This window comes from Zophobas morio, unplaced genomic scaffold, assembly GCF_036711695.1.
Source record: "Zophobas morio isolate AGI-343-1 ecotype UQ-CSIRO unplaced genomic scaffold, CSIRO_AGI_Zmor_V1 ptg000021l, whole genome shotgun sequence".
In the NCBI taxonomy this organism is placed as follows: Eukaryota; Metazoa; Arthropoda; class Insecta; order Coleoptera; family Tenebrionidae; genus Zophobas; species Zophobas morio.
In genome coordinates, this window is record NW_026972126.1 from 18866948 (window position 1) to 19422417 (window position 555470).

Sequence of the window (555470 nt, forward strand, 5' to 3'; positions counted from 1 at the left end):
GACCCTAATAAATCGCGAATAAAGATTAAGAATCTATCTATCCCCACTAAGACTTTGATGATGACGTTGTCTAAAAATGTGCTAAGTAAGCTGTTTACAATATTAACTTCAAAGGCGATGGAAGTTCTATCGGAATAACAACGGGCAATTTTTTATATGATTGATTCACAATCCTTTTATTCAAAATCTCTATTAAAATAATGCAATAAAAATAAATAATTAAATAAAAAAATACTAGTCCACGGGCCACCAAACAAGGTAAGTTCCTTGCTAACAAATTAAAAATCACATTGACCAGAGAACGCTCTCCAAAAATTACTCCAGAAAGAAATGCTTCCATTAATTACAATATACCTCGCAGCCAGTTATTAATAAACGACATTGACACCAACCTTAATTTTCATTTAACTAATTTAATTTAATTCTTCGCCGGTACTGAGGCCACACTTAGTAATGCAAATTTCACTACCTCAAGAAAAAAGTTGCTAAAAAACCTCTGCCCATTCTCGTCCCACCAGCTTCCCCGCCGCTGGCTCAACACAGTCGAAAGTTAACACAGGAGCTAGGAAGGCGGAGCGCTGTTGACAGGCGCACAGAACAAACTCCTGAAGACAACAAATTCAAACAAACTTCAGTCATGTGCTGAAAGTCGGTGATCGTGGGTGCGTTCAGCAGTGCTTCGGAACACGCGTATAAATAAACCTGGACGTGCACGTGTCAACCCCGAGTGATTAGTGAACTTAGTGCATATTACCAGAACCGGACTCACCTCATCAATCCGCCGGAAATGTGGGGACTTCAGGTAGTTTTTCTATTTTTAGCCCGCAATTAGCGCTCGGAATTTTCTTATCTCCCCCACCGCAACCACTCTCCCCCATCAAATTACCAAACATAATTTCCATCGCAGTGTTACGTCTCAAAACAACCCTTGCCTTTGTAACATTATTAATATCCCCATTGTGATTGAACTGTGTTTATTTACATAACAAAATTTGCGATAACATAATGGTACAGGCCTCGAGCTGGGTCCGAGTCCAGAGTTTCCAGAAAGGAGTCCATAGATTATCCTTGATGCGATTATATCACTTCCTGTTTGTAGCTGTTGCTGGGTTATTAACGTTTGGTCGCACCGCAGTGCGATTTGCCCGATTCCTGAAAAATTAACCCTCGTGAAACCCGAAACGTGGGCGAGGATTTCAAATAATCGTACTAACTGTTTACTTGATAAATTAATCTGTTGATAAAAAATATTTTCTTTGACCTTGTCTGGACAGTAAATAACGTACCTAATTATCGTCTGCGTGTGTGTCAAGAAAGCCCGGGTTATTTTGTTCTTTTAATTATGGCCCTCTGTACGAATTAAATAATTAAATTAGACTGCTGCTGAGCTCCGGTGGAAACTACGCCTGATTTATTACATTCAAGCGGTGGTATTTTCATTATTCCGAACTATTGCATAGTTGCTTTGCATGCAGAAATCTCTAGAATAAATAAACGTTCCTTGAAAGAGAAAATAAACCGTTGTTACCGGCGTCGAGTAAAAGTTTGATGTTTAAATCGACGCTTTCGTGCTGTTTTTGTGGTGTAGATGAGCACGTTGTGGCAAAAAACGCACCGATTCCTAATCCCGTGGAAAAAAATTGTTTGTTTTTTAGTGGTCTTGTTTGCTTGGAATGTGCGATAATCCCGGGTAATTAAAACTGGATCTGATGATATAGCGCTAGAATAAAATTCACTGATTAATTACGTCTAATTGTAATTAATGGTCGGGTTATAAATAGATGCTTTATCTTCTTTCACATGCCGGTTTTACTGAGGTTTCGAACTGCTCTAGTTTCGTATTTTAAATGTTTTCGTATAAACTCCGTAAAAAATATTTAATTCAAAAAATAAATAATTATGATCCTTACGCTATTTTTTTTATCTTGGGAACACATTTTTCACTAAGATAAATTTCTGACATGCCGAGTGGTATCCTAAAAGTGTTTCTGTGTTTGAACTGTCACTTTATTGTTATCGTCTGAAGGTTTGACAAGCAGGTATTTTTACCGGAAAGGACGAGATCTTTTTGTTTTATCTAGTAGTCTATTAATTTTGTAAAAGATGGTCGGGTCGGACTATCAGAACCCTTGGGTTTTTATAGCGATGATGCGATTTACCGGTGGGGTTTTATACAGGGTGTTTCGTCATCCAAGGCTGACTTATTGACAAAGAGCTAAACACTTTCGTTCTAAACATTTTGAATTGAATTGTAACGGACTTATTTCGTAGGATTTCAGAACACTGGATTGGAGAATTGCGTAAAATATTCACGAATGTGGGAAATAGTAGAAGTGTTGTTTGCACTTATGCATTCATAGTGTAACAATTGAGGGTTGTGTAATAAATTTATAATTTACGAAGTTTGAACACTGGAGGAAAATGGATCAAATAAATCGTCATTATGTTATAACTGTTTAGTTGAGGGTTTTATTGAAAAAGTAGTTTTTGTGGCCATTCGGAGTCCGAAACTATGTTGAATATTCACGATTTCAAAACTGGAACTATAGTCACCATATTTAAAAATATATTAGATATCACAAGCCTGTGTTGTTCAGAGTCATTTAAATATAAAAATTAGCGTATTTATATTTATAAAAATTAGTTTATTCAAATTTCTGTATAAAAAAGGGGTTTCTAAATTTTGTGAAATGACATGAATTTTTAAAATTGTGACTTCAAGATACGAAGAGCCATTAAAAAAATAAAAAATTGGTCTAAAGAGTTTAGACAGTACTTCCCTCGCTGTCGGAAACTTGACGACTGCATGCCTATTGTGTTTTTTTTCTCATTACATTTTTGTAGTGGGAATTTAAAAAAAAATTGCGATGACGTCATCAACATTTTTGCAAGGACACGTATATCAGTTGGGATAGATGTAGTGTAATACTAAGAATAAAATTATTATATTCTCAAATTTTCGGGAAAATGAATTGGGTCGTTTGAATATTGATTTGTAATAATCAATAAAATAACGAAACAATTTACTCACGTATACCTACGTATCAGAGGCAACTGAAAATCGTGTATGTATAAACATTGTTAATTTAAGATGACAGGCGTAACAGCATACGTGAGAGCCAAACACAGAAACTGTAAACAAAACGACCGTCGGTTTTATTGCTTCGACTTCCGCTTATTATATAAAACATTGGGTTTTATTTTAATTCTTGACGGTGAAATTCACAATTGGTTGATTATAAACATGTCTATTTCACATTCGCGGAATCAAGTGAACGCATAAAACAAATGCAGGTCTGTAATGCTAAAGTCGATGTAAATAAGCGTGCTACCCTTATGTTTCAACCGAGTTTTTCCTTTAACAAATTTTGTGTCTACCAAATTGGGTTGGTTGGGGTGTAATACTAATAATAAGTGTTGCCTTTAATTTAATCAATAAAATAAATTGACTTCATTAATTTTTTTGAACCACCTCTTAAGAAAATCTAAAAAATATGAATGGAATGATAAATCACAAGTACAAACTCATCATATTTTTTGCATTTTAGATAGGATTTATTCAGCAAAATTTAAGGGTGACGTCATCAATTTTTTTAGGAGGGATGAACAAATACATTTTGAACAAAAGTTTACCATGCTTATAATAACTTTAAAATATTCCCAAGATTTCAAAGCATTCGGTTTTGTAATTCCTGATTAAATCGATAAAATAAATTCACGCTTTCATTAATTTTTTTGAGTCACCCTGCATATGCAAATCCAAAAATATGAATGGAATGATAAATCACAAGTACAGACTCATCATATTTTGTACATTTTAGATACGATTTATTCGGAAAACTTTTGAGCTGACGTCATCAGTTTTTTGTAGAAGATAACCAAATATATTTTGACTAAAAATTTATTATGCTCTTTATAACCTTAAAACATCTGCAAGATTTCAAAGCATTCGGTTTTGTAGTTCCTGATTAAATCAATAAAATAAATTTACCCATTCATTAATTTTTTTGAGTCACTCTGTATATGCAAATCCAAAAAATATGAATGGAGTGATAAATGACAAGTACAGGCTCATCATATTTTGTACATTTTAGATATGATTTATTCGGCAAACTTTCGAGCTGACGTCATCAAGTTTTTGGAGGGGATAAGCAAATATATTTTGACTAAACATTTATTATGCTCTTTATGACCTTAAAACATCTGCAAGATTTCAGAGCATTCGGTTTTGTAGTTCCTGATTAAATCAATAAAATATATTTACGCATTCATTATTTTTTTTGAGTCACCCTGTATATGCAAATCCAAAAAATATTAATGGAGTGATAGTTCACAAGTACAGACTCATCATATTTTGTACATTTTAGATATGATTTATTCCACAAACTTTTGAGCTGACGTCATCAAGTTTTTGGAGGGGATAAGCAAATATTTTTTGACTAAAGATTTATGATGCTCTTTATAGCCTTAAAACATCTGCAACATTTCAAAGCATTCTGGTTAGCAGATTAAAAATTAAATTTCAAAATGTTGTTTTATAATTTTGATTTTTTTTCCAAAAATCTGGACGTTTGGGGTGAAAAGTCGATTCAGAGCTGTAAACTACATGTGTAGGACTATGTTATTTTATACAATTGAAAACCCATTTACTATGTACAATTTTGAAGTGACGTCATCGCTTTAGTGGTGGGGATGATTCGACAAATTTTGGTTAGCGTTTTACCATCTACATGATATTCTTAATATAAGTACAAAATTTCACAACAATCGGTCGAGTACTTTCGGAGATTATCTGTCTAATAAAAATCCGTGACAACAGACGGACAGACGGACAGACGGACGGACAGACGGACAGACGGACAGACGGACAGACGGACAGACAGACGGAAATGGGAGACCTATTTCTTCGTCTTCTAGGGGTCATGAAAGATCGAGAAAACGTAAAAGTAGAGAGTCGGCCGACGGACTCGATTACAATACTTCCTTTGCTTACGCTCGGGAAGTAAAAATGTACTCTATAAATAACGTTTTGCCTATTTCAAAGATCCCATACAGAAAATTGAGTCAAAATTTCATATAAAAAAAGCGTTTCCAAATTTTTCGATGTATGTATAAGATTTTTCAGTTGCATAATTTCAAATTTTGAGGCTTCAAAAAATTGTTAAAATTTTGAGCTAGAAACAGGAGGAGTCATCAAAAAGTTAAACTTTGATACATAAAATTTAAACAAAATTTTAAATAAATATGACATGGATTTTTAAATGATAATTACATAAAATTTTCAAAATTTTAAGTTGAAAATACGAAGAGTCATCAAAAAAGTCAAAAAAATGGAAGTAACAAAAGAAGAATTTCAACTATTTTTCATATTAAAAAAAGAGTTTTAAAATTTTTCGAAATTATACGGAATTTTCAATGTTACTTTCACATTTGGCTCTTTCAGAAATGTTACAAAATTTTGAGTTAAAAATACAACGGTCTTCAAAAGAAACAATTTTTCCAAATGAGATGGATTTTTAAATGACAGTTTCACAAAATTTTCAAAATTTTAAGTGGAAAATATGTACGAGGAGTCATCAAAAATGTAAAAAAATTAATAAAATTAATGTTTGTCGCATTTCTAAACTAAAATGGATGTAGTAAAAGCTAAAAAATTGGAAGTAACAAAAAAAATATTACAATCTATTTCCCAAAATTTGACACATAAAATTTGGTTAAAATTTCATATTAAAAAAAAGTTTCAAAATTTTCCGAAATTATATAGAATCTTCAATGTTAGTTTCACATTTGGGGCTTTCAGAAACTCAATAAAATTTTGAGTTAGAAATACAAGAGTCATCAAAAGAGAAAATTTTTCCAAATGAGATGGACTTTTAATTGATTTTTTCAAAATTTTAAGTTGAAGATACGAGAAGTCATAAAAAATCTAAAAAAAGTAATGGATGTAATAAAAGTAATGAAAGTTAAAGAAAACAAGTTAAAAAAATGAAAGTAACAAAAGAAATACTACAACCTATTTCCAAAAATATGACACAACTTTGTTAATGTTTCATATAAAAAGAGTTTCCAAATTTTTCGAAGTGACATGGATTTTTAAATGATAGTTTCATTAACTTTTGTAAATTTTAAGTTGAAAGTACGAGGAGTCATCAAAAATAAAAACAATGGATGTAAGTAATGTTTTAATCTATTTCTAAATCTGAAACATGAAATTTAGTCAGAATTTCATTTTAAAATTAGAGTTTCCAAAATTTTCAAAATGACGTGGATTTTTCAATGATGGTTTCATAAAATTTTCAAAATTTTAAGTTGAAAATACGAGGAGTCATCAAAAAAGTTAAAAAGTGGAAGTAACAAAAAAAAATCTATTTCTAAAATCTGACACAAAATTTAATTGAAGTTTCATATTAAAAGTTTCTAAATTTTTCGAAATTATATGGAATTTTCACCGTTAGTTTCACATTTGGGGCTTTCAGAAATTTTACAAAATTTTGAGTTAGAAAACCAAGAGTCATCAAAAGAGAAAATTCTTGCAAATGAGATGGATTCTTAAATGATAGTTTCATCAAATTTTCAACATTTTAAGTTGAAAATACGAGAAGTCATCAAAAAATTGTTGGACAAACAAAGATTACTATTATTATCATTATTATTATTAAAAATGTAAAAAGAGTAAAAATTTCGTCGCATTTCTAAATTAAAATGGATGTAATAAAAGTAGCGAAAGTTAAAAAATTAAAGAAAACACGTTAAAAAATGAAAGTAACGAAAGAAATACTACAACCAATTTCCAAAAATCTGACACGTAAAACTTCGTTAAAGTTTGATATAAAAAGAGTTTCCAAATTTTTCGAAGTGATATGGATTTTTAAATGAAATTTCATAAAATTTTCAAAATTTTAAGTTGAAAGTAGGAGGAGTCATCAAAAATAAAAACAATGTATGCAATAAAAGTAACGTTTAACCTATTTCTAGAGTCTGAAACATGAAATTAGTCAGAATTTCATATTAAAATTAGAGTTTCCAAAATTTTCAAAATAACGTGGGTTTTTCAATGATGGTTTCATATACATTTCAAAATTTTGCGTTGAAAATACGAGGAGTCATCAAAAAAGTTAAAAAAAATGAAAGTAGCAAAAGAAATATTTTAAGCAAACATTTCAAAATTTTGAGTTGAAAATACGAAGTCATTAGAAAAAATATAAAAATGCACTTGTGAAATAAAAGTACTGTTTCAACTCATTTCAAAACTCTGATATAAAATTTAATCAAAAATTCAAATTAAAAAACATGTTTCTAAATTTTTCGAATTGATGTGGATTTTTCAATGACAGTTTTATAAAATTTTGAAAGTTTGAGCTGAAAATGCAAAGCGGAATAAAAAATATTTGTAATAAATACATCAAATTTACTCAATATTTCACATAAAAAAAGGGTTTCAGGTTTTTCGAAATACGATCAATTTTTCAGCGATAGTTTTATATTTGGGTTATTCAGAAAATTTTTAAAATTTTGGGTTGAAAATACGAGGAGTTTTCACAAAAGTGACAAAAAATTAGCTAGTAAAAGTAATATTTCAACCTATTTCTAAAATCTAACACATAAGATTTAGTCAAAATTTCATGTTAAAAAAAGAATTTCCAGATTTTTTTTAATAATATTTAACAATTGCAATGTCTGTTTTATATTTGGGGGTTTCAGAAAATTTTTAAAATTTTTGCTTGGAAATACCAGGAATTACCAAAAAATAAAAAAAATTGACATTGTAAAAGTAATATTTCAGCCAATTTAGTACGAAATTTGGCCAGAATTTTATATTAAAAAAGGAATTTCCAAATTTTTCAACATAATTTTTACCTTTGGAGCTTCGGAAAATTTTCAAAATTTGTATCTGAAAATATTAGTCGTCAAAAATTTTTTAAAAATGTCTGTAATAAAAACCCTATTTGTCAAACTATTTCTAAAATCTGATAAATAGGATTAGTCACTACTTCATTTGAAAAAGACTTTGCACATTTTTCGAAATTGTACGGAATTTTCAGAAAAATTTCAAAATTTTTGAGTTGAACATACGAGGAGTCATCAAAAAAGATAAAAAAATATTCTTAAGTAAGAAAAGTAATATTTCAACTAATTTCAACACTATGATGCATAAAATTAATCAAAATTTCAAATTAAAAAAAAGTTTCTAAGTTTTCAAATTTCGAGTCGAAAATACAAGGAAGCATAAAAAATGGATGTAATAAAAGCAATTTTTAATCTCGATATTTCTAAAATCTGATAAGTGCATCAAATTTAATCAAGATAAAAGATAAAAAAAGAGTTTTCAAGTTTTTAGAGATAAAATGGAATATTTTAAATTATTCAAAAAAATTTCAAAAATTTTGCGTTAAAAATATGAGTTGTCAAAAAAGTTAAAAAAAAAAATGAAAGCAAGAAAGACCTAATTCTAAAGTGTGAATCATAAAGTCCGTTCGACATTTCGTGTTAAAAAGGCGTTGCCAAATTTTTCGAAATAAGAGGAATTTTTCAATGTTATATTTTTATACTTGAAATTTCAGCCAATTTTCAGAATTTTTAGTTGATATAATACGGGGGGTCAAAAAAAACTTGAAAAATATAAGTAATAAGGGTGCTATTTGTCAACCTATTTCTAAAATCGGTTAATTAGAGTTTGTCAAAACTTCATTTGAAAAAGAGTTTCCATATTTTTCGAATTTATATGGAATTTTAACATTTGATCCTTCAAAAAAATTTCAAAATTTTGGGTTGAAAATACAAGAGGCCGTCAAAAAAGTGTTTCAACCCATTCCTAAACTGATACATAAAATTTAATCAAGATATCAAAGAAACGAACTGACATGGATTTTTCATAAAATTTTCAAAATTTTGAGTTGAAGTTCTAGGATGTGATTACATAAAATGTAATTGAAATTTCATATTAAAAAAGAGTTTCCAAATTTTTCGAAATAACAGGGATTTTTCAATGATATGTTTTCTTATTTGGAGCTTCAGACAATCTTCAAAATTTTTAGTTGAAAATACGAGGGGTCGCCAAAAACCTCGAAAAAGATAAGTAATAAAAGTTGATTTTTCCAATTTATATGGAATTTTAAACGGCAGTTTTACATTTGAGCATTCAGAAAAATTTCAAAATTTTGAGTTCAAAATACAAGGAGCCGTCAAAAAGTTACAAAAATGTTGGTAATTAAAAGTAATATTCCAACCCATTTGTGGACTCTGATACATAAAATTTAATAAAAATTTCAAGTAAAAAAAAGGAAAGTTTCCAAATGACGTGGATTTTTCATACAAATTTCAAAATTTTGAGTTGAAAATATGAGGAGGCATATGGCTTTTTTAATGATGGTTTTATATTTGGAGCATTCAGAAATTTTTCAAAATTCTGCGTTGAAAATACGAGGAGTCGTTGACAGAGTTAAAAAAATTGTAAAAAAAAGTAACATTGAAACCTATTTCTAAAATCTGACACATAAAATTTAGTTAAAATTTCAAATGAAAAAAGGAGTTTAAATTTTTCGAAAAAACATGGATAAAAATACTAGAAGTCACCAAAAAAGTTAAAAAAATGTAAGTAATAGAAGTTAAGATTTTGAACTGATTTATAGAATCTAATACACAAAATATGGGCAAAATTTATTATTAAGTTTCCAAATTTTTGGAAATGACATGAATTTTCAATGATAGGTAGTTTCATAGTATTTGGGGCCTTCAGAAAATTTTCAAAAAAGTTAAAAAAATACAAGCAAAGAGCAATGTTTCAATTTATTATAAAGTAGTCAAAATTTCATATTAAGAAAAACATTTCCAAATTTTTCCTAATAGTTTTATATCTGGAGCTTTCAGAAAATTTTCACTTATTATTGTTATAAATATGAGAATTATTAATAATGAAATTTTGAAATTTTATAAATAAGTGTAAGGAATTATTATTACAAAATATGCACAGGGCTGGCGTTTTTTTTTAAATTATTTCGAAAAATTCTTTTAAATCTAAAAATATCAACTAGAAACTGAAAAAGTCAAGATTTCAGCAGGTGTAATTTTATGGTGTTCATTTTATTTAATAAAAATTAAATAATAAAACACCAAGAAAAAAATATAACGTATAAAATCAGGAGATTATTTTTACAGTTTTCCAGAAAATAATAAATTATATTCCGCTTTATGATGTAATGACAGAATTTTTGTGTACATATTTAGTCACGGAAACGTCGAGCATTCGGAATTGGTTAAAAAACTAATTAAAAAAATAAATGAATAAAACAAAATCTACATTCATTAATTTACCTTTGTATAATATTTACCTAGAAAAACGTGACTGTTTGAATTTTTTTAGCTGATTTTTTGTATGTAAAACATGCATTCGTTTTTTTTTTTGAACTTGTAACTGATCTTCATATTATTAGACCGTACTTAGTGTGTTGACTGACCCTCGTATGTGAATTTTCCGCATTCTAGATTACGCTCATTATCGCGTACAATTCCTACAAAGTAGCTTGATACGACAAAAGCAAATAAATCTAAACATAAAGCGCAACCTTTCCTTTCTATAGTACACATTAACTCGTTCCAATGATTTTCTTGATTGACGTAACATTGATTTGTACACAGTGTATCATGTTAAGTGACCTCAAATATTTATTAACGTAGACACGTATTTGCAGTACGAAGTCCTCAGTTCGTCGAGTGTTCATTTTATTTTCTCGTTCAACGGAAGCTATTATGTTCGCTATCTTGCTTCTGCAAACGCTATACATTTTAGGTTCTTTAGAAGACAACCTAGTCGGTCACGATGTGATAATTCCACGAGTTATCTTGCAAGGTTACGTTTCATTACTAAAATATATTTGTTTGCGTAGTTTAATTTATTGTAGCATTATCAGAAACACTTCTCATATTTCGTATTGTTGAAATATGTATTATCCAGAAAGGAAACATTTTCCTGGAACGGTTTATGTACACATTTTTTTATGAAATTAAAACAGCGAATTGCTAACATTCACACATACATTGTATTTTTTTAGAATGATAATAACAAGTGTTATCTGTGCTATTCGTGTTAGCGTAATCAGTGTCGCAGAAAATTTCGACTTAAATAGCCGATCAAGCGCAACGTGAACGTAGTTAGTGCCAAATAAATAATGCCACTTGTCAGTGAAGCTAACTTTCAGCTCATTGTCATTATGAAACCTCGTAAAAAATACCCACATAAATCGAAAGCGTAATAAAAACCCCGAATCGATGCGTGAATCGGGCTTACCTTTATTAACTATTTAAAGCTCATCGCCTCAAACGGTCTTGATTAAAGCATCGCCTTTTTGCCCAACAATCCAAAACTCCTCTATTACATTTGTTCATCCTGAAGGAAAATTCGTAACTGGTCTTTGTATTTATTCGTAGTAAATTTGCATTTTATACACGAATGGATTTCCCTAAAGAAACAATTTCAGCCGCTAATGAAAATATAATTTCGCCCCCATATTTCATGCAGTCACCAGAAATTAAGCGTGAAATTTTGAGGATGTGCGGAGAACACAAAAGCAAGCGCTGGGGTAATACGTCCATGGTGTTTATTTAGTAAACATGTGTATTTAAAACGGGGATAATCACGGTTATTATGGGAAAAAATTTCCTGGTTTATGCTCTGCTTGGCGGGTTTGGAGACTGATCCGGACGAAAATTACGATAATGCGTCGAGTGACTTTTAAATCACTAAACGAGGATTATTGTCTATTAGTGATGATTTAGGGGCGCTTTATTGGGGCAATAGTTGGCTTCGGGGTATTTCGGTGCAGTAAAAGCCGGATTTTTATTACGGTATAATACGGGAACTAAATTGGAAGTGAACGATAGAGGCGTCCGATTATTGTTTATGTGACTTTTTCAGGCCGGAGCAGAAATTACGTAAAAATTTCGATAAAAAAAGTTTTTTTTAAGAATGGGAAAATATTTCAGCTCCCTTGAGTTTCGTTTTTAAAATAATTTGAAAGAATATCAGGATCTTTAGACCCCAGAGTTCATTCAAATTCTTTCAAAAGCAAAGTACAGGGGATTCTGAGGATTCTTTTACACTTTGAAAGATATCAGAAGCCTCCAAGGTTCTTTCACATTCTCTAAAAAAAAGACACTAGGGGATCCTAACACTTAAATTCAAATTCTTTTAAAAACAGAAATGAAGGAATTCCTATGATTCTTTTACGTTTTTACAAAAATGACACCAAACTCTTTCAAGGACAAAATACAAGGGGTTCCAAAAATTTCCACATTCTTTAAAAAAAAGACTAGGTGATTCTAAGACTCTTTCAAATTTATTCAAAAACAAGACACATTTTCGGAAAAAAGACACCAGAAGCCCCCAAGAGTCTTTCAAACTCTTTAAAGAACAAAATGCAAGGGACTTTGAAGATTCCTTGACATTTCAAAAAAAAGGCAAAAGGAGCTTGAAGATTCGGGTTTCGAGGATTCTTTTACATTAAAAAAATAATAGTGATGAAACCAGAGGCCCCTATAATTCTTTCACATGCTTAAAAAAAAACTGAAAGGGATTCTAATATTGTTCCAAATTCTTCCAAAAATAAAACACATTTTCAAAAAAAGGACACGGAGGTCTCCAAGATTTTTTCAAGAATCAAACTTTCGTAAGAATAAAATACACGGGATCCTGAAGATTTCTTGACATTCCTAAAAAAACACACAAGGAACCCCAAAGATTCATTTATATTTTTTACAAAAAGACGAGTGGCTTCTAACACTCCTTTTTTAGCATGTTGAAAATTTTGTCATATATTTTCTTGTTGATTTCGACTACTAGAAGTTACTTTCGGCCTCATTCATTTCTTCAATAACTTTTTTAGATTTTCAAAAAAAAAATGGAATTGAAATTGAATCAGCGCGTCCAGAGCTATTTCTCAGAATTTTTTAGGCAACTCTTTCAGAAGTTAAATTTTTCATTTTGAAATGTTCCTAAGTTTTCGACCACTTTCGAAATTTAATTAACGACGATTTTTCATAGACATCTACCTCTAGAAGTTACTTTCGGCCTCATTTTTTCGATAACTTCGGCCATTTTTCCAGAGTAGCCATTTGAAATGTGTCAATTTTTGTATTTTCAAAAAAAAAAAAAATTCAAATCAGATATTTCTACCCTTTTTCGACCATTTTGGAAATTCACTGAAAGGCATTTTCTTGGAGATTTCTACCTCATTTTTTCGATAACTCCTACCATCTTTTCAGAATCGCCAATTGAAATGTGCCAATTTTTTTAATTTTCAAAAAAAAAAAAAAATTTCAAACCGAATATTTCCAAAATCTTGCTCTTGAACCATAAACACGGTATATTTCTTCACTCAAAACGTCGAGATCTAAATCCCAGAATTTGTTGGGCAATTTTTTCGAATCCTATATTTTTCGATAAAAATTTCGACCTTTTTTCGACAATTTTGAAAATTGAGTCAAAGACATTTTCTTGTAGATTTCAACCTGTAGAAATTACTTTCGGCCTCATTTCTTCGATGAACCCCACCGTTTTCATTTTTCCAGAATCGTTAACTGAAATGTGCCAACTTTTTGGATTTTCGAAAAAAATTTGAATTTCAAAACGAATATTTCTAAAATCTTACTCTACAACCATAAAGATCCTATATTTTTCGAATCAGCACGTCGAGATCTATATCTCAAATTTTTTTTGGAATTTTTAGGCAACTCTTTCAGAAGTTCAATTTTTCAGTTCGAAATTTTCGAGCACTTTCGAAATTTAGTGAAAGAGATTATCTTGTGGATTTCGACCTCTGGAAGCTACAGTTTCGGTTACATTTCTTCGATGAAAACTTCTACAATTTTTCCAAAATCGCCAATTGAAATATGCCAATTTTCTCGATTTAAAAAAAATAAATTTCAAACCGGATATTTCTAAAATCTTACTCCGGGATCATAAATCTGCAATATTTATTCAATCAGCCCGTCAAGATCTAGATCGCAGAATTTTTGGGCAACTTTTTCAAAAACTCAATTTTCCAATGACAATTTCGACCCTTTTTCGACCATTTTGAAAATTTAGTAAAATACATTTTCTTGTAGATTTCGACTTCTAGAAGTTACTTTCGGCCTTATTTCTTCGATAAATTCTGCCATTTTTTCAGAGTAGCCATTTGAAATGTGCCAATTTTTGTATTTTCAAAAAAAAAAAAAATTCAAATCAGATACTTCTACCATTTTTCGACCATTTTGGAAATTCACTGAAAGGCATTTTGTTGGAGATTTCTACCTCATTTTTTCGATAACTCCTACCATCTTTTCAGAATCGCCAATTGAAATGTGCCAATTTTTTGAATTTTCAAAAAAAAAATTCAAACCGGATATTTCAAAAATATTGCTCTGGGACCATAAACATGCTTAATTTTTTTGAATGAGCACGTCTACATCTACGTATATCCCAGAATTTTTTGGGAATTTTTTGGGCAATTTTTCCGAAAGCTAATTTTTCAATGAAAATTTCGACCCTTTTTCGAAGATTTTAGAAATTTAGCGAAAGACATTTTTTTGCAGATTTCAATGTGTAGAACTTACTTTCGGCCGCATTTATTCGATAACTCCCACCATTTTTTCAGAATCGCCAATTAGAATGTGCCAAACATTTGTATTTTCAAAAAAAAAAAATTTCAAACCGGATTTCTAAAATCTGGCTGTCGGACCATAAACATAAACACCCTATACCTTTTTAATCAGCACGTGGAGATCTATATTCCAGAATTTTTTGAGAATTTTGTGGCTAATTTTTCAGAAGTTCAATTTTTCATTTTGAAATTTTTGGAAGTTTTTCGACAACTTTTGAAATTTAGTAAAGACATTTTTTGTGGATTTCGGCCTCTAGAATTTATTTTCGGCCGCATTCATTTCTTCAATATTTGGATTTTCAAAAAAAAAGATCAAACCGGATATTTCTAAAATCTTGTTTTGAGATCATAAACAAGCTATATTTTTTCAATCCACACGTCGAGGTCTATATTCTAGAATTTTTTGAGAATTTTTAGGCAACTTTTTCAGAAGTTAAATTTTTCATTTTGAAATTTTCGGAAGTTTTTCGACCAATTTCGAAATTTAGTAAAGACATTTTTTTGTGAATTTCGGCCTCTAGAAGTTATTTTCAACCTCATTCATTTCTTCAATAACTTCTACCAATTTTTCCAGAATCGCCAAGTGAAATGTGTCAATTTTTTTGATTTTCAAAAAAAAGTCAAACCAGATATTTCTAAAATTTTGCTGTGGAACCCTAAACACACTATATTTTTTTAATCAGCACGTCGAGATCTATATCTCAGAATTTTTCAGGAATTCTTACACAACTTTTTCAAAAGTTCAATTTTTTCAATGAAAATTTGGACCTTTTTTCGACCATTTTGGAAATTTAGTTAAAGACATTTTTTTGCAGATTTCAAACTGTAGAAGTTACTTTCGACCTTTTTTGTTCAGAACTCCTTCCATTTTTTCAGAATCACCAATGAAATGTGCCAAATTTTTGGATTTTCAAAAAAAATTAATTTCAAACCGGATATTTCTGAAATCTTAGTCTGGGATCATAAACACGCTATATTTTTTTAATCAACACGCCGAGATCTATATCCCAGGATATTTTAGGAATTTTTTGGCAAATTTTTCATTCTGAAATTTACAAAAGTTTTTCAACCATATTCGAAATTATTTAGTAAAATCATTTTCTTGTGGATATAGACCTCTAGAAGTTACTTTCGGCTTCATTAATTTCTTCAATAACTCCTACCATTTTTCCAGAATCGCCAATTGGAATGTGCCAAATTTTTGGATTTAAAAAAAAATTAATTTCAAACCGGATATTTCTAAAAACTTGCTCTGGGACTATAAACGCGCTATATTTTTTTAATCATCACGTCGAGATATATTCCACAATTGTTTGGAGATTTTTTGGTCAACTTTTCAAAAGCTCAATTTTGCAATGAAAATTTCGACCTTTTTTCGACTATTTTGGAAATTTAGTGAAAGACATTTTCTTGTAGATTTCGACCTCTAGAAGTTACTTTCGGCCTCATCTTTTCGATAACTTCGGCCATTTTTCCAGAGTAGCCATTTGAAATGTGCCAATTTTTTGTATTTTCAAAAAAAAAAAGTCAATTCAGATATTTGTACCCTTTTTGGACCATATTGGAAATTCACTGAAAGACATTTTCTTGGAGATTTCTACTCCATTTTTTCGATAACTCCTACCATCTTTTCAGAATCGCCAATTGAAATGTGGCAATTTTTTGAATTTTCAAAAAAAAATTTCAAACCGGATATTTCAAAAATCTTGCTCTGGGACCATAAACAGGCTTCATTTTTTTTAATGAGCACGTCTACATCTACGTATTTCCCAGAATTTTTTGAGAATTTTTTGGGCAATTTTTCCGAAAGCTAATTTTTCAATGAAAATTTCGACCCTTTTTCGAAGATTTTAGAAATTTAGCGAAATACATTTTCTTGCAGATTTCAATGTGTAGAACTTACTTTCTACCGCATTTATTCGATAACTCCCACCATTTTTTCAGAATCGCCAATTAGATGTGCCAAATTTTTGGATTTTCAAAAAAAATTAATTTCAAACCGGATATTTCTGAAATCTTACTCTGGGATCATAAACACGCTATATTTTTTTAATCAACACGCCGAGATCTATATCCCAGAATTTTTTAGGATTTTTTTGGCAACTTTTTCATTTGAAATTTAGTAGACATTTTCTTGTCGATTTCGACCTCTAGAAGTTACTTTCGGCTTCATTAATTTCTTCAATAACTCCTACCATTTTTCCAGAATCGCCAATTGGAATGTGGCAAATTTTTGAATTTTCAAAAAAAAAAAATTAATTTCTAACCCGGATATTTCTAAAATCTTGCTCTGGGACCATGAACACGCTATATTTTTTTAATCAGCATGTCGAGATCCATATCCCAGAATTTTTAAGGAATTCTTACACAACTTTTTCAGAAGTTCAATTTTTCCAATGAAAATTTCGGCCCTTTTTCGACCATTTTAGAAATTTAGTGAAAGACATTTTCTTACAGATTTCAACCTATAGAAGTTACTTTCAGTCTCATTTCTTTGTTAACTCCCACCATTTTTCCAGAATCACCAACTGAAATGTGCCTATTTTTGGATTTTCAAAAAAAAGTTTGAATTTCAACCTAAAATCTTGCTCTGGGACCATAAGCACGTTATATTTTTTGAATCGGCACGTCGACATTTATATTCCAGAATTTTTTGAGAATTCTTTGGCCAGCTTTTTCAAAATTTCGATTTCTCAATTTTTCAAAAATTTTCGACCCTTTTTCGACTAATTTGGAAATTTAGTTTAAAAACATTTTCTTGTACATTTCGGCCTTTAGAAGTTAACTGAGGCCTCAGTTCTTTCTAAATCCCTACCTTTTTTTCAGAAAATGTGTTTGGTTACATTTTAAAACTTGGCAAAAATTGCTCCAAATTTTCATTGAAAAATTTTGCTTTTGAAAAAGGTGCTAAAAAAATCCAAAAAACTCTAGGAAATAGATCTCGTCATGCTGGTTCCAAAAACATGGCGGGTTCATACTCCCAATGCAAGATTTAAAAATATTGGATTTGAAAATATATTTTTTTTAAATCCAAAAAATTGCAATATTTCAGTAGGCGATTCTAGAAAAATAATACGAGCTATTGAAGAAATGAGTGCGAAACTAACTTCTGGAATCTGAAATGTATAAGAAAATGTCTTTGGTTAAACAGTTATTAAAAAAAATCGTAAAAAATTTTGAATAATATATTTCGTCGTGCAGATTCCAAAAAACATGGTGCAAGATTTGGGAATATTCGGTTTGATTTTTTTTTTTTAATTTCAAAAATTTGCAATATTTCAGTGGGCTATACTGGAAAAATGTTAACACCTATCGAAGAAATCAGGCGAAAACTAACATGTGGAGGTCGAAATCCATGAAAAAATATCTTTAGTTGTAAAGCCAAAAATTGCAGAAAACTGATAAAAATTTTCACAGAGGAGGTATTGAAGCATTTTGCTTTTTAAAAAGCTGACAACAGTTTTCCAAAAAATTTTTGGAAACAGGTTTAGACGTACTGCTTCCAAAAACATCGTGTTCATGTTCCTCGTATCAGGTCTAAAATATTCGCTTTCATTTTTTTTAATTATGAACAACTGGATAGATAAACCAAATTCAAAAAAGTGGTCCTATTATACGGTGGCGACTAAATCCTCCCCCAACTCCAACTAAACAACTCGGAAAAACCACAAACTAGGAGCAATAAACTCCCGTTGACGCCTCCTAGGTGCATTAGCCCTCAACCCCCTTCGATCTCAAAGATTAGAAAAATCGCCTTAATGTAACTCACGTATGTTTGCCTATTCGAAAGTCGGCTCCTGGATATAAATCAAATCGGCGGAACTCCATCAACGTCACGACATTTACTTATGAACAAAATTCAGAATATATGGTCGCACACATCAGCCCCTTTGAGTTATGGCTTCATTACTGTTTATAATTAACATGTTAGACATGTTTCACTGGATGTGTAGTAAATCAGGTCGCGCAGTCGGTTACAAGACAGGAGCAAATTAATTGCCGTTATAGTGTCGTGGTCGGCGTAACCGTGCGGAATGGACGGATTGAAATCCTTTCCGGAAGATTTGCAGTTCCGTGAAGGAGCTGAGTACCGAGATTATTCAGGTTTAGTCGGTGTGATAGACTTAACCATGAAACTGTGTTTGGGTGCGAGTGCTAACATACAGGTGTCCCGAAACCAATGCGATGTAAAGTAACAACTGATTTTTGTAAAATTAGAACGTGCCGCCTTGTCGGAAAGTGCACTATACTACACTATGTTGATGACTTATTTAGTCTTGAATAACTTGTAGTAAAGGTTCGGTGTTTACATAAAACTACCGTTTCGTTGGAAATATGGAGGACTTATCTGTTTCTGTTTGCGTCAGTGCAACCACTGATATGCAAAACCTCCCACTGGAAATTGTGAACACACCGAACCTGTGTAGATAATAATAGTAATTACAGTTGTTTAAACCTCGTTTCATTACTCGTACGATTTAAATAAATTTAGTTATTATCTATTACATATTATTGTAGATAACAATGTAAATTGTCACACTTTTTGTGACAATTTTGACGCAATTAACTATTTGACGCAATTAACTAATTTACCTGTAAAATACATTTGTGTCTCATTATCGTTACTTATACACAAACATTTTCAGGCAAAAATACAGGCAAAGTGTAAAAATAGAGGTAACGACATAAATGTTTTGAAGCTGAGTTTGTTATTTTTCCGATAGTCGTTGGCGTTTGTTTTTATATTCGTCTGTCGTTTACCAATTTACCATTAGAAACGAAATTAAAAACAGTTTTTCTTAACGAATTGATAAGATATTTTTATCACTTGTGGAGTAACCTTGACGGTAATTTTCGTTGTTTTATAAACCATTAAAACACCAAGAGAAGTATCAAAACAATTCACTTGGGATTGTATGCAAATAAGTATATACATATTTTAGCAATAATAAATGTACCTGTTATTATCAGTACATTTTATCGTGAGATTCATGATGTGCATAAAACGGAAATATCAAAAGTCATACTTTTACTACAAATATTTTTTCTTAAGTAACGATAACATGTGATTTTAAAATTTTTGCTCTAGTTGACCATGATGCGTACAACTGAAACGGCTGACGTACGCATCATGGCCAACTACCGTTTAAAATTCGAAAAATGGGTGGCGACTTTTTTGAAAAGTAGGAGCCAAATGAAAAATGCGTGAGAATTAAAAAAAGTATCACTGGAGTTCGTCCGAATGAACAGAAAAACATGTAGCAAGTTTGCGTGTCTTGTTAAAATGATGTTTGTAAAATTAGGATGTGATTTTTAATTTTTTTTTTTTTAAGAATTTGAAAAAATCTTGGAGGCTCTAACATCTTTTTTTAAGAATGTCAAAATACAGTCTGTGTTTTATTCTTGAAAGAGTATACAAAGAGTGTTAAGGATCACCCAGCGACTTTTTTTTTAAATCTGAAAGAATTTTAGGAGGCCCCCGGTGTTTTTTTAAGGAAGGTATATGAATCTTCGAATCCCCATTTATTTTGTTCTTGAAAAGAATCTTGGGGGGTTAATGTATTTTCAGGATTTTATTTTATTCTTGAAACAGTTTAAAAGAATTCTTGGGGCCCCTGATTTTTTTTAAGAGTGTAAAAGAATCTTGGAAACCCCATTTATTTTGTTCTTGCAAGAGTTTGAAATAATCTTGGGGGCCTCTAGTGTACGTGTTTGTTTTTGAAAGAATTTGAAAGAATGTCAGAATCCGGTCGTATTTTTTTTTAAATATGAAAGAATCCTGTGGCGTTCTTGTGTTTTTTTAAGAATGTTAAAGAATCTTCAGGATCCCCTCGTGCTATTTTTTTTATTTGTTGTTTTGTTTTTTATAGAATTGGAAGAGTGTTTTCATCCTTTACAGTTTTTTTTAAGAATGTGAAAGAATCTTGGCGGGAACTAGTGTATTTTTTTTTTGCAAAAGAATCTTCAAGACCTCTTGTGTTTCATTCTTGACACAGTTTAAAAGAATTTTGATTCCCTTAGTGTTTTTCGAAGGATGCGAAAGCTTCTTAAAATCCCCATTTATTTTGAAAGAGTTTGAAAGAATTTTCGGGGCTTCTAGTGTATTTTTAAGAATGTTGCAATTCCTCCTTTTTTGCTTAGGAAAGAGTTTCAAAGCGTCTTAAAGGTTTCTGGTGTGTTTTAAAATTTAAAAGAATCTTCGAAATCTCATTTGCTTATTTTGTTTGAAAGAATTTTCGGGGTTACTGGTGTCTTTTTAAAAAATAAAAGAATGTTTGGAACCCCTTGTATTTTGTTCTTAAAGAGTTTGAAAAAATCTTAGGGGCCTCGAGTGTAACATTTTTTTAAGAACGTAATAGAATATTGTGTTTCATTCTTGAAAAAGTTTGAAATAATGTTTTTTTTTTAAAGAATTTTAATTAATTCTCGAAACCCCCATTAAGTTTGTTCTTCGTCTATTAGCTTTCAATTTTGTTCTTGAAAGTGTTTAAAAAAATCTTGTGACCCTCCAGTGTCATTTTTTGGTAAAATGTCTTTTGTTTTTCAAAGAATTCGAAATATTGTAAAAAAATCTTCGGAACCACTTCTATTTTGTTCTTGAAAGAGTTTCAGAGTATCTTAAAAGTGTCTTCTAAAAATATAAAAGAATTTTCGAAATCCCGCTTGTTTTGTTCATAAAAGAGTTTTTTAAGAACAATTTCTTGCAGGTTGAAATCTGCAAGAAAATGGCTTTCACTAAATTTCCAAAATAATCGAAAAAAGGTCGAAATTTTCATTGAAAAATTGAGCTTTTGAATAGTTGCCCAAAAAATTCTAGGATATAGAACTTGACGTCTTGATTCAAAAAATAAAGCACGTTTGTGATTCAAATGCAAGATTTTAGAAATCTCCGGTTGAAATTAATTTTTTTTTTTGAAAATCCAAAAAATGGCACATTTCATTTGGAAATTCTTGAAAAGTGGTAGGAGTTTTTGAAGAAATGAATGAGGCCGAAAGTAAGTTCTAGAGGCCGAAATCCACAAAAATATCTTTACTAAATTTCGAAAGTGTTCGAAAAACTTCCGAAAATTTCAAAATGAAAAATTGAACTTCTGAAAAAGTTGCCTAAAAATTCTCAGAAAATTCTAGAATATAGATCTCGGCGTGCTGATTAGAAAAATATGGGGTGTTTATGGTCCCAGAGCAAGATTTTAGAAATCTCCGGTCTTATATTAATTTTTTTTGAAAATCCAAATAATTGCCACATTTCTTTGGTGATTCTGGAAAAATGGAAGGAGTTATGAACAAAAAAGGTCGAAAGTAACTTCTACAGTTTGAAATCTGCAAAAAAATGTCTTTAACTAAATTTCCAAAATGGTCGAAAAAAGGTCAAAATTTTCATTGAAAAAATTGAACTTTTGAAAAAGTTGTGTAAGAATTCCTGAAAAATTCTAAGATATAGATCTCGACGTGCTGATTAAAAAAATATAGTGTGTTTAGGGTCCCACAGCAAGATTTTAGAAATATCTGCTTTGACTTTTTTTTTTGAAAATCAAAAGAATTGACACATTTCATTTGGCGATTCTGGAAAATTGGTGGGAGCTATTGAAGAAATGAATGAGGCCGAAAATAAATTCTAGAGGCCGAAATCCACAAAAAATGTCTTTACTAAATTTCAAAAGTTGTCGAAAAACTTCCAAAAATTTCAAAATGAAAAATTGAACTTCTGAAAAATTAGCCACAAAATTCTCAAAAAATTCTGGAATATAGATCTCCACGTGCTGATTAAAAAAGTATAGGATGTTTATGTTTATGGTCCGACAGCCAGATTTTAGAAATATCCGGTTTGAAATTATTTTTTTTTTGAAAATACAAATGTTTGGCACATTCCAATTGGCGATTCTGAAAAATGGTGGGAGTTATCGAATAAATGCGGCCGAAAGTAAGTTATACACATTGAAATCTGCAAGAAAATGTCTTTCACTAAATTTCTAAAATCTTCGAAAAAGGGTTGAAATTTTCATTGAAAAATTAGCTTTCGAAAAAATTGTCAAAAAAATTTTGGGGTATAGATATTGACGTGCCTATTCAAAAAAATGTAACCTGTTTATGGTCCCAGAGCAAGATTTTTGAAATATCCGATTTGAATTTTTTTTTTAATGTAAAAAATTGACACATTTCACATGGCTACTCTGGAAAAATGGCAGAAGTTATCGAAGAAATGAGGCCGAAAGTAACTTCTAGACGTCGAAATCTACAAGAAAATGTATTTTACTAAATTTTCAAAATGGTCGAAAAAGGGTCGAAATTTTCATTGGAAAATTGAGTTTTTGAAAAAGTTGCCCAAAAATTCTGCGATCTAGATCTTGACCGGCTGATTGAATAAATATTGCAGATTTATGATCCCGGAGTAAGATTTTAGAAACATCCGGTTTGAAATTCTTTTTTTTTTTTAATCGAGAAAATTGGCATATTTCAATTGGCGATTTTGGAAAAATTGTAGAAGTTATCATCGAAGAACTGAGACCGAAACTGTAGCTTCCAGAGGTCGAAATCCACAAGATAATCTCTTTCACTAAATTTCGAAAGTGCTCGAAAAACTTCCGAAAATTTCAAACTGAAAAATTGAACTTCTGAAAAAGTTGCCTAAAAATTCCAAAAAAAATTTGAGATATAGATCTCGAGGTGCTGATTCGAAAAATATAGGATCTTTATGGTTATAGAGCAAGATTTTAGAAATATTCGTTTTGAAATTCAATTTTTTTTCGAAAATCCAAAAAGTTGGCACATTTCAGTTGACGATTCTGGAAAAATGAAAACGGTGGGGTTTATTGAAGAAATGAGGCCTAAAGTAATTTCTACAAGTTGAAATCTACAAGAAAATGTCTTTAACTAAATTTTCAAAATTATCGAAAAAAGGTCGAAATTTTTATCGAAAAATATAGGATTCGAAAAAATTCCCCAACAAATTCTGGGATTTAGATCTCGAATCTCGACGTGTTGATTGAACAAATATATAGTCTTTATGATTCAAGAGTAAGAGCTTGGAAATGTTCGGTGTGAAATTAAAATTTTTTTGAGATTTAAAAAAATTGACACATTGCAATTGGCGATTTTGGAAAATTTGTAGGAATTATTAAAGAAATGAAGCCGAAAGTAACTTCTAGAGATAGATATTCATAAAAAAAATGCCTTTAACTAAATTTCGAAAGTGGTCGAAAACTTACGAAAATTTCAAAATGAAAAATTTAACTTTTGCAAAAGTTGCCTTAAAATTTCCAAAAAATTTTGAGATGTAGATCTAGACGCACTGATTCGAAAAATGAAGCATATTTGTGGTCCCGGCGCAAGATTTTAGAAATATTCGGTTTGAATTCCATTTTTTTTATTCCAGAGGAGTTATCGAAGAAATGGGGTCGAAAGTAACTTCTAGTAGTCGAAATCTACAAGAAAATATCTGACAAAATTTCCACCATGTTCAAAAAAGGGTCATTAAAAAATTGAGCTTTTGAAAAAGTTGCCTAAAAATTTTGGGATATAGATCTCGACCTGCTGTTTCAAAAAAAAAAAAAAAATAGCATGTTTATAGTCCTGGAGCAAACCGAATGTTTTTAAATCTTGCATTGATAGCATTGGAAATTATCACGACGGAATCTATTTGCCAGAATTTTTTGGAATTTTTTTGGCAACTTTTTCAAAATCAAAACTTCCGAAAATTTCGGCCGATTTTCGAAATTTATTAACTAAAACATTGTCTTATAGATTTCGAACTCCATTTGATAGCTCCGGCTCCAGAATTGCCCAAAATTGAAATATTGCAGTTTTTTGGATTAAAACAAAAAAATCGAATAGACATAGATTGTTAGTTTTTTGAAGTTTAGATTTCTCGATATTTTCGATTGTGTGGGATTTTTCAGTTTTTCGATTTCTCGATTTTCGACTTCCAAGCTTGAGATTTTTCTATTTTTCAGTTTTTGATTTTTAAATTGTTTAATTTTTATATTTGTTTATTCATCGGGATTTTCATGTTTCGCTTTCTAATTGTTCAATTTCTCGATTTTTAATTTTTCATTTATCAATTTTTTTAATTTAATAATTTTTCAATTTTTAACTACTCGATTTCTAGATTTTTCGATTTTACGACTTCTCTACTTTCGATGTTTCAGTTTTTGAATATTTTTAATGTTTCAATTTTTCTATTTTTAGATTTTTCAGTTTTTTATGTCTACATTTCTCGATATTTCGATGTTTCGACTTCTCGTTTAAAATTTTTCGGTTTCTCAATTTTTGGATTCTCAAAATTTTCGATTTTTCAATTTTTCTATTTCTCGATTTATCGAGATTTTGATGTTTTGATTTTTTGATTGTTCGATTTCTCAATTTTCCGATTTTTCGACTTTTGCATTTCTCGATTTCGCTATATTTTGATGTTTCGATTTCTCGATGTTTTAGTTTTTGAATGTTTCGATTTTTCTATTTCTCGATTTTTCGGCTTTTCGATTTTCCAATGTTTGATGATTCGATTTCGACTGTTTACTTTTTTAAATTTTATATTTTTGGATTTGTTGACCTTTCGATTTTTCAGTTTTTCTTTTTTTCGATATTTCTATTTTTCATATTTTCGAATACTCAAATTTTTAATCTTCCAATTTTTTGATTTTGTAAAATTTTTGACTTTTTTCGAGCACCGTCGAAAATGTATATATATTTTTGAGGAATCGTCAAAATTAAATAAATTTTATAAGTTTCGAAAAAGCCTGATATGTACTTCAGGATCGAGGGAACTTCTTTCGAAATAACCTTCGACCAATATTTTGTCGAATTTTTATGTCAGACAACACGGAAATTTTGGATAATTCGAGATTTTGAAAAGTGTTCTATAAATAAAATTGGATTTATAAAATTAAACATATTTACTGTATTAACTTGTTACACGAAAAAATGTACAATCAAAGAAAATAATATTTTCCACCTCAAATGTAGCATTTTAGTGGATTGTATTTTATTGAAATCATTAAAGTATAGCGAAAATGTCAGAAGACCAAATTTATATCCCAGTTTTTTTTTTGTATTTTTTTTCTCAAATTTCTACACCCCAGTGAAAACTCAGTTAATTTTCGACATTTATAAGTGAAATTTTGCCTCTTTTTCTTCTATAACTCCTTTCCTTTTTGTTCTAGAATGCGCTTTGAAATATTTTGGATTTAAAAAAATATTTTCGAAACGGAAATTTTTAAATCTTGCTCCGAGAGCATTGGAAGTCAGCACGATGAAATGTATTTGTCAGAGTTTTTTGACGACATTTTTAAAAGCTAAGTTTTCAACGCCTCCTAACACGAAATCTATCTCCCAAATTTTTTTCGACATTTTTGACAACTTTTTCAAAATCAAAATTTCGGAATTTAACCAAAAACATTTTCTCGTAGATTTCTGCTTCCAGAAGTTAGTTTTGGTCTCATTTTTCCAGAATCGCCCACTAAAATTTTGCATTTATTTGGTCAAAAAAAATATTTTTTGCAATTTTTTCAGTTTAAAAACTCGGACAGGGACAATCATGTTTAGTTAGAATTCATGAATATTATAGCCAGAAAAGCTCGGTTTTCACTTTCGCCATAGTCATCTTATTACAAAAAAATACGAAAAGCTTCTAAATTGAAATATACCTACATTTCAGGAGAGAAACAAAATGTTACGCCACTGACTTGAGCAAATCTAAATCTTTCCGTAAGCAAAGCCTTCGAGTTTTTTTTTGCAGTTTTATTTAGTTTTTTCAAGTTTTAATTTTGCTAGATTACTTACTTTCTTGGTGTGGTACAAAAAATCAAATTAACTTTTTATTATTTCTACAGTGTTTAGATGATTGTTTGATCCTGAGTTTCTGGATTATAAGATTAAATCACCCCAGGCTAACAGCGCATTTTTTGTAAACTTCTTATTGATAAAAAACTTTGCAACTTCTCAGTCCGAAAAGAAAATCCACAAATGCAACAAGAAGAAACTCCTTGCTCAAACTCGTGCGTGTGTATGTGAAAATTGCTCAAGATTTACGATTTCACGCGCCACTACTTGCATATCTAGCCGTTGCACTCTAGCCAGTGGCGTAACTAATTACTAGGAGTATTTAAATTTCAACCCATAATTGGACGCGCGTTTGCCATCATTAAAACCGCGATGCAACGCCCGGAAAAAGTGCATTTTTAGCCTCGTCCGTCCGGCCTGGAAACCGATGTTCCGCCACTGGTTGCCGTGCTTTAAATGATTACGGTTCGTTGCAACGTCAAGGTCTGCTAATTATAAAATAATATCAAATTATTAATGCACCACGGCGTCTCATGATCTTCGAAATTATACGGAGTGCACAAAGGGGTTGAACCTTGTACAAAGTGAAAATAAATTACGGCGAGTTCGCCCGAAAGGAACAATTTTTCAGTCGATAAAGGATTTAGTTTATCATTATGCTATTTTTATCTCTGTCTTAATTACTGTTTGGATGAGATGTCAGAGGGAGATAAACCGGGGTGGCTTAAACGAAAATCGATAAAAAATTCAGATTGTGTCGACGGAGTTCGCACTGGGCGGAATTAAGTAATTCAGCTGTTGATTCGTTTGTGCATTAGTGAAAGTATCACGGCTGCTTGCTATTCCATAAACAAAAGAAATTAATAATTGTGGAATTATTATCAATAGATAATTAGTTCGGTGTGGAGCAATTTGGTTACGTATTGTAGGGAATGTTTACTTTCATGAATGGTCGGTAAATCCACTCTATTTGTTCGTGAGCCTTTTTCGACTATTTATTCTGTTTCCTACTAAGGTAATGATGTGTGTCCACGCAACATACATCAACATGTCATCCAAATCTACGAACATTAAAGTAATTTGTAGGGAAGGAGTGTCAAAGATTAGGATTGACCCTCCCTCGGTTTTAAATTTACATCTCTTGGAACTTTCAGCATTTAAATTTTAAAGGGAACGGATAGTAAATTGCGAAATGATTTATTTCGTTTTTAATTTTGTGTTGTTAATTGCGACAAGCCGCGAAACACCCGCAGGAAGCAAAGTTTAAAATCAAATTTATGAAGTTTCACAGAACCGCAAGGACACCGCGTTTTATTATATGTAATTAAAATAGTGGTTTATGCAACGAGGGCAAAAAGTTAGCCGTTTTGCACGTGTGAGACCTCTCCACCTAGAACTATGTAGTTATGTTGCCAAACTAGAAATTTTCGCAACTAATTTGACTGTTTTTTACTTCCTGGGCGGAAGCTAAGGCTACTTCATGGTTTCTCGAGGTTTTGTGACTCCTAGAGTACAAAAAATACAGTTGTCTGTCTGTCGTTTTTTCAATTTTCCGATATTGCAATTTTTCGATGTTTTAATTTTTCCATTTCTCAATTAAGCGATTTCCCGATTTTTTGACTTTTCGATTTTTTAAAATTTTCGATTTCTCGATGTTCTGATTTTTCAATGTTTCAGAGTTGGAATTTTTCAATTTCTCAATTTTTCGATTTTTTGCTCTTTCGATTCTTCAGTTTTTCGATATTTAAATTTTTTGTTTCTCGATTACTTGATTGTTTGATGTTCCCATTTTTCGATTTCCCGACTTTTTGTTTGATATCTCGACTTCTAAATTTCTCAATTTTTCAATTCTTCAAATTTTCAATTTTCCAATTTTTCGATTACTATTCTACTTTTCGATGTTCGATATCTCGACTTCTCGATTTCTTGATTTTTCAGATTTTTGATTTTTTAAATTTTCGATTTGTCGACTTGGTTGCTCAATATTTCAGTGTTTCAGTTTTGGAGTTTTTCAATTTTTCAATTTTTCGATTATCAATTTTTAGTTACGCAATTTTCCGATATTTCAATTTTTCGATGTTTTAATTTTTCAATTTCTCAATTTTCGATTTTTCGACTTTTCGATTTTACCATTTCGCGATTTCTCGATTTTTCAGTTTTTCTATTTTTCGATTTTTTTAAATCTTCGATTTCTCGATATTTTGATTTTTCAGTGTTTCAGAGTTGGAATTTTTCAATTTATCAATTTTTCGATTTTTTGCTCTTTCGATTCTTCAGTTTTTCGATATTTAAATTTTTCGTTTTCTTGATTACTCGATTAATCGATTTTTTGATGTTCTCATTTTTCAATTTCCCGACTTTTTATGTTTGGTATATCGACTTCTAGATTTCTCAATTTTTCAGTTTTTCAATTCATCAAATTTTCGATTTTCCAATTTTTTGATTACTATTCTACTTTTCGATGTTCGATATCTCGACTTCTCGATTTCTTGATTTTTCAGTTTTTGAATTCTTAAATTTTTCGATATTTCAGATTTTTGATTTTTAAATTTTCGATTTGTCGACTTGGATTTTTCAATTTTTCAATGTTTCAGATTTAGAGTTTTTCAATTTTTCAATTTGTCGATTATCAATTTTATAATTTTTGGATATTTCAGTTTTTTGATTTTTGAATTTTTTAAATTTTGAATTTGTTGATTTCGATTTCTTGATTTCTCAATTTTTCAATGTCTCAGTTTTAGATTAAAAAAATTTTTGAGTTTCCAATTTATCAACTTATCAATTTTTCGATATTTCAGTTTTACGATTTTTGAATATTTTGGTTTTTTAACTGTTTCGATTTTTAGATTTTTCAGTCTATCGATCTTCAATTTTTCGATATTTAAATTTTTCGATTTTTTAAATCTCAGATGTTTCATTTTTTCGATTTTTCAGTTCATTGATTTTTCTATTTGTCAGTTTTACCAATTTTAAATTTTAATTTTTTCAAATTTCGAGATATCGAGATATTGAACTTTTCTGTGTTCAATGTTTCGACTTCTCGATTTTTCAGTTTTTCAATTCTTCAATTTTTCGATTTCTGAGGTTTTTGATTTTTCAAGTTTTTATTTTTTTAAATTTTCGATTTGTCGACTTGGATTTCTCAATATTTCAATGTTTCAGTTTTGGAGTTTTTCAATTTTTAGATTATCAATTTTAGTTACGCAATTTTCCGATATTTCAATTTTTCGATGTTTTAATTTTTCTATTTCTCAATTAAGCAATTTCCGGATTTTTTGACTTCGATTTTTCGACTTCTCGATTGTACCATTTCGCGATTTCTCGACTTCTCGATTTTTCCGTTTTTCTATTTTTCGATTTTTTAAAATTTTCGATTTCTCGATATTTTGATTTTTCAGTGTTTCAGAGTTGAAATTTTTCAATTTTTCGATTTTTTGCTCTTTCGATTCTTCAGTTTTTCGATATTTAAATTTTTCGTTTTCTGGATTACTCGATTAATCGATTTTTTGATGTTCTCATTTTTCGATGTCCCGACTTTTTATGTTTGGTATTTCGACTTCTAGATTTCTCAATTTTTCAGTTTTTCAATTCTTCAAATTTTCGATTTTCCAATTTTTGGATTACTATTCTACTTTTCGATGTTCGATATCTCGACTTCTCGATTTCTTGATTTTTCAGATTTTTGATTTTTTAAATTTTCGATTTGTTGACTTGGATTTTTCAATTTTTCAATGTTTCAGTTTTGGAGTTTTTCAATTTTTCAATTTTTCGATTATCAATTTTTAGTTACTCAGTTTTGGGTATTTCAGTTTTTTGATTTTTGAATTTTTTAAATTTTCGATTTGTCGATTTCGATTTCTTGATTTCTCAATTTTTCAATGTCTCAGTTTTAGATTAAAAAAAAAATTGATTTTCCGATTTATCAATTTATCAATTTTTCGATATTTTAGTTTTACGATTTTTGGATATTTTGGTTTTTTAACTGTTGCGATTCTTAGATTTTTCAGTCTATCAATCTTCAATTTTTCGATATTTAAATTTTTCGTTTTTTTAAATCTCAGATGTTTCATTTTCGCGATTTTTCACTTCATTGATTTTTCTATTTGTCAATTTTACCAATTTTAAATTTTCGATTTTGCAATATTTCGGTTTTTTAATTTTTAATTGCTTCGATTTCTTGATTTTTCAGTCTATCGATCTTAAATTTTTCCATATTTAAATTTTTCGATTTTTTAAATTTCATGTTTCGTTTTCTCGATTTTTCAGTTGATCGATTTTTCTATTGTCACTTTTACCTATTTTTTGTTGTTTCGATTTTTCGAATAATAGATCGATTTTTTGGCTTTTCGATTTTTTGATTTTCCCATTTCTCGATTACTCAATATTTTTATGTTCGATACTTCGACTTCTAGATTTCTCCATTGTTTCAGTTTTTCAGTTCTTCAATTTAACGATTTTCCAATTTTTCGATTTCTCAATTTTTTTTTCTCGATTTTTCAATTTTTCAATTTTCCGATTTTTTTTATTATCGATTTGTCGGTGTCGATTTCTCAATTTTTCAATGTTTCAGTTTTGGAATTTTTCAATTTTTAGATTTTTCGATTTATCAATTTTTCGATATTTCAGTTTTGGGGTCTTTCAAAATTTAGATTTTTAGATTTTCCGATTTTTAATGCTTTGATCTCTAGATTTTAATTAATTATGATTTTAATCGTTCGATTCTTTAATTTTTCGATATTTTAATGTTTCGATTTTTTAAATTTTAGATTTTTAGATTTCTTGATTTTTCAGCTTTTCGATTTTTCTGTTTGAGAAGTTTTCCAATTTTAAATGTTAGATTTTCAATATTTCGATCGCCCAATTTCTCGATTTTTCGACTTCTTCATTTTCTCTTTTCTAAATTTTCGATTTCTCGATTTGTTTTATTTTTCGATTTTTCAATTTTCCGATATCTCACTTTTCCATTCTTGAATGTTCCGATTTTCATTTTTTCAATTTTTGACGTTCCTAAGTTTTCGATTCGATTTTTCGATTTTTTTGATTTTCTCACTTTTTGATTTTTCGACTTTTCGATGTTCGATTTCTCGACTTCTCGATCTCTCGGTTTTTCATTGTTCAATGTTTTAAGTTTTTGAATTTTAAAATTTTTCGATTTTTCGGTAATTTATCAGTTTATCGATTTTTCGGACTTTCAGTTTTGACATTTTTCAGTGTTTCGATTTTTTAAAATTTTACATTTTTCGATTTTGAAATTTCTCAATCTCGGTTCAGTTTTTTTATTTTTAAAATTTATTTTTTGATTTCTCAAGTTTTTGGTTTTTAGATTATTCAGATTTCCAATTTTTCTATTTTTAAATTTTTCAGATTTTCCAATTATCGAGATTTCCATGTTTCAATTTTTCGATTTCTCGCTATTTCTACAATTTGGCTTTTCGAATTTTTGATTCTCCAATTTTTCGATGTTTCGATTTCCCAGTTTTTTGAGAACTGAATATGGGGATTTTTAATTTCTCGATTTTTTTGATTTTTCGGTATTTCAATTCTTCGAAGTTTCGATTTCCCGTTCCTTAAATATTTTCATATTTCAATTTTCAGAATTTTCGATTATCTGGACATCTCGGTTTTTCGATTTTTAAAATTTTTTAATTTTTCGATTTCTCGGTTTATCAAGTTTAGAATTTTTCAACATTTCAATTTTACAAATTTTTCAATTTTTTGATATTTAAATTTTTCAATTTTTGGCGTTCTTAAGTTTTCGATTCGATTTGATGATGTTTTGATTTTTTGATTTTCCCATTTTTTCGATTTCTCCAATTTTAGATGTCCGTGTTCTTATTTTCTCGATTTCTGGATTTTTCATTTTCATTTTTCAATGTTCCAGTTTTGGGATTTTTCAATGTTTCAATTTGACCAATTTTGAAATTTTAGATTTTTAAATTTTTTCACGTTTCTCGATCTCCCGACTTCTCGGTTTTAGGTTGTTCAATTTTTTCGCTTTTATAAACTCATGATTTCTCAATTTTTCAATTTTTCCATTTATCGAGATTTCGATTGTTCAATTTCTTGATTTTTCCATTTCTCGATCATTTCATCTTTTGATTTCGATGATTTAATTCTCCAATTTCACGGTTTTTCGACTTTTAGGCTTTTTTCGGAATTTTTCAATTTCTCTTTTTTCTTTATTTTTCAGTTTTTTTATTTCTCAAATGTTTCATTTTTCGGTTTTTCAATTCTTGAATGTTTGGATTTCTCTTTCTCCAATTTTTTTAATAATTCAATTTTCAAATTTTTCATTTCTCGACATCTCGGATTTTCGATTTTTAAACTTTTAAAATTTTTCAATTTCTCGATTTATCAAGTTTTCGGCTTCCGAATTTTGCTTCCTAATTTTTCAACATTAAATTTTGTACATATTTAAATTTTTCAATTTTTAATTTTTTTAATTCTTCGATTTTTCATTTTTTCATTTGTCGAGATTTCGATGTTTCGGTTTTTCGAGTTTTCTGTTTTTCGAATGTTTGATTTTTCGATATTTCGATTTTTGATTTCCCAGTTTTTCGAGAATTTAGGTTGGGGATTTTTCAATTGCTCGATTTTTTTATTTTCAATTTTTTGATTTCTTAAATTTTTTATTTTTCGGCTTTTCAATTCTTCCATGATTCGATTTCCCGTTTATTATTTTTTTTTTATTTAAATTTTTCGAATTTTCGATGTCTCGACATCATGGTTTTACGATTTATCAATTTTTCGATATTTAAGTTTTAAGGTTTTCAAAATTTTGATTTTTAAATGTTAGATTTTTCGATAATTCAGTTTCGAAATTTCTCGACTTTTTCATGCTTCGATTTCTTGATGTTTCAATTTTTGGATATTTCATTTTCGATTTCTCGATTTTTTTTACATTTCGATTTCTCAATTTTCCAATATTTCAGTTTTTCGATTCTTAAATTTTTCGATTTCTCAATTTTTCGAATTTTCGCTTTTCCATTTTTCGATGTTTTGATCGAGAATTCAATTTGGGGATTATTCAATTTCTCGACTTTTTTGATGTTTCAGTTTTTTGATTTCTCAAATTTTTCATTTTTCGGCTTTTCAATTTTTCGTCGTTTCGATTTCTCGTTTTTTAATTTTTTTAATACTTCAATTTTTAGAATTTTTGATTTCTCGATATCTGCGTTTTTCGATTTTTGAAATTTCTAAAATTTTTGTTTTCCCAATTTATCAAGTTTTCGATTTCCTAATTTTTCTACATTTCAGTCTTGGGAATTTTTCGAATTTCAAAATTGTCGGTTTTAAAAATTTTTCATTTCTCGTTTTTTTTCAGATTTCCTTTTTTCATATAAAACATATAAATATAAAAATATATTTCATATTATCGCATTATACCTAGCCATATGGTTATTTCTTTATTAGATGTAAGTACACTCATAATTTTTTCTTCATTAGTTGACATATTGTTACTTTTGTCTGGTTTGATCAGTAATTTTTCCAGCACAATTAATTGGACACTCAGTAAATGACTTCCAATTAAAAACTAATCCCAAATAATACGCTTTGTGCTACAATTTCGAACGTATTGATAAAATGATAAGCAGTCGAAACGGAAGTGTGGGTAAAGAGATAACTGACGTTTTGGGTGATAAGTTTTTTGGATTTAAATAGTTAAAATTGGTTAGAACCATTTCTGGCTCGAATGTGCCCAGTACAAAATTGGTAGAGACATGTATAGACTGTATCACATCATGTTGCATTTAATATCCGTTAATAAATTATCAGTGATTTAATTGATCTGTTGGGAATTTTATACAATACCAAACTTAACGAGAAAGATTAAACTGTAATAATGTTAAAGTGACCAAGAAAATTGCCACTATTGTTGTAGCTTTTATTACAGCTTTCATGGACAATTTTTAAACAAACTAATTTATTTATGATCTCTTTCTTGTTAACGTTCATTAAAGTCATTTTCCATAACTAATGGACCTTAAATTTTTAAGTAAACTGATACTAAATGGATTAAAATGCATTCAAGCCAAAAGTATTTTATAATAATCGATTATTTATGTGATTACTTTTTCATAAAGTGGTCGCTTTGCTATTTACTGTTTCCGTTTACTTCCCTTTTATATTGTCTTTCCCGAAATATTGATTCATTTCGGGTCAATATGTGTCTGTGGGTAATCTTGTTTTTAATTCGTTTTTTTTTCGGTGATGTCGAAAGCTAACACGCTATAATCAGCATTGATTAGCATTAATCTAGGATTATCTGGCTGTGTAAATAATTGTTGTAAATATGTTTTTTTTTGCTAAACCCGTCTGACACGCTGATAATGATTGATAATGTAGTTTGTTTACAAGGAACTGAATATTCATTAAATTTCAACATAATATCTCTTGGAAATGCATTTTCTTGGTTAAAATGTCATAGTTGAAATCCTTCGACATTGTTTATTGATCTATTAAGATAGGGTCAGCAGGCACAAAGGCAAGTGCATGTTTTTCTAAATTGATGTTAATTGTCAACAATGAAGTTTGTTTTAAGTTGAAATTCAACAGCACATTTTTTTTTATTATTTGTTTATAGTGAAAGGTAGGCGTTGTATTAAGAGTCAGTGTCTGGTCGTCTGCTCACTTATTTTTAAAAATATCCTCATACTAAACGCGATTTTTACTACGGCTTGTTTGAATCCTTGGTTGTTAAATTAATAAATAAAGAAATGGTTAAACCCTACAAAGTGAAAGCCAGTGGCCTAAATAACAACCAACAAAAATCAACTGGAAAAAATGTATTCTCATCCTTAACTTCGGCAAAAAAAAAATATCGCAATTGTCTTATATTCTTGGAAAATTACCGGTCTCCTTGAAAATGTCATAATGAAGATTTGGCTTGATTTACTGATGTAGATAATTTGAAGTGCAGTAGTGATAAGATGATAAGAAATCAGTTCACAATACATAGTGCAACAGTGAGTGGTTGAGGAAAAACAATGCACAATATCGTCAACGATTATTGAGAATTATGAGGACCTGAGGATAAAACCCTGCGGGAAACCACTTGGATGATTAAAATCCTGATAGTCTACGTAGATAGGTCATTTCAGTCCAGATAAAGTTAAATTAACAAAATCCAGCTGAAAAGTAGGTGGTAACTTTACCAGTTTTTGGCTTAAAAAAATTTATAGAAGGTTATTTCGCGAGAACTTCCCTCGTCTCTGAAGTGCAAACCAACAAATCATGCTTTTTTGAAGAATTGTACAAATTGTTTGTGATTTTTGTTTTATTCTAAAACAGTGGCGTAGACCTTTTTAATTGAATTTTTCACTTTTTTAATTTTGAAGTTTAAAATTTTCAATTTTTATATTTTGCAATTTTTCGGTTCGATTTTTTTATTTGCTTTATAATTTGTATATATTATTTATCTTTTTTGTTTGGATTTTATATTTATTTTGGATGTTCCAGTTTTTAGATTTTGCAATTTTTGGTCTACAATTTCGCGTTTTAATATTTCGGTTTGCAATTTTTCGTTTCGGTATTTTATTTGCTTTATTTCTTAAATTTTTCGGTTTTTTAATGTCTCATTTTTTGATTTTTGCTTTTTCATTGTGAAATGTTCAAATTTTTGGATTTGTCTGTTTTTCAGTTTGCAATTTTTCGGTTTTCAATTCTTCGATTTTTCAACTTTGGATTTTTTAATTTTCGCTTCTTCAGTTTCAGATTTTCAGTTTGTAGTTTTTCAATTTTTCGTTTCTTTAATTTTTAATTTAGGTTTTTTATTGTCTTTACTTTAAAAAAATTTTGATTTTTCTTTTTCCATAGTAAAATTTTTTAATTTTTGGATTTGTCAATTTTTCGATTTACAATTTTTCAGTTTTTCGGTTTTTCAACATTTGGATTGTTTAATTTTTCGTTTCTTCAGTTTCAGATTTTCAATTTCTTGATTTTTGGTTTCAATTTTTGATTTACAACTTTTCGAGTTTTCAGTTTTGAATTTTTCAGTTGTTCGATTTTCCAACTTTTGGGCGTTTCAATTTTTCGATTTGCAATTTTTGTTTGGTTTTTTATTTACTTTATTTTTAAAATTTTTCGATTTTTTTTAATGTCCAGATTTTGATTTTTTTTTTCATTGCGAAATTTTACAATTTTTGGGTGTCAATTTTTCGATTTACAATTTTTCAGTTTTTCGGTTTTCAACATTTAGATTTTTTAATTTTTCGTTTTTTTAGCTTGAGACCTTCAGTTTCTTAATTTTTGGTTTTTTCAATTTTTGAATTGCAACGAGTTTTCAGTTTTGAATTTTTCAGTTTTTCGATTTTCTAACTTTCGGATGTTTCAATTTTGAATTTTTCAATGGTTAATTTGTCAGTTTTTAATTTTTTCAATTTTTTGATTTTTCGATTGATTTTTAATGTTTCAAATTGTCAATCCATAACTTTTTTTTTCAGTTTTTTGTTTTCGTTTTTTTTAAATATCTCGGTTTTTTTTAATGTCCTGATTTTATTTTTCTTTTTCATTGTGAAATTTTTCAATTTTTGGATTTGTCAATTTTTCGATTTATAATTTTTCGGTTTTCAATTTTGCGGTTCTTTAGCTTTATCATTTTTTGAATTTGTCGTTTTCTCATTTGCAGATTTTCAGTTTTCCGATTTTTCAATTTTTTGTTTCTTCAATTTTCGATTTGCAATTTTTCAGCTTTCAATTCTTCGATTTTTCAACTTTTAAATTTTCCAATTTTTCGTTTTTTCATTTCAGATTTTCAATTTTCCGATTTATTCAATTTTTCGTTTGTTCAATTTTTGATTTGCAACTTTTCGAGTTTTCAGTTTTCGAATCTTTCAATTTTTGAATTTTCCAACTTTCGGATGTTTGAGTTTTTAATTTTTCAATGTTTCGGCCTACAATTTTTCGTTTCGGTTGTTTATTGTCTTTCTTTTAAAAGTTTTTGATTTTTCTTTTTTCATTGTGAAATTTTTCAATTTTTGGATTTGTCACTTTTTCGATTTACAATTTTTCAGTTTTCACTTTTTCGGTTTTTCAGCATTTGGATTTTTTAATTTTTCTTTTTTTCAGTGTTAGATTTTCAGTTTTTTGATTTTTCGTTTCTTCCATTTTTGATTTGCAACTTGTGGATGTATTTTTAGATTTTGCAACTTTTCGATTTTCCACTTAATTTTTCATGTTTCAATTTTTCGGTTTGCAGTGTTTCGTTTCGATTTTATATTTTCTTTATTTTTAAAATTTTTCGGGTTTTCGATGTGATTTTTTGATTCTTCTTTTTTCATTGTGACATTTTTCAATTTTTGGATTTGTTAGTTTTTCGAGTTTTCAACTTTTAAATTTTGTAATTTTTCGTCGTTTCAGTTTCAGATTTTCAGTTTTTCGATTTTTCAATTTTTGATTTGCAACTTTTTGAGTTTGCAGTTTTTAATGTTTCGATTTTTCGATTTTTCAATTTCATAATTTTTCATTCTTCAATTTTTCAGTCTGCAATTTTTCGTATTGGTTTATATTTTCCTTATTATTAAAGTTTTTCGGTTATTTAATGTCCTAATTTTACGTTTTTTTTCATTGTGATATTTTTTAATTTTCGGATTTGTCAATTTTTGGATTTGCAATTTTTTTGGTTTTCAATTTTTCGATTTTTCAACTTTTCGATTTGTCGTTTCTTCAATTTTTGATTTCCAAGTTTTAGAGTTTTCAATTTTGAATATTTCAGTTTTTCGATTTTCCAAGTTTTGGATGTTTAAATTTTTAGATTTTGCAATTTTTCGATTTTTCACTTAATTTTTCATGTTTCAATTTTTCGGTTTTTTATTTTCTCTATGGTTAAAATTTTTCGGTTTTTTATATTCTTTTTTCATTGTGAAATTTTTCAATTTTTAGATTTATCAGTTTTCGACTTGCAATTTTTCGGTTTTCAATTTTTCGATTTTTCAACTTTTAGATTTTTAAATTTTTCGTTTCTTCAATTTTTCGATTTACAGTTTTTAGGTTTTTCGATGTTCCTAATTTATAACTTTTTGTTTTTTCAATTTTTCGTTCCTTTATTTTTTTAATTTGCAATTTTTTCATCTTCTTGCTTCTACAATTTTATCGTATGCAACTCTCGAGTTTTCAGATTTAAATTTTTCCGTTTTCAGTTTCCAACTGTTGGATTTTTCAATTTTTAGATTTACAATTTCACGAGTTTTAAATTTTTAATTTCTCAATTTTTCACTTAATTTTTCATGTTTAAATTTTTCGGTTTGCAGTTTTTCGTTTCGTTTTGTTATTTTCATTGTTTTTAAAATTTTGTTTTTTTTAGTGTCCTGATTTTATGATGTTTTTCCTTTTCATTGCGAAATTATTCAACTTTTTAGATTTGTCCCTTTTTGAATTTGCAATTTTTCGGTTTCAATTTTTCGATTTTCCAACTTTTAGATTTTTTAATTTTTCATTTTTTCAGCTTCAGATTTTCAGGTTCCCGATTTTTCAATTTTTCTTTTCTTCGATTTTTGATTTGCAACGTTTCGAGTTTTCAGTTTTTCGATTTTCCAACTTCTGGATGTTTCAATTTTTAGATTTTGCAATTTTTTGGTGTACAATTTCAATTAATTTTTCATGTTTCAATTTTGGTTTTTATTTTCTTAATTTTTTTAAATTTTTCGGTTTTTTAATGTCCTGATTTTTGATTTTTCTTTTTTTCATTGTGAAATTTTTCAATTTTTGTTTTAACCAATTTTTCGATTTTCAATTTTTCCATTTGTTAAATTTTAGATTTTTTAATTTTTCGTTTTTTCAGTTTCACATTTGCAGATTCTCGATTTTTCAATTTTTCGTTTCTTCAGTTTTTGATTTGCAACTTTTCTCGAGTTTTCAGTTTTGATTTTTAAGGTTTTCGCATTTCCAGCTTTTAGATTTTGCAATTTTTCGATTTACAGTTTCACGAGTTTTCAATTTTTGCCTTTTAACTTTTCGATTTTTCAATTAATTTTTCATTTGTTCAATTTTTCTTTTCGGTTTTTTATTTTCTCTATTTTTAAAATAAAATAAAATTTAATGTCCCCATTTTATGACTTTTCTTTTTTCAGTATGAAATCTTTTGGCTTTGTCAATTTTTCGGTTTTCAATTTTTTTTGGTTTTCAATTTTTCGGTTTTCCAACTTTTAGATTTTTTTAATTTTCGTTTTTTCAGTTTCAGATTTTCAGTTTCTCGATTTTTCAATTTTTCGTTTCTTCAATTTTTGGTTTTGCAACTTTTGAAGTTTTCAGTTTTTTGATTTTCCAACTTTTGGATGTTTCAATTTTCAGATTTTGCTATTTTTTAATTTACAGTTTCACGAGTTCTCTATTTTTATTTTTTTAATGTTTCGATTTTTCAGTTTATTTTACATGTTTCAATTTTTCAATTTACAGTTTTTGTTTTCTTTATTTTTAAAATTTTTCAGTTTTTTTAATTCCTTCATTTTGATGTTTCTTTTTTCATTGCGAAATTTTTAAACTTTTGGTTTTGTCAGTTTTTCGATTTGCAATTTTTTAATTTCCAATTTTTCGATTTTCCAACTTTTGGACTATGTTTTGCAATTTTTCGATTTGTGATTTTTCTTTTCGGGTTTTTTCCCTATTTTGGAATTTTTTAGATTTTATGATATTTCTTTTTTCATTGTGAAATTTTTCGATTTTTGGATTTGCAATTTTTCGGTTTTCAATTTTTCCATTTTTGAGCTTCTAGATTTTTAAAAATTTTTCGTTTGTTCAGTTTCTCGATTTTTCATCTTAAAGATGTAATAATAATTATAATTTATACAATCTCTAATTTTTTCAATTTTCTGGTTTTCCTTTTTTCAATTATTGGATTTCAAAACTTTAAATTTTTTTCATTCAAAAATGAAAATACGAAAATGCATAAAATGAAAACTTTTCCTTCTCTCCAATTTTTTATTAATTAATTTTTAAGTTTCTCGATTTTTAGTTTTTCAATGTTTCAATTTTTCTTTTCTACAGTTCCTCGGTTAACAATTTTTTCAGTCGCCACTCCTTCGATTTTGCAATTTTTCGTTTTTTTTGCTTCAGTTTTTCCGAACTTTTAACGTGAAAAAATTGCAAACATTGTTAAATTGAAAAATCAAAAATCAACAACGAAAAAGTATCAAATGAAAAGTTTGAAAATTGTAAAAATTGGAAATCAAGAACTTGAAAAATTGACGAAACAAAAAATTCAAAAATCGAAACATTAAAATTGAGTGCAAGGTCGAAAAAACGAAATATACATTGTAAAATCGATATATTGAAAACTAAAGAAACCGGAAAATCGTATCGCTGGAAATCAAAAATTACAAAATTGAAAAATTTATCTATGAAAACTGAGAAAATGAAAATTAAAAAATCGGCGAAATCAAAAACTTGAAAAATTGTGGAAACGAAACATTGAAAAATCGAAAAATTAAAAATTGCGAAAGCGAAAAATTGAAGAACGAAAAATTGAAAAACTTGGAAGTCGAGAAATTGAAAAAATGAAAGGTAAAAAAACGAAAAAATATGAAACCGAAACAATGAAAAAATGTAAAAATTGAAAACTTCGAAAATTCTAAAAATTGGAAATCAAGAACTCGAAAAATCGAAGAAAAAAACTTCAAAAATTAAAAAACTAAAAAATTGAAAAAGTGCCAAATCGAACAGCGAAATATGTATTGTAAAATCTAAATATTGAAAACTAAAGAAATCGGAAAATTTAAAAATTGGAAAAGCGAGGACTTGAAAAATCTGATAGAAATTAAGAACTTGGAAAATTGAGAAAATCGAAAAATTGAAGAAACAAAAAACTGAAAAATTTGTAAGTCGAGAAATTAAAAATTGTGATTTCAAAAAATTGTAAAATCGAAAAGAAAAACAAATCGTAAAAAGATAAAGTAAGATTTCCACCTGCATAATTTTGATTCAGATAAAGATCTAGCCTTAGAAAGACTGATAACAATAAGTGAAACGAACTTGTGAAAATGAAAACAGATTTCCCTACGACCTCATAAATGTAGACTTCAGCTTCACACTGCCAATTAGGTATAATTCTAGAAATCTGAAGGTAACCCAGATCCAAACAATGCCACCCAGCCCCATTTCCACGTGTACTACGCAGATTTTCAGCCTCTAATCATGGCACTGTTTACTCTAAAAACCCACAATTAAACACCTAACCTAAACACTCGCTTACAAATTGTATCGTTTAAATCTGGCAGATGACATAACTCTTTAAACTTTATTGGCACCCGAACAAAACATTGGAGCCATGCGTCACTCAGGTATTTAGCAATTTGTTTCGGCATCTCAACTCCAATTACATGGAACGTATGCGTAAATTTAGCTGGCACCGACCCGTCGTCGTTGTCGCGATGACAGCAAAAATACCACCACGACGTTTCTTCGCCCATCTTCAGCCACCTTACTCTGACTTGTGTGTTTTCAGGTGCTCGCCAAAGTAGAAATCTAGAAAAGCTATCTCCGTATAATATAGTAAGTCCTCGTTTGTGTGCCTGTGTAACAGCGTCCTCTGCCCGTCTAACCCACTTTGCATGCGTGTGAAGCTTGGAAATTGGAAATTATAGAGCCTTGAGATGTTGGGGATGACGCGTCGACAATAGTGAGGACGGTTCGTCGCGGTTCATTTACTTATTTACCTTGTTCCAGTTTCGCCAGGACTAACAAAACTTTAATTATGGCGTAACATGACATCCAGAAACGAGATTATGGCAATTGCGGCGCGGAAATGTGGCCCATCCACACAATTATTATGTCGTAAGGGAGTTCCGAGATATAACCGGATTATGCCCGGAGGAAGTTCATCGCGATAATGTGCTTCTTGCGCGAGAAAAACCGACGCGATTAGATAGACCGGAAGCGACATTCGAAGGTAAATTTGATAGTGCATTTCCGCTGCGTTCTAATCCGGCGAAGAAAATGAGAGCCCGGAACTGTGAATGTCGGCTAAGGCTCTAGTTATGTACATTCGCTCATTAAGGCTGGTTCCGTCCTGTCTTAAATACACGGGGAGCATAATCGCTGTTTCAGGAGTCGAATTTTATAAAATAAGATATTCCTGTACTTGTGATGTATGAATCCGTTTTGAGTTTTCACCCTAGACATTTACATTTTTGGAAAAAAAAAATCAAAATTGTGTGACAACATTTGACTTTGAAGCTGCAAAACCGAATGCTCTGAAATCTGCAAACGTTTAAGGTTATCGTAATCGTAGGTCAATCAAAATTTATTCGTTTATACCCTTCCAAAACTTGATGACGTCATCCCAAAATTTTGTCTAATAAAATCTGTCTGAAATATGTAAAATATTTTAACTCTGTATTTGTGGTTTATCGATGCACTCATAGTTTTTAGAATTACTTATACAATGTGACTCAAAAAAATTAATGAATGCTGATAATTTTTCGAAAAATCTGGATTTATTTTCCTTTTTTCTTTTTCTTCGATTTTACATTTTTTTTGCCACACTTTTTGTTTTTAATTTTTTTTAATTTTTCAATTTTTCCATTTTTCTTTGTTTGAGTTTCATAATTTTTCGTTTTTTCAACTTTTATTTTTTCAGTTTTTCAATTCGAAATTTTTCAGTTTTTCGTTGCTTCAATTTTTCAACTTGCAATTGTTCAATTTTGCAATTTTTCGTTTTTCGATTTTTCAGTTTCTCAATTTTTAATTTTTCGATTTTACAATTTCTTGATCCTCAATTTTTCAAGTTTTTGATTTTTATTTTTCTTTTTCCCGGTTTTTTGTTTTCATTTTTTCGATTTTGTATCACAATTTTTCGTTTATTGAACTTTTCAATTTTTGGATTTCTCAATTTTCCGTTTTTCTTTCGATGTTTATAGTTCTCAACTTTAAATTTTTCGATTTCTCGACGTCCAACTTTTTCAAATTTTCGTTTCCTCAATTTTTCCATTTGCAATTGTTCAATTTTGCAATTTTTCGATACTTATTACAATTTTTCATCTTTCGATGTTTCAGTTTCTTAACTTTTAATTTTTCGATTATTGAATTTTTCAAGTTCTTGAATTTTATTTTTCATTTTTACATTTTTTTTTATTGTCATCTTCTCTATTTTATATTACAGTTTTTAATTTTTCATTTCCTTTATTTTTTCAATGTTTCTTTTGATTTTATAATTTTTCGTTTATTCAATTTTTCAAAATTTCAATCTTTTTCAATTTTTAGATTTCTCATTCATACCATTTTTAAATTTCTAAATTTTCCGATATTTTTTCGATGTTTAAGTTTCTCAACTATTAATTTTGCAGTTTTTCAATTTCTCGACTACCAATTTTTTTAATTTTTCGTTTCTTTGATTTTTCGACTTGCAGTTGTTCAATTTTGTAATTTTTCGATATTAAAATTTTTGGTTTTTCGATTTTTCAGTTTCTCAATTTTTAATTTTTTCGATTTTACAATTTTTCAAGTTTTTGATTTTTATTTTTCATTTTCCCGGTTTTTTGTTTTCATTTTTTCAATTTTATATCGCAATTTTTCGTTTATTTAACTTTCCAAATTTTCAGTCTTTGGTCTTTCAATTTCTCGATTTTTCAATTTTTCAATTTTGCAATTTTTGGATTTCTCAATTTTGCGATTTTTTCGATGTTTAAGTTTTTCAACTTTTAATTTTGCAGTTTTTCAATTTCTCGACTACCAAATTTTTTAATGTTTCGTTTCTTTGATTTTTCGACTTGCAGTTATTCAATTTTGCAATTTTTCGATATTAAAATTTTTCGTTTTCGATTTTTCAGTTTCTCAATTTTCAATTTTTCGATTTTAAAATTTTTCGTTTCCTCAATTTTTCCAGTTTTAGATTTTTATTTTTCATTTTCCCGGTTTTTTGTTTTCACTTTTTCAATTTTATATCGCAATTTTTCGTTTATTTAACTTTTCAAATTTTCAGTCTTTGGTCTTTCAATTTCTCGATTTTTCAATTTTTCAATTTTGCAATTTTTGGATTTCTCAATTTTGCGATTTTTTCGATGTTTAAGTTTCTCAACTTTTAATTTTGCAGTTTTTCAATTTCTCGACTACCAAATTTTTTAATTTTTCGTTTCTTTGATTTTTCGACTTGCAGTTGTACAATTTTGCAATTTTTCGATATTAAAATTTTTCGTTTTTCGATTTTTCAGTTTCTCAATTTTTAATTTTTCGATTTTACAATTTCTCGATCCTCAATTTTTCAAGTTTTTGATTTTTATTTTTCTTTTTCCCGGTTTTTTGTTTTCATTTTTTCGATTTTGTGTCACAATTTTTCGTTTATTGAATTTTTCAAATTTTCAGTTTTTGGTCTATCAATTTTTCGATTTTTCAATTTTGCAATTTTTGGATTTCTCAATTTTTCGTTTTTCTTTCGATGTTTATGTTTCTCAACTTTTAATTTTTCAATTTCTCGACGTCCAAATTTTTCAAATTTTCGTTTCCTCAATTTTTCCATTTGCAATTGTTCAATTTTGCAATTTTTCGATACTTATTACAATTTTTCATTTTTCGATGTTTCAGTTTCTCAGATTTTAATTTTACGATTATTATTGAATTTTTCGGTTCCTCACTTTTTCAAGTTCTTGATTTTATTATTTTTCATTTTTACATTTTTTTTTTATTGTCATCTTCTCTATTTTATATCACAGTTTTTAATTTTTCATTTCCTTTATTTTTTCAATATTTCTTTAGATTTTATAATTTTTCGTTTGTTCAATTTTTCAAATTTTCAATCTTTTTCAATTTTTAGATTTCTCATTCATACCATTTTTAAATTTCCAAATTTTCCGATTTTTTTTCGATGTTTAAGTTTCTCAACTTTTAATTTTGCAGTTTTTCAATTTCTCGACTACTAATTTTTTTAATTTTTCGTTTCTTTGATTTTTCGACTTGCAGTTGTTCAATTTTGTAATTTTTCGATATTAAAATTTTTGGTTTTTCGATTTTTCCGTTTCTCAATTTTTAATTTTTCGATTTTACAATTTTTCGATCCTCAATTTTTCAAGTTTTTGATTTTTATTTCTCATTTTCCCGGTTTTTTGTTTTCATTTTTTCAATTTTTTATCGCAATTTTTCGTTTATTTAACTTTTCAAATTTTCAGTCTTTGGTCTTTCAATTTCTCGATTTTTCAATTTTTCAATTTTGCAATTTTTGGATTTCCCAATTTTGCGATTTTTTCGATGTTTAAGTTTCTCAACTTTTAATTTTTCAATTTCTCGATTTCCAAATTTTTCAAATTTTCATTTCTTGCAATTTTTCGATTATTGAATTTTTCGGTTACTCATTTTTTCAAGTTCTTGATTTTTATTTTTCATTTTCACAGTCTTTAATTTTTCTTTTCCTATATTTTTTCAATGTTTCTTTGGATTTTATAATTTTTCCTTTATTCATTTTTTCAAATTTTTAGTCTTTGATTTTTCAATTTTACAATTTTTTAATTTCACAATTTTCCGAATTTTTTTTGAATGTTTAAGTTTCTCAACTTTTAATTTTTCAATTTTTTGATACTTATTTCAGTTTTTCATTTTTCGATTTTTCAGTTTCTCAATTTTTAATTTTTCGATTATTCAATTTTACGGTTCTTCATTTTTTCAAGTTGTTGATTTTTTTTCATTTTCACAAATTTTTTATTGTAATTTTCTCTATTTCTCTATTTTATATCACAGTTTTTAATTTTTCGTTTCCTCAAATTTTTCAATGTTTCATTCGATTTTATAATTTATCGTTTATTCAATTTTTTAATTGTCAATCTTTTTCCAATTTTGTTGTTTTTATATTTCTCAATTATCCTATTTTCAAGTTTCTCAATTTTTAATCTTTCCATTTTTCCATTTTGGGTTTCTTTAATTCTCCAAGTTCTTGATTTCCAATTTTTGGATTTTTCAAAGTATTCATTTTATACTTTTTCGTTTTTTATTTTTACGTTTTTTGCAGTTTTTCCACTTTTTTTTATTCGAAAAGTTAAAAAATCGGAAAACTTAAAAATTGGAAATTGTAGAAATGATAAATTCAAAACTCAAGAAATTACATATCGAAAAATTGAAAATTCTCAAAATTGAAAGATCCCAATGGAAAATCGAAAAACTGAAGAATTTAAAAATGCAAATTTGAAGAAACAAAAAAAATGAAAAATTGGGACATTGAAAAATTGTAAAAATAAAGAAAATAAAAAGTCGAAAGGAAAATTACAAATCGAAAATTTGAAGAGATGAAAAATCGAGAAATTGAAAAATTAAAATTTCAAAAATTAAAAATCGATTGAACGAAAAAATTTTAAAAGCCCAACATTGAGAAATGGAAAAATTCTAAAATCGAAAAATTGTAAAAGTGAGGAATTTTAAAAATTATAATTATTATTACATATTTAAAATGGACACTGGAAATTGCAAATATGTTAGAAAATCGAAAAATTGAAGAAATGAAAAACCGAAAAATTGAAGAAATGAAATATTGATAAATTGAAACATCCGACAGTTGGAAAATCGAAAAACTGAAAAATTTAAAAATGAAAACTCGAAGAAACAAAAAAATGGAAAATTGAAAAAATTGAAGTTGACAAAACAAAAAATTATAAAATTGATACATTGAAAAATTGAAAAATTGTAAAAATAAAGGGAATAAAAAACCAAAACGGAAAATTGCAAATCGAAAATTTGAGATGAAAAATCGAATAAATGAAAAAAATTTAAAAACCAAAAATTGAAAAATGGAAAAATTTTAAATTAAAGAATTTATTTTCATGTCGATGAAACAACCGATTCATGTGGACGTTATGTCGCACATTTGTTGATTGGAACTTTGACCAGCGAAAAATGTGGCACTTCATATTTGATTAGCATAAAAGCTATGGAAAAGACAAATAATAATACCATTACATGGTTTATTCATGAACGTTTAACGAACTTTTTTCTTCCGGAACCAGTTCCAGTTGAAAGAATCATATTAATGTCATCAGATGGTGCTACATAAATGTGCAAAACTTCATACAACTTAAAAATATTAGAAATTTATGTCCAATGGTAAAGGCTTTAGTCAATAATGTTAACAAAATGTTTGTTAAATCACCTTAGAGAGTACAATTTTATCGTAATTGTCCAATTTACCATTACCTCCATAACCTGTTGTAATTAGGTGGGGAAGATGGCTAAGGGTAGTTATATTTTATACCAATAACTACAATGCAATTAAGAATTTTGTTAATGAGCTGTCAGATGAAGCTACCTCTTTAAAAAAAATATTTTTGCCAAAACAGAACTGCCATCGAAATTCGAAATAAAGCATACAGCTTAATTCCAAGATGCCAAAATAAAGCAAAACGTCTTTTATGATTTTCTATAATTGGTTGTTGCGTCTGTGGGAAATAAACTTTTTTATTTATTAGTAAACACCATTAAATCAAAACTATTTAAATGCAAATAAACAAAAAGTGAATTTGATTTCTAAACTGATAGAAAAAGAAGAATCAGATCAATGCTATTAGATAATTGTATGCCAGTATTAAATTACAACCTTAATCTAACTAAAAAAAAGCATGATAAATCACATTCATCAATTAAATAGCAACAGAACCACAGCGTGTAATTAACTACTTGGTGAGTAAATGACGATTCTCGTCTTAATCGTTAGAAAAAATCCAAAACCGGCAGCTGTTTTACAATTACAACAGCAATCTCCCATAAATTCCGCCTTTTATAGTTGAATTCAGCAACATCCAACGCCATGAGGTTAATACCCACAATTAAAAACCCCATAATTTACCGTCCGCAGTAAAAGCACTCTTTCCACACCGAGCCTCGTTGCGATCCGCTCACAATTTCCCGATCAAATTTAGAATCAGCAAGGTTATCAAGTACAGCAAACACCATTAATCTGTAAAAATCCGGCATAACTTTACCTTCTCGCGCGAGATTAATCCCGAAAATAATTACCGCCACTTTGTCCGGAACGGATAAACGCGATTACCTGGCGATATTTACAACACAATAACACCGAATTAGTGCACTAAATTCGGCGATTAATAAGTCCGGGGCCACCATACGCACCCGCTGGCCTCACAAGGGTAAGCACAATTCCTGCAGACCGCCATAAAAAGTATATATACAATCGAATTAAGTCAGCAGGAAAATCGATGTGCGGAAATCGAGTTCAGCAGGAATCCCGTGAAACCCGACCATCTGGCGAAATATAAAAATTCCTGCTGCGCGAATTTAAATAGGCGATTTTGGTGCGGGGTCTTATCGGTTTGCGCCTAGGAAAAGGACAACTCGGAGCGATAATGGATAAATTTAAACCTGTTGCGCGGGTCAGCGCGGGTTCGCTATTTTTGGGGCTGGATTGACACAGGTCCAAAACTTTTGCCTGGAAAAAATAGAGGTGGAAACCTTGGTGATTGCTTTTTTGAGAAAGTTCCTCAAATTTCAAAATTCTTGTGAGCATTGAATGTTTATTTGATTGGTTTCTTTTGCAATTTTTCCTTGCTTTAATTTTTCGTTTGAATTTTTTTTTTGTTTTTGCAATTTTACGACATGCAACTCTTCGAGTGTTTGTTTTTAAATTTTTCAGTTTTTCAATTTTCCAACTTTTGGATGTTTCATTTTTTGGATTTTTCAATATTTCGATTCTTCGACTTTTCGATTTTTGCCTCGTGGATTTTTCGATGTGTCGATTTTTTAATTTTTAAAATTTTAGAGAATATTTCAATTTTTCAAGCTTTCGAATTTTTTAAATGTTTCGATTTTTTAATTTTTCAAATTTGACTTTTATGAACTCTCAATTTTTCGATGTTTCAATTAATCGATGTTTTGATTTTCGCATTTGTCGACTTTTTCGAGTTTTCAGTTTTTCAGTTCGATTTTTCAGCTTTTTCTATTTTTTAAGGTTTCGATTTTTCCACTTCACTTTTTCGATTTTTCATTTCTTCAATTTTGCAATTTTTAGACTTTAGATTTTTCAATTTTTTGGGGTTTTGATTTTTCAACTTCACTTTTTTGACTTTTTGATTTCTCAATTTTTCGAATTTTTAAATTTCTCAGTTTTTGGATATTTCAGTTTTGAGATTTTTCAGTTTTTCCATTCTTCAGTTTTTTTTACAATTACTCAATTTTTCAATTTTACAATTTTTCGATTTCTCAATTTTCCGATGGTTCAATTTTTCTCCTCTTAAATTGTAGGACTACGATTTTTCGATTTATCAATTTTTGACTTTCCTAAATTCTCAATTTTTCGATTTTTCAATTATTCGTTATTTCGATTTTCCCATTTCTTGACTTTCGACTGGTTCGATTTTTTTAAGGTTTTGATTTTTCGACTTTACTTTTTTTACTTTTTTGATTTTTCGATTTCTCAATTTTTCAATTTTTTAGATTCTCAGGTTTCGGGTATTTCAGTTTTAGGATTTTTCAGGTTTTGCATTCTTCAGTTTTTCGATATTTCAGTTTTGGGATTTTTCAATATTTCGATCCTTAGACTTTTCGATTTTTGACTTCTGGATTTTTCGATGTGTCGATTTTTCAGTTTTTCGATTTTTAAATTTTAGATTTTTCGATTTCCCGGTTTTTCATTAGAATTCTTCGATATTTCAATTTTTCTATTTTTCGAACTTTTTCAAATGTCTCGAATGCTTAATATTTCGATTTTTCGACTTCCCGGTTTCAGATTTTCTGTTTTTCAATTTTTCGTTTTTTTAATTTTTCTTTTATAAATTTTTCGATTTTTCAATGTTGTGATTTCCCGATTTATCGAGATTTGTATGTTGCGATATTTTGATTGTTCAGTTTCTCGATTTATTCAATTTTTTAATTATTCTGTTTTTAGTTTTCTATTTTTCAATTTTTTAACTTTTAACCTTTCGTTTTTTCTATTTTGGCGTATTTTGATTTCTCAATTTTTTGATCTTTCGATTTCTCAGTATTTCAATTTTTCAATTTTTCGAATTTTTAAATTCTCAGTTTTTGGATATTTCAGTTTTGAGATTTTTCAGTTTTTCCATTCTTCAGTTTTTCTTCATTTTTCAATTTTCCGAAATTCCAGTTTTGGAATTTTTCAGATTAATTTTTATTCAATTTTTCGATTTTACAATTTCTCAATTTTTCAATTTCACAATTTTCAATTTTTCGATTTCTCAATTTTCCTATGTTTCAATTTTTCTCCTTCAATTTTACGATTTTTCGATTTATCAATTTTTGACTTTCCTAAATTCTCAATGTTTCGATTTTTCAGTTATTGTTGTTTTGATTCTTCCATTTCTTGACTTTCGACTGGTTCGATTTTTCAATTATTCGTTTTTTTAAGGTTTCGATTTATCGACTTTACTTTTTTGATTTTTCGATTTCTCAATTTTTAAATATTTTAGATTCTCTGGTTTCGGATATTTCAGTTTTTGGATTTTTCAGTTTTTGAAGTCTTCAGTTTTTCTTTCATTTTTCAGTTTTTCGATATTTCAGTTTTGGGATTTTCCAATATTTCGATTCTTAGTCTTTTCGATTTTTGACTTCTGGAATCAAAAAATCGAAAAATCGAGAAATCGAAAAATTCAAAATTTAAAAAATCGAAAATCTGAAGAACTGAAAAATCGAAAAATCTAATAACTGAAAAGCCGAACAGTCGAAAAATCGAAAAAGCGAGAAATCAAAAAATCGAAACATCCAAAAATTGAAAAACTGAAACATCGAGTAATAGAGAAATTGAAAAGTCGATTTTTCGTTTTTCGGTTTTTGAATTTTAGATTTTCAAATTTTTTGAAGCCGAAAATCGAAAAATCGAAAAAAGCGAGAAATCAAAAAATCGAAACATCCAAAAATCGAAAAACTGAAACGTCGAAAAGTCGAAAAACATCGAAAAACAGAAATACCCCAAAATCGAAAAACCCAAAAGTTGAAAATTGAAAAATTGAAAATTTAAAATTAAAAAAATATAAAAAAATAAAAATTTCAATAGAGAAAGCGAAAAATTTAAAAATTATGAAACTGAAAAATCAAAAATTTTAGAAATCGAAAAATTGAAGACTTGAAAAATTGAAAAATCGAAAAATTGAAAAATTGAGAAATCGAAAAATCGAAAAGTCGAAATATCGAGTAACTGGAATATCGAAAAAAATTGAAGAATCTAAAAACTGACAAATCGTAAAACTAAAACATCAAAAAATTCAGAATTCTAGAGAGTGGAAAATCAAAAAATCGAAAAATCGAGAAATTGAAAAATTCAAAATTTAAAAAATCGAAAACTGAAGAATTGAAAAATCGAAAAATCTAATAACTGAAAAGCGGAAAAGTCGAAAAATCGAAAAAGCGAGAAATCAAAAAATCGAGACATTGAGTATTGGAAAAATTGAAAAGTCGGTTTTCCGTTTTTCGGTTTTTAAATTATAGATTTAAAAATTTTTTGAAGCTGAAAATCGAAAAATCGAAAAAAGCGAGTAATCAAAAAATCGAAACATCCAAAAATTGAAAAACTGAAACGTCGATAAGTCGAGAAATATCGAAAAACAGAAATACCCCAAAATCGAAAAATCCAAAAGTTGAAAATTGAAAACTAAAAAAAAATATTAAAAAAAAATGAAAATTTCAATAGAGGAAGCGACAAATTTAAAAATTGGAAAACTGAAAAATCAAAAATTTTAGAAATTGAAAAATTGAAAAATCAAGAAATTGGAACATCAAAAAAATCGAAAAAGCCGAGAATCCAGAAACCGACAAAGTGAAAAATTGAGAAATCGAAAAGTCGAAATATCGATAAACTGGAATATCGAGAAAAATTGAAAAATCGTAAAACTAAAACATCAAAAAATTCAGATTTCTAAAAAGTGAAAAATCAAAAAATCGAAACATCGAGAAATCGAAAAATTCAAAATTTAAAAAATCGAAAATTGGGAGATCGATAAACTGAAGAACTAAAAATCGAAAAATCTAATGACTGAAAAGCCGAAAAGTCGAAAAAGCGAGAAATTAAAAAATCGAAACATCCAAAAATCGAAAAACTGAAACGTCGAAAAGTCGAAAAATATCGAAAAACAGAAATACCCCAAAATCGAAAAATTCAAAAGTTGCAAATTGAAAAATTGAAAATTTAAAACTAAAAAAAAAATATAAAAAAATAAAAATTTCATTAGAGAAAGTTAAAAATTTAAAAATTGGAAAACTGAAAAATCAAAAATTATAGAAATCGAAAAATTGAATACTTGAAGAATTGAAAAATCAAGAAATTGGAATATCAAAAAAATCGAAAAAGCAGAGAATCCAGAAATCGAAAAAGCGAAAAATTGAGAAATCGGAAAATCGAAAAGTTGAAATATCGAAAAACTGGAATATCGAGAAAAACTGAAGATTTTAAAAACTAAAAAATCGTAAAACTAAAACATCAAAAAATTCAGAATTCTAAACAGTGGAAAATCAAAAAATCAAAAAATCGAGAAATCGAAAAATTCAAAATTTAAAAAATCGAAAATCGGGAGATCGAACAATGTAATAACTGAAAAGCCGGAAAATCGAAAAATCAAAAAAGCAAGAAATCAAAAAATCGAAACATCCAAAAATTGAAAAACTGAAACATCGAGTAATAGAGAAATTGAAAAGTCGATTTTTCGTTTTCCGGTTTTGAAATTTTAGATTTTCAAATTTATCATTTTTTCGGTTTTACAATTTTTTTATGTTTCGATTTCTTGACATCTCTGTTTTTTCGATGTTTCAAATTTTTCGAATTTTAGGTTTAGGTTTTCGATTTTTCAAATTCTTGATGATTTTAATTTTTTATTTTTTTCTCAGTGTTAATATCATACAATGTATCGAAAATAAACACAAAGATTTGTCACTAAAAACATTTAAAAATTCGTACAAAGTAGAAGACAAAATTTTCAAAACATAAAAATAACTACATTTTCCCGAAAAAAATCCAGAGTGAAACATGTAACATGTGATATGATATTTGTAAAAAAGAAACATCTAAATATGCACCAAAAATCTTCACACATTCATTATATATTATCGCTTCTGAACGCTTAGAGTCGACATTTGCCTGAACGCGCTCTGGTCTGTAGATCAAACAAGTTCTCAGGCGACGTAATATTATTCGATCCTGTAATCAGATGCTGGGTTTTATTCGGATCTTCTTTTAGCTGAATTTAATCGTATTTCTGTCCTAGTAAAGCGCCAAATCAATGTTTTTTTGTTACTATACTAATTGACTGCAAAAAGCTGTCAGTCAGAATAGGTTAGCACCAGAAGGTCAAAGCAGATCTCCTTTCAAGTGGTGAAAGAAGTCTTGCCTGAATGCCTCACATTTTCCTGGTCTTATAAAAATAAATAATCATCAACTTCAAAAAAAAAGTCCAAATTCCGCAGTTATTTCCTCTGCATCTTCCACACTAGATCGCGCTAATTGAAAATCGGAAAAACCTGCAGCTGCATATTCAGGGGATCTTCGCCGTGTGAAAGCGCCCTAATCCACGACATTATTCTCGAAATTTATTACATTTTGCTAAGACCGCGTTCCGCGCCACGTATTACTGACCCACAAACGCCAATCTGCAATTTGAATATAAATTCTGACCCTGTCGTATAATCCTCTATGCAAAGATTTAGCGAATAGATGACGGAGTAATGGTAATTATTCCGGAAGCGAATTATGCGGACGGCCGTGTGTGACGAGTGAGTTAAGTAGATCTCATGTCATGTCACATGAACTGTCAGGGTCACGTGGATGAATTGACTTTGATGGAAGCAAGTATTGTTATGTGCAAATCTATTGTGTCGTCTTTATTGGACTAGAATGGGTGGATGGCGAAGACGAAGGGCATGAATTTTACACACAATGGGAATTGAATTTGGCATAACTAATAGTTTAATTTGTTGGCAGTTAATTGGTTGTTGCTGGTGTAGTGCAGACACGTGAGGCGGAAAGCAGAGACGGATTAACGGTTTTTCGAGTGCGGAGTGAATGGGGAATGAGGCGGGGAGTGTTGACAATGGCTGGATTGTTCTGACGCGTATTCGCGTATTTTGTTGTAGATTTCATTACGTGTCGTACTTTATTAATCACCCATACTCCGCCAGTGGCTGTGATTCGAACGCATTGTGTTAGGCAAGGCACAATATTCTGAGAATGTCTAATATATATCAATAGCTAGATCGGGCAAATACGGAAATTTTCGCTATCTGTGTAATGAATGTCTTATTTTAGAGGGAACCTCCATAATTGATGTTTTAAAAGAATCTGTTGTAAAGTGTCTAAATCATATCGAAAATAAAATTGAACATAATAATCAAATTCTAAATCAAGTTAAGGAAACTCTACCTTCTGAAAGTTCAACAAAAAATGATTCTTATTCAATTAATTGATTTTTCAGGTTTTTTGGTTTTTCAATTTTTCTATTTTTTCAGGTTTCGATTTTTCAACGTCACTTTTTTGATTTGTCGAATTCTCAATTTTTTAATTTCTCAGTTTTGGACATTTCAGTTTTGGGATCTTTCAGTTTTTCGATTCGTCAGTTTTTCTTTCGTTTTTCAATTTTTCGATATTTTAGTTTTGGGATTTTTCAATATTTCTGTTCTTCGACTTTCCATTTTTGACTTCTAGATTTTTCGATGTGTCGGCTTTTTACTTTTTCGATTTTTAAATTTTAGATTTCTCAATTTTTTGGTATTTTAATTTTTCAATATTTAAAATTTTAGATTTTTCGATTTCTCGATTTTTCATTTCAGCTCTTCCATATTTCAATTTTTCAAATGTTTAGATTTCTTAATCTTTCGATTTTTCGACTTCCCGGTTTTAGATTTTCTGTTTTTCAATTGTCATTTTTTCAATTTTACGATTTTTAAATATTTCGATTTTTCAATTTTTCACTTTTATTAACTCTTTATTTGTCGATTTTTCATTTGACTGATTATTCAGGTTTTTTGGTTTTTCAATTTTTCTATTTTTTCGGGTTTCGATTTTTCAACTTCACTTTTTTAATTTTTCGATTTTTCGAATTCTCAATTTTTTAATTTTTCAGTTTTTGAACATTTCAGTTTTGGTATTTTTCAGTTTACTTGTTATTCAATTTTTCGATTTTACGATTTTGCACGTTTTTGATTTTTCAAATTTTCAGTTTTTTTAAGGCTTCGATATTTCGACTTCACTTTTTTGATTTTTCGATTTCTCAATTTTTCGATTCTTTAGATTCTCAGTTTTTCGATATTTCAGTTTTGGGATTTTTCAGTTTTTCGATTCGTCAGTTTTTGTTTCATTTTTCAATTTTTCGATATTTCAGTTTTGGGATTTTTCAATATTTCTGTTCTTCGACTTTTCTATTTTTGACTTCTGGATTTTTCGATGTGTCGGCTTTTTACTTTTTCGATTTTTAACGTTTAGATTTCTCAATTTTTAGGTGTTTTAATTTTTCAATATTTAAAATTTTAGATTTTTCGATTTCTCGATTTTTCATTTCAGCTCTTCCATATTTCAATTTTTCAAATGTTTAGATTTCTTAATCATTCGATTTTTCAACTTCCCGGTTTTAGATTTTCTGTTTTTCAATTGTCATTTTTTCAATTTTTCGATTTTTAAATTTTAGATTTTACAATTTCTTAATTTTTCAGTTTTTCTCTTTAATTTTACGATTTTTAAATATTTCGATTTTTCAATTTTTGACTTTTATAAACTCTTTATTTGTCGATTTTTCATTTGACTGATTTTTCAGGTTTTTCGATTTCTCAATTTTTCAATTTTTTAATTTCTCAGTTTTTGAATATTTCAGTTTTGGGATTTTTCAGTTGACTTATTATTCAATTTTTCGATTTTACGATTTTGCAGGTTTTTGATTTGTCAATTTTTCGATTTTTTTAAGGTTTCTATATTTCGAGTTCACTTTTTGATTTTTCGATTTCTCAATTTTTCGGTTCTTTAGTTTCTCAGTTTTTGGATGTCAGTTTTGGGATTTTTCAGTTTTTCGATTCTTCAGTTTTTCTTCCATTTTTCAATTTTTTGATTTTTCAGTTTTGGGATTTTTCAATATTTCTGTTCTTCCACTTTTCCATTTCTGATTTCTGGATTTTTCGATGTGCCGACTTTTTACTTTTTCGATTTTTAAATTTTAGATTTCTCAATTTTTTTGTTTTTTAATTTTTCAATATTTAAAATTTTAGATTTTTCGATTTCTCGATTTTTCATTTCAGCTCTTCCATATTTCAAAACTGAAAAATAGAAAAATCGAGAAGTCGAAAAATCAAGAAATCGTGAAGTTGAAAAATCGAGAAATCGAAAGCCTGAAGAATTGAAACATTGAAAAATTGGATCGTAAAACTGAAAAATTGGAAAATTGGAAAATACAGAAATCTGAAACTTAAAAAACACAAAAATAAAATACTAAAAACCTGAAAAATCGAAAAACCCAGAAATCCAAACATCAAAAAAACGAACAATTGAAAGAAAGCATCGAAAAATTGAAACATCGAAATTTTTTTTAAGTCCCAAAACTGAAACATCGAAAAATTGATAAATGGAATAATTGAAAATTCGAAAAATCGTAAAGTTGAAAAACTGTCAAGTCGAAAAATCGAAAAACAGAAAACTTAAAAAATTGAAAAGTCAAAAAATTGGAAAATTGAAAAACTGAAATCCAAAGATCTAAAAGTAGGAACATCGAGAAACTGATTAATGGAGAAATCGAAAAATCGAACATTTAGAAATATCAAAAATTGAAAAATTGGAAAATCGCTGTTTTTCAATTTTTCGATTTGTTAATTTTTCATTCTCGATTTATCGAGATTTGATTGTTCATGTTTTCAATTTGTCAGTTTTTCAATCTTTTATTTTGGCCTTTCTCAGTTTTCCAGTTTTCCATTTTTTCGTTCTTTGATTTTTCCGCTTTTCCAATTTTTCAACTTTTAACTTTTTGTTTGTCGATTTCTCTATTTTTCGATTTTTCGACTTCATCACTTTTCGATTTCTCGATCTTTTGGTCTTTCAATCTCTCAATTTTTCAATTTTTCGAATTTTTAAGTTTTTTGATTTCTCGATTTATCGAGATTTGGATTTTTCGATATATTGATTGCCAATTTCTCGATTTACAATTTGTTCAATTTTTAACTTTTCGATTTTTCGATTTTGGCCTATTTCTCAATCGTTCGACCTTTCGACTGCACGATTTCGTAATCTTTTGATTTTTCGGTTTTTCGATGTTTCGATTTTTCAGATATCCGATTTTTTAAATTTGAGAGTTACGATTTCTTGATTTTTTGTTATTCGGTTTTTTAAATTTTAGATTTTTGAATTTTACATTTTTTCGATTTTCTGACGTTTCATTTTTCCATTTTCAGTTGTTCGATATTTCGATTTTTCAAGTTTTCGAATTTTTCAATGTTTCGATTTTTTTTTAATCTTTTGATTTTTCGACTTCCCGGTTTTAGATTTTGTCATTTTGTCAAATTTTCGATTTTTTAATTTTTCAAACTTGACTTTTATAAATTCTCAATTTTTCGATTTTCCTCTTTTCAATTCTTTAATTTCTTGATTTTTCAGGTTTTTGATTTTTCAATTTTTCAATTTTTTAAGGTTTCTATTTTTCGACTTTACCTTTTTGATTTTTTGATTTTTCAGTTTTTAGGTATTTCAGTTTTAGGATTTTTCAATATTTCAATTCTTCGGCCTTTCTATTTTTGACTTCTGGATTTTTCGACGTGTCTACCTTTTGCCTTTTTCTATTTTTCAATTTTTGGATTTTTAAATTTTAGAGTTTTCAATCTTTCGATATTTTAATTTTTCAATATTTCTTAATCTTTCGATTTTTCGACTTCCTGGTTTTAGAATCCAGAATTTTAAGAAGCGAAAAATGAAGAATTCCAAAACTGAACCATTGAAAAATTTGAAAATCTAAAAATCGAGAAGTCAAAAAATTGTCAAGTCGAAAAATCGAAAATTTAAAAAAATAAAAAATCAAAAATCTGAGAAACCCAAAAATTGTAGATTTGCAAAAACTGAAAAATGGAAAATCGAGAAGCCGAAAAATCAAGAAATCGGGAAGTTGAAAAATCGAGAAATCAAAAAATCGAATATTTAGAAAAGCCAAAATATAAAAATCTAAGAATTGAAAAATCGAAAATTCGTAAAACCAAAAATTAAAAAAACCGAAAAATTGAAAGCCTGAAAATTGAAACATCGAAATTTTTAAGTCCAAAACTGAAACATCGAAAAATTGAAAAATCGAAAAGCTGAAAAGTCGAAAAATTGGAAAATTGAAAAACTGAAAAATCGAAAGATCTAATAGTAGAAAAATCGAAAGATCTAAAAGTAGGAAAATCGAGAAACTGATTGATGGAGAAATCGAAAAATCGAACATTTAGAAATGTCAAAAATTGAGAAATTGGAAAATCGTGAAACTTAAATACCGCTGTTTTTCAATTTTTCGAAATGTTAATTTGTCATTCCCGATTTATCGAGATTTGATTGTTCAGGTTTTCGATTTATCAGTTTTTTAATCTTTAAGTTGTTTGATTTCTTAATTTCTTCTCAATTTATAAATTGTTCAATTTTTAACTTTTCGATCTTTCGATTTTGGCTTATTTCTCAATTGTTCGACTTCTCGACTCCACACGATTTCTTAATTTTTTGAATTTTATATTTTTTCGATTTTCTGTGTTTCATTTTTCGATTTTCAGTTCTTCGATATTTCGATTTTTCAATGCTTCGGTTTTACGATTTTTTAAGGTTTCGATTTTTCGAATTTTCGATTATTTTAATTTTTCATTTTTTTCACTGTTAATAATCATACAGTACATTTTTTCCCGAAAAAAATCCATTGGGTTATTACGATTTCAACAATATTCTTAGTTTAAGAAGACGTTTTGCTGGCATAAAACACAAATAAAGAATTAAAAATGTATAAATATGTACCAAAAATATTCACTTATACAAGCGGAAATAACCGCTTTTTCGGACATTTCTGCACGTAAATCTTTATGGTAGGTAACTGTGTAAATTGTGTAATTGTGATGGAAGGATGGGTGCGCTCACCACAAGAACAAATTACTCAATAATTTTTGACCAAATTCTTCAAAAAAGATACTTTTAACCACTTCCTAAGGCGACTTATCAGTTGTACTGTGTAATAAAACCGGCGACAGACAGCCGACGACAAACAGACGGAAACGTTGCAACCGTCGACAAACCCGAAATTAGAACTTCTCCGATCTCTGTGGAAGTAAACATTCAGACAGGAAAAAGCACAAATATTTAAATCCTCTTTCCTATTTATACCCGAAGAAATCGTTACATTGTTTCAACTTTAAACGTATCCACGCATCGTAAAAACGGAATCAATTTTAAAATATTACTTCCTAGTTCCTTTCTATTGAAATAAATTTCCAAGGAACCCATTCATTATTGATTCCTTTGTCCATCGAATTTTTCCGTCGCCGTAGTCTGAGGGACCCATTGACTGAACCATACACTGTTATTATCGCTCGTTATTATTATGCATCGCATACTACGAATACACGCCGCGAATAATTTAAAATCGAGACAGTTCGATTAAATATTTGAATAGGCGCATTGTTACTCGGAAGCCGGCTAAAATGCCCCCGAACGTCTGCACAAAAGCGTCGATCATCCTTCAAAGGATTTAACCTCAATTAAGCAAGAGCAAAAGTTTCTCTAAATTTGCACAAACCAAGCTGCGTAATCGACTTCTCATCAAGCCGATTCGTTTTTAGCCAGACCGCACCGGTACCGTGAAAAAGGGAATTGTTGATTTTTAATTTTAATTTATTTCGTGCTGCAATAACCGTAATCAAGTTTAATTTTTGTAATGGGTTAATTATTAACGGCTTAGTCCGTTCACCCGCAGCTTATCACGGGACCCTAATTAGGGCGGTAATACCGCTTTGTGTTGTGATGATTACAAAAGGGTCTAATAATGTGAAAACGCTCTTTTTTAATGTGTAATTAGTGTAATGCGGACGCGAGGAACTTTTGTCTTTCGGTTTTTAATAATGGTGATTGCGGCGCCATTTTTCATATAGAGTGACGTCAGATTCTTTGACAAGTTGAAATTGTTACTAAGGAGCGATTTTAGGCTAAAATAAAACAAAATAGGGCCGAAAAATGGCAAAATAGGCGATTTAAGCAAGTTTTAAAAAACGCAGAGTACGAAAAAAGTAATCTCCCGCTCTCGTCTGTCTGTCTGTCTGTCTGTCTGTCTGTCTGTCCGTCTATCTGTCTGTCTGGTGTCTGTATCAATTTTTATTAGACACGTAATCTTCAAAACTACTGGACCGATGTATGTATATGTATTAGGAATATCATGTATAAGTAGATGGTAAAACGCTGGTCACAATTTGACTAATCGTCCCCACCAACAATTTGATGATAATGCTTGAGAATTCTACTTTGAAATGACTTCAATGTTATACAACAATAAATATTTTTAACATTTTTTTAAAGGGATTTAGGGGGTTTATTCAAATTTCCGAATTTTCAATTTCTCGATTTATTGAAAAATCTAAAATTTGAAAAATAGTGAAATCTAAAAATAGAAAAACCGAAAATTTGAGAGATCAGAAGTGAAAAATTCAAAGATGGAATAGTTGAAAAACTAAGAAATTCAAACATTGAAAAATTGAGTACGAGAAAGACAAAAATCGAAAAGTCGAAAAATTGACAAATCGACAGAAATTGAAAACCCGCAAAAGTTTAAAATTTGAAAAATCGAGAAATTGAATAATCGCAAATTTCAACTTTTTTCAATTTTTAGGTTTTGGTATTTATCAATTTGTGAATTTTTCGATTTTTCAATATTTGGATTTTGAAAGTTTGGAAAATATAAAATCTGGAAAATCGAAAAATCGAAAAATGATACATCGAAAAATTCAAAAATATAGTGAAATCGAGAAACCGAAAGTTTAAAAAATGAGAAATTGGAATGTCGAATAAATTGGAAAACCGCAAAACTAAAAAATCCAAAAATCGATAAATCGAAAAAACTAATAATCTAAAAATCAAAAACTGAAAAGTTGAAAGATCAGATAATCGAAAAATTAAGAAATCGATAGATCTAAACTAGTCAATAGGTAATTGAGAACGACAAAAATCGGAAGTCGGAAAATCCAGAAATTGAAAAATAAATAGTAAATTTCAATTTCTTGATTTTTCAATTTTTTAGTTTTGCGATTTTACAATTTCTGGAGACTTTTCGATTTTTCAGCCTTTTAAATCCCTTAATCCTTTTAAAATAAAACTGAAAAGTCGAAAATTATACATCGAAAAACCGAAAAAAATTGAAAAATCGGAAAATCTAAAAACTGAATAATCGAAAAATTCAAAATTCGTAAATTTGAATAGTCCAAACCTTGGGAAACAGAAAACTTGAAAAGGTAAATAAAAAAATTGAAAAATAGAGAAATAGAAAAATGGAAAAATCGTCGAATAGAACAATAAAAAGATTTAAAATTCGAGATATTGCAAAATCTAAAAATTGAAAAATCAAAAATTTGTATAATCGAAAAATTGTGAAATGAAAAAATTAAAAAACTAATAGGTAATTGACCAATAGAAAAAGTGAAAATTCGAAAAATTGAAAATTTGGAAAAGAGAGAAATCGAAAATTCCAGGACGAGAAAGTAAAAAATCGGAAATGAAAAAATCGGAAATCTAGAAACTGAAAAACCGCAAATTAAAAATCGAAAAATCTAGAAATTGAAAAATCGCAATTTCAATTTCTTGATTTTTCAATTTTTTAGTTTTGCCATTTTACTATTCTGAATTTTTTTATTTTTGATTTTTCAATTTTTCAATTTCTTGATTTTTCGTCTTAAAAAATAAACTGAAAAATCGAAAATAGCAGAAATTTTGATATCGAAGAAAATCGAAAATTCGAGAAACTGTAAAACTGAAAAGTTTAATAATTGAAAAATAGAGCAATAGAAAAATGGAAAAATCGTCGAATAGAACAATAAAAATATTGAAAATTCGAGATACTATAAAATCTAAAAGTTGAAAAATCAAAAATTTGTATAATCGAAAAATTGGGAAATTGAAAAATTAAAAAACTGAGACAACGAATAGGTAATTGAACAATCCAAAAAGTGAAAAATCGAAAAATTGAAAATTTGAAAAAGAGAGAAATCGAAAATTAGAGGACGAGAAAGACAAAAATCCGAAGTCAAAAAATCGGAAAATCCAGAAATGGAAAAACTGCTAGTTAAAAATTGAAAAATCGCAAAATTCGATTTCTTGATTTTTCAATTGGTTAGTTTTGCAATTTTTCTATTTTTCCACTTTCAATTTTTCAGTCTCTCGATTTTTTGACTTAAAAAATAAACTAAAAAATCAAAAATTCGAGAAACTAAACTATCGAAAAATTAAAAAATCAAAGACTTGTATAATCGAAAATTGGAAAATGGAAAAATTAAAAAACTGAGACAACGAATAGGTAATTAATTCAACAATCGAAAAAGTGAAAGCTCGAAAAATTGGAAATTTGAAAAAGAGAGAAATCGAAAATTCGAGGACGAGAAAGACAAAAATCCGAAGTCAAAAAATCGGAAAATACCGAAATTGAAAAACCGCAAGTTATAAATTGAAAAATCGCAAAATTCAATTTCTTGATTTTTCAGTTTTTTAGTTTTGCGATTTTACAATGTCTGGATTTTTCTATTTTTTGACTTTTCAATTTTTCAATCTGTCGATTTTTCGATTTAAAAAATACACTGAAAAATCGAAAATAGCAGAAATCCTGATGTCGAAGAAAATCGAAAATTCGAGAAACTAAAGTATCGAAAAATTGAATATTCGAGAAACTGAAAAATTGAAAAGTGAGATAACTGAAAAGTAGAGAAATAGAAAAAAGGAAAAATAGACATTGTGAAATACAAAAATCGAAAAATCTAATGAAAATAGTTGAAAAATAGAGAAATGGGAAATTGGAAAAATCGTCGAATAGAACAATAAAAAAATAAAAATTCCAGACATATTGCAAAATATAAAAACAACGAGACAACGAATAGATAATTGAACAATAGAAAAAGTGAAAAATCGAAAAATTGAAATTTTGGAAAAGAGAGAAATCGAAAATTCGAGGACGAGGAAGACAAAAATCGGAAGTCAAAAAATCCGAAAATCCAGAAATTGAAAAATCGCAAAATTCAGTTTCTTGATTTTTCGATTTTTTATTTTTGCAGTTTCACAATTTCTGGACTTTTCTATTTTTCGACTTTTCAATTTTCAATCTCTCGATTTTTCGACTTAAAAAGTAAACTGAAAAATTGAAAAGTTGAATAACTGAAAAATAGAGAAAAAGAAAAAAGGAAAAATCGAGATTGTGAAATACAAAAATCGGATAATAGAAAAATAAAAAAATTTGAAAATTCGGGATATTGCAAAATCTAAAAATTGAAAAATCAAAAATTTGTATAATCGAAAACTTGGGAAATGGAAAAATTAAAAACTGAGACAACGAAAAGGTAATAATTGAACAATCGGAAAAGTGAAAAATCGAAAAATTGAAATTTTGGAAAAGAGAGAAATCGAAAATTCGAGGACGAGGAAGACAAAAATCGGAAGTCAAAAAATCCGAAAATCCAGAAATTGAAAAATCGCAAAATTCAGTTTCTTGATTTTTCGATTTTTTATTTTTGCAGTTTCACAATTTCTGGACTTTTCTATTTTTCGACTTTTCAATTTTCAATCTCTCGATTTTTCGACTTAAAAAGTAAACTGAAAAATTGAAAAGTTGAATAACTGAAAAATAGAGAAAAAGAAAAAAGGAAAAATCGAGATTGTGAAATACAAAAATCGGATAATAGAAAAATAAAAAAATTTGAAAATTCGGGATATTGCAAAATCTAAAAATTGAAAAATCAAAAATTTGTATAATCGAAAACTTGGGAAATGGAAAAATTAAAAACTGAGACAACGAAAAGGTAATAATTGAACAATCGGAAAAGTGAAAAATCGAAAAATTGAAAATTTGGAAAACATAGAAATCGAAAATTCGACGACGAGGAAGACAAAAATCGAAAGTTAAAAAATCGGAAAATCCAGAAATTGAAGAACCGCAAGTTAAAGATTGAAAAATCGCAAAATTCAATTATTTGATTTTTCAATTTTTTAGTTTTGCGATTTTACAATTTTAGGATTTTTCTGTTTTTCTACTTTTCAATTTTTCAATTTCTCAATTTTTCGACTTAAAAAATAAACTGAAAAATCAAAAATAGCACAAATCCTGATATCGAAGAAAATCGAAAATTCAAGAAACTAAACTATCAAAAAATTGAAAAGTTAAATAACCGAAAAATAGAGAAATAGAAAAAAGGAAAAATCGAAGCCGTGAAATACAAAAGTCAAAAAATCTAATAAAAATAATGGAAAAATAGAGACATAGGAAAATGGAAAAATCGTCGCATTGAACAATAAAAAAACTGAAAATTCGCGATATTGCAAAATCTAAAAATTGAAAAATCAAAAATTTGTATAATCGAAAAATTGAGAAATGGAAAAATTAAAAAACTCACACAACCAATAGGTAATTGAACAATCGAAAAGGTGAAAAATCGAAAAATTGAAAATTTGAAAAAGAGAGAAATCGAAAATTCGAGGACGAGGAAGACAAAAATTGGAAGTCAAAAAATTGGAAAATCTAGAAATTGAAAAATCCCAAAACTCAGTTTCTTGATTTTCCAATTTTTTATTTTTGCAATTTTACAATTTCTGGATTTTTCTATTTTTCGACTTTTCAATGTTTCAATCTCTCGATTTTTCCACTTTAAAAATAAACTGAAAAATCGAAAATTCGAGAAACTAAGTTATCGAAAAATTGATATTCAAGAAACTGAAAAATTGAAAAGTTAAATAACTGGAAAATAGGGAAACAGAAAAAAAGAAAAATCGAGGTTGTGAAATACAAAAATCGAAAAATCTGATACCAATAATGAAAAATAGAGAAATAGGAAAATCAAAAAATCGACAAATAGAACAATAAAAAAACTGAAATTTCGAGAAATTGCAAAATCTAAAAATTGAAAAATCAAAAATTTGTATAATCGAAAAATTGGGAAATGGAAAAATTAAAAAACTGAAACAACGAATAGGTGATCGAAAAAGTGAAAAATCGAAAAATTGAAAATTTGAAAAAGGGAGAAATCGAAAATTCGAGGACGAGAAAGACAGAAATCGGAAGTCAAAAAATCGGAAAATTCAGAAATTGAAAATCCGCAAGTTAAAAATTGAAAAATCGCAAAATTCAATTTCTGGATTTTTCTATTTTTCGACTTTTCAATTTTTCAATCTCTCGATTTTTCGACTTAAAAAAAAAACTGAAAAACCGAAAATAGCAGAAATCCTGACTTCGAAGAAAATCGAAAATTCGAGAAATTAAACTTTCGAAAAATTGAATATTCGAGAAACTAAAAAATAGAAAAGTTAAATACATAATTGAATAATAGAGAAATAGAAGAATGGAAAAATCAAGGTTCTGAAAAACAAAAATCGAAAAATCTAAAAGTCGAAAAATTGCAAAACTGAAAAATTGAAAAATTTAAAATCAAGGAATTAAAAAAATCAAAAACCTGACCTGATCTAACCTGACATGACCTGACCCGACCCACTACGACGTATCAGGCCTCAGATCATCGTTCTGAGTGTGAGGGAAGTACTGTATAAATTCTTTAGACCAATTTTTGTACCTATAATAAAAGGATCTCTGAACATCACACGATGCTAAAGGAGAATATTTAAAATTAGAAACTTCAGTGGGTTTCATTTTTAAAGAACACTTTCTATCCACTATATCTTATTTATTTCCAAATATTAACTTTAATGTTTTTTGTAAGCTAATTCGTGTATCATCATTTAGCTCTGATGATGGTACCGGTAGATATCGAAACATCTTACCCGCCACTTTGTAATGAAACCTTAACCCATATGGCGTCGACCTAATTTTCCCATCTTTTTGGTTTAATAAGTAATTGTTTTCAATGTTGTTACGTCACGTTCGTAACTAAGCCTGATGGCCTTCAATGAAAACGGTGTTATCTTTAATTTTTACATATTTTTGCAATCATGTTTATTTATGATTCTATTGTATATTGTGATATAACAGCGATAAAACCAAAACAGTTCTAAAAGTAGGTTTTTAGTGTTAGGAAAACCACATTATGGGAGAGCCTATTAAAAGTAGAACCGAATTGTTTGATGCAATTCTAGTAACTCTATACAGTTTTTCTATCAAAATGTATACGGGTTGCGTTATAAATGTGTTGAATTTTACAACGTCTCAGCAAATAATTTTGATTTTATCTTTCTCACAGAATCTTGGCTAGTGATATTCATTGTAGTGAATTCTTTCCCACAAGCTACACTGTTTTTCGCAAAGACCGTTCTATGGAATATACAGGTTTGTCTAGATTTTTCATCAATAACCAACATTTTTCCTTCTATTGATATTGTCGGTGCAAGAGTGTAGTATTATTGTTTTATATATTCCACATCACACTTCATTTCAAAAATTCGTTTTCTTTTTTGACTCATTTAGTTTCTTTGACATTTTTTCGAAAAACAATCACTTTTTAGTGATAGGTGATTTCAATACTCATAATTATGCTAGCAGCATAATAATTAGAGCACAAGCTCTTGTACCCCTATAACTAATTTCGGTTGATTCGTACAATCGGTTCTCAAGAAATTTACCCATTTCCATGTATTCTAGGGACCCTGTATATTATTTTAAAATATCTTGCTTAGTATTCCATTCTACAATTTCCTAGTCAGACGTGAAATATGCTGAGAATACTGACAGACCAGCAGCCGACAGCTCGCTACAAAAAAACCCTCGCTTCAGACATTTTTCTTGTCATCTAGAAAAAAATCTCACAAAAACCACCCAGTCCCCCCGTTAGAAATCTTCCTCTAATTTCAGCCCACTCGCAAAACCAATATTTTGAAACCCGGCAGTGTTTTTCCCGTTTTGCTGAAATCTGAGCTCGCCGCGTATCTTTACGACACCGTTGAAAAAAAACCAACAACCACCAAGTCATAATTTTTCATATTTCAGCTCAAATAACCGCCCGCGGCTCTCTGCACAGTTTCACATCTACAAATAGATCGCGAGGAAATAAATACGAGACGTTCCGTATCTATTTTTGTTCGTCGTCCCCTATTTTGGTGTTTTAACATTTTTCCTGAACGCATAACGCTTCGGGAAACAGATAAGGAATACGCAGACGACAATAAAAACTTGGGGAATTTTATGAAGGGAAAAGGAAAAAACGCCATTGTTTCAGACAGATGCAGTGACCGTTTTATGCCGCACGTTATGCATTCGGAATTTCAGAATGCTCAAAGAAAATAGTTGACGTTTATGTAAATTGGGTTACGTGACGCGTTTCAGCGGACTGTAAAGAATACGTATCGGGCTTTCATCTAGGCGCGAGTGCGATAATTAGTTTAAAAGGGGCTGATTTATTCGATGGACACTTTTGACGATTCCTATCACCGCGAATTATTGACGCCGGATTTTTTAAATGGGTGTGAATGGAGCGGTGGCAGGTATAAAGTGACTGAAAAAGACGCATTAATTAGGCGAACTGCGTGTACTTAAAGACACACAAAATGTTTGGTTAAGGGCTGGAAACACGAAACAACGACCGAGATTTCAACACAAAACGATCGACGTGTGATAATAATAATAACATTTATTGATTTCAACAATAAGAAATAAGTAGATCCCAATTACAGATCCCAACTAAACTAAAAATCTTAAATATACCGGATTAACTCTTCAATAGGTGATCTCAGAAAATTTAGGACAATAGAACAACAGTAGTCATTAATCGTTGCGCATTATTATTAACAAAACAAGCTGTTATTTTCATTAATAAATAAACAAAAAAAAAACATTTAATAAGACATTTATAAATTATAAACTCGTAATGTTTCCAAATTTTGATCATTTTTTGTAAAAGTTAGTTATCAGTAGTTCCTAAGATAAAACTGATTTTGGCAAATGACATACTCTCTAAGAACAGAGAGGGTGGGTGGGCGGGGCTAGCACAGGCTAAGATAAAACTGATTTTGGGATATGGTTTACCTTCTAAAAAACAAAGGTCAAAAACTGCTACAAATGATGAAAATGCCCTAAATATCCTCCTAGACGCAACAGAAAATCCCGAAACGTTAGTGAAACAATTAGCGCTGAATCACAATATTAGTAGTTTTTGGGAATACGAATCCCGCAAAGAGGAGGCAGAAAAGCCTAATACCTCTAGCTGCGTGTGATAAATTCATCCAGTATAGTAAAAATAGTATGTTTCTGTTTCTCTCTTCGTCCGACACAGGTTCGCACCTATACGTTCCCACCTCTAAAATGCTAAGAAGTGAGCGCAGTCTTTACCCGTGTACAGTATATCAGACGAAGTCACATACAGAAACATATCAGATGGCGCAAATGGTACAGTTTTACAACATCTTGCTAAAAAAAAAATCAATTGTACCGATGCCATGTTGAAATTAAATTGAAACGTCGTAATCAGCTTCCGATTTCAACAATGAAAATGTTGAACAAAAGAACATGTAGTCAACTGCTGCCCATTTCCACTCCACAGAATTATTAATATATTACAATTAACCCCGCCTACCCACCCCTCCTCCATTTCAGTGATTCATTTTATCTAGTTTAAATGAAAGATCGATCTTATACTGAGCAAAAATAAAATCGTTATAATGAGAACAGCGCGGGTGGGCGGGGATAGTACTTGCTAAGATACGACTGATTTTGGCAGATGATATACCCTCTAGGATAATAAAGGGCGGGTGGGCGGGGCGAGCACATGCTAAGATAAAACTGATGTTGGCAGATGACATTGTCTCTGAGAAAATAAAGGGAGGATGGGTGGGGCTAGTACTTGCTAAGATAAGGCGGAACGATATTAAGAGTAGTAATTGAAATGAAGAGAGCTGTATGTTTTTTTTAAATAGTATGCTCTAAAATTAATTTCAACTATACACAGTGTACCTACATATTAGGGAATTGAGGGAAAAACATACTTCCCTCTCACTCTAGAATGTATGGAAACGGTTAAACAAATCAACTGAAACTAGGTATAGGGGTACAAAAAGTCAAAATATGTTTTTTTCCTTTTCGAGATTCAAGACCAATTAGACTTTTTTATCGGCACTACAACATAATTAATGCATTTTTGAATTGAGTTTTTTTTCTGAATTCATTGATGTATGATTGTGCATACTTGCTTTCTGTTTGAAAAACCAAAATATATTATTTTAAATAAGAATAAATAATAATCGATTCAAAAATGCATTAACTACATGTTCTGAGACGCCTTATGTTTTATTGAATTTGAAAAAAATCCTTTTTAGTCCCTGGTATTTTTTTAAAGTTTGAAGAAATCTTAGAAGCCTACTCCTACTTGTATTAATTACCTGCTTTTTTCTTTCTTTTTTTCAGCAACTTAGGTTCTATTAATTCCCATTCCCACTCCGCAGAATTATCAATATAATATAATTAACTCGCCCACCCACACCTCCTCCATTTCAGCGAATCATTTTATCTGGTCTGAATGAAAGGTGAATCTTGAACTGAACAGAAATAAAATAGTTAGAATGAGAAAAGCGCGGGTGCGTGGGACCAGTAATTGCTCAGATAAGACTGATTTTGGCAGACGACATACCTTCTAAGAAAATAAGGGGTGGGTGGGCGGGGATAGTACATGCTAAGATACGACTGATTTTGGCATATGATATACCCTCTAGGATAATAAAGGGCGGGTGGGCGGGGCTAGTACATGCTAAGATAAGACTGATTTTGGCAGATGGCATAGCCTCTGAGAAAATAAAGGGAGGGTGGGTGGGCCTAGAACTGGCTAAGATAAGATTCAACTATACACAGTGTAATATTAAATTAGGGAGTTTAGCGAAAAAAATGCTTCCCCTCCCACTTATCTACAGGATCGCTAGAATGTATGGAAACGGTTAAATATCTTGAGAACCAAGTTACAAATCAACAAAAAACAAAATTATTCGCCAAAAAAACTTTTTTTTGCTTCCTTTGTTTTCGTGATGCAAGGCCAACCAATTTTTTTTAATTGGCATTAACATGTAGTTAATGCATTTTTGAATCGATTAATTATTACTATTTAAAATAATATATTTTGGTTTTTCAAACAGAAAGAAAGTATGCACAATCATACATCAATGAATTCAGAAAACAAAAATTCAATTCAAAAATGCATTAATTATGTTGTAGTGCCCTTAAAAAAATCAGTTGGCCTTGAATCTCGAAAAGGAAAAAAAAATATTTTGACGAATAATTAGAGCACAACTTTTTGTACCCCTATACCTAGTTTCAGTTGATTTGTTTAACCGTTTCCATACATTCTAGAGTGAGAGGGAAGTATTTTTTTCTCTCAATTCCCTAATATGCACACTGTGCATGGTTGAAATTAATTTTAGAGCATACTATTTAAAAAAACATACAGCTCTCTTCATTTCAATTACTACTATTAATATTGTTCCGTCTTATCTTTGCAAATACCAGCCCCAACTTTATTTTCTCAGAGGCTGTCATCTGCCAATATCAGTTTTATCTTAGCGTGTACATCATTGCCAAAATCAGTTTTATTGTAGCAAGTATTTACCCCACACACACGCCCTTTATTTTCTTATAGGGTGTCATTTGCCAAAATCAGTCTTTTCTTAGCAAGTACTAGCCCCACCCACCAGCCCTTTATTTTCTTAGAGGGTATGTCATCTGCCAAAATCAGTCTTATCTTAGCATGTACTAGCCCCGCCCACCCGCCCTTTATTATCCTGGAGGGCATATCATCTGCCAAAATCAGTCTTATCTTAGCATGTACTATCCCCACCCACCCGCCCTCTATTTTCTTAGAGGGTATGTCATCTGCCAAAATCAGTCTTATCTTAGCATGTTCTAACCCCGCCCACCCGCCCTTTATTATCCTGGAGGGTGTATCATCTTCCAAAATCAGTCTTATCTTATCAAGTACTAGCCCCACCCACCCGCCCTTTATTTTCTTAGAGGGTATGTCATCTGCCAAAATTAGTCTTATCTTACCATGTACTAGCCCCGCCCACCCACCCTTTATTATCCTGGAGGGTATATCATCTGCCAAAATCAGTCTTATCTTAACATGTACTATCCCCGCCCACCCGCCCCCTATTTTCTTAGAGGGTATGTCATCTGCCAAAATCAGTCTTATCTTAACAAGTACTAGCCCCACGCACCTGCGCTTTTCTCATTCTAACGATTTTATTTCTGTTCAGTTCAAGATCCGCCTTTCATTCAGACCAGATAAAATGAATCACTGAAATGGAGGAGGTGTGGGTGGGCGGAGTTAATTATATTATGTTGATAATTCTGTCGAGTGGGAATGGGAACTAATAGAACCTAGGTTGTTGAAAAAAGAAAGAAAAAAGCAGGCAATTAATACTAGTAGTGCTTGGATTAATTATTAAATATGTATTAATTTAGAAAATTGCAAGAATCTTTAGAAGTGGGCTTCCAAGATTTCTTGAAACTTTAAAAAAATACCAGGGATTAAAAAGGATTTTTTCAAATTTAATAAAACACCTTTCATTCAGACCAGATAAAATGTATCACTGAAATGGAGGAGGGGTGGGTGGGCGGAGTTAATTATATTATATTGTGGAGTGGGAATGGGAACTAAGAGAACCTAGGTTGTTTAAAAAAAGAAAGAAAAAAGCAGGTAATTAATACAAGTAGTGCTTGTAATTAATACAAGTAGTGCTTGTATTAATTTAGAAAATTGGAAGAATCTTTAGAAGTGGGCTTCCAAGATTTCTTCAAACTTTAAAAAACCAGGCACTAACAAGGATTTTTTCAAATTTAATAAAACGTAAGGGGTCTCAGAATGAATAAAATAAACCAATGAAATTCAAAAGCGGGGTTGGGTGGGGTTAGTTTTATATTTTTGTTTAAATGAGCTATCGGAACTAAAACCGGGTGGGTGGGCGGGGCCACTTTGAAAAAGTATTCGTTTAAAATTTTTTATTTGTTCGAAACCCAGTGCCCCATTGGGTAATAACGGGTTCAGGTGGCAGTGGAGTATATTACAACTTTCCTTTATATATTTTTACCGTCAAATGTGACTTTACAAATGTTTTTTAACATTAGTTACCAAGGAATTTACGGTTGGAATTTCTTGCCTAATTTCCTCAGCAATTCTATTTAATCCTTGCGTCAAACATGTAACGTGAATCAAATTAGGATATAAAAGTTTAAGTTGTTGACCGGCCTTAACCTTGTATCCCGCTGCATCGAATAACATAACTCTTCCCTGTCGTAACAAGATCAGGAAGAAAGAAATTTGTGAAAGATTCATTAATTTTGTTTTTTTATCAATGAATCAGTTTGTCCAACATTTCATGCCTCACTTGAACTTGAAAAAAACTGATTTTTCAAAATAAAAACTTGGAAATACTTCAACTATAGTGCATTTACCGAACAGATGGAGTGATCACGTGCGCGTCACCTGCCTACGAAGCGAACACCAAAATTGTCCTGTAGATACGTTTTCAGTGTTTGATTGTTAACATCTGGGCCATAACTCTTCGGAAATGTTTGAAATATAGGCAAATCCAATTTATGAATGGAAACGTTCAATCCAATAAAAAGATTACGTAAATCTGTTGAAAATTTCCCGGTGGGGCTTTTGCTCCCGTTTGAAATTATTTGCAGAACTTAATGGAATATGCTACGATTTTGTAATTGTTTGCAACAAAGCACACAAATTATAAGTTAGCCTTAACCTACTTACTTATAAAAATAGTGGCATTATGCAGCTCAACTATAAAAAATTACCTACACATTACTAAAGAATCCTTCCTTCCTTCCACCGCATTTATTCACGCTTTCCATATAAATTTCCTTAAAAATATTCCATCCATTAAAAAGTCGTTGCCATCGAATTCCGCCCGATTAAATGAGGGGCGAAATGACATCTGTATTGACCTTGTTGGCCGCCGGTGCATGCCGTGTTTTTCGATGCCATAAAGGCCGTCGTTCCAGTCGGGCGAGTCGATTGGTTAAGTACGGAGGTGTCCCGCGAGGGCCTTTCTGATCTTATCCGCGAAATTTTACGAGTGTTTTTCTTTTTTTAACATTAAAACCGACGATAGAAGTTTCTGTGTTATTTCCCCTCATCGCCAGCCGCTGTCGCCATAATGCAACATTAAAATTTATCACTAGGAAAATCTATCGAGGCGTGCGATAATCTCGCAACTTCTCCCACAAAATTTGTCATTTGCTAATTCGTCGGGGAGGTTTTATGGCGGCCGAGGCAGCGGCGGCGTGAGCGACGCCGCCGCCAGCGAAAACACAAAAACCGTTTTCTGCTGTGGAGTTTCTTTATCTGGAGAAGGTGAAAATTGAAAGGGGCGTTTTTGTGGCTATTATTTGAACTTTTTGAGTTGTGTCTGGAATTTTAGCCAAAGCTGGAGTCGGCATGGAATGACCCACTTGATGTCTGTGACGTCAAGTGCATAAATCAACAGGTGGCGGATATTTAATATGTATGAACACAGTGTATGTGTGTACGAAGTGTTGTGCTGATTTGAGTTCCATATTCATAAGAACGTGCAGACAAGTGATTGAAATCTTGACGTAATACTTGGCATTACATAGTTGTTTTTTTTTTGACATTCCCGTACGCCTCTGGTTGTCACACTCAAGCCACTGCTTTTCCCAGTGAAAGTCCTCGTCCCCTGATTAAGAATTGTCTCGTTGAAATTTTTTGCCCCGCTCCCAAAAATCCGGCCGCTAATGGAACTCCACTTTAAGCAAACATTATAATTGTCTTGAAACAGCATCAAACTAATTTGAAACTCGTCTGAATTCTGAAATCTCGGATCTTCTTTGAAGGGATATTAAATTCTCCGCAGCGACAGACAGAGAAAACGATGCCTCATCAATTTTCGCGAATCGATCACGAAATTGCGAAATCCACAGAATCAAAGTGGCGTTTTTAAGATAAACAAATTTACATTTTATTCAATTCGTGAATGTTCACCGGAAAAAGATCGCCGTTCCACACACAAAAGTCAACAAATTGAAAGATTGGGAACGATTTATGTAAATACCAGGTGAATGCTTTTCATAAATTCGACAAATCCTTCTTTTATGCGCGTTCTGCCGCAATTCAGCGCACCTGTCTAAATGTCTCTGTTATGATCCCGTTGCCTCTTTTGCGGTTGATGCACCGCTGAGGTATTCTTTATTCGACGGGTGTTATTACGTTCAAAACGCTTTTGTGGTCGAAATAACAATGCGGCGGTTCTAATAGCCAAGATGAAAAAGTTGCCGGCTTGTTGTGTAACAACAGTGGTGATTCGAAGGAGCCAAGACTGTGGGAGACTCCAATATACGTTATTGTTATTAAGGTGCTAACCTATTCTGACTGACATGATTCGAGAAACTTACGAACAATATGACACGTTTCTAAAAAAAAGAATTGAAATTTCTCAAGGTTTAGCATTGCTTCAATTTCTATTGTTGAACTTTTTGACCCAAATAGTTACTTTTTCAAAGTTTTCAGGCTTCTCAACATCTTCAATTATTTTGGATTTTCAGGATCGTCAGGAATTTCAGGATCTTCGTAAACTTAAGAAATTTTAACCCCCCACTATGATTTCCAGGAGACTTAATAGATTTGAAGTTATCGAAATCTCAGGAATTGGATTAAAATATCTCTAAATTTTTAGATTATCGTGATTCCTAGAACCTCTAGTGTCTTTGGCATTTCTAAAATTAACGTATATTCCAAGGATCTCCAAACATTTCAGAATCAGGAGGATCTAAGATATCTTTGGAATTCTCGAAAAGCTGCAAGATTGTCTGGACTTTCAGAGTTATCAAAGATCGTTAGGAGTTTCGTATCTCCAAGATGTTTAGGATCTTTGAAACAATTAAGATTTTCAGAATCGTTAGAGGCTTCAAGATCTTCAGTACCTTCAATATTTTTAGAATTTTCAAATTCTTCACCATCGTCAGAATGTTCGAGATTTTCAAGCTTTAAGATCGTCAGCAGCTTTAAGAATTTGTAGTCATAACTGTTGCACGACTACTAAAGATTATTGCAATTTTCTAAATTAATACATACTTATTTAATTTTTTTTTCTTTCTTTTTCCTACAGAATTCTTAATGTAATATAATTAACCACGCTCACCCACCCCTCCTCCATTTCAGTGATTCATTTTATCTGGTCTGAATGAAAGGTGGATCTTGAACTGAACAGAAATAACATCGTTAGAATGAGAAAAGCGCGGGTGCGTGGGGCTAATATTTGCTAAGGTAAGACTGATTTTGGCAAATGATTTACTATCTAAGAAAGTAGAGGGCGGGTGGGCGGGGCTAGTGCATGCTAAGATAAGACTGATTTCTGCAGATGATATGGTCTCTAAGCAAATAAAGGGCGGGTGGGCGGGGCTAGTACTTGCTAAGAAAAGAACGATTTTGGCAGATGACATATCTTTCAAGAAAATAAAGGGTGGGTGGGCGGGGCTAGTATTTGCTAAGATAAGACCTAACAATATTAAGAGTAGTAATTGGAATGAAGACAGTTTGTTTTTTTAAACAGCATACTCTGGAATTAATTTCAACTATACTCAGTGTAATATCAGCTTAGGGAATTGAAAAAAAAATGCTTCCCCCGTCACTGATCTACAGGGTCGCTAGAATGTATGGAAACGGTTAAATATCTTGAGAACCAATTGTACCAATAAATTGAAATTATGTATAGAGGTACAAAAAGTTGTGCTCTAATTATTTGTCAAAAAGATTTTTTTGCCTTATTTGTTTTCGAAATGCAACTTGATTTATCAAGTGGTCGATTCTACGGGTACAAATATTTAAAGTGGACCCGGCCACCCACCCGGTTTTCTTTCTGGTCACATTTTATTGGACGAAAAGTGACTTTATTTTCACGATAAACAGTGGAATTTAGACGAACATGTAAACCTAACCCCACCCACCTCCGATTTTGAATTTAATTGGCTTATTTCATTAGATGACTAGATGATTTTTTTGTCTAGTGGTCGAATCTACACTTAACAAAAAATCCGAAGTGGCCTCGCCCACCCACCCGGTTTTCTTTCTGGTCACTCATTTTATTGGTCAAAAAGTGGATTTTTTATCGATAAACAGTGGAATCTAGACAAACAAGCAAAACTTGTTGTAATTCAATATATTAATTAAGGCAAAAATTATTACGACTATATCCCATACATTCTCTGTTTAGCTTACTGTTAAGTATTTGTTTATAAAGGGCGATAAATGTAAGGCGCCCGAGAAACGCTGAGTACTTCAGTTTATATTTTATATATGCGTATTTGTGATCTTAAAAGTTAGTTCGTAATAAGCTTTTAAAACGAACGGATCGCATTTTTAATACACGCACTTTAAGGACAATTGTGTTTTAATTAACCCATTTCCTAGAGGTTATGGGCCCAGTCTACGCGTAAAGTGTGTGTATATCGTGTTACGTGCCGGCGCGACAAACGAAATAAACTGAAAATGGATAACACACGTGTAAAGCGAAATAAACAACCGTTTAAGGGTGAAAAGTATAGTGTGTGGAAATTTAGAATTCGGGCATTGTTGGCTGAGTTGGAAGTGCTACATGTCATAGACAGTGCCGTACCACCAGTGATTACAAATTGAGTGGAAGAAACAAGATTTAACAGCGAAAAATGTCATCGTAAAATATCTCCACGACTCGTTTCTTGGTTTTGCGAAATAGAATGAACAAGCACGAGAGATACTATCCAAACTAGACAATATCTACACAAGAAGAAGTTTGGCAACTCAGTTGGCGTTAAGAAAACAACTATTAAGCCTGAAACTCCAAGGCGATAACACCTTATTCCAACACTGCACCCGCTTCGATGTCAGCATTGCAGATTTAGTTGCAGTCGGAGCCGTGTTAGAAGAGATAGACAAAGTGGCCCATCTACTCTTGACGTTACCGTCCTCTTACAACGGAGTAATAACTGCATTAGAAACCCTGGGAGCGAACAATTAAAGCCTATCCTTAAGAACGAGCAGTTCTTATTCATCGCAGAGACCCAGTGGGAGTCAAGATAACTTCAAAAGCGTACGAAATACGAAGAAATTTTTCAAAAGAAGGGCACAAAAATTTCGACAAACATCCTCTTCGAAATCTTACTATAAGTTATCACATATGAAATGTGAACACTGTGGCCGACGCAATCATCAAAAGGGTGACTGTTATTATTATAAACAGGTGTTGACAAAGCAAGAACAAAATCCAGGTGATAAACAACCACCACAATCAAAGCTTGCGAACACCGACCACTTTGCCTTCATGATGACTGGCTGTGATGAAAATCTACAAAACGACACCCCTACCAGCGTCGTTTTCATTCTCGATTCGGGAGCCACGGACCATATGGTCAACAGAAATGACGTTTTTCTACTCCCACATAGTAATCCATGAATTACGAACTGTCTAGCCTCATAGTAAAACCATAGTTACACCCACTGGCATGTAATGAATGAACAGGCACGTAATATATATATATTACGTGCCTGTTTGGGTAGTTTCCATAGCAACTATAAATATTTGCTTTCCCAAAAAAAATTCTTCTGAAAGTGATTCTTCATTATAGATCGTAGAAAAAGTATATGACACAACTCTGGTGGTAAGCTAATTACGAACTCATATTACATCACTCGCTCGCTACGCTCGCTCGTGTGTAAACTTCGTTCGTAATTAGCTTCTTACCACCCTCGATATGTAATATACTATTTTACCTCCTGGTCTGTTTTGTCACCGCCACTACAGGTTGCTGTTGCGAAAACCGGCGAGAATTCATGACGGCGACAAAGCGTGGTCTAATCCAGGTTACCACCACGTTAGGTTTTACTGGAACCTTGCAAGACGTGTTATTTACACCCCAGGTTACAACCAACTTACTATCCATTCGTCGAATTCAAGAGAGTGGTATGAAAGTGGTATTCGATCAGGGTGTTCGAGTACAGGATAAGACGGGTAAAACAATATTAAAAGGTAAGACATATAATGGTTTATTTGGTGTGAAGTTTAGAATTAGTAAAAACATGACCGAGAGTGGAAGTACATTAATGGTCAGAAATAGCGACAATTTTCGTTTATGGCATGAACGTTTAGGCCATATTAGCAACGGCAAATTTCAACAATTAAAACGTTGTCAAATGGCTGGTAATATGTCTGATTTAAATAAAATCATGCCCACTAATGACCTTTGTGAAGCTTGTCTATATGGAAAACAAGCAAGACTTCCATTTAACAAAAATAAAAATAAAAGTCATGTGAAAAGGCCCCTATATATTGTCCATTCGGATATATGTGGCCCAATTACACCATCAACAATAAGTTGTCAAAATTATTTTGCTTCCTTTATTGATGATTACACTCACTATACAGTTACATATTTATTAACGTACAAATCAGAATTATGTAAAGTTTTTAAAGACTTTGTAGCTAAAAGTGAGACACATTTCTCTCTCAAATTAGAAAACCTCTACTGTGACAATGGAGGTGAATATTTATCTAATGAAGTAAAGGAATTTTGTTTAGAAAAAGGAATAGCATTCCATTTAACGGTTCCTCATACACCACAACAAAATGGCGTCGCAGAACGTATGAATCGTACAATAACCGAAAAAGCACGATCAATGTTAAGTTCTGCAGATCTTGATAAGTCATTTTGGGGTGAAGCAGTTCAAACTGCTACATATCTTATCAACAGAACCCCGACAAAAGCGCTCAACACAAATAAAACGCCATATGAAATGTGGCACGATCGAAAGCCACAATTAAATCATTTAAAGGTGTTTGGTTCAACAGCATATATTCATTTAAAAACAAGAAAACATAAATTTGATAATAAATCGATAAAAGGAATTCTTGTAGGCTATGAACCAAATGGGTATAAAATATGGGATGTTCATGGTAAAAAATTTATAATTGCTCGCGATGTGGTCGCGGACGAAATAAATTTTAAAGTCTCAAGACCAAGAGAACTAGAAGGAGATCTTGAAAGTTTTAAATCTCCTAATCACAATGAGCTTCCTATTAATAAAAGTGAGTCACCAAAAGTCATAAAATCAACTGAGGAACCAACAAGAGATTTCATTACGCAGAAGTGAACGGTTAAAAATTCGTCCACCACTATCATATGATGAAAGTCATCATAATGAACTCCTAAATTACGCTGCATCAGCTCAAGCTGAAGTAGGGTCGTTACCCTTAACATATGACGACATTAAAACAAGGCCAGATAAGAAGCAGTGGGAGCTTGCTATTAAAGACGAATTGGGTTCACTTCGAGCAAATAATACCTGGACAATCGTACCTAAACCTCTAAATAAAAACATAGTTAGCTGTAAAAGGATTTTTACTATTAAAACAGATGTTCAGGGAAATCCACAAAGGTACAAAGCGCGACTGGTAGCACGGGGTTTCGGTCAAACTTATCCAGCTGATTATACAGAGACTTTTGCACCAGTCGCAAGGATTTCCACTTTCAGGCTACTGTTAGCAATTGCCAATCAGTTTAATTTGTTAGTCCATCACATGGACGTAAAAACGGCTTTCTTAAACGGAACATTAAATGAAGAAATTTATATGCAAGTTCCGGACGGTGTTAAAACTGCATATAATCAGGTGTGCAAATTAAATAAAGCGTTATATGGTCTAAAACAGGCGTCAAGACGGTGGTTTGAACATTTTGACTCCATAATTAAAGCAAAAGGTTTTCAAAATTCAGCAGTCGATCATTGTCTTTACTACTTAAATAAAGGACACATTAGTAAAAATATTTATATTGTATTATATGTGGATGATTTAATAATTGCCACACAGGATAAACACACAATGTTCTCCTGTAAAAAATATCTCATGACATGTTTTGAAAAATGAGAGATCTAAATGAGGTTCGATTCTTTTTAGGAATTGAAATTAAAAGGGAAAACACTAGAATTTCTTTAAACCAAAAGTCCTACTTGAACAGTGTGTTACAAAAATTTAATATGAGTGACTGCAAGTCTACTAAAACGCCCTTGCCGGAAAAAATCGATCATGTAGGCTTAAATTCAGAAGAAGGTTATAACGCACCTTGTAAAAATCTGATTGGATGTTTAATGTACGCAATGGTTTGCACACGTCCTGATTTGTCATATGTAGTAAACATCTTAAGTCGATATCAAACAAAAAATAATCAACCTTTATGGCAATATTTAAAGAGGGTATTACGATATGTCAAAGGAACTCTTGATTTAGAATTAATATATACAAAAGGTGACATTAATAATATTTTAATTGGCTATGTGGATTCAGATTGGGGAAGCAATGACATTGACCGGAAAAGTACAAGTGGCTATCTGTACAAATTATTCACTACTTGTACTATAACCTGGAATACTAGAAAACAACAAACAGTTGCAGTTTCATCAACTGAAGCTGAATACATAGCATTATTTGAAAGTGTAAAAGAAGCTATGTGGCTTAAGTCTTTGTTAACTAGTGTCGGTATAAGGGCTCTAAATCTAGTTGTCATTTTTGAAGACAACATCGGGTGCATAAACATTGCAAATAACCCCACAAATCACAAAAGGTCAAAACATATAAATATTAAATATCATTTTACGAGAGAGCAACTTGAAAAAGGCAACATAACCATTAAATATGTCTCCACAGGTGAACAACAAGCTGACATCTTCACCAAAGCGGTACCTGTTGCAAAATTTAAAGCAATGAGAAATAACATTGGCTTACAATAGGGACGCTTTTGTAGTTAAGAATAATTATCTTCAGCTATATACTTGGTAACAAAATCAAGATACCTGTATTTACTTCGTCGTTTCAATTTTTGAGTGGGAGTGTTGTAATTCAATATATTAATTAAGGCAAAAATTATTACGACTATATCCCATACATTCTCTGTTTAGCTTACTGTTAAGTATTTGTTTATAAAGGGCGATAAATGTAAGGCGCCCGAGAAACGCTGAGTACTTCAGTTTATATTTTATATATGCGTATTTGTGATCTTAAAAGTTAGTTCGTAATAAGCTTTTAAAACGAACGGATCGCATTTTTAATACACGCACTTTAAGGACAATTGTGTTTTTAATTAACCCATTTCCTAGAAAACTAACCCCACCCATCTCCCATTTTGAATTTAATTGGCTTATTTGATTAGATGACGACTGTTCTTTTTTGTCTAGTGGTCGATTCTACACTTAGAAAAATTCAAAGTGGCTTCGCCCACCCACCCGTTTTTCTTTCTGGTCACTCTTTTTATTGGACAAAAAGTGGATTTTTTTTTATCGATGAACAGTGGAATTTAGACGAACAGGCAAAACTAACCCTACCCACCTTCGATTTTGATTTAAATTGGCGTATTTGATTAGATGATGACTGTTTTTCTTTCTAGTAGTCAAATCTAGACTTAAAAAAATTCAAAGTGGCCCCGCCGACCCACCCGGTTTTCTTTCTGATCACTCATTTTATTGGACAAAAAATGGATTTTCTATCGATAAACAGTGGAATGAAGACAAACAGGCAAAACTAACCCCCCCCCCCCCCCCACCTCCGATTTTGAATTTAATTGGCTTGTTTGATTAGATAATGACAGTTTTTTTTCTAGTGGCCGAATTTACATTTAAAAAATTTCAAAGTGTTCCCGCCCACCCACCCGGTTTTCTTTCTGGTCACTCATTTTATTGGTCAAAAAGTCGATTTTTTATCGATAATAAACAGTGGAATCTAGACAAATAGGCAAAATTAAACCCACCCACCTACCTCCGATTTTGAATTTAATTGGCTTATTTGATTAGATGATGACTTGTCTTTTTTGTCTAGTGGTCGATTCTACAATTACAAAAATTCAAAGCGCCCCCGCCCACCCACCCGGTTTTCTTTCTGATCACTCATTTTATTGGACAAAAAGTGGATTTTATGTCCATAAGCAGTGGAATCTAGCCAAAATGTATAACTAACCCCACCCACTTTAGTTTTTGAATTTCATTGGATTATTTTATTTACTCTGGGATCAAGATTGAATTTTACTGTCAGGTGGTGGAATCCTCATTAAAAAAATTGAAAGTGTCCCCGCCCACCCACCCGGTTTTCTTTCTGGTCACTCTTTTTATTGGACAAAAAGTGGATTTTTTTATCGATGAACAGTGGAATTTAGACGAACAGGCAAAACTAACCCTACCCACCTTCGATTTTGGTTTTAATTGGCTTATTTGGTTAGATGATGACTGTTTTTTTTCTAGTAGTCAAATCTAGACTTAAAAAAATTCAAAGTGGCCCCGCCCACCCACCCGGTTTTCTTTCTGATCACTCATTTTATTGGACAAAAAGTAGATTTTTTATCGATAAACAGTGGAATATAGACAAATAGGCAAAATTCACCCCACCCACCTTCAATTTTGAATTTAATTGGCTTATTTGATTCGATGATGACTGTTCTTTTTTGTCTAGTGGTCGATTCTACAATTACAAAAATTCAAAGCGTCCCCGCCCACTCACCCGGTTTCCCTTCTGATCACTCATTTTATTGGACAAAAAGTGGATTTTATATCCATAAACAGTGGAATCTGGACAAACATGTATAACTAACCCCACCTATCTTAGTTTTTAATTTCATTGGATGATTTTATTTACTCTGAGATCCAGATTGAATTTTACTGTCAGGTGGTCGAATCTACTCTTAAAAAAATTGAAAGTGTCCCCGCCCACCCACCCGGTTTTCTTTCTGGTCACTCATTTTATTGGACAAAAAGTGGATTTTTTTTTCGATAAACAGTGGAATCTAGACAAATAGGCAAAATTAACCCCACCCACTTCCGATTTTGAATTTAATTGGCTTAGTTGATTAGATGATGACTGTTTTTTTGTCTAGTGGCCGAATTTACACTTAAAAAAATTCAAAGTGTCCCCGCCCACCCACCCGGTTTTCTTTCTGGTCACTCATTTTATTGGTCAAAAAGTGGATTTTTTATCGATAAACAGTGGAATCTAGACAAACAAGCAAAACTAACCCCACCCACCTCCCATTTTGAATTTAATTGGCTTATTTGATTAGATGACGACTGTTCTTTTTTGTCTAGTGGTCGATTCTACATTTAGAAAAATTCAAAGTGGCTTCGCCCACCCACCCGTTTTTCTTTCTGGTCACTCTTTTTATTGGACAAAAAGTGGATTTTTTTTATAGATGAACAGTGGAATTTAGACAAACAGGCAAAACTAACCCTACCCACCTTCGATTTTGATTTTAATTGGCGTATTTGATTAGATGATGACTGTTTTTCTTTCTAGTAGTCAAATCTAGACTTAAAAAAATTCAAAGTGGGCCCGCCCACCCACCCGGTTTTCTTTCTGATCACTCATTTTATTGGACAAAAAGTAGATTTTTTATCGATAAACAGTGGAATATAGACAAATAGGCAAAATTCACCCCACCCACCTTCAATTTTGAATTTAATTGGCTTATTTGATTCGATGATGACTGTTCTTTTTTGTCTAGTGGTCGATTCTACAATTACAAAAATTCAAAGCGTCCCCGCCCACTCACCCGGTTTCCCTTCTGATCACTCATTTTATTGGACAAAAAGTGGATTTTATATCCATAAACAGTGGAATCTGGACAAACATGTATAACTAACCCCACCTATCTTAGTTTTTAATTTCATTGGATGATTTTATTTACTCTGAGATCAAGATTGAATTTTACTGTCAGGTGGTCGAATCTATACTTAAAAAAAATTCAAAGTGTCCCCGCCCACCCACCCGGTTTTCTTTCTGGTCACTCATTTTATTGGACAAAAAGTGGATTTTTTATCGATAAACAGTGGAATCTAGACGAACAGGTAAAACTAACCACCCCCACCTCCGATTTTGAATTTAATTGGCTTATGTGATTAGATGATGACTGTTTTCTTTGTCTAGTGGTCGATTCTGCAATTACAAAGATTCAAAGTGGCCCCGCCCACCAACCCGGTTTTCTTTCTGATTACTCATTTTATCAGACAAAAAGTGGATTTTATATCCATAAGCAGTGGAATCTAGACAAACATGTAAAACTAACCCACCTTGGTTTTTGAATTTCATTGGATTATTTTATTTACTCTGAGATCGAGATTGAATTTTACTGTCAGGTGATCGAATCTACACTTAAAAAAATTGAAAGTGTCCCCGCCCACCCACCCGTTTTTTTTTCTGGTCACTCATTTTATTGGACAAAAAGTAGATTTTTTGTCGATGAACAGTGGGATCTAAACGAACAGGCAAAACTAACCTCACCCACCTCCGATTTTGAATTTAATTGGGTTATTTGATTAGATGATGACTTTTTTTTTGTCTAGTGGTCCAATCTACACTTACAAAAATTCAAAGTGTCCCCACCCACCCACCCGGTTTTCGTTCTGATCGCTCATTTTATTGGACAAAAAGTGGATTTTAGGTATATTGATAAATTGTGGCTTTAGACACAAGTGTGAAACTAACCCCACCCACTCCCACTTTTGAATTTTATTGGTTTATTTTATTCATTCTCAGATTAAGAATTTTATTTTGTTGAATCAACTCTTAAAAAATTCAAAATGGGACGCCTTATGTTTTTATTAAATTAAAAAAAATCTTTGTTAGTCCCTGGCACTTTTTTTTAAGTTTCAAGAAATCTTGGAAACCTACTACTAAAAATTCTTGCAATTTTCTAAATTAATACATATTTAAAAATTAACCCCGCCCACCCACCCTTCCTCCATTTCACTGATTAATTTTATGTGGTTTGAATGAGGACAGCGCGGGTGCATGGGGCCAGTACTTGCTAAGGTAAGACTGATTTTGGCAAATGATATAAGCTCCAAGAAAATAAAGGGCGGGTGGGTGGGGCTAGTACTTGCTAAGATAAGACTGATTTTGGCAAATAATATATTCTTTAAATGAGTTTGAAAAATTAAACCTATTGGATAAAAATAATAACAAGCATCTAATTATTGCAATAACTGAAATGATTGCGGTCAATGACCTGAATTAAATAGCTTTCTACACAGTTTTATAACCAACCAGTAGCTCACTCACCCACCCTCTCTTCATTCTAGTTACTACTCTTAGTATTGTTCGGTCTTATCTTAGCAAGTATTTATCCGGCCCACCCTCCCTTTATTTTCTTGGAGGTTCTATGATTTGCCAATATCAGACTTATCTTAGCCAGAACTAACCCCACCCACCCACCCGTTATTTTTTTAGCGTCATTTTCCAAAATCAATCTTACTTTAGTAATAATAAATTTGGCAAATTTTAGTTTAAAAATTGATCTCATTAGACACAAATTTTGTAATTATTCAGTAAAAAATGAGATACTTATGTAATATAATTAGCCCCTCCCACCCACCCCTTCTCCATTTCAGTGATTTATTCTATCTGGTTTGAATGAAACGTGGATTTTATACTGAACAGAAATAAAATCGTTGGAATGAGAACAGCGCGGGTGGGCGGGGGTAGTACAAGCTAAAATAAAACTGATTTTGACAAATGACACCCTCTAAGTAAATAAAGGTTGTGGAGGTAATGGTAAATTGGGCAATGCATTTCCACAAAATTGTACTCTAAAAGGTGATTTAACAATTTTTTTTTACATTATTGACTGGATCATTTACTATTGGGAATAAATTTCCGGGGGAGGAAAGTTCGTTAAACCCTCATGAATAAACCTTGTAATGGTATTTATTATTTGTCTTTTCCAAAGCTTTTGTGCTAATTAAATATGAAGTGCTACATTTTTCACTGGTCAAAGTTCCAATCAATAAATTTGCGACATAACGTCCACATGAATCGGTTGTTTCATCGACGTGAAAATAAATTAGATTATCGCCTATATTTTGACGAATAGGCTGTTTTGGTTTTTCTAACACTTCTAACATAATTTTAAGTCGGATGCGGATTATTCAATATACCAATGTCTTGGTAGTTGCTGGGTAAAGGTACAATTTGAAAATTTTACAAAAATACGCCTGAATATGCACTTAATCGGTAAAAATGCAGTAAGATTGAAACCATCTTCTTTCTGAATATGTTGACCCGGAAATGAAATTTGTACCACAATCTTTGGCAATTTACGAAATTTTAACCAGTCGACATATGAACCATCCCGCCGCCATTAAAATATCGCAAAATAGCCAAAAATAATTTTTTATCGCCACCGCGACATAAAACCCCCTGCCAGCAGTGCAGCTCCGTACATAAAACGCTAATAAAACTCAACAAATACACATCGTAGACAAGCTACAAAGGAACAGCGCAGATGGTCAACGTCCAGGAGTGCATTAAACGCCACTTACAGGAATTTAAGTGCAATTGAAGCACCAAAAGGACGTCCTCGAAATGAAAGTGCACGCGATAAAACGAAACGAACTGGAGCAGCCCGCAAATAAACAAAAAGCGTCGAAAAGCGAAAAAACTTACAGACGAATTCAACAAGCCGTAGTCGGGCAAAAGAAGAAAAAACGCACGCACTGAAGCAGGCAGAACAAGAGTTCTGATTTTAAAAAGCGCCGCAAAAAGCTCGTTTCGTTTAATTTAATTCCCGATTATCCACAATGCAACTTTCACGAGCCCGCTGTAAACGAACGCAGTTTTCTAAAGTCGGTTCGGAGTTTGTGATAATGATAACAGTGTGCAATTTGGTGCAATTAGCGCGATCGAGCCATATGGGCGGCGGTTCGGTCGTACGATTAACGGGAACGAAGGAGAGGTCAGGCGAATGTTAATTAAAAGAGCAATGAGGAAAAATTAGATACGAGGGCTGTTCGGGAAAGTTTGAGGTGGGTGCTGGTGCAGTGAGTATGAACAGCTGCCGCTGTCCCGACGTGCAAGATTTTTTATTTTGTCTTAATTCTCAAGCGTAAAGAGCGGACCTGTATTGTAATTTGTACAAAACTTTGTTAAAATGTGTACATAGTATGCTAAAATATGCAGACTTTCTTGGTATATGAATTTCTTTTAGAATTCATGATAACTTTCCTACCTTGTACTTTTTACAATTTTATTGCATTTTTATCGATCTGAAATTTTATATATGAAATAAATAAAAAGTTATATAATATATAATTTTGATCGCAGGTAAAACGTAAAAAGTGGTGAAAGCGCCAGACTTTCCTGGTCGCCCCCCGTAACAGCAACCGTTGAAAATCGCGTTAGTTCGACTGCAGCGTGCACTTGAGAATTTCTCCAACAATTAATATTTTCAAGTCACGCAAAATTAGAAAATCGTTCGATTTGCAGAAATAATCGCACTTTTTATCGCACGAAACACGGTGAAAATCAGATTACGGCAGGTAAACCCGGCAAAACGACACAGCGCCTGACAGTAATGGAGAAAATAATTAATTAATGACGTCATTAAAAATTCACCGCTCTAAATGGTGGATGCGCCAGGCAAGATTTGTTATCCTTCGCCGGTCGAATTATTGATAGTGCACACATCAATTACGTGTGTCACGTGCTTTTATTTTTGGCGGGAGAAGCGCGAGTTACGGGCCTGGATTAAAACCGACCATAAATTCGCCCATTAGCGCTAAAAAATTGCTCTTTATTGATCAAATCAACTAGAGCACCGTTTAAGCGCGTTTACTTTATTGTAATTGTTATTTATAGAGTTGCGAAACGGTCTTTAATCCCGTTATTTGATGTGTGCGATTTTGCACAAATGCGTTGCGGTTGAGGGATTAATTATTTAAAAACCGCAAAGGGCAAGCTGTTGCGGGGGCGGTCGGCAGCTGGGGTTCGCTATTGTAAAAAATTCTAAAGGCTGCGTAATTTTGTTTTTATTTTCTGCGTTCATTTGTGAAATGGAAATAACTCTATTTAATTAATAAACATTTCGCTGGAATTATGTTTTATCGGGGATCGGCCGTCACTTGCCTCGGTTTTATTAATTAATAATAATGATAAAAAAATATTTGTTTTTTTTTGTTAATAAAAGCGAACACGAAATTGTTGTTAATGGGTCACAATAAGCTAATAAAGTGTGTTTGACCTGAAAGAGAATTAGTCTGTAATTGGTGATGACGGAGATGATTTTATAACAATGACCAGCGATCCTAAATATTTCGAAATCTACTATACTAACTTTATTTTTTTATACTGGAGGACGTGGGTTTGATGTTAGACAATTTTTCATGCGAAATTAATTCATGTTGTTGGTCAAACACAAGCAACAGGTGGAGTCTTTTTGAGTTTTAAACGAGAGTTCGTTTAAAACTTAAAGTGCTTCATTTATTCAAATGATAAATTTCAAAAACTTGTTTTTGACTATTTGCGAAAATTATCTAAAAAGATTTTTTGTAGATCTCGGACCTCCAGAAATATTTTCAATTTTGTTTCTTCGAAAATTTGTAATATGTATGGCAAGATTTTAGGATGTTTAAAAAGTGACTCCCAAAGCGAACTTTTCGAAAATCTTGTTCGGCATCTATACTTTGTATTTCACCTCGTCGACCTCTACATTCCAAATGTTTTTCGGATTTTTAGGGAACTTTTCCCCCTTTCAAAATAGTTGACTATTTTTCGATCACCTGTGAAATTTACCTAAAAGGATGTTTTTGTAGATTCCGACTTTCAAAAATTATTTTCGGCTTCATTTTCACGGAAATTCAGTACTCCTCCCCTTTTATCAAATTTTGCACCATTTTTTGATCACGTGTAAAATTACGTAAAAGGATTTTTTGTAGATTCCGACCTGCAGAAGTTATTTTCCGATTTATTTCTCCAAAAATTCTTCCCATTTTTCCGAAATCACCAATAGAGTAAGTTTTAGGACTTAAAAAAAATTGAACCCTATCTTCAATATTTCCAAAATCTTGGCCGAGGACCACAAACACGGTTTATTTTTCGAATTATTTCGTCGACCTCTAGACCCATGAATTTTTTGTAAATTTTTGGGGAACTTTTCCAAAAACTCGATATTTTCCAATATGAATATTTGAAATTTTTTACTTTTCCGGATGACTATTGAAAATTACCAGAAAAATTTCTTTCGTTTACTTCGACCTTCAGAAGTTTTTTATGGTTTGATTTCTGCCAAAATTCCTAATATTTTTCCAGAATCTCCAGATTCAAATGTAATACATAAATTTTGAGGTTTTTCAAAAATTTTATTTCCAATCTGAATATTTGGAAAACCAGTCACCGTATCGACTTCGGATTATTGTCTCTGATAGACGCATCATTTCTATATAAACCCCATTTTTTTTCATAATTTTTGGCCACCAGTTTTTCCGGTGTTGTGCTAAATAAGTCTTTAACAAAAATGCTACGATTTCTCAGGGATTTCAACACTTCATGATTTTTGATTCAGAGTGTTGAAGTTTATCTTTCCGAATTCTTTGTTCACTTTTGACTTCGCCAAAAAAATTTTCAATATCAGTACTAGAAATTTTTGAGATTTTTATTATTTGTTCCAAAATTATTTTAGCAGACTGCAGGGCTCTTTCGATTTTTGATGGTTCTGGAATTTTAAATATCAAAGATTGATGACCTGACTGGCCCTAACCTGACTTAACTCAACCTGATTCGACCTGACCTGACCTGACCTGTTAATAAATTGTCAACTTTTAATGGTTAGTTCTATTTCATCACAAATCGTGAATTATTATTTTTTTATTTAAATACCACAAGGTGTTAAGTGGGGTTTATAAACTTGCTGTTGAAGTTGAAGTTTCCCGGATGGAGGATTGTAATTGATTTCTACAAAAAATTACCATTTTAGACATGTTTTAAGTTTCTTGTTGTCGAAATAAGTGTACACATATTAAGAAGAACAGGCAAAATATGTATAAGCCCCGCCCACCCGCCCGATCTCAATTGTAATGTTTTTTTTTATTCGTTGTGAGCCAAGAAGGCGGGGCTTAACTGCAAAATCCTTATTTCTCTACGAGAAATTAAAAACATGTTTTTGAGTTTCGTATTGTTCAAAGAATACAATGTGTATTAAGAAAAAATAAAGCCAAAGATTAGGCACCACCCATAGCCGCCCCGATCTCAATTCTTAATTATGCTGAATTTTTCATTCGTTGTCAGATCGAGGGGCGGGGCTTAATTGCAAGATTTGTCTACAAGAATTTACCATGTTAAACATGTTTTAAGTTTCTTGTTCTTAAAAAATGGCTATCTATATTAAAAAAAAGACGAATTATATGCCCCGCCCACCCACCCTGTCTCAATTGTAATGATTTTTTTAATCGTCGACTGTCAAGGGAGCGGAATATAATTGGAAAACCCTTATTATTTCTCTACAAGAAATTACCATGTAACACATGTTTTTGAGTATCGTGTTATTCAAAAAATAGTATGTATATTAAGAAAAAATTAAAGCCAAAAATTAAGCTCCACCTACGTCTGCCCTTATTTAAATAGTAATGAAGTTTTCATTCGTTGACAGACCTAGAGGCGTAGCCTAATTGCAAAATCCATATTTCCCTCAAACATTTACCATTTTAAAGACGTTTTAAGTTTCTAAGATTAAAAAAAATCATCACAATAGAGATGGGGTGGGTGGGCGGGGTTTATATTATGCCTTTTTTTTCTTAATGTACATAGTATTTTTTGAACAACACAATACTGAAAGACATGTTCTTAAATTCTTTGTAAAAAAATAAGGATTTAGCAGTTAAGCTCCGCCCCATTGGTTCACGGCGAATAAAAAAATTATCACAATTGAGACAGGGTGGGTGGGCGGGCCTACATTTTGCTTTTTCGTTTTAACATGTCTAGACTTCTTTTCACAACATGAAACTGAAAACATCTTTAAAATGGAAAATTTTTATAAGAAATATGGATTTTGCAATTGGCTTCCGCTCCATAATTGCAAAATCCAAATTTCCTTGCAAAAATGTACCATTTTAACAATGTTTTTAATTGCTTGTTGTGAAAAGATGGCCATGTGTATTAAGAAAAAAAGGCAAAATATAAGCCCCGCCCACCCACCCTATCTCAATTCTGATGATTTTTTTTAATCGTCGTAAGCCGAGGGACAAAGTTTAATTGTAGAACCCTTATTTTGCTACCAGAAATAACCAGGTGAAATATGTTCTTAAGTATTATACGAAGAAAACTAAATGTATTAATTAAAAAAAAAAAAAAAAGAAGAAGCCTCACCCATCCGACTCAATTTCAATCGTGATGAATTTTCCATTCGTTGTCAGACCGAGGGGCGGAGCTTAATTGAAAAATCGATATTACTCTATACAAATTTACTATTTTAAACATGTTTTAAGTTTCTTGTTGCTAAAAGATGACTCCACATATTAAGAAAAAAATGCCCGCCCTATCTCAATTGTGATAATTTTTTTATTCGTCGTGAGCCGAATGGGCGGTGCTTAATTCGAAAATTCATATTTCTTTATGTATATTAAGAAAAAAATAAAGTCAAAGTTCAGGCACCACCCACACCCACCCCGATCTCAATTCTCAATTGTGATGAATTTTGCGTTCGTTGTTAGATCGAGGGGCGGGGCTTAATTGTAAGATTTGTCTACAAGAATTTACCATTTTAAACATGTTTTAAGTTTCTTGTTCATAGTATGTATATTAAGAAAAAAATGGCGAATTATATGCCCCGCCCACCCACCCTATCTCAATTGTGATGATTTTTTTTAATCGTCGATAGCCAAAGGGGCGGAATTTAATTGCAAAATCCTTATTATTTCTCTACAAGAAATTACCATGTAACACATGTTTCTGAGTATCGTGTTATTCAAAGAATACTATGTGTATTAAGAAAAAATGAAAGCCAAAGATTAAGCTCCACCCATCCCTGCTTTGCTCTAAATAGTAATGAAATTTTCATTCGTTGGCTGACCTACGGGCGGAGCCTAATTTCAAAATCCATATTTCCGTACACAAATTTACTATTTTCAACGTGTTTCAAGTTTCTAAGATTAAAAAAATAATCGCATTGAGATGGGGTGGGTGGGCGGGGTTTATATTTTTCCTTTTTTTTTTTAAATTACATAGTATTCTTTGAACAACACAATACTCCAAGACATGTTTTTAAGTTCTTTGTAAAGAAATAAGTATTTTGCAGTTAAGCTCCGCCCCCTTGGTTCACGGCGAATAAAAAAAATCATCACAATTGAGATAGGGCGGCTGGGCGGGCCTACATTTTGCTTTCTTGTTTTAATATGTGTAGACTTGTTTTCACAACATGAAACTTAAAACATGTTTAAAATGGAAAATTTGATGATTTTTTTTTATTCGTCGTAAGCCGAGGGGCGGAGTTTAATTGTAGAATCCTTATTTTACAACGAGAAATAACCATATGAAACATGTTCTTAACTAATCGTGTTATACAAAGAAAACTAAATGTATTAATTAATGAAGAAAACCAAAAGAGAAGCAATTAGCGTTTTTGATAAATTGACAACAGATGTACTAAATATCTTAAAATGTATTTTGGGTTGTGTCTTCGACTTGGTTCATTATTATTCGTAAATCACCGTGTATTATAATATTTACAAGGGTGTGTAATATTAGACAATTTTTTCACATGTAATTAATTAAATGTAGGCAAAAACTTGCTCAGGTTAGAACTTTGATTGGTACGTACAGTCGTGAATGAGTGTCTAAAAATATTTACAACATGGTTATCTCAAGGAGATTTTTTTATTATTTATTTATGCAAGTTCACCTGAGATAAGATTCAGTCCCGAAATCCCTTAATCCGGCCCCAAGGCCAATCACCAATTAATCATAAAAAAATTATTAAAAGCCAATAACATAATTGTTCCCTATCGCTGTTTTGATTGATTTATTCACAAATAAAGGGATAAAGAGCTTAAGGCGTCACTTTTCCTCCAGTAAATTGATTTGTTGGGACCAAACTACAATCGACAGGAAGAGGAATGTCACCCGTAAATGTCCATTGATTTTGTATTGAATGTACACATCTGAACGTTTTATTTAGTCAGACCGAGGGAATTTCATCACGCAGACGCATCCATTCAGTTTCAATCACAGTCATAGTGTCACTTCTTTCTTTCTGTTTAATGGAATGGAAATACAATCGGGCAAAGAATTGAATGGGACGGCCATTGTCAGGGGTAGAGCTTATTTGCACATCTTTTTATTAAAAATTCACCGAGCGACAAAGCAAATAATAACAGAAAGGTGTGAATATTTCAGGGGCTCTTCCAGTTTTGACGCCCGATTTATTGCGCAGTCCTGCTGGAGTTTTGTTCGAATTTGGCTGTAACGAGGACACGCTGGAGTTTATTAAAATTTATTAATATCGTTATTCAAGACAAGTCATGAATAAACCTTGTTATGGTATTATTATTTGCGACGTAACGTCCACATGAATCGGAAGTAATAAAAATAAATTTGGATATGTCCTACGCACTCCTCCAACTCCATCTGCTCGGTAAACGATGTATAGTTTACAAGATTGCATCAATTCTACTCTTTTAATTTATTTACAACCCCCCAAAATAAAACCAGCACAATGGTAAATTTTATCCCCGATGTGTCCATCCGGGCCGGGACTTTATAAAGCGTCTCATTCAATTTGTGGTGGTTTTATAGCCGCCATAGAGGGCCGTAACGGCCCGATACGTGTAGCCGTATGAAATAAAATATAGATTTTTATTAGCGTATTGTGCGGAAGCTCCGTAAAATAATTCGATTAAACGAAACGCTATCTTCCGGTTCGGAATCGTCGATAAATCTATTAACACAGCGAGCTTTTGACAAAACGACATAATATAATAAGAATAAGAATAAGAAGAATAAGAATAAGTTTATTGCACAACTAGAGCAGCGTACAAAAAGTTAGAATGCAGGCTAACCCTGATACTAAAACGATTCTAACTCATACCTACACAACACACATTAAACATACAATATACAATTAGAATACGTAAATAAGTAAAATAAATAAAACAACCTTACAAACATAGTCAAACTTAAAATCGACGAACATTAACATTTATGTCGTGACTATTTAAAATATCAGACTTAATTCTCTTTTTGATACAAGAACTGGATGCATTTAAATATATCAAAAAATTATTGTTAATATGTGATGCTAAGTAGGAGAAAGACGACTGAAACTTTGCAGTTCTGTGAACAGGAATCTCGAGTCGTTGATCAACATGTCTTAAGTCTCTTATATTTATTTCATTTCTTTTAATCATTTTAACAAAAAGATATTCAGGAACATGAGTTTCTAGAATCTTTTTAATGAAATTTACGTAATGTAAGAAACGCTGTTCATTTAGCTTAAGTTCTTTTAAAAGTTTTATATATGGTGAAATATGTTGAAATCTCGGTACGTTAATAATAAATCGCACACAACTATTTTGAATTTTTTGTAGTTTGATTTTGTCATACTCCGACAGACACGGACCATAGACTTGAGTACAATAATTTAAGTTAGACAATACTATTGATTTAACTAAAATGAGTTTAGTGTCCTGATCTAAAGATTGTCTGAGAGGAGCAAGCTGCTTTAGTTTAAAATAACTTGAACGGCATAATGCAGAAACATGTTGTGAAAAATTCAGACATGAATCAAGGATTACACCTAAATTTTTAACAACACTTTCACAGGGAATTTGTTGTTCGTTAATGACTAAATTAAGATGAATGTTTGCCGTTAAAGTAGAGGAACCGAATATTATGTTTTTACATTTTTTAGTGTTTAAATAAAAAGAATTGCAAGCAGTCCAATGAAAAATTTCTGCCAAATCTTCATTAATCTTAATCGGAGCTGTTGTATCTTGAGGATGAAAGCTTAAATACATTTGAATATCATCAGCGTACAAGTGCATGGTACAGTATTTAGGCACAAACTGAATATCGGATATAAATACTGAAAACAAGAGAGGACCTAAAATCGATCCCTGTGGAACTCCTCTTTTAATGTCACGAGTGGCAGAAGTGTCTTGACCTGTGACAGAGTTTATGCGACAAACCTGTTTTCTATTGTGCAAATAATTATTAAACCATTTTAAGGTAGAATTAGTTACACCGTAATAAGATAATTTTTCCAACAAGCAATTAATATCGATGGAATCAAAAGCTTTAGACAGATCTAATAAAGTTAATGCAGTAACGTTTCCCCTATCCATATTACGCAAAATATCATCAACAATAGACACTAGGGCTGTAGCTGTACTGTAGCCTTGACGAAAACCAGACTGAGTCATTGGTAGGATATTTATATTTGAAAAGTACTCTTTAAGTTGTTTATACATGAGCGATTCCGAAATTAATAACATAATTGGTTGTATACTTATCGGTCGTAAGTCATTTAATTCATTAACCTTAGATTGCTTGGGAATGGGTGTCACACATGATGTTTTCCATAGACTTGGTACAATACCGTTTTCAAAGCAGATGTTAATTATATGTGTCAAAGGTGCGCATACGAAAGGTAGCGAGAGTTGTAACATCTTAGCTGATATACCATCATGACCTGTCAAAGAGGGTTTTAACTTGAGAACTACATCCCTTACAGTTTCCTGATCTACAGGCGAATATTCAAATTTGTGGTTTTCAGAAACATTTGCACGATGAAGATATTCACGAAAAGAAAATGAAGCAGAAGTTTTTGGCACAGAGTCAACAAAAAAATTATTTATAACATTAACATCCGAAAATTCAGGTGGAATAGAATTTTTAAGCTGTTTGGTATTAATAACATCCCAGTTTCTCAAATTTGCCCAAAAGAGCTTAGGATTTTTCGTGCAATTCTTCCTAAAATTGAACACTAAAAAATGTCGTTTCTCTTGCTTAAGAACAAAATTATAGTAGTTCCTAATCTGACAATAGTATTTTCTAGCTACAATTGATCGAGACTGACAAAAACGACTCCACGCTCTTTGTTTTAATTTTTTTAAGCGTCTTAAATTAGGTGTAAACCAGGGTCGATACCTTTTATGAGATTTTTTATTAAAAACTGTTAAAGGAGCATGAATATCAAATAAGTTTAAAAGGCAGCAATTAAAATAGTTGACTTTATCATCGATATTTTTGATCACATAAATGCAGTTCCAGTCAATGTTTTTAGCATCATCATAGAATGTTGCTAAATCGAAATGTTTGTAAGTTCTAATAATTTTAACATGTGACTGAGAATTATCTGAAAAACAAATTAGACAATTAACACGGTGATGATCTGAAGGAAGAAAATCAGAAACCCAAGAGCTAATAACATTCATGTTACTGTTAGTTATAATTAGGTCAAGTAAGGATTCACAACCGTCAGTGACTCTAGTGGGTTCGTTAATTAATTGAATACAATCTAACTCATATAAAAGATCCTTAACATAACTACTTGCAGAGTCAACAGTAAGCATATCTATATTGAAATCTCCCAACAGAATAAAATTAGAAAAATTATTTAACAACAAAAAAGTGATTACATCATAAAGTATTATCATATTGGCGTACGAATAACTGGGGGGTCTATAGAACTCACCTACCACTAGACATTGACTACCTACTTTAATTTTAACCAGGATAAAATTAATATCTCCATATTTACTAGTATTATTATCAAATTCTAAAATTTCGTAGTGATAATTAGATTTAACGTATAAAGCGACACCACCACCAAGAGAATTACGGTCACTCCTAGCTATATTGTACCCGGAAACAACAAAGTGAGCATCCGGAATATTAGCTCTGCACCAGGTTTCACTTACACCGATAACGAAGTAATCATTTTCACATACAAAGTCCTTAAATTCATGCATCTTATTACACAATGATCTTGCATTAATGTGACAAACTGACATTTCCCTAGACCTAGAAGGACAATCTTGTGCTACGAAATTTGCGGGGGAAGCAACCGTTTGCGAAAAAACTTATTAATGGTTACACCGTTGGGCCAAAACTCCGAGTTCATAACTGTTTCGGTCAGAGAGGCAGGAATTGTAATTTTAAAAGAAGAGTAGACTTCTGGCATTTTTGAATTAAGCTTTTCACATGTAATGTCACTTGAGATGCTTGACATGAAAGTAATTAAGCTGTTTACATCAGTATCTGGATGAAGTCGGCTAACATGAAAAACAGCTGTAGTTTTCTTGATTTTGGGGACACCAGTTAAAGATGTACTAAACGACTTTCCAACAATAGGTTTGGACTTGACAGCAGTAGCATAAGAACTTTTACGACCAACAGTAGTATCGGAGCTTTCACGACCAACAGCAGTATCAGAGCTTTCATGATTCTTACTTTTACCATGGGATGAGACATTCTCCCTATTTTTCTGGGACACCAAAGTAATATTGACCGGGTCAACTTTAAGATTTTCTTTGCGACTAGCACCTGCGATTGATAACGAGGCATTCACCTTACGACCAACCGTATCAGACTCTTCTTTTTCACTAGTTCCAAGGAACGTTTTTACCTGCGGCTTAATTTTATTTTTATCTAAAATAAAATCTGTTTTATCTTGATCAAATTCAAAAAAATTCTTCGTTTTCTTGGCATAATCATCTGAAAGACACATTTTGGAAGGCTCTACAGATTTGTTGCCATTATTACATTTGCAACAAATATTGGTGCCATTGGTTAACAATTTGATTAAATCTTTGTTGGTTGATTTGACGGCCTCTAGCTCCGATTTTACTCGAATTAATTCCATAAATAGCTCACCATTTTCACGACGAACAATGCCTTCTATGAGTTCACGACCAACAGCAGTATCAGAGCTTTCATGATTCTTACTTTTACCATGGGATGAGACATTCTCCCTATTTTTCTGGGACACCAAAGTAATATTGACCGGGTCAACTTTAAGATTTTCTTTGCGACTAGCACCTGCGATTGATAACGAGGCATTCACCTTACGACCAACCGTATCAGACTCTTCTTTTTCACTAGTTCCAAGGAACGTTTTTACCTGCGGCTTAATTTTATTTTTATCTAAAATAAAATCTGTTTTATCTTGATCAAATTCAAAAAAATTCTTCGTTTTCTTGGCATAATCATCTGAAAGACACATTTTGGAAGGCTCTACAGATTTGTTGCCATTATTACATTTGCAACAAATATTGGTGCCATTGGTTAACAATTTGATTAAATCTTTGTTGGTTGATTTGACGGCCTCTAGCTCCGATTTTACTCGAATTAATTCCATAAATAGCTCACCATTTTCACGACGAACAATGCCTTCTATGAGTTCCGAGAATTGTCGACTCTTCAAAAAAGTAATTATTTCAGGGTCACTGTTGTTACTAGCATTTTCGCTGGGCTCACAACAGTTTACTTCTTCAGCACTTATATTCTTCAATTTTAGGCGTTCGACACATTTAGGATGAAAGACCCTATCACAAACAACACATTTGGGGCCTTTTACAGCCTTTATTTTACAATGTAAACAAGGCAGCGAGTTGGACATGTTCACACACCTACACACTCGCCAGAAGTCTGGTTTGAAGTATATATATATATAATGCCGGTAAAAAAGCGGAAAGCCGGCCGAATCAGGTTCGATGGGTATTAAGTTAAGAATTCGGGGAATCCGTGCTTGAGCCTAACTGAAAATGAAAGTAAATCGGATGTGGTGATTTATGGAGCTGAAAGAGGAGCGATCATTAGCCATCGATAGCTCATTTTCAGACACAGTGTTTGCACTCGGAGAAAAAGCGACGTTTTATTCGATTTCTAAAGAAAATTGTATTTGGGGCGAAGGGCGGGATCAAAGGATCGGAGAGGGTTGGGAGTGGACATTGGATTAGAGTCGCGGTTTTCGTTTTGGTTTCAAAGACGTACCCCACTAACACATTTTTAAATAAAACTACCCAACATGATGAACGCGTTCTTGTTTAGCTCATACATTACAAATCAAAGAACACTTCTTGGAACTTTGGATAAAATATTATTACAATATTCCTAGACTTTATATTTTACACACGTATTTCAGTTTTCTTTAAAACAATTTATGATTGTAATATGTTCCAAGTTGTCCACTGTAAAATTTTTTCGCCGATCATTTAAAATGTGTTTAAAATTGGAGAATGTGCGTTCAACATCCATACTCGTTGTTGGCGCAAATTTGAATTTTGCAACTAATGCTGAATCTAACTCCAAATTTTCCACCTTCTGGCCTTGTAAAACACGAGCAACGTCGGAAAGAACACCGAAACCTGCATTTTTATTTAACACTTCGTCAAGTTTTTGAGATACTCTAGTACCAATATCACCCCTTACTGCGTTTGCTTGTTGTTTAAATTCTTTCACTAAGTTTATGGCATCTACCAACAACATGTTCGGTTTTTCTAACTTTTCTATTACCTCACATACGAATTGATAATTGCTTCTCAGAAAAGCTAGATCTTGTCGCAAATCTTTGTTTCCCAAAATATTTATGCAATCTTTAATCGATTGAGAAGAATCTTCGCTAAACTCCGTAACTACTTCATCAAATTCTTTGATATATTTGTCATAATAAAATGTGGCTTGTAACCATGTTCCCCACCTCGTTATAATCGGCTCTGGGGGCAATGGTATGTTTGGAAATTTTTCCTTAAAATGTTGCACTCTTAGTGGGGCTTTAACAAAAATCTTTTTACCATTTGTCACTAATTTATTAACAGTCGGAAACTGCAAACGTATTCCTTCAGCCACTCTGTTTAAACCGTGGGCATTGCAAGTAGAGTGAATTAAATTGGGGTACAATATTTTTAGATTATTCCCTGTTTTCAACATATAACGAGCTGCATCCGAGATCATCAATAAAATGTTATTCGCCGGTACGGCATTTGGCAAAAATAGTGACGTAAGACTGTCATTTCCAAATCTGGTAATCGTATTGCCATTTGTTTTATCTAACACTTTCAAACTTACTACATACCCTCGACTAGGGAAATTTTCATTTAAGATTCCAAGAATTAAATTTGCCACGTATCTTCCACAACTATCGGTTGTTTCATCGACAGCGAACCATAAATAATTATCTCCAATGCGATGTTTAATTTCGTTGTAAACTTGCTGAAACACTGGGCCTACATAATTTTTTCGGAGAGTACTTTCAACCGGAATATGTCGATTGCAGTGTTTTTCAAGGAATTCTTGAAGAGGGCCTTTCTCCAATTTTTTTAAAGGTATATTGGACTGGATCATCATTTTACATAAATCGAAATTAAACTGAAACTGCTCATCTTTTGTGGAAGTAGATGCAACAGATTCATGTATGGTCTGCTGTTTAATTTTAAAAACTTCAAACATTTTCTTCCTTTCTACATGAAGAGTCGTTCTGACATGTTGCGTCACGTTATATTTTTTATCACTTTGAATATAAAACAACGTACATATACAGGATTAACAAAGGAAAATAGATAAAAAAAAATTAGTGGGCTTACGGTTTTCACACAAGCTCTGCAGAATATTTTGTTGTTTTCTAATTTTAATTCTGGAAAATCCCTTATTCACTCATCCGGCGTCGATTTTACTTTCGGCATTCTTTTAAAATATTAGTAATATTACCAAAAAGAACTCAACAAGGGAGAACCACGTATAACACTGTACTACGACAGATGCGATAGACTGATGGTTGTGAAATAAACGGTTCATTTACTTGAAATTTTCCATTAGAAAAATTTTAAGGTAGGTAGTTGGGTACAATAATCCTTTTTTCTAGAAAATCTTCAACGGTCTTGCCGCAAAATGCCGAAAAAGAACATCTGGTTAAAGGCTTTAATTCATTATGAACGGAAGTAAGGATTTAAAGTCATCAAATCCATGGACTATTTTTCCAATCCTATAATAAAATTTTATTACCCAAACGACCGGAACCTATTCACAGAAAGGGTCTTGAGTAAGTGTACTTCAATGGTCAAGTCCAGGTAAAATGCATACGATACGCTACGCCTAACTAACAAGTATTTGTCATCCCGACAAGGCTGGCATTTGAACAAAATATACATTAAAACTCATATTCGTCGAAAAAAGCATTAAATAAACACATACGTTTTAATATGCATAAAATTGAAAAAGAAGCAAATAAGCATTAAAAAAATGCGTCAAATGACTCCAAATTGTATCATAGTTACAGATATAAAAAAGTTTTGAGGTGCTTACATTTTTCACAAAAAGCATTAAACCTAGAAATCCGCTCTCTACTCATAAATATTCGAGCCCTTCGCTTCTGCGATAAGAGACATTTTTGAAATTTAAATCTGAAGCGATAGTTATCGGGCATAATTAATCCATTACGCACCTGTCAAAGACACGGGATGATTTATCTTCGCCGCGCCATTTCCCCAAAACAACGCTAAGTGTGGCAATAATTGTCGACTTGGTTGTAATTGATCATCGGGTCAAATCTGGTTTTCACTTGTGTCCATTGTTTCGTTTTATCGTGTTTTAAAAGGATTCTTTCATTTGCATTTTTATTTGAAGATGCGTCTGATTATTTAAATGATTTTTGGGGGATTATGCTAATTTCGAGTAGTTAGTGCAGCTGGTGGATTATACAGTCAGATGGTGGATTCTGATAACTGGAGAAACGTGGTCTATTGTAATTTTATCGGACGCGTGTTTGAAAAAGAAAAGTGAAGCCACTGACACACATTTATTTTCTAACGCGTGGATTAAAATTAGCACACCTAAGTTTACGTACTTGATATTACGAAAATCTTGATATTAGTGTGTTTGTGAATTTCACCTTGGTTTCCTCAATTTTGGCGAAGAAGCATTTTGCGCAATATCTTCATTTCAGGTTTCATAATTAAATTACAGTTTTTTAAATACTTTGTGGCGGTACAATAACACGTTGGTAAGCGGAGAAAGATAGGCGGCTTCGTGGTCTAGTGGTCAGGATACCTGCCCGGCAAGCGGGGGGCGTGTGGTTTGATTCCCACCGAGGCAGCAACAACTTGAACTACATATATCAATAAGAAATTACAAAATTGGTCGAAAGTTATTTGGACAGAACTTCCCTCGCTTCTGAAGTACAGTCCAACAAATGATAAAATTAGATTTTAAGGAATTTTACTCTTTCCTGATTACCTGTATGGAGTAAAAACAATATAGAAGGTACTAGTCACAGTGTAATAGAAAAAAATCAGGTTTCGCCTCCTAAAAGAAAAAGACATTTGGCGCCCCCGAGAAGGTTTTACATTTTTAAAAATGACAGTTGAGACCCCCGAGAAGGTTTCCAACTCTTAGAAGAGACATTTGGCGCCCCCGAGAAGGTTTTATATTTTTAAAAATGACAGTTGGGATCCCCGAGAAGGTTTTACATTTTTAAAAAAGACAGCTGGGACCTTCGAGAAAGTTTCACATTGTAAACAAATTTTGGGCGCCCCTTAAGAAGTTTATACATTTTCCAAAAAGACAATTGGGACCCTCCAGAAGGTTTCACATTAAGATTTTTGGGGCCCCCGAGAAGGTTTTACATAAAAAAAATACATTTGGGGCCCCCGAGAAGGTTTCACATTGTTAAAAATAGACAGTTGGGACCTCTGAGAAGGTTTCACATTCTAAAAGAAAACCACTTGGCGCCCCTGAGAAGGTTTTACATTTTAAAAATAGACAGTTGGGACTCCCGAGAAGGTTTCACATTCTAAAAAAAGCCCCTAAGAAGGTTTTACAATTTTAAAACAATACATTTGGGGGCCCCCAGAAGGTTTTACATTTTTAAAACAATAAGACAGTTGGGACCCCTGAGAAGGTTTTCCATTTTTAAAAAAGACAGTTGGGACCCCCAGGAAGGTTTCACATCCTAAAAAAAAAACATTTGACACTCCCGAGAAGGTTTTACATTAACAAAAAAGTTGCGACCTCCCGAGATGATTTCACATTCTAAAAAAAAAAAACAGTTAGCGCCCCCGAGAAGGTTTTACATTTTTAAAATAACACATTTGGGGCCCCTGGGAAGGTTTTACATTTTTAAGAAAGACAATTGGGACCCCCGAGAAGGTTTCACATTAAAAAAAAGACTTTTGGGGCTCCCGAGAAGGTTTTACATAAAAAAATACATTTAGGGCCCCCGAGAAGGTTTCACATTGTTAAAAATAGACAGTTGGGACCCCCGAGAAGGTTTCACATTCTAAAAGAAAACCACTTGGCGCCCCCGAGAAGGTTTTGCATTTTTAAAATAATACATATGGGGCCCCTGGGAAGGTTTTACATTTTTAAAAAAGACAATTGGGACCCCCGAGAAGGTTTCACATTAAAAAAAAGACTTTTGGGGCTCCCGAGAAAGTTTCACATTGTTAAAAATAGACAGTTGGGACCCCCGAAAAGGTTTCACATTCTAAAAGAAAACCACTTGGCGCCCCCGAGAAGGTTTTTACATTTTTAAAACAATACATTTGGTGCCCCCGGGAAGATTTTACATTAAAAAAAAAAAAAACATTTGACGCTCCGAGAAGATTTTACATAAAAAAAAACAGTTGGGTCACCCGAGAGGGTTTTACATAAGAAAAAAACAGTTGGGACGCCCGAGGAGGTTCTACATTTTTAAAAAATTCAAACATTTAAAATTGAAAACTGGAAAAATTAAAAAACCGAGAAGCTGAAAAATTGAAAAATTGCAACATTTTAACATTAAAACATCAAACAATTAAAAAATTTTAAATTGAGGGAAAAAAAAATTGAAATAGAAAAATTAAATAAAAGAAAAATTGAAAAATTTAAAAGTGAAAAATGCGAAACCGAAAATTGGAAAACTGAAAAAGTCAAAAATTGTAAAAAAAAGAAATCGAGAAATTGAGTAATTAAAAATTTAGATTAAGAAATCTGAAAATCGAAAAATTGATAAATTTAGAATCGAAAACTAGGAAAATTCAAAAATCAAAACTGCAAAATTGAAAAATCGAAAAATTGTAAATTGAAACACTAAGTAATCTCACAATTAAAGAAAAATTGAAAAATTCAAAAATCGAAAAATTGAACAATTAAAAATCGAGAATTTGGCAACGAAAATTATGAAAATTAAAAATGAAGAAATTAAAGAAATGGAAAAACTGAAAAATACCACACTGAACAAAATCGAAACGTTTCAACATTAAAACATCAAAAAATTAAAAAAATTTAAATTGAGAATACGAACAATTTGAAATGGAAAAAATAAAAAAAAGAAACACTGAAAAATCTAACAATTGAAAGAAAAATCGAAAAATTCAAAAACTAAAAATCTAAAAATCGAAAATTAAAATCGAGAATTTGAAAAATCGAAAAATAGGAAAATTGTAAATGGAAAAAATAAAGGAACCAAAAAACGAAAAACCAAAAGTCGAAAAAGGCGAAATGAAAAATTCCAAAACTAAAAACTGAAACATTGAATCGAAACATTGCAAAATCCCACAATTTAAAAAAAAAAACGAAGCATTCAGATCTGCAAAAATTTTAAAATCGGAAAATTCTAACATTAGAACATCGAAAAATTCAAAAACAATAAGTTGAAATCCACTTGAAAAATGTGAACAACGGAAAATTGCAAAACCAAAAAAACCAAAAATTGTAAAATCGAAATATTGAAAGATTTTACACTTGAAATAAATCGAAAAATTCCGAAATCTATAAAAACTGAATGATTAAAAATCGAGAAATCGAAAATTTGAGTAATCTAAAACTTTAAAAATTGGGAAATTAAAAAATCGTAAAATTCTAACATTTAAAATTGAAAACGGGAAAAACTAAAAAACTGAGAAGCAATAAAATTGAAAAATCGCAACATTTTAACATTAAAAAAACATCAAACAATTAAAAAAATTTAAACTGAGAATAAAAAAAAAATTGAAATGGAAAAATTAAATTAAAATTGAAAAATCCAAAAGTGAAAAATGCGAAACTGAAAATTGAAAAACTGAAAAAATCAAAAATTGTAAAAAAAAGAAATCGAGAAATTGAGTAATTAAAAATTTAGATTAAGAAATCTGAAAATCGAAAAATTGATAAATTTAGAATTGAAAACTAGGACAATTCGAAAATCAAAACTACAAAATTGAAAAATCGAAAAATTGTAAATTGAAACACTAAGAAATCTCACAATTGAAAAAAAATTGAAAAATTCAAAAATCGAAAAATTGAACAATTAAAAATCGAGAATTTGGCAACGAAAATTATGAAAATTAATTAAAGAAATGGAAAAACTGGAAAATACCACACTGAACAAAATTGAAACGTTTCAACATTAAAACATCAAAAAATTAAAAAAATTTAAATTGAGAATACGAACAATTTGAAATAGAAAAAAAAGAAACACTGAAAAATCTAGCAATTGAAAGAAAAATCGAAAAATTCAAAAACTAAAAATCGAAAAATTGAAAATTAAAATTGAGAATTTGAAAAATCGAAAAGTAGGAAAATTGTAAATTGAAAAAATAAAGGAACGAAAAAACGAAAAACCAAAAGTCAAAAAAGGGGAAATGAAACATTGCAAAACCAAAAACTGAAACATTGAATCGAAACATTGCAAAATCCCACAATTAAAAAAAAAACGAAAAATTCAGGTCTGGAAAAATTTAAAAATCGGAAAATTCTAACATTAGAATATCGAAAAATTCAAAAATTTTAAATTGAAAACCAGTTGAAAAATGTGAACAACGGAAAATTGCAAAACTGAAAAAACCAAAAATTGTAAAATCGAAATACTGAAAGATTTTACGCTTGAAAAAAATCGAAAAATTCCGAAATCTATAAAAACTGAATGATTAAAAGTCGAGAAATTGAAAATGTGAGTAATCTAAAAATTAAAAAAATGGGAAATTTAAAAATCGGAAAATTCTAACTTTAAAACATCGAAACATTCAAACATTTAAAATTGAAATTTGGAAAAATTAGAAAACCGAGAAGCTGAAAAATTGAAAATACGCAAAACATCAACCAATTAAAAAATTTTACATTGAGAATAAAAAAAAATTGAAATGGAAAAATTAAATAAAAATTGAAAAATCTAAAAGTGAAAAATGTGAAACGGCAAATTGGAAAACTGAAAAAGTCAAAAATTGTAAAAAAAAAGAAATCGCCAAATTGAGTTATTAAAAGTGGAGAAATTGGAAGATTAAGAAATCTAAAAATCGAAAAATTGATAAATTTAGGACCCCCGAGAAGGTTTCACATTCTTAAAAAAAGTATATTTGAGGCCCCCGAGGTTTTATATTTTTAAAAAGGCAGTTGGGACTCTGAGGAGGTTTTACATTTTTAAAAAAGACATTTGGGACCCCCGAGAAGCTTTCACATTTAAAAAACATACATTTGGGGACGTCGAGACGGTTTTACCTTTTTAGGAAAGACAGTTGTGACCCCCGAGAAGGGTTCACATTCTTAAAAAGCTACATTTGGGTCCCTCGAGAAGGCTTTACATTTTTTAAAAAGATAGATGGGATCCCCGCGAGGGTTTCACATAAAAAAATATTTGCCGCCCCCGAGAAAGTTTCACGTCCTTAAAAAAGACAGTTGGGACACCCGAGAGGGTTTCACATTTAAAAAAAGACATTTGGGGCCCTTGAGAAGGTTTTAAATTTTTAGTTGTTCTTTACACAATTTTGTGATGACGTTTTTGAGCCACCTGTTTAAGCAAATCTAAAACATATTAATGTAGTGTTAAATCACAAGTAAAAACTCATCATATTTTGCAAATTTTAGGTAGAATGTATTCGGCAAAATTTTGAGAAGACGTCATCATTTTTTTGTGGGGAATAAACAGATAGATTTTGATTAACAATTTACCATGCTTACAATATTTTCAGTTTTGCAATTCTTGATTTATTCAATAAAATAAATTGACTTTTTTGAGTGACCCTGTATAAGCAAATCTAAAAAATGAGGTTCTTAATTTGATCAATAAAAAATTGGTCGAAGGCTATAAGTATAATCCGACAAAACGAAAAAACCAGAGGTATAAATAACACCCCTTGTCCTTCAGCAGTAGGTAATAGCAATCTGAAGCTCAAGTGTTTGGTTATGTTTATACATCGAAAGAATGTCACGTAGAAATTAGTTTCATTTGAATGGGTTTGTCTTCTCAAAACATTATCTCGAATACACCCACTGGGCCACGGAGACGTACAAACCGCATCGGGAATAAAACATTATTATACCTTGCAAACGTTGTTAGGAAAATTTGAACGTGTAGCGGAAAAACGGAAAGCGGATTCATACACCACAAGTATATGAGTATATTTTTGTGTAACATTCAAATCATTTTAAAATACGATTCATTAAACTGACGTTATCAAATTGTTGGTGGGGATGATCACTTAAATTTTGGTTAGCATTTAAGCATCTACATGATATTTCAACAATAGCTACAAAATTTGACAATAATCGGACCAGCAGTTTCGGAAATTACGTGTCTAATAAAAATGGATACAGACAGATAGACAGACAGACCGACGGAAACGGAGACTATTTTTTTTGTACCGTAGGTGTCATGAAACGTCGAGAAAACATAAAAGTGGCCAGTCGCAAAAAGAGATCTCAATTACAGAAACCAAATAAACTAAAAATAAACATACTATTTCGAATACACCAATAGTAGAGCAAAATTAAGCAAAACTGAAGATAGTAACAATCATTAATAGATTTATGTTAAAATTTGTGACATGGTAAATCTTTTCAAGGATGACTCGATTACAAATTATGTTGCTCGCCGGATACAATTTCCAATAATCGATCGCTTTACGCCCTAGCACTCCCAGCGGTGATTAACACTCTCGAATTTTATTTTGATTTTTGTTCGTAACTTCATTTCCCTAAAACAAGCGTTAATTAACCCCGTCTCTCGTACCACTCCTTCGACTGTCACAAAACTGCATCCATCTAATATTTAGCGACAATGTTTCCAATATTCCGTGTCCGTCCAGGGCAGCGCCTTAATTATGCATTAACTTAACTATCCGCCAAATTAATTCGCCCATTCCGGCAAATTCCCGCACTAAAAACATATAGAAATCAATCTCGACCGTCGTGTTTATAATTACAGCCATCACAAAGGCAATAAACATTTAACGTGTGCGTGTAAAATCGGCTCAATTCCACTTTTGCAATTCGGAGTTCTTTTGCATTTTTAATGAACTGCGACGAGCTATTTACCATGGAAAACGCGGGATACCCATTGTAATCACAACCAAAAACGACCATTAATTACGCAATAAACTCGCGCAGCCACAGCGAATAACTAAACAATCATCGCTGATTACGGGCCTGCTAATTGCATTATGCACAAGCGGAAAATCGAATTTGCGGGAATAAAATGCGATACGCAAAAATGATAACGGTGCGAATGTGCGCAATGATCAGATTATGACGAACATCTAATTCGGCGTGAGCCCACAGACCGAAATAATCTCCGCAAATACCTAAATTGAGAAGTTGTATTATTTAAATTGTGTAATTATACAAAGGATTCGCCGCAACTAACGATGTACTCGTCAAGCTGCTTGCTGCTTTTGTTTTTAATAAGTAATGAACGGGAGCGAAAAAGGAATACATTTAGCGGAAAAGTGCGAAGCCGATGAAAATTAACGGTGCAGAATAGCATTTATGAAATTAATTTTAATATTTAAGGCAAACTCGTTTGTTGGTGTTAATGGCTTAATCCGTTTTGCTTATCGTGGGTTAGTATTCTATCGACGGCAATAAGTCAGGCTTATGCAGTTTTTCGGTAGTTATTATTATTTATTTTTACAGTTACGGGCATTGAAAGCAAGTAATGCAACTGAGGATTCAATAATTTCGTATTAAGCTCTTCTGAAGACCGATAACTAAAAGGCGGATTTATATGCACAAATATTTTAATTTTGTCAGCATAGATAATTTGTCATTGTGACAGATTCACAGATCATTGCGACATTATTTAAAAAGAAAATGCCTAAAATAGTTTTACTGCAACAAAAAATTGCAATAAAAAGATGTTTTTTGCAGTTTCGATAAGACAGGCCCGATCTTCCTTTCGAAGAAATAACTATGAGGGTCTCGAACATAATTTCTGTAATGTAAAAATACGCTGTAAAATATTTTTTAATTTTTTTTCTCATAGGTGGGAACATCAAATGTGGCGAAAATTTTATCAACAGGGGACCAAAATTTAAAAACATCACTATCTGGCAAGCGAAAACCAACGGATTTATTTACAAATTATATGTTTCGGAAAGACCTGCAACAACAAATTTGGCAACTTAATGAAAAAACGAATATTTCACTGTAGATAATCTTTTGGTATATTCTAGGGAACAGTTGGAATTTAAAGGAGGGCGAACCACATTATACAAAATTCTTAAGCCAATGGGTTATAAACACAGGGAAGTAAATGGTCGCAAAATTCTATGTGAACGAAAACATGTCGTTGCCGCCAAAATTACTTTTTTGAGAACATATTTACAGTTTCTAAATTCTTGCAAAAATTTGACTTTCGTGTATTTGGATGAAACATGGTCTATCAAAATGGTTCGTCCATTCGTCGCTGGGTGCACGATACTGATCTAAAAAGCAATCCCACCAAAATTAAAAGTGAAGGATCAAGGTTTACTATTCTCCACGCGGGTTGTTCAACGGGGTTCTTGGATGGTTGTAACAATTTTTTAAATTCAAAAAATAACGATAGAGACTATCATGAAACGATGGACGGGACAAATTTTCAAAATTGGGTGGTTAATCAGCTCATTCCTGCTTTGGGAAAGTTGAACCAAAAATGTGTGGTGGTTTTAGACACCGTATCGTATCATTCGGTTCAGTTGGATAAACCACTCAATTTTTCTAGTAAAAAATGTGAAATGCAGGAATGACTCTTTAAACATAGTGTTGAATTTGACAAAAAATTTTCTAAGAAACAGTTATGGGATTTAATTAAACCCTTCAGAAACAATGGAAAAAAGATATTTGGTAGAAGAGACATTAAGAGAAAGGGGCCATGAAGTTCTTAGATTACCTCCGTACCATTGTCAATATAATCCAATTGAAATGGCGTGGGGATTTTGTAAGAACTATTACAACAAGCATATAAATTCTCAACCTTCATTAAAAAATAGGGTGGAGAATTTATGGCTTGAGGCGCTTTCTAAATGTACTCCAAGCATGTGGCAAAATTTTTGTAAACACTGTGAAAAACTTATTTTGGCAGATTGGGAAAAAAATATGGGAAATCTTTCGTAGGAATCTATACCTCCTTTCATTATTTCGCTAGGTGAATCGGATTCAGAATCTAAATTTGAAAATGACGGTGATGATACAGATTTTCATAGCGAAATAATGGAAATGGAGTGAATTGTAGCTTGTCGGGGGGTGACATTTTTACGCATCTTTCGTACTAAATTTACCAAAGTAGTATGTGAAAAACTACCTGACGTACAACAAAATAAGGATAATTTTAGTTAGATCATCCACGTTGTTACTTTGCACCAAATTTTAAGCATTTTCAGTTTTTTTTGTAACTCTTCATAGATCTGGAGAAGGCGTATACTACCGTTCTTATTAATAAGCGTTTGGAAGTACTTAGTAAGTGCAAATAAAAAGCAATTACGTAAGCATTAGTAATAGCTATATAGATAAGTCATTCAATTTAAGGCCGGAAAAATGTTTCAGAAGAGCTAAACCCATCAAACCACTAGGGCAAGGTTGTTGTCTTTTACCAACCCTTTTAGTAATCTTAGAAAAGTGAAAAAAGAAGTTGGAAGATATGGAAATAGGTTGTTCACTAAGGTCGAAATTTCCATTTCTAAGAAGAGCGGGCGAGCAGAACGAACTGATGATTGAGAATTAAAGATGAGATACTAAATGTGGCATGCGAGAATAGTCGTATGTAGAACCCCTATTCATATAAAAACAATGTTTAAGTGAAATTTTAGTGTTGTTCCTTACATATGAAATAAACACTTTCAAAAAGCCGAATAACTGTTTCAAATAGCGTAAAGTTTTATGCTTTCTAAGAAATGGATACCGTTAACTTGGTCATTGCTACTGAAAACTGAAAGTATCTGGCATATTTTTTAACCTTTAATTTAATAAAACATAACCTAATGAAAAATATGTTCCATTTGTATTTTTTTACAAAATGGTGATTAATGACGATGATTGGGTTAATTAAAGTATATATCCATATATTGTCAATTGTTGCTTATTATAAAGTATACTTTTTTAATTTTTTATGATATAGAAATATCTAATTATTATAATAATATTGTATAAAAATATAGCGCGGCGTTACATGCCTCAGTTCAGACCGGTGTCGGTGTCGGTGTCGGTGTCGAACTCGAAAAGAAAGGAGTTAACTCTCCAAAAGAGTTACATGTGAGATATGTATTTTGTGTTGCATTGAAATTTGGTCAGGGTCCCGTTATTATAATACTCACCCTGTATAATAAAGCATTTATTGGTCGCATCAAAAATGCAGGATATGCAAATAACATATAGGTAATTCGTTCTCTGTTGATGACATCGGTTTAAAAATTTATTTATTTTACAATCAATCACTAAAATAACCTAGAACAATTAAGATATCTATAACTTGATGTGTTTTATCGGTTATCTCAGAAACGACTAACCAATTTTATTGAAGTTCTGGGAATACAATGACACTTAGATAACTGTGATTTATGCGTTACATATATAAACATATAATCTCCGTAAAAAATTGGTCAAAACGTCTCAAAAAACACATCCTATAAATTTTGATTGAAAAATTCTTCCTATACCATTACCATACCCCCACATCCTCTCAAAAGTTAATGAAATCGATAGAAAAACATATATCAAGTAAAAATTTATTTAGTTATTCGAAGTTAGAAGCAATAACACTCTTATTAAGACTGACGAGACACGAATTATGGCAACAGGTTAACCAAAAATTTCTGTATGTTTCTTTGTCTCTCTGTTCATCGGTTCATCTTTCCCTCTGTCTTTCTTCCCATGATGACTTCGAGCCCCATAATAGCGTTTCCGTCCATCTGTCTGCCGTCCTGATTTTCGAAAGTACTGGGCCGATTGTTGTCAAATTTTGTATTTATAGTCCTACACATGTAGTTTATGACTCCGTGTTGAGTTTTTACCCAAAACGTCCAGATTTTTGGAAAAAAATCAAAATTATAAAACAACATTTTGCAATTTAATTTTGAATTTTCCAAACTAAAATACTTTGAAATCTTGCAGATGTTTTAAATTTATGTTAAGCGTTATAAAGTTTTAATCAAAATATATTTGCTTATCTCCTCTAAAAAATTGATGACGTCACCACAAAATAATGCTGAATATATCCTATCTTATATGTGCAAAAATCTGATAAGTCTATACTTGTATTTTTTTGAATATATAATTATTATTTTTTAAATTTGGCTTATACAGGGTGTCTCAAAAAATTAATGACTGAGTTGTTAAAAATAAATATCCAGTCAGATTTAGGAATTTAACTCGTCACTATTGAAATGTGCAATTTAACACCCTTTTAAATTTAAGTTTTTACAAGTTGAATAGGGGCAAAATCAGTCTTATCTTAGCAAGTGATACCCCGCCCACCCGCCCCCTATTTTCTCAGAGTGTATAGCATCTGTCAAAATCAGTCTTATCTTAGCAAGTGATACCCCGCCCACCTTCGCCCTATTTTCTTAGAGTTTATGGCATTTGCCAGAGTCAGTCTTATCCTAGAAAGTACTAGCCCCGCCTACCCGCCCTCAATTTTCTCAGAGGGTATGGCGTCTGCCAAAATCACACTTATCTTAGCAAGTGATACCCCGCCCACCCTCCCCTTATTTTCTTAGAGTTTACGGCATTTGCCAAAGTCAGTCTTATCTCAGAAAGTACTAGCCCCGCCCACCCGCCCTCTATTTTCTCAGAGGGTATGGCGTCTGTCAAAATTAGTCTTGTCTGAGTAAGTGCTAGCCCCGCCCACCCGCCCCTATTTTCTCAGAGGATATGTCATTTGCCAAAATAAGACTTATCTTAGCAAGTACTGGCAAGTACTACCCTCTGAGAAAATAAAGGCCGGGTGGGCGGGGCTAGTACTTGCTAACATAAGTCTTATTTTGGAAAATTATTTTAAATTAATTTAGGGTCGTAAAAACTTTTGCGAATGAATAGTTATCAAGGTTTCTTAGTTTTTATTATAATAATTCTTGAGACCTCCCTGTGAATTATTTTGGAAAAACCACCTCCAAATTTCGAGCGCAGCGAGCACGTTCAGGATGTTTCAGTCCCACAGACATTAGTGATCACAATTTTTAAACTCATTAAATAACATTTCTTAACAAGTAATTTGATAATTTCTGAAAGTAGTTTTTTATTCTGATTTAGAAAATGTCAAAAAAATCTGGGACTTCCATTAAAAAAAAGAAGTAGTCTGTCAAACCGAGAGCGATAAAAAAGGAAAAATGTTGTAGTCAAGTGGCCAAGCTTAGCTATATATCCAAAGCAAATTTCAAAAAAAAAAATTTTTCGCCGTTCCGGGACTTATACTAACCCTGTATAATAAATACATGTGTTCTGATTTATATTAGATAGATAATGTCCGAACTACTGGACCGATTGTTGCCAGATCTTATATGTATGTTAGGAGTATCGTGTAAATGAAAAAAAATTACCTCCTAAATGCGAGCGCAGCGAGCACGTTCAGGATTTTTCATTCTCACAGACATGAGTGATCACAATTTTTAAATTCACATTAAATAAGAACAACATTTTCTTAATAATTTAGCTTCTTGGGGACACCAATGAATGATTTCTAAATTACACTTGAACGTGCTCGCTGCGCTCGCATTTTAAACTTCTTTGTATCAGTTTTATTCTGACAGAAGAGTGTAGGACGACATTCAGCGAATATGTTTGGGTCCGGTTATAAGAATAAATTTTGAAAGAAACACCCTTAGAATCCGAGCGCAGCGAGCACGTTCAGATTGCTAGAGTCTCTCCAAATTTAGCAGATAATTACAAACATTTTTAGGATTTAGAAATTTAAAAATAGAAAATTACCAAATTATGAAATTGAAAACTATAAACTTGAAAAATTGAAAATCGAAATTTTCAAAAATTGGAAAATCGAATCAATGAAACTGAAGAATCAAAAATTAAATATTGAAAAAACGAAAAATTATAAAATTGAAAATCCAATACATTGTAAATTTGAAAAATTGAGAATTATAAGCACTTGTAAAATTGCGACATTACAAAATTTAAAAATGGAAAAATCGCGAAATTTCGAATTTGAAAACACAAAAACTTGAAAAATTGACAATCCAAATTTTGAAAAATCAAAAATTGAATAACTGAAAAAACGAAAAAAAGTTGTAAAACGAAGAATTATAAAGTTAAAAATTGATTCCTTAAACACCTGGTAACGGAAAAATCGAAAAAATGTAAAAATATAAAAGAAATATAAGGCAAAATATTGCAAAATTAGAAAAAAAAAAATCGAAAAGTTGAAAATCGAGATTTTGAAAAATCAAACATTAAATAATTGAAAAAACGAAAAAAAAAGATTAAAAACGAAGGCTTATAAAATTGAACTGAGAAATCGAAAAAGGTAAAAATATAAACACAAAGTGAAACAATTTCAAAATTGGAAAATTAAAAAATTGGGCAATTGTCGAATCGAAAAATTATTAAACTCAAAATTTCGAAAATTGAAAAATCAGATACATGTTTGTAAAATAGTGAAATTACAAAATTTAGAAATCGAAAAATCTCGAAATTTTGAAAAATTAAAAATCAAAAATTGGAAAATCGAATGAATGAAATTGAAAAATCAAAAATTAAGTACATAATTGAAAAAACGAAAAAAAGTTTAAAAACGAAACATTGTAACGTTGAAAACTGATTCCTTAAAAAACGGGTAATTGAAAAATCAAAAAAATGTAAAAATATAAAAGAAAGAATAAGTCAATAAATTGCAAAATTAGAAAATTGGAAAATTGTACAATTGTGAAATAGAAAAACTATTAAACCGTAAATTTGAAAAATTGAAAAATGGTAAACTTGAAAAATTTAAAATCGAGATTTTGAAAAATCAATAAATTAAATAATTGAAAAAACAAAAAAAAAGATTAAAAACGAAGGCTTATAAAATTGAACATTGATTCGTTTAAAACCGGGTAACTGAGAAATCGGAAAAAGATAAAAATATAAACAGAAAGTGAAAAAATTTCAAAATTGGAAAATTAAAAAATTGGACAACTGTGAAATCGAAAAATTATTCAACTCAAAATTTCGAAAATTGAAAAATCAGATACATGTTTGTAAAATAGTGAAATTACAAAATTTAAAAATCGAAAAATCGCGAAATTTTAAAAAATTAAAAATCAAAAATTGGAAAATCGAATGAATGAAATTGAAAAATCAAAAATTAAGTAATTGAAAAAACGAAAAAAATTTAAAAACGAAACATTGTAACGTTTAAAACTGATTCCTTAAAAAACGGGGAATTGAAAAATCGAAAAAATGTAAAAATATAAAAAGAATAAGTCAAAAAATTGCAAAATTAGAAAATTGAAAAATTGGACAATTGTCGAATCGAAAAATTACCCCGATCCGTATAGTTCCTTCAAGATTACAATGGACTCACTCTATTTTAAGGACCTACTTGAACCGAACTTCTGGCCTAAGGGTGTAGCAGTTAGAAAATTTTTTAACGAATACACCAGAAGACTATCGAGTACTCAAAAGCTTCCAAAAAACTCAGAAGAGGATTCAAGAAACTAAAGTGGGGCCAGGATGGAAATCTTGAATCCTTCTTAGTTTATTATCAAAATGTCAGGGGTATTCGTACAAAATTAAATAGTCTTTATGACAGCATCCTTAGCGAAGATTATCCAGTGATAGTGCTTGCAGAAACCTGGCTTATAGAGGGTATTACGAATAAGGAATTCATTGACGATCGTTATACGATCTATAGAAGAGATAGATGCACTAAATCTACAAAGAAAACCAGAGGCGGGGGAGTTTTGGTGGCTGTACTGAAGATATTCGGTTCCTTTCAGCTGGACGTAAACACCAATTGCCGCGAGGAAATTTGGATCAAAGTTAGTATTAATAATGTGAATTTTGTGATAGGTGCAGTCTACATTCCTCCTGACTCTTCACCCGAAATTTACACTGAACACTGCTCAACTATCGAATTAGTATCTAGTGAATATTCAGACTCGGTTATCTGCGTGGTAGGAGACTTTAATCTCCCAAATATCTCATGGTATCTGGACCCAGAAATCGGGATTTCTCCTATCTGCGGTAACAATGCTCTAGATCAACATGTCTGTGACAGTTACAATTTTTGTGGCTTAAATCAGTTTAATACAAACCCTAATTCAACGGGTTCTATTCTAGATCTTGTTTTTTGTAATGAAATGGATTTGTCGGTTGCAAGCTGTCATCCTCTTATAAATTGTGATATTTACCATCCTGCCTTAAGTATTGAATTTATGCATATTGACTTCTCACAGAAATCAAATGACAAATCTTGTAACTATTATCGTCATTTTAGTGCGGCCTCTTACGAAGATATTAACAACTTTCTTAATAATATTAATTGGTTATTTCTGTGTGATATAAGCTGTGTAGATGTCTGCGTTAGTGCATTTTACGACATAATATCTACTGCGATTGACTTGTACGTCCCGATGCATGTTGAGCGTTCCAATAAGTATCCCAAATGGTTTAATTCCAGAACTAGACTTCTGATAAATGAAAAGAAAAAAGCTCATAAATTGTACAAACTCACCAAGCAGGATGAGGATTATAACGTTTTTAGTTCCTTAAGACGTGAATGTAAGGAAGCCATTTCCGAGTGTAAAAAAACTTACCTAAATAATGTCGAATCGAACATACATAATGATGTAAGGGCATTTTGGTCCTATGTTAACTCAAAAAAAACAAATGATGTTATACCTAAAATTATGTGTCTTGAAAATGTCAAAGCTGAAAGGTTACCTGACATATGTAACTTGTTTGCGGATTTTTTTGAAAGTATATATGCTAAACCAAATTCTGTTAACCAAATGGCGACGGCTTCCACTTGTAACGACTTAATAGATATTTTAAAGGTAGAAATCAGTGTTGATGATATTACAAAAGCTCTCGACAATATTGACATGAACTGGAGTCCGGGGGCTGACGGTTTACCGCCAGCTTTTGTGAAAATGTGCTCATCCTCACTGGTCCTACCTTTGAAAATAATCTTTAACAAATCGTTAAGCGCAGGAATATTCCCATCTGCTTGGAAAATGTCAGACGTAGTGCCCATACATAAAAATGGGAATAAGAACCTGATAAACAACTATAGAGGTATTAGCTTACTGCCTGCTCTACCTAAAATATTTGATAAAATTGTAACAGCAAAGGTACTCCCGTTCATCAAAAATGTAATTATTGAAGAGCAACATGGTTTTATAGTAGGTAAATCTACAAACACCAATTTGACTGAGTTCTCCCATTATTTGTTTAATAATATCGAAAGTGGACATATCGTTGACTGTATCCATACGGATATTAAAAAAGCTTTTGATTGTGTAAATATTGATAAACTTATTGCTAAACTTAATTCTTTAGGATTTGGCAGTCCTTTCTTAGACTGGATAAACTCATATCTTACGAGTCGACTTCAAAGGGTCAAAATCGCAGATTGCCGATCGCGGCCGATTAAAGTCACATCAGGTGTTCCACAGGGGTCCCATATGGGACCATTACTATTTCTCTTATTTATAAATGACGTTAGCTCTGCTTTTTCGGGATGCAGATTTTTACTCTTCACTGACGATTTAAAACTTTTTTATAGAATTCACGACCCCGAAGATTCTGTATTACTACAGAGCAATTTGACTAACTTTGTAAATTGGTGTAATTCCAACGACTTACAACTTAATGTATCTAAATGCAAGGTAATCAGATTTTCTATGAAACGTGTAAAAACCGTCCCTTCATATTACATTAACTCTGATGAGCTTAGTGTTGTAGAGTCAATTAATGACTTAGGGGTTACCTTTGCTGCAAACCTTGATTTCAAGATACATATAAATAATATTATAAATAAAGGAAATAAAACATTAGGTTTTGTCCTGAGACAGTGCAGTGATTTTAACAATCTCAGGACATTTGTCACACTATATTGCTCACTTGTAAGATCTATATTGGAATATTGCACTGTGATATGGTGTCCGTATCGTGAAACAAATGCCCTGAGATTGGAAAAAATCCAAAAACGTTTTATTAGATTTCTATGTTTTAAATTAAATATCCATTATAAAGCCAGTAACTATACAGATCTTCTTCTATATCTAGGTTTACCTTCTTTACATACACGACGAAATTATTTTGATATCTGTTTTCTATTTAAAATACTAAATAATCTTTGCAATTGTCCGAATATTTTGTCCATGATTCATCTGCATGTGCCATCCCGTGATGTTCGTGATCCTATTCTTTTTAGCGTTCCGCACCATCGTACTGACTATGGTAAAAATACTGTGTTACCTCGACTTTGTAACCTAGCCAATAAGCACCGACACGACATTGAATTTTTTAATGTGTCTTGTAAACGTTTTAAATGTAATGTAAAAACTGTCCTCAACATGTAAATACAATTTTGTAATATTGGTTTAGCCGTAAATAAAGTATTATTATTATTATTATTAAACCGTAAATTTGAAAAATTGAAAAATCGTTAACATAAAAAATTTAAAATCGAGATTTTGAAAAATCAATAAATTAAATAATTGAAAAAACAAAAAAAAAAGATTAAAAACGAAGGCTTATAAAATTGAACATTGATTCGTTTAAAATCGGGTAACTGAGAAATCGAAAAAAGGTAAAAATATAAACAGAAAGTGAAAAAATTTCAAAATTGGAAAATTAAAAAATTGGACAACTGTGAAATCGAAAAATTATTAAACTCAAAATTTCGAAAATTGAAAAATCAGATACATAATTCCAAAATAGTGAAATTACAAATTTTAAAAATCGAAAAATCGCGAAATTTTGAAAAATTAAAAATCAAAAATTGGAAAATCGAATGAATGAAATTGAAAAATAAAAAATTAAGTAGTTGAAAAAACGAAAAAAAGTTTAAAAACGAAACATTGTAACGTTGAAAACTGATTCCTTAAAAACCGGGTAATTGAAAAATCGAAAAAATGTAAAAATATAAAAGAAAAGTCAAAAAATTGCAAAATTAGAAAATTGAAAAATTGGACAATTGTAAAATCGAAAAATTATGAACACCATTGTAAAATAGAGAAATTACAAAATTTAAAGATCGAAAAATTGCAAAATTACGAAATTGAAAACTGAAAAATTTGAAAAATTGAAATTCAAATTTTGAAAAACTAAAAATCGAATATGGAAAATCGAAACAATGAAATATAAAAATTAAAAATTAAGTAAAAAAATAAGTCATTGAAAAAACGAAAAAATTTTAATAACAAAGAATTATAAAATTCAGGATTCAACACCGGATAAATGAGAAATCGAAAAAATGTAAAATTATAAAAAAGAAGAGTCAAAAAATCGCAAAATTAGAAAACTGTAGATTTGAAAAATTGAAAAAATGCGAAATTACGAAATTGAAAACTCAAAAATTTGAAAAATTGAAATTTAAAATTTTGAAAAATTAAAAATCGAAAACTTGGAAAATCGAAACAATGTAATTAAAAAAACGAAAAATTATAAAATTGAAAATTGAGACATTCAAAAATTGTAACAATGTAAAATTGAAAAATAAAAATGGTGTAAAATCGAAAATTAGGTAAACGAAAAATTGCAAAATAAACTGAAAAAGTAAAATTGAAATTTTGAACAATTAAAAATCAAAAAATTGAAAAATTGTAAAATTACAAAATTGAGAAAAATCGAGAAATTGGTAATTTGCAAAGTTACAAAACTAAAAAATAGTGTTAATTTTAACATTGAAAAATTCGAAAAAACGGACAATTGTAAATTACAGAATTTAATTTATACATTAAATAACAAAATTTTTTTTTTAATAATTTAGCTTCTCTGGGACACTAAGGTATAATTTTTTTAATTGCGCCTGAACGCGCTCGCTGCGCTCGCTTTTTAAACTTGTTTTTTTTTCAGCTTTTTTACCAAATTGTAAAATTGAATACTATAAACTTGAAACATTGAAAATCGAAATTTTCAAAAATTAACAAATCAAAAATTGGAAAATCGAATCAATGAAACTGAAGACACAAAAATTGAATATTGAAAAAACGAAAAATTATATAATTGAAAATCCAATAAACTGTGAATTTGAAAAATTGAGAATTATAAACACTTGTAAAATAGCGAAATTACAAAATTTAAAAATCTAAATTTTGAAAAATCAAAAATTAAGTAACTGAAAAAACGAAAAAAAAGTTTTAAAACGAAGAATTATAAAGTTAAAAATTGATTCCTTAAAAACCTGGTAATTGAAAAATCGAAAAAATTAAAAAATATAAAGGAAAGGTAAGGCAAAACATTGCAAAATTAGAAAATTGAAAAATCGTAAACTTGAAAAATTGAAAATCGAAATTTTGAAAAATCAAAAATTAAATAATTGAAAAAACGAAAAAAAAAGATTAAAAACGAAGGCTTATAAAATTGAACTGAGAAATCGAAAAAGGTAAAAATATAAACAGAAAGTGAAAAAATTTCAAAATTGGAAAATTAAAAAATTGGCCAACTGTGAAATCGAAAAATTCTTAAACTCAAAATTTCGAAAATTGAAAAATCAGATACATAATTGCAAAATAGTGAAATTACAAAATTTAAAAATCGAAAAATCTCGAAATTTTGAAAAATTAAAAATCAACAAAACAAACATTGTATCGTTGAAAACTGATTCCTTAAAAACCGGGTAATTGCAAAATCGAAAAAATGTAAAAAGATAAAAGAAAGAATAAGTCAAAAAATTGCAAAATTAGAAAATTGAAAAATTGGACAATTGTAAAATCGATAAATCATGAACATTTTTAGAATTCACCAGTTTTAGACTTGGTTTTGATTTGGCTTCTCAGGGACACTGACGACTAAATTTTAATAAAACCAGACGTGCTCCGTGCGCTTCCATTATTAGTATTCTTTTGTAAAATAATGCTGTCTGATAAAAACGTGTCAAGCTCAAAATTCCTGGGTCACTAGATTACGAATAAACCTAGCAAATACGTGTGTCTTGTTTTTTATTAGACAGATAATTCCGGAACTACCGGCCCGATTGTTGTCAAATTTTATATGTATGTTAGGAATATCGTATAGATGGCAAAACTGTAACCACGCTTGTCTGATGATCCCCAACGACAATGTGATGACGTCACCTCAGAATTTTCCGTGGTAAATGTGTTTTAAATTTTATAAAATGACATGCTCCTACACTTGAAACTGCTTTTTTGTATAGCGCCAAAATTTACAAACAAATATCGAAGTCGGTTTGAGAGTACAAACGAAAAGTGATTTAAAAAATTGTGTTTATAATTTTCGAATTAACATGGGTTAAATTTGATTCGTATTGTTTGTCTGCCTTTATTATTTAATCTGATAATAATCTTTTTGTTATGTCTTCCGCCCTCGTTTTAGGCGTCTGAACCAAAATTCCGGCTTCTGCATATACATGATAGTTTTATTGTAGTGATACAATTCAAAGAAATTTTTGTTTGAAGAACTGCCTTTTTCCACCCACAGCGCTTTGCTTCGTCACTCCATTCTTAAAATGTTGATTAAAGTTTTTGCCAACATTCCAAAATTATTGACAATGCAGTTTTCACAAAAACAATTTGTGACTATGTCCATGATTTGAAAATAAATTACTTTCTCTGTAAAATATGTAGTACCGTAAGAACTAGTATAAGTAGAACTAAATGGCACGGATAAAGTCATCCATCACGAGATAACTGCCACGCTTGGGTACTCCGCTCGATCAGTACTATCTTAATCAGAATAATTGTTTGCAGTAAATAGGATTAAACTTGTGTAATCCATCTTTTCCTTATCGTCACCAATTATCCCACAATTATCGCTACATTGTTCCGCTAATTTTTTTGGTACCATGGCTTGGCATTGACCTGGCGAGTACCATCGTCCTCAACATTTTCCGCTCGATTAATAATAGAAAAGACACTTAAAGAACGCTTCAGTATCACAATCGTTGTTCCAGGACGACCTCCGGTAGTACCCGCCCTCGAATAATCTGGAGACACGGCCTACCCTCGGGCTGCCATGTGCAAGAGGCGCTGCGGCCCATCAATCTCCGAAAACATTCCATCACAACGGCACCACCACCCACCCGAAGACCGTCGCGAACTCGCTGATCCTCGCCCGCAAGTACCAGCTCCGCCAGCTCTCCCACGACGAAAGGACCACCCCCGAGGGCTACATCCACGAGCACTACAGCCCCAAGAGCGCTCGCAAGCTCCCCAAGTCGCGGTCAGTTGATGAGGAGGCCCCCAGACGCTGCCCGGATGGTACCGACCTCGAGAGCCTGAGCCCGCGCTCGCCAGTACCGCCAGTACCTCGGGCGCCGCCGCGGACGAAGCTCAAGTTCTCGCCGCCGCCGGAGAGCGCCGCCGATCGCGCGGATAAAGGCAGCGAAGGCGCGACTCGCGTTAGTACTGACAGTACCGAGACCGTGGAGTGCGTGCGGGCGCGCGGAAACATGTTTCGCGGCGGGATGAAGCTGAAGGAACGGTTTATTCTGGGGGCGAGTGTGGCGGCGGTGCTGTTCACGTTCCTGTTGGTGGTGGACATTCAGATGGATCTGGGCATGTCGGGACACCACCGGCTGGTGCCGTCGCACGGGAGGGTGAAGTACGTCCAGGAGGACGCGGCGGGGTCGGCGTACAATAGCTTCAGGAAGAGGTTCCTGCAGAAGACGCACAGGTGAGGCTGGGGTTTGTTTTGGGGCGACACGGGAATTTGGAGCGGGATTATCGAGGTTGTGGTCTGTTATCGGAAAGTACCGCGTGTTTGCGCGATAAGTGATGATTGAGTAGAAGGCAAACAATCGATTTCGTCGGCTCGGATTAGGTGGTTCATGCTGTTTTTGTTTGGTTTATGGTTTGAGATGTGTGTATACACCAAGGGATTGAAGTACCTGGATTTTTTAATGAGACACCCTATATATTTTACATATTTAGGATTGGTCTCTTCTTTAAAGATTTACAACCACAATTTACTTTAGAAATTTCGATGCGGCGTTGCCACGTTATTCCAAGTTTCTATAAATTTTTGACATTGGAAGGATTCACAAAAAAATCACAATACGCTTATTGCAACATTGAAAAATGTGATAAGTAAAATCGAAACATTATTAAATTGTAAAGGTGAAAAATTGCAAAAGTGTAAAATTGAAAATCTAATACCTTTAAAATCAAAAAATGAGAATTTACAAAATTTAAAAATAGAAATATTTAAAAATTTTGAAACTAAAAAACTTAAAAAATTTAAAATCGAAATTTTGAAGAATAAAAAATCAAATAATTTAGAAAATTCAAACAATTCAATTCAAAAAATTTTTAAACGAAAAATTATAAAATTGAAAATTGATTCCTTAAAAACCGGAAAAAATAACACCGAAAAGTCAAAAAATTGCAAAATTAGAAAATTGAAAAATTGGACAATTGTAAAATCGAAAAATTACTAAACTTTACAGTTTACATTCCCAATTTACATTTGCAAAATTGAAAAATCATAAACACTATTGTAAAATAGAAAAATTACAAAATTAAAAAATGGAAAATTTTCCAAATTATGAAATTGAATACTAAAAATTTGAAAAATTGAAAATCGAAATTTTCAAAAATTAACAATCAAAAATTGGAAAATCGAATCAATGAAATTGAATAATCACAAATTGAATAATTGAAAAAACGAAAAATTATAAAATTGAAAATTGAGAACCTGATTAATTTTTAAAAATCCAATCGAATTATTAAACTGTAAATTTAAAAAATTGAAAAATTATACACAGTTGTAAAATAGAAAAATTACAATATTTAAAAATGGAAAAATGGCGAAATTTCAAAATTGAAAGCTCAAAAACTTGAAAAATTGTACATCGAAATTTTGAAAGATAAAAAATCATAATTTGGAAAATCCAAACAATGAACCTGAAAAATAAAAAAATTGAGTAATTGAAAAAAGGGAAAAAATTTAAAAACGAAGCATTATAAAATTCAAAATTGATTCCTTAAAGACCAGGTAATGGTCAAAAATGTAACACAGAAAAGTCAAAAGGTTGCAAAATTGTAAAATAGTGAAATTACAAAATTTAAAAATGGAAAAATTTCCAAGTTTTAAACTCAAAAACTTGAAAAATTGAAAATCGAAATTTTTAAAAATTAAAAATTAAATAATTGAAAAAACGAAAAAAAAAACTTTAAAAACGAAGAACTAAAGTTGAAAATTGATTTCTTAAAAACCAGGTAATTGAAAAATCGAAAAAATGTAAAAATATAAAAGAAAAAAGACAAAATATTGCAAAATTATAAAATTGAAAAATTGGACAATTGTAAAATCGAAAAATTGTTAAACTGTAAATTTGAAAAATTGATAAATCATAAACTTGAAAAATTGATAAATCATAAACTTGAAAAATTGATAATCGAAATTTTGAAAAATTAAAAATCAAAAATTGTAAAATCGAATCAATGAAATTGAAAAATCAAAAATTACGTACATTATTAAAACGAAGAATTATAAAATTGAAAATTGATTCCTTAAAAACTAGGTAATTGAAAAATCAAAAATGTAAAACGATAAAAGAAAAAAGTAAAAAAATTGCAAAATTGAAAATGAGAAATAAAAAATCATACAATTTGGATAATCCAAAGAATGAACCAAAAAAAAAAAAAATTGAATAATTGAAAAAACGAAAAATTATAAAATTCAAAATTGATTCCGTAAAATGAGAACTTGAAAAAAGGTAAAATATAACGTAGAAAAGTCAAAAAGTTGCAAAATTAGAAAACTGAAAAATTGGACAATTATAAAATCGAAAAATTATTAAACTTTAAATTTTCCAATTTTGAAAAATCAGGTAATGATTGTAAAATATAGAAATTACAAAATTTAATAATTGAAAAATTGCGAAATTATGAAATTGCAAACTCAAAAGCTTGAAAAATTGAAAATCGAAATTTTGAAAAATTAAAATCAGAAATTGGAAAATCGAATGAATGAAATTGAAAAATCAAAAATTAAGTAATTGAAAACTCAAAAGCTTGAAAAATTGAAAATCGAAATTTTGAAAAATTAAAATCAGAAATTGGAAAATCGAATGAATGAAATTGAAAAATCAAAAATTAAGTAATTGAAAAATCGAAAAAAAGTTTAAAAACGAAACATCGTGAAGTTGAAAACTGACTCCTTAAAAACCGGGTAATTGAAAAATCGAAAAAATGTAGAAATATGAAAGAAAGAAGAAGGTCAAAAAATTGCAAAATAAGAAAATTGAAAAATTGGACAATCGTAAAATCGAAAAATCATAAACACTATTGTAAAAACTTGAAAAATTGAAAATCGAAATTTTGAAATTTAAAAAATCAAAAATTGGAAAATCGAATCAATGAAATTGAAAAATCAAAAATTAAGCAATTGAAAAAATAAAAAAAAAGTTTAAAAACGAAGAATTATAAAATAGAAAATTGATTCCTTAAAAACCAACCAATTGAAAAAAAATGTAAAAATATAAAAGAAAAAAGGAAAAAAAATTGCAAAATTAGAAAATCGAAAAATTGAACAATTGTAAAATAGAAAAATTATTATACTGTAAATTTGAAAAATTGAAAAGTCAATGAAACTTGAAAAATTGAAAATCGAAATTTTTAAAAATAAAAAATCAAACAATTTGGAAAATCCAAAGAATGACCAGAAAAATAAAAAAATGAGTAATTGAAAAAACGACAAAAATTTAAAAACGAAGAATTATAAAATTCAAAATTGATTCCTTAAAAACCAGGTAAATGAGAACCCGAAAAAAGATAAAATATAACCTAGAAAAGTCAAAAAGTTGCAAAATTAGAAAACTGAAAAATGGGAGAATTATAAAATCTAAGAATTATTAAACTTTAAATTTTCCAAAATTGAAAAATCAGGTAATGCTTGTAAAATATAGAAATTACAAAATATAACAATTGAAAAATTGCGAAATTATGAAATGGAAAACTCAAAAGCTTGAAAACTTGAAAATCGAAATTTTTAAAAATAAAAAATCAGAAATTGGAAAATCGGTTGAATGAAATTGAAAAATCAAAAATTAAGTAATTGGAAAACCGAAAAAAAGTTTAAAAACGAAACATTATAAAGTTGAAAACCAATACCTTAAAAATGGGTAATTGAAAAATCGAAAAAATGTAAAAATATAAAAGAAAGAAGTCAAAAAATTGCAAAGTTACAAACTTGAAAAATTGGACAATTGTAAAATCGAAAAATCATGAACACTATTGTAAAATAGAGAAATTACAAAATTTAAAAATCGAAAAATTGCGAAATTACGAAATTGAAAACTGACAAATTTGAAAAAATGAAATTCAAAATTTTGAAAACCAAAAAATCAAAAATGGAAAATCGAAACAATGAAATATAAAAAACAAAAATTAAGTAATAAAAAAAACGAAAAAATTTTAATAACAAAGAAATATAAAATTCAGGATTGATAACCGGGTAAATGAGAAATCGAAGAAAATTATAAAATGAAGAGTCAAAAAATCTCAAAATTAGAAAACTGTAAATCTGAAAAATCGAAAAAATGCGAAATTACGAAATTGAAAACTCAAAAATTTGAAAAATTGAAATTCAAAATTTTGAAAAATTAAAAATCAAAAACTTGGAAAATCGAAACAATGTAACTGAAAAAACGAAAAATTATAAAATTGAAAATTGAGACATTCAAAAATTGTAACAATGTAAAATTGAAAAATAAAAAAGGTGTAAAATCGAAAATCAGATAAACGAAAATTGCAAAATAAACTGAAAAAGAAAAATCGAGAAATTGGTAACTGTGATTATTGAATAGTCAAAAATTGAGAAACTGATTCATTAAAAAATGGATAACTGAGAAATCGAAAATGTGAAAATATGAAACTGAAAATTTGCGAAGTTACAAAACTAAAAAATGGTGTTAATTTTAACATTGAAAAATTCGAAAAAACAAACAATTGTAAATTACAGAATTTAATTGACGAAATTGCGAAATTATGAAATTAAAAAATCAAAAACTTGTAAAGTCAAAATTTTGAAAAATTAAAAATCAAAAAATTCGAAAATCGAAACAGTGAAATTGAAAAATCAAAAATTGAATAATTGAAAAAACAACAGACTTTAAAAACGAAAAATTATAAAATAGAAAATTGAGAAACTGATTAATTAATTAAAATCACAATTGAAACATCCAAAAATTGTAAAAATGTAAAATTGCAAAATAAAGAAGTATCAAATCGAAAAATTGGATACAAAACTAAAAAATCGTGTAATTTTAACATTGAAAAATTTCAAAATAGAAAAATTACAAAATTTAAAAATCGAAATTATGAAATTAAATAATCAAAAATTGAATCATTGAAAAAACAAAGAATTCTAAAAACGAATAATTATAAAATTGAAAATTGAGAAACTGATTAAATAGAAAACGATTAATCGAGACATCCGAAAATTATTAAATTGTAAAACTGAAAAATCAAGAGTGTAAAATCGAGAAATACAAAAATTGAAAAATCGGATACCTACCTTTAATAATGAAAAATTATAAAATAAACTGAAAAAGTGAAATTGAACTTTTGAACAACTAAAAATCAAGGAAATTGTAAATTCGAAAATTTATAAAACTGTAAACGAGAAAAATTGCAAAAGTATTAAATTGAAAGTCAAACAATTGAAAAATCCAGGGGTTCCAAAACCAAAAAGTGCATTATTAAAAACAAAAAATTGTAAAATAATTAAACTGAAAAATCAAAAACTGGAAAAATTAAAATTGAAATTCTGAACAATGAAAAACCAAAAATTACAAAATTATGAAATTGAAAAATCGAAAAATTTTGAAATCTAGAAAATTCAAATATCGAAGTAATCGAAAAATCTAAAAACCTTGAAACTGGAAAATTTGATAATTGAAAAAAAAAGTTGTTTGGGCAGAACTTCTCTCGTCCCTGGATTTAAGTTAAAATAAAGTTATATGTATATATGTAACCTTAAAGTAAAGGGAAAATTTTGAAATAAACAGATATATTTGAAAATTAATTTAAATTAAATTTAAATCATACTTAAAAATCACCTTATCAGGATCTTAGTTTGCCTTTTTGGGTGTTTTGTTTACAAAACTAATTATTAATTTACGTTTAATGTCACACTTATTGTGCCCTTGTTTGGAGTAACATAATAGCCTTAGCCATTATGACGCACTGGCGTCACTGAAATAGCACGTGGTAATCATAAACAATCCTTGCAAATGTATAATAACAGTCCAGAACGTCAAGATTTTTCTGGTTGATATTAAAACCCCCACCACCTCAGATTTCTTAAATGACGCTACCCATTAATGACCTTGTGTGGAAGCTTTCGCCATGAGTAACCTACACCGATGACGATTCTTAACAAAGAGAAGTTTCCTGAGGATTTTATCACATACATTAATTTTTCCATAATGAACATAACATACATAAAATTAAACAAATAAAATTAGCGAAATGATACACTATTTAAACTAATTTATTTTAATGTGGCTCGGTGAAGCGTGGGCACATATACAATGATGTTTTTCATCGAAATAATTACTGTGTTTTTTTCATTTCACCACGTGCCTGTATTCGTTGCACTGATACCCCTTATCGGCAATAAGGTGGGCGATAAGGACTGTGTATAATAGGTAAAACGATGTATTTAATTCAATATTAATTCGTGAATCATTTATTTATTGTAGCGCAAAATAACATTCGATAACCGTGTAATTGTTCCTGTAATTGTAAATCTGTTCGGTTTGTTTAAAACCACACAGGCTGATGAAAACGCAATAAATTCCACACACACTTACAAATAATTTCCTGAGTAATAGCTTTCCGTTGCTCTGTTCATAAAAGTTTGTATAAGTTATAGACCTCGTTTCAGCTGCAAGGGTTCATTAACAATTGATTTATGTTGGTAGAACTGGGGTTTTTAATGGGTGGAGTGTGCTTTGGGATACTTGCAACGGCAAGAGATGAGGGATGTTTTGTTGAAAATTAGCAAGGACTTTTCTAGGGGCGGTTTCAGAAATTAACTAATTAAGTCAAAATGTGCGGTAGGCTTGATCGTTTTCTAGTTGCTGTGTATTTCTAGTGCTGGATTGTTTTGTTGGGAATTTGCTACCCGTATCAATCACCCGATTGACAAGGGTGGCTTTACGTCTGCTTATCAATATTTAAGAGGGACAAAGAAGATTGATTAATTTTATCAATCATCGATTTTGTTGAAATCTCAGTTTTTTAATTGTTGTAACTGTGGTTTTTGTAAGGAGGATTAAAAGGTATTAGGTTTGGGATTTATTCATAGACATTATTAAAAGATAAAGCAAAGTGTTTCAAAATGATTTATATTTGAAAAGTAATCCCAGCAAAATTACAACTAAATGTGCAAGATTTACAATTTACATATTTCTACTATATAACAATTTTTCGACTTGATCGAGAAATACTATAGAGATGTGGCAAAATTTTAGTAAACATTGTCCATAACTTATTTAGGCTCATTGGAAAAACACGTAGGAAAATTTTTGTTTGAAAACACGCTTCCATTATTTATTTCATTGGAGGAATCAGAATTATAAAATGAAGATAATGATGGCTCAGATTTGTACAACGAAATAACAAATAAGGAAACTTAAATGATTAGTAAGTGAAAATAACGAAAATTTTTAATATGTATCAAATTGCCAGAGGATAGTCGTTTTCTCAAAAAAAATACCATCCGGAAAAAATTTTGGTTTGAAGAACATCCATGAAGAATATATCAAAAAATTGTGTCATTAGTTGCCCATTCCTGCAACTTTAATCAACAAATGTCGCCAAATTTTGCTTTAGTTAAAATTTAAGTTGTGTTTTAGCATCAGTTTTCCAGTAGTATGTTTTCATTAATGATTAATTATTATTATTACATTCATCTTGTATTAGAAAAATAATTTCTAAGTTTTGTATATATCACAGGACTCGGGGATTTTCTCAAACTACATCTTTCAAAACTGAAACATCCCGAGATCTTATCAAATTATTTCAAAAACAGGACAAGGAATCCTCAAGATTCTTTCAAACTACTTCAAAAACAAAACAAAATAGGTCCCAGAAAATCTTTCAAACTACTCCAAAAATAAAACGCAAGGGATCCCGAGAATCTTTCAAATTATTTCAAAAACAAAACAAAAAGGAGCCGCGAGACTCTTTCAAACTATTTCAAACACAAAACATAAGAGGACCCGAGATTCTTTCAAACCACTTCAAAAACAAAAGGAAAGGACTCCCCGAGATTCTTTCAAACTACTTCAAAAACAAAACCAAAGGCGCCCTGAGATTGTTTCAAGCTACTTCAAAAACCAAACAAAGGAGCCCCGAGATACTTTCAAACTACTTCAAAAACAAAATATAAGAAGCCCCGAGATTCTCTCATACCTCTTGAAAAACAAAAACAAAAAGGAGCCCCGAAACTCTTTCATACTTCTTCAAAAACCAGACACAAATTCCCTGAGAATCTTTTAAATTACTCCAAAAAACAATACACAAGGCATCCCCGAGACTCTTTCCGACTACTCCAAAAAAAAAAAAACACACACACAAGGGATCCCCGAGATCCTTCAAACTACTTCAACAATCAAACAAAAAGGAATCCCTATATTTTTTCAAACTACTTCAAAAACAAAACACAAAGAAACCCCGAGATTCTTTGAAACTCCTTCAAAATAAAACACAAGGGGTCTCCGAGACTCTTTCAGACTGCGTCAGGAACCAAATATAAGAGGCCCCGATATTCTTTCAGACTACTTCAAAAATAAAACAAAAAGAAGCGCCGAGATTCTTTCAAATTACTTCAAAAACAAAACCAAACTAACCCCAAGATTCTTTCAAACTACTTCAAAAACAAAACAAAAAGAGCGCCGAGATTCTTTGAGACCACTTCAAAAACAAAACAAAAAGGCGTCTCGAGATTCTTTCTAAATACTTCAAAAGTAGAACAAAAAGAGCTCCGAGATTTTCTCAAACCACTTCAAAAACAAAAGAAACGGACTCCCCGAAATTCTTTCAAACTACTTCAAAAACAAAATCAAAGGCGCCCTGAGATTGTTTCAAGCTACTTCAAAAACAAAATATAAGAAGGTCCGAGATTCGTTCAGACCACTTCAAAAGTAAAACAAAAGAGGCCCTGAGATTCTACTTTAAAAATAAAACTAAAGGGGCCGGGAGATTCTTTCAAATCACTTCAAAAACTAGACACAATGGGCCCCCAAGATTCTTTCAAACTACTTCAAAAATAAAAGGAAAGGACTTCCCGAGATTCTTTCAAACTACTTCAAAAACAAAATCAAAGAAGCCCCAAGATTGTCTCAAGCTACTGCAAAATAAAACACAAGGGGTCCCCGTCATTCTTTCAAACTACTTCAAAAACAAAACAAAAAGGACCCCCGAAACTCTTTCATACTACTTCAAAAACCAGACAAAAGGACGCCCCGAGATTCTTTCTACTACTTCAAAAACCAGACACAAACAGTACCCGAGACTCTTTCAAACTACTCCAAAAAAAAAAAACACACAAGGGATCCCCGAGATCCTTCAAAAACAAAACATAAAGGATCTCCGAGATTCTTTCAAACTACTTCAAAAATAAAACAAAAGTAACCCCGAGATTCTTTCAAACTACTTTAAAAACAAAACTAAAGGGGCCGGGAGATCCTTTGAAATCACTTCAAAAACTAGACACAATGGGCCCCCAAGATTCTTTCAAACTATTTCAAAAATAAAAGGAAAGGACTCCCCGAGATTCTTTCAAACTACTTCAAAAAAAAAAAAACGAAAAGAGCCACGAGATTGTTTCAAGCTACTGCAAAATAAAACACAGGGGGTCCCCGGCATTCTTTCAAACTACTTCAAAAACAAAACAAAAGGCGCCCCGAGATTCTTTCAGACTACTTCAAAAAGAAAATATAAGAAGGTCCGAGATTCGTTCAGACTACTTCAAAACTAAAACAAAAGAGGCCCTGAGATTCTCTGATACTTCTTCAAAAACAAAACAAAAAGGAGCTACGAAACTCTTCCATACTACTTCAAAAACCAGATAAAAGGACGCCTCGAGATTCTTTCAAACTACTTCAAAAACCAGACACAAACAGTACCCGAGACTCTTTCAAAGTACTCCAAAAAAAAAATACACAAGGGAGATCCTTCAAAGTACTTGAAAAATCAAACACAAAGGATTCCCGAAATTGTTTCAAACCAATTCAACAACAAAAGCAGTCCCCGAGATTCTTTCGAACTACTTCAAAAACCACAGACACAAGGGGTCGACGAGATTCTTTCAAATTTTTTTGCAAATAGGACAAGGGATTCCCGGGGTCGTTCAAATTACTTCAAAAACAAAACAAAAGTAACCCCGAGATTCTTTCAAACTACTTTAAAAACAAAACAAAAGGGGCCCGGAGATTCTTTCATATCACTTCAAAAACTAGAGAATCTTTCAAATTACTCCGAAAGCAGGACAAGGGATTCCAGAGATTCTTAAAACTATTTCAAAAAGCAGGCACAAGAGGTCTCCCACATATTTCAAAGTAAGGGATCTCGGAGATTCTATCATATTACTTCAAAAACAAAACAAGGGATGCCAAAATGGTTTCAAACCACTTAAAAATAAAACGAATTGGTTTTCTCAGAATGTTTCAAACTACTTCAAAAACAAAATATAAGAAGCCTTGAGATTCTCTCATACCTATTGAAAAACAAAACAAAAAGAGCCCCGAAACTCTTTCATACTACATTACATACAAACCACACACAAAGGGTCCCCGAGAATCTTTTAAACTACTCTAAAAAACAAAACACAAGGCATCCCCGAGGATCTTTCAGACTACTCCAAAAAAAACACACACAAGGGATCCCTGAGATCCCGAAATTCTTTCAAACCAATTCAAAAACAAAAGCAGTCCCCGAGATTCTTTCGAACTACTTCAAAAACCACAGACACAAGGGGTCCCCAAGATTCTTTCAATTTTTTTCGAAAACAGGACAACGGATTCCCGGGATATTTCAAATTACTTCAAAAACAAAACAAAAGGGGTTTTCCAGATCCTTCAAACTACTTCAAAAAGCAAATAGAAAGGGACGCGGAAATTCTTTCAAATCACTTCAAAAACCAGATACAGTGGGTCCCCGAGATTATTTCATATTACTCCTAAAGCAGGGCAAGGGATTCCCGAGATCTTTCAAACTATTTCAAAAAGCAAGCACAAGAGGTCCCTGAGATTCTTTCAAATTACTTAAAAAATAAATCAAAAGGGATACCCTCTAGGAAAAGAGACGGCGGGTGGGCGGGTATAGTACCTGGTACAATGAGATCGATTTTCGTAAATGACACCCTCTAAGACAAGGGAGGTCGGGTGAGTTGAGCAGGTACTAGCCCCGCCCACCCACCCTCTCTTTTCTTAGAAGGTATGTCATGTGCCAAAATCAGTCTTATTTTACAGGTAGTGGCCCCGCCCACCCACCCTCTCTTAAGTCTAAAATTTTGGCAAATGTGCAAAATCAGCCTTACCTTGCCAGATACTAGCCCAACCCACCCACCCTCTCTTAAGACTAAGATTTTGGCAAATGACATATTCTCTAAGAAAATAGAGGGCGATCAGGTGAGGCTAGTATCTGCTAAGATAAGAGTGATTTTGGCAAATGAGATACCTTCTAAGAAAAGTGAGGGCGGGTGGGCGGGACTAGTACCTGCTAAGATAAAACTGATTTTGGCAAATCAGGGACCCTCTAAGAAAAGAGAGGGCGGGTGGGTGGTGCTAGTATCTGCTAAAATAAGATCGATTTTGGCAAATGACACCCTCTAAGTAAAGGGAGGGCGGTTAAGTGGAACAGGTACTAACCACATCCAACCAACCTCTCTTTTCTTAGAGTGTATACCATTTGCCAAAATCCGTCTTATTTTAACAGGTACTAGCCCCGCCCACCTACCCCGTTCAAACTACCTAAAATTCAAAATAAAGAGAATTTCCGAGATTCTTTCAAACTTGTACTTCAAAAACCAGACACAAAAGACCCAGATATTCTTTCAAATTACTTCGAAAATATGAAAAGTTACCCAAAATTCTTTCAAACTACTTCAAAAATAAAACAAAAGACGTATTCGAGATTATTTCAAGCTACTTCAAAAAGCAGATTTAGGGGGTTCCCGAGATCTTTACAAACTACTTCAAAAGCAAGCACAAGGGGTCCCGAGATTTTTTCAAATTACTTCAAAAAAAAGGAGCCACGAGATTCTTTCAGACTACTTCAAAAAGAAAACAGAAGTAGCTCCGGCATTCTTTCAAACTATGTCAAAAAGCAGACACAAGAGCTCTCCGGCATTTTTCAAAATACTTAGAAATAAAATATAAGGGATCTCGGAGATTCTATCAAATTACTTCAAAAACAAAACAAAGGATCCTAATATTCTTTCAAACCACTTCATAAACAAAACACAGGGGAACTTGGAGATTCTATCAAATCACTTCAAGAACGAGACAATGGATTACCAAGATTCTTTCAAACTACTTAGAAAACACAACAAAAGGAGAGTCCGAGATTTTTTCGAACAATATACGAGACAAGGGACCCCGAGATTCTTTCAAATTATTTCGAAAACAGGGCAATGTAATCGCGGGGTTTTTCAAATTATTAAAAAAACAACAATGGGGGTCCCGAGATTTTTTTAAACCACTTCAAAAATCAGACAATGGATCCCCAAGATTTTTTCAAATTGCTCCGAAAGATGTTTCAAACTACTTCAAGAAGAAAACAAAAGGAGCTCTAAGTTTCCCGAGAATCTTCAAACTACTTAAAAAGCAAGGCAAGAGATATTTGAGATTCTTTCAAACGACTTCGAAAGATCTCCGAGATTCTTACAAATTATTAAAAAAACACACAAGGAGTCCCCAAGTTTCTTCGAAACTTCTTCAAAAAGCGGACACAAGCGGTCCTCGAGATCTTTCAAAATACTTCCAAAACAAGACACAAGTGGTCTCCGAGATTCTTTCAAATTCTCTGAGATATTGGAGGCATATCCTCCAACGCCTTTTAAGTCCAGAGAAGGTTGTCCAGAAGATCACACTGCTGAGAGGCAATGCTGCAGAGGCAATGAAGAGGCAATTGGACTTCTTAGTGCTTCGGTTATAGAAGTTCCGGCACCATGAGACAGCTTGAGAGTACTGAGGTCCAGAGATCTCTGGGGATTATAGCACATAAATATGTAACTAGGTTACATATTTATGTGACTGTGACAGTATTAAAACCATTCATGTTTGCGGACAATGTAGAAATATCTCGTAGAATATCAGTTATGAGAAGGTATAAATCATTCTCATCATTGGTCTGGAATTAATTGCTATTCGCTGAATAGAGATAAGGCACCATTATTTCGTGTGGTCGCATTGTGAATGTGGTCATGAATACACAATAAAAGCTGTTGCTTTAACTAGATGCTGATACGTTAAAGATTTAGGAATTCTCTCCGATTCAGAAGACAAGTACTTTCGGTAAAGTTATCAGGTTCTGAATGAATTAAATTAATTAAAGTTTAGTACTAATATTATGTATATATGGTAGATATATATATAGTGAACCAGAACCCGCACTATATAATTACTGTAGTCCGTTTTACACAGACGGATTTTTCCTATTAAAGAAAGATTTAATGACTCTCCGTGATTTAAATTTAAATAGTTTTAATGATATTTATTACTGGCAGATGAAAACTTTGCCTTCTGTCAAATTAATTGGATGATATATTAAAGTTTTTGCGAATTTTAAAAATTTTTCAATTGCGTCCTCTTGTCTATTTTACTGCTGTACCTTCAGTTTTCAAATAATATACTTCTGTACTGGTGGTTTATTAATCCGCCTCGAGATCCGACTTTTTTTTACTAAGACATTTTCTTACTTCTTTTTTTTTAGTGTCTTTTTATACCAAATTTGCTCAAGCTTATCCTAACAGTTTTCTTGGAATTATGGTGGATGATATATTAAGGCGGAGCTTGGATGGGTGGGTGGGGCATCCACATAATTTCCTGTTTTAGGAATAATTTCGCAATATTTTTAAGTGAGTCCGTCTAATTAGGTAATTTCGTGCTTTTCTATGATATAAATATGTAAGGTTCCACTGAATTTTGCTATTGGCAGATGCTAATTCCGCATTTACTTTAGTACCAATGAATAATATCTTAAGGCGGAGTATAGGTGGGTGGGCGGGGCATCTCTTTAATCTTCCTTTATGTGGAAATTTCTATTCATAGTGAATCGTTGTATAGTGTGGGTTCTAGTCGACTTTTTAGCAGGAAATTTTGAATTATGATAGATTATATATTAAGACGGAGTTAGGGAGGGTGGGTGGGGCATTTCTTTAATCGTTCTCTATGTGGAAAATTCTACTCATAGTCAATAGTTGTATAGTGCGAATTCTAGCCCATTTTTAGCGGGAAATTTTGAATTATGGTAGATTATATAATAAGACGGAGTAAGGGTGGGTGGGCGGGGCACCGCTTTAATTTTTCTCGATGTGGAAAATTCTATTCATAGTCAGTAGTTGTATACTGCGAATTCTAGCCCAATTTTTGGCGAGAAATTTTGAATTATGGTAAATGATATATTAAGACGGAGTTTGGGTGGGTGGGCGGAGCATCTCTTTAATCTTTCTCTATGTGGAAAATTCTACTCATAGTCAATAGTTGTATAGTGCGAATTCTAGCCCATTTTTAGCGGGAAATTTTGAATTATGGTAGATTATATAATAAGACTGAGTAAGGGTGGGTGGGCGGGGCCCCGCTTTAATTTTTCTCGATGTGGAAAATTCTATTGATAATCAATAGTTGTATAGTGTGAATTCTAGCCCATTTTTAGCGGGAAATTTTGAATTATGGTAGATTATATATTAAGACGGAGTAAGGGTGGGTGGGCGGGGCACCGCTTTAATTTTTCTCGATGTGGAAAATTCTATTCATAGTCAATAGTTGTATAGTACAAAATCTCTCACTTTTTAGCCGGAAATTTTTAATTATGGTACATTATATATTAAGACGGAGTTTGGGTGGGTGGGCGGGGCATCTCTTTAGTTTTTCCCTATGTGGAAAATTCTATTCGTAGCCAATAGTTGTATGGAGCGCATTCTAGCCCATTTTTAGCGGGGAATTTTGAATTATGGTAGATTATATATTAAGACGGAGTTTGGGTGGGCGGGTGGGGCATCTCTTTAGTTTTTCTCTAAGTGGAAAATTTTATTCATAGCCAATAGTTGTATAGAGCGAATTCTAGCCCATTTTTAGCGGGAAATTTTGAATTATGGTAAATTATATATTAAGACGGAGTTTGGGTGGGTGGCCGGGGGGCATCTCTTTAATCTTTTTCTATGTGGAAAATTCTATTCATAATTAATTGTTTTATAGTGCGAATTCCAGCCCATTTTTAGCGGAAAATTTTGAATTATGGTAGATTATATAATAAGACGGAGTAAGGGTGGGTGGGCGGGGCACCGCTTTAATTTTTCTCTATGTGGAAAATTCTATTTATAGTCAATAGTTGTATAGTGCGAATTCTAGCCCATTTTTAGCGGGAAATTTTGAATTATGGTAGATTATATATTAAGACGGAGTTTGGGTGGGTGGGCGGGGCATCTCTTTAGCCTTTCTCTATGTGAAAAATTCTATTCATAGTCAATAGTTGTATAGTGCGAATTCTAACCCATTTTTAGCGGGAAATGTTGAATTATGGTAGATTATATATTAAGACATAGTTTGGGTGGGTGGGCGGGGCATCTCTTTAATCTTTCTCTATGTGGAAAATTCTATTGATAATCAATAGTTGTATAGTGTGAATTCTAGCCCATTTTTAGCGGGAAATTTTGAATTATGGTAGATTATATATTAAGACGGAGTTTGGGAGGGTGGGGGTGGCGCCGCTTTAATTTTTCTCGATGTGGAAAATTCTATTCATAATCAATAGTTGTATAGTGCGAATTCTAGCCCATTTTTAGCGGGAAATTTTGAATTATGGTAGATTATATATTAAGACGGAGTTTGGGTGGGTGGGTGGGGCACCGCTTTGATCTTTCGCTATCTGGAAAATTCTATTCGTAATCAATAGTTGTATAGTGCGAATTCTAGCCCATTTTTAGCGGGAAATTTTGAATTATGGTAGATTATATATTAAGACGGAGTTTGGGTGGGTGGGCGGGGCACCGCTTTGATCTTTCTCTATGTGGAAAATTCTATTCATAATCAATAGTTGTATAGTGCGAATTCTAGCCTATTTTTAGCGGGAAATTTTGAATTATGGTAGATTATATATTAAGACGAAGTTTGGGTGGGTGGGCGGGGCATCTCTATAGTCTTCCTCTATGTGGAAAATTCTATTCATAGTCAATATTTGTATAGTACGAAATCTATCCCACTTTTTAGCCGGAAATTTTGAATTATCTCATCTCTTTAATCTTTCTCTATGTGGAAAATTCTACTCAGAGTCAATAGTTGTTTAGTGCGAATTCTAGCCCATTTTTAGCGGGAAATTTTCAATTATGGTAGATTATATAATAAGACGGAGTAAGGGTGGGTGGGCGGGGCACCGCTTTAATTTTTCTCTATGTAGAAAATTCTATTCATAGTCAATAGTTGTATAGTACGAAATCTACCCCACTTTTTAGCCGAAAATTTTGAATTATGGTAGATTATATATTAAGACGCAGTTTTTTTGAATTATGGTAGATTATATATTAAGACGCAGTTTTTTTTATTTCCAATCTTTCTCTATTTGGAAAATTCTATTCATGGTCAATGGTTGTATAGTGCGAATTCTAGCCCACTTTTTAGCGGGAAATTTTGAATTATGGTTGATTATATATTAAGACGGAGTAAGGGTGGGTGGGCGGGACATCTCTTTAATCTTTCTCTATGTAGAAAATTCTAGTTATAGTCAGTAGTTGTATAGTGCGAATTCGAGCCCACTTTTTGGCGGGAAATTTTGAATTATGGTAGACTGAGTCTGGGTTGGTGGGCGGGGCATCTCTTTAATCTTCCTCTATGTGGACAATTCTGTTCATAATCAATAGTTGTATAGTGCGAATTCTAGCCCATTTTTAGCGGGAAATTTTGAATTATGGTAGATTATATATTAAGACGGAGTTTTGGTGGGTGGCCGGGGCATCTCTTTAGTCTTTCTCTATGTGGACAATTCTATTCATAATCAATAGTTGTATAGTGGGAATGTTAGCCCACTTTTTAGCGGGAAATTTTGAATTATGATAGATTATATATTAAGACGGAGTTTGGGTGGGCGGGCGGGGCATCTCTTTAATCTTCCTCTATGTGGACAATTCTATTCATAATCAATAGTTGTATAGTGCGAATTGTAGCCCATTTTTAGCGGGAAATTTTGAATTATGGTAGATTATATATTAAGACGGACTAGGATCTTATAGGATAAGACTGATTTTGGCAAATCACATACACCCTAAGGAAAGCGAAGGCGGGTGGGTGGGGCTAGTAGCTGCTAAGATAAGACTGATTTCTGCAAATGAAATCCCTCTAAGAAAATAGCGGGTGGGTGGGAGGGGTAGTACTTGCTAAAATAATATCGATTTTGGCAAATGACATACACTCTAAGAAAATAGACGGTGGGCAGCTGGGGTTAGTACCTGCTAAGATAAGAGTGATTTTAGGAAATTAAATTATTATAAGAAAAGACATTAGAGGCTTCAGAAAGCAGTTTCTTTCCAAACAGGAATACCTAGAACCTCAAGATTGTTTTAAATTAAAAAAAAAGGGGGGTCCTAAAAGTAACTCAAAAACAAGTCAGGTCAGAATTTTCCAAAAACAGACCACCGAAGTCCCTTAAATAATTATCTAGAACAATTTTGGGGGACTTCGGTGTTCTAGAGGGATCTCATTTGCCAAAATCAGTCTTATCCTAGATAGTACTAACCCCATCCACCCACCCTCTCTTTTCTTAGAGTATGTCATCTGCCAAAATCAGTCTTATCCTATAAGATACTAGCCCCACCTACCCACCCTCTTTTTTCTTAGAGTATGTCATCTGCCAAAATCAGTCTTATCCTAACAGGTACTATGCCCCACCCACCCACGCTCTCTTAGTCTTTCTCTATGTGGGAAATTCTATTCATAATCAATAGTTGTATAGTGCGAATTCTAGCCCATTTTTAGCGGGAAATTTCTAATTATGATAGATTATATATTAAGACGGAGTTTGGGTGGGTGGGCGGGGCATCTCTTTAGTCTTTCTCTATGTGGAAAATTCTATTCATAGTCAATAGTTGTATAGTGCGAATTCTAGCCCATTTTTAGCGGTAAATTTTGAATTATGGTAGATTGTATATTAAGACGGAGTTTGGGTGGGTGGGCGGGGCATCTTTTTAACCTGTCTTCATGTGGAACACTATTCACACAAACTCATCAACAATCCATGGCTTTGATAATATTGTTTTATTGCTCTCTCTGTATTTTTCAAGTTCATTTATTTAATCTTCACATTCAAATTTTGTAAAAAGTACATAATTATACAACCGAATATTATGCACACTTGATTTTAAAATTAGGATATGCTTTGAGGTTATCAACACCATCTAAATTGGGTTATTTATTCCACTATAAATGTGGTGACGTGACTTCGTATATTAAAAAAAAAATTGACAAAATATAAGTATATCTAGGGACACTAGATAATACGTTTCTGACACAATCATAACCTTAAATAGGTTACATAAAGAATGTCAGATTTTCTCTAGAAGCTTTAACTTACTAAGGTGGTTGTTACACAGTTTATACTTTTTTGGGGTAATGTGGACATTACTGTCTCTTTTTTTTTTCTAAAAACAAACAAAAAACAATCAAAATAAGACGTATAAAAATAAAATATACGTTACAACCTTTGTAAATATTTATCCGCCGCAAATTGCTAATTGCAGGTGGTGATGACGAATGAGAATTAGTTGAATCATTTTATGACTGTTTTCTTCACTTGTTAAACGTTGTTGCGTGCATTGATAAGCGGCTCTTTTTATAAAAAAAATTCCATAAGTGGTATCTGATTTTTTTATCACATTATTTAAAAAAAAGTTCTGGCCATCGTTTTCCCGCCGTTATTCAGTACTCAGTGTTGATTTTTATTGTTGGTGCTTTTGAATTTCTTCCTTACAAAAAAGAGTCACTAATAACTAAAAATTCTAACTAATTGAATTTTGAACAACAGAACAACTCAGGTTTTTTAACTATTTAAAGATATAGCCTTAAAAAAGACTTTGTCGAAAATTGTAAAAACAACATTAATCAGTCAGTGTTGAAGCAACGAAGCCATAAACTTGTGTTATTTTCGTATATTATGCATCTTAGTGCCAAGATCCAGTGACGGAAACCACACTATGAAAATAAAATAGACGTAAAACGCGAAATGAAACATTGTAAGCCACATTTAACAAAATTTTGAATTATGAAACATCAATGTTATATAGGTCAGGAATCATCACCTACAACAGCTGCTCGTCTTCCAATTGCCAAGAAAAAAATCGTCTATTTTTATCGAAACCGCTTCATAAATCCACCTAGACGACAGTAAATTGTGCGAAAAATCCAGCAACTGACAAAAATAAATTAAAACCGCCCACAAACGAAACTTCTGAAAGCAAATTTCATCGAGTTTCCCGACTTTGTTACACTACTCTTCTCTGTGCCCGATCCAATTAGATCGGCGCATAATTTCTATAGAAAAATGAGATCAAGTTCAAAGTTTCACATGAAACAATACGCGTTATTCAATTTCTCTGTGGCCACCAGACCGTCCAACAACTCCATGAAAAAAAAAGATGGCACGAGCGCTTCGAAATGCACTCTCAACACTAAATTATGCTATTCAAAGCACATCAAATGTCGCAACGAACAATCGGTTGCGTTACCGACTTAATGATCGTTGCATTGTTGTAATCTCGACTTAATTGGCCGAATTTTTGTATAATTTCCACTTAGTTGCATTTCGAGGGGTTATCGGAGATTGTCACTAGAAAGGTCGTCCGCACAATCGCATGAATAGGCATGAATTATTGGTATTTCGATGACGAAGACAAATCAGGTTATGTAGTTGTCCGATTACGAAATTCTTTGGGACGCCAGATGGGTTTGTCTAGATCCATCAATGCGCATGAATTATTTTCCGGACGGGGTAATGAATGATTCTTGTTTGGATTTAATTAAGAGGATTAATTGAGATCGGGTTTAAAATTCCGAAGTTTTGAGGCTGGATTTGTGGGAGTGTGGTTAGTGTTTTCTGTTTTAGAAGCAGCGAAGTTCATTGTCGTTGTAATTGCCGGAGTATTTTTAAGTTGGCACTAAATTGGAGGACGAGATTTAAATGTTGCGGTAAAGTTCGAAGCTAATTTAGTTTTAATTGCCGTATTTTTTGGGAAATTTAAAAATGGATTGTTGGGTTTAGCATGCAAGCGGTACCCACAACGCGGTTTAATTTATCGGGACATCAAGGTGGTCGCTTTGATGATGGTTTGTTCATTATGTAGATTTCAATGCAGTAAAGAATTTGGGAAATTTTGGAAAACGTTCACATTAATGGAGTAAAATTCGCAGAAATTAAACAAGTTAGAGCTTTTTTATAAATTTATTGGCCGTTTTTCCACAGTGAAGAAATCTTGTAGAATATTTATTACTATAATAAAACATTTTATGGCATATACTCGTAAAATAACCAAGGCATGACCAGTAAACATTTCAAAACTGTTTTGTTCTTTTTTACCCATATGTTTTATTTTCACTTTATGACAATTTCTATTGTAGAAAATTTTTTGTTAGCATTACACACATTTATTACCCTCAACCAGTCATACCCACTTGCAGATTACGCCTTGAAAAAAACTTACCTGCACCAAATTCTTTGTTAAATTTGTGTTTATTGCCAAGAAGTGTAAATAATAGTACAATTCCACGTTAACTGCAGCATAAAATATACATGCAAAAATGTGATAAAACATATGTATGTATACAAATATTTGTTCTAATCTGCATTCAAAATTTTGAGGTTATGATAGGTTTTTATTGAAGCTCGTAAAGCTGCAGATGCCGAAGAATTTCAAAATTGTGAAAATATTGAAGGTACTGAAGATCTTGAAGCCCCTAACGATTCTGACGTTGCTGTTCGCCCTTAACGTTGAAAGGGCGGGTGCGCGGGGTTTATATTTTGCTGTTTTTTTGTTAATATACATGGCCATGTTTTCACAACAAGAACTTAAAACAGTTTAAACATATTGTAAGTTTCATGTTGTGAAAAGAAGTCTACACATATTAAAACAAAAAGAAAAAAGTAAGCCCGCCCACCCACCCTATCTCCATTGTGATGAATTTTTTATTCGCCATGAACCAAGGGGGTGAAGCTTAACTGCAAAATACTTATTTCTTAGCAAGAAATTAAAAACATGTTTTTGAGTATCGTGTTGTTCAAAGAATACTATGTACATTAAGAAAAAAGATAAATTATATACCCCGCCCACCCACCCCATCTCAATTGTGATGATTTTTTTATTCCCAGAAACTTCAAACACATTTAAAATGGTAAATTTTTGTAAGGAAATATGGATTTTGCAATTAAGCTTCTCCCCTAGGTCTGCCAACGAATGAAAACTGCATTACTATTTAGATCAGGGCAGAAATGGGTGGAGCCTAATCTTTGATTTTAATTTTTTCTTAATATACATAGTATGCTTGGAACAACGCGATGCTCAAAAACATGTTTTTAATTTGTCGTGGAGAAATAAGGATTTAAGAATTAAGTTCCACCTTTCCGCTTACGGCGAATAACAAGAAAATCACCCGAATTGAGATAGGGCGGGTGGGCGGGGCTTATATTTTGCTTTTTTTCCTTAATATACAGTCATCTTTTCACCACAAGAAACTTAAACATTGTTAAAATGGTACAATGATTGGAAGAAAATATGGATTACAAATTTTCCATTTTAAATATATTTTAAGTTTCATATTATGAAAAGAAATCTACACATGTTAAAACAAAATGGCAAAATGTAAGCCCGCCCACCCGCCCTATCTCAATTCTGACGAATTTTTTTATTCGTCGTGAACCAAGGGGGCGGAGCTTAACTGCAAAATACTTATTTCTTTACAAGAAATTAAAAGCATGTTTTTGAGCATCGTGTTGTTCAAAGGATACTACGTACATAAAGAAAAAAGATAAAATATAAACCCCGCCCACCCACCCCATCTCAATTGTGATGATTTTTTTTATTCCTAGAAACTTCAAACATATTTAAAATGACAAATTTTTGTAAGGAAATATAGATTTTGCAATTAAGCTCCTCCCCTAGGTCTGCCAATGAATGAAAACTGAATTACTATTTAAATCAGGGCAGGTATGAGTAGGGCTTAATCTTTGAGTCTATTTTTTCCTTAATATACATAGTATGCTTTGAACAAGATGATACTCAAAAATATCTTTTTAATTTGTCATAGAGAAATAAGGATTTAATAATTAAGCTCCGCCCTGCGGCTTACGGCGAATAAAAAAAATCATCCGAATTGAGACAGGGTGCGTGGGCGGGGCTTATATTTTTCCTTTTTTTTTTTTTCTTAATATACAGTCATCTTTTCACCACAAGAAACTTAAAACATTGTTAAAATGGTAGATTATTGGAAGAAAATATGGATTTTGCAATTATGGGGTGAAGCCTAGTTGCCAAATCGACATTTCCTTATACATTTTTGATTTTAAATATACAGGGTGTCCCAGAATTCGCGCCATTCCCGTGAATGACATGTTCCCTGTCCCGAACTGTGCCGTAATTCGCAAAAAGAATTGTCCAGGCTTTAACCGTGTGAGAACTGGAAGGCGATTAAGTTGACCAATAGAGAGGCTGCTTGTATATCCGAACGTTTCTATGTTCAAAGTTACCTATGCCAAGAACAAAAAATCGGGTAATACTAAAGTTGAATGAATTTTTTTCGAATCCCCCTCCGTCAACAAAAGGAAACAGAAGTGTGGTTATAAATTTAATCATTTTGACAATTGTTTGTCATAAACTGTCACGAAGTGCATCACTGACCTGAACAGACGCTTCTGCCCCCAAAGATGACTGATTAATGTACACAGAGACGTCAAGGTTTACTTTAAGGCAAGTAGCATGGCACAGAAGTTATTTCTGCTGCCATTCTAGTTAAATTGTGTTTAACTGGGCTGTACATGTCATAAGAGAAGCTGTTTCATTTCATCGTAGGCAAATAATACATTTATTACTATTCTACATAGAGTAGCTACCGAAGAGCAGGTATTAGAAGTCATTTTCTTAGAGCCCCGTGAATAATCGTCGGCACCCAGACCAACATGTGTTTCACCGATTGTTACATCGAGCAAGAGAAGATCTTTTCAACCTAGTCGGAAAGGCCGTGCTGGGGCTCCACGGAATGTACGTGTAGGTGCTGAAGAGCAAGTGTTAGGAAACATGGAAGCGGATCCTAGGAGAAGTGTCCTCTACGTAGCGCAAATTAGTGGATGTTCAAGATCGACCACTCATCGTATCCTTCAAGAGAGAAGACTGCATCCTTACCATTACACGAGAGTGCAGCATCTGCGACCAACCGACTACCCGCGACGAGTACATTTTGCTCAATGGTTACTGCGACAAAATGAACTAAATCCTGATTTTACACGGCGCATTCTTTTCACCGACGAATGTTCATTTTCCCGAGAAGGAATGTTTAATGCACACAATTGGCATTTCTGGGCACACGAAAATCCACATCTCACTAGGGTGAGAGCATATCAGGAGCGATTTACTATTAATCTATGGGCTGGAATCATTGGTACTACTGTGGTAAAAATTTTAATGCATCTGATAAAATTATCAGATTACCTGATCGCCTTAATGGGTATGCATATGCTAATTTTCTACGACTAGAGCTTCCGGCATTGTTGGAAGACGTTCCTTTGAATGTACGGCGGAATATGTGGTTTCAGCACGACGGCGCTCCTCCACATAATTCGATACTTGTACGACGAACATTGAAAAGAGTATCGTCATAGGTGGATTGGGCGTGGCAGTACTAATATCTGGCCTCCTAGATCTCTAGACCTTTCTGCTTTGGACTTTTTTTTGGAATCAAATTAAAAATTACGTATATAGAGAACCCCTAGATATGTTAGAAGAACTGGAAGAGAGACTGCACGAAGCCTACGCTACAGTTACTCCTGAGATGTTACATAATACACACCACAACATAATTCAACGAGCTAGAACTTGCATTGAAGTTAATGGTGGTCATTTTGAGCACATTGTTTAATAACGTTACAGTACAACGATTCCAGCCCATAGATTAATAGTATTGCTCTTGATATGCTCTCACGTTAGCGAAATGTGGATTTTCGTTTGCCCAGAAGTGAATTGTGCGCATTAAATATTCCTTTTCGGGAAAATGAACATTCGTCGGCGAAAAGAATGTGCCGTGAAAAATCAGGATTTAGTTCATTTTGTCGCAGTAACCATATAGCAACATGCACTCGTCGCGCAGTCGGCTCGTCGCAGATGCTGCACTTTCGTCAATAGTAAGGATGCAGATTTTTCTCTGTAAGGATACGATGCATGATCGATCTTGAGCATCCAATCATTTGTGCCACTTGTTCTTCACCGTCTATGCGTATAATCCGTGGAGCCCCAGCACGGCTTTCCGCATAGGCTGAAAAGATCCATCTTCTTTTGCTGGATGCAACAAACGACGAAACACATGCTGGTCAAGGAGCCGATGATTGGGGAAAAGACCTGTATATTCGCGCACAGCAGTGGCTGCATAGCGTGTACATTCTCCATAAATTGTTTGTATTGTTCTTAAAAAAAATTGCAACTATTGTTATAATTTTTATTCGTATCTTTTCAATCTCTAGAAAGTATGTACTCACAACTTTAAAGAAACTGTCTTAAATCATCATGTGCAACATCAATATTATTCTTGAATAAGTCTCAGTTTTCAGTATCTCCCCCACATGATTGACACCACAGCAGATACCTATGATCTTAATACACCAGAGAAGTGGAGTCTCGTCTATTTTTTCGTTGCTTAGATTAGGTATCAGCAACAAAGCTGTTCAGTAAAAATTGATACTGTTTATTGAAAATCATAATCACTGATTAATCAAAAGCGATATTTATGTTTAAATACACTTAATAACGTTCTTTGAATGGACATGTGGTACTCTTTTTTAGAAATAACGATAAACTTAATATCAGGCATATGATGCATTCTGAAAATGTACTAATTTTCGTTAAAAAGAACAACACATTATTCACGGGGCTCTAAGAAAATCACTTCTAATACCTGCTCTTCGGTAGCTACTCTATGTAGAATAGTAATAAATGTATTATTTGCCTACGATGAAATGAAACAGCTTCTCTTATGACATGTACAGCCCAGTTAAACACAATTTAACTAGAATGGCAGCAGAAATAACTTCTGTGCCATGCTACTTGCCTTAAAGTAAACCTTGACGTCTCTGTGTACATTAATCAGTCATCTTTGGGGGCAGAAGCGTCTGTTCAGGTCAGTGATGAACTTCGTGACAGTTTATGACAAACAATTGTCAAAATGATTAAATTTATAACCACACTTCTGTTTCCTTTTGTTGACGGAGGGGGATTCGAAAAAAATTCATTCAACTTTAGTATTACCCGATTTTTTGTTCTTGGCATAGGTAACTTTGAACATAGAAACGTTCGGATATAAAAGCAGCCTCTCTATTGGTCAACTTAATCGCCTTCCAGTTCTCACACGGTTAAAGCCTGGACAATTCTTTTTGCGAATTACGGCACAGTTCGGGACAGGGAACATGTCATTCACGGGAATGGCGCGAATTCTGGGACACCCTGTATTTTAAGTTTCATGTTATGAAAAGAAATCTACACACATTAAAATAAAAAGACAAAATGGAAGCCCGCCCACCCGCCCTATCTCAATTGTGATGATTTTTTTATTAGCTGTGAAGCAAGGGGGCGGAGCTTAGCTGCAAAATACTTATTTCTTTACAAGAAATTAAAAACATGTTTTTGAGTATCGTGTTATTCGAAGAATACTACGTACATTAAGAAAAAAGACAAAATATAAACCCCGCCCACCCACCCCATCTCAATTGTGATGATTTTTTTTTATTCCTAGAAAATTCAAACACATCTTAAATGGTAAATTTCTGTAAGGAAATATGGATTTTGCAATTAAGCTCCCCCCCTAAGTCTGCCAACGAATGAAAACTGCATTACTATTTAGATCAGGGCAGGAATGGGTGGAGCTTAATCTTTGATTTTAACTTTTTCTTAATATATATAGTATGCTTGGAACAACGCGATGCTCAAAAACATGTTTTTAATTTGTCGTGGAGAAATAAGGATTTAAGAATTAAGCTCCACCCCTCGACTTACGACGAATAACAAAAGATCACCCGAATTGAGATTGGGCGGGTGGGCGGGGCTTATGTTTTGCTTTTTTTTTCTCAATATACAGTCATCTTTTCACCACAAGTGACTTAAAACATTGTTAAAGCGGTACATTATTGGAAGAAAATAGGGATTTTGCAATTATGGGGTGGAAGCTAATTTCCAAATCGATATTTCCTTATACAAATTTACCATTTTAAACATGTTTTCAGTTTCATGTTGTGAAAAGAAGTCTATACATATTAAAACAAAAAGAAAAAATGAAAGCCCGCCCACCCGCCCTATCTCAATTGTGATGATTTTTTATTATTCGCCCTGAAACAAAGGGAATAATTTTGAATAACACCATACTCAAAAACATGTCCTACGTGGTAATTTCTTGTAGAGAAATAATAAGGATTTTGCAATTAAATTCCGCTCCTTTGACTATCGACGATTAAATAAAAAATCATAACAATTGAGATAGGGTGGGTGGGCGGGGCTTATATTTTGCCTTTTTTCTTAATATACGTAGTCGTCTTTTCAGAACAAGGAACTTAAAACATGTTTAAAATGGTAAATTCTTGTAGACAAATATGGATCTTGCAATTAAGCCCCGCCCCTCGATCTGACAACGAATGAAAAATTCATCACAATTAAGAATTGAGATTGAGTCGGGTATGGGTGGGGCGTAATCTTAGGTTTTATTTATTTTTTTCTTAATATACCTAGTATTCTTTGAATAACACGATACTCAAAACCATGTTTTTAATTTCCCGTAGAGAAATAAAAACTTTGCAGTTAAGCTCCGTCCCCTCGGCTTACTACGAATAAAAAAAAATCATCGGAATTGAGATTGGGTGGGTGGGCGGGGTTTATATTTTGCCTATTTGTCTCAAAATCCATAGCCATCTTTTCATAAAGAGAAACTTAAAACATAGTTAAAATGGTTTTTCCAATTAAATATGGATTTTGCAATTACAGGGCGGAGTCTAATTGCAAATTGCTATTTCCTTGTACAAATTTTCCATTTTAAACATATTTTAAGTTTCATGTTTTGAAAAGAAGTCTACATAATTTGAGGACCCGGTGGGTGAGGTGGCTTGGCATCTGCCCACTACACCTTGGGTCGTGGGTTCGATTCCCGCTCTGTCTCTGGGTGTTTTTGTATGTCCCCTTTTCCTGTAATTGGGCCTCTCGGCCTGTTGGAAAAGTAATTATTAAAATAAAAAAATAAATTAAATCAAAACGGCAAAATGTAAGCTCGCCCACCCACCCTATCTCAATTGTGATGATTTTTTTTATTCGCCGTGAACCAAGGGGATGGAGCTTACCTGTAAAACACTTATTTCTTTACGAGAAATTAACAACATGTTTTTGAATTACGTGTTGTTCAAAGAATACTATGTATATTAAGAAAAAAAAAATACAAAAATAATTTTGCATTTAAATTCCGTTCCTTTGGCTCTCAACGATAAAAAAGAAATCATAACAGTTGAGATAAGGTGGGTGGGCGGGGCTGATATTTCGCCCTTTCTTTTAATACACGTAGCCGTCTTTTCAGAACAAGAAACTTAAAACATGTTTATAATGGTAAATTCTTGTAGACCAATATGGATCTTGCAATTAATCCCCGCCCATCGATCTGACAACGAATGAAAAATTCATCACAATTAAGAATTGAGATCTAGTCGGGTATGGGTGGGACGTAGTCTTTGGGTTTATTTTTTTCTTAATATACATAGTACTCTTTCAATAACACGATACTGAAAAACATGTTTTTAATTTCTCGTAGAGAAATAAGTATTTTGCAGTTAAGCTCCGCCCCCTCGGCTTACGACGAATGAAAAAAAAATCATCGGAATTGAGATTGGGTGGGTGGGTGGGGCATATATTTTGCCTTTTTTTCTAAATATACATAGCCATCTTTTCATAAAGAGAAACTTAAAACACAGTTAAAATGGTTTTTGCAATTAAATATGGATTTTGGAATTATGGGGCGGAGTCTAATTGCAAAATTGCTATTTCCTTGTACAAATTTTCCATTTTAAACATATTTTGAGTTCCATGTCGTGGGCCTAAAAATAATGACAATAATAATAATTAAGGCTCGGATTGTATCCATAAAATTCGCAATTTTGCATATTTTTCAAGAATTGTTTGTAAATTTTTGGGGAACTTCTCCAATAACTCGATTTTTTTCAATATGAATAGATGCAATTTTTGACCTTTCCCAATTAATATTGAAAATAAACAGAAACATTTTTTTGTTGACTTTGATCTTCATGGTTCGTAATATTTTTCCAGAATCTCCAAATTTAAGTATCATAAATTTTGGGGTATTTTTTTTTTTATAATTTTTGGCCACCCAGTTTTTCCGGTGTTGTGCTAAATACGTCTTTAACAAAAATGCTACGAAAGCCCCGGGAATTTCAAAGTTTGCTTGTATTCTTTGTCCAGGACCTTTAACGCCCTGTGTGTTTTAATTTAGCACGTCGAAGTCTAACCCTAAGAATTTTTTGTAAATTTTTGGGACACTTCTTCAAAAACTCGATTTTTTTTCAATACGAATAGTTGAAATTTTTGACCTTTCCCGATTACTATTGAAAATTGTCAGAAAAATTTCTTTTGCTGACTTGGACCTTCAGAAGTTTCTTATGGTTTGATTTTTGCCAAGATTCGTAGTGTTTTTCCAGAATCTTCAAATTGCAATATATAACAAATTTTGAGGTATTTCAAAAATTTTATTTCCAATTTGATTCTTTCGAAAACTAGTCATCGTATCGACTTCGGATTATTATCTCTGACAAAATACTTATTTCTTTGCAAGACATTAAAAACATGTTTTTAAGACAAAATATACGATACTCAAAAGCATGTGTTTTTATTTCTTGTAGAGAAATAAATATTTTGCAATTAAACTCCTCCCCTTGTCTCACAACCAATAATAAAAATCATCAGAATTGAGATAGGGCGGGTAGGCGGGGCTTCTATATATTTTTTATATGAGACTTATTGTTGTATATTTGTTATTATTTGTGTACCTATAATTGGACTTTAGTCTGCTGGATAATAATAATAATAAACAAAAAACAATAAGCAATAAAATATTTCTTCATGACTCTGAATGTTAAATCCACTTGTAACCACCCACCGATGACACAACAAACAATCAAAAATAGTTCAGTCTATCAGTTAGATTTATCTGGGTGTATTTTATTGTTTAACTATAAATATTAAATAAACTCCAGCCAATGGGAATATTTGGAATCCACAACTATTCCCCACGGAGACGGGCAATTTATTACAAAGCGTTAATGCAATTAGTATAATTTGATTTTTCATTCATGTGTCCACACGAATATTTCATTGATCACTTGTAACGATAAATAAACTACAGTTTTTCAGTTCGAACGAATGCAAAAACTGACATTTCCAATTACCCCGAAACGGACACATGAAAATTATAACTTAAACGAATTAAATTTTGCCATATCGTGCACGTCACGGAAGCTGTTTACTTCGCTATCACCTCACACTTTTTCCCTGAAAACACACAGGAAGTGGTCATTAATTTCGAACTTGTTCGCGTCCATTCCAAACCGTTTTAAAGACAAGTGACACATTTTTGGCAAAACCGTCTTCTATTTTGGATGGGGGCAGCTAAATTCGGTTTCGGGTCTAAGTCGTGGTAAGAATAGAGTTACTAACAAACTTACGGTCATTAGAAACTTTCTTTAATACGTTTATAAGACGCTAAGCTGTTTACTGAAAGTGGCTCCGGTAACACCGCTTAAAGTTATTGTTTCTTGTCCCATGTTAAAAGCGATCATTTTAAGTCCGACTTACAAGTGAAGTTTTTCTTCGCTCGCGAGTTCAATAACGAACCTGCGTGTGAGGCAATTGTAAGTGGATAATTGCGAAAAACACGTCTATAAACGTTGCGACGACGTGTGTGGGAATTAGCTGTATCGACGTCGGAATGAGATGCAAATGACTCTACTTAAAACGGGTAACAATAGATAGCAAAGAAAATAGTCCACTGCCGGCACGATAATGGCCACATTACCTCACTCTAAGTAATGGTCGATTTCTGCTGGATGTTATATTGTGACGTCTTGAACTTATAAATACATCGAGCAAATTTGCGCCACCCTTAAACCAACACAGAAGTCGCAGTTATTCAAACATTCCCAGTTCATTGGCATCTTTGTTTAACGCAAATACACAATCGTCGCATGTTGATTCCGTTCGTATGTGGAATGAAAAATTTTTCAGACGAGCTTGAAACTAAGGGAGCTCTAGTTAAATTAAGTTTGTAATATAACGCACAAGGTGCAGTCAGGCCGGGTTTCTTTTCATAGCAGGTTCTGGAGGGTACGAAACAACAAAGTGTATGCTGTGGAGTGGAATTTTATTAATTTGTCAGTGTAGGATGGTGGCTTTGGCAAAAAATGAATTTGTTTTCGGAGTGTATTTGAACGGCAAGTAGATAATGAAACGTGGATTTAACTTTATGTCGGAGGATGTAAATTACATTGATTGCGCTGTTATGAAGTGTTGTGAAGTGCGTTTCATGCTGGGTTTCGTATGTTTTGTGTTTGACGATGGAGCGGGGTTTTTTGTTGCGGTGTATGAACTGGACACTTAATTTAATTGTTGTTTGCTTTCGTCAATTTTCTTTCTGTGTGTGGTTCGTTAGTTCACGGATGAATTAGTTTCAGTATAAGAAAAAATATGTTAAAAATATTAACGAAAATGTTTCCATTTCCCGATTTTCTAATTCAATTTTTCGATTTGTCAACTTGCCATTTTTTTTTGGTTTTTCGGTATTTTAATTTTTTGATTTTTTTGGTGTTTCGAATTCTCCATTTTTCGGATTTCGATTTTCCAGTTTTTCAATTTTTCGAAATTTGGATGTTTCCTCTTATCGGTTGTTTCATTTTCCGATTTTTCTATTTATCGATTTTTTTAATTTTTCAAATTTCAATTTTACGATCTTGGGCCGTTTCGGTTTTTCGTCTTCTCGACTTTCGATTTCACGATGTTTTTTCAATTCTTCCATTTTTCGACTTTTTGTTTTTCAGACTTTTCAAATTTTTAATTTTTCGATTTTGGGTTATTTCCATTTTTCGATTTTTTGACTTCTTGACTTTGCGATTTCTCGATATTTTCATGTTTCGTTTCCTCGGTGTTTTTCAATTTTTGGATTTTCACATTTGAAATTTTTCGATTTTTCATTTTTTTCAGATTTTTCAGTTTTTCGATTTTTTAGATTTTGCGCTTTTATTATTTCTATTGCCCGATTTGCTAATTTTCTAATTCAATTTTTCGATTTGTCAACTTGCCAGTTTTTCGAATTTTAAAATTTTTCAAGATTTGAATTTTTCGAATTTTAATTGCTCGATTTTTTTGGATTTCGGTTTTTCAATTATTTTTCGATTTCTCGATTTATCGAAATTTGGATATTTTGTATTTTCGATTGTTTATTTTCCAGATTTATCGATTTGGACCGCTTCAATTTTTTGTCTTCTCGACTTTTGATTTTTCGTTTTTTTTTTTCAATTTTTGTATGTTTCAATTTTTCCGTTTTTCAACATTTCAGTTTTGGGTTTATCAATTTTTCATTTTTTAAATTTAAAATTTTTCGATTTCTAGTTTTTTTATTTTTCAGTTTTTCGATTTTTTAAATTTCACTTTTTTAATGATGGAACTTTCGATTTCTTGGCATGTAGGTATTCGATTTTTAAAATTTTCAACATACATATCTATTTTGGGGATTGTTCAATTTTTCGATGTTTTAATTTCTGGATATTTTAAATTGTTTGATGTTTCGATTGTTCGATCTTTCCCTGTTATTCGAGTTTTCGGATTTTGATTTACCGGTTTTTCTGCTTCTCGATTTTTCGATTTCTCAATCTTTTTATGCAGCTGGTGTAACTTTTTTGGACTTTGTTTTTTTTCTGTTCGTGGCAATTTTGTTATTTTTATTTCCCTTTTTTTTACTTTTTTTTGTGCATTTTGGACCTTTTTGCGTTTTTGTGGCTTTTCATCCATTTTTATGCTTTGTAATTTATAATTTCCGAACGAATTCTATAGAAAAACATGTCCCTACACTTGTGGTTTATGAATTCGTCTTGATTTTTTACCCTAGACATACAGATTTTTCGAGAAAAACATCAATACTGTAGAATGTCATTCTTAACTTCTGTTTTGAAGACTTTTGAAGTTCTTCAATTTTTATTTTTTCGATTTTTTCATTTCTTGACTTTTCGATTTCTCGATCTTTTCATATTTCGTTTCCTCGGTGTTTTTTCAATTTCTCGTTTTTTACATTTGAAAATTTTCGATTTCTCATTTTTTTCTGATTTTTACAGTTTTTCAATTTTATGAATTTTGCATTTTTATTGTTTCCATTTTTCGATTTGTCAACTTGCCAGTTTTTCGAAATTTAAAATTTTTCAACATTTCAATTTTGGATATGTTTCAATTTTTCGGTATTTTAATTTTTTGATGTTTCGATTGCTCGATTGTTCGGATTTCGTTTTTTCGATAGTCGATTTTTTTTACAATTGTTGGATGTTTCAGTTTTTCCATTTTTCGACTTTTAGTTTTGGGCTTTTCAATTTTTCGTTTTTTAAATTTAAAATGTTTCAATTTCTAGTTTTTTAGTTTTTCAGTTTTTCGATTTTTTAATTTTTCGATGTTTTAATTTCTGGATAATTTGACTTCTTGACTTTTCGATTTCTCGATGTTTTTTTTTGTTTTTATTCCAATAATATTAACTTTTTATCAAAAAAAAAATCCGTATGGTGTTCAAGTTGACTTTTCAATATTTTTGAAAATTTGTGCGTCACTTTCCTTGTACATAATAATACATCTTCTACAGTCGCCTGCGGTATCCTTGGAAACTCGTGTTTGTACTAACTGGACCCGAATGACCTTCGGCAAATATCGTACGACTATAAAGGGTCATGAAGAAATGAGACACAAAGAAAAATAATTTCAAAAATCCTTCGGTCCAAGTTTAAAAGACAAATTTTAATTTTTCATTTCGATATTTTACCATATTTTAAATCACTACTTTGCCTTGGGTACATGAAATCAAGTGTTTATCCTTCATTTCTTTATTTTATAATATCACAAAAAACCTTAAAATATGTTCAAACCGATCAATCTGAATACATATTTTGTTTTTGTAAGTGAAACTGATAAAAAAATATATTTTTTTTATGATTTGATTCAACTTAGTAATGTGTCGTCGAATTGGTGTGCCTTTTTTGTTCACTCTGTATAATTTTCCCTTTAATTTCATTTCTAAAAAAAAAAACGAAGGAAACTTGAAGATAACTTTCAATTTTTTTCAAAATTACGATGCCATGGGCCCTCAGATGCTTTCAATTTTTTTGAAAAAAGGTTCCCTAAATTTTTTTTAACTTTATCAAAAATAAAATACCAGGGGCCCCAATGATTCATTCTTTCATTCAAATTCTTTCAAAAGCAAAACATGACAGAAGTCTTGAGAATCTTATAAAACATCAGACTTTAGAAAAAATATTCTGCGAATTTTGGTTTTGTGTAAGAAGATGCTATTTTGTAGTCTTTTTTGTCTTTTTTTTTAATTGCTATTCCATGGCATTTTTTCTGGACCTTTTCCATTGTCTTTTCTTCCTTTTTTAGCCATCTTTGTCCTTGGCACGTTTTGTCCTTTTTTTATTGCGTTTATTTTTATTTCTTCTTTTTGGCTACGTTTTGTATTTTTTTGGCGCATTTTTGTGGTCTTTTAGAGGGTTTTTATATTCACTTTGCTATATTGTAGCCTTTTTTAGCTTTTTGGTCGTCTTTCGAGTGCTTTTGGTCTTTTTTTAATTGCCTTTCCTTTGCAATTTTTCTGGACTTTTTCCATTCGCTTTTTTCTTTTTTTGGCCATTTTTGTCGATGTCACACTTATTGTTCCTTTTTTTATTGCGCCTATTTCTTTTGCCTTTTATTTCTTCTTTTTTGCCTGCTTGTTTATCATTTTTTGTCCCATTTTTGTTGTTTGTCACTTTTTTAGTCATTTTTACCATTTTTTTGTTGTGGTTTTTGGCCCATTTATATCGCTATTTTTGTCTCCTCTTTTTCGCTTATTTTTTTAACTGCCTTTTTTTCGTTTATCTTCTTCCTCTCTAGCACCTTTTTTGTGGCCTTTTAGTCGTGGTTTTTGTCACATTTGTGTGGTTTACGCCGGATTTTTTGTACTTTTTTTACGCTTTTTCTAGGAATTCTTGTTGCCGTTTCTTTTTTGTTTGGTCACCTTTGTTTTTGTCATGTCTTTTGTCCTCTTTTTAAGCAACTTATTTCCTCCTCTCTCCTCACTTATATCCTCGCTGCATTTTTATAACCTGTTTTTGTAAGTCTAGTTCGCCATTTGACGTAGTAAAATTGAGTCTCCATCTAATCAAAAAAACCAATGAAATCCAAAAGCGGAGGTGGGTGGGGTTAGTTTTACCTTTTTGTCCAATAAATTGAATGATCAGAAGGAAAATCGGGTGGGTGGGCGGGACCACTTTGGATTTTTGGAAGTAGATTAGGCCACTCGACACAATAACATTCGATTAACATCTAACCAGGTAAGGCAATGAAATTCAGAAGCAGAGGTGTGTGGAGTTAGTTTCAGCCCTCTATTTTCTTAGCTGAGTTGTCATTTGCCAAAATCACTCTTACATTAGCACGTACTAGCCCCGCCCACCCACTCTCTCTTTTCTTAGAGGGGTTATGCCATTTGCCAAAATCAGTTTTATCTTAGCAGGTACTAGCCCCGCCCACCCACCCTCTCTTTTCTTAGAGCTTGGGTCGGCGTGGCCACTTTGAATTTTTGAAGCCTAATTCGCCACTTGATGTAGTAAAATTCAGTCTTCATCTAATAAAAAAAACAATGAAATTCAAAAGCGGTGGTGGGAGGGATTAGTTTTACGTTTTTGTCCAGATTTCGTTCTTTGTCACTTTAAAATATTAAAATTCCCCTTTTACCCAATAGAATGAGTGATCAGAAGGAAAACCGGGTGGGTGGGAGGGGCCACTTTGAATTTTTTGAAATAGATTGGGCCACTCGACAAAATAAAATTCGATTTCCATCTAACCAGATAAGGCAATGAAATTCAAAAATGGAGGTGGGTGGAGTTAGTTTTAGCTTTTTGTCTAGATTACTAGATTCGACTGTTATTCAATATAAAATGCAATTATCGTCCATAAAATGAGTGACCGAAAAGAAAACCGGGTGGGTGGGCGGGGCCGCTTTGAAGTCTAGTAAGTCTAGTTCGCCATTTGACATAATAAAATTCAGTCTTCCTATAATAAAAAAAAAACAATGAAATCCAAAGCAGAGGTGGGCGGGGTTAGTTTTATGTTTTTATCTAGATTCTAGTGTTTATAATATAAACCCCCCTTTTTGTCCAATAAAACGAATGATCAGAAGAAAAACCGGGTGGGTGGGCGGGGCCACTTTGAATTTTTTTAAGCGTAGATTGGACCACTTGACAAAATTAAATTAGGTTCTCATCTAATCAAAAAACCATTGAAATTCAAAAGCGGACGTGGTTGGGATTAGTTTTAGCCCTCTATTTTCTTGGCGGATATGTGATTTACCAAAATCTGTTTTACCTTAGCACGTACTAGCACCGCCCACCCACCCTCTCTTTTCTTAGAGAGGTTATGTTATTTGCCAAAATCAGTTTTATCTTAGCAGGTACTAGCCCCGCCCACCCACCTTCTCTTTTCTTAGAGGTTGGGTGGGCCGGGCCCCTTGAATATTTCAAGCCTAAGTTGCGACTTGACGTAGTAAAATTCAGTTTTCATCTAATCGAAAAAAACCAATGAAATTCAAAAGCGGAGATGGGTGGGGTTAGTTTTGTTTTTTGTCCAATAAAATGAATGATCAGAGGGACAACCAGTGGGTGGGCGGGGCCACTTTGTATTTTTTAAGCTTAATTCTCCACTCCCAACGATTCTTTCAAAAGCAAAACGTAACAGGAGTCTTGAGATTCTTTCTTCAATTTTTTTCAAAAATAAAACGTCAGACTTTGGAAAAAATATTTTGCGAATTTTGGTTTTGTGTAAGTAGATGCAATTTTTCGTCTTTTTTGTCTTTTTTTTAATTGTTTTTCCTTCGCATTTTTTTCTGGATCTTTTCAACTGTCTTTTCTTCCTTGTTTAGCCATCTTTGTCCTTGTCACGTTTTTGTCCTTTTTTTATTGCGCTTATTTTTATTTCTTCTTTTAGGCTGCTTTTTGTTTTTTTTGGCGCATTTTTGTGGTCTTTTAGAGGGTTTTTATATCCCCTTTGCTATATTGTAGCCTTTTGAAGTATTTGTGTAAATGAAAGTGTAGGTAAGCGAAGAAAAATATTGCTTCTCCGGTGAGAATCGAACCGCACGTTTACCGCTTGCCGGGTGGGTGCCCTTACCACTAGACTACGGAGGAGCTTATCTTTCCTCGCTTACTACTACGTATTATTGTGCCGCTACAAAAGTGATAAAAATATATTCTTTTTAATGATTTGATTCAACTTAGTAATGTGTCGTCGAGTTGGTGTGCCTTTTTTGTTCACTATGTATAATTTTCCCTTAATTTCATTTAGTTAAATTTTTCGGCCTTGCAATTACGGTGGTTTCTTCCACATTCTTAAAAATAAAAAAAACAAAGGAAACTTGAAGATAATTTTCAATCTTTTTTTAAATTAAGACACCATGGTCCCTCAGATGCTTTCACATTCTTTGAAAATAGGGCCCCAACGATTCTTTCATTCAAATTCTTTCAAAAGCAAAACGTAACAGGAGTCTTGAGATTCTTTCTTCAATTTTTTTCAAAAATAAAACATCATACTTTAGAAAAAATATTCTGCGAATTTTGGTTTTGTGTAAGAAGATGCAATTTTGTCGTCTATTTTGTCCTTTTTTTATTGCGCTTATTTTTATTTCTTCTTTTTGGCTGCTTTTTGTTTTTTTGTCGCATTTGTGGTCTTTTAGAGGGTTTTTATAGTCCCTTTGCTAAATTGTAGCCTGTTTTAGCTTTTTGGTCGTCTTTCGAATGCTTTTGGTCTTTTTTTAATTGCCTTTCCTTTGTAATTTTTCTGGACTTTTTCCATTCGCTTTTTTCTTTTTTTGGCCATTTTTGTCGATGTCACACTTGTTGTTTCTTTTTTTATTGCGCCTATTTCTTTTGCCTTTTTATTTCTTCTTTTTTGCCTGCTTGTTTATCATTTTTTGTCCTATTTTTGTTGTTTGTCACTTTTTTTAGTCCATTTTTACCATTTTTTTGTTGTGGTTTTTGGCCCATTTATATCGCTATTTTTGTCTCCTCTTTTTCGATTAACATCTAACCAGGTAAGGCAATGAAATTCAGAAGCGGAGGTGGGTGGAGTTAGTTTCCCCCTCTATTTTCTTACCTGATTTGTCATTTGCCAAAATCACTCTTACATTAGCACGTACTAGCCCCGCCCACCCACTCTCTCTTTTCTTAGAGGGGTTATGCCATTTGCCAAAATCAGTTTTATCTTAGCAGGTACTAGCCCCGCCCACCCACCCTATCTTTTCTTAGAGCTTGGGTGGGCGTGGCCTCTTTGAATTTTTGAAGCCTAATTCGCCACTTGATGTAGTAAAATCTAATAAAAAAAACAATGAAATTCAAAAGCGGTGGTGGGTGGGATTAGTTTTACGTTTTTGTTCAGATTTCGTTCTTTGTCACTTTAAAATATTAAAATTCCCCTTTTACCCAATAGAATGAGTGATCAGAAGGAAAACCGGGTGGGTGGGAGGGGCCACTTTGAATTTTTTGAAATAGATTGGGCCACTCGACAAAATAAAATTCGATTTCCATCTAACCAGATAAGGCAATGAAATTCAAAAATGGAGGTGGGTGGAGTTAGTTTTAGCTTTTTGTCTAGATTACTAGATTCCACTGTTATTCAATATAAAATGCAATTTTCGTCCATAAAATGAGTGACCGAAAAGAAAACCGGGTGGGTGGGCGGGGCCGCTTTGAAGTCTAGTAAGTCTAGTTTGCCATTGGACATAGTAAAATTCAGTCTTCCTATAATAAAAAAAAGCTTATTTTTTTAACTGCCTTTTTTTCGTTTATCTTCTTCCTCTTTAGCACCTTTTTTGTGGCCTTTTAGTCGTGGTTTTTGTCACATTTGTGTGGTTTATGCCGGATTTTTTGTACTTTTTTTACGCTTTTTCTAGGAATTCTTGTTGCCGTTTCTTTTTTGTTTGGTCACCTTTGTTTTTGTCATGTCTTTTGTCCTCTCAACTTATTTCCTCCTCTCTCCTCACTTATATCCTCGCTGCATTTTTATAACCTGTTTTTGTAAGTCTAGTTCGCCATTTGACGTAGTAAAATTGAGTCTCTATCTAATCAAAAAAAACCAATGAAATCCAAAAGCGGAGGTGGGTGGGGTTAGTTTTGTTTTTTGTCCAATAAAATGAATGATCAGAAGGAAAACCGGGTGGGTGGGCGGGGCCACTTGACGTACTAAAATTCAGTCTTCATCTAATCAAAAAAAAAAACAATGAAAATCAAAAATGGTTCTGGCTGCGATTAGCTTTACGTTTTTTGTCTAGATTTCGTTGTCTGTTACTATAAAATTCCCCTTTTGTCCAATAGTGGGCGGGGCCACTTTGAATTTTTTAAGCGTAGGTTCGACCACTTGACACAATTAAATTCAGTTTTCATCTAATCAAAAAACCAGTGAAATTCAAAAGCGGACGTGGGTGGAGCTAATTTTAGCCCTATATTTTCTTAGTGGGTATGTGATTTGCCAAAGTCACTCTTACCTTAGCAAGTACTAACCCCGCCCACCCACCCTCTATTTTCTTAGAGGGATCTCAATTGCCAAAATCAATCTTATCTTAGACTTCTTTTCTTCAACTTTATTCCGATAGAAGTGTACAGGAAACGGGCTTAAAAAAAATATTAGGGTTCTGTAATAAGAAAAAATTTCTAAACTTTGAAAAAGACATATCCTTATAAAACGAGCGCAGCGAGCACTTTCAGGATGATGCAGTCCCAGGGACAATTTTTAAATTCACATTTTTAAATAATAACGAAATTTTTCTTGGTAATTGAGCTTAAGGATACCGATGAAATTTTTTTAAAAAGGCTGAACGTGCTCGCTGAGCTCGCATTCTAAATATTCTTTTTTAGGATAATACAGTCTTATCAGAACGTTTATGAATGAATTGTTAATGAGGCTACTTATGTTTGCTTTTTTATAATAATCTTATAGACCTCCCTGTCAGGCTTAAATATTCAAAAAAAATCAACAGTTAAAATTATCACCAAAAAATCCGAACCTGTTTGGTCCGTCATGACCTGACAAGCATCAAGTTAGCACTCTGAGTATCAGGGAAGTACTGTATAAAATTTTTAGACCAATTTTTATATAATTTATTTGTAGTCAGAACATTATTTTTGTATTGGCTGTGGCATTAAAGACCAGAAAATAAATACGTTACAAAACACACAAAAATCCCGTTCTGAGTATACCGCTCGAAATCTGTATGCATAACCTTTTCCACTCCTCGCCCAACTACTTTATATTTTATTTATTATGCATTGCGTATCAATCAATCCAGAATGTGAAGAATCAACTCGAAAACCTAATCACGGTTTTAGAACACCGTGTCAGACTTAGTATGAGCCCCATTTCTTCGCCTGATTGTTTTTAACAGCAGGCCAGTGTATTCATTCTCTTAATAACACTTCATTCCGACTTTATTGCAGCCAACTTTGTCTCAGAATACGCAAAAGAAACACGTACGGTGTTAATTGAAACTTCAAAACTCATTGTAGCAGCTTTATCGTCCCAATTATTCTTAGCTAGTTCGGCATAATGAGCTACCAAAAAGTGATAGTACTAAGCGCGTCATTATTCTTTCGGTGTTAATCCTGTTCTGTATTTTACCGATTTTCACGCCACATTCCAAATTTATTCGCGCACCTTCGACAATGCAACAAATCAACAAAGCCAGACGCCATACCTATTCAAAACAAAAATATTTGCTCTACGATTCGTTCTACGGTGATTCAATATTGGTTTTCGACAAATCGGTAAATCTCTGTCGGAAATGGTAACAAAGCATATCAATTTCAATGACCGATAAGGTTATGGGTGTAAAAAACGAGCTGCTGCATGGTGCAAGGTGAATAAATGAATGAGGGGAAAATGAGGCTGCGGATGGATTTATTTAATAACAGGGTTTAATTGGTGGCAGATGGGCCAATTAAACACTTTCATGCCTAAGCCTACGGTGGCGGCGACTCGTTCATTTCCCGACACAGTAAACGACGTCTTAATAACGAAAATAAAACAACTTTTATTGCTAGTTCGAACACAACAATAGAAAATAAACCACTTGAAGTCGTTAAGTCTAGCAGAAGCACAAAACAGTTCGAAAAAATTTGTGATGGAGTCATCTTTGGAATTGAATCTGTATGTTACTTCCAGATTTATTTTCAAGACGACAGGGCAACAGTCCACGTTAAATAATAAATTATTGACGTAACGACCAATTGCAAGCCACGATGTATCTGAATTACCTGAAAACGATAAACTTCGTTACGTGAGCTGCAATTGCAAGCTAAAAAAGTGCAGTTTTCTTGCGAACAATAATTATAAAACTTTCATCGACTAATAAAAATTGAAATTAGATCGGACTTGAATTGGAATTTTCTCTTTTAAGAATTGAGATTTATGTATCAGGTTATGCACACAACTTGGAGGTGCTTTGATTGATTAATATAAAAATAAATCAAATTTGTTGTTCAAAATATATGGTACTTAAACATTAATTTCGAATTTTATTGTTTGCGGGAATAGTATTAGTTCTGAGACGAGTTTCTTCAACACTAGTAATTGTTTCCAAGCAATAAACCTTGATGAAGAAAACCTCCGTGAATCGGTCATATAAATTTTAATTTCGTTTCAATAGAATATCAATTTCAACTTATACAATAAGATATTAAACATTATTGAACAGCAATTGCAATCGTTTTCGCATCAACAATTTTTTTAATATGTTTTAGTTGTCACTTCATTCTTAACTTTCATCAAAGCTCGAGACCGAAATGTTGTCGCAAAAAAAGCGTATTAAACTCCGAGGAAGTTTTACCATTATCGAAAAAATTGCTCCAGTAATCAAATTTAATTTAGACTGGGATTTGTAGTCAATTTAAAAAAATTTCTTATGAAGGCTTAGGGTGAATTAAGTCTTGATAGATTGCACTTGGGAAATACTCGTAAGTGTATAAATGTTAATAAAAAAAATTTAATATTCAAGATCTTTAGAATTTTCGAAATATTCAGACATTTCTAAAGCCTCAAAATCGAGAGAATTCGCATCTTTAAGTATGTACCTGTAGCATATTTAGAATCTGGAAGGTTTTTAATACCTAGAACTTTTGAGATACTTAGTAGTTCTGAAATTATAGGAATCTCAGGAATCCAAAAAGTCTCTGTACTCTAAAATTTTCTGTATACTTATTTCGCATATTGAAAATTTCATAAGCCTTGAAGCCTTTGTACTTTGGAATTCCTAGAATTTCTGCAATAAGTACGATAATTTTCATAGGAAATTGGAATAAAAATAGGCATTTCTAAAATTTCTTTGAATCTCAAGACATGTTTTAAGTTTCTTGTTGCCGAAATAAGTCTACACATATTAAGAAAAAAAAGCCAAAATGAAGCCCCGCTCGCCCGCCCTATCTCAATTTTGATGATTTTTTTTATTTGTCGTGAGGCAATACAATCAATTAAAAACATGTTTTTGAGTATCGTGTTGTTCAAAGAATACTATGTACATTAAGAAAAATAAAGCCAAATGTTAAGCCCCACCCAAACCCACCCCGATCTCAATTCTCAATTGTGATGAATTTTTCATTCGTTGTCAGATCGAGGGGCGGGGCTTAATTGCAAGATCCATATTTGTCTGGAAAAATTAACCATTTTAAACATGTTTTCAGTTTTTTGTCCTGAAAAGACGACTACGGATATTAAGAAAAGAGGCAAAATATAAGGCCCACCCACCCGCCCAATCTCAATAGTGATGATTCTTTTTTTAATCGTCTAGAGACAAAGGAGCTGATTTAATTGCCAAATCCTTATTATTTCTCTACAAGAAAATAAAGTAAAGAAATACCTAAGTGTTTTGCAGTTAAGCTCCGCCCCCTTGATTCACGGCGAATAAAAAAAAATCATCACAATTGGGATAGGGCGGGTAGGCGGGCTTACATTTTGCCTTTTTGTTTTAATATGTGTAGATTTCTTTTCATAACATGAAACTTAAAATATATTTAAAATGGAAAATCTGTAGAAGGAAATATCGATTTGGCAATTATGCTCCACCCCATAATTGCAAAATCTATATTTTCTTCCAATAATGTACCATTTTGGCAATGTTTTCTTGTGGTGAAAAGATGACTGTATATTAAGAAAATAAAAGGAAAAATATAAGCCCCGCCCACCCACCCTGTCTCAATTCGGATGATTTTTTTTATTCGCCGTAAGCCGCAGGGCGGAGCTTAATTGTTAAATTCTTGGTTCTCTATGACAAATTAAAAAGATATTTTTGAGTACCATGTTGTTCAAAGCATACTACGTATGTTAAGGAAAAATTAGAATCAAAGATTAAGCCCCACCCACACCTGCCCTAATCTAAATAGTAATTCAGTTTTCATTCATTGGCAGACCTAGAGGAGCAGCCTAATTGCAAAATCCATATTTCCTTATAAAAATTTACCATTTTAAACGTGTTTTATGTTTCTAAGATTAAGAATGAAAAAAAATCATCAGAATTGAGATGGGGTGGGTGGGCGGGGTTTATATTTTATCTTTTTGCTTAATGTACGTAGTATCCTTTAAACAACACGATACTCAAAAACATGCTTTTAATTTCTTGTAAAGAAATGAGTGTTTTACAGGTAAGCTCCATCCCCTTGGTTCACGGCGAATAAAAAAATCATCACAATTGAGATAGGGCGGGTGGGCGGGCTTACATTTTGCCGTTTTGATTTAATTTATGTAGACTTCTTTTCAAAACATGAAACTTAAAATATGTTTGAAATGGAAAATTTGTACAAGGAAATAGCAATTTTGCAATTAGACTCCGCCCCATAATTGCAAAATCCATATTTAATTGCAAAAACCATTTTAACTATGTTTTAAGTTTCTCTTTATGAAAAGATGGTTATGGATTTTGAGACAAATAGGCAAAATATAAACCCCGCCCACCCACCCAATCTCAATTCCGATGATTTTTTTTATTCATCGTAAGCCGAGGGGACGGAGCTTAACTGCAAAGTTTTTATTTCTCTACGGGAAATTAAAAACATGTTTTTGAGTATCGTGTTATTCAAAGAATACTAGGTATATTGAGAAAAAAAAAAAACCTAAGATAACGCCCCACCCATACCCGACCCGATCTCAGTTCTTAATTGTGATTAATTTTTTATTCGTTGTCAGATCGAGGGGCGGGGATTAATTGCAAGATCCATATTTGTTTACAAGAATTTACCATTTTAAACATGTTTGAAGTTTCTTGTTCTGAAAAAACAACGAAGTATATTAGAAAAAAGGTAAAATATAAGCCCCGCCCACCCACCCTATCTCGATTGTTTTGATTTTTTTTTAATCCTCGAAAGCCAGAGAAATGGAATTCAAATGAAAAATTCTTTTTGTATTTAGATAGAACTCGTTTTATTTTTTTTTATTTTACATTAACATTTGCCCATTTTCGTTTTTTACTGAGAGAAAATTACACCAGTTTCGTAGTCTACAAAAAATTCCGTACCAATTTTCGTTCGAACACAACCAGATTTAATATATTTTGAAATCTTTTAAACATATTTTCCCATTTTTTTTTGGGTTCTGTAAAAGTTACTCATCAGTACTTGCTCAGATAAAACTGATTTTGGCAATGACATATCCTCTAAGAAAAGAGAGGGAGGGTGGGTGGGCGGGGCAAGTACCTGCTAAAATAAAACTGATCTTGGGAAATGAGATACACTCTAAGAAAAGAGAGGGTGGGTGGGCGGGGTTAGTACATGCTAAGATAAGACTGATATTGGCAAATGACGTACCCTCTAAGAAAATGAAGCGTGGAAGATATATCATTTGACAAAATCAGTCTTGCCTTGGCAAGTATATTAAGAACAAATCAAAGGCCAAAGATTAAGCCTCACCCATACTTGGTCTGATCAAAATAATAATGAAGTTTTCATTCGTTGGTAGACCAAGGGGCGGAGCCTAATGGCAAAATCCATATTTTCTTACAAAAATTTACCATTTTAAACGTTTTTATGTTTCTAAGATTAAGAATTAAAAAAATCATCACAATTGAGGTGGGGTTGGTGGGCGGGGTTTATATTTTGCCTTTTTTTTTTTTAATATACATAGTATTCTTTGAACAAAACGAAACTCAAAAACATATTTTAATTTCTTGCAAAGAAATAAATGTTTTGCAGTTAAGCTCCATCCCCTTGGGTCACGGTGAATAAAAAAAATCATCACAATTGAGATAGGGCGGGTGGGCGGGCTTACATTTTGCCGTTTTGATTTACTTTATGTAGACTTCTTATCAAAACATAAAACTTAAAATATGTTTAAAATGGAAAATTTGTACAAGGAAATAGCAATTTTGCAATTAGACTCCGCCCCATAATTGCAAAAGCCATATTTAATTGCAAAAACCATTTTAACTATGTTTTAAGTTTCTCTTTATGAAAAGATGGTTATGGATTTTGAGACAAATAGGCAAAATATAAACCCCGCCCACCCACCCAATCTCAATTCCGATGATGTTTTTTTATTCGTCGTAAGCCGAGGGGACGGAGCTTAACTGCAAAGTTTTTATTTCTCTACGGGAAATTAAAAACATGTTTTCGAGTATCGTGTTATTCAAAGAATACTAGGTATATTAAGAAAAAAAAAATAAAACCTAAGGTTACACCCCACCCATACCCGACCTGATCTCAATTCTTAATTGTGATGAATTTCTCATTCGTTGTCAGATCGAGGGGCGGGGCTTAATTGCAAGATCGATATTTGTCTACAAGAATTTACCATTATAAACATGTCTTAAGTTCCTTGTTCTGAAAAGACGACTACGACTACTAAGAAAAAAGGCAAAATATAAGCCCCGCCCACTCACCCTATCTCAATTGTTATGATTTTTTATTTAATCGTCGAGAGTCAAAGGAGCGGAATTTAATTGCAAAATCCTTTTTATTTCTCTACAAGAAATTACCATGTAGGACATATTTTTGAGTATGGTGTTATTCAAAATTATTCCCTTTTAGTTCAGGGCGAATAATAAAAAATCATCACAATTGAGATAGGGCGGGTGGGCGGGCTTTCACTTTTTCTTTTTGTTTTAATATGTATAGACTTCTTTTCATAACATGAAACTGAAAACATGTTTAAAATGGTAAATTTGTATAAGGAAATATCGATTTGGAAATTAGCTTCCACCCCATAATTGCAAAATCCATATTTTCTTCCAATAATGTACCGCTTTAACAATGTTTTAAGTTTCTTGTGGTGAAAAGATGACTGTATATTAAGAAAAAAAAAGCAAAATATAAGCCCCGCCCACCCGCCCTATCTCAATTCGGGTGATTTTTTTGTTATTCGCCGTAAGTGGAAAGGTGGAGCTTAATTCTTAAATCCTTATTTCTCCACGACAAATGAAAAACATGTTTTTGAGCATCGCGTTGTTCCAAGCATACTATGTACATTTAGAAAAAATTAAAATCAAAGATTAAGCTCCACCCATACCTGCCCTGATCTAAATAGTAGTGCAGTTTTCATTCGTTGGCAGACCTAGAGGATGAGCTTAATTGCAATATCCATATTTCCTTAAAAAAAGTTATCATTTTAAATGTGTTTGAAGTTTCTGGGAATAAAAAAATCATCACAATTGAGATGGGGTGGGTGGGCGGGGTATATAATTTATCGTTTTTCTTAATGTACATTCTGGTTGTGAAAACACGTGGAAATGCCGATTCACCCATCTGGAACGTCCATTTAACAGTCGCTTTATTTTCCTTCCTTATTGGAAGTGATGCTTATTAAAAATAGCCTCTCGTGCCATAAATATCTAAACATATTTACGCTACGGAATTTACGAGTCGTCTTTACCACACAGGAAACGCAAATGCACAGAAAAGTGTGTCAGCACGTTTAGCAATTCATAGCACAATTTTTTCGTTGCAAATGTTACGAGCCGCAAGAAATCGGCCGTGCATTCTGCAAGATCTCTAGATTTTCATCGCCCATGATGGGTTTGGTACGAGCCGAGCGTAACATTACCGCATGGTACTTGCGAAACCAACCTTGGAACACATCCGAGCCTTACTCCAGTTGAAAGTTGCATTGTTGACACAAGAAATGGTAAACACACACGCCGATAATAGCAACAGAGACATGCAGGTGGCGTTTCGATTATTTATTAGAAGTGAAATTGTGTGAATGCGCTATAAATGCTATTATAAAAGAGGAAAGCTGGTTTGGTTTAATAATAATCCTGGAAACGGCTTTGTTCCATTCGGAAAAGTTCCCACCGCACATGAATGGAACGAAAGTGTACCAATAGCTAAGAAACGTGTAATCTGTTATGATAATGAGTTGTGATAGGAAACAGCTTGCGAACGTTTAATCGCTCGTTACGTTGTTACATAATCGACTTATCGACCCGTACAACCCCTGGTGGCGAAGTAACCGGTAATAATTTTTATTAGTGATAGCGTTTTTGTTTAATTCCGCTGACACAATTATGAAAATAACGCGTGAAAGGGAATTAATGAAATGTCACGCCAATTTCCAATTTTATTCAATTGATAAGTGGCACGAGGGAACAAATTGGGGGCTTATCTTTTTCGGTTTATTTTGGTGAATGTTTGTTTTTTTAAGGCGGAGGTGTATTACTGGTTGCCTGACCCACAATAGTTTGTAGGCTAGATTTTACACTATTCAAGTTGCCAAAATAACACCTCGTCAGTATAAGGAGCCTTTGAAAAACTTTGGTTGGCTAGCTCTGCTGGATGGATGCATTGTAATATTAATAATAAAAGTATTGTACTATTGTTATTCTTGAATAGTGGTTTATAATCAATAAAATAACAAAACAATTTAATCACACACAGAGGTGCGACTGAAGACTGTACTGGAAATCATTTAAGGTACTCTTAATTTAAGAAAATAGCGATAACACTTATCAACCTGTAGACGTGAGAGTGAAACAGAAACTAAAGTAAAAGATGTTTTCTACGAATTGCAATAACCGGATCACAATGCCGACGGTCTAGACTTTTTTATTGCTCTGTCTTCCGCTTATTGTAATTCACGTTTTGTTTAATTTTAACTTGTCTATATCTAGGGGAGGCTCAGCATATAATAAATAGAGAGCGGATTTATAAGCACAAAAAAATTAAGGATAAGCGCTTAAATAAGCACAACATTTTCAATAAAAAAGTTTTATTTTAAGGGGACTTGCTAGACGAGGTATAACATTTTTTTGGTTTTTTGTATGAAAAAATGATATTAATGTAGATGTATCATACATCAAACTACAGCTTTTTTCATATTCTAGAGCGCAGAGACCAGTTCAATCAACTAAAAAATATGGCTGAGAAATATCGTAAAAAAAAGCACCATTGTATGTTTTCTTTTCAAGTTTTTTGAGTCATAACCATCATAGAATCGCTTGAAAATTCGCACATGGATAAAAGATCACTTTTTACAGGGCGCAGAGTCATTAAATGTTTGTTAGTGGTACAATTTGTTTAAACAATAATGTGTTTATTAAAATCAAAATATACCACAAATTAATGCAAAATACGTCGAATAATTTTAACAGGAATATCAGAGGAAAATTAATGATCTATTGGTTAGCAGAGTTTTTAACAAAAACAATTATTGAAAAAAATGGGTATCAATTCGACAGAATTTGAGCAGTTAGTTTAGTACTTTGCCGATGGGAGCGCCACTAAAATTTACGAAAGCGACTTTCCAGGTAAAACCCTTATCGCCTGCTCTACCATAAGCTGATTGTTACAGTTCTCGGCTGATTTTTCTAAATTATGGCAAGGAACTCAGTTTTATAACAAGCCGCCAGGACCGGCCGCAGTAATCTATTTGTTAAGGAAATTAACTTTTACGCAATGAGGTACTATCATAAAACCGAATTAAAACTGGGGAACTATATTATTTTTACTCCACTCAGGATCCTGAATTCAATACACATGATTACTAAAAATTCATTGTAATATTATTGTTAATATATATTTTGCTTTGTTAGTTAATAAAACTAATAAACATATTTATAATAATAATAAAAAATATATAAAATACAGCTTTTGTTTAACACGTATAAGTAGCTAAGTGTATCTACTACTTATCCAAAAAGGAGGTGTTTTAAAAAAGCCCTACGCCCAGTAACTTCTCCCTTCATTGTTTACTCGAAAAAAGTGCTCGTATATGTTTTCATTTGCCGAGAAATCATTTTCAAAATATATTTATAATAAAAATATGCAAGTCTTGGTGATGAAAAATGTACTCCTAATAAATTATTAAGTACATAAAAAAATAGAAACAAATTTTATTTATTTAAAAAAAAATCTCTCGCAAAGGCAGGTTCCTCTTTCTTCTTGAATCAATTATTTCGGGCAATAATACGCCAAAGTAAAATCTCCCAAGTTTATCTGCCATCTTTTTACATATATTTCTTCGTCTTTATAATTTTTTTCTATATTTATTCCTTTGGGTGTCCATACAACAAAACAAACTTGTGAAATACTCGTAACAAGCATTTGTCCCTGGACTTGAAAGTAGTAATCATGATTTTTTTTAGTTTCAATTCTCTGTCTGTCAATGTACAAAATTTGATTATTTTTTTTCTAACCGCTTCTTCGGGAGACAAATCTTGCGATTTTGAAGGGCATTTAATTTCGAGTAATGCACTCCTATCCTCTAGAACCCTGTCTGGAGTAGCAGCCAAGTAAGGAAATTGTTTTGAAATAAACAAGCCACACCGTTCAGTGTTTATATTTCTATTTTTTTCAAAACACTTGACAGCTTTTCCCTCACTTTGCTGTCCATAGTATGTATGACTATTACCTCTAAATGTACTGTATAACAGAGACTCCACTATTGCTGTAGTCGGTCTAAGTTTGTAAATACGTCCAAAATTTGAAGCCGTAACCCTAATTTCTCTTTTTTTTGCCCAAATGTGCCTGTTGCCTAGTGTCTATTTCAATTTGGTCTAAATTCAAAGATAATTTTCTCAAAAAAACCTCTTTGCCTGTCACAAATGTTTCTACATCCATGACAGGATTTTCTAAAAAATATTTAAACCATAATCGCAATCGGGACCAGCATCGTAAATTTTTTTACGAATACTTTGTCTAAGACGAGCTTGTTTTATAGACGAACAATATTTTTTTGTTATTAAACCAGGACCGTTTTAATCACAATATATTTACTTATCCCCTCTAAGAAATTGATGACGTCACCTCAAAATTTTGCTGAATAAATCCTATCTAAATTTTATAAAATATGATGAGTCTCTTCTTGTGATTTTTCATTCCATTCATGTTTTTTGGATTTGCATATACAGGATGACCCCAAAATTAATGAATGCGTAAATTTATTTTATTGATTTAATGAGGAACTACAGAACCCAATGCTTTGAAATCTTGCAAATGTTTTAAGGTTATAAAGAGTATAATAAATTTTTAGTCAAAATATATTTGCTTATCCCCTCCAAAAAATTGATGACGTCAGCTCAAAAGTTTGCCGTATAATCCTATTTAGAATTTACAAAATATGATGAGTCTCTTCTTGTAATTTATCATTCCATTCATATTTTTTGGATTCGGATATATAGGGTGACTCAAAAAATTTAATGAATGCGCAAATTTATTTTATTGATTTAATCAGGAACTACAAAACCGAATGCTTTGAAATCTAATGTGAAAAAAAATACATAATAGACATGCAATCGTCACGTTTCCGATACCGAGGGAAGTACTGTCTAGACTCATTAGACCAATTTTTTTTATTTTCCCATTTTTCCATTTCCCAATTTTTCAATGTTTCAGTTTGGGATTTTTTCACTGCTTCGATTCTTTAATTTTCCTTCCATTTTTAGGTTTTTCAATATTTCAGCTTTGGAATTTTGCAATATTTCGTTTCTTCAATTTTTCAAATTTTTGATATTGTGTTTTCTCGGTTTTTAAATTTTTCGAAATTTTAATTTTTCAGTTTTTAAAGTTTTAGGTTTTTAGATTTCTCACCATCTCGACTTTTCGATTTTTCAGTTCCATGATTTTTCAGTTTGTCGAATTTTTAAATTTTAGATTTTTTGTTCTCGATCATTCAATTTTCTGAGTTTTCAGGCTTAGATTTTTTTTGTTGTTCAATTCTTGGATTTTTAAAATGCTTGTTTTTTAAATTTTCCTATTTATCACTGGGCTTTCAATGTTTTGATTTTTTGATTGTTCAATTTCTCGATTTTTTTAATTTTTAGTTTTTGATACGATTTTTTTTTTCAAAAATTTTCAGTTTTTCAATTTATTAACTTTACGATATTTCAGTTTTACAATTCTTAATTTTTTTTATTTTTCAGTTTTCAATTTTTGACGTTTCTAAATTTTTCGATTTTTCAATTTTTCGATTAACTGATTTTTTGATTTTCCCATTTCTCTATTTCTTGATTTTTCAATTCTTTCTTCAATTGTGGTTTTTCAATTTTTCGATTTCTGGATTTTTCAATGTTTCAGTTTTGGATTTTTTCACTTTTCCGATTCTTCAATTTTCTTTCCATTTTTCAGTTTTTCAAGATTTCAGTTTTGAATTTTTTCACTTTTTCGATTTTTCAATTTTCCTTTCATTTTTCAGTTTTTCAGTATTTCAGTTCTGAGATTTTGCAATGTTTCGGTTCTTCAATTTTTCCATTTTTTGATGTTTCGATTTCTCGGTTTTTCAATTTTTCGATAGGTATTTTAATTTTACAATTTTTAAGTTCTAGATTTTCCGTAAATTTTTTTGTTTTCCTTGATGTTTTGATTTCCCGATTTTTCAAGTTCTCGGTTTAGATTTTTTGGTTTTCCAATTCTTCGATTTTTAAATTGTTTAATTTTTAGATTGTTCAATTTCTCGATTTCTATTATTTTTCAATTTTTCGGTTTACCGATTTTTTTCATTTAAAATGTTTCAATTTTTCAATTATTAAGTTTTCAATTTTTGAATTTTGGTGTAATTTGAAAACGGCATTAATAATACATTTAGGCGAATAAACTAATAGATGGGCTTGATAAGCCTTGTTTGCTCTACAGTGTCTAAATTGTATTTGAAAAATATAATAATTATCTGGAATGTTAAAATTAATATGTCAAAAGAATACCCTCGACTAGGGAAATTTTCATTTAAGATTCCAACAATTAAATTTGCCACGTATCTTCCACAACTATCGGTTGTTTCATCGACAGCGAACCATAAATAATTATCTCCAATGCGATGTTTAATTTCGTTGTAAACTTGCTGAAACACTGGGCCTACATAATTTTTTCGGAGAGTACTTTCAACCGGAATATGTCGATTGCAGTGTTTTTCAAGGAATTCTTGAAGAGGGCCTTTCTCCAATTTTTTTAAAGGTATATTGGACTGGATCATCATTTTACATAAATCGAAATTAAACTGAAACCGCTCATCTTTTTTGGAAGTAGATGCAACAGATTCATCTATAGTCTGCTGTTTAATTTTAGAAACTTCAAACATTTTCTTCCTTTCTACATGAAGAGTCGTTCTGACATGTTGCGTCACGTTATATTTTTTATCACTTTGAATCTAAAACAACGTACATATACAGGATTAACAAAGGAAAATAGATAAAAAAAAATTAGTGGACTTACGGTTTTCACACAAGCTCTGTAGAATATTTTGTTGTTTTCTAATTTTAATTCTGGAAAATCCCTTATCCACTCATCCGGCGTCGATTTTACTTTCGACATTCTTTAAAATATTAGTAATATTACCAAAAAGAACTCAACATGTAACAAGGGAGAACCACGTATAACATTGTACCACGACAGATGCGATAGACTGATGGTTGAGAAATAAACGGTTCATTCACTTAAAAGTTTCCATTAGAAAATTTTTAAGGTAGGTAGTTGGGTACAATAATCCTTTTTTTTAGAAAATCTTCAACGGTCTTGCCGCAAAATGCCGAAAAAGAACATCTGGTTAAAAGCTTTAATTCATTATCCACGGAAGTAAGGATTTAAAGTCATAAAATCTATGGAGTATTTTTTCCAATCCTATAATAAAATTTTATTACCCAAACGACCGGAACCTATTCACAGAAAGGGTCTTGAGTAAGTGTACTTCAATGGTCAAGTCCAGGTAAAATGCATACGATACGATACGCCTAACAAGTATTTGTCATCCCGACAAGGCCGGCATTTGAACAAAATATGCATTAAAACATGACGAATATGAATTCGTCGAAAAAAGCATTAAATAAGCATATAAGTTTTAATATGCATAAAATTGAAAAAAAAGCAAATAAAAAAAATGTGTCAAATGACTCCAAATTGTATCATAGTTACAGATATAAAAAAGTTTTGAAGTGCTTACATTTTTCACAAAAAGCATTAAACCTAGAAATCCGCTCTCCAATAATAAAATATATTCAGTCTCCGAAAATAATTAACCTGTTATAAATAAATGTCAAAAATAATTCCAAGGCCTGGTCCAAATATATTTTTTATTGTACACCCATTAATTTATATTTCCCGTCATTAATAATGAATTAGTTGTTTTAATTCATGTCATTTTTTTATTGTCATAAATATTATTTATATCTTGAATCATAATTTAAAAGTGATGATAATGAATTGCATTAAAACGCATTTATTTATAAATCACAAATAAACCATTAATTTGATGCATTACAATAAAATTGTACGAGTGAATTTAATTAATTTTTCCGCACTTCAGAGAATAAAATGTTTGTATGCATGAACCAAATTAGGATAAATCTCTGAAAAATCGTTTAACCGTAACAAGCGTCTCGAACCCAGCAAATTCATTACCCCGCACCAGCCTTCCAAAAAACTTTCTGTTGAATTTGCGCCGAAGTCACAACAGCTTCTGTTGATTTTTAAACCGTTCGGAAACTTCCCAACTCCTCCAACTCATTTAATTTCGATTTTATTCACCGCTTTAATTAAAAACTCTTGTCTTTGCAGCGCCAGCAGCACGAACGCCTCCAAAGAGAGCCTCCCCATCGAGCCGGCCCCCAACACCTTGAAAGACCTCTCGGAAAAGCCGGCCTCCCCCGGCAAAGAGGCGAAAGAAAAGCACGACGATTTCGGCGATTTGATGGATTACATTATGTTGGACAGCGCCGAAAGGGAGAAGCACCGCGTTGAAATAGATAGAGTGCACCCCGTTATCCAGAAGAGCCCCGGATGGGAATCGCTGAAAGTGGTGGGCAATCCCACAATCGGCGAATTGAGGAAGATTGCCGTCAGGTTGGTAACTTATCGAGTGCCGGTGATGTTTTGATGACGTACAAAGGTTGAACGCTCGCCGGATTACGAATGTGGAGTACGTGTTTTACGTTTTGGAAACCATTAACGTTATGAAAATTTTATTTTCGGACGGATTTATAGCACGGCGTGATTCATTAAAACGTGAATAAGTGAAATGTTCGTTTCGCGTGGCGAGGGCGAGGTGTTGGGGCAACATCTTAACTTGGGGGCTATAAAACCTTGACATTGGACTGGATGCGGAATTAACGGCTATTCTTAAGGTCGGCTTGCACGGAACGGGAACGGCTGCCCGCTTTCTATAGCGAGTCATTTATTTTCGGCGGTAAATTCGCGCGACGTTAACGAGAAATGTGCGGCCGAGATTTACATCGAAGACATTTCGTTGGAATTACTCTTAAAAGCTTCTTAGCATCATGTACAATTTTTATTTACTGCTGTAGAAAACGTGTCGTTCCAATTTTTGCGGCTCTACTACACCTTAAGGAAATTTCTATCTCAAAAAATATTTATTTTTTATTTCCAATTTATTTCTTTTTGATTATCCGTTCTTCAGGCATATAAACTTAGTTTGCTATTATATTTTCCCACATTACACTTTTTTCAAATAATCTATTAAATTTCATCCATCATTCAACATCAATTTAGACTATTTAAAACCTTTTTAGCTTCCTTGGTTGCTGCAGCTGAACTGTCATCAAATTTTGACATGATTTCTTTTATCTGCATAAAAATGCACTTAACATTAAACTATGCAATAAATGTAAAATGGAGTTAGCCGTTCCTGATTTAATCAATAAAATAAATTGAAATATTCATTAATTTTTTTGAACCACTTGTAGTCATATTTATTTATGCCGCTCGTTTTTACTTTACCTCATTTTCTGGAAAATCTGTTAGGAGGAGACAATTCATTCAAATTAAACAAATTTCTACGTGGCATTCTTTCGATGTATAAACATAAACAATCGAAATTAAGCATGTACACTGATAATAATGCACTCTTTTCCGTTGGTTATTTGTTTTGAATATATTTCATGTTGTCACCACTGCTTTTTAATATATAAAGGTTATCAGAAAACAACAATTTCTTATTATTTTTCAAAAAGCGGAATTTGTTGGACTTCACTTCAAGGGCTAGGAAAGCTCTGTCAGAGTAACCTTGGACCATTTTTTTCTTTTCACAACAAGAAACTTAGAACATGTTCAAAATGGTAAATTTTTCTAGGGAAATACGGATTTTGCAATTACTCTCCGCCCCTCGGTCTGACAACCAATGAAAAATTCACCACAATTGAGATAGGCGCGGTTGGGTGGGGCTTAATTTTTTTTATGATGTACGTAGTTGTTTTTTTTAACAATATGAGACATAAAAAGATGCTTGCAGAGAAACGAGGATTTTGCAAATAAGCCCCGCCCCCCCGGGTTACGAGGAATAAAAAATCCGTCACAACGGAATTAGAGCAGGTGGGTGGGGCTTATATTTAAAGAAAGATAGACTATATACAGATGAATATTAAAAGGAATTTAAAACGTGTTCAAAATGGTATATTTTTCTAGGAAAGTATGGATTTTGCAATTTTTCTAACTTTAGCATTTTGAACATGTTTTAAGTTTCTTGTTGTGAAAAGAAGTAAACGTAAGTCAATAAAAGAAAAATTTAAAATATAGGCCCCACCCACCCACCCTGTCTCAATTGTGATGATTTTTTTTATTCTTTGTTAGCCGAGGGGCGGAGCTTAACTGCAAAATTTTCGTTTCGCTATAAGCAATTATCTTGTGATTCTTTTTTTGACAACAAAAATCTTCAAACATGGCAGGTTAATGTTTGTGGGAAATATGGATTTTGCAATTATGCTCCGCCCCTTGGTCTTGCATCCAATGAAAAATTCATCACAATTGAGACAGGGGTGGGTGGGTGGGGCTTAGTGTTTGTTTTTATTAATATATATAGTTTTTATTTAACAACACTGTACTCAAAAACATCTTTCGCAGGGTAATTGCTAGTAGAGCAATGAGAATTTTGCTATTAAGCTCCGCCCCCGGCTCACGACGCATAAAAAAAATCATTACAATTGAGATAGGGGGGTGGTGGGGTTTATATTTTACCTTTTTTTCTTAAATTTTGTTTTCTTTTTTTCACAACAACAAACTTAAAACTTGTTCAAAATGGTTAAATTACAAAAATTGCAAAATCCGTATTCTTCTACAAAAAATTAAAAATCTAAAGATACTTTAGATCCCCACGATTGCTTGAAGATCTTTGGAATACATGTTAATTTTAGAAATACCAGAGACACTAGAGATTCTAGGAATCATAAGAATCTAGGAATTTTAGAGTTTCTAAGGAAAGTTTTTTAAAATGTTCCGTGATAGCAGAGATCCTGAACACTTTAAATCTTGTAGATTTCAGTGACTCAGAATTCCTGAGATTTCAATAATTTCAAATCCACTAAATCTCCTAGAAGTCATAGACTATATATCCTAATGCTTCGGAGGGGTTTAAAAATTCTGAAGTTTACGAAATTCCTGAAATACCTGACGATCCTGAAAATCCAAAAAATTTTGAAGAAATTGAGAAGCCTAATTCGGAAGATAGGGAAGATATTGAAGTTTCTTAATAATCCTGAGTATCCTGGAGAGTGTAAAAGATCTTAAACTTCTCAATATTTACAAATATGTAATGTAGAACTTTCAATAATACGTTCTTAAATGAATCCTTTAGCACCAAAAATTTTGAGAATCAAATAAAACTTAAAAATGCTTATTTTTTATTCATATTTCCAATGATAATAATTAAAGCAAAGTAAAATGTAGATGCATTTTTTGTTTCTTAGAGAATATATTATTTGCCAAAATCGGTCTTACGTTAGCAAGTATTAGCCCCGCCCAGCCTCCCATTTTTGTAGAGGGTATGTCATCTACCAAAATCAGTCTTACTTTAGCATGTACTAGCCCCGCCCACCCACCCTCTATTTTTTTTAGAGGATATATCTTTTGCCAAAATCAGTCTTATCTTAGCTAGTACTGGCCCCGCCCACCCGCCCTCTATTCCCTTAGGGGTATATTATTTGCCAAAATCAGTCTTATCTTAGCAAGCACAATAATCTAGGATTTTTTGAGATTCGAAGGACGGTTTTGCAAAATTTCCCATATTCTAGAGATCCTGAATATTTTAATTGTTCTAGATATCACAGATTTTTAGGATTCTTGAGATTTTTTACAATTTCAAATATATTAAGTCTTCTAGAATCATAGATTATATGTATAATCTAATGCTTCAGAAGGGTTTAAAAATTCTTAAGTTTACGAAGATCCTGAAATACCTGACGATTCTGAAAATCCAAAAAATTTTGACGATATTGAGAAGCCTGAAAACTTGGAAAATCGTGTAGATAATGATGGTTACTGAAGATCCTGAGGCTTGTAACGATTTTCAAGATAGTGAAAAAATTGAAGTTTCTTGATATTTCTGAATATCCTGAAGAGCATAAAGATCTTAAAGCTCTCAATAATTACAAACGTATATTGTAGAACTTTTTAATAATACATTGTTAAATAAATCCTTGAGTCCCTAAAAATTTTTAAGATCCTTAAGATCAAAGAAATCTTAAAAATGCCTATTTTTTATTCATATTTCCAATGATAACTAAAGTAAAGTAAAATGAAGATGCAATTTTTTTTTCTTAGAGAATATATTATTTGCCAAAAGCTCTGTCGGAGTAACCTTGGACCAATTATTTCTTTTCACAACAAGAAATTTAGAACATGTTCAAAATGGTAAATTTTTCTAAGGAAATACGGATTTTGCAATTACTCTCCGCCCCTCGGTCTGACAACCAATGAAAAATTCACCACAATTGAGATAGGGGCGGTTGGGTAAGGCTTAATTTTTTTTTATGATGTACGTAGTTGTTTTTTTTTAACAATATGATACATAAAAACATGCTTGCAGAGAAACGAGGATTTTGCAAATAAGCTCCGCCCCCGGGTTACGAACAATAAAAAAACCGTCACAACGGAATTAGAGCAGGTGGGTGGGGCTTATATTTAAAGAAAGATATACTATATACAGAAGAATATTAAAAGGAATTTAAAACGTGTTCAAAATGGTAAATTTTTCTAGGAAAGTATGGATTTTGCAATTTTTCTAACTTTACCATTCTGAACATGTTTTAAGTTTCTTGTTGTGAAAAGAAGTAAACGTAAGTCAATAAAAGAAAAATCTAAAATATAAGCCCCACCCGCCCACCCTGTCTCAATTGTGATGATTTTTTTTATTCCTTGTTAGCCGAGGGGCGGAGCTTATCTGCAAAATTTTCGTTTCGCTACAAGCAATTATCTTGTGATTCTTTTTTGACAACAAAAATCTTCAAACATGGTAGGTTAATTTTTGTGGGAAATGTGGATTTTGCAATTGTGCTCCGCCCCTTGGTCTTGCATCCAATGAAAAATTCATCACAATTGATACAACGGTGGGTGGGTGGGGCTTAATGTTTGTTTTTATTAATATATATAGTTTTTATTTAACAACACTGTACTCAAAAACATCTTTCGCATGGTAATTGCTAGTAGAGCAATGAGAATTTTGCTAGTAAGCTCCGCCCCCGGCTCACGACGCATAAAAAAAATCATTACAATTGAGATAGGGCGGGTGGGTGGGGTTTATATTTTACCTTTTTTTCTTAATTTTGTTTTCTTTTTTTCACAACAAGAAACTTAAAACATGTTCAAAATGGTTAAGTTACAAAAATAGCAAAATCCGTATTTTTCTACAAAAAATTACTATATTGAACATGCTTTAAGTTTGTTGTGGTGAAATAAAGAAAATGTAAGTTAATAAAAGAAAAAAGTAAAGTATAAGCCCGACCCACCCACCCTATCTCAATTGTGATGATTTTTTTTATTGATCGTTAGCCGAGGGGCGGAGCTTAACTGCAAAATTTTCGTTTCTCTACAACCAATTATCTTGTGATTCTTTTTTCACAACAAAAATCTTCAAATGGTAGGTTAATTTTTGTGGGAAATATGGATTTTGCAATTATGCTCCGCCCCTTGGTCTTGCATCCAATGAAAAATTCATCACAATTGAGACAGGGGTGGGTGGGTGGGGCTTAATGTTTGTTTTTATTAATATATATAGTTTTTATTTAACAATACTGTACTCAAAAACATCTTTCGCAGGGTAATTGCTAGTAGAGCAATGAGAATTTTGCTATTAAGCTCCGCCCCCGGCTCACGACGCATAAAAAAATCATTACAATTGAGATAGGGGGGGTGGGTGGGGTTTACATTGTACCTTTTTTTTTATATTGAACATGCTTTAAGTTTCTTGTGGTGAAATAAAGAAAATGTAAGTTAATAAAAGAAAAAAGTAAAGTATAAGCCCCACCCACCCACCCTGTCTCAATTGTGATGATTTTTTTTATTGATCGTTAGCCGAGGGGCGGAGCTTAATTGCAAAATTTTCGTTTCTCTACAACCAATTATCTTGTGATTCTTTTTTTGGCAACAAAAACCTTCAAACATGGTAGGTTAATTTTTGTGGGAAACATGGATTTTGCAATTATGCTCCGCCCCTTGGTCTTGCATCCAATGAAAAATTCATCACAATTGAGACAGGGGTGGGTGAGTGGGGCTTTATGTTTGTTTTCATTTATATATATAGTTTTTATTTAACAACACTGTACTCAAAAATATCTTTCGCAGGGTAATTGCTAGTAGAGCGATGAGAATTGTGCTATTAAGCTCCGCCCCCGGCTCACGACGCATAAAAAAAATCATTAGAATTGAGATAGGGCGGGTGGGTGGGGTTTATATTTTACCTTTTTTTTTTAAATTTTGTCTTCTTTTTTTCACAACAAGAAACTTAAAACATGTTTAAAATGGTTAAGTTACAAAAATTGCAAAATCCGTATTTTTCTACAAAAATTACTATATTGAACATGCTTTAAGTTTCTTGTGGTGAAATAAAGAAAATGTAAGTTAATAAAAGAAAAAAGTAAAGTATAAGCCCCACCCACCCACCCTTTCTCAATTGTGATGATTTTTTTTATTGATCGTTAACCGAGGGGCGGAGCTTAACTGCAAAATTTTCGTTTCGCTACAAGCAATTATCTTGTGATTCTTTTTTTGACAACAAAAATCTTCAAACATGGTAGCTTAATTTTTGTGGGAAATATGAATTTTGCAATTATGCTCCGCCCCTTGGTCTTCCATTCAATGAAAAATTCATCACAATTGAGACAGGGGTGGGTGGGTGGGGCTTAATGTTTATTTTTATTAATATATGTAGTTTTTATTTAACAACAGTGTACTCAAAAACATCTTTCGCAGGGTAATTGCTAGTAGAGCAATGAGAATTTTGCTATTAAGCTCCGCCCCCGGCTCACGACGCATAAAAAAAATCATTACAATTGAGATAGGCCGGGTGGGTGGGGTTTATATTTTACCTTTTTTTCTTAAATTTTGTTTTCTTTTTTTCACAACAAGAAACTTAAAACATGTTCAAAATGGTTAAGTTACAAAAATTGCAAAATTCGTATTTTTCTAAAAAATTACTATATTGAACATGCTTTAAGTTTCTTGCGGTGAAATAAAGAAAATGTAAGTTAATAAAAGAAAAAAGCATAAGATAAATCATAAGTAAAAACTCATCATATTTTGCACATTACGGGTAGATTTAGGAATTTAACTCGTTTCTATGGAAATTTGTAATTTAACACCTTTAAATTTCACAAGTTTTTAAAAGATAATTCTGAAAGTTGAGACAATCTTGAAGTTTTTAGAGAATTCTAAAGATACTTAAGATCCCCACGATTGCTTGAAGATCTTTGGAATACATGTTAATTTTAGAAATGCCAGAGACACTAGAGAATCATAATAATCTAGGAATTTTAGAGTTTCTAAGGAAAGTTTTTTTAAAATGTTCCTTGATAGCAGAGATCCTGAACACTTTAAATCTTGTACATTTCAGTGACTTAGAATTCCTGAGATTTCAATAATTTCAAATCCACTAAATCTCCTAGAAGTCATAGACTATATATCCTAATGCTTCAGAGGGGTTTAAAAATTCTGAAGTTTACGAAATTCCTGAAATCCCTGACGATCCTGAAAATCCAAAAAATTTTGAAGAAATTGAGAAGCCTAATTCGGAAGATAGGGTAGATATTGAAGTTTCTTAATAATCCTGAGTATCCTGGAGAGTGTAAAAGATCTTAAAGTTCTCAATATTTACAAATATGTAATGTAGAACTTTCAATAATACGTTCTTAAATGAATCCTTTGGCCCCAAAAATTTTGAGAATCAAATAAATCTTAAAAATGCTTATTTTTTATTCATGTTTCCAATGATAATTAAAGTAAAGTAAAATGTAGATGCAATTTTTTTTTCTTAGAGAATATATTATTTGCCAAAATCGGTCTTACGTTAGCAAGTATTAGCCCTGCCCACCCACCCATTTTTTTAGAGGGTATGTCATCTGCCAAAATCAGTCTTACCTTAGCATGTACTAGCCCCGCCCACCCACCCTCTATTTTCTTAGAGGATATATCTTTTGCCAAAATCAGTCTTATCTTAGCTAGTACTAGCCCCGCCCAGCCGCCCTCTATTTTCCTAGGGGGTATATTATTTGCCAAAATCAGTCTTATCTTAGCAAGCACAATAATCTAGGATTTTTTGAGATTCGAAGGAAGGTTTTGCAAAATTTCCCATATTCTAGAGATCCTGAATATTTTAATTGTTCTAGATATCAGAGATTTTTAGGATTCTTGAGATATTTTACAATTTCAAATATATTAAATCTTCTAGAATCATAGATTATATGTATAACCTAATGCTTCAGAGAGGTTAAAAAATTCTGAAGTTACGAAGATCCTGAAATACCTGACGATTCTGAACATCCAAAAAATTTTGAAGATATTGAGAAGCCTGAAAACTTGGAAAATCGTGTAGATAATGATGGTTACTGAAGATCCTGAGGCTTCTAACGATTCTCAAGATAGTGAAGAAATTGAAGTTTCTTGATATTTCTGAATATCCTGAAGAGCATAAATATCTTGAAGCTCTCAATAATTACAAACGTATATTGTAGAACTTTTTAATAATACATTGTGAAATAAATCCTTGAGTCCCTAAAAATTTTTAAGATCCTTAAGATCAAAGAAATCTTAAAAATGCCTATTTTTTATTCATATTTCCAATGATAATTAAAGTAAAGTAAAATGTAGATGCAATTTTTTTTTCTTAGAGAATATATTATTTGCCAAAAGCTCTGTCGGAGTAACCTTGGACCAATTATTTCTTTTCACAACAAGAAATTTAGAACATGTTCAAAATGGTAAATTTTTCTAGGGAAATACGGATTTTGCAACTACTCTTCGCCAATTGAGATAGGGGCGGTTGGGTGGGGCTTAATTTTTTTTTATGATGTACGTAGTTGTTTTTTTTTAACAATATGATACATAAAAACATGCTTGCAGAGAAACGAGGATTTTGCAAATAAGCTCCACCCCCGCGGGTTACGAGGAATAAAAAAACCGTCACAACGGAACTAGAGCAGGTGGGTGGGGCTTATATTTAAAGAAAGATAGACTATATACAGAAGAATATTAAAAGGAATTTAAAACGCGTTCAAAATGGTAAGTTTTTCTAGGAAAGTATGGATTTTGCAATTTTTCTAACTTTACCATTTTGAACATGTTTTAAGTTTCTTGTTGTGAAAAGAAGTAAACGCAAGTCAATAAAAGAAAAATCTAAAATATAAGCCCCACCCGCCCACCCTGTCTCAATTGTGATGATTTTTTTTATTCCTTGTTAGCCGAGGGGCGGAGCTTAACTGCAAAATTTTCGTTTCTCTACAACCAATTATCTTGTGATTCTTTATTTGACAACAAAAATCTTCAAACATGGTAGGTTAATTTTTGTGGAAAATATGGATTTTGCAATTATGCTCCGCCCTTTGGTCTTGCATTCAATGAAAAATTCATCACAATTGAGACAGGGGTGGGTGGGTGGGGCTTATTGTTCGTTTTTATTAATATATATAGTTTTTATTTAACAACACTGTACTCAAAAACATCTTTTGCGGGGTAATTGCTAGTAGAGCAATGAGAATTTTGCTATTAAGCTCCGCCCCCGGCTCACGACGCATAAAAAAAATCATTAGAATTGAGATAGGGCGGGTGGGTGGGGCTTACATTTTACCTTTTTTTCTTAAATTTTGTTTTCTTTTTTTCACAACAAGAAATTTAAAACATGTTCAAAATGGTTAAGTTACAAAAATTGCAAAATCCGTATTCTTCTACAAAAAATTACTATATTGAACATGCTTTAAGTTTCTTGTGGTGAAATAAAGAAAATGTAAGTTAATAAAAGAAAAAAATAAAGTATAAGCCCCACCCACCCACCCTATCTCAATTGTGATGATTTTTTTTATTGATCGTTAGCCGAGGGGCGGAGCTTAACTGCAAAATTTTCGTTTCGCTACAACCAATTATCTTGTGATTCTTTTTTTGACAACAAAAATCCTCAAACATGGAAGTTTAATTTTTGTGGGAAATATGGATTTTGCAATTATGCTCCACATGTTGGTCTTGCCTCCAATGAAAAATTCAACACGATTGAAACAGGGGTGGGTGGGTGGGGCTTAATTTGATATATAATTTTACTAATGATTTATCACTGATAAATCATAAGTAAAAACTCATCATATTTTGCACATTACGGGTAGATTTAGGAATTTAACTCGTTACTATGGAAATTTGCAATTTAACACCTTAAAATTTCACACGTTTTTAAAAGATTAATAGGGGCAAAATCAATTTTATCTTAAGAAATACTAAAAATAATGTAGTCGATGAACAAGCGAAAACTGCGTATATGTAAGTAGAAATATATGAAAAAAAAATCGGATTTATTAATAAAGCTATCACAATGTAATGTTTTATAATATTGAAAAAGCTGCTTTTGGTCAGCGAATGTGTAGTGAATGGAGTAAAGACAGGGCAATTCGCTTAACTGCAAGTAATTTTGGAAAAGTGCGCAAAATGAGAGGCGGAACTAACACTGCATATACCGTTAGAATTATTGTTTTTAGATAAAACTTTAATGAAAAAATTGCCAAAGTCTATACAATTTGATATTGACAACGACGAAAAGGCCAAAGAAAAATTTGAAGCTCTAACAAATTTGGAGGTTGTCTCATGTGGTTTCCAGATGGGTTAATAAATTCTGATTCTATATAAAGCAAAAATCGAGTAAGCTGTTAAAAGTGTTTGACGTATCAAAAATTGTCAAAGTTTTAAAATCCTACGTTTAAAATGTCTGTAATTAATTTTAGGTCTGGTCTAGTGTCTTCCTGCTGAATGAACTTGAAACAATTTTTTGAGCTTTTAGTGTTTTACTTTTTACGAATCTGAAAAAGTTTGAGTGCCGCAGTTTTTGGGTACCCATGGTGCATTACTTTGGGAGCCAATGGGAGAATTTTTTTTTGTAAATTATTTAAAAGAATTTTGGGGGACTTTGGTGTTCTATTTTTTGAAAATTCTGACCTGACCTATTTTTGAGTTAATTTTGGAACCCAGTTTTTTTTTTTGAAAATTCAAAACAATCTAGAGGTTCTAGCTATTCCTGTTTGGAAAGAATTTGAAAGTGCTTTGGAGCCTCTTGTGTTTTCTCTTATAATTATTTCATTAAATTTCTTAGAGAATACGTCATTTGCTTAACTCAGTCTTATCTTAGCCAGTACTAGCCCCGCCCACCCTCCCTCTATTTGCTTGGGGCTATATTATATGCCAAAATCAGTCTTATCGTCACAAGTACTAGCCCCGCCCACCCGCCCTTTAATTTCTTGGAAGCTATGTCATTTGCCAAAATCAGTCTTATCACAGAATGCATTAGCCCCCCCACCCGCCCTCCTTTTCTTAGAGGGTATATTATTTGTCAAAATTAGTCGTATTTTAGCAGGTATAAGAACCATCTTTCCATCAAACCATTTAAAATGAATCACAGAAACGGAGGAGGGGTGGGTGGGCGGGGTTAATTATATTATTTTAATAATTCTGTACAGTGGGAATGGGAACTAACAGAACCTAGATTGATAAAAAGAGAAAGAAAAAATCAGGTAATTAATACATATACCTACTCCTTGTATTAAATTTGTATTAATTTAGAAAATTGTAAGAATCTTTATTTACTATTTTCATTAAATTCTTTACGTTTAATTAATTTTAATTGTGCCAGATATTGTTCTTATTAATATTATGAATTTTATTATTTCCTTCGTTTTTCATTTACTGTCCGAAGGTGGCGGCGTAGCTGCTGAAACGCGTCGGTTCCCACATTTACTAAATATTTATTGCATATCGACTGTACAATGACTGTTTATTTCGGAGTTCCGTTTTGGCAAATTAGTTTTGCCTCCAGCGTCGTCTCCTTGGAAAAATCGCATTCGGCCTCTTTTGCGACGAATCTCTTTAGAAGCAATTCATTTATCGGAGACCTCGTCATCGATATCCTCTTTTGTTCGTTAGCTTTTGTAAATGCTTTATTTGATTTTGGCGTAGATAAAACCGACGTTCTAATAATGGCTTATTTGTGTTTATTGAACGGAAATTAAAACTGTGTTTTTGGAGTGCTTGTTTGCTTTATGTAATACAGTAATGAAAAATTTCGGGATTATGAGTATATTATTTAGTTATTCCGTTGTTTGGTTCAACTCATGTGGTATTCGTGATTTAATGAGATTGACGTTGTGTGTACATGTTATTACGGCCAAAATCGGCATTTAAAGCGGCGAATAACGTTCCAGGTTAATTTCAAATTTCAAGCAGAACGGGGTTATAAATTAATGTTAAAGTGGTAATTGTGTTTTCGTTTTTTCGTTCGCCAAAAATTCATCATTCGACCTTCAGCTTTAAGCCTCTTAACTTTTCATAGTCGCAAAATTTTATTAGCCCAACCCACTCCGAATATTCCCGGCGTCCCGCGCCGCCCCTGCGGACCGCAGGCCGAGTTAGACGACCCTGTTTGGTTTTATTACCGCCCGTCTCAGTCTGTCTCCTGTTTTCCCCTTGATGGGATTTCGGAGGGGGCGTCTCGATACGATTTTGCGGCATATTTAAGTGGTTTTTGGTGTTTCGAGGCGCGCACACGGAAAACAGCCAAGTCGAGGCACCCCTCTCGATAACATGTAAAATTTCGAAAGGGGAATAATGGCGTTAATGTGGCGCGGAAACACTCGACTCGGAATTATTTTGACGGGGCGAAGGCGAGGGTAGATCTTTACGGCTAACAGCTGATACGAGACTCTTCGCCGTCGATAATGTTTACAAGGGTAACGGAGACGACTCGACGGCACCCCTCTAATTCGAGGCACGTTTTGACGTTGGAGCGATTAAAACGTCGCGGAATAGACAGCTGCACTAATCGCCTTCAAATAAAATAACGCGCGGAGGAAGCGCCGGGGAATAGGTAATTCCGGATTCGTACGGTTATGAATCGACGTTGCGTCGGATAAATTTAAGGGGGCGTCTGCGAGACGGATTTAGCACTTTGGGAAAGTATGTTCGAAAGGTGCGAGAGGCTGGTGATGAGTAGAGCTTGCTAAAATATGCAAGAAATATATGCAAAATATGCAAGAAAAATAATTTCGAAATCAGAAATAAAACTGTATAAAATGTCACTAATTTGTAATCCGAGGTAATTTAAGTGATTGTTGATAGGTTAAAAACGTTAAAAATAATATCTACAAGATAACAAAAAGTGAATTCGGAGTTCAGATTTTTCTACTACATTTTGCACTTTTTTTAATCTTTTTCTTTAATTTGTGTTTATTCAAAACAGGAAACAAGAAATTTGGGGGAAATACTGTAGTAACAATAGAAAAATGGATGTTTTCTCCCTAATCGATGACATAAATATCTCGTTTTTTACTAAATAATTATAAAATTTTTGTCTAGTGAACCAAAAATTGCACGAGTCTAGTTGAGTTTAAAAAATTAAAAGCTGTTGGATAAAAATAATAACAAGCATTAATTGTTGCCATAGCTGAAATTATTGTCTTACCCATCCTCTATCTCTTCATTCTAGTTACTATTGTTCAGCCTTATCTTAGCAAGAAAAAGCCCCACCCACCCACCCACCCTTTATTTTTCATTGAGAGTATGTCATTTGCCAAAATCAGTCTTATCTTAGTAGGTACTAGCCCCACCCACCCGCCCCCTATTTTCTTAGGGGGTATATTATTTGCCAAAGTCAGTCTTATCTGAGCAAGTACGAGTCCCGCCCACCCGCCCTCTATTTTCTTAGGGAGTATATTATATGCCAAAATCAGTCTTATCTTAGCAAGCACAATAATTTAGGAATTTTTGCGATTCGAAGGAAGGTTTTGCAAAATTTCCCATATTCTAGAGATCCTGAATGTTTTAATTGTTCTATATGTCAGAGATTTTTAGGATTCTCGAGATTTTTTACAATTTCAAATATATTAAGTCTTCTAGAAGTCATAGATTCCTGAAATACCTGACGATCCTGAAAATCCAAGAAATTTTGAAGAAATTGAGAAGCCTTATTCGGAAGATAGGGAAGATATTGAAGTTTCTTAATAATTCTGAGTATCCTGGAGAGTGTAAAAGATCTTAAAGTTCTCAATATTTACAAAGATGTAATGTAGAACTTTCAATAATACGTTCTTAAATAAATCCTTTAGCCCCAAAAATTTTGAGAATCAAATAAATCTTAAAAATGCTTATTTTTTATTCATATTTCCAGTGATAATTAAAGTAAAGTAAAATGTAGATGCAATTTTTTTTTCTTAGAGAATATATTATTTGCCAAAATCGGCCTTACATTAGTAAGTATTAGCCCCGCCCACCCACCCATTTTTTTAGAGGCTATGTCATCTGCCAAAATCAGTCTTACCTTAGCATATACTAGCCCCGCCAGCTCACCCTCTGTTTTCTTAGAGGATATATCTTTTGCCAAAATCAGTCTTATCTTAGCTAGTACTAGCCCTTCCCACCCGCCCTGCGTTTTCTTAGGGGATATATTATTTGCCAAAATCAGTCTTATCTTAGCAAGCACAATAATCTAGGAATTTTTGAGATTCGAAGGAAGGTTTTGAAACATTTCCCAAATTCTAGAGATCCTGAATATTTTAATTGTTCTAGATATCAGAGATTTTTAGGGTTCTTGAGATTTTTTACAATTTCAAATATATTAAATCTTCTAGAATCATAGATTATATGTATAATCTAATGCTTCAGAGGGGTTTAAAAATTCTGAAGTTTACGGAGATCCTGAAATACCTGACGATTCTGAAAATATGTACAAAACATTTTGAAGATATTGAGAAGCCTGAAAACTTGGAAAATAGTGTAGCAAATGACGGTTAAAACAGATCCTGAAGCTTGTAACGATTCTGAAGATACTGAGGATATTGAAGCTTCTTGATATTTCTGAATATCCTGACGAGTATAAAGATCTTAAAGCTCTCAATTAATACCAACGTGAATTGTAGAACTTTCAATAATACATTGTTAAATAAATCCTTGAGTCCCTAAAATTTTTTAAGATCCTTGAGATCAAAGAAATCTTAAAAATGCCTATTTGTGATTCATATTTCCAATGAAAATTATCGTATTGTAGGTTATGATAGATTTTTTGTTGATCCCCCTAAAGGTGCTGATGATCTTAAATCTTGAAGATTTCGAACATTCTGGCGATACCGAAGAATTTGAGTATTCTAAAAATATTGAAGGTACAGAAGATCTTGAAGCCCCTAACCATACTGTAAATCTTAATAGTTTCAAAGATCCTAAACATTAAAGCTCCTAACGATTTTTGATAATTCTGAAAGTTGAGACAATCTTGAAGTTTTTAGAGAATTCTGAAGATACTTTAGATCCCCACGATTGCTTGAAGATCTTTGGAATACATGTTAATTTTAGAAATGCCAGAGACACTAGAGATTCTAGGAATCATAATAATCTAGGAATTTTAGAGTTTCTAAGGAAAGTTTTTTTTTAAATGTTCCGAGATAGCAAAGATCCTGAACACTTTAAATATTGTAGATTTCAGTGACTTAGAATTCCTGAGATTTCAATAATTTCAAATCTACTAAATCTCATAGAAGTCATAGACTATATGTCCTAATGCTTCAGAGGGGTTTAAAAATTCTGAAGTTTACGAAGTTCCTGAAATACCTGACGATCCTGAAAATCCAAATAATTTTGAAGAAATTGAGAACTCTAATTCGGAAGATAGGGAAGATATTGAAGTTTCTTAATAATCCTGAGTATCCTGGAGAGTGTAAAAGATCTTAAAGTTCTCAATATTTACAAAAATGTAAGTAGAACTTTCAATAATAAGTTCTTAAATAAATCCTTTAGCCCCAAAAAGTTTGAGAATCAAATAAATCTTAAAAATGCTTATTTTTTAATCATATTTCCAATGATAATTAAAGTAAAGTAAAATGTAGATGCATTTTATTTTTCTTAGAGAATATATTATTTGCCAAAATCGGTCTTACGTTAGCAAGTATTAGCCCCGCCCACCCGCTCTCTCTTTTCTTAGGGGGTATATTATTTGCCAAAATCAGTCTTACCTTAGCTAGTACTAGCCCCGCCCACCCGCCCTCTATTTTTTTAGGGGTTATATTATTTGCCAAAATCAGTCTTATCTTAGCTAGTACTAGCCCCTCCCACCCGCCCTGCGTTTTCTTAGGGGGTATATTATTTGCCAAAATCAGTCTTATCTTAGCAAGCAAATAATCTAGGAATTTTTGAGATTCGAAAGAAGGTTTTGCAAAATTTCCCATATTCTAGAGATCCTGAATATTTTAATTGTTCTAGGTATCAGAGATTTTTAGGATTCTTGATATTTTTTACAATTTCAAATCTATTAAGTCTTCTAGAATCATAGATTATATGTATAATTTAATGCTTCAGAGGGGTTTCAAAATTCTGAAGTCTACGAAAATCCTGAAATACCTGACGATTCTGAAAGTTCAAAAAATTTTGAAGATATTGAGAAGCCTAAAAACTTGGTAAATCGTGTAGATAATGACGGTTACTGAAGATCCTGAAGCTTGTAACGATTCTGAAGATAGTGAAGAAATTGAAGTTTCTTGATATTTCTGAATATCCTGAAGAGTATAAAGATCTTAAAGCTCCAAATAATTACAAACGTGTATTGTAGAACTTTCAATAATACATTGTTAAATAAATCCTTGAGTCCCTAAAATTTTTTAAGATCCTTGAGATCAAAGAAATCTTAAAAATGCCTATTTTTGATTCATATTTCCAATGAAAATTATCGAATTGTAGGTTATGATAGATTTTTCGTTGATGCCCCTAAAGGTGATGATGATCTTAAATCTTGAAGATCTCGAACATTCTGGCGATACCGAAGAATTTGAGTATTCTAAAAATATTGAAGGTACAGAAGATCTTGAAGCCCCTAACCATACTGTAAATCTTAATAGTTTCAAAGATCCTAAACATTAAAGCTCCTAACGATTTTTGATAATTCTGAAAGTTGAGACAATCTTGAAGTTTTTAGAGAATTCTGAAGATACTTTAGATCCCCACGATTGCTTGAAGATCTTTGGAATACATGTTAATTTTAGAAATGCCAGAGACACTAGAGATTCTAGGAATCATAATAATCTAGGAATTTTAGAGTTTCTAAGGAAAGTTTTTTTAAAATGTTCCGAGATAGCAAAGATCCTGAACGCTTTAAATCTTGTAGATTTCAGTGACTTAGAATTCCTGAGATTTCAATAATTTAAAATCTACTAAATTCCTAGAAGTCATAGACTTTATATCCTAATGCTTCAGAGGGGTTTAAAAATTCTGAAGTTTACGAAGTTCCTGAAATACCTGACAATCCTGAAAATCCAAAAAATTTTGAAGAAATTGAGAAGCCTAATTCGGAAGATAGGGAAGATATTGAAGTTTCTCAATAATCCTGAGTATCCTGGAGAATGTAGAAGATCTTAAAGTTCTCAATATTTACAAAGATGTAATGTAGAACTTTCAATAATACGTTCTTAAACAAATCCTTTACCCCCAAAAATTTTGAGAATCAAATAAATTTTAAAAATGCTTATTTTTTATTCATATTTCAAATGATAATATATCTTTTGCCAAAATCAGTCTTATCTTAGCAAGTACTAGCCCCACCCATTCGCGCTGCTCTCATTCTAACGACTTTATTTTTGTTCAGTATAAAATCCACGTTTCATTCCGACCAGATATAATCTATCACTGAAATCGAGGAGAGGTGGGTGGGCGGGGTTAATTATATTATAATATATTAATAATTCACCAGCATAAAATATAAATGCAAAAATGTGACATAAAATAGGTAAACAAATTTATTTGTTCTGCTCTGTATTCAAAATTTTGAAGTTATGATAACTTTTTATTGAAGCTCTTAAAGCTGCTGATAATGTCGGATCTTGAACATCAAGAAGGTTCTGACGATGCCGAAGAATTTGAACTTTCTAAAAATATTGAAGGTACAGAATGTTGCGATATTTCAGAAATCCTGAATATTTTAAATCATAATTTCAAAAAAATATGAAGTTTCCTAGAAGGCACAGTCTGAATATTATGAAAATTCTATTGCGGATTCATGTAGTATTAACAATAAGCAATGCTGTCTTTTATGCATATTGTAGTATCTAAATCCATTTAATTTTTTGTGGTTGTCTGTGAGCACATCTCAGATTTTGGAGAAATTGAACACTATACACCAATATTGAAATTTTTTATTAAATATTCATACATCTACGAATATTTCTCGAGAGTAATCTAGGAGTCCGAAACTGCGTATTTAAGTTATCGTTTTAGCCCGAAACATACATTCTGGTATGTTCTGTTCGCGAAGCCTCCTGTCGCGACCGCTTATGGCGCCGCCCCCGCCGTATCAATTTAATTCGGCAGGTGGCCGCCCTCCGCCGTCCCTTTATGCGAACCGGAACCGCATTTGGATACCGAAATCTGCCGGCAGGGAGCACTTGTCGCCGCCCCGGGTGACGCTTAAAACGCTGAGTGCTTTACAAGGCTGTTACAACTTAGTCGGCTGTTGGCGGCGGGGGGCTCCCTACTGCCCCACATTCCGCTACACCCGATTACGGCGCACATAAAATCCACCGCCATCCGGTCAATGCAATGATCGCCGGCCGAATTAGCGACTCGTGGAAATGGAAAAATCCGAGGGTTGATGATGATCGGTGTGGTGCGAATATTGCGAATTCGTAACGCAGCGGTTTCGAAAATGTGCTGTGTAATGCGTTTGTGGACGGTGTGAAGTGACTAAATGGTGGTTGACACGAACGCCATGATTAGAGGGATTTGCATGTCGGGAGGGTCGGTTTTAGGTTATAAGTTTAAAACGGGGGAGGTTGTTGATTTTTGTGTTTTTGTTGTCTGGCTAATTTGTTTTATTTTGATAGTGTGTCAAATTTTCGTTTGGATTTATTTATTAAAGGGCGATTACGTTTCACGTGTTGAATATGTAAAATATTCACAAGTTCGTTGTGTTTTAAATTATCGAAATTTGTCGTGTTTGGAAATAAATTTGTTTATGTAAATTGAAAATAAATATTTTTGGATGAAATGCGGCGACCCTAAAACTGAAAATAGGACAGGTATAAAGAGGGGTCGTGGAATTTATTAGTTTTGGAATATTTGGTGAAAATCGGGGTCGAGCTGGACACATTTGTTTCCGGTTTTGTGTGGAATCTTATTTTCTTTGTTGGAGCGGAAAGAAATTTCGTTTCTGAGGTTTTTTCGAATTTGTTACAGTGTTTATGAATACATTGTTTCTGTGCATAAACTGCTTAATTAATGTTAATAACAATACAGTTGAAATTATGAGTAGTTATGAAGAGCAATTGAGCAATTAAGCTTGCGAATTAAATGTCTCCAGTTACCTATTAATACCGTACGGGATACAGTGTGGTAACAGTAAATTACGTCAATATTCACACTAACAGTAGACGTAGGTATTCAGAATGTATTATATAATTGGATTCTTTGGGAACAGAATATACTAGTAATGATAATAATATTAATACTTATTGTCACCAAGACGACTTTCAACTAATAAATTAGGATAAACTAGAACAAAGTCACCACTGAAAGAAAATTTATTTAGTGCCGAGCTCTAAGAAATATACAATACAGGCCCACCCACCCTTTGTTCATTCTAGTTATTACTCTTAATATTATTCAGTCTCATCTTAGCAAGTACTAGCCCCGCCCACCCGCCCTTTATTTTCTTAGGGGGTATATTATATGCCAAAATCAGTCTTATCTTAACAAGTACTAGTCCCGCCCACCCACCCTCTACTTTCTCAGAGGGTATATAATTTGCCAAAATCAGTCTTTTCTTAGCTAGTACTAGCTCCGCCCACCCTCTCATTCTAACGATTTTATTTCTGTTCAGTATAAGATCCACCTTCCATTCAGACTAGATAAAATCAGCCACCACTGAAAGAAAATTTATTTATTGGCCAGTTCTAAGATCCATAAAATTTTGAGCCTACGTTAAGCCAAGGTGGCTACTACTTTTTAAATATGACAAATTTTTCTCTGTAGTACCTACTAATGTCTTTAAAAATGTAGCTTGTTGTGTTGATTTACAAACATAAACCTTAAGATGGAACACCGTGTATATATAAACTGAAATTGTAGCCCTATTATACGTCTGTTTACGTATTTGTCAAAAAAAATGATGTTTTGGATTTTTTTTGATGATTCTCATTTTTCTAGGTTAAAAAATGTTGATTCGAAAAAACTCTTACAATTGTTTTTTGAAAAATTTTAGTGTGTTAGAAATATATATGTAGGTTTAAAAAACATCTTTAAATGGAATACTTTGCATATTTGAAAACCGTTGTAAATTGTAGCCATGAATGAGTTCTTCAGACGACGTCAAAAAATGTTGTCAATTGTTCACGATAAATCCCTGTTTTTTCACCACCAAAATGTTGGGACACCCTATATATAACGTGAATTTTCTTTTATTTTTTAGAAGTTTTTATGCAGAGTATGTTAATAATCAACAACAACGGTTTTTAATGTCGTCGTTTTAGCTGTCCAAATAGATGATGTTTTGGCTACTTTTTGAAATTTTTTTTGAAAATGTTTCCCGATTTTCCAGGTTATTTGATGTTTTTAAATATGATTGTTTTTCTCATTAAAATGACGATATCTTGAAAACTGTTGATACAGAAAAACCTTTTATATTTTTTCCTGAAAAATTTGACGGCATTGAAATAAGTATATACATTTTCAAAAAAAAAAGATCTTTGAACGGAATGCCATCTACTTTTTCCATGGTTCATGATAAATCCCCTGTTTTTTCACCACTAGAAATTTGGGACATCCTATATATAACGTCAATGCTTTTAGAATTTGTTGTACAGATTGTCACTAACTAAAAAGTATTGAAAAATTAAAAAAAAATGTTTCTTCACTTTTTCTCAGCTATTTCAAGGATTATAGTGAAAATAAGTTCGAATTATTATTAGTTTACGAAAAACCTTTCGTAATATTGTCATATCTGTCAAATAAATTATGTTTTAGCTCTTTTTTGAGTTTTTTTAAATTACCATTTTTCTAAGTTATTTGTTTTACTAAATAGATATGATTATTTTTTATTTAAAATAATATCTTGAAAACTGTTGATACAAAAAAACCCTCCAAGGTCCCTTATAACTTTTTATGAAAAATTTGAATCTCTAGAAATAAACGTGTTCCATAAAAAAAAAATCTTTAAACGGAATTCTTCGTATATACTTCGCCACCAGAACGACAAGGTATATAAAGTAAATTTCCTCTTCATTTTTTAGATTTTTGTTATACAGGGTGTGTCAATTAACAATCATTTTTCTGTTTTTTTTTTCAGTTAACAGTCTTTGGAAAATGAAAAAAAAAACATTTTTTGCTTCGTTTTTTCTCAACTATTTCAAGGGTCATAACAAAAATGAGTTCAATGTCAAATAAAGATGTTTTCGCTGTTTTAGGATTTTTTTTTTTAATGTCTCCTAGTTTTTTAATATGATTATTTTTCTCCTTAAAATGATACTATCTTGAAAACTGTAACGTGAATTTTTTTTTTATTTTTTAGAATTTTATTCAGGGTGCGTCAATAATCAACAATTGTTTCTCTGTTTTTATCAGTAACGGAGCTCATGTTCAAAATTTTTGGAAAATTAAAAAAAAACATTTTTCTTCAGATACGTAATTTAGGAAAAAAATTCTTTAATGTTGTCGCTTTACTTGTCGAAGAAAGATGTTTTCGCTTGTTTTCCTTTTTTTTTTGAAAATGTTTCCTATTTTTTAAATATTTTTTTTTTGAAAACTATTGATCTCAAAAAAAAAACCATTAGCAGGTCTCTTATAAGTGTTCCATAAAAAATCTTTAAACGGAGTGCATGCAGTTTAAAATAATTGTAAATTGTAGTTTTAAATGAGTTCTATCAGACCACGTCAAAAAGTTTTTCAGTAGTCCACGAAAAATCCTGTTTTTTCACTACCAGAAGGTTTGGACACTCTGTATATAAAAAAAAAAACAGTTTCTCTTCTGCCTGAAGACGGTACTGTGTACCGAAACACGTGTAGCAGTAACTACAAATATATTATTTAAACTCAGTTTTTTCATTATTATTAAAATCTGTATATAACGTAAATGTTCTCTTTTTTAGGATTTGTTATACAGGGTGTGTCAATAATAAACAACAGTTTTTCCGATTTTTATTGAAATTTTCTGACAATTTTTTGGAAAATTTTCGACTCTTTGAAGGGTTATAGCAAAAGTAAGTTCAGATTAGTAATTGGTGAAACATTTTCTGTAATATAAAAATGATGTTTTAGTTCTTTTTTGTTTTTTTATGATTTTTGTTTTTCTATGTTATTTGATTTTTTGTAAACATGCTTATTTTTTCTAATTAAAATGATAGCATCTTGAAAACCCTTGATAAAAAAAAACTTATGTTTTTTTAATGAAAAATCTGAATTTAGAGAAATGTATAGGTGTTCCATTAAAAAATATTTAAACGGAATACCTGTATATTTGAAATTAGTGTAAATTGTAGTCTAAATGAGTTCTATTATACAGTCCACGATAAATCCTTGTTTTTTCTACACAACTACTTTGGGACTCCGTGTATATATTGTGAATTTTTTGTACAGGATGTGTCAATAATCAACAACGGTTTTTCCTGTTTTTATTGGAATAGAACTCATCTTAACCAATTTTTGGAACATTAAAAAAGAAGTTTTTTCTACTTTTTTTCGGCTAATTCAAGGCTTATAACAAAAAGGAGTTCAGATTAGTAATGTACAAAACATTTTTCTGTAATATTGCTTTATCTAAAAAATTATGTTTTCCCTTTTTTTTATTGTTTTGATAATGATAATAATATGATTAATATGTTTCTAGTTTATTTAACTTCTTGATTATTTCATTAAAATGTTAATACTTTGAAAAAGTCTTAGGTCTCTTATAATTTGTTCCTGAAAAATGTCAATCTGTACAAATATGTAGATGTTCCAGTAAAAAAAATTTAAACGGAATACCCTGAGATTTAAAAATAATTGTAAATTGTAATTTTAAGTAAGTCCTATCAGAGCGTCGAAGGATAAATCCGTGATCTATCTGCACGATACCGTTGGCACACGCTGTATATAAGGTGAATCACAAATGGTTTTTCAGATTTTCTTTGGAACAGAGCTCAGAAAAAAATGAGTCCGATTTCTTATTTACGATAAATTTCCCTAATACTGTTGCTTTATCTGGCGAATAAAGGACGTTTTAACTCTTTTTTGTGGATTTTTTTTGAAAATGTTTGCCAATTGTCTGTGTTATTTGAAGTTTTTTTTTAGTCGAATCGTTTTTCTCATTAAAAATGCAAAGTATTGATCGAAAAACCAATTTATTTGTTTATTTCCTCCAAAAACGTAATTCAATCATTTCAAAAGTCCGGTAAGTAATTCCCACTTGAGAATAACGTATTTGTTGCAGGTTGAAAAAAACATTTATTACAATATATTAGTTATTTCAGAAACTACAATAATAACAATGTTCGAAATGTTGTCGGCTTGTTGTACTTCAGAAATTTTGGAAGTTTAGCTTAAACAAACTTCGACCAATTTCCATGTTATCGTTTTTACCTTGACCCGGCGCATCCACCATTTATGACTATCACGAAAAAATTTAACAAGCAAGTTTAAATTTGTGGGACGTCGACACCGGTAGGTCAAGCCGACATTTCGCTTCTTCCGTATCAAATTTCAGCAGTGTTACCAAAGCCCTAACAAATCCTCTAACAAGAGTAACAAGCGCCGTCGAAATGAGTTTAAAATTCTTCGTTACTTACCTAACTCTGTCGAGTTTGCGGCTTTAATAAGAAAGAAAACGCAGTATCACCCTAAAATCAGCAGCCCTCGTATGGGGTATAACCTGACACCAATCTTTATTATGTAAATGTATTTTGTTAGTACTTCGCGGGGAAACTTTGGAAAAAGTACGCCTTAATGCGCCATAACCGGATTACGATTTCGCCAACACCGCGTCATAGATCAAAGCCACTCTCCCCTAATAAATGAAACATTTAATTTAGTCGTAATATTTTGCAGCCCGCTTATATGGAAATTTTTAAGTAACGCATCGCCTCGTTAATGAATATTTTAGCTCCGCTAATGCAGCCAGGTTCTTCACCCCTTTTAACACCTGCTATTAATTTTCGTAGTAAAAGCGGCGGCCTTAATAAAAATTTAAAAACTCTTGTCGCTTCAAAACAGACGATTATTTAGTATTGCGCTGTCAATCCCTTACACAGAAGCTTCTCGTAAAATTTCATGATAAAATCTTAAGCCACTCTCCCCTTTTTATGAGTCCGCATAAAATCCTTTTTTCTACCCTAAGGCCTCAAGTTTTTATTGCTCCGATTTTACCTATCTGCTAACTCGAATCCATAAATAGCCCAGAGAATATACACGCTCGGTTCTAACACGTTGTTGGTTATGTATTAAACTGTTATTTATAGTGGATGAAAATTGAAATTCTTAAGGGGGGAGGTATAAAGTTGCGTTTAGCAGACACCGTTCGTATATTCTAATACCGATAATGTTATGAAACCGATATTAATGGTGTATGCGGAAAATAATAAAAGAGAGACTCTTCAGGAAAGAAATGCCATAAAATTGCACACTTTATGCCGAACCAAGCTTGATAATATTTCCGAGGATACCACGGACGTTGTCTACGACCACATTGCGACTAAAATATTACACCGTTCTTCTGCCGAATACAACTTTCGAGTGCGTTGTGGCCAACGACGTGTTAAAGTTATTTAAATGTTATCGCTCGTGTTTTATATTCTATTATTTCATTTTTGAACAAGACGAGCGACATAATTTCTAGTAGAGTCGTAACCCCTCATACATTTTTTTCCTTTTTTCTATGCTAAAATGTAAATGTAATTAATATAGATGTATTATTCTTGTTCTAAGCCTGAAGGCGAAATTCTTCTATATCTATATAAAAAAGACTTTTTTGCCTTATTTTGTGTGTCTGAATTTAATTGAGATGAAAATTGAACTTTGTATTGTCGGTGATTAGATCTACGCTTAAAAAAATGTCAAAGCTTATCTATCACCTTTTTTTTATCACTTATTTTATTGGTCATTGGCTTTTGAATTTCATTGGCTTATTTTATTTACTGTGAGATGAAAATTGAATTTTAGTTTATCAAATTGTCCAATTTTACGCTTAAAAAAAATCGAAGTGGCCCCGCCCACCCACCCTGTTTTCTTTGTGATCATTCATTTTATTGTTGGAGAAGTGGATTTTATATTGAAAAACAGAGAAATCTAGACAAAAAAGGTAAAACTAACCCCACCCACCTCCGTTTTTTAATTTCATTGGCTTATGTATTTACTGAGATGAAAATTTTATTTTATTTTGTCAAGTGATCGAATCTACGAATAAGAAAAAACTTCAACGTGATACCGCTCACTCAGCTTGTTTTTATCACTCATTTTATTGGACGAAAAGTGGATTTTCTAATGAAAAATAGTGGAATCTAGACAATAAAAGTAAAACTACCCCACCCACCTCCGTTTTTGAATTTCATTGGTTTATTTTATTTACTGTGATGTGAAAATTGAACTTTAGTTTATCAAACTGTCCAATTCTACGCTTAAAAAAATTCAAAGTGGCCCCGCCCCGTCCGTCTGTCCGTCTGTCCGTCTGTTGTCCCGGATTTTTATTAGACAGATAATCTCCGAAAGTACTCGACCGATTGTTGTGAAATTTTGTACTTATATTAAGAATATCATATAGATGGTAAAACGCTAACCAAAATTTGTCTAATCATCCCCACCACTAATGCGATGACGTCACTTCAAAATTGTACATAGTAAATGGGTTTTCAATTGTATAAAATAACATAGTCCTACACATGTAGTTTACAACTCTGAATCGACTTTTCACCCGAAACGTCCAGATTTTTGGAAAAAAAATCAAAATTATAAAACAACATTTTGAAATTTAATTTTTAATCTGCTAACCAGAATGCTTTGAAATGTTGCAGATGTTTTAAGGCTATAAAGAGCATCATAAATCTTTAGTCAAAAAATATTTGCTTATCCCCTCCAAAAACTTGATGACGTCAGCTCAAAAGTTTGTGGAATAAATCATATCTAAAATGTACAAAATATGATGAGTCTGTACTTGTGATCTATCACTCCATTCATATTTTTTGGATTTGCATATACAGGGTGACTCAAAAAAATTAATGAATGCGTAAATATATTTTATTGATTTAATCAGGAGCTACAAAACCGAATGCTCTGAAATCTTGCAGATGTTTTAAGGTTATAAAGAGCATAATAAATGTTTAGTCAAAATATATTTGCTTATCCCCTCCAAAAAATTGATGACGTCAGCTCGAAAGTTTGCCGAATAAATCCTATCCAAACTGTAAAAATATGATGAGTCTGTACTTGTAATTTATCACTCCATTCATATTTTTTGGATTTGCATATACAGAGTGACTCAAAAAAATTAATGAATGCGTAAATATATTTTATTGATTTAATCAGGAACTACAAAACGGAATGCTCTGACATCTTGCAGATGTTTTAAGGTTATAAAGAGCATAATAAATGTTTAGTCAAAATATATTTGCTTATCCCCTCCAAAAACTTGATGACGTCAGCTCGAAAATTTGCCGAATAAATCATATCTAAAATGTACAAAATATGATCAGTCTGTACTTGTGATCTATCACTCCATTCATATTTTTTGGATTTGCATATACAGGGTGATTTAAGAAAATAAATGAAAGCGTAAATTTATTTTACTGATTTACTCAGGAACTACAAAACCGAATGCTTCGAAATCTTGAAGATATTTTAAAATTATCATAAGCATGGTAAATTTTTGATCAAAACGTATTTGGTCGTCGCCCCTAAAAATTTATGATGTCACCACAAAATTTTGCTGAAAAAATCCTATCTAAAATGTACAAAATATGGTGAGTCTCTTCTTGTGATTTATCATTCCATTCAAATTTTTTCGATTTGCATATACAGGGTGACTCAAAAAAATTAATGAATGCGTAAATGTATTTTATTGATTTAATCAGGAACTACAAAACCGAATGCTTTGAAATCTTGCAGATGTTTTAAGGTTATAAAGAGCATAATAAATTTTTAGTCAAAATATATTTGGTTATCTTCTACAAAAAACTGATGACGTCAGCTCAAAAGTTTGCCGAATAAATCGTATCTAAAATGTACAAAATATGATGAGTCTGTACTTGTGATTTATCATTCCATTCATATTTTTGGATTTGCATATGCAGGGTGACTCAAAAAAATTAATGAAGGCGTGAATTTATTTTATCGATTTAATCAGGAATTAGAAAACCGAATGCTTTGAAATCTTGGGAATATTTTAAAGTTATTATAAGCATGGTAAACTTTTGTTCAAAATGTATTTGTTCATCCCTCCTAAAAAAATTGATGACGTCACCCTCAAATTTTGCTGAATAAATCCTATCTAAAATGCAAAAAATATGATGAGTTTGTACTTGTGATTTATCATTCCATTCATATTTTTTAGATTTTCTTAAGAGGTGGTTCAAAAAAATTAATGAAGTCAATTTATTTTATTGATTAAATTAAAGGCAACACTTATTATTAGAATTACACCCCAACCAACCCAATTTGGTAGACACTAAATTTGTTAAAGGAAAAACTCGGTTGAAACATAAGGGTAGCACGCTTATTTATATCGACTTTAACATTACAGACCTGCATTTGTTTTATGCGCTCACTTGGTTCCGCGAATGTGAAATAGACATGTTTATAATCAACCAATTGTGAATTTCACCGTCAAGAATTAAAATAAAACCCAATGTTTTATATAATAAGCGGAAGTCGAAGCAATAAAACCGATGGTCGTTTTGTTTACAGTTTCTCTGTTTGACTCTCACGTATGCTGTTACGCCTGTCATCTTAAATTAAGAATGTTTATACATACACGATTTTCAGTTGCCTCTGATACGTATACGTGAATAAATTGTTTCGTTACTTTATTGATTATTACAAATCAATATTCAACACGACCCAATTCATTTTCCCGAAAATTTGAGAATATAATAATTTTATTCTTAGTATTACACTACATCTATCCCAACTGATATACGTGTCCTTGCAAAAATGTTGTTGACGTCATCGTAATTTGTTTTTTAAATTCCCACTACAAAAATGTAATGAGAAAAAAAACACAATAGGCATGCAGTCGTCAAGTTTCCGACAGCGAGGGAAGTACTGTCTAAACTCTTTAGACCAATTTTTTATTGAAGCTCCTAAAGCTGTTGATCTTAAATCTTGAAGATTTCAAACATTCTGACGATGCCGAAGAATTTGAAGATTCTGAAAATATGAAGGTACTAAAGATCTTGAAATCCGTAAGGATTCTGAGAATTCTAATAGTTTTAAAGATTCTAACATCTTGAGGACATGAAAAATATTGCATCTCCTAACGATCTTTGATAATTCTGAAAATTCAGACAATCTTGAAGTTTTTCGAGAATTCCAAACATACTCGTATTTTAGATCCTCCTGATTCCAGAAATAGAATGTTAATTTTAGAAATGGCAAAGAGATTATAGATCCTAGGAATCACAATACTCTACGAATTTTAGAGATTCTAGGGAACGTTTTTCAAAAAAATTATAACATTTGATTTTAGATTTTCGCTTTCTCATAACAGCTGTAAAGTAAAAACCAGAGGCATAAATAACACCCGTGTCCTTCAGCAATAGGTTACAGCAATCTGAAGCTCAAGTGTTTATTTATATTTATCCATCGAAAGAATGTCACGTAGAAATTAGTTTGATCTGAATGAGTTTGTTTTCTCAAAACGAGACTAAAATTATTAATGAAACCACAATCGAACTATTTTATCATTATGCGTGCGTATTCTTTACATTTTCGCGAAAATGGGGCGATTCGTTCGTAATTAGTAAAACTGATTTTGGCAAATGATATACTTTTTAAGAAAAGAGAGGGTGGGCGGGCGGGGCTAGTAGTTGCCAAGACAAGGCTGATTTTGGCAGATGCCATACCTTCTAAGAAAAGAGAGGGTGGGCGGGGCTAGTAGCTGCCAAAATAAGACTAATTTTGGCAAATGCTATACGTTCAAAGAAAAGCGAGGGTGGGTGGGCGGGGCTAGTGGCTGCCAAGACAAGACTGATTTTGGCTAATGACATATGTTCTAAGAAAAGAGAGGGTAAGTGGGCGGGGCTAGTACCTGCTAGGATAAGACTAATTTTGGCAAATGAGATCCCTATAAGAAAATAAAAAGCGGGTGGGTGGGGTTAGTGCCTGCTAATCTAAGATCGATGTTGGCAAATAACATACCCTCTAAGAAAATAGTGAACTAGTGGGGCTAGTACCTGCTAAAAACACTTTTATCTTAGCAGCTACTTGTCCCGCCCACCCACCCTCTATTTTCTTAGAGGAATCTCATTTGCCAAAATTAGTCTTACCTTGGCAGCTAGAGATTCTGAATATTTTAAATGTTCTAAATTTCAGAGATTTTTTAGGATTCCTGAGATTGTCGTAATTTCAGATGTCTTAAGTCTCCTAGAAGTCATAGACTATAGGTATATTCTAATGCTTCAAAGGGTTTAAAAATTCTGAAGTTTACGAAGACCCTGAAATATCTGATGATCCTGAAAATCCAAAAATTTTTTAAGATATTAACCAACCTAAAAATTTTGAAAATCGTGTAGATAATTAAGGTTACTGAAGATCCTGAAGCTTTTTGTTATTCCTGAATATCTTGAAGAGTATAAAGATCTTTAAGCTTTCAATAATTACCTTGGTATGATGTAGAAATTTCAAAAATAGGTTTTTAAATAAATCCTTGAGTCCCCAAAATTTTTTAAGATCCTTGATGTTCACAAAAATTTTAGAAATGCCTATTTTAATTCCTAGGTCCTTGCAAATCGTATTGTAGAAATTTAGTAACTAAAGGCTTCAGGGTTTACGAAATTTTCAAGATACGAAATATACATAAAATTTTAGGTGCTACGTACTATTATAGGTTATAGAGACTTTTTGGGTTTCTGAGATTCTTATAATTTCAGAACTGCTAAATATTCCAGAAGTCCTAGATTCTAAATATTCTACCGATACGTACTTAAAGATGAGAACTCTATGGATTTTGAGGCTTTAGAAGTGCCTGAATATTTTGGAAATTCTAAAGATTTTGAAAATATTAAAAATAGTGATTCCTATTATGTGGATTATTATTTTAGAAACTGGTAGATTTGGAGTCTATAATTGTTAATATTTTTAATGTATATTTTGCGTTGTTAGTATATAAACTACATAGACTTCGTTGCGTCCAATGACTTCAGTTTTCCAAGTGAGGAGGCTTTGTAATTTAAAAATTAAATCGTAAAGTGTTGCTGCACACTTTTGACTTTTTTTTTCAAAAACCTGGAAGTCAAGAGTTAAAACTTAACTTTCTTTAGCAAATAGTTCATTAATGAGTGTTCTAATAAGTTGCTCAGATACAAAGAAGGGAAATCAAAGAATTTCTGCCAATAAAAAGCATAAAAAGACATATGTTACACAAATATATGTTTAATATACATATTCAATGGAATTTTGGAAAACCACCCTTTAAATAACTCTAAAAAAATTGTCATTTATAAACTCCGTTGCCAAGTTGCCATTGGTAGTAACATTGATGTTTAACTTTTGCCGTATTTAAAGGGGTTGTAGAAGAAAACTGGAAGATTTAAGTCGATTACTACAAAAATTTACCATTTTAGATATGTTTTAAGTTTCTTGGTGTCGAAATAAGTCTACACATATTAACAAAAAAAGGTAAAATGTAGCCCCGCCCACCCGCCCTATCTCAATTCTGATGATTTTTGAGTATCGTGTTATTCAAATAATACTATGTGTATTAAGAAAAAATGAAAGCAAAAGATTAAACCTCACTCATACCTGCCTTGATCTAAATAGTTATGAAGTTTTCATTCGTTGGCAGATCTAGGGGCGGAGCCTAATTGCATAATCCATATTTCTTAGAAAAACTTAAACTTACCATTTTGAACGTGTTTTGAGCTTCTAGAAAACAATGAGATGGGGTGGGTGGGCGGGGTTTATATTTTGCCTTTTTTTCTTAATACACTTGGTTTTCTTTGAACAACACGATACTCAAAAACATGTTTTTAATTTCTGTAAAGAAATAAGTATTTTGCAGTTAAGGTCCACCCCCATTGGTTCACGGCGAATAAAAAAAATCATCACAATTGAGATAGGGCGGGTGGGCGCGCTTACATCTTGTCTTTTTGTTTTAACATGTGTAGACTTCTTTTCACAACATGAAACTTAAAACATGTTTAAAATATAAGGAAATATCGATTTTGTAATTGGGTTTCGCCCCATAATTGCATAATCCATATGTCCTTGCAAAAATGTGCCTTTTGAACTTTGTTCTAAGTTTCTTGTTTCTTGGAAGAGGTGGCTGTGTATCCCAAGAAGAAAAAAGTAAAATATAAGCCCCGCCCACCCGCCCTATCTCAATTCTGATGACTTTTTTATTCGTCGTGAGCCAAGGGGGCGGAGCTTAACTGCAAAATCCTTATTTCTACTAGGAGAAATGAAAAATATGGATTTGAGTATCGTGTTGTTCAAAGAATACTATGTATAGTAAAAGAAAAAAAAGCCAAATATTAGGCACTATCCATACCCGCCCCGATCTCAATTCTGAATTGTGATGAATTTTTCATTCGTTGTCAGATCGAGGGGCGGAGCTTAATTACAAAATTCATATTTGTCTACAAGAATTTACCATTTTAAATATGATTTAAGTTTTTTGTTGTGAAAATACGACTACGAATGTTAAGAAAAATGGCAAAATATAACCTTAACTGTGATATTTTTTAATCGTCGGGAGCTAAAGCAGCGGAATTTAATTGCAAAGTCCTTATTATTTCTCTACGAGGAATTATCATATAAGACAAATTTCTGAGTATCCCTCTATTCAAAGAATACAATGTATATTAAGAAATTATTAAAGCCAAAGATTAGACTCCACCCATACACATTTCATTTGTTGGCAGACCTAGGGGCGGAGCCTAATTGCGAAATCCATATTTCGTCACAAAACTTTACCATTTTAAACGCGTTTTAAGTTTCTAAGAATAAAAAAAATCATCACAATGGGGATGGGCTGGGTGGGCGGGGTGCCTTTTTTTCTTAGGATACATAGTATTCTTTGAACAACACGATACTCAAAATCATGTTTTTAATTTGTTGTAAAGAAATGAGTATTTTGCAGTTAAGCTCCGCCCCATTGGTTCACGGCGAATATAATGGATCATCACAATTGGGATAGGGCGGGTGGGCGGGCTTACATTTTGCCTTTTTGTTTTAAAATGTGTAGACTTCCCATAATTGCAAAATCCATATTTCCTTGCAAAAATGTACCGTTAACTATGTTTTCAGTTTCCTGTGTATAGTAAGAAAAAAAAAGGCAAAATCTAAAATATAAGCCAATGAAACCATTCTCATTGAAGAGAGTTGAACTTTTTAAGGGCGACCGTTTAATTAGCTTCCACATAAACCATCCATATCCACTTCGATCACCTGATTTGACACCTTTAAATTATTTCTTTTCCCCGACTTCGAAAATAGAACTTTTAACCCACATCAACCGTTTTTGCCGAAAATTCAAGAGTCATAATTTAAAAACACAAGAGACGGCTCCTTGCCATTCAGTTTTGCTCAACGATGTAATAAACAAGCGTTACGTGGACGTTAGCTTCGCTAATTTTCCAGTGCTGTTCGTTATTGGGAAATTTTAAAACGTGCTAAACTAATTCCAGCGTTAATAGCTTTGTGGTGTTAATGAAGACACTGCAGCGTGTACCTGCGAAGGGTTGACATATAGCCACATAGGAATGCCTCTGCAGTATTTTACGAGCCACCCTAGTTACAAATGTCACGAAGAGTTCCCGCGAGGAGGAAATATCTCTCTGCCATCCCTCGTTTACTTTAAATTAACATCTACATCCCTCCACACTTATCGGAACTCAACAATTCCATTTTTTATTCAGACTTGCTAATTGTTCGGAAGTCTTGGATGCAGCCGAAGACGACTATTAAAAATTAAGCTCAAGTCGGGGTGGATCTCCCGAAATTCGTGTTTCACGAATTGTGTGGAAACAACAAGACTCTATCAATGATTGTTTTCGTTTGGATGGTTTAATCTAGGCCAGCGAATTCGCTGTCACACACAAAATAAATAACGCGTTAAAGAAGAATGACGCTAACAGACTGGCAGCGATTACGAAATCTGGCTTTATCGACATCGACCTAAAAAGCAGAATAAAAACGTTTATTCGTCGTCAACTCATCATAAAAATGGTTTGGTGAGAGATTAAAGGAGATTTCCAAATGTTAGCTGTAATAATTCTTTCTTTCAGAAGGGAATTCTTTTATGCTGTGACAATTAAATAAAGTTTCCAGATGTTTGGCACGCTTCTTTCAAGGAGCATTTTTTAATTTGAAAAAGAGAAGTGTCTACTTGACTCGAGTTTTTAACTTTTATTTGCTTTATAGGGAATGGCCTTTTATGAAGTTACTTGGGGTTTGAGTGTGCCGGCTTTGAACATTGCGGAAAGGAAAATTGTGGGTTATTAGTAAAGAGCCGATTTTAGGCTAAAACTAATTAGTACTTTTTTAAATTTTCGGCATGAAATTTTTTCCTTTGTCGAAATTTCAGTGGGTTTCATTTTTAAATCTTTTTCTACATTTCCACCTTGTAATACTTTGCTGACAAGTTTAAGCTCTCGGTATCCGGTATTTTTTTTACTATATCCACAGACTGACTTAAGGCCAACCCAATGGTCTCTAATCTAGTTATAATAGTTTTTAAGATGGTAAAATTGGTTTTTATATAAGCTAAATTATGTTTGAGATACTTTTGTTGTAATCCATGAACCCCATCTTGCCAAAACAGGCAAGATACACAAAATAAGCAGATACACATTTCTATATAATATTTCCATGAAACACCCGGTATATTCTTTGTTCAAGGCTTAAGTGTTCGCAATCATTCACTATATAAACAGATCCAAAAATCCCCTGTAATAAAGTCGATTTCCACTTAACCTCGAATCGAAAACTCCTCCAGACCAATTCTGCGTTGAATTTTCGCAAAAAGCAGCAAACCCAAAAGGCAATCTTTGTCTGCGTCATAAAGACGTTGTCGTTCCGAAATGCGCGTTTTTGCGACATTTGCGATATTGGCGCGAATCCTCCAAGAAAACCCCACATGCTAATATTTCATAAGAAGGGTTCGGAAGCGCGCCGTCCCAATCCGAAATTTATTATAGATACAGCGAGTAAATGGTCAACATAAACCTTTTAAGATGAGAAAATCTGCACGATCCGATGCCGTCCTGCTCTTATCCGATATCGGGGGAGCGAGAGGGACGATGCACTCCGGGAATATTCAAATATACGGGAGGGCAGTAAAGTCGGCGGTGAAGGAAAGAGACGGACTGAGATGGTCATGCATACGAATTGCCTGTAATGCGGGAATATATTTCCGATATTACCGCACTGTCTTACCTACTGATAACACGGCCACCGAATGGGCATATTTCATACGGGGAAAAAGCGATCGGGAGAGGCTTCGGCGGACCGTACGAGGCACGTTTCACGCCAACGTCCGGCTAAACGGGGGGGTTTGATTACAATATGGATGGGTGGAGGACGAGGGCAATATACGTAAATAAGGAGGTGCATCGGGGTGATACGGATAAATAGGTACACGATTTTGACAACTGCGGGTAGGCAACCAACCTTACACTGGCAATTACGGAGATCATTCAATAACTCAACTTGAATTATTTTATCCAGCGTGATGATTACTGTAGGGCAAACTAAACGGAATAAATGCACAAATTGATCCATGCACGAATTCCTGGCCATAGTCCGACTACACCCAAGCCGTATCCAAAAAGTCCGAGATGAAGACCTTCGAGCAGCTCGTCTTCCTTTCCGTTTTCATTACTAAAATCTCATTAAAATGCTATGTTCAACTGCGATTAAATGAATAAGACTTGCTTGTTCTTTAATGGTTAATTTAATCAGTAAATAATCTTTCATGAAAATGTTGTAAGATATTTTAAATAACAAAGAAATGGACAGGAATCAATTTATAAAGTCCAAAGTTTTTTGGCAATTTTGGGTAAATTTCACACTTTTTTTTTCAAATCACCAAAGCTTGGAATTCAGTTGATTTTACGTCCGTTAAGCAGGGATGGAATTGTTGCCGCCTGGAAGCATGTTTGTTACAAGAAATTTTTGAGAGAGAAATGTAAAACATTCACTCATCTACATTTTAAAATATGTTTCTTTATTACGATGTGTTTTGGGATTCAGAAACTTTTCTGTTACTGTTTTATTTGTTTAATGTGTTAACATAAACAAAAGTTTTATTACAAAATACATATATACAAATAACAGTTTTAGAGATAATATTCTTATACTAAAAAATTGGTCGAAAGCTGTTTCGATGGAACTTCCCTCGCACCTAAAGTACAGTGAAATATATCCACCATTTTTGAGTTGCGTTTTCACTTAACAGAATTTTGTGATGGCATCATCAACATTTTTGCAAATAAATTGAGACATTCATTAATTTTTTGAGCCACCTGTATAAGCAAATCTAAAAAAATGAATGCAATGATAAATCACAAATAAAATCATATTTTGCACATTGGGGGTAGATTTAGGAATTTAACTAGTTACTATCGAAATTTATACTTTAACACCTTTAAATTTCACAAGTTTTTACAAGATTAATAGGGGCAAAATTGGTATTATTTTAACAAGTACTGTAGTATCATTTGCCGAAATAAGTCTTACTTATGTTATCAAGTTCTAGTACCGCCCGCCAGCCATTTATTTTCTCAGAGGGTAGTTCTCGCTAGTATTTGCTAAGATAAGTCTTATTTTGACAAATGACATATCCTATGAGAAAATACGGGTGGGTGGGCGGGGCTAGTACTTGATAAGATAAACCTGATTTTGGAAAATGCCATAAACTCTGAAAAAATAGGGGGCGGGCGGGCGGGCGGGGCTAGCACTCGCTAAGATAAGACTGATTTTGGCCCAATTAAATTTGTAAAAACTTGTTAAATTTAAAAGGTGTTAAATTACGTATTTAGTAGTAACGAGTTAAATTTCTAAATCTTATTGGATATTTATGTTTTACACCCACTATAAGCAAATTTAAAAATTATTATTAATTACAAATGTATTAAAAATAAATCACAAGAATAGACTCATCATATTTTGCACATTTAAGACGTCATCAATTTTCTAGGGAGATTAGCAAATACATTTTAATAAAAAATTTACCATGCTTATGTTAACTCTAAAACATTTCCAAGATTTCAAAGAATTCGGTTTTGTAGCTCCTGATTCAATCAATAAAATAAATTGAGACATTCATTAACTTAAGTACTAGACCCTCCAACCCGCTCCCTATTTTCTCAGAGGATATGTCATTTGCCGAAATGAGCCTTATCTTAGAAAGTACTAGCCCCGCCCACCCACCCTTTACTTTCTTAGAGGCTATGTCATTTGTCAAAATTACTCTTATCTGGCCAAGAACAAGCCCCGCCCACCCGCCTCCTGTTTTCTCAGGGGATAAGTCATTTCCCAAAATAAGACTTATGTAGTAGGTACTAGCCCCGCCCAACCGCTTTTTATTTTTTCAGAGGGTAGTACTTGCTAGTACTTGCTAAGATAAGTCTTATTTTGGCAAATCACATTTTCTCTGAGAAAATAGGGGCGGGTGGGCGGGGTTAGCATTTGCTCAGATAAGACTCGTTTTTGGCAAACGCCATACCTTCTGAGAAAATAGAGGGCGGGTGGGCGGGGCTAGTACTTGTTAAGATAAGATTAATTTTGGCAAATGCCACAAACTCTGACAAAATAAGGGGGGCTGGGGGGGCGGGGCTAGCACTCGCTAAGATAAGACTGATTTTACTCCAATTAAATTTGTAAAAACTTGTTAAATTTAAAAGGCGTTAAATTGGGTATTTAGCAGTAACGAGTTAAATTCCTAAATCTTATTGGATATTTATTTTTTACAGCCTGTATAAGCAAATTTAAAAATTATTATTAATTATAAATGTATTAAAAATAAATCACATTTAAGACGTCATCAATTTTTTAGGGGGATGAGCAAATAGATCTTAATAAAAATTTACCATGCTTATCTTAACTCTAAAACTCCAAGATTTCAAAGAATTCGGTTTTGCAGCTCCTGATTCAATCAATAAAATAAATCGAGACATTCATTAATTTAAGTACTAGACCCTCCCACCCGCCCCTATTTTCCTAGAGGATATGTCATTTGCCGAAATAAGTCTTATCTTAGAAAATACTAGCCCCGCCCACCCACCTTTTACTTTCTTAGAGGGTATGTCATTTGCCAAAATCACTCTTATCTTGTCAAGAACTAGCCCCGCCCACCCGCCCCTGTTTTCTCAGAGGATAAGTCATTTGCCGAAATAAGTATTATCTTAGAAAGTACTAGCTCCGCCCACCCACCCTTTACTTTCTTAGAGGATATGTCATTGCCAAAATCACTCATATCTTGCTAAGAACTAGGCCCGCCCACCCGCCCCCTGTTTTCTCAGAGGATAAGTCATTTGCCGAAATAAGTATTATCTTAGAAAGAACTAGCCCCGCCCACCCACCCTTTACTTTCTTAGAGGGTATGTTATTTGCCAAAATCACTCTTATCTTGCCAAGAGCTAGCCCCGCCCACCCGCCCCCTGTTTTCTAAGAGGATAAGTCATTTACCAAAAAAGACTTATGTAGTAGGTACTAGCCCTGCTCAACCGCTTTTTATTTTCTCAAAGGGTAGTACTTGCTAGTACTTGCTAAAATAAGTCTAATTTTGGCAAATGACCTATCTTCTGAGAAAATAGGGCCGATTGGGCGGGGTTAGTACTTGCTAAGATAACACTAATTTTGGCAGATTCCCATAGACTCTGAGAAAATAGGGGGTGGGTGGGCGGTACTAGTAGTAGCTAAAGTAAGACTGATTTTGGCAGATGCCCATAAACTCTAAGAAAATAGGGGGCGGGTGGGCGGGGATAGTTCTTGCTAAGATAAGACTAATTTTGGCAAATGCCGTAAACTCTGAGAAAATAGGGAACGGGTGGGCGGGGCTAGCACTTGCTTAGTTAAGAATGATTTTGCCCCCATTAAACTTGTAAAAACTTGTTAAATTTAAAAGGTGTTAATTTGCGTATTTCCATACTAACGAGTTAAATTCCTAAGTCTGATTGGATATTTATTTTTTAACAACTCAATCATTAATTTAAAAATTATTAATTATATATTAAAACATAGACTCATCATATTTTGCTCATTTAAGACGTCATCAATTTTTTAGAGGGATGAGCAAATACATTTTAATCAAAAATTTACCATGCTTATGTTAACTCTAAAACATCTCCAAGATTTCAAAGGATTCGGTTTTGCGGTTCCTGATACAATCAATAAAATAAATTGAGACATTCATTAATTTTTTTGAGTCAGCTGTATAAACAAATCTAAAAAAATGAATGCAATGATAAATCACAAATAAAATCTCATTGTATTATGCACATTTCGGATAGATTTAGGAATTTAACTCGTTATTGTGGAAATTTACAATTTAAAACCTTTAAATTTCACAAGTTTTTACAAGATTAATAGGGACAAAATCAGTTTTATTTTAACAAGTGCTAGCCTCGCCCACCCACCGTTTACTTTCTTAGAGGGTACATCATTTGCCAAAATCACTCTTATCTTACCAAGTACTAGCCCCGCCCACCCACCCCCTGTTTTCTCAGAGGATAAGTCATTTACCAAAATAAGACTTATGTTACCAGGTACTGGCCCTACTCAGCCGCTTTTTATTTTCTCAGAGGGTAGTATAAGATAAGTCCTATTTTCGCAAATGACATCCTCTGAGAAAATAGGGGCGGGTGGGCGGGACTAGTACTTACTAAAATAAGACTAATTTTGGCAAATACCCATAAACTCTGAGAAAATAGAGGGTGGGCGGGCGGGGCTAGTACTAGCTAAGATAAGACTGATTTTGGCAGATGCTTATAAACTCTGAGAAAATAGAGGGTGGGTGGGCGGGGCTAGTGTTAGCTAAGATAAGACTGATTTTGGAAAATACTCATAAATTCTCAGAATAGAGGGGGTGGGTGGGCGGGGCTAGTGCTTGCTAAGATGAGACTGATTTTGGCCAATACCATAAACTCTGGGAAAATAAGGGACGGGTGGGCGGGGGTGGCACTTGCTAAGATAAGACTGATTTTGCACATATTAAACTTGTAAAAAATTGTTAAATTTAAAAGGTGTTAAATTGGACATTTCCATAGTAACGAGTTAAATTCCTAAATCTGTTGGGATATTTATTTTTTAATAACTCAGTCATTAATTTTTCTGAGACACCCTGTATAAGCAAATTTAAAAAATATTAATTATATATTAAAAATTAATCACAGGTATAGACTCATCATATTTTGCACATTTAAGATAGGGTATATTCAGCAATATTTTGTGGTGACGCCATCAATTTTTTAGGGGGGATGAGCAAATAGATTTTGACCAAAAATTTCCCATGTTTATGATAACTCTAAAACATCTCCAAGATTTCAAAGGATTCGGTTTTGCAGTTCCTGATTAAATCAATAAAATAAATTCACCCATTCATTATTTTTTTTGTCGCTCTGTTTAAGCAAATTTGAGAAATATGAATGCAGTGTTAAATCACACACTGGTCAATTTTGAGATGGCTTCATCAATTTTTTGGAGGGGATAAGCATTTTCATTAAAAACTTATTATGTCTGCCATAAATTTAAAACATCTGCAAGAATTGAAAACATTCAGTTTGGAAATTCAAAACATTCAGTTTGGCAGATTCAAAATTAAATTGCGAAACTTAACACGGAGTCATAAACTACATGTGTAGGACTCTGTTATTTTATGCAATTTAAAACCCATTTTCTATGTACAATTTTGAAGTGACGTCATCACATTATTGACGGCATGGTGGCGATGATTAGTTAAATTGTAGTTAGGGTTTTAGCATCTATATGATATTCCTAATATAAAATACAAAATTTTGACAACAATCGGCTCAGTACTTTCGGAGATTATCTGTTTAATAAAAATCAGGACAGCAGACAGACGGACAGACAGACAGACAGACGGAAACGGGAGATCTATTTCTTCGTACTCTAGGGGCCATGAAAGATTCGTTACAATAATATGTATAAACAGAACAAATAAAAAATAGTAGTAATCGAGTATTTAATTACTATTTTGGTAACAATTTATTTTTAGATACTTTTCGAAATATTCTAGCAAAAATTTTGCCTGTGATCCTAAAGTATGTATTTGTAAATAGAAAAACTGCGTTTTTGTACGAAAAACTTACTGGTTTGGAGGAGGTGCGACAAAACACAGTTCCTTCTCGAAGAATAAGTTCAAGAAAAATTTAATCCATTAATTGTGAAACTTCATCTTTTTAGATAAATGCCGATAGAAAAACAATAATTTTTTTTTCAACTAGCGCAAAAATTCATAAAAATGTAAAATGTGCACCCGTTATTTGTGCATTTTTTCCTTTTAAATTGACCTAAAATAATCGTCCTATTGGATAAAATAATTCAATTTGAGTTGTTCAGCGATTACTGAGTGAGGCAGCGCGAGTACATCTCTAGCTTGACGGGCTCCCAGGACATGTCCCAATGCTGCCGATAAAGATGTTGAGGAAGACGAGGTCTTCATGTCGGGCTGGCCGATAGCCCTCCGTTACCTCCACAAATGCATAACTCAATAATAGCTTTAAAAGGATCTGGGGAGATATTATAAAATAAAAACCAATTCTCCATGTTAATTCCCTATGTCCAGATTTGGATGCTCCACCCTGTATATATAAATTTTAATTTTTCTGCTATTTTATTTATCTTGTATGAACTTTTATGCATTACAATCTCCACAAATCGTCCCTTTTCGCACTTGTTGCAACCACCACTTTACCACAATTTCGTTAATCGACGCAACTGTAACCATTACTGTCTTATCCACTTGTTGTACACACAAACACAAAAACACAACCCACCTGACAGTTCATTTATAACCCGCACGAGTACGCTGTGTACTCACAAAACAGGCGCTTCCATCTAGGTAATGTGTGTAAGGAAAACATAAATTCGGGCGAAGCGAGTTTTTAAAACGTTTTCCCGAAGGGGCGAATAAATCATTTTTATAAATCTATAGAGACCTATTTTAACATGAATGACAATGCAAGTTCGAATCGACAAAGGATCTTATTTTAGCTTTAACAACTTCCCATATATTCGTTTTCGCGATAATAAAACTTGTCATGCACAGATGACGCGAATTTTTCTTTCGCCATTAAGTGCGTTTGCATACGTGCTCCGTAATATGAATGAACGCGTGTTTATTGAATGAGGCTTGTTTGTAGTACGGCACTAAATTATTATTAATGGGTTCGAGGGAGGGCAAATGGCGTGTTTAGTGGGAAATTACATGCTTGTTTAGTTACATCTTTTTCACCTGCGAGCTTGTTGGTTGGCGCTTTAAAAGAGTGTTAAGGGTGTTGTTAATTTGCGATTTTAGCACTTTCGGAAAGTCCATTGTAAAGGTCCGAGAGCGCACCCAGCTATAATATCCTGGTTTGGGAAAGCTCTGTTCTGAGTCTTTTTTGTAAAATGACGTTTCAGAACTAATAGTGAAGACGTGGCATCCCTGGTGCGGCGAGCAGGATTATCAATTCTTAATAATCTCATTGAATTTAAATAACCGCCTCCATAATTCAGACGTCTGGGATATGAGGGTTGAGGGTTTAATTTCCGCTCGCCGAAACGCACTCACATCTGTTTTATTTGGGTCAGTCCTCCGATCTGGTTATTTAATCGAAATTGTTGAATTAAATTTATAGCCGCAACGTAAAACGAAGACAGGATGATTGCTCATTTTAATGATATTTTATGCCGCGAAGACGTTAAATATTTTACTTTAATACTGAGTAATAGCTGGAATGTCTCCATTTAAAAAAATATGAGGTGATAACGAAGCATTAAATTTCTTTTCGTGGGACGATAAAATTTCACGACTTTGTCCCCTTCCACACTTGCATAAATTGACGGAATTACTTCCACTTTATCACATAATAAACGCCACAGAATGGAGACGTGGAAAGTATAATTACGACCGGCGAGAATTTTAAACAAATTAAATGGGTTTGTTTAAGCGGTGCCTCAGGTGTGTCTCGTGGAACGAAAGGGGCGGAAATGAGTCGCGAAAAATTTCGCGCCCGATTGGGGCTGGCGAATTTTTACACGACAAAGGAGAGATTAAATGCGGTTATTTAAAGTGGTCATTGTTTGGGAAGGGAATTGAATTGGGGATGCTTTATCATAAACACGGAAAAAGGCGCGTTTTTCACACCAGAAGTATTGTGTTTTACGTTTCCGGACTATTTCCGGTTAAATATTTCGCTGGGGCGGAGGTTTTCACAAGCGGCGAAGGAAATACAGGTTAAATACACGCACTTGGTATTTAGAGCTTCGTCCTTTGGACACAACCAATTTCTTTGCTTAGTTTAATAAAAACTGTGACCACTACTCTGATGTACTGGTGCTATGTTTTCTGTAATTCTTAGTATTAATTACTTGGTCCTGAATAGCGAACAAACACCTTTTTGTTTTAGCATATAAACTTGTTTTTTGACCCAAATCAATGGCATTTTCTTCAACCATACAAAGCAAGTGACTTAACCTATTTTCTGTTTTGGTGTTAATTCTTACTTGAAACCATAATTACAGCTGTTCAAGATGTCGGAAAGAAGACTTATTGCCAAACAAAACTGTAGTGGACTGAGGTAATTGCCTTGCAATATTTCTCTTCTTATCATTAATGGATCTGATTCAATTCTTTGATAATTTAAGGTTATTTGAAGGGTGGTTTTCCAAAATTTCGTTTATCCTAGACATCCAGATGTTTTCTGTTTAATTTTTGATTTTTTTTTAATATATAGAGTTTTGTTTCAACAACAGGGTAGTTAAATATGTTGTCGTTTTCTTGTTGGGAAAAGAAGACTTTGCATATTAAGAAAAAATTGCCAAAATATAAGCCCCGCCCACCCACCCCTTCTCATTTGTGATGAATGCTTTATTCATCGTGAGCTGAAGGGCGGGGTGTAGTTGCAAAATCCTCATTTCTCTACAAGAAATTACCATATGAAATGTTTTTAAAGGGGTAGAATTTTGTAGAGAAATATTTATGTTACAATTAAACTCCGCCCTTGAAAAGGTCATCACAATTGGGACCGGGGCGGGTGGGTGGGGCTTCCTTTTTATTATTATTTTTTTAATTCATAGACTGTATTTATTTTAACAACAGGATAGTTAAACATGTTGTCAGTTTCTTGTTGGGAAAAGAAGACTTCATATATCACGAAGGTATAGTGGTTTTCCAAAATTTCGTTGAATTTTTAAGAAAGGCACATATTTTAGGATCAACTCAGCCAGTCTGTCTGTCTGTCCGTCTGTATCCATTTTTATTAGACACTTAATCTCCGAAACTGCTGGACCGATTCTTGTCAAACTTTGCAAGTAGAAATATCATGTAGATGGTTAAATGCTGACCAAAATTTGGCTAGTCATCCCCACCAACAATTTCATGACGTCATGTCAATGAATGGTTTTCTAAAATGATTTGAATGTTACACAAAAATAAGACACCAATGGTTCCTTGAGATTCTTTCTACTACTTTTGGTAGAACGACAGAAGTTTTCGAAGAAATGAGGCCGAAAGCTACGAGAAAATGTCTAGCTAATTTTTGAAAATGGTTGGAAAATGGTCGAAAATGTCAAAATTGTCAAAATCAGTCATATCTTATAAAATGCTAGCCCCGCCCACCCGCCCCTATTTTCTTGGAAGATATGTCATTTGCCAAAGACAGTCTTATTTTATCAACGACTAGCCCCGCCCACCCACCCTCTGTTTTCTTGAAGGGTTTGTGATTTGCCAAAAGCAGTTTTGTCTTAGCAAGTACCAACCCCGCTCACCCCCAGTCTTCTCATTCTAAGTACTAATTTTACTTCTGCTCATTATATGGTCATTCATTTCATTGAGACCGGATAAAATTAATCACTGAAATGAAGGCAGGGCGGGTGGGAGGGGCTAATAATGTACTTTTATGGAGTGGGAGTGGAAAGTAATAGAATCTAGGACGTAAAAAAAGCGTTAATCGTAAATTTTTTGTTATACTATTTGCTCTGCGACTGTAAAAATTGCTATATTTAATGATGATTTTGACAGAACGACAGAAATTTTCGGAGAAATGAGGCCGAAAATAATTTCTGGATGTCGAAATCTACGAGAAAATGTCTAGCTAATTTTCGAAAATGGTTGAAAATGTCAAAACTGTCAAAATCAGTCACATCGTCTAAAATGCTAGCCCCTCCCACCCACCCTTATTTTCTTGGAATATATGTCATTTGCCAAAGACAGTCTTATCGTATCAAGGACTAGCCCCGCCCACCCGCCCTCTGTTTTATTGAAGGGTTTGTGATTTGCCAAAAGTAGTTTTAAGTTTAAAAGTAGTTAGCAAGTACTAACCCCCCTCACTCCCAGTCTTCCCATTCTAAGTACAAATTTAATTTCTGCTCAGTATATGATCATTCATTTCATTCAAACCGGATAAAATTAATCATGCAAATGAAGGCAGGGCGGTTGGGCGGGACTAATAACTTACTTCTATGGAGTGGTAGTGGAAAGTAATAGAATCTAGGTCGTAAAAAAAGTAAAAAAAGCATTAGTCGTAAATTTTTTGTTATACTATTTGCTACTGCGACTGTAAAAATTGTTATACTTCAATTGATAATTTTCGTAGAACGACAGAAATTTTCGAAGAAATGAGGCCGAAAATGATTTCTGGATGTCGAAATCTACTAGAAAATCTCTAGCTAATTTTCGAAAATGGTTGAAAAATGGTCGAAAATGTCAAAATCACTCATACCTTATAAAATGCTAGCCCCGCCCACCCGCCCTTATTTTCTAGGAAGATATGTCATTTGGCCTAGACTGTCTTATCTTATCAAGGACTAGCCCCACCCACCCGCCCTCTGTTTTCTTGAAGGGTTTGTGATTTGCCAAAAGCAGTTTTATCTTAGCAAATACTAACCCCACTCACCCTCAGTCTTCCCATTCTAAGTACCAATTTTATTTCTGCTCACTATATGATCACTCATTTCATTCAGACCGAAGAAAATTAATCACTGAAATGGAGGCAGGGCGGGTGGGCGGGGCTAATAATGTACTTCTGTGGAGTGGGAGTGGAAAGTAATAGAATCTAGGACGTAAAAAAAGTAAAAAAAAAGCGTTAATCGAAAATTTTTTGTTATATGTTACTGCGACTGTAAAAATTGCTATACTTCAATTGATTATTTTGATAGAACGACATAAATTTTTGAAGAAATGAGGCCGAAATTGATTTCTGGATGTCGAAATCTACTAGAAAATGTCTAGCTAATTTTCGAAAATGGTTGAAAAGTGGTCGAAAATGTCAAAATCAACCGGCGCTATTTATGCCTCGGGTTTTTACACTACAGCGATTATCATAAAATGAAAATCGTAAAATCAATCGGATTGTACTTATAGCCTTCGATCAATTTTTTGATTGATCAAATTAAGTACCTCATTTATTAGATTTGCTTATACAGGGTCACTCAAAAAAATTATGGATGAGTCAATTTATTTTATTTATCAAGTCAAGAAATGCAAATCTACTATTATTTTTAGTATTAAACTGCACCAACTCAAGTTGATACACGTGTCCTTGAAAAAATGTTGATGACGTCATCAGAAAACTGTAGTTTAGGAGCGAGGGAAGTTCTGTCGACCAATTTTTTTAAGTCTGTGGGTGGCCCAAATGTCTTTTTACTTCCCGAGCGTAAGCAAAGGAAGTATTGTAATCGAGTCCGTCGGCCGACTCTCTACTTTTACGTTTTCTCGATCTTTCATGACCCCTAGAAGACGAAGAAATAGGTCTCCCATTTCCGTCTGTCTGTCCGTCTGTCCGTCCGTCTGTCCGTCTGTCCGTCCGTCTGTCCGTCCGTCTGTCCGTCTGTCCGTCTGTCCGTCTGTTGTCCCGGATTTTTATTAGACAGATAATCTCCGAAAGTACTCGACCGATTGTTGTGAAATTTTGTACTTATATTAAGAATATCATGTAGATGGTAAAACGCTAACCAAAATTTGTCGAATCATCCCCACCACTAAAGCGATGACGTCACTTCAAAATTGTACATAGTAAATGGGTTTTCAATTGTATAAAATAACATAGTCCTACACATGTAGTTTACAACTCTGAATCGACTTTTCACCCGAAACGTCCAGATTTTTGGAAAAAAAATCAAAATTATAAAACAACATTTTGAAATTTAATTTTTAATCTGCTAACCAGAATGCTTTGAAATGTTGCAGATGTTTTAAGGCTATAAAGAGCATCATAAATCTTTAGTCAAAAAATATTTGCTTATCCCCTCCAAAAACTTGATGACGTCAGCTCAAAAGTTTGTGGAATAAATCATATCTAAAATGTACAAAATATGATGAGTCTGTACTTGTGATCTAACACTCCATTCATATTTTTTGGATTTGCATATACAGGGTGACTCAAAAAAATTAATGAATGCGTAAATATATTTTATTGATTTAATCAGGAACTACAGAACCGAATGCTTTGAAATCTTGCAGATGTTTTAAGGTTATAAAGAGCATAATAAATTTTTAGTCAAAATATATTTGGTTATCTTCTACAAAAAACTGATGACGTCAGCTCAAAAGTTTTCCGAATAAATCGTATCTAAAATGTACAAAATATGATGAGTCTGTACTTGTGATTTATCATTCCATTCATATTTTTGGATTTGCATATGCAGGGTGACTCAAAAAAATTAATGAAGGCGTGAATTTATTTTATCGATTTAATCAGGAATTACAAAACCGAATGCTTTGAAATCTTGGGAATATTTTAAAGTTATTATAAGCATGGTAAACTTTTGTTCAAAATGTATTTGTTCATCCCTCCTAAAAAAATTGATGACGTCACCCTTAAATTTTGCTGAATAAATCCTATCTAAAATGCAAAAAATATGATGAGTTTGTACTTGTGATTTATCATTCCATTCATATTTTTTAGATTTTCTTAAGAGGTGGTTCAAAAGAATTAATGAAGTCAATTTATTTTATTGATTAAATTAAAGGCAACACTTATTATTAGTATTACACCCCAACCAACCCAATTTGGTAGACACAAAATTTGTTAAAGGAAAAACTCGGTTGAAACATAAGGGTAGCACGCTTATTTACATCGACTTTAACATTACAGACCTGCATTTGTTTTATGCGTTCACTTGATTCCGCGAATGTGAAATAGACATGTTTATAATCAACCAATTGTGAATTTCACCGTCAAGAATTAAAATAAAACCCAATGTTTTATATAATAAGCGGAAGTCGAAGCAATAAAACCGACGGTCGTTTTGTTTACAGTTTCTGTGTTTGGTTCTCACGTATGCTGTTACGCCTGTCATCTTAAATTAACAATGTTTATACATACACGATTTTCAGTTGCCTCTGATACGTAGGTATACGTGAGTAAATTGTTTCGTTATTTTATTGATTATTACAAATCAATATTCAAACGACCCAATTCATTTTCCCGAAAATTTGAGAATATAATAATTTTATTCTTAGTATTACACTACATCTATCCCAACTGATATACGTGTCCTTGCAAAAATGTTGATGACGTCATCGCAATTTTTTTTTAAATTCCCACTACAAAAATGTAATGAGAAAAAAAACACAATAGGCATGCAGTCGTCAAGTTTCCGACAGCGAGGGAAGTACTGTCTAAACTCTTTAGACCAATTTTTTTTAAGAATGTGAAACCTTCTCAGAGGTCCCAATTGTCCTTTTTTAAAGAAGGTGAAACCTTGGGGCCTCCAAGGTGTCTTTTTTAAAGAATATTAAACCTTCTCAGGAGCGCCAATGTATTTCTCTTAGAATGTGAAATCTTCTTAGGGGCCCAACTGTCTTTTTTAAAAATGTAAAACCTTCTCAGGCCCCCCAAATGGCTCTTTTTATTGTGAAACCTTCTCAGAGGTCCCAACTGTTCTTTTCTAAAGAAGGCGAAACCTTCTCGGGGTCCCCAAAGTGTCTTTTTTAAGAATATTAAACCTTCTCGGGAGCCCCAAATGTATTTTTCTTAGAATGTGAAACCTTCTCAGGGGTCCCAACGGTCATTTTTTAAGAATGCGAAACCTCGGAGTCCCCAAAGTGTTTTTTTAAAGAATATTAAATCATCTCGGGGCGCCCAACTGTCTTTTTTAAGCTGAAGCCTTCTTATTGTTTTTACTCCATAGAGGTTATTACGAAAAAATAAAATTCCACATAATCAAATTTTATAATTTTTCAGACCAGTATTTGTTGGACTGTACTTCAGAAGCTCTGTCGAAATAACTTCCGACCAATTTTTTTTAGTGTGTCATGTTTATTTTTTCGGCAGTCGAGTTGTTTACCCAGGATTTTTCCGAATATTTCTTATTATCGTTTTAACCCCTAAAAATTCAATTACAGTAAAGTAGTCTCCGAGCATTGTTCACTCGTGTTTTATTTTAAGCCATGTTAGAGCATTCGCCCGTAAATCACATCTCAGTATCAACTTTCATTGTTTTTTATCCGTTCAGATACTTCCCCGTTCCATTCTTAGCTTTGTTCTAACTTTAAGAACCCCATTTCACCCCTAAATAACCCTCCTTCACCAATAATAACCGTAAGCACTTCTTCAGCGCTCCCTCTCCACAAAAGCGATTTGTCTTCTTCCCGCTGATTTCCTTGCGACACTGTCCCACTGAATTATGTGTAGCCCGCTGAGCTGGCCTCCACCAGGTCAACCATCTTTTACTCAAACGTCTTAACATAAAATATGGGGGCCGAAGGTGTTGGTTCCGGTCGGGGTTTAACCGAGTTTTGACCATCCGGCGACAATCTCTGAAATCGATAGCCGTAATAAACATTCAGGATTGGTTCTTATGCATAAATGATGCTCTGAATTTTTTACAGGCCGCCGAATCGCGTGACCCTTTTCACGTTAATTCTGTTACGAGGGACTTTCAAACAGTGTTATTGTCGATGTTGCTGGCGTTGGATTATTCAATAGCCGGTCGATGTCTTGGAACGGCGCAATTAACGGTTTTAATTGCGAGGAAATTTGCCATATTTGCTGCGGATGTTGCCGGGATCGATGCAGATGAAAGTTTGATGGAAATGTGACAGAGGGCGGTCACGTGTTGGTTGTGGCGAGGCATAATCGAACGAAGGGGAATATTTCATGAGGTTGGGGAGAGTTGTTGGTTGTTGGTTAAACACAAATTAAACTAAAGGCTAGTTAAAGATTTAATTCGAGGTTAGGTGGATGTGGCACGGCTTTGGACGTTTGTAACAACGGTTTACTGGGTTGGGGTCGGAAATTTCGAAGGGACATATATTATGTAGCCAACGAAGAATTTTTAAAATATTTAAAAAAAAGTGGATGTCGTAGACAAAGATAAAAAGCTCGGAATTACATATAATATAGAGAGAAATTTGGCATTATATGCAAAAAATTGCTAAAATATGCAAGAAATATACGAAAAATTATGCTATACATCGATAGAAGTTATTGGGGTATATTAAAGGGACGATATAATTTGAGGGTCTATATTTACCTTATCTGAAAACAATCCATTTAAAACTTTTGAGTGCCGCAGTGTTTTTTTTTTTTTAATTAGGGAGACTTTTGGATACCCATGGTGTATTATTTTGGGAGTCCATGAAGATTTCTTTTTGTAAATTATTTAAAACAATTTTGGTGGACTTTAGTGTACTATTTTTCGAAAATTTTGACTCTCTTTTCTTAGAGGGTGTCTAATTTGCCAAAATCAGTTTTATCTAAACAGGTACTAGCCCCGCCCACCCGCCCTCTCCTTTTTTAGAAGGTATGTCATTTGCCAAAATAAGTTTTATCTTAGTAGCTACTAGCTAGGACAAGACTGATTTTGGCAAATCACATACCTTCCAAGAAAAAAGAGGGTGGGTGGGCGGGGCTAGTAGTTGCTAAGATAAGACTGATTTTGGCTAATGAGATACCTTAAAAAAAAAGAGAGGATGGGTGGGCGGGGCTAGTTCCTGCTAGTATTTTGGCAAATGAGATCTCTCTAAGAAAATAGAGCGCAGGTGGGCGGGGTTTTTTATTATTTTTTTGGGACTCCCGAAACCCTCGTACATAACGTACTGAAGAATTAATCCGCCATTTTCCAGACACCAGGTATACCACTTGGGTCATTTTGGAAAAACCGTAGGAATTGTCGACGAGATGATTCTCGGGATAACTTCAATGGATCGACGTTGACCAAAGAGAATTTTTTGATATTTTTTGGACGACTTTCAGGAAAAATAGAAAATTTCAAATGCGCAACCATTGAAAAAACAATCAATTTTACTCAAATTAGGTGAAAAAACGGCTAAAAAGATTTTTTTGATGTTTAAATCAGCAAGATTTATTGCTATTCGTCTCTAAAACAGATTAGGTATTAGAACTACAAGTGCTTACAGTTTGCCTTAATATGTGTAGTGTTTTTTTCACAACAAGAAACTTAAAACATGTTTAAAATGGTAAATTTGTGTAGGGAAATATCGATTTTGCAATTACGCTCCGCCCCTCGGTCTGACAACGAATGGAAAATTCATCACCGTTGAGATCGAAATAAATGGGTGGGGCTTCTCCTTTGGTTTTCTTTTTACGTATAACACGATTACTTAAGAACACATTTCACCAGGAAATTTCTCGTAGAAAAATAATGATTTTACAATTAAATTCAGAATTGAGATAGGGCGGGTGGGTGGGGCTTATATTTTGCCTTTTTTTTCATATTATGCATAGCCATCTTTTCACAACAAGAAACTAAAACAAGATTAAAATAGTATGGGGCGGAGCCTAATTGCAAATTTCCTTATAGAAATTTTCCATTTTAATTATGTTTTAAGTTTTATGTTGTGAAAAGAAGTCTACACATATTAAAACAAAAAAGGAAATTTAAGCCCGTCCACCCGCCCTGTCTCAATTGTGATGATTTTTTTTATTCGCCGTGAACCAAGAGGGCGGAGCTTAACTGCAAAATACTTATTTCTTTACAAGAAATTTATAACATGTTTTGTTGTTGTCGTGTTGTTCAAAGAATACTATGTACATTAGCAAAAAAAGGCAAAATATAAATATAACATTTCAATTGTGATATTTTTTTTGTTCTTAAAAAATTAAAACACGTTTAAAATCGTATTTTATTAAAGGAAATGTGCTTTTTTGTTTAATATACACAGCCATCTTTTCACAACAAGAAACTTAAACATGGTTAAAATGGTAAATTTGTATATATTTTCTGACAGGGTATGTGATTTGCCTAAATTAGTTTTATCTTAGCATGTACTAGGCCCGCCCACCCGCCCTCTGTCTTGTTAGAGGGTATGTGATTTGCCAAAAGCAGTCTTGTGAGGCAAGTACTAACAAAAAAATTAAAAATTGAAAAATTACAAATCGAAAAATTGAAACATCCAAAAAGTGAGAAATTAAAAATGAAAACTCTAAAAATTGCAAATTGAAAAATTGACTAGACGAGAAACTGAGGAAATTAAAATTGAAAAAACAAAAAATCGAACACTGAAAAATCGAATAAGTGAAAAAACCGAAAACTATAAAAATAGAAAAATTGAAAAAAACCAAAAGTTGGAAAATTGAAAATTTTATGCTTTGAAACTCCAAAAAATGCAAATCGAAAAACTGAAGAAAAAAAAATGAAAAAATGAACAATTGAAAAATTCAAGCTTATCGTGACAAGTAGTAGCCCCGCCCACCGGTCTGACAACGAATGAAAAATTCATCACGACTGAGATCGAGACGGATGGGTGGGGCTTCTCTTTTGGATTTCTTTTTAATTAATACACTTAGTTTTCTTTGTACGTATAACACGATTACTTAAGAACATATTTCGCATGGTAATTTCTCCTAGAAAAATAAGGATTTTGAATTAAGCTCCGCCCCTCGGCTTACGACGAATGAAAAAATTCATCAGAATTGAGATGGAGCGGGTGGGGGGGCTTATATTTTGCCTTTTTTTTCTTAATATACATAACCATCTTTTCATAAACAGAAACTTAAAACATGGTTAAAATGGTTTTTGCAAGGAAATATGGTATTTGCAGTTATGGGGCGGAGCCTAATTGCAAAATCGATATTTCCTTACACAAATTTTCCATTTTAAACATGTTTTAAGTTTCATGTTGTGAAAAGAAGTCTACACATTTTAAAACAAAAGCGGAAAATCTAAGGCTTTAATTTTTTTCTTAATATACAGTATGTCCCCGGATTGAGTTCACAAGAGGAAAAAAACCTGTATTTTCTATTTTACAAAATGACATGAAAAATTCATCACAATTGAGAATTGAGATTGGGGCTGGTATGGGTGGGGCCTAATCTTTGGCTTTATTTTTCTTAATATAAGTACACAATATGCTTTGAACAACACGATACTCAAAAACATGTTTTTAATTTCTCGTGGAGAAATAAGGATTTTGCAATTAAGCTCCGCTTCCTTGGCTCCCAACAAATAAAAAAAATCATCACAATTGAAATAGGGCGGGTGGCGGGGCTATATTTTGCCTGTTTTTCTTAGTATGTGCAGACTTATTTCGACAACAAGAAACTTAAGACATGTCTAAAATGGTAAATTTTTATAATAATCTACTTAAATCCTCCACTTTTCTTCTACAACCCCTTTAAATACTACAAAAGTTGAACATTAAACTTGGGAACAGAATTTATAAATGACGTCAACAGTAACGTTATAAATCCCAGTGCTAACGTCTCCAAAAAAAGAACAAGAATGAAAGGGAGAAATTAAAAGAAAGAAGAGGAAAAGGGGACGAGAACAAGATAGAATGAGAGGACAACAACATAAGGAAAGACAAACTAAACCATATAACTTACAAATCGAGGAAAATATTTCAAATTGTTGAAGAATTTATTTGAAAAAAGTCAAAGAAACCGAAAGATTAAATAAAAATCGCTGAAAGGAACTCCAGCTTCAGGCAAGTAAAAGTTAAAACGTGAATAAAGAAGATTTTTGGCAAACATTTTAATAGAACATTAAAGAGAAAGAACAAGAATGAGTAAAATGTAGAAAAACAACTACTCAAAAAGCTGTTAAAAGTTGAATAACGTGCACAAAGGGAGAAAATGATGGGACAAAGGAGTGTTTAAAAAATACCTTATGTAAACAGAAGAAAATAAAATCAAACTTAGAAATATAATATGAATAGAACAAGAATGAAGGGGAGAAATTAAAAGAAAGAAGGTGAAAAGGGGACGAGAACAAGATATAATGAAAGGAGAACAGATTGAAAAAGATAAACTGAAGCATATAACTTCAAATATGTTGTATGTTTCTTGTAGGGAAAAAAAAGTACTTATATTAAGAAAAACAAAAAATATGCCCCGCCCACCCACCTCATCTCAATTGTGATAATTTTTTATTATTCGCCGTGAACCAAGGGGACGGAACTTGGCTACGAAATGCTTAGTTCTTTACAAGAAATTAAAAAAGTATGTTTGAGTATTGTGTTGTACAAAGAATACTATGTACATTCACAAAAGAGGAAAAATATAATCCCCGCCCACCCACCCCATCTCAATTGTGATGAATTTTTTATTTTGCAATTAGGCTCGGCCCCTATGTCTGCTAACGAATTAGAACTTCATTAGTATTTAAATCAGACAAGGTATGGATGGGGCTTAATCTTTGGCTTTAATTTTTTCTTAATATACAGTATTATCAGGTTGTGTCCTTAAAATTAAAAAAACTAAAAGTAACGAAATATGAAAAAAATAAATTTACGAGTACAGACCAGGAATATTGAAGTTTTAATTGCAGATTTATTCGTTTTGAATTAAGCAAAAAATGTTATTCCTATTTCATTTTTTTGTAAAATAGAAAATTTAGTTTTTTTTTGTCTTGTGAACTCAATCCGGAGATATACTGTATACAGTATTCTTTGATTAACATACTCAAAAAATGTCCCACATGGTAATTTCTTGTAGACAAATAATAAGAATTTTGCATTTAAATTCCGCTCCTTTGGCTCTCGGCAATTAAAAAAAATCATCACAATTAAGTTTTCTTATATTTTACATTTTTTCGTAATATACGTAGTCGTCTTTTCAGAACAAGTAACTTAAAACATGTTTAAAATGGTAAATTCTTGTAAATATGTATGGATCTTGCAATTAAGCCCCGCCCCTCGGTCTGACAACGAATGAAAAATTCATCACAATTGAGAATTGAAATCGGGGCTGGAATGGGTGGGGCCCAATCTTTGGTTTTATTTTTCTTAATATAAGTACACAATATGCTTTGAAGAACACGATACTCACTCGTGGAGAAATAAGGATTTTGCAATTAAGCTCCGCCTCCTTGGCTCACAACGAATAAAAAAAAATCATCACAATTGAAATAGGGCGGGTGGGCGGGTCTATATTTTGCCTGTTTTTCTTAGTATGTGCAGACTTATTTCGACAACAAGAAACTTAAGACATGTCAAAAATGGTAAATTTTTATAATAATCTACTTAAATCCTCCACTTTTCTTCTACAACCCCTTTAAATACTACAAAAGTTGAACATCAAACTTGGGAACAGAATTTATAAATGACACGTCAACAGTAAATTTATAAATCCCAGTGCTAACGTCTTCAAAAAAAGAACAAGAACGAAAGGGAGAGATTAAAAGAAAGACGATGAAAAGTGGACGAGAACAAGATAGAATGAGAGGACAACAAATTAAGAAAAGACAAACTAAACCATATAACTTTTTCAGAATGGGTGAAGAATGTATTTGAAAAAAAGTCAAAGAAAACGAAAGATTAAATAAAAATCGCTGAAAGGAACTTCCAGCTTGAAGCAAAGTAAAAGTTAAAACGTGAATAAAGAAGATTTTTGGCAAACATTTTAATCGAAAATTAAAGAGAAAGAACAAGAATGAGTATAATGTAGAAAAACAACGATTCAAAAAGCTGTTGATAGTACAATAATGTGCACAAAGGGAGAAAATTATGAGACAGAGGAATGTTTCAAAAAACCTTATGTAAACAGAAGAAAATAAAATCAAACTTAGAGATATAATATGAATAGAACAAGAATAAAAGGGAGAAATTAAAGGACGCTGTTAAATTAGAAAAAACAATTCTTGAGGCTTTCTAATCGGAAAAAGTTCTAATTTTCGACCGACGCTGCACGTGCTGTAAATTTGTTTTGTTATTTGTAAATTCACCGATCAGGTTAGGATTTTAATCGTCAACTGGTGCTAACACAATTTAACAGACACTTGCTAGGAGACTTCATGAAATTCACTTAAAAAAAAAACCCGTCCGCATTACTTGAAAAGGTCGCTACTTATTTACCGTCATACTGCCAATAACCAACAGTATTATAATTAAGATTTTCACCAATTACCACGAAAAATGCAGCAAAAATTTTAAAATATTCATAAAAATGCACTAAAGTTTGTTTCATTTTGACATTGTCAAAGAATCACTTAGTTGTTTTGTATCTGTTTTATTGTCATTCGTTGGGTTCCGGAGATATGCATTATTTATTAAGTGCATTGTTATGTTGGAAGTCTCGTGTTATAAATAGGTGACTTTGATGGCAACTCTTGCAACTATTTGAGGTGGGTTTACACGAATTATATTCAGTGTGGGTTCGATTTATCGACCAAAAGCAACAATGTAATTGTTTCTAGTTCTCGTAGTTGTTGCTTGGGAATTGTTTGAGTGACACATTTGGTGGAAAGATATCGGAGAACATATTGCATAACATATAAAATATCGCGTTAATTAGTAGCATTACAGGTAATGAACCTAATTGCCACTTGTGTGTAAATTCGGCTTAGTTAGCGTCCACATTAACGATAACGTTATCTCATTGCATTTTCGTGCACACATATTTCTCCTAAGTGTACGGTAAACGTTTTAATCTCGTTATCACATCCATAAAGAAAATTAATCTTTCTATTTTTGTTATTTTGCAACCATTTCGTGATTTTTCTTCTTTTACTGTTTGCACCAGGAAGCCGCAAACTCTTTAAAATTCTTCCCTGTTGCAAACCTGCAGTTTAAACAAATTCCCCGCAAATTGTTTTCGCCCGATGTACTCGAAATCCTCCCTCCAACCCTATTCCAAATTCATACCGGCGCCTGCGAAATTCGCGAGATCGTACGTTCGCACTCGACATTCCTCCATCACGTATGCTCTTTGTGCCCGCCCTGATTGCATTATTTTAAAAACTCCTCGGCACACGGAACGCCGTTTTTTCTGAATAATTGAACCCTTTAATTATGGCTTCTCCTTTCCGAGGCTGAAAGGAATTCGCAAATCCATTACCGGAAGCGTCCGAAAAATTACCGGATCAAAATCAAACAATTAAAACTTAAATGAGAAACTTTGGTCTCGCACTAAATAAATTAAGGCGCCGACTTAAAAATAATGGAATAATAAATTAAATTTGAATATGGCGGGCGACACAATGCGAAGCGTCGCGACGCCGCTGCCGTAATGACTCCGGGCCCTTTTCAACCTAACTGTGTTAATTGATATTTGATTATACTCTTAATCCGACTTTAGCCGCAGTTGATTAACTTCGCCGCCTCTAATTTCGACGACAATAACATTAAAATAATTGTTTCCGAGGTGTCAGATGCCAGAGGCCGGGACCTTTTCTTACGGGAGAGCGGGATTTCGGGAGCCGTAAGCGCGACTTCGTCAGACCGAGATGAGGTGGATTATTTCTAGCTTCTTAATTCCGTTTACTATGAAACTGTGTCAAACGAACCAGATTTTTTTTAATTTGAATACAATGCTTTCAGAAATTGCTGCCAAATGCAGCATCTCCAATTTTTTTTCATTATTGTGTGCAATCTTATCTCCCAGTTAATTTTCAAATTTTATCGGAAAGCCGTTATTCAAGAAATTATTTTTAAGTGTGGTTTTGTATAAACTAAACTATCTGTAGAAGAAATAACGTTAAGATGTAGAAGTACGACCACAATTGCACGGTTGTCAGTTGTCATTTTGTCATACAATAAATCAATGATGCACAAATTAATCTTCAGTTACACCGTATCGATTGGTGATATCAGGAGCGAGTAATGTGGTGAAATTTACAAAGCAAAAACATAATTATTTGATTGAAAAATGTCATTGTATGTCTGCCCACAGGCCACCATATCAAATAAGAATTAAAGTAGTTTAAATAGCATATATAATAGATTTATTCGTAATCCAGCTCAGCCCCGTAGCTAGAAAACTTATTCAGGGGGGGGGGGGCAAGTTTGTCGACAGAGGGGGCTTCATGTAAATATTTATATTTTAATAATACACTCAGATAACTACTTTATTTTTTCTGAGTTTTTATATTTGAAAGAATATTAAAATAATTGGAAACGTCGATTTTTTACTCTAAATTTTCGTAAAAACCTGTCGAAGTCCAAAAAATTAGTACGGTACTTGGTTAAAATGCTGGTTAAAACAGAGAATGTAGATTCACAAACAGCTGTACTGGATCCAAAAATTTGTGTAGTGGCCATATAGGTAACATCCAATTTGTTTGAGTTTATTTTTTTGCATGTTTAGTACATATTTTAAAAATCCGACTTTGAAACCAAATATTTCGAAAATTTTGGTACGGAATCATGAACTCGTCATGTTTTTTTTAAACTCGTCGAGATCTGTATTTCAGAATTTTTTGTCAACTTTAACAAAAGCTCAATTTTTGGAAACCCATATAAAATTTTTGACTTTTCCTAAGCATTTTCGAAAATTACCAAATTTGTTTCCTTTGTTCATCTCGATTTCCAAAAATCGTTTTGGATTCAATTTTTTTGAAAATTCTTACATTTTTTCCAGAATCGACGGAAGAAATATGGCAATTTTTGAGAACCTGTATAAATTTTTTTACTTTTTTCAAGCACGTTCGAGATTACCAAAAGGGATTCCTTTATTGATTTCGATCTCCAGATGTTGTTTTTGGTTGTTTTTTCGAAAATTCGTACAATTTTTCCATAATCGCCAAAAGAAATATGGTAATTTTTGAGAAATTTTGAAAATTCCAGCTCTAAACCGAGTATTTCGAAAATTTTGATCCGGAACCTTGAACCTGTCATGTTTTTTTAAGCTCGTCGAAATCTATATTTCAGAATTTTTTGTCAACTTTTACGAAAGTTTAATTTTTGAAAACCCATATAAAATTTTTGACTTTTCCCAAGCATTTTCAAAAATTATCAAAAGAGATTCCTTTGTTCATCTCAATTTCCAAAAATTGTTTTGGATTCAATTTTTTTGAAAATTCTTACAATTTTTCCAGAATCGACGGAAGAAATATGGCAATTTTTGAGAACCTGTATCAAATTTTTGACTTTTTTAAATTACGTTCGAGATTACCAAAAGGGATTCCTTTATTGATTTCGATCTCCAGATGTTGTTTTTGGTTGTTTTTTCAAAAATGCGTGCAATTTTTCCACAATCGCCAAAAGAAATATGGTAATTTTTGAGAAATTTTGAAAATTCGAGCTCGAAACCGAGCATTTCGAAAATTTTGATACGGAAGCATGAACCTGTCATGTTTTTTTAAGTTCGTCCAAATCTATATTTCAGAATTTTTTGTCAACTTTTACGAAAGTTCAATTTTTGAAAACCCATATAAAATTTTTGACTTTTCCCAAGCATTTTCAAAAATTATCAAAAGAGATTCCTTTGTTCATCTCGATTTCCAAAAATTGTTTTGGATTAAATTTTTTTGAAAATTCTTACAATTTTTCCAGAATCGACGGAAGAAATATGGCAATTTTTGAGAACCTGTATCAAATTTTTGACTTTTTTAAATCACGTTCGAGATTACCAAAAGGGATTCCTTTATTGATTTCGATCTCCAGATGTTGTTTTTGGTTGTTTTTTCAAAAATGCGTGCAATTTTTCCACAATCGCCAAAAGAAATATGGTAATTTTTGAGAAATTTTGAAAATTCGAGCTCGAAACCGAGTATTTCGAAAATTTTGATACGGAACCATGAACCTGTCATATTTTTTTAAGTTCGTCCAAATCTATATTTCAGAATTTTTTGTCAACTTTTACGAAAGTTCAATTTTTGAAAACCCATATAAAATTTTTGACTTTTCCCAGGCACTTTCAAAAATTACCGAAAGGGATTCCTTTATTGATTTCGATCTCCAGATGTTGTTTTTGGTTTTATTTGGTTGAAAAGTCGGAAAATGTTTCAGCAATCGCCAAACGAAATGTAATTTTTGAACTTTGAAACCGAATGTTTCGAAAATCTTGATCTGGGACCATCTAGACCTTGTGTTTTTTGATTGAGCTCGTCGAGATCAACATTTCAGATTTTTTTGTGGATTTTTAGTCAACTTCAACAAAAGCTAAATTTTTGAAAATCCATAAAATGTTTTTGACTTTTCCCAAGCGTTTTCGAAAATTAGCAAAAGGGATCTCTTTATCGATTTCGATCTCCAGATGTTGTTTTTGGTTTTATTTTCTCGAAATTTGTACAATTTTTCCAGAGCCGCCAAAAGAAATGTAATTTTTGAGAAATTTTGAAATGTCGACTTTGAAACCGAATTTTTTGAAAATCTTGGTCTGGGACCATCAAGACCTTATGTTTTTGGATTAAGCTCATCGAGATCTACATCTCGGAATTTTTTGTTGATTTTTTGTTAATTTCAACAAAAGCTCAATTTTTGAAAATCCATATACATTTTTTGACTTTTCCCAAGCATCTTCGAAAATTAGCAAAAGGGATCTCTTTATTGATTGCGATCTCCAGATGTTATTTTTGGTTATATTTTTTTGATATTTCGTCGAATTTTTCCACAATCGCATAAAGAAATAGCTTTTTTTAAAGTAACTTTTGAGATTTTTTAGAAATTTTAGCTAGAAACCCAATATTTCGTAAATTTTGTTCCGGGAGCATGAACATGTTTTTCGATTAAGCTCATCGAGATCTATATTTCAGAATTTTTTGTCAACTCTAACAAAAGCTCAATTTTTGAAAACTAAATAAATTTTGACTTTTCTTGAGCATTTCCACAAATTACCAAAAGTCATTCATTTATTTATTTCAATCTTCAGATGTTGTTTTTGGTTTTATTTGATCGAAAATTTGTAAAATTTTTCTAGAATCGTCAAAAGAAATAGGAGTATAATTTTTGAGAAATTTTAAAAAGTCGACTTGGAAACCGAATATTTCGGAAAATCTTCGTCTGGGACCAGCAAGACTTTTTTTTTGACTAAACTCGTCGAGATCTACATCTCAGAATTTTTTGTAGATTTTTAGCCAATTTCAACAAAAGTTCAATTTTTGAAAATTATAAAAAAAATTTTACTTTTCCCACGCATTTTCGAAAACTAGCAGAAGGAATCTTTTTATTGATTTCGATCTCCAAATGTTTTTTTTTTTTGGTTTTATTTTTTCGAAAATTCGTACAATTTTTCCAGAGCCGCCAAAAGAAATGTAATTTTTGAGAAATTTTGAAATGTCGACTTTGAAACCGAATTTTTGAAAAATCTTGGTCTGGGACCATCAAGACCTTATGTTTTTTGATTAAGCTCATCGAGATCTACATCTCAGAATTTTTTGTCGATTTTTTGTCCATTTCAATAAAAGCTCAATTTTTAGAAAATCCATATAATATTTTTGACTTTTCTCAAGTACATAGTAGGCTATGGAATAAAATGTGACATGTTCATTTTTTTATACGGTCAACATCAACGGTAGGGTGATATTGCCAAATAATATACCCTGTAAGAAAATAAAGGGGGGGCGGGTGGGGCCAGTTAATATGCTTCGGCAATCGGCGTTATATTGAAATTTTATTACTAATTTGAAATTTATAATGTATAAGTCTTCCAGGGGGGGCAACCACAACTGCTAGGGGGGGCGCAGCCCCCTCTTGCCCCCCCGTAGCTACGGGGCTGATCCAGCTATGAAAAGCGTTGCTATCGAAATTGTCACTCCTTAAAAATAATAATTTTGAACAAACGTAGCAAAATTTCTAGGTTGTTTTACATAGAACAGAAGTGACAGATTTTAGCGGATACACAGTCACAATATTCTAGAGTTTACTCATCCCGGAGTCGGAATGAATTTTTTATTTTTTCGATTTTTCCACGGTTCATCGAATCGAACTCATTTCCTTTTGTGAGATTAATGTACTGTTCGTGTTTGTTTTGATTTAATCAATTTATTTGCCATGGGAAGTTACCAGAAGTGACGTTTAAATGTTAATTTGTTTGGAAACTGACTATTAAAGGGTTTTGTTGCCGCATGCATTGTGTGGATGACTTGCTTTATTTACGCCGTTATGGTCACAGCATTCAATGCCCTGATTGAAAATTGTGGCCGACCATTGTTTTAATTACTAACAAATTAATCGTCCTTTGAAGACGACGATGAATCGAATTATTATTATTATCATCGAGTGACCACTCCATCTGTTCGGTAAACGACTGTACACACCCAATTTAATGAAGCTTCACCCTGAAACAAACTCTGAAAAGTCGCTTTAATTAACCTCTCCGTTTTCAGAAGTCGCCTCCGTAATGCGATTGAGGTATCAAATTAGGCGCTAACAATGACACGACTCTGCAGAAACCTGTAATAACATCGTCGGTGGCTTTATCGGGAGCGCACAAGGCTGTATTTGCATACAAACTGGCGACATCAAGACATCAACCACCTTGTAATCCCGGACTAGCGCAAATATCGATATTAAGTGATTGATTGCAGGTTTGCGTTCGCTTCGTGCCAAAACCTTATAAAATTATTTATGACTTAGGAAAAAGTGGATTTGTTTTTCGCAGATTTGGAGGATTTGGGGGAAGGTGTATTATGTTGTGTGGAAACGTGTTTGTTGAGGGGGACGGAATTTATGGCTTGTGGGGGCTGGAAAAACGGGATTGCAAATATTTGAATATCACACATTTAATAAAAACAAATCAAACTCTGCAAAGTGGATGCAAATACACAAGTTATACAGTCGTGTGGCGGCAAATTTAAAATTATGGCAGTCAACAAGAGGACAACAAAAATACGCATAGCGCAAGCGGAGTTTGGGGCTACCGGTCGTGGCTGTTCTCCCCCGCGACGGTGATTCTATCTGTCGCAAGCCTACCGCAAAACTACTCTATTACGGACAAGTCGTACGTGCAGCCCGGTACGGTCGCAAACTCGCAGTTGGGTACCGGCTAAGTACTGAAACCAGCTCGACTAGGAACCGCGCACTCCGCTTCTGTCACGTATTTCGGTGTTATTTACCTGATTTCCATTTTCTATGACTCTGATGTTAACGACAACTAAACAAGTGATAAAGTTTCAAAAAGAGCAATGAACAACATTTAAATTCGCCATACAATCTTGCTAAATTTTAAACAACAAATAATTTTTGTTTGAGGTTAAAATTGTTCATCAGATAATTTATATGATGGAAACATTCATCAACAAAATATGTACATAAAAAAACTAGCAAAGATTATGTATGAGGTGAAGAATTGCAAAGCTAACATAATTTACATGAGATTAATATTTGCCAAATTTTATCAACGATTCAAAACAAAGAATTTATATTATGTTAAACCATGTCTTGATCCAAGTGATTGGTTACTCAAAATAATTAACTTTAAGAGTTAATCGTGAACTGGTTACCCCAACAAAACACATAATAAATAAACACAAAAAAAAATCCAGCCATCGCTGCGAGGAAAAAGCGTTTCGGTAATGTCAATTTTAGCGTTGCGAGGAAATGCCTCGGTGATGTAATGATGATAACGACGATAACTGCCTAAGGGAATAAATTATTTTAACCCTCCGCCAGTTCACGAAATTATGAATTTTGTTAAAGTAACTGCCGTTCATTAACTATTAGCAATCTTGTGTGAAGAATCAAGAAGGGTGTTTTCCTGACTAAGTGAATTTCATGAAATCTCCTAGTAAGTGTTAAATTGTGTTAGCACCAGTTGACGATTAAAATCTTAACCTGATCAATGAATTTGCTAAAAATAAAACAAATTTACAGCACGTGCAGCGTCGGTCGAAAATTAGCACTTTTTTCGATAAGAAAGCCGCAATAATTTTTTTTCTAATTTAACACATGGTTGCCTATGTTTAACGATTTTTTGTTTGAATTTTTTTTTTTAAATTCAAATTATTCAAATGTGATTTTCCACCGCTGTTAATTAATTTCAGCGCGAAAATTTGATTCAAATTCGGTCACCACAACACTACATCAATTTTTTTGAAATTTCTTGGCAATAGAAGGGTTCTGAAAAAATCGCAATAGTGTTATTTTTAAAATTTGCGTTACAATATTTTGTGGAAGCGCTTTGTTATGGTATGAACTGAATCAAATTTTAATATACAGTGTTTACAAAAATTTTTAGCTTTTCAAACATCGATATCTCATCTCTTCTTTTTCTTTCCGTCTTACCCAATTTTTCTTTGCCTTCCAGCTGGTTTTCCTGTGTTTCCATTTTTTTCTTCTAGATCCTCGATATTTTTGTTCATTTAAGCTGTTTATTTTTTCCATTGTCCTTCTTTTTGTTCCATTTGCTCTTGTAGGTTTTTAATTGCCTCTTTATTCTCGTCGAATACTTTGTTCATCTCTATTGAATTTCATCTATTTTTATTCTTATTTGAATTTCAACAATTATTTTATTGCAACATCTGGTATAATATCATTTGCCATACCCAGCAGAGAGAGGTATTAAGCTTCTCCGCCTCCTTGTTATGGGTTTCCATAATCCCATAAACGTTCGTGTCTGTTTAATTGATGAAAGATGTTCCCAGTTATTTAATTGTTTATTATGCTCTTTTTCAACTTTCATTTTCTTCTTCATTACTTGTAAGGATAAGACTAAACAATATTAACTGGAATGAAATGGGTGAGAGTGGGCGCGGCTATTGCTTGCCTATAAAAGACTCTCTAGGAAAAAGTTAAATTTATCCCCGCCCACCCACCCGTTCTCTTATTTATTTTTCTTCTGAAATAAGAAATACATTTTATAACAAATAATACAACAAAAAAATCCCGATTAGCGCTTTTTTACGGTCTAATTTCGATCAGTACTCACTCCCACTCTACAAAAGTGTGAAATCGTAAAATTGAAAAATAAAAAAAATTAAATCATTGAAAATTCGAAAAGTTGAAAATTCAAAATTCTATGAATCTAGATATTTAAAAATATAAAAATTAGGAAATTGAAAAATCGAAAATCGAACCATCAAAAATTTTAAAAGAGAAACAAAAAAAAACAGGTAACAGAAATAAAAGAAAAATCGGATAACTGAAAAAACGAAAACTTGAAAAATCGAACATTCAAAACATGGAAAAATTGAAAAATCGGGAAATTGAAACATTGACAAATCGATAAATCTAAGAATTGAAAGAAAAATCGGAACATTCTAAAACAGAAACTGAAAAAATAACTAAGCCCGCCCACCCACCCGCCTCCATGTCGGTGATTAATTTTATTGAAAGGTTGATCTTATACAGAAAAAAAATTAGTCGCTAAAATGAGAAGGGGGTGGGTGGGCGGGGCTAGTACTTCTTACCACAAGACTGATTTTGGCAAGTGGGATACCCGTGAAAAAATAGAGGGTGGGTGGGTGGGGCTAGTACTTGTAACGATAAGACTAAACAATGTTACGAGTAGTAACTGGAATGAAATGGGTGAGGGTGGGCGGGGCTATTGCTTGCCTATAAAAGACTCTCTAGGAAAAAGTTAAATTTATCCCCGCCCACCTACCCGTTCTCTTATTTATTTTTCTTCTGAAATAAGAAATACATTTTATAACAAATAATACAACAAAAAAATCACGATTAGCGCTTTTTACGGCCTAATTTCGATCAGTACTCACTCCCACTCTACAGAAGTGTGAAATTGCAAAATTGAAAAATAAAAAAAAATAAATCATTGAAAAATCGAAAAGTTGAAAATCAAAAATCTATGAATCTAGATATTTAAAAATATAAAAATTAGGAAATTGAAAAATCGAAAATCGAACCATCAAACATTTTAAAAGAGAAACAAAAAAAAACAGGTAACAGAAAAAAAAAGAAAAATCGGATAACTGAAAAAACGAAAACTTGAAAAATCGAACATTCAAAATATGGAAAAATTGAAAAATAAAAAAACTAAATCATTGAAAAATCGAAAAGTTGAAAAATCAAAAATCTATGAATATAGATATTTAAAAATATAAAAATTAGGAAATTGAAAAATCGAAAATCGAACCATCAAAAATTTTAAAAGAGAAACAAAAAAAAAACAGTTAACAGAAAAAAAGAAAAATCGGATAACTGAAAAAAAGACAACTTGAAAAATCGGGAAATTGAAACATTGACAAATCGATAAATCTAAGAATTGAAAGAAAAATCGGAAGATTCTAAAACAGAAACTGAAAAAATAACTAAGCCCGCCCACCCACCCGCCTCCATTTCGGTTATTAATTTTATTGAAAGGTTGATCTTATACAGAAATAAAATTAGTCGCTAAAATGAGAAGGGGGTGGGGGGGGGGGGCTAGTACTTGTTACCACAAGACTGATTTTGGCAAGTGGCATTCCTGTGAAAAAATAGAGGGTGGGTGGGTGGGGCTAGTACTTGTAACGATAAGACTAAACAATATTAAGAGTAGTAACTGGAATGAAATGGGTGAGAGTGGGCGGGGCTATTGCTTGCCTATAAAAGACTCTCTAGGAAAAAGTTAAATTAATTCCCGCCCACCCACCCGTTCTCTTATTTATTTTTCGTTTGAAATAAGAAATACATTTTATAACAAATAATACAACAAAAAAATCACGATTAGCGCTTTTTACGGCCTAATTTCGATCAGTACTCACTCCCACTCTACAGAAGTGTGAAATTGCAAAATTGAAAAATAAAAAAAATTAAATCATTGAAAAATAAAAGTTGAAAATCAAAAATCTATGAATCTGGATATTTAAAAACATGAAAATTAGGAAATTGACAAATCGAAAATCGAACCATCAAAAATTTTAAAAGAGAACCAAAAAAAAAACAGGTAACAGAAAAAAAAGAAAAATCGGAAAATTGATACATTGACAAATCGATAAATCTAAGAATTGAAAGAAAAATTGGAACATTCGAAAACAGAAACTGAAAAAATAACTAAGCCCGCCCACCGACCCGCCTCCATTTCGGTGGTTAATTTTGATTGAAAGGTTGATTTTATACAGAAATAAAATTAGTCGCTAAAATGAGAAGGGGGTGGGTGGGCGGGGCTAGTACTTGTTACCACAAGACTGATTGTGGCAAGTGGCATACCTGTGAGAAAATAGAGGGTGGGTGGGTGGGGCTAGTACTTGTAACGATAAGACTAAACAATATTAAGAGTAGTAACTGGAATGAAATGGGTGAGAGTGGGCGGGGCTATTGCTTGCCTATAAAAGACTCTCTAGGAAAAAGTTAAATTTATCCCCGCCCACCCGCCCGTTCTCTTATTTATTTTTCTTCTGAAATAAGAAATACATTTTATAACAAATAATACAACAAGAAAATCACGATTAGCGCTTTTTACGGCCTAATTTCGATCAGTACTCACTCCCAATCTACAAAAGTGTGAAATTGCAAAATTGAAAAATAAAAAAAACTAAATCATTGAAAAATCGAAAAGTTGAAAATCAAAAATCTATGAATCTGGATATTTAAAAACATGAAAATTAGGAAATTGACAAATCGAAAATCGAACCATCAAAAATTTTAAAAGAGAACCAAAAAAAAAAACAGGTAACAGAAAAAAAAGAAAAATCGGAAAATTGATACATTGACAAATCGATAAATCTAAGAATTGAAAGAAAAATTGGAACATTCGAAAACAGAAACTGAAAAAATAACTAAGCCCGCCCACCGACCCGCCTCCATTTCGGTGGTTAATTTTGATTGAAAGGTTGATTTTATACAGAAATAAAATTAGTCGCTAAAATGAGAAGGGGGTGGGTGGGCGGGGCTAGTACTTGTTACCACAAGACTGATTGTGGCAAGTGGCATACCTGTGAGAAAATAGAGGGTGGGTGGGTGGGGCTAGTACTTGTAACGATAAGACTAAACAATATTAAGAGTAGTAACTGGAATGAAATGGGTGAGAGTGGGCGGGGCTATTGCTTGCCTATAAAAGACTCTCTAGGAAAAAGTTAAATTTATCCCCGCCCACCCGCCCGTTCTCTTATTTATTTTTCTTCTGAAATAAGAAATACATTTTATAACAAATAATACAACAAGAAAATCACGATTAGCGCTTTTTACGGCCTAATTTCGATCAGTACTCACTCCCAATCTACAAAAGTGTGAAATTGCAAAATTGAAAAATAAAAAAAACTAAATCATTGAAAAATCGAAAAGTTGAAAATCAAAAATCTATGAATCTGGATATTTAAAAACATGAAAATTAGGAAATTGACAAATCGAAAATCGAACCATCAAAAATTTTAAAAGAGAACCAAAAAAAAAAACAGGTAACAGAAAAAAAAGAAAAATCGGAAAATTGATACATTGACAAATCGATAAATCTAAGAATTGAAAGAAAAATTGGAACATTCGAAAACAGAAACTGAAAAAATAACTAAGCCCGCCCACCGACCCGCCTCCATTTCGGTGGTTAATTTTGATTGAAAGGTTGATTTTATACAGAAATAAAATTAGTCGCTAAAATGAGAAGGGGGTGGGTGGGCGGGGCTAGTACTTGTTACCACAAGACTGATTGTGGCAAGTGGCATACCTGTGAGAAAATAGAGGGTGGGTGGGTGGGGCTAGTACTTGTAACGATAAGACTAAACAATATTAAGAGTAGTAACTGGAATGAAATGGGTGAGAGTGGGCGGGGCTATTGCTTGCCTATAAAAGACTCTCTAGGAAAAAGTTAAATTTATCCCCGCCCACCCGCCCGTTCTCTTATTTATTTTTCTTCTGAAATAAGAAATACATTTTATAACAAATAATACAACAAAAAAATCACGATTAGCGCTTTTTACGGCCTAATTTCGATCAGTACTCACTCCCACTCTACAGAAGTGTGAAATTGCAAAATTGAAAAATAAAAAAAACTAAATCATTGAAAAATCGAAAAGTTGAAAATCAAAAATCTATGAATCTGGATATTTAAAAACATGAAAATTAGGAAATTGACAAATCGAAAATCGAACCATCAAAAATTTTAAAAGAGAAACAAAAAAAAACAGGTAACAGAAAAAAAAGAAAAATCGGAAAATTGATACATTGACAAATCGATAAATCTAAGAATTGAAAGAAAAATTGGAACATTCGAAAACAGAAACTGAAAAAATAACTAAGCCCGCCCACCGACCCGCCTCCATTTCGGTGGTTAATTTTGATTGAAAGGTTGATCTTATGCAGAAATAAAATTAGTCGCTTAAATGAGAAGGGGGTGGGTGGGCGGGGCTAGTACTTGTTACCCCAAGACTGATTTTGGCAAGTGGCATACCTGTGAAAAAATAGAGGTTGGGCGGGTGGTGCTAGTACTTGTAACGATAATACTAAACAATATTAAGAGTAGTAACTGGAATGAAATGGGTGAGAGTGGGCGGGGCTATTGCTTGCCTATAAAAGACTCTCTAGGAAAAAGTTAAATTTATCCCCGCCCACCCACCCGTTCTCTTATTTATTTTTCTTCTGAAATAAGAAATACATTTTATAACAAATAATACAACAAAAAATCACGATTAGCGCTTTTTACGGCCTAATTTCGATCAGTACTCACTTCCACTCTACAGAAGTGTGAAATTGCAAAATTGAAAAATAAAAAAATGAAATCATTGAAAAATCGAAAAGTTGAAAAATCAAAAATCTATAAATCTAGATATTTAAAAATAAAAAAATTAGGAAATTGAAAAATCGAAAATCGAACCATCAAAAATTTTAAAAGAGAAACAAAAAAACAGGAAACAAAAAAAAAATCGGATAACTGAAAAAACGAAAACTTGAAAAATCGGGAAATTGAAACATTGACAAATCGATAAATCTAAGAAGTGAAAGAAAAATCGGAACATTCTAAAACAGAAACTGAAAAAATAACTAAGCCCGCCCACCCACCCGCCTCCATTTCGGTGATTAATTTTATTGAAAGGTTGATCTTATACAGAAATAAAATTAATCGCCAAAGTGAGAAGGGGTGGGTGGGCGGGGCTAGTACTTGTTACCACAAGACTGATTGTGGCAAGTGGCATACCTGTGAAAAAATAGAAGGTGGGTGGGTGGGGTTAGTACTTGTAACGATAAGACTAAAAAATATTAAGAGTAGTAACTGAATTGTGAAGATAGTGAAGATATTGAAGCTTCTTGATGATCTTGAATATCTTGAAGAGTATTAAGGTCTTAAAGTAATTACAAATATATAATGGAGAACTTTCAGAAATACGCTCTTAAATAAATCTGTGAGTCCCTAATTTTTTTAAGATTCTTTAGATTCAAAGAAATCTCAGAAATACCAATTTTTTATTTCTATTTCTTATGAAAGTCATCGTATTATAGAAATTCTGTGGTTTCCAAAGTAACTAAAAGCTTCAGGGTTTCAGAAATTTTCAAGATGCGATTTTACAGAGAGTTTTTGGATTTCTGAGATTCCTATAATTTTTTAGGTATTAAAAACCCTAGAGTCAAGTTTGTTAATAACTGTGTGGTTTAATCACCTTTCCAAGATGACTCGATTCCAAATTATGTTTTACTCGATAGAACAATCCTTTACTATTCGAAATCAACCCCGTTTCCATTTGTCGATCAACCTCGTCGCGCGAAATAAATATAGCACACAATCCGGCATTCATTTCCACGGACTAAAAAATTCATCAAGCCGCTCCATCAAAGCACCATCAATCGAAAATTAACGAAGTAGTAAGAACTCGGAATTCATTTAATAATAATTATAATTATTCTAATTACCCGGAGTTTCCAGCAGTCCGCCAAATTACCACTTGTTACCCTGCACCACGTCCCCATTATTCCATTTATCATATTTACGTGGACACTTTGACGAGCTAGAGCCAGCATTTAATTAAATTACCTCTTTGTCAACAAAACGAACGCATCAATAAATAATTCGGGCCTTTACGTGTTCATTACAGAACTCATCAATATTTGCAAATGTTTATTAACGTCGTTGCCCCCAAAGTCCTATAAATATGTGCGGCGGATTTTAATTGCAGAGATCGAATCCGCATGAATTTTTAAGCGTGTTTTCTCAATCAATAGGAAAATTCGGGCGGTTAGTCATTATGGTAATCGCCGTCATCGTTTTTTCCAGAAAGTGTCGTTACGAGGAAATTAAGCGCTTTTCTTTACTAATTTAGGCCGGTATCGATTCGCCGGGTTTTGTTTATCGATCTGCGGTTTTTAAAAATTTACCAGTAATTCGTTTCGAATACAAAACGCTGTTTGCACCTCATACATAAATTGATGGTTGTTTTGATTCGAACAGTGTCAATTTGATTGTCTAATAATGTCGGAACGTCGGTCAACAATAATTTATTTACTGGTTAATTGCTAGATACGGCGGGATTGTTCGTGTTGATTTTGTGGCGGGTTGTTTATTTATTTGGCGTTTTTAGCGGCTGGAATATAACGAGAAAATTTATTATAGATGGGTTTAAATAGACGTAAGATGATTACTTTGTAAAAGGAGGGCATCATTTTTAAACGGAAATGTCGCTGGGAGCGAAGTTGATTTTCGATTTTTATAGGGGGAGTTTTTTGGATAATCTAAATCGAGGAACAAACAATATGACGATACAAATTACATTTCCGGTTGACCGAGCTCAATAAACTAATTCCGCTTCAAAAGTGTAATGGATTCGCCGGAATTTCGGAGGTTTTGCGTTTTTTTGTGTGTGTCTGCCTGGATTTGCCGAAATCAGTATTACAGACATCGCAAAATAATCTCTTAACCCTGAAAAGTACAAGCGTTTTTGCTACGTTGTTTATTTAAAGACTTCAATCTTTTCTTATTTCGGTTTATTCATTTTGTTTTTTGTTCAGCTGGCAATAAATTAAGAATTGAATTTTTTTTTTCTGTATTAAATAACGTTTATAATAAGTACTCCCACAGTCAATGCCTACAAGCTATTTAAATCAGTGTTTAATTTTTTTTTATTAATTTAATTTACAAAATTGATTGCCTTTTAAATACAATTAATTTTTTGATTAAACAGTGTCATGGTATTGGATTCGGCAGTTTTAATTTTCATCTCGGTTTATTCCGTCGAGTTTTGTATTTAAAGCCGGTTTGAGCAATACTTGTTACTGTGGTGTTGTTGTCTCGGCTGCAGTACGTTGACTAAAGTGTGTTTTTTGTTTTAAATGGCATTTCGCCTTCCAAATGGACTGAGTGACTAAAACATTATACTTATGTGTTTAATAAAATTACAAAGTTTGCTTACTTTTAAAACGACGAAAACGTGTTGCTTCATAGTTGGCTTTTATTAAGCTAAGTATACTTGTTTTTTTTTTTCATTTTAGAATGTTATACTCGATTGCCTAAGAAAATCTGGTGGTGTTTTTACCACTTTTTATTATATTATTCTTTATAAAATTCAAACTAATAGTGAAACCTAGCTAATATACAAGTCGTCTAGTAACATTTCAAATTATATTAAAAAATTGTGTTGGCAACAACAACGCGTTCTTTGTTCGTGTAAATCAGTTTGACATTTACGGTAGATAACTGTCAATAAAGTGCCAAATAGCTGCAATGCCAACGTCATTACTTTAAAAATAAATCGCATGACTTGGTTATTGTTTTGGATTTAAAAGATACCCCTCGTTTTACTGGACCATGGAAATTTTGGAGTTACGAAAATCTGACAATTTTGGAATAATACTGGGGCAAGACATACTTTTCTTACAAAATAATTAAAAATTTTTCCTTAATCTCAAAATAACGGTTTCAATATTTTGGATTTTTTTCTACGTTTAAAAGATAAAAGACCGTAAAAATGGATTTTTTGAAAAATAATAAAATTTGTTTTTGCAGAATTTTTATTTATTTTATGAAAATTCCAACGGGCCTATTATGCTTTTGTTGCTTTTATTATGGCATGAAATGTCATATAATTGGACTTTTTTCGAAAATTTGGATACCTACTTAGATTTCATAAACGCCAAGTACAAAAGTGTGTTGTTTTATACAATTGAAATGACGTTTTCCAAGCAAAATTGACGTGAGGTGACGTCATCAAATTGTTGCTGGGGATGGTTAGACAAATTTTGGTCAGCTTTATATCATCTACACGATATTCCTAACAACCATACAAAATTTGATAACTATCAATTCGGTAGTTTCAAAGATTTTCTGTTTAATAAAAATCTACACACATGTTCAATAGACCAAAAAATAGTCTAAAATTATTTCGATAGAACTTCTCTCGATTTTGAAGTACAATCCAACAAAAAATACAGCTTCTCTGAAAAATTATAAAATTTGATTTTGCCGAATTTTACTTTTTCGTGATAACGAGAAGATTTAATATTTTTAAAAAAAGACATTTGGCACCCCCGAGAAGATTTTACGACAATCGGGACCTCCGAGAAGGTTTTACATTAAAAAAAAGACAGTTGGGGCCCCCGAGAAGGTTTCATATGGTTAAATAAATACATTTGGGGCCCCCGAGAAGGGTTTATATTTTTAAAAAGGTAGTTGGGACACCCGAGAAGATTTCGCTTTATTAGAAAAAGACATTTGGTGCCTCTGAGAAGGTTTTACATAAAAAAAAAACAGTTGGGACCCCCGAGAAGGATTTACATTTTTAGAAAAGACAGTTGGGATCGCCGAGAAGGTTTCACATTAAAAAAAAAAACAGTTGGGGTCCCCGAGAAGGTTTTACATTTTTAAAACCGACAATTGGGACCCTCGAGAAGGTTTCACATTCATAACTAAATGCATCTGGGGTCCTCGAGAAGATTTTACATTCTAAAAAAAAACATTTGGCGCTCCCGAGAAGGCTTTACATTTTTAAAAACGACAATTGGGACCCACGAAAAGGTTTCAGACTCATAAATAAATGCATCTGGGGTCTTCGAGAAGGTTTTACATTTTTAAAAACGAGAATTGGGACCGTCGAGAAGGATTCACATTCATAAATAAACGCATTTGGGGTCCCGAGAAGGTTTTACATTAAAAAAAAAACAGTTGGGACCCACGTGAAGGTTTTACATTTTTAAAAAAGACAGTTGGGACCCCCGAGAAGGTTTTACATTTTTAAAAAAGACAGTTGGGACACCCGAGAAGGTTTTACATTGTTAATAAAAGACATTAGGCGTCCCCGAGAAGGTTTTACATTTTTAAAAACGACAATTGGGACCCCCGAGAAGGTTTTACATTTTTAGAAAAGACAATTGGGATCGCCGAGAAGGTTTCACATAAAAAAAAACAGTTGGGACCCCCGAGAAGGTTTTACATTTTTAAAACCGACAATTGGGACCCACGAGAAGGTTTCACACTCATAAATAAATGCATTTGGGTCCCCGAGAAGGTTTTACATTTAAAAAAAAGACAGGTGTGACCCCCGAGAAGGTTTCACATTGTTAAAAAAAAAAACATTTGGCGCTCCCGAAAACGTTTTACATTTTTAAAACCGACAGTTGGGGCCCACGAGAAGGTTTCACATCCATAAATAAATGCATCTGGGGTCCTCGAGAAGATTTTACATTCTAAAAAAAACATTTGGCGCTCCCGAGAAGGCTTTACATTTTTAAAAACGACAATTGGGACCCACGAGAAGGTTTCATACTCATAAATAAATACATCTGGGGTCCTCGAGAAGGTTTTACATTTTTAAAAACGAGAATTGGGACCGTTGAGAAGGATTCACATTCATAGATAAACGCATTTGGGGTCCCGAGAAGGTTTTACATTAAAAAAAAAAACAGTTGGGACCCCCGTGAAGGTTTTACATTTTAAAAAAGACAGTTGGAACCCCCGAGAAGGTTTTACATTGTTAATAAAAGACATTAGGCGCCCCCGAGAAGGATTTACATTTTTAAAAACGACAATTGGGACCCCCGAGAAGGTTTTACATCTTTAGAAAAGACAATTGGGATCGCCGAGAAGGTTTCACATAAAAAAAAACAGTTGGGACCCCCGAGAAGGTTTTACATTTTTAAAACCGAAAATTGGGACCCACGAGAAGGTTTCACATTCATAAATAAAAATAAATGCATTTGGGTCCCCGAGAAGGTTTTACATTTTTAAAAAAGACAGGTGGGACCCCCGAGAAGGTTTCACATTGCTAAAAAAAACATTTGGCGCTCCCGAGAACGTTTTACATTTTTAAAACCGACAATTGAGACCCACGAGAAGGTTTCATACTCATAAATAAATGCATCTGGGGTCCTCGAGAAGGTTTTACATTAAAAAAAAAACAGTTGGGGCCTCCGAGAAGGTTTTACATTTTTAAAACCGACAATTGGGACCCTCGAGAAGGTTTCACATTCATAAATAAATGCATCTAGGGTCCTCGAGAAGATTTTACATTCTAATTTCGAGAATTGGGACCGTCGAGAAGGTTTCACATTCATAATTAAACGCATTTGGGGTCCCCGAGAAGGTTTTATATTAAAAAAAAGGACAGTTGGGATCCCCGAGAAGATTTACATTGTTAATAAAAGATATTTGGCGCTTCCGAGAAGGTTTTACATTCTTAAGTAAATACATTTGGGGCCCCCGAGAAGGTTTTACATTTTTCAAACCGACAATTGGGACCCTCAAGAAGGTTTCACATTCATAAATAATTGCATTTGGGGTCCCCGAGAAGGTTTTACATTCTAAAAAAAAAAAAAACATTTGGCGCTCCCGTAGAGGTTTTACATTTTTAAAAACGACAATTGAGACCCCCGAGAATGTTTTACATTTTTATTAGACAGTTGGGACCCACGAGAAGATTTCATACTCATAAATAAATGCATCTGGGGTCCTCGAGAAGGTTTTACATTAAAAAAAAAAAACAGTTGGGGCCTCCGAGAAGGTTTTACATTTTTAAAACCGACAATTGGAACCCGCGAGAAGGTTTCACATTAATAAATAAATGCATCTGGGGTCCTCGAGAAAATTTTACATTCTAATTTCGAGAATTGGGACCGTCGAGAAGGTTTCACATTCATAATTAAACGCATTTGGGGTCCCCGAGAAGGTTTTATATTAAAAAAAAGGACAGTTGGGACCCCCGAGAAGATTTACATTGTTAATAAAAGATATTTGGCGCTTCTGTATTCTTAGAGAGATCTCATTTGCCAAATTCGCTCTTATGTTTTAGCAGGTACTAGCCCCGCCCACCCGCCTTTTATTTTCTTAGAGGGTTGGTCATCTGCCAAAATCAGTTTTATCTTAGCCCCGCCCACCCGCCCTCTCTTTTTTTAGAGTGTATGTCATTTGCGAAATCAGTCTTATCTTGGCAAATACTAGCTCCGCCCACCCACCCTTTTTTTTCTTAGAGGGCGTATCATTTCCAAAATCAGTTTTATTTTAGCAAGTACTGATAACAACATTACGAGCTTACTTATATGTATGCACAAGGTGGTAGGAATTTTGAATATCTTCTCAGTATAATAGAGTTTTTCCCTTTCGGGTTCACTACCGCGTCCAGATGGGCGCCAGGGAATGACTCAAATCCATTTTCGAAGTTTAGACCATCGATGTCATTCTTCGATAGCCTGAACTTTTTTTTCCCATCCTTTATATTGTCAGGAACTACTCGTCAATGTCCTATGTACCCTCTCACCCATTTCTCCTATCCTCCTACTTTATTGTCTCGTTTTTCTTATCTTTTTTATCAGTTCTTCGGTGTACTGACTGATTCTGTCGCTATTTTCTTTAGATTGGATCATCGTTTCGATGATTTCCTCTGCTTTCATTTTTCTCTCCGCTTCTTTTTCGACTGTCTCCCTTTCCTTCTTATCTTCTCCAGGTTCTCATTCACCTCTCTTCCTAGTTCTTCTTCGCCCTTATCCTTAACTCGTATACAATATTTTACAAAACTGGACTAATGTGAAGTATTCTCCGATTACTCAGGAAAATCCCAATACCTGACCTGGGCTGACCTCTTCTTAGATAATAACTGATTTAACCCTTTTAGCGAATGCACTACCTCGGAACCTAAATTCAGGTCAACTCAGGCCAGAACATGATTTCATCGGATTCAGCAATGTTCTTCCACCATGGCTTCTTATCCTGGCCAAGTAAGAGCCGAAGCTGGCAGTCAATAGATCATCTCTTCGTACTTTGTATACACCCAGGGTACAATGTCTGGAATCAGTTTCCTTGTCCAGCTGGCTCTCTTCTCCTTTCTTCATATGTCTTGCTACCAAGTCATCATTCTTGCTCTTACCTCACTTCTCTCTTGGAAGGTGTTTACAATTTCGACCATCGTCGTCTTCAGGTCAGTGAATCATTCGGAGGGGAAAAACTTCGTAGGCCCCTGGAAAGTTATCCCAGGTACTGTTAGATTCCCGCCAGAAAATAATCGGGGGTGGATCTACCAACTAAAAATCCCTCTGCGTTTTTCTTTCTCCCTGGGACCGCTTCCGCATTACTTCAAGAGACTCAACCTTTTTTGTAGAGGAAATCCTGGTAGTGTCCGACTTTTACCGACTAGACCCCTTTTCCGAGCAGATGTTGCACTTTTCCTTCTGGCTCTTCTTTTTTGCTTCTGATCGCAGCTACCGTCCTTGGTATCGCTTCCCAGTCTTATTTGGTTCCTCAGTATTTGGGATGTTCTCTGGATCTGCTTCGCAGTCTAGCTGCTCTGTCATCCTATGTTTCATTCGTTTCATCTTTAAAGGGACCTGACTTGACCTTACCTGACCTGACTTGAGCTAGCCTAAGCTAATCTTACTTGACCTGACTTGACCTGATTTAACCATGACTTGACTTGCTCTCTGATTTATCCTAATCTAGCCTGACCTGACCTGCCCTAACTGTCGTCAGTCTTCTAAAGTCCTCTTTTTAACTACAACTTGTTCTTTAGCTTTTTAACACTCTTCAATGTCTAGAACATGTATGCATGCAACATTCGATGACTAACATAATCATGTCGATATTCATCATTTATAGTCCGAGAACCGACAGAAACACAACAGTGCGACACATCGCCAAATTTCACGTAAATCGAAGTTGATTTTTCAACCAACTCCAACGTTTTGAGACCTTCGTTTCACCGTTTTTTTTCTTTTTCAGAGAAAACTCGACTGTTTTGGAGAAGTTCCATCTACAAATATCCCAACACGAGCTCTACCCCGCCGATAGCGAGCTTGTCGACTTGCTGATTCACGAGATGGCCACAGAACCCATCGTGCATGTCTGTAAGTTGCATTACATTGTTTTACTGTTTTATCGATTCATCGTCGGAGGCTGTTTTAAATTGCAACAGTGCAACACAAGTTGAAAGCCGGTTAAATATTGACTTGGAAAGTCATGCTAATGTGCACTGTGTAGTATGTGACGTATTTTGAAGCGGAATTCAGGATTATGTTGTTGAAAGCTCAGTTACACAAAGGGAGACTGACACAGGGCAGATAAGTGGCGTAGTGTTGCACGGTCGTTAAATAGGGGGGCGACGATGCGCAGTGTACACATAAAAAAATGGGTATTGACAAACTGAGGTAAAATTGTAATAACGTAAAACTAGTTGTAGCTGTATATTTTCGTAAAGATTTTCGCCAGTTTCGAGTCTCCATATGCAGAGCAATGCCTGATTCATTAATGTTTGTTATGTTGCAAAACATACAGCTACCTTGTGACAACAATATGGCTGTGTTTGCTTTCGTGTGTTTAGTTTTGTTATATCAAAACACTGCAGAAGCCACATTCTACGAAATGTCCCCCTGTAGCAAAGTAGTTCGGTAATGGCGCTCCATAAAAAATTACAACAACACAAAAGAATGAAGAACACAGTACAAAGACGTCGTGCTTTATTTTAACAATACACTCTGGGACAAATAACGGTTCTTAAAGCACAATGCAGTTGCATAAACATTGTTGCGCTTTCGTTTGATTATCGGGAAAATCGAATCCGAACAGAAAATGAAACACAGAAATCTTGATTTACTCACTTGAAAGTGTTAAATTAGAAGCAGTCAGTCACTCTGACGGTGCTGCTTTTTGCATCGATGTCAATTAGTAGGGCTATTTATACGATATTGATCTTCCTCAAAAATCGGAAATTTCCACGAAGGCGTCCCTAATATAAGGTTTATTAGAGAATAATGCGCTTATTTACTAAACTAATATTTCGCCAATTATATGAGTAAACTCGGTCTAGAGTTAAACCAATATTGACGGCTATCATATTGGACATTAGCCCATCACAATGCAGCCACTGTTTGGCTTGGTTTCAACGTTAGCACGAGTATCGAACCAGAAGTCTATTGTAGTTGTATAGTGGTGGAGATGAGCATAAAAGTGGGCAGTGTCTAACCACTAGACGTTTATAACCGTTTATAATGAAAGAGCTTGTTTTTACTTCAAGATTTATTTGAATGATTTTTTTAATTGTTAAATTGCTCACTTGTCACACACTCATCATTTTTTTTTTATTTGCCGATACCAAGGATTGACATTAAAAATTAATTTGCTTTGTTTTTAGGAACTTTAAGAAAACGGTATTTAAATATTATTTAATTATATCGTGAAAATTTATAGCTTTGATCAACCAACTTCAATCGTTTTGAAAATTTCCCCAAAATTTAAACTTTGTCGAGTAAACGAATCACGGAACCTGATAAATTAAAACTGAAGTCGTACTTATCCTGTTTTCGGTCCTTTTCGGAAAAATATCCATTTTCTTTCGTGTTCACAGCAATAACAACACATTTTCCCTAATATTTGTTAATAATAAATTAGAAATTCGCGAAATTGCTCTACTTTTACGCCAAAAAGACGCGACGATCTTATCGCCATCAAACAGAAATTAAAACTGAACACAAAGGACCGAAATACGTGAACTTTGGACAGGTAGCTCACGTGACAGTGACGTCATCGCACGTCACGATGAGATTGCAAAAATTATTTATCGTATTTTGGCCGGGAAATTAAGACGTTTTCAGGATTAACTTAACAATATTTAAACAAATTGCTTTGTTTTTAATACCATCGTGTTTTTAGTAAAACGGTTTTCGATTTGATTATCATATATTAATAGTTACTTACCATATTTGAGCATTATAAACAATATTAATTATGCCTAAATTGTATTTAATTATATCGTGAAAATGTACAGCTTTGACCGATTAACTTTAACCGTTTCGAAATTTTTTCCAAAATTTAAACATTGTCGAGTTAACGAATCATGGAACCCGATAAATTAAAACTGCAGTCGTACTTCTCTGTTTTCAGTCCTTTTTGGAAAAATATCCATTTTTTTTTCGTGTTCACAGCACCAACATAATACATTTTCACTAATATTTATTATTAATAAATTAGAAATCCCTGAAACGAGCCTTACTTCTAAGTCAAACCGGAGCTCCAATGTTGCTGCCATCAGACCGAAATTTAAACTGAACACAAGAGGCCGAAAAATGTGACCTTTGCTCAGGTAGCTCACGTGACAGTGACGTCATCGTACGTCACGATGAGATTGCAAAAATTATTTTTCATATTTTGGCCGGGAAATTGCACATTTTCGGTGTTACTTTAGTAATATTTAAACAAATTGCTTTGTTTTTAGAAACTTTGTCTTTTTAAGAAAACGGTGTTCGATTTAATTATCATATATTAATACATATCGTATTTAAACATTATAAATAATGTTAATTATATTTAAATATTATTTAATGATATCGTGAAAATGTATAGCTTTGATCGATAACTTCAATCGTTTTGAAAATTTCCCTAAAATTTAAACTTTGTCGAGGAAACGAATCACGGAACCTGATAAATTAAAACTGAAGTCGTACTTACCCCTTTTCGGAAAAACATCCATTTTCTTTCGTGTTCACAGCACCAACAGAACACATTTTCACTAATATTTGTTAATAATAAATTAGAAATTCGCGAAATTGCTCTACTTTTACGTCAAAAGGACGCGACGATCTTGTCGCCATCAAACAAATTAAAACTGAACACAAAGGACCGGAAAAGGTGACCTTTGGACACGTAGCTCACGTGACAGTGACGTCATCGCACGTCACGATGAGATTGCAAAAATTATTTTTCATATTTTGGCCGGGAAATTAAGACATTTTTAGGATTAACTTAACAATGTTTAAACAAATTGCTTTGTTTTTAATACCATCGTGTTTTTAGTAAAACCGTTTTCGGTTTGATTATCATATATTAATAGTTACCATATTTGAGAGTTATAAATAATATTAATTATGTTTAAATTTTATTTAATTACATCGTGAAAATGTATAGCTTTGACCGATCAACTTCAACCGTTTCGAAATTTTTTCCAAAATTTAAACATTGTCGAGTAAACGAATCATGGAACTTGATAAATTAAAACTGAAGTCGTACTTTTCTTCTACTCATTCTTGATTCTGGATCTGATGTACACTACCTTAATTTATCAGTGCAGAATGTCTGGAATGGAATGCTTTAGAACTACTCTACACGTTGACAGTAGATTCTGTTCTAGAACTCCAGTTTTCCTCCCGGCTCGTTCTCAGTTATAATTGTTCTACAATAGGATTATATTCGCGATTCTTCTCGATTCTAGCATATTCTTCTTATACTCACTGTGTCACTAGATTCACTTCATATATCTTCTTCTATACTGTTTTCAGGTGGTATGTCAACTAAATTCGTTGACATTCTGCTTTCTGCCCTTTATTTAATCGTGGAATATTGCTGAAATAATCTTTTTTTTCCAGAAGAATATTTCTGATCTTCTTATTTTTGTTTTTTTTAATTTTTACTTCCCGAGCGTAAGCAAAGGAAGTATTGTAATCGAGTCCGTCGGCCGACTCTCTACTTTTACGTTTTCTCGATCTTTCATGACCCCTAGAAGACGAAGAAATAGGTCTCCCATTTCCGTCTGTCTGTCCGTCTGTCCGTCGGTCCGTCTGTCCGTCCGTCTGTCCGTCCGTCTGTCCGTCTGCCGTCCCGGATTTTTATTAGACAGATAATCTCCGAAAGTACTCGACCGATTGTTGTGAAATTTTGTACTTATATTAAGAATATCATGTAGATGGTAAAACGCTAACCAAAATTTGTCTAATCATCCCCACCACTAATGGGATGACGTCACTTCAAAATTGTACATAGTAAATGGGTTTTCAATTGTATAAAATAACATAGTCCTACACATGTAGTTTACAACTCTGAATCGACTTTTCACCCGAAACGTCCAGATTTTTGGAAAAAAAATCAAAATTATAAAACAACATTTTGAAATTTAATTTTTAATCTGCTAACCAGAATGCTTTGAAATGTTGCAGATGTTTTAAGGCTATAAAGAGCATCATAAATCTTTAGTCAAAAAATATTTGCTTATCCCCTCCAAAAACTTGATGACGTCAGCTCAAAAGTTTGTGGAATAAATCATATCTAAAATGTACAAAATATGATGAGTCTGTACTTGTGATCTATCACTCCATTCATATTTTTTGGATTTGCATATACAGGGTGACTCAAAAAAATTAATGAATGCGAAAATATATTTTATTGATTTAATCAGGAACTACAAAACCGAATGCTCTGAAATCTTGCAGATGTTTTAAGGTCATAAAGAGCATAATAAATGTTTAGTCAAAATATATTTGCTTATCCCCTCCAAAAACTTGATGACGTCAGCTCGAAAGTTTGCCGAATAAATCATATCTAAAATGTACAAAATATGATGAGCTTGTACTTGTCATTTATCACTCCATTCATATTTTTTGTAAATTTATTTTATTGATTTAATCAGGAACTACAAAACCGAATGCTTTGAAATCTTGCAGATGTTTTAAGGTTATAAAGAGCATAATAAATTTTTAGTCAAAATATATTTGGTTATCTTCTACAAAAAACTGATGACGTCAGCTCAAAAGTTTGCCGAATAAATCGTATCTAAAATGTACAAAATATGATGAGTCTGTACTTGTGATTTATCATTCCATTCATATTTTTGGATTTGCATATGCAGGGTGACTCAAAAAAATTAATGAAGGCGTGAATTTATTCTATCGATTTAATCAGGAATTACAAAACCGAATGCTTTGAAATCTTGGGAATATTTTAAAGTTATTATAAGCATGGTAAACTTTTGTTCAAAATGTATTTGTTCATCCCTCCTAAAAAAATTGATGACGTCACCCTTAAATTTTGCTGAATAAATTCTATCTAAAATGCAAAAAATATGATGAGTTTGTACTTGTGATTTATCATTCCATTCATATTTTTTAGATTTTCTTAAGAGGTGGTTCAAAAAAATTAATGAAGTCAATTTATTTTATTGATTAAATTAAAGGCAACACTTATTATTAGTATTACACCCCAACCAACCCAATTTGGTAGACACAAAATTTGTTAAAGGAAAAACTCGGTTGAAACATAAGGGTAGCACGCTTATTTACATCGACTTTAACATTACAGACCTGCATTTGTTTTATGCGCTCACTTGGTTCCGCGAATGTGAAATAGACATGTTTATAATCAACCAATTGTGAATTTCACCGTCAAGAATTAAAATAAAACCCAATGTTTTATATAATAAGCGGAAGTCGAAACAATAAAACCGATGGTCGTTTTGTTTACAGTTTCTCTGTTTGACTCTCACGTATGCTGTTACGCCTGTCATCTTAAATTAAGAATGTTTATACATACACGATTTTCAGTTGCCTCTGATACGTATACGTGAGTAAATTGTTTCGTTATTTTATTGATTATTACAAATCAATATTCAAAACGACCCAATTCATTTTCCCGAAAATTTGAGAATATAATAATTTTATTCTTAGTATTACACTACATCTATCCCAACTGATATACGTGTCCTTGCAAAAATGTTGATGACGTCATCGCATTTTTTTTTAAATTCCCACTACAAAAATGTAATGAGAAAAAAAACACAATAGGCATGCAGTCGTCAAGTTTCCGACACCGAGGGAAGTACTGTCTAAACTCTTTAGACCAATTTTTCGATGTTTTGATATTTCAATTGTAAAAATTTTCGATTTATCACTATTTCAATACATATTTCAGTTTTGGGATTTTCTTCAATTTCTGGATTTTTCAATTTTTTTTTTCCCTCTACCAATTTTTGAATTCAACTTCGCCGCCGCCGAATTCCCCAAAACCGTCCACCCCCAACAAAGCCAAACCGCCGCCATTCCGCCGGAACTCAATCTTGGCAGTTCGCGAATGCTAAGTTAAAAGTGAGCACACCTGACGTACGGGGGCGGCAGGTGATGAATGGTCGGGCGAGTTTTCAATTATGGGCCTTACGGGACCGGTAATCAAGTGTATTGTGGACGGACGCAGCGAATCGAATTAGCATGAACGATCACCGAGCGGCGGCGGCGGCGGCGGTGGAAGCCGCGGCGTTCAAATATTTACAGAAGCGGGGAGGGGCTCCGCAAGGGTTTAATGTGTTGATGACTTGTAATTTGAGGGTTAAAGACGTAATCACCGACGAGGAAATTTTTATTGGGGGAGGACGCAATTATTGCGACGATTCGGGGGCGGCACAGGTGGCGGCGAATTCGTCAGGGGATAATCACCGACGCTTGTGTGTCTCTCTGTGTGTAGAGGAGTCAATTTACGAAAAGTGACAGATTAGTGTCTCATTTATACATTTCGTGGTAGTATCTTATTCGAACGTTTCCTTTTTCGTTCCGGTGGTGCTCCACGTCACAATAAAACATTCCAACTCAATTTTAAACTTCCGATCTACCTCGTGTTAATTGCATTCAAGAACTCATCTCAATTCTAATCACCATAATTGCGCGAATGAAACCAGCGCGAGTCTGTTAAAAAGAAACGAGCACTTCATTTTTATAACGGCTGCCTTCTATTATAATTTGCGTTTTTATTGTAGGGTAAGAGAAACCCGGTACAAATCACATAGGGAAAAGGGGCTATTATGTGGATGTAATTTAAACCGGAGTTGCAGTTTACTGTTTGAGTAAACACGAGATTACTTAAATAAACAACATAATAAACACGGTGTAGAGCTTGTTAAAAACACCCATTTTCCATGTCGGGGATGTCGGTGTGCCGAAAGTACGTGTATGTGTGGGGTAGAATGAATCAACATCAAATCATCCGAGGAATAACGATTACATTGTTATTTCTATATTACCTATACTGAAGGCAGCTACTGTCTCTACCAAGATTTTTCTCAAGAATTGTTTTAATGGGACTGTCGTAATGTCCGATTGTCTGTTGTTTCCTCGTATCTTTTACTTGTTTTTCTGGGTGTCCATACATCTCGTTCAAGTGGGCTTTGGACGGTAATGAAATTTTGCCGCTTCATTAACATTGTGTCATTTCTACGCTGTTAACTAAGGTTTTTTTAATTCTACCCTTACTCCGTTTGTATTTTCCACGCATTTTGTATAGGAATCGTTCAATGTATTTTTTTATTATAAGTTTAAGGACTCGCCATCACCATCTGAAAACGGTACGATTCCTTGGATTTTTTAGTAGCAACAAATAATTTTTGGGACCCGATAGGTTAGTTATTGTTCGGATTAGAGAGATCGATAAAGCGGACAATGACATTTTTCTAGACGTTGCATTAAACAAACAAAAAATCAGGAAACTCCTGAGGTCAATTCTAAAGCAGGATTCGTTTTCAGGAGTTTCAAATTAGTGAGTACAGCAAGTTTTAGGAATCCCTTTTATCGAACGGGGAAGTTGTATAAGTAAACTCTGGTATGTTAGGAGAGATATTTCAAGGAAAATATTTTTCGAGTTAAAGGGTTCAAGATTTTAAAATGGTTCAAGTATCCGACTTTCGGTTTATAGTAATGCACTTCATGGAGTTCTTAGTAGCTGCACATGATTTTATTGCCCAAATGAGTTAGCCGTTTGGGTTTGAGGGACTAATAAATCGGACGCCGTCATTTTTCTGAGAGTAGCATTGAATAAAAAAAAATATATAAAAATTCAGGAAACACGATAGGCCAATTCTAAGGTGGCATTCGTATTCAGGCGGTTTAAACTAGTAAGTGCAGCGAATTTCAGGTATCTTCTTTATCGAATAAGAAACTTATGCAAACAACTTCTGGTATGTTAGGGGAGATATATCAGGAAAAATACTTCTCGAGTTAACGGGTACACCATTCCAAAACGGTTCAAGTCTTCGACTTCCGGTTTACACCATTCGCTTCCTTGGAGTTTTTGGTAGCTGTGAATAGTTTTGTTGGCCTGAGAAGTTGGCCGTTTAGGTTTGAGAAACCGATGAAATGGACGATGTCATTTTTCTAGATTTTGCATTAAACAAAAAAATTAAAAAATCGGGAAGCTCCACAGGTCCGTTCTAAAGTGAAATTCGGTTTCAGGAGCTTCAAATTAGTAAGGACAGCAAGTTTCAGGAATCTCCTTTATCGAATAGGGAAGTTGTATTATAAAAATTCTGGTATGTTAGGAGATATATTTCAGGGAAAATATTTTTCAATTTAACGGGTTCACCATTCCTAAGTAATTCAAATTTTCGATTTCCGGTTTATATCATTCGATTCTTGGGAGTTTTTAGTTGCTGCAAATGATCTTTTAGGCTAGAAAATTTAGCTGTTTGGGTTTGAGACACTGATAAAGCGGACGATGTCATTTTTCTAGAAATTGTATTAAACAAAAAAAATTAAAAAAAAAAATCAGGAAGCTTCCGAGGTCAATTCTAAAGCAATATTCGTTTTCAAAATGTTCAAATTACTGAGTGCAGCAAGTTTCAGGAATCTCCTTTTTCCAATAAGGAAGTTGTACAAAGAAATTCTGGTATGTTAGGGGAGATATATTTTAGGAAAAATACATTTCCATTTGAGGGGTTCACTATTTTAAAATGGTTCAAGTATCCGACTTTCGGTTTATAGTAATGGACTTCATAGAGTTCTTAGTAGCTGCAGATGATTGTATTGCCCAAATGAGTTAACCGTTCGGGTTTGAGGGCCAATAAATCGGACGACATCATTTTTCTGGAGGTAGCATTGAACAAAAATATATATATGTATATAAAAATTTAGGAAACTCGATAGGCAAATTCTAAGGTGGCATTCGTATTTAGGAGGTTTAAATTAGTAAGTGTAGCAAATTTCAGGTATCTTCTTTCGCGAATAAGAAAATTATGCAAACAATTTCTGGTATGTTAGGGGAGATATATCATGAAAAATACTTCTCGAATTAACGGGTTCACCATTCCAAAAGGGTTCACGTCTTGGACTTCCGATTCACGTCATTCGATTCCTTGGTGTTTTTAGTAGCCGCAAAATAATTTTGTTGGCCTGAGAAGTTGGCCCTTTGGGCTTGAGAAACCGATAAAGTGAACGATGTCGTTTTTCTAGATGTTGCATTAAACAAAAAAATTAAAAAATCGGGAAGCTCTATAGGTCCGTTCTAAAGTGAAATTCGGTTTCAGGAGCTTCAAATTAGTAAGTACAGCAAGTTTCAGGAATCTCCTTTATCGAATCGGGAAGTTGTATATGTAAACTCTGGTATATTAGGAGAGATATTTCAGGGAAAATTATTTCGAGTTAACGGGTTCACTATTCCAAAGCAATTCAAATTTTCGATTTCCGGCTTATATCATTCGATTCTTGGAAGTTTTTAGTTGTTGCAAATGATTTTTTAGGCCAGAAAATGTAGCTGTTTGGGTTTGAGATACCGATAAAGCGGACAATGTCATTTTTCTAGAAATTGTATTAAACATAAAAATTAAAAAAAAATCAGGAAGCTTCCGAGGTCAATTCTGAAGCAATATTCGTTTTCAAAAGTTTCAAATTACTGAGTGCACCAAGTTTGAGGAATCTCCTTTATCAAATAAGGAAGTTATAGAAAGAAATTCTAGTATGTTAGGGGAGATATTTTTTAGGAAAAATATATTTCGATTTAACGGGTTCACTATTTTAAAATGGTTCAAGTCTCCGACTTTCGGTTTATAGTAATGCACTTCATGGAGTTCTTAGTAGCTGCACATGATTTTATTGCCCAATTAAGCTAGCCATTCGGGTTTGAGGGATCAATAAATCGGACGACGTCATTTTTCTGGAGGTAGCATTGAAAAAAAAAATTTTTTTTTAAATTTAGGAAACACGATAGGCCAATTCTAAGGTGGCACTCGAATTCAGGAGGTTTAAATTAGTAAGTGCAGCAAATTTCAGGTATCTTCTTTATCGAATAAGAAAATTATGCAAACAAATTCTGGTATGTTAGGGGAGATATATCAGGAAAAATATTTCTCGAGTTAATGGGTTCACCATTCTAAAATGGTTCACGTCTTGAACTTCCGATTTACATTATTCGATTCCTTGGAGTCTTTAGTAGCTGTGAATAATTTTGTTGGCCTGAGAATTTGGCCGTTTGGGCTTGAGAAACCGATGAAGTGGACGATGTCATTTTTCTAGATTTTGCATTAAACAAAAAAATTAAAAAATCGGGAAGCTCCATAGGTCCGTTCTAAAGTGAAATTCGGTTTCAGGAGCTTCAAATTAGTAAGTAAAGTAAGTTTCAGGAATCTCCTTTATCCAATAAGGAAGTTATACAACGAAATTCTAGTATGTTAGGGGAGATATATTTTAGGAAAAATATATTTCGATTTGAGGGGTTCACTATTTTAAAATGGTTCAAGTATCCGACTTTTGGTTTATAGTAATGCACTTCATGGAGTTCTTAGTAGCTGCACATGATTTTATTGCCCAAATGAGTTAGCCGTTCGGGTTTGAGGGACCAATAAATCGGACGACGTCATTTTTCTGGGGGTAGCATTGAACAAAAAAAAATATATAAAAATTCAGGAAACACGATAGGCCAATTCTAAGGTGGCATTCGTATTCAGGAGGTTTAAACTAGTAAGTGCAGCGAATTTCAGGTATCTTCTTTATCGAATAAGAAAATTATGCAAACAACTTCTGGTATGTTAGGGGAGATATATCAGGAAAAATACTTCTCGAGTTAACGGGTTCACCATTCCAAAACGGTTCAAGTCTTCGACTTCCGGTTTACACCATTCGCTTTCTTGGAGTTTTTGGTAGCTGTGAATAGTTTTGTTGGCCTGAGAAGTTGGTCGTTTGGGTTTGAGAAAGCGATGAACTGGACGATGCCATTTTTCTAGATTTTGCATTAAACAAAAAAATTAAAAATTCGGGAAGTTCCACAGGTCCGTTCTAAAGTGGAATTCGGTTTCACGAGCTTCAAATTAGTAAGTACAGCAAGTTTCAGGAATCTCCTTTATGGAATAGGGAAGTTGTATAAGTAAACTCTGGTATGTTATAAGAGATATTTCAGGGAAAATATTTTTCAAGTTAACGGGTTCACCATTCCTAAGCAATTCAAATTTTCGATTTCCGGCTTATATCATTCGATTCTTGGGAGTTTTTAGTTGCTGCAAATGATTTTTTAGGCCAGAAAATTTAGCTGTTTGGGTTTCAGACAGTGATAAAACGGACGATACCACTTTTCTAAGGATTGTATTAAACAAAAAAAAAAAAATAAAAAAAAATCAGGAAGCTTCCGAGGTCAATTCTAAAGCAGTATTCGTTTTCAAAAGGTTCAAATTACTGAATTATCCATTAAGGAAGTTACACAAAGAAATTCTGGTATGTTAGGGGAGATATATTTTAGGAAAAAATAAATTTCGATTTGAGGGGTTCACTATTTTAAAATGGTTCAAGTATCCGACTTTCGGTTTATAGTAATGCATTTCATGGAGTTCTTAGTGGCTGCACATGATTTTATTGCCCAAATGAGTTAGCCGTTCGGGTTTGAGGGACCAATAAATCGGACGACGTCATTTTTCTGGAGGTAGCATTGAACAAAAAAAATATATAAAAGTTCAGGAAACACGATAGGCCAATTCTAAGGTGGCGTTCGTATTCAGGAGGTTTAAATTAGTAAGTGCAGCAAATTTGAGGTATCTTCTTTCTCGAATAAGAAAATTATGCAAACAAATTCTGGTATGTTAGGGGAGATATATCAGGAAAAATACTTCTCGAGTTAACGGGTTCACCATTCCAAAATGCTTCGTGTCTTGGACTTCCGATTCGCATCATTCGATTTCTTGGAGTTTTTAGCAGCTGTGAATAATTTTGTTGGTCTCAGACGTTAGCCGTTTGGGTTTGAGAAACCGATGAACTGGACAATGTGATTTTTCTAGATTTTGCATTAAACAAAAAAATTAAAAAATCGGGAAGCTCCATAGTTCCGTTCTAAAGTGGCATTCGGTTTCAGGAGGTTCAAATTAGAAAGCACAGCAAATTTCAGGAACCTCTCTTGTAGATTAAGAGAGTTATACAAGTTCTGATATGTTAGGGGAGTTATTTCAGGAAAATACTTACCTGAGTTAACGGGTTCGTTTTTCCAAAAGGGTTCAAGGCTTCGACTTCCGGTTTATACCATTCGATTCCTTGGAGTTTTTGTTTGCTGCAAATGAATTTTTAGGCCGGAAAAGTTAGCCATTTGGGTTTGAGAGACTCACAAAGCGGACGCTGTCATTTTTCTAGAAGTTGTATTAAACAAACAAAAAAATAATAATAAAAATAATGAAGCTCCCGAGCTCAATTCTAAACCAGTATTCGTGTTCAAGAGGTTCAAATTACTAAGTACAGCAAGTTTCAGGAATCGCCTTTATCGAATAAGGAAGTTATACAAAGAACTTCTAGTATGTTAGGGGAGATATATTTCAGGAAAAATATTTTTCAAGTTAAGGGGTTCACCATTCCAAAACGGTTCAAGTCTTCAAGTTCTGGCTTATACTGTTCGATTCCTTGGAGTTTGTGTTTGCTGCAGATGATTTTTTAGGCAAGAAAAGTTAGCCATTTGGGTTTGACAGACCGATAAAGTGGACGATGTCATTTTTCTAGAAATTGTATTAAACAAAAAAAAAAATTAAAAAAAATCAGAAAGCTCCCGAGGTCAATTCTAAAGCAGTATTCGTTTTCAAGAGGTTCAAATTACTAAGTACGGCAAGTTTCAGGAATCGCCTTATTACAATTAGGAAATTATACTAAGAACTTCTGGTATGTTTGGGGAGATATATTTCAGGAAAAATATTTTTCGAATTAAGGGGTTGACCATTCCAAAACGGTTCAAGTCTTCGATTTCCGGTTTGTACCATTCGAATCTTTGGAGTTTTTGTTTGCGCCAATAATTTTTTGGGCTAGAAAAGTTAGCCATTTGGGTTGGAGAGACCGATAAAGAAGACGATGTCATTTTTCTAGAAGTTGTATTAAACAAAAAAAAAATTAGAAAAAATTCAGGAAGCTCCCGAGGTCAATTCTAAAACAGTATTTGTTTTCAAGAGGTTCAAATTACTAAGTACGGCAAGTTTCAGGAATCGCCTTATTAAAATTAGGAAATTATACTAAGAAATTCTGATATGTTTGAGGAGATATATTTCAGGAAAAATATTTTTCGAGTTAAGGGGTTGACCATTCCAAAACGGTTCAAGTCTTCGAGTTCCGGTTTGTACCATTTGATTCTTTGAAGTTTTTGTTTGCGCCAAATAATTTTTTGGGCCAGAAAAGTTAGCCATTTGGGTTGGAGAGACCGATAAAGTGGACGATGTCATTTTTCTAGAAGTTGTATTAAACAAAAAAAAATTAGAAAAAATTCAGGAAGCTCCCGAGGTCAATTCTAAAGCAGTATTTGTTTTCAAGAGGTTCAAATTACTAAGTACGGCAAGTTTCAGGAATCGCCTTGTTACAATTAGGAAGTTATACTAAGAAATTCTGGTATGTTTGAGGAGATATATTTCAGGAAAAATATTTTTCGAGTTAACGGGTTCACCATTCCAAAACGGTTCAAGTCTTCGAGTTCCGGTTTGTACCATTCGATTCTTTGGAGTTTTTGTTGGCGCCAAATAATTTTTTGGGCCAGAAAAGTTAGCCATTTGGGTTGGAGAGACCGATAAAGTGGACGATGTCATTTTTCTAGAAGTTGTATTAAACAAAAAAAAATTAGAAAAAATTCAGGAAGCTCCCGAGGTCAATTCTAAAGCAGTATTTGTTTTCAAGAGGTTCAAATTACTAAGTACGGCAAGTTTCAGGAATCGCCTTGTTACAATTAGGAAGTTATACTAAGAAATTCTGGTATGTTTGAGGAGATATATTTCAGGAAAAATATTTTTCGAGTTAACGGGTTCACCATTCCAAAACGGTTCAAGTCTTCGAGTTCCGGTTTGTACCATTCGATTCTTTGGAGTTTTTGTTGGCGCCAAATAATTTTTTGGGCCAGAAAAGTTAGCCATTTGGGTTGGAGAGACCGATAAAGTGGACGATGTCATTTTTCTAGAAGTTGTATTAAACAAAAAAAAATTAGAAAAAATTCAGGAAGCTCCCGAGGTCAATTCTAAAGCAGTATTTGTTTTCAAGAGGTCCAAATTACTATGTACGGCAAGTTTCAGGAATCGCCTTATTACAATTAGTAAATTATATTAAGAACTTCTGCTATGTTTGGGGAGATATATTTCAGGAAAAATATTTTTCGAGTTAAGGGGTTCACCATTCCAAAACGGTTCAAGTCTTCGAGTTCCGGCTTGTACCATTCGATTCTTTGGAGTTTTTGTTGGCGCCAAATAATTTTTTGGGCCAGAAAAGTTAGCCATTTGGGTTGGAGAGACCGATAAAGTGTACGATGTCATTTTTCTAGAAGTTGTATTAAACAAAAAAAAATTAGAAAAAAATCGGGAAGCTCCCGAGGTCAATTCTAAAGCGGTATTCGTTTTCAAGAGGTTCAAATTACTAAGTACGGCAAGTTTCAGGAATCGCCTTATTACAATTAGGAAATTATACTAAGAACTTCTGGTATGTTTGGGGAGATATATTTCAGGAAAAATATTTTTCGAGTTAAGGGGTTGACCATTCCAAAACTGTTCAAGTCTTCGAGTTCCGGTTTGTACCATTCGAATCTTTGGAGTTTTTGTTTGCGCCAATAATTTTTTGGGCTAGAAAAGTTAGCCATTTGGGTTGGAGAGGCCGATAAAGCGGACCATGTCATTTTTCTAGAGGTAGCATTATACAAAGGAATAAAAAAACCAGGAAACTTCATAGGTCAATTCTAAAGGGGGATTCGTTTTCAGGAGATTCAAATTAGCACGTACAGTAAATTTCAGGAAGCTCCTTTATCGAATATGGAAGTTTGAAAAACAGCCAATGTTAGAGGAAATTATAATAATTGCAAAAAATTTTTCTCAAAAATATTAAACCCAGCTCTATCGAATGGGTATTAATATTCGAAGATTATGAATTTCTTATCTTTGCCGTAACTCTTCAAACAACCAAGGAAAAGTAGTAAATATTAAAAAATAATAAAGAATAAAAAAATGAACTATTGTTTAACCATGTTATTGTTAATCCTTTGCAGATTATAAATAGGAATTGTGCGTTAAGTTACAGTTGAATTGGCTTCCTATTTAACAAAATTGCTCCTTCGTATTTATATTGATCAAGTTGACCACAACGCTCACATGTGGACGTAATTTAAGCCGGAATTACACTTTACCGTTCGAGTAAACACGAGACTTCGTAAATAACTAATAAAAACGACACCGAACTTAAAAACCCAATTCCAGCTTTGAAAATGTTTCGCGACGTACGTACAACGTAAAGTGAATTCAAATCATCGCAACCAGAACTGAATAAAGTCGGTATTTCTATAATTCTGTTGACTATTATTATTCGCCAACATTCCTACATTTCCGTGCCAACGATAATAAATATTGAATAAAATATTCCGAGAGACATGTTTCTTAGTTCCCGGAAATATCGCGTAATGTAAATGAGCAGTCGGAGGTGTACTTACTTTTATCAGCATTCACATTATTTATGTGTTTTAAAAAGACCTCAAAGCTAAAATAAAGCCATGATGGATGTTTTCTCGGTGTCGAGTGCATAGAATTCCATAAATCTTGCTTTTGAAGCTTTAAAGTGGCCTGATCTGATAAGCGAAATGGGATGTACAATCTCCGCTGGCCTAAATTAAAATATTGTTAGAGATAAATAAAAATTGGTAGAAGAGCCCTCAGAAAAGTATGTCAGATTCGTCTTCTTTCTTGTCGGAGTAAATAATAAATTAAATTCGAAAAAAAGGTTCGTAAAGAATTTTATTCATTCACACTAAGATTCGTTTTATTGCTTATTTTCCAAGTTATTACTAGAGAGCGGATTTCTAGGTTTAATGCTTTTTGTGAAAAATGTAAGCACTTCAAAACTTTTTTATATCTGTAACTATGATACAATTTGGAGTCATTTGACACATCTTTTTTATGCTTATTACAGCTTTTTTCGACGAAAATGAGTTTTAATGCATATTTTGTTCAAATGCCCGCCTTGTCGGGATGAGAAATACTTGTTAGTTAGCCGTATCGTATCGTATGCATTTTACCTGGACTTGACCATTGACGTACACTTACTCAAGACCCTTTCTGTGAATAGGTTCCGGTCGTTTGGGTAATAAAATTTTGTTATAGGATTGGAAAAATACTCCATAGATTTTATGACTTTAAATCCTTACTTCCGTTGATAATGAATTAAAGCTTTTAACCAGATGTTCTTTTTCGGCATTTTGCGGCAAGACCGTTGAAGATTTTCTAGAAAAAAGGATTATTGTACCCAACTACCTACCTTAAAATTTTTCTAATGGAAACTTTTAAGTAAATGAACCGTTTATTTCACAACCATCAGTCTATCGCATCTGTCGTAGTACAGTGTTATACGTGGTTCTCCCTTGTTACATGTTGAGTTCTTTTTGGTAATATTACTAATATTTTAAAAGAATGCCGAAAGTAAAATCGACGCCGGATGAGTGGATAAGGGATTTTCCAGAATTAAAATTAGAAAACAACAAAATATTCTGCAGAGCTTGTGTGAAAACCGTAAGCCCACTAATTTTTTTTTAATCTATTTTCCTTTGTTAATCCTATATATGTACGTTGTTTTAGATTCAAAGTGATAAAAAATATAACGTGACGCAACATGTCAGAACGACTCTTCATGTAGAAAGGAAGAAAATGTTTGAAGTTTCTAAAATTAAACAGCAGACCATATACATGAATCTGTTGCATCTACTTCCATAAAAGATGAGCAGTTTCAGTTTAATTTCGATTTATGTAAAATGATGATCCAGTCCAATATACCTTTAAAAAAATTGGAGAAAGGCCCTCTTCAAGAATTCCTTGAAAAACACTGCAATCGACATATTCCGGTTGAAAGTACTCTCCGAAAAAATTATGTAGGCCCAGTGTTTCAGCAAGTTTACAACGAAATTAAACATCGCATTGGAGATAATTATTTATGGTTCGCTGTCGATGAAACAACCGATAGTTGTGGAAGATACGTGGCAAATTTAATTGTTGGAATCTTAAATGAAAATTTCCCTAGTCGAGGGTATGTAGTAAGTTTGAAAATGTTAGGTAAAACAAATGGCAATACGATTACCAGATTTGTAAATGACAGTCTTACGTCACTATTTTTGCCAAATGCCGTACCGGCGAATAAAATTTTATTGATGATCTCGGATGCAGCTCGTTATATGTAGGGAATAATCTAAAAATATTGTACCCCAATTTAATTCACTCTACTTGCTTTCCTCACGGTTTAAACAGAGTGGTTGAAGGATACGTTTGCAGTCTCCTACTGCTAATAAATTAGTGGCAAATGGTAAAAAGATTTTTGTTAAAGCCCCACTAAGAGTGCAACATTTTAAAGAAAAATTTCCAAACATACCGTTGCCCCCAGAGCCGATTATAACGACGTGGGGAACATGGTTACAGACCACATTTTATTATGACAAATATATCAAAGAATTTGAGGAAGTAGTTACGGAGTTTAGCGAAAATTCTTCTCAATCGATTAAAGATTGCATAAATATTTTGGAAAACAAAGATTTACGACAAGATCTAGCTTTTCTAAGAAGCAATTATCAATTCGTATGTGAGGTAATAGAAAAGTTAGAAAAACCCAACATGTTGTTGATAGATGCCATAAACTTAGTGAAAGAATTTAAACAACAAGCAAACACAGTAAGGGGTGATATTGGTACTAGAGTATCTCAAAAACTTGACGAAGTGTTAAATAAAAATGCAGGTTTCGGTGTTCTTTCCGACGTTGCTCGTGTTTTACAAGGCCAGAAGGTGGAACATTTGGAGTTAGATTCAACATTAGTTGCAAAATTCAAATTTGCGCCAACAACGAGTGTGGATATTGAACGCACATTCTCCAATTTTAAACACATTTTAAATGATCGGCGAAAAAATTTTCAGTGGACAACTTGGAACATATTACAATCATAAATTGTTTTAAAGAAAACTGAAATACGTGTGTAAAATATAAAGTCTAGGATTATTGTAATAATATTTTATCCAAAGTTCTAAGAAGTGTTCTTTGATTTGTAATATGATTATGTTTTTAATGGTTTTTTGCTTAAAATAAAACTTTTTATTGAAAATGTTGTGCTTATTTAAGCGCTCATTCTTAATTTGTTTGTGCTTATAAATCCGCTCTCTAGTTATTACCGTCGATAAAATTTTAAACACTAATAAAAAGTGATTCATTTATTGGAAAGAGGTCCTACTTTTTCGTATTCTAGAGCCGGGATTGATGTTTTAGGGTCGAGCGACGTTCCACCATTTTTTGTTATTATTGTGCGAGTCGTGACGCGCCCCCGCCCCCGCCCCTTTCAGCGCGCTTTTTTCTTAATACCCGAGTCACCTCCGCCGTATTCGTCAACGTTTCGCTAATTTTATACAACGTCAAGGGAATCTAACACCAACATCAGTCACAAATCTTATTTCACGCATATGAATTCCGAGATAGAATTGCGGATATATGGGGTAACGTTCTACACAAATGAAAATTGCGGGATGTGATGTTATTACATCGTTTAGCTTGGAGGATTCAACAGGAGGAGGGAAGATGCGGCTGCCTTATTATTTAAGATCAATTTAATTTTAATCTCGATCTCGACCGAGTTCGCGATGTCAAATTTAATTAGTTTTTATTAGGGCGGATGGGGTTGTTGGCACGGCGTACATCAAAATGTTTCATAACCTTTACACGAAATTTTAACACTTCAATTCGGCTACGAGCAGATTTATTATCCGGTTAACTTTTCGCTTGAATTATGCAAAGGGGTTGAAAGATGAGAGGGATACGTTTTGTAGGGGCGCTATTGAGACGAGACGACGCGAACGAGATGTAAGCGCTTTTTCTATGAGGATGCTCGCAAAGAGTGAATGCGGTGTTATGCGATGGGATGCTCAGAGAAAGGGCTTTATGACATATTTGTGGCGGAGATGTGTTAACTTATAAATCGTTAATATATGAGGCGGTTTGCCAACGCTGGAATTTTTAGCTTCAAGCTGGAATCGTAAATTGCATTTTTATTCATACAAAAATGCATTAACAACTATTAATAGTTCTAAGAATAATTTAAGCGAGCCGCAAACAATCACCTGGCGATAATAAACCCGTCGCCGCCACTGGTCGCAATTATAAATTTCCCCATTTGTTGGCAAAATCTCCAATCTCACGCCCCTTTATAACCCCACAAAGCGTTCCGCGCACATAATACATCCAGGTGCTTCGAAGAAACTATTCCAACAACAGCCCTTAATCAAAAACCCCGACATCTACAACAAATAAGTACCAACCCCAGTAAACAAAACTCAAATACCTTCGAGCAAGTGTTTGCTTTATTATCGCTTCGTTCTAATTTCAGTAACACCGTGCGACTTCCCCACTTGTTAACACCCTTAGAACTCGATCGAATTTCGCAGGTGTCGCTTTCCTGCAAAAATCACGCCAGATAATAATTACGAAGAGAGGCGGGGGTTTTAATGGGGCGGCGGGGGCGGAGTAGATCAAAGGGCGGATGGGGGGGATTTTGGGAATGATCTGAGCTGGGGGTTTTTGAGGTTGTGCAAGTTTGGGGAATGTTGTAGGTGGTAGGCGTAAATGACTGATATGAAGAGTTGAACCATTTTATAACGATATTTTAAAAAAATTGGTCGAAGATTAGAGAACTTCCCTCGCCCATAAAGTACAGCTTGTCAAATCCAGCTATTTCGGAAAATTGCTTAATTATTAATAGTATTAATAATAATACGTCAAGTTACAAAGGACTTTGAGGCAACTTTTCAAAAATCTGAACCTTTCAATGAATTTTTTGACAATTTCGAGATTTTGAGATGTTAAAAAAATCATTTTCAAACAGAATTTTTTGAAAATCTTGGTCGGGAACCATTAACAATTCATGTTTTTCGAATTAGTGCGTCGAGATTTATATTACCGAATTTTTTGAGCATTTTTGACAACTCTTAAAACTCTCAATTTTGCAAAACCTTCCGTATGAATCTTTTGATCTTGTTTCCAGCTTTCGAGATTTTTAAAACATTATTTTCAAGCCGAATTTTTCAAAAATCTTGGTCGGAAGATTAAAGATTTATGTTTTCCAAATTAGTTTCTCCAAATCTATTTTTCACAATTTTTTGAGGATTTTTAGACAAATTTTCACAATTTTTTTTAGATTTCGCAATATTTAAAACATTTCATTTTCGAAAATCTTATTCGGGGACCGTTAACAATTTGTTTTTCGAATGAGGTGGTCGAAATATATTTCCCAGAAGTTTTAGAGGACTTTTGGGCCACTTTTCAAAAATATGAACCTTTCAATGAATTTTTTGACAAATTCGAGATTTCGAGATATTAAAAAAATCATTTTCAAACAGAATTTTTTGAAAATCTTGGTCGGGAACCATTAACAATTCATGTTTTTCGAATTAGTGCGTCGAGATTTATATTACCGAATTTTTTGAGCATTTTTGACAACTCTTAAAACTCTCAATTTTGCAAAACCCTCCGTATGAATCTTTTAATCTTCTTTCCAGCTTTCGAGATTTTTAAAACATTATTTTCAAGCCGAATTTTTCAAAAATCTTGGTCGGAAGATCAAAAATTTATATTTTCCAAATTAATTTCTCCAAATCTAAATGTCACAATTTTTTGAGGATTTTTAGACAAATTTTCACAATTTTTTCACAGTTTTTCAAGATTTCGCAATATTTAAAAACTTTCATTTTTGAAAATCTTGTTCGGGGACCGTTAACAATTTGTTTTTCGAATGAGCTGATCGAACTATATTTCCCAGAAGTTTTAGAGGACTTTTGGGTAACTTTTCCAACATATGAACCTTTCAATGAATTTTTTGACAAATTCGATATTTCGAGATATTAAAAAAAAACAGTTTCAAACCGATTTTTCGAAAATCTTGGTCAGGAACAATTCGTGTTTTCCGAACAGTGCGTCAAGATTTATATCCCCGAAATTTTTGAGGATTTTTGACAACGTTCTCAATCTTGCAGAACTCTGGGTATAAATCTTTTGAGATTTTTTAAAAATTCCATTTTCAAGCCTAATTTTTAAAAAATCTTGGTCGGGAAATTAAAAATTTATGTTTTTCAAATTAATTTCTCCAAATCTATATTCCACAATTTTTTGAAGATTTTTGGAAAACTTTTCACAATTTTTTCACCGTTTTTGGAGGTTTCGTGTCACTTCTGAACCAAATTTTTCGAAAATCTTATTCAGGGAACGTTAACAATTTGTTTTTCGATTCATCTGTTGGAAATGTATTTCCCAGAGTTTTTAGAGGACTTTTAAGCAAGTTTTAAAAAATATTAATTTTTCAATGATTTTTTTAACGTTTTTTTAAATATTAAAAAAAAATAATTTTCAAGTTGAAGTTTTCCAAAATCTTGGTCAGGGGCATTAAGAATTTATGTTTTTCAAATTAATTTGTCCAAATCTATATTCCACAATTTTTTGAAGATTTTTGGAAAACTTTTCACAATTTTTTCACCGTTCTTCGAGGATTCGTCTCACTTTCGAACCGAATTTTTCGAAAATCTTATTCAGGAAACGTTAACAATTTGTTTTTCGATTCATCTGGTGCAAATGTATTTCCCAGAGTTTTTAGAGGAGTTTTAAGCAAGTTTTAAAAAATATTAATTTTTCAATAATTTTTTTACCGTGTTTTTTTAAATATTCAAAGATAATCATTTTCAAGTCGAAGTTTTCCAAAATCTTGGTCAGGGATCATTAACAATTTATGTTTTCAATTCAGTTCGTCAAGATCTATATCCCCGAAATCTTTGAGGATTTTTGGCAACGCTCTCAATCTTGCAAAACTCTTCGTATGAGATTTTTTTAAAATTCCATTTTCAAGTCTAATTTTTCAAAAATCTCGGTTGGGAAATTAAAAATTTATGTTTTTCAAATTAATTTGTCCAAATCTATATTCCACAATTTTTTGAAGATTTTTGGAAAAATTTTTACACTTTTTTCACCCCTTTTCGAGGTTTCGTGTCACTTTCGAACCGAATTTTTCGAAAATCTTATTAAGGGAACGTTAACAATTTGTTTTTCGATTCATCTGGTGCAAATGTATTTCCCAGAGTTTTTAGAGCACTTTTAAGCAAGTTTTAAAAAATATTAATTTTTCAATAATTTTTTACCGTTTTTTTAAATATTAAAAAAAAATCATTTTCAAGTCGATGTTTTCCAAAATCTTGGTCAGGGATCATTAACAATTTATATTTTCAACTCAGTTCGTCAAGATCTATATCCCTGAATTTAAATTTTGTGAGGATTTTTGTCAAAACTTCAATTTTCAAAACCCCCGGTACTAATTTTTTAATTTTTTGAGATTTAGAGGCGTTAAAAAAATACTTTCAAACCGAGTTTTTGAAAATTACGTTTTCGAATCAGCTTGTCGAGATAGTCATATACAGCCAAATTTTTCTAAAATCTCGGTCGGGAAACATTAAAATTTGTGTTTCAAATTGGTTTGCCCAAATTTATATTCCACAATAAAACATTTCATTTTCGAATCGATTTTTTTGGAAAATCTTGTTCGGGGACCGTTTTGTTGTTGTTTTTCGATACATCTGTGGAAATGTATTTCGCAGAATTATTTTAGGACTTTTAGGCAACTTTTCAAAATATCAAATTTTCAATAAGTTTTTGACAGTTTTTTTGAGATTTCGAGATATTAAAAAAAGTTACTTCAAACCGACCTTTTCAAAAATCCTGGTGAGGGACCGTAACAGTTTATATTTTCGAATCTTTTGACTTGTTTTGGGATAGAGAGATATTAAAAAAATATATTTTCAAACCGAATTTTTTGAGGATTTTTAGAATATCATTTTTTCAATAGCTTCCGCATGAATTGTTTGGCTTTTTTCGAGTTTTCAAGATATTTAAAAAAAATCATTTTCAAGCCGATTTTTTTGAAAATTTATGCTTTCGAATCAGCTCGTCGAGATCTATGTACACCAGAACTTTTTGAGGATTTATGGCAACTTTCAGAAACCTCAATTTTTCAAAACCCTCGTAAAATTTTTGACCTTTCGAGATTTCGAGATATTTAAAAAAAATCATTTTCGAACAGATTTTTTCGAAAATCTTTTCGAGGACCGTTAACCATTTATGTTTTTCGAATCAATGTTGTTTAATATTGTTGATTTTTTTCAAAAAATCTGGACGTTTTGGGTAAAAACTCAATACGGAATCGTAAACTACTTGTGTAGGACTATGTTATTTTATACAATTTAAAACCCATTTACAATGTACAATTTTGAAGTGACGTCATCACATTATTGGTGGGGATGATTAGACAAATTTTGGTTGGCGTTTTACCATCTACATGATATTCCTGATATATGTAAATACAAAATTTGACAACAATCGGCCTAGTAATTTCGGAGATTATCTGTCTAATAAAAATCCGAGACGCAGACAGACGGAAACGGGAGACCTATTTCTTCGTACTGTAGGTGTCATGAAAGGTCAAGGAAATGTAAAAGTAGAGATTACAATACTTCCTTCATTACGCTCGGGAAGTAAAAATGGGAATATAATTTCAAAATCTAAAGTCAATTTTGCCCTCAGTCTTGCCATAGCCCTTGAAATAACTAAGAAAATTTTTTAAAAATTCCTAAAAATAGTTGTTTCAACAAAATAAGGATTATCTTAAAGGGAATTTTCTGCCAAATAAGAATCTCAAGTTATGTTTGCAATACCTCTTAAAATTAACGAGAAAAGGGGAAAATAATTTTCAAAAATTTTCCAAAAAAATGCTCAAATAGTCTTATCGAACCAAAAAGGTCCTCATTAAATGCTCTTTAGAAAGTATACTACGAATCTAAAATGGGTTTTGTGAAAATTTTTGAAATAATCGAGAAAAAGGGAAAACAATTTCCAAAAATTTGACACAGAAACTAAACTAACTTTATTCGTAGCTCTAAAAAAACGGAAAAATACTTAGTTCCGAAATATTTTCGAAAACAATCGTTAAATCTGTTGTTCTATCAAAACGAGGACTATTCTAAATTGAATTCTCTGCCAATTACGAATCTCAAGTTATGTTTGCAATTCGTCTTAAAATAAACGAGAAAACGGGAAAATAATTTCCAAAAATTTTACAAAAAAATCCTTAAATTGAGTCCTGTCGAATCAGAAAGGTTCTCTTTAGATGCTTTTTAGAGATTATGCCACGAATTTGAAATTGATTTTGCCAAAATTTTTGGAATCATCGAAAAAAACCGATAAACAATTTCCAAAAATTTGAGAAAAAAGACTAAACTAGTTTTATTTGACAGGAAAAAGGTTCTCTGTTGAAGAAAGTTCGTAGTGGAATAAAAATCTGAAGTCATTTTGCCATGACCTTTGAAATAACCGAGAAAATCGTTGAAAAAACCTTTTACAAACATTTTCCAAAAGAATATTAAAACGAGCTTTTGTCGTATCAAAAAGTTAACCATCATGAATATTGTTACGAAAGAAACCCAAATGCCGCCCTGGTACGACACTCATGGGTTTCTAGTATGTGCGGCGATGATGGGTAACTCACCAATTACGAATCTCAAGTTATGTTTGCAATTCGTCTTAAAATAAACGAGAAAACGGGAAAATAATTTCCAAAAATTGGTCTAAAGAGTTTAGACAGTACTTCCCTCGCTGTCGGAAACGTGACGACTGCATGCCTATTATGTTTTTTTTTCGCAGTAGATTTTAAAGAATTCGGTTATGTAGTTTCTGAGTAAATCAATAAAATAAATTTACGCATTCATTAATTTTTTTGAGTCACCCTGTATATGCAAATCCAAAAAAAAATCAATGGAGTGATAAATCACAAGTACAGACTCATCATATTTTGTACAGTTTAGATAGGATTTATTCGGCAAACTTTCGAGCTGACGTCATCAATTTTTTGGAGGGGATAAGCAAATGTATTTTGACTAAACATTTATTATGCTCTTTATAACCTTAAAACATCTGCAAGATTTCAAAGCATTCGGTTTTGCAGTTCATGATTAAATCAAAAAAATAAATTTACGCATTCATTAATTTTTTTGAGTCACCCTATATATGCAATTCTAAAAAATATGAATGGAGTGATAGATCACAAGTACAGACTGATCATATTTTGTACATTTTAGATATGATTTATTCCACAAACTTTTGAGCTGACGTCATCAAGTTTTTCGAGGGGATAAGCAAATATTTTTTGACTAAAGATTTATGATGCTCTTTATAGCCTTAAAACATCTGCAACATTTCAAAGCATTCTGGTTAGCAGATTAAAAATTAAATTTCAAAATGTTGTTTTATAATTTTGATTTTTTTTCCAAAAATCTGGACGTTTCGGGTGAAAAGTCGATTCGGAGTTGTAAACTACATGTGTAGGACTATGTTATTTTATACAATTGAAAACCCATTTGCTATGTACAATTTTGAAGTGACGTCATCGCATTAGTGGTGGGGATGATTAGACAAATTTTGGTTAGCGTTTTACCATCTACATGATATTCTTAATATAAGTACAAAATTTCACAACAATCGGTCGAGTACTTTCGGAGATTATCTGTCTAATAAAAATCCGGGACAACAGACGGACAGACGGACAGACGGACAGACGGACAGACGGACAGACGGACGGACAGACGGACAGACGGACAGACAGACGGAAATGGGAGACCTATTTCTTCGTCTTCTAGGGGTCATGAAAGATCGAGAAAACGTAAAAGTAGAGAGTCGGCCGACGGACTCGATTACAATACTTCCTTTGCTTACGCTCGGGAAGTAAAAATTTTACAAAAAAATCCTTAAATTGAGTCCTGTCGAATCAGAAAGGTTCTCTTTAGATGCTTTTTAGAGATTATGCCACGAATTTGAAATTGATTTTGCCAAAATTTTTGGAATCATCGAAAAAAACCGATAAACAATTTCCAAAAATTTGAAAAAAAAGACTAAACTAGTTTTATTTGACAGGAAAAAGGTTCTCTGTTGAAGAAAGTTCGTAGTGGAATAAAAATCTGAAGTCATTTTGCCATGACCTTTGAAATAACCGAGAAAATCGTTGAAAAAACCTTTTACAAACATTTTCCAAAAGAATATTAAAACGAGCTTTTGTCGTATCAAAAAGTTAATCATCATGAATATTGTTACGAAAGAAACCCAAATGCCGCCCTGGTACGACACCCATGGGTTTCTAGTATGTGCGGCGATGATGGGTAACTCATCATCGGTGACGGCGGCCGAGCGGCGTTCGCAAAAAGACAAGCCTGGAGCAGTTTACCGGAAGTTTCAATTACGGCATCCAGAAAAATCTCGAAGCGGCGTTCGCGATCCATCCAGAGAAACGCATGAGTAAACAATTACGAAATATTTAAATTACGCATTTAACGTCGTTTTTATTGCTCTAAAAGAACGGAAATAGTTCCCAAATATTTTTGAAAATGATCGTTTGTCCCATTAAAACGAAAACATTTTTTGAATAATTGAGAAAAACGGGAAAACAGTTTCCAAAAATTTGACAAAAAAAAAAACTGAACTAGCTTTATTTGAAAGGAAAAAGTTACTCTGTTGAAGAAAATTCCTGGTCAATTTCAATTCAATCAATCTGAGGTCAATTTTGCCATAGTTTTTGAAAAATTTGTAATAAGCTTTTTGCAAAAATTTTCCAAAAAAGTACTAGGATGGGTCTTCATCGTACCATGAAGTTGACATCTCTCAGATCATGAATATAATTAGAGTGGTTTTTACTTAAATAATCGAGAAAAACAGGAAAAAAATTTCTACATCGATTTTTCGGAATTTACGAATTAACGACTTTTCCAAAGCTCTTCAAACAAATACGAAAGAGAGAAAGTAGTTTCAATAAAAAAAAAAGAAAACTAAAATATTGGAATTATTAAAATCATAGAAAAAAAGAGTGAACTAAAATTACATTAAAAACTTTAAAGATAAAAAAGAAAGAAAGAACATTTAAGGTGCAGTTAAAACAGGAAAAAATGACCGAAAAACGTTTAAAGAAATTGTATACAAAGTGAAGAATGGGAGAAAAAGTGAAAAGAAACGACTGATAGATTTACAAATAGGTGTTTTCACACGAATTTTACTAAAAAAAAAAATTGGGAAATAGTTCCCAAATATTAAAAAAAAAAAATCGTTAACACAGCTGTTGTCCCAATAAAACGAAAACATTCTTTGAATAATTGAAAAAAACGGGAAAACAGTTTCCAAAAATTTGACAAAAAATAACTGAACTAGCTTTATTTGAAAGGAAAAAGTTACTTTGTTGAGAAAATTCCTGGTAGATTAAAAATCTGAGGTCAATTTTGCCATAGTTTTGGGACAATTTCTAATAAACCTTTTGGAAAATTTTCCAAAAAAGTACTAAAACGGGCCTTTATCGTATCAAGAATTGACATCTCTCAGATAATGAATAATAATTAGAGTGGTTTTTACTCAAATAATCGAGAAAAACTGGAAAAAAATGTCTACATCGATTTTTTGGAATTTACGAATTAACGACTTTTCCATAGCTCTTCAAACAAATACGAAAGAGAGAAAGTAGTTTCAATAAAAAAAAGAAAACTAAAATATTGGAATTATTAAAATCATAGAAAAAAAGAGTGAACAAAAATTACATTAAAAACTTTAAAGATAAAAAAGAAAGAAAGAACATTTAAAGGTGCAGTTAAAACAGGAAAAAATGACCGAAAAACGTTTAAAGAAATTGTATACAAAGTGAAGAATGGGAGAAAAAGTGAAAAGAAACGACTGATAGATTTACAAATAGGCGTTCTCACACGAATTTTACTAAAAAAAAAAATGGGAAATAGTTCTCAAATATTAAAAAAAAATCGTTAACACAGCTGTTGTCCCATTAAAACGAAAACATTCTTTGAATAACTGAAAAAAACGGCAAAACAGTTTCCAAAAATTTGACAAAAAATAACTGAACTAGCTTTATTTGAAAGGAAAAAGTTACTTTGTTGAGAAAATTCCTGGTAGATTAAAAATCTGAGGTCAATTTTGCCATAGTTTTGGAACAATTTCTAATAAACCTTTTGGAAAATTTTCCAAAAAAGTACTAAAACGGGCCTTTATCGTATCAAGAATTGACATCTCTCAGATAATAAATAATAATTAGAGTCGTTTTTACTTAAATAATGGAGAAAAACAGGAACAAATGTCTACATCGATTTTTCGGAATTTACGAATTAACAGGCGAGGATACCCCGTTCTTTACTTAAAAATATAAAACCTTTTTGGAGGCCCCAAATTTAATTTCTTTTTCTGTCTTCTTTCAAAATGTAAAACCTACTCGGGGCCACCAAATGTCTTTTTTAAGAATATGAAACCTTCTCGGGGTCCCAACTATCTTTTTTTAAAAATATTAAATCTTCTCGGGGCTCCCAACTGTCTTTTTTTAACAAGGTGAAACTTTCTTTTTTTCTATTACACTGTGACTAGCACCTTCCATATTGTTTTTACTCCATATAAGTTACCACGAAAAAGTTAAATTTCCGCAAAATCAAATTTTACAAATTTTCAGAGGCAGTATTTGTTTTGACTGTACTTTAGAAGCGAGGGAAGTCTGTCGAATTTTGCATTTTAAACACGTTTTAAGTTTCATGTTGTGAAAATAAGTCTACACAATCATATTGAAACAAAACGCAAAGTATAAGCCCACCCACCCACCCTATCTCAAGGGGGCGGAGCCTAACTGCAAAATACTTATTTCTTTACAAGAAATTAAAACATTGTTTGAGTATCGTTGTTCAAAGAATACTACGTATATTAAGAAAATAAGGGTAAATATTAACCCCGCCCACCCACCGCATCTCCATTGTGATGATTTTTTTTATTCTTAAAAACTTAAACCACGTTTAAAATGGTAAATTTCTTTAAGAAAATATGGATCAGAATTGAGACGGGGTGGGTGGGTGGGGCTTATATTTTGCCTTTTTTTTTGACATACATAGCCATCTTTTTACAACAAGAAACTGAGAACATGTTTAAAATGGTATATTTTTGTAAGGAAATATGAATTATGGGGCGGAGCCTAATTGCAAAATCGATATTTCGTTGTACAAATTTTCCATTTTAAACATGTTTTAAGTTTCATGTCGTGAAAAAAAGTCTACACATATTGAAATGAAAAGGCAGAATGTAAGCCCGCCCACCCGCCCTATCTCAATTGTGATGATCCTTTTTTATTCGCCGTGAACCAAGGGGGCGGAGCTTAACTGAAAAATACTGATTTTTTTACAAGAAATTGAAAACGTATTTTTGAGTATCGTTGTTCAAAGAATACTATGTTTTATTAAGAAAATAATGAGAAATATTAACCCCCGCCCACCCTCAATGTGATGATTTCTTTATTCTTAGAAACTTAAACCACGTTTAAAATGGTAAATTTCTTTAAGAAAATCTGGATTTTGCAATTAGGCTCCGCCCCACGGCTTACGACGAATAAAAAAAATCATCAGAATTGAGACAGGGTGGGTGGGTGGGGCTTATATTTAAATTTTTTTTTTGACATACATAGCCATCTTTTTACAACAAGAAACTTAGAACATGTTTAAAATGGTATATTTTTGTAAGGAAATATGAATTATGGGGCGGAGCCTAATTGCAAAATGGATATTTCGTTGTACAAATTTTCCATTTTAAACATGTTTTAAGTTTCATGTCGTGAAAAAAAGTCTACACATATTGAAATGAAAAGGCAGAATGTAAGCCCGCCCACCCGCCCTATCTCAATTGTGATGATCCTTTTTTATTCGCCGTGAACCAAGGGGGCGGAGCTTAACTGAAAAATACTGATTTTTTTACAAGAAATTGAAAACGTATTTTTGAGTATCGTTGTTCAAAGAATACTATGTTTATTAAGAAAATAATGAGAAATATTAACCCCCGCCCACCCTCAATGTGATGATTTCTTTATTCTTAGAAACTTAAACCACGTTTAAAATGGTAAATTTCTTTAAGAAAATCTGGATTTTGCAATTAGGCTCCGCCCCACGGCTTACGACGAATAAAAAAAATCATCAGAATTGAGACAGGGTGGGTGGGTGGGGCTTATATTTTACCTTTTTTTTTGACATACATAGCCATCTTTTTACAACAAGAAACTTAAAACATGATTAAAATGGTATATTTTTGTAAGGAAATATGAATTATGGGGCGGAGCCTAATTGCAAAATCGATATTTCGTTGTACACATTTTCCATTTTAAACATGTTTTAAGTTTCATGTCGTTCAAAAAAAATTTACACATATTGAAATGAAAAGGCAAAATGTAAGCCCGCCCACCCGCCCTTTCTCAATTGTGATGATCCTTTTTTATTCGCCGAGAACCAAGGGGGCGGAGCTTAACTGAAAAATACTGATTTTTTTACAAGAAATTGAAAACATATTTTTGAGTATCGTTGTTCAAAGAATACTATGTTTTTTAAGAAAATAATGAAAAATATTAACCCCTGCCCACCCTCAATGTGATGATTTCTTTATTCTTAGAAACTTAAAGCACGTTTAAAATGGTAAATTTCGTTAAGAAAATCTGGCTTTTGCAATTAGGCTCCGCCCCTCGGCTTACGACGAATAAAAAAATCATCAGAATTGAGACTGGGTGTGTGGGTGGGGCTTATATTTTACTTTTTTTTTTTGACATACATAGCCATCTTTTTACAACAAGAAACTTAAAACATGGTTAAAATAGTATATTTTTGTAAGGAAATATGAATTATGGGACGGAGCCTAATTGCAAAATCGATATTTCGTTGTACAAATTTTCCATTTTACATTTTAAACATGATTTAAGTTTCATGTCGTGAAAAAAGTCTAGACATATTAAAATGAAAAGGCAAAATGTAAGCCCGCCCACCCGCCCTTTCTCAATTGTGATGATCCTTTTTTATTCGCTGTGAACCAAGGGGGCGGAGCTTAACTGAAAAATGCTGATTTTTTGACAAGAAATTAAAAACATATTTTTGAGTATCGTTGTTCAAAGAATACTATGTTTATTAAGAAAATAACGGAAAATATCAACCCCCGCCCACCCACCCCACCTCAATTGTGATGATTTTTTATTCTTAGAAACTTAAAACACGTTTAAAATGGTAAATTGTTGTAAGGAAATATGGATTTTGCAATCAAGCTCTCCCCTCGGCTTACGACGAATAAAAAAAAATCATCAGAATTGAGATAGGGTGGGTGGGTGGGGCTTATATTTTGCCTTTTTTTTATATACATAGCCATCTTTTCATGACAAGAAACTTAGGACATGATTAAAAAAATGAAGATAGCCAGATCTATCTAAACTTCTGAAAAAAATCAGATATTTTTAAGAATGATTTAAAAATTAGAAATATCATAAATAAATAATAGACAGAAAAGTAGATAAAATAAAGGAAAGTTGTCCAAATAAAAAAAAGTAACTTGACACCGAAAGGTACTAGACAAACTTATTTAATAAATATTTACAATGACGTCATTAACTTTCTAAAAGGAATGAATCCATAAATTTTCGTCTTCGGCACTCATAAAAGCAATTTCAAGAAAGTTCACTATGTAGATTTGAAGAGACGTGGGTGTAAATGAACGCGGAAACTAGAGAAAGGATTCAAGGCTCCGCTATAAAACGCAGCACTTAATAACAGTTCAAGATTGAATAAACTAAAAGCAAAAAGTATAATTATGGGAAAAGAGTTATTGAAAACGGTCGTTCATTTATAGCGTACTTAGCACAATTATGTAGATTGCAACTAGTCGGGTTCAAAGGAATTTTCCAACGCTGCATTGTTTAGACGAATTCACACAAAAGAATAACAACTGTAATTACACAGTAGTAGTAAATCGACAGCAGAATTACCATCAATTAAAATAATCATCGTTAAATGTAGCCAGCAACAAGCGTTCTATGACTGACTGTAATAACTAATTGTAGCGTTGGTGAATCTTTCCGCTCAAATTCTAGTAAAGCGCAGTTTAACCGGGGTCCACTGGGCGCCACAAACACATTACTATTATTACTATTTCGCTTTACCAATATCAGATTGAAAACATGTCGACCAAATTCGAGCACGGCGACTCCCGGATTCGAACTCAGCTTCCGTAAAATCGCTCTATACGAAAACAGCAAACTAATTTTTCACCATCGTCGCGATCTTTACTCCGAAAGTTCAGCAATATCAAAGTGAAACACGAGAATACGCTATTTATTCGCAAACAAACGCTATACAAACGTCAAAGTAGTAAACCGCTTTATTTATATCGCAGCGACGCAAGTTTGATTTTGTACAACTTCGCCACAAATAAAATAATAAACAATCGACGTAGCGGCAATAGCGCGAAAAGTACAAGAAAGCTCCCAATAACGGTAATTCCGCTAATTAATTTCGTCTTAGGTAAATTCCGACAACACAATCAACAAAAAGCTTCCGCAACAGCGATTGCTTTGTAATTTGCGCCGACGTTTCGCCCTCATTGCGTATTCCTGACATGGAGATGTGTTGTTATTCTCTCCCGTCTCGATAATGGCCCGAAATGAAATCATTAACAAACCGGTCGACGTACAATCGATGCTTTGAATTGGTGGAGTGCGATTAGAGGGATGAAAAGCTCGGAGCCCGCAAATGATCTATAATGCAATTAACTCTGTCGACTGATAATTAGCGCAGGTGTTAAAACTTTGGCCGCAGAACGCCCGCACAAATTTGGGTAATTTGGTCAAGGCGGCTGGCGGGGGCGCTAAATTGAAAAAGCGGCCGGGGGCGGGGTTCCCTCGTCGTTTGAATGCGGCCGGGAACATGTGTGCTTATACACATCTGGCGCTTTTTTATCAACGGGAAGACATTTCATCGGAAGAATGTCACGTAGACATTTGTTTGATTTGAATGAGTTTATCGCCCCAAAACAGATGACTAAAATTATTTATAAGCCTCCATTGAACAAAATATTCTGAATGTTATTATTATAATTCTTATCTTATCATTATTTTATTGATATAAAGTCGAATGTATTCTCACATTTTCCAGAAAATGGGGTGACTCGTTTTTAATTTGATCAATAATAAATTGACTGATTCATTAATTTTTTTGAGTCACCCTGTATATGCAAATCCAAAAAATATGAAGTATTGTTTCATCATAGTTTGCACATTTAAGATAGGATTTACTCAGCAAAATTTTGAGGTTACGTCATCAATTTTTTAGGGGGGGGGATGAGCAAATATATTTTGACTAAAAATTTACCATGGCTATGATAACTGTAAAACATCTCCAAGATTTCAAAGCAATCGGTTTTGTAGTTCCTGATTAAATAAATAAAATATATTCACGCATTCATTTTTTTTTTGAGTCACGCTGTATATGCAAATCCAAAAAATATTAATGGAATGATAAATTACAAGTACAGACTCATCATGTTTTCTACATTTTAGACAGGATTTAAAACCTAATTAATATGTACAATTTTGAAGTGACGTCATCACATTAGTGGTGGGGAAGACTAGACAAATTTTGGTTAGCGTTTTACGATCTACATGATATACCTAATATAGGTACAAAATTTGACAACAATCGGCCCGGTACTTTCGGAGATTATCTGTCCAATAAAAATCCGGGACGGCAGACAAACGGACAGACAGACGGACAGACAGACCGACAGACGGAGAGACAGACGGCCTTAGTGATCGAGACACTGAAAAATAGAAAAGTTGAATTATTGAAAACTCAAAAATTTATAAAAATAGAACAATTGAAAAAAAAACAGAAATTGAAAAGTTCCCAAAACTGATAATGTTGAAAAAATTGAGCAATCGAAAACACAAATCAAAAATCGAAAAATCTAAAAATCCGAAAGTCGAACAATTTTTTAAATCGAAAAACCAAGACGGGAAGAAATCGAAACTTAAAAAACTCGTAAAACCGCAAAATTGAATAATTTAAAAACTGAACTATAAAAGAACTTGAAAACTCCAGAAATCGCAAAATGCAGAATTTTAAAAATTGAAAAATTAAAATCTTGAAAAAATGAAATACATTTTAAAAATGGAAAAACCAAGATGACAAAAATCGAAACAAAAGAATCGTGAAACTGCAAAATTGAAAAATCGAAAAATCCAAAAATTTTAAATCAAACAAAAAAAATTGTATTTTCAGATACTTAAAATTTTGAAATCGAAAAACTGAAAAATTGAAAAATCGAAAAATCAAATAATCGAGAAATAGAGGAGTTGAAAAGTCGAAAAAAGTTAAAAAATTTGAAAAACTGAAAAGTTGAAATATAGAAGAACCGAAAGCTCGAGAAAACGAATAATCCAGAATTTTAAAAACTGAAAAATTAAAGTATCGAAAAGATGAAAAATTGAGAAATCAAAATATAAAACAGTCGAAAAATTGAAAAATCTAAAGTTTATTAAAACGAAAAATTGAAAATTCAAAAAGTGCAAAATCGTGGAATCAAAAAGCACAAGTGAAAAAATTGAAAAGTCAAAGAAACGAAGTCCTGAAATATCTCAAAATTGAAATATTGAAAAATTAAAAAATATAAGAAAAATTGAACAATCGAATAATTGAAAAATCCCAAAATTGGAAGAAATATCCAAAAATTGAGGAATTAAAAAATTGAAAAAATTGAAAATTCGAAGAAACGAAGTCCTGAAATATCCCAAAATTGAAATATTGAAAAATTAAAAAATATAAGAAAAATTGACAATCGAATAATTGAGAAATCCCAAAACTGGAAGAAATATCCAAAAATTGAGAAATTAAAAAATTGGAAAATCGAAATGTTTAAAAAAGAAAAATTGGAAAATCTAAAATTTAAAACTCCGGAAAATTGAAAAATTGAAATTACAAGAAATGAAAAGTCGAGAAAATAAAAAGTCTAGATTTTTAAAAACTGAAAAATTAAAATACCGAAAAGTTGAAAAATTGAGAAATCCAAATATTAAACAGTCGAACTAAAGTTTAAAAAACGAAAAATTGAAAATTCAAAATATGCAAAATCGTATAATCCCAAACAGCACAAGTGAAAAAATTGAAAAGTCGAAGAAACGAAGTCCTGAAATATCTCAGAATTGAAATTTTGAAAAATTGAACAATCGAATAATTGAAAAATCCCAAAACTGGAAGAAATATCCAAAAACTAGGAAATTAAAAAATTGAAAAATCGAAATATTTAAAAAAGAAAAATTGGAAAATCTAAAATTTAAAACTCCGGAAAATTGAAAAATTGAAATTACAAGAAATGAAAAGTCGAGAAAATAAAAAGTCTAGATTTTTAAAAATTGAAAAATTGAAGTATCGAAAAGTTGAAAAATTGAGAAATCAAAATATAAAACAGTCGAAAAATTGAAAAATCTGAAGTTTAAAAAACGAAAAATTGAAAATTCAAAATGTGCAAAACCGTGGAATCAAAAAAGCACAAGTGAAAAAATTGAAAAGTCGAAGAAACAAAGTCCTGAAATATCTCAATATTGAAATTTTGAAAAATTAAAAAATATAAGAAAAATCGAAAAATCGAATAATTGAAAAATCCCAAAACTTTAAGAAATATCCAAAAATTGAGGAATTAAAAAATTGAAAAATCGAAATATTTAAAAAAGAAAAAAAATTGGAAAATCTAAGATTTAACAATGCGGAAAATTGAAAAATTGAAATTACAAGAACTGAAAAGTCGAGAAAATAAAAATCTAGATTTTTAAAAATTGAAAAATTTAAGTATCGAAAAGTTGAAAAATTGAGACATCGAAATATTAAACAGTCGAAAAATTGAAAAATCTCAAGTTTAAAAAACGAAAAATTGAAAATTCAAAGTGAACAAAACCGTAGAATCAAAAAAACACAAGTGAAAAAATTGAAAACTCGAAGAAACGAAGTCCTGAAATATCTCAAAATTGAAATATTGAAAAATTAAAAAATATAAGGAAAATTGAACAATCGAATAATTGAAAAATCCCAAAACTGGAAGAAATATCCAAAAATTGAGAAATTATAAAATTGAAAAATCGCAATATTTATAAAGGAAAAATTGGAAAATCTAAGATTTAAAAATCCGGAAATCTGAAAAATTGAAATTACAAAATCTGAAAAGTCGAGAAAATAAAAATCTAGATTTCTAAAAATTGAAAAATTGAAGTATCGAAAAGTTGAAAAATTGAGAAATCAAAATATAAAACAGTCGAAAAATTGAAAAATCTGAAGTTTAAAAAACGAAAAATTGAAAATTCAAAATGTGCAAAATCGTGGAATCAAAAAAGCACAAGTGAAAAAATTGAAAAGTCGAAGAAACGAAGTCCTGAAATATCTCAAAATTGAAATATTGAAAAAGTAAAAAACACAAGAAAAATGGAACAAACGAATAATTGAAAAATCCCAAAACTGGAAGAAATATAAAAAAATTGAGAAATTAAAAAATTTAAATATAGAAGAACTGAAAAGTCGAGAAAATAAAAAATATAGATTTTTAAAAATTGAAAAACTAAAGTATCGAAAAGTTGAAAAATTGAGAAATCGAAATATTAAACAGTCGAAAAATTTAAAAATCTAAAGTTTAAAAAACGAAAAATTGAAAATTCAAAATGTGCAAAATCGTAGAATCAAAAAAGCACAAGTGAAAAAATTGAAAAGTCGAAGATACGAAGTCCTGGAATATCTCAAAATTGAAATATTGAAAAATTTAAAAATATAAGAAAAATTGAACAATCGAATTTTGAGAAATCGAAATATTAAACAGTCAAAAAATTGAAAAAGCTAAAGTTTAAAAAACGAAAAATTGAAAATTCAAAATGTGCAAAATCGTAGAATCAAAAAAGCACACGTGAAAAAAACTCGAGGAAACGAAGTGCTAAAATATCTCAAAATTAAAACATTGAAAAATTAAAAAATATAAGAAAAATCGAACAATCGAATAATTGAAAAATCCCAAAACTGGAAGAAATATCCAAAAATTGAGGAATTAAAAAATTTTAAAATCCGGAAAATTGAAAAATGATAAGTCGAAAAAATAAAAAATCTAGATTTTTTAAAATTGAAAAATTAAAGTATCGAAGAGTTGAAAAATTGAGAAATCGAAATATTAAACAGTCGAGAAACTGAAAAATTTTAATTTAAAAAACGAAAAACTGAAAATCCAAATACCGAAAAATTGAAACATAGAAGAAAAATTGAAGAATCAGAAAATTCAAAAATCCCACAATTGAAAGAAATGCAAAAATTGAGAAATTAAAAAAGTCAAAAATTTAGAAATTCAAAAAAGGAAAAAAGTAATTTCGAAAAATCGAAAACTTAGAAATAGGAAAATTGAAGAACTGAAAATTTTGAAACGTTAAAATTGTGAAAAATTGAAAAATCCAAATATTTAAAAATCGAAAAATTGAAAATTCAAAATGTGCAAAATCGTGGAATCAAAAAAGCACAAGTGAAAAAATTGAAAAGTTGAAGAAACGAAGTCCTGAAATATCTCAAAATTGAAATATTGAAAAATTAAAAAAATTGAGAAAAATTGAACAATCGAATAATTGAAAAATTCCAAAACTGGAAGAAATATCCAAAAATTAAGAAATTAAAAAATTGAAATATGGAGGAACTGAAAAGTCGAGAAAATAAAAGATCTAATTTTTGAAAATTGAAAAATTAAAGTATCGAAAAGTTGAAAACTTGAGAAGTCGAAATATTAAACAGTCGAAAAACTGAAAAATTTAATTTAACAAACGAAAAACTGAAAACTAAATAGTAAAAAATCCAGAAGTCGAAGAACCGAAATACTGAAAATCCTAAAGGAAAATACCGAAAGATTGAAAAACAGAAGAAAAATTGAAGAATCGGAAAATTCAAAAATCCCACAATTAAAAAAAACTCAAAAATTGAGAAATTTAAAAACTGAAAAATTTAGAAATCGACAAACAAAAAAGCAGTTTCGAAAAATCGAAAACTTAGAAATCGGAAAATTGAAGAACTGAAAATTTAGAAACGTTAAACATCGGCAAACTGAGAAATCGAAAAATAAAAAAAATCGGGAAATTGAAAATCTGAAGAATGAAAAAACGCTCTGGAAGTAAAAATCCGGCGACCCAAATTAAGTTCTAAATTCGTCATCCCACGTAATTGCCACCTACTCACAAAATCAATTTCTTCCACCTCTTAAAAACCCACCAAGAATGCATTTACCCGAACACCTCCAATCCTCCGGTAATCCCCGAAATGGGGGTGTAACAATTCCGGCAACATGTCGAATAACACCCGCCCGACCCCGATTCGGCAACCCTCCCTCTCGCCAGCCCGTAGGCGTTTCGCCAGCTTTAATTTTTAATTCCGCCGACATCAACCCCCAAACAAAAAACATAACTCATGTGCATGTTCGCCGACGACAGTGTTTCATGTTAAAAAAAGTGTTTGATTTCGCACCTAACGTGTCCGCTATTCGTCATCAATCAAACAACAAAACGCGAAAACCGTCAGTTTCAATGAAAAATGAGCTTAACGACCGAGATTATTTGTACAACTAATCGAGAAATATTGGAATCGAAATAACTTGACGGCTGCTACAATTAATGGCTCGCGGCGACCCTTCGAACGAAGATTTTTAATGACCTGGATGGGCGTTCTCAAAGGCGACATAAATGTGGCGGACTGAAAGGGTTGGTACGTTTATTTATATACAGGGTGATTTTTGATGAATGAATTTAATTGAAAGCTTTAAATTCGTTTTCTAAGTTATTGATTCTTTTTGAATAATTTGGATTTGGAAAATTTAAACATCTCAAGTCATCAATTGAGAGATATTCATTACCAAGACAGAACGCAAGAAGCGGATTCCAGAACTTGGAAAATTTATACAAGAGAAGTTTCGGAATTAAGAAAAATATTTCCTGAGAAAGGCCGCTCACCCACCCTTTCTGTATTCCAGTGATAACTTGATATTGTTAAATCATTTACAAAATCAGCCTTATCTTAAGAAATACTATAAATGACGTAATCTCCAAATTTTCCAATTGATATTATTATTTAAATTTTATATCCTCTGTTTATGGTTTATGAATCCGTGTTGAGCTTTTACCTTAGGCATTAAGATTTTAAAAAAAAAATAGACATTTTACAATTTATGGTTATTGGAAACATGTTAAATCGTTAGTAAAAATTTATCCGTTCATGACCTCAAGGAATTGATGATGTCATCGCACAAGTTTGTCGAATAAATGTTATTTAAATGTTAAAAAGTAGCATACCCCTGAACTTGTGGTTTATGAATACGCCTTGAATGTTTATCCGCGACATTGGAATTTTTCGGCTCTTTGATTCTCGATTTTTCAACTCTCGATTTCTCAGTTTTTCAATATTCCAATTTTGGGCTTAATTTTTTCATTCTTCCAATTTTCGATTTCTCGTTTTTTTTATTTTTCGATTTCTCAATTTGCCGATGTTTAAGTTTTACGAATTTTACTCTTTTTCAATTTTAACGTTTCTAAATTTTCAGTTCTTCAATTTTCCGATTTCTAAGTTTTCGATTTTTCGAAATTGCTTTTTTGCTTTTTCGATTTCTGAATTTTCCGATTCTCCAATTTTTCTTCTGTTTTTCAATTTTTCAGTATTTAGGTTCTTCGACTTCTGGATTTTTTACTATTTCGCTTTTCAGTTTTTCGTTTTTTAAATTTAAATTGTTCAGTTTCTCCACTGTTTAATTTTTCGACTTCTCAATTCTTCAACTTTTCGATACTTTAATTTTTCAATTTTCAAAAATCTAGATTTTTTTTTTCTCGACTTTTCAGTTCTTGTAATTTCAATTTTCCGGATTTTTAAGTTTTAGATTTTCCAATTTTTCTTTTTTAAATATTTCGATTTTTCAATTTTTTGATTTCTCAATTTTTGGATATTTCTTCCAGTTTTGGGATTTTTCAATTATTCGATTGTTCAATTTTTCTTATATTTTTAAAATTTTCAATATTTCAACTTTGAGATATTTCAGGACTTCGTTTCTGCGAATTTTTATTTTCGCGACTTTTCAGTTTTTGTAATTTCAATTTTTCAATTTTCCGGATTTTTAAATTTTAGATTTTTCAAATTTTCTTCTTTAAATACAAATTTCGATTTTTCATTTTTTAATTTCTCAATTTTTGGATATTTCTTCCAGTTTTAGGATTTTTCAATTATTCGATTGTTCAATTTTTTTTAGATGTTTTAATTTTTCAATATTTCAATTTTGAGATATTCCAGGACTTGGTTTCTTTGATTTTTCCATTTTCTCGCTTGTGCTTTTTTGATTTCACGATTTTGCACTTTTCGAATTTTCAATTTTTCGTTTTTTAAAGTTTAGATTTTTCAATTTTTCGACTGTTATCTTTTAATTTCTCAATATTTGGATTTCTTTCAATTGTGGGATTTTTGAATTTTCCGATTCTTCAGTGTTTCTTCTCTTTTTCAGTTTTCCGGTATTTTCCTTTGAGATTTTTCAGTATATCGGTTCCTCGACTTCTGCATTTTTTACTATTAAGTTTTCAGTTTTTCGTTTGTTAAATTTAAATTTTTCAGTTTCTCGACTGTTTAATATTTCGATTTCTTAATTTCTTAATTTTTGGGTATTTCTTCCAGTTTTGGGATTTTTCAATTATTCGATTGTTCAGTTTTTCTTATATTTTTTAATATTTCCATATTTCAATTTTGAGATATTTCAGGACTTCGTTTCTTCGACTTTTCAATTTTTTCGCTTGTGCTTTTTTGATTCCACGATTATGCACATTTTGAATTTTCAATTTTTCGATTTTTAAATAATTAAATTTTTCAATTTGTCACAATTTTAAAGTTCCTAAATTTTCAATTCTTCAATTTTCCGATTTCTTAGTTTTCGATTTTTCGAAATTGCTTTTTGCTTTTTCGATTTCTAAGTTTTTGACTTTTTTAATTTCTCAATTTTTGCATTTCTTTCAATTGTGGAATTTTTGAATTTTCCGATTCTTCAGTTTTTTTCTGTGTTTGAATTTTTCGGTATTTTCCTTTGGGATTTTTCAGTGTTTCGGTTCTTCGACACTTGGATTTTTTACTATTTAGTTTTCAGTTTTTCGTTTGTTAAATTTAAATTTTTCAGTTTTTCGACTGTTTAATATTTCGATTTCTGAATTTTTCAAGTTCTCCATACTTTAATTTTTCAATTTTTAAAAATCTAGATTTTTTATTTTCTCCACTTTTCAGTTCTTCTATATTTCAATTTTTTAATTTGTCAATTTTTGGATATTTCTTCCAGTTTTGGGATTTTTCAATTATTCGATTGTTCAATTTTTCCTATATTTTTAAATTTTTCAATATATCAATTTTGAGATATTTCAGGACTTCGTTTCTTCGACTTTTCAATTTTTTCACTTGTGCTTTTTTGATTCCACGATTTTGCAGATTTTGCATTTTCAATTTTTCGATTTTTAAATATTTAGATTTTTCAATTTTTCACAATTTTAAAGTTTCTAAATTTTCAGTTCTTCAATTTTCCGATTTCTAAGTTTTCGATTTTTCGAAATTGCTTTTTTGCTTTTTCGGTTTCTAAATTATTGACTTTTTTAATTCTCAATTTTTGCATTTCTTTCAATTGTGAGATTTTTGAATTTTCCGATTCTTCAGGTTTTTTTGTGTTTCAATTTTTCGGTATTTTCCTTTGGGATTTTCCAGTATTTCGGTTCTTCGACTTCTGGATTTTTTACTATTTAGTTTTCAGTTTTTCGTTTGTTAAATTTAGATTTTTCAGTTTTTCGACTGTTTAATATTTCGATTTCTCAATTTGTCAACTTTTCGATACTTTAATTTTTCAATTTTTAAAAATCTAGATTTTTTATTTTCTTGACTTTTCAGTTTTTCTATATTTTAATTTTTTAATTTCTCAATTTTTGGATATTTCTTCCAGTTTTGCGATTTTTCAATTATTCGATAGTTCAATTTTTCCTATATTTTTTAATTTTTCAATATCTCAATTTTGAGATATTTCAGGACTTCGTTTCTTCGACTTTTCAATTTTTTCACTTGTGCTTTTTTGATTCCACGATTTTGCAGATTTTGCATTTTCAATTTTTCGATTTTTAAATATTTAGATTTTTCAATTTTTCACAATTTTAAAGTTTCTAAATTTTCAGTTCTTCAATTTTCCGATTTCTAAATTTTCGATTTTTCGAATTTGCTTTTTTGCTTGTTGGATTTCTAAATTTTTTACTTTTTTAATTTCTCAATTTTTGCATTTCTTTCAATTGTGAGATTTTTTAATTTTCCGATTCTTCAGTTTTTTTTGTGCGTTTCAATTTTTCGGTATTTTCCTTTGGGATTTTCCAGTATTTCGGTTCTTCGACTTCTGGATTTTTTACTATTTAGTTTTCAGTTTTTCGTTTGTTAAATTTAGATTTTTCAGTTTTTCGACTGTTTAATATTTCGATTTCTCAATTTTTCAATTTTTCCATACTTTAATTTTTCAATTTATAAAAATCTAGATTTTTTATTTTCTCGACTTTTCAGTTCTTCTATATTTCAATTTTTTAATTTCTCAATTTTTGGATATTTCTTCCAGTTTTGGGATTTTTCAATTATTCGATTGTTCAATTTTTCTTATATGTTTTAATTTTTCAAATATTTCAATTTTGAGATATTTCAGGACTTCGTTTCTTCGACTTTCCAATTTTTTCACTTGTGCTTTTTTGATTCCACGATTTTGCACATTTTGAATTTTCAATTTTTCGATTTTTAAATATTTAGACATTTCAATTTTTCATAATTTTAACGTTTCTAAATTTTCAGTTCTTCAATTTTCCGATTTCTATGTTTTCGATTTTCCGAAATTGCTTTTTTGATTCCTAAATTTTTGGCTTTTTTAATTTCTCAATTTTTGCATTTCTTTCAATTGTGGGATTTTTGAATTTTCCGATTCTTCAGTTTTTCTTCTGTGTTTCAATTTTTCGGTATTTTCCTTTGGGATTTTTCAGTATTTCGGTTCTTCGACTTCTGGATTTTTCACTATTTAGTTTTCAGTTTTTCGTTTGTTAAATTTAAATTTTTCAGTTTTTCGACTGTTTAATATTTCGATTTCTCAATTTTTCAACTATTCCATACTTTGGTTTTTCAATTTTTAAAAATCTAGATTTTTTATTTTCTCGACTTTTGAGTTCTTCTATATTTCAATTTTTTAATTTTTTAATTTTTGGATATTTCTTCCAGTTTTGCGATTTTTCAGTTATTCGATTGTTCAATTTCTCTTATGTTTTAATTTTTCAATATTTCAATTTTGAGATATTTCAGGACTTCGTTTCTTCGACTTTTCAATTTTTTCACTTGTATTTTTTTGATTCCACGATTTTGCACATTTTGAATTTTCAATTTTTCGATTTTTAAATATTTAGATTTTTCAGTTTTTCACAATTTTAACGTTTCTAAATTTTCAGTTCTTCAATTTTCCGATTTCTAAGTTTTCGATTTTTCGAAATTGCCTTTTTGCTTTTTCGATTTCTAAATTTTTGACTTTTTTAATTTCTCAATTTTTGCATTTCTTTGAATTGTGGGATTTTTGAATTTTCCGATTCTTCAATTTTTCTTATATGTTTTAATTTGTCAATATTTCAATTTTGAGATATTTCAGGACTTCGTTTCTTCGACTTTTCAATTTTTTCACTTGTATTTTTTTGATTCCACGATTTTGCACATTTTGAATATTCAATTTTTCGATTTTTAAATATTTAGATTTTTCAATTTTTCACAATTTTAACGTTTCTAAATTTTCAGTTCTTCAATTTTCCGATTTCTAAGTATTCGATTTTTCGAAATTGCTTTTTTACTTTTTCGATTTCTAAATTTTTGACTTTTCTAATTTCTCAATTTTTGCATTTCTTTGAATTGTGGGATTTTTGAATTTTCCGATTCTTCAATTTTTCTTCTGTGTTTCAATTTTTCGATATTTTCCTTTGGGATTTTTCAGTATTTCGGTTCTTCGACTTCTGGATTTTTTTACAATTTAGTTTTAGTTTTTCGTTTGTTAAATTTAAATTTTTCAGTTTTTCGACTGTTTAATATTTCGTTTTCTCAATTTTTCAACTTTTCCATGCTTTAATTTTTCAATTTTTAAAAATCTAGATTTTTTATTTTCTCGAATTTTGAGTTCTTCTATATTTAAATTTTTTAATTTCTCAATTTTTGGATATTTCTTCCAGGTTTGGGATTTTTCAATTATTCGATTGTTCAATTTTTCTTATATGTTTTAATTTTTCAATATTTCAATTTTGAGATATTTCAGGACTTCGTTTCTTCGGCTTTTTCATTTTTTTACTTGTGCTTTTTCGATTCCACGATTTTGCACATTTTGAATTTTCGATTTTTCGATTTTTAAATATATGGATTTCTCAATTTTTCACAATTTTAACGTTTCTAAATTTTCAGTTCTTCAATTTTACGGTTTCTATGTTTTCGATTTTTCGAAATTGCCTTTTTGCTTTTTCGATTTCTAAATTTTTGACTTTTTTAATTTCTCAATTTTTGCATTTCTTTCAATTGTGGGATTTTTAAATTTTTCGATTCTTCAATTTTTCTTCTGTTTCAATTTTTCGGTATTTTCCTTTGGGATTTTTCAGTATTTCGGTTCTTCGACTTCTGGATATTTTACTATTTAGTTTTCAGTTTTTCGTTTGTTAAATTTAAATTTTTCAGTTTCTCGACTGTTTAATATTTCGATTTCTCAATTTTTCAACTTTTCCATACTTTAATTTTTCAATTTTTAAAAATCTAGATTTTTTATTTTCTCGACTTTTCAGTTCTTCCAAATTTCAATTTTTTAATTTCTCAATTTTTGATATTTCTTCCAGTTTTGGGATTTTTCAATTATTCAAATGTTCAAACTTTCTCATATTTTTTAATTTTTCAATATTTCAATTTTGAGATATTTCAGGACTTCGTTTCTTGGACTGTTTCATTTTTTCACTTGTGCTTTTTTGATTCCATCATTTTGCACATTTCGAATTTTCAATTTTTCGATTTTTAAATATTTAGACAATTCAATTTTTCACAATTTTAACGTTTCTAAATTTTCATTTCTTCAATTTTCCGATTTCTAAGTTTTCGATTTTTCGAAATTTCTTTTTTGCTTTTTCGATTTCTAATTTTTTGACTTTTTGAACTTCTCAATTTTTGCATTTCTTTCAATTGTGGTATTTTTGAATTTTCCGATTCTTCAATTTTTCTTCTATGTTTCAATTTTTCGGTATTTTCCTTTGGGATTTTTCAGTATTTCGGTTCTTCGACTTCTGGATTTTTTACTATTTAGTTTTCAGTTTTTCGTTTGTTAAATTAAATTTTTCAGTTTTTCGACTGTTTAACATTTCGACTTCTCAAGTTTTCAACTTTTCGATACTTTAATTTTTCAATTTTCAAAAATTAGATCTTTTATTTTCTCGACTTTTCAGTTCCTCCATATTTCAATTTTTTAATTTCTTAATTTTTGGATATTTCTTCCAGTTTTGGAATTTTTCAATTATTCGATTGTTCAATTTTTCTCAATTTTTTTAATTTTTCAATATTTCAATTTTGAGATATTTCAGGACTTCGTTTCTTCAACTTTTCAATTTTTTCACTTGTGCTTTTTTGATTCCACGATTTTGCACATTTTGAATTTTCAATTTTTCGATTTTTAAATATTTGGATTTTTCAATTTTTCACAATTTTAACGTTTCAAAATTTTCAGTTCTTCAATTTTCCTATTTCTAAGTTTTCGATTTTTCGAAATTGCTTTTTTGCTTTTTCGATTTCTAAATTATTGACTTTTTTAATTTCTCAATTTTTGCATTTCTTTGAATTGTGGGATTTTTAAATTTTTCGATTCTTCAATTTTTCTTCTGTTTCAATTTTTCGGTATTTTCCTTTGGGATTTTTCAGTATTTCGGTTCTTCGACTTCTGGATATTTTACTATTTAGTTTTCAGTTTTTCGTTTGTTAAATTTAAATTTTTCAGTTTCTCGACTGTTTAATATTTCGATTTCTCAATTTTTTAACTTTTCCATACTTTAATTTTTCAATTTTTAAAAATCTAGATTTTTTATTTTCTCGACTTTTCAGTTCTTCCAAATTTCAATTTTTTAATTTCTCAATTTTTGATATTTCTTCCAGTTTTGGGATTTTTCAATTATTCAAATGTTCAAACTTTCTCATATTTTTTAATTTTTCAATATTTCAATTTTGAGATATTTCAGGACTTCGTTTCTTGGACTGTTTCATTTTTTCACTTGTGCTTTTTTGATTCCACGATTTTGCACATTTCGAATTTTCAATTTTTCGATTTTTAAATATTTAGACAATTCAATTTTTCACAATTTTAACGTTTCTAAATTTTCATTTCTTCAATTTTCCGATTTCTAAGTTTTCGATTTTTCGAAATTTCTTTTTTGCTTTTTCGATTTCTAATTTTTTGACTTTTTGAACTTCTCAATTTTTGCATTTCTTTCAATTGTGGTATTTTTGAATTTTCCGATTCTTCAATTTTTCTTCTATGTTTCAATTTTTCGGTATTTTCCTTTGGGATTTTTCAGTATTTCGGTTCTTCGACTTCTGGATTTTTTACTATTTAGTTTTCAGTTTTTCGTTTGTTAAATTAAATTTTTCAGTTTTTCGACTGTTTAATATTTCGACTTCTCAAGTTTTCAACTTTTCGATACTTTAATTTTTCAATTTTCAAAAATTAGATCTTTTATTTTCTCGACTTTTCAGTTCCTCCATATTTCAATTTTTTAATTTCTTAATTTTTGGATATTTCTTCCAGTTTTGGAATTTTTCAATTATTCGATTGTTCAATTTTTCTCAATTTTTTTAATTTTTCAATATTTCAATTTTGAGATATTTCAGGACTTCGTTTCTTCAACTTTTCAATTTTTTCACTTGTGCTTTTTTGATTCCACGATTTTGCACATTTTGAATTTTCAATTTTTCGATTTTTAAATATTTGGATTTTTCAATTTTTCACAATTTTAACGTTTCAAAATTTTCAGTTCTTCAATTTTCCTATTTCTAAGTTTTCGATTTTTCGAAATTACTTTTTTCCTTTTTTGAATTTCTAAATTTTTGACTTTTTTAATTTCTCAATTTTTGCATTTCTTTCAATTGTGGGATTTTTGAATTTTCTGATTCTTCAATTTTTCTTCTATGTTTCAATTTTTCGGTATTTTCCTTTGGGATTTTTCAGCATTTCGGTTCTTCGACTTCTGGATTTTTTACTATTTAGTTTTCAGTTTTTCGTTTGTTAAATTTAAATTTTTCAGTTTTTCGACTGTTTAATATTTCGATTTCTCAATTTTTCAACTTTTCCATATTTTAATTGTTCAATTTTTAAATATCTAGATTTTTTATTTTCTCGACTTTTCAGTTTTGGGATTTTTCAATTATTCGATTGTTCAATCTTTCTCATATTTTTTAATTTTTCAATATTTCAATTTTGAGATATTTCAGGACTTCGTTTCTTCGACTTTTCAATTGTTTCAGTTGTGCTTTTTTGATTCCACGATTTTACACATTTTGAATTTTCAATTATTCGATTTTTAAATAATTAAATTTTTCAATTTGTCACAATTTTAACGTTTCTAAATTTTCAGTTCTTCAATTTTCCGATTTCTAAGTTTTCGATTTTTCGAAATTGCTTTTTTGCTTTTTTGATTTCAAAATTTTTGACTTTTTGAATTTCTCAATTTTTGCATTTCTTTCAATTGTGGTATTTTTTAATTTTCCAATTCTTCAGTTTTTCTTCTGTGTTTCAATTTTTTGGTATTTTTCAACTTTTCAATACTTTAATTGTTCAATTTTTAAAAATCTACATTTTTTATTTTCTCGACTTTTAGGTTCTTCTGTATTTCAATTTTTCCATTTTCCGGATTTTTAAGTTTTAGATTTTCCAGTTTTTCTTTTTTAAATATTTCGATTTTTCAATTTTTTAATTTCTCAATTTTTGGATATTTCTTCCAGTTTTGGGATTTTTCAATTATTCGATTGTTCAATTTTTCTTATATTTTTTAATTTTTCAAAATTTCAATTTTGAGATATTTCAGGACTTCCTTTCTTCGACTTTTCAATTTTTTCACTTGTGCTTTTTTGATTCTACGATTTTCCATATTTTGAATTTTCAATTTTTCGTTTTTTAAAGTTTGGATTTTTCAATTTTTCGACTGTTTAATATTTCGATTTCTCTATTTGTCAACTTTTCGATACTTTAATGTTTCAATTTTCAAAAATCTTGATATTTTAATTTCTCGACGTTTCAGTTCTTGTTATTTCAATTTTTCAACTTTCCGGATTTTTAAATCTTAAATTTTCCAATTTTTCTTTTTTAAATATTTCGATTTTTCAATTTTTTAATTCCTCAATTTTTGGATATTTCTTACAGTTTTGGGATTTTTCAATTATTCGATTGTTCAATCTTTCTCATATTTTTTTATTTTTCAATATTTCAATTTTGAGATATTTCAGAACTTCGTTTCTTCGACTTTTCAATTTTTTCACTTGTATTTTTTTGATTCCACGATTTTGCACATTTTGAATATTCAATTTTTCGATTTTTAAATATTTAGATTTTTCAATTTTTCACAATTTTAACGTTTCTAAATTTTCAGTTCTTCAATTTTCCGATTTCTAAGTATTCGATTTTTCGAAATTGCTTTTTTACTTTTTCGATTTCTAAATTTTTGACTTTTTTAATTTCTCAATTTTTGCATTTCTTTGAATTGTGGGATTTTTGAATTTTCCGATTCTTCAATTTTTCTTCTGTGTTTCAATTTTTCGATATTTTCCTTTGGGATTTTTCAGTATTTCGGTTCTTCGACTTCTGGATTTTTTTACAATTTAGTTCTCAGTTTTTCGTTTGTTAAATTTAAATTTTTCAGTTTTTCGACTGTTTAATATTTCGTTTTCTCAATTTTTCAACTTTTCCATGCTTTAATTTTTCAATTTTTAAAAATCTAGATTTTTTATATTCTCGACTTTTCAGTTCTTCTATATTTAAATTTTTTAATTTCTCAATTTTTGGATATTTCTTCCAGTTTTGGGATTTTTCAATTATTCGATTGTTCAATTTTTCTTATGTTTTAATTTTTCAATATTTCAATTTTGAGATATTTCAGGACTTCGTTTCTTCGACTTTTCAATTTTTTCACTTGTATTTTTTTGATTCCACGATTTTGCAAATTTTGAATATTCAAGTTTTCGATTTTTAAATATTTAGATTTTTCAATTTTTCACAATTTTAACGTTTCTAAATTTTCAGTTCTTCAATTTCCCGATTTCTATGTTTTCGATTTTTCGAAATTGCTTTTTTGCTTTTTCGATTTCTAAATTATTGACTTTTTTAATTTCTCAATTTTTGCATTTCTTTCAATTGTGGGATTTTTGAATTTTCCAATTCTTCAATTTTTCTTCTGTGTTTCAATTTTTTGGTATTTTCCTTTGGGATTTTTCAGTATTTCCGTTCTTCGATTTCTGGATTTTTTACTATTTAGTTTTCAGTTTTTCGTTTGTTAAATTTAAATTTTTCAGTTTTTCGACTGTTTAATTTTTCGATTTCTCAATTTTTCAACTTTTCCATACTTTAATTTTTCAATTTTTAAAAATCTAGATTTTTTATTTTCTCGACTTTTCAGTTCTTCTATATTTCAATTTTTTAATTTCTTAATTTTTGGATATTTCTTCCAGTTTTGGGATTTTTCAATTATTCGATTGTTCAATTTTTCTTATATGTTTTAATTTTTCAATATTTCAATTTTGAGATATTTCAGGACTTCGTTTCTTCGACTTTTCAATTTTTTCACTTGTATTTTTTTGATTCCACGATTTTGCAAATTTTGAATATTCAATTTTTCGATTTTTAAACATTTAGACAATTCAATTTTTCACAATTTTAACGTTTCTAAATTTTCAGTTCTTCAATTTTCCGATTTCTGTTTTCGATTTTTCGAAATTGCTTTTTTGCTTTTTCGATTTCTAATTTTTTGACTTTTTGAATTTCTCAATTTTTGCATTTCTTTCAATTGTGGTATTTTTGAATTTTCCGATTCTTCAGTTTTCCTTCTGTGTTTCAATTTTTCGGTATTTTCCTTTGGGATTTTTCAGTATTTCGGTTCTTCGACTTCCGGATTTTTTACTATTTAGTTTTCAGTTTTTCGTTTGTTAAATTTAAATTTTTAGTTTTTCGACTGTTTAATTTTTCGATTTCTCAAATTTTCAACTTTTCCATACTTTAATTTTTCAATTTATAAAAATCTAGATTTTTTATTTTCTCGACTTCTCAGTTCTTCTATATTTCAATTTTTTAGTTCTCAATGTTTGGATATTTCTTCCAGTTTTGGGATTTTTCAATTATTCGATTGTTCAATTTTTCTTATGTTTTAATTTTTCAATATTTCAATTTTGAAATATTTCAGGACTTCGTTTCTTGGACTTTTCAATTTTTTCACTTGTGCTTTTTTGATTCCACGATTTTGCACATTTTGAATTTTCAATTTTTCGCTTTTTAAACTTTAGATTTTCCAATTTTTCGACTGTGTTATATTTTGATTTGTCAAATTTTCAATTTTCCGAATTTTTTATAACTTTTTTTCAACTTTTTAACTACTCTATTTCTCGATCGTTTGATTTTTCGGTTTTTCAATTTTTCAGTTTTTCGATTTCAAAATTTTAAGTATCTGAAAATACAATTTTTTTTGGTGTTCCGATTTCCCGATTTTTCAATTTTTCGATACTTTAATTTTTCAATGTTTGAAATTTAAAATTTTTGGATTTTTCGATTTTGCAATTTCACGATTCTTTTGTTTCGATTTTTTGCCATCTTGGTTTTTCCATTTTTAAAATATATTTCAATTTTTCAATATTTTAATTGTTTAATTTTTAAAATTCTGGATCTTGCGATTTCTCCAGTTGTCAGTTCTTTTATATTTCAATTTTTTTAATTTTTGACATTTCGATGTTTTGATTTTGGCCAATTCCGGTTTCTCAATTTTTCAATTTTTAGATTTCCTAACTTTCCGACTCCTCAATTTCCCGATCCTCTTATTTTTCAATTTTTCGATGCCTTAGTTTTTGACTTTTTCGATTTCTTGGTTTTTAGATTTTTTTAACTTTTCGACTTTTCGATTTTTCGATTCTCCATTTTTTCGATGTTTCGATTTTTCAGTTTATTTTAATTTTTTCATGTTTTCAATTCTAGATTTTTCGATTTCTCGATTTACCGGTGTTTCAGTTCTTCAATATTTCTATTTTTCAATTCTTCAATTTTTAGATTATTCAATTTTGCGGTTTTACGATTCTTTCTTTCGATTGTTCACAATTAAAGAAGTAATTCTTAAAGTCGACATTGGCCTGAGCGCGCTCTAGTCTGTAGATCAAACAAGTTCTCAGGCGACGAATTGTATCAGAATTTGTTTACCCATCTGGCGAAGCTCCTAAAAATTTCTTTCCATTATCTAGAAACAAACCACATGAGACAACTTCCAAATTTGTTAGAAAAAGAGGAAAATTTTAAATAAACGAGTGTCTAACGTGGTAAATAAAGTTAAACCGTAAAAATCCACATAAAAATCGTGTTTAAAGAGCGAACGTACTTACACACACAGTAGTACACACGTTGCATATTTCTTAACATAGAAATTTCGAGCTTTAAACGCGAGTGCTTCCTAATAAAGCGCTTGTATTATACGGAAAGGTCCGTTTCGAACTTTTAATGCCTGCACCTAAACACCTTCGTTATCTCGAGCTTTCATGCAAACACAAAGCTATCAGCGAAATGACACACGTGTTCCGAACAGCTGCACCATGAAAAGACTTCCGAAGAAGATAAACTTGATGCATTAGTGGCTCATCTAAATAAAGCATCAGAAAATTAGGCGCATTTTTCCTCCCAACAACATCCCGCTCGAGTTCTCTTAATCAAACTCACTCCGTTGTAATTGAAAATGTAATTGCACCAGCGATTTTCCGTTTAAAATATTTTTAAAAGTTCGGCCGCATGCGGGAAGGATATTTCCGGGCTCTTCTACCTAAACGCGTTTTTGTTCCGCTAGTTTCACAAAAAGTTAATGAAACAATAATTATTTGAATACGGCCAAGCCCGGCGCATCCACCATTTTTACCAAATGAACTTTTCGGTTTAATGGACGCTTTTTTCTTGTTGCAGCGCAAAAAACGGGAGGCACTCAGCTGAAATTGGTGATAGACTATCCCAACAGTCTGCAGGCGCTTTTCAAACCCATGAGGTGAGTAGATTTTAGAGGATGACGTACTTTACGTAATTGTTTGTTATTCGTGGATAGATTACGTAGTTTAAAAATTGAAAATTTATTTATAAAATTATATTTTGGTCTAGATTTTTTTTCAGGCAGAGTAGCGAAATAAATAAAAACCACTGTAATTAGGTTTTCTTTAAAGAACTTGAAATTGTGTACGATTCGGTGTTGAGAGTATTTAACGAGCGAAGTATAAAAGACGGATAAAAACTACGAAATAAATTTACTCCAGTTTCGTCTCCTATAAGTGGGAAACAATTAGGTAACAAATTATTTCAGCGAAAGAAACGAAACTATATTATGCCACCGCCACAGCCTTAACGCAGTCCTCGTTTACGCTTTCCTTAAAAAAAAAATTAATAGGTTTTGTTCTGAGATTTTTTTCTGAGAGCGCTTTGACCTATATTACCCTGCTTCCAAAAATAGAAGCCCTGCTTTCCCTTTTTAAGTAGCGAAACAAGTGGCATTAGACTACTTCTAAAAATAAAAGTTCTAATTGCCCCTGAGGTTTATTACTTTTATTTCTATAAATTCTCTTTTTGCTTCTAAAACCAAGACATAATCAGTTAGAGGGCAAAGCGAAGTATGTTTTCAGTCAAAACTCTGTTCTACTAAAAAGTAAATTATTTCTAATAAATTAAAACTGTAGTAGATTTGTTAACAAGCAAAGCGAACTGTATTACTTTTAATTCAACAAATCACCTATACATTCTTCTAAATATTCGTCTTTTGCTTCTAAAAACGTGTTATATAATTAATTTGCATAATAATTCAACGATTAAAAAAGTTAGTTACTTCTAAAACCCAAATAGAATTAATCTTTGAGATTTTTTCAGAGGGCGAAACGAACTGCATTGCTTTTATGTTTCTTTCTGAGATTATTTCAGACAGCACTCTGACCTACTTCTAAAAATACAACTACTATTTTCTTCGAAAACGTAGAATCCCTAGTCATATTTGCGATTTGTCAGTGAGTTTTATTGCTTATATTTCTACAAATTCTTTCTGACCTGTCTTACTATACTTCTAAAAAATATAACTTCTGGTCACCCATGAGGTCTATCAGCGAACGAAGTGAGATTTATTGTTTTTATTTCTACAAATGACCTATAAATTCTTCTATTCCTTCTAAAAACGGGACTGAATCTATCTTCTAGATTATTATTTCAGTGAAGGAAAATAGGTTATGTTTCGTTTAAAACCTTAATAGAATTTATATTCTTTTGTCGATAGCATTTTGACCGATCTTATTCGACTTCTAAAAATTGAACCACTGTATTTCTTGATGTTCTTTAAGGATCGAAACGAGTTACATTAAACTACTTCTAAAAAATTAATCCTCTGGTTACGTGATGTTTGTCAGCGAGCGAAGTGAGCTTTATTGCTTCTATTTCTACTAATGACGTATAAATTCTTCTTATGCTTTTAACAACTAGACAGAATCTACTTTCCAGATTATTTCAATTCAGAAAAATAAGTTCTGTTTCTTCTAAAACCTCGTTATGTTTCTTCCAAAATCTACTGATATTCTTCTAAAACCTAAATAGAATTATTCTTCAAGGTTCTTTCAGAGGGCACAACGTAATAAATTGCATTTAAGGTACATTTTTTTTCTGATACTGTTTTTGACAGCATTTTGACTTATCTTACTCAACTTCTAAAAATGAACCACTATTTTTCTTGACAATTCTTTAAGGATCGAAACGACTTACATTGACCTTCTTCTAAAAAATAGAACCTCTATTCACCCATGAGGATTTTCGGCCAGCGAAGCGAACTTTATTGCTTCTATTTCTACTAATGACGTATAAATTCTTCTTATGCTTTTAACAACTAGACAGAATCTACTTTCCAGATTATTTCAATCCAGAAAAATAAGTTCTGTTTCTTCTAAAACCTCCTTTTGTTTCTTCCAAAATCTACTGATATTTCTTCTAAAACCTAAATAGAATTATTCATCAAGGTTCTTTCAGAGGGCACAACGTAATAAATTGCATTTACATTTTTTTTCTGATACTATTTTTGACACCATTTTGACTTATCTTGCTCTACTTCTAAAAATAGAACCACTATTTTTCTTGACAATTATTTAAGGATCGAAACGACTTACATTGACCTTCTAAAAAATAGAACCTCTATTCACCCATGAGGAGTTTCGGCCAGCGAAGCGAACTTTATTGCTTCTATTTCTACTAATGACGTATAAATTCTTCTTATGCTTTTAACAACTAGACAGAATCTAGTTTCCAGATTATTTCAATCCAGAAAAATAAGTTCTGTTTCTTCTAAAACTTCGTTATGTTTCTTTCAAAATCTACTGATATTTCTTCTAAAACCTAAATAGAATTATTCTTCAAGGTTCTTTCAGAGGGCACAATGTAATACATTGCATTTACATTTTTTTTTCTGATACTATTTTTGACAGCATTTTGACTTATCTTACTGTACTTCTAAAAATAGAACCACTATTTTTCTTGACAATTCTTTAAGGATCGAAACGACTTACATTGACCTTCTTCTAAAAAATAGAACCTCTATTCACCCATGAGGATTTTCGCCAAGCGAAGCGAACTTTATTGCTTCTATTTCTACTAATGACGTATAAATTCTTCTTATGCTTTTAAAAACTAGACAGAATCTACTTTCCAGATTGTTTCAATCCAGAAAAATAAGTTCTGTTTCTTCTAAAACCTCGTTTTGTTTCTTCCAAAATCTGCTGATATTTCTTCTAAAACCTAAATAGAATTATTCTTCAAGGTTCTTTCAGAGGGCACAATGTAATACATTGCATTTACATTTTTTTTTCTGATACTATTTTTGACAGCATTTTGACTTATCTTACTGTACTTCTAAAAATAGAACCACTATTTTTCTTGACAATTCTTTAAGGATCGAAACGACTTACATTGACCTTCTTCTAAAAAATAGAACCTCTATTCACCCATGAGGATTTTCGGCCAGCGAAGCGAACTTTATTGCTTGTATTTCTACAAATGACGTATAAATTCTTCTTTTGCTTCTAAAAACGAGAGAGAATCTACTTTCCTGATTGTTTCAATACAGAAAAATAAGTTACGTTTCTTCTAAAACCTCCGAAACCTAGCTAAATAGAATTATTCTTCAAGGTTCTTTCAGAAGGCCAGTCTTATTCGACTTCTAAAAATTGAACCGCTGTATTCCTTGACAATTTTTAAGGATCGAAACGAGTTACATTAAACTACTTCTAAAAAATAGGATCTCTAGTCACCCACGAGATCTGTTAGCGAGCGAAGTGAGCTTTATTGCTTCTATTTCTACAAATGACGTATAAATTATTCTTTTGCTTCTAAAAACGAGACAGAATCTACTTTTCTGATTATTTCAATACAGAAAAATTAGTTATGTTTCTTCTAAAACCTCGTTATGTTTCTTCCAAAATCTAAATAGAATTATTTTTCAGTGTTTTTTTTTCAGATGGCACAACGAAATAAATTCAAAATATATAGTTTTTCTGATATTTTTTTGCCAGCGTTCTGACCTGTCTTACTCTACTTCTAAAAATAGAACCTTTAGTCACCCATGAGGTTTATCAGTGAGCGAAGTGAGTTTTTTATTGTTTCTATTTCTACAATTGACCTATAAATTCTTCTATTGCTTCTAGAAACGAGACTGAATCTACCTTCCAGATTCTTTCAGTAAAGAAAAATAAGTTATGTTTCTTCTAAAACATAAATAGAATTAATCTTCAAGGTTCTTTCAGAGGACTCAACGAAATGTATTGCATTTATATTTTTTTCTCATATCATTTTCGGTAGCATTCTGACCTGTCTTACGCTACTTCTAAAAATAGAACCACTGTTTTCCTTGACAATTCTTTAAAGATCGAAACGGGTTGCATAAAACTACTTCTAAAAAATTGAACCTGTCGTCACACATGAGGTTTATCAGCGAGCGAAGCGAGTTTTATTGCTTCTATTTCTACAGATGAACCATAACTTCTTCCGCAGATTCTTCTTTTGCTTCTAAAAACGAGGCACAATCAGACGTTGAGATTATTTCTTTAAACAAAAAGAATTTATGTTACTTCTATAACCTATATAGAATTCACTCTCGAGATTCTTTCATAGGGCAAAACGAAATATATTTCATTTATATTTTTTTCTGAGATTATTGTCGACACCAATCGGACCCGTCTTACTCTACTTCTAAAAATAGAACCACCGTTTCTCTTTACAATTCTTTAAGGATTGAAACGAGCTAATTTAAACTACTTCTAAAAAATAGAACCTCTAGTCATCCATCAAGTTCATTAGCGAGCAAAGTGAGCTTTATTGCTTCTATTTCTATAAATTACCTATAAATTCTTCTTTCGCTTCTAAAAACGAGACACAATCTACCTTCCAGATTATTTCAGTGAAGAAAAATAACTTATGTTACTTCTAAAATCTAAATAGAATTAATCTTCAAGGTTCTTTCAGAGGACTCAACGAAATGTTTTTTTCTCATATCATTTTCGGTAGCATTCTGATCTGTCTTACCCTACTTCTAAAAATAGAACCACTGTTTTCTTTTTCGAGTTTTTAAGGATCGGAACGAGTTACATTAAACTACTTCTAAAAAATGGAACCTCCAGTGACCCATGAAGTTTTTCAACGAGCGAGACGAGCTTTATTGCGTCTATTTCTACAAATGAACTATAAATTCTTCCGCAGATTCTTCTTTTGAGATTATTTCATTGAAGAAAAAGAATTTATGTTTCTTCTAAAACCTAAATGGAATTAAATCTCTTGATCCTTTCAGAGGGCAAAACGAATTATATTGGACATTTTTTTTTTAGATTATTTTGGACAGCATTCTGACCTGTGTTACTCGACTTCTAAAAATAGAACCACTGTTTTCCTTTTCGATTTTTTAAAGATCGTAACGAGTTACATTAAACTACTTCTAAAAAATGGAACCTCTAGTGACACATGAAGTTTTTCAGCGAGCGAGACGAGCTTTATTGCTTCTATTTCCACAAACGAACTACAAATTCTTCCGCAGATTCTTCTTTTGAGATTATTTTATTGAGGAAAAAGAAGTTATGTTTCTTCTAAAACCTAAATAGAATTAAATCTCTAGATCCTTTCAGAGGGCAAAACGAATTATCTTGGATATTTTTTTCGGAGATTATTTTGGACATCATTCTGACCTGTGTTACTCTACTTTTAAAAATAGAACCACTGTTTTCCTTTCCGATTCTATAAGGATCAGAACGAGTTACATTAAACTACTTCTAAAAATGGAACCTCTAGTGACCCATGAAGGTTTTCAGCGAGCGAGACGAGCTTTATTGCTTCTATTTCTACAAATGAACTATAAATTCTTCCAGAGATTTTTCTTTCAATTTTAATTCTGGAAATATAAAAAATATCTTGCATTTAGATTTTTTTTCTGAGATTATATTCGACAGCATTCTGACCCGTCTTATTCTACTTCTAAAAATAGAACCATACATTAAACTACTTCTAAAAAATAGAACCTCTAAGACCCATGAGATTTGTGAATGCGTGAACCGTAAATTCTTCCATAGATTCTTCTTTTGCTTCTAAAAATGAGTCACAATCAGCCTTTGAGATTATTTTAAAGAAGAAGAAGAAGTTATGTTATGCTGCTTCTAAAATCTACACAGAATTAATGCTCGAGATTCTCTAAAAGTTGGAAGCAAACTATATTACTTTTTTTTGTGAAATCGTTTCAAACAGCTCTCTGACCTGCATACCCCGACTTCTAAAAATAAAATCACCATTTTAAACTACTTCTATAAAACAGAAGAAGTTTAAAAACGACAAAATCTGCCTTCCTGATTAGTTCAGTGATTAAAAAGAAGTTATGTTACTTCTAAAACTTAACCAGAATTAACCCTCGAGATTTTTTCAAAGGGCGTTTTGACCTGTATTACCCTTCTAAAAATAGAACCATTATTTTTATTTACAATTCTGTAAGGAGCGAAACGAGTTCTAAAAAATTGGACCTCTTGTCGATACTGAGATTTTTTTTCCGTACAAATGTCTACAAATTCTTCCAAAGATTTTTCTTTTAATTTTAATTCTGGAAATCTGTGGCAAGACGACTCGAACAACATTACGATTTTCCCGAAAACATATCAAATATATTTTGTAGTCCAGAAACGAGTTCCGTTAATTTTTTTCTTGAAATTAAACCACTCTTCCTCCCAGAGTTTCTTTGATCTCATATTTTTTCTCACTGATTATTATAAACAGCATTGCGTTACTTCTATGTACGAACAGGTGGCTCCCCGGACTCTTTGATCCGGTGAAGCGAACTGTATTATGCGTTTGCTAAAAATAAAACCATGTTGGATTGTGAGATTCTTTGAAACAGAACAATGAGTTGTATTGTTGCTTCTCGAAATAAACCCTTATTTCCTTTAAATTTATTTAGCGGATGAAATGAGCTGTATTATTTTTTTAAATCAAACCGCGATTATTTATTTGCGAGCGAAGCGAGCTCGTTTATGCTTCTTTCGGCTATAAATATATAACGGGAATGAAATCGACCCCAACTGTAAAATTTTTAGCTAGTTTAAAGCTGCCATCCAATTTGATTTTCTCACTACACCTATGAAATAGTAATTTTAATTTGCATCGAAAATCTCGCCCGGAATATCTCTTTGGTGGCAGCACTAAATATAATTAAAAATATTTTTCCTCATCAGTGACCTCACAAATAGAATACAAACAATAACCCGAAAATAAAACCGCCGAATTTAGCCGGTTATAACACCACAAATATTCCCACAAAAAGCTATTCATTTATTGTTATCGAGAGGCCGGGGCTTTTAAAAATCCCTCGCCTCGAATCCGCGGAACCGCCCCCCAGGGCAAACACTCCCCGAAAAATATAATGCGTATATTAATTAAACAACCCTCGCAAGACCGTTATTTTCAATTCGGCTTATTAACCTCTCTCTGTTTGATTAAGAGCATTTTTGCCCGGACTCTCCGGAGTCGTGCTTAATTGGACAGGACATCGGTTGTTTTGATTCCGTTAGAGGCGATTTGCGGTCACTCCGGGGATAAACTGTCGATACCCCCGGATTAACGCATTGTCGACGTTCTCAGTAAACAAGGGTTGTTTGTCTCCGGAATTTCTTCCGTCTATATTTACATGAGCGATAAAAGTTTTTATCTATTTGTGAAAGAGTAATTACGGTGCTGTGTGTCGAGGGTGGCATTGTGGAAGTTTTTCACGCTGAGGGTAACGTGTTTAATCTGTGTCACATCGGGATGACGCGGGCTTTCTTAACGACAAAAGAATTCGGCTGCTTTAATCGTTACGGTGTAATAACTGCTTCAAAGGACTTTATACACTTTGGGTATTCGCCACATTTTCTTATTACGTTTAATTTATCGCCGGGGAGATTACTTGTTAGGAAAATGATTATTTTGAAAAGGTTTTGTGTGCCTGGGGGTGGGATTTCTGGCAAATTAGCTTGCTGCTCAAAGGGGGTGTGTTAGGAGCACCTGCGTCGATTTCGTCACGTTGACGGGGGAACGACGATTTCTTGCACAGAAATTCAATTACGGATTAACAAAAGGAAAACAACATGTTAGTTAACTAAAAACGGGACTCGGGCACCAGTTTTTACGAAAGAATGGGAAATTCCAGAGGCAATCGGAAGCATTCTTATCAGTAAAAAAAAACAATTTTGGCCTATTTTCTTTCAGTTCGAAGTCGACTTGGTGCCAGTTCATTGCTTTTATATATTAAAAAAAAAACAAGTATACAATTTTTTTGCGATTTTTGTTTTCTGATAACCTATTTAAAGTCAAAACCAGTCGATTCTTCATTTTTTTTTGTTTCTGCAGTTTTTAGATTTGCAATTTTCCGAGTTTTCCAATTTTTTTAATTTTTCAATTTTTTGATTTAAAATTTCTGGAGTTTTCAATTTTTTGATTTTTTGATTTTTTTTTCTTCGCATATGCGATTTGTAAATTTTCATTAGGATTTTTCATTGCTCTAATTATATAATTTTTGTTTTTTCGATTTCAGTTGTTTCAATTTTTCGGTTTTTCGATGTTCTAATTTTATAATTTCACTCTGAAATTTTTTTCTTGATTTTTTAATTTTTTGGTTTGCAGTTTTTAGGTTTTCAATTTTTCGATTTTCAACTTTTAGATTTTTTAATTTTTTGTTTTTCCACTTTTAGATTTTTCAGTTTCTCTATTTCTCAGTTTTTCATTCATAGTTTTTATTTTAAATATTATAATAATACATACTACTAATTTTTCAAATTTTTCAAATTTTTAATTTTACGGTTTTATTTTATTGGATTTTAAAATTTTTTCTTTTATTCGACTTTTCAATTTTTCGATTCTTCAATTTTTCATATCTCGATGTTTCGATATTATAATTTTTTGTTTCTCAACTTTTTCAATATTTTGATTCTTCAATTTTTCAAGTTTTCAATGTTGATATTTTATAAATTTTTTTCAGTTTTTCATTTTTTTTTGTTTCTTCAATTTTTCTATATGTAACTCTTTTGGTTTTCATTTTTAAATTTTTCGGTTAGATTTTCCGAGTTTCGGGTGGCTCAATTTTTAGATTTTGCAATTTTTCGAAGTGCAATTTCGAATTTTTTATTTTTCCTTTTTCGAGTTTTCAATGTTTCATTCTTCAGTTTTTCGATTTGGAGTTTTTCGTTTGGGTTTTTTATTTTGTTAATTCAGTTTTTCGGTTTTTCGATGTCCTTATGTTATAATTTTTCTTTTTTCAGTGTGAAAATTTTCACTTTTTGGATTTTTCAATTTCTCGATTTGAAATTTTTCGGTTTTCAAGTTTTCGATTTTTTAATTTTTTGTTTTTTCAATTTTAGATCTTCCAGTTTCTCGATTTCTCAATTTTTCGTTTGTTTAATTTTTAATTTGTAATCTTTCTATTTTAATTATTTTAGAATTATTTTTACATTTTTCAATTATTGGATTTTATAACTCTTTCATTAATTCGTCCTTCAATTTTTCGACATTTCAATGTTTCTACTTTTCAATTCTTTGTCTACTCAATTGCATATTTCTTCAGTTATTCGATTTTTCCATTTTTTTATGAATATTTGTTTTTTTTTAGTTTCAATTTTTTCACTTTTTCGTTTCTTTAAATTTTCGATTTTATAATTTTGTGTTTTTTCAATGTCACTTTTGTCAATTTTTCATTTTTTTTGCTTCAATTTTACGATAACTCTTCGAGTTTTCACTTTGAAATGCTTCAATTTTTCGATATTCCACCTTTTTTGTTTTGTATTTTTCGATTTTTCGATTAGTACTTTTTTACTTTTTTATTTACTTTACTTTTTCAATTGTTGGGTTTTTCGATGTCCTGTTCCTTTTTTTAAGTGTGAAATTTTTCAATTTTCGAATTTTTCAATTTTTCATTTCTTCAATTTTCGATTTGCAATTTTTCAATTTTTTATTTTGTTTTATTCTCTCTATATATATCCCACGAATTTTTTGTGGATTTTTAGACAAATTTTTGAAAAGCGAAATTTTTAGAGTTTCGCTTCTTCAAATTTCGACTAATTTTCGACAATTTTCTAAACAACTGAAAACATTTTCATGTAAATTTCGAGGCTTGGAAGTCATTTTCGGTCTATTTCCTTCGATAATTTCAATCGTTTTTCCAGGATCGCCCATTGGAAATTCGCAATTTTTGGAATTTTTAAAAAATTTGAATTTAAAACCCATTATTTCGAAAATATTACTCCCTCACCATAAACATGTTACATTTTTGAAATCAGTACGTGAAGATCTATATTTTAAATTTTTTGTGGATTTTTAGACAACTTTTTCAAAAATGAAATTTTTCTAATACCATTGTTCACTTTTTTATTTTCTTTATTTTTTCAATTAATTAATTTTTTGATTTGCAGTTTTTAGGTTTTTATTTTTTGTTTTTCCACTTTTAGATTTTTCAGTTTCTCTATTTCTCAGGTTTTCATTCATAGTTTTTATTTTAAATATTATAATAATACTACTAATTTGTAAAATTTTCTATTTTTTTTGTTTTACGGTTTTAGAATTTTTGTATTTTTTAATTATTGGATTTTAAAATTTTTTCTTTTATTCGACTTTTCAATTTTTCCTTTCTACAAATCGTTTACAATTTTCCATATATCGATGTTTCGACATTATAATTTTTTGTTTTCTCAACTTTTACAATTTTTTGATTCTTCAATTTTTCGTTTCTTTCTTCTTTCGTTCCTCAGTTTTACGATAGGTAACTCTTTGAGTTTTCATTTTTAAATTGTTCAGTTTTTCGATTTTCCGACTATCGGGTGGCTCAATTTTTAGATTTTGCAATTTTCGAAGTGCAATTTTCTCGAGTTTCCAATTTTTTATTTTTTCTTTTTCGAGTTTTCAATGTTTCATTCTTCAGTTTTTCGATTTGGAGTTTTTCGTTTGGGTTTTTTATTTTGTTAATTCAATTTTTCGGTTTTTCGATGTCCTTATGTTATAATTTTTCTTTTTTCAGTGTGAAATTTTTCTATTTTTGGATTTTTTAATTTTTTGTTTTTTTTAATTTTAGATCTTTCAGTTTCTCGATTTCTCAATTTTTCGTTTGTTCAATTCTTAATTTGTAATCTTCCTAGTTTTAATTTTAAATATAGCTATATTTTAATTATAATTTAAAAAAAATTCTATTTTTTAATTATTTTAGAATTATTTTTACATTTTTCAATTATTGGATTTTATAACTCTTTCATTAATTCGTCCTTCGATATTTCAATGTTTTTCCTTTTCAATTCTTTGTCGACTCAATTGCAATTTCTTCAGTTTTTCGATTCTTCGATTTTTTATGATTTTTTGTTGTTTTAGTTTAATTTTTTTCACGTTTTCGTATCTTTAAATTTTCGATTTTATAATTTTGTGTTTTTTCAATATCAATTTTTTCAATTTTTCATTTTTTTTGCTTCAATTTTTCGATATTCCAGCTTTTTTATTTTTTATATTTTTCGCTTTTTCGATTAGTAATTTTTTACTTTTTTATTTTCTTTACTTTTTCAATTGTTGGGGTTTTTCGATGTCCTGTTCCTTTTTTTAAGTGTGAAAATTTTCAATTTTCGAATTTTTTAATTTTTCGATTTGCAATTTTCGGTTTTGGTTTTTCAACAGTTAGATTTTTTAATTTTTCGTTTTTTCACTTTTCGATTTGCAATTTTTCAATTTTTTATTTTCTTTAATTCCCTCTCTATTTTTGGAATCATCATCGAGATATATACCCCACGAATTTTTTGTGGATTTTTAGACAAAAATTTTTCGAGTTTCGCTTCTTCAAATTTCGACTAATTTTCGACAATTTTCTAAACAACTAAAAACATTTTCATGTAAATTCCGAGCTTTGTAAGTCATTTTCGGTCTATTTCCTTCGATAATTTCAATCGTTTTTCCCATTGGAATTTCGCAATTTTTGAATTTAAAACCCATTATTTCGAAAATATTACTCCCTCACCATAAACATGTTACATTTTTGAAATCAGTACGTGAAGATCTATATTTTAAATTTTTTGTGGATTTTCAGACAACTTTTTCAAAAATGAAATTTTTCTAATACATTCTTCAAATTTCGATCCATTTTTGACCATTTTCGAAATTTAACTAAATACACTTTCTTGTAGATTTCGAGCCCCAGAATTGAATATTTCGTAAATGTACTTGCCAAGATAAGACTAAGTTTGCCAAATGACTACTGGGTGGGCGGTGCCATTTTGCTAAATGACATACCTTTTAAAAAAATAAAGGGTGGGTGGGCGGGGCTGATATTTCCTAAGATCAGACTAATTTTGACAAACGACAAACCCTCTAAGAAAATAAAGCGCGGAAGACCGATTTTATCAAATGACATACCTATAAGAAAATAAAGGGTGGGTGGGCGGGGCTAGTACTTGCTAAGATAAGACTGATTGCGGAAAATTATATACCCTCTAAGAAAATCTCAACGTGTTAATTCGAAAAGTATCAAAAGTAATGAAGTACATATGTAACTTTTGGAATTTGTCAAAAATTTGGAGTTAAAACCCATTATTTCCAAAATGTTACTCCGTGGCCATAAACATGTTATATTTTTGGAATCAGCACGTCGATATCAATATCCTAGAATTTTTTGTGGATTTTTAGACAATTTTTCCAAAAACAATTTTCTTATAAATTCCCAGCTTTAGAAGTCACTTCGGGCCTCGTTTCTTTGATAAGTCCAACCATTTTTCCAGAATCGCTATTTTTTGAAATTTAAAAAAATATATTTTAAAACCGAATATTTCGACAATGTTACTCCTTGATCCCAAAAACTCGATATTTTTGGAATCAGCACGTCAAGAATTTTTTGAAAATATTTCCTTTTTCAAATTTCGACAGATTTTCGACAATTTAAATATCGCAATTTTGGAATTATAAAAAAATGTGACTTCAAAAACCGAAAATTTCGAAAATATTGCTCCGCGGCCATTAACACGCTACATTTTTGAAATCAACACGTCGAGATCCACACCTCCAAATTTTTTGTCGGTTTTTGGCCAACTTTTTCAAAAGTGAAATTTGTCCAAATTCCTCAAATTTGAAAACAAGTTGAAGCCGGTTAGTTTAATTCTTAAGCATCTATCACGATTCACCCTTCACTCCGCGTAAATCCGGTCGTAAACGCTAACTATGTATCAGTTTTACAGCACGAACTTGAAAATAATCATGTCCGTTCGCGTTTTCGGGCCAAATCTTCGTCCGTAACCCCCTTTTGATGGAATCCCCTTTTATATGCGATGATCATCATGCAACTTTGATACCGGAATCCGTCCCAGTCTCGTCTAAGACCTCCGGAATGGAACCAGGGGAATGTTTTACGTGTATTTTACGAGCGCCGACATGGCGTTTATTTTTTGAACAGACACGGCCGGCATTTTACGATTGGGCGTGCGGTTGGCACCACTGCATTGTTACCTGACAAATTGGTGCGGATTTTACAACCGCCGACACTCCACAGGGTCCCAGGGCCTTCCCGCCCTTAATCCGACCGCGATTTTAATTAATCCCTTTGCTTGCGTCCGGTAATTACCGGAATTCTCAAGATTTAATTCGACTGTCAACGGATTTTGAAACTTTTTATTTTTTCTCCGTAAATAGTTAGTTATTTATGAGCGATCGTTTGTTTTTTCGGCTACGCCTCCTCGGACCTACCAATTACAATAAAAGTTAAATCCCTGATTTATGGAAGCGGTGAACTTATTTCATTTCTATATTGTATCGGGACTGACGTTTGATAAAGTGGTTTCCTTCAAAACCTAATCTAAAATTTATTAGTCCAATATGGGTTATTGGTTTATCACATGTTACATGGTAATTTTTTTGCCGTCCTTTCATTATTGCTTATGTTTACAACTCACTAAAGCCAAATTGGTTATTATCATACGAATAATCCGGTTGTTCATTATTCCGGGTGCACGCAATGAGCTTATTACTGAAAGCTTTTCAATTTCGTTTCGATGGGAATCCGGACACAAAGCGAGATTTTATTCATCCACAGTTGTTGACCTTGAACTGACGAACCAGACGCGAGTTTGCCATAAAAGTTAGACGCTCCACTAAAATTGTATGATTAACAAATCGCCCACTTTCATTACAGCGCACTGAAATAACTAATTCACGTGATTATTGGCAAAATCTGTGAGCTAAAAATACACAATTCGTCTTTCATTTCCATAAATATTTCCACACAAACAACAATACTCAGCAAATCTCTCACAAAGTAAGAAATCTCACAGAATTCTCAGTAAACAAACACAAAATGTGTGGGAGGATATCCGATTTCATAAGCTCTGCGATAAAATTAAATTAGTGTGTTCGGGCAAAATCGGACAAAAAGGTTTCGAGTACACTTACTCTTCAGACGAACCTGCTCGAAAGCAAAAACAGTAAAACTGTTTTTAATTAAATTTCCGCGATTCTGAACAACTACTCGCACACGGGTGCATACGCAAGGTATTATCATTGTTCGTTTTGGGGAACACGCTAATTATAATCTTTTAAGGTAAAAAAAAAACAAAAATGGTTTCATTGTGATGACTACATGCCGTAAAACCACGAACAAAGGGAAATTAATATAGTAGGTAGCTTTCACTGGTTATGAAATAAGTTGCTTTGCAGCCGAGACTAAAAGCAACTTCGTAATAAAATTTTTAATAGAAATTAAACGCTTTCAGAGAAGGTGGCATAAGGTTGTAAAAGTTAATTAGACATGGGAGACATGGTGGTATCAAAGATGCCAAGTTTTTTATTATTACTTACTTTCTGAGGCTAAGCTATTTTTGTGTTTTTTGACGTTGCATGACGTCTAGAGTACGAAAAAATAGGTCCTACTGGACCGACTGCTGTAAATCTACCAGAAATTGTATTTAGTTCAATTTAGAAAATGGTCAAAAATTGGAAGAATTTCATTTTGGAACAGTTGTCTAAAAATCCACAAAAAATTCTAGGATATTGATCTCGACGTGCTGATTCCAAGAATATAACATGTTTATGGTCACGGACTAACATTTTCTAAATAATGGGTTTTAAGATAAATTTTTTTAAAAATTCCAAAATTTGCAGTAATTTTTGGCGATTCTGGAAAAACGATTGGAATGATCGAAAAAACGATGCCAGAAGTGACTTATGGGGCTCGAAATCTAGAAGAAAGTGTATTTAGTTGAATTTCGGAAATGGTCAGAAATGGCTGAAAATTTGAAGAGTATTGGAAAAATTTCATTTTCGGAAAAGTTGTCTAAAAATCCACAAAAAATTCTAGGGTATAGATCTCGACGTGCTGATTCCAAAAATATATCACGTTTATGGTAACGAAGTGATATTTTCGAAATAATGGGTTTTAAAATCAAATTTTTTAAAAATTAAAAAAATTGCTAAATTTCAATGGGCGATTCTGGAAAAACGATTAAAATTATCGAAGAAGATAGACCGGGAATTACTTCTAAAGCTCGAAATTTAGAAGAAAATGTTTTTAGTTGTTTCGAAAATTGTGGAAAACGAGTCGAAATTTGAAGAAGTAGATCTTGAAAAATTTCGCTTTTCAAAATATTCTCCAAAAATCCACAAAAAAATTCTGGGATGTACATCTCGACTTGATCATTCCAAAAATATAGCGTGTTTATGGCCACGGATTTACATTTTCGAAAAATTCTGTTTTAAAATATTTTTTCAATTTGCCAAAATTTGCAGTATTTTTTTGACATTCTGGAAAAACGATTGGAATGATAGAAAAAACGGTGCCAGAAGTGACTTATTGGGCTCGAAATTTACAAGAAACTTTATTTAGTTGAATTTTGAAAATGGTCAGAAATGGGTTATTGGAAAAATTTCATTTTCGGAAAAGTTGTCTGAAAATCCACAAACAATTCTAGGGTATAGATCTCGACGTGCTGATTCCAGAAATATATCATGTTTATGGTAACGAAGTAATATTTTCGAAAAAACTGGTTTTAAAGTCAAATTTTTTTAAAATTCAAAAATTGCGAAATTTCAATGGGCGATTCTGAAAAAACGATTAAAATTATCGAAGAAGATAGACCGGAAATGACTTCTAAAGCTCGAAATTTAGAAGAAAATGTTTTTAGTTGTTTCGAAAATTGTCGAAAATGGGTCAAAATTTGAAGAAGTGAATCTGGAAAAAATTTTTATTTTAGCAAGTACTATCCCCGCCCACCCACCCTTTATTTTCTTATAGGTACGTTATTTGATAAAATCGGTCTTCCGCGCTTTATATTCTTAGAGGGTTTGTCGTTTGGCAAAATTAGTCTTATCTTAGTAAATATCAGCCCCGCCCACCCACCCTTTATTTTCTTAAAGGGTATGTCATTTAGCAAAATCAGTCTTATTTTGGCAAATATAAGCCCCGCGCACCCACTTTTTAATTTATTAGAGAGTAGTCATTTGGCAAAATTAGTCTTATCTTAGCAAGTACATTTTCGAAATATTCTATTCTTGGGCTCGAAATCTACAGGAAAATCTATTTAGTTAAATTTCGAAAATGGTCAAAAATGGATCGAAATTTGAAGAAAAGGTATTAGAAAAATTTAATTTTTGAAAAAGTTGTCTAAAAATCCAACAAAAAATTCTAGAATATAGATCTTCACGTACTAATTTCAAAAATATAACATGTTTATGGTGAGAGGGTAATATTTTCGAAATAATGGGTTTTAAATTCAAATTTTTTAAAATTCCAAAAATTGCGAAATTCCAATGGGCGATTCTGGAAAAAAGATTGAGATTATCGAAGGAAATAGACCGAAAATGACTTCCAAGCCTCGAAATTTGCATGAAAATGTTTTTAGTTGTTTATAAAATTGTCGAAAATTAGTCGAAATTTGAAGAAGCGAAACTCGAAAAATTTCGCTTTTCAAAAAATTGTCTAAAAATCCACAAAAAATTCGTAGGATATATATCTCGATGATGATTCCAAAAATATAACATATTTTTGGTCACGGAGTAACATTTTCGAAATAATGTGTTTTAGAATCAAAGTTTTGAAAAATTGCAAAATTTGCAGTATTTCATTAGTTTGTATATTTTTCGAATTAGAACGTTGCGATTTTCATCGAGGGTATGTCATTTGGTAAAATCAATCTTATCTCGGCAAGTACTAGCCCCACCCACCCGCCCTTTATTGTCTTAGAGAGTAGGTCATTTGCCAAAAAGTAGTCTTATTTTAGCAAGTACTAATGGGCGATTCTGGAAAAACTGTTGACTTATCGAAAAAACGAGGTCAGAAGTGACTTCTTGAGCTCTAGATGTACTTACAAGAAGATGTATTTAGTTGACTTTCGAAAATTGTCGAAAATGTGTTGAAATTTGGAGAAGGGAAATTGGAAAAATTTCACTTGTCAAAAAATTCTAGGATATTGATCTCGACGTGCGGATTCCAAAAATGTATGTCACCAAGTAACATTTTCGAAATAATGGGTTTCAGACTAATTTTTTTTTTAAATTCCAAAAATTGCGAAATTTCGATGGGGATTCTGGAAAAACAGTTGGAATTATCGAACAAAATGGACCGGAAATAACTTCTAAAGCTCGAAATTTAGAAGAAAGTTATTTTAGTTGTTTTCAGAATTTTCGAAATTTTTGAAATTTGAAGAAGGAAAACTTGAAAAATTTTAGCTTTAAAAAAATTGTCTAAAAATCCACAAAAAAATCAGCGATGTACATCTCGACTTGATGACTGCAAAAATATAGCATGTTTATGGTCACGTAGTTGCATTTTCGAAATATTCTCTTCTAAAATCAAATTTTTGAAAAATTTCAAAAGTTGCAGTATTTCATTGGCGATTCTGGAAAAACGGGTGGAATTATCGATCAAACGAGACTGAAAGCGACTTCTGAGCTTCGAAATATACCAGAAATTGTATTTAGTTCAATTTAGAAACTGGTCAAAAATTGGAAGAATTTCATTTAGGAACAGTTGTCTAAAAATCCACAAAAAATTCTAGGATATCGATCTCCACTTGATGATTCCAAAAATATATATGTAACATTTCCGAAATATTTTGTTTTAAAATAAAATTTTTGAAAAATTCCAAAATTTGCAATATTTCATTGGGCGATTCTAGAAGAACGGCTGGAATTATCGAAGAAACGAGGCCGGAAGTGACTTCTGTGGCTCGAAATCTACAAAAAGTGTATTTAGTTAAATTTCGAAAATGGTCAAAAATTCGTCAAAATTTGAAGAAGGAAAAATTTCGTTTTTGGATAAGTTGTCAAAACATTCATAAAAAATCTGAGATATAGATCTCGACGCGCTGATTCCAAAAATATAACATGTTTATGGGCAAAGAAAGTAACATTTTCGAAATGATGGGTTCAAAATCAAATTTTTGAAAAATTCCAAAAGTTGCAGTATTTTATTGGGCGATTCTAGAAAAACGGTTGTAATTATCCATGAAACGAGGCCAGAAGTGACTTCTGCGGCTCGAAATGTACAGGAAAGTGTTTAGTTAAATTTCGAAAATCGTCAAAAATTCGTCAAAATTTGAAGAAGGAAAAATTTCGTGTTTGTATAAGTTTTCAAAAAATTGTCAAAAAATCCATAAAAAATTCTGGGAAATATATCGAGACGTGATGATTCCAAAAATATATCGTGTTTATGGTCACGCAGTCAAATTTTCGGAATATTCTGTTTTCAAATAGAATTTTTGAAATGTTCTAAAAGTTGCAGTTTTTCATTGGGCGATTCTGGGAAAACGATTGAAATTATCGAAGAAGATGGACCGGAAATAGCTTCTAAACCTCCAAATTTACAAGAAAATGTTTTTAGTTGTTTCGAAAATTGTCGAAATTTGAAGAATTGAATCTGGAAAAATTTGACTTTTCAAAAAATTGTGCAAAAATCCACAAAAAAATTCCGTGAAATTTGAAGAGGGGTGGGTATTGGAAAAACTTCATTTTCGGAAAAGTTGTCTAAAAATCCACAAAAAATTCTAGGGTATAGATTTCGACGTGCTGGTTCCAGAAATATATCATCTTTTTAAAAAATTCCAAAAATTGCGAAATTTCAATGGGCGATTCTGGAAAAACGATTAAAATTATCGAAGAAAATAAACCGGAAATGACTTCTATAGCTCGAAATTTACAAGAAAATGTTTTTAGTTGTTTCGAAAATTGTCGAAAATGGGTCAAAATTTGAAGAAGTGAATCTGGAAAAATTTCACTTTTCAAAATAATGTCCAAAAATCCATAAAAAAATTCCGTGATGTATATCTCGACTTGATTATTCCAAAAATATAGCGTATTTATGTTCACGGATATACATTTCCAAAAAACTCTGTTTTAAAATAAATGTTTTTAAAAATTCCAAAATTTGCAGTAATTTTTGGCGATTATGGAAAAACGATTGGAATTATCGAAAAAACGATACCAGAAGTGACTAATGGGGCTCTAAATCTATTAGAAAGTGTATTTAGTTGAATTTCGAAAATGGTCAGAAATGGGTGGAAATTTGAAGAGGGGTGGGTATTGGAAAAACTTCATTTTCGGAAAAGTTGTCTAAAAATCCACAAAAAATTCTAGGGTATAGATTTCGACGTGCTGGTTCCAGAAATATATCATCTTTTTAAAAAATTCCAAAAATTGCGAAATTTCAATGGGCGATTCTGGAAAAACGATTAAAATTATCGAAGAAAATAAACCGGAAATGACTTCTATAGCTCGAAATTTACAAGAAAATGTTTTTAGTTGTTTCGAAAATTGTCGAAAATGGGTCAAAATTTGAAGAAGTGAATCTGGAAAAATTTCACTTTTCAAAATAATGTCCAAAAATCCATAAAAAAATTCTGGGATGTACATTTCGACTTGATTATTCCAAAAATATAGCGTGTTTATGGCCACGGATTTACATTTTCGAAAAATTCTGTTTTAAAATATTTTTTTAAATTGCCAAAATTTGCAGTATTTTTTGACGATTCTGGAAAAACGATTGGAATGATAGAAAAAACGATGCCAGAAGTGACTTATGGGGCTCGAAATTTACAAGAAACTTTATTTAGTTGAATTTTGAAAATGGTCAGAAATGGGTGGAAATTTGAAGAGTATTGGAAAAATTTCATTTTCGGAAGAGTTGTCTTAAAATCCATAAAAAATTGTAAGGCATAGATCTCGATGTGCTGATTCCAGAAATATATCATGTTTATGGTAACGAAGTAATATTTTCGAAAAAACGGGTTTTAAAGTCAAATTTTTTAAAAATTCAAAAATTGCGAAATTTCAATGGGCGATTCTGGAAAAACGATTAAAATTATCGAAGAAGATAGACCGGAAATCACTTCTATAGCTCGAAATTTACAAGAAAATGTTTTTAGTTGTTTCGAAAATTGTCGAAAATGAGTCGAAATTTGAAGCATTGAATTTGGAAAAATTTCACTTTTCAAAATAATGTTAGAAAAATCCACAAAAAAGGTCTGGGATGTACATTTCGACTTGATTATTCCAAAAATATAGCGTGTTTATGGCCACGGATTTACAATTTCGAAAAAGTCAGTTTTAAAATAAATTTTTTTAAAAATTCCAAAATTTGCATTATTTTTTTGGCGATTCTGGAAAAACGATGGGAATTTTCGAAAAAACGATACCAGAAGTGAGTCATGGGGCTCGAAATCTACAAGAAAGTATATCTAGTCGAATTTCGAAAATGGTCAAAATTGGGTCAAAATTTGAAGAAGGAGTGGGTCTTTAAAAAAAATTTCAGTGTTGGAAAAGTAGTCTAAAAATCCACAAAAAATTGTAGGATATTGATCTCGACGTGCTGATTAAAAAAATATAACATGTTTATGGCCACGGGGTAACATTTTAGAAATAAAAGGTTTTAACTTCAAATTTTTGAAAAATTCCGAACATTTTTGTTGTTGCGAAAATTGTCGAAATTTGAAGAAGGGAAACGAAAAAATTTCACTTTTCAAAAAATTATCTAAAAAATCCGCAAAAAATCTTAGGGATATTATATCTCGACTTGATGATTCGAAAAATATAGCGTGTTTATGGTCGCGAAATTACGTTTTCGAAATATTCTGTTTTTAAACAAATTTTTGAAAAATTCTAAAAGTTGCAACATAGTCCTTTAAATTTGTTTTTGTCAAATTACGAATATTGTAATGTTGAAAAAACGCATGATAAATTATTTCACGAAGTTTGACGCCATCTCAGCTTGGAAATAGGAATTACTCTTGAACATAAAACTTCTAGCACGTAGTATCTAAACAGTTCGGAATTTAAATAATGTAATTTCCGTAAAGCAAGTTTTCCAATGCTGTGCAGCGATCTATCAAAAGTTGATTGGTGTTTTTTGCAAACTTATAATGATGTTGATATTGCATGTCCACTATTTTAAGCAAAACTGGATAGTATTTTTAAATATTCGGGTCGTCTAACTGTTCCTAGTTATGAAAAATTTAATATATATACATTTATTTATTACATATCCTTCTGCTTGGAAAACTCAATAGTTTTTGAAAAAGCTGACAGAAGAAAAATTGAAAATGATCGAACAGTTATAATCAAAGTCATATAAGGAGTGCTTCAGGGATTTTTTTGGTCTGCTTTTTTTCATTCTTTCTATAACCGACATCACGGATAACAACCCCACAACTCCTCGAATGTGTAGAAAACCTGCCTTTACTAATTTTTCTCGATTCTTCTTTAATATGTCTAACCATCCGCTATAAGTCAAGAACTCCGTCGCACACTTTATATCCCACCCCCGCCCCGTTTAACTAACGTGCGAAAAAAACCCCTCCCAAGGATCAGAAACTAAGTTCGCACGAAATACGAGTACAACCCGGCTTAAGCTTAAGCAAAATAATCCCTCGTAATGACAATCCTGTTGAAAGCAAGGCCACCGCCCTGCCAACACTTAACCCGCTCCCACACCCTTCTCCCCTCCCGAAAATTTTTAAACAAAATAATTCAATTACGCCCGTTTAATTCCCCCCGTTCGGAATGAAAACAATAAAGTCAAAAATTGCCGGAACACGTGTTGACGTTCCGGCAAAATTAATCCTTTATTAGGACGCAAATGCGATAATTTAAATTCGTCTCTCGGCGAATTAAAAGCATCTGTGCGAAATTTTTTAACGCAACTCCGTTTGAATAATTTTAATAATTCTATTAACAATTTCGATGATGGCGTGAGTCGCGGAGTTCCGGAAGCGGTTATGGCTGGTACCGACGAGGAAAGCGGCGTAATAATGCAAATGCGGTGCAGTTGCAGGTCGAGTTGCCGCGCCGGGTAATGGGTCACGCCGCCCCCGGTGTGGGTTTTCTTAAAGGCCGTGAGCTCATTAATTTAAAAAAATAAGTAATTGCCGCGGAAAGTGGTGAGTAAGGGGAATTTACTCGCATAAGCGCTGATTATAATCTCGCTCGAACTGTGGGTTTTGAATATGAATACCGAGATGGATTACTAGGTTTGATGAAATTGAAAATTGAAGCAAACAAGGTGAATAATATGTATATACCTAATAATAATAATCAATAATATCTGACGAATCTACGTTTACTAAAATCTAGAACATTTACAACATTCTGGATCTCTGATATATCGGAACATTTTACAAAACCTTTCTTAGAATCTCTAAAATTCCTAGAATCTCTAGTGGCTTTGGCATTTCTATAATTAACATGTATGTCAAGGATCTTCAAGCATTTTAGAATCAGGAGGATCTAAAGTATCTTTGGTCAGGAGCTTCAATATTTTTCGTACCTTCAACATGTTTAAGATCTTTGAAACTATTAAGATCTTCAGTACTTTCCAAATTTTTAGAATTTTCAAATTTTTCGGCATCGTCAAACTGTTCGAAATCTTCAAGACTTAAGATCACAGCAGCTTTAGAAGCTTCAATAAAAATTATCATAACCTCAAAATTTTGAATACAGACTAGAACCAATAATTTTGTTTATATGTTTTGTCACATTTTTGCTCTTATATTTTATGATACACTTTTTTTTATAGGTCACTTCAACTTTCTGGTGCAACCAGGTGTTTTTTAAAACATCACTCTAAGAATGGTCAATCTCATAAAGCAATCGTTTCGAATTCAAATCTTTCAAACCAGGAAATTTTAGTTTATGATTCCGTGTTGTTTTACCCAAAACGTCCAAATTTTTGGAAAAAATCAAACTTATAAAACGACATTTTGCAATTTAATTTTGAATTTGCCAAACTGAATGCTTTGAAATCTTGCAGATGTTTTAAATTTATGGTAAGCATAATACATTTTAAATCAAAATATATTTGCTTATCCCCTCCAAAAAATTAATGACGTCATCTCAAAATGTTGCCGGTAAATCCTATCCAAAGTGTGCAAAATATCATCAGTGTGTGATTTATCACTGCATTCATTTTCTTCAACAGGGTGACTCAAAAAAATTAAGGAATGCGTAAATTTATTTTATTAATTTCTCATTTTACTCAAATTTGTCATATCCCGGAGAATTTAAGATTATGAAGATTTTAGGAATTTCAAGACTAAACGATCCTAACGACCTTAAAGAACCCAAAATCGTAATGATATTGATCCCGAAAAATATGTATACTCAAAAAATGTCTCAAAATTGTTTTTTGGAAATTCTAAAACTCTGAAAGTCTTAAAGAAACTAGAAATTCTGAAGTTTCGAATTATATATCAGATTTTAAAAAGATCTTGAAGATAAACGTCGTAAGGAATATAAAGACTCTAGTGATATTAAAAGTTTCGAAAATTCTAAATCTGCAAAGACACTAAGATCCTAAATATCCTAAATATTCTTAAGATCCAAAAGAAGCTAAGATATTCGAAATACACGAAAAGATCCTAAACATCCGAAAATCATCTCTTAACGGCTCTAATAAATTCCTAAAAATCCTAATAGAAATATATTGAACTTCTGAAAAACGTGAAACACTCCAGCATCTTAGAATTTCTAGATCTAGCGATTCTAGAGATTCTATATATTTTAGGGATTATGAAGCTTCTAGATAGTTTGGAGATATCATAGACTTTAAAAATTTCAAACACTCCAAATACTCCAAAAGATTCTGATTATTCTGAAGACGCTAAAAATACAACAAATCCCAAAAATGGAGAGATCGTAAAAATTTCGAACATCACAGCAGAACCAAAAGTTCGAAAGAACCCGAGAAATCAACAAATATCAGATTTCAAATATTCCAAAATTTATCTCAACTTTCGGAGGTACGCTGGTGAAATTCCTAATACTTCAACAGCGCCAGCATCCTTGAATTTGTAGAATCCGGAAGATCCTAAAGGTCACAGAGATCCAAAGGATTCTGAAGATTCCGAAGATTTCGAAGATTCTGAAGATTCTGAAGAGTCTTAAGATACTGAAGATACTGAAGATACCAAAGATTTTCAAAATTCTAAGGATTCTGAAGATTCTAAAGATTTTAGAGATTTTAGAGACTTCAGATTCTAGAGATTCTAAAGATTCTAGAGATTCTAAATATTCTAGAGATTCTAAATATTCTAAAGGTTCTAGAGATGTTATAGATTGTACAATTTCTAGAGATTCTAGAGTTCCTAAACATATTAGAGATTCTGGAGGTCCTAGAGATTCTGGAAATAGAATAGAATAGAAATTGTACCGATTATACAGATTCTAGAGATTCTAGAAATCTTAGAGATCCTAGAGATCCTTGAGATTCTGGAAATCCTTGAGCCCCTTGAGGCCCTAAAGATTCTATAGACCCTAAAGATCCTAGAGTTCCCAAAGATATTCAAAGGGTGCTAGAGATCTTAAAAATCCTAGGCATTATAAAGATCGTAGAGATCCTAAAGATCCTAGAGATTCTTAAAATGCTAAAGAATCCTAAGATTCTAAAGATTCGGAAAATTGCAAGGATTCGAAAGATTCAAAAGACTCCAAATATTCCCCACCCACCCGCCCTCTATTTTCTTAGATGGTATATCATCTGCCAAAATCAGACGTACCTTAGCAAATACTAACCCCGCCCACCCGCCTTCTATTTTCTCATAGGGTATGGCGTTTGCCAAAATGAGCCTTATCTGAGCAAATGCTAGCCCCGCCCACCCGCCCCTATTTTCTCTGAGGATATGTCACTTGCCAAAATAAGACGTATCTTAGCAAGTAATACCCTCTAAGAAAATATAGGGCGGATGGGCGGAGCTAGTACTTGCTAACATAAGTCTTATTTTGGCAAATGACATATCCTCTGAGAAAGTAGGGGGCGGGTGAGTGGGAATATTACTTGCTAAGATACGACATATTCTCTGGGAAAATAGGGGGCGGGTGGGCGGTCCTAGTATTTGTCAAGATAAAACTGATTTTGCTCCCATCATTCTTGTAAAAACTTGTGAAATTTAAAGGTGCTAAATTGCAAATTTCTATAGTAAAGAGTTAAATTCGTAAAATCTACCCGAAATATGCAAAATATGATGAGTTTTTACTTACAACTGCATATCTCTGGATATACATATTAATAAAATTACTGCATATTTGCATACATTTGATGCATATTATATGATCATATATCTGAAAATTTTGCTGCATATTTTCCGCCCTCTACAACCAGAAATACAATCGTTAGAATGAGAACAGCCCGAGTGGGCAGGGTTAGTACTTTGGCTAAGATAAGACTGATGTTGGCAAATGGTATACCCTTCAAGGAAATAGAGGGGGGGGTGGGCGGGGCTAGTATTTGCTAAGTTAAAACTGGTTTTGACGGATGATATACCGTCTAAGAAATAGAGGGCGGGTGGGTGGGGCTAGTACTTGCTAAGGTAAGACTGATTTTGGTACTACAGATCCAGCGATTCTATATATTTTACTAATTATGAAGCTTCTAGATAGTTTAGAGATATCATAGACTTAAAAAATTTCAGAATTTGTAGAATCCGGAAGATCCTAGAGGTCACAGAGATTCTAAAGATTCTGAAGATTCTGAAGATTGTGAAGACACTGAAGATACTGAAGATACCGAAGATTTCGAAAATTATAAGTATTCTGAAGATTCTAGAGATTTTAGAGACTCTTCAGATTCTAGAGATTCTAAAGATTCTAGAGATTCTAAACATTCTAAAGGTTCTAGAGATGTGATAGATTGTACAAATTATAGAGATTCTAGAGGTCCTATAGATCGTAGAGATTCTAGAGGTCCTAGAGATTCTAGAAATACTAGAAATTGTACCGATTCTGGAGATCCTAGACGCGTTAGAGATTCTAGAGACCCTAAAGATTCTAGAGTTCCTAAAAATATTAGAGATTCTAAAGGTCCTAGAGATCTTAAAGATCCTAGACAATATAAAGATCGTAGAGATCCTAAAGATCCTAAAGATTCTTAAAATGCTAAAGAATCCTAAAATTGTAAAGATTCGGAAGATTGCAAGGATTCCAAAGATTCCAAAGATTCCAAATATTCCCCGCCCACCCGCCCTCTATTTTCTCAGAGGATATGGCGTTTGCCAAAATGAGCCTTATCTGAGCAAATGCTAGCCCCGCCCACCCATCCCTATTTTATCAGAGGATATGTCACTTGCCAAAATAAGACTTATCGTAGCAAGTACTACCCTCTAAGAAAATATAGGGCGGGTGGGCGGGGCTAGTACTTGCTAAGAGAAGACTGTTTTTGGCAGATGATATACCGTCTAAGAAATAGAGGGCGGGTAGGCGGGGCTAGTACTTGCTAAGATAAGACTGATTTTGGCAGATGATATACCGTCTAAGAAATAGAGGGCGGGTGGGTGAGGCTAGTACTTGCTAAGACAAGACTGATTTTGGCAAATGACATACATTTGCGGCCCCCCAAAAATGCACGATAATTTTCTCTATTGTAAATCTATCTTCAAATCATGGGCGCTCGAATAACAAAATTTGTCAAATTTGACATTTTGTTTATTCAAAAATGCTGCTCCACTGATAATAGCCAGACTTACATTAATTTAAAAATTCCAAAAATTCCATGACAACGAAAAATCGTGCACTTTTGGGAGGCCGCAATTGTACTCTCTAAGAAGATAAAGGGCCGGTGGGTGGGGCTAGTACTTGCTAAGATGACACTGATTTTGGGAAATGATTTACCTCGACGACCAGAAATAAAATCGTTAGAATGAGAACAGCGCGGGTGGGCAGGGTTAGTACTTGTTAAGATAAGACTGAGTTTGGCAGATGATATACTGTCTAAGAAATAGAGGGTGGGTGGGTGGGGCTAGTATTATTGCTAAGATAAGACTGAGTTTGGCTGATGATATACCGTCAAAGCAATAGAGGGCGGGTGGGTGTTACCAGTACTTGCTAAGATAAGACTAATTTTGGCAGATGATATACCGTTTAAGAAATAGAGGGCGGGTGGGTGGGGCTGCTACTATTGCTAAGATAAGACTGAGTTTGGCTGATGATATACCGTCAAAGCAATAGAGGGCGGGTGGGTGTTACTAGTACTTGCTAAGATAAGACTAATTTTGGCAGATGATATACCGCCTAAGAAATAGAGAGCGGGTGGGTGGGGCTACTACTATTGCTAAGATAAGACTGAGTTTGGCAGATGATATACCGTCTAAGAAATAGAGGGCGGGTGGGTGTTACTAGTACTTGCTAAGATGTCGCTGATTTTGGCAAATGATTTACCGTCTAAGAAAATAGAAGGCGGGCCTAATACCAGATGTCGCAATTGGTACAGTTTTACAACAACTTGCCAAAAATAATTCTGTTGTATGGACGCCATGTTTGAAATTCAAATAGATAAAAATAGATGAAATTTAGTACTAATGAATCTAGTATTTAACGAGAATAAAGAGGCAATTAAAAGCCTACGAGAGGAAATGGAACAAAAAGGACCATGGAAGAAAGAAAAAGCTTAAATGAAAAAAATGGAAACACAGGAAAACTAGTTGGAAGCCACAGAACGCAAGGAAAGAAGATAAAATATCGTGATCTAGAAGGAAAGAGCTGATAACAAATAATAATAATATGGAAGTACAGGCGGAGTAATACAAGTTAGAGTAGGGTTACTTTTAAAATCTGTCTTACAACATTCGGTGAAAAGAATGAAGAGAAAAATGTTTTAATTAGTAGAGTTGTCAAATATCGATATTTCAGTTTCCTCAAATAGAGCATCTTTTCAAGTTTGGTCAGTATTTTCTATATTTAAAGTTGATAGTTACTGCGAACATGGTAGATGAAAGAGTATTACCAAAAAATTGGATAAGACAGAAAAAAAGAAGAAATGAAATATCGATATTTGAAATATATACATATGAAGTTTTAGTTTTTTATAAACACTCTGTATATTAAAATTTGATTTAGTTCATACCCATAACAAAGCGCGTTCCTTCTACAAAATATTGTAAGACAATATTTAATATATTTATATAATCGTGGAAGGATTATAGAAAGGAAAATAGTGGTTAAGGAGGAAATATGGAACGTATGTACAGTTCATAGCAAAGAAATGAAAAATCTCAAGAGGCAAATAGATAAATGAATGAAGAAAATGACAAAAATTGTATAATGATAATGAGACGAAAGAAAATTCAAAAGGAAGAATTCTCTTGAAAATAATAGAAAACAGGAAGTGGCAAATACTAGATGGAAATAAAGAGGGAGTGAAGACGGAGAATAGACGTGGGTTAAAAAAATGGAAAATCGGTGATAGATTATACAGGGTGATTTCAGAAATTTCACCCATTCAGAAATCTGTGCAATAAAAAAAATGGGGCACAGCTCACAATAAGATTATTGCACTATGTAAAGTTCACATCCCTCGAAAAAATTATTTGAAATTAAATATAAGTTAAAATCTAGAAAGTGCAAGAAAAATACTTGAAATGGACATTGGGACTGGAAAAGTATACGCCGGGGTATAGGGTAAATGTGTACAAGAGTGCGCATATGTATAAGAGTACGCACTGATGATTTCTGCTTATTAGTGCCATCTGGGTAAGATGAAGTTATACCATTCAGAATTTAATGTTAAACCTGAGATAAAGGTGTAAAAGTGACCTGAATATAGTTTATAGTTTGGTCGTACTGACGATTTTATGTTCACACGTTGTGTGGATGTAATTTTTACCGCTCATAGTTTTAGTTTTTTGTAAGGTACGTACCAGTTCTTTTATTTTACAGTAATAATTTTCATTAGTTGTAACTTTTAAGGTGTCGTTATACACTAACAGTTTTACACTTTCTGTCCATCAAAAGCTTTTAACTTTGAAAACATTAGGTTATGTACAAATGTACAAGAGTGCGCAGCGAGGTATTGTATAAGAGTGCGCATTGCTTGCAATACGTAGTCTAATAGTCTTGGAGATACATATCATACGATAATGAATTATTTAACTCTACTACTTTGTACTGCGTCTGAAGTTGTGTGGTGGTGGTTATGGTGATTTTTTTTTATTTTACTTCCTGAGCGTGTTGTAATCGAGTCCGTCGACCGACTCTCTATTTTTACGTTTTCTCGTCTTTTCAAGATCCCTAGAGTACGAAGAAATAGGTCTCCCGTTTTATGTGTAGTCTGTACTCACTTATTCCCATTTATTTTCACCTTAGAAACAAATATTTTTTCATAAAATGTAATGCGTACTCATAAGCGTTCAAATGCGCACTCTTGTGCAATGAACTGTCTAAGAGTGCGCATTTACACATCTTGACAAAAATTGAAATTAAGGTACTCTTAAAATATAGTGGTGTTGGGGCGTGCACTTAAATATATCTGATCTCTAAACATGTATATAACGAACCTATATCATAAAATTTGTCTATCCAAACAAATTAAAAAGTTGTTGACAGTTTTACACTAAGTGCGTACTCTTGTACACATTTACCCTATAGTGAGAGAAGAAACAAAAAGGGAGAAAATGAGAATGGAAGCGGGTAAAAGGGCGGTTGGATTTAATGAGAAGTTTAGTGAGAGAGGTAATTGCAAAATATAGCAAGAATGTTGGAAAGAAATGAGAAAGAAAGGGGGAAAACATGTTTGGCACGAAAGAGAAATATTATGAAGAAAAGGGATATGCATGTGAAGAAATAGAGAGAATGAGAGAAATGGGAAGGAGTATGAATGAAAAACGGAGTGTAAGAGATAAGGATATAGATAAGCAAGAACGCAGATCGAGAATATCGGAGTTTAGATAGAATGCAGAGTATAGAAAAATAGTAAAGGATGAAGTACCAAAGTACACACACAGAGAGAGTATAAAGGAGAAAAGAATGATGGCGAGATTTAGGTGTGGAAATGAAGAGAAAGAGAATAATTTTTGGATGAATGAAACTGAGAGAAGGTGTAGGATATGTTGGAGAGGGAAAGAAACAATAGAGTATATGCTGGAAGGATGTGAAAGATTGAGAGAATCGGAGGAAAGTAGGGAAGAAGTGCTAAACGAGGATGGAAGAGGACTGGACTGGATGATAGAAATACGGAAGATAAGGGAACTACGGCAAGGGGTAGGCAAGCAGAAAGAATAGAAACATTTATTATATAAAATCCGATTATTTATTTTATTTTATTATTATAATTAGAGAGCGGATTTCTAGGTTTAATGCTTTTTGTGAAAAATGTAAGCACTTCAAAACTTTTTTATATCTGTAACTATGATACAATTTGGAGTCATTTGACACATTTTTTTATGCTTATTTGCTTTTTTTCAATTTTATGCATATTAAAACTTACATGCTTATTTAATGCTTTTTTCGACGAATATGAGTTTTAATGCATATTTTGTTCAAATGCCGGCCTTGTCGGGATGACAAATACTTGTTAGTTAGGCGTATCGTATCGTATGCATTTTACCTGGACTTGACCATTGAAGTACACTTACTCAAGACCCTTTCTGTGAATAGGTTTCGGTCGTTTGGGTAATAAAATTTTATTATAGGATTGGAAAAATACTCCATAGATTTTATGACTTTAAATCCTTACTTCTGTTGATAATGAATTAAAGCTTTTAACGAAATGTTCTTTTTCGGCATTTTGCGGCAAGACCGTTGAAGATTTTCTAGAAAAGAGGATTATTGTACCCAACTACCTACCTTAAAATTTTTCTAATAGAAACTTTTAAGTAAATGAACCGTTTATTTCACAACCATCAGTCTATGGCATCTGTCGTAGTACAGTGTTATACGTGGTTCTCCCTTGTTACATGTTGAGTTCTTTTTGGTAATATTACTAATATTTTAAAAGAATACCGAAAGTAAAATCGACGCCGGATGAGTGGATAAGGGATTTTCCAGAATTAAAATTAGAAAACAGCAAAATATTCTGCAGAGCTTGTGTGAAAACCGTAAGCCCACTATTTTTTTTTATCTATTTTCCTTTGTTAATCCTGTATCTGTACGTTGTTTTAGATTCAAAGTGATAAAAAATATAACGTGACGCAACATGTCAGAACGACTCTTCATGTAGAAAGGAAGAAAATGTTTGAAGTTTCTAAAATTAAACAGCAGACTATACATGAATCTGTTGCATCTACTTCCACAAAAGATGAGCAGTTTCAGTTTAATTTCGATTTATGTAAAATGATGATCCAGTCCAATATACCTTTAAAAAAATTGGAGAAAGGCCCTCTTCAAGAATTCCTTGAAAAACACTGCAATCGACATATTCCGGTTGAAAGTACTCTCCGAAAAAATTATGTAGGCCCAGTGTTTCAGCAAGTTTACAACGAAATTAAACATCGCATTGAAGATAATTGTTTATGGTTCGCTGTCGATGAAACAACCGACAGTTGTGGAAGATACGTGGCAAGTTTAATTGTTGGAATCTTAAATGAAAATTTCCCTAGTCGAGGGTATGTAGTAAGTTTGAAAATGTTAGATAAAACAAATGGCAATACGATTACCAGATTTGGAAATGACAGTCTTACGTCACTATTTTTGTCAATAAAATTTTATTGATGATCTCGGATGCAGCTCGTTATATGTTGAAAGCAGGGAATAATCTAAAAATATTGTACCCCAATTTAATTCACTCTAATTGCACTGCCCACGGTTTAAACAGAGTGGCTGAAGGAATACGTTTGCAGTTTCCTACTGTTAATAAATTAGTGGCAAATGGTAAAAAGATTTTTGTTAAAACCCCACTAAGAGTGCAACATTTTAAGGAAAAATTTCCAAACATACCATTGCCCCCAGAGCCGATTATAACGAGGTGGGGAACATGGTTACAGGCCACATTTTATTATGACAAATATATCAAAGAATTTGAGGAAGTAGTTACGGAGTTTAGCGAAGATTCTTCTCAATCGATTAAAGATTGCATAAATATTTTGGAAAACAAAGATTTGCGACAAGATCTAGCTTTTCAAAGAAGCAATTATCAATCGTATGTGAGGTAATAGAAAAGTTGAAAACACCCAACATGTTGTTGGTAGATGCCGTAAACTTAGTGAAAGAATTTAAACAAGCAAACGCAGTAAGGGGTGATTTTGGTAGTAGAGTATCTCAAAAACTTGACGAAGTGTTAAATAAAAATGCAGGTTTCGGTGTTCTTTCCGACGTTGCTCGTGTTTTACAAGGCCAGAAGGTGGAAAATTTGGAGTTAGATTCAACATTAGTTGCAAAATTCAAATTTGCGCCAACAACGAGTGTGGATGTTGAACGCACATTCTCCAATTTTAAACACATTTTAAATGATCGGCGAAAAAATTTTACAGTGGACAACTTGGAACATATTACAATCATAAATTGTTTTAAAGAAAACTGAAATACGTGTGTAAAATATAAAGTCTAAGTGTTCTTTGATTTGTAATATGATTATGTTTTTAATGCTTTTTTGCTTAAAATAAAACTTTTTTATTGAAAATGTTGTGCTTATTTGCGCTCATTCTTAATTTTTTTGTGCTTATATATCCGCTCTCTAATTATAATACACAGATAAGTAAATATAATCCCCCCGAGTTGACAGGTAGTATACTACAAGTTGCCTATTTCTTGAAATAAGAATTTCCATTGAGCTGTGCACCACACAAATAAAAATAAAAGACCGCTGAGACCTCCACAGAATTAACACAATTGATGTCCTCGAAACAACCCATAACGTTAAATGAAGTTGCAGAAATATAAAATAAAACTTGAATACAGCCACGTTTTGATGGCTTGTATACATTGTGTACATCGCTAGTGTCGTCACAGCCTCTTTATTCATCGCCTTTACGGCTTACGTCTACTTACAAAAATCGCGGATACTCGTCCCGGTTTACGTCGACGTTCCTCACAAATCTTGCATTGTCCCAATGACTTACCCGACTCTTTAAAATTCGAAGAGGTTTTTAATGGAGGTTTGATGGCCGGGGCGCACTTGTGTGTCTTTTTTAATCTTCACAGCTGACGCTCGCTGTAATGGGGATGCAGTCACGGTTGGATAATACGGGGGTGTTGTTCGGGAAGAGCTCCAGGGAATTTCCTTACCCTACTTTCTGCAGGATAAAATGAAATTTGCCAGACAAGTGCAGCGATATGGCGGGTTTCAATAACTATTCAGACTTGTATGAATAGTCATAATTTCCAACACTGGAGGTGTCTTCATTTTGGGGATTTGAAGTGTGAGTGTCATAACTAGGGTTAGAATGAGAATGTGGAGTTGTTGTCGTCGTAATGACGATAAACATTTGATGAAGCTGCTTACGGGTCGGTGTAGCTGGAGCTAATTAACTCTGGCTGCTTTCTTTCCATGTTTTTATTATTCTACGCCGGCCTGATTCTATCTTGAAACGAGAATAAACAACGTACACAAAGTGGATCTTGTTGTTGTACGGCGGAAAAATATAGCTGGATTATTTACACAACCACAGGCAATTTTTTGTAAATATTTCCAATACGTTGGCTGTGGCTTCGAAACTACCGCACTGATTGTTGTCAAATTGTCAGTTTTGTTATTAACTGATTCTGAGCAAAGCTGCATCCGCCAGAACAAAAATCTCGGCTACGTCCCCGGAATATGAAGCCATACTTCGCAACCCATGATAGATAATTGAAGTTGAAACTAAAGCTACACATCAACTTGTCTCTTGCATTCCCGGATCTACCGAAACATCTAACAACTTGTCACAAGTTAAAAGCACGTTTATGGCATAATCGATACACCAAAACTATTCTCGAAATGCTCCAGGTAAACGACTATTACCGCTCTAGAATTAATTTCCTTCAGTTGCACTGACTTCATGTACAGGGGATTTTTCTGGCCCGAATTAGCTATCGATCTGTTCTAACAATACCGCAAAATTAATACCGCACACAATAACTAACTTTCTTCGCGAATATATATTGTAGAACCTATAATAATAGTAATAATAAGTAATAACGATGTTCATTTGTGCTGTTAATACCGAAGTTTTTTTAAACAATTTCCTTTAAACAAAGGTTAAAAAAAAAGATCGAGAGTGAGACCATAGATTAATATAGAGGCGACATAGAGGCTGATTTTGCAAAACCACCCTTATTGACATTGGAGTTCTCAACCGCCAAAGGCAAGCGCCAATAAAGAAACTTGATTCACTACAACTCGTCGCCTGAGAACTTGTTGGATTTACAGACCAGAGTGCGCTCAGGCCAATGTCGACTCTAAGCTTTCAGAAGCGATTTGGTTGGTTTAGACTATAATTTCTGCGGGAAATAATTGTTTGGTCGGTTTTTATAACGATTAAGTGAATATTTTTGGTACATATTTTGTTTAAGTAAGAATTAATTCTTTATTTGTGTTTTATACTAGCAAAACGTCTTAAACTAAGAAAATTGTTGAAATCGTAAAAACTCAATGGATTTTTTTCGGGAAAACGTTTTGGAAACACTGTGTTCTATTTTGTATGAATTTTTTTTTTATGTTTTTAGTGACAATTTTTGTGGCTGTTTTCGATAGACTGTATATTAACAGTGAAAAAAAATGAACAATTAAAATAATCGAAAATTCGAAAAATCGAGAAATCTAATAATAGAAAAATCGAAACCTTAAAAAATCGTAAAACCGAAACATTGAAAAATTGAAATATCGAAGAACTGAAAAATCGATACATCGAAAAACTGGAAAATCGAAAAACTGAGAAATCGAAAAATCAAAAGATCAAGAAATCGTGGAGTCGAAAAGTCGAACAATTGAGAAACCGAAATAGGTCAAAATCGAGAAATCGAAAAGTTAAAAATTGAACAATTTATAAATTGAGAAATTTACAATCGAAATATCGAAAAATCCAAATCTCGATAAATCGAGAAATCAAAAAGCTTAAAAATTCGAAAAATTGAAAATTGAGAAATTGAAAGATCCAAAGAACGAGAAATCGAAAAGTGATGAAGTCGAAAAAATAGAGAAATCGACAAACAAAAAGTTAAAAGTTGAAACATTGAAAAAATGATAAATCGAAAACCTGAACAATCAAATCTCGATAAATCAGGAATGAAAAACTAACAAATCGAAAAATTGAAAATAAGATTGAAAAATCTAAAATTTAAAAATCCAAAAATTGAAAAACCGAAAAAGTAAAAAGGTAGACACATCGAAAAACCCATAAGTCAAAAATAGAAAAGCCGAAGAATTGAAATATTGAAAAATCCTAAAACTGAAATATTTAAAAACTGAAAAATCGAAAAATCAAAAAAGTGAAGTCGAAGAATAGAAACTTTAAAAAATCGAAAAATTGAAAAATCAAAAACTTGAAAAATCAAAAAATTAAAGAATTGAAGAACAGGAAAATCGAAACACTCGAAGGTCAAGAAATGGGAAAACCAAAACTTCGAGTATAATTGAAAAATCGAAAAATTGAGAGTTTATAAAAGTCAAATTTGAAAAATTAAAAAATCGAAAATTTGACAAAATGACAATTGAAAAACAGAAAATCTAAAACCGGGAAGTCGAAAAATCAAAAGATTAAGAAATCGAAACATTTGAAAAATTCGAAAACTTGAAAAATTGAAATATCGAAGAACTGAAATGAAAAATCGAGAAACGAAAAATCTAAAATTATAAAAATTAAAAAATCTAAAATGTAAAAATCGAAAAATTGAAAAATCGAAAAAGTAAAAAAATCGACATATCGAAAAATCCAGGAGTCAAAAATCGAAAAATCCCATAACTGAAATATCGAAAAACTGAAAAATGAAAGAAAAACTAATAATGGGAAACTAAATCGGGAAATCAAAACATTGAAATATCGAAAAATTTAAAACGACAATTGAAAACAGAAAATCTAAAACCGGGAAGTCGAAAAATCGAAAGATTAAGCAATCGAAAAATTGAAAAATCGAAAAAATAAAAAAATCGACACATCGAAAACTCCAGAAGCAAAATATCGAAAAACTGAAAACTGGAAAACCTGAAAAATCCGAAAACTGACATATCCAAAAACTGAGAACCTAAAACTAAAAAGTCGAAAAAGTGAGCAATAGAAAAATCCAAAAAGTGAAGTCGAAAAATTGTAAAAAACAAAAAAATAAAAACTAAAAAATGAAAAATCGAAAAATTAAAGAATTGAAGAAGAGGAATATCGAAACCTTTGAAAGTCAAGAAATGGGAAGATCAAAACATCGATTAATTGAAAAATCGAAAAATTGACAGTTTATAAATGTCAAATTTGAAAAATTGACAAATCGAAAATTTGAAAAACGGCAATGGAAAAACAGAAAATCTAAAACCAACAAATAGAAAGATTAAGAAATATTAAAAAATTAAAATATCAAAAGATTGAAAAATCTAAAATTTAAAAATCCAAAAATTGAAAAACTGAAAAAGTAAAAAGGTAGACACATCGAAAAACCCATAGGTCAAAAATAGAAAAGCCGAAGAATTGAAATATTGAAAAATCCTAAAACTGAAATATTTAAAAACTGAAAAATCGAAAAATCAAAAATCTGGAAAATCAAAAAATTAAAGAATTGAAGAACAGAAAAATCGAAACACTCGAATGTCAAGAAATGGGAAAATCAAAACATCGAGTAATTGAAAAATCGGAAAATTGAGAGTTTATAAAAGTCAAATTTGAAAAATTAAAAAATCGAAAATTTGACTAAATGACAATTGAAAAACAGAAAATCTAAAACCGGGAAGTCGAAAAATCAAAAGATTAAGAAATCGAAACATTTGAAAAATTCGAAAACTTGAAAAATTGACATATCGAAGAACTGAAATGAAAAATCGAGAAATCGAAAAATCTTAAAATTATAAAAATTAAAAAATCTAAAATTTAAAAATCGAAAAATTGAAAAATCGAAAAAGTAAAAAAATCGACATATCGAAAAATCCAGGAGTCAAAAATCGAAAAGTCCAAGAATCGAAATCCTATAACTGAAATATCGAAAAACTGAAAAATGAAGGAAAAACTGAAAATGGGAAACTAAATCGGGAAATCAAAACATTGAAATATCGAAAAATTTAAAACGACAATTGAAAACAGAAAATCTAAAACCGGGAAGTCGAAAAATCGAAAGATTAAGCAATCGAAAAATTGAAAAATCGAAAAAATAAAAAAATCGACAGATCGAAAACTCCAGAAGCAAAAAATCGAAAAGTCGAAAAATCAAAATATTGAAAAATCCCAAAACCGGTATATCGAAAAACTGAAAACTGGAAAACCTGAAAAATCCGAAAACTGAAATATTTAAAAACTGAATAATCGAAAAATCAAAAAAGTGAAGTAGAAGAATAGAAACTTTAAAAAATCGAAAAATTGAAAAATCAAAAAATTAAAGAATTGACGAACAGAAAAATCGAAACACTCGAAGGTCAAGAAATGGGAAAATCAAAACATCGAGTGATTGAAAAATCTGAAAATTGAGAGTTTATAAAAGTCAAATTTGAAAAATTAAAAAATCGAAAATTTGACAAAATGACAATTGAAAAACAGAAAATCTAAAATCGGGAAGTCGAAAAATCAAAAGATTAAGAAATCGAAACATTTGAAAAATTCGAAAACTTGAAAAATTGAAATATCGAAGAACTGAAATGAAAAATCGAGAAATCGAAAAATCTAAAATTATAAAAATTAAAAAATCTAAAATCTAAAAATCGAAAAATTGAAAAATCGAAAAAGTAAAAAAATCGACATATCGAAAAATCCAGGAGTCAAAAATCGAAAAGTCCAAGAATCGAAATCCTATAACTGAAATATCGAAAAACTGAAAAATGAAGGAAAAACTGAAAATGGGAAACTAAATCGGGAAATCAAAACATTGAAATATCCAAAAATTTAAAACGACAATTGAAAACAGAAAATCTAAAACCGGGAAGTCGAAAAATCGAAAGATTAAGCAATCGAAAAATTGAAAAATCGAAAAAATAAAAAAATCGACAGATCGAAAACTCCAGAAGCAAAAAATCGAAAAGTCGAAAAATCAAAATATTGAAAAATCCCAAAACCGGTATATCGAAAAACTGAAAACTGGAAAACCTGAAAAATCCGAAAACTGAAATATTTAAAAACTGAATAATCGAAAAATCAAAAAAGTGAAGTCGAAGAATAGAAACTTTAAAAAATCGAAAAATTGAAAAATCAAAAAATTAAAGAATTGACGAACAGAAAAATCGAAACACTCGAAGGTCAAGAAATGGGAAAATCAAAACATCGAGTGATTGAAAAATCTGAAAATTGAGAGTTTATAAAAGTCAAATTTGAAAAATTAAAAAATCGAAAATTTGACAAAATGACAATTGAAAAACAGAAAATCTAAAATCGGGAAGTCGAAAAATCAAAAGATTAAGAAATCGAAACATTTGAAAAATTCGAAAACTTGAAAAATTGAAATATCGAAGAACTGAAATGAAAAATCGAGAAATCGAAAAATCTAAAATTATAAAAATTAAAAAATCTAAAATCTAAAAATCGAAAAAGTAAAAAAATCGACATATCGAAAAATCCAGGAGTCAAAAATCGAAAAATCCCATAACTGAAATATCGAAAAACTGAAAAATGAAAGAAAAACTAAAAATGGGAAACTAAATCGGGAAATCAAAACATTGAAATATCGAAACATTTAAAACGACAATTGAAAACAGAAAATCTAAAACCGGAAAGTCGAAAAATCGAAATATTAAGCAATCGAAAAATTGAAAAATCGAAAAAAAAAATCGACACATCGAAAACTCCAGAAGCAAAAAATCGAAAAGTCGAAAAATTAAAACATTGAAAAATCCGAAAACTGAAATATTCAAAAACTGAGAACCTAAAAAGTCGAAAAATTGAGAAATAGAAAAATCCAAAAAATTAAGTCGAAAAATTGAAACCTTAAAAAAATAAAAAAACAAAAAATCAAAAATCAAAAACCTGAAAAATCGAAAAATGAAAGAATTGCAGAAGAGGAATATCGAAACTTTTGAAAGTCAAGAAATGGGAAAATCAAATCATCGATTAATTGAAAAATCGAAAAATTGACAGTTTATAGATGTCAAATTTGAAAAATTGACAAATCGAAAATTTGAAAAAACGGCAATTGAAAAACAGAAAACCTAAAACTGGAAAGTCGAAAAATTGAAAGATTAAGAAATCGAAACATTTGAAAAATTGAAATATGGAAGAGCTGAAATCAAAAATTGAGAAATCGAAAAATCGAAAATTTTAAATATTGAAAAATTAAAATACCAAAAAAATTGAGAAATCTAAAAGTTAAAAATCGAAAAATTGAAAAACTGAAAAAGTAAAAAAGTAGACACATCGAAAAACCCATAAGTCAAAAATAGAAAAGACGAAGAATTGAAATATTGAAAAATCCTAAAACTGAAATATTTAAAAACTGAAAAATCGAAAAATCAAAAAAGTGAAGTCGAAGAATAGAAACTTTAAAAAATCGAAAAATTGAAAAATCAAAAACCTGAAAAATCAAAAAATTAAATAATTGAAGAACAGAAAAATCTAAACACTCGAAGGTCAAGAAATGGGAAAACCAAAACATCGAGTAATTGAAAAATCGGAAAATTGAGAGTTTATAAGTCAAATTTGAAAAATTAAAAAATCGAAAATTTGACAAAATGACAATTGAAAAACAGAAAATCTAAAACCGGGAAGTCGAAAAATCAAAAGATTAAGAAATCGAAACATTTGAAAAATTCGAAAACTTGAAAAATTCAAATATCGAAGAACTGAAATGAAAAATCGAGAAATCGAAAAATCTAAAATTATAAAAATTAAAAAATCTAAAATGTAAAAATCGAAAAATTGAAAAATCGAGAAAGTAAAAAAATCGATATATCCAAAAATCCAGGAGTCAAAAATCGAAAAATCCCATAACTGAAATATCGAAAAACTGAAAAATGAAGCAAAAACTAAAAATGGGAAACTAAATCGGGAAATCAAAATATTGAAATATCGAAAAATTTAAAACGACAATTGAAGACAGAAAATCTAAAACCGGGAAGTCGAAAAATCGAAAGATTAAGCAATCGAAAAATTGAAAAATCGAAAAAAAAAATCGACACATCGAAAACTCCAGAAGCAAAAAATCGAAAAGTCGAAAAATCAAAATATTGAAAAATCCCAAAACCGAAATATCGAAAAACTGAAAACTGGAAAACCTGAAAAATCCGAAAACTGAAATATCCAAAAACTGAGAACCTGAAAAGTCGAAAAATTGAGCAATAGAAAAATCCAAAAAGTGAAGTCGAAAAATTGAAACCTTAAAAAAATTAAAAATCAAAAATCAAAAACCTGAAAAATCGAAAAATTAAAGAATTGAAGAAGAGAAATATCGAAACCTTTGAAAGTCAAGAAATGGGAAAATCAAAGCATCGATTAATTGAGAAATCCAAAAATTTAAAATTTTGAATATTGAAAAATTAAAATACCAAAAAATTGAGAAATCTAAAAGTTAAAAATCGAAAAAGTAAAAAGTCGACACATCGAAAAATCCAGAAGTCAAAAATGGAAAAGTCGAAGAACAGAAATTTTGAAAAATCTCTAAACTGAAATATCGAAAAACTGAAAAATGAAAGAAAAACTGACGAATCGAAAAATTGAACAATCTCAAAACTGAAATATCCAAAAACTGAGAATCTAAGGAATCGAAAAATTGAGAAATCGAAAAATCAAAAAAGTGAAGCTGAAAAATCGAAACCTGAAAAAGTAGAAAAATTGAAAAACCAAAAAACCTGAAAATTCAATTAATTGAAAAATCGACAAATAAAAAGTTTATAAAAGTCAAAAATTGAAAAATCGAAAATTTGACAAAATGACAATTGAAAAACAGAAAATCTAAAACCGGGAAGCCGAAAAATCAAAAGATTAAGAAATAGAAACATTTGAAAAATTCGAAAACTTGAAAAATTGAAAAATCGAAGAACTGAAATGAAAAATCGAGAAATCAAAAATCTAAAATTACAAAAATTAAAAAATCTAAAATTTAAAAATCGGAAAATTGAAAAATCGAAAAAGTAAAGAAATCGACATATCGAAAAACCCAGGAATCAAAAATCGAAAAGTCCAAGAATTGAAATATTGAAAAATCCTATAACTGAAATATCGAAAATTTGAAAAATGAAGGAAAAACTAAAAATGGGAAACTAAATCGGGAAATCAATACATTGAAATATCGAAAAATTTAAAACGACAATTGAAAACAGAAAATCTAAAACCGGGAAGTCGAAAAATCGAAAGATTAAGAAATCGAAAAATTGAAAAATCGAAAAAATAAAAAAATCGACACATCGAAAACTCCAGAAGCAAAAAATCGAAAAATCGAAAAATTAAAACATTGAAAAATCCCAAATCTGAAATATCGGAAAACTGAAAACTGGAAAACCTGAAAAATCCGAAAACTGAAATATCCAAAAACTGAGAACCTAAAAAGTCGAAAAATTGAGCAATAGAAAAATCCAAAAAGTGAAGTCGAAAAATTGAAACCTTAAAAAAACAAAAAAAAAAATCAAAAATCAAAAACCTAAAATATCGAAAAATTAAAGAATTGAAGAAGAGGACTGACAGTTTATAAATGTCAAATTTGAAAAATTGACAAATCGAAAATTTGAAAAAACGGCAATTGAAAAACAGAAAATCTAAAACTGGAAACTCGAAAAATTGAAAGATTAAGAAATCGAAACATTTGAAAAATTGAAATATGGAAGAGCTGAAATCAAAAATTGAGAAATCGAAAAATCTAAAATTTAAAATATTGAGAAATTAAAATACCAAAAAATTGAGAAATCTAAAAGTTAAAAATCGAAAAAGTAAAAAGTCGACACATCGAAAAACCCAGAAGTCAAAAATGGAAAAGTCGAAGAACAGAAATATTGAAAAATCCCTAAACTGAAATATAGAAAAACTGAAAAATGAAAGAAAAACTGACAAATCGAAAAATTGAAAATTCCCAAAACTGAAATATCCAAAAACTGAGAATCTAAAGAATCGAAAAATAGAGAAATCGAAAAATCAAAAAAGTGAAGCTGAAAAATCGAAACCTGAAAAAATAGAAAAATTAAAAACCAAAAAACCTGAAAATTCAATTAATTGAAAAATCGACAAATAAAGAGTTTATAAAAGTCAAAAATTGAAAAGCGAAATATTTAAAAATCGTAAAATTGAAAAGAAAAACTGAAAACCGAGAAATTGAAAAATTGAGAAATTGTAAAATCCAAAAATTGGAAAATAAAAAGGAGTAAACTGAGAAGTCCCCAAACTAAAATTTCGAAAAACTGAGAATTCGAAAGTTGAAACAGCAGAAATTATGTTCGAAACCGATTAGGATCATGGCTTATATAAATCAAATCGTTTCCGAACGCTTAGAGTCGATATTGGCCTGACTGCGCTCTGGTCTGTAGATCAAACAAGTTTTCACACGACGAACTGTAATTCATGTGACCTGAATTAAAGTGAAGGAAACAGTAAACAGCTTGTAATATTCTGGTAAATCTAGTGCCAATTTGTCGAAAGTAAAACGCGTCGTTAAAAATATTATGACATTTTTTCTAGTTAATGTAATTTATGTTAATTTAAACTATGACGCTTCTCTATGTTCTCTGGTGAGACGTTGGTGTTCGCCGTTGATGTTGCCGTTGTAAGATAAACACAGTTAGCAAATCGCGTCAAGATGGCGTCTCAGCTCTTGACGATATTCCTCTCTAACTATAACCATTGCAGCAATTTTTCGAACTCACCATTTCGTTTACCAAACTCCCAGATTTATCCTAATGCGGGGCGTAACCGCCCCCTCCGCCCCGTCCCTGCGTTTACAGCAGTTTTCCCACCCATCCAGATCGAAAATGCCATCGCTAATGCGTCTTCCAAACCGCGAAAAAACGCCCCGGCTCCCTTAGGTAATTTAAAATGTGATTTTTATACGCGAGCTGGGAGATCGGCATTATGTTTTTGTGATGACGGTGGCGGCGGAATATGACGTGCGCCACTGGATGAGCCGAGATAACGAATCGGGCCAGGGCGTACGTGTCCGGGGTGCCAAAGTCGCCATTTCCATATCGCACCTTGTGTTCTAATGTTCTCGCCAAAAATACAGACTCTCGCGAGATAAAGAATGGCCTGATGGCCTGCGTCGCGCTGACCTTTTTTATTTTAATTTACGCCGGCGGCGGGGGCCGGGGGCGGCTGCGGTCTACGGCTAGTTCGGGGGCGGTTTGTTGGGTATTCATGGAAGCGGGCGAGGGGAGGATAAAAAATCGCGCCAGTTTGTCTTTACGTGACGATAATTTTCGAGGAGATAAAAGAGGATGGATGAGGGGACAATTTAATAAACTGGTTTCGATTATGGGTGCTTTTGATGGTGTGTTTGTCTTTTAGATTTATTAGTGTGCTTTGTAGGGATGTCAAAATTTTAGTAACAAGCATTTTTTAGCTGAGACACTTTCATCCAAGGGGTTATTGTATTAATAAAATGGGGAGGAGATGATTGTAGATAGTGGTGCCAACTTTTTATTTCCTGAGCGTAAGCTAAGGAACTACAGTTGGTAATTGAGTCATTGGTCTCCCACTGAAATTGAAAAATTGAATACTTTAATATCTTACAAACGTTTTGAGGTTATCCTAATCATGGTAACTCGTTAATCAAAATTTATTCATTTATCCCCTCTAAAAAAATATGTGACGTCATTTCAAAATTTTACCTCTATGAAATATGCAAAGGATTATCACTGTATGCTTTATTTTATAATTTTTCGAAAAATAGAATTTGTTGTATTGTACTTTAGGGGCAAAGAAATGTCTGTTAACCAATGTCTTCAACTTAATTTTTTCAATTCTTCAAATTTTTTTCCAAATTTTTCCATTTTCCGTCGCTCCAGTATTTCGATTTGCAATTTTTCTACTTACAATTTTACATTTTTCCGATTTTTCAATTTTTTGTTTCTTCAATTCTTCCAGTTCTTGATTCTTATTTTTAATTATCTCGATTTTTCAGTTTTCATTTTCTCTATTTTATATCACAAGTTTTCCATCTTTTTGTTCCTTTATATTTTCCAATGTTTCTTTTAATTTTGTAATTTTTCTTTTATTCCATTTTTCAAATTTTCAGTCTTTCATTTTACCGATTTCTTAATTTTCCAGTTTTTGAATTTTTCGATTATGCAGCTTTTTTATTTCCCAATTATCTGATTTTCCAGATTTCTCTGATTTTCAATATTTCAGGTTCTTGATGGCCAATTTTTAAATTTTGCAATCTATTGATTTTTCAGTTTTTCAGTTTTGCAATTTTTCGATTTTTTTCCTTCGAAAAAATGAAAAATTAAGAAATTAAAACTCGAAAATCTAAAAAATCGAAAAAAATTAAAATCTAAAAGTTGAGAAATCGAAAAATCGAAAACTAAAAAATTGCAAATTGAAAAATTGAATAACCTAACAATAGAAAAATGAAGAAAATAAAAATCCGAAACGAAAAATTCAAGAAATGAAAAATTGAATTGAAAAAAATTAATTCAAACATCAAAAAGTGGGAAAGTCGAAAACCGAAACATTTTCAAACTGAAAGATAAAAAAGTTCGAATTTCGAAAAAATTAAAAATTTTTAAAGAAAACTTGAAGAGATTTTGAAAAATTTAAAAATCACAAAAAGTTAAACAAAAATTAAAAACAAAATGGAAACTTTGGAAAACTCAAAAATTGTAAAAATAGAGAAAACACAAAACCGAAAGGAAAAATTGCAAATCAAAAATTTGAAGAATCGAAAAATTGAAAAATTAAAAATTGGATACTCGAGAAAAATTGTATATCGAAAAATTGCCAAATCAGAAAATTGAAGAACCCAAAAAATTACAAAATCGAAACATTGAGAGATAAAACAGTTGTAAAAAAGAAACAAAAATTATAAAATTGAAACATTGAAGAATCAAAAAATTGAGAAAACAAAATTATGAAAACATGGGGACATTGAAAAACCGAAAAATTGCAAAACAAAAATTTGAAGAAATGCAGAATTGAAGAATTTAAGAATTGAAAAACTGAAAACTCGAGAAATTGAAAAGTTTGCGATTTGAAAAATTGAAGAAATGAATAATTGAAAAATTAAAATTGAAAAATAAAATTTACAAAATCGGAATATTGAAGAATAAAAAAATTATTAAAATAAAGAAAACAAAAGCCGAAACGAAAAATTGCAAATCGAAAATGTGAAGAAATGAAAAATTGCAAAATCTATAAATTGAAGAACCAAAAAAAATAAAAATTGAAAAAACAAAAAATTATATTATCGAAACAATGAAGAATTGAAAAATTGTAAAAGTAAAGCAAACAAATATCCGAAACGAAAAATTGAAAATCGAAAAATTAGAAATTGAAAACCTGAAGAAATGAAAAATTGAAAAATCGAAAAACTAAACAATTTTAAAATGGAAACATAAAAGTTGAAAATCAAAAAAAATCAAAAATTTCAAATGAAAACTGGAACATATTATAAAATTGAAGAAACGAAAAAGAAGAAAAATTGAAAATGGAGAAAGCAAAACTATAAAAACTTGAGAACATTGAAAAACCGAAAAATTATAAAAGTAGAGAAAACAAAAACTGAAACGAAAAATTACGAAACAAAAATTTAAAGATACTAAAAATTGAAAATTGGAAAAATTTGTAATTCGAAAAATTGAAGAAACGAAGAATTGAAAAAATTGAAATTTGTAAAACAAAAAAAAACAAAATCGGAACATTAAAAAATAAGAAAATTGAAAAAATAAAGAAAACAAAAACCCGAAACGAAAACTTGCAAATCGAAAATTTTAAGAAATGAAAAGTTGAAGAAATGGAAAATGGAAACTGAAAAAATTGCTAAATCTAAAAATTCAAAGGAAAATAGGAAAATCGAAAAACATCTAAAAATGAAGAGTTGCATGTGGTAAAACTGATAAAACAAAAATTGTAAAATAGGAACATTGGAAAAACGAAAAATTATAAAAATAAAAACAACACAAAACTGAAACGAAAAATTGCAATACTCAAAAATTGAAGTGCATAATGGAAGATTGAAAAGATTTCAAAGCGAAAAATTGAAGAAAGGAAGAATTGAAAAAATTAAAATTGGAAAACAAAAAATTATAAAATCTAAACATTGAAGAATAATCGAAAAATTGAAAAGATAAAGAAAATAAAAAACCGAAAATTACAAATACATAGAAAAATGGAAGAAATGGAAAACTGAATAATCGAAAAACTGAAAAATTTTAAAATGGAAACTAAAGGTCCAAAAATCAAAGGAATTAGAAATTTGAAATAAAAACCTGACAATTGCATATTGTACAATTGAAGAAAAAATGAAAAATTTAAAAAAAATTAAAGAACACAAAACTGAAACGAAAAATTGCAAATTGAAAAATTGAAGAAACGAATAAATGAAAAATTAAAAGTTGAAAAAACTAATTTGTAGTTACAAAATGAAAAATTGAAAAGTTTGCAATTCGAAAAATTGAAGACACGAAGAATCGAAAAAACCAAAATTGGGAAAGCTAAAAATTACAAAATGGGAATATTGAGAAATAAAAACATTGTAAATATGAAGAAAACAAAAAACCGAAACGAAAATTTGAAGAAATTAAAAATTAAAGAATATAAAAATTACAAAATCTGAAAATTGAAGAACCGAAAAAATAAAAAATAGAAAAATTTCGAATCGTAAAGATGAAGAAACGAAAAACTGAAAAAATAAAAATTGAAAAAAAAAAAAATTTTATCGAAGCATTGATGAATCGAAAAATTAGAAATCCAAAACCTGAAAAATGTAAAATTGAAAAATCAAAAAGATGCACTTTTTTAAAATGGAAACAAAAAACTTCAGAATCAAAAAAATCAAAAATTTCAAATGAAAACTGGAGCATATTGCAAAATTGAAGAAATAAAAAAAAAGAAAAATTGGAAAATTGAGAAAGCAAAACTATAAAAACATGGGAACATTGAAAAACTGAAAAATTGTAAAAGTAGAGAAAACACAAAACTTAAACGAAAAATTGCAAAACAAAAATTTGAAGAAACTAAAAATTGAAAAATGGAAAAATTCGCAATTCAAAAATTGATGAAACGAAGAATTGAAAAAATTGAAATTTGTAAAACAAAAAATCATAAAATCGCAACATTAAAAAAATAAGAAAATTGAAACAATAAAGAAAACAAAAACCCGAAACGAAAATTTGCACATCGAAAATGTGAAGAAACGAAAAGTTGAAGAAATGGAAAATAGAAAACTCAAAAAATTGCTAAATCCAAATTCAAACGAAAGTAGGAAAATCAAAAAACTAAAAAAAATTTAAATTGAAACAAAAAGTTAAAAAAGCAAAAAACATTTAAAAATGAAAAGTTGCGTAAAATTATGGAAACGAATTACCGATTAAACAAAAAATTATAAAAAGGGAATATTGAAAAAACGAAAAATTGTAAAAATAAAAAAAAAACCGAAATGAAAAATTGCAAAATTGAAAAGATTTCAAAGCGAAAAATTGAAGAAAGGAAGAATTGAAAAAATTAAAACTGGGAAAACAAAAATTATAAAATTGAAACATTGAATAATAATCGAAAAATAGAAAAGATATAGAAAATAAAAATCAAAACGAACAATTACAAATAGAAAAATGGAAAAAATGAAAAATTGAAAAACTGAAAAATTTTAAATGACAATTTGACAGTTGCATATTGTAAAATTGAATAAAAATAAAAGAAAAAATGAACAATTGCAAATCGAAAAATTGAAAACCCAAAATTATAAATAAAATGAGAACATTGAAAAATGGAAAAATTGTAAAAATAGAGAAAACATAAAACCGAAAGGAAAAATTGCAAATCGAAAATTTGAAGAAATGAAAAATTGAAGAATCGAAAAATGGAAAAATTAAAAATTGAAAACTCGAGAAATTGTATATCGAAAAATTGAAAAATCTAAAAATTAAAGCAACCAAAAGTGGAAAATTGGAAAGATTGTAAATCGAAAAACTGAAGAAATGAAGAATTAAAAAATTAAAACCGAAAAAAAAATTACGAAATCGCGGCATCTGAAACAAAAAATACTTGAATTTTATACTTGAACTATAAAAAGTTAAAAAAAAAATGGAAAAACTGATAAAACAGAATTATAAAATGGAGGCATTGAAAAACCGAAAAATTGTAAAAATAAAGAAAACCAAACCGAAGCGAAAAATTGAAGAATAAAAAAAGTGAAGGAATGAATTTGAAAAAATATGATTGAAGAAACGAAAAAATATACACTGAATAAAGGAAAAATTGAAAAATGCAAAAGTTGGAAAATTGAGAACCTGTAAAATTTAGATTTGAAAACTCGAAAAATTGCAAATCGAAAAACTGAATTAACAGAAAAAAAAATGAAAAATTGAGAAGCCCAAATCGGTAAGCTGCGGACGTGTTATTTACGCTACTGGTTTTTACTTTATAGTGGGTTATCAGAACACAAAAATTAAAAAAAAAATCATAATTTTTCTAGAAAGCTTCGACCAGTTTTTGTCTCTGTTCATTAGTGTGTTAAAAAGTAGAAGTGGGCCAAGACTATCTCCTTGTTTAATCGCCTTATTCATCATGAAGTAACCTAATTTCCCACCATTCATTTCCACTTTCCCAATTACCGTCTTGTACATGCTTTTCACTACTCGTTTTGCCCGATTTGCTATTTCGAGACCTCGTCCGCAGCCCCTCATTGTGTTCGTCCCATTGTATCCAAAGCCGCCTTTAAGTCACCCGCCCCTGAACAAAAACAACCAATTTGATTAAAATTGTACAAAAACCAAAAATTTTTCTCAAAGATTTGCAATCATTGCCTCCACGTTCGCAATTCCTCCCGTTTTCGCGCCCACCTCCGCCCCTTCCGCTTTCGCATTCCCGCAACGCCGCCTCCATCCACCTTATTCTTTCGTTATCGGTACAAACGTAATCAGGCAAATCTATGCGGCGGTCTATCACGAGAAGCCTTGTTTATTCACTTGTGGCTTCCTCCACGCCCTGCACGCGCCGCTTAAACGTGACACGGGGTCTCTGACTGTGTGTTTTTGTTGTAGGTTCCCCAGGGAGCAGCAGACCCTTCCCAATCACTTCTACTTCACGGACTTCGAACGCCACAATGCGGAGATTGCCGCCTTCCACTTGGACAGGTACGAATTTATACGTAACTTTTGATTTTTCAAAGAGGAGTTAAAACCCGCCGGCTTGTAATCGGATCGGCCGGCGCGGAAGGTACGCACGTGTGGAGATGATTTCGAGGTATTTCGGCGGTCTTTGGGGATGATGGCCGGCGATTGATGTTTATTAAGGCGGGGGCGGCGGCCGGGGGCGGCTGATTCATGGGGGGCGTGCTATTGAAAGCCGCGGATGATTTAGAATGGGCCGAGTGATTTTTTTTGTTGCGAGGGATTTATACGCGGAGGTAAATTGTAAAATCTCTACCTTTGAAAGCGGGGAAGTTTGGAAATAAGGCGACGGGGAAGGTTTTTTTTTTATCTATAATTCGGTTATTTTTATGAAGTGACGTTTGTGCACAAAGTCTGGATTATACGTTTAATTTCATCAGCAGGGATTAGGGACTTCAATTGTGGAAAAAATCGATGTCGTAGGCACAAGGGTCCTGTGGGTCCTGTGAAACAAGATATTGTTAGTAGTTATGACGCAGAATGTCGGCAAATTAATTAAGGTATTTTCAGAAACCAGAACACATCATTTAATTAAATCTAGGAAGCTAAACCAGCTTCGTGTGTCTCGCTAAACCTTTACTTTATATCGGGCGAGCAACATAATTTGTGATCGAGTCATCCTTGGAAAGAATTTAGCATGTCGATGATAACTAAACTAGTGAATCAAAATGTCAAGATTTAAGTCATAATTTCAAGAAAATAACACGAAATATTAAAAAATAAAACTTCGACTAATCAAACTCGAAATTGTAAAAAAATACAGAGTGGATAGTTGTAAGATAAACAAAATTTTGGGAAATGTGGAAATCTTAAGCAAAATTTTGATTTCAATAAAAAAAAATTCAACATAGTATGTTCACACTTCGAATTAATCATATTAAAACTTGAGAGATAATAAATTGAAATTTTAAAATACAGACAAAAAAAAACAGCGAAAAATTAAATCAAAATTTTAAATTTTATTTTAACAAAAACGAAATCGCGACATTGTAGAAATCTTAAAATGTCAAAGGGTTGAAGTACACAACACTAAATGAAAAAATCAAAGTAAAAACTAGGAAATCAAAAGTCTGAATGAATAAATGAAAATTTTCAATTTATAAATTTAGAATTAACGAAATAAAAACGTCAAAATTTCGAACTAAATCGAAATTTTAGTGTAAAGTATATAATTTGCAAGTGCACTTGTGAGTCAAAATGTCAAGACTTACTTACGTCAAAATTTCTAAAAAAATAATACGAAATATTAAAAAAAAAATTCGATCTAATCAAACTCGAATTTGTGAAAAAACTGCAGACTGGATAGTTCTAAAGCAAATTAAACTTTGGGAAATTTGGAAATCATTAGGAAAATTTTGACACAATTAAAAAAAAATCAACATAGTAAGTTGACTCTCCGAATTAATCATACTAAAACTTCGAGATAATAAATTGAAATTTCAAAATAGGAACAAGAAACAGCGAAGAATTAAATCACAAGTTTAAACAGTTAGTTAAATTTCGAAATAAACAGATTAAATTTTGGCTTAACAAAGTCGAAATAGCAAAATTATAGAAAGAAATCTTAATTCGTCAAAGAGTTGAACTATCCCAACACAAAAAGAAAAAGTCAAAATTATAAACGGAAAACCAAAAGTTTGAAGTAATAAATCAAAATTTTCAAATTCTAAATTTCGAGTTAAAGAAATGAAAATGTCAAAATTTTCTAATCAACTAAATTGAAATTTTAGTATAAAATGTATAAATTTCAAGTGAACTTGTCAATATTTAAGTCAAAATAAAAAAAATAACACGAAATATTAAAAAATAAAGCTTCGATCTGATGAGATTCGAATCTCCAAAAATTTGGAGCGGGTAATTATAAAATAAACCAAACTTTGAGAAATTTGGAAATCGTAAGTCAAAATTTTCACTTAATTAAAAAAAAATCAAGATGGCATGTTGACACTTCGAATTGATCATACTAAAAACTTCGAGATAATGAATCGAAATTTCAAAAGAGAGACAAAAAACACAGCAAAATTTTGACAGGTGGTTAAATTTCGAAATAAACAGTTTAAATTTTGGTTTAACAAAGTCGAAATCGCAAAATTATACAAAGAAATCTTAATTCGTCAAAGGGTTGAACTATCCCAACACTAAAAGAAAAAGTCAAAATTATAAACGGAAAACCAAAAGTTTGGAGTAATAAATCAAAATTTTCAAATTCTAAATTTCGAAGATTATATAGTTTTATTAATTAAAAATTTTGTTGCAAGCATAAATAAGCACTACATTTAACAATTTAGTTTACATAATTAATTTAAATATCTTTATCAGTTCTCAAGATATATGAGCGTGGAGTTTTAACTGGGACACATATCCCAGAATTTTTTTGAGGGATTCTAAAGTCTCAAACTTTCGATACCTCCCCACATGAATTGTATGACTTTTATCGAGCTTTTGACATATTAAAAAAACAATTTCAAACCGAATTTTTGGAAAATCTTGATCCGTTACCATTAACACGTAATATTTTTCAAATCAGCTCGTCGAAATGTATTACCCACATTTTTATTAATTTTTCAATGAATTTTTTGAGCTTTTTCGAGATTTCGAGTGATTTAAAAAAATTATTTTCAAACCGAATTTTTCGAAAATCTTGGTCAGTTTGGTCTCATTGACTATTTATGATTTTCGAATCAGGACGTCGAGATTTATATTCCCGAGTTTTTTGAGGATTATTGGCAACGATCAACTCTCAATCTTGAAAGATGTAAAAAAAAATTTCAAGCCGAATTTTTCAAAAATCTTGGTCGGAGAATATTAAAAATTATGTTTTTCAAATTAGTTTGTCTGAAGTTTTTGATAATTTTTAGGCAACTTTTCACAATTTTTCACCGTTTTTCAAGATTTCGAGATACGAGTATTTAGAACATTTCATTTTCGAATCAGAACGGCGAGATTTCTATTCCCGATTTTTTTGAGGATTTTTGGAAAGTCGAAACTCAATCTTGCAAAACTTTCGGTATGAATCTTTTGATCTTCTTTCGAGCTCTAGAGATTTTTTAAAAAATTGCGTTTTCAAGCTGAATTTTTCTAAAATCTTGGTCGGGAAATTAAAAACATATGTTTTTCACAATTTTTTCACCGTTTTTCGAGATTTCGTGATATTTAAAACATTTCATTTTCGAAAATCTTGTTCGGGGACCGTTACGAATTTGTTTTTCGAATCAGCGGGTCGAAATATATTTCCTAGATTTTTTAGAGGAATTTTGGGCAACTTTTCAAAAATATGAAACTTTCAGTGAACTTTTTGACAATTTCAAGATTTCGAGATATTAAAAAAACATTTTCAAACCAAATGTTTCGAAAATCTTGGTCAGGAACCATAACAATTCCTGTTTTTTGAATCAGTACGTCGAGATTTATATCCCCGATTTTTTTGGGGATTTTTGGCAACTCTCTAAACTTTCAATCTTGCAAAACCCTTCTTTCAAGTTTTAGAGAGTTTTAAAAAAATCATTTTCAAGTTGAATTTTTCAAAAATCTTGGTTAGGAAATTAATAATTTATCTTTTCAAATTAGTTTGTCCAAGTCTATATTTCACAATTTTTTCACCATTTTTCAAGATTTCGAGATACATTTAAAACATTTTATTTTTGAAAATCTTGTTCGGGGAGCATTAACAATCTTTTTTTTCGAATCAGCTGGTGGAAATATATTTCTCAAAATTTTTAAAGGACTTTGAGGCAACTTTTCAAAAATCTGAACCTTTCAATGAATTTTTTGACAATTTAGAGATTTAGAGATATTAAAAAAATCATTTTCAAACCGATTTTTTCGAAAATCTTGGTCAGGAACCATTAACAATTCGTGTTTTCCGAACAGTGCGTCAAAATTTATATCTCCGAAATTTTTGAGGATTTTTGGCAGCTCTCAAAGTTCTCAATCTTGCAAAACTTTTTTGAGATTTTTTAAAATTTCTATTTTCAAGCCGAATTTTTCACTAATCTTGCTCGGGAAATCAAAAATTTATGTTTTTCAAATTAATTTGTCCAAATTTTTGAAGATTTTTGGAAAATTTTTCACAATTCACACCGTTTTTCGAGGTTTCGTGTTGTATTAAAAAGTTTCATTTTCGAACCGAATTTTTCCAAAATCTTATTCAGGGAACGTTGCCATTTGTTTTTCGATTCATCTGGTCCAAATATATTTCCCAGAGTTTTTAGAGGACTTTTAAGCAACTTTTAAAAAGTATGAATTTTTTTACCGTTTTTTTTTTGTATTTTAACCTATTAAAAAAAATCAGGCCGAATTTTTCCAAAATCTTGGTCAGGGATCATTAACAATTTATGTTTTCAATTCAGTTCGTCAAGATCTATATCCCTGAACTTAAATTATTTGGGGATTTTTGTCAACTTTTAAAAACTTGAATTTTTCAAAATCTACGGTACTAACTTTTTACTTTTTTGAGATTTCGACGTGTTAAAAAAATACTTTCACACCGAGTTTTTGAAAATTCATGTTTTCGAATCAGCTTGTTGAGATATGTATGTATATCGCACATTTTTGGGGTTTTTGAAATGTCATTTTTTCAATAACCCGGTATAAATTGCTTGTCTTTTTTGAGCTTTCAAGATAGTTGAAAAAAATCATGATTAGACCGATTTTTTTTAATATTAGTTATGCTTTCGCATCAGCTCGTCGAGATCTATATACCAGAATTTTTTAAGGATTTTTGGGAACTTTCAAAAACTTCAATTTTTCAAAACCCCTGATATAAATTTTATGACTTCTTTCGAAATTTTGGGTTATGTATTAAAAAAGTGTATACAGGGTGTTTCTTTTATTTGATACAACCCCTGTAACTTTTTTATTTTAGTCAGGTAAACCTGTAGTTCTTTTTCGGTAAAACCGGAAATGATGTCAACTTTATTTTTTTTGTGGAACATTGGGTATATTTTTCATAAATGAAAAGACTGATTTTTTGAAAAAATCAAAAGCAACCAATATTCATTAAAATCAATACTTAAAATGTTATTCAATAAAATAGACGAAAAATTCATTTCATTAGCTTCAAAATGTCATTTATTCACATAAGTGATCTTTTAAAACGATACAAATTTGCTCAAAAAACCATGTTTATCTTTAAAAATAAAAAAATTACAGAGGTTGTACTAAAATAAAAGAAACACCTGGTATTTTTAAACCGAGATTTTCGAATAAGATCTTGGAGATGAATTGAATATCCCCTATTTTTTTGAGAATTTTTAAAATGTCATTTTTTCAATATCCCCGTATAAATTGTTTGATTTTTTTTCGAGACTTGGAACCGAATTTTTCGAAAATCTTTTTCGAGGACAACAAAGTTTTTCGAATCGAGTGGTCGAAATGATTTCCCAGAATTTTTGGAGGACATTCAGGCAATTTTTCAAAAATTACAATTTTTTAACGGATTTTTTGTCCGTTTTTTCAAAATTGCGGGAAATTAAAAAAAATAATTTTTATACTTAATTTTTCGAAAATCTTGGTCAGGAACCAATAACAATTTACGTTTTTCGAATCAGTACGTTGAGATCTATTTTCTGGAATTTTTTGAGTATTTCTGGCAAATCTCAAAACCCCCAGTCTTTGTTGATCGTCTGTGGAGGTTTGCAAATTTTTAAAAAATTAATGTTCAAGCCGAATTTTTCAAACATCTAGGTTGGGAAACTTTAAAGGTTTGTGTTTTTGAGATTTAAAAAAAAATGTTTTTAAACCTCATTTTTGAAAAATCTTAGTCAGGGACCATCAACGATTTATATTTTTGAAATCAGCTAGTCGAGATCTATATACCACATTTTTTGAGGATAGTTGGCTACTTTCAAAAACTCAGTTTTTTGAAACCCCCGTAAAATTTTTGACCTTTCGAGATTTCGAGATATTTAAAAAATTCCATTTTCAACCGATTTTTTCGAAAATCTTTTCGAGGACCGTTAACAGTTGATGTTTTTCGAATCAGCTGGTCGAAATGTATTTCTCAGAATTTTTTGAGGACGTGTAGGCGATTATTCATAAATATCAATTTTTCAACGAGTTTTTTTTGCGTTTTTTCGAAATTTTGGGAAATTTAAAAATCGAACCACATTTTTCGAAAATTTTAACACAGAACCCACCGTTAACACTTTCTGTTTTCAAATCAGTTCGTCGAGATCTATATCCCAGATTTTCTGAAAATTTTTGGAAACTGTCAAAAACCATACATTGTTCAAAACCCGGTATGAGTTTTTAGACAATTTCATTTTTTTCTTCAATATTCCCCATTACTTGACTTTTAAAAACATTTTCAAACTAAATTTGTCGAAAATCTTAGTCAGGGACCAATAACAATTATGTTTTTTGAATAAGTTAGTCGAGATCTATAATATGCATTATTTTTTGAGAATTTTTGGCAAAAACTCCCCTAGAATGTTTAACCTTTTTTCGAGATTTGGAGATATTTAAAAAATTTCATTTTCGAAGCCATTTTTTTTCAAGGACCGTTAACAATTGTTTTTCGAATCAGCTGATCAAAATGTATTTCCCAGAAATTTTGGAGATCCTTTAGGCAATTGTTTAATGATTTTATCCGTTTGTTCGAAGTTTCGGGAAATTACATTTTCAGGCAGCGTTTTTCGAAAATTTTACACAGAACCCACGATTAACACTTATGATTTCGAATTAGTTCGTCGAGATCTATATTTTAGGTTTTTGAGGATTTTTGGTAACTTTTCAAAAAGTTCAAAAACTATGTATTTAAAAACATATATATTTTCAACCCATGGGAGCAGTACGGCTCAGATAGCCCCTAGCGCGGCACAGCGATAATGCTCATGAAGCAACGCTGTCCGCAGTCACTTTGTGGATGGGTGGCCAAGATCGCCATACCTCTCTGAGCGGCTCGGTGCGTCTCCCCCCTCGACACCCAATGGGTAAAAGAGGGTAACAGATTATATATATATATATTTTCAACCCGGATTTTCCGAAAACTATGTTTTTGAATCAACTAGTCGAAATGTGCGGACTTTCGAGATAAATATTTACAAAACATCACTCTGAAACGGATTTTTTCTCAAAATCTCAATTTTTCCAATATCGCTCCCCCCGGAGAAACAATTTGATTTTTTTTTTGAGCTCTCAAGGACCTTTAAAATTTTTTGTTTTTTTTTTTTTAAATCACCTCGTTTCGAGATTTGTTGAAAATTTTTGGCAACTTTCAAAATATTAATATATTTTCAAATAGAAATTTTCGAACGTCTTGGTCGAGGACAAACCGTTAACATACTTGTCTTCTAGTGAACTCGTCGAGATATACAGGGTGAGTCACTAAGTGCGCGTTTCTCGATATCTCATTAATTATTAGAAATAGAAAAAAAAGTCGAATACCAAAGTTGTACGATTTTTTGAGGTTGGCTTTAATTCTCGTTTATTCTCTTGTATATGAACGAGTGGTGTACCGCAAGGCTGCGTTAGACTCTGTATCATTTTCAATATTTATTAATGATATTGTGCTTTCTAATAATTACAGTTTGATTAACAATTCTATAAAAAGAACTTTGTAACAAGAAAAATTAATTTCCTTTAGAGGCGGTCTATTGTAGTTATGACATTATAAACTATCCAATGAAAATGTCACAAAGTATTGATTAAAAATCAAACAACATGCGTTCTACCAGTGGTGCATATGGAATAAAAGCACAAAAGCACATGCAGCATTTCCCAGTCATTGTCAATTAATAGATAATCCATGCCAAAGTTGATCGACAGGTGACATTCTTCGTCAGTGCAAATGAATGTTCACAAATTATTTCAACCCCATAAGCCTCCATCATCTCACTTCGTAAAAAACCACCCCTAAATCAGCCACTAAGCCAGTGGTGAAGGCAATCTAGCCGTTAACGAATCCAGCACTCAGCATGCACCGTCTTTTTCCATAATCCATCCCCTTAATTAAATTATCTTCCGCAACACTTGAACCTTCGATCCAACCCCAAAACTATCATCGACCGTTATTAATTAGCGGGAAAAATCACCCCTATTTATCATGTAAACTTAGTGGCAGCCGGTCCAATTTGTCACTCGTGCTAGTCCTGTTTGGAATCCTTTTGTCGACTTGTTCCGGAGGTCAGGTTGCAAACACTCCAAACTTGAAAACAGAGCTTGTTGCAAGTTGTAGTTTTGTTTAAAGTAGGTGGAGACGTGGTTGAAACCCGACCCGCATTATTACTTATTTACTTCTTTATTTGACCTCCCGAGTTTCGCATTCATGGTGTCATTAGACCGGAAGTGCTCGTGAAAAGTTGGATGTTCTTAATAAAGTGCAAATAAAAGCAAATCGGACGAGGGAAGCGACAAGTTTACAGTTTCGGATTCATTTTTAATGAAGGGAGGACAAAGTCGTCAAAATTTATAATATGTGGCGCGGGAGGCGGTCGAGGGGTTTACGGCGGGTGTGAAAGGTTATTGCTTTGTTGCGAACTTCGGAAAGAAGAGGCAGAGATTTGGATTTGAGCAGCTTTGTGTCGTTTACGGAACTGTGGCGAATATTGGATTTATTTATTATAGAATAATAAATTCCGGATTTGGGGGACTTTTATTTTTCAAAATTGGGGAGGCGTATCAAAGCCAGGAAACACCACACTTGGTGCGTCATGCCATAAAAAATGTTTTCTGAATGTATGGCTTAGCTAACGTCTAACAATAATTTGAGGTTAAGTCGACACTCTGGATAGTAAACAATGGGCTTAGAAAAATGCATATTTTGTAAAATTTTCAAATTGTACCTTTATGCAGCAAAAACCAAGACATTTCGGCAGAATCTAACAAAAGTCTTATTTTGGCAAATGACATATCCTCTGAAAAAATAGGAGGCGGGTGGGCGGGGCTAGTACTTGTTAACATGTTAAATTTAAAACGTGTGAAATTGCATATTTCCATAGTAACGTGTTATATTCCTAAATCTGATTGGATAATTATTTTTTAACAGCTCAGTCATTAATTTTTCTGAGACACCCTGTATAAGCAAATTTAAAATATATAATCATGTATTAAAAATAAATCACAAGTATAAACTCATCATATTTTGCACATTTAAGGTAGGATATATTCAGAAAAATCGAAACCTCAAAAAATCGAATAATGTAAAATTTAAAACGTAGAATAATCGAAATACCCAAAAATTGAAAAAATCCCAATTGAGGTGTTGGAAAATTTTAAAAGCCGAAAAACCAACAGGTCAAGAAAATTAGGGAATATAAGAATCGGGAAATGGAAACACCAAAAAATCGTAAAATCGAAAAATTGCAAAATCTCTGAACTGAAATGTCAAAAAATTGAAAAACTAGAAAAATCGAAACATCGATAAAATAAAAAAATCTAAAAATCGGGAAATTGAACAATCGGGAAGTCGTGAAAGTCGAAAAATGGAAATTTTCAAAAATACTGAAAAATCTTAAAACTGACAAAAATTGAAAAATCGAAAATTTTAAGAATCGTAAATTGGAGAAATCTAAAAACTGAAAATATTCGAACATTGAGCAATTGAAATGTGGAAAACGGGGAAATTGAAAAATAAAAAATCGAGAGACTGAAAAATAGGAAGTTGTTCGAAAAGTTGATACATAAGAAAGCAAACAGAAAAATGTAAAATTTAAAAAATCACAAACAAAAAACTGAAAAACAAGGAAAACGAGAAATCGAAACATTGAAAAATTGGAAAATCCAAACATCGAGAAATTTAAAAAACACCGGAGATCGTAACTGAAATATTGAAAACCGGGAGATGTAAAAATAGAAAAATCGAGAAATTGAAAAACTGATACAGAAAATTAAAAAATCGGGAAATGGAAACATCAAAAAATCGCAGAATCGAAATATACAAAGATCAAGAAATCTAAAAGTCGAGAAGTCGAAAAATTAAATATTGAAAACTTTGAAATTTAAAAAAAAATCGTTAAATCGAAAAATTGAAATTTTCAAATATCGAAAAAATGAAAAATCAAAAACCCGAAAAATCCCCGAGAATGGCATAACTGAAAAATCGAACAATCGATTAATCGGGAAACCAAAAATTTAGAAACGCCAAAAATTGAAAAATCGAAAAATGTAAAATTTAAAAAATCGAAAAACAGAAAAACAAGAAAAACGAAATAAAAAATTTTAAAAATCAATGCAAATATAAAATTTTAAAGATCTAAAAACTGAATAATAACAAAAACGAGAAATCGAAAAATTTTAATTGTAAAAATCGAAAAATTTCAAAATCTGAAAACTGAAATGTCGAAAAGTCGGGAAATCGAAAAATTGAAAAACCCGAACATCCAAAAATCGAAAGATCATCGAATTAGACTTAAATCGATGAATTGAAATTTTCAAAAATCGAAAAATTAAAGAATCAAAAACCCGAAAAATGCCCGAGAAATGAAAAATTGAAAATTTAGAAACGCCAAAAATAAAAAAATCTAAAAATTTAAGAATCGAAAAATTGAAAAATCTCAACTGAAATATCGAAAAATTGAGTAACTGAAAAATAAAAAAATCGACATACTGAAAAATAGGAAAATCGAAAAACTGATACAGAAAATTTAAAAAATCGGGAAATGGAAACATCAAAAAATCGTAAAATCCAAAAATTGAAGAACCGAATAATGTAAAATTTAAAAAATCGAAAAACTGAAAAACACAGAGAGATGGAGACATCGAAAAATCGAGAAGTCAAATAACCGAAAAATCGAAATGGCCCAGAATTGAGAAATTTTAAATAAAAAAAAATCGACAAATCGAAAAAGCTGAAAATCCAAGCATCCTAAAATTGAAAAACATCGAGTGATAGAAACATGAGAAGATCGAGAAGTCGAAAAGTCGAGAAGTCAATTATAACCGAAAAATCGAAATGGCCCAGAATCAAGAATTCAAAATTGAAAAATTTTAAAATAAAAAAAATCAGCAAATTGAAAAATTGGGAAATTGAACAATCCAAAAATCGAAACATCGAAATTTCAATAATGGAGAAATCGGAAAATTGGAAAATCCAAGCATCCAAAAATTGAAAAAACACCGAGTAATCGAAACATGAAAAGATCGAGAAATCGAAAAGTCGAAAAACCGAGAAATCGAAATGACTCAAAGCAAAAAATTCAAAATTAGAAACTTTTAAATTAAAAAAATCATTAAATCGAAAAACTGAACAATCGGGAAGTCGCAGAATTCGCAAAATTGAAATTTTCAAAAATCGAAAAGTTAAAAAATCAAAAACCCGAAAAAATGGAGAATTGAAACACTGACAAATTTAATAATCGATTAATCGGGAAACTGAAAAATCGAAAATTTAGAAACGCCAAAAATTGAAAAATCGAAAAATTGAAAAATCCCAAAAGAGAAAATATCCAAAAATGGAGTGACCTAAAATAGGAAAATCGAAAAATTGATATAGAAAATTCAAAATCGGGAAATGGAAGCAGCAAAAATCGCAAAATCGAAGAATGTAAAATTTAAAAAATCGAAAAACCAAAAAACAAGAAATACGAGAAATATTTTAATTTTAAAAGTCAAAACATTGGAAAATTGAAAAATCCCGTAACTGATATGTCGGAAAATGGAGTAACTGAAATATTCATAACCGGGAAAATTAAAAATAGAAAAATCGGGAAATAAAAACATCAAAAAATCGTAAAATCGAAGAATTGAAAAATCGAAAAATATAAAATTTTTAAAATCGAAAAATTGCAAAATCTCGAAAAATTGGGAAATCGAAAAATTGGAAAATTGGGAAATAGGAAAACCGAAACATCGACAAATTTAAAAAAACACCGGCAGGTCGAAGCATGAAAAGATCGAGAAGTCGAGAAGTCGTAAAATCGAAATTTGCTAAGTCGAAAAATTCAAAATTGTAAACTTTGAAATTAAAAAAAAAGGTTAAATCGATAAATTGAAATTTTGAAAAATCGAAAAATTGGAAAATCAAAAACCCAAAAAATTCCCGAGAATTGAAAAACTGAAAAAAAATCGAACAATCGATTCATCGGGAAACCGAAAAATCGAAGATTTAGAAACGCCAAAAATTGAAAAATTGACAAATTTAAGAATAAAAAATTGAAAATCTCAACTGAAATATCAAAAAATTGAGTAATTGAAATATTGAAAACAGAGAAATTGGTAAAAATTCAAAAATCGAACAATTGAAGAACCGCAAAATGTAAAATTAAAAAATCGAAAGGAAAAACAAGAAAAACGAAAGAAAAAATGTTAAAAATCAATGCAAATATAGAATTTTAAAAATTGAAAAATTGCAAAATTTCAAACTGAAACATCGACAAATTTAAAAAACACCGAGAGACCGAAACATGAAAAGATCGAGAAATTGAAAAATCGGGAAGTCGAAAAGTCGGAAAATCGAAATGGCCCAAAATCGAAAAATTACGAATTTTAGAAATCAATAAATAGAAAAATCGAAACATTAAATTTCGATGATTCAAGAAATTGAAATCCGGAAATTGTAATAATAGGGCAAAAATCGAAAATTTAAAAATTCGATATATTAAAAATAAACCGAAAAATCGAAAAACTGAATAATTTCGAAACTGAAATATCGAAAAATGCCCGAGGAATCAACAATTAAAAATATAGAAACGCCAAAAATTGAAAAATCTAAAAATTTAAGAATCGAAAAATAAAAAAATATCGATATACTGAAAAATAGGAAAATCGAAGAACTGATACAGAAAATTAAAAATATCGGGAAATGGAAACATCAAAAAATCGTAAACTCGAAAAATTGAAGAACCGAAAAATGTAAAATTTAAAAAATCGAAAAACTGAAAAACAAGAAAAACCAGAGAAAAAATTTCAAAAATCAAAAATTACAAAATGTCAAAACTGCAATGTCGAAAAATTGGGAAATCGAAAAACTTAAAAAAACACTGAGAGAGATGGAAACATGAAAAGATTGACAAATCGAAAAGTCGATAAGTCAAATAAACGAAAAATCGAAATATCCCGGGATCGAAAAATTCAAAACTGAAAATTTTTAATTTAAAAAAAAATCGGAAAATCGAAAAATCCAAACATCCAAAAATTGAAAAACATCGAGTGATCGAAACATGAAAAGATCGAGAAATTAATAAGTCGGAAACTCGAACTGGCTCTAAGCAAAAATTCAAAATTGAAAACTTTGGAATTAAAAAAAGAAGTTAAATCGAAAAATCGGGAAATTGAACAATCGGGAAGTCGTAAAGTTCGAAAAATTTAAATTTTCAAAAATTTAAAAATTAAAAAATCAAAAACCCGAAAAAATGGAGAATTGAAAGACTGAAAAATCGATTAATCAGGAAACCAAAAAATCGAAAATTTAGAAACGACAAAAATAGAAAAATCGAGAAATTGAAAAATAAGAAAATCGAAAAATTGAAGAATCGGAAAATCTCAAATTGAAAAAATCGAAAAATTGCAAAACCTTCGAAAATTTGAAAAATCGAAACATTGCTAGATAGAAACGTGAAAAGATCAAGAAATCGAAAAGTCAAAAAAACAAAGAATCGAAATGTCCCAGAATGGAAAAATTTTAAATTAAAGAATAAACAACACATCGAAAAATCAAAATTTCGATAAATGGAGAAATCGAAAAATTGGAAAATCCAAACATCCAACAATTGAAAAAACACCGCGTAATCGAAACTTGAAAAGATGGAGAAATCGAAAAGTCGAAAAATTGAAAAATCGAAGAAAAAAAGTAAAAATTGAAAATTTTGAAATTTAAAAAATCGTTAAATCCAAATATCGAGGAATTAAACAACTGGGAAATCGTAAAAATCGAAAAATTGAAATATCAAAAACCCGAAAAATTTCCGAGAATTAAAAAACTGAAAAATCGAACATTTAGAAAACGCCAAAAATTAAAGAATCGAAAAATTGAGTAATTAAAGTACTGAAAACCGGGAAATCGAAAAATAGAAAAATCGAGAAATAAAAAACAGGAAAATCGAAAAATTGATACAGAAAATTCAAAATCGGGACATGAAAACATAAAAAAATTGTAAAATCGAAAAATTGAAAAATAATAAAAACGTGGCTCAAAATAAAAAAATTAACAATTTTAAAAATCGAAAAATCAGGGCATTAAACAATCGAAAAATCGAAACATCAAAATTTCGACGCGAGAAATCGAAAAATTGAAAAGCCTCAAAGCCGAAAATATCGAAAAATTGAGCAATTGAAATATCGAAAACCGTAAAATTAGAAAGATAGAAAAATCGAGAAAATGAAAAATAGGAAAATCAAAAAATTGATATAGAAAATTAAAAACTCGGGAAATGGAAACATCAAAAAATCGTAAAATCGAAATGAAAAACTAAAATGTCGAATGTTTAGAAAACGCCAAAAATCTCAAAACTGAAATATCGAAAAATTGACTAATTTAAATACTGAAAACCGGAAAATTGAAAAATTGAAAAATCGAATATTTAGAAAACGCTAAAAATTGAAAAATCGAAAAATTGAAATATCGAAAAATTGAGTAACTGAAGTACTAAAAACCGAAAAATTGAAAAATAGAAAAATCGGGAGAGTAAAAATAGGAAAATCGAAAGATTGATTCAGAAAATTCAAAATCGGGACATGGAAATATCAAAAAATTGTAAAATCGAAAAATTGAAACATAATAAAACGAGAAATCGAAACATTTTAATTTTATAAAACGGAAAGTTGCGAAATCTCAAAAGTGAATCGTCAAAAAATTGGAAAATCGGAAAATCGAAACATCGACAAATTTTGAAAACATTGAAAAATCGAAAAATCGGGGAGTCGAAAAACCAAAAAATCCAAATGGCTCAAAATAAAAAATTAACAATTTTAAAAATCGAAAAATCGGGGCATTAAACAATCGAAAAATCGAAACATCAAAATTTCGGTAACGCCAGAAATCGAAAAATTGGAAAGCCTCAAAACTGAAAATATCGAAAAATTGAGCAATTGAAATATCGAAAACCGGAAAATTAAAAAGATAGAAAAATCGAGAAAATGAAAAATAGGGAAATCAAAAAATTGATATAGAAAATTAAAATCTCGGGAAATGGAAACATCAAAAAATCGTAAAATCGAAAAGTGTCAAATTTAAAAATGCAAAAACTAAATGCAAGAAAAGCGAGAAATCGAAACATTTTAATTTTAAAAATCAAAAAATTTAAAAAAGAAATCGAAAGGTCAAAAAAACAAAAAATTGAAATGAAAAACTGAAAAATCGAATATTTAGGAGACGTCAAAAACTGAAAAATCTAAAAATTAAGAATCGAAAAATTTAAAAATCTCAAAACTGAAATATCGAAAAATTGAGTAATTGAAGTACTGAAAACCGGCAAATTGAAAAATTGAAAAATCGAATAGTTAGAAAACGCTAAAAATTGAAAAATCGAAAAATTTAAGAATCGAAAAATTAAATAACTGAAGTACTGAAAACCAGAAAATTGAAAGATAGAAAAATCGGGAAAGTAAAAATAGGAAAATCGAAAAATTGACTCAGAAAACTTAAAATCGGGACATGGAAATATCAGAAAATTGTAAAATTGTCAAATTGAAAAATAAAGAAAACGAGAAATTTTGTAGTGCCTAAAAAAGGTGAATCCTAAAAATAATAGAACCCAGGTGTATAAGTAATTATAAAAATATAAAATTTTGCTTATTTTAGATTTATCATGCTTACCTGAAAACGTTGGAAATTTCAGAGTATTCCTTTTTGCGGTTTCAAAGTTGAATTGCAAAATGTCATAAAATTTTGATTTTTTTCCAATAATTTGGTTGTCTCGGGTAAAAGCTCAACACGGGTTCATAAACCACAATTGTTGATAGGGATGATTAGATAAAGTTGGGTTAGCGTTTTACCATCTACATGATATTCCTAATACGCATACAAGAAACGAAAGGCCACGTCGAGAAAACATGAAAGTAGCAAACCCTTCGAAGTCAGAAGTAAAAATTAGATTACTTTATGGAGGACTTGCGCTTGTACGCGATTGGACGCGACAAGGTACACACGCTGACGCATTAGTGTATTAAAGTACAAGAAAAAACTTTTGTTGGCCAGTGTTATACGATATGTATGAGCCAGTTGCCATTTCACATCGCGTTTCTCCATTGTGTAGTTCCATTGTGTGTACTCCAGAAACCAGAAAAAGCCCCAATCCAATGCGTTTGTCAATATTCACACGCATCGGGCCGTCACCTGATTTATTAATACCCCCGTTCGAAATTTCACCCGTAATATATATCTCCGCTCGTTAGACTTGAAGGTTGCCTAATCCCTCCTCCGCTTCCATTTACATTTTAATTGAAAAATTATACCCACAAAATTAACCAACAAACAATTAATGCAGTTTCCTGCACGCGGCAGCAACAATTTGTACTTTCCGTGCGGCTTTTTCGACTTCGACTCGCCCGAAGAAACCGAATAAGAAATAATTAAGCACCTCTGCCACCGCCACCGAAGAATCGACAAATCGCAGCAATCCGTCAAGCAATTAATAATGTCCTTTGTCCGCAGACTTCTGGGCTTCCGAAGGGCCATGCCGGTCACTGGCCGTTTGCTCAACATGACCACTGAACTGTACCAGAAGGCCGAGGGCGATTTACTCAAGACGTTCTTCGTGTCGCCGTCCGATAACCTCTGCTTTCACGGCAAATGTACCTATTATTGTGATACTTCGCACGCCATCTGCGGAACTCCCGACAGTTTGGAAGGAAGCTTTGCCGCCTTCCTGCCATCCAACGAGATCGCCGCCAGGAAGGTAAAGCTAAAACGGAGGTTTAGCGGTGCGGGGACGGTTTTTAATTGTGTTAGGTGCTGGTGGAGGAAGGGAGTTTACGGAATGTTGGAAAGTTTTGTTTTTTAAGGGATTTATTTGGTTAAAGTCATATCAGTTCTATCCATTTTTATGTAGATGATATCGTCGTAAGATCAGGATAGATCAGGCTAGGCTAAGATAGGGGAAAATGCTACGTCATCAAGAAAACTTAAGTTAAGTGAGTGCAACTCAAATTAAACCTGTTCAAATCAGGCTGGATTAAGTCAAATCTGATCAGGTCAGATCAGGCAAGCCTACGTCAGATATAGTCAAGTCAGGTCTAGTCAAATCAGGTCTAAGCGAGTCAAATCTAGTCTATTCAAGTCAGGTTTAATTAAGTCAGGTCTAAGCAAATTAGATCTAGGCAAATTTAGTCAAGTCAGATCTACTCAAGTCAGGTCTAGCCAAGTTACGCCTAATCAAATCAGGTGTGGTCAAGTCAAGTCTAGTTTAGTCAAATCAGATCTAGCTAGGCAGGTTTAAAGAAATTACGTCAAGTCAGATCTACTCAAATCAGGTCTACTCAAGTCAGGTCTACTCAAGTCAGGCTTATTCAAGTCAGGCCTAATCAAGTTACGCCTAATCAAGTCAGGTCTAGTCTAGTCAAGTCAGATGTAGCTAAGTCAGGTTTAATCAATTCTGGTCAAGTCAGGCTTAATCAAGTCAGGCCTAGTTAAGTCAGCTCAAATCAAATCATCTTAGCTCAGGTCACTGCAATTTCAATCAGTTAATATCATTTCTTATTTATCAAATTAGACTAGGTTAGGTCAGTTAAGTTTAGGTCAAGCCAGGCTAGGTGAAATCAGGCCATATTGGGCTGGGGTAGATCAACTCAATGGAAACCATGTCAGGCGAGGTCAAGTCGGATCAGATCGATTCAGATTAGGTTAGGTATGATTAGCTCAGATCAAGCGAGTTATATCAGGCCCAGTCATGAAGATAAGTCAGGTCAGACTATGCCACGTCAAGTCAAACCGGGTCAGTTCAAGTCAGCCCAACTCAAAATAAATGAAGCTAGGTCAAGTCAAATTAGATCAGGCTATATCAGGTCTAGGCACATCAGTGTAGTCAAGTCAGATCTTTTTAAGTGAAATATAATCAAGTCACTACCATTTTTAATCACTTTAAATTAGTAAATATCATTTCCTATTTATCAAGTCAAATTAGGTTAGGGCAGGTCAGGTGTAGTCATCTCAAGTCAAGTCAGGTCAGATCATTTAATCAGGTCCGGTCAGATTAGAATGAATTACGCTAGGCTAGATCAAGTCTCTACCAAGCCTGGGTATGAAATCAGAGACAACTCAATTCAAATATGTTAAGTCAGGTCAATTCAAGTCGGATCAGATCAGGTTAAGTCTAGTTAGCTCAGCAGGCTAGGTTAAGTCAGCTCAGGTCAGGCCTAGCCAGACTCGGTGAAATCAAGCCAAGTCATTAAGATAATCCAGGTCAGACTAAGTCAAGTCAAATCAGACCAGGTCACTTCAGGTCAGCCCTACTCAAATTGGACTAATTTAGTCAGGCTAGGTCAAATCAAATTAAATTCGGCTAGGCTAGGTCAAATCAAGCTAGGCTACGTCTAGTCTATTTAGGTTTCAATTTATCAAATCAGATCAAGCTAAGCTGTCAGTTCAAGTGAGATGAATTCAAGTCACTAAAGTTTTAATCATTTCAAATCAATTAGTACCACTTCTTATTTATCAAGTCGGTCTAGGCGTGGTAGTCAATTCAAGTCAGATCAGATCAGATCAGATCAGATCAATTCAGATTAGGCTAGGTCTAATCAGGTCAAACTAAGCTAAACCAGGTCAGGTCTAGCTAAGCCAGACTAGGAGAAATCACGGAAGGTCAGACAAGACAACTTGTTTCAGACTATCTCAGTCAATTAAAATCAGACCAACTCAAATCAGGCCAGATCAAATCAGATCTGGTTAGGTCAAGTCAACTGGATCATGTCAGATCACTGCCATGTTTAACCATTTTAAATCAGTTAATTAATTTATTTAGGCTAGGTTAGGTTAAATAACACCAGGCTATGTCAAACTTTTGGAAAATTGGAAAATCGAAAAATCGAAACATCGACAAATTTAAAAAACACGAAAGGATCTAGAAATTGAAAAATCGACACTGCCCAAAATAGAAAAATGTTAAATTTTAGAAATCAATAAAACGAAAAATCGGAGAATTGTACAATTGAAAAACCGAAACATCAAAATTTCGATGACTCGAGAAATTGAAAATTTGAAAAATCCGGAAAACGTAATAAAAGTCCAAAAATCGAAAATTTAAAAATTCGAAATACTAGTAAAAATTAACCCGAAAAATCGAAAAATTGAATAATTGGTAATTGAAAATCGATAATTGAAAAACAGAAAAATCGAAAAATTAAAAGTTGAAAAATCCCAAAAATAAATTGAGAAATCGAAAATTGAAAAATCGAAAAATCGAAAAAACATTCTAATATTTACAATTTTGATTTTTTTTCCCCAAAATCTCAGTCGAGAATTCGAAAAACCGAAAAATCAAAAAATGAAAAATTTTAAAAAACAATACATCGAAAAATCGAGGAATTGAACAACTGAAAAAGTTTAAAATCCAGAAATCGTAAAAGTCTAAAAATTAAAAAATTTAAAAAATCAAAAAATTAAAAAATCAAAAACCTGAAAAATTGTAAAATAGAAAAATCGAAAAACTGTAAAATAGAAAAATCGAAAAATTGTAAAATCGAGAACTCGAAAAATTGAAGAATCAAAAAGTGAAAAATCCGAAAATTGAATTATCAATAAATTAAAAAATCGAAAACTGAAAAATCGAGAAATCGAAAAAACATTGTAACATTTACAATTTTGATTTTTTTTTTCAAAAAATTTCAGTCGAGAATTCGAAAAACCAAAAAATAGAAAAATGAAAAATTTTAAAAAGCAATAAATCGAAAAATCGAGGAATTGAACAACTGAAAAAGTTTAAAATCCAGAAATCGTAAAAGTCTAAAAATCAAAAAATTTTAAAAATACAAAAATTAAAAATTCGAAATATTAAAAATCAACCCGAAAAATCGAAAAATTGAATAATTGATAATTGAAAATCGATAATTGAAAAAATAGAAAAATCGAAAAATTGTAAAATCGAGAAATCGAAAAATTGAAAAAATAAAAATTGAAAAATCCCAAAACTGAAATGTCAATAAATTGAGAAATCGAAAATTGAACAACCGAGAAATCGAAAAAACATCTAATATTTACAATTTTGATTTTTTTCCCCCAAAAATCTCAGTCGAGGATTCGAAAAACCGAAAAATCGAAAAATGAAAAATTTTAAAAATCAATAAATCGAAAAATCGAGGAATTGAACAACTGAAAAAGTTTAAGTAAGTAAGTAAGTAAGTAAGTAAGTAAGTAAGTAAGTAAGTATTTATTAATGACCATTAGGGTACATAAGTCAAGTCAGATGAAGTTACAATATAAAGAGTTTAAAATTATACAATTTACAAGATAATTCAAATCGACTGGTAAAAACTACACAGGACATCGCTACAATTTAAAAATTCATCGAGAGAGTAAAATGCGTTTTTTAATAAAAAATTTCTTATAGTACGGCTAAATTGCGAAAAAGGTAAGTTAGCAATACGTTTCGGTAATTTATTGAATAATTTGGGCCCATAATAATTGATGGCATTTCTACTTCTACCTATACGATAGAATTCGGTGTGAATGCTATGGGTAGATCTCGTGATTAATGACATATTTGTGGGATTTTTATAGATGGTGAGATTAGACTTCACATATAATAAAGCATATAAAATATAAAGACAGGGCACGGTGAGAATACTTTTTTCTTTAAAATAATTTTTAACACAAGCTCTGTAAGATAGACCTCCAATAATTCGAACTACTCGGCGCTGCAATTTAAAAACAGTTTTTAAATGACTGCTGTGGCCCCAGGTTATAATGGCATAGCTAAAAATACTTTGAAATAAAGAGTAGTATATCATCATAAGGATCTGCTCACTAACCTCATATTGCAAATTCCTAATAAGAAAAGTTGATTTGGACAATTTTTTACAGATATCAATGACGTGATTATCCCAGCATAATTTCGGGTCCAGTGTCACACCAAGAAATTTGACACACCTCGGATTGTCAATCTCAGAAATGTAACGAAGGGAAAACACCATTTTTTGAGTTTTCAGTACATTAAGCGTTAATCTGTTTGAAGTAAACCATTCACTAGCAGCATTAATATCTTGTTCCATCCTGTCCAAGAGAGACGGGATGTCTGAGTCCACACTATAGCAAGTAGTGTCATCCGCAAAAAGTATGATTTTATTGTCTAGATGTTTAGCCAAGTCGTTAATGTATAACAAAAAGAGCAACGGACCTAAAATCGAGCCTTGTGGCACTCCTATGTTAACTATTGTCATTTCGGAGTATACATTATTAAACAGAACAACCTGCTGGCGATTGTGGAGAAAACTAAAAATAAGCTGTAAGGCTCCATTTGACAATCCGTACAACTCAAGCTTGTTTATTAGAATGTTGTGATTAATACTATCGAAAGCTTTTGATAGATCACAAAATGTGCATCCTAAGAATTGTTTTGTTTCGAAACAGGTAATGACCTCATCAACAAGCCTATTAATAGCCATGGTTGTACTTTTGCCATGTTGGAAACCAAATTGGCGTTGGTTCAATATATTTTGTTTAGTAACGTATTCCTCAAGTTGTTTAAGCATAATCTTTTCTAAAATTTTCCCAAAAATAGGCGTTATAGAGATTGGTCTATATTTATCAACATCATCTACGTTGCCCTTTTTGTGGATAGGGATTACTTTGGTCACCTTGAGACAGGATGGGAAAAGATTTTCATTAATACACCGATTGATCAATCTTGTGAGTGGAACTAGAATGAGATTCTTAATATTCCTAACAATGGTGATACTTATGTTGTAGTAGTCCTTACTTTTCTTTTTTTTGATGGAATCAATTGTATCTCTTACTTCATTAAATGTTATCTCTCTGAAATTGAAAACAGAGTTCACCGGAGTCAAATTTTTGTGCATTAGCTGAATTGGATCCGTATTTGATAATTTTAAATTATTCTCCAAATTATGTGGGATATCACCAAAAAATGTAGAGAAGTCCTCCGCAGTCAGTTTTTCTGAATAATTATTGCTACTAGCTAATCGTTTGCTATTAATTAATTTCCAGCTGTCCTTTGCTACATTAGTAGAATTTTTAATTAGGTTGTCATTAAAGGTTTTTTTTCTTTTCTTAACTTCGGTTCTAAACAATTCTCTATATTTTTGAAAATAGGTCACAAAAGTTGGGTCATTAGGATTTTGATTGTGTAATTCGTGTAGCAGGTCTACATTTTGTTTCATTTTATGTAATTTCTCATCATACCAGTAAATATCATCCTTTTTAACATTTTTTATTCTTTTTACTTTTATAGGAAAGGCCATGTTTACTTTATCAGAAATTAATTTGGTGAATAAGTTAAATTTGGTATTTGTATCAAGTCCAGCATCATTGATAAAATCAAAATTGCAATCACTAATAATATTAAAAAAATTAAAGAATCCTACTTCCGTAAAAGGTTGATATGATACAACTTTCGAGCAGTCTTTTGACTTATGACGATTATGTGGAATTTCTACAGTAGCAGCACGATGGTCAGATAAATGAGTCTCCATGACCTGGTGCCTACAATCATGTGCGATATTTGTAAGTATATTATCAATACACGAATTTGCTCGCGTGTTCTCAAAGATTAGAGGTCTCAAATTATAAGATTTTAAAAAGTTAAGGAACTCTAGAGTCTGTTTGGTTTTGCGGTCAAAATGTATGTTAAAGTCTCCATTAATAATAACATCTGAATCGATTATATTGATAAAATTAAATAAATTAGTCAAATTAGAGTATAAAACTTCCAGATTGCCTTTTGGTGCTCTGTATACAGTTATTATGATTAGTTTGGGTTTATTAACTTTAATGGCTGCAAGCTCAATGTCAATTACATTACAAAACTTTGAAACATCAATAACTTGGTATTTAATTTTATCGTTTACTAGTATCACAACACCGCCATAACCTTTATCTTTCCTGGTATAGGCAGAGGCTATCTTAAAACTACCCAATTTTAATAAATCCAACTCATAGTTTGTTAACCAATGTTCTGTAAAACATAAAACATCATAAGATTCTTTAATGTTATGTAAAACTACCTCTACTTCATCAACTTTTTTCCTAATCGATTGTACATTTAAATGGAAAATTGAAAAATAGCTATCACTAACTACCGCTTTACTCGTTAATTTTTTTAAAATGAAAAAACTTGCGAACACATGCTCCTACAGGCCAGATGTTGGGGTCCAGGGCTTTTCCGAAATTGTCAGCATATACAGACAGCTTGAAAGATGAATATTCGCCTTTGTGTTTAGCTTCCAGTTCCTCGCATTTTGCTTCGGGAAAATGAGATTTAACAAACTCCAATTAAAATCCAGAAATCGTAAAAGTGTAAAAATGAAAAAATTTAAAAAATCGAAAAATTAAAAAATCATTAACCCCGAAAAATTGTAAAATAGAAAAATCGAAAAATTGTAAAATCGAGAAATCGAAAAATTGAAGAATCAAGAACTGAAAAATCCGAAAACTGAATTATCAATAAATTGAAAAATCGAAAGCTGAAAAATCAAGAAATCGAAAAAACATTCTAATATTTACAATTTTGATTTTTTTTTTCAAAAAATCTCAGTCGAGAATTCGAAAAACCGAAAAATCGAAAAATGAGAAATTTTGAAAATCAATAAATCGAAAAATCGAGGAATTGAATAACTGAAAAAGTTTAATATCCAGAAATCGTAAAAGTCTAAAAATCAAAAAATTTACAAAATCGAAAAATTAAAAAATCAAAAACCCCCGAAAAATTGTAAAATAGAAAAATCGGAAAATTGTAAAATAGAAAAATCCAAAAATTGTAAAATAGAAAAATCGAAAAATTGTAAAATCGAGAAATCGAAAAATTGAAGAATCAAAAACTGAAAAATCCGAAAACTGAATTATCAATAAATTGAAAAATCGAAACTGAAAAATCGAGAAATCGAAAAAACATTGTAACATTTACAATTTTGATTTTTTTTTTCAAAAAATTTCAGTCGAGAATTCGAAAAACCAAAAAATCTAAAAATGAAAAATTTTAAAAATCAATAAATCGAAAAATCGAGGAATTGAACAACTGAAAAAGTTTAAAATCCAGAAATCGTAAAAGTCTAAAAATCAAAAAATTTTGAAAATCCAAAAATTAAAAATTCGAAATATTAAAAATCAACCCGAAAAATCGAAAAATTGAATAATTGATATCTGAAAATCGATAATTGAAAAATAGAAAAATCGAAAAATTGTAAAATCGCGAAATCGAGAAATCTAAAAATTAAAAGTTGAAAAATCCCAAAACTGAAATGTCATTAAATTGAGAAATCGAAAGTTGAAAAATCGAGAAATCGAAAAAACAATTTTGCTTTTTTTTCCCCAAAAATCTCAGTCGAAAATTCGAAAAACCGAAAAATCGAAAAATGAAAGATTTTAAAAATCAATAAATCGAAAAATCGACGAATTGAACAACTGAAAAAGTTTAAAACCCAGAAATCGTAAAAGTCTAAAAATAAAAAAAATTACAAAATCGAAAAATTAAAAAATCAAAAATCCCGAAAAATTGTAAAATAGAAAAATCGAAAAATTGTAAAATAAAAAAATCGAAAAATTGTAAAATCGAGAAATCGAAAAATTGAAGAATCAAGAACTGAAAAATCCGAAAACTGAATTATCAATAAATTGAAAAATCGAAAGCCGAAAAATCGAGAAATCGAAAAAACATTCTAATATTTACAATTTTGATTTTTTTCCCCAAAAATCTCAGCCGAGAATTCGAAAAACCGAAAAATTGAAAAATTTTAAAAATCAATAAATCGAAAAATCGGGGAATTGAACAACTGACAAAGTTTAAAATCCAGAAATCGTAAAAATCTAAAAATCAAAAAATTTTAAAAATCCATAAATTAAAAATTCGAAATATTAAAAATCAACCCGAAAAATTGAATAATTGATAATTGAAAAATAGAAAAATCGAAAAATTGTAAAATCGAGAAATCGAAAAATGAAATAATCACTATAAAAATATAGTATCTAGCTATGTTGTAGGTGAAATTTTGCTTATTTAAAATGAATAAAAATATATGATCGGAAAAAATATCGTCTAGTCAACCATGGAATTAAAAAACTGTAGTGACACACTGTTTTTCATCAAAGCTACCTGTCAGTTTGACAGTTGTGTTGTCAGAGTAATAAAAAGAGTGCTTGAAACAGAACATAAAATTTCTATTGTCGAAAACTATTCCCGAAATGATAAATAATGTCTTTAAAAAATATTATTTCGTGTAACCATTTCTTGAAAGAAATTATTTCACCATTTTTAACAAAAAAATTATACTTTCTCTAATTAACCTCAAAGTGTTTTTGGACCTTCTCCCAGGATTAGCTATCTGGGTTTTTGCAAAAGGCGTCGGAACACGCATTATTATGAAAAAATAAATGGAGTTGTGCAAAAAACTCCGAAAGAGGATAATATATCTTATTTCAAATCTGTTCTTGCTTTGTTATTCTGTTTGGTTATCAACATGTTCGCGGAGTTTCATTTAGAATATATTATTTCATGCAGCAGTTTCATAAAAATGTGGAAATAAATATCTTAGAACGGATTTATTATCCCGGCGCATCCACCATTTTAGTTGTTTAATTTCGATAGCTTTAAATTTGCGAATTTTTGGACTTTTATCTAAAGGAATTATGAAAGCTAACAGTTCTCGGATAGGAATATATCCGCTGTCGTTTATTTTGATAACTCGCTCGTTGTTTTGGGTATTAATTTTTGTATTTTTTAACTTTCAGCATTTTTAAGCCTGAGCTATTCTGAATTTGTTCCATGTTTTTATTTATCGAAATCATGTCATTTAGTATGGTGTCAGATTTATTTAAAGGGATTAATAATAATCGTGAAATGGAATGGGGATTCGAGCAGTGGGGCATCTGGTGTAACATAAAATACAATATAAAATAATTTGTTTCAACGTTAAATCGATATCAAAACTTGTATACGAGCACAACATTGCAATATCGCTTGGAAAATGTAATGGCTTGAATTAACTCTAAAACCGTTATCGAAACCTCCAGTTATATTTTTTTCTACTAGTTACATTTTTTTCAAATTTCTTTATGTGTGTAAGCAAATTGTAGAGAATTTAGTCTAAAATCCAATTTTTTTATTTAAATGTTTGCTTTTCATTTGACTCTGTTTTAAAACACCAGTCTTTTCCGGGATTACTCCAGTCCTTCGCACTCCTTTGTTCCGTCCACTCCAGCAATCAAGCCATTACAAAAATTTATAAAACTGTCTAAATCTCCTCAATGCATGTACGAACGTAAACATTTAAGCGCATTATCCGATTACCCATTGTTCCTGTAATCCCTCCAGCCTTTTTATTTTTATTTTCCCTGCAGGACACTCGTGAAAAGCACAATTCACCCCGAATCCTCGAAAAATTCGCCATTTTCCGGTATCATCCACGAAGACGCCCGTATTAATCTCCCGGAATTATTATCTCGCTGTTTATTCCGCGTTGACACTAATAAATAAGAATAAAAGAGGGTTTAACGTTGAGTAGACCAAATTACATCGCGTCCTATCTTTAAATGAAATCTGCTCTCATTTTTTTCGCGATATCATCTCGTAATTCGCCCGTTCCAGGTATGGAGGCATCCGTGGAGGAGGTCCTACCACAAGCGCAGGAAAGCCCAGTGGGAGACGGAGGACAATTATTGCTCCCTGGTTAGGGAGATCCCGCCGTACGACCAGGGGAGGCGGCTTTACGATCTCATGGATATGGCCGTGTTAGATTTCTTAATGGGTAATATGGATAGACATCATTATGAGACATTTAGGTTAGTTTGTTGGGGATGAAGCGGTCCAAGGGCTAATCGAGGGGTGTGTTGCAGACTGTTCGGGAACGACACGTTCCCGCTGCATCTGGACCATGGGCGGGGGTTCGGGAGGCCGTTCCACGACGAACTGTCCATTTTGGCGCCCATTCTGCAGTGCTGTATGCTGAGGCAGTCGACACTGCAGACGCTGATGGCGTAAGTACCATTTACCAACCTTGTAGAGTCCCTACAACCTACGATATAGTGCGGGGTCTTTCAAAACCAGTACTATTTTTTTAATGCAAAAATGCAATTCTTACCTCAAAAATTGAGGTAAACATCTTAACCAATACGTTATTACAACAATATAACAATATGTGTTAAATATTTCTATGTTTCGGCTCTTAATTTATTGTAATATATAGGAACCCTAGTCCTTGAACTTGCCACATTCTTAGCGAAAATGACAGAAAATTGTTGAGTTATTCGCCATAAAAATTCAGTGACAAAAATATACTCCTTGGACTACAATTGTATGAAAAATGAAACGCTTACCTCAGAAAAGAAGGAAAACAACGTAACCTATTTTAGATGAACACAGACGTATGTGTTGTTATGATAAATTTAATCCCAGAAACAATATTTTGACTTATTTTAGCCGCTTATTTTCACGAATTTTTCTATTTCATTAAAAAAAAAGTATCCTATGTTGTGATCAATGTATTATACATATGATCTATAAATATTTTCGTCGTTTGGCCTAATGAGAATGAATTAATAGAAACATTGGAACTCGATCTAAGATTAACATATTTTAATCTTAAGAAGATTTTTATTAGTATAAAAAAAGTTGGTCTAAACTTATTTAGACAGAACTTCTCTCGCCCCTGACGTCATCAGTCTTTTAGCAATGACCAAAAAGGGTAATAAAAAAGTGGATAAAGGGGAGGGACCAAAAACGCGATAAAAATTGGGCAGATACAAAAAACGTCACACAAAAATATCCAGAAAAAGGGGAATATAAAGAGGAGACAAAAATAAGCTACAAAAAAACGAAAAAAAGGGGTTAAAAACGCAACTTCTAAAAAGACTACAAAAAATGTTATCAAAATATGACGACATAAAACGGGACAAAATGAAGATTTAAACTTGGTAGAAATACGTGACAAGCGCTAAAAAATAGGTAACAATAAAGCCACCCAAAAAAATGCTATTAAAAAAAGGCAAAAAAGAAAAACAAGCCACAAAAGACGGAAATATGTGATAAAAGGTGGTACAGAAAATGACGACAAAAAACGGACAGAATCCAGGCGAAAAAATACGCTAAATATAAGCTTTTTCAGTTTTTTGTAGCCTTTTTTCAATTATTGACCCCTTTTTTATCGTCTATTTTTGTCCCGCGTTTTATAATTTTTTTCGCCTTCAGTTTTTCCCATTTTTTGTCGCAATTTTTGTAGCTTCTTTATGTCTTTTTTTTTTGTTTTGTCGCCAATTTTCCTCTGTTTTTCCCCGTGTTTCGCCTTTTTTAAAGAATCTTTCTGTGGTGTTTTGTTACCTCATTTTTTGTTGCCCTTGTGAAGTTTTTAACGCGTTTTTTCTCATCGCCCCTTTTTATGATGTTCTTAGTTTCTTTTTTTTATTGCGCTTTTGGTCCCGTCTTTTTATAATCTTTTTTGTCGTCGATTTTGTGTCCCTTTTTTTTCGTCTTTTTCACCATTAATTCTCTTTTGTCTATGTTTTGCTTTTTTTATAGCTTTTTTTGTGGCGTTCTTGAATCATTTTTTTTGTCATCCATTTTGTGTCCCCTTTTTTTCGTTTTTTTTTCACCTTCCATTTTTTGACGTCGTCTTTTGTGGTTTTTATTGAGACATGTTTTTCTCCATCTTGCCGCAATTTTTTTGGCCCTTTTGACGCTTTTTGTTGCGTTTTTGCCTCTTTTTTATTCCCTTCTCGTTTTTTTAGAAGTTTTTGTGGCGTTTTTTGGCGTTCTTTTGTCACCCCATTTTTGTTTTCTTTTTTGCCTTTTTTGGTCTCATTCTTCTGTCCAGTTTTTATGGTGTTTTTAGCCCTCTGCTCCCTCTTATCGTTTTTTAGTCTGTTTTTTTTCGTGGTTTAACCCCGTTTTGATTATTTTGTTGTTACCTTTATTTTCCTTTTTGGGATCCAATTTTCGTTCCCTTTTTAATTTTCTTTTGTCAATTTTTTGCCTTTTTTATCGCTTTTTTCTGGTGTTTTTTGTCCCCCCCCTTTTTATCTTTTTTTGTGGTGTTTTTGTCCCCTTTTTTATCGTCTTTTTTCACCTTTAATTCATCCCTCTTTTCTCGCAATTTCTGTGGCCTTTCTTTACCACCTTTTCGTCATCTTTTTGGCTTTTTTTACGTATTTGTGATGGTTTTTCTTACCTTTTTTGTCGCTTTTTTTTTCTTAGCTTCCTTCCCACTTTGTCTCTGTAAAAATTAGTCTAAAAAAATCTCCTTTTTTGTTGTACTTTTGCCTCCGTTTTATTTGTTTTTTCACCTTTGTTTTCTTCTTTTGTGGCCCGATTTTTGTTTCCTTTTTGATTTTCTTTTGTCGATTTTTTCATCCATTTTTAAACCTCCCTTTTTTTCGTCTTTTTCACGCTTAATTCATTCCTCTGTCACAATTTTCGTAGCTTCTTTTTGACGGTTTTTGTTGCGTTTTGAGCATCTTTTTTTATCACCCTTTCGTCATCCTTTTCGCTTTTCTGTTATTTTTTTTGCGGTATTTTTTGTTACCTTTTTTGTGATACTTTTTTATCCAGTTTTTATCGTTTCTTAAGTCCCACTTGTCTCATTTGTTAGTTCCTTCTTTTGTCGCACTTTTTATCGGCTTTTTGTGACCTTTGTTTCCCTTTCTATGTGGCCCAACTTTTGTGCTTACGTCGTTTTCGTAACTCTTTTTTGATTTTTTTTCCCTCTTTTGTCGCAATTTCTTTTGACTCCTGTTGACGCTCTTTTGCATTTTTAGACCCCTGTTATCACCTTTTTGGCATCTTTTTCGCTTATTTTTGTCCCTTTTTCAATTCTCTTTTCGTTTTTTTAGCATTTTTTGGTGGCGTGTTTTGTTTTGTTGTGTTATTTTCACTTCTTTTTATGTTACCCGTTTTTTCTCATTCTTCTGTTCAGTTTTTATCGCGCTTTTGCCCCTTCCCCCATTTCTTTCGTTTTTTAGTCTCCGTTTTTGTTGCGCTTTTGACCCCCTTGTAATCGACTTTTTGTCACCTTTATTTTCCTTTTTTGTCTCCCAATGTTTGTTCCTTTTTAATTCTCTTTTATCGATTTTTTACCTTTTTTATCGCTTTTTCTCTAGCGTTCTTGGCCTCTTTTTTACCATCCATTTTGTGTCCTTTTTTTTACCGTTTTTTTTTTCTCCTCCTTTTATCGCAATTTTTGTGGCCTCTTTTGACACTTTTTGGTGCGTTTTTGACCCCATTTTTTCACCTTTTCGATTCTCTTTTTGCTTCTTTAGCAATTTTTTAAGGCGTTTTTTGTCGATTCTTTGGTCACATCTTTTTTGGCGTTTTTCTTTCATTCTTATGTCCAGTTTTATGACATTTTTAGCCCCCTTCTCTATTCGTCTCGTTTTTGCTTTTGCCCCCATTTTGATTAGTTTTTTTGTCACCTCCTGTTTTTGTGGCCCAATTTTTGTCCCCTTTTAATTTTCTTTGTCGTTTTTTGCCACTTTTATCGTCTTTTTCCACCTTTAATTCATTCCTCTTTTGTTGTAATTTTTGTGGCCTCTTTTTGACGCTGTTTGTTGCGTTTTTGGTGTTTTTTTTTATCTCCTTTTCGTCCTCTTTTTGGCTTTTTTGCCATTTGTGGTGTTTTTCTTAACTTCTTCTCGTTTGTTAGCCCCCTTTTATGTCCCAATTTTGCTTCTATGTCGCCCAGTTTTTGTTGCTTGCCCTTGTTGTGACTTTTTTCCCCCTCTACAATCGCAATTTTTATGGCCTGCTCTGACGCTTTTTTATTGCTTTTTTTGTGGCGTTCTTGAATCATTTTTTTTGACATTCATTTTGTGTCCCCTTTTTTTTCGTTTTTTTTTTCACCTTCCATTTTTTGACGTCGTCTTTTGTAGTTTTTTTTGTGACATGTTTTTCTCCCTCTTGTCGCAATTTTTTTGGCCTTTTTGACGCTTTTTGTTGCGTTTTTGCCTCGTTTTTATTCCCTTTTCGCTTTTTTATAAGTTTTTTTGGCGTTTTTTTGTCACTCCTTTTTGTTACCTTTTTTTGCCTTTTTTGGTCTCATTCTTCTGTTCAATTTTTATGGTGTTCTTAGCCCCTGCTCCCTCTGTGTCGTTTTTTAGTCTCTTTTTTTTCGTGTTTTGACCCCGTTTTGATTATTTTGTTGTCAACTTTATTTTCCTTTTTGGCATCCAATTTTTGTCCCCTTTGTAACTCTTTTTTGATTTTTTTCCCTCTTGTTGCAATCTCGATTGACTCCTGTTGACGCTCTTTTGCATTTTTAGACCCCTTTTATCACCTTTTTGTCATATTTTTGGCTTATTTTTCTCCCTTTTTCAATTCTCTTTTCACTTTTTTAGCATTTTTTAGTGGCGTGTTTTTTTTTTGTTATGTTATTATCACTTCTTTTTATGTCACCCGTTTTTTCTCATTCTTCTGTTCAGTTTTTATCGCGCTTTTGCCACTCCCCCCATTTCTTTCGTTTTTTAGTCTCCGTTTTTGTTGCGCTTTTGACCACGTTTTAATCGACTTTTTTAAAACGTGGTCAAAAGCGCAACAAAAACGGAGACTAAAAAACGAAAGAAATGGGGGGAGGGGCAAAAGCGCGATAAAAACTGAACAGATTCCGTTTTTGCTTCTTTAGCAATTTTTTGAGGCGTTTTTTGCCGATTCTTTGGTCACGTTTTTTTTTTTTGTTATCCTTTTTGTCCCCTTTTTAATTTTCTTTTGGCAATTTTTTGCCTTTTTTATCGCTTTTTTGTGGTGTTTTTGTCCCCCTTTTTCATCGTATTTTTTCACCTTTAATTCATCCCTCTTTTCTCGCAATTTCTGTGGCCTTCCTTTATCACCTTTTCGTCATATTTTTCGTTTTTTTTAACCCATTTGTGATGGTTTTTCTCACCATTTTTTGTCGCCCTTTTTTTTTGGCGTTGTTTGTCTCATTCTTCTGTTCACTTTTTATGGCATTCTTAGCTTCCTCCCCACTTTGTCTCTCTAAAAATGTGGCTAAAGTCATTTTTTGTCGTGCTTTTGCCTCCGTTTTATTTGTGTTTTTTTTTCACCTTTTGTTTTCTTTTTTTATGGCCCGATTTTTGTTCCCTTTTTAATTTTCTTTTGTCAATTTTTTCGTCCATTTTTAATCCTCCCCTTTTTCACGTTTAATTCATTCCTGTCACACTTTTTGTGGCTTCTTTTTGACGGGTTTTGTTGCGTTTTGGGCACCTTTTTTTATCACCCTTTCGTCATCTTTTTCGATTTTTTGTTATTTTTTGCGGTGTTTTTTTGTTACCTTTTTTTGTAAATTTTTTTCTCCAGTTTTTATCGTTTCTTGAGCCCCTTCCTTCTGTTGTCGCACTTTTGGACCCCTTTTTTTGTGACCTTTGTTTTCCTTTCTATGTGGCCCAACTTTTGTTACTTACGTCGTTTTTGTAACTCTTTTTTGTGATTTTTTTCCCTCTTTTGTCGCAATCTCTATTGACTCCGGTTGACGCTCTTTTGCATTTTTAGACCCCTTTTTGTCATCTTTTTCGCTTATTTTTGTCCCTTTTTCAATTTTCTTTTCGCTTTTTTAGCATTTTTTGGTGCCGTGTTTTTTTTTTTGTTGACTTCTTTTTTTGTTATCCGTTTTTTCTTATTCTTCTATTCAGTTCTTATCGCGCTTTTGCCCCCCCCCCCCCCCCCATTTCTTTCGTTTTTTAGTCTCCGTTTTTTTTGTGGCGTTCTTGCCTTCTTTTTTGCCATCCGCTTTGTGTCCTTTTTTATGGTTTATTTTCTCCCGCTTTTTTCGCAATTTTTGTGGCTTTTGACACTTTTTGGTGCGTTTTTGGCCCCTTTTTTTTCACCTTTTCGATTCCGTTTTTGCTTCTTTGGCAATTTTTTGGGGCGTTTTTCTCTCATTCTTTGTCCAGTTTTATGACATTTTTGGCCCCTTTTTCTCTTCGTCTCGTTTTTTAGTGTCCTTTTTTGTCGTGTTTTTGCCCCCGTTTTGATTCGTTTGTTTGCCATCTCTATTTTCCTTTTTTTGTAGCCCAATTTTTTTCCCCTTTTTAATTTTTTAATCATTTTTTGACTCTTTTATCGTCTTTTTCCACCTTTAATTCATTCCTCTTTTGTCGTAATTTTTGTGGCCTTTTGTTTGTTGCGTTTTTGGCTCCTTTTTTTATGTCCTTTTCATCGTCTTTTTGCCTTTTGTGGTGTTTTTCTTACCTTTGTCTCGTTTGTTAGCCCCGTAATTTTGTCACCTTTATTTTCGTTCTATGTCGCCCAATTGTTGTGACTTTTTTCCCCCTCTAATGTCACAATTTTTGTGGCCTGCTCTGACGCCAAAAATTTTTATAATTTTAAGCGGGCCTAAGGAACTGGTGCTGTTGTATTATTTCAAGTATCTAGCTTGAAGCATAAAGACAAAAGCTGGAGGCGAAGAGGGTTGGATTAAAATAGTGCAGTGGTGACTTTCATTGGACAGGGTACCGGCTGGTGTTACACGTGGCATATTTTCCGCACGAGTCAATCACGCCACAGTTGCACACTATCGACTTTTCCATTGTCGGCGTCTCCAAATCCTCCCCATTTTCGCTTCGTCGCGTGTTCTTGATTTGTATTATTTAACGAAATGATGATGGCTGGTGGTTTAATTGTGCAATATCAATTTCCTTCATGACAGCGGCTTTGAGATAATGAAGGTGCGGGATGTAACCCCTAAGGACACTACCCGCTTCAGACAATAAATTCCTTTTAGTGTATTCCTTTTATTCCCGGCTCGAAATTCAGTTTTAATTCTTTTTGTTTCCTTTCCATTAATTAATATTATTGCACCGTAATTAAACGAGAAAAGTTGTTTAATTTCTCTAATTTAATGAAAAGTTAAACTTTTCTTCGCGAGTGTGGCAATATTGAATTACTCGGTAGTCTTTCGTCGTAATTTGCGAATAATTTCCATCGAAGCTTGCCGGCGATCGAGGGCCGGCTCAACAACAACAAGAACTAGACGAGCGACTTCGGATTTCTCCTTTCGGGCGACAATAAAAACATCCCTCGTGGCGGCGCAATTATGTAATGGCTTTTTTACGCCCCGTCATTAATTTCTAATTATATGCGGCCCTTTATTAAGCAACTTCGTGGCTTAGATTGAGGGCCGATAACGCGACCGGAAGCCGGCACTGAAAAATGAACAATAAAAAAATCGTATGGAGTTCCTAAGTGTTCTTCGAGTGTCACTTAAAAGAACTGCTCCCTTTCGGGAGCTCGGAATAGCCGCATTTCTTTTCCATTAGCTGTTGAATTATACAATCGAAGAGCTGCTTAAATTTCAATAAGCACACGTCGGAGGAATCGGACGCTTCCACTTGCTCCGAACGAGGCTTAAAAAAATTGTTGAAAGTTTGATTTTGCGCTGGACGTGCCGTTTCAAGTGAAATCAATGGTTTTGCCGAGGGGGAAAATGAGGCCTGATGAGATCTCGCCATTAAGCTTTAAACGTGAAGACGGCGAGTTTAAAAAATGTATTAGGTTTTGGCGTTTGTTCTTTTTATTTTGCTTTGGGAAAAACGGAACGAAGGAAATCAAACAAGAATAAACAGGATAATGAAGCTCTGGGCGGATTTAGTTCGGAGTTATTGGAGATTAAGGAGGAATCTTTAGAAAGAAGTTCACTCACTTTTTTTTTTCATGCAAAATCGAGTTGTACTTTCGGAGCGAAATTTTGATGATGTTCGAACTTTGACGGGCTGGAATTTACGTTTTTTTACTCGAATCTCATATTTATTTATTATTTAGAGAATTACAAAACAACACCCGTTGTGAAGCTGAAGATTTCTATTGTTGGCATTTTGTCAAACTATTTTTGCTAAATAGATACGTGTCGGAATTAAGGACTCGAGTTCCTTTATGTTATAACAAGATAGATGTGATATGCAAAATATTGTGACTCTAGACCTGCAATTAATGAAAGAGGCAGTTTATCGTATTGATTAAATCAGGAACCACTCCATTTTCCCGAAATTAAAAAAGTCGTCAAGTTGGCGCTACTTTTTTGATAACATAAACGTAAAGAACAACGCACGTGTTTTATTAATTCGTACTGCTCTATACAATTGACATTTCCGCGTTGTCAGCTGTCATCGATTAAATTTGAGGTTAATTGTAGACATGCTTGACAATGTTTTTAAAAAAATCAAAGCCAGCTTGATGACTTTTTTAATTGAACACCCGTTATCTTCATTTTAATTTAAGGCTTATCATAAAAAATAAAATTCGCAAAATCATGTCTTATAGTTTTTCGAAAAATCTGGATTTGTTTACCTTCGACTAATTTTTCGATATCACAAGTTTTCAGTTTCTCAGTTTTCTCAAGTTTTTGAATATTTGATTTCTCAATTCCTCCATTTTTCAATTTTGCAATTTTTGGATTTCTCAATTAAGTATCCGATTTTTCGATTTCTTTAATTATCAATATTTTCAGTTTTTCGTTTTTTCGAAGTTTTCATTTCATCCTTTTTCGATTTTTTAAATTTTGGTTTTTCAATTATCCTTTTTTTTTCATTCTAAAAGTTGAAAAATCGAAAAACGGAAAAATTGGAATAAATGAAAAAGTTTTAAAATCCAATATAATTGAAAAATTGAAAAATTTTGAAATCTTTAAATTGAAAAAGTAAACAAATTTTTGAATTCTAATTATTGTTAGGTACATATTTAAAATGATAATTAGCAAAATAACATTTAAAGATATAAAATTGAAAAACTTAAAAATTAAAAAATCCAAAAATTGAACATTTTCACATTGGAAAAAAAGAAAGAAAAATTAGAAAATCAGAACATTGAAAATCCGAAAAATTGAAAAAAAAAAGAAAATAAAAAATCAAAACGAAAAATTAGAAAATCTAAAAATTGAAAATTCGTGAAAAAAATCGCAACCAAAACATGATACATTCAAAATGCGAAAATCCGAAAAGTAAAAAGTTTAAAAATGAAACTCGAAAAATTAAAAAGACCAAAAATTGAACATTTTACCCTGAAAAATGAAAAATTATAAATATAGAACATCGAAAAATTGCAAAAATAAAGAAAATAAAAAACCGAATCTAAATCTAAAAATTGAAAAAACAAGAAAAATGAAAAATTGAAAAATCGCAAATCGATAAACTAAAAAACGAAAAAATAAAAAACTATACAGAAAAATTTGAAAATCTAAACATTTGAAACATCCAAAAATCGTAAAACTGAAAAATTGCAAATCGAAAAATTGAAGAAAAGAAAAATTAAAAAAAATAGACATGAAAAAACAAAAAAATATATAAAATCGGAACATTGAAAAATCAAAAGTTGTAAAAATGAAGAATATAAAAACCAAGACGAAAAACTGTACCTAAATCGAAAATTTGAAGAGAAAAAAATTAAGGAATCCAAAAATTGAAATACCAAAGAAAATAAAAAATTGAAACAACGAAACAAAAATGGCAGATCGAAAAAATCAGAAACTAAAAATTGAAAATTAGAGAAACTCGGGAACTTACGAAATCTAAAAATTGAAAAATCAAAAGTTGGAAAAATGAAAAACCGAAAAATCGAAATGAGAAAATCCAGAGATCCGGCAAGCAAAACAGCAAAAAATTGAAAAATTGAAAAATGGAAAAATCTAATAATAGAAACATCCGAAAATTGGGAAACCGTAAAATTGAAAAATTTAAAAATGAAAACTTAAAAAGATGCATAAAAAAATTAAAAAATCAAAAATTGCAAAACAAAAAATGTAAAAAAAATTGACATGAATTGAAAATTCGTGAAAAAAACCGCAACGAAAACATAATACATTCAAAATGGGAAAATCGGAGAAGTGAAAAGTTTAAAAATGAAACTCGACAAATTAAAAAGACCAAAAATTGAAAATTTTACCCTGAAAAATGAAAAATTATAAAAATAGAAAATCGAATATCTGAAGGAATGAAAAATTAAAAATCCAGAATCTGAAAACTCGAGAAATTTTATAAATCCAAAAATTGAAGAAACAAGAAAATTGAAAAATTGAAAAATCGCAAATCGATAAACTGAAAAACGAAAAAATAAAAAAGTATACAATGGAAACATTGCAAAATCAAATAATTGAAAAACTAAAGAAACTAAAAAACCGAAACAAAAAATTGCAAAATTGAAAATAGAAAACTCGGAATCTCAAATCGAAAAATAGCAAAATCTAAAAACTGAAAAATTCAAAAGTTGGAAATTTGAAAAATTGAAAATCGAAAAATTGACATACAAAAACTGAAAAATTTCACCTTGAAAAAAAAGACAAATAAGAAAATCTAAAAAATCACAACATTGAGAGACCGCAAAAATTAGGAAAATAAAAAGCAGAAACGAAAAATTGCAAATCGATAAACTAAAAACCGAAAAAATAAAAAACTAGATATACAATGGAAACATTGCAAAATCAAATAATTGAAAAACTAAAGAAACTAAAAAACCGAAACAAAAAATTGCAAAATTAAAAATAGAAAACTCGGAATCTCAAATCGAAAAATAGCAAAATCTAAAAACTGAAAAATTCAAAAGTTGGAAATTCGAAACATTGAAAATCGAAAAATTGACATCCAAAAACTGCAAAATTTCACCTTGAAAAAAAAAGACAAATAAGAAAATCTAAAAAATCACAACATTGAGAGACCGGAAAATTAGGAAAATAAAAAGCGGAAACGAAAAATTGCAAATCGAAAAATTAAAAATTGAAAACTCGAGAATCTCGAATCGAGAAATTGCGAAATCTAGACACTAAAAAATAAAAAATTGGAAAGTGGAAAAATTGAAAACCTGAAATTGCAAATCGAAAAACTGAAGCATCCAAAAACTAAAAAATTTCACATTGAAAAAAATAGAAAAATTAGAAAATCTAGAAAATCACAATATTGAAAAAGCAAAAATAAAAAACCGAAACGACAAATTGAAATCGAAAATTGAAAATTCGAAAAATTTGAAAATCTAAACATTTGAAACATCCAAAAATCGTAAAACTGAAAAATTTAAAAATGAAAACTCGAAGAGATGCTTAACATACAATTGAATAATAAAAAAAAATAAAAAAATTGAAAAATTGCAAATCGAAAAATTGAAGAAAAGAAAAATTAAAAAAAATACACATAAAAAAACAAAAAAAATGTAAAATCGGAATATTGAAAAATCAATAGTTCTAAAAATGAAGAATATAAAAACCAAAACGAAAAACTGTACCTAAATTGAAAATTTGAAGAGAAAAAAATCAAAGAATCCAAAAATTGAAATACTGAAAAAATTAAAAAATTGAAAAATCGCAAAGCGAAAAATTGAAAAAACGAAACAAAAATGGCAGATCGAAAAATCAAAAAGTAAAAACCGAAAAATCTAAATGAGAAAATCGAGAGATCCAGCAAGCGAAAGAGCAAAAAATTGGAACATTGAAAAATGGAAAAATTGCAAAATCTAAAAACAGAAAAGTCCGAAAATTGGGAAACTGTAAAACTGAAAAATTTAAAAATGAAAACTCAAAAAGATGCATAAAAAAATTAAAAAATCAAAAATTGCAAAACGAAAAATGTAAAAAACACAAAAAAAAATGTCAAATCGGAAAATAGAAAAATCGAAAAGTTGTGAAAATGAATATAAAAAACCAAAACGAAAAATTGTAAATCGAAAAGTTGAAGAGATGAAAATCAAAAAATCCAAACATTGAAGTAACATGAACCGTGAAAAATTGAAAAAACGAAAAATTAAAAATTAAAAACTGAAAAATTCAAAAGCTGGAAAATTGGAAAGCTTGAAAAATAAATTAAGAAATCAAAAAATTGAAAAACCGAAAAATCAAAACAAAAAATTGAAAAATTGAAAAATCTAAAATTAAAAATCGAAAATTTAAAAAATCGAAAAATTGAAGAATCGAAGGACTGAAAATTAGAGACATGAAAAATTCCAAAACTGAAATGACGAAAAGTTGATAAACCGAGAAATCGAAACAACGAAAAAATGAACTGAAACATCGAAAAATCGAAATTCCCCAAAATCGAAAAATCGTAAATTTTTAAATTCGAAAAATTGTAATATCGAAGAGTTGTAAATTGAAAAATTGAAATATTTTAAAGTCGAGAAATTGCAAAATTGAAAACATTAAAATTTGAAAAAATGAAAATAAAGATTTGCTTTTGCGATTTAAATTTTTTTATAATAACACTTTTAAGTTAAAATAAAGATGCTTATGTATTGTTAAAGGAAATTTAAAGAAGCATGCTACGCATTTGTTTCAAGTGACTTTTTTCATTACTAAATTTTGTAACATTTTTGCAAGAACACGTATATCAATTACGATAGATACAGTGTAATACTAATAATAACAGTACTGTATTCACAAATTTTGCGAAAAAAAAATTTGAAATGAGTTTATCAATTTTTTGGAAGGGATTAACGGTTTACCATGATTAAGATAACCTTATTTGTTATGTGAATGATTATCTTATTTTATGAAACTGAAATAATATTTACTGTTATCGATCCAATAGTTTCGGAGATTATCTGTCTAATAAAAAAAAAATCGGACAGACAGCAAATAGACGTCGAGAAAACATAAAAGTAGCAAGACGTCCAATACACTCGATTACAATACTTCCTAAGCTTAGACCTCATGAAATAAAAATTGTGTGTTAAACCCGCCTTAACAATCCTGTCAAAAATGCTTCGAAATTGAAACTCTATCCATTGTGAGCGTGCCTCTAAACCTACCTTAAATTAGCCATGGCACCGCCTTAACCCTATAGGTCGCCGGAAATCTGTTATTTATATTTAAATCGCCCCAATGGAAGTGTCAGTCTGAATTCAATTTAGCCTGCTTGATAATTTCGATTTGGTTAAACACGCGCCCTTATCGATTATGTACGGACGAAAAGAAAAGAAAAAGAGTAACAAGCGTGGCACGCCCCCGACGAAAGATAGAAAACCAATTAAAGTTTAGTGGCGATGTTCGACGTGTAAATCTCCCGAGCTCTGCCCCCGACATTCGACGTTAGAGAGTTTTAATTAGGACCTTATAGAACGCGTTAATTTTATGTGAATAACGAGAGAGTATGGAAGAAATCGCGAGTGGCTCCGAGCCATCTCTTGGGAATCGACCAAACCGGCCCCTTAATAGAAAACCGTAGTTTGAGATTCGCGTGTAACGATAGCCATTTACGCTAATTGCGTTCGGAAGAAGGAACTTGGAAGGATAAAAGGATGTCGGAACGGTCGACGGACATTTTTACTGCCAGTAAAAAGACCAGCAGTCGTGGGACGAAATATGAAGGGGCGGTGTGCGGTGTGGATCCTGGGGATGATAGGTCGGAGGGCCGAAACGTCGGTGGGGTTTTATTAATCGAAAAGGACCAAAAGGTACTTGATTTCGCGATAACTGTGTTATTGTGGTACTTTTGGACTCAGCCCGTCCTGCTGAACGAAACCTGCAATTTTAAAATTTTTCTTTATTCAGTTTTTCGTGTTTCAAGTTTAATTTTTTGTTTTCTCAATTTTTTGATTCGCGGTTTTTCAGTTTTTCGTTTTTCTTGTTTGTTCAATTTTTAGATTGTTCTATTTTTCGTGTCTTCAAAAAATGTTTTTCGGTTTTTTATTTTATTGAATTTTACAATTTTTGGTTTCTTCAATTTCTGGATTTGCAATTTTTCATTTTGTTAATTATTTTTTTTTCTTCAATCTCTTCTACCAGTTTCATTTTTAAATTTTTCAGTTTTCCGATTTTTCAACTTTTGGATGTTTCAAATTTTAGATTTTTGAATTTTTTATTTCTTCAATTTTTCGATTTGCAATTTTTCGTTTCGCATTTTCCGATTTTCAATATCTCGATTTTTCAACTTTTGGATTTTTTAATGATTTGTTTTTTCAATTTTAGATTTTTCAAATCTTCAGTTTTTCAATTTTTCGTTTCTTCAGTTTTTGAAATATTGCATGTTCTGAATTTCTGGATTTTTGCATTTTTTCCATTTTTCAGTTGTTGGATTTTAAAACTTTTTCATTGTATTTATTCGATTTTACAATTTTAACTTTGTCGATTTTTAAATTTTTGGAAGTTACGATTTTTCGTTTCCTAAGTTCTTTGATTTGAATTTTTGCTTTTTGATTTTTCAATCTCTTGATTCCATTTTTATATATTTTTTTATTTTTACATTTTTGTTATTTCTTTCATTTTCGATTTGCAATTTTTTGTTTTGCCAATTTTTTTTTAATTTTTCGATTTTTCAATGTTCTGATTTTATAATTTTTTGTTATTTCAATTTCAGTATCTTCAATTTTCGTTTCTTCGGGTTTTCATTTTTAAATTTTTATTTTCCAATTCCCGGATGCTTCAGTTTTTGGATTTTGTAATTGTTCGTCTCTTCAATTTTTCGATTTGCAACTTTTTATTTCGGTTTTTTGTTTTCTTTATTCTTCTTAATTTTTGCGATTGTTTGGTTTTTTAAAGTTCTGATTTTCCAATTTTTCTTTTTCCAATATAAAATTTTTCAATTTGCGTCTTCCAGTTTTCAATTTTTCGATTTCACAATTTTGTTATTTTTTAATTTTTAAGTTTCTCGATTGCTAGTCATTCAATGTTCCGATTTTTTTCGTTTTTTCAGTTTTTTGATTTTCCATTTTTTCAAATTGCATTATTTTGATTTTTCCAATTTTTCAGTTTCTTGGTGTTTCGGTTTTTAATTTTTTTCTGAATTTTCCAACTTTTGGATGTCTCAATTTTTAGATTTTGCAATTTTTTGATTTGCAACTTCACGAATTTTCGATTAAAAATTCTTCAATTTGTAGATTTTTTAATTTTTTTACAGATTTTCTTTTCTTCGTTTCTTCAGTTTTACGATTTGCACCTCTACGAGTTTTCAGTTTTCCGATTTTCCATCTGGATATTCCAATTTTAAGATCTTGAAATTTTTTGATTGGTAATATCACGAGTTTTCAATTTTTGATTTTTCAACTTTTAGATTTTTAATTTTTATGTTTTTTAATTTTTCATTTATTAAATTTTTCGAATTTCAATTTTTCGTTTCGGTTTATTTTCCTTAGTTTTTCCATTTTTCAAGGTTCTCATTTTCTAATTTTTGTATTTTCAATTTGAAATTTTTCTATTTCTCGGTTTTCAAGATTTCGATATATCAATTTTTCGATTTTTTAAACTTTCGTTTTTTTTTTAATCTTAGATTCTTCAATTCCTGTTTTCGAGTTTTTCGTTTCTACAATTTTTGAGTTGCAATTATTCTAATTTTCATTTTAAATATGTATCTAATAAATTTCATTTTTCGATCAATTTTCAACAAAATTTTCGAAATTTCACTAAATACATTTTCTTGTAAATTTCGGGCCGCAGAAGTCATTGCCGCTTTCATTTCTTCGATAACTCCAATGGTTCTTCCAGAATCATCCTTTGAAATGTATAAAAATATGCAAAATTTTCGACCAATTTTCAACAAAATTTTCGAAATTTTATTAAATACATTTTCTTGTAGTTTTCGGGCCGCAGAAGACATTGCCGCTTCCATTTCTTCGATAAGTCCAATTGTTCTTGCAGAATCGTCCTTTGAAATATATAAAAATATGCAAAATTTTAATTTTTCCGATTTTTCGTTTCCTAAGTTCTTTGATTTGAATTTTTGCTCTTTGATTTTTCAATTTTCGATTTTTCAGTGTTCTGATTTTATAATTTTTTGTTTTTTTTTATTTCAATATCTTCATTTCTTTGGGTTTTCATTTTTAAATTTTTATTTTCCAACTTCTGGATGCTTCAGTTTTTGGATTTTTTAATTTTTCGTTTCTTCAATTTTTTAGTTTATTTATTTTTTTTTTAATTTTTCGATTGTTTGGTTTTTTAAAGTTCTGATTTTCCAATTTTTCTTTTTCCAATGTAAAATTTTTCAATTTGCGATGTTCCAGTTTTCAATTTTTCGATTTTTCAACTTTTGGATTTTTTAATTTTTCGTTTTTTCAATTTTAGATTTTCAGTCCTTAAGTTTTCAAGTTTTCGTTTTTTCAGTTTTTGATTTGCAGTTTTTCTAGTTTTCATGTTCCTAATAAATTTTGATTTTTAAAATATTTCACTTTTCAATTTTCCGATTAGAATTTTTCAATTTTTCAATTATTGGATTTTAAAATTCATTAATTCGATTTTCAATTTTTCCATTTCAATTTTGTTATTTTTTTATTTTTAAGTTTCTCGATTGCTACTCTTTCAATGTTCCGATTTTTCGTTTTTTCAGTTTTTTGATTTTCCATTTTTTCAAATTTCCACTATTTTGATTCTGCAATTTTTCAGTTTCTTGGTGTTTCGGTTTTTCAATTTTTTCTGAATTTTCCAACTTTGGGATGTCTCAATTTTTAGATTTTGCGATTTTTCGATTTGCAACTTCACGAATTTCCGATTTTAAATTTTTCAATTTGTAGATTTTTTAATTTTTAATTTTTTTACAGTTTTTCTTTTCTTCGTTTCTTCAGTTTTACGATTTGCACCTCTACGAGTTTTCATTTTAAGAGTTTTCAGTTTTCCGATTTTCCATCTGGATATTCCAATTTTTAGATTTTGCAATTTTTCGATTGACAATATCACGAGTTTTCAATTTTTGATTTTTCAACTTTTAGATTTTTAATTTTTATGTTTTTTAATTTTTCATTTATTCAATTTTTCGATTTGCAATTTTTCGTTTCGGTTTATGTTCTTTATTTTTTCCATTTTTCAAGGTTCTGACTTTCTAATTTTTGTATTTTCAATGTGAAATTTTTTTATTTCTCGGTTTTCAATATTTCGATTTTTCAGCTTTTGGATTATTTAAACTTTCGTGTTTTTTTTATTTTAGATTCTTCAATTCCTCAGTTTTCCAGTTTTTCGTTTCTGCAATTTTTGATTTGCAATTATTCTAATTTTCATTTTAAATATGTATCTAATGAATTTTATTATTTCATTTCGACCTATTTTCAACAAAATTTTCGAAATTTCACTAAATACATTTTTTTGTAGATTTCGGCCGCAGAACTCATTGCCGCTTCCATTTCTTCGATAACTGCAATGGTTCTTTCAGAATCGTGCTTCGAAATGTATAAAAATATTCAAAATTTTCCACCAATTTTCAACAAAATTTTCGAAATATCACTAAATACATTTTCTTGTAGATTTCGGGCCGCAGAAGTCATTGCCGCTTTCATTTCTTCGATAACTCCAATGGTTCTTCCAGAATCGTCCTTTGAAATGTATAAAAATATGCAAAATTTTCGACCAATTTTCAACAAAATTTTCGAAATTTCACTAAATACATTTTCTTGTAGATTTCGGGCCGCAGAAGTCATTGCCGCTTCCATTTCTTCGATAATTCCGATGGTTCTTCCAGAATCGTCCTTTGAAATATATAAGAATATGCAAAATTTAAAAATAAAAAAATCGGGAAAGTGGAAAATAAAATTCAAGAAAAACTGAAAAATCGAAAAACTAAAAATTGAGAAACAGAAAAATCGAAAAATGAAAAATTGTAATATCGAAAAATTGCAAATGGAAAAATTGAAAAATAGAAAAAAAAGTGAAAGAACGACAATTTCTGACTTCAAAAAATTTGTCGAAACTCACTAAATAGTCGTTATATTTTTAGCACCGATTCGTGTGGACGATGTGTCCACAATTTGCAATATTCATGGAGGGATCGAAAAATAGAAACATTGAAAAATGCAAGAAAATGAAAAAAAAATCGGTCGAAGGTAAATAATTCCAGGTTTTTCGGAATATTATAAAGTTTGATTTTGCGAATTTTATTTTTTTATCATAACACTTAATTTCAAGTGGGATGGCGTCATCCATTTTTAGGAGAGGATAAGGAAATAGTTTCGGAGTGTCTTCTAAAGGTCATGAAACGTCGAGAAAACACGAAAGTGGTAAATCGCCCGATGGCCTCCTTAGCTTACGCTCAGCAAGTAAAATCGCTAATATCGCCCTTCCTCCACAAAATAAATTAATTAACCCTTTTTTAGTTCGTCGCCCCCTGCACCTTCACTGCTCCCTTTTTGCCGCCTCTCCACTCGCCCTTTTCTCTTCTCCCTGGAACGAAGCGCAACAACCACTCCTGTCGTGACAAGCCGCTATTAGAAGCCAAACTCAAAGACTTGCTGTGGACTCGTCTAGTAAAAAGTAATCTCACAACTGCTGCTCATTTCGGATGCGGTTACACGATTCAGACGAATGAATGGAGATCAGTATCGCGTGTTGCACGCACCTTGCCTTCTTATGAAGCCCCGTATTCTGCCCAGCACACTTCTTCTGCACAGACCTCATCCATCCGCTGATCAAACGGTGGAATGGCATGACATCAGTCCCAAACGTTCGGTTGTTGCGTTTTCCACTCTTGATGGAAACAGAAATTGATACAAGATTTATAACGGGCCGTTGTCGATATAGAAATTTTCTTCGATGCTATCGTAACAAAGTTAGTTTATTAAGGGATGATTTATGTAGCGTTAGGGCGCAGGGGCGACCGGCGAAAGGAGGGTGTCGGGATTGTGCTTGACGGTACGCGAGGGGCCACATTTTGAAATGCATGTTTTATGAAAACTTGTGTCTTGAATTAATTTTTGACACTAATTCAGAATTTAACTTTTTGACTAAAACTCTTTACTAAACTATCTAAAAGATTCGTTCGTCCCAGCCGAATTTTCTTCTCCTGTACTCCACACTTGAACTCTTTCACTTCTTCAATCATTGTCCTTCAAGTACCATTCGCTCTTTTTTTCCTCTCGTCCTAACTAAAAATTGGTTAATCATCCCCACCAACTGTTTGATGACATCGTCTTCAAAATTTACAATAACAAATTTCTTTTATTTGCATAAAATAAGATACTCTTGCATTTGTGGTGTATGAATCCGTGTTGAGTTTTGACCCTATAGACATCCAGATTTTTACAAAAAAAATCAAAATTGTGTAACACTTTGCAATTTAACTCAGAAAATGAAAACTAAATGGCCTGAAATCTTGTTAACATTTTAAGGTTATCGTCATCATGGTAAATCGCTAATCAAAATTTATTCATTTATCCCCTCCCAAAAAAATGATGACGTCATTGTAAAATTTTTTAACATACATGTTTTTATCTTAACTCATAAGGGTTAATATAAAAAAAATAAAATTCGCAAAATCTTGAATATGTGCATTTACCTTCGACTAATTTTTTGATAGTACAATTTTACGTTTGTTTATTGTCTTTCATTTTTCAAGTTTCCTAGTTTGCAATGTTTCGGTTTATTAATTTCAACGTTCTGATTTTATAATTTTTCCTTTTTCAAGTGTGAAATTTTTCAATTTTTTATTTTTTTTTTGTTTCTTCAATTTTACGATGTACAACCCTTCGAGTTCATTTTTATAGTTTTCAGTTTTTCGATTTGCGTTTTCATGAGTTTACAGATGTAATTTCACAATTTTTCGATTTTTCAATTTTTCATTTATTCATTTCCTCAATAATTTTTCGATTTGTAATTTTTAGTTTCGGTTTTTTATTTTCTTTATTTTTTCGGTTTTTCAGTGCTCTGATTTTATATTTTTTTCAACTTTATATTTTCGTTTGCCGTTTATCAATTTTTCGTTTTTTCAGTTTTTGGTCTGCAATTTTTCTGGTTTTAATTTTAAATATGTAAAAATATTTATACTTTTTAAAGTCTTTCACTGTGGAAACATTTTTCAATTACTGAATTTTAATACTTTTTGATTTATTCGATTTTCCAATGTTGAAGTTTTCGACTTTACAATTTTGCAAATTCTATAATTTTTAGATTTTATAATTTTTTGTGTTTTTCAAATTTTCCTTTCTTCAGTTTTAATTATTCGATTTTGTTGAAAATTGGTTGAAAATTTTGCATATTTTTATACATTTCAAAGGACCATTCCGGAAGAACCATTGGAGTTATCGAAGAAATGAAAGCGGCACTGACTTCTGCCACCCGAAATCTACAAAAAAAAATATTTAGTGAAATTTCGAAAATTTTGTTGAAAATTGGTCGAAAATTTTGCATATTTTTATACATTTCAAAGGACGATTCTGTAAGAACCATTGGAGTTATCGAGGAAATAAAAGCGGCAATGACTTTTGGGGCCCGAGAATGACAAGAAAATGTATTTAGTGAAATTTCGAAAATTTTGTTAAAAATTGGTCGAAAATTTTGCATATTTTTATATATTTCAAAGGACGATTCTGGAAAAACCCTTGGAGTTATCGAAGAAATGAAAGCGGCAATGACTTCTGCGGCCCGAAATCTACAAGAAAAAGTATTTAGTGAAATTTCGAAAAATTACAATTTTTGAATTTTTCGTTTCTTCAGTTCCTCAAATTCTGGATTTCCAGTTTTTAAATTTTTCGAAGTTTTCATTTGATATTTTTTCGTTTTTTCAAACGAAACATTGAAAAACTAAAAATGTAGAAACTTAAAAGTCGAAAAAATAGAACACAAAAAATTAAACTTTTGTTCTGTTAGTCATAAAAACTTTAAAAATTGAATAGTCGGAAAAGTGAAGAATCGAAACACCGAAGAATCTAAAAACTGAAAAATTAGGAATTTGAAAAATTCCAAAACCGAAATGACGAAAAATTGGTAAATCGAAACATCGAAAAATTCAAAAACTAAAACATTAAAAGATCGATGAATAAAAAAATGAGAAAACAAAATAAGTCAAAAGTCAAAATCGAAAAATTGAAAAATCTAAAAATTTAAAACCGAAAAATCGAAAGATCGAGATTGGAATAGAATATAAATTCTATATTTAAAAATTGGAAAAATTGAAAATTCGGAAAATTGAAGAATCTAAAACCAGAAAAATTAAGACATTCCAAAACAGAAACGACGAGAAATGAGATCAAAACATCAAAAAATTGGAAAATCTAAAAATCTACACTTTAAAAAGCTGAAAATTAAAATATCAAAAAATTAAAAAATAGAATATGTAATTGAAAAACTGAACAATGCAAAAATCTAAAATTTCAGAATTGAAAAATCGGAAAATTGAAGAATCGAAAAACTAAAAAATGAAAAAAATATATAGAATTCGCGAAATCAAACCATATAATATTCCGAAAAACCTGTAATTATTTCCCTTCGACCAATTTTTTGGCATCACAATTTTTTGTTTTTTCGTTTCCTCGCATTTTTCAACGTATCGATTTAATAATTTTTCGTTTTTTCTACTTTAATTTTATCAATTTTTCAATTTCTCGACCAGATTTTTTGATTTTTCGATGTGCAATTTTTCGATATTACAATTTTTCAAGTTCTTGTTTTTTATTTTTCATTTTCACGATGTTTAATTTTCATTTTCTCGATTTTATATCACAAACTTTTGTTTCTTTCGATTTTATAATTTTTCACTTATTCAATTCTTCAAATTGTGAGTCTCTAATTTGTCAATTTCTCGATTTTCCTTTTTTAAATTTTTCAATTTTGCAATTTTTGGACTTCTCAAATATTCGATTTTCCGATTTTTTTAATCTTCAATATTTCAACTTTACAATATATATTTCGATTTTCGAGTTTCTTAATTTTTAATCTTTCAATTTTTGAGTATTTTCTTCAATTTTTCAACTTCTTGATTTCCAAATTTTAGATTTTTCAAAGTGTTCATTTTGTAATTTTGCGTTTTCTCATTTGTGAATTTTCAATTTTACAATTTTGTAAAGTTGAAAAATTAATAATTAATCAAAAAATTAAAAAATCGCAAAAGTGGAAACTTGAGAAAATAAAAAAAATCGAAGAACTGAAGAAACGAAAAATCGAAAAAAAAAAATTAAATCCAAACATTGGAAAGAAGAAAAATCGAAAACGAATCGAAAAATTGGAAAACCCAAAAATTGTAAAATCTAAAAATTATAAAATCGTCAAAATTGTAAAGCCAAAATGCTGGAATATTGACAGATCGAAAATTTAAAAATTGAATATCAAGAAACTGAAAAAACAAAAGGCGAAACATTAAAAAATCGAATAAATGAAGTAATGGAAAAATGGAAAAATTACAAAATTGTAAAATTGAAAAACAGAAAAAATTTTAAACTTGTAATTATTATTATTGCATATTTAAAATGAACACTAGAAATATTGCAAACAAAAAATTAAAAATCAAAAATTGACAAATCCAACAATTAAAAACCCGAAAATTGAAAAAGCCAAAAATTGAAAAATTTCACATCGAAAAAAAGAAAAATGATAAAATAAGAGGATTGAAAACCCAAAAAAAAAGAAAAACCGAAATAAAAAATTGCAAATTGAAAACTCGTGAAAGTGTAAATAGAAAAATTACAAAACCTTAAAACTGAGACATCCAGTGGTTGGAAAATTGAAAAACTGAAAACACGAAAAATTGAAAAACAGGAAACGAAAATCTAAAAGTGAAAAAATTAGAAAATCAGAGCACTGAAAAATCGAAAAAATAAAGAAAGTAAAAAACCGAATCTAAAAATTGCAAAAATTATTGAGGAAATGAAAAAATGAAAAATTGATAAATCGAAAAACTGTAAAATTAGATTTGAAAACTCGTGAAAACGCAAATCGAAAAATTGCAAAATATAAAAACTGAAACATCCAAAAGTAGGGATCGAAAAACTGAAAAATGAACTCAAAGAATTGTATATCGTAAAATTAAAGAAAGAAAAAAAATAAACTGAAAAATTGCAAATCGAAAAACTGAAGAAACGAGAAACTGAAAAAATTGGAACTGAAAAACAAAAAATTATAAAAACTGAACCGAAAAATTGAAAAATTAACGTTGAAAAAACAAAAAATTATAAAGTTTACATGCGAAAAGAAAAACTGCAAATTGAAAATTTGAAGAAATGAAAAATTAAAGAATGGAAAAACTGAGAAATTAAAATTTGAAAACTCGAGAAATTTTAAGTTGGAAAATTGCAAATCGAAAAACTGAAGAAACGAAAAACTAAAAAAATTGAAAACTGCAGAAACTCAAATCGAAAAATTGCAAAATCTAGAAACTGAAAAATTCAAGAGTTACAAAATTGAAAAACTGAAAAAACAAAAAAATGAACAACTGAAGAATTGAAAAATCGCAAAAAATTTCCATAATTGTTCAAAGAAACGGGATTTGTTGGGCTGCACTTCAGTTGCGAGGGAAGTTCCGTCGAAATAACTTTCCACCAATTTTTTAATAGAGTACACATGTCTGAGAATAATAATACTTATATAATGTTGATCAGTGTGATTAAGCACAATGTTTTAGAACCCCCGAATCCAGCCATTCCCCAACCGGACCCTACTCCCACCTCCCCAGTTCACGCTCCGGAGGCAAAAATGCATCTCCCGCCGGCGCCTCCAATAAATCCCCTCCCGGAACACCGTTTCCACCATGAATTTTCCGCCGGATTACGCCTTGCCTAAATAATTGAACTTTAACTCGATAGATCGAAAGCTCCTTTACCTGACCTTTTGATCTTATCCGGCCGTTGGCGATCGAATTTTTGCCGGCTTTCCATAAAACAGAGAGCGCGCCGCCGCCGCCGCCGCCACCACAAGCACCGCATAAAAGTTGCACGCGTGCAGCTCCGTCCGGCTCTATCTCGTCCTTTTCATCATTTTCAATGCGAGTGCTTATCTCGGACCATTTATAATAGTTTTCGAGGAGCTTTTAGCGCTCGGCGCAGCTTTGATGCTCCCGCCGACGTATCGCAATTTATTTACGAGCTCCGGATCGGAATAATTGTCTTGACGAGAGGCGAGTTTAGCGCCGGGGACCCCTAAACAGCCGACTGAAACATGCATAAGGTCTTAAGCCGCCCCTGGGTTGAATAAACACTACACCGTTTCATAAAAGTCAATTTCCTGTTTGCGAGCACCGGAGGGCGATATTTAGACCGGGGCGGGGGATTTGGCGGAGGAATGTGTAACTGTTTGCTCGAGTTGAGTGTGGAAAAGTTTGATTTTTTAGGTTGGTAGATAGGTAACAAAAAAAAACGTGACGAGATTTTCGTCACTCTGGCGTGTTAATTTCGTTACAAGAGTTGGAGTATGAAAGTATTCCGGATAAGTGTCATCGTACAGGAAAGGAAATGAAGGATAAAAAGCGTCCACTCTTGATAAAATTTAAATCCTGCGAAGCCGTGATAAATGTATTATGAAATCATAAGCCAGCCAATAATTTTTTATGAGTAGGGATTTCGCTGTCAGACGAAGAAATATAGCAGATTAAATACGTGAAGAATATAAGTCGCCTAAAGAAAATTACTAAAACGTGTACTTGTGGTTTATGAATCCGCCTTAAGTTCTTATCCAAACTAGACTTGTGGTTTGTCAATGAATTAATAGTTTTTATATTTACTTATAGAGGTTGACTCAAAAAATTTATGAATGATTTTAGTATTCATAAATAGGTCCCTCGTTTCTGTCTGTCTGTCTGTCTGCCGTTTTTATATTAGACAGATAATCTCAGAAACTACCGGACCGATTGTTGTCAAATTTTAAATACATATTAGGAATATCATATAGATGGGAAAACACTAGCCAAAATTTGTGTAAACGTCCCCATCAACAATTGGAAAACAGCACTTTAAGAATTTACGTGGTAAATAGTATTTACATATAATGAATATGAATCCGCTTTGCAACAAAAAAAAAATTACATATACTAGAAAAATATAATGCTTACCTCAGAAACGAAGGAAAAAAGAAAGTAATCTAAAAAATGTGGTTTGTTTGTCAGTTTGCTATAATAACAAATTCTAAAACAATACAGTCTTATATTGGCAAGTACTAGTACTAAGGTGGGTGGGCGGGGTTAATTATTTTCTTCTGTCGTGTGGAAGGGTCTAGGACGTGTGAGTGGACGGACCTAAGTTTAACTTTTTTCAACAGAGTCTCATAAGCAAGCAATAGCCCTGCCCACCCACCCGCCCCTTCTTTATTCTAGTCTCTACTCTAGATATTGTTAATCAATAGTAACATTATTATCAGAATCTTAGTCAAATCCATTGACAATTTTCAATTTCTCCAAATTTGATTCGATTTTTTAATATTTCGAATTTACGATTTTCCAAATTGTCTATTTTCGAAATTTCAGATTTTTATTTTTTCGAATTTTCAAATTTTTTTAAATTCAGTTTCTCGATTTTCCATTTTTCGACTTTTAAACCTTATACGTCATACGTTCTTTGTACATTTCGATTTTTAGATTTTTCGAAATCTAGTTTTCGAATTTTTGTTTTTTTTTCTTTTCGATTTTTTGATTTGTCGAGTTCTCGGTTTTGAGATTTTTTGCCTTTCCGATTTTTAGACTTATCGGTTTTCGATGTTTCAGATTTCCGATTTTTCCTTTTTCAATTATTGATTATCGAATTATTTGATTCATCGAATTTTTAATTTCCCGACTTTCGATTTTTCGATATTTGGAATTTTCGATTTGTTCATTTCTCAAAATTGGAATTTTCAATTTTTTACTTTTCGTTTAATTTCATATCTCGATTCTTCAATTTTTCATTTTTTCAATTTTCCGTTTTTCCAGTAGGTATTTGATTCATTAAATTTTCAATTTTTCGAAATTTCGGATTTTCGTTTTTTCGATTTTTCGATCTTTCAATGTTGCAGTTTCCGACTTTACAATTTTGACGATTCTACAAAACTTTTCGATTTTGCTATTTTTTGGGTTTTCCAATTTTTCGATTCGATTCACTAGTTTTTTTTCGACTTTAACGTTTCTAGATTTTTGGGTTTCCTCGCCCCTTCTTTATTCTAGTGACTACTCTTGATATTGTTAATCAATGACAACATTATCATTATAATCTTAGTCAAATCCATTGACCCGTTGGTAAGAAAATAGATAAATTGTTGAACAAGGTAACTAAAAAGTATTAAACTGGTATTAAATCAGCATACTCCTCCCACTCGCACAAGCTCCACCCACCTTAATAAATCGTTTCATTAACCCGGGAATGAGGGGCGGCGTTTATAAGTGTGTCTACTTTATGTGTTTTTTTATTATTTAAATGTAAACGCTGACGGCAAAATAGTTTTTCGAAAAATAATTAAAATTTAGTGAAAAATAAAATTAAAAAAGTGTATCATCCTAGATTCTATTATTTGTCAATATAAAATCCAACTTCCGTTGCAGAGCCAATAAAATGAGTGATCCAAACGGAATAGGGGTAGGTGGGCGGGGCCACTTTTGACTTTGTTTTAAGTCTTAAATTCTACAGCTTTTTAAATTAGAATTCAGTTTACAGTAAATAAAATAAGTCAGTGGTATAGATAAAGGCGGTGGGCGGGTCTGAGGTTAGCTTGTCCGCCCACCCACCGCCTCTTCACTCCAATGGCTAATCTTATTTATTTTTCAGCAGGTACTAGTCCCGCCCACCTACCGTATATTTTATTAGAGAGATTTCCCAAAACTAATCTTATCTTAGCAAGTAGTAGCCCCGCCCATACGCGGACTTTTCATTCTAATGACGAATTTTATTTCTGTTCAGTATAAGATCCACCGTCATTTTGATCAGATAAAATCGATCACTGAAATGGAGGCGGGGTGGGTGGGCGGGGTTAATTATTTAGTTCTGTCGTGTAGGAGTTGAAACTAATTGGGTCTAGGACGTGAAAAAAGTAAAAAAAATCCATAATAAGTAGTAAATTTTGTATTATACTATTTACCTTAAGATTTATTTCTTAATTAAAAAAATAACAGAATGTGTAAGTAGACGGGCCTAAGTTTAACTTTTTCCTACAGAGTCTTATAAGCAAGCAATAGTCCTGCCCACCCACCCGCCCCTTCTTTATTCTAGTGACTACTCATGATATTGTTAATAAATGACAACATTATTAATCGAAAAATATATATATAATAGAAATACTGAAAAACTGGAAAATCAAAAAATCCAGAAATCGAAAAATCTAAAATTTAAAACATTGAACAATTGAAACATCGCAAAATTGAAAAATGGAGAAATACAAACATCAAAGAATCAAAAAAGAAAAATTCGAAAATCTAAAACTTAAAAATCGAAAAACTGCAAAATCGAAACATCAAAAAACTGGAAAATTGAAAAACCGGGAAATCCGAAAATCAAAGCATCGAGAAATAGAAAAAAATTGTGAAATTTTAAAAAAGAAAAATTAAAACATCGAAAAGTCGAAAAAAAATTAAGAAATCGAAGTATAAAACTGTTGAAAATTTGAGAAATCTAAAGTTTAACGAAAAATTGAAAATCCGAAAAGTAAAAAAGGGGTGGGAACCCAAAAACTATAAACTAAAAAATTTAAAAATTGGAAAATCGACGAATTGGAGTCGATTGGCCTGAAAATTTGAAAAACTGAATAAACGAAAATAAATCGAGAAAATGAAAAATGGAAAAATGAGAAATTGTAATATTGAAAAATTGGAAAATTTGGAAGTCGACAAATCGTAAAATTGAAAAATCAAAAATAAAAAACCGGAAAAGTGTATAATAAAAACTTAAAAAATGTACGAAGTGAAAATCAAACTTGAAAATTTGAAGAAAAATTGCTAAAAACCTGAAAATTTGAAAAATTGAATAAAGGAAAAATTGTAAAATCGAAAGAAACAACAAAAAGTAAAGGAAATCAAAAAAGGGAAAATTGTGATATAAAATCGAAAAAGTGAAAATTAAAAAATCGGGAAAATGAAAAATAAAAATCGGAAACAAAAAATTGGAATAGGGAAAAATTAAAAATTGAGAAACTGAAAAATCGAAAAAGGAAAATCTGTATTATTGAAAAATTGCCAAATTGAAAAACTGATGCAAACCGAAAAATTGAAAATTTTGGAAGTGGAGAAATTGTAAAATTGAAAAATCAAAAATAAAAAACGAAAAATTACAAAATGAAAACTTGAAAAATCTTAACCGAAAAAGTGAAAAATCAAAAAAAAAAAAGAAATGTATTATTGAATAGAAATATTTAAAATTAAACAAACTGGAAAATCGGAAGACTGGAAATCCAAAAACTGCAAAGTGAAAAATTTAACAATTGAAAAATGGATGAACTGAAGAACTGAAAAATCAAAAAATCCAGAAATCGAAAAATCTAAAATTTAAAACATTGAACAATTGAAATATCGCAAAATTAAAAAATGGAGAAATCCAAACATAAAAGAAAAATTCGAAAATCTAAAACTTAAAAATCGAAAAACTGAAAAATCGACAAATCGAAACTCCAGAATTTAAAAAAAATTGAAAAATCGGATAACTGAAAAATCGAAACATCGAGAAATAGAAAAAAATTGAGAAATTGAACAATCAAAACATCCAAACATCTGAATACGATAAATCGACAAATAAAAAAATTTAAATATTTAAAGAAAGAAAATTTTCAAAAAAGGAAAATTAAAACATCGAAAAGTTGAAAAAAAATTAGGAAATCGAAGTATAAAACTGTCGAAAATTTGAGAAATCTAAAGTTTAACGAAAAATTGCAAACCGAAAAATTTAAAAATTGGAAAATCGACGAACTGGAATCGATTAGCCTGAAAATTTTGAAAACTGAATAAACAAAAAATTGGAAAATCGAAAGAAACAACAAAAATTAAGGAAATGAAAAAACAAAAAATTGTGATATAAAAGCGAGAAAATGAAAAATGGAAAAATGAGAAATTGTAATATTGATATATTGGAAAATTTGGAAGTCGACAAATCGTAAAATTGAAAAATCAAAAATAAAAAAACGAAAAAGTGTATAATAAAAACTTGACAACATTATTATTAGAATCTTAGTCAAATCCATCCAAGGTATCTAAAAGGTATTAAACTGGTATTAAAGTAGCATAGCAGACGGGGAAATCATATTTAAAAGACAATATAACAGATACTCCGCCCACTAGCACAAGCTCCACCCACCTTATTAAATCGTTTCATTAGCCCGGGAAAGACGGGCGGAGTCTATAAGTGTGTCTACTTTATGTGTTTTTCTAATATTTAAATGTAAACCCTGACGGCAATGTAGTTTTTCGAAAAATAATGAAAATTTAGTGAAAAATAAAATTAAAAAAATATATCCTAGATTCTATTATCTGTCAATATTAAATCCTACTAGGCTTGGGTGGGCGGGGCCACTTTTGACTTTGTTTTAAGTCCTAGTTTCTACCGCTTATCAAATTAAAATTCAATTCCCATTTTTTGCAAATAAAATAAGTCAGTGAAATGGATAAGGGCTGGGGGCGGGGCTGAGTTTTACTTTTTTCTTCAGAGTTTTATAAGAAAACAATTGCCCCTCCCACCCGCCCACTCTTCACTCCAATGACTACTCTTAAAATTGTTCAGTCTTATCTTAGCAAGTGCTAACTCCGCCCACCCGCGCTCTTCTCATTCCAAAGACTAATTTTGTTTCTGTTCAGTCTAAGGTGCATCTTTCAATCAGAGCAAATTAAATTAATCAGTGAAAGGGAGGCGGGGCGGGTGGGCGGGGCTAAGTATATGTTCTTCGGTAGAGTCGAATGGGAACTAATAGAACCTAGGCTGTAAAAAAGCCTAATCGTAATTTGTTTGTTTAGATTAATGTACTATAAGATTTATTTTATAAAAAATGAATATGTTGTGGAGATCAAGTAGATGGTAAAGAAAAATTGAATTAACCTTACGCGTTCAGAAATTTCAGAAATCTGTACTTGTGGTTTATCAATGCGTCCATATTTTTTGAATTGCTTATACAAGGTATTTAAAAAAAAATAATGAATGAAGCGGCGACATGTTTTTTCCTTAGCGTCACGCCTAGAATGCTTCAGGGACTTGTTCTTGTACCATCGTTTTTCGTTGTTTTTATAAATGACATCGCGAATAAGCTTTAGGTCGAATACACTCTGTGCATTTACAAGTCTGATTTCGCCTATTCATCGCTAAACGGCGTAATTTGAGGCCCAAGCAACTAGAAAATAATTGCCAAATATATTAGTTAGCTTTGTTTACTAAATTGATTATACGTTCTGAATGATAATTAGTGAATTTGTGGAGAATGCGTTGTTGATAACTTGCTTTGTCTGAGTTAAGATCGCAGTGACGGCGTTGGGGAAGCTCCTAAGGATGCCACGTTACAACACACCCCTTGTAGATCTTTCCTATCTCATCTATTGTTTAACCCCCATGTTACTTAAGATCACGAGAAAAGCGTAGGTTGACAAAAAATTCGTTTTGATGTTTTATACAAGTAATCGAAGCCCTAGAATTGCCAATAATACCAACTTTAGTATTTATTTCGAAAGGTCACCATAAATCACCGTCTTCCCACTACTAAACTCTCGCCTTTCCCGGATTTCCAAATTCGCGCCCCGCTCCCATCTCGTCCTGCAGTCCCTATTAAAAATTTCTCAGCGTTCAGGCGCGATCCATTACAATAATCCGCAATCCGTGGAAATTAAGTCTTCGGGCAGCATCTCCCCAATATGTCTGCGTTAAGAATGTGCGTTGCGTATCGCGGAAGCAATTTCCTACGGCTCTGGGGAGGAAATCGCGCTGGAAACAACAAGAGCGGTAAAGAGGATCTTACCTGTGAGATAAAGTATTAATATTGATGGTCCGTGCATATTACAGTAGCCAATCTGCGTTCCTGAGTAATGCATGCGGCGTCTAAACAGTCGCCCTTTAAGCCCCATTCGCGCCCTTCGCCTGCTTTAGAACCCTTTTTTACGTTGCCACTTCGCAGGGAAATGACTGATTAACGTTGAATGGATGCCGAGATTAGCTCCTCGTCGAGATTATGATGATCGAGTACAAGGCATTAACTTAATTTCGGTCTTTTGTCGCGAAAAATGACAAAGTTATGGCGGGCTCCTGCTTCCGGAGGGGGCGGTTTAGGGCGGGGTTTGTTTATGATTAGAACGACCGGAATTACGCGGAACTACGTTGAGATATGCGTGATGGACTAAGGAGTTTGAGGTCTATTAACGGAGCTCGCTGCGCTCGCTCTTGGTAGCTTTCCTGTATCTCTATATGTTATGTTATAAATAGACCAAAAAAAAATTATTAGCCTTTAACTTCGTACGCAATATTTCTAAAATGCACATAAACCTTGCCAACATTCGAACAGACATACAGACGGAAACAGAAGACCTAATATTTTTGTTACTCTTGGGGTCATGAAGAAAACCTGAAAGTAACCGTTTGCCAGGTCGATCCTGTTAGAATACTTCCTAGGCTTATGCTTAGGAAGTAAAAACCGACAAAAAAAACAGAACAGAAAAAATTGGCCAAAAAAAATTAGGCAACCAAAAAAACGACAAATTAGTGTCAAAAGTCGTAATATTTTTATTACCAAACCGCAATGAGTTTATTTTTAACCTTAATGTCAGTATAAATATATACAGGGTGAGTCACTTAGAAATAATATGATGCAATTTTTTTGTGAACTCTTCCAATGCCAAAAAACCGGTAGACAGTTACTTCGACTGAACTTCCCTTGCCCTTGAACTAAAGACCAATAAATCCAGCATCTTTGAAAAATTGAAAAATCCAAAAATCGAAAATCGGGAAATTGAATTTAAAAAAATTGAAAATTTGAATATTGAAAAATCGAAAAAATGAAAATTCAACGAATCAAATACTGGAAAAATGGAGAATTGAAGAAATGAGAAATTGAAAAATTGAGATACGAAATTAAACGAAAGTTCAAAAATTGAAAATTCCGATTTTGAGAAATGAACAAATCGAAAATCGTAATGTCGAAAAATCGAAAAGAAAAAAAAACAATAATTGGATAATCGAGATTTTGAAAATCCAGGAATCGAAATACTTACACAAACAACGAAATACCGGAAGTAGAAAAGTCGAAAAATGGAAAAATCGAGAAACTGAATTTAAAAAAAATTGAAAATTCAAATGTCGAAAAAGCGAAAAAATAAAAATCCGAAATTTCGAAACGAATCAAAGATTGGGAAAATTGAAAATTGAAGAAATGAAAAATCGAAAAATTGGAAAATTAAGGAATTTAAAACATGAAAAATAAAAAATCGAAAATTCCAATATCGAGAAATGCACAAATCGAAAAATTCCAAATATCGAAAAGTTGAAAATCGGAAATTGAAAAACGAAAAGACGAAAATTTGAAATATCGAAAAATCGAAAATTTCGTGAATCAAATATTCAACTAATTGAAAATTAGAAAAAAAGCAGCGTAAAAATCGGAAAGTCAAAAAAATCGAAAAATCGAGAAATTTAAAAAACGAAGAGTAAAATAATTGAAAATTCGATTTTCGAAAAATAAAAAAATCTTCTGGAAAGTCAAAAAATCGAAAAATCGAGAACTCCAGAAATCAAAAATCCAAAAATCTAAATATATAAACAACGAAATATCGAAAGTAAAAAAATCGAAAAGTCGAGAAATTGATTTTAAAATAACTGAGAATTCGAGTATCGAGAAATTGAAATGCCGAAAAACTTAAAAATCAAAAAATTTAAATTAAGGGAGAAGTTGAATTGAAAATTCCAATTTCGAGAAATGAACAGGTAAAAAATCGAAAATTCGGGGAATCAAATATTCCAAAATCGAAAAATGAAGAAACTGAAATATCGAAAAGTAAAAAAATTGAAAATGAGAAACCGAGAATTGGAAAATGGGAAATTTTAAAAATCGAAAATCGGAATTTCGAAAAATCGAAGAAATAGAAAAATCTTTTGGAAAGTCAAAAAATCGAAAAATGGAGAACTCGAGAAATAAAAAAAAATTGAATATACAAACAACGAAATGTCGAAAGTAGAAAAAACGGAGACGAGAAATTGAATTTTAAAAAAATGGGAATTCGAATATCGAAAAAACGAAAATCCGTAATTTCGAAAATATAAAATTTGGAAATTCGCAAATTTAAAATATCGAAAAATTGAAAAATCAACCAATTGAAATTAAGGGAAAATTAAAAAAAAATTTAATTAAAATTCCAAATTTCGAAAAATCGAAAGTCGGGAACGAAAAATTAGATAATTGAAAATCCGCACCCGAAAATAGAAAAGTTCGTGAATCAAGTATTCAAAAAATTAAAATTAAAAAAACGGAAAGTCAAAAAATCGAAAATTCGAGAAATTTAAACGGCAAGCAGTAAAAAACTTGAAAAACCAAAAATCCAAAAATAGGAAATTCTGAAAATCGAAACTCGGAATTTCGAAAAATAGAGAACTCGAGAAATCAAAAAATCTGAAAATAAAAAAGTCGAAAGTTCGAACCAAACAAAGAAATATTTAAAACACAAAAGTCTAAAAATTGAGAATTTGAATATCGAAAAACTAAAATTCAACGATTCAAATACTGGAAAAATGGAAAATTGAAGAAATGAAAACTCGAAAATTTGCAAAATCGAGATATGAAATTAAATGAAAAGTAAAAAGGCGAAAATTCAAATTTTGAGAAATGAACAAATCGAAAATTCCAAATATCGAAAATTGAAAAACCAAAAATCGGAAATTTGAAATATCGAAAAATCGAAAATTCCGTGAATCAAATATTCAAAAAATTGAAAATTAGAAAAACGTAGTCTAAAAGTCGTAAAATCGAGAGACTGAGAAAGCTAAAATCGGAATATGGTAAATTCAAATAATCGAAAGTGGGTATTTCGAAAAATCGGGAACTGGAGAAATAAAAAAATATCGAAAAATCCAAAAATCGAAATATACAAAACGAAATTGGGAATTCGAATATCAAAAAATCGAAAAATCGAGAAATTGAAATTAAGGGAAAAGTAAAAAAATTGAAAATTCCAATTTCGAGAAATTCTAAATACCTATCGCAAAATCGAAAATTGAAATATAGAAAAATCGAAAATTTCGGGAATCAAATATTCAAAAAATTAAAATTAAAAAAACGCAGTCTAAAAATCGGAAAGTCAAAAAATCGAAAATTCGAGAATCGAGAAATTTAAAAAGCGAAGAAATAAAATGAAAAACCGAAAATGCAAAAATAGGAATTTCTAGAAATCGAAAATCGAGAACTGGGTAAATCAAAAAATCGAAATGTAAAAGATCAAAAATTCAAAACTCGAGATTTCCAAAAATCGGAAAATCCAAAAATCGAAATGTACAAACAACGAAATATCGAAAGTAGAAAAATCCAAAAGTTGAATGAAAAGTTGAGAAATTGATTTAAAAAAAATGAGAACTCTTAATATAGAAAAAACGAAATTGCGAAATTTCGAAAATGGAAATTTGGAATTTGGCAAATTTAAAATATGGAAAAATCGAAAAGTCGAAAAATTCTAATTAAGGGAGAAGTTGAATTGAAAATTAAAAAAAACGAAGTCTAAACAAAATATACAAACAACGAAATATGGACAGTAAAAAAAATCGAAAAAACAAAAATCCGAACTTTCGAAAATATAAAATTTGGAAATTTGGAAATTTGGAAATTCGCAAGTTTAAAATATCGAAAAATCGAAAAGTCGAATAATCAAAAAACTGAACAAATCGAAAATCGAAAAATTAGACGCCAAAAAAATCTCAGTAAAAAAGGCGGCAAACAAAAAGGCAACCAAAAGAACACCAAAAAAAGCACTAAGGCATAAAAACGTGTTGAATAGCACTAAAAGGCCAAAACACCGCAGAAAGCTAGAAATACATTAAAAAGCCGCCAAGAAAGGGTACAAAAATGGTAAAAAAGGATAAAAAAACATGAAGCAGAACTAAAAACAAAAAAAGCTCAAAAAAGGTAGAAAAGTCGGCATAAAAATGTATCAGTAGAAAAAAAGAGGATGAAAGGAGAAAAAGAGAGGAATAAAATGGTGCAACAAAGAAATAAAAAAAAACAAAAAGCACGAAAATGTGTCAAAATTCAAAAAAGACACAAAAAGAAGACAAAAAGTTTAAAACACAGAGACAATCAAAAAGTAAGGTAGTAATCTTAAGCAGATAGACAATTATGACAGACTTGACCCAACAAATTTTAAACATTTCTATGAATAAATAAAAACCAAAAATTTTGAAAAAGGAGAAAGAAAGACATGGAAATGGCATAAACGACATGACAAAAATGTGATAAAGAACACAACAAAATAAAACACCAAATAAATCATTATCCTGACTCATAGCCTGTCGTAATCTAAAATAAATCAACCTTATTTATCATTTCGTAGACAAGCAAAATTTTACTCAACAGTTCCTGCACGATCAACAACCCAATCACTAATCATCATTTTCGCGCAACCTTCACCCAAATAAAATCAACCGAGTCGAGTCCCACTATCTCGGCGCATCCACAATTCTTCCAGCCACCCCGGAAGCAGCCCGACGAAAGGGGTGCTTTAATATTTCATCATTATCGACTCGTTACCGTCGTTGAACTGTCAACGCCGTCCACATAATGATAGCCGATTTATTTTTTATGAACGTCGCCAGCGGAAATGGCGCTTGTTTAGTAACGGGGTGGTTTTTTGTAAGTTTTGTTCCATTATGACTACTGGCATAATGCGGACATGGAACACAAATGACTGTAAATAAACACGTGGAGATTCCCTATCGAGTAAGTACCATTAGAGATGCATACAAAATGTAATTTCGCTTTTAAGGATTTCAGTCCTGCGACATGAAAGGAATTAGGGGCAACAAATGGGATCTGCGAATGGATGCATGTGTGGTTTGATAATTTTTATTTTGGGAGGCGAGGGTGGAGCTGGGGGTGGAGAGGGATTATTGTTTATTGATGTTTTTGTTATTTATTATTTCCGAGCGTGAGCTTGTTCTCTCGACTTTTGATGACCGCTAGAATACGAAGAAATAGGTCTCCCGTTTTTTCGATACTATTGGATTAATTTCCCCACCAATAATTTGATGACGTCATCTCCAAAATTTACAATAGTAAATTTGTTTTTATTTTTATAAAATAAGATATTGGATTTGTGGTGTATGATTCCGTGCTGAAAACTCATCCAGATTATTGGAAAAAAAAAATAAAAAATGTATAACAACTGCCGAAAACTCTGAAATCTTGCAAAGAATGAAAAAATGGTAAAAAAATATTATTTTTTGAAAAATCTGTCTTTATTTACCTCCGACTTATTTATTTTTTATTAAAAATTTTTCATATTTTCGATTTTTCAATCTTTCGTTTTTGCAACATAATTTTTTCAATTTTTCAGGGTCTTGAGTTTTATTTTTCATTTTGCCGACTTTTTTAATTTTCATTTTATCCTTTTTATAATTTTTCGTATATTCAGTTCTTCAAATTTTCAATTTTTGATGAAAATTTTTCAATTATTGGATTTCTCAATTATCCAATTTTTCGTTTCTTCAGTTTTTCAAGTTCTTGATTTCCAATTTTTAGGTTTATTAATATTTCCATTCTATACTTTTTTGAGGTTTCATTTTTGATTTTTCAATTTTATAAGTTCGCGATTTTACGTTTTTTTTTTGGTAGAAACGTTGGAAAAACAGAAAAAATAAAAATCGAAAAATTAAAAAAAACGGAAAAAATTGAAAAACCGAAAAAACCAAAATCGAAAAAGTGGAAAATCGAAAAATTGAAAACAAAAAACGAAAAATTGTAAAAATAAAGAAAATACAAAACCGCTGTCAAAAATTGGTAATCGAAAAATTGGAAAATCTAAAATTAAAATATTAAAAACTAAAAAATTTGAAAATGAAAATTCAAAAAAAAAGAATGAAAAATTGGAGAAACGAAAAATCGAAAAAATTGAAATTGGAAAAACAAAAAATTTTAAAATCGGGACATTGAAAAATCGAATGTTGCTAAAAATAAGGAAAATAAAAAATCGCGCAAAAAATTGCAAATCGAAAAATTGGAAATACAAAAGTTGGAAAATCGAAAAACTGAAAGATTTTAAAATGATGAAAACTCGAAGAGATGCATGTCGAAAAATTGAAGAAACAAAAAAATTAAAACTTAAAAAATTGTTAAAATAAAGACAACACAAAACCGACATGAAGATCTGCTAATAGAAAAATTGCAAAATATAAAAATTTAAACATCTGAAAGTTGGAAAATCGGAAAGTGAAAAATTAGAAATGAAAAATTAGAGAAACGAAAGACTGAAAAAAGTGAAATTGGAACAAAAAATTTTAAAATCGGAACAGTGAAATATCGAATATTTGTTAGAATAAAGAAAAAAATTGGAAAATAAAAACTGAAACATGTGAAAATTGGAAAATCAAAAAACTGAAAATTAAAAATGAAAACTCGAAGAGATGCATAGGTCTCGTAAAATTGAAAAAACAAAAAAAAACGAAAAATTGAAAAATTGGAGAAACAAAAAACTGAAGCAATGGACATTGGAAAAATTGAAAATTGACGATATGAAACATTGAAAAATTGAGAAATTAAAAACGTGAAAAGTAAAAATGGAAAATTCCAATATCAAGAAATGTACAAATCGAAAAATTCCAAATATCCTTAAATTCCATGAATGAAACACATTCGAAAATCGAAAATTGAAAAACAAAAAATCTGAAATTGGAAATATCGAAAAATCGAAAATGCTGTGAATCAAATATTCAAAAAATTGAAAATTAAAAAACGCAGTCTAAAAATCGGAAAGTCAAAAAATTGAAAAATCAAGAAATTTAAAAAGCGAAGAGTAAAAACATTGAAAAATCGGGAACTCGAGAAATCAAAGAATTGAAATATAAAAAAAACAAAAATTCAAAACACGACATTTCGAAAAATCGGAAAATCCAAAAATCGAAATATATATACAAACAACGAAATATCGAAAATAGAAAAATCGAAAAAATTTAAAAATCAGAACAGTGAAAAATCGAATATTTGTTAAAATAAAGAAAATAAAAATTGGAAAATAAAAAACTGAAAATTAAAAATGAAAACTCGAAGAAATGCATCGGTATCGTAAAATTGAAAAAACAAAAAAAAACGAAAAATTGAAAAATTGGAGAAACAAAAAACTGAAACAATGAACATTGGAACAAAAATTGAAGAATCGACAAATGTAAAAATTCCAAAATCGTAAAATTGAAAATGTGAAATATTAAAAAAAAATTACATATTATGTATTTAAAATGAAAACTAGAAAAGTTGCATCGTAAAATTGAAAAATCCGAAAATTGAAAAATTTCACATTGAAAAACCGAAAAAATAAAAAATAAAAAAATAAAAAACCGGAACGAAAAATTGCAAAATCTAAATTACAACGTCCAAAGAAAACTGAAAAATTTTAAAATGAAATCTGGAAGAATGTATATCGTAAAATTGAATAAACAGAAAAAATGAAAAACTGAAAATTTTCAATTTTGCAATTTTTGGATTTCTCAATTATCCGATTTCCCGATATATAATAATCTTCAATATCTCGATTTTTCAATTTTGCACTCTTTCGATTTTCAAGTTTCTCAACTTTTAAATTTTCGATTTTTGAATTTTTCATTTCTTCAATTTTCCAAATTTTTTATTTCTATTTTTCAGTTTTTTCTAAGCTTTCATTTTATACTTTATCGTTTTTTCATTTTTTATTTTTCAATTTTAGTTTTTCAGTTTTTCCATTTTTTTGATTCGAAGTTGAAAAACCCGAAAATTAAAAGTCAAAAAATTTAAAGATAAGAAGAAATTGAAAAACCTATAAGGAAATAAAAATATCAAAATCGAAAAAGTGGACAATCAAAAGTTAAAAAAAGAAGATGGAAACACTGAAAAACCAAAAATCGAAATAAATCAATGAATCGAAAAATTAGAAGGAATAAAAAAACGATTCAAATCGAAAAATTGGAAAAGCGGAAAATTGTGAAATCGAAAAATTATAAAATCTTCAAAATTGTAAAATCGAAAAATTATAGAAACTTCAAAATTGTAGACTCGAAAAACCGTAACATTAAAAAATCAAAAAATTGAGATAGATAAATAAAAATGAAAACTAGAAAAATTTCAAATCGAAAATTTGGTAAAATGAAAAATTGAAAAATAGGAAAATTGGAAACTTATAAATTGAAATTTCACGCTGAAAAGTTGCAAAATCTAAAAATTGAAACATCCGTAAGTTTGAAAATAACAAAGTGAAAAATTTTAAAATAAAAATTTGAAAAAATACAATTCGGAAAATTGAAGAAATTGAAAATGAGAAAACAAAAAATTATAAAATTGGAATATTGAATTATCAAAAAATTCTAAAAATAAAGAAAATAAATTACCGTAACGAAGCATTTCAGTATCTAAAAACTGAAAAAAAATTAAATTTGAAACGATACTTAATTTTGTGATATTTTTAGTTATTAGTTTAAAATTTTTAAATTTAATTTTCAGTCTTCAATTTTTCGATTTCGATTTCTCGATATTCAATTTTTCGATTTTTCGGTTATTCGTTGCTCCAATTGTACAATTTTTCATTTTTAAACGTTTTAATTTTTCGTTTTTTCATCTTGTTGATTTTTTAGTTTTGCGTTTTTTGTTTCTCTATTTTGAATTTTTAATTTTCTAATTTTTCGATTTTTAAATTTTTGGGTTTTTCAATTTCTCCATTTTTTACTTCTCCAGTTCTCCATTTTTGCGATTTTTCAACAAAATGTCTTCCATTTTTCGATTTGTATTTTACAATTTTGCGTTTTTACAAATTTTAGATGAAGTAATTTTCGGTTTTTTCAATTTTTACAAATTTTAATTTCCTTCTTCCAAATTTTCCGTTTTTAAAATTTAATTTTGGGTTTTTTCAATTTATCAATTTTGAATTTCTCGTTTTTAATTTTTTCATTTTTCAATGTTTCGACTTTTCCATTTTACAATTTGTGACTTTAGAATTTTTCAATTTTTAGATCATTTAATTTTCGGTTACTTAAATTTTAAATTTCTGGAAATTTAATTGTTCTACTGTTCAATTTTTCGTTGCTCAATTGTTCTAATTTTCAATCTGTCAAAATTTTTGATTTTCAGTTTTGCAATGTTTCGGTTCTCAATTGAATTTGTCGATTTTTAATTTTTAGATCTTTCCGATTTTTCAACAATTTTATTTTTCGATTTTTCAATTTTGAGATTTTTCGTTTCTCCATTTTAAATTTCTCATTTCCCAATTTTCAAAAAATTATAAAATCGGAACATTGAAAAATCGAAAAATTGTAAAAATAAAGCAAATACAAAACTGGCACGAAAAATTTCTAAACGGAAAATTGAAGAAACAAAAAACTGAAAAACCGAAAAATGAATAATTTTAAAATGTAAACTCGAAAATTGTAAAAATAAAGAAAATTAAAACGGAGACGAAAAATTGCTAAAGCAAAATTTTGAAGAATTGAAAAATTCTTAAGAAATTGTATATTGAAAAATAGCAAATTCCAAAAATTAAAGAAACCAAAAAATGAAAAATTGAAAGTTTGCAATTCGAAAAATTGAAGAAACGAAGAATTAAAAAATTAAAATTGAAAAAAAAAAACTAAATCGGAACATTGATAAAAAAAAATTGAAAGTTGAAAATTTTCGAATTCAAAAGATGAAGAAAAGAAAAATTGAAAAATTGGATAAGTAAAAAAAAATAAAAAACCGAAAAAATGAAAAGTCAAATAAATAAATAAATTTTAGAATCCAATAATTGAAAAATGGGAAAATTATAAAATCTTAAAGCTGCAAATATGAAATATTTTAAAAATGATTACATATTTAAAATGAAAAATAGAAAATTGATGAAACGAAAACTTAAAAAATCGAAAAATTGAAGAATCCAAAAACTGAAAAATTTCGCATTGAAAAAAGAAAAATTAGAAAAGCAGGAAATTTAAAAACCGAAAAATTGAAAAAGTAGAGAAAACAAAAAACGGGAACGAAAAATTGCAAAATCTAAAAATTGAAACTTCCGAAGTTGGAAAATCGGAGAACCAAAAAAATGAAAATTTTAAAAATTACAAATCGAAAAATTTAAATGTAAAATCGGAACATTGAAAAATCGAAAAATTACGAAATCTAAAAATTTAAAAACCCGAAAGATGGAAAATCAGAAAACTGAAAAATTAAAAATGAAAACTCGAAGAGATGCATTTATAGTAAAATTAAAGAAACAAAAAATTGAAAAATTGCAAATCGAAAAATTGGAGAAATGAAAAACTGAAAACATTTTAAAATCGGAACATTGAAAACTCGAATATTTGTAAAAACAAAGCAAATAAAAATCAACACGAAAAATTGCAAATCGAGAAATTAAAGAATCCAAAAATTTAGAAATTTCGTATTGAAATTGAAAGACCGGAACGAAAAATTGCAAAATCTAAAAATTGACACATCCAGAGTTGGAAAATCGGAAAACCGAAAAATAAAAAAAAATGGAAAAACAAAAAATATAAAATCGGAACATTGAAAAATTGTAAAAATAAAGAAAATACAAAACCGACATAAAAAACTGCTAATCGAAAAATTGAAAACTCCTGTCAAAGAAGAAACAAAAAAAAATTGCAAATTACAAGTAGAAATATTGGGGAGACGAAAAACTGAAAAAATTGAAATTCGAAATTCTTTGTAAAAATAAAGAAAATTGCAGAATCAAAAACATCCAACAATTGGAAAATCGGAAAACTGAAAAATTTTGAAAACTGAAGAGACGCATATCGTAAAAATGAAGGAACAGAAAAATGAAAAATTGAAAACACAAAAAATTATAAAATGCGAAAAATTGCAAATCGAAAATTTGTATAAACGAAAGATTAAAGAACCGAAAAATTGAAAAAATAAAAGTTGAAAAATCGCATATTGTAAAAGTGAAAAAATTAAAGTTGAAAAAACAGAAAATTATAAAATCGAAAAGTTTGAAAATTAGTAACATTGCAAATCGAAAAATTGAAGAAACAAAAAAAAATGAAAAAAAAAGCCCCAAGAGTGTCATTTCTATTTGTCACTGGTTTTTACTTTATAGAGGTCAGAAAACAAAATTCGGAAACAAGTTTTATATACTTTCATGTCTCATTCTACTCATCATCATGAATTCGGAAGGTTCACTTTTCAACATTAATACTTGAAAATTTATTTTTGTATTTTTATATGACTTGATGAAACCTTCGGGCAAATTCAATAAATTCAATATAAATTTTCAAAGAAGCGAGATTTATTGGGTCGAGGAAAGTTCTGCCGAAGTAACCTTCGAACAGTTTTTTTCAGATTAAAATTTGTGTTTTTGCTGAGTGAGCGGTGTGTCTGATATTCGCTGCGATTGAAGCGAAAAACTGAAATGTATAGATTAGGGAAATGGAAACGATAATAGAAAATTAAATGGCTTCCTTTGATTACCGTAATTAACTGTAATTAATAATTAAAACTTGAAAACCCAGTTTGCAAACAGAATTACAACTTTAAGTTATTGCTTTGTGGCTACATCGGCGTAGGCTTAATGCGATTATTCATGTTTAATGAAGTTACAATGTAATCATTTTATTAATGAAGATAATCACCGAAAAAAACCGCACAAAACCCGCCTACCTAATTTCGAAAACACATTCTATTTTTAAAATCCTCAGGTTTAATCTAGTCCCGGCTCACGCCTCGAAATCTCGCAAAAAGACACGAAATCGAGCCCCGAGTAATCAATAAACCCAGAACGCCAGTGTTCGACTTGAGTTTTTTCGTTCGCCACAAGCCCGGCTTTAATCCTTATTTTGTTAATTTCCAGAAACAACACGGCAAATCCACGCCCCGCGGCGCTCTGATAATTCATATAAAATACAATAAGCAAGTTAAAATTATTCCCATCGTTCGCGCAATCTGTTTTCAAAACGTTTAAATTAAACCATCATCTCCCACTGTTTATTATTTGCCCGAATCTGAATAGCGCGCAGACTGCGGAAATTTAATTTCAAGAAATCCACATTAATTCCGCATAATTGTTATTTAATTGTGTAACAACAACAAGCCGTATAAAAAGCGCTCCCTCTCGATTCGAATTTAACACATCTCCGCATCCGAAATGATAATTGAGATGTACAGGCTGTCTCAGTATTTTAGTAAATATCGAGGAACAATAATAATGGTGGATTGTGTAATAAATACACAACAATGAAGCTATTATTATAAACACAAAAATACATTTCAATAAACGTAAAAAAGTATTTGTCCACATACCTTTGGTTTTAACTGAGGAGATACACAAAACAATTTTTTATATTTTCACAATAAATCGGGATGGCTCTCATTAAATTTTTCACTAAAATTTTATCTTCGTAAGACCGAGGACCGTTTTTTATTAAATATTCAACTGAATTCATTATTTTTATTCAAAAGCAAACAATTTCACTCGCGCGGAATGAAAATGAACTCCCGTAGTTTACTGCTAGCGGTCACTATTTCAAATTTCTTCCAGCCAAACAGAGCGACTAATGGCCGTTTCCGTGGCAACGGTGTAAACAAAAAATCGAAATGAGTCGTGATTGGGTCTCCGTTTTTATCGAGACCTTGCCAGCGATCTATCCAAGCCACAACATCTTTGGATGTAAGGTTTGATACGTTTTGTACAAATGGAGCGAGATAAAAATTAGTTTTGATACTTAATTATGACAAACTTGCGGATAATTTAATGATCTGTACCATGACCTGACCTTGAAAGTTCCTAAACTTTGGTCAGTTTTGTCTTTGCAAAGGTTGGGTTTCTTTTTTTTTTTGCAAGAAATTTAATAATGTGCGTTTTTTACGATATCTTTGGTATTTTGTACCTAAAAAAATTTTTGCGGACTCATCTGTTATTCCGGACCCGGCTACGCCTCGTCCACAAAAATGGTGTTTTGGGTACTTGTAACAAACGTTGCTATTTTTAATTATTTTATTCATATGTACTTTTTGGTACTTTTTTGTGCGTTTGTATGCTTTTTTGCGTTTTTTCTGTTTTTTGTCGGTTTTTTTATCATATTTGTTATTGCTCTTTGTAATGCTTTTTTGCATTTTTTCTTAGCCTTCTTTTTTGTGTTTTTTCTTTTTAGTTGTTTTTTTATTGCTCTTTTTTCTCACAGTTTGTTGCTTTTTTATTGCCTTCTTTTTTGCATTATAAAATGTTTGTAGCATTTTTAGCACCTTTTTTTGAGATTTTGTTGCCTCATTTTTTGTAGCATTTATTTTATAGTATTTTTGTCGTATTTTTCTCGTCACTATTTTTAATCCCATTTTTTGAAGATTTTTTCTGTCTTATATTTTTTGCCTCATTTTTTTCGTTTTTTTCCACTTTTTTTTTGTGACGCCTTCTGTTATCTTCTTTTTTATTGAGATCTTTTTTGTGCCCTCGTTTTTGTCTTGTCGCTTTTTACCACCTTTTTTATTATTTTTTTTTTAACCTTTTCGTTATTGTTGTCTCTTTTTGTCGATTTTTTTTGTCACATTTTTGTTACTTTTTTTATTGTCCTTTTGTTGTCGCTTTGTGGCACCATTTTTTTACTTTTTTTACATTCTTTATCGTTTTTTGTTGCCGTTTTTTTAGTCGATTTTGTTGCCTTATATTTTGTTATTTCATTTATTTATTTCTTTATACACTTTTTTGTTGCTTTTTCTCTCATATGTTTGTTACTTTTTAGTTTTTAGTTTAATTTTACATTTTTTATCTCCTCTTTCTTGACTGCAATTTTTATAAACTTTTTGTTGTGATTTTTATGATTTATTTTTTATCACTATATATTTCTGCTTAGTTTTTCTTATTTTTGTCACGTCTTCTGCCTTTTTTTATCCCTATTTTGTCATCTTTTGTTGCCTTTTTTCCTCATGTTTTGGTTACTTTTGCTTCTCTCTGATCTTTTTGTATGGATTTTCTTTTGTTACCTTATATTTGTTGCTTAATTTTTTGTCTATTTCGTTTTTTTTTCTTTTTGCTTCATTTTCTGTCACTTTTTTTGTGCCTCGTTATCCTGCTTTTTTCGTCACTTTTGTCGCCTTATTTTCTCCTTTTTTCTTGCCGTTTTTCATTGTCTGCATTTTTTTCTCGATTTTTTTATCGCCTCATATTTTACAAATTTTGCTAGCGCCTTGTATTTATTGTTTTTTTTTCCAAATTTTTTGAAACCTTTTTTTGTTACATTTTTGGTGCCATTTTTTGGTTCTTTTTTTGCCAATTTTTTTGTTTGCCTCATTTTTTGTTTCGTTTTTTTGCCACTTATTTTGTCCCTTTTTTGTTGTTTTATTTTTTGTCATCTTATATTTTTTGCTTAATTTTTTGTTGCTTTTTTTCGACACTTCGTTTGTTTTGTTTGTTTTGTTTTGTTGCAATTTTTTTTCGCCTGTTTTTCTGACATTTGTTTGTTACTTGCCTTATTTTTCTCATATTTTTCGTCGCCTTTATTTGCTGCTTTTTATACTCTTGTTTTTTAGGTTTTTTGTCACTTTTTTTCTAATTTGCCTTTTTCGCTCACATTTTTTTTTACTTTTTAATAATCGTTTTGTTGCATTTTTTTTCTTCTTATTCTTGGTTGCTGTTTTTGCTGCTTTATTCTTTATCGTCCTTTTTTATCACTTTTTTGCCTCTCTTTTTCCTGATTTTTTTTTGCATTACTTTCATGCCGCCTTTTTTTCTCATTTTTTGTGACCTTTTATGACGTTTTTCGTCGATAACATTTTGCATTTTTAATCGATTCTTATCGCCTTAGTAAAAAAAATATTAAATTTTCTAGTGCGTTATATTTTTTTTTTTGAAAATTTTTGAACCGTTTTTTGCCAACAGTTCTTTCTTTATCCAGTTATCTTTATTTTTATTTTAATGGCCCCTTTTTACTTGCATTTTTAACACCTTTTTTTCTTTATTTGTCGATTTTATAATAATAATAAAAAAATAAGAATTATAATATTCAGATCATTTTGTTCTACTGTGGATTAATTCAAATCAAACTAATTTCTACGTGACATTCTTTCAATGTATTAAGATAAATAAACACTCGAGAATGCTGGATATGTTTCACTGTACTTGAGGAGCGAGGGAAGTTCTGTAGAAACAACTTTCGACCAATTTTTTGGTTACCTTTTTTGCTTTATATGTTTTGTTGCTTTTTTTTTCTCATTTTTTTTGTCGATTTTATTTTGTTGCCTTATATTTTTTGCTTGATCTTTTATCTCTTTTGTTTTTTGCTTCAATCTTTATCACTTTTTTGTCCCTCTTTTTGCTGCATTTTTTTGTTTCTTCTTTTTTCCAAAATGTTTTTTGATTGCCTTTTCTTACATATATTTTTGGCACCTTTTTCTGTTCCTTTTTTGTTGCAATTTTTTAAATTTATTTGTCGTTTTTTTCTCTCACTACTTTTTAATTGTCGCTTTGGTGCATTTTAATCTTCTTTTTTTTATTGCAGTTCTGATGGTCTTTTTATTGCTATTTTCGCTGCTTTATTTTTTTGTCGCCTTCTTTAGGTTTTTTGTTACCTTTTTTTGTCTCCCTTTTCTCCCCTTTTTTGTTCATTTTATTTGTTGCACTTTTTTGTCGTTTTCGTCGGCTTTTTTTACCGTCTTTTCCTTCTCATCTTTTTTTGTCGATTTTTTGCTTCATTTTCTGTCGCCCTTTTTTGTCATTTTTTTATCCCTCTTTTCGCTGGATTTTCATATCACGTTCATATCGCTTCTTTTTTTTTCTCATTTTTTTGTTGCTTTTTTTTCTCATTTTTTGTTGTCTTTTTTTCATTGACATTCCATATTGCGTTTTTTGTCGATTTTTGTTACCTTATATTTATGCTAACTAGCACCTTATATTTATTGTTTCTTTTTTTCGACAATTTTTGGAACTTTTTTTAGGCAACAGTTCTTTATTTCCTTCTTTTTGTTGCTTTTTTATCACTTTTTTTTATTGCATCTTTTGGCACCCTTTGTTTGTTCTTTATTTGTCGATTTTTTTTCTTGCTTTATATTTTTTGCTTCATTTATTTTTCGTCATTTATTTTGTCCCTTTTTTTACCTTTTGTTACCTTTTGTTACCTTTTTTATGCATTTTTGTAACGCCCTTTTTGTTGCCTTATTATTTGTGGCCTTTTCATTTTTTTTACGGTTTTTTTTTTGTATTTTTTTTCGCCGCCGTTTTTTTTTTGTCACGTTTCTTTTTCCTTCATTTTCTATCGCCTTTTTTTGTGTCTATTTTATTCCTCTTTTTGCTGCGTTTTTTTCGCCACTATTATATCTTTTTTTCTCATTCCTTCATTATTTTTTGTAGCCCTTTTTTGATTTTTTTTTTTTATTTTTTGCTATATTTATTCTTGCTGTATTTTTTCTTACTCTATTGTTTTTTACCTTTTCTTGTTCCACTTTCCCATTTTTTTTATTCCTTTTTCTTGTTACACTTTTTTTGTCATATTTGCCGCCTTTTTTGGTTACCTTTTTTGCTTTATTTGTTTTGTTGCTTTTTTTTCATTTTTTTGTCGATTTTATTTTGTTGTCTTATATGTTTTTCTTCTTTTTTTCAAAATTTTTGGGAACCTTATTTGTTATCTCTCTCCTTTTTGTTGCTTTTTATTTCCTTTTTTCATAGATTTTTGGCACATTTTTCTGTTCTTTTTTTGTCACTTATTTTCTCACTTTTTTTTGTTGCATAATTTGTCGTCTTTTTGTTGCAATTTTTTGTCGGCTGGGCACCGTTTTTTTAATTTATTTGTCGGTTTTTTTCTCTCACATGTTTGTTACTTTTTAATTGTCGCTTTGGTGCATTTTAATCTTCTTTTTTTATTGCAGTTTTGATGATCTTTTTGTTGCTTTATTTCTTGTCGCTTTCTTTAGGTTTTTTGTCTCGTTTTTCTCCCTTTTTTTTTCATTTTTTTTGTTGCACTTTTTTTGTCGTTTCCGTTGGCTTTTTTTTGCCATCTTTTCCTTCTCTTCTTTTTTTGTCGATTTTTTGCTTCATTTTTTTGTCCCTCTTTTCGCTGGATTTTTTTATCACGTTCATATTGCTTATTTTTTCTCATTTTTGGTTGCCTTTTTTTTTCTCATTTTTTGTTGTCTTTTTGATCATTGACATTCCATATTGCGTTTTTTTGTCGATTTTTGTTACCTTATATTTATTTACTAGCGCCTTAAATTTTTGATTCTTTTTTTTTTCGACAATTTTTGGAACTTTTTTTGACCAACAGTGCTTTATTTCCTTCTTTTTGTTGCTTTTTTCTCACTTTTTTTTATTTGCATCTTTTGGCACACTTTGTTTGTTCTTTATTTGTCGATTTCCTTGTTGCCTTTATTTTTTGCTTCATTTATTTTTCCTCATTTTTTTGTCACCTTATAGATATGTTTTGCTTAATTTTTTGGCACCCCGGATTTTTTTTCCTTCATTTTCTATCGCATTTTTTTGTCTCTATTTTATTCCTCTTTTTGCTGCATTTTTTTCGTCACTATTATATCTTTTTTTCTCATTTTTTTATAGCCTTTTTTTGGCGTTTTTTTAATTGACATTATATATTGCATTTTTGCATTTAGCCACAAAAAAGTGCAAAATGCAATACAATATGGAATGTCGATGAAAAAAAAAACAAAAAAGTTCAAAAAATATAGAAAAAAATTGTAAAGACATTAATACATTTTTACAAAATTTTCTGGTGCCTTATATGTACTTTCTATTTGATTTTTTCGAAATTTTTTGGAATCTTATTTTGGCAATATTTCTTTATCCCCTTTTTTCATTTGTTGTCTCATTTTTTATACTACAGTTTTTGTCGCATTTTTTCCCTCTTTTCAAAAAATCAAAATTTTTAAGACAGACTAAAACCAAGTTGCTCCTTTAACAATAATTAAAAGCAAATTTAGATTTTAGCCTGTAAAAATGTAACAAAAATTAACGGTAACCCTGAAATCTTGAAGTATTTGACAGACGTCATTTTTTAAATAAAATTTCAAACTAGTAAAAAAAATATTTATTATTGTTAGGATTTATAACATCTTATCGAAATCTATATATATACATAAAAGTAAAAATATTGCAGTCGATTTCGGTCAAAGACGAATTTTTTTTATTTAACGAGCAGCCAATACCTGCAATGGAAAGATAAATGAAATTCTGCGTCGAAGCAAAATAATTACATAATCTTGTACAAATTTCATGAACATTGTATTACACCTGAAATTAAATATTATACTGTCCACTTCTACGTGTAAGCCCCCAACAAAAACTTGAATTCATCAAGTGCCACTCGTCCGAAAGACCCCACTCGTGTTTTTCCAAACCCGTTTAGCTCCGGCCCTGATCCCGGTCGCCCTTCCCGCATACTCAATTACCTAAACAATTTACCATAATGTCCTCGTTGCAGGTTCCACAACGGCCCCACGAAACTGGGCGAAGCCTTGAGCCAGAGCTTGGCCAAGGATCCCGTGGCGCCCGTGCTGTGGGAGCCCCACTTAGAGGCGCTTGACCGGCGCGTCGAGATCATCCTTCGGGGAATTAGGGACTGCCTGCAAAAGGGGGAGGACCTCGGCTCGGAAACGGGAGATGAAGACACGTAGTAGACCTGACATCCATACCTGTATCTACATGTAAAATAATGTAAAAAATATGTATAAATCCTTGTAAAGCTGTGACAAGTCTCATGCCCGTGAGGAGCGAGAATTATGTGTAAATATTTTATTGTTCTGACGTACGTTTTAAGTTACTGTTTTTTCGTTACCAAAAAGATGTTAGTCAATTTTACACCAAATATAGTTGAGTTTAGGTTATTTTACGATGTACATAAGATTATTGTAAATTGTATAAATATTTTGATAAGGGTATCGAATATTGTATGATTTATTCGTAGTGTATGTTGTTAAGGGTTTGGGCGCGAGGGCGCCCGCAAAATACTGAAATTATACCAAAGCTGACTGTATTTGCAATGTGATGAATAAAGTTACATAAGAACTGAGACTTGTTTTACTGAACTTTAAACTAGAGTGACCGAACTCAATTTTTAGATTTTTGCAATTTTTGTAGTCAAATTTTGTATGTATATTAGAAATATCATGTTGATGGTTAAATGCCAATACCAATTATTTGTTAACGTCATTTCAATGAATTGTATTTTAAAATAATTTGAAAATTTTACAAAAATGTGCATAAATATGCACTTAATATTAATAATATTTACTCATCAAGAGCATATTTCGCCAAGCATACAGTGATGTAAAATTAAATCTCTTCAAACAAGCTGAATCCTCTACACAATGTGGGGGGTAAACACCGTCTTGTAAGAAAGCTCAGAATTTTAAAATTGTCTTTGTACAGCCTCTATCTCCTTGCGATGGATTGTGTAGATGGGGTAGCAAATAACTGCTCCGTACTCCAGTCTTGATCATAAGACCTGGAATTTTACATGTTCCTTTTTTGCTTTGAATAAAGCTCCAGAACTCTTGGAATCAACAGAAATGCATTGTTCTAAGTCGGATAAGTATTAAAGATTAGGTCTGTTCAGATTTTTATTAGACAGATAATCTCCAAAACTACCGGACCGATTGTATTGTATAGGTATGTGAGGAATATCGTGTAGGTGGTAAAACGCTACCCAAAATTTGCCCAATCTTCCTATCAATGTCATGACATCTCAAAAATCTTTATAATAAATTTTATAAAATAGCATAATCTTGTATTTGTTTTATTGTTCAAATCTCTAAAAGGGTACACCTCAGTGTTATTTTTAATATTGCACTGAATGTGGCGAAATTGATACACGTGTCCTTGCTGAAATAATGTTGACCGAAATATTTTTAAATGGGAAGCTCACCACAAGTGTAGTATCGCCCTTTATCAACGCATTCATATTTTTGGAGCAATTGTTAATCCAGTTCCTATCATAGGGGGACGACCAAGTCACTCCAGAGTTGCCGACCAAATATAAACAAGTGTGTTTTCGTAACATAATGTGTTGGAGTACTAGATAGTGGACAGTAGTGGAGTATGGGTGATTAAAGTATGATACATTAATGAATTCAAAAAAACAAGCTCCACAAGATCTCTAAAAAATATACAGTGTGTCATTAAAAAATAAGTGATATGTGGTAGAGAAACAAAAACAAAAAATTATAGGGTATCAAAACGAATTCATTTGATGTCATTTATCTTCTTAGGCGGTTACGGGTATTACTTATCAACAGGATTTCTATAAATGATTATAGAGTCGCAGTAGGTCATGTAAACGTGCCGCCTCTCAGACTTAACTGTACGGAAATCCGTACTAAGTGCCCATGGACCACACACATGTGTATAACTGGTTGCCTAATCGCTTCATATATTTTAATAAAACTAATTCATTGCGATAAAAAGAAACAAATTTATTAAATTAAGTAAATGTTGAAAATGTTCATCATTCTGTCGAACATGTTCATTCTCTTTTTAATTTCAAAAATGTTCTGTAACATCCTTTCGCCAATCTTGTTCAATTGTTCAATTCTGCTCAAGTCATTTCAAATCACCAACAATTTCCTCAGATGAAGTTTCCACGAGATTTCTCTTTGTTGATACTGCCAGTTCGAACAAATCTGTTGATTACATCTCTAATGTGAGCCTTTAACGATGTTTCTTAAATTATTAAATCACGGTATTTGGCCAGGTATTCTTGTTTACAAGCGGTTACAGAATACACACACACTCTTCGTTTACGCAACCACCAAGAGTTCTGAAAATGACTGTTTTGTTGTTTTGAGCTTGGATCAACGAGATAATTACAGTAATCTGTAATTCGCCGTTGAAAAACATTAAAACAATACAAACGACGACTTTAAATGACACGTCACAAGTGAGAACTGTCATAATGATGCATAATCACGGGCATAATTTCAGCGAAGCCGGATTATTGAAATCCATGGCCAACTGCGCCCTTAGAATCATTTATAAAAACCTTATATATTTATTTTAATGGGTCACGAATATAAATTCGCAAAATCAATTTTTTTTATTTTTCAAAGAAAGTCCCCCTTAAAACCTTTTCGGGGGTCCCAGCTTCTTAAAAATGTAGAACCTTCTCGGAGGTGTCAATTTTGTTTTTTTTATAATGTGAAACCTTCTCGGAGGCCCCAAATGTTTTTTTATAGAATGTAAAACCGTCACGGGGGTCCCAACTGTCTTATTTAAAAATGTAAAACCTTTTTGGGGGGCTCCAAATGTTTTTTTTAGAATGTAAATCGTTCTCCAGGGCGCCGAATATTTTCTTTTAGAATGTGGAACCTTCTCGGAGTTCCAAATTTTTTTTTAATGTAAAACCTTCTCGGGGACACCAGATGTTTTTTTATAGAATGTGAAACCTTCTCGGGGGTCCCAATTCTCTTTTTTCACGTAAAACCTTCTCGGGGGCGCCAAATGTTTTCTTTTAGAATGTGAAACTTTCTCGGGGCTCCCAACTGTCTTCTTTAAAAATGTAAAACTTTCTCGGGGGCCCCAAATATATTTTTTTTAATGTAAAACCTTCTCAGGGGCGCCAAATGTTTTCTTTTAGAATGTCAAACCTTCTCAGGGCTCCCAATTCTCTTTTTTCATGTAAAACTTTCTCGGGGCGTCAAATGTTTTCTTTTAGAATGTGAAACATTCTCGGGGCTCCCATCTGTCATTTTTAAAAATGCAAAACCTTCTCAGGTGTCCCAAATGTTTTTTTTAATGTAAAACCTTCTCGGAGGCCCCAAATATATTTTATTGAATGTGAAACCTTCTCGGGGGTCCCACTTGTCTTTTTTCATGTAAAACCTTCTTAGTGGATCCCGAATACAAATTCGTAAAATCAATTTTTTTAATTTTTCAAAGAAGGGGGATTTGTGGCATTTGTGGCATTGTAATTCGGGGGCGAGGGAAGTCCTGCCCAAATAACTTTCGACCCTTTTTTTTAATGTAAAACTTTTTCGGGGGTCCCAGCTCCTTAAAAATGTAGAACCTTCTCGGGGGTGTCAATTTTCTCTTTTTTTTTATAATGTGAAACCTTCTCGGAGGCGCGAAATATTTTTTATAGAATGTAAAACCGTCTCGGGGGTCCCAATTGTCTTATTTAAAAATGTAAAACCTTTTTGGGGGGTCCAAATGTTTTTTTTAGAATGTAAATCGTTCTCCAGGGCGCCGAATATTTTCTTTTAGAATGTGGAACCTTCTCGGAGTTCCAAATGTTTTTTTTAATCTAAAACCTTCTCGGGGATCCCAGATGTTTTTTTTATAGAATGTGAAACCTTCTCAGGGTCTCAATTGTCTTTTTCAAAAATGTAAAACCTTCTCGGGGGTCCCAAATATTTTTTTAATAATAATAATAATAATAATAATAGTTTATTTACGGAATATACCATTACAAATCATAACAATAGTTACACTTTACATATTTAAAGCATTCTTCAGCTCCCTCTTAAAAACATTAATTGACACACCACAAAAGTTCAGATCATTATACTCCATCGCCAGTTTAGCCATGCGGCATAACGGAGATTTTTGAGCATATAGTGTGCGATGGAAAGGGACTTGGAGCAAATGAGAACCTCTTGTGGCGCGATTAGGTACATGTAAAGAAAACAGATTAAGAATGTCGGAACAATTTACACGGTTATTTAACACATTAAAAACAAAGCACAAATCAAAGTAATGGCGACGACTTATTAATAAACTAAGCCCGAAATATTTAACTATGAGTTCGTAATTATTCCTATCAAATATAACATTTAGTTTAAAACATAAAAATTTAATGAACTTTCTTTGAATTTTTTCAAGTCTAGATATATAGAGCTGATAGTAAGGTGACCAAATTATACAGCAGTACTCTAATAATGAGCGAACATATGAATTATATAAAATGTAAAAGACACGAAGGCTAGTAAACTCCTGACATTGTCTTAGAACAAATCCCAAGGTTTTATTAATTTTATTGACAATTTTATCAACATGTAGAGTAAAGGCTAATTTTGGATCTAACATTACACCCAAGTCACAAAAATATGCTACTTGTTCTACAACTACATCCGAAATATTATAGTTGAATTCAGGTACTTTAACAATTTTTTTAGAGAATCTCATAGATTTACATTTGTGTACGTTAAGCTTAAGACTATTATCTGAACACCACATTTTAAACTTATCTAGGTCATTTTGAAGTAAAATACAATCAAAGGGAGAATTGATAGCTCGAAACAATTTCAAGTCATCAGCGTATAATAGAAAAAGACTGTTTTGAAATACATATTTTACATCGTTGACATATAATAAGAACAGAATAGGTCCCAAGTGGGAACCTTGCGGAACACCAGAACAAGCATCAATTGATTTAGATAATATGCCATTAAATTCAACGTGCGACTTACGATTTGTTAAGTAGCATTCTATCCAGCCAAGCAAAGGATCAAATATCCCAAAATGTTTTAATTTATTCAGTAAATGTTTAATGTTGACTGAATCGAATGCTTTGCTAATATCAGTAAAAATACAATCCACTTCCGATCCCAGTTCATTCATATTAGTAACAAATTCCGTAAAAAGAAATAAATTGGTGGTAGTTGATCTCCCACTGAAAAAACCATGTTGCTCAGTAATAATAGTTTCTTTCACACTAGCAAATAAAATATCTGCAACAATTGCATCAAAGATCTTAGGAATAAATGGTAATTTAGAGACACCGCGATAATTACTAATAATATTTCTAGAGCCACTTTTAAATATTGGCAAGACAAAGGACTTTTTCCAAAAATCTGGAAATACAGATAAAGACAATGATTTATTGAACATTATTTGAAGTGGATTAATTTTATAGAATGCGAAACCTTCTCGGGAGTCCCAAATGTTTTTTTTTTATATAAAACCTTCTCGGGGGCGCCAAATGTTTTCTTTTAGAATATGAACCCTTCTCGGGGCTCCCATCTGTCTTTTTAAAAATGTAAAGCCTTCTCGGGGGCATCAAATTTTTTTTTTTCGAATGTGAAACCTTCTCAAGGCTCCTAAATTTTTTTTTTTAATGTAAAACGTTCTCGGAAGGGGCAAATGTTTTTTTATAGAATGTGAAACCGTGTCGGGGAACCCAACTGTCTTTTTTAAAAATGTAAAACCTCCACGGCGCACCCATCTGTCTTTTTAAAAATGTAAAACTTCCTTGGGGCGCCAAATGTTTTTTTTTTTAGAATGTGAAACCTTCTCGGGGGTTCCAAATGTTTTTTTTTTTTAATGTAAAGCCTTCTCGAGGGCCCAAAAGGTTTTGTTTTTTTTTTTTATGTAAAACCTTCTCAGGGCTCCCATGTGTCTTTTTTAAAAATGTTAAACCTTCTCAGGGCTCCCATCTGTCATTTTTAAAAATGTAAAACCTTCTCAGGTGCCTCAACTGTCTTTTTTAAAATTGTAGAACTTTCTCGAGGGTCCCAAATGTTTCTTTTTTTTATTGTAAAACCTTCTCGGGGGCCCCAAATGTTTTTTTTAATGTAAAACCTTCGCAGGGCTCCCATGTGTCTTTTTTAAAAATGTTAAACCTTCTCGGGGCTCCCATCTGTCATTTTTAAAAATGTAAAACCTTTTCAGGGGCCTCAACTATGTTTTTTAAAAATTTAAAACCTTCTCGGGGGCGCTAAATGTTTTTTGTAAAATGTGAAACCTTCTCGGGTTCCAAATGTTTTTTTTTAATATAAAACCTTCTCGGGGGCGCCAAATGTTTTCTTTTAGAATGTGAAACCTTCTCGGGGATTCCAACTGTCTTTTTTAAAAATGTAGAACCTTTTCGAGGGTCCCAAATATTTCTCTTTTTTTATTATAAAGCATTCTCGGATACCCCAAATGTTTTTTTTTTTTTAATGTAAAGCCTCAGGGCTCCCATGTGTCTTTTTTAAAAATGTCAAACCTTCTCGGGGTTCCAAATGTTTTTTTTAATGTAAAACCTTATCGGGGGTCCCAAATGTTTTTTTTTTATGTAGAACCTTCTCGGGGTTCCCAATTCTCTTTTTTCATGTAAAACCTTCTCGGGGGCGCCAAAGGTTTTCTTTTAGAATGTGAGACCTTCTCGGGGATCCCAACTGTCTTTTTAAAAAATGGAGAACCTTCTCGAGGTTCCCAAATGTTTCTTTTTTTTATTGTAAAACCTTCTCGGGGACCCCGAATGTTTTTTTTTTAATGTAAAACCTTCTCGGGGCTCCCATCTGTCATTTTTAAAAATGTAAAACCTTCTCAGAGGCCTCAACTGTGTTTTTTAAAAACGTAAAACCTTCTCAGAGGCCTCAACTATGTTTTTTAAAAATTTTAAACCTTCTCGGGGTTCCAAATGTTTTTTTTTTTTATTTAAAACCTTCTCGGGGGTTCCAAATGTTTTTTTTTTTTAATGTAAAACCTTCTCGGGGGTTCCAAATAGTTTTTTTTTAATGTGAAACCTTTTCGGAGGTCCCAACTGTCTTTTTTAAAAATGTAAAACCTTCTCGGAAGCCCCAAATGTCTTTTTGTTTAATGTGGAACCTTCTCGAGGTTCCCAACTGTTTTTTTTTCATTTTAAAATTTTAATTATCAAATTTTATAATTTTTCAGAAAAACGGTATTTGCTGGACTGTATGTGCTTCAGAAGCGAGGGAAGTTTCTCGAAATAACTTTCGACCAACTTTTTAAAGTTGAAGTTATTGTACAGAGAAGGATGATGTAGATCTTCATCAACTAATGAAGACTGAAGAGAAGGCTTTATCATCCGAATAATAATCAAGATTAGAAAAAACTAAATCGAAGTCGATAATTGAATTTGCATTGGCAATATTTTAAAAATATTTAATGTCTTACAAAAGCTGCCACTATAAAAAAATCTCAAGGGAACTAAATCAGTCAAAAAATAAATCGAATTCTGTAATAAGTGGACTTGTCCCGCTTAGCTAAATGCCAAAAACCCTAACCCCTACATCGCCTAACAAAATTTGCTTATTAAGAATAACCATCGACTCGCCGTACATATTTAACCACTTTAAGCTATTAAGTTTTACGAGCCAACCTATTCTGATATTGTTAAAGCAATGTATTCCAAAGAGCTTAACGACAATGGCAACCGAAAGCCGTCTACGTGAACTGCATTTAATAGTTTGCAGGACAATGGACAGATAGAACGATCAGGATGAACAGGAAACATCACATTTACATAATTTCTATAAGCAAGAATGCACATCTGTGCAAAAACAACAATAAAGACGCGATATTTAAGACAGCTCGTCTGATCGATGCATCGCAAGAATTACCGACATCGTTAAAATTGGATATCGCATAAAGTCGCTGGGATTCTTTGTACGAGATAATAAACTAACTCTAAATGTTCTGCATTTTTCTTTGAGATTAAAGCAAGCTGGTGCAATGCATCCGATGGAAAGCTGCCCCTTTGCTTTGAGTAATTGCGGATCGAAAAGTTGGAAAGGCTTTTACTTAGATTATTATGGGTTTTAACAAAAATTCCGCCTCATGCGAAGCTGGTGAACGTCGCGTGGTTGCGGTTTGGGTTAATTTTGTCTGAGCCTAAGCTAAGGCAATCGAGTCCATTTTTGAACTCAACTTTACGAAAACCCAACGCGAACTAATTGATACCGGAAGAGAACTCGAAAAGTAAGTTGTAGGAGGGCTTGGTGTATTCATTGTTTTGAGACCAAGTTTTTCGCAACTCTTCGTATTATTATTCCAGAGTAAAATTAATCCAACAAAAGAGCCGGTCCGCCTCTGCGAGGCGCACTCCCGCCGCACCCCAACTTTAAATATGATTGAAACTTTACTGATTGAGTTGCACAAAACTCCCAAACTCTCACATTTTGATTGAGTAGAAGGTTTGTGTTCGGCGATCACCTCATCAGACTTATCCAGTCGGGTGATCGATGCGGACAAATGTCACTTTTTTCAGACATTTTAGCCAATTTCTTTCAGCACTTATCTCCATCGATTCAAGTCGGGAAATGGAGTTTTATGGAAAGTGCGAGTGACGTTTAATTACGGGAGAACAATGAAATTTAATGCGGCGTTCAGACGAAACGATCCGATTTTTTCTTTATTTGGAATATTTATCTCCGAGACCATGAACAAATAACTTCTTGTTAACATAACGAGGCGTTCATCAATCACTGTCGAGGAAGTTTGCTCAAGAAGGGGGGCGGAATCAATTAATTACCTGTTAATCAGGGGTTTACAAATATTAGGGGACGGGAGGAAGTGACACAGAGGGTAGCTGCTGGGAAACAATTAGGGGCTAATTAACAATTATCATCTCGACATACTGTTTAAATTGTGTCAGTATATTCGCTTCAAAATTTATTTTTTTATTTTTTTAGTTAAATTACATTGTGAGTGTGCGTATCTGGAGACTTACAACTTGATTCACTTACATGATTTGGTGTTTTTTCCGGTGACAATGATTGATGGTTTTTTGAAAATGTAGTTATTGGAAGGAACAAGCCAGTGAATAAGTAACTCCCAGAAGACTTTTATAATCGGATAAAGTTCTGAATTATTGTTGAAGCATATTATTAGAAGAAATATAATCATTTCTTACAACACTTATAACTTAGGTAATACATATTTGGACTACACATTTACAAATTAAAACTAACTATGTCGGTGTGTTCTAGTAAACATGTAGTTTATGATTCAGAATTGACTTCTTACTCGAAACTTCCAGATTTTTGGGGAAAAAAATCAAAATTTTATCTCCTTCAAAAATTGATGAATTCAGCCCAAAATTTTGCCGAATAAATCCTGTCATAAATGTCCAGAATATGATGAATCTATACTTGTGATTTATCATTCCGTTCATATTTTTTTGGACTTGTTTACACAAGGTGGCCCAAAAAATTAATACAGGAGCGAGGGAACCTCTGTCGAAACTTTCGACCAATTTTTGAAATTTTTTTGATTTTTTTTATTTGCGAAATTTTCAAAATTTCTAAAATTTCGAAAATTTGCAAATCAGTCCGATTTTTCAGATTTTTAGGATTTATGTTTTCTTTATAGCCTTTGACGTTTTAAAAGTTCACGTGATGTTTGAAAGTTCTAGAATCTTTGAAATATTTGAAACAATTTTAAAAATCTTTTTAACTTTTGGATCCTTGGAATCTTTAGATCTTTAAAGTCGTTACCCTATTCAGAAGCTATAAAATCTTTAGAAGCCTTTATGTTATTTAGGATTTTTAGTCTTTAGAAGAGTCCTTGGAAGTATTTCCTATTTTTAGAAAATTTGGAAACTTCAGAATTACTACAGAAGTTTTATAAAGTATAGAATTTTTACAATTTCTAGGAAGTAGGAACATTAGTACCTCCAGATTCTTTAAAATTTTCAAGATTTTGTTGGATTTTTGTTATAAATATTTAGAACATTAGAACTTAAGTTTATTTAAAATCTTTAATGTCTTTATAATTAGAAATTTCTGTTGTATGGAATTTTTAAGTTCTTTAGAAAGTCTTGAATCTTTCAAAACTATCTTTGAAAGTTTTAGAATCTTTGAAATATTTGAAACAGAATTTTAAAAATATTTTTAACTTTTGGGTTTTTGGAATCTTTAGATCTTTAAAGTCGTTACCCTCTTCAGAAGCTATAAAATCTTTAGAAACCTTTATGTTATTTAGGATTTTTTGTCTGTAGAATCGAGAATCCTTGGAAGTATTTAATATTTTTAGAAATTTTGGACACTTCAGAATTACTATAGAAGTTTTATAAAGTATAGAATTTTTACAATTTCTAGGAAGTAGAAACATTAGTACCTCCAGATTCTTTAAAATTTTCAAGATTTCGTTGGTTTTTTGTTATAAATATTTAGAACATTAGAACTTTAGTTTATTTAGAATCTTTAATGTCTTTACAATTAGAAATTTCTGATGTGTGGAATTTTTAAGTTCTTTAAAATGTCTTGAATCTTTCAAAACTATCTTTGAAAGTTTTAGAATCTTTGAAATATTTGAAACAGAATTTTAAAAATCTTTTTAACTTTTGGATCCTTGGAATATTTATATCTTTAAAGTCGTTATCTTATTTATAATTTTTAGTCTTTAGAATCGAGAGTCCTTGGAAGTATTTTCTATTTCTAGAAATTTTGGATACTTCAGAATTACTATAGAAGTTTTATAAAGTATAGAATTTTTACAATTTCTAGGAAGTAGGAACATTACTACCTACAGATTCTTTAAAATTTTCAAGATTTTGTTGGATTTTTGTTATAAATATTTAGAACATTAGAACTTTAGTTTATTTAAAATCTTTAATGTTTTTACAGTTAGAAATTTCTATTGTATGGAATTTTTAAGTTCTTTTGAAAATCTTGAATCTTTCAAAACTTTCTTTGAAAGTTTTAGAATCTTTGAAATATTTGAAACAGAATTTTAAAAATTTTTTACCTTTTGGATCCTTGGAATCTTTAGGTCTTTAAAGTCGTTACCCTCTTCAGAAGCTATAAAATCTTTAGAAGCCTTTATGTTATTTAGGATTTTTAGTCTTTAGGATCGAGAGTCCTTGGAAGTATTTCCTATTTTTAGAAATTTTGGACACTTCAGAATTACTATAGCAGTTTTATAAAGTATAGAATTTTTACAATTTCTAGGAAGTAGGAACATTAGTACCTCCAGATTCTTTAAAATTTTCAAGATTTTGTTGGAATTTTGTTATAAATATTTAGAACATTGGAACTTTAGTTTATTTAGAATCTTTAATGTCTTTACAGTTAGAAATTTCTGTTGTATGGAATTTTTAAGTTCTTTAGAAAGTCTTGAATCTTTCAAAACTATCTTTGAAAGTTTTAGAATCTTTGAAATATTTGAAACAGAATTTTAAAAATCTTTTTAACTTTTGGATCCTTGGAATCTTTAGATCTTTAAAGTCGTTACCGTCTTCAGAAGCTATAAAATCTTTAGAAACCTTTATGTTGTTTAGGATTTTTAGTCTTTAGAATCGAGAGTCCTTGGAAGTATTTCCTATTTTTAGAAATTTTGGACACTTCAGAATTACTATAGAAGTTTTATAAAGTATAGAATTTTTACAATTTCTAGGAAGTAGGAACATTAGTATCTCCAGATTCTTTAACATTTTCAAGATTTTGTTGGATTTTCGTTATAAATATTTAGAACATTGGAACTTTAGTTTATTTAGAATCTTTAATGTCTTTACAGTTAGAAATTTCTGGTGTGTGGAATTTTTAAGTTCTTTAGAAAGTTTTGAATCTTTCAAAACTATCTTTGAAAGTTTTAGAATCTTTGAAATATTTGAAACAGAATTTAAAAAATCTTTTTAACTTTTGGATCCTTGGAATCTTTAGATCTTTAAAGTCGTTACCCTCTTCAGAAGCTATAAAATCTTTAGAAGCCTTTATGTTATTTAGGATTTTTAGTCTTTAGAATCGAGAGTCCTTGGAAGTATTTCCTATTTTTAGTAATTTTGGCACTTCAGAGTTACTATAGAAGTTTTATAAAGTATAGAATTTTTACAATTTCTAGGAAGTAGGAACATTAGTACCTCCAGATTTTTTAAAATGTTCAAGATTTTGTTGGATTTTTGTTATAAATATTTAGAACATTAGAACTTTAGTATATTTAGAATCTTTAATGTCTTTACAGTTACAAATTTCTGTTTTATGGAATTTTTAAGTTCTTCAGAAAGTCTTGAATCTTTCAAAATTATCTTTGAAAGTTTTAGAATCTTTGAAATATTTGAAACAGAATTTTAAAAATCTTTTTAACTTTTGGATCCTTGGAATCTTTAGATCTTTAAAGTCGTTACCCTCTCCAGAAGCTATAAAATCTTTAGAAGCCTTCATGTTATTTAGGATTTTTAGTCTTTAGAATCGAGAGTCCTTGGAAGGATTTCCTATTTTTAGAAATTTTGGACACTTCAGAATTACTATAGAAGTTTTATTAAGTATAGAATTTTTACAATTTCTAGGCAGTAGGAACATTAGTACCTCCAGATTCTTTAAAATTTTCAAGATTTTGTTGGATTCTTGTTATAAATATTTAGAACATTAGAACTTTAGTTTTTTTAGAATCATTAATATCTTTACAGTTAGAAATTTCTGTTGTATGGAATTTTTAAGTTCTTTAGAAAGTCTTGAAACTTTCAAAACTATCTTTGAAAGTATTAGAATCTTTGAAATATTTGGAACAGAATTTTAAAAATCTTTTTAACTTTTGAATCCTTAGAATTTTTAGATCTTTAAAGTCGTTATCCTCTTCAGAAGCTATAAAATCTTTAGAAGCCTTTACGTTATTTAGAATTTTTAGTCTTTAGAATCGAGAGTCCTTGGAAGTATTTCCTATTTTTAGACATTTTGGACACTTCAGAATTACTATAGAAGTTTTATAAAGTATAGAATTTTTACAATTTCTAGGAAATAGGAATATTAGTACCTCCAGATTCTTTAAAATTTTCAAGATTTTGTTGGATTTTTGTTATAAATACTTAGAACATTAGAACTTTGGTTTATTTAGAATCTTTAATGTCTTTATAGTTAGAAATTTCTGTTGTATGGAATTTTTAAGTTCTTTAGAAAGTCTTGAATCTTTCAAAACTATCTTTGAAAGTTTTAGAATCTTTGAAATATTTGAAACAGAATTTTAAAAATCTTTTCAACTTTTGGATTCTTGGAATGTTTAGATCTTTCAAGTCGTTACCCTCTTCAGAAGCTATAAAATCTTTAGAAGCCTTTATGTTATTTAGGATTTTTAGTCTTTAGAATCGAGAGTCCTTGGAAGTATTTCCTATTTTTAGAAATTTTGGACACTTCAGAATTACTATAGATTTTTTATAAAGTATAGAATTTTTACAATTTCTAGGAAGTAGGAACATTAGTACCTCCAGATTCGTTAAAATTTTCAAGATTTTGTTGAATTTTTGTTATAAATATTTAGAACATTAGAACTTTAGTTTATTTAGAATCTTGAATGGCTTTATAGTTAGAAATTTCTGTTTTATGGAATTTTTAAGTTCTTTAGAAAGTCTTGAATCTTTCAAAACTATCTTTGAAACTTTTAGAATCTTTGAAATATTTGCAACAGAATTTTAAAAATCTTTTTAACTTTTGGATCCTTGGAATCTTTAACATCTTTAAAGTAGTTACCCTCTTCAGAAGCTATAAAATCTTTAGAAGCCTTTATGTTACTTAGGATTTTTAGTCTTTAGAATCGAGAGTCCTTGGAAATATTTCCTATTTTTAGAAATTTTGGACACTTCAGAATTACTATAGAAGTTTTATAAAGTATAGAATTTTTACAATTTCTAGGAAGTAGTAACATTAATGTCTCCAGATTCTTTAAAATTTTCAAGATTTTGTTGGATTTTTGTTATAAATATTTAGAACATTAGAACTTTAGTTTATTTAAAATCTTTAATGTCTTTACAGTTAGAAATTTCTGTTTTGTGGAATTTTTAAGTTCTTTAGAAAGTCTTGAATCTTTCAAAACTATCTTTGAAAGTTTTAGAATCTTTGAAATATTTGAAACAGAATTTTAAAAATCTTTTTAACTTTTGGATCCTTGGAATCTTTAGATCTTTCAAGTCGTTACCCTCTTCAGAAGCTATAAAATCTTTAGAAGCCTTTATGTTATTTACGATTTTTACTCTTTAGAATCGAGAGTTCTTGGAAGTATTTCCTACTTTCAGAAATTTTGGACAGTTCAGAATTGCTATAGAAATTTTATAAAGTATAGAATTTTTACAATTTCCAGGAAGTAGGAACATTAGTACCTCCAGATTCTTTAAAATTTTCTAGATTTTGTTGGATTTTTGTTATAAATATTTAGAACATTAGAACTTTAGTTTATTTAGAATGTTTAATGTCTTTACAGTTAGAAATTTCTGTTGATGGAATTTTTAAGTTCTTTAGAAAGTCTTGAATCTTTCAAAACTATCTTTGAAAGTTTTAGAATCTTTGAAATATTTGAAACAGAATTTTAAAAATATTTTTAACTTTTGGATCCTTGGAATCTTTAGATCTTTAAAGTCGTTACCCTCTTCAGAAGCTATAAAATCTTTAGAAGCCTTCATGTTATTTCGGATTTTTAGTCTTTAGAATCGAGAGTCCTTGCAAGGATTTCCTATTTTAGAAATTTTGGACACTTCAGAATTACTATAGAAGTTTTATAAAGTATAGAATTTTTACAATTTCTAGGAAGTAGGAACATTACTACCTCCAGGTTCTTTAAAATTTTCAAGATTTTGTTGGATTTTTGTTATAAATATTTAGAACATTAGATCTTTAGTTTATTTAGAATGTTTAATGTCTTTACAGTTAGAAATTTCTGTTGTATGGAATTTTTAAGTTCTTTAGAAAGTTTTGAATCTTTCAAAACTATCTTTGAAAGTTTTAGAGCCTTTGAAATATTTGAAACAGAATTTTAAAAATCTCTTTAACTTTTGGATCCTTGAAATCTTTAGATCTTTAAAGTCGTTACCCTCTTCAGCAGCTATAAAATCTTTAGAAGCCTTTATGTTATTTACGATTTTTATTCTTTAGAATCGAGAGTCCTTAGAAATATTTCCTATTTTTAGAAATTTTGGATACTTCAGAATTACTATAGAAGTTTTATAAAGTATAGAATTTTTATAATTTATAGGAAGTAGGAAAATTTGTACCTCCAGATTCTTTAAAATTTTCAAGATTTTGTTGGATTTTTGTTATTAATATTTAGAACATTAGAACTTTAGTTTGTTTAGAATCTTTAATGTCTTTACAGTTAGAAATTTCTGTTGCATGGAATTTTTAAGATCTTTAGAAAGTCTTGAATCTTTCAAAACTAACTTTGAAAGTTTTAGAATCTTTGAAATATTTGCAACAGAATTTTAAAAATCTTTTTAACTTTTGGATCCTTAGAATCTTTAGATCTTTAAAGTCGTTACCCTCTTCAGAAGCTTTAAAATCTTTAGAAGCCTTTATGTTATTTAGGATTTTTAGTCTTTAGAATCGAAAGTCCTTGGAAGTATTTCCTATTTTTAGAAATTTTAGACACTTCAGAATTACTATAGAAGTTTTATAAAGTATAGAATTTTTACAATATCTAGGAAGTAGGAACATTAGTACCTCCAGATTCTTTAAAATTTTCAAGATTTTGTTGGATTTTTGTTATAAACATTTAGAACATTAAAACTTTAGCTTATTTAGAAACTTTAATGTCTTTACAATTAGAAATTTCTGTTGTATGGAATTTTTAAGTTCTTTAAAAAGTCTTGAATCTTTCAAAACTATCTTTGAAAATTTTAGAATCTTTGAAATATTTGAAACAAAATTTTAAAAATCATTTTAACTTTTAGATCCTTGGAATCTTTAGATCATTGAAAGTCGTTTTCCTCTTCAGAAGCTATAAAATCTTTAGAAACCTTTATGTTATATATTTAGGATTTTTAGTCTTTAGAATCGAGAGTCCTTGGAAATATTTCCTACTTTTAGAAATTTTGGACACTTCAGAATTACTATAGAAGTTTTATGAAGTATAGAATTTTTACAATTTCTAGGAAGTAGGAACATTAGTACCTCCAGATTCTTTTAAATTTTCAAGATTTTGTTGGATTTTTGTTATAAATATTTAGAACATTAGAACTTTAGTTTATTTAGAATCTTTAATGCCTTTACAGTTAGAAATTTCTGTTGTATGGAATTTTTAAGTTCTTTAGAAAGTCTTGAATCTTTCAAAACTATCTTTGAAAGTTTTAGAATCTTTGAAATATTTGAAACAGAATTTTAGAAATCTTTTTAACTTTTGGATCCTTGGAATCTTTAGATCTTTAAAGTCGTTACCCTCTCCAGAAGCTATAAAATCTTTAGAAGCCTTCATGTTATTTAGGATTTTTAGTCTTTAGAATCGAGAGTCCTTGGAAGTATTTCCTATTTTTAGAAATTTTGGACACTTCAGAATTGCTATAGAAGTTTTATAAAGTATCGAATTTTTACAATTTCTAGGAAGTAGGAACATTAGTACCTCCAGATTCTTTAAAATTTTCAAGATTTTGTTGGATTTTTGTTATAAATATTTAGAACATTGGAACTTTAGTTTATTTAGAATGTTTAATGTCTTTACAATTAGAAATTTCTGTTGTATGGAATTTTTAAGTTCTTTAGAAAATCTTGAATCTTTCAAAACTATGTTTGAAAGTTTTAGAATCTTTGAAATATTTGAAACAGAATTTAAAAAATCTTTTTAACTTTTGGATCCTTGGAATCTTTAGATCTTTAAAGACGTTACCCTCTTCAGAAGCTATAAAATCTTTAGAAGCCTTTATGTTATTTAGGATTTTTAGTCTTTAGAATCGAGAGCCCTTGGAAGTATTTCCTATTTTTAGAAATTTTGGACACTTCAGAATTACTATAGAAGTTTTATAACGTATAGAATTTTTACAATTTCTAGGAAGTAGTAACATTAATGTCTCCAGATTCTTTAAAATTTTCAAGATTTTGTTGGATTTTTGTTATAAATATTTAGAACATTAGAACTTTAGTTTATTTAAAATCTTTAATGTCTTTACAATTAGAAATTTCTGTTGTATGGAATTTTTAAGTTCTTTAGAAAGTCTTGAATCTTTCAAAACCATCGGAAATTTTGGAATCCTTAGAAACTCTAGAATCTTAAGAATCACTGAAATTTCTATAATCTTTAGAACTTTCAGATTTTCATCATTTCTAAACACTTCAGTATCTCTACAGTTTTGAGATTTTTAGAATTTTTAACACCTTTCCAATTTTTGAATAACTGGAATCCGTGAAATTTCAGAAATTTTTGAAATCCCAGAAATACCTTTAGAATTTTTAAATTTCCAGTTTTGGAGTCTTTAGAGTCTTTAGAGTCTTTAGCCTTGTAGAATCCTCAAAGTTCTCAGAGTCATTGGAGTTTGTCCATATTTTTCACACCTTAGAATAACTAGAATTTTTTTAGAATTTATAGAATTTCTACGATCCAAGTTCTTTACAATTTTTAATATGTTGTTGAATCTTTCTTCTATTTGGAACCTTAGAGCTTTAGTTGATTTAGAATCTTTAGTGTATTTACAATTTGCAATTTCTAGTGTTTGGAATCTTTAAGATCTTTAGAATGTGTCTTGTTTTTAGAATCTTTGAAAGCTTGGAAACTTTGTAACTCTTTTAAACCCTTGGAAACTTAGAAATCTTTTGAATCTTAAGATGTACGTACACTTATTAAAGTGTCATAAATTATTTAAACATTCCAACAGTCTAACTGAGTTTAAAAAATTAAGAGCTATTGGATAAAAATAATACAACTCCCTTCATTCAAGTTACTACTCTTTATATTGTTCAGCCTTATCTTAACAAGAACAAGCCCCACCCAGAGAGTATGTCATTTGCCAAAGTCAGTTTTATCTTAGTAAGTATTTGCCCCCACCCACCCATTATTTTCTTAGAGGGTATGTCATTTGCCAAGATCAGTCTGATCTTAGCTAGTACTAGCCCCGTCCACCCGGCGTCTATTTTCTTAGGAGGTATTTTATATGCCAAAATCAGACTTATCTTAGCTAATACTAGCCCCGCCCACTCGAGATGAGCTCATTTTAACGATTTTATTTCTGCTCAGTATAAGATCCACTTTTCATTCAGACCAAATATAATAATCACTGAAATGGAGAATAGGTGGGTGGGCGGGATTAATTATATTATAGTAAAAATTCTGCTTCATAAAATATAAATGTGGCAATCTCGAAGATTTTCGAGAACCACAAAGATACTTTAGATCCTCTTGATTCTAAAATTCTTGAAGATCCTTGGAATACTTAACTTTAGAAATGCTAAAGACACTAGAGATTCTAGAAATCACATTAATCTAGGAATCTTAGAGATTCTAAGGAAGGTTTTGCAAAATTTCTCATATACTAGAGATCCTCAATATTTTAATTGTTCTAGGTATCAGAGATTTTTAGGATTCCTGAGATTTTTACAATTTCAAAGATATTAAGTCTTCTAGAAGTCGAAGCTTATATATTTTAATGCCTCAAATGGGCTTAAAAATTCTGAAGTTGACGAAGATCCTGAAATACCTGACGATCCTGAAAGGCCAGAAAATTTTGATAATATTGAAAAACCTGAAAACTTTGAAAATCGGATAAAATAAAAATAATACAACTCTCTTCATTCTAGTTACTACTCTTTATATTGTTCAGCCTTATCTTAACAAGAACAAGCCCCACCCACCCACCCTTGATTTTCTTAGAGAGTATGTCATTTGCCAAAGTCAGTTTTATCTTAGTAGGTATTTGCTCTGACCCGCCCATTATTTTCTTGAAAGGTATGTCATTTGCCAAGATCAGTCTTATCTTAACTAGTACTCACCCCACCCACCCTCCCTCTATTTTCTTAGGAGGAATTTTATATGCCAAAATCAGACTTATCTTAGCTAATACTAGCCCCGCCCACTCGAGCTGAGCTCATTTTAACGATTTTATCTCTGCTCAGTATAAGATCCACTTTTCATTCAGACCAGATATAATGAATCACTGAAATGGAGAATAGGTGGGTGGGCGGGGTTAATTATATTATAGTAATAATTCTGCGTCATAAAATATAAATGCAAAAATGTGACAATCTCGAAGTTTTTCGAGAACTACAAACATACTTTAGATCCTCTTGATTCTAAAATTCTTGAAAATCCTTAGAATACTTAATTTTAGAAATGCTAAAGACATTAGAGATTCTAGAAATCACATTAATCTAGGAATCTTAGAGATTCTAAGGAAGGTGTTGCAAAGTTTCCCATATACTAGAGATCCTAAATATTTTAATTGTTCTAGGTATCAGAGATTTTTACGATTCCTGAGATTTTTACAATTTCAAAGATACTAAGTCTTCTAGAAGTCATAGCTTATATATTGTAATGCCTCAAATGGGCTTAAAAATTCTGAAGTTGACGAAGATCCCGAAATATCTGACGATCCTGAAAGTCCATAAAATTTTGAAGATATTGAGAAGCCTGAAAACTTTGAAAATCGGATAAAATAAAAATAATACAACTCTCTTCATTCTAGTTACTACTCTTCATATTGTTCAGCCTTATATTAAAAAGAACAAGCCCCACCCACCCACCCTTTATTTTCTTAGAGAGTATGTCATTTGCCAAAGTCAGTTTTAACTTAGTAAGTATTTGCCCCCACCCGCCCATTATTTCCTTACAGGGTATGTCATTTGCCAAGATCAGTCTTATCTTAGCTAGTACTAGCCCCGCCCACCCGCCCTCTATTTTTTTAGGAAGTATTTTATATGCCAAAATCAGACTTATCTTAGCTAATACTAGCCCCACCCACGCGAGCTGAGCTCATTTTAACGATTTTATTTCTGCTCAGTATAAGATCCACTTTTCATTCAGACCAGATATAATGAATCACTGAAATAGAGAATAGGTGGGTGGGCGGGGTTAATTATATTATAGTAATAATTCTGCGTCATAAAATATAAATGCAAAAATGTGACAATCTCGAAGTTTTTCGAGAACTACAAAGATAATTTAGATCCTCTTGATTCTAAAATTCTTGAAGATCCTTAGAATACTTAATTTTAGAAATGCTAAAGACATTAGAGATTCTAGAAATCACATTAATCTAGGAATCTTAGAGATTCTAAGGAAGGTGTTGCAAAGTTTCCCATATACTAGAGATCCTAAATATTTTAATTGTTCTAGGTATCAGAGATTTTTAGGATTCCTGAGATTTTTACAATTTCAAAGATATTAAGTCTTCTAGAAGTCATAGCTTATATATTCTAATGCCTCAAATGGGCTTACAAATTCTGAAGTTGACGAAGATCCTGAAATACCTGACGATCCTGAAAATCCAGAAAATTTTGAAAATATTGAGAAGCCTGAAGACTTTGAAAATCGGATAAAATAAAAATAATACAACTCTCTTCATTCTAGTTACTACTCTTTACATGGTTCAGCCTTATCTTAACAAGAACAAGCCCCACCCACCCACCCTTTATTTTCTTAGAGAGTATGTCATTTGCCAAAGTCAGTTTTATGTTAGTAAACATTTGCCCCCACCCGCCCATTATTTTCTTAGAGGGTATGTCATTTGCCAAGATCAGTCTTATCTTAGGTAATACTAGCCCCGCCCACCCGCCCTCTATTTTCTTAGGAGGTATATTAAATGCTAAAATCAGACTTATCTTAGCTAATACTAACCCCGCCCACTCGAACTGAGCTCATTTTAACGATTTTATATTTGCTCAGTATAAGATCCACTTTTCATTCAGACCAGATATAATGAATCACTGAAATGGAGAATAGGTGGGTGGGCGGGGTTAATTATTTTATAGTAATAATTCTGCATCATAAAATATAAATGCAAAAATGTGACAATCTCGACGTTTTTCGAGAACTACAAAGATACTTTAAATTCTTTTGATTCTAAAATTCTTGAAGATCCTTGGAATACTTAATTTTAGAAATGCTAAAGACACTAGAGATTCTAGAAATCACAGTAATCTAGGAACCTTAGAGAGTCTAAAGAAGGTCTTGCAAAATTTCCCATATTCTAGAGATCCTGAATATTTTAATTGTTCTAGGTATCAGAGATTTTTAGGATTCCTGAGATTTTTACAATTTCAAAGATATTAAATCTTCTAGAAGTCGAAGCTTATATATTTTAAAGCCTCAAATGGGCTTAAAAATTCTGAAGTTGACGAAGATCCTGAAATACCTGACGATCCTGAAAGGCCAGAAAATTTTGATGATATTGAACAGCCTGAAAACTTTGAAAATCGGATAAAATAAAAATAATACAACTCTCTTCATTCTAGTTACTACTCTTTATATTGTTCAGCCTTATCTTAACAAGAACAAGCCCCACCCACCCACCCTTGATTTTCTTAGAGAGTATGTCATTTGCCAAAGTCAGTTTTATCTTAGTAGGTATTTGCTCTGACCCGCCCATTATTTTCTTGAAAGGTATGTCATTTGCCAAGATCAGTCTTATCTTAGCTAGTACTAGCCCCGCCCACCCGCCTTCTATTTTCTTAGGAGGAACTTTATATGCCAAAATCAGACTTATCTTAGCTAATACTAGCCCCGCCCATTCGAGCTGAGCTCATTTTCACGATTTTTTTCTGCTCAGTATAAGATCCATTTTTCATTCAGACCAGATATAATAATCACTGAAATGGAGAATAGGTGGGTGGGCGGGGCTAATTATATTATACTAATAATTCTGCGTCATAAAATATAAATGCAAAAATGTGACAATCTCGACCTTTTTCGAGAACTACAAAGATACTTTAGAACCTCTTGATTCTAAAATTCTTGAAGATCCTTGGAATACTTAATTTTAGAAATGCTAAAGATACTAGAGATTTTAGTAATCACAAAGGTTTAATATTTTCACACACCCTTGACCCTTTGAACGACATTTTAAATATGTATCACCCGTAAAAACCCTTCCTGAAATGAGAACATGCACCCCTACATGCACAAATTGCACCCTTTGCACAAAGAAAAATTATTCCAAGACGTCCCTCATCTAAAATTAAAATTGTGCTCCACTAATACCACGAATAAAATTTCCGTAAAAAAATAATTGCGAACCGTGCTGTAATTTAACAAATCCATGACCACGGTGCGCTATTGATCACATGCATTAATAAAAACCAAGGTAATATAAGATCAAGATTTGCGCTCTAATGGCACAATTTAGCCCACGATGACCGACCAGAATTACTTCGATGTTATTGTCAAAGTTTACAACGCCGTGGGGCTAAAGAGAAGCTCACCTTTCCCTCTAAAAATTATTTCGAAGTATGTTTTATTCCCTCTATTGTTAGCTTTATGTGGGATGGTGGTAATAAACTTGAAATACAAAAGCCAAGATGTGTTCGGAGTAGTGGAGGTTTTTGAATCCGTGGCTAGCTTCGGACAAGTATTGTGAAGTAGTGTCCAAAATTTACACTAACTGATGGTTTCAGATGCTCATCCGTAAATTAATACTAATTCTATATTCGTCAAAAATTGAAAAAATTATCAATGAGAGGTCGCTTTTCTGGAGTTATGATTATCTTGGTGGAGACTTCAGTTCGCGACTAAATATGAAGAAAAATCAGGTTTTCACTAGACTAAAACTATTCTGGTTGATGTGTTGTGTCGCTGTGACTCTAGTGATTGTCACTCCTATCTTCATTGAAGAAAAATCTTTACCGAGCTCGTGCTGGATGCCCACCGACAACAAATTCTTCTTCATCGTTGTGTACATCCTTCAAAGTATATTTTTCATCGAATTGATACTAATTTCACCACCGACTGATGGTTTCTTCCTCTTCGTCTGCACAGATCTTGAAATACAGTTACAAGTGTTGAGCAACACACTCCAAAATGTACACATTGGAAGCAACCAAGAAAAGTGCTTTGAAAAATTGAAACAGTGCTCAGTTTACCACAGATTTTTGCTAAAGTAAGTCTAAAAATTAGACTCGACTTACTCTAAACGCATTTTTAGTGTACATGAAGATCTCAACACTGTCTTCTCTATATACTTCGTTTTACAATTTTTGATAAATATCATTGGAACTACGATGCAGTTTTACATTTTGAGCAATACGTAAGTCATTAGTTTGTGGCTAGTTGTAGGTTTAAAACTAGGTTTTAGGCCTGCTGATGTAACACAAGTAATGAGGTGCATTATGTACCTCATGACTGTGCTTTTTCAGGGTTCGATATCATTTCTCCCGGCTAGTAATGTCGAAATTGAGGTTAGAACCGAAAATCTGTAGCAATGGAGCTATAGTTTTTTTTCTAGGCGGAAAAACTTGCCAATGAGATTTACTGCCTCGATTGGTACAATTCGCCAAATTTGAAAATTCGTAAGTTTGTTCTATTCTGGTTGATGAAGGCCCAAAAACCGGTGCAGATGTCTGGGGGTGGTTTAATGACGGTTAACAGAAATGTTTTCTTACAGGTGAGAACTTTTAAATTATTTGTTCAATATAATTGTATAATTTTTTGTATTCCAGATTCCGCGAACTTCATTTTCGATTTGTACCCTGTTGGGATAAAAGCGAGAATAACCACCACTAATTATTTTAAAAATCGCAATGTACGTACTTTATTAAAAAATAAAATCACTCATCGCTTTCACGGAACGCCCGCTAGCGTTAATTTTATTTTAAAAATAATAGCCAACGCGCCAGACGTGTTAATAGAGGGATACTTTATTTCTCTTTGGATACGACGCATTCATCTAGTTCCACAATTGTTAAGTTCGCTAGGTAGATGAAAAGACCCCACAAAGGGTAATAACTCACGCAAAACACAATTTTGGGTCTTTGTAAAATATATCTGTTTATCGCTTGGTGTTTTGCGGTCGTTTCAGGCCAGCTGCTCTATCCAAACTTGGCCCGGACGTAATAAATACGATATTTGAATATGTTGAAACTATAGTGCTTAATATCTGCATCAGACATCCCCCATAGCCACCAATTAAAACATATAATTAACTGAACTACCCTATTGGAAAGTTTGATTCAATTAGAAATTTGTAAATTATCGGGCGGGAGTAATTAGTAGGGCAAAACGGAAATATCACGGTTAAGAGTATACGTTACAGTGTTTAACGTTGTTTGTTTGAGTTTTCGATCATAAACAAATATTGGAAATCAGTAGGCAGAGACCGATTCCAGGCGAATTTTTTAAATGTGTCAACAAAAATAATTATTGTCAAATTTTGTATTTATATTAGAATATCATGTAGATAGTAAAACGCTAACCAAAATTTGTCTAATCATCCCCACCCATAATCTGATGACGTAATCTCAAAATTTTAAAGTAAATCCTATCTAAAATGTCCAAAATATGGTTGTGATTTATCATTCCATTCATATTGACTCAAAAAAATTAATGCAGGAGCGAGGGAAGTTCTGTCAAAGCAACTTTTACAAAATTTCTAAAATTATCGGGTTTCAGTTGTGGCAAAATTTTCAAATTAAACCTTTGACGGAATTTTCAAGATTTCTACCACAAAATTCATGGACCTCAAAACTTTCTTTAGATCTTTACGATTTTTAGATTTTTGGGATTTGTTTTCTTTATTTTCTTTGACATTTTAAAAGTTTTAGAATCTTTGAAACATTTGAAAGAGAATTCATTTTTTTTTACTTATGGGTCCTTGGAGTCTTTAGATCTTTAAAGTTTTTACCCTCTTCAGAAGCTCTAAAATATTTATAAACTTTGAATCTTTATGTTAGTTAGAGTCTTTAGTATTTGGACTTTTTAGAATCCAGAGTCCTTAGAAGTATTTTCTATCTTTAGAAATTTTGGACACTTTAGAAGTGCAATTGAAGTTTTATAAAGTTTAGAATTTTTTCAATTTCTAGGAATATTAGTACCTCCAGATTCTTACTTAGAACTTTAGAACCTTAGTTTATTTAAAATCTTTAGTGTTTTTACAATTATAAATTTCTGTTCGAATCTTTACAATCTTTAAGTGCTTTTAAACCTTTTGACCCTTTCAAGATCATTGGAAATTTTGAAATCTTTAGAATCTCTAGAATCTTAAAAATCACTGGTATCAATTTTTTTAACTTGCGCACAATATGCCCAGAATCTCCAGATTCTACAAAATTTCTAAAATTATCAGGTTCCAGTTGTGCCAGAATTTTGAAATTTAACCTTTTCCGAATTTTTAAAGATCTAAATGTACCACATTTTTCCCACTTTCTAAATTTTTCCTGATTTTCCAAAATTTTAGACCTCTCTAACTATTTGGAATTTTTGGAATCACTGGAATTTTTGCTAACTCTAAGATTTATAAGATAATAATTAGCGTATTCAAGACCTCTAGTACTTTGAGGATCTATAGAAATTAAAGAAAGCACACTTCAGATCTTTACGATTTTCAGAATTTTTGCTTTTTTATATATAGTTTTTGGAATCTTTGAAATCTTTGGCATTTTCACAAGTGTTTTAGAATTCTTAGATTTTTGGAATTTCTCTAGAACCTTTAGAATTTTTGAAACATTTAAAACATAGTTTAAATTTTTTTTTTTATTTTTGACTCCTTAGATCTTCAGAATTTTTAAAATTTTTAGACTGTTCAGAGGTTTAAAATCTTTAGAATCTTAGAGTCTTTAGGATATTTAGAGTTTTTAGTCTTTATACTCTTTAGGCTCTTTAGACTCCAGAGTCCTTAGAGTCTTTCCAATCATTGGAAATTTTGGACGTTTATTTTAGAATTACTATAGAAGTTGTATAAAGTTTAGAATTTTTACAATTTCTTTAGTATTTACATTTAGAACTTTTAGCACTTTTCCAATTTTTGAATAACTGCAATCTGTGAAATTTCCGAAATTTTTGTAATCCCAGAAATACTTTTAGAATTTTTTAATTTCCAGTTTTGGAGTCTTTAGAGTCTTTAGACTTGTAGAATCCACAGAGTTCTCAGAGTCATTGGGGTCTGTCCACTCTTTAGAAATGTTTCACACTTTAGAATTTTTTTACTTTGCGAAATTTTCAAAATTTCTAGAGTTTTCAAAATTTCCAGATTAGCCCGATTTTTAAAATTTTCAAGAATACACAACATGCCCAGAATTTCCAGATTTTATAAAATTTCTAAAATTATCAGGTTCCAGTTGTGCTAGAATTTTGAAATTAAACCTTTTCCGAAATTTTCAAGATTTCTAAGTCTACTCGTACCACATTTTTCTTACTTTAAAAATTTCGCAGATCTTCCAAAATTTATGGACCTCAAGAGTCTCAAGTCTTCAAGATCTCTGGTGCTTTTATGATTTATAGAATTAAAGAAAGCATTCTTCAGATCTTTAGGATTTTTACTTTTTAGGATTTGTTTTTTTTATTTTCTTTGACATTTTAAAAGTTCACGTGATGTTTAAAGTTTTAGAATCTTTGAAATAGTTGAAAGAGAATTTTAATTTTTTTTGGGTCCTTGGAGTCTTTAGATCTTTAAAGTTTTTACCCTTTTCAGAAGCTCTAAAATCTTTAGAATCTTAGAGTCTTTATATTATTTATAGTTCTTGTCTTTGGACTCTTTAGAATCCAAAGTCCTTGACAGTATTTCCTATCTTTAGAAATTTTGGACACTTCAGAATTACTATATAACGTTTAGAATTTTCACAATTTCTAGGAGCATTAGTATCTCCAGATTCTTTAAAATTTTTAAGATTTTGTTGGATTTTTCTTATATTTAAAACATTAGACTTTTGTTTATTTAGAATCTTTAATGTCTTTACGATTAGAAATTTCGATTGTATGGAATTTTTAAGTTCTTTAGAAAGTCTCGAATCTTTGAAAGCTTTTAAACCTTTTGAACCTTTCAAGACCATTGGAAATTTTGGAACCTTTAGAATCTCTAGAATCTTAAGAATCACTGGAATTTGTATAATCTTTAGAACTTTCAGATTTTCATCATTTCTTAACACTTCAGTATCTCTAGAGTTTTAAGAATTTTGAGATTTTTACGATTTTTAGCACTCTTCCAATTTTTAAATAACTGGAATCTGTGAAATTTCCGAAAGTTCTGAAATCCCAGAAATACCTTTAGATTTTTTTAATTTCTAGTTTTGGAGTCTTTAGACTCTTTAGACTTGTAGAATCCTCAGAGTTCTCAGAGTCATTGGGGTCTGTGGAATGTTTAAGGTTCTTAGAATGTCTCTAGTCTTTAGAATCTTTGAAAGCTTTGAAACGTTTTAACTCTTTTAAACCTTTGGAAACTTTGAAATCTTTATAATCTTTACATAGTGTAAATTTTCAGAATATTAAGGTTTTGTAAACTTTTGTTTTTTTTTTTAATTTTTTGAATTTTTTTTAATTTGCGCAATTTTCAAAATTTCAGGAGTTTTCAAAATTTCCAGATTAGCCCGATTTTTAAGATTTTCAAGAACACACAACATGCTCTGAACTTCCAGACTTTACAAAATTTCTAAAATTATCAGATTCCAGTTGTGCCAGAATTTTGATATTTATCCTGTTCCGAATTTTTCAAGATTTCTAAATCTATCACATTTTTCCCACTTTAAGATTTATAAGATAATGATTACCGTGTTCAAGACCTCTAGTATTTTGAGGATCTATAGAAATTAAAGAAAGCATTCTTCAGATTTTTACGATTTTCAGAATTAGCATTTAGGATGTTTGCTTTTTTATATATAGTTTTTGGAATCTTTGAAATCATTTTCCAGATTTTCCTAAATTTATGGACCTCAAGTGTCTCGAAGTATTTGGAGTTTTTGGAATCTCTGGAATCTTAACAATCTTTAAGATTTAAGATAATAATTAGCTTGTTCAAGACTTCTAGTACTTTGAGGATCTGTAGAAATTAAAAAAAGCATTCTTCAGATCTGTACGATTTTCAGAATTAGGAATTAGGATTTTTCCTTTTTTATATATAGTTTTTGGAATCTTTGAAATCTTTGACATTTTCAGAGTTCACGTGATTTTTACAAGTTTTAGAATTTTTAGATTTTTGGAATTTCTCTAAAATCTTCAGAATTTTTGAAACATTAAAGTCTTCAGAATTTTTAAAATTTTTAGACTGTTCAGACGGTTTAAAATCTTTAGAATCTTAGAGTCTTTAGGGTATTTAGAGTTTTTACTCTTTGAACTCTTTAGGATCCAGAGTCCTTCGAGTCTTTCCAAGCATTGGAAATTTTGGACACTTTTAGAATGACTATAGAAGTTTTATAAAGTTTAGAATTTTTACAATTTCTTTAGTATTTACAATTAGAAATTCCTGTTGTATAAAATTTTTAACTTCTTTAGAAAGTCTCGAATCTTTACGATCTTTGAAAGCTTTGGAATCTTTAGAAATACTAGAATCTTAAGAATCACTGGAATTTCTACAATTTTTAGAATTTTCAGATTTCTAAACACTTCAGTATCTCTACAGTTTTAAGGATTTTGAGATCTTTAGAATTTTTAGCACCTTTCCAATTTTTAAATAACCGGAATCTGCAAAATTTTTGAAATCCCTGAAATACCTTTAGATTTTTTAAATGTCCAGTTTCTCTAGCATATTTAAATTTTTTGAAATTCCTGAAATCCTTGTAGTCCTGAGAGATTTAGGCATCCTTGAAAGCCTTAAAACCTTTGAATGGGTTAGAATATTTGGAACTTTAGACAAATTTGGTGAAATTTTAGATTTTCTCTAATTTCTAGAATTAATATTGTGCACATTTTAGATTTATTTCGCAAAATTTTAAGATGACGTCATCAACTTTTTGGAAGGGGATGAACGGTTAAATTATAATTAGTAATTTAATAGGCTTGCGATAACCGTAAAACGTTTCGAAAAAATTAAATCACACAATTTTAATTTTTTTTTTTTTTCAAAAATCTGCATGTCTAGTGTAATAATTCAAGATGGATTCATAAATCACATGGAGTATGTTGTTTTATAACTTTGCCAACAATCAATCCGGTAGTTTAGAAGATTATCTATCTAATAAAAATCGACACAGACGCGGACAGACGGCAGACGACAGAGGGCAGACAGACAGACGGAAACGAGAGATCTAGGTTTTTGGATTCTAGGGGTCTTGAAACGTCAAGAAAACGTAAAAGTAGCCAATCGCTTAACTTACGCTCAAGAAGTAGCAATTAAAACAATAGGGTTTAAATATGAATTAGACAGAAAAAATTCGACAAGACCAAAAATAAAGTAAATATATAGGGTGTTGATAAAGCACAAAAGACACGAGTATCACGAAAAGTCTCACGGAAAAATTCAGATTTATATTTCACTCATTACAGAACTATGACGTCATCGACCATTGTTTAAAATGGAAACATGTGAATTTTTGTTTGTTCTGAAGGCTTGTAGTTCGATATTTATACATATTCTTCTATATTCTATATATATTTCTTAAATAGAAAATATATAGAAAATGTGAAATCTTCTCGGGGGCGCCAAATATCTACTTTTTCTATGTAAAACCTTCTCGGGAGCCCCAAATGTATTTTTTTTAAAATGTGAAACCTTCTCGGAGGCCCAACTGTCTTTCTCAAAAATGTGAAACTTTCTCGGGGGCGCCAAATATCTTTTTTAAAATGTAAAACTTTCTCTCGGGGGCCCCAAATGTCTTTTTTTTTTTAATTTGAAACCTCTCAACTGCCTTTTTTTCAAAATGTATTTTTTTATGTGAAACCTTCTCGGGGGCGCCAAATATCTTTTTTAAAATGTAAAACTTTCTCTCGGGGGCCCCAAATGTCTTTTTTTTTTTAATTAGAAACCTTCTCGGGGTCCCAACTGTTTTTTTTTAATGTATAACCTTCTCGGGGGCCTCAAATGTCTTTTTTAAAAAGTAAAACCTTCTCGTAGTCCCCAAGTGACTTCTTTTTACGTGAAACTTTCTCGGGGATCCCAACTGACTTTTTTTAAAATGTGAAACCTTCTCGGTGGTCCCAACTGTCTTTTTTAAAAATGTGAAACCTTCTCGGGGGCGTCAAATGTCTTTTTTTAAAAATGTGAAACCTTCTCGAGAGTCCTAACTGTTTTTTTTTTTAATGTAAAACCTTCTCGTTGGTCTCAACTGTTTTTTTTTTTTCAAAATGTAAAACCCTCTCGGGGTTTCCAACAAACTATCTTTTTAAGAATGTGAAACTTTCTTGGGGGACCCAAATGTCTTTTTTTAAAGAATGTGAAACCTTCTCAGGGGTCCTAATAGTTGTTTTAAAAAATGTAAAACCCTCCCGGTTGCCCCAAATGTCTTTTTTACAAAGTAAAACCTTCTCGTGGTCCCCAAGTGTTTTTTTCTATGTGAAACCTTCTCGGGGATTCCAACTGTCTGTTTTAAACATGTGAAACCTTCTCGGGGGTCCCAACTGCCTTTTTTCGAAATGTAAAACCTTTTCGGGAACGCCAAATGTCTTTTTTTAAAAATGTGCAACCTTCTCGAGGGTCCCAAATGTCTTTTTTTGAAATAATGTGAAAACTTCTCAGGAGTCCTAATTGTTGTTTTAAAAAATTTAAAACCTTCTCGGGGTGGGGCATTTATTTATGAATGTGAAACCTTCTCGGGAACGCCAAATGTTTTCTTTTAGAATGTGAAACCTTCTCGGGGGTCCTAACTGTATTTTTTAAAAATGTAAAACCTTCTCGTGGGCGCCAAATGTCTTTTTTTAACAATGTGAAACCTTCTCGGGGGTCCCAACTGTGTTTTTTTTTTAATATAAAACCTTCTCGGGGGCGCCAAATGTCATTTTTTAACAATGTGAAGCCTTCTAGGAGGTCCCAACTGTCTTTTTTAAAAATGTAAAACCTTCTCGGGGCTCCAAGTGTTTTTTTTAAGAATATTAAATCTTCTCGGGTCTCCCAACTGTCTTTTTTTAAGAAGCTAAAACCTTCTTCTTTTCTATTACACTGTGATTGATAGCACCTTCATTTTTCAGAGGAACAGTTGGACTGTACTTCAGAAGCGAGGGAAATAACTTTCGACCAATTTTTTCGATACATTTTTGTACTACATGTTGCCTACTTCTTGAAACAGAAATTTCCTTCAGGTATTACGCCGCCTTAACTAGGTTCCATAAAAAAACCTCAATTTCTGCATTCGCCGCCACTCCCCCCGAACTTGAATCCGATTGTTTCGTGTGGCTAACAGCTATTTATTATTTTATCCGGGCTGGCCGGGTCGATATTCGCCATTTCCGCCTAATTAAGGGCCCGGATTAAGTTAATAAAATAACCGTCGAAATTTTTTCGCTCCCGAAGGAGCGCCTCCGAACTCCGGGTCATAATTAAAATATTAACCGGAAATTCTGGCCGGTCGAAAACTTGAATAAATACTCGTGCGACGAGACCGGCAAAATCAACACGGTCCGACAACATATGCAAACATTAAAATTATCCCGGCTTCACACTTCCCGACGATCGATTGCCCGTTCCGAATTAATTTGAAATTTTATCGGCTACAAACTAACCGTATTAAGACACTGAATTGTTACAGCGCCTTAACGACAATGCAAACACACGTGTCGGGGGAGCTGATGGAATTACGGGACACATGTGGCGGGAATTCGGGAACATTACTTCCAAAAACACGGTAATTGGGTTTGAAGAACTCATATGGTAAAAGGCGATTTTTTTCGAGTTGGAGATGATGCTTGCAGGTTTTAATAATACGATAATAGTTTTTAATCAAGTTTATTAAACAAAAAAAATGATAAAGTGTTCAGGCTGGATTCATTTTCATAAACCCATTTTTGCTTGTTTTTGTAAATTTAGGGTGAGAGAATTGAAATGCATCGCAGATATTTGGAAAGTTAATAACAGAGAAGCGAAAATCTAATTTAGCCTCTTGCATGTTTTCAGCTAATAAAGTATTCTCGTCAACACGGACATAACTGAAGACTACTTTTTAACTTAGATCTACTTGTGTATTTTTAATAAATCCGGGGGCGACGTCTGACTGCAAATTGAAATTTCGGATTGCTAGGAGAATAGGTAATGTTCTTTTATATTCTAGGAATTTTTAATAATCAAGGAGCGAGACGTGCGGATGTGCCACACTCTAGAATAGTCGGTGGAGGAATAGGAAGTGCTGAATGGAATTATTCTGTTGGAAGTATACATCCATGTACGTTTATTTCAAATGTTACCGCTCGTGTTGCATGTGTTTATTTATTACTAGCTCTATTACTATCATCCTGGAAAGTGTTGTCTAAAATAATACATAAATTACGCTCTATTACTTGCTTTAAAGCAAAATTTTATTCAGCGCCTGGTTAGCAGGCAACCCATTAATCAGCACAGTATTGTGTGTCATAAAACTCATATTTTTAAATTTTTAAAAATTGGTTGAAAATTATTTCGACAGAACTTCCCTCGCTTCTGAACAGTCTAACAAATATTGCTTTTCTGAAAAATGATAAAATTTAAAAAACACTTGACAAATAATTTATTTATCATTATCTCAACTCTCAACAAAGACTAGTCTCGCCCACCCTCCCTCTATTTTCTTAGAGTTGTTCTTATTTTAACGACTTTATTTCTGTTTAGTAGTAGTAGTAAGTGTTTATTTTTTACCCTACGGGCTTAAAAAGATTCTTGACACTACAATTTTTTCCCTAGTTAACAAAAACCAAATAAATACATTTTATAAACTAAATAACTAATTTTTCTTTCCTTTACCCCATCCCCCCTTGCCCCAGCCTTACTCTTGTCCTCTCCACTTCTTTCATCCATTCCACCCCTCTTCCGTCTTCATTCAATATCTCTGTCACACTCTCCTCTCTTTCTTTGCTCTCCTCACAGTCATGCAGCATGTGCTCTATCGTCTCTCGCCCTTCTCCACACATCCTACACATTCTCTCACCTTCGCTTACCCAAAACTTATTATTTCTTTCTTCATTTCCACACCCAAATGTCGCAATTATTTTTTTTTCTTTCGCGCTTTCTCTGTCTAGGTACTTTGGTATTGTTTCTGTTATTATCTTTCTATAGCCTGCATTGTACCTAGAATTACTTACACTCGCTCTTCTCTCTTGTTTATCTATGTCTCTGTCACGCATACACAACTCTTCTCTCATACTCACCCCCATTTCTCTCTTTCTCTCTATTTCCATCCATGCGTATCCCAGTCTTTCATAATATCCTTGTCTACCCTTGTGATGTTCTTTCCCTGCTTCCTTTTTTTTTCCTTCCAGCATTCATACAATATCCTACATTCCTCTCTTTCTTTCAACCTTTCATCATACTTTACAGCTCTTTTCCCAGTGTATACTCTTAGTTTCTCTCGTTTACATTCTTCTCTTACTATATAGCCTGGCGTCTCTTTCCGTAGCCGTAACATCCACCTCAAATATTTTTCTTGTACTGCTTCAATCTCTGCATATTCCTTCCATCCCCATATCTCCACTCCATACATTAATACACTCCTAACTAAACTATCAAACATTTTCATCCTTCTTCTTACGTCATGTCCAAATATTCTCTCACCTATACTCCACACCATTCCCATTATCTGCATTGCTTTGACCCTTCGTTCTCTTATGTATGCTTTTACCGTGTTAGTTGTTGTAAACTTAAATCCTAAATATTTAAACTCCTTTACTGTGTTTATGATTCGATCTTCCCAACGCCACAATTTTTCCTCCCCTTTTCTCCCTTTTTTTCTAAACACCATCATTTTTACTTTTTCTACATTTACCTCCAGTTTCTTTTTTTTGAAGTATCTTTGCAGATTTTTTTTCATCTCATTCATTCCACAATCATCCTTCGCCAATATTACCAAATCATCTGTAAATGCCAAACACCATACCTTTTCTCTCCCCACCACAATTCCTCCCGCTTGTACTCCTCTAAACATTTCCTCGATATCGCTTATGTAACAAGCAAACAGACTGGGACTTAATGGACATCCCTGTCTCAATCCTTTCGTCGTCCAAAACATTTCGCTTTCTATTCCTCGCACTCTCACACTAGTCATTGTCTCTCTATAAATCTCTCTTACTGCTACAATTAACTTTTCACTCAGTCCTCTTCTTTCCATGCATTCCCACAAACACTCTCTGTCCACCGTATCAAACGCGGTTTTTAGGTCTACAAACAGTGCATATACCCGACCTCCTTCCTTTAGCAACTCTTTTTCTATTAGATGATGCAGGATATATACATTGTCTATAGCCCCTCTACCTCTTCTAAATCCCGCTTGACTTTCCGGTAATATACTCTTTTCGTTCATCTCTGTCACCAACCTTTCATTTAACACCATTGCGTACAGTTTATATGCCGTATTTAGATGAGTTATTCCCCGATAATTCTCTACTTTTTCTTTACTACCCTTTTTATGAATTGGGCATATTTGTCCTACTCTCCATTCCCTGGGAAAACCTTTACCCGTCCACACATCATTCATTAACTCGCTCAATCTTTCAATCATCCCATCCGTCCCAAATATCCACACTTCGTTTACCAACCCATCCCTCCCCGGTGCTTTTCCCATTTTCAGTATTCCTACTTGTTTTCCTACTTCCTCTACTCGAATCTCCGCTTCCCTTTCTCTACCACCAATCCCGGTTTTACTATCTTATACAATTCTCTCTTCCTTTCCATTCAACAGTTTCATAAAATGCTTCTTCCACTGTATTATAGGTATGTCTTCACTAATCGTGATTTTGTTCTTCCGTTCTTTATTTATATACTGCCATACCTCTTGCTCAGTTCTTATGGCTTTAATTTTTTCTTCTTCTTCTTGCTGTATCTCTTCTTTCTTTTCTTGCATCGTTTTCTATAATTATTTTTTGCTTGCCAGTACTCTTCCTTTATACCTTTCCTCTTTTTCCACCTTCGTAAGCATTTCCTTGCTTCTGTTTTTAAATCTCTGCATCTGCTATCCCACCATTTGTTTCTCTTTTCTGAATTTGTCGTTACAATTTCTTTTCTTATGGTTGCTTTTTCAATTTCTCTTTTTAATTCTTCCATTTTCTTTTCAGTTCCTTTTTCTTTAAATTCCACTTCCAACATTTTTTTTTTATAATGCTCAATTCCTTTTTCATTCCATACCCATATCTTCTTCTCTTTTCCTACTTCATTCCTTAAGCATCCTCTCCCTCTACTTATGCCCCTCACTTTTACTTCTAGTGGCATGTGATCGGAGTCCACTCTTTCTCCTATCTTGAATGTTTCTACCTCTTCTTCTGCTAATCCGTTTACTATTACGTAGTCTATTACCGATTCCCCTCTTTTAGCTATCCAGGTAAATTCCCCTTACTCGTCCCCTTCCTTCGCCCCATTCACGACTTCCCAACCTTTTTCTTCAATTAATTCCCATAGCAATTTTCCGTCTTTATTTTCTACTTTATCTTTCGATTTTCGTGTGTTTTCCCCGTCTTTTTCCCTGCTTTTGTTCCCTATTCTGGCATTAAAGTCCCCTCCTAACAATAGAAATTCTTCTTCGGACTCTTCGATTTTTTCTTGTATTTCTTGTTTCGAGTTTCTCATTCCTCTACTATATATTGTGCAGATTCTCCATCTTTTTTTATTTACAATCAGTTTTCTTTCAACTAAGCCTTCCATTTCTATTGCCCCCTCTCCTATTTCTTTTATATCTTTCTTCACTCCTGTTATGATTCCACCTTTTGCTCTACCCTTGCGTTTTTCTTTTTTTGCCCCTTGCAATTTCCACTGAAATTCCTTTGGCAACACGTCTTTCAGTTTGTTCCAGTCTCTCTCTAGTATCCATGTTTCTGTTAGTCCCACAAAATCAAAATTTTTCACGTAGTTCCAAAATAAGTTATCTTTCTTTTTCAAACCCGCAATATTGCAAAAGAGTAATTTTAAACCACTTTTATCTTCCCCATTCTTCTTTCCCATTCCCCTATTATGTACAAAATCTACATTCTTAAACCTAAAGTCTTTATTTGTCCCATCATTACTACCCCTCCCCTTTGTGTTTCTTTCTTCGGTTAGTGCTGACTTGATTTGAGAAATTTTTCTTCCAATTTTCCTTTATTTTCATTCCATATATACATTTTGTCCCCTATTTCCAGCTTCTTATATCCCACCCTTGTTGTGTATCCTTTTTTTGTATGTATGTATGTATGTATGTATGTATGTACTTTATTAACGGTATTGTTGTACCTTTTACAAATGTCAATAAACTAACAATTATAAATGGAGAAATTACATATGTACTTTATCTAACAGAACATTTTTCAAATTACGTTTAAACGATACAAAAGGGACACCCACAATATCAATATCTAGTGTTAAGGTACTTTTACTGATCCTGCTACGAGCTAATTCCCTACCATACAAAGTGCGATGGAATGGAATGCTCAGCAGATGAGTAGATCTTACATTTCGTTGTGGAACATACAATGAGAATAATTCCAACAAAGGTGGACACGTAATCAAAGAATTTAAAATTTTAAAACAAAAAAAACACATCAAACATTAACCTACGTAATTCTAATGGCCATAGACCAAAATAAATAAGAATATTTAAGTAATTTACTCTAGAATATAACACATTAAATTTGAAGCACAAAAATATCACAAACTTTTTTTGAATATTTTCTAATCTATTAATAAACACTTGATAAAAAGGACACCATATGACACAGCAATATTCGACAATAGGGCGAACTAATGAATTAAATAAGATTAACAACGGGCGAACATCATTGAATTCTTTGCAACTACGTATAATGAAACCTAATAATTTATTAGCTTTTAAAATAATTTCATTAATATGAACAGAGTAGAGTAGTCTTGAGTCAAGAATCACACCTAAATCACGAATCTGGCAAACCTGATTTAACTTGTAATTCGAAATAAAATAATCAAATAAATTTGTCTCTATTTTCTTGCTAAATCTAATACTGTTACATTTTGAAATGCTTAATTCTATCTTATTATTTATACACCAATTATAGAATCTATCCAAATCAGATTGACGATAACTGCAATCACCCGTACAAGAAATCAATCGAAATATTTTTATGTCATCGGCAAAAAGTAAAATATTGCTGTGTTTAACAACATTTATTACATCATTTATAAATAAAGAAAACAAAACTGGACCCAAATGTGATCCTTGGGGAACACCAGACGTTACGTTTATATTACAAGATTTTACTTCTTTTATAACGACTACTTGTTTTCTGTCATTCAAGAATGAACTTAACCAATTTAATAAAGGATTTCCAATACCGAGCTCAGACAGTTTTACCAGAAGCAATGTTATATCCACCCGATCAAATGCCTTTTTCATGTCAGTAAAAATACAATCAACTTCCTTACCTAACTCTAAATTATTTACAATAAAATCAGTAAACACAAATAAATTTGTTTCAGTGGAACGGCCTTTTAGGAACCCATGCTGCTCGTTTACTATAAATTGCTTAACATGATAAGAGAAAGAATCTGTTACTATGTTATCTAATATTTTAGCTATAGGTGACGCAATAGAAACACCTCTATAATTTGATACATCACTCTTACATCCTTTTTTAAAAATAGGCTTAAGAAATGATAATTTCCAAATGTCGGGAACCTCACCTTCATAGATAGATTTTGTAAATAATATATTTAGCGGAAAGCAAAGATTTTGAGCACAATTTTTAACAAAACTAGCAGGAATCCCATCCGGACTAGATGCATTTGAAGATTTCAATTTTAATAATTTGTCTAAAATAATTTCATCTGAAATAAATATATCATTTAGATCCAAAACAGATTTCATGATGTTAACAGATTTTTTGTGATTTGAACTAGAAACATACACTTCTTGAAAGAATTCAGCAAAAAGATTTACAATACCCTGAATGGAAGTTTCATTTTTATTATTATAATACATTGTACTGGGAAAACCATTATGATTTAAACGATTTGAATTTATAAAATTCCAAAAATACTTGCTATTTGAGCAAATATTTTTTTCTATATTAAGTATATATCTCTTTCGGCAAGAAGTAAGTGCATTTTTGCATATGGTTCTTAAATTACAAAATTTTAAATAGTCCGAATAAAGGTTACTCTTTTTATACCTCTTATGAGCATTCTTTTTTTCAAAAATCAATAATTTTGTTTGTTTATCTATCCACAAAGGAAAGTTTCCCCCATTTGAACATGATTGTACTTTATAAGGAACATACTCAAGAATTAATGAATTTATTTTAGAGTAAAAAAAATATATAGCATCCGACAACTTTTCCATCGCGTTCATTTGTGACCAATCTATAAGACTTAAATGGGTATCTATTAGCTCATATGGAGCATTTCCAAATTCATAGAAAAATCTAGGAGAAACATCATTTTTTAAATAATCAATAAACAAATCAAGGAGTCGGATAACCAACGCTGGATGATAAGAATCTTCAGAAACAAGAGAATTACATTTTTTTATATCTAATCTAGTATTACAAAAACATAAATCCAATAAGGAGTTATAAGAGTTAGATATGGAATTATACTGTTGGACATTCATTTCCGCAAAATTATCACAAATATATATGTATATCAGTTGACGATATTGCATTTGTCGGTACCAGATAGTCATGGTTTGAGTCATATGACCAATTTAAATTTGGAAGATTAAAATCACCAATTATACAAATGCAATGATCAAAATAAGCAGAGGAGAGAGATACTACAGTGTCAACATGACATTTCTTTCCTCTTTAGCTATCTCCCTAATTCCTTTTTGAATTTTTTGCTCTTGTACTGTCCAATCATTATCAATATATATTCTCTTTCCTCTCAGTTTATTTTTATTCTTCACCACCTCTTGTTTTTCCTCCCAAAGCGTCTTAACCAGTATTTTCTTGCTTTCCTCTTTCCCTATAATTATTGTTTCCAACACTTTTACTTCTACCTCAATTTCTTTTTTCAAAAATTCCTCTACTTCTTTTGCATCTGTCCTTTCCCTTATTTCCATACCCGTAATTATGAAATTGTTTCTTCTTTCTTGCCTCTCTTTTTTTTCGACCTTCTTCTCTAAATTATTGATTCTTTTTTTCGCGTTTTTTTTTACGAAATATTCACTTGTGCTGCTTTTACTATCACGTAATCACACTTGTTACCCCTGCAAGTCACTGTTAACTATGACTTTAGCTTTAGCTGTTGCTAACAATGTGCACTCGCTCACTGCTCAATCAAGAATTTCTGTTTAGTATAAGATCCACTTTTCAATTAAACCAGATAAAATGATTCATTGAAATGGAGACGGGGTGGGTGGGCGGGGTAGCTAATCGTAATTTTTTTGTTCACTTCACCTTACGAAAACCCAACACCAACTAATTGATACAGAAAGACAACTCTAAAAGAAAGTTTTAGGAGGGCTTGATGTATTTAACACATCAAGTCTGCCACCTGTTGCATCACGTTGGCACCACCTCCCCCTGACACAATTTAAAAAATACCCACCTTTTCACAATCAATCAAACCGAAACTTTAAAAATTTAAAAATTCCACCCGTTCGACTAATTTCCTCGCCCTTTTTTCCCTCGTGCGAAGTTTTTGTCCAACTTGGCCAAATTCCACAGCCCGTGTACCAAAAACCGCACTCACCACCCCAGCGAACAGTTGTTCCGACACGCAGATAAACTTGAAGTTTTTTACTTATTTTCCACCTAACCGCAACCGCATTTCATCCGAATACGGCGTTTTTGAAAAATTAATGTCTCTGTGCGCCAGCTGCCCTGACCACAATTTATTTTATTTATTTTGGCGGAGTAAGTAGCGAACAATTTGGGTAATTTATTTATTATGCGATTTGTATTTAAATGGTTCCGCGCCCGGATTATTTACTAGACGCGAATTCCCGTTGGTGCTACTCGACTTTGATTAGGCGAGCTTGGAGTGTTTACTGCAAATAAAAGTTTGCTGATTTATTTATGAATAGTTGGGGCGAAATTTCGTGGGAACACGGAGGATAATTTACGGGGTGAGGGTTTTGACGCGATAATGGCAGGTTTGCTTGGTTTTACAAGGGGGCGGCGAAGACACGGGTGGAATTAATACCGAAAAAGTGGCACGTTGATGAGGGTTATGACGTGTCTGATCCAGTTGTGTTTTTTCGTAATAAGCTGACATTTATTATGCAGGTTTGTCGTCAGAGTTCAGCGGTAAATTAATAACATGTTGTAAATGTTTCCAAAATTGTAACTTTAATATAATATTTTTTGTGGGGTTTCGTCATTTTTCTTAGCTATAATAGATACAACGTCCATTCCCGGCTGCAAAATTTCGTGTTGAATTACAAGAATTTAAAACTTGGTGTTAATTGTTAAGGGAGGCGTCTGCGCGCCAATTTTAGCACTTTAAGAAGGTTCATTCTGAGGGTCCGAGAGCTACTGAATTACTGAATATATCGGTAAAGTTCGAACTACAAAACAAGTCGAGTTTAAGTTTTTCTTAGTCTTTTATAGCATTCGAACTTCCGTCTCACAGCCAATAAATTTGTGATCAAAGAGAAATAGGTGTAGCTTTTTCATTCGTCCACCCTCTCTTCATTCTAGGACTACTCTTAATATTGTTCAGTCTTATCTTAGTAAGTACTAGACCCACCCCCCACCCTCTCTTTTTTAGAGGATATTTCTTTTGCCAAAGTCAGTTTTATCTTAGCAAATACTAGCCCCGCCCACCCACCCTTTATTTTTTTCGACACTATGTCATCTGCCAAAATCAGTCTTATCTTACCAGGTACTAGCACCGCCCACGCGCGCAGTTCTTATACTAAGGAGTTTATTTATGTTCAGCATAAAATCTACCTTCCATTTTGACCACATAAAACTAATAACTGAAATAAAGGAGGGGGGTGGGCGGGGTTAATTATATTGTATTAATAATTCTGTAGAGTGGGAATGGGAAAAAACAGAACCCAGGCTGTTAAAAAAAAAATAAAGGAAAAAGCAGTAATCATAACTTTTTCACTTTGTGCTATAAAAGATTTATTTCTTATTTCAGAAGGAAAAAAAAACTGAGATAACGGATGCATGGGGCGGGGCAAGTTTAACTTTTTCTGACAAAGTCTTTTATAGCCAAGCAACAGCATTCGAACTTCCGTCTCAGAGCCAATAAAATGAGTGATGTAAGCGGAATAAGGGTGAATGGGCGGGGCTGAGTGTAACTCTTCGTTCTAGGACTACTCTTAATATTGTTTAGTTTTATCTTAGCATGTAATAGCCCCGCCCACCCGCCCTCAATGTTCTTAGAAGGTATATCTTTTGCCAAAATCATTCTTGTCTTAGAAAATACTAGCCCCGCCCACCCGCCCTTTATTTTCTCAGAAAGTATGTGATTTGCCAAAATCAGTCTTACCTTACCAGGTACTAGCACCGCCCACCGGTGCAGTTCTCATTCTAACGATGTTATTTATGTTCAGCATAAGATTCTCCTTTCATTCTGACCACATTAAATGAATAATTGGAAAGGAGACTGGTGGGTGGGCGGGGTTAATTATTTTATATTAATAATTCTGTGGAGTGGAACTGGAAACTAATAGAACGTAGGCTCTTAAAAAAAAGAAAAAAAGCGCTATTCGTTACTTTTCTTACTATGTGCTATAAGAATTATTTTTTATTCCAGAAGAAAGAAACTGAGAAATCGGGTGGGTGGGTGGGGCTAAGTTTAACCTTTCCTTGCAATCTTTTAAAGCCAGGCAATACCATTCGAACTTCCGTCTCAAAGCCAATAAAATGACTTATCAAAGGGGAATATGGGTCGGTGGGTGGGCTGAATGTAGATTTTGTCTACAAAGTCTTATAACTAACCAGTAGGTCCACTCATCAATCTCTCTTTATTCTAGGACTACTCTTAATATTGTTGAGTTTTATCTTGGCAACTATTAGCCCCGCCCACCCGCCCTTTATTTTCTTGGAGAGTATGTGATTTGCCAAAATCAGTCTTACCTTACCAGGTACTAGCACCTCCCCCGCGCAGTTCTCATTCTAAGGATTTTATTTCTGTGGATCCTCAGTATAAGATCTAGCTTCCATTCTGACCACATAAAATTAATAACTGAAATGGAGGAGGGTGGATGGGCGGGGTTAATTATTTTATATTAATAATTCTGTACAGTGGGATTAGGAACCAAAAGAACCTAGGCTCTTAAAAAAAGGAAAAAGCGCTAATCGTTATTTTCTCTTACTATGTGCTGTAAGAATCATTTTTTATTTAAGAAAAAAGAAACTGAGAATTCGGGTGGGTGGGTGGGGCTAAGTTTAACCTTTTTGTAGCAAGGGCTTTTATGGCCATGCAATAGCATTCACACTTCCGTCTCAGAGCCAATAAAATGGGTGATCAAAGCGGAATGGGGGTGGGTGGGCGGTTTGAGTGTAGCTTTTTTCTACAGTCTTATAAGCAACCAAAGGCTCCACTCAGCCATCCTCTCTGTATTCTGGGACTACTTTTAATATTGTTCAGTCTTATCTTAGCAACACTTGCTCCATCCACCCGCCCTCTATTTTCGTAGAAGGTATATCTGTTGCCAAAATTAGTCTTATCTTAGAAAATACTAGCCCCGCCCACCCACCCTTTATATTCTTAGAGATTATGCCATTTGCCAAAATCAGTCTTATTTTAGCAGGTACTAGCACTGCAACCCCGCGCAGTTCTCATTCTAGACATTTTATTTCTGTTCAGCATAAGATCTACCTTCCATTCTGACCTTCTCGAGGGTCCTAACTGTCTTTTTTAAAAGTGTAAAACCTTCTCGGGGGTCCCAACTGTCTTTTTTCAAAATATAAAATCTTCTCGGGGCCCCTAACTGTCTTTTTTTAAGAATGTGAAACCTTCTCAGGGGGCCAAATGTCTTTTTTTAAAGAATGTGAAACCTTCTCAGGGGTCCTAATTGTTGGTTTAAAAAATGTAAAACCTTCTCGGGGTTCCCAACTAAGTTTTTTCAAAATGTAATACCTTCTCGGGACCGCCAAATATCTTTTTTAAGGTGCAATCTCTTTGAGGGTCCTAACTGTCTTTTTTTTAATGTAAAACCTTCTCGGGGCTCCAAACTGTCTTTTTTTAAGAATGTGATACCTTCTCGGGGGCCCAAATGTCTTTTTTTTAAAGAATATGAAACTTTCTCAGTGGTCCTAATTATTGTTTTAAAAAATGTAAAACCTCGGGAGCGCCAAACGTGTTTTTTTTTAATGTGAAAACTTCTCGGGGGTCCTAACTGTTTTTTTTTTTTATGTAAAACCTTCTCGTGGGCACTAAATGTCTTTTTTTAACAATGTGAAACGTTCTCGGGGGTGCCAACTGTTTTTTTTTAATGAAAAACCTTCTCGGGGGCGCCAAATTAATTTTTTTAACAATGAGCATATAAAATTAATAACTGAAATAAAGGAGGGTGGGTGGGCGGGGTGAATAATTATATATTAATAATTCTGTATCGTGGGAATAGAAACTAATAGAACCTAGGCTCTTAAAAAAAAGAAAAAAGCGCTAATCGTTATTTTCCCTTAGTATGTGCTTTAAGATTTATTTTTTATTTAAGAGGAAAGAAACTCAGAATTCGGGTGGGTGGGTGGGGCTAAGTTTAACCTTTTCTAACAAGGACTTTTATAGCCAAGCAATAGCATTCAAACTTCCGTCTCAGAGCCAATAAAATGGGTGATCAAAGCGGAATTGGGGTGGGTGGGCGGTCTGAGTGTAGCCTTTTTCTACAGACTTATAAGCAACTAGAGGCTTCAGTCAGCCATCCTCTCTTGTTTCTAGGACTACTTTTAATATTGTTTAGTCTTATCTTAGCAACACTTGCCCCACCCACCCGCCCCCTATTTTCGTAGAAGGTATATCTTTTGCCAAAATCAGTCTTGTCTTAGAAAATACTAGCCCCGTCCACCCGCGCAGTTCTCGTTTTAAAAAAAAAAACAGAAAACGGGTGGGTGGGCGGGGCCGAGTTTAACTTTTTCTGACAAAGTCCTTAATCAGTCAAGTAACAGCATTCGAACTTCGGTCTCAGAGCCTTTAAAATCAGTTATCAACGTGGAATAGCGGTAGGCGGGCGGGATGAGTGTAGCTTTTTTTACAGAGTCTCATTAACAGCTAGTAGCTCCCCCACCTATCCTCTCTTCATTCTAGGACTACTCTTGATATTGTTCACTTATCTTAGCAAATACTAGCCCCGCCCACCCACCCTTTATTTTCTTAGAGAGCATGCCATTTGCCAGAATCAGTCTTACCTTACCAGGTACTAGCACCGCCCACCCGCGCAGTTCTCATTCTAAAGATTTTATTTCTGTGGATGTTCAGCGTAAGATCTACCTTCCATTCTGACCACATAAAATTAATAACTGAAATGGAGGATCGTTACTTTTTCTTACTATGTGCTGTAAGAATTATTTTTATTTAAGAAGAAAGAAATTGAGAAATCGGGTGGGTGGGTGGGGCTAAGTTTAACCTTTCCTTGCAATCTTTTAAAGCCAGGCAATAGCATTCGAACTTCCGTCTCAGAGCCAATTAAAAATGACATATCAAAGGGGAATATGGGTCGATGGGTGGGTTGAATGTAAGTTTTTTGTACAATGTCTTATAACTAACCAGTTGGCATCTATTAGCCCCGCCCACCCGCCCTCTGTTTTCTTAGAGGGTATATCTTTTGCCAAAATCAGTCTTGTCTTAGAAAATACTAGCCCCGCCCACCCACCCTTTATTTAGTTAGAGACTATGCCATTTGCCAAGATCAGCCTTATCTTACCAGGTACTAGTCCTGCCCTATTTCTGGTCAGCATAAGATCTACCTTCCATTCTGACTACATAAAACTAATAACTAAAATAGAGGAAAGGGGGATGGGCGGGGTTAATTATATCGTATTAATAATTCTGTAGAATGGGAATTTGAAACAATAGAACCTAGGCTATTAAAAAAAATAAAGAAAAAAAGCGCTAATCGTAACTTTTTTTTACTTCGTGCTGTAAAAGATTTATTTCTTATTTCAAAAGAAAAAAACTGAGAAAACGGGTCGGTGGGCGGGGCCGAGTTTAACTTTTTCTGACAATGTCATTTATAGCCAAGCAATAACATGCGAACTTCCGTCTCAGAACCAATAAAATCAGTTATCCAAGCGGAGTAGCGGTAGGTGAGCGGGATGAGTGTAGCTTTTTTCTACAGAGTTTGATAAGCGACCATTAGCTCCACTCACCCATCCTCTGTTCATTATCTTAACTCTCTAAGACTACTCTTAATGTTGTTCAGTCATATCTTAGCAAGTACTAGCCCCGCCCACCTGCCCTCTATTTTCTTAGAGAGTATATCATCTGCCAAAATCAGTCTCATGTTAGCATGTGCTAGCCCCGCCCACCCGCCCTTTATTTTTTTAGAAGGTATATCTTTTGCCAAAATCAGTATTTTCTTAGCAGGTACTACCTCCGCCCACACGCGCAGTTCTCATTCTAACGAATTTATATTTCAGCATTCATTGACCACATAAAACTAATAACTGAAATGGAGGAGTGTGGATGGGCGGGGTTAATTTTATTATAGGTATTAATAATTCTGTAGAGTAGGAATGGAACTAATACAACCTAGGCTATTCAAAAAAAGAAGGAAAAATGCGCAATAGTAGCTTTTTTTACTATGTATTGTGCTGTAAGATTTATTTCTGATTTCAGAAGAGAAAATGAGAAAACGGGTGGGTGGGCGGAGCTAAGTTTAACTTTTTCTTACAAAGCCTTTTATAAGCAAGCAACAGAATTCGAACTTCCGTCTCAGAGCGAATAAAATGGGTGATCAAAATAGACAAAGGGCGGGTGTCTTATAAGCGACCAGTAGCTCGACTCACACATTCTCTCTTCATTGTAGGACTACTCTTAATGTCATTCAGTCTTATCTTAGCAAGTACTAGCCCCGCCCACCCACCCCCTATTTTCTTAGAGGATATATCTTTTGCCAAAGTCAGTTTTATCTTAGCAAATACTAGCTCCGCCTACCCGCCCTTTATTTTTTTAGAGAGTATGTGATTGCAGGTACTAGCACGGCCCACCCGCGCAGTTCTCATTCTGAGGATTTTATTTCTGTTCATTATAAGATCCACTTTTGTATTTCAATGATCACGTGATGAAAATTATGCAATAACTCAAGTAGTGTCCATAGCAAATAAAAGCGCCCCAATGGTACTATCTTACCATGACTACAAAATCTTCGTCGTCTAAAATTGAAGAATGACTTTTCTAGCACACTTAACGTTCGTGTTTTTTCTCAGAAATCCGCAAAATGGGCCCTTTGGTCTTCCTCGTTTTCGTTGCCCATGCCCTTGCCCAAACCCAGCCGTCATGCGACAGCAAGATCTACTGCCAAGGCGCGACATGAAACTGAAGAATGACAAAGAAACGGCCCTTCACAACTTCGACGTTTTCATCACCAACACCAACAACAACCCAACGAAGGAGGAGGTCTAGTAGTTCGTTAGTGAAAATTTTGAAGAAGACAACGAGTTCGAGGACTGGGTGCCTACGGACTATACCCCAAACCCGCAAATTCTGTCCAGGATAGCCGACGACGAAATCAGAAATTTCGCAAGTGAGTTGGTGGCGATTTGGCCCAAACTTGCCCGAAAAGTGAAGCAAGAGGTCTTGGACACGCCTGAGTTGTACACGCTTTTGCCAATGGAACACGGGTTTATTGTGCCCGGGGGGCGGTTCAAGGAGTTTTACTATTGGGACTTCTATTGGATTATAAAGGGGCTTTTGGTGTGCGAAATGTACTATACTGTTAAAGGTATGTTGGATAATTTCTTGTCGATTGTAGAGAAGTACGGGTTTTTGCCAATGGTGCTAGGATATACTACCTGAATAGATCACAGCCGCCTCTTCTGAATTTCATGGCTACTACGTACATCCTAGCGACTAACGATAGGGCTTGGTTGCTCAACAACATCAAAACTCTAAACAAAAAGTTGAGGTTCTGGTTGGACAATAAGGTGGTGACTGTTCCCAAAAACGGGATTAATTACACTCTAGCCCACTACGACTCCGAAAGTGGTAGCCCGCGGCCTGAGTCCTACTACGAAAACTTCAACACAGCCAGCCACCTCCCCAACGAAGAAGACAGAATCGAGTTGTACGGGGACTTGAAGAGCGGCGCCGAAAGCGGCTTCTTCAGTAGGTGGATAGTGGACGAAAATGGTACCGCCAACGCCAACCTGACCTCCCTGCAAACCCGAAGAATCATCCAGGTCGACCTCAACGCCTTCCTGTGCCAAACGTTCCGCAAACTAGGAAAACTCTACGTGATCATCTACGACTTCGAAAATGCCATCTTCTGGTTCGAGATGGCAAGTTTCTACCAAAAGACCATCCAGGATGTTCTTTACAACGAAGAAGGTGGCATTTGGTACGACTGGGACAACGTTCTAAGTCAACACAGGAAGATCTTCTTTGCTTAAAATTTTGCCCCATTGTGGTCTGAAACCTACGAACTTCAAAACGCAGAAGTGTTGGGACAAAGGGCGGCCGACTTTTTGACGTCCAGAAACTGATGGACTATCAAGGTGGTATTCCGACGTCTATTAGTAATATGGGTGAGCAATGGGTGTGGACAAAAGTGGGATTGGGTTTTATTATTAAGGCTGTTATTACAATGAAAAGAACAAAAATAATGTCCTCGTAAGAACTGTGTGCTAGTCACCGGTCATTAGAGAGTTTAATATGAATTAGAACGGCTATAAATACGCCTTGTGTATATCTGTACATACATTCTAAAAAATGTCATCTCCATCTAAAACACCACTCTTTTATTAATTCCTTAAAACGTACTCCCAAGTTGCCAGCCGCCCCTAAATCCCATTGATTTATCGTTACACAACCCGATCTACCCTCCTAAATGGTCCGAAATCTTGTTTTTGTCACGATTAAGTTACAATTCTCTCCCCGTATCAGATTATGATGTTGTACAAGTTCAGAAGTAAAAGCCACGTAATACTGGCAATTATGTGTGTCGGAGTGAGTCGTTATATAACATCACGCCATAGTTACCTCCACAAGAACTTCATTCGACTAGAAATAACGTCCTATATCTCGGTTATTCCGGCAGATGACCTGTGAACTAGGAGACATTTAACTTCTTTATCTGTAGCGAACCAGATTCCTCGGCTTTTTGCTACTTAATGACATAAATTACGTCGTGGGGTAATTTAAGTTAGTAGTGCACATTGTTTGCCGCCGCTAAATGAGTTATTAGAAACGGCTTACCGCGATTTTAACGACCTCACGACCGCATACAGGGCGTTCCACCAAAAACACACTCGTCTAGGGATTGTAAGCAAGCCTTTTTAAATAGCACTACCCATTATAACACCTCTTGTGAATCTTTTGAAATAAACCCAGTATATTTGACGTACGTTTTTTATTTTTTCACTGAATGGGTGGAGAAGGAGAACCCTTTCAATAGAAGTTTCGCCGGGACACCTGTGTACAGCACGCTCAAAGAAAAGACAGTCTCCTCTTTTATTCCAGTCTTTATATCACATAATGAGACGATTGCACCACCGAGAATCCCTATTTAAAAACACAACAAAGAAGAATATTACACATAAAGAAAATCCCGTCTGGAAAATTGGGAAATATTTGCGAGATTATCTCGGAACAAGAGGCTTGCCTGCGAGCAACAAAAATATTAACATGTTTTTTTTTTAATTTAAAAGATGGAGGATGTGCGGATTGGTGGAGATTGTTTTATTCATCAACAAAAACTGATCTCATTTGGGGTTTTAAAAAAATCGTAAAGGTGCTCATTGGCGTGCGCTCCGAATCGATTTCGAATTGAGGCGTTATTCCTTGGGGTTTTTTGAGCATTGAAGGGGCTCTTGGGGATACTTGTAACGCGAGACGTGTCCGTACAAGTTTTTATTTTTTCCTTATTTGAGTTTAAGATGTTGTGTTGCTTTTAGCGGAAAGTTCGGGGATGGGGAGGGCTGGGGAACGAACAGTGGTGGGTCGGGGCGGGTCATGATGGCATGTGCCCCATCCCCACCAGCAATTTGATGACGTCATCTCAATGAAGCGTATTTCAAAATGAGTTGCATGTTATACAAAAATATACTCGTATAAGTCGTATACTTGTAAAATACGTTCAAATTTTCGCAAAAACAATTGTACGGTATAATAACATTATAACTATTACCAACACAGAGTAGAAGCGTTTGTTCGGTACCGAATTTGTGCTGTGACTAGAATTATTATCCATGGTGATCGTCATCACAAATTTTTAATTAGTCAAATTAAGAACGAGTCACCCCATTTTCTCAAAAATGTCAAGAAAACGCACGTCTTAATATAGCAATGATAAAATAAGAGTTATAATATTCAGAACATTTTGTTCGATTGTGGTTTAATTCATAATTTTAGTCCTATTTTGAGAAGAAAAACTCATTCAAATGAAAATAATTTCTACGTGACATTCTTTCGATGTATAATCATAAATAAACACGAGCTTCAGATTCCTCTTACCCGGTGCTGAAGGACAAAAGGTTTGTGCCTTTGGTTTTTACTTTACACGGTTATCACAAAACGAAAATCGTAAAATCTAATTTTATGATTTTTTTTTTAAATTGCTTTCGAGCAATTTTTTATTGATCAAATTTTTTAGCTTTGCTTATACAGGGTCACTCGAAAAAATGTATGAATCAGTTTTTAATGAATTACACTGGACCAATCCAAGTTGACATACGTGTCCTTGCAAAAATGTTGATAACGTCATCGCAAAATTGTGTAAAGAAAAAATTCAGCTCGAAAATGCTGGATTTGGTTCACTGTACTTCAGGAGCGAAAGAAGTTCTGTTTAAACAACTTCCGACCAATTCCCATTCTCACTCTACAAAATAACATATAAATAGCCCCGCCCACCCACCCCACCTTCATTTCAGTGAATCATGTTATCCGGTTTGATTGAAAGGTGGATCTTACACTGAACAGAAATAAAGTCGTTAGAATGAAAACAACTCGGGTGGGCGGAGCTAGTACCTGCTGAGATAAGACTGATTGTGACCTAGTGACATAACCTTTAAGAAAATAGAGGGCGGGTGGGCGGGGCTAGAATTTGTTCAGATAAGACTGTTGTTGGTAAATGACTGAACAATATTAAGAATAGTCTAGTCACTGGAATGAAGAGGAGGTGAGTGGGCGGAACTATTGCTTTCTTATAAAAGAATATGTAAGAAAAAGTTAAACTTAGCACCGCCCACCCACCCGTTCTGTCTTTTGATCTTCTGAAATAACAAACAGATTTTATAGCACATAGTATAACGAAAAAATTTCGGTTAGCTATTTTTTTTTTTTTTCATTTATAAACAGTCTAAGTTCTATTAATTCCCATTCTCACTCTACAAAGTAACATATACATTACCCCGCCCACCCACCCCGTCTCGGTGTCAGCGAATCATTTTATTCGGTTTGATTGAAAGGTGGATATTATAGAGAACAGAAATAAAATCGTTAGAACGAGAACAACGCGGGTGAGCGGGGCTAGTACCTGCTAACAAAACTGATTGTGGCCTAGTGACATATCCTATAAGAAAATAGAGGGCGGGTGGGCGGGGCTATTGGTTTTGTATAAAAGAATCTGTTGGATAAAATTAAACTTAGCACCGCCCAACGACCCGGTCTCTTTTTTGTTCTATTGAAATAAAAAATAAATCATATAGCACAAGTATAACTAGGAATTTTTTTTTTCATTTTTTAACAGTCTACTTTCTATTAGTTCCTATTCTCACTCTACCAAATAACACATAATTAACCCCGCCCACCCACCCCGTCTCCATTTCAGTGAATCATTTTATCTGGTTTGATTGAAAGGTTAACTGAACAGAAATAAAATCGTTGGAATGAGAACAGCGCGGGTGGGCGGGGTAGTACCTACTAAGATAAGACTGATTTTGGTAAATGACATCTCCCCTAATAAAATAACGGGTGGGTGGGCGGGGCTAGTACTTGTTAAGAAAAGACTGATTTTGGCAAATGATAAAACCTTTAACAAAACAGAGGGCGGGTGGGCGGGGCTAGTACTTGCTAAGATAAGATTAATTTTGGCAAATGATTTAATCTTTAAGAAAATATAAGACGGAAAGCGGGTCTACAATTTGTAAGCTAAGACTGAACAATATTAAAAGTAGTCACTGGAATGAACATAGGGTGGGCGGGCGGGGCTATTGCTTTCGTATAAAAGAATCTATAGAAAAAAGTTAAACTTAGCACCGCCCACCCACGCGTTCTCTCTTTGTTCTTCTGAAATAACAAATAAATCTTATAATCATATAGTACTACGAAAAAAATACGATTAGCTATTTTTTTTTCATTTTTTAACAGTTTACGTTCAATAGAACTAATAAGTTCCAATTTTCACTCTACAAAATAAGATACAAATAAACCCCGCCCATCCGCCCTGCTTCCATTTCGGTGAATGATTTTATTTAGTTTGAATAAAAGGTGCATCTTATACTGAACTGAAATACGATAAAATCGTTAGAATGAGAACAGCGCGGGTGGGCGGGGCTACTACCTGCTAAGATAAGACTGATTGTGGCCTAGTCACATACCCTGTAAGAAAATAGAGGGTGGGTGGGCGGGACTAGTGTTTGTTGAGGTAAGACTGATTTTGGTAAATGACTGAACAATATTAAGAGTAGTCTAGTCACTGCAATGAAGAAGAGATGAGTGGGCGGGGCTATTGCTTTCTTATAAAAGAATCTGCAGGAAAAAATTAAACTTAGCACCGCCCACCCACCCGTTGTCATTTCTGTTCTTCTGAAATAACAAATAAATCTTATAGTACATAGTATAACGAAAAAATTACGATTTTTTTTTTCATTTTTAACAGGCTACGTTTTATTAGTTCGCATTCTCATTCTACATCGTAACATATACATAACCCCGCCTACCCACTCCCTCTCCATTTGAGTGAATCATTTTATCCGGTTTGATTGAAAGGTGGATCTTATACTGTCGTTAGAATGAGAACAGCGCGGGTGGGCGGGGCTAGTACTTACTAAGATAAGACTGATTTTGTCCTAGTAACATACCCCCTAAGAAAACAAAGGGCGGGTGGGTGGGGCTAGTAGTTGTTGAAATAAGACTGATTATGGTAAATGACTGAACAGTATTAAGAATAGTCTAGCTACTGGAATGAAGAGGAGCTGAGTGGGCGGGGCTATTGCTTTCTTATAAAAGCATTTGTAAGAGAAACTTAAACTTAGCACCGCCCAACCTACCGTTCTCTCTTTTGTTCTTCTGAAATAACAAATAAATCTTACAAGCATATAGTATAAGGAAAAAAAGATTATTAGTTTTTTTTTCTCATTTTTTAACAATGTCACTATACAAAATAAAATATAAATAACCCCGCCCACCCGCCCAGTCACCATTTCAGTGAATCATTTTATCTTGTTTAATTGAAAGATAGATCTTTTACTGAACAGAAAGAAAATCTTTAGAATGAGAACCGGGCGAGTGGGCGGACTTAGTACCTGCTATGATAAGACTGACTGTGGCCTATTAACATATCTTCTAAGAAAATAGAGGGTGGGTGGGCGGGGCTAGTATTAGTTGATATAAGACTGATTTCGGTAAATGACTGTCCAATATTAAGAGTAGTCTAGTCGCTCAAGTGAAGAGGAGGTGAGTGGGCGGGGCTATTGCTTCCGTATAGAAGAATCTGTAGGAAACAGTTAAACTTAACCCCGCCCACCCACTCGTTCTCTATCTTGTTCTTCTGAAATAACAATTAAATCTCATAGCACATAGTATAGCGAAAAAATATTATTAGTTAGGCTTTTTTTCATTATTTAACAGTCTATGTTCTATTATTTTCTATTCTCATTCAACAAAATAACATATAAATAACCCCGCCCACCCACCCCATCTCCATTTCCGTGAATCATTTTATCTGGTTTGATAGAAAAGTGGATCTTGTACTGAACAGAAATAAAATCGTTAGAATGAGAACAAGGTGTATGGGCGGGGTTAGTACCTGCTAAGATAAGACTGATTGTCGCCTAGTAACGTACCATCTAAGAAACTAGAGGGCGGGAGGGCGGGGTTCATATTTGTAAAGATAAGACTGATTTTAGTAAAAGACTGAACAAGATTAAGAACAGTCTAGTCACTGGAATGAAGCGGAGGTGAGTGGGAGGGATTACTGCTTTCGTATAAAAGAATATGTTCTAGTACTTGCTAAGACTGATTGGGGCAAATGACATAACCTGTAACAAAATAGAGGGCGGGTGGGCGGGGCTAGTACTTTCTATATAAGATTAATTTTGGCAAATCACTTATCCTGTAAGAAAATAAAGGGTGGGTGGGCGGGGCTAGTACTTCCTAAGAAATTCTGATTGTGGCAAATGACATAATCTTTAACAAAATAGAGGGCGGGTGGACGGGGCTAGTGCTTGCTACGATAAGATTATTTTTGGCAAATGACTTACCCTCTAAGAAGATATAAGACGAAGAGTGGGACTAGAATTTCTAAGCTAAGACTGAACAATATTAGGAGTAATCACTGAAATGAAGAGGGGGTGGGTGGGCGGGGCTATTGCTTTCTTATATGTAAAAGTCTGTAGAAACAAGTTAAATTTATGTGCATATACGACAAGTGCAGCTGATTCTATTGGGGAAAGTAAACATCCAAGAACAGTCAGACAAATCGTGTTGTAATTATCAGATCAGTGTAAATTTAAAGAAACTAAAAACAGCGAAATTCCTGGAATATTTGTATTTACACAGCCTAACGAAGGACGAGGTCAGCAGTTCGTTAGCGAAAATTTTGAAGAAGGCAACGAGTTCGAGGACTTGATGCCTACGGAGTGTATGCAAAATCCACAAATTCTGTCCAAAATAGCCGATGATGAAATCAGAAATTTCGTAAGTGAGTTGGTGGCGATTTGGGCCAAACTTGCTCGAAAAGTGAAGCAAGAGGTCTTGACAACGCCTGAGTTCTTCACGCTTTTACCAGTGAAACATGGGTTTAGTGTGTGAAATGTACGATACTGTCAAAAGTATATTGGATGATTTTTTGTCGATTGTGGAGAAGTACGTGTTTTTGGCCAATGGTACCAGGATATTGTAGCTCTTCTGGATCTCATAGCTGCTACGTACATCGGATGTTGTTGCTTGTTCAACAACATCAAAATTCTAGACAAAGAATTGAGATTCTGGTTCGACAATAAAGTGGTGACTGTTCCCAAAAACGGGGTTAATTATACTCTAGCCCACTACGACCCCGAAAGTGGTACCCCGCGTCCTGAGTCCTACTACGAAGACTGCACCACCGCCAGCCGCCTCCCCAACGAAGAAGACAGAATCCAGTTGTACGCGGACTTGAAGAGCAGCGCCGAAAGCGGCTGGGACTTCTCCAGTAGGTGGACAGTGGACAAAAATGGTACCGCCAACGCCAACCTGATCTCCCTGCAAACCCGAAGAAACATCCCGGTCGACCTCAACGCCTTCCTGTGCCAAGCGTTCCGCAAACTAGGAGAACTCTACGTGATCATCCACGACTTCGAAAACGCTGTCTACTGGTTCGAGATGGCAAGCACCCGGCAGAAGAGCATCCAGGACGTTCTTTACAACGAAGAAAACGGCATTTGGTACGACTGGGACAACGTTCTGGGTCAACACAGGAAGATCTTCTTCGCTTCAGATTTTGCCCCATTGTGGTCTGAAACCTACGAACTTCAAAACGCAGAAGTGTTGGGACAAAGGGCGGCGGACTATTTTGACAGCCAGAAACTGATGGACTATCAAGGTGGTATCCCGACGTCGGTTAGTAATACGGGTGAGCAATGGGACTACCCCAACGCGTGGCCACCACTACAGTCCATCGTGGTAATGGGTTTGGACAAAACTGGGAATTGTAAGGCGAAGACAATTGCGAAAGAGTTCGCACACAGGTGGATTGTGGCGAATATGATTGGGTACAACCAGACCAACGATATGTTTGAGAAGTACGACGCTGAGAACCCAGGACAGTATGGTGGAGGGGGAGAATATAAAGTACAAAGCGGGTTTGGGTGGACGAATGGTGTCGTGTTTGAGTTTATAGAAAGGTTCTTTACCACGACGTCGAAGAAGATGGCGTAATTTGAAAAAGTATTTTTTTATTTATGAAATGTGATATCGGAGTCAATTATATTGTTGTAGGTCAAAATGATAAATAAATTATTGTTAAGTGTGTTCTGTGGTTTATTTTTGGCGATCGACAATAAGTATAGTGGGATTTATAAACTTGCAGTTGCTGTTCCCACTGACCTTGCTTTTAGACCTGAAAATTGTCATTTATACTCTAGACATGTTTTAAGTTTCTTGTTGTCGAAATAAGTCTGCAAATATTAAGAAAAAAAGAATAAAATGTAGCCCCGCCCACCCACCCTGTCTTAATTGTGATGATTTTTTCATATTCGTCGTGAGTCGAGAGGGCGGAACTTAACTGCAAAATACTTATTTCTCTACGAGAAATTAAAAACATGTTTTTCAGTATCGTATTGTTCAAAGAATGCCATGTCGAAATCTACAAGAAAATGTCTAGCTAATTGAAAAATGATCGAAAATGTCAAGTGTCAAAATCAGTCTTATCTTATCAGACACTAGCCCCGCCCACCCACCCTCTATTTTCTTGGAAAGTATGTTATTTGCCAAAATCAGTTTTATCTTAGCAAGTACTAGCCCCGCCCACGCCCAGTCTTGTCATTCTAAGCACTAACTTCATTTCTACTCAGTATAAGATCATTTATTTCATTCAGGTCGGATAAAAAAATCAGTGAAATGAAGGCAGGGTGGATGGGCGGGGCTAATTATGGTATCCTATGAAGTGAGAGTGCAAACTAATAACTAATTTTTTGTTATTCTATTTGCTACTGGAACTGCAAAAATTACTATATTTCAATGGACGTTTTCGGAAAAACGATAGAAATTTGAAGAAACGAAGCCGAAAATGATTTCTAGATGTCGAAATCTACAAGAAAATGTCTAAGGTTTCAAAAGTGTCAAAATCAATCATGTCTTATAAATTGCTAGTATATTCAGAAAAAATTAAAGCCACCCATACCTGTCCTAATCTAAATTTGTAGTAATGAAGTTTTCATTCGTTGCGAGACCAAGGGGCGGGCCTAATTGCAAAATTCCCTACAAAAATTTACCATTTTAAACGTATTTTAAGTTTCTAAGAAAAAAAAATCATCACGATTGAGATGGGGTGGGTGGGCGGGGTATATATTTTGCTTTTCTTTCTTAACAACGTAGTATTCTTTGAATAACACGGAATCCAAAATATGTTCTTAATTTCTTGTAAAGAAATAAGTATGTTGCAGCTAAGCTCCACCCTCTTGGTGCACGGCGAATAAAAAAAATTCATCACAATTAAGATTGGGCGGGTGGGCGGGCTTACACCATGTCTTTTTGTTTTAATATGTGTAGGATTCTTTTCCCAACATGAAACTTAAAACATGTTTAAAATAGAAAATTTGTATAAGGAAATATCGATTTTCCAATTAGGCTCCGCCCCATAATTGCAAAATCCGCATTTCTTTGAAAAAACGTACCATTTTAACCATGGTTTAAGTTACTTGATGTGAAAAGGGGGCTATGTATATTAAGAAAAAAAACGAAAAATATAAGACCCGCCGATCCCCCTATCTCAATTCTGCCGATCTTTTTATTCGTGGTGACCCGAGCGGCGGAGCTTAATTGTAGAATCCCTATTTTTCTACGAAAAATTACTACGTGAAATATATTCTTAAGTAAACGTGTTATACAAAGAAAGCTGAATGTATTAATTAAAAAAGAAAACCAAAAGAGAAGCCCCACCCATCCGTCTCGATATCAATCGTGATGAATTTTCCATTCGTTGTCAGGCCGAAGGGCGGAGCGTAATTGCAAAATTGATATTTCCCTATACAAATTTACCATTTTAAACATGTTTTAAGTTTCTTGGTATGAAAAGATGACTACACATATTAAGAACAAAAGGCAAAATGTGCCCCGCCCACCCGCCCTGTCTTAATTCTGATGATTTTTTTTCTATTCGTGGTGAGCTAAAGGGGTGTAACTTAACTGCAAAATACTTATTTCTTTACGAGAAATTAAAAACATGTTTTTAAGTATCATATTGTTCAAAGAATACCATATCGAAATCTGCAAGAAAATGTCTAGCTAATTTTCGAAAATAATTGAAAAATGATAGAAAATATCAAGTGTCAAAATCAGTCATATCATAAAATGCTAGCCCTACCCACCCGCCCTTATTTTCTTGGAAGATATGTCATTTGCCAATAACAGTCTTATCTTATCAAACACTAGCCCCGCCCACCCGCCCTCTACTTTCTTGGAGAGTATGTTATTTGCCAAAATCAGTTTTTTTCTTAGCAAGTACCAGCCCCGCCCACGCCCAGTCTTGTCATTCTAAGCACTAATTTCATTTCTACTCAGTATAAGATCATTCATTTCATTCACACCGGATAAAAAAATCACTGAAATGAAGGCAGGGTGGGTGGGCGGGGCTAATTATGGTACCCTATGAAGTGAGAGTGGAAACTAATAGAATCTAGGGTGTGAAAAGCGCTAATTGTTAATTTTTTGTTATACTATTTTCTACTGGAACTGTAAAAATTGCCATATTTCAATTGACGTCTTTGAAAGAACGATAGAAATTTGGGAAGAAACGAAGCCGAAAATGATTTCTAGATGTCGAAATGTGCCAAGTGTTCCACAAACTACATGATCATCCACGACCTCGAAAACGCCATCTTCTGGTTCGAGATGACAAGCGTCTGGGGTTTGGACAAAACTTGAATCATAGACCGAAGCAGTTATTCTCAGTATTTCATTAGTATAAAACTGCGATTAAAATTACTTGCATTTGACTTGTTATAGACTTGTGGGAGAATTTGTGATTTTTCTTATTCCATCTTCTACTCTTTTACATTATTTAGCTATAAATAAACACGTGGAAATTCAAGATGTAAATTATCGGTTACCTAGAAAAACGATAAAATGCTTAAAGAAAAACCCAAAATAACTGAACTAATTCCTAGTAATTTATTAGAGTGTGATACCGTGTGTGATCCATTTATCAGTGCAAACATCAAAGTCAAGGTTAAATAACTGTGCTTCTAAACCAAAAATCCCTACTTCATTCTAGAATCGATAAATATAGTAACCACATTAAGTTGAGCTAGCTTCCGGAGTTTCCCGCAATTTTTGTCTCGATATATATTCATTCACAGAAATCATGAAGTAAACAGTGTTTTTCTGTAATGTCTAACCTTACGACCCAGACACTTTTATCACAGAGTTATCAATCAGTTCACTTCCTTTTTCTTAATTTACTACAAAGCTTTAATTCACTCCGTCTAGACTCAACCACATGTGTTTTTCACGCTTCGTTGCCCCAACTGCTACCAAAAATAGGTATCTGTTGGGTTATTTAATGATTACTTATGTGTCGTAGTTGTAAAACAAAATATCTTCGTCTCGAAATCGACGAAAAGCACAAAACCCCATTTTTCCAATTCCGCTCCACCCCCCCTGAATCACACCCCCATCCATTCCAATCTCTTCTACACCTTTATTACAAAATATCGTTGATCGCGACTAATTTAAAACCCCCTCGTTGACTTTCAGCCCATTTCCATACGTGAAATACTTCTCCCGGAATGGATCCGGTCCTGCTCTCTGTCTCCATAAATCCGCCAATGTAGACTTCGGTTTGCAATTCACGTATCCCGAAAAAGTCTAACGAGTGGATCCATAAAATCGCGTTACGAACACATCGCAAACTCGCATCTAAACAAATAAAACTCCCTTACTTAATCCCACGTAGACTACAATAGGAAAAAAATTGCTTCATAAGAGAGGCAATAATCTTACAAGGCCCGGGAGGTTTCCCGTCGTTTAAAGAATTGCCATTCAGATTGCCTCTCCTCTTCTTTCGAGTATCCCTTCCAGCGCTTTCTTTCCGACGTTTTCCTGCTGCATATCATCGCGGGATAGATAATCCCGCTGTTTTATTGAGCTGTATTGCTTTGTTTTGTGGTCAAGTCTAGACGGGCGGAATCGACACCGAGGGATAGCTGGAATTAAAGGAAAAGGAAGTGGGATGATGGGTGTCTAGGTCGTGAAGTGGTTTGTTTTAACAAGGTCGGGGAATGGGCGATGAATGACAAAGCTGGGGACTTGGTATAAGTAAGCCGATTTACGATGTTAGACGATTCTGCGTTGGGGGAATTGTCCTGTGGAAGATCATCTCAAATCTAAATCAATCTCGCCCGAAATGTATATATTAATTACCACATACATACCTACTCATTGAGGCACTGAAAATGAGAATGAGGGTTGTTCTTGGAGAAGTTCCTGCATTAATAACAGTTTTCTTTCAGGACAGAAAGAGGTGGATTCCTTGAAGCAGTAGGTACCATAAGAAACAAATCCCGCTTTGGAGACTTGACTTATTACCCTAGACATCCAGATTCTTGAAAAAAATCAAAATTGTGTAATTTATTTTTTTTGGAACGTTTTACGGTTATCAAAAGCATATTAAATTGTTAATTATAATTCAACCGTTTATCCCCTCCCAAAAAAGTTGATGACGTCATCTTAAAATTTTGCGGAATAAATTTAAAATGTGCACAATATTAATTCTAGAAATTAGAGAAAATCTAAAATTCTCACCGAATTTGTGTAAAGTTTCCAAATATTACGAAAGTCCCAAATACTCTAACCCATTCAAAGGTTTTAGGGCTTTCAAGGATGCCTAAATCTCTCAGGACTACAAGGATTCCAAGAATTTCAAAAATTTGACAAATTCCGGTTATTTAAAAATTGGAAAGGTGCTAAAAATCCTAAAGATCTCAAGATCCTTAAAACTGTAGAGATACTGAAGTGTTTAGAAATGATGAAAATCTGAAAGTTCTAAAAATTATAGAAATTCCAGTGATTCTTAAGATTCTAGAGTTTCTAAAGATTCCAAAATTTCCGATGGTTTTGAAAGATTCAAAAGGTTTAAAAGCTTTCAAAGATCGTAAAGATTCGAGACTTTCTAAAGAAGTTAAAAATTCCATACAACAGAAACTTCTAATTGTACATACTACAGAAATTGTAAAAATTAATAATAATTAATTAATGTGTGTGTTGTGAAGAGAAAATCAATCAAATTTCTTTCTTTTTTACCCAAGTTACTGTTTTTAAGCTGTTTGTTAATTTTGTCTCGTTTCTACTTTTCATTTTTCATGTACGTAGTATCATTACCGATTTTTTCTTCGATTTTTTGCTTCTATAAGATTTTTTTATTTCACAAGTTTCTTTCGCATTTTTATCAAGTCCACTTCTTTGTTTGTTTATGTATTGATTGATACTTAAATCGTAGACCAAAAGTTGAATTCTTACTTCCAGCTAGACTGCAAAATTTTTTGGTTTGCGAAATTACCTCAGTTTCAAAAATTTTCTTCCGTCATTCTTATTTCAGAATAAATTTTTGGAAAATACGCTTTTTTAATTGTGAAGTTCCATTAATTATTCTGTTCGCTATCTTTAAGTTTAATATAGATCGTGTTTAAAAAAAAAATGTTTTTTTTCAAAAACTGAAAAAATTTCTCGATTCTTCATATTTTCGATTTCTCGATTTTGTTCAATTTTCTATTTTTCAAGTTTTTGATTTTTAAATTGTTCCATTCCCCAATTTCTCGATTATTAGAATTTTGGATTTTCTCAATTCCCAATTTGTCGACTCTTTAGTGTTTTGATTTCTCAGTTTTTCAGTGTTTCAATTCTACGATACTTCTATTTTTCAATTTTTCGGTTTTTCGACTTCTCAACTTTTGATATTTCAATTTTTTAAAGTCCCAGTTTTTGATCTTTTCGATTTTTCGATGTTTCGATTTTTCAGTTTTTTGATTTCCAATTTTTCATTTCAGTTTTGGAACTTTTCAATTTCCCGATTTTTTAGTATTTAATTCTTCAATTCTCCAATTTTTTTCAATTATTTGATTTTTTAAATTTTGGATTTTCGATTTTTAAATTCTTCGATTTTTCGATTTTTATGAAAACTTGATTTTTCGACTTTTTAATTTTTTGGTTTTTCTAGTTTTCGACTTTCCAGTTTTTGTTTTTCAATTTTTGGATTTATCGATATTTCCATGTTTCGATTTTCTCATTATTCAATTTTTCAATTTATTTTAAATTTTTCGATTTTCGATTTATGATTTATGTGTATTTCGATTTTTCAATTTTTATATTTTTCGACTTCTCGATGTTTGATGTTTTAATTTCTTAATGCTTCAGTTTTTGACTTTTTCGATTTCTCGGTTTTCGACTTTTCGGCTTTTCGATTTTACGACTTCCCAATTTTTTATTTCACTCTTGGAATTTTTCTATCTCTCGATTTTTTAGTTTTTAATTCTTTAATTTTTCGATTTTTGAATTTTCCGATTTTTTGAATTTTGGATTTTCTAGATATCAATTTTTTAATTTTTCGATTTTCGATTTATGACTTTGTTTATTTAAAATTGTTCGATTTTTCTGTTTCTCAATTTTTCATTTTAGTTATGGGATTTTTCAATTTCTCGACTTTTTAGTTTTTAATTCTTCAATTTTCCACTTTTTGGATTTTCCAATTTTTTTAATTTTGGATTTTCTATTTCCCGATTTTAGTTTTTCGATTATTGACTTCCCGGTTTTTCAATTTTTTAAATTTTAGATTTTCTGTATTTCGAAAATTTTCTGCATTTCTGGAGTTTTCCATATTTGTCGATATTTTAATTTTTCGATTTCTCAATTTTTTAACATTTCAGTTTTGGGATTTTTCAATTTCTGGAGTTTGAAATGTTTCGATTTTTGCAATCTTTGATTTTTCTATTTATCGAGATTTCGATGTTCAATTTTTTTATTTTTCGACTTCTCGATTTGTGAGATTTCAATTTCTTAATGTTTCAAATGTGCACAATATTAATTCTAGAAATTAGACAAAATCTAAAATTCTCACCGAATTTGTGTAAAGTTTCCAAATATTACGAAAGTTCCAAATATTCTAACCCATTCAAAGGTTTTAAGGCTTTCAAGGATGCCTAAATCTCTCAGGACTACAAGGATTTCAGGAATTTCAAAAAATTTAAAGCTGCTAGAGAAATTGGATATTTAAAAAATCTAAAGGTATTTCAGGGATTTCAAAAATTTCACAGATTCCGGTTATTTAAAAATTGGAAAGGTGCTAAAAATCCTAAAGATCCCAAAATCCTTAAAACTGTAGAGATACTAAAGTGTTTAAAAATAATGAAAATGTGAAACTTCTAAAAATTATAGAAATTCCAGTGATTCGTAAGATTCTAGAGTTTCTAAAGATTCCAAAATTTCCGATGGTTTTGAAAGATTCAAAAGGTTTAAAAGCTTTCAAAGATCGTAAAGATTCGAGACTTTCTAAAGAAGTTAAAAATTCCATTCAACAGAAATTTCTAATTGTAAATACTAAAGAAATTGTAAAAATTCTAAACTTTATAAAACTCCTATAGTAATTCTAAAACTGTCCAAAATCTCCAAAGATTGGAAAGACTCTAAGGACCCTGGATTATAAAGAGTCTAAAGAGTATAAAGATAAAAAACCTAAAGACTCTAAGATTCTAAAGATTCTAAAGATTTTAAACCCTCTGAACAGTCTAAAAATTTTTTAAATTCTGAAGACTCAATTCCAAAAATCTAACAATTCTAAAATTTGTAAAAATCAGGTGAACTCAGAAACTGCCAAAGATTTCAAAGATTCCAAAAACTATACATATATAAAAAAGCAAAACTCGCAAAAATCTGAAAATCGTAAAGATCCTAAAAATGCTTTCTTTAATTTTTCTAGATCCTCAAAGCATTAGAGGTCTTGAACACCCACCCTAATTATTATCTTACAAATCTTAGTGATTGCAAAGATTCCAGAGATTCAAAAAATTCCAAAGACTTAGGGACTCTTGAGGTCTCTAAATTTTGGAAAATCTGAAAAAATTTAGAAAGTGGGAAAAATGTAGTAGACTAAGAAATCTTGAAAACTTCGGAAAAGGTTGAATTTCAAAATTTTAACATAACTGGAACCCGAAAATTTTATAAATTTTGTAAAACCTAAAAATTCTAGACATGTTGTGTGTTTTTGAAAATCTTATAAATTACGAAATCTTAAAATTCTGAAAGTTTACACAATCTTTCGAAAGATAAAAGATTTAAAAGGTTTTAAAGCTTTTAAAGATTCTAAAGACCAGAGACATTCTAAAAACCTTAAAAGATTCCAAACACTACAAATTGGAAATTGGAAATTGGAAATTGGAAATACACGAAAGAAAAATCAACTAAAGTTCTAAATAGAAGATATGTAACAACATCTTCAAAATGTAAAGATCTTGGAGGTATTTATCCTAGAAATTTTAAAAAACTTGATAAAAGTTCTAGTAATTCTTAAGTGTGCAAAATTTCCAAAGAGTTGAAAGACTCCAAGACTCTGACGATTCTAGAAAATCTGAAGAATCTAAAGAGTCTAAAGATTTTAAATACTGTAAGGACTCAAACTTTGAAAAGATTTTAAAAATTCTGTTTCAAATGTCAAGACTATAAAGGTTCTAGAAAAGTTCCAAAAACCTAAAATTTCTAAAACTTGTAAAAATCGCGTGAACTCTTAAAATGCCAAGGATTTCAAAGATTCCAAAAACTGTAAAGAAAAAAAATCTGATAAATGTGAATACCCTAATTATAATCTTATAAATCTTAGCGATTACAAAGATTCCACAAACGCTTGAAGTCTATAAATTTTGGAAAATCTGGAAACATTTTGAAAATGGGAAAAATGTGGTAGATTTATAAATCTTGAAAATTTCGGAAAAGGTTGAATATCAAAATTCTGGCACAACTGGTACCTGATAATTTTAGAAATTTTGTAAAATCTGGAAATTTTGAAATTTTTGCAATTTAAAAAAAATATAAAAAAATAACAAAGTAAAAAATTATGAAATCTTAAAATCCTGAAAATTTACACAATCTTAAGATTGTAGAGATTCTATAGATTTCAAAGATTCTAAAAATTAGAGACATTCTAAAGACCTTAAAGATTCCAAACACCAGAAGTTGCAAATTGTAAATACAACAAAAATTCTAAATGAACTAAAGTTTTAAGGTGTTAAATAGAACAAAGATAAACAACATCTAAAAAATTGTGAAGATCTTGGGGGTACTAGTCTTAGAAATTCTATAAATTCTAAAAAACTTGATAAAAGTTCTAGTAATTCTAAAGTGTGCAAAATTTCCTAACGAATGGAAAAACTCCAAGAACTCCTCTGAGGATTCTAAAAAGTCTAAAGACTCTAAAGACTAAAAACTCAAAAGTTAAAAAGATTTTTAAAATTATATTCTAAATGTTTCAAAAATTTTAAAGATTCTAGAGAAATTCTAAAAATTTAGGAAAACTTGTAAAATTCACGTGAACTCTGAAACTGCCAAAGATTTCAAAGATTCCAAAAACTATATATAAAAAAGCAGAAATCATAAAAGTCTGAAAATCGTAAAGATCTGAATAATACTTTCTTTAATTTCCATAGATCCTCAAACTACTAGAGGTTGTGAACGCCGTAATTATTATCTTATAAAGCTTAGAGATTGCAAAGATTCCAGAGATTCCAAAAATTCCAAAGACTTACACACGCTTGAGGTTTATAAATTTTGGAAAATCTGGAAAAATTTTGAAAATGGGAAAAATGTGGTAGATTTAAATAAAAATCTTGAAAATTTCAAAAAGGGTGAATTTCAAAATTCTGGCACAACTGGAAGTTGATAATTTTAGAAAATTTGTAAAATCTGGAAATTCTGATCCCGTTGTATATTTTAGAATATCTGATAAATAGGAGTAACTTGGAAATTTTGAAAATTCTAGAAAATCTGAAAATTTTACAAATTAAAAAAATTCCGACAAATTAAAAAAAAAATAAAAAAAAATATGATCTCAAAATTTCAAAAAAGTTTACATAATCTTAAGATTCTAGAAATTCTAAAATTTCCAAAGATTTGAAAAATTTTAAAGATTCCAAAACTTTCAAAGATTCTAGAGACCAGAGACATTCTAAAGACCTTAAAGATTCCAAACACTAGAAATTGGAAATTGTAAATACACGAAAGATTCTAAATCAACTAAAGATCTAAAGTACTAAATAGAAGATATGTAACAACATCTTCAAAATGTAAAGATCTAATCCTAGAAATTCTAAAAAACTTGATAAAATGTCCAGTAATTCTAAATTCTGCAAAATTTCTAAACAGTGGAAAGACGCCAAGGACTCTGAGAACTCTGAGGATTCTAGAAAGTCGAAAGCTCTAAAGACTCTAAAGATTTTAAAGACTTTAAGGACTCAAACGTTGAAAAGATTTTTAGACTTCTGTTTCAAATGTTTCAAAAATTATAAAAGTTCCAGAAAAATTTCAAAAATCTAAAAATTCTAAAACTGTAAAAAATCACGCGAACTCTTAAAGTGTAAAGGTTTCCAAAAATTCAAATAACTGTAAGGAAGAGAAAATCCTAAAAATTTTAAAATCGTAAAGATCTAAAGAATGCCTTCTTTAATTTTTATAAATCCTAATTATAATAATCTTATCAATCTTAGAGATTACAAAGATTCCAAAATTCCAGAGATTCCAAAAATTCCAAAAATTTGGAGACTCTTCGGACCTATAAATTTTCGAAAATCTGGAAAAATTTAAAATGTGTGTGTGTTAAATTTTAGAAATTTTGTAAAATTTGGAAATTCTGGGCATGATGTGTATTTTTGAAAATCTTAAAAATCGGACTAATTTGGAAATTTTGAATATTGTAGAAATTTTTTAAATTTTGCCAATTAAAAAAAATCCAAGAAATTAAAAAAAATAAAAAGTTACGAAATCCTCAAATTCTAAAAATTTACACAATCTTAAGACTGCAAAGAATTTAAAGATTCCAAAGTTTCCAAAGGTTTAAAAGATTTAAAAGGTTTTAAAACTTTCATAGATTCTAAAAACCAAAGACATTCTAAAGACCTGAAATATTCCAAACACTAGAAATTGCAAATTGTAAATACACTAAATATTTTAAATCAACTAAAGATCTAAGGTTCTAAATAGAACAAAGACAACATTTTAAAAATTGTAAAGATATTGGAGGTACTAATCTTAGAAATTCTATAAATTCTAAAACACTTGATAAAAGTTCTAGTAATTCTCCAAGACTGAGAACTCTGACGATTCTAGAAAATTTAAAGACTAAAGAGTCTAAAGATTTTAAATACTCTAAGGACTCAAACGTTAAAAAGATTTATAAAATTATATTTCAAAAGATCCAAAAAACTATGAATTCCAAAACGTGAACTCTTAAAATGTTAAGGATTTCAAAGATTCCAAAAAGTAAAAAGAAAACAGAAATCCTAAAAATCTGAGAAAATCGTAAAGATTTAAAAAATGCTGTCTTCTAATTCTTTCTAATTATTTCTTCTAAATCTTAGAAATTGTAAAGATTCCGGAGATTCCAAAAATTTCAAAATTTTAGAAACTCTTAAGGTTTACAAATTTTGGAAATCCTAGAAAAATTTAGAAAGTGGGAAAAATATGCTAAACTTGGAAATCTTGAAAATTTCGGAAAAAGGAACCTGAATATTTTGTAAAATCTAGAAATTCTGCGCATGTTGAGTATTTTGGAAAATCTAAAAAATCGAGTTAAAAAAATTCTAGAAATTTTGAAAATTTTGCAAATAAAAATATCCCAAAAAATAAAAAAATTAAAAATTATAAAATCTCAAAATTTCAAAACTTTACACAACTTGAAATTGAAGAGATTCTAAAATTTCCAAAGTTTCTAAAGATTTGAGAGATTCAAGGTTTCAAAGATTTCTAAGATACTAATTATTTCTTCTAAATCTTAAAGATTCTAGAAATTCCAAAAATTCCAAAGTATTAGGGACTCTTGAGGTTTATAAATTTTGGAAAATCTGGTAAAAATTTAGAAATTGCGGAAATGTGGTAGACTTAGAAATCTTGAAAATTTCGAAAAAACTGAAACCTGCAAATTTTGTAAAATCTGGAAATTCTGGGCATGTTGTGTATTTTAGAAAAACTGAAAAATCGGGCTGAATTTGAAGATTCTAAACATTTTGAAAATTTTGCAAATTAAAAAAATTCCTAAAAAATAAAAAATTATAAAATCTCAACATTTCAGAACTTTACATAACTTAAGAATGTAGAGATTCTAAAGATTTCATAATTTCAGGCTGGAAATGTTTTAGTATGTTCGAAAAACCTTAAAGATTCTAGACACTAGAAATTGCAGATTACAAATACACTAAAGATTCTAAATAAACTAAAGTTCTAAGGCTCTAAATAGAAGAAAGATCCAACAATTTATTTATTAATCCTAGAAAATCTAAAATTCTAAACTTTATCAAATTTCTAGTAGGTACTTCTAAAATGTCCAAATTTCTAGACATTGGAAAGACTCTAAGGACTGGCGATTCTAGGTAGTCTAAAGAGTCTAAAGTTTCTAAAAATTCGAAATACTCTAAGGACTTAAACGGTAAAGAAATTTTTAAAATTCTGAAGAATCCAGAGATTTCAAAAATTCCAAAAATTTAGAGACAGCTGGGGTCTATAAAAATTAGAAAATCTGGAAATATCTAGAAAGTATGAAAATCTGGATCTGGACCTAGATCTAGAAGACTGATATTTTTATAACAAAATCTGAAACTCTTGAAAATTTCAAAAATTTAACAATTCTAAAAATTCTAACCATTTTCTGAATTTCTGAAAATATTCCAAATAAACTATGAAAGTTTCAAAGATTTCAAGGATTCCAAGGATGTCAAAACTATAAGGACGATAGCAATTTCAGGAATTTCAAAAGTCAATACTTTTGGTTTAATGCATTCATATTTCTCCTTCAAAAAATTGACGATTTTTGTTTAATTCTCAGAAGAAATCTCGGGACGAACCGTAGAATCTCAACAAAAATTTAGGTCGAGAAGTTGGCAGCGTAGCTGTTGAAACACGTCCACAATTTGTCGAAATTTTGGCTGTCGTGGGGATAAAAATGTGCTGGTGAAATTTGATAAGTAAATTGATTTATCTAAATATAGCCCGCTTATCTCGCCACAAATCTTAAATAATTTCAAGGTTTTTCCTGTACCCCGAGATGCACGACTTATTAGTCACACTTGCAGAAAATCCAAGAACTGTCTCCACTCTCGAGACTTTTTTTAATTGATCTATTCAAAATCAACTCAATAAACCGAACCGTGTTTTCTGTACTTTCACTTACCGCATGATTAATGAATTCAGCTCGTTACCAGTGTGTCCTGCGGTTGAAATGTTTAAATACAAGGATTCGTTTCAAAGCCACATTATCCTTCGTTCGTGTCATTACTTCACACCGAAATATACAATAAAAGATCCTTTATTTTCCCCTCGAATCGTTCCAATACATCAGCACAACGCGGCATAAATGAAATTAAAAATTGGCGATAAACACGAACCCGCATCACCGATCGGAAATTCGTTTAATAACGGCTGGTTATCTGCCATCGGCAATCCAGGGCCGTCCGTTTTCATTTCTGCCTCCTTTATATTTTTTACGACTATTGTATACCTTTACGGCATTTCAATTGCGCATTCCAAAAAACCGCATCTGACAATCTAAAATTGAAACCTGTCCCGAAGTCGACTCAAGTTTCGTCTCTTATCTTCTACATTCGAATGATAAAGGAGAAGGTTCCCGCTCACAATTTCCCAGTGAAAATAAAATAAGAGAAAAGTTAGCGAAACAATATTCCGGACAATATGATTTATCTGAAACAGATAAAAATACTCATATTTTTTTGAAGGAGCTTTATATACCGAGACAGGTGAATATAAATAACATTTTATTTTATCTGAACAATAATGAATCATGACCATAAAGGCAGCATTTTTTATTCGGGCTCTTTTATGAAGCCGCCGTGGTGGTTATGACAACACACATTAGATTTTTTATGTGTCGTAAACATCGTAATGATTTTTTGTAGTCACGATATTGTAATCTCGGAGTGTACATTACTATTAATTACTTATAATTGCATGTGTAAGATCGTTGTATTGTTTACTAATCAAATTAATTGCCGAGAGTAAATAAATAAGTACCGTGTGGATTAACCGGCGCGTGCAAAAAACCCAAACTGATTTAAATAACAAAATTACCCACAGTTTCAAGAATGACGGTTTTATGTTATCTAGGACTGTTAGCACTGTTATATAAGTGACCGCAAGAAGTAAGCACCTCAGTGTAATTGTGCGGTATATAAACTTGTTTCCAAAGGGACTTTACCACTACTAGTTTTTTAAACAGGTGAGTCTGTTTGAATTTTTACCAAAATTATTAGCTCAAACAATTCCACTTTTTTTAGTAATTAGTTTGAAAAAAAAACATTTTCGGCTTGGTTTCTAAACAAAATTAAGTCTTAAAATATTCAGTGCATAATTAATTACTCAGTTAGCCTTGTGACCTTACTAAAAATATCTGTTTTGATTGTAAATATTTATTATTCATCTAATTATACTTACTTTTTTCACAAACATTTTTAGTAATAACTCGAATAACGCTCCTATTTTAAGCATATTTCCATTATACTTCAAAAAGCTACGTATTTATTTAAAAAAACAGCCCTACAGGTAACTAGTTTGAATAGTTCTTAAAATATTTATTTTTTAGTTTAGAGAAGTCACATAGTTGAAAATGTATTAATCTCATTTTTGTCTACGGAAATTTGCGATTTTTAATAATAATCATAACAACAAAATTAAAACTATAACTTCTGGAAAGTCATTATTAGGACCTCTCTTATCTTTATTTTACTCTAATGAATATTTCCGTTTAAAAATAGAAACAATTTATCCCCCGAAATTGCTACTTTTAACACTGAAACACATTTAGCCTCTAACTTTCTTAATTTTAAAAGTGAAACCCAATTAGCCCCCGGGGTTTCTACTTCTATAAACCAAACAAAATTGAAATGTCGAGGTTCTTTATTCTGTTTATACTATTTCTAAATTTTAAACACAAGTAGCCCCCGAGATTGCGATTTCTATAAATGAAACATAATTAGCTTTCGCGATTTCTACTTCTAAAATAGCAACATAATTATCTCCCAAAATTGCTATATTTAAAATAGAAACACAATTAGCCTCAGAGATTTCTACTTCTAAAAACGAAACAAAATTGAAATCTCGAAATTTTTCATTCAGTTATATGCTATTTCTAAAATCGAAACACAATTAATTCTCGAGATTGCTATTTCTAAAATCGAAACACAATTAGCCCCAGAGATTGCTACTTCTAAAAATGAAACATGACTAGCCCCCGAGATTGTTATTTATAAAAACCAAGCAAAGTCAAGATGTCAAGATTCTTTATTCTGTTTAACATGCTTTCTAAATTTGAAATACAGTTAGCTCCCGAGATTGTTACTTCTAAAAATTAAGCAATATTGGCCCCCAAGATGTTTATTTCTAAAAACGAAACACAATCGGGACCTCAAGATTCTTTATTCTGTTTGATACAATTTATAAACCGGAAACACCATTAGTCCCCGAAATTTCTACTTCTAAAAACGAAAGAAAATCGGTATCTCGAGGTTTTTTATTCTGTTGTATGCAATTTCTGAAATCGAAACAAAAGTAACCCCCGATATTGCTGCTTCTAAAAATGAAATACAATTGCCCCCCAAGATACTACTAAAAATGAAACAAAATTAGCTCCCAAGATTATTGCTTATAAAAACGAAACAAAATTTTATAAATTCGAAACGTAATTAGCCCCCGAGATTTCTACTTCTAAAAACGAAACAAAATTGAAATCTCGAGATTTTCCATTCAGTTATATGCTATTTCTAAAATCGAAACACAATTAATCCTCGAGATTGCTATTTCTAAAATAGAAACAAAATTAGCCCCAGAGATTGCTACTTCTAAAAATGAAACACAATTATCCCCGGTATTGTTATTTATAAACACGAAACAAAATCAGGATTTCCAGGTTCTCTATTTTGTTTGATACTATTTCTAAATTTTAAATACAAATAGCCCCCGAGATTGCTACTTCTAAAAATTAAACAATATTGACCCCCAAGATTTTTATTTCTAAAAACGAAACAAAATTGAAATCACGAGATTTTCCATTCAGTTATATGCTATTTCTGAAATCGAAACACAATTAATTCTCGAGATTGCTATTTCTAAAATCGAAACACAATTAGCCCCAGAGATTGCTACTTCTAAAAATCAAACATTATTAGCTTCCAAGATTGTTATTTATAAAAACCAAGCAAAGTCAAGATCTCAAGATTCTTTATTCTTTTTGACATGCTTTCTAAATTTGAAATAAAGTTAGCTCCCGAGATTGTTACTTCTAAAAATTAAGCAATATTGGCCCCAAGATGTTTATTTCTAAAAACGAAACAAAATCGGGACCTCGAGATTCTTTATTCAGTTTGATACTTTTTACAAATTCGAAACACAATTAGCCCAAGAGATTTCTACTTCTAAAAACGAAACAAAATTGAATTCTCGGAGTTCTCCATTCAGTTGTACGCTATTTCTAAAATCGAAACACAAATAACCCTTGAGATTGCTATTTCTAAATTCGAATAAAATTAGCCCCAGAGATTGCTACTTCTAAAAATAAAACATGATTATACCTCGAGATTCTTATTTATAAATACGAAACAAAATCAAGATCTCAAAATTATTTATTCTGTTTGACATGCGTTCTGAATTTGAAACACAATTAGCCCCAGAGATATCTACTTCTAAAATTGAAACAAAATTGTAATCTGGAAGTTCTCCATTCGGTTGTAAGTTATTTCTAAAATTGAGACATAATTATCACCCAAAGTTGCTATTTCTAAAATAGAAACACAATTAACCCCAGAGATTGCTACTTCTAAAAATGAAACACGATTAGCCCCCGAGATTGTTATTTATAGAAACGAAACTAAATCAGGATCTCGAGGTACCTTATTCTGTTTGATACTCTTTCTAAATTTCAGACGCCATTTGCACCCGAAATTGCTACTACTAAAAACAGCACACACTCAATCTCTAGGCATTCTTTATTCTGTATTATACTATTTCTAAAATTGCAAAACATTTGGGCTCTGAGATTGTTAGTTCTAAAAATTAAACACACCACAATTAGCCCCAGAGATTTCTACTTCTAAAAACGAAACAAAATCGAAGTCTCGAGATTCTCCATTCAATTATATGCTATTTCTAAATTCGAATAAAATTAGCCCCAGAGATTGCTACTTCTAAAAATAAAACATGATTATACCCCGAGATTCTTATTTATAATACGAAATAAAATCAAGATCTCAAAATTCTTTATTCTGTTTGACATGCTTTCTGAATTTGAAACACAATTAGCCCCAGAGATATCTACTTCTAAAATCGAAACAAAATTGTAATCTAGAAGTTCTCCATTCGGTTGTAAGTTATTTCTAAAATTGAGACATAATTATCACCCAAAGTTGCTATTTCTAAAATAAAAACACAATTAACCCCAGAGATTGCTACTTCTAAAAATGAAACACGATTAGCCCCCGAGATTGTTATTTATAGAAACGAAACGAAATCAGGATCTTGAGGTACCTTATTCTGTTTGATACTCTTTCTAAATTTCAGACGCAATTAGCTCCCGAAATTGCTACTACTAAAAACAGCACAGACTCGATCTCTAGGCATTCTTTATTCTGTATTATACTATTTCTAAAATTGCAAAACATTTGGGCTCTGAGATTGTTAGTTCTAAAAATTAAACACACCTCAATTAGCCCCAGAGATTTCTACTTCTAAAAACGAAACAAAATCGAAGTCTCGAGATTCTCCATTCAGTTATATGCAATTTCTAAAATCGAAACATAAATAATTCTCGAGATTGCTATTTCTAAATTCCAATAAAATTAGCCCCAGAGATTGCTACTTCTAAAAATAAAACATGATTATACCCCGAGACTCTTATTTATAATACGAAACAAAATCAAGATCTCAAAATTCTTTATTCTGTTTGACATGCTTTCTGAATTTGAAACACAATTAGCCCCAGAGATTTCTACTTCTAAAATCGAAACAAAATTGTAATCTAGAAGTTCTCCATTCGGTTGTAAGTTATTTCTAAAATTGAGACATAATTATCACCCAAAGTTGCTATTTCTAAAATAGAAACACAATTAACCCCAGAGATTGCTACTTCTAAAAATAAAACACGATTAGCCCCCGAGATTGTTATTTATAGAAACGAAACGAAATCAGGATCTCGAGGTACCTTATTATGTTTGATACTCTTTCTAAATTTCAGACGCAATTAGCTCCCAAAATTGCTACTACTAAAAACAGCACACACTCGATCTCTAGGCATTCTTTATTCTGTATTATACTATTTCTAAAATTGCAAAACATTTGGGCTCTGAGATTGTTAGTTCTAAAAATTAAACACACCACAATTAGCCCCAGAGATTTCTACTTCTAAAAACGAAACAAAATCGAAGTCTCGAGATTCTCCATTCAGTTATATGCTATTTCTAAAATCGAAACATAAATAATTCTCGAGATTGCTATTTCTAAATTCGAATAAAATTAGCCCCAGAGATTGCTACTTCTAAGAATAAAACATGATTAGCCCCCGAGATTATTATTTATAAAAACGAAACAAAGTAAAGATTTAGAAATTCTTTATTCTGTTTGATATTCTTTCTAAATTTGAAATATAATTATCTCCCGAGATTGTTACTTCTAAAAATTAAACAAAATTAGCCCACAAGATTTTTATTTCTAAAAATGAAACAAAATCGACCTCGATATTGTTTATCCTGCTTGATACTATTAATAAATTCGAAACACAATTAGCCCCCGACATTTCTACTTCTAAAAACGAAAAAAAATTAGCCCCCGAGATTGTTATTTATAGAAACGAAACAAAACCAGGATCTCGAGGTTTCTTATTCTATGCTATTTCTAAAACTGTAAAACATTTAAGCGCGGAGAATGCTAAGTCTAAAAATGAAACCCAATTAGCCTCCGAGATTTCTACTTCTAAGAGCAAAATAAAATTGAAATCTCAAGGTCCTCTATTCTGTTATATTTTATTTCTAAAATCGAAACAATTATAGCTCGAGTTTGCTACTTCTAAAATCGAAACAAACTCTGGACATTCTTTATTTTGTATTGTTCTATTGCTGACATCGAAATATAATTAGCCCCCGAGATTTTTGCTTCTAAAAAGAAAGAAAAATTCGGAATCTCGATGTTCTTTATTCTGTCCTATGCTACCTATGTAATCGAAACAAAAGTAGCCCCGAGATTGCTACTTCTAAAAATTAAACAAAATTAGGCCCCAACATTTTTATTTCTAAAAACGAAACAAAATCGAGACCTCTAGATTATTTATTCTGCTTGATGTTATTTATAAATTTGAAACGAATTTAGCCCCCGAGATTTCTACTTCTAAAAAAAACCAAATTGAAATCTCGAAGTTCTCCTTTCGGTTGTACGCTAGCTCTAAAATCGAAACAAAAGTAACAAAGTAACCCTCAAGACTGGTACTTCTAGAAAAGAAACAAATTTAGCCCCCAAGATTGTTATTTCCAAAAACGAAACAAAATCGAGACCTCGAGATTCTTTATTCTCTTTGATGCTATTTATAAATATAAACTGTAAAAGCAATTAACCCCCGAGATTTCTACTTCTAAAAACAAACACAATCGATCTCCAGACATTCTTTATTCTGTCTTATGATATTTCTAAAATCGAAACAAAAGTAACCCTCGAGACTTCTACTTCTAAAAATGAAACAAAATTAGCCCCCCGAGATTATTATTTAAAAAAAAAACGAAACAAAACCAGGATCTCAAGGTTCTTTATTCTGTTTGAAACTCCTAAATTTGAAATTCAATTATTTCCCGAGATTGCTACTTCTAAAAATGAAACACAATCGATCTTCAACCTATTTATTCTGTATTATGCTAATTTTAAAGAGATTGTTGTTTCTAAAAGCGAATGCAAGTGGGGATTTCGTTCTTTAGCCTGTTGTATGCTATTTATAAAATCAAAACAAAAGTAGCCCCCGAGATTGCTACTTTTAAAAATCAAACACAATTAGCCCCAGAGATTGTTATTTCTAAAAACGAAGCAAAGTCAAGATCTCGAGATTCTTTATTCTAATTGATATTTTTTCTAAATTTGAAACACAATTAGCTCCCGAAATTGTTACTTCTAAAAATGAAACAAAATTATCCCCAAGATACTACTAAAAATGACACAAAATTAGCCCCCAAGATTGTTACTACGCAAAGCGAAACAAAATCGCGACCTCCAGATTCTTTATTCTGTTTGATATTATTTATAAATTGGAAACGCAATTAGCCCCCGAGATTTCTACTTCTAAAAATAAAAGAGTATCGGGATCTCGAGGTTTTTTATTCTGTTGTATGATGTTGCTAAAATAGAAACAAAAGTAACCCTCGAGACTGCTACTTCTAAAAATGAAACAAAATTAACCCTCAAGATTGTTATTTCCAAAAACGAAACTAAATTGCCACCTCGAGATTCTTTATTCTGTTTGATACTATTTATAAATTGGAAATGCACTTATCTCCCGAGATTTCTACTTCTAAAAATGAAACAAAATTGTAATCTCGAGGTTCCCCATTGAGTTGTATGCTGTGTCTAAAATCGAGGTTGCTATTTCTAAAAATTAAATAAAATTGACTCCCAAAATTGTTATTTCTAAAAACGAAACAAAATTTGGACCTCGAGATTCTTTATTGCATTAAAACAATTAAAATCTCGACTTCTCTATTCAGTTGTATGCTACTTCTAAAAACGAAACGAAATTAACCTGAGATTACCACTTCTAAAACCGAAAGTATTTGAAATATGTTTATTTACAGTATTTGTAAATTTCATCATTATTTATAAAGTGTTTATTAAAACTATTATTGACTTTAGTGTGCCATTATCATTAAGTAACTTATTTACCACTATTTGCCAAAGATACAAACAATCCTAAAAATACACTTTTCCCAATGATCATTTAGATCAATACTCCGCACACTTCAAAAACGGGTTAGATACTACATGTGCCGCCTCTCCGAAAATTGTCGTGTACTAGAGACGAAAAGTGGAATTTAAGTAAACTAAAAAGACAAGTTATTAACCTGATAGTGACCAGTATTTGCAATGATGCAATTTTTTAACTTAAAAAAAACTATGTTTGTTTAACAAATAGAAACACTCCCTATTACGACTTCGCAGAAAAATTACATGGAGGATTATAGCAGCTAATAAACTAAGTCGTAAAATATGATTAAAGAAAGATGACTTAGTCACGCTGCGATTTCGTAACACAAATAAGTTCGTTAGAGAGAAACTACAATAGAAAACTTAGACAAATTAAAAAACTAGGGGGCACGGTAAAAAAAATACAAGTAAAATTATAGAAAGTTTGTCATCGAACCGGGTTTAAGTGTTCCTTAATTACACATAAATGTGTATTTAACATCGTGAAAACACTATTTCGTTTCAGGTCTGTATTCTATTTTAAATATTGGATTTAAGTTCGGTTATTTTAATACAAATTCTGCTGAACAATGATAAGTGCTTTATGCAAATACGCCAGTGTTACTATTGATTAAAATATACCATAAATAACAAAATAATTATATTTATTCGTCTATGACACATTTATTATGTTTCAGCCGCAAAAATGTATACAAATTTAGAGGAAGGACAAGCCGAAGTCTAAAAAACCATCCGTGCCTTCTTGCTCAGTTACCACAAAAAATTTTTTGTTAGTTTCAAGAACTTTTATTTGTTTGTGTTACGAAACAGCCAACAACTAAACAACACTTTTTCATGAATTATTCTAATTTTTTAACGTCAATTTTGAAATTTTTGTTTCGAAAAAACACACGTGCGTACCTCTAAGCGCATTCTTGGGGATACATCAAACAATTTGATTACAATCATTTGAATAAGGAAGACTATTCAAAACAATTTACTATAATTACCATATAATTAATTATTATATAAACACCATCAAAATAGTGTCCACTACCATCGCAAAATTGTCACGGAATGTGACCACATTAGTTGTGTCAAACACAATTAGAAAATTAGTGTGACACCTGTGACTTTCGGTCGAACTGTCAAGGACAAACAAAAAAATCACGTTATTATTTATAAAAACAAAATCATTATGGTTTTATAATGGGAGATGCGTTCATCAAGCACTGCAAATCCGAAAACTAGTTTGTGGCGAAAATACACTCGACGACAGTGAAACCGACCCCCTCTTCCAACCACAATTAAACGCTAATTAACCACAAATCCAGCAATATCAATTATCATTATCGCTTATTGCCAATAAATCAAGTCAAATCCGCCACAAACAAACGAGGAAACTATTAAAAAACAGTCGGCTATTATTCTCGCCGACAAGTTATAAAAATCCAATCGAGATTTAATAATATGTAAAAGGTGGAATTAAAAGAATAAAAGGAACTCAGTCGTGTCTAGTTGTGTTTAAAGTTCGTGATTTGGCGGATGGCGAACTGAGCGTAAATTCTGTGTGAGTTTTTGTTTGAATTAGATAGTGTTTTACTTCCGTGTAATTGTTGGCAGATATTTGGCAACTATTAGAAAAATTCCCGTTAATGGCGTAATATTAGTTTTATGGCGGCGATTGGGTCAATGTTTTGGAAAATACTACTTGCTAAATGTTTGTTTAATTTGTAATGCGGGCGATATGGTGCGAATATTTTAATTTTTTAATTGCTAGATACGGTGGTGAGAAAAAATTGTATGTATTGGGGCTACAAAAAACGTGATTATCGATACGCTCGGTAAAGTTGTACGATGTCAAGGTTTGTGGATAAATTAACTTTTTTTTCCAAAAATTATTTAACAGGTGGAGGGGATTTGATTGAGTGCGTTGGTATATTACAACTTAGCACTGTTGGAATGCAGCTAGTATACAGGGTGACCTTTGTCGGGCTCACTGCTGTAAAGGTCAACTAGAAAGTCGATTAAGTCAGCCAGTGAATATTAAATAGTTTAGTTTTTTATTCTTGGTGATTTTAGAACTACATTGGTTTATAACATCGTATATTTTTTATGTATTACATGTGCCGCCTTTCTGAAAATTGTCGTATACTATCGTTGAAACTATCATCAAATAGCAAATATCTTTAAATGTCCAATTAAATTTATAATTTATCATAGATATGTATATATATACTAATTAAAATGATAACCTTTCCCATACAAATATTCCACTAATTTGTTATTGTTAATTCCGAGTCTGTGCACCACATTTACGTTTTACCCTCATTATAAGAAACCACCAGGTTTAGAGTTTCGAAGCATTAACAAGTCTAATTTGTGCGATTGTAGTTTTGAGATACATATATGTATTCTAAGGTGCTATGTACGATAATAATAATCTTCATTATGTATCAAGAACTGATAAATTGCCAGGTTTACGGAATTTCCATTCAGTACAATTTTGGTATAAAAAGGGAACCGAAAAAACCATACTACTATAAATCTGTAGATGATATATGTATATTGAGTGGAAAATTTCTAAGTCGGTGACCTAGAGACCAAAATCAGTCATTATCGGTTATCGAAGAAAGAAAGTTCGACGTAGGTACGTACACGTACTTAATTCTGACTGTTTTGCAAACTGAAACTCTATCTCAAATATTATCTCCTTATCTCATGTATTTATAAAAATAACTCACTTAATTGTCGTAGTAAATCAACATTCCATTCCTATTTCGAGCAAACTTAACGTTCGTGTTTTTTCTCAGAAATCCGCAAAATGGGCCCTTTACTCTTCCTCGTTTTCGTCGCCCATGCCCTTGCCCAAACCCAGCCGTCATGCGACAGCAAGATCTACTGCCAAGGCGACCTCTTGCACACCATCCAAATGGCCAAACCCTTCGAAGACTCCAAAACCTTCGTCGACATGAAACTGAAGCATGACGAAAAAACGACCCTTGACAACTTCGACGTTTTCATCACCAACACCAACAACAACCCGACAAAGGAGGAGGTGCAGCAGTTCGTTAGCGACAATTTTGAAGAGGGCAACGAGTTCGAGGACTGGGTGCCTTCGGACTATACCCCAAACCCGCAAATTCTGTCCAAGATAGCCGACACGGAAATCAGAAATTTCGCAAGTAAGTTGGTGGCAATTTGGCCCAAACTTGCCCGAAAAGTGAAGCAAGAGGTCTTCGACACGCCTGAGTTGTACACGCTTTTGCCAGTGGAACACGGGTTTATTGTACCCGGGGGGCGGTTCAAGGAGTTTTACTATTGGGACTCCTATTGGATTATCAAGGGGCTTTTGGTGTGCGAAATGTACGATACTGTTAAAGGTATGTTGGATAATTTCTTGTCGATTGTGGAGAAGTACGGGTTTTTGCCCAATGGTGCTAGGATATACTACCTGAATAGGTCGCAGCCGCCGCTTCTGACTCTCATGGCTGCTACGTACATCCAAGCGACTAACGATACGACTTGGTTGCTCAACAACATCAAAACTCTAGATAAAGAGTTGAGGTTCTGGTTGGACAATAAGGTGGTGACTGTTCCCAAAAACGGGATTAATTATACTCTAGCCCACTACGACTCTGAAAGTGGTAGCCCGCGTCCTGAGTCCTACTACGAAGACGTCGACACCGCCAGGCGCCTTCCCAACGAAGAAGACAGGATCCAGTTGTACGCGGACTTGAAGAGCGGCGCCGAAAGCGGCTGGGACTTCTCCAGTAGGTGGATAGTAGACGAAAATGGTACCGCCAACGCCAACCTGACCTCCCTGCAAACCCGAAGAATCATCCCGGTCGACCTCAACGCCTTCCTGTGCCAAGCGTTCCGCAAACTAGGAGAACTCTACGTGATCATCCACGACTTCGAAAACGCCGTCTACTGGTTCGAGATGGCAAGCATCTGGCAGAAGAACATCCAGGACGTTCTTTATAACGAAGAAGACGGCATTTGGTACGACTGGGACAACGTTCTGGGTCAACACAGGAAGATCTTCTTCGCTTCAAATTTTGCCCCATTGTGGTCTGAAACATACGAACTTCAAAACGCAGAAGTGTTGGGACAGAGGGCGGCCGACTATTTTGACAGCCAGGAACTGATGAACTACCAAGGTGGTATCCCGACGTCGGTTAGACATACGGGTGAGCAATGGGACTACCCCAACGCTTGGCCACCACTACAGTCCATCGTGGTAATGGGTTTGGACAAAACTGGGAATTGTAAGGCGAAGTCGATTGCGAAAGAGTTCGCACACAGGTGGATTGTGGCTAATATGATTGGGTACAACCAGACCAACGAGATGTTTGAGAAGTACGACGCTGAGAACCCTGGACAGTATGGTGGAGGGGGAGAATACAAAGTACAAAGCGGGTTTGGGTGGACGAATGGTGTCGTGTTTGAGTTTATAGAAAGGTTCTTTACCACGACGTCCAAGAAGATGGCGTAATTTGAAAAAGTATTTTTTTATTTATTAAATGTGATATCGGAGTAAGTTATATTGTTGTAGGTCAAAATGATAAATAAATTATTGTTAAGTGTGTCATGTGGTTTATTTTTGGCGATCGATTACAAGTATAGTGGGATTTATAAACTTGCAGTTGCTGTTCCCACTGACGTTGCTTTTAGAGCTGAAAATTGTCATTTATACTCTAGACACATTTTAAGTTTCTTGTTGTCGAAATAAGTCTGCAAATATTAAGAAAAAAAGACAAAATGTAGCCCCGCCCACCCACCCTGTCTCAATTGTGATGATTTTTTCTTATTCGTCGTGAGTCGAGTGGGCGGAACTTAACAAAATGCTTATTTCTCTACGAGAAATTAAAAACATGTTTTTGAGTATTGTATTGTTCGAAGAATACCATTTCGAAATCTACAAGAAAATGTCTAGCTAATTTTCGAAAGTAATTGAAAAATGATCGAAAGTGTCAAAATCAGTCATATCTTATAAAATGCTAGCCCCGCCCACCCGCCCTTATTTTCTTGGAAGACATGTCATCTGCCAAAAACAGTCTTATCTTATCAAACACTAGCCCCGCCCACCCGCCCTCTATTTTCTTGGAGGGTATGTTATTTACCAAAATCAGTTTTATCATAGCAAGTACTAGCCCCGCCCACGCCCAGTCTTGTCATTCTCAGCACTAATTTTATTTCTACTCAGTATAAGATCATTCATTTCCTTCAGACCGGATAAAAAAATCACTGAAATGAAGGCAGGGTGGGTGGGCGGGGCTAATTATGGTACCCTATGAAGTGAGAGTGGAAACTAATAGAATCTAGGATGTGAAAAAAGGGGAAAAAGCGCTAATCGTAAATTTTTTGCTATACTATTTGCTACTGGAACTGTAAAAATTGCTATATTTCAATTGACGTCTTTGGAAGAACGATAGAAATTTGGGAAGAAACGAAGCCGAAAATGATTTCTAGATGTCTAAATCTACAAGAAAATGTCTAAGATGTCAAAAGTGTCAAAATCAATCATAGCTTAAAAAATGCTAGTATATTAAGAAAAAATTAAAGCCACGCCTACCTGCCCTGATCTAAATATATATTTACCATTTTAAACGTGTTTTAAGTTTCTAAGAAAAAAAAAAATCATCACGATTGAGATGGGGTGGGTGGGCGGGGTACATATTTTGCTTTTCTTTCTTAACAACGTAGTATTCTTTGAATAACACGGAATCCAAAAAATGTTGTTAATTTCTTGTAAAGAAATAAGTATGTTGCAGTTAAGCTCCACCCTCTTGGTACCAGGCCAATAAAAAAAATCATCACAATTGAGATAGGGCGGGTGGGCGGGCTTACATTTTGCCTTTTTGTTTTAATATGTGTAGACTTCTTTTCACAACATGAAACTTAAAACATGTTTAAAATAGAAAATTTGTATGAGGAAATATCGATTTTGCAAATAGACTCCGCCCCATAATTGCAAAATCCATATTTCCTTGAAAAAACGTACCATTTTAACCATGTTTTAAGTTTCTTATTGTGAAAAGATGGCTATGTACATTAAAAAAAAAGGCAAAATATAAGCCCCGCCCACCCACCCTATCTCAATTCTGATGAGTTTTTTTTTATTCGTCGTAAGCCGAGAGGCGGAGCTTAATTGCAAACTCCTTATTTCTCTACAAGAACGATTTTGAGTATTGTGTTGTTCAAGGAATACTATGTATATTAAGAAGAAAAGCAAACAAAAAATTAAGCCCCACCCATATCCATCCCAACCTCAATTGTGATAAATTTTTCATTCGTCGTCAGGCTGAAAGGCGGAGCCTAATTGCTAAATCTATATTTCCCTACAAAAATTTACTATTTTAAAGGTGTTTTAAGTTTCTAAGAATAAAAAAATCATCACAATTGAGATGGGGTGGGTGGGCGGGGTATATATTTTGCTTTTCTTTTTTAACAATGTAGTATTCTTTGAATAACACGGAATCCAAAAAATGTTGTTAGTTTCTTGTAAAGAAATAAGTATTTTGCAGTTAAGCTCCACCCTCTTGGTTCACGGCGAATAAAGAAAAAACCACAATTGAGATAGGGCGGGTGGGCGGGCTTACATTTTGTCTTTTTGTTTTAATATGTGTAGACTTCTTTTCACAACATGAAAGTTAAAACATGTTTAAAATAGAAAATTTGTATAAGGAAATGTCGATTTTGCAATTAGGCTCCGCCTCATAATTGTAAAATCCATATTTCGTTGCAAAAACGTACCATTTTAACCATGTTTTAAGTTTCTTGTTGTGAAAAGATGGCTATATACATTAGAAAAGAGGCAAAATATAAGCCCCGCCCATCCACCCTATCTCAATTCTGATGATTTATTTTATTCGTCGTAAGCCGAGGGGCGGAGCTTAATTGCAAACTCCTTATTTCCCTCTAAGAACGATTTTGAGTATTGTGTTGTTCAAAAAATACTATGTATATTAAGAAGAAAAACAAACAAAAAATTAAGCCCCACCCATATCCATGCCAAGCTCAATTGTGATGAATTTTTTATTCGTCGTCAGACTGAAAGGCGGAGCCTAATTGCAAAATCCATATTTTCCTACAAAAATTTACCAATTTTAACGTGCTTTAAGTTTCTAAGAATAAAAAAATTATCACGATTGAGATGGGGTGGGTGGGCGGGGTATATATTTTGCTTTTCTTTCTTAACAATGTAGTATTCTTTGAATAACACCGAATCCAAAAAATCTCGTTAATTTCTTGTAAAGAAATAAGTATTTTGCAGTTAAGCTCCACCCTCTTGGTGCACGGCGAATAAAAAAAATCATCACAATTGAGATAGGGCGGGTGGGCGGGCTTACACCATGTCTTTTTGTTTTAATATGTGTAGACTTCTTTTCCCAACATGAAATTTAAAACATGTTTAAAAGAGTAAATTTGTATAAGGAAATATCGATTTTGCAATTAGGCTCCGCCCCATAATTGCAAAATCCGTATTTCTTTGCAAAAACGTACCATTTTAACCATGTTTTAAGTTTCTTGTTGTGAAAAGAGGGCTATGTATATTAAGAAAAAGAAGGAAAAATATAAAGCCCCCTATCTCAATTCTGACGATCTTTTTATTCGTGGCGAGCTGAGCGGCGGAGTTTAATTGTAGAATTCTTATTTTTCTACGAAAAATTACTAGCAGTAATCGTGTTATACAAAGAAAACTGAATGTATTAATTAAAAAAGAAAACCAAAAGAGAAGCCCCACCCATCCGTCTCGATCTCAATCGTGATGAATTTTTCATTCGTTATCGGACCGAGGGGCGGAGTGTAATTGCAAAATTGATATTTCCCTATACAAATTTACCATTTTAAACATGTTTTAAGTTTCTTGTTATGAAAAGATCACTACACATATTAAAAACAAAAGGCAAAATGTGCCCCGCCCGCCCACACCATCTTAATTCTGATGATTTTTTTCTATTCGTCGTGAGCTAGAGGGGTGTAACTTAACTGCAAAATCCTTATTTCTCTACGAGAAATGGAATATCGTGTTGTTCTAAGAATACTGCGTATATTAAGAAAAAATTAAAGCCAAAGATTAAGCACCACCCATACCTGTCCTAATCTAAATATGTAATAATGAAGTTTTCATTCGTTGCCAGACTGAGAGGCGGAGCCTAATTGCAAAATCCGTATTTCCCTACAAAAATTTACCATTTTAAACGTGTTTTAAGTTTGTAAGAATAAAAAAATTATCACAATTGAGATGGGGTGGGTGGGCGGGTTATATATTTTTCTTTTCTTTCTTAACATACGTAGTATTCTTTGAACACGATACTCAAAAACATGTTTTTAACTTCTTGTAAAGAAATAAGTATTTTGCAGTTAAGCTACGCCCTCTAGGTTTACGACGAATAAAAAAAATCATCAGAATAGAGACGGGCGGGTGGGCGGGGCTTATAGTTTCCCTTTATTTTCTTAATATATATATAGCCATCTTTTCACAACAAGAAACTTAAAACATGGTTAAAATGGTAATTTGTATAGGGAAATATCATTTTGTGAAAAGATAACTACACATATTACGAAAAAAAGGCAAAATTATCTTTATCAAAATTTGATTTTCTTCGAATTACATTAGTGCTGCCTACCAGAAAAATGCCCCCCCTACTTTAGGGGATTTTCCTTCAAGTTGGCATCACTTAGTGTGCAGTGGTGCCAACTTGAAGGAAAATCCCCTGATATTTGGCTTTTTTTTTCTTAATATACATAGCCATCTTTTCACAAGAAGAAACTTAGAACATGGTTAAAGATTTTTGCAAGAAAATGTGGATTTTGCAAGTATTTCCTTATACAAATTTTCCATTTTAAACAGGTTTTAAGCTTCATGCTGTGAAAAGAAGTCTACACATATTAAAACAAAAAGGCAAAATGTCAGCCCGCCCACCCGCCCTATCTCAATTGTGATGATTTTTTTTATTCGTCGTGAACCAAGCTTAACTGCAAAATACTTATTTCTTTAAAAGAAATTTAAAACATGCTTTGAGTATCGTGTTGTTCAAAGAATACTGTGTATATTAAGAACAAAAGGCAAAATATAAACCCCACCCACCCACCCCATCTCAGTTGTGATGATTTTTTTAATTTCTCGTAAATAAGGATTTTGCAGTTAAGCTCCGCGTTCTTGGTTCACGACGCATAAAAAACAATATCACAAATGAGATAGGGTGGGTGGGCGGGGCTACATTTAGCCTCTTTTTCTTAATATGTGTAGACCACACTTATTTTGACAACAAGAAACTTAAAACATGTCTAAAATGGTAAAACGGAGTTTATAAATTGCAATTTTTAGCTCTAAAAGCAACGTCAACGGGAACAGCAACTGCAACGGGAACTTCAACGTCAACAGTAAATTTATAAATCCCACTTTTATCTTACAACGGCAACGTCAACGACAAACAACAACAGCGGCAAGTTACTTTCCGAGCGTAAGCTAAGGAAGTATAGTATTCGAGTCCATCGGACGAATGGCTACTTTTATATTTTCTCGATGTTTCAGGACCCCTAGAGTACGAAAAAAGTAGTCTCCCGTTTCCGTCTGTCTGTCTATCTGTATATGTGTGTGTATCCCTTTTTATTACACACGTAATCTCCGAAACTGCTGGCCCAATTGTTGTCATATTTTGTCTGTATATTAGAAATATTATGTACATGGTTAAATGCTAACCAAAAATTTGCTAATCATTCCCACCAACAATTTGATGACGTCATTTCAAAGAATTCTATGTTTATTTGATTTAACTGTTATACAACAATATAATCCTATAAGTGTGGTGTATGAATCCGCATTAAGTTTTTCCCTAACCGTCCAAATTTTTGCAAAAACATAAAGCACGGTATAATAACAGTTTACCATTAGCATAACGCATCCCGGTGATGACCTAGTGGTTATGAGTCAGGAATGCAAAACGGACGTCGCGCGTTCGATTCCAAACTTGGCCTTTCGGTTTTTTCGTTTTTTTTTCTCGTTTTCTCTCCTATTGTGTATTATCTATGTTTATGACGTCGTAACAATTTTTTTATTGATGAAATAACCGCACTTTCTCGAAAAGGTGAGATTATTAATAATATATATATTATTTAAAAATGTACAACCTTCTCAGAGGCCCCAAATGTCTTTTTTTAAGAATGTAAAACATTCTTGGGGGTCCCAACCGTCTTTTTTAAAAATGCAAAAACCTTCTCGGGGGCCCAAATGTTTTTTATTAGTGTGAAACCTTCTCGGGGGTTCCAACTCTTTTTTTTTAATGTATAACCTTCTCGGGGGCGCTAAATGTATTTTTTAAGAATGTGAAATCTTCTCGGGGATCCCAACTGTCATTTTTTAAGAACGCGAAACCTTCTCGGGGGTCTCAAATCTCTTTTTAAAAATGTAAAACCTTCTCGGGAAGGCCAAATTTCTTTTTTAACAATCTGAAACCTTCTCGGGGGTTCCAACTGTCTTCTTTAAAAATGTAAAACCTTTTCGGGGGCGCCAAACGTCTCTTTAAAAAATGTGATACCTTCTCGGGGGTCCCAACTATCTTTTTTTTAGTGTGAAACCTTCTAGGGGGTTCCAACTCTTTTTTTTAATGTATAACCTTCTCGGGGGCGCTAAATGTATTTTTTTTTTAAATGTGGTACCTTCTCGGGAACCCAAAATGTCTTTTTTTTAGTGTGAAACCTTCTCGGAGGCCCTAACTCTCTTTTTTAAAAATGTAAAACTTTATAGGGGGTTCCAACTGTCTTCTTTAAAAATGTAAAACCTTCTCGGGGGCGCCAAACGTCTTTTTAAAAAATGTGATACCTTCTCGGGGGTCCCAACTATCTTTTTTTTAGTGTGAAACCTTCTAGGGTGTTCCAACTCTTTTTTTAATGTATAACCTTCTCGGGGGCGCTAAATGTATGTTTTTAGTGTGAAACCTTCTCGGGGGCCCCAACTCTTTTTTTTTTTAATATAAAACTTTCTCAGGAATGCCAAATGTCTTTTTTTAACAATTTGAAACCTTCTCGGCGGTTCCAACTGTCTTCTTTAAAAATGTAAAACCTTTTCGGGGGCGCCGAACGTTTTTTTAAAAAATGTGATACCTTCTCGGGGGTCCCAACTATCTTTTTTTAGTGTGAAACCTTCTAGGGGGTTCCAACTCTTTTTTTTAATGTATAACCTTCTCGGGGGCGCTAAATGTATTTTTTTTTTAAATGTGGTACCTTCTCGGGAACCCAAAATGTCTTTTTTTTAGTGTGAAACCTTCTCGGAGGCCCCAACTCTCTTTTTTAAAAATGTAAAACTTTATAAGGGGTTCCAACTGTCTTCTTTAAAAATGTAAAACCTTCTCGGGGGCGCCAAACGTCTTTTTAAAAAATGTGACACCTTCTTGGGGGTCCCAACTATCTTTTTTTTTAGTGTGAAACCTTCTAGGGGGTTCCAACTCTTTTTTTAATGTATAACCTTCTCGGGGGCGCTAAATGTATGTTTTTAGTGTGAAACCTTCTCGAGGGCCCCAACTCTCTTTTTTTTAATATAAAACCTTCTCGGGAATGCCAAATGTCTTTTTTTAACAATTTGAAACCTTCTCGAGGGTTCCAACTGTCTTCTTTAAAAATGTAAAACCTTTTCGGGGGCGCCGAACGTCTTTTTAAAAAATGTGATACCTTCTCGGGGGTTCCAACTATCTTTTTTTAGTGTGAAACCTTCTAGGGGGTTCCAACTCTTTTTTTTAATGTATAACCTTCTCGGGGGCGCTAAATGTATTTTTTTTTAAATGTGGTACCTTCTCGGGAGCCCAAAATGGCTTTTTTTTATTGTGTGAAACCTTCTCGCGGGCCCCAACTCTCTTTTTTAAAAATGTAAAACCTTCTCGGGGGTTCCAACTGTCTTCTTTAAAAATGTAAAACCTTCTCGGGGGCGCCAAACGTCTTTTTAAAAAATGTAATACCTTCTCGGTGGTCCCAACTATCTTTTTTTTAGTGTGAAACCTTCTCGGGGGTCCCAACTCTTTTTATTAATGTATAACCTTCTCGGGGGCCCCAAATATGTATATTTTTTAAGAATGTGAAACCTTTTCGGGAGTCCCAACTCCCTTTTTTAAAAATGTGAAACCTTCTCGGGAAGGCCAAATGTCTTTTTTAACAATCTGAAACCTTCTCGGGGGTTCCAACTGTCTTCTTTAAAAATATAAAACCTTCTCGGGGGTGCCAAACGTCTTTTTAAAAAATGTAATACCTTCTCGGTGGTCCCAACTATCTTTTTTTTAGTGTGAAACCTTCTCGGAGGTCCCAATTCTTTTTTTTAATGTATAACCTTCTCGGGGGCGCTAAATGTATTTTTTTTAGTGTGAAACCTTCTCGGGGGCCCCAACTCTCTTTTTTTAAAATGTAAAACCTTCTTGGGAATGCCAAATGTCTTTTTTAACAATTTGAAACCTTCTCGAGGGTTCCAACTGTCTTCTTTAAAAATATAAAACCTCCTCGGGGGCGCCAAACGTCTTTTTAAAAAGTGGTGGTTCCAACTATCTTTTTTTTAGTGTGAAACCTTCTCGCGGATCCCAACTCATTTTTTTAATGTATAACCTTGTCGAGGGCGCTAAATGTATTTTTTTTTTAAATGTGGTACCTTCTCGGGGGCCCCAAATGTCTGTTTTTTAGTGTGAAACCTTCTCGGGGGTCCCAACTAATTTTTTTTTTAATGTATCACCTTCTCGGGGGCGCCAAATGTATTTTTTAAGAATGTGAAACCTTCTCGGGGGTCCCAACTGTCTTTTTTTTCAGAATGTGAAACCTTCTCGGGGGTCCCAAATCTCTTTTTTAATAATGTAAAACCTTCTCGGGAAGGCCAAATGTCTTTTTTAACAATGTGAAACCTTCTCGAGGGTCCAACTGTCTTCTTTAAAAATGTAAAACCTTCTCGGGGGCGCCAAACGTCTTTTTTGAAAATGTGATACCTTCTCGGAGGTCCCAACTATTTTTTTTAAGAATGTGAAACCTTCTCGAGGACCCCAAATGTCTTTTGTTTTTTAAATGTGAAACCTTCTCGGAAACCCTAACTGTCTTTTTTTAAGAATGTGGAACCTTCACGGTGGTACCAACTGTCCTTTTTAAAGTAGACGAAACCTTCTCGGAGACCCCAGGTGTCTTCCTTTAAAAATATTAAATCTTCTCGGGACTTCAACTGTCATTTTTTGAGAAGGTGAAACCTTTTTTTTATTACACAAATCAAATTTTATAATTTTTCGGAGAAGCAGTATTCGTTGGACTGTACTTCAGAAGCCAGGGAAGTTCTGTCGAAATAACTTTCGACCAATTTTTTACATAAAAAAATAATGTTCGTTTACAACACTTTTAGCGACAATGCGTGCAAACGAACCTAAATTCTCAAAGATAACCACCACACGCATTACCCATAGCAAGATCTTTACGATCACCATAAAAATTAAATATGGATATGCGAAATATTTTAAAACAAAATGAACGTCCTTGGGAGGCACTAGGCTAAAACGCTGAAACAGTTTAGTCACGAACTAATTCCTTGTCACGTTGACAAACTCCACAGATTGTTTCATTTCAAGTCCTAGTGCCATCAGTGCCGGATTAATGTCACGTAAGTACTCACAAAAAAGTACTCACCACTAATCGAAATCCTGAATCAGATTTTGAAACTTCTTTATTAACACTTTTTTCACGACACCCGCAGAACAAAAGATTCATTTTAACCGTTCAAAACAAAGAAAAGTCGAAACGTTAAAGGCTGCACACGAACTAATACCAAGTAGTACCGATTTGTACAATTATGCAACAATCGCACCATTAATCGACTAACTAATGAGCAAAAACGCCTTATCGCTTTGCACAAAAAGGTAAAGTTGGAATGCTGTTTTGTTACAAATACAAGAAACATTAAACGTAATAAAGAAAACTAAAGATAGGTACTAATTACCTCCTTATCAACGTTTTTCAAAAACCGGTCTCCCATCAACCCACACTTCTTACACATATTTCGTCTTCGTCTCTTTCAGAGTTCGATTCTTCAAGTACCACCTGAAGAACCCGAAAATGATCTTCATTCTTCTAATCTTCCACTCCGTCCAACCCGCACCGGCCACTTTATGCACCAGCCGAGTCTTCTGCCAAGGCCCCTTGCTTCACACAGTCCAAATGGCACGCATCTTCCCCGACTCCAAAACCTTCGTCGACCTAAAAATGATCCACGACGAAAAAACAACCCTTCGAAACTTCCGGCGATTCCTCAACACCAACCAGCAAAAACCGAACAAAACCCAAACCAAGAAATTCGTTTCAGAAAACTTCCAAAAACACAGCGAATTCGAGAACTGGGTACCACCAGACTTTACCCCCTCACCGGAAATTTTGTCACACATCACTGACAATGAAATACGAAACTTTACCACGAATTTGGTGAAGATTTGGCCACAATTGGCACGAAAGGTACGACCAGAAGTCTTAAAGTCGTCGCAATTGTACACCATAATACCCGTAAAGAACGGGTTTATAGTACCCGGAGGTCGTTTCCGAGAGTTCTACTACTGGGACACCTATTGGATCGTCGAAGGACTCTTGTTGTGTGAAATGTACACCACCGTGCGTGGAATTTTAGACAATTTTGTCTTCATGGTAAAGAAGTACGGCTTCGTGCCTAATGGGTCTCGTATCTACTATCTAAACCGGTCACAACCACCCCTACTAACCCTAATGGTGGCGTCATACATAACCGCTACAAACGACATCCAGTGGTTAAACCAAAATATTAAGTTTCTAGACCTCGAGTTACACTTTTTCCTCAAGAACAGACTGACCCACGTTGTTAAAAACGGTACGAAGTACCATCTAGCACACTACGTTTCACACTTCGGTACCCCACGCCCCGAATCCTACTTTGAAGACATGACAACAGCATCCTCACTCCCTAACCACGAAAAACGAACAATTTTGTTTGAAAGTTTGAACAGTGCTGCTGAAAGTGGTTGGGATTTTTCGTCCCGTTGGATCGTCGACCAGTACGGTGGTACCAACGCCAATTTGGCTGATATTCACACTAGTAGGATCATCCCGGTCGACCTCAACGCCTTTCTTTGTCAAGCTTTCTTAAAACTGGGGAAACTTTACTCGCTTTTGGGGAATGAGGAACGCTCTGGGTACTGGATGGAAAAGGGAGACGACTGGAGGAAAAATATCGAAGCGGTGTTTTACCACAAAGAGGATGGTATTTGGTACGACTGGGACAACGTGATGGGTAAACCGAGACGTTTGTTCTATTTGAGTAATTTCGTACCACTATGGGCTGGGGTCTACAATTTGGATAAAGCTGAAGAAGTGGGACACAAAGCAGCTGGGTATTTAGTCACTCAGGGGGTGTTGGATTTTGATGGTGGTCTTCCCACGTCTTTGACTCCGAGTGGGGAGCAATGGGACTACCCCAACGCCTGGCCGCCTTTGCAAGCTATGGTGATTTTCGGGTTGGACCAAAGCCGGGACCCCAAAGCCCAAAAGATTGCCGAAGCTTTAGCCCAGAAATGGCTACACTCTAACTTGGAATGCTTCTACCAAACGCAGAAGATGTTCGAAAAGTACGACGTTCAACACTTCGGGGAGTCAGGGAATGGGGGCGAATACACAGTCCAGAGTGGCTTCGGATGGACTAATGGGGTACTCTTCCAACTCATCAATCGCTACTACACCAAGAAAAAAAGGTGACGCAGTACTCACCCTATCTGTATTATTACTATTATAAAATAAATAAACGTTTTTCTAAAATTAGTTTCGTTGTAGTACGACCGGTACTACAGTTCCCTTTCTAGCAGCTATCAAGTGTCAAAATTAATCCCGTGCTGTCTCTTTCAACCGAATGTGCCTGTTAAAATTATAAGTTGCGTAAGCGTAAAATGTGGAACGATGCTTGTCCCGGCTGAATTCGTGTGTATTGGTCATGAACGTTTTTCTTCTCGCGTCCGTGTTTCTACTGTTGTCTAAATCGATACTAAGTCAAAAAAGTATATGCAAAAGTCCGATTTACTGTCAAGGTGATCTTCTACGCGTAGTGCAAATGGCTGGGATCTTCAAGGACTCCAAGACTTTCGTGGATATGAGTTTGATCAAGAGCGTCGAACGCACGTTGAAGAACTTTGATAGGCTGATGGGCAAGACTCAAGGGAATCCAGGCAAGAACGACATCGTCGAATTCGTCCAAAACAATTTCCAAGCATCCACCAACGAACTGGACACTTGGTACCCAACGGACTACCAAATAAGTCCGCCTTTCTTGCGGAAAATCAGGAATATGAGGATACGCGGTATGGCGAAACGACTCTTGGACATGTGGCCGGTTTTAGGTAGGAAAATCAAACCAGAGGTGATTCAGAACTCCCAGAAGTACTCCATCATACCGCTGCCAAACGGATTTATAGTACCGGGAGGGCGCTTCCGAGAAATCTACTACTGGGACTCCTACTGGATAATCAAGGGGTTGTTAATTTGTGACATGAAACATACCTCGAAAGGAATGATCGAAAACTTTTTCAGCATAGTAGAGTCCTATGGTTTCATACCAAATGGTGGTCGCATTTACTACCTGGACCGGTCGCAACCGCCCTTGCTTACCTTCATGGTAGCTGCTTATCTAGATGCAACGAATGACATTATCTGGTTGAGAAACAACATCCAACTCATCGAAAAAGAGCTGAATTTTTGGCTCACCACGAAGACGATCCAAATAGACAAAGGTGGTCGGAGGTATCAAATGGCACGCTATCAATCCAGCGACGATAGTCCAAGACCTGAGTCTTACATAGAAGACGTACACACTGCCTCTAGATACAGAAGCGAAGATGAGAAAAGACAGTGCTATATGAACTTAAGAACGGGAGCTGAAACCGGGTGGGATTTTTCAGGTCGGTGGTTCTTCGACGGTCAAGGTGGCAACCAAGCCGACCTCTCCACCATCAAACCAACCCGCATCATTCCAGTGGACCTCAACGCCATCCTCTGCAGGTGCTTCCTGCTGATGCACGACTTCTACATCAAGCTCCGAGAGAAACAAAAAGCCCTTTTCTGGTTAGGCAAACACTTGGAGTTCAAACAAGCCATCAAAGACGTGCTTTACAACCAAGACGACGGGATCTGGTACGACTACGACATCGAACTGCGAGTGCAAAGGAAGCACTTCTATCCCAGCAACTTCGCTCCTCTATGGTGTCAAGCGTACGACGCGGAAATGACAGAGACCTACGCACAACAAGCAGTTAAGTACTTGAAGATGATGAACATAATGAGCTATGAAGGTGGAATTCCGGCGTCGCTCTTTGAAACTGGCGAACAGTGGGATTTTCCCAACGCGTGGCCGCCCTCCCAGTCCATGGTGATTCTAGGACTGGAGAACACTAAGTACCCCGAGGCACAAAAAACTGCCCATCAGCTGGCTATGAAGTGGATCGAATCTATGATAAAAGTGGCCGAAGAGACGCAAGAGATGTTTGAAAAATACAGCGCCGTGTTTAAGGGGATGTATGGGGGTGGCGGGGAGTACGAAGTGCAGACGGGGTTCGGATGGACCAACGGAGTCGTGCTTGAGTTAATCGAATTATATTTCATTAACAAGAAGGACGCAGATGGGGAGCAATTGCCACGCCAGTATCAGGAAGCTCCGGAATTCATTGTAGAAGATACTTAAGTTTTGGGGCGGGCACTGTATTTGGTACTGGAAAATAAATGTAATTTTAGTTAAGTAGCTTGTTGTTTTTATCAAAGTTGGTATTTTTAATCTCCGTCATTCAGATACTTGCTATATTTAAGTGCGTAAGACTGTTCAGTACTTTAAAAGTACTTTTGATATCTTTAAGTACCTATTCAATACAAAGCACTTCGAAAATATGTATTAACTCATCCATCTGTCATTTTTGCCTTTGATTGTCATACTTAACAGTACGCTACTTTTTCAGATATATTTTGTATATTGTAGCAGTACCACTGTAACAAAATGGAAAGAAATATAACTGGATTTGTTGTTAAAACTCTCGTAAAGTTGATCTGTGAATAGCACACCAGGTTGTTAACAAACTTTTAGGTCAATGTTAAAAAATATCAACTAAATTACCTAGGTACAAATTTGTCTCTTATCATACTATTTACATATCTTCCTACTTAGCGGTTCATGTTTTGTATATATTTAGATAAAATTAGTCATTAAAATCATCTACAATGTTCAATGTGTACTTGTCCAAGAACCATTCCTGGCTCCTGTAGTAACTCTGAGTCTCTTATTAGAGGCCCAGAATTTTGGCTTAGGGGCCTCTAACACACAAACTGGTTCCTTGTTGGGGTATAGGAAAGGTTCTTCACTTCCTTTTGAAACGAATTCTTCTTCTTTGAAAAATTACGAAATTTTACTTTTTTGTGATAACCTCCATAGAAAAAAAAGACACTTGGGATCCTCGAGAAAGTTTCACCTTTTTTAAAAAAAGGCAGTTAGAAACCCCGAGTTCCAACTTCTTAAAAGAAATACACTTGATGCCCCCGAGAATGTTTCACCTTCTTAAAAAGGACAATTAGGGTCCCCGAGAAGGTTTCAGCTCCTTAAAAAAAAGACAGTTGAGGTCCCTAAGAAGATTTCAGTTTCTTAAGAGAAAGACACTTGGGGCCCCCGAGAAGGTTTCAGCTTCTTAAAAAGCACAATTGGGGTCCCCGAGAAGGTTTCAGCTTCTTAAAAATAGACACTTGGTGCTTCCGAGAAGGTTTCAACTATTAAAAAAAAACAGTTTGGGTCCCCGAGAAGGTTTCATCTTCTTTAAAAAAAGACAGTTGGGGTCCCCAAGAGGTTTCAGATTTTTAAGAAAAAGACGCTTGGGATCACTGAGAAGATTTCATATTATTAAAAGAAACAGTCGGGGCCCCCGATAAGGTTTCACATTCTTTAAAATAAAAGACATTTGGGATCCTGGAGAAAGTTTCACCTTTTTTAAAAAAAGGCAGTTAGAAACCCCGAGAAGGTTTCACCTTCTTAAAAAGGACAATTAGGGTCCCCGAGAAGGTTTCAGCTTCTTAAAAGTAGACATTTGGAGCTCCCGAGAAGGTTTCACATTATTTAAAAAAAAAAAAAAACAGTTTGGGTCCCCGAGAAGGTTTCATCTTCAAAAAAAGGCAGCTGGAGTCCCCAAGAAGGTTTCAGATTCTTAAAAGAAACGGTTGGAAACTCCGAGAAGGTTTCACATTATTAAAAAAAACAGTTTGGGTCCCCGAGAAGGTTTCAGATTCTTAAGAGAAAGACACTTGGGCCCCCAAGAAGGTTTCATATTCTTAAAAGAAACGGTTGGGACCCCCGAGAAGGTTAAAAAAAGACAATTGGGGTCCCCGAGACGGTTTCAGCTTCTTAAAAAAAATACAGTTGGGGTCCCCAAGAAGGTTTCAGATTCTTAAGAGAAAGACACTTGGGGCCCCCGAGAAGGTTTCATATTCTTAAAAGAAACGGTTGGGAACCCCGAGAAGGTTTCACATTATTAAAAAAAACAGTTTGGGTCCCCGAAAAGGTTTCATCTTCTTCAAAAAAAGACAGTTGGGGTCCCCAAGAGGGTTTCAGATTCTTAAGAGAAAGACACTTGGGCCCCCAAGAAGGTTTCATATTCTTAAAAGAAACGGTTGGGACCCCCGAGAAGGTTAAAAAAAGACAATTCGGGTCCCCGAGACGGTTTCAGCTTCTTAAAAAAAATACAGTTGGGGTCCCCAAGAAGGTTTCAGATTCTTAAGAGAAAGGCACTTGGGGCCCCCGAGAAGGTTTCATATTCTTAAAAGAAACGGTTGGGAACCCCGAGAAGGTTTCACATTATTAAAAAAAAACAGTTTGGGTCCCCGAGAAGGTTTCATCTTCTTCAAAAAAAGACAGTTGGGGTCCCCAAGAGGGTTTCAGATTCTTAAGAGAAAGACACTTGGGCCCCCAAGAAGGTTTCATATTCTTAAAAGAAACGGTTGGGACCCCAGAGAAGGTTGACCTTCTTAAAAAAAGACAATTGGGGTCCCCGAGAAGGTTTCAGCTTCTTAAAAAAAATACACTTGGTGCTCCCGAGAAAATTTCACAATATTAAAAAAAGACAATTGAGACCCCCAAAAAGGTGTTACATTATTAAAACAACAGTTTGGGTCCCCGAGAAGGTTTCACCTTCTTCAAAAAAAGACAGTTGATGTCCCCAAGAAGATTTCAGTTTCTTAAGAGAAAGACACTTGGGGCCCCCGAGAAGGTTTCATATTCTTAAAAGAAACGGTTGGGACCCCCGAGAAGGTTAAAAAAAGACAATTGGGGTCCCCGAGACGGTTTCAGCTTCTTAAAAAAAATACAGTTGGGGTCCCCAAGAAGGTTTCAGATTCTTAAGAGAAAGACACTTGGGGCCCCCGAGAAGGTTTCATATTCTTAAAAGAAACGGTTGGGAACCCCGAGAAGGTTTCACATTATTAAAAAAAACAGTTTGGGTCCCCGAAAAGGTTTCATCTTCTTCAAAAAAAGACAGTTGGGGTCCCCAAGAGGGTTTCAGATTCTTAAGAGAAAGACACTTGGGCCCCCAAGAAGGTTTCATATTCTTAAAAGAAACGGTTGGGACCCCCGAGAAGGTTAAAAAAAGACAATTCGGGTCCCCGAGACGGTTTCAGCTTCTTAAAAAAAATACAGTTGGGGTCCCCAAGAAGGTTTCAGATTCTTAAGAGAAAGGCACTTGGGGCCCCCGAGAAGGTTTCATATTCTTAAAAGAAACGGTTGGGAACCCCGAGAAGGTTTCACATTATTAAAAAAAAACAGTTTGGGTCCCCGAGAAGGTTTCATCTTCTTCAAAAAAAGACAGTTGGGGTCCCCAAGAGGGTTTCAGATTCTTAAGAGAAAGACACTTGGGCCCCCAAGAAGGTTTCATATTCTTAAAAGAAACGGTTGGGACCCCAGAGAAGGTTGACCTTCTTAAAAAAAGACAATTGGGGTCCCCGAGAAGGTTTCAGCTTCTTAAAAAAAATACACTTGGTGCTCCCGAGAAAATTTCACAATATTAAAAAAAGACAATTGAGACCCCCAAAAAGGTGTTACATTATTAAAACAACAGTTTGGGTCCCCGAGAAGGTTTCACCTTCTTCAAAAAAAGACAGTTGATGTCCCCAAGAAGATTTCAGTTTCTTAAGAGAAAGACACTTGGGGCCCCCGAGAAGGTTTTAGCTTCTTAAAAAGCACAATTGGGGTCCCCGAGAAGATTTCAACTATTAAAAAAAACAGTTTGGGTCCCCGAGAAGGTTTCATCTTCTTCAAAAAGACACTTGGGCATCCAAGAAGGTCTCATATTCTTAAAAGAAACGGTTGGGACCCCCGAGAAGGTTGACCTTCTTAAAAAAAGACAATTAGTGCTCCCGAGAAGGTTTCACAGTATTAAAAACAGACAATTGGGACCTCCGAGAAAGTGTCACATTATTAAAACAATAGTTTGGGTCTCCGAGAAGGTTTCACCTCCTTCAAAAAAAAGACAGTTGGGGTCCCCAAAAAGATTTCAGATTCTTAAGAGAAAGACACTTGGGGCCCTCGAAAAGGTTTCATATTCTTAAAAGAAACGGTTGGGACCCCCGAGAAGGTTGACCTTAAAATGGAGAACTGGGGCCCCCGAGAAGATTTCACACTATTAAAAAAAGACAGTTGGAATCCCCGAGAAGGTTTCACTCTCTTTCAAAAAAAAAAAAAACTTGGGCTCCCCGAAAAGGTTTCACATTCTTTAAAAAACATAAAAAGCCCTCAAGAAAGTTGCACCTATTTTAAAAAAAGACAGTTGGGAACCCCGAGAAGGTTTCACATTACACTATGCAACACTAAAAAACTCACAGAAAGTTCAGATAGTGTTTGAGGTTGGGTATACTCCATATACTAAAGAAAAAAAATGTTTTATACTCATATCACATCACAAAACATAGATAACGGGTGTTTTGTTTTTCTTACTTTTTGGGACACTTGATTGCATTTAATCGTAAAAATATAGCTTTTATGTATCCACCCATGCTTGCAGACTTCTATTGGTGTCTTCAGAGGGATACTGCGAGATCTGGCTACAATAAGAATGCCAATCGTTCGAAAAAAAAAACTTTTTCAATGAAAAATGAAGTATTGTTTTATTAATTTTGTATGATTTCAAAAAATTCAACTTTTCATCTTGAAACCTGATGTGATAGGTTGGCTACCTATACTCCATATATTAAAGAAAAAAATGTTTTATACCCATATCACACCACAAAACATAGATAACGGGTGTTTTGTTTTTCTTCCTTTTTGGGACACTTGATTGCATTTAATCGTAAAAATATAGCTTTTATGTATCCACCCATGCCTGCAGACTTCTATTGGTGTCTTCAGAGGGATACTGAGAGATCTGGCTACAATAAGAATGCCAATCGTTCGAAAAAAAGGACCTTTTTCAATGAAAAATGAAGTTTTGTTTTATTAATTTTGTATGATTTCAAAAAATTCAATAAACACTTTTCATTTTGAAACCTGATGTGATACGATTCTTTCAAGCATAATCCTCAATTGAGTTTGAGGGAAGAAATTTTAACTGAATATTGTGCATTCTGTGAATTTTATTTTTTTTTTAATTTGTTGCATAGTGTTATTAAAAAAAAAACAGTTTGAGGCCCCGAGAAGGTTTCAGATTCTTCAGAAAAAGACACTTAGGACACCTGAGAAGGTTTCATATTCTTAAAAGAATCAATTAGGTCCCCGAGAAGGTTTCAGCTTCTTAAAAAATGTCACTTGGGGCCCCTGAGAAGGTTTCACATTCTTTAAAACAAACTGTTGAGGCCCTCGAGAAGGTTTCACACTATTAAAAAAAGACAGTTGGGACCCCCGAGAAAGTTTCACTTTCTTTAAAAAAAAAAGACACTTGGGATCCCCGAGAAGGATTCACTTTCTTTAAAAAAAAAGACAAATGGGGCCCCGAGAAGGTTTCAACTTCTTAAAAAAAAGACATGAGGCCCCCAATTGGGGTCCCCGAGTAGTTTTCAGCTTTCAAAAAAAGAGACCCTTGATGCCCCCGAGAAGGTTTCACACTATTAAAAAAAGACAGTTGGGACCCCCGAGAAGATTTCATTTTCTTAAAAAAAGACAGATGGGGCCCCCGAGAAACTTTCACATTATTAAAAAAAAAAAGTTGGGATCCTCGAGATGGTTTCACGTTTTTTAAAAAATTGATTGAAAGTTATTTCGACAGAACTTCCCTAACCCCTAAAGTACAGTCGAGCAAATATAACTTCGAAATTTTTTATCAACTTTAACCTTGGGAATTCTTCGTTTTTTCATTTTTATAGTCAGTTTTTCCAAATTTTTTTTTTTTTCGATAAGGTCATTAATATTTTAGCAAGGGCACATATATCAATTTAGTATTAATAGACTCCTTAGAGGTTTGGCACCCTTGGAAACCTCGAAATCTTTGAAATTTACAGAAGACTTGGAACTTTCACAGCAGTATTTGGAATATTATCACAAATTCAGTAAAATGTTTAGAATTTCTAGAATTGAGTAATATCCAGAAATTCCAGATTTTCTAAATGTTATAAAAATATCAGTCTTCGGATATGCCAGAATTCAACATTTTCCTCAGTTTTCAAGATCTCTAAGTCTTCCAGATTTTTCACACTTTCTAGATATTTCCAGATTTTGTAAAATTAATAGAACCCAAGAGTCTTTAAATCTTTGAAATTTTTGGAATCTCTGATAATAAAAAATAATTCGGGTGTTCAAGATCCCTAATACTTGTAGGATTTATAAAAATTAAAGAAAGCATTCTTCAGATTTTTAGGATTTTTGTTTTGTTTAGAGTCTTTGGAATCTTTAACATTTTTGTCATGTTAAGAGTTCATGCGTTTTTTACAAATTATAGAATCTCTGAAATATTTGGAACAGAATTTTAAAAACCTTTGAGTCCTTAGAATCTTAAAATCTTTGGAAATTTTGGATACTTCAGAATTAGTAGAAATTTTATAAAGTTTAGAATTTTTATAATTTCTAGGAACATTAATACTTCCAAGATCTTTACAATTTTTAAGATTTTGTTGAACGTTTCTTCAATTTAGAACTTTAGTTTATTTAGCATCTTTGGTGTCTTTACAATTCGCAAATTCTAGTGTATGAAAACTAAGATTTTTATAATGTGTAAAGTCTTTAGAATTTTTAAAAGGTTTAAATATTTCAAATATTTGGAAACTTTGGAATTTTTAGAATATCCACTATCTTTAAGATTGTGTAAACTTTTGACATTTTGAGATTTAATATTTTTTTATTTTATTTTAATTTTTGGGAATTTTCGTAATTTACAAAATCTTCAAAATTTTCAGAATGTTCAGGTTTTGCAAAATTTCTAAAATTATCAGACTCCAGTTATATCAGAATTTTGAAATTCAACTTTTTCCAATATTTTCAAGATTTCTAGGTCTACCTCATTTTTCTCACACATTCTAAATTTTTTCAGATTTCCTAAAATTTATTTATTTTGGAATCTCTAGAATCTTTACAGTCTCCAAAATTTATGATAATAATAATTAGGGTGTTCATTTTCAATTTAAGAAAGCATTTTTCCGATCTTCACGATTTTTGTCTTCTTTAAAGTCTTTGGAATTTTTAAAATTTTTGGCATTTTAAGAGTTCATGCGATTTTTACAAGTTTTAGAATATTTTGGCTTTTTGGAATTTCTCTAGAACCTTTAGAATCTTTCAGGTATTCGTAACAGAATTTAGCTAGCTTTTGACCCCTTAAAGTCCTTAGCACCTTTAGACCCTTTAGAGTTTTTCCAATCTATGAACATTTTGAACACTTTGGGAATTACTAGGAGTTTTATAAAGCCTAAAATTTCTGCAATTTCTAGGTTCTTTAAAATTTTTAAGATTTTGTTGGATCATTTTTTTATATAGAACATTAAAACTTTAGTTTATTTAAAATCTTAAGTGTCTTTACAATTCGCAATTTCTAGTGTATCTTATCCGTGAAAGTTTTTATGCTTTGTGAATCTTTCAAACCACTTTGGAATCTCTAGAATCTAGAATCACTAGAATTTCTATAATCTTAGAGCTTTTAAATTTTCATTATTTTTAGATACTTCAGTATCTCTAGAATTTTAAATATTTTTATATCTTTAGGATTTTTAGTCTTTCGAATTTTTAAATATTTAGAATCTGTGGAATTCTCGAAATTTTTTAAATCCCTGAAATCCCTTTAGAATTTTTAAATTCCCAGTTTTGGAGTCTTTAGAGTCTTTTGCAACCTTGAAAGCCTTACATCCTTTGTAAGGGTTAAAATATTTGGTACTTTCCATAAATTCGGTCAGAATTTTAGAATTTCTGTCATTTCTAGGATTAACACTGTACAAAGATTCATCTAACCTATTTTTTTTTTTAATAATATTTGTTTCCTCTTACCTTACTTCTCAGGAGGTACTTTAAGTTAAGTAATAAGTTTAAAATTCGGTTAAGTCTTATAGTATAATTTATTAAAAATCAACGCATCTTAAGCTTCTTTGGTACAATATTAATAAAACAATGTGCAAATAACTTTAGGGTATCCCACCGTATCAATAAAAATACTGAGGATTAGAAATCTATTACTTTCATCTACATAACTCAACGTAACCTATAAAATAAAAAATAAAAACAAAGACTGCATAAAGTAGTAAATTTTACAAAGTTACAAACTATTCTTATAAGTTACTACAATAACTTGAACAGAATCGCGGTTATACATGTCACTATATTGTTCCTTACACACTTTAAAAAGAACATAACTCCTAGTTATTTACACTTCAGAAAGTAAAAAAATATAATACTGTAAAAAAATTTAGAGTTATCAAATAACAAAAAACAAAAACCTGTGCATCCGCCCGTCCAGGACAAATGTGACCTACGGCAAGAGAAACCTCGTTCGTAATTGAAAACATCTCAACAGCCTCCAACGCGACTAACTCTAAATCAACAACAATAAAGCTCGAAATGACAGATTTAAGGCGTCAGTACTTTTGTTTCAGTCTGTGAAGAACTCTTCCTATTACTACTCTGTACCTTACTGCTATCTTTAGGAACCTCTCGCTCGTTCTCTATCTTAACCCCCTGACTTGACGCGTGACTACTGGATCGAGAGTGACTGCCCCCCACGGGCGTTTGCACCTGGGGGGTCGGCGGGCTCTTGGCCCCCGGATTTAAGCCGCTGAGCTGCATGTGGTACTTGTAGATGTTTTCCGTGGATTCGACGACCCCTTGGGTCAAATTCAGGCTTCGTCCCCGCACTCCGGTCTCCTTGGTCTTCGGTGACCACCAGTTCACGAAAGTACCCACCACGGGTACCTGCCTCAGGATGCCCTCCTGCCATAAGCGCTCTTCGTTCTCTTTCTGGAGGTCGAGCGTCGCCGTCTCGATGCCGCGTTTCACGATTTCGCTCATGGAGTCGAGGACCCTGTTAAAAAAAAATGGTTGAAGAATATTTCGCCCAACAAATTCCGCTTCTTTGAAAAATTATAATAGTTATTTCTGTATCAAGGTCATAAAGAAGAACTTTTTCGGCCGATCGGAAGTTTGAGGCCGAGGCATACAATCAGACGAGGCCCAAAAAGTTCTCTTTGGCCGAGGTACACACAACAATTTTTACGCGACCAAAAAATTAGTTATTAGTAATTAGTTATGTAAGTGGTTTTGAGATTAGAAAATCTTTTTTCGTTTCTACAAAAAAAAAAAAAATGGTACGGTCAAAAACAAGGCCAAGGACGCAAAAGTAAGTTTTCGACATCTGTTTCGATTTTTTTTTCTTGAATTTTGAGATTTTGTAATTTTTAGTTTTTCAATTTTTCGATTCTTTAAATTTTCGTTTCTTCAACTTTTTGATTTGGAATTTTTCGTTCCGGTTTTCCATTTTCTCTATTTCTAGAATTTTTCGATTTTTCAATGTTTCGATTTTGTAATTTTTTGTTTTGTAAATTTTTCGTTTTTTTGTTCCTTCAATTTTCGATAGGCAACTCTTCGAGTTTTCATTTTGAGTTTTTCAGTTTTGCGATTTTCCAACTTTTTGTTTCAGTCTCAAAATTTTTCAATTTTTCGATTTTCCAACTTTCTGATGTTTCAATCTTTAGATTTTGCAATTTTTCGGCTCGCAATTTTTTCATTTTTCATTTTTTTTTTTTTTGTTTGTTCAATTGTCCAAACATTTTTGTTTCTGAAGTTTTCAATTTTTCAATTCTTTAATTTTTCATTTATTCAAATTTTTCGTTTCGGTTTATTTGCGTTATTTTTTCAAGTTTTCGATTTTTCAATGCTGCGACTTTATTATTTTTTGTTTATGCAATTTCAATTTTTCATTTTTTTCCGATTTTACGATATGTAAACCAAGAGTTGAGTTTTTGTTTCGAAATCTTTCAGTTTCTGATTTGCAATTTTTTGTTTTGCGTTTTTTTCTCTAATTTTTTAATTACTATATTTTTCGATGTTTCAGTTTTATAATTTTTTGTTTTTCAATTTTAATTTTTTCAGTTTCTCGTTTCTTCAAATTTTCGACTTGAGATTTATGAATTTTTCATTTTATTTCTTCAATTTTTAGAACTTGCAATTTTTCGATTTAGATTTGCTCGAGTTTTCAATTTCTAATTTTTCAGTTTTTCGATTCTTGAATTTTTCATTTCTTCAAATTTTCTTCGACTTTTCACTTTTTAATTTTTCAATTTTTTGTCTTCAGTTTTTCAAATAGCAATTTTTCATTCCGGTTTTTCGGTTTTTCTTTTTTTTTTTTTCAATTTGTCGGTTTTTCAATGTCCTGATTTTATATATATATTTTTTTTTCAATGTGAAATTTATCATTTTTTTCATTTCTTCAATTTATAATTTGTTTTATTTTTCGTTTTTTCAGTTTTAGATTTTTCAGTTTCTCAATTTTTCGTTTTTTCGTTTCTTCAATTTTTTTAATTTTCATTTTAAATATGTGATAATAATTCTAATTTTAAAGTCAGTTTTACAATTTTTCAATTTTTCAATTAGTAGAATTTTAAACTGTTTCATTTACTCAATTTTTCAAATTTCAATGTTTAATTTTTCAGTTTTTCCATATTTAATTCTGAAACAAATTGAAAAATTGAAAAATTTAAATCAACAATTGAAGCACAAAAATTTGAAGAATAACAAATTGAAAAACTTGAAACTAAAAAATCTAAAATTTAAAAATTAAAACTTGAAAATGACAAATAAAAAAATGAAATATCCTAAAATAAAAAATCGAAAAAATGAAAATTAAATTTTCTAGAAATTGAAAAATCGAGAAATAATAACAACAATAATCGAAAAATTAATGCTGGTCATTTCCGGGCCAGTGGCAGGCCCTAAAATAATCTATTCTACAGACTAAATACTTTCGAAACGAAAAACTGAAAAATCGAAAAATTGAAATTTTCAAAAGTGGAAAAATCGGAAAATCCAAAATAGAGAAACTGAATTAAAAAAATACCTAGAATAATGAAAACTTGAAAAATAGAAGAAAATAACGAAACGATAAACTGAAAAATCGAAAAATTTTAAAAATAGAACATTTGAAAAGTCTGAGAATTGAAAAATCAAAAAACTGAAACAACGAAACGCTGTGGAATCGAAGAATCAAAAAATAAAAAATTGAGAAATTGAAAAGTCGAAAAATTATAAAATGGAAAATTGCAAATCGGAAAATTGAAGGAACGGAAAAATTGAGAAATACGAAAATTGAAAGAATTGAAAAATTGAAAAATCGGATAATTGAAAAACTGAAAAATAAAAACTAAAATTGTACAATCGGGTAATAAAAAAAAGAGAAATTTAAAAATGAAAAAAACGAAGAAACGAAAAGCGGAAACATTGAAACACCGAAAACTTGAAAAATTAAAAATTAAAAGATTTAAAAATTGAAAAATTTAACAACTTTTTTCAATCTGAAATTTATCAATTTTTGCATTTTTCAATTTTTCGGGGTCCAATTTTAGATGTTTATTAATTTTCCTTTTTTCAATTATTGATTTGCAATTTTTCTAGTTTTCACTTTAAATATGTTATAATTATAATTTTTAAAATATTTACATTTTCAATTTTACAATATTAGAATTTCTCCATTTTTCAATTATTGCAATTTAAAAGCTTTCATTTATTCGATTTTTCAATTTTTCGATTTTGTTTTTTTTAGTTTCTCGATATTTAATTTTAAAAAAAAATGAAAAATCGAAAAACTGAAATCACAATTGAAGAACGAAAAATTGAAAGATAACAAATTGAAAGATAACAAATTGAAAAATTTCAAACTGAAAAATCAAAAATTGAGAAATCAAAAACTAAGAAACAAAAATTTGAGAACTGAAAAATTTTAAATTTAAAAATAAAAAATTGAAATATCCTAAAACAAAAAATCGAAAAACTAAAAACTTGAAAAATTAAATTTTATAGAAATTGAAAAATCGAGAAATAATAATAATAATAATCTAAAAATGAATGCTGGTCATTTCCGGGTCTATGGGCCATCTTTAAATAATCTAATTCCAATTAAATAATTCAGAAACGAAAAACTGAAATATCGAAAAATTGCAATTTTGAAAAGTGGAAAAATCGGAAAATCCAAAGAGATAAATTGAAGAACCAAAAAATTAAAATACCTAGAATATTGACAACTTGAAAAAAAAAGAAAATGAAGAAACGATAAAATAAAAAAACGAAAAAAATTTAAAATGGAAAATTTTAAGTCTGAGAATTGAAACATCAAAAACTCAAAAAAACGAAACGCTGTGAAATCGAGGAGTTAAAAAATTAAAAATTGAGAAATTGAAAAATCGATAAATTAAAATAATAATTAGAAACTGAAACGTCGGAAAATTATAAAATGGAAAATTGAAGGAACGAGAAATTGCGAAATCGGATAACTGAAAAATTAAAAAAACAACATAACAAAAAAAACGAAAAATGGAAACGTTCAAACACCGAAAAATTAAAATATTAATAATGGAAAAATCACAAACTAAAAAAATCAAAAATTCTAAATTCTAAATTTGACAATTCAAAAATTGAAATATCAAAAATTGAAAAATTAAAAATTCAAAAACTTTTCTTTTTTCAATGTGAAATTTATGAATTTTTGCATTTTTCAATTTTTCGGGTTTCAGTTTTATTTTTTAATTTTTCGTTTTGCTTAATTTTAAATTTTTCAGTTTCCCGATTTTTTAATTATTCGTTCCTGCAATTTTTCACAACAATTTGGAATTTAAAACTTTTTCATTTATTCGATTTTTCAATTTTTCGATTTTTAATTTTTCTATTTCTCGCTCTTTTTGAAAAAACAACTGAAAAATCGAAAAATTGAAATCAACAATTGAAGAACGCAAAATTGAAGAACAAAAAAATGAAGAATGAAAAATTGAAGAATAACAAATTAGAAAAAATAAATATCCTAAAATAAAAAATCGAAAAACTGAAAGTCGAAAAAATTAAAATTTTCAAGTGATAAAACTGGAAAATTCAAACTAGAGAAACTGCATAATAAAAAATTAAAATACCTACAATATTGAAAACTTGAAAAATAAAAGAAAATAAAGAAACGATAAACTGAAAAATCCAAAAATTTTTAAAACAGAAAATTTTAAAAGTCTAAGAATTGAAACATCAAAAACTCAAAAAAAATTAAACGCTGAGAAATTGAAAAATCGAAAAACTAAACTGTAAACTGGAAAAATTATAAAATGTAAAAATTGCAAATCGGAGAATTGAAAGAACGAGAAATTGAAAAATCGGATAATTGAAAAATTGAAAAACCGAAAAATGGAAAAAACGAAAATTACAATCGGGAAATAAAAATTTGAGAAATTTTAAAAATCAAAAAAATTAAAAAATCAAAAAAAGTAAAAGTGGAAACATTGAAACACCGAAAAATTGAAAAATTAATAATGGAAAAATTGCAAGTTGAAAAGTCAAAAATTGAAAAAATCAAAAATTGAGAAATTGAAAAATCCAAAAATTAAAATGTATTTAGAAACTGAAAAATCGAAAAGTTATAAAATGGAAAATTGCAAATCGGAGAATTGAAGGACCGAGAAATTAAGAACACCGAAAATTGAAAAATAAAAAAAACGAAATTTACAATCGGGAAGTAAAAAACTGAGAAATTTAACGGATCAAAACATCAAAAAAATGAAAAGTGGAAACATTGAAACATTGTAAAATTGAAAAAACCAAAATTTAGAAAACGAAACGCTGGGAAATCTAGGAATTAAAAAATTAAAAATTGAAAAATTGAGTAATTAGAAACTGAAAAGTCGAAAAATTACAAAATGGAAAATTGCAAATCTGAGAATTGAAGGAACGAGAAATTGACAAATCCGAAAATTAAAAAACCGGATAGTTCAAAAATTGAAAAACCGAAAAATGAAAAAAACGAAAATTACAATCCGGAAATAAAAAATTGAGAAATTTTAAAAATCAAAAAAACGAGAAGTGAAAACACTGAAACACCGAAGAATTGAAAAATTAATAATGAAAAAATTGCAAGTTGAAAAGTGAAAAATTGAAAAAATCAAAAATTGAAAAATTGAAAAATCGAAAAATTAAAATATGTATTTAGAAACTGAAAAGTCGAAAATTGCAAATCGGAGAATTGAAGGACCGAGAAATTAAGAACACCGAAAATTTAAAAATAGACAAATTGAAAAATCGGATCACTGAAAAATCGAAAAACCGAAAAATGAAAAAAAGAAATTTACAATCGGGAAGTAAAAAATGAGAAATTTAACGAATCAAAACATCAAAAAAACGAAAAGTGGAAACATTGAAACACTGAAAAATTGAAAAATTAATAAAAGAAAAATTTGCAAGTTGAAAAATCAAAACGCTGGGAAATCAAGGAATTAAAAAATTAAAAATTGAGAAATTGAAAAATCGAAAAATTAAAATAATAATTACAAACTGAAACAACAAGAAACATAAAATGAAAAAATTACAAATCGGAGACTGAAGCAACGAGAAATTGAGAAATCCGAAAAGTCAAAAAATTGAGAAATTGAAAAATTGAAAAACTGAAAAATGAAAAAAACGAAAATTACAATCGGGAAATAAAAAACTGAGACATTTAAAAATCATAAAATAAAAAAAACCGAAAAGTGAAAACACTGAAACACCGAACATCAATTTTTCAGGCTTCAATTTTAGATTTTTCAGTTTCTCGATTTTTGAATTTGTCGTTTCTTCAATTTTTTATTTGCAATTTTTCTAGTTTTAGTTTTCATTTTAAATATGTAATAATTATAATTTTCAAAATTTTGCACTTTTTTAACTTTACTATTTTAGAATTTTTCCATTTTTCAATTACTGACATTTAAAACTTTTTCATTTATTCGATTTTTCAATTTTTCGAGTTTTAATTTTTTAGTCCATTCGTTTTTTCTATTTTTCCAATTTTTCGGCTCATCAATTTTTACCGATTTTAAAGTTTCTCGTTTTTTAATTTGTCAATGTTTAAATTTTTACTGTTATTTACTGTTTTCTTCAATGATGTCCTAAATGTTATTAGTTGTAGAGCGTTTATATATGCCGATGATTTAAAAATAGCTAAAGTAATAAAAACGAACAGAGATTGTTTAGTTTTACAAGATAATGTAGATAAATTAGCGCTGTGGTGTGAACAGAATAAGTTAAGCCTTAATAAAAAAAAATGTAGAAAAATTACATTCTCCAGGAAAGACACTAATTTTAATTTTTATTACAATATTAATGGAACTTTGCTAGAAAACTGTAATCAAATACGCGATTTAGGCATAATTGTAGACTCTGCATTGTCATTTGTTCCTCATATCATTGATATAACAAATTCAGCTATCAAAACACTTGGCTTCATCTGTAGAAATACTAAAGAATTTAATAATATTTTATGTATTAAACAGCTTTATTATAGTCTAGTTAGGTCAAAGTTAGAATACTGTTCTATAATTTGGAGACCTCATCACCAAATTTATATTAATATTATAGAAAACGTTAACAGGAAATTTGCTAAGTATCTGTATTTTAAAATGTTCAACTGTTATCCTGTTAGTCATTGTAACCAGAGAGCTCTTCTTAATATAGTGAATGAAAATTTTCTCGAGTATAGACGAAATATTGCTTGTTTTGTATTTTTGCAGAAATTGGTGCGTGGTGATATATTCTGTCCAGCGTTACTAAATAATATTAACTTTTGTGTTCCTCGTTTATTGTGCAGAAATCCATCCACTTTTTACTATCAAATTCCAAATTCTTATCATCACTTTAATAGCCCCTTAATTACATGTTTTAGACTTTATAATAACTGTACTTTAGACGATAGCATTGATATTTTTCACGCTAATTTTAATAAAGCATCTTTCAAAAAAAAGTTATTAGCACGATATGCACAATAATATATGTACATAATATTTGTTCTGATGTTAGATTTAATTTTTTTTTTTTTAGATTTTTTTTTAAATTGTAAGTTTAGTTTAAGCTAAATTTAATGTCTTTTTGTGTATACATGTCCACCATAGACTAACGTCTGTTGGAATGAATAAACGTATTATTATTATTATTATTATTATTAAATTTTTAGTTTCTTCGATTTTCCACTTTTCCGATTTTGCAATTTTTTGTTTATCCAGTTTTCCGATTTTCAACTTTTTCAACCAAAAATTGGAAAAATTGCTAAATAAAAAATCAAAAATGAAAAAACAAAAAAGTATAAAATGAAAAATCTAAAAATTGGAAAACAACTTGAAAAGTTGAAGAAACGAAAATTTCAAAAATTGAAAATCCTAAAAATCGAAAAAGCTGAAAAATTCAAACATTAAAAATTGAGAAATTGAAATACAGCAAAGTGAAAATTTGCAATATCGAAAAATTGTAATATTGAAAAATCAAAAAATAAAAATATTGGATGTCATTTTAAAAAATTTTAAAAAATACTGTTTTACTAACAACTCAAGGGTCCATCCTGCGACCATACTTATTCATCGCTTTCACGACTGAGCCACTCACCTCGAATTCTCCTCCACCGACTGTCCCACCCTGATCACCAAATTCAGCAACTCCTCGACATCCGACTGCGGCGTCAACATCCCGAACCGCACACACATCAGCCCATCAGCGCCCTCTCCCAGCGAGAACGCCGAATCAGTAGACCTCAACGAATCCACCAGTGCCATGTTCAAATTATTCAGCTCCTCCTTAGCTTGATCAGTCAGAAGCTGCTCCCACCCTTCGGGGGCGTACCTGACGCCCCCCAGCCCCGCCCAATCCGGCAAATCCACGATTTTCAGAACCGGCGACTCCGAAACCAGCTTAATAAAAGTTTCCTTGTGCTGGATAGTCGCCCTCAGGATCACCAGTTGCTGCTCCAGACATTGCACAAACCCCTGGATTTCCTCGGTGCTCGGCTGCTGCCCCGACGAGTTTTCGAAGGGGCAAAACCGCAGCACCACCCCCACGTTCTCCAACTCGCAGATGTCGATGGGCACCTGGGGGGCGTCCAGCTGGAGGATCTGCCCCAGCCAGGAGTTGAGCTTGTCGTAGTACGGAGGCACTTTAGTGAGGGTTTCGCCTTCGCTCAGTTCGGGGGTGAATTGGAAGACTACGCAGCAGGCGGTCGATTCGAACAGCATCTGGATGGGGGGCGCAGTCTTATTAAAACCTAAAAGGGGCTCAAATCGCACTACTTACATTTATGTTAGCTGGTTTGGATATCAGTTCTGAGACTGTGTAACTGCCGCTTTCACCGCCGGGTTTTTGACTCTGGAAGTGTCAATTAGTACCAACCTGGAAACTTGACGGGGATAAAGTTACCAAAACTCTGACGTGACGGTAGCGGTCTAAAGCTGCCCATAGCCTCTCGCTGGAAAGGAAATCGTCCCGTATTCTAGAGTGGACGCCGTCTTTGCCTAAGCCTTGTAAAGCCGCCCATAGCGGTAAAGCCAAAATCCGCCGACCTTGATGGTCGTTGTTTAAGCCTGCTAATAGTGGAAGAGTGCTTTCTCGGGTTGCCCCCACTTGTTTATTGCGATTGGCATTAGATGAAGACTCCCAAAGCCTATACAAAGTCTGTCTGTCATTAAAGAAAATCACTCATCTAGCAGTCTTTGAAATTTAATGTTTGACATTTATGTCAAATAAAGTGTCACCGCAATACCAACATAAAAAAAAATTGACAAGGATACGACCATGGGCAAGCCAGGAATACCAAGCCAACTACCTAAAGATAACGTGTAACTGTCAGCAACTGGAGGAATCTGAAAACATTTTTAAGACACAGACTTTTTAAGACCCATTTATTACATACATGTCCATTTCTCTGATAATTAGGTAAAGCCAAAGCTGCTAAACTGTGCCCCCTTAAATGCAACCAAGCGTCGTGAAGCCTACACAGTTCCTTAATTCTGGTGATGTTGTCAACGTGGCCCGTGATTGGAGTCCCGGCATCGGCTATGACAATCAAGGGGGCTCTCCCTGCACTAACGTCATCGGCTAGCATTTTTTGCAACGAGGCGACGTCCATGGTGTACTGTGAGCCTGTCAACAGTCATTATATTGACGTTTTGGGAACTATAAACTTACCGAAGTGTGTGTTCACAGGTACTGGTCTAACGCAAGCCAGTGGTAGCCCTAATTGTCTGCACAGGTGCTGTACTACCACGAGGGGGCTCGCGACGCTACTGTAGATGGTGGGTAGTGATGAGGTTAATGCCAGGGCTCCGTCTTCTAAATATCGGGGGTATTTGTAGTGTAACATCATTCGTGTAACCCTGACTAGGCCTTCGAGGTGGTCGTCGTGGTAGAAAGATGAGGAATCGAGAAAACTTTACAAGAGGTTAGGAAGTTGTACTTTCGGTGGTCTGGTAATCGTCAAAAATGTTGCGAATTTTATGTGTCTGGTGGCGGGATATTTATTCTCATTTAAAAACAATTGACAACAATCGGTCCAGTACTTTCGGAGATTGTCTGTCTAATAAAAATCCGGCACGGCAGACAGACGGACAGACAGACAGAAACGGGAGACCTATTTCTTCGTACTCTAGGGGTCATGCAAGGTCGAGAAAACGTAGAAGTAGAGAGTCGAACATCCCTCGGCCCTGAAGTACAGCCCGACAAATCCCCTTCTTTGGAAAATTATAACAATTGTTTACGATTTTTGTTCTCTGATAATCCCTATAAAGTAAAAAATAGCCTTCTTGACTGGAATTTTTGAATCATTCAATTTTTCTTTTTTTGCAATTTTTCGAGTTTTTTTTTCAATTTCTCAATTTTTCGCAATTTTTGGATTTTACAATTTTTCGTTTTGAGTTTCTTTAATTTGTAATTTTTCGTTTTTTCAAATTTTTGATTTGTAATTTTCCATTCTTCATTTTAAATATGTAATACTTAATAATAACTTTTAAAATATTTCACTTTTTCAATAAAATTTTTCCATTTTTCAATTATTGGATTTTAGAACTTTTTCATTTATTCCACTATTCAATTTTTCTATTCCTCAATTTTCGAATTGTAATTTTTTGTTTCGGCTTTTTATTTGCTTTATATTTAAATTTTTCTATTTTTTCAATGACCAGATTTTATAATTTTTTATTTTTCAATTTAATTTTTCATTTTTTGTTTCTTCAATTTTAAGATATTCAATTTTTCGATTTTCCAACTTTTGGATGACACAATTTTTCATTTTTCAATTTTTCATGTCTTCGATTTTTCGGTTTTTCGATGGTCTTATTTTATGATTTTTCATTTTTTTTCAATGTGAAATTTTTTAATTTCTGGATTTTTCAGATTCACGATTGTTCAATTTTTCGATTCTTCGATTTTTCGATTTGCAATTTTTAGATTTTTTAATTTTTCGTTTTTGCAATTTTAGATTTTTCAGTTTCGTGTTTCAATTTTACAATTTTTTCATTTTTCAATTATATATCGGCTTTTAAATTGTTCCATTTATTCGACTTTTCAATTTTTCAATTCCTCAAGTTTTAATTTTTTTATTTCTTAAGTTTTTCGATTTGCAATTTTTCAAGTTTAAGTTTTTCAATTTTTCAACTTTTGAATTTTTCAATTTTTTGATTTAAGTTTTTGAAGTTTTGAATTTTTAATTTTTCAATTTTTCGAATCTTTAATTTCCCAATTTTTGATTTTTTTTTTGTTTCTTCAGTTTTACGATATTCGGTTTTTCGATTTTTCATCTTTTGGATGTTTTAATTTTTGTGTTTTGCAATTTCACGAGATTTCAATTTTTAATTTTTCGATTTTTCAGTTTTTCCAATTTAAAATTTTTCAATTTCATAATTTTTCTGATTTTATGATTTTTTGTTTTTTCAATTTCAATTTTTCATTTTTTTCCATTTTTCGATCTGCAACTCTTCGAGATGTCATTTTTAATTTTTTTAATTTTTCGTTTTTCCACTTTAAAATTTTTCAATTTCATAATTTTTTTAATTTTTCGGTTCTTTAATTTTTGTTAGCAATTTTCACATTTTTCATTTTCTATATGTAAGAATAACAATAATTTTTAAAATACTTTACTTTTTCAATTACAAAAGTTTTCCATTTTTCAATTATTGGATTTTAAAACTTTTTAATTTATTCCACTTTTCAATTTTGGTTTCGGTTTTTTATTTGCCTTATTTTTTAAATTTTTCGATTTTTCAATGTCCTAATTTATTTTATAATTTTTTTAATTTCAATTTTTCACATTTTTTTTGTTTCTTCAATTCGACAATATGGAACTCTAGAGTTTTAATTTTTAATTAACCATAAAAATATTTTTTTTATCAATTTTTAGGTGTTACAATTTATCGAATTGCAATTTCACAAGTTTTTCAATTTTTCATGTCTTCAATTTTTCGATTCGCAGTTTTTATTTCGGCTTTTTTATTTTTTTCCATTTTTCGGTTTTTCAATGTCCTAATTTTATAATTTTTCTTTTTTTTTTAGTGTAAAAATTTTAACTTTTGAATTTTTCAATTTTACATTTTTTAATTTTACGTTTTTTCAATTTTAGCTCTTTCACTTTCGCGATTTTTCAATTTTTCGTTTCTTCTATTTTTTATTTGCAATTTTTCTAGTTTTCACTTTAAATATGTTGTAATAATTATAATTTTTATAATTTTCCACTTTTTCAAATTTACAATTTTAGAATTTTTCCACTTTTCAATGTTTTTTTTTTCATTTTTCATTTTCGCGATATTTAATTTTGAAAAAACTGAAAAATCCAAAAATTGAAATCAAGAATTATAAAAACTGAAAAATCAAAAATTGAGAAACAAAAAATTGAGAACACAAAAATTGAAATTCTAAAATTAAAAAAAATAAAAATTTAAAAAAACGAAATATCCTAAAATAAAAAATTGAAATACTGAAAAATCGATAAAAATTAACACATAATTTTTAAAATTTTTTCACATTTTCAATTTTACGATTTTAAAATTTTTCAATTTTTTTTACTTCTTCAATTTTTAATTTTTCGATTTTATAATCTCTCGACCTTTCAACTTATCGAATCAAAAATTGGAAACATTGCAAAATTTTACAATGAAAAATCAAAAATGAAAAAACCAAAAAGTATAAAATAAAAATTTCATTTTGTTAATTCTTCAATATTTATGATTTTTCAATTTTTCATGTCTTCAGTTTTTCGAATTACAATTTTACGATTTTAACGTTTTTCCATTTTTATATTTTTCGATTTTTGTGTGTTCAATTTTTCGATCTGTCGGTGTTATAGTTTTTCGACTTTACAGTTTTGAAGATTCTATAATTTTTCGATTGTACAATTTTTGAGTTTTCCAGTTTTTCGATTTATATTTTTTGGATTTTTTAGTGTCTGGATTTTTAGTTTATCAATGATTCAATTTCTCTGTTCTTCAGTTCTTCGATTTGGAATTTTTCGATTTTTCAATATTTTCCAGATTTTTTAGTTTTTCGATGTTTCAACTTTTCGATTTTTTTAATTTTTCGATTTCTCAATTTTCTGATGTTTCAGATTTATAGTTTTTCCATTTTTTGCGTTTCTAAATTTTCGGTTTTTTTTTCATTTTTAAACTTTTCGATTCCTCGTTTAGATTTTTTGGTTTTAAATTGAAAAAAACTGCAAAACTGTAAAATAAAAAATCAAAAATGAAATATCTAAAATTAAAAAAAATTGTAAAACTAAAAATAAAAAAATTAAATATTCTAAAATAAAAGATCGAAAAAATGACACTTATAATTTTAAAAATTTTCACATTTTCAATTTTACGATTTTAGAATTTTTCCATTTTTCAATTTTTAGATTTCATAATTTTTGGGTTTTCCAATTTTTTCGATTCGATTCCTTATTTCTTCTTTCCAATCTTTCGTTTTTTAAGTTTCTCGATTTTTTTAGTTTTCCAATTTTTCAATATTTCATTTTTCGTTTTTTCAGTTTCTCGATTTTTCAATTTTTTCCAATTTTTTTGGTTTTTCGAATTTTAATTTTTCGATGTTTCCATCTTTCAACTTTTCGAATCAAAAATTGGAATAATTCCAAAATTTTAAAATGAAAAATCAAAAATGAAAAAACCAAAAAGTTTAAAATCAAAACTTCGAAATTTTCATTCTGTTGTTTCTTCAATCTTGATTTTGCAGTTTTTGGGTTTAAAATTTCTCTAGTTTTCAATTTCTGTTTTTCAGTTTTTTGATTCTTTAATTTTTCATTTTGGTTTTTATTTGCTTTATTTTGTCAACTTTTCGATGTTCCGATTTTATATTTTTTTCTATTTGTAATGTTTCAATTTTTCCCTATTTTTTTTTTGTTCCTTCAACTTTCATCGATTAATTTTTCAATTTTTCGATTTTTCAATTTTTCATATCTTCAGTTTATCGAATTTTATTGCAATTTATCATTTCGTTTTCTTTATTTTTTCAATTTGCCGTTCTTTCAATGTTGTATTTTATAATTTTTTTTCAATGTGAAATTTTTCAATTTTTGCATTTTTCAATTTTTCGAGTTTTCAATTTTAGATTTTTTTAATTTTTCGTAGTATCTATTTTATATTTTTCAGTTTAAATTTTTCGTTTCTTCAATTTTTGATTTGTAATTTTTCTAGTTTTGTAACAATAATCATATTTTTTTAAAGTTTTCTCTTTTTCAATTTGACAAATTTTAAAACTTTTCAATTTTTCAGTCTCTCGATATTTTAAATTTTCAATTTTTGGATATCTCAATGTTACAGTTTTTTCGACTTTACAGTATGGAAGGTTCTATAATTTTTCGATTGTACAATTTTTGGGTTTTCCACTCTTTTGATTAATTTTTTTTTTAATTTTTAAGTTTCTCGATTTTTCAAGTTTTCGAAATAAAAATTGAAAAAATTGTTAAATTGTAAAATGAAAAATCAAAAATGAAAAAAGTACAATTAAAAAAAAAAGATATTCTAAAATAAAAGATCGAAAAACTGAAAAGTCGAAAAATTAACACTTATAATTTTTAACATTTTTCACAATTTCAATATTACGATTTTAGAATTTTTTCATTTTTTGGTTATTGGATTATAATTTTTTTTCTCGATATTTAATTTTTAAATTTTTCGGTCTTTCAATTTTCAGGTTTTTCGACTTCAAATTTTTACTATCATTTTTCGATTTTAGAATTTTTTGGTTTTTTAATTTTTTCAATTCGATTCGTTTTTTCACCTATCCAATCTTTCGATTTTTAAGTTTCTCGATTATTAGTTTTTCAGTATTTCAATTTTTTGATTTTCCACTTTTAAGTTTTTTCAGTTTTTCGATTTTTCAATTTTTTCCGATTTTTTAGTTCTTCGATTTTACAATTTCTCCATGTTTAAACTTATCGAATCAAAAATTGGAAAAATTGCAAATTTTAAAATAAAAAATCAAAAATGAATAAACCAAAAAGTTTAAAATGAAAACTTTGAAATTTTCATTTTGTTGTTTCTTCAATATTTATGATTTTACTATTTTTCGATTTAAAATCTCTCTAGTTTTCAATTTCTATTTTTCAGTTTTTCAATTCTTTAATTTTTCATTTCTTCAATTTTTCGATTTTCAAGTTTCCATTTCGATTTTTTCTTGATTTTTTCAATTTGTCGTTTGTTCATTATCGTCATATTTTACAATTTTTTTTTCAATATGAAATTTTTCAATTTTTGCATAATTCAATTTTTTTTTATTTTTTTTTTTTTCTATTTTATATTTTTCAGTTTCAATTTTTCCTTTCTTCACATCTTCGATTTACAATTTTTCGATTTTTCAATATTTACCCGATTTTTTAATTCTTCGATTTTACAATTTCTCCATCTTTAAACTTATTGAATCAAAAATTGGAAAAATTGCAAATTTTAAAATGAAAAATCAAAAATGAATAAACCAAAAAGTTTAAAATGAAAACTTTGAATTTTTCATTTTGTTGTTTCTTCAATATTTATGATTTTACAATTTTTCGATTTAAGGTTTCTCTAGTTTTCAATTTCTATTTTTCAGTTTTTCGATTCTTTAATTTTTCATTTCTTCAATTTTTCGATTTTCAATTTTTCATTTCGATTTTTTCTTGATTTTTTCAATTTGTCGTTTTTTCATTATCGTCAGATTTTACAATTTTTTTTCAATATGAAATTTTTCAATTTTTGCATTTTTCATTTTTTTTAATTTTTTTTTCTATGTTGTATTTTTCAGTTTCAATTTTTCGTTTCTTCAGATCTTCGATTTACAATTTTTCGATTTTTCAATATTTTCCCCATTTTTTAGTTCTTCGATTTTACAATTTCTCCATCTTTAAACTTATCGAATCAAAAATTGGAAAAATCGCAAATTTTAAAATAAAAAATCAAAAATGAATAAACCAAAAAGTTTAAAATGAAAACTTTGAATTTTTCATTTTGTTGTTTCTTCAATATTTATGATTTTACAATTTTTCGATTTAAAGTTTCTCTAGTTTTCAATTTCTATTTTTCAGTTTTTCGATTCTTTAATTTTTCATTTCTTCAATTTTTCGATTTTCAATTTTTCATTTCGATCTTTTCTTGATTTTTTTACAATTTCTCCATCTTTAAACTTATCGAATCAAAAATTGAAAAAAATTGCAAATTTTAAAATGAAAACTTTGAATTTTTCATTTTGTTGTTTCTTCAATATTTATGATTTTACAATTTTTCGATTTAAGGTTTCTCTAGTTTTCAATTTCTATTTTTCAGTTTTTCGATTCTTTAATTTTTCATTTCTTCAATTTTTGCATTTTTCTTTTTTTTAATTTTTTTTTTTCTATTTTATATTTTCAGTTTCAATTTTTCGTTTCTTCAGATCTTCGATTTACAATTTTTCGATTTTTCAATATTTTCCCGATTTTTTAGTTCTTCGATTTTACAATTTCTCCATCTTTAAACTTATAGAAACAAAAATTGGAAAAATTGCAAATTTTAAAATGAAAAATCAAAAATGAAAAAACCAAAAAGTTTAAAATGAAAACTTTGAATTTTTCATTTTGTTGTTTCTTCAATATTTATGATTTTACAACTTTTCGATTTAAAGTTTCTCTAGTTTTCAATTTCTATTTTTCAGTTTTTCGATTCTTTAATTTTTCATTTCTTCAATTTTTCTTGATTTTTTCAATTTGTCGTTTTTTCATTATCGTCATATTTTACAATTTTTTTTCAATAAGAAATTTTTCAATTTTTGCATTTTTCAATTTATTTTTATTTTTTTTTTCTATTTTATATTTTTCAGTTTCAATTTTTCGTTTCTTCAGATCTTCGATTTACAATTTTTCGATTTTTCAATATTTTCCCGATTTTTTAGTTCTTCGATTTTACAATTTCTCCATCTTTAAACTCATCGAACCAAAATTGGAAAAATTGCAAATTTTAAAATGAAAAATCAAAAATGAATAAACCAAAAACTTTAAAATGAAAACTTTGAATTTTTCATTTTGTTGTTTCTTCAATATTTATGATTTTACAACTTTTCGATTTAAAGTTTCTCTAGTTTTCAATTTCTATTTTTCAGTTTCTCGATTCTTTAATTTTTCATTTCTTCAATTTTTCTTGATTTTTTCAATTTGTCGTTTTTTCATTATCGTCATATTTTACAATTTTTTTTCAATATGAAATTTTTCAATTTTTGTATTTTTCAATTTTTTTTTTCTATTTTATATTTTTCAGTTTCAATTTTTCGTTTCTTCAGATCTTCGATTTACAATTTTTCGATTTTTCAATATTTTCCCGATTTTTTTGTTCTTCGATTTTACAATTTCTCCATCTTTAAACTTATAGAAACAAAAATTGGAAATATTGCAAATTTTAAAATGAAAAATCAAAAATGAAAAAACCAAAAAGTTTAAAATGAAAACTTGAATTTTTCATTTTGTTGTTTCTTCAATATTTATGATTTTACAACTTTTCGATTTAAAGTTTCTCTAGTTTTCAATTTCTATTTTTCAGTTTTTCGATTCTTTAATTTTTCATTTCTTCAATTTTTCGATTTTCAATTTTTCATTTCGATCTTTTCTTGATTTTTTTACAATTTCTCCATCTTTAAACTTATCGAATCAAAAATTGAAAAAAATTGGAAATTTTAAAATGAAAACTTTGAATTTTTCATTTTGTTGTTTCTTCAATATTTATGATTTTACAACTTTTCGATTTAAAGTTTCTCTAGTTTTCAATTTCTATTTTTCAGTTTTTCGATTCTTTAATTTTTCATTTCTTCAATTTTTCTTGATTTTTTCAATTTGTCGTTTTTTCATTATCGTCATATTTTACAATTTTTTTTCAATAAGAAATTTTTCAATTTTTGCATTTTTCAATTTATTTTTATTTTTTTTTTCTATTTTATATTTTTCAGTTTCAATTTTTCGTTTCTTCAGATCTTCGACTTACAATTTTTCGATTTTTCAATATTTTCCCGATTTTTTAGTTCTTCGATTTTACAATTTCTCCATCTTTAAACTCATCGAACCAAAATTGGAAAAATTGCAAATTTTAAAATGAAAAATCAAAAATGAATAAACCAAAAACTTTAAAATGAAAACTTTGAATTTTTCATTTTGTTGTTTCTTCAATATTTATGATTTTACAACTTTTCGATTTAAAGTTTCTCTAGTTTTCAATTTCTATTTTTCAGTTTCTCGATTCTTTAATTTTTCATTTCTTCAATTTTTCTTGATTTTTTCAATTTGTCGTTTTTTCATTATCGTCATATTTTACAATTTTTTTTCAATATGAAATTTTTCAATTTTTGTATTTTTCAATTTTTTTTTTCTATTTTATATTTTTCAGTTTCAATTTTTCGTTTCTTCAGATCTTCGATTTACAATTTTTCGATTTTTCAATATTTTCCCGATTTTTTTGTTCTTCGATTTTACAATTTCTCCATCTTTAAACTTATAGAAACAAAAATTGGAAATATTGCAAATTTTAAAATGAAAAATCAAAAATGAAAAAACCAAAAAGTTTAAAATGAAAACTTTGAATTTTTCATTTTGTTGTTTCTTCAATATTTATGATTTTACAACTTTTCGATTTAAAGTTTCTCTAGTTTTCAATTTCTATTTTTCAGTTTTTCGATTCTTTAATTTTTCATTTCTTCAATTTTTCTTGATTTTTTCAATTTGTCGTTTTTTCATTATCGTCATATTTTACAATTTTTTTTTCAATAAGAAATTTTTCAATTTTTGCATTTTTCAATTTATTTTTATTTTATTTTTTCTATTTTATATTTTTCAGTTTCAATTTTTCGTTTCTTCAGATCTTCGATTTACAATTTTTCGATTTTTCAATATTTTCCCGATTTTTTAGTTCTTCGATTTTACAATTTCTCCATCTTTAACTTATCGAACCAAAAATTGGAAAAATTGCAAATTTTAAAATGAAAAATCAAAAATGAATAAACCAAAAAGTTTAAAATGAAAACTTTGAATTTTTCATTTTGTTGTTTCTTCAATATTTATGATTTTACAATTTTTCGATTTAAGGTTTCTCTAGTTTTCAATTTCTATTTTTCAGTTTTTCGATTCTTTAATTTTTCATTTCTTCAATTTTTCTTGATTTTTTTAATTTGTCGTTTTTTCATTATCGTCATATTTTACAATTTTTTTTTCAATAAGAAATTTTTCAATTTTTGCATTTTTCAATTTATTTTTATTTTTTTTTTTTTCTATTTTATATTTTTCAGTTTCAATTTTTCGTTTCTTCAGATCTTCGATTTACAATTTTTCGATTTTTCAATATTTTCCCGATTTTTTAGTTCTTCGATTTTACAATTTCTCCATCTTTAAACTTATCGAATCAAAAATTGGAAAAAATTGAATTTTTCATTTTGTTGTTTCTTCAATATTTATGATTTTACAATTTTTCGATTTAAAGTTTCTCTAGTTTTCAATTTCTATCTTTCAGTTTTTCGATTCTTTAATTTTTCATTTCTTCAATTTTTCTTGATTTTTTCAATTTGTCGTTTTTTCATTATTGTCATATTTTACTTTTTTTTTGAATATGAAATTTTTCAATTTTTGCATTTTTCAATTTTTTTTTCTGTTTTATATTTTTCAATTTCAATTTTTCGTTTCTTCAGATCTTCGATTTACAATTTTTCGATTTTTCAATATTTTCCCGATTTTTTAGTTTTTCGATTTTTCAACTTTTCGAAACAAAAATTTAAAAAAATTGAAAAATTGTAAAATGAATCTAAAAATTGGAAAGATTGTACATTTGACAAACTGAATAGACGAAAAATTATAAAGTCGAAACACTGAAAAATAAAAGGAAAAGAGGAAAATGAAAAATAAAAATTTTAAAAAAAAATTAAAAAAACAAAAATTGCAATATCGAAAAATTGAAAAAATTAAAGTTCAAAAATTTTGAGATGACGTCATCAATTTTTTGGGAGGGGATAAAAGATAAATTTGTATTAACAATTTCACGATTACCACAACCTTAAAATGTTTGCGAAATTTCAAAGCATTCAGTTTTGCAATTTCAAACATGTTTATATAAAATTTTGATTTTTTTTTCCAAAAATCTAAGTGTCTAGGGTGAAAACTCAAACGGACTCATACATCACAAGTGCAGGCGCATCTTATTTTATAAAATTAAAAAAATGTATTGTAAATTTTGGGCATGACGCCATCCCATTGGTGGTGGGAATGCTTGGCCAAATTTTGGTTGGCAACAATCAGTCTAGTTGTTCAAGAAATTATATATCTAATAAAAACTGATACATTGGCTTACACTCTAGAAGTAATAAAAAAACATCTCTATGAATTGTTAACAAACATCTCAAAAGTTAATGAGATGATGTCATCAACTGTCTAGAGGGGATTAAGTACAATAGTGAATTAAAAATCCCACTAACATTGTTTCTTAAATTAATAATACAATTTTTCAAACACTAGAAAAAATCATTTTGACAATTGACAGGCCAGTTGTAGTATTATTTATTATCCACCAGGTGACACTAACACCAACTCACCCAAATATCTGGCTGATCCACCGGGTGGTATCCGTGGTAAACCTGGTACTTAACCTCTGCATAATGGGCCTGTCTAACCCACTGCAGTACGCTGCGACGCAGTGTGAGACCATCACCAACTTCGCCACATTATCCAAAGTGTGAAAATTCAAAGGTTCCCCGTCCTCATCTACACTAATAAGACCCTGTATAATCTGTATGATTTCCTCGGTACGCTTCTGGTCCAACCCCAAAAACACAGTGGGTTGATTGTACGCCGCATCCGCCAGACTCAAGCCCTCGACGACCTGCTCCAATCTGCTCACGATTTCAGACGCTTCGATTGCTATTTCGCCCAACTGATTCTACAAGCCACTATTGAAAAAAAAAATCGTGAATTTTTGCGGGACTTACGTTTTTGGGGGTGGAGTTCGACATGTTGGCTTTCGTTATGTCCACATTTACCGATTTTTCGTTTTTACTTGTGTTTTTATCTTTCGGCGACGAAGCCATCGTGGCAGGTGAGTGTGAAATGTCAAAAATGTCAAAAAAATGACGCGACTTGCGGAATCGGTTGTCTTTGTCGGTTGGCGCGAGATAAGAAAGGATGCACGGTGGAGGTGGACTGGAGGCGGTGACGACTGGAAATATAACCTCACTTACAATTGCTGTGACACAAGTCGTAAATCATTTTTATTTTTGCGTTGTTAATGCATGGAAAAACACGCGAGGGTTTGTTCTATTGTTCAAGCCATAAAATTACCAATTAGTGAAAGCTCGTTACTGTTGGCAATGTTTTATTGATTTGTGGGAGGCATTTCTGCTAATAACAATTTTAAGTTTTAAGCCTGGATTTTATCAAAGTGTATTTAAATTTATTTAAAAGTTCAGTGCGCACGATAGTTGCTTATTTTTTTAAACGTTTTAAACGAAAAGTGGTGTTTGAACACTTGAATAATTAAACAGCTGTTTTCTGACGTAGCCAACATAAAAAAATGTAAATGAGATCTGACAAATGTCACTAGTAAGCAAGCCGTTTTGGGATTTATTAAAGTGAGGCTAATTTTTCACTTAAAGGAGAAATACGTTACGTTTGTGGCTCCAAAGGGACGAGTATTTTTGAACAGCTACGAATTTTTTGTGGTCATGTTGGCAGCGCAATGATTAATGCGTCAAAATAAACAAGTAAACGCGTGCGTTGATTTTTTTGCGGCGATGCCAAACTTATTAATCACTCAGTACTAACCGCCTCTGCTACCGCAAGACCATGGTAGAAGGAGACATGGTATAGGCATCCGATGTACCAATTTAAAAATGGTCTGCGCATCCATTTGTGACGTTAGGTGGCATCAACGACCTTGTGACTCTTGTGAGCTTCGCTAGGGAAGTCTAGGGAATTTCAGCTTGAGTTGTCATTGCTCTGTCCAATATGTCAATTAGTTGTCGGATAACGAATTGTATTTTAAATTTCGCGCTAATTTCACCCCACCTGACGTCACACCCGATGCGTATGCCTATACCATGTCTCCTTCTACCATGCCGCAAGACTTTGTTTTCTTTTTTTTTTGAAAAAAACTAGGTCTGGTTTGACCATGAAAAATATATAATAGGCAAAACATAATAAACAAATGTGAATAACACTGTATCAGGAAGAATTAATATACAAATTGAAATTGACAGTGAA

General features: G+C 31.9%; 6 protein-coding genes, 1 long non-coding RNA gene and 1 pseudogene across 13 annotated transcripts; 6 read left to right on the forward strand and 2 right to left on the reverse strand.

Moving 5' to 3' along the window:
* Window positions 1–626: 626 nt before the first annotated feature.
* Window positions 627–431877, forward strand: LOC135132665 (extracellular serine/threonine protein CG31145). 3 transcript variants are annotated; one of them, XM_064060827.1, is made up of 11 exons: window positions 627–802; window positions 41851–41897; window positions 122486–123207; window positions 176274–176558; window positions 253667–253791; window positions 306064–306142; window positions 355076–355168; window positions 371733–371976; window positions 381829–382022; window positions 382077–382217; window positions 431290–431877. In XM_064060827.1, the coding sequence occupies exons 3-11, from the start codon at window positions 122984–122986 to the stop codon at window positions 431480–431482; spliced, it is 1578 nt and encodes a 525-aa protein (XP_063916897.1). In that variant the 5' UTR covers window positions 627–802; window positions 41851–41897; window positions 122486–122983; the 3' UTR covers window positions 431483–431877. The 3 variants fall into 3 exon arrangements, with proteins under 3 accessions (XP_063916897.1, XP_063916896.1, XP_063916898.1); XM_064060826.1 differs by lacking the exon at window positions 41851–41897; XM_064060828.1 differs by lacking the exons at window positions 627–802; window positions 41851–41897 and adding an exon at window positions 116315–116384.
* Window positions 430882–431319, reverse strand: LOC135132672 (uncharacterized). Its single transcript, XR_010281075.1, has 2 exons — window positions 431271–431319; window positions 430882–431014 (listed from the first exon to the last, which is right to left on the reverse strand). It is a non-coding gene; the product is annotated as an uncharacterized LOC135132672 (long non-coding RNA).
* Window positions 431878–453555: 21678 nt separating the features above from the next.
* LOC135131752 (odorant receptor 43a-like) lies at window positions 453556–454900 on the forward strand. The gene is made up of 6 exons (XM_064059601.1): window positions 453556–453771; window positions 453818–454299; window positions 454345–454446; window positions 454495–454597; window positions 454645–454803; window positions 454859–454900. Exons 1-6 carry the CDS (start codon window positions 453556–453558, stop codon window positions 454898–454900), a joined length of 1104 nt encoding a protein of 367 aa, XP_063915671.1.
* A 22579-nt stretch (window positions 454901–477479) lies between these two features.
* LOC135131753 (trehalase-like) lies at window positions 477480–486412 on the forward strand (annotated as a pseudogene).
* Window positions 486413–500523: 14111 nt separating this feature from the next.
* LOC135132263 (trehalase-like) lies at window positions 500524–511927 on the forward strand. Of its 3 annotated transcripts, none has more exons than XM_064060294.1 (2): window positions 500524–500632; window positions 510150–511927. In XM_064060294.1, exon 2 carries the CDS (start codon window positions 510161–510163, stop codon window positions 511832–511834), a length of 1674 nt encoding a protein of 557 aa, XP_063916364.1. In that variant the 5' UTR covers window positions 500524–500632; window positions 510150–510160; the 3' UTR covers window positions 511835–511927. The 3 variants fall into 3 exon arrangements, with proteins under 3 accessions (XP_063916364.1, XP_063916362.1, XP_063916363.1); XM_064060292.1 differs by lacking the exon at window positions 500524–500632 and adding an exon at window positions 508806–508906; XM_064060293.1 differs by lacking the exon at window positions 500524–500632 and adding an exon at window positions 509812–509986.
* An 8962-nt stretch (window positions 511928–520889) lies between these two features.
* LOC135132138 (trehalase-like) lies at window positions 520890–523128 on the forward strand. Its single transcript, XM_064060105.1, has 2 exons — window positions 520890–520957; window positions 521373–523128. Exon 2 carries the CDS (start codon window positions 521410–521412, stop codon window positions 523066–523068), a length of 1659 nt encoding a protein of 552 aa, XP_063916175.1. The 5' UTR covers window positions 520890–520957; window positions 521373–521409; the 3' UTR covers window positions 523069–523128.
* Window positions 523129–523166: 38 nt separating this feature from the next.
* On the forward strand, window positions 523167–525090 carry LOC135132137 (trehalase-like). 2 transcript variants are annotated; one of them, XM_064060104.1, is made up of 2 exons: window positions 523167–523836; window positions 523894–525090. In XM_064060104.1, the coding sequence occupies exons 1-2, from the start codon at window positions 523301–523303 to the stop codon at window positions 525038–525040; spliced, it is 1683 nt and encodes a 560-aa protein (XP_063916174.1). In that variant the 5' UTR covers window positions 523167–523300; the 3' UTR covers window positions 525041–525090. The 2 variants fall into 2 exon arrangements, with proteins under 2 accessions (XP_063916174.1, XP_063916173.1); XM_064060103.1 differs by having other exon boundaries at window positions 523167–525089.
* Window positions 525091–532829: 7739 nt separating this feature from the next.
* On the reverse strand, window positions 532830–554738 carry LOC135132086 (pyridoxal-dependent decarboxylase domain-containing protein 1). 2 transcript variants are annotated; one of them, XM_064060017.1, is made up of 9 exons: window positions 554201–554738; window positions 553808–554151; window positions 542948–543189; window positions 542673–542902; window positions 542551–542622; window positions 542180–542434; window positions 542057–542128; window positions 541376–542016; window positions 532830–533807 (listed from the first exon to the last, which is right to left on the reverse strand). In XM_064060017.1, exons 1-9 carry the CDS (start codon window positions 554297–554299, stop codon window positions 533357–533359), a joined length of 2406 nt encoding a protein of 801 aa, XP_063916087.1. In that variant the 5' UTR covers window positions 554300–554738; the 3' UTR covers window positions 532830–533356. The 2 variants fall into 2 exon arrangements, with proteins under 2 accessions (XP_063916087.1, XP_063916088.1); XM_064060018.1 differs by having other exon boundaries at window positions 541376–541998; window positions 554201–554737.
* Between the last annotated feature and the right edge of the window lie 732 nt (window positions 554739–555470).

Coding starts and splice junctions, on each gene's coding strand:
- LOC135132665 (XM_064060827.1), top strand. CDS start 122,984: ATGTTTCGCGGCGGGATGAAGCTGAAGGAACGGTTTATTCTGGGGGCG. Junction 253,792..306,063: donor AGAACCCATCGTGCATGTCT/GTAAGTTGCATT, acceptor TTCTTGTTGCAG/CGCAAAAAACGGGAGGCACT. Junction 382,218..431,289: donor ACACTGCAGACGCTGATGGC/GTAAGTACCATT, acceptor TCCTCGTTGCAG/GTTCCACAACGGCCCCACGA.
- LOC135131752 (XM_064059601.1), top strand. CDS start 453,556: ATGACCGACCAGAATTACTTCGATGTTATTGTCAAAGTTTACAACGCC. Junction 454,300..454,344: donor TACCACAGATTTTTGCTAAA/GTAAGTCTAAAA, acceptor ACGCATTTTTAG/TGTACATGAAGATCTCAACA. Junction 454,804..454,858: donor ACAGAAATGTTTTCTTACAG/GTGAGAACTTTT, acceptor TTTGTATTCCAG/ATTCCGCGAACTTCATTTTC.
- LOC135132263 (XM_064060294.1), top strand. CDS start 510,161: ATGGGCCCTTTACTCTTCCTCGTTTTCGTCGCCCATGCCCTTGCCCAA.
- LOC135132138 (XM_064060105.1), top strand. CDS start 521,410: ATGATCTTCATTCTTCTAATCTTCCACTCCGTCCAACCCGCACCGGCC.
- LOC135132137 (XM_064060103.1), top strand. CDS start 523,301: ATGAACGTTTTTCTTCTCGCGTCCGTGTTTCTACTGTTGTCTAAATCG.
- LOC135132086 (XM_064060017.1), bottom strand. CDS start 554,299: ATGGCTTCGTCGCCGAAAGATAAAAACACAAGTAAAAACGAAAAATCG. Junction 554,152..554,200: donor CGAACTCCACCCCCAAAAAC/GTAAGTCCCGCA, acceptor AGTGGCTTGTAG/AATCAGTTGGGCGAAATAGC. Junction 533,808..541,375: donor TCGGTGGAGGAGAATTCGAG/GTGAGTGGCTCA, acceptor TTTTTTTAACAG/GGTCCTCGACTCCATGAGCG.